At 41.6% G+C, this 576716-nt stretch overlaps 5 protein-coding genes and 1 long non-coding RNA gene across 14 annotated transcripts; 3 read left to right on the forward strand and 3 right to left on the reverse strand.

Annotated features, from left to right (window-relative positions):
* Positions 1–5118: 5118 nt before the first annotated feature.
* Positions 5119–152439, forward strand: ARID5B (AT-rich interaction domain 5B). Of its 2 annotated transcripts, XM_074958845.1 has the most exons (10): positions 5119–5159; positions 5532–5786; positions 24250–24475; positions 69089–69319; positions 107255–107367; positions 115073–115277; positions 117802–117854; positions 127808–127905; positions 141798–141996; positions 146496–152439. In XM_074958845.1, the coding sequence occupies exons 1-10, from the start codon at positions 5139–5141 to the stop codon at positions 148656–148658; spliced, it is 3564 nt and encodes a 1187-aa protein (XP_074814946.1). In that variant the 5' UTR covers positions 5119–5138; the 3' UTR covers positions 148659–152439. The 2 variants fall into 2 exon arrangements, with proteins under 2 accessions (XP_074814946.1, XP_074814947.1); XM_074958846.1 differs by lacking the exons at positions 5119–5159; positions 5532–5786; positions 24250–24475; positions 69089–69319 and adding an exon at positions 105749–105875.
* Positions 152440–194147: 41708 nt separating this feature from the next.
* On the reverse strand, positions 194148–460945 carry RTKN2 (rhotekin 2). 3 transcript variants are annotated; one of them, XM_074958848.1, is made up of 13 exons: positions 460870–460945; positions 279922–280026; positions 247091–247290; positions 242957–243015; positions 233897–233950; positions 232745–232862; positions 230500–230700; positions 219531–219625; positions 215345–215448; positions 213270–213401; positions 203196–203361; positions 200622–200729; positions 194148–197700 (listed from the first exon to the last, which is right to left on the reverse strand). In XM_074958848.1, exons 1-13 carry the CDS (start codon positions 460870–460872, stop codon positions 197135–197137), a joined length of 1911 nt encoding a protein of 636 aa, XP_074814949.1. In that variant the 5' UTR covers positions 460873–460945; the 3' UTR covers positions 194148–197134. The 3 variants fall into 3 exon arrangements, with proteins under 3 accessions (XP_074814949.1, XP_074814951.1, XP_074814950.1); XM_074958850.1 differs by lacking the exons at positions 279922–280026; positions 460870–460945 and adding an exon at positions 255618–255741; XM_074958849.1 differs by lacking the exons at positions 279922–280026; positions 460870–460945 and adding an exon at positions 255450–255572.
* On the forward strand, positions 281363–306387 carry ZNF365 (zinc finger protein 365). Of its 3 annotated transcripts, XM_074959956.1 has the most exons (5): positions 281363–281604; positions 282667–283410; positions 295343–295523; positions 299479–299516; positions 305078–306387. In XM_074959956.1, exons 2-5 carry the CDS (start codon positions 282680–282682, stop codon positions 305316–305318), a joined length of 1191 nt encoding a protein of 396 aa, XP_074816057.1. In that variant the 5' UTR covers positions 281363–281604; positions 282667–282679; the 3' UTR covers positions 305319–306387. The 3 variants fall into 3 exon arrangements, with proteins under 3 accessions (XP_074816057.1, XP_074816059.1, XP_074816058.1); XM_074959958.1 differs by lacking the exon at positions 299479–299516 and having other exon boundaries at positions 305078–305249; XM_074959957.1 differs by lacking the exons at positions 295343–295523; positions 299479–299516.
* Positions 460946–504263: 43318 nt separating the features above from the next.
* Positions 504264–528168, reverse strand: LOC141990939 (uncharacterized). 4 transcript variants are annotated; one of them, XR_012640298.1, is made up of 6 exons: positions 528049–528168; positions 526183–526327; positions 524942–525174; positions 524526–524657; positions 508395–508504; positions 504264–505382 (listed from the first exon to the last, which is right to left on the reverse strand). It is a non-coding gene; the product is annotated as an uncharacterized LOC141990939 (long non-coding RNA). The 4 variants fall into 4 exon arrangements; XR_012640297.1 differs by having other exon boundaries at positions 524526–525174; XR_012640299.1 differs by having other exon boundaries at positions 524526–525174; positions 527750–528162.
* A 136-nt stretch (positions 528169–528304) lies between these two features.
* On the forward strand, positions 528305–531299 carry ADO (2-aminoethanethiol dioxygenase). The gene has a single exon (XM_074958851.1). It carries the CDS (start codon positions 528305–528307, stop codon positions 529025–529027), a length of 723 nt encoding a protein of 240 aa, XP_074814952.1. The 3' UTR covers positions 529028–531299.
* Positions 531300–536600: 5301 nt separating this feature from the next.
* Positions 536601–538971, reverse strand: EGR2 (early growth response 2). Its single transcript, XM_074959959.1, has 2 exons — positions 538359–538971; positions 536601–537787 (listed from the first exon to the last, which is right to left on the reverse strand). Exons 1-2 carry the CDS (start codon positions 538534–538536, stop codon positions 536601–536603), a joined length of 1365 nt encoding a protein of 454 aa, XP_074816060.1. The 5' UTR covers positions 538537–538971.
* Between the last annotated feature and the right edge of the window lie 37745 nt (positions 538972–576716).

Below are 576716 nucleotides of genomic sequence, written 5' to 3' on the forward strand. Positions count from 1 at the left end.
AGGCATCCCTGGCCAGGAAACAAAAGCCACACACAGAGTATAAAGCAGAAAGACCTCTTCTCCATGCTGGTTAATTCAAAACCAGCCAACTGGAATTATAGAAAAGTTTATTATTAGTAAACATCAACAGTGAGCTTGGCTCCCCTACAAAACACAAAGATAAAGACATTCCTGCCCTCCAAAGCTTGCATCGGAGAAGTGTATTATTTTCTATTATTTGTATGGCAATGACACGCACAATCCTCAGTTCGGATCAGAGCCCCATTGTTCCAGGGGTTGTATGAAGACATAGTAAAAGATATCCTCTGCCCCCCTTAAAGCTTGCAGTGAAAGAGAGTTTTAAAAAAATCTTAAAGACTCCTTTTGGATCAATTAACAGCCACTAAAGGCTATGTTTCCATGAAGCTGTAAGTGTCTTAAAATAGCAGTTTACTGGAGAACTAGGCTGGCTACGACAAATAAACTCTATAATAAAACAAGATCAAAAACACAAAACACAGCCCCGCTGCTACCCAAACTCTGAGCGCTAGGAGTCGCAAGAAAAGCAATGACCAGAGTAACCTGTCTGATTTCTTCCCCTTAACCAATAGACTTGTTGCTGCCTCTCATTAGCATAACCCTGGGTTATGTTGGCTCATGATGTAAATACTCCTGCCGTAATAATAGTCATTAATAAGGACGGCGGTTTGAGTCTTTTTTTCCAGGGCTGGAATGTAACTGCTGCGGAGAGGGATTGGCTTGTAAAACACATCCTATTATCAGCTGTGATCAAGCTTACAAATTCCCCAGTCCGCGCATCTGCCCAGATGGTCTTTTGGTGGGGGGGGGGATAGGGAGGGAGAAGCGCTTCAGATCGAAGATCATTACAGAGAAGTATCGCTGCTGAGGAACAGATTCTCCGGGTCTGAACAATGGTTTAGCGCCTCCTTGTAAACACAGCCCCGCACACGCGAAAGGAGCCATGCCAGTAGGATTACAATCACTGCATTAAGTCTGCCAAAGGCCCTGGCTACCCCCAACATCTCTTCTTTTCTCTTTATACTCCCCCCGATCGGACCCGCTGACGTGGCTGACGTGTGGATGGAGATTACGGGACAATTTGCTTTCTTTCTGTTCTGGTCTCTTGAGTCGCTGGAAAAATAAGCAGCTCCTAGCAGCGAAAGAAAGGGGCGGGGGTGGGGGGGTGCACAGCCGGCTTGAGTCTCCAGGCTTTCTCAAGGCATTCGCTCACCAATAAAAGAAGGCTGCAATTGCAGATTCAAGCCACATGCGGTAGTGTGTAGCAATTAGTAGATAAACCGCTGACTAAAGTACTAAAACATGAAGTATTATTGAAGTCAAGGTCAAAAATGCTTCAGTTCTCTTGCAAAATAATAATAATAATAATAAAAAAGTGGGGAGAAAGAAAGGAGGGCGGGACACTTGCACTTTTCAAGGAAGGTCCAATTTCTGCACACTGTACTTTTTATGACAGTGTTGATTACAGATGAAGGTCCCCTAATTGTTTCACTGCTGCTTTTGCAACTAACTTAATCCGCCAGTGCCTTTATGAAACGGTTCACGGACACAGTGAATAACATCCCCCCCTTCCAACTATCGCCCCCCCTCGCCTCGCCTCGCCTCCAAGAAACCAGCTAAAAAGATGACACAGGACTTTTAAAAAAATGTATATCTGTGTGTGTTATATCTATACATATGGCAGGAAAAGCAGTACTAGAGGCGTGTGGCTGCAGGTGACTCAATCTCAGACCAGGAAACACACTAGAAATGGCTGGGAATATAGACACCCAAAACTGCTTATTTCACTCCTCTTTTATATTCAGAAAAGCCTGGCTACAGGCTTTGATAGATAAATAAAGCAATTGCTTTCATGATTATAACTGTCCTGAATGGATTGTCTTCCTACACCATTCAATCTGTTATGAGTATTTACTTTACATTAGTAGAGAGACCCTGCACTGCAGGAGTTTGCTGCTTTTCCCCTGGGTGTCAGTGTCTGAAGCCTTACATCTGCTCTGTGATTGATGGAGCCTTGAATACACGTTATTACTCTTTCACAAGCAGAAATCAAACAGGCTATTAACTACATTACTTCAAAGAACAGTTTCAATACAATCTACTTATCTTAATTGAAACTTTCTTTGTATGGATATTTGCAGAGGAGATAATTTACAGGTGTGTAGCAAGCATCACATTAAGGGAAGGTAAAGTAGAGGTGGATTTATACCATGATTTTTAAGATACACATTTAAAAGCCATTCACTGAACTGGACGCAAAATTTTATTTGAGGTAGTTTCTTGGGGGCGGGCTATCATTATGCCTTGGGTTGGGTCTCTGCAGCACGAATCTGGTTACAGGACTGCAGGTTTTCAGAACTATCCAAGGCATTGCACCGCAATTGTTAACATCAGAAAAACCTTATCACAGATTTTTTTTTTCTCCCTGCAAGGATTACGCAGCATGCAGTACTATGGAGCTCCTACCTTTAACAGACAGTGATACAGTGTTTCCAATTAGATAAAGTATCTTATAGACACTTGGAGACCACAGCTTCAAACAAAACAGAAGTTGCTCAGCTGTTGTAAAACGTTGTGCATTGGTGGGGGGGGGGGGGAGGTTAATATACAATAGAGGAATGCCCGGAGGCTTTCTATTGAGGTTTCCTGCATAAATGCTGCTGCATTGCTTATACAGGAAACTGACTCAGTCAATCTTAAATATGATCTTGTCAAAATACTGCAACCCAAGTTCTTTAAAACAAGCTTACTTCAACTACACTAGATGCTTACCAGAACAGTGCACTGCCTAATACACGTATCAGTCACCTCTAATGTTAAAGCAATCTTTAAATGCCCTCTGGCCACCAATAGGCATACTATTTAAAGATGGATAAAGTAGGTTAATTTAATTAAATGTATACTATACTTACTGCATGATAAAAGAAAGCAACACTGAAGTGTCATTTAATTCAGTAACCCCATATTCTAATTCAGTAACCCCATATTCTACACTACATACTATAATGATCAGATGAAATTTCCAGAAAACCTCATTAAAGAGTGATGCCCACAGATCACCTAACGTGGCTATGCTGAAGAATGGAAGAGAACAGTATAAATTGTTATATAGCCTCCTACATCTGGCAGAGTTGTAATATTACTTTAAATTATTAAAATAGTTTTCGACAGCTTTCAGTTCTTTGGCATGGGCTTTTATTTCTTATTGTAATTTGAGTATCTGCCATTTTCCTTCGTTTCTCGCTGTGTGTATAGAAACAAGCTAGATCTTGCTTTTATTACTTCACCATGTTTTTTTAAATGAGGTTTAGATAATGTTAAATACTCTAATCTTACCGAAATGAGCGCCTGCATTAAGAAAATGTAAAAAAAAAAATCTATGCTCTAAGCCTCAAGTCACTGAGAATCCACATTTATCACCCCTAGTTCCCCCCCCCAAACTATTAACTTCAACCATGTGAATATAATTTTCATTAGAGTAATCCTGTTTCAGCTAGACGCTGTGACTAGAGGTGAAATGTTGCGAAAGCGTTAAAAATAGCTTACTAGTAATTTCAACATCCTGTAATTTTATCACAGATCAGGTTTCAACTGTCATACTGTACAGACCTTATTTCCCATATATTACATGTTTACTTTTGAACATGCCAGACCTACTTTGGTAGGATCGGTGCCAATATAATAACATTAGAAGAGAGAAAGCGAGGGTGCACCATTTTACATCAACACTGCGAAAATGCATCTAAAGACTGCTGGTGAAAACATAGGGGCTGGATTGGTGCTGGGCTTTGCCATTTGATTTCATTGCTCACTGTGCCCTTTCCTTGTTCTGTCGCTCTTAAGTTTCTCAATGTTTGCATAATAACCCTGCATGCAAACCTCGTAATGCTTCAGGGCTCCAGGACAATAAATATACACATTTAAAGCCTTTATTGTCTCACGGTTCATGCCCCCGGTTTTAAACAGCTTAATTTCTAGTTGTATTTAACTAGTTTCCAAATGGATTTTTTTCCCTCTCCTCCCCCTCCTCCCGGTTCCAAACTATTACTGAGGTAGCGCTCTAGCTCTCTCCTGTGTGTGTGTTAAAGTCAGTATTTCTGCAGCACTTGGTTATATAAACACATTATGATTTGAGATCGCCCTTGGCAGAGATCAGCATTGTAAACACGTACTAATGTATATACATCAAAATTAAAGTATGCACACGCAGATCTGGGAGCAGCCTGAATTCATATTCCGAGAAGACCCACTGCTCCCATTTATTGATTTAGCATGCATCGTTTATTGTTCCATTCCCTATATGCAGTAGCTGTCCGTTCAATATTATTTGCAAAATCCAGTGATTGTGTGTGTGTGTGTGTGTGTGTGTGTTCATTAGTCTCGTCTTTTTTTCCAAAGCGAACAACTGCATTAATATTTATATGTTTATATAATCGATAACCCACTTTCTTCCTTTCCCACAGAAAACAGGCATCAAGCAGCTAATGTAACAGATTAAGTTCCTTGAAAATATGACAGTGAGGGAACGTCATTTAACTATCAAACAAATCTACATGTCTAATAAAGGCAAATCTGCTAAAGAGAATTAGAAAGACGAGCTGCGCCCCAGAATCTCTGCAGGAAATGTTCTTTATATTAGACATATACAAGCAGGTCCTGTCAGATCCGCAGCTGAACAGGGCAGCTTTTCTGCCTATCAAAAATGAAACGGTGATGCTATCCATCATCATTGGGACTTTGCAGGAATTAACTCATGTCCCCACACAGGCTCCAGCTTTGCAATATTTTTTTTAGGTTTTAGATCTCAATTTTGCCTTGATCCATCCGCCCTTGTCCTATGCTTTGACTCAGCCCCGTCCCATGTTGCCAATTTGATCAGGCAGCAGTTGGGGAAAAAAACTCGTCGTTTCCACACCTCTGGGAAATTGGGGGCCAGGAGAAATATTGGGCTGCTTTTCTGGTCATTTTGGGTGAGCTGGGAAGGCGAGGTTCAGGTTTTATATTGAGGGTTCGGGCTGGCTACTGGAGGAGAGAGCTTTACCCTGCCAGGACCTGATGCAATCCATTCAAGCCAACAAGTTTGGAGAGAATGTTGAGTTCAATCAATTCAGAACGTCGAGATGGAGCCCAACTCAGTCCAGGTATTCGTCTCTCCTCCGCTTCTCTGCTCCAACCCCCCCCCCCCAGCCCCAGCCCCCCACCCTTCGGCCCCCGCCCACAAACTTTCCACCAAACTTTCCCCCTCTGCACCCCCAAATGGCATTTCCCCCCTTTATAGATTCCTTCACTGATCATACATAGGCACAGATTATTATTATCACGGTGATGATTATTATTTTTCCCGGGGGGGGGGGGGGGGTTCTTTGCTGGGTACTGCCAGACTCCTTATTTTGGATGATGATATTCCCACCTTAAGCCTGTGTGTGTTTGTGATCTATATACGATTGCCTGTCTTATTTATTATGATGATTATATTTATTTTATTGACTTGATTTTTTTTTAATTCCCTGCAGTGGGTCGGCTCTCCGTGTGGTTTGCACGGTCCTTACATTTTCTACAAGGCTTTTCAGTTCCACCTTGAAGGCAAACCAAGAATTTTGTCCCTTGGCGACTTTTTCTTTGTAAGATGTAAGCCAGAGGATCCGATTTGCATAGCGGAGCTCCAGCTGTTGTGGGAAGAGAGGACTACCCGGCAACTTTTATCCAGCTCCAAACTTTATTTCCTCCCAGAAGATACTCCCCAGGGCAGAAATAGTGACCATGGCGAGGTGGTAAACATATCTCACTCTGTCTCTCTCTGTGTGTGCGTCTGTGTGTATCTGTGCGGATTTTTCCTCCCCCCGTAATGTTTATTAAAGGACAGGATTGAAATGTTCCCTTCTGCAGGCAACGTAAGACTCTTTTAAAGGGGTAGTGCCACAAACAGGGGCTTGAGCTGTTTGCCATTGTAAGAGTTTCGATGGCAGCTCTACCGGCGGGGAGGGGGGGGGGGGGATGCTCTTTAAAAAGCCACAATCAAATAACTTGGGGGGAGGGGGGATTTAAGGATTTTTTTAAATGATTTTTTCCACTTCTTGCTGCTGCTGTGTGAACGTCACATGCTTTGGTGTCCGTCCCCCCCCCCGTTTTCAGTGTCTGGTTGAGGAGTGGGGGATTTGGTGGATTTAGATATTGTTAACATTTTTTTAGTATTTGATATGTTTAAGAGGGCGGAAATTACGAAATGGAGGCTGAGTGAGATCAAAAGCTATTGAGCTGGCAAAGACGTGTTGAATAAAGTGATAAATGACAGGTACTGGAATAATACATTCAAATAACTTGCAGAGATGCCTGGGCGTATTTCAAAGCAGTCATGTAACCAGCACAAACACGTTAAGCATTAACAACGATCTTTCTTTTCTGGTGCATTTCACTAGATGTGTTAGTTTAAAATTACTATGAAAAAAAGTGGACGTTTTCCAGAAAGACCGGTGGGTGGGTGGAAGGGAATGAGTTAAAGGCTAATGCTGAAGTCAAGCTGTTTCGTTTTACAGTCCCCCTGAGTTACTTCTAATAGGGAGAACCCATTGTCAATTTCATCCTGGAAAGTTTGATTAGAAGTACCCCATAACTGCAAAGCTAAGGTCTGGAGCCCAGATTGCATTTACAGTGTATTCTTCTAGCTCTGTAATTTCATGTATGACCGCAATTTTGCTGGCTACTCTAGTCAGCTGACTGCACTGTTATTGAGGAACTATTTCAGTGTGGTGTACAAACGGCGCTATGTTTATGCGGAGAGATGGCCAGTTCAAAAGCGCTCAGAAATAGCCAGATGTGGCTGCAATAATATTTCAGCTGCCTAAAGTGCAAGCATGGGGGGAAATGACTGGAAGCCTTCCTTATCTCCGCAATAAGCCCCCATACAATCCGAGCTGCCAATTCCTTCAACAGTCCATAGGCTGATGGAGTTAATTGTAGTTTTTCTCAAGCTCCCCCCCGCCCCGAAGTATCGAGTTACCCATTCCTATTACATGCTACTTAATTACTGTAACCTTTCAAACATTCCCTTATAAATTGCTTCTTCTGAAATAAATATGTAGTTCTGCTGTCTTACTTTTTTTTTAAATTGCCCATCTTTTCTGATGTCAATAATTAAGACATTTTGGAGCATGGAGAGGGTATTGAAAAACATTAACAGGTTGACCTCTCTTCCACTGAAAGTGCCTCTGTCCCCTCCCCCTGTCCAACTTTCCTGTGCAGCTGTCTCTCTTCCCCTCCCCCTCACTACTACTTATTATTTGCTTTTCAAATTTATTACTTCAACATGGGCTGTGATCTGGAAAAGGGGAGGATTAAATATCCAGAAAAGACTACAAGTGTAATAGACATTCTGCTAAACCAGACAGGAAATCATTCTGAATTTTATTAGATATTTTGTGGTAACTTCTTTTGAAAATGTACTTGAAACATTTCTTTTAATCCTCATCTCAATTTACCACTTACCTATTTTAATTTCTATGTTCGCAATTTAAATTGAGGACTCTCTTCTTAAGGATAAAAAAAAGATGACAGTGAAGGATGGAGGTTCTAAAATTGCTGGTGGTGAATATTTAGAAGCCATACTCCTGTGTGTGTGTGAGTGTTTTAAATGAAAGAGTTTTGGATGAGAGGGGTGGGAAATGGGACACAAATCATTTTAATATGCTTTAATGATCAGCTCATGTTACTGTGGTATGAACATCAGAGAAAATTAATCCTACCATTACATGTAAGAATGTTCCTTCTATGCAGTAATTCTCAGCTGCATGTACATTCATAATATTATGCATGATTTGATTTTTTAAAAATGCAAACACTGATAGTAATTAGCTGTATGATTATACTTGTATATTTCATTAGGGCTTTAACTGATGTCATTCTGAATTATTCAACCATATGAAAACAATTTTCATTTGAGATAATGGCATGCCTTGGAATTATGCAAATGATTATTGAATTGTATAGAATAATTATGACAAATGTAAAGCAGGTAGAAAGTTTCCTAATGCAGGACTATTTTACACCCCAATGATGTCATTTCCCCTCTGGCCTAAGTTAGTCATTCATTAGCAGAGTAGCAGCCGCAGCAAGAAATAGCAACAGCTCACAGAGATACTTCTTTGGCAGAGAGCCTACAGAAACTAGCATTTAGAGCCAGGGCCTAGAGAGGGCAACATAACACTCCCATTAAGAAATGTACTTTGTTTTCACTTACTCCATTAACTTGTTTATATACATTGACATGATTTTTTATCATTGATTTTAAATAGTTTTGAATGATAAAACCTGTTCATAAATGTGCAGCTAAAAGACAAAAGGCTGCATACTGATTGGCAATGTGTTACTTAAGGAAACATTTTACATATTGTATTAGTATGTAGCACAGTTATTTTAAGTCACTAAACCAGAGTAATAATTCTTTTATGTAAATGACAGCCACATCTAGTCCTAAAGCACAGGCAGGGCTGTGTTTAGAATAGAGATGTTTTGTAACCCTTTGTATGTCTTCTGTGTATGGAAATGCTATTCTTGAAATACAGGTAATTTATAACAATAGAGAAGATATCCTTCTTGGTTTAAGAAAATATATGGATTTAAACTCCCTATCTTGCATTCAGAAAACTGGTATAAAGTGAGGTTGCACTTTTATGTGTATTGTAAATCTGCTGTATCAAAGGTTTTCTGTGATGTCAGAGGTCAAGAGAGGCACTTGCTGTGAGTAAAATTGTTGATTAGCAGAGCAACTGGTTTGATCGTAAACTGTTGATCAAGCCAGTCAGAGGTATAATTATTGTCAGGAGCAGACATCCTCACTAGTTTGAGGATTAGGAGTGCCAGCCTTTTCTAAATGTGGTGTCTGCAGTACTAATGAACATAGAATCATAGAAGGTTTGGGTTGGAAGGGACCTCAGGAGGTCATCTAGTCCAACCCCCTGCGTGAAGCAGGACCAATCCCCAATTTTTGCCCCAGATCCCTAAATGGCCCCCTCAAGGATTGAACTCACAACCCTGGGTTTAGCAGTCCAATGCTCAAACCACTGAGCTCTCCCTCCTCCCAACTGAGCTATCCCTCCCCCAATTTCTTACCGTTGTAATATTCAGTCAGTGGCTACTCATAGAGGAAATAGCGAAGTGTGTGTGTAATGGTTCTGTTACTCAGAAATTACTGATGGCATATTTTATCTGATTGCCAAATGTTTGAGCTAATCAGAGATGGGTGTATACAAAAGGCTTTTTACAAAAGGCCCGTTTATCCATCAGCCATATCTATATTTAACCATCTGTACTGGTAAAACTGGATTTTGCTAATACACAGGCTCTATTTTAAGCATGTTTGCAGTTCCCTTGATGCCAATAGAACTACTCATCTGCTTATAGTTAAGCATGCTGGATGAGGCAGTAGAGCTCCATCATACAATCAAGCAAACAAAATTTAGCTGACTTCAAATTGAATTTTGAATGTGTAACAAATGCAGGATCAGTCTCTTCCTTAGCTGAAAGTGTCGGTACTAATGTCACAGAATTGACCTCTCTGGCTACACCCATGAAACCCGAGTTAGAGGCATGGAAATGAGAGCAGAACAGAGCCCTGTATGTCAGGCTTATGCTGATGTTCTCTCAGTGCGCTCTTGGTGTATGTCAGTGAGAGCAGTGGGATGGCTGACATTGCGTGAAAGTACCACACTGCTATTTTCTCTCTAATCACCTGGGCAGGACGGGTGCGGTTTGCCTTCTGGCATAGTATAAAGTGGTGGTGTCCTCCAGCTCTGTAGGTGCCCCGAGATCCATGGGGAAAGCTTTCAGGTCCTGGGGCATTCACAACACTACTCTTTGAGACCCCATAGGGAATCAGGTTGCCAGGAGTTCCGGAAATGCCCCACAGCCAACTCCTCTAGGCCCCATCCCGCAAAGCACTTAAGCTCATACAGTACTTAACTGAGCACAGGACTACTCCTTTTGAAGTCAGTTGGACTAATCACGTGATGATAGTTCAGCATGTACTTAAGTGCTTTGCTGGATTGAGGCCTCAAGTACAGCTGAAAGTGTCAAGTGGGAGTTTGTATAAAACAGGGCAGACTGGATCAATATAATTTGATGTGGCATGGGGCAGGGGAGGGAAGGTTCCTAACGGATTTGCAGGGAACTGATGCCATGAAAGCATCCTTGACTCTGCCCCCTCCAAACCCTTCTCTGCCACCAAATCTACAGCCCTGGCTCAAGCTCTCCCAAGCTCAGTCTACACACACCCCAGCAGCATGTAGCTCCAAACGGGTGGCACTCACATGGGTCAGATGAAACTGGGGATGATGCCACATTGGCTTAACCACACCTCACAAACCCAAAAGAATTGTAGTTAAAGGTTTCTGCAGATTTTCTGCTCATTTAACCCTCTCCAACACAAGTCGCAGCAGGGATAATTTGGCCCTATAACACGATTGACCTTTTTTGAGAAGATATTCGAAAGAAGAATACTTGTTAACAACTTGCATTTTCATGTTTTTAAAGCTGTCAGCATAAATTAGCCTATTCTTTAAAAAATATGAAAAGCAGAGTTCATTAAAAGTAGGCATGGTATTTCATAGGAAGTGTACATGCTAAAAATATTAATTTTCTTAGTCTGAAATGTCACTCTTTTGAATACATTGTTGTTAATTTTACTTCTACTTTACTTTAAGTGACTTTATCTAAATCTAGTTTTAGTAGAGATCAAACATTGACTCAGTCTCTCTTACCAAATGATGATCTGATCTTCTACCTTTACTCATGCAAGTAACCCTTACTAACACAAGTAGTCTGCATGAGTAAGAGTTGCTCAGATGAGTAAAGGGAGCAAGGCCACCACCCCTGTTTTATTACACATCAGACAGTATTTTGTATTTTCAGACTATTTTTTTTAAATTTTACTCTGTTAAAAAAGGTGTAATTTATAATAACAAGACTGATTTTTTTCAGAAAGTTTTGGAAAGCAACAAGTTTCCAAATCTTAATGGGCGGCAGATTTAAAACAAACAAAGGAAGTATTTTTTCACATAATTTTTACAGTCAACCTGTGGAACTCCTTTCCAGAGGATGTTGTGGAGGCCAAGACTATTAGAGGGTTCAAAAAAGAACCAGATAAGTTCATGGAGGATAGGTCCATCAATGGCTATTAGCCAGGATGGGCAGAGATGGTGTCCCTAGCCTCTGTTTGCCAGAAGGTGGGAATGGGTGACAGGGGATGGCTCACTTGATGATTACCTGTTCTGTTCATTCCCTCTGGGGGACTTGGCATTGGCCACTGTTGGAAGACAGGATACTGGGCTAGATGGACCTTTGGTCTGACCCAGTATGGCCGTTCTTATGTTCTTACATTCTTAAATTTATCATTTTTTCATTGAGGGTCAGATTCTTTCACCTTTACAGATGCTGAGCAGTAACATGCTCCTCAAAGAGTCTCCCTGATTTCAATGGGATTACTTAGATGAGTAAGTGTGGCAGAATCTGGGCCTTAAGCAACTGATTGCAGTCTTATACGCATGGTCACGTATTGCCACCTTTCCTGGAAAACCTCCTATGTCGCTTGCATATGAATGGATTTTCTCAAGATCTGTAAGGATTGGTATTCTCTTAGTTGAAATTAGAACTGAGTCCTTCCTTAGACTTCAGAAGGGATATCTTGCACCAGGTCTATCCACACCAATAAAGTCAACAAATATGCAGAGTACAATTATTAAAGGGTGCTTTAAAAATCAAGCTCATAGCATCAATTGCCAATGTATTGTTGCTCAGATTAATGCAGCATTGGAAATCAGGTACACTGTAATAGCAATGTTAGAGATATGATATTCCTCATAAAAGATCATGGTTTTGGTAATTGCATATCCACTCTTTATATTTTTGTCTCTCTCACTACCAGTAACATACATTGGCAAAGGAAGAAGAGGGAAATGACATTACTCAGTGAAGCCACATGTTGCTAGCCATTAGCCAGCAATCTGGTGTCTATGGCCACTTAAGCAGATTTTTTTCCCCTTACCTTTCATTTCTCAGTGTATTCAGACTGTAAAATGCACCCACTGCGCTCCATAGTCGCTTTTCCCAGCCTGATCAGTGGCACTAAACATTAAACTCTTGTCTTTTGAGAATAATAGGCTTTACATGCTACACCCTCAAGCATGTTGAGATACTGTGCAGGCTGGAAAATAAAAATGTTCTAATTGTGTCTTTTAAATAAGCATAGGAGTGAATTAATTAGACTATATTTTGTCTTTAGTTGCTTAGTTACACAATAGTATTCCTAAGCACAAGTAAGATAAATTGGCTCTTTTTGTGCTGCTTGTCCCTTAATCATAATTACTGTATTGCTCAGGAGAGTAAAGCATACATAGGTTTTGCATTTTTAATAATATTCAAACAATATGCATATGATATAGAGAGTATGTTCTGGTTCAAGTTCTTATGTGCTTTTATTCATGAAGAAGTTCTACTATGATGGGAGCAGTATTTGCATTAGTTGCCCAGAGATATAGTTCTGGGAAATGCATAACTGAAATATTCTTGAAATGCCTATTCTGGCCCTTTCATTCATATTCAAAATAACAATGCCTCACATCTTAAAACAATCATACGTATTTGATTTAAGAGATTTTTCTTTGTGTTTATGTGTGTGGGTTCACACCCTGTTTTAACCCTGTAGAGACTAGACGAAGGTATGATTGATAGTGTCATATCAAGTTGAGCTTTTTATTTTGTAGCTAAAATGTAGTCAGAAGGACATTGGCATTTTATGGCATTTATCCAGTGACATTAATATTTGGCAGCCATCCATGTTTCTATGTGAAGGTGCCAGGGTTATACATAATAGAGTTTGCTTTCATTTTCAAGGTATTTTATCCTGTCTGAACAAACTAGCCTCTTTTAGGGCATATTGTGATGGAGCTGTCACTGGCGAGCTAAGAACTTTCGTTTCTTTCTGCACTGCACAGTGTTGGTTCTGAATGATGGGCAAATTGATACAGATATTGAACAATGGAAGATTCTGGCAAGAAACCCACTGTAAATGCTCAGTAGATGTATGTGAAAATTGGCTCCATTGTTCCGTTGTATGAAAAGCAAGTAAATTATTTACAGATATTTGCTAATTAAAGCATGTATTGTTTTACCAGCACAATAGAATACAATACAACAAAAGACAAAAGAATAGGCTTGCATAATTTAAATCTGCTAATGCAATGTACTCTTTGTTTAGAAAAATATAATTATGTAATCCACAAGGAAAGCTTTTCAAACTGTAACAGTACTAGGCAAAATTAGCAATGAAATGCTTGTCAACTTGCCTAAACCAAAACAACTACCTGAGATCTGTAGGCCATCTGATGAGAAAATATTTTGAGTGAAACCTATTTTCTCCTTGGTCATAACTTCTATCTGCACTGGCAGATATAAATTCAATTTGAACTTCTGTTCAGAAACCCCCCCCCAGGAGTTGCTATAGAAATCAGAAATCTAAGTGTTTGCACTCATCCCTCTAAAAGCCCCCCCTCCCTTCACAGACCAGCTTTACTCGTATCCCACAAAGAGCCGGTAACGCTCCATTCCTTATCATTTTATGTGATTCCTTTTGCAAATGCTGAATCATGAAGAGGAGTTTGCACAAAAGATGTATTAATGCCAAGGGAATAGAATCCCACATCGTTTTAATTATGTTACTCTACGCAGATCCCTCATGTTGTGTCTTTGCCTTGTTTATGGACCCCAGTAGGCTTAGAGCTATATTATAGGTCCTAATGCTCCCAGGTTTTGCATTTTTGAATATAATTAAGTTGCAAACAAATATGTAAACTAAACACATGCCAGTAGGCAGATCAGAGAAATGGGAGCAACACCAGTCACCTGTATTAAATAAGATCTTTGTTGCCCTTTAAAATTGGCTAAGGATTACAGATCAAAGGTTTTAGCCTAGCTTTTTAAAATTCTCCTGTGTCACTTAATTTTCTGTGCAATATGTATTTACAGTTAGACTTTATACAGTGCCCTCAAGTGCTTGAATGAAAAATGGTGGCCATATAAATGTAATTTTGAGGTGCATATGCTTCACTCCCAGCACACTTGCCTCTTCTGGGTGACTAACAAGTTAGTTGCTTAGTCAAGAAAGCAGTTTGCCCAGATGCCCTTCAAAATGCATGAGTATGTGCTGGAATCACTGTGTGCCAGAGGCAGTGGGAAGGTTGTTTGGGTATGATGTGCTGAATGAGGAATTTAAGTGGAAAGTGAAAGTGAAAGCATTATCTTCTTGTTAAAGCACACTACTGGTCAGTCAGTTCACCTCTGGCTCTGCCACTGACTTACCACGTGACCTTGGGCAAATCACATAACTTCTCTGTGCCTCACTAAACACATCTACAAAATGGGAGGAATGGTAACTACCTCATTTAGTTGCTGTCAGGCTTAATTTGTGGCTTGATGCTGTGGAAATGCAAAGTATTTTACTGATTAAATGACAGCCCAAGCCTTTATGTGCTCTAGAGATGTAATGTAGTATCTATTTTGCCACTGTAAGGCAGCTTTGCCCTGCTACATTAAAGTAAACTGTATGTTGCTACCTCTTCTGTGACCTTCCTAACGCCCAGTGCTCTCTGCTGCTGTTGACCCTGCACATTAATGGTAGATGGGATGAGGACACACTTTGGAGCTTCAGCTTCTGAGATGAGGATTGTTAATTTTGGTCCCTCCAAAAAGCAAAACCCTTCAGGAATAGAGCCATAAACTCCACTAGCTGATTTATCGCCTTATTGTCTTAAATAGTATTTGCCTACAATGGCCACAGTAAATAAGCTTGAAGGGGGAAAAAGATAGGTGCTTCCTACATTGGAGAGGTTGTTTAAGAATGATTTTCTCCTATAAAAATGTTCCTTGCCCCTTTAATACTCGTGAGGTCACTGGAGGAAGGATGGTTTTGTGGGTAAAGCTATTGGCTGGAAGTTAGAAGACCTGGGTTCAGCTCTGTCACAGACTTCAGGTGTGACCTTAGGTAAATCATTTAATTTCTCCGTGCCTCAGTTCCCTCTCTGTAAAATGGGGATGATACTTCCCTAGCTCACAGGGATGTTGCAAGGATAAGTTCATGATTAATATATGTGAGGTGCTCAGACACTATGGTTATTGGGCCCACGTAAGTAAGTGTGCAGGGATCTATAGTAATCTGCAGAGCATTGGTAGCTGACGTTAAAGCTGCATGCACGAATTTCTTCGAGATTTCCATTTGTTTATAAATTAACTCGATCATTTAAGATAATTTCTCCCCTTTCTTCCCCTCCCCCCCTTTGGACATGCACTGCGGTCCTAACATCTACCAAGCGATCTAAGATGTGCACCTAATTCCAGAGGCAAGAACAACAATTTTGTATAATTTACATGAGGGTCGTGCAGTATCAATTTCCATCTAAATTACAGAAAAATCAAAACTACATGAGGTGTAAATAAAGAGGATAATAGAGCCCTTTATATCAAAATGAAACATACAGTTCTATTATCCTTAGCGAATGTAGTCCATAATAGTCTAATTGTGTTTTGTGCTCCTGTGGGTGAATGTGTTTTCAGCAACAATGCACTGGGTTGTAAAATATGCATCCCCAGCTATCTACTGTGGTAAAGGTTTCAGTAAAAAGGCTGAAGATGTTTTTCTCATGCAAATTATACTGATCAGATAAATGGCACACAGTGTCTCCTATAATTATCAACAACAGTTTTTACAGTATGTCTCCTGTTTCCCTAGGCCATATATTTGATGTTACAAGATCAGTAATTCAGTAGACAGCCGAGCAGGTGTTCAAATCACTCCTGACCTCCAGAATTCTTTAAATGACCCCTGGAAGCACTGGAGTGAAAACATTCTCAGCGTGTCAAAGTTTTGAGATATCTTAGTTGCCATAATTATTTAAAAACTGCCTTCGTTTCTTTAAAAAAACCCAACTCCTACTTATGGGCAGCGAGTGAGAAGTTGTGATGCACTGTGTGCCCGCTTAGAATAAAGTTGTACAGTCACACCAAGCCTCCCTGTGGTGATCTGCCTTCCAAGAGTTAATTTTTCTTTAAAAAATAATAATAATAATCTGCTTTAAACTGTTCTAACTACCTGCTCTCTTTCCTTCGATGTAAGCATTCCAACCATCTGCTGAGTCGGGCAATATAGGGTTTTGTGCTTTCAGGAGGCTCTGACGGTTGCTTAGACAACAATGACATATTTTAGCATAATGGCTCTCAAAGAGGTACCATCCCTTTTTACTGAACTTCTCCTCTGAAAATAATAATCGGACACCTTCAGTTGGGTTAAAAAGAGAATGTAAGAAGGATAATTTGTAATAGTGTCTTTTCTAGCCCTCTCCCCACACCTCGGCTTGATAGTGGCAAATATTTTACTTCACTCTGGAGTCTTGTAAGATGTATTGCAATTATAAGCTGACTAGATGCCACGTTTTATTGGAATAGAAGAAAAAAGTGGCTCCTTTTATAGGCAGTTATTTCAAGATTTAGATAACTGCATGGACAGGGGAAACATTCCCATTGGCTGGTCAATATTCTTAAGGGGGCAGCAGAGATAAATCTAATTCCCAAGCAGAGTTGAAATTCACCTCTTTCTATCACAAACCTAATTTCATTGTTGCAGGAAAAATTTGTAAATGTTGCCTTCATTAAAGTCTTACCATGCAATGGGGATCTCATAAATATATCTCTTCAGAGCATAGTTAATCTCATATGAGTTGAATATTTTTATGCTGTAATCAACTTGGGTGGTTTTTCATGTTTCTATGGAGATATAATTATGGATGACATAAATGGTATACAGCAGATTTCTTTAATCTTCTAAAGGTTTGGTAGTCGTAAGTCACTGCATAGCTGGTTTTTATTTATTTAACATCTCTATTCATTTGTCATCTTGTTTCAAGGGTTTCTTCATAACCAGGGAGTCTAGAAAGAGATATACAACAATGTATGTCAAATACTTAAGAAGGCTTCGCTGTGTTAGTGATTCCAGGATTTGTTGGTTTTCTGAGGGAATCCATGCCCTCAGGAGATTAATAATTTGGTTGTGCCTGGTACCTTGAAAAGCCATGGAGGTGCTCGAGGGGCACTCTACTATCATTACTTGCATCATGGAGAAATCAACTCCTTTTGAAGAAATAGTCCTGTTTATTTTCATTTTCTTGCACAAAAGATGTTCCTTCTAGTTTGGATTTTAACGTAACACCAGAGAACAGAAATATGGGTAGTTGGTTTGGGTACTGAAATGTTGAAAGATGCCATGTAAAACCAAAGGCCAAGATTTTAAAAAGTGACTAGTGATTAGGGGAGCCTCCATTTTTAGATGCCCAATTTGGAAAACTTTAAAGCAGCCTGGTTTTTGTTTGGTTGGTTGGTTTGGTTTTCTTGTTTTAAGAAAGTAATGAGCACTTATCCTTTGAGAATCAGACCCCTTTAAGCTGTCTCACAGTGAGCACCGAACAGGTGAGGCTCCAAAATCACAAGTCAATTCTTGGAAATGTTAATCAAAATCTATTTTGTTTTTAAGGATAAATGTTGATTCTTTAGTATTTAGAACTTGTTACACTGATTATCTGTTTTTTGCAATTTGAAATCCCCCTAAAGAGTTTGGGTGTTAGATACAGTGAAGCTTTGGCCCACGCAGCACTGGGCACACCCAGGGCACAGCATAAGCACTGGCCCTTCTCACCAATATGGCTTTTCATTCATAAAACTCAAAGTGCTTTACAAAGATGGATAAGCATAATTAGTATCTCCATGTAATAGATGAAAGAGACTGAGATAGTGTGAACTTGGGCAATTGCACTGTCAAGGAGAGAGCTGGGACTAGAACCCATGTCTGCTACTCTAGTATCCTATCCAGTGGCCCAAACTGCCTTTTCGGGGAGAAATTCCGCATTGGTAATGGATACAAAACACAAGGTTTAGCTTTAAAAATGTTGACGGGACAAACACACAAGCTGACTTTTGAACCAAATGTGCTTTTTGGAAACTTTAAAACATATGCATACCCAAGTCATCAATCTGGGTTGTAAATTTGCTTTTCCCTTAATATTAGTTTAATCTGCCTGAGGGGAGAGAGAGACTGAATATTTTTCAAACTAATTGACTCTGTATGGTTGGTTCCCATTGAAGTCACTCCGCATGGGTAAAGGAATCTATCTATTCATGGAGTCAACTGCAGGAATCAGGACTTAAGTTTCTGCAGTTAGTTATATCAGACTGGTTTCAGAGTAGCAGCCGTGTTAGTCTGTATTCGCAAAAAGAACAGGAGTACTTGTGGCACCTTAGAGACTAACAAATTTATTTGAGCATAAGCTTTCGTGAGCTACTGCATGCATCCGATGAAGTGAGCTGTAGCTCACGAAAGCTTATGCTCAAATAAATTTGTTCGTCTCTAAGGTGCCACAAGTCCTCCTGTTCTTTTTATATCAGACTGTAACCTGAATTATTTACCACAGTGGAACATATTGATAACACCACTGTGGAGAAACTCAGACTTAAGCACTTTTTCAACCATCTCATCCAGGATAAATATTTCTAAGCACTCTAACTGAAGCTGTGGTTCCAATCATTCAATTGCGTAGCTCTTACTCACCCTGGTGTGCACTTATTCATTTGATTGAAGTCAGTGAGGCTACTTGTAGGAGTGAGTAAGTGCTCACCATCATGAGTAAGAGTTACAAAGTCTGGCCCGTAGCTGGCATTGCACATGTCAGGGCTAACCGCATGGGTCTGCAAAGGGACTAATCCAGAGCCTACTGAACTTGATGAAAAAGACTCCCGTGACTTTCAATGGCTTTGAATCACAGTGAACAGAATGGGGGGAAAAAAAAAAAAGTACAGCAAGAGGTAGCATGTTTAAATGATGTTTTTATTTAAGAGGAGGTTACACAAAACAGAAAGATGTACTTGGTTTGTGCTTTAAAGCATGAAATAGCCTGGTATCTTTTGCCATTAATTAGCTGTGCAAATATTACTGTGTTGCTCACTAAACACCCACTTTGTGGCTTGTCAGATTATCCCAAACTGGGAAGGAATCATTGATATATACAGACAGGGGGGGGTTGTATTTTTCAGTTTAAAATTAATTCAAATTTATTTGCGTCGTAGAATGTACTCATGACAAATGGTATGGGCTGGCTTTATGGGTGGGTGATGTGGGCAACTGCCCAAGACACTGTGGTTCAGAGGGCACCATGGTCAAGAGGCAAGGAGCAGGGTGGGCTTCAGGTGCAAGGCCGCAGAATGGAATTTGGAGCAATGAGGGTGCCCAGGGGTGATGGGGAGATGGCTGGGGAGGCAGCAGGGGCCAGGGGCACTGGGTGGAGTCGGGGGAGGCAGTGGGGCCTGGAGATGATGGGGGAGGGAGCCCAGGGAGGAAGCGGGGGCCAGGGGTGCTAAAATACAAGTTTGCCCAGGGCATCATTTGTCTAAGGTGGCCCGGCAAATGATACATCAAGAGAAGGCAAATTGTTGGTTAAATTCACAACAGAACCTTAGAAGCTATTTTAAATACTTAGAAAAAAAAATCCAGGAATCTTGTTTTTAACTTGCAAGAGTATTGGATTCAAAACCAAAGCTGGACCCAGCTGTCTCCTTATCCTTATATTTTAATGGTCAAGATGGGTGTTTGTGTTTTACTTAATGGCCACAAGTAGGCTTTGAAGTTAATACCCCCAGTAAGATAAATGTGGAAAGTTCACACCTCTGGTGGTGCTGTTGAGTCAACATTTTAGGGCCGCAGACTCGAAAACCCTGCAATGCTCATGAAGGACGCCATCACAAAACAGGATTTCTCTACAGTGGTAAAAGTCAGACCTGTAACTCACTGCCAGCACAGCTCTTCCAGTTGAATTGGGAATAGCTGTAGTGTAGACAAGGCTTAGCTGTTTTTAACCACCGTGCTTCGTAACCCCATTGCTGCCCCATTAGAGAATTACATATCTTCTTTGCTTGTTTGTTTCTTGACAAACAGAAAAGGGCTTAAAACACCGAGAGTATCAGAAGCCCAAATTTTCCATACACGGATCTGGATTTCCCCTGCTAAAAACTCGTCAGGATATCTTTATTCTAACAGGACATTGAACAAAATAATTATTGGTCCACAAACTGTCCTTTTCTATATAAAAATATTTGCAATAAAGTCAGTGAAATGCTGTAGGAACCAATATAAATATTGTTTCCCCTGGTTTACTTTAAGATTAACTGCCTGGCAAATAAGAATGCACTGAGACAGGGAGTGCCTGAACATAAATGGTTGGTTCATGAGCCCACTTGAAGGGTTGTGTTCCAGTTTAATGTGATGTTGGATAATGTAGCAACATGGAGATCTGCATTGGTTTGGATCAGTGCAGGGACAAATTCTGCCCCCGAGAATAGTTCAAAACTCCCAGATGAGTTCAGTGAGACTGTTGCATGAGTAAAGACTGCAGAATTTAGGTTATAGTGTTTATATATTAATAACACAACGGAACAGATTATAGCGGCTCCAGTGCCTAAGCACTGGGTAGCCCCTCCTTCACCAGAGGTACTCAGAATGCTATATCCATACGTCCCCAAGTGTAGTTGTGAGGTCATTAGCATTGTCAGAGGAGGTGTGTTTGGGCAGGCTGGGGTCATGGCAAGGCCAGCACCCTATGCACAATGGCAAGTGGCAGGAGACCTTTCCTGGAGTAATCACATCACATCTGTTAGACGGGGTTACCAATGGCTGCTAGTGTTCTGACTCCTCTGGGCACCAGAAACATTCTATCCATTCTGCCTACCTCTGCCATGCTTTCCTCTAGGCCCCCAGCAAATTCTGACTCCAGTATCCTTAACCTGAGACATAACTCCTATTGAAGTCAGAGGAGCTTTTGAAGGCAATGGGAGTTTCTGCTTCATAGAGACTGTAGAATCAGGGCCTTGAGATACAATTGGCTGCAATTCTGAATCATTTTCATCTTGTTCACAACAAACTCAGGAGCGTGATGCAATCCCTTTGATACGACTCCCCTAAGGAAGCATTAGGAGGAAACTCAGCAAGGTGAACCCGGAGGACTTTCCGAATCCCTTTGTCCCCTTTCTACTGATTCTACTGTGGGACGATATGGCCTTGGCTATTGGCCTATGACATTCACAGTGTAGGTCCTGATTCAAGAAGATACTTATGTACATGCTTAACTTTAAGTATGTGGGTAGTTTCATGGAGGTTAATGGGGTTGCTTATGGGTGAGATTCTCAAAAATCTAAGGGAGATTCCTGTCTTCACTTAGGCACTTCAGTGGGACTTTTGTGTCTTTCTCCCTTCGGTATTTTTGAAAATCCCATCCTAAGTGTTTAAAATTACATGTGCATATAGGTACTTTCCTGAATTCATGCCAAAAGCATTCATCATTGGCCTAAATCTGCTCCCACAATAATCAGTTTACTATTGACTTTGGTGGGAGCAGAGTTAGGCCAACATAGAACATTTTTGAAAATCTCACACTAAATAATTTCTTTATAGGTAATGATGCAAACAATTATTTTATAGGCAAAAGAAGCTAAATGATTTAGGAGCACAAGTCCCACTGATTTTCAAAGATATTTTTGTTCCTAAGTCACTTAGGTACTTTTGAAAATTCCACCCAGTGTACTTAGTTGCATTTTGATCTATTTCTCTTCCTCACCCATCTATAAAATGTTTAGAAAATGAGACATCCTTAACTGCATCCGTTACCACAGTAACCGGCTAAATTTTTGTTACGGTTTGTATTCATACTCTTGGTTTATGTGCTAATCCGATTCAAAATGCCTTTCTGTGCATACCTTTTGTATTACAGTAGCTGCCACAAAAGTATTTATGGTCACAATACTTATTTTGCAAATTGCTAACATGATCACATGACAATTTTTGCAAAGATTCTTTTTCTAGCCGTTCACACTGATGTAGGCAAAACTAAGTATAAAATACTTTGGTCATGGTTGCTGGTGTGTGGTCATTTTGCTGTCACACAAAACTTTAAGTGTAAACATGTGATTTATGCTCTTTAGTGTTTCCTGATACTTATATCTTCCATATTTTTCTGCTTCCTTATCAAATTTCCAACTAAATTCTGGCATATGACTGTATTGCAAAGTGGGTTTGCTGCTGAATTGTTAGTAAAACACACGGGTTGTTTATCAACCAATATTCTTGGATTTATGGTTTCTGTATGTACCGTGTCTGTGAAGGTTGTAGTCTGAAACTGGTTAATTCTTTGAAGATGTAACAGTGATTGTACTTTTCTTTTAGTTAATAGGTTGTTTGCTTGGCTAACTTTGTATGCCAGCCAAAGTTAGTCATACCAATTCTTGGAAAGGATATGAAGAAACTGGTAATTGAAATCATAATCATTTGGCCATAAAAGTTATTTTGAAAATAACACTTTAACCAAAAACATATCTAATCTGGAAGTCAGATTTCTATGAAAGATGCTGCTAAATAGAATGTTTCTAAGTACTCTATATTAGAAATTGTGATACTTAATGATTCCATTCAACATCCTATACAGCAGACCTCATCCAGAAGCTGTTAAGTCTGTCTTCATGCAGACTCAATTTTTTCACTCTGACATTTAATAATCACCATGTAATAGCTATAAAATGCATAGCAACTACAGATCTTTTATTTCAAGTGGATGGTGTAATGAAATTGGGTGAAACCATCCATTGAAAATGTACTGTGTAGTATGCAGCATTGTTTACAAAGTAATCACATTTGTCATAAGCAGAAAGTTAAAACATTGTCTTGATTGTTTGTTGTTCAGTGGAAGTTCATATTCAGCACAGTGATAAAGGAAAAGATTCCATTACTAAAATTTACTTAGCGTACAAGTATGAGGCTCATTTTTGAGTAAATATTTGCTATTGCACTAAAAGTAATAGAAGATGACTGCTTATAAAACAACTTTGTGTTATACAAGGAAGAGTGAAATATCAGATCTACGTTTTACTAAAGCTACTGTGTAGGTTTCATGTTGTGTGTAACTTATCACAAAACTTACCCACACTTCCCACCCCACCCCCCCCCCTTTTTTTTTTTTGGTGCTATTGAGCAGTATTTTATTTCCTGAGGAATGTGTTAAGCAAAAAATACAGAACCAGAATCAGAAAATGCAAGAATTTCTTTCTTTTTTCTTTTTTCCCCATTCCTAAATAGTTGTGTTTATTTTGGAGAAAGAAAGAATTATGGTTAATATTTTTAAAGTGACTATACCACCCATGTTTTACCTAGAAATGTGTGGTGTGAAAGGTGTGTTATAAGTCAGTTCAAGTTAAAACATCAACTGTTTCAAATATTTAACTTAAAGATCTCAAGTTTATCTTGGTGGGAGTTGGGGTTAGGGTTTTTCTTTTTCTGAAGCCTTCTTAAGTCCTGCCTACAGTAGGCAGCTATAAAACATTCTGCTTATTCATCATGACTGAGAAGAGTTGATTGTTTCCTGGAAGGATAAAAATGTAGCAATTAGAGATGTTTAATTCAAGTATATATTCAGCAGGCTAAACTGAAGTTAAATTGCTTTTTCATAGAATGTATGCTTAAGAAGAGGGAAAAATACAGTTCTGTTCTTGAAAAAGTTTTAAGAAACATGAGAATATGCAAGTTTCTTTTGGTGGGAAACGCATAACATTTATGCAGTATTTCTTTTGGGATTACATCACAGTTTTATTTAATTTTTAGGACAAAAGTTAAATTCAATATTTGTGTATAAGCCAAGGGAAAATGTACCATAAACACAGGAATTTTCTGGTGAGTCAGAGTTCCAAGAATCTAAGATTTACTTAGACCATTTATTTGAGGACTAGCTATAACCATTAGTCATCCAGCCATGAGTTTTTACATTTGCAGCTAATTGCACCTAAAAAGCAAGCTTTCATCCAAGCCTTTGGGATATACAAAATGCACTTTGGCAATCCACATTTAAAATACATTTTAGGACTGCTGCCCTGATGTTCTTGGACATTTTTTATCACATAAATATTTGCTTCAAATAAACAACCAACAGTGACACTAAAATGGCATGCAAATTGCATGAGTTATTGGATATTCTGTATCACAGAAAAAGTAATCTGCCAAGAGCAAGATAAACTTTTCCAATAACATGTCAAAGAGGCAGTGCTACAAACTTATCTTTCATCATAAGCCACACATGACATGCTCTGTTCTCGTTTGACTACATCTTGCAGGATGAAGTTATTGCCGTTTCAGAGAAGGTGACTGTGAAGCTCGAAGATTTGGCAAAATGGGCACATTCAGATTTCTCCAAGTGGAAGTGTGGTCTCCGGGCTGACCCAGTCATACCCATGGAACTGGGCAAGAATGGGCAGAAGGAAGCCTTGATGAGATACAGGCAGTCCACACTCAACAGTGGCCTGAACTTCAAAGACATTCTAAAGGAAAAGGCTGATCTTGGTAAATATAGTTTCCTTTTCTAAAATTGCTGTTTGCCTACCTGTGAATGTATTTCTAAGGGTAACAAGCCCAATCATGCAGTGGTTATTCAGACAAAACTGTCATTGACTCTAAGACTGTAAGCACTAAGGCTCAAATCCTGAAGTTGCAAGCAAAGGTAATTTACAAGGGCTTCCCACAGAAACTATGTAGGCATTGGGCTCAAGTATGTGCTATACATCATATGGGATTGAATCTGATGCCTTCTCTCTATGCAATTAGAATCACAGAAGAAAGACACAGGTCAAAGACCTATTAGATCATATTGCCTATATTCTTGCCAACGAAGGGTTGTTGCCTATCACTAGTGCTTCTCTAGTCTTTGTCCAATACAGTGTTAATTGTCTTAAGTAATGAGGTTTCCACAACTCCCTTTGGGACACTGTTCCACAGTCCAATGTGTTTTACTTTAAAGTTTCTTGTAACATTCAGCCTACGTTTTTTTTAAAAAATCCATTTAATTAATCATACTTACACCCATTTGTACCGTCACTTTGGTTTCATGATGAAGTGGATCTTTTCTTTCTCACTTTTCCCTCTCTGCAAAAATGGAGAGGCATGGGAACTCAGATGGACAGCTTTTCTGCTGCATGGGCTCTCTAATGCTTTGAATCTCTGCAAGCAGGCTTACAGTTTTTGGGATGCTTCTTGCTCCCCATATGCATGTAAGTCCTACAAGTTGCTTCACATGGACGGTCTCCTGCACTGCCTGGCTCTCCTTTGACTTCAGTATGTCAGTGGGATGTGGAGGCAGGATCTGCCCACATGTATCAGCTTGCAGAATTGGGGCCTAAGTGGCTACAGAATCTGGGTCTAAAAATGCCAACTTTGTAGAAGTTGTGCACACAACTCCCATTTCCTTTAATGGGACACATTCTTATGCAAGGGCCGTAGGATGACGTCTGAGGCAGCTGGTCTTCTGTTGGTAAATATGCCTAATTGCCATTAGCTTTATTGGGAGATTGACATGCACATTGGCTGACAGGTAAATATATTTCAACGTGTGTTTCAGTGAAATTTATTTCCTGTAGTACATTTTTTTTTTTTTTTTTTAGAAAGCTAAGCTTAGATAGCTTCAAGCTTAGCATATAAATGGATGAAAGGTAAGAAATCAAAAGTTAAGGCGGATACTCTGCCAACTCCATGTGCAGAATTTTTTTCTCATCTAAATGAATTGAAGATAGTGGGCCAAGTTCTCAGTTGTGTAAGCAGCATAACTCCATGGACTACAATGGAGCTATGTCTACCTACACTAGCTGAGGATTTGCCTTATAGAACTTACCTTACAACAGTGCTGAGTCTCTCGTTTCCCATCTAAGCAAATGGTGAGGTGAATTTGTCAGTCTTACTTTATAAACTTCACAGCTAGTCAGGATGATGTTTCATTATGGTTGAAAGTTGATATTTTAAATCAATATCTACAGTAAAACACTTGCAGAACTTTTGTTAGAGGTTTCTTCTTCTTTGTAACTAGATGTACATTCCTTGTACATTTCCTTGCATCTGTTTGGTGTATCAGAAGAATCTGAATGCTTCTCAGACAGAGCTTTTGAGTTTTAACATTCTCTTGTTTTGTTTTTGACAAACAAACAAACAAATCCTTTGTGGTAAGTTTATAAAACCAGTATTATTGACTCAAGAGCCAAAGAAAATTATCTTCAAACGTAGCACACACAGTTCATAGCTGCATGTTAAGCCTTTGAAAAGAGGGGTTACACTAAAAATGCATATGGTATCTGAACTATAACAACGTAATTGTGAAAACCCAACACTGAGAGCATTGTATGTGGCTTTCTTTTAGTTCATGAATCAGGCTGCTTTGTCAGTGCCTATACAGAAAAAAAGTTGACTCCATTTTTTTTTTTTAAAGTTTCTCTCTGTGACTGGTTATCATTGGTTTGAAACCCACAGGCACAAGAAGACATTTAGCCATTGGGCATGTTGCTTTTGAGAATGGGTGCAACTGCTGAAAGATAGACAAGAACTCTCTTGCTGCTTGGTTTATTTAAATGTAATATTAATATTAAGGGGATTAAACAAATGTACAGTAGAACCTCAGAGTTACGAACACCTCGGGAATGAAGGTTGTTTGTAACTCTGAACAAAACATCCTGGGTGTTCTTTCTAAAGTTTACAACTGAACATTGGCTTAATACAGCTTTGAAACTTTACTAGGCAAAAGAAAAATTCTGCTTTTAACCTCTTAATTTAAATGAAACAAGTACAGAAACAGTTTCCTTAGCTTGACCAAAAAAAAAAAGGTTTCCTTTATTTTTTAGTAGTTTGTTTAACACCGTACTGTACTGTATTTGCTTTTTTCTTTCTTTTTTTTTTTGGGAGGGGGGGTGGGGGGGGTGGAAGGGTCTCTGCTGCTGCCTGATTGCCTACTTCCAGTTCTAAATGAGGTGTGTGGTTGTCCAGTCAGTTCGTAACTCTAGTGTCATAACTCTGAGGTTCTACTGTAGTTTTCCTGTTCAGTAAATAATGGGGAGCAACTATAGTTTTCTTGGTCAACACAATAAAATTTGTAATGCGGATGAGTCCAGTTAGAGTAGGGAAGCTTGAGCGGTTGACCTGCCTGTGCTGAAACTTCTCTCTTGTCAAAATGGCACCTTTAGTGAGCGTAAAGTACGCACCCGGAGAACTCTTCCAACACTCCGCATCATGCCAACGAAACAGTGCACGCTGTGGTTAGAAATTTGCTAGCTGTAATCATGGCTAGTAGGGTTCCAAGCACGGTCTCTTGGGCAAGGTTTTTCTTCTCTGTTCTGTAGATGACATACAGCAAATTGATGGTCAGTTTTATAGTGTTAGACTGGCCTTTAGGGGAGGTAGTCTGTAGTCTAGTTCTTACAAACAAATCCCTGCCTGAAGTAGTCAGGAAAACGATTCGTGAACTCTGCTAGCAATACCGATGTTTAATGCTGGTTGTAGGCTAGTAAATTTCTGATTCTTTTGTTGACAAGACCTAGATAAACAATATGATTGCCTGAAAACATTTTCCTTGTGGAAATGCACATTTCCTTTATGAAAAAATCCTATGTAGTTGAATAAAAATGATTACTTTCCTATAGGATATATTTGACCTTCCTCTAAAATTTAACAGAAAATTATATCCCTGCTAAGGAATTCTAAAGGATGGCTCAAAAAACCCCTTATCATTTTCCATTAAATTCAATAGGTTTTAAAGGTAATTTCTGTAGAAATAGATTACATTTCTATAGAAACTTATTGTTTTCATCCCTATTAAATTATGTAGGTCTTTTCCTTAGGAAGTGCATTAAATATATAAAAATCTCATATTTCTGAGGTTAAGTTTTCAGCCTGAAACATGATTCCAAAAATTATATCCTTGCCTTTCAGGGTGTGTATTTTATACATTCTCTCTCTCTCTCTCTTTTTACAAACATGTCATGTGAGTAATTAATGTCTTAAGTCTATTTATATTTTTCTAACTATTTATTTCAAATGTTGGTACAAATAAGGAATAACAACAATGCAGTATATAAAAATAGAATAGTTGTGTAATATATTATTCATAATAAACATGAGAACCTATTTTTCCAGAAGAATTGGCCTGACAAAATCATTCACTACCAGGGCTTCTAGTTATTTATTTTTGTCTTTAGAATTATTTAGGAGCTTGGGGTTATTTGTAATAAATAGACTTCAATACCCATATTTGGTAAATCAAATGGAAATAGCCAGATGAGGAGTCATTTCATTTTAAATTTTTTTTTAGCAATTAAGCAGTGTAAACACTATCAGTTAAACATGGGTAAGTTACAAATTTGTATTCCTTGGGCTATAGTTAAAAAAAATTCAAATTATTTTATATAACACTGCTTCTTACAGAGTTCCTTTAAGTGAAGTATGAAAGCTGCAATGTAAGCTTTATTGGCCTATAAATATGTCATTATAGTTGGACTACATTTATATGCTTTGGATTGTTGTTTAAGCCAAGAAAATATGTCTCTACAGGTTGACTTTTTATTGAAACCCTTTGAGGCATACAACAGAACGTATTTTAGGCTCAGGTTATTAAAACAGCATTTTCATTTTTGCAGCAGACTCATTGTCAATTATGCTGCCACAAACTGTCTGTGGATAGGCAGTTATGAATGGGTTCATCTCTAAGTGTGTCTTTGGAAAAAGAAATAAAAGATAAAGGAGTCAGAGCTGAAATTGAGAAACGAGACTGACGGGGAAATGACTGAATTTAGTGCTTGGGGGCACCGTTGGTTGGGGTTCTGCTGTACTGTGGCACTGCCTGTGGTTAGTTGAGAAATGACCTGCTTTCCCACCTCGTCTGCTGTTGCTGATCGGAGCGTGCAGGGTTTTTAGATTTTTGGGGAGTGGGGGTGGGACGGTTTGACACCTGACTCAGGGATAGCTTTTTTTGACTCTTGTCCTTCTTGGGCTAATAGATCAGTTAGGACAGATAGATTGGTTCTCTTGAGCGTTTCAGGACAAAAGCTGTGGGATCTGTTATTAGGGTTGCATGCACGGTGTTTGGCCTTTTATCATGCCAAAAATTGCAGCTCAGGTTGTCGGACTGTGAGCTCCTTGAAGTCTGCATCCGGTGATGTCGTTTGGAGGAGTCATCAGGTTCTGTTTCTACTGCAACCAGTGCCCATTATTTTGGCTCTTTAGCTTTGAACTCCAAAATAGTGATGCGGAAACTGAATTGAGTTTAGATAATAAACCTTCACTGCCTGTAGATAATACATTCCTGAGGTTAATATATATTTATGTGGAAGATATTAATATCCTTACTGTTCCTTGAATAATCTAGGAGCATTGAGCGCTACTTTAAGTGAGGCTCAGCTTTCAGCAGCCCTTCCCTTTGTTGATGGAGGATATGGGGCAAGTCAGATTTTTCCCTTTTCCCCCGCTGTCTGCTTTTCTGTCAATTCTCTGAAAATCTTTTCTTGTGAACACTTTGGGTCTGATTACCATGGAGTTACACAGGCATAAAGCTGGAGTAGCATGGTGGCGAATCACTCGCCTTGCCTTTTCCTGTCCCATCTTTTAATTTGCATGGGCCAAAGAGTGGCCATGGTTCCATGTGAGCTCCCTTACTTACTGCCACTTGTGGTGGCTCTGCAATGTCCTTGCTGCTCCTCAGCACATCACAATGGGTTTGGAAGGAAGAATGGAGCAGCTACCCTGGTGAGGATGCAGACTTCTCAGAATCTGAGTAGTGCCAGGGCGGCATGGAGCACTGCTGTGGTGCCCAGCCCCACCTGGCCTCTGTGTCCTGGTGAGAGCAGGGCGATGGCCCGGTGTGTATGCTTGCACTTACCAATAACTGGAGAACAGCTATGATTTCTCTCAGCGAATATTATGATTTTGGTTATCGGGACATCTGGACTTTACAGTTCTTGATGATTTTAGAACTGACATCAGTTCTCTTGTTCGTCCTTTATCACATTCTTTTGACTTCTGACTCTTCTGGCTTAACTCAACGTGCTAATTTTCTGATCAGCTAAATGTCTCCCATTCAGTATAGTTATTTTTTTTTCTGTCTTTCCCATGGCTTCCTGTCTTTCTCGTTCTTATCAGTCACCATCTTGATCTTGGTTAACCTTGTGTGAGCATCCCATCCACATCACTTCATTTTCCCTTTGATACTCGCTGCCACCTCTGTCCCAGCACTCCTTATTTTGTCCTCTCTTGGGGATCAAGGTGCTCTCTTATTACACTGTTTTAGCCAGTCTTATCAATTCAACTACTCTTCAGTGGATAAGGGTGATCACCCTCGCTTGTCTGTGGTGCTCTGAGGAGTTTGAGAAAAGAAAGATGGCTCTTTGGGAAGAGGACTGTCTCCTGATATGCATTCATACAGCTTCTAGCACATTTTGAGCACCACTGCATTATAAATAACAATAGATGCAGGCTGGTGTACAGGACTCTAGTGATTGTTATATGGAGCTACTTTGAAGGTTAGGCCTTTTTTTGGTCATATCTAGGGTAGCTCAATTGACGTACAATTTCTAATGTTTAGTCATTTACTCCTTTTTAGAATTGGGATGCTAAAGGCACAAAATGGACCGTTAACTTGACCAAAGTCACACAGCAAGGGCCCAATCCTGCAAGATACTGAGGAAATTCCCACTGAAGCCAATGGCTGCTGAGTTCACACAGCATTTAAGACCTGTACATGGATTTGACCTTGCAACCTCCTGGGTTCTTATATCTTTTCTGTGTGCACTGGACCAATTTTTTAAATGCATTTTTGTACTCTTAAATTAAGATTAACCAGGATCTGTAGACTTGTTGATTTATTTAGAATCCCTGGTGCCCCTTAAATGCCGAGGGGCAGTGCTGTTCTTAGGATTGGCATATCTTCGTAGCTCTGTGACTATTGCCTTTCTCAGACATTAGTAGTGTCTGCACCTAGCTCTCCATTAGTGGTCCTTTTCTCCCCCTCATTTTCCCTTTCCCCAGTCTGCTCAGCCACTGGTTTTCCCCTCTGAACTTTCTTCAGCAACAGTCTGAGCACATGATGGGGTTTTCTGGAGGTTATGTTTGGCCACCTGATCTTTCAATTCCCTGGGTAACTTGGTTGCCCAAGGAGCGTTTGTGTGATTTAAGTGCTGTTAATTTCTTCTTTTCTTCTGGGATGACACATTTTGTTACATTTGAAGCTTATGGTGATGCCGTGGCCTGGCTGTGGAAGCCCTTCTGTTATCATTGTTTTGTCTGGAGCCTCTTTTCTATTTGTGGTCACAAGTTATTGAGAAGAGAGTTTTAACATGACACAACTTGTACCTTATTAAAGAGGCATTGACTGGATCTAATCTCACATTTTGACCTACTTTAACGTTGTTATAAACTGGGGAATAAAATCCTCTGGATACTAACTAGCTTGGTTTGTAATTTAATTGCCATTTCTTCACCAAGAAATTTAACCAAACCCCAAATAACTACTCTTTTTGTAGACCCTACAGGAATGATGTGTGTTTTTCCTGTGATGATTCCTACAGCAACAGTAAACTAACATTATTCTCAGAATGTACTGATATCAGTTACCATTGTGTCAGCATTTTCAGTTATATATCAGTATGACAGGGCACTTTGTTAGTGTAGAGTACAGCCATTTTCATTTCAGTTCCATTCCAAACATTAGGGAAAATCAATGTTGCTAAGTGGAAAAGGACAAAAAGACAAATTCCTGTCCCAGTGAAATCAGTGGGGCCAAGTTGTACTAGTGTAAACCTGAAACAATGTCAGTTTGCTCCAGTAATAGGAGTTTTCCCATTGACTTCAATAGGAGCAGGATTAGTCCCAAATCATTATAAGAATTCTCAAACTCTTAAGAAAGTACTACAATAAAACAGTAAAAAGGTGCCAGCAATTATGTGACCATGTCCCTTTAAAAGTGTTAGACAAGCTTAAAGTCTGGTTTTTGTTTATTTCTTAGCACCAAGATTGATCTTCCCTGGGCCTGAATATGTTTGCTATTCAGGATTTTTTTTCCCATATGGTCTTTGCTGAATCTTACGTTTAAATCTTACTAACCAGGAGATTTTGTTCCAGTAACTGAAAACTTGTGTTCTGCCTTCTGATGCAGCACTTGTATGGTTTGAATCTTACCTATTTTAATGCGTAAGTTTCTCTTGGGTTCTTAGGGTGCTTTCTTTCCAGCTAGCCAGTTTCTGATGTTCAGTGATCACGCTGTGCTTAAGGAGCTTGCAAGAGATTTGCTTCGCTCTGTGTCTGATGGGTCCAAATGGCTATGCATAACAACTAGAGCATCACAGTGCTTCACTCAGACTCTCTGTCTCAGGGCCCAGTACCACAGCTGTCACCACTGCCCATATTGTTTCTGGATCCCTCAAGGAAGAAACTGGGTCTTCTATTGTTTTGTGTCTCTTTCTTTCCTTTGCTTAGTACTATTCAGGGATGTGATCAGCATTCTCTCCTCTAATTCTGGAGTATTGTTTCCAGTTCTGGGCACCACATTTCAGGAAAGATGTGGACAAATTGGAGAAAGTCCAGAGAAGAGCAACAAAAATGATTAAAGGTCTAGAAAACATGACCTATGAGGGAAGATTGAAAAAACTGGGTTTGTTTAGTCTGGAGAAGAGAAGACTGAGAGGGTACATGATAACAGCTGTCAAGTACATAAAAGGTTGTTACAAGGAGGAGGGAGAAAAAATGTTCTTCTTAACCTCTGAGGATAGGACAAGAAGCAATGGGCTTAAATTGCAGCAAGGGAGGTTTAGGTTGGACATTAGGAAAAACTTCCTGTCAGGGTGGTTAAGCACTGGAATAAATTGCCTAGGGAGGTTGTGGAATCTCCATCATTGGAGATTTTAAAGAGCAGGTTAGACAAACACCTGTCAGGGATGGTCTAGATAATATTTAGTCCTGCCATGAGTGCAGGGGACTGGACTAGATGACCTCTCAAGGTCCCTTCCAGTCTTGTGGTTCTGTGATTCTCTAGTTGTCATTTAGAACTGCTGGCCCTTATGGATCCAGGGGACCTTTTCCTGCATTGTATCACTTCCAGTCACATAGACAAACATGGCTGACTGCTAATGTCCCTAAAATGAAGACCTATAAAAGTAGCATTGTTGTTGATTGGGCCCTGCTAACATCTTTTTCTTTCCGCCTGGCTGTTTTCCTCGGTAGTAATTCTGCTCTGCCAGAGTCCAGAACTTGGAGTCTTGCTGACATCTTTGACTCCAAACCTCTGTTAATCAAGTTATGAAACTGTCTCAGTGCAGCTCATGCATTGGTCCAGATTGTGACCTATGCTACCTTGTTAAGATGCTGAAGCTCTTATGTGCGCTATGATGACTTTGCGACCAGATCGTGTAATTCCTTTTGTGGGGGTAAGAAGTAGAGCAAGACACAACTTATTCAGAACCTCACCTCCATGTTGCACTTCAGAATCAAGAACTATAAGTGAATTACTCCTGTGCCCAGAGAACTTCACTGCCCTTTGGTGAGGAAAAGTAGATTGGTTTTAAATGTCTTTTGCTTACATATGTACAATTCTGCCAGGGTGGCCTATCATCTTCATTTCTCCCAAAACGTCCGTGTCTATCCTCTGTCTGCTCTGCTGCTGAAGGACTGTTAATTGTTTCCTAAAATACAGTTTGGATTGAAATCATTTCCTTGGTTTTCTTCTAACCTGTGGCTCATCACAGATTAAGTACTGAGGGGGTCTGTCACTGGTGCCTTGCCGCAGCGTGTGATCGAGACGCATTGAATGTGGAAAACATAAACAGTATCAGGTTGTTAGCCCTTGGCAAGGTGATCTAATTAGATCTTCAAAGTTAAACCCAACGTGCTCGCCATAGCCTCCACACAAGATACTATCACTCCTCCTGAAAAACTGGTGCGCCATATAGGAGCTTGAACAACCAGTCAAAAGACCCCTCTCTTCTCCTGCCTCCTCTGGGCACCACCATTTCCTATTTCAGGAAAGGATCAACCAAGCTCCTTGTGTAAAATGAGTTCAGTCTTCAATCTCTTGTAGAGGGTATAATCTTATTTCATGGATATTTGGCAACATAAACCTCCCTTGTTCATGTGACGCCTGAGGTGGTCACTTGCCAGTACTTGCTTTTTCTTTAGTTTCTCCTCCCTGCCTCCCCTTTATGGGCCAGTCTGCTCCTAGAGAGAGAAAGAGACAGGGACAAAAGTCTGAGGTACACAAGCCACTGATCGTGACACCCGTCATACACGTGCAAATGTCAGCAGCAAACGCCGGGACAGAGAGGTAGTAGTGCGTAAGGGCTCAGAATCATCTTTGCTAAGCACATCTTCACTTAGGCAGGGAGGAAAAGGTGAGTGACTGGCAGGTGAGAAAAGCAGAAAAAGAACTGAGAATCTTTCTGGGGTTGGATAAGCATGTGACAATTGAATCATTTCCCATGACCTCTGACTTGTCCAACTGGTGTAGGAACTAGCTAACTGGTGTTAGCCTTTGGGCAGAAATGCGTGGGGGACACCTCACTCTGCCGATAGCAACTCCTCAATGATAGATTATGTGGTAGCCAGCTGGCAAACCTGCTTCACCCTTGGATGTGAGGAGCAGAGATCTGCCTTAGTGTGTGCATAGCTCTTATTAATGTTAATGGGAATTATATACACACACCCCTCAAGAGCACAGTGGACTCTGAGCATTTAGCCCTGTTAAATGAAGTCTTAAGACTTCCTTTATTAGTATTGTGACTTCATAATCTCTTTAAATTAATTTGGATTATGTTTGTCATCACTTGCTTGATGATGTTTGCAGGAGGTGGAAGTAATTGATAGTTTTGTTTAACCTAGTAGATGGTAAATCTGAATTGTGTGTGTGTGTGTTTAAAAATATATAAAATGCCATGGATTCTAATTTACTGGCTGGGTTCATTGTTGCATAACCTTTATTTACTTCCTTTAATGAAAGCTGTACCATGTAAAATGAGTTCCTCCTTAATTTTATTGCTAATGATAATTTGCTAGTAAAAATAAATCCTCAATATTGTGAATGTTCAGCCTGTATCTCTGTCTAGCTGACTCTTATTTTGTGAGGGACAAATACTTAATACCATAAAAAAGCTTCTGTTAGTGATAGATAATATATATTATTTTAAAGGAGTGTATTTTAGTAGCTCATGAAAAATAAAGGTGAATTCTCACATCTGTGCAATGTTGCATAATTGATATAAGCTGAAGCTGAAATGGAATATGTTTTTATAAAAGCATACATTTGGCTTCCCTAAACATTTAAATATGTATATCACACCGTCATTTTAAGATGCTGGTTAATGACTTTATGATCACGTTTGTAGTCAGAGCATTGCATGTGGTTTGAGAAATGTGTTTGGATATGCTTGGTAAGCAGTATTATTCTGACAATGAACTAAAGGCCATCTTCAGTTTGACTGTGCTCTATTTTGTTATGCTGTGAAAGAAAAGGATAATTCAGCAGAGCATTGTGCTGTCAGCTAGAGACGCCACACTCCAGAATACAAATATTACTAAGGATAAATGAATCATTAAAAGAACAGTAGCATAAAATATTTGATGAATGAACTCCAGGAATCAGTGTTGGAATATGTTTAGGATTCATGGACAGTACCGTAATACATGAACTAATAACATCACTTCTATGCTCAGATGCCAGAAACACTGATGGGCCCAGAATAATTGTGAATTACAAGGCTACACATACAGAGAGGGGGATTTGCTGATGTCACAGTAAACCAAGAGAAAGTGGTTAGAGTGGTTTCTAAAAGTTACCAGAACCTTGGGATATACTTATAACCTTGTTCACAGTCCTACAGTTTTAGGGGAGCAGTTCTCTCAACACATGCTCATGAATTCCATTTGTGCCAAGGGACGTTATGCATGTGTGTCTAGAGTAGAATAGATCCATGTGTGTTTTATAACACAAGGATGTTATAACAAATCCAAAATATAATTAAAATAGAAAATGTGACCTCCAGTTCTCCTTTGAGCTCCCTCATGTCCTGTTCTTCTGGTAAAGGGAAATAGGTAGAATGTGAAAGTGTGGCTGCTGCTTTCCTTAGCACTCTACCCACTTTTTCACTGTTTGTTATTGCAAAACAAAACAATCAAAACCCAAATGTTCTGGTCCAAGTTTTATCTAAAGTAGAGAGTGATGCATTTTATACATGGGTTTTAAATACTAGGGAATGTAAGAATAGCCAGCAATTCTGGCAAAAGGGAGGCTTCACAGTTTAGGTGTCAGATTTGTACATGATAAAAACTAGTAATTGATAGATTGAAAATTAGAGATATTGGGGGCCCAAGTCAGCAAGATACTTAAGTGCATGCCTAGCTTTAAGCACGTGAGTAGGCTCAGTAAGGATTCACATATATATAGTTTGGGCACGTTCTGAAATACCTTGCTGAACTGGGGCTGAGCTAGGTATTTTTTGTACCGTTATGATAACAAGTAATCATGTGACTGTAGTATTTTTAATGCAATTGATTGCTCCTGATGTGCGGGTAAAAATCCATCCCAAATTATTTACAGCTGTATGACGTCCCTTCCAAAGTATGTACAATTTCCACCCCAAGCTGATTTGTAGGATTCTTGTCATCTTATATGTTTGTATAGCACCCACTAGGAGGCCCCAATCCTGATTGAAATAACAACAACAGTAGGTACAGTGAATCCTATACTGGTATCCTTAATATCTTTATTAAACAACATACTCTCTAAAGAAATCTCTACACCAAAATATCCCCAAATGTACTGAGTTCAATTTGTGCTCCACCTTCACTAGAAGGCCACCTTTGTTGAGCAACCAGTTTTTGCTGGTCCCTTGTGTGTGGGCTTAAGGCAGATTTCAGATTATATGCAAACCACTGACTGCAAAAGTTTTCACAATTCAGAAGTTATACGGCAGCACAAATCAGTGCCTGTACCAGATCCATTGGCACCGCAAGACCTCACTCTTCTCCACATTCTTTAGTGCCACCTGATGCTGTGAAGACACGCAGTCCCAGCTCCTTGCTCAAACAGGCATTCCTTCTGCTCACCCCTACTGGCATGTTGATTCATGGCATCTCTTTTGTTCCCTTGCATACCAGGTTGACCCCAAAGCTTGGCCAACGTGAACACTCAGGCTTTATCTCCATTCTGCCTTCAGTTGTGTGTGCAATAGTTACGATGGGAAGGGGGTTGTGCTTAGTCCTCCCACACACATGCACGCTCTTTCTTCATGTGTTTTCCTGTTGTACTCATTTAAGGCTTGATCCAGCTCCCACTGCCCTCAATGGGAGCTGGATCAGTCCCTTAATATGTGTGCTGGGCCTATTGTCTATAACAACTGCTTTAAACAGGGCAGAGGAAGGAAAATGTTACTGAATAGCCACCCATACATAAATAATGGAAGGAGGCCCATTGCCAGTGACCTCCAGAGAGGTCAGGATACTTAATGGAGATGGCTAGTTGTCTGATTTCATCAATTAAATAAAGCTCTATTTGGATGGCTCCAAATTAGGCATTATATGCTATGGTTTCCCTGTTTAACGGAGCAAACACAATGGAAAATGTTGGTGCTATTGCGAGGTCATGAGATCATTGGCTCTTTGTTTTTCATTGATTACTGATGACTGTAACTTGATACTTCAAACAAGCTGTAGGTGAGCTCCTGTTTGAAACCCATGTAAGCATGTGTGCGGAATTACAGTAGGTATTTTCCATGACATTATCTTATAACCATGGCCTCCTGTTTTCTTTCATATCCATTATTTTCTAGTAAAAGCTTTCCACAGTTAAATTCTTGTGTTCTATAAAGATCTGTTTAAACCCCAAAGAATCTAAAATGTTTTCCCACCACCCTGCTCTCCAAGCTTCTGCACATCAGCTTTATAAGCTCCTAGTTACGGATCTGGACATTCCACATAACAGATATCCAGAAGTGCATGTTGGGAGAAAAAATGCTACCAAAATGACCCCAGATAAGCCTTTTGGAAGTACCAAACAATTACCATTGCCATCCAATTTTTATGCAAATACAGGGGCTGATCCCGTAAAGTGCTAAATGCCTCTTTTGCGGTGGTGATTTCCCACAACTCTGGTCAATGCAGAATCAGGTCTGTATTTTGAATTTCCTTACTCCATTAGTGACACTTAACTTCCTGTACGCAGCAAGCTGCACTTTTCATAGAATTAAAAAAAGTGGTGCAAAAGTCCCATTGAACCTGTGTTCCTGTTCCATAACGATGTAGCTGGGATAGTATCAAGCATCAACCAAATAATTTGGGTAGTTCAGAGCAAAAACTAAAAATAATCTGCCAGTGTGAATGTAGTTTCATATTTATACTGGTATAAATATGAAAGGTATGAATACCTTTCATATTTATAAAGGTATCTGGCCTTTACTTGTGGAATAGCTATTCTTTAAATAGCTTCACTGTAGCTCTTGAATATTTTTTTACTAGAAAAATTACCAGACCGTCATACACCTTGTTTACGTATCCATGTTAAAAGGCAAAAGAATGTAGAGGATTTCAAAACACCAGTACACCTCCCCCCGAATTTTTTTTTTCCAAGCATACTATAATATAATGCAAATGATATTTTGGAAATTCTTTCTTTAATTTATTCCTCTTGTGTAGCTTTTGGGTACATATTTTACTGTCACATGTATCAAACTAGAAGGAAATTCTTTCAAAAAAATGTGTGCAATTCCAGATGCCCAACAATAATGGACTACAAGCTTTGGCTTTTTTCTACCAACAAATGTCTTTGGCTCTAAAATAATTTTGCCAGTGGGCAGAGGATATGTTTCATTATCCATATGGGAGAAATAATGGCTAGTGCATCTGAAGAAAAATGTTAAAATAATGTACTAAACAGGTAGACACTATAAACGGGTGGCTAATGATTAGCTGTTCTCAGTTCTAAGGGACAATGTATCTTTTTATAGTTTTATGAGCCTTGTCCCGCCTCTCTTGAGGGGGAGTTGTATGTTCAGAATTATATATTTTGAATGTCCAACTACTTAGAATTGCTAAGCTTTACAGATTTAGAATATCCCTATTTAAAGGCTGTTGGTGAATGTAAACCCAGACTCCTATTCTTATTGCTATATTTTTTTCATTAAAACGTTGTGAGGTGAACCTAAAGTAGAGGAGAAAATATCCAGTTTTAAAACTGTAATCCAGAATCCATTTGTGTGAGTCACTAAAGTAAAATCACTCAGTGGTTTGGCTAAGAAAAGGCTTCTCTTCCAAAGGGAATGTTCTATTAAAATTTTTAAGCACTTGTCATGTTTCTTCCTGATTTATGTGTATATTGTCCTTGTGCTATTGTAAAGCATCAGGGGTCAGATCCTATAGTTCTTATTCATGCATAAGTCCCATTATTTCAGTGGATTTGTTGACTTGAGTTGGGGCTTTAGGATTGGATGCTTAGAAATGTTCAGCCAATTGGGTCACACAGTTGGCTAAATACTCTGATCCTTGTAATTTTCTACCCATAGGAAATCTCTTGACTGTTTCCTGTGACAGAGGAAGGAGACATACCAACTTTCATTTCAATAAAACTTGGAGGTGCTTTTTTAAATAGTTATTCTTAATACGGTTATATGGAGCCGCCAAGCTATGTCCTTGGGCCTAGGTTTGCTCCCTTTGAATTCAATAGCAAAACTTCCAGTAACTTTATAATGGGAGCAGGATCAGATCCTGTATGTACTAAAGGATGAGTAATCCAAGAAACAAAGGAAAATTGGAGCAATTCTTTCTCCTGCCCTGCTACAACACACTTTAACACAAAAGGAAGCACAATTCTAATTTAATCGTATGAATCATCATTTAATTTCCAACCTATTCCGTCCTTCCATTTTTTCAAGAGGTTAGTGCCCTCTTCCCTATTGTTATTCTTTAACATTTAAAACTAGACTGGAGGAAGCACTTCAAGTGTATTGTAGGACACAATCCTGTGCACGTAGCAATGCGCTACATGGCCACTGTCTTTCCATAGCCATGTCAGGACCAAACACGGTGGAACAAATCTATTTTTGCTGTAACAGGGGCTCTTTGTTTTCCCCTCCGTGCTATAGAAGAAGCCTCTGTGATGGCTCCATGCACTGCAGCTCAGAGGCAGCAAAATGGTCATTCAAAGGGCATGGTTGTTGGGATTATGCCCAGTGCAAAACTTCCAAGGTCAAACCCTACATTGGACCATGTCTACCATCTCTGATCCTGCAGTAATTGGACCCAGCTACGTTGGTGAGAAGGCTCTGGGGCGTGTAATGGGGCTGAGGATTGCTTACTCCACAGTCTCTGCTTCACTGTATTTTTCTTGGAGTAAAGAAAAACTTCTGTTGCTCAGTTTTTACTCCATTTTTTTAGGATTTGGCTCTCTGACTCATGTAGAATGGATGTGAATGGTCCAGAATTTGGTTCTGTTTGAGATAACATGGAATTAATGTGTACTTGTTGTGACAGGCTGCCCCCCTTAGGATGCCACCTGATGTGCTGAGATACTACTGAGCCCACCTGTTATGCCAGCCTGGGCACCCTTTCTACCTGTGTTGCTGAGCCAGGCTATTAAGCCTCCTCCAGCACACACACAGGCAGGGCCACACCCAACTGGAGAACGACACAGACACTGAGATCAGCTCTGGGAAGACTCAGCTTAAGGGACTTGCCCCAGCACTCAGGTGTCCACCTCCCCTGGAGTGCAGACCCAAAAATATATTATGAAATCCGACGACTCCTCCTCTCCATAGCCTGTCTACCCAAGAAGAAAGACGGAAGGGAAGGGAAGTGGGGAGTCAGACTGAGCCGGGGTCCAGTGTGAAAAAAAATATAACTGGAACTCTAAACCACAGAGACCTTGCAACCTGCCTAAAATAACATTTAGGGTAAGAAAGTACATTTTGTAACCTGTTTCTTAAGTATATTGAGCTTAGCTTGCGTGTTTCATTTTATTTGCTTAGTAATCTGCTTTGTTCTGTCTATATCTTATATTCACTTAAAAGCCACCTTTTGTAGTTTATAAACTTATTTCTTGTTTATAATATAACCCAATTTGTGCAATTCATAATTGGGGGGGGGGGGCGCGCGGGCACGGCAGAGGGAAGAGGCTGTGCAAACCTCCCTCAACACTGAGGGAAGAGGCAGATTTCATAATATACCTTTGGGTCTGCACTCCAAGGGAGGTGGACACCTGAGTCCTGGGGCAAGTCCCTTAAGCTGAGTCTTCCCAGAGCTGATCTCAGTGACTGTGTTGTTCTCCAGTTGGGTGTGGCCCTGCCTGTGTGTGTGTGCTGGAGGAGGCTTCATAGCCTGGCTCAGCAAGACAGGTAAGAAGGGTGCCCAGGCTGGCAGAACAGGTGGGCTCAGTGGTATCTCAGCACATCAGGTGGCATCCCAAAGGGGGGCAACCCATCACACTTGTAACTTATTGGGTTAGGCTTATTTAATATCTCAGGAGTATATGATAGGAGAGCAGAGGTGAGCATGATAGCTTTCAAATATAGAGCATACTGTCAATGGCTATGTGTATTTAGATTTATATGAAATATGCAGGAAATGAAGCCAACTTTCTGTGTGTCACAGATATGTCAATAGAAGGGTGTGTGTGAGAGAGACAGAGAGAGATGGAGCATGTGTGGTCAGGAATACATATGTATGATACCAGGTGTCCAACATACTTGCACAAATGCAGTGGAGGTATTTTCTCCCGTACAGCAGGCGTTTCATTTGTAGCTCTTTTGCTTTCTTGGGAAATGACACTTATCTAATAAGTCATCCACAGATCTACATATAAATTAATATTATAAATCATTACCTCATTTCTAGCCAGTCATATCCTTCTTAAGTATCAAAATCAGGTGTGTATATGAACAGCACCATTCCTTTGCTTCCCCTTTCAGGATGCAAGAGGAGCTTCTCTTTAAAGAGCAGAGACAGATTACACTGCTGTTACATATTGCATGTTCTTCCCCCTTACATTTTATAACCACACTATGTGGATCAATAATAGATGGTTTTCATTTTTTTACCCATAGCACATTTGTTTAGCATTCTCTGTAAAACAAGACACATTTGCGTGCACAATGAAACTGTAGTCTGATTGCCTGAGAGGTCTGAAATGATTTCTAATCCTGCCATCACTGTCGTCTTCTGCTGTATAAATGAAATGTTCCATTCTCACCAAGACTGTCAGACTATTTGGTGTATGGTTGTTTTTCTTAAATAAGCACTTCACTTTCTATTTTCTAGGGAAAGAATACAATTAATTATCTTATTTGAAGAGAGATAAGTACTACAATAACAGTGCTTGGAAATTACATTGCCTGACATGGCCTGGCCATGTAAACATTTTGAGTGAGCATGTCAAAGGTGGTATCACATACCTGATCAGGCATGTAATAATTCTGAACATGTAGAGCATTGAAAAGTTCATGGGCAATAGTGATGTTTTGGTTTGGCACATACCAAGGTTTTGCAAAATGCATGACTAAGCAGGTTACATTTTGAGGAAATTTTTGATTCTGTGGTTCTGTTTTCTTCCTTTTCTGAGGTGGTTCTGTCACACAGATTGCTTATGAGATAACTTGCGTACAAACTATGCATGCACACTTATAAGCAATACTTACTCTTGGGTCCAATGCTGCAAGGTGCCGAATTCCTCACGTGAGGCGCAGGATGCTACGAAGTTAATGGGAATTGAGAGCACTTCACAGGAGGGGCTCAGCCTCATGTGGGATTGGGCCTTTTGTGATTATAAAAAAATTAGGCTGCAATCACAACATTTCTTTCTTTGTTGAGTATGTGTCAGCAGGGATCCCATTGTAGGTGTGCATGTGCCTTGTGCGTGGGAGGTGGAACTCTTTTGAATAGCAGTGTCTGTCAGGGCCATGCCTTCTGATCGCTCCTGCTCCCATGGGAGAGCATAAGGGGCAGGGCAGCCACGACCTTCCCTCAGTTTCCTCTTACTATATGGCAGTGAAATGGAACCCAGCAAGTGTCCAAACTGCTACTCTCTTACGAGATTCTAAAAACTGTTTTCTTCAACCAAATTTGTGAAGAAATCTTATCTTCACACTCCTAAAACATCGAAGGACATTCCAAAAAAAGAAAATAAAAGGAAACACTCACTGATCCTTTCCCTGTATAGAAAGGTTTGGCACTTTGCACCAACTTCGTGGTGAACTCCAAAACCTAAGTGGGTTCAAATCCTGTCCATCGTGCAATGGACTGATCCTCACCAAGGACAGACACAGCTGATGTCCCTTCTGCCCAGGGGAGAGCCACAAATGTTCTGTGTGTGAGTCCTTTTCCAACAGTCCCACAAATCCATGGAGACTCAGCTCACACTACATCTGCTACATCAGCCCATGTGGGTAACTTTGAACCCAAAAGTGACGGTCATTACCAGAGCAAAGCTAGAAAAATCAGTGTTGGCCAGCACTGCCTCAAACACATATCATACCTTGGGTTTGGGTAGTGGAAAGAAGACAACGAGGATGCTGGCAGAACTGACACTGATGACTTCAATGCTGACCAGATCAGTCTGTTCCCCCAACGAAACACTAAATGTGTCAGAAGGTCATAGTTCCACCTTACATCATTGCAGAACTGGGATGGTGAGAGGAGCCCACAAATGTGTGTGGAAGGGTACCATTTTGTGCCCTTCCAAGAGAAGGACTCTTAATCATGGATGTGCCAGGGAAAGATTGGGAAGCTCACCTGGACCACCTACACGTGCCAGGGATCTGGTCCCCAGAAGACCCAAAGCTCCACATCAACATCGCAGTGCTTAGAGCCACCAGCTAGCCTGCATGGGCTTCCTATCTGTTCTTCAGAACTCCACAGTGCAGAGCCTGATAGACAACACGGGTATGAGGCACAACTATATGAAAGAGCAAGAAGATGCATACTCATTTCCCATCTGTCTGGAAGCTAACCAGTTCTAGTATTGGTACCATTGACACAGGATAACCTCCTCGCCTCCCAGCGGTCACCAACAACTTGGCAGACTTCCTGAGCAGGCAGTCTGTGGCCCCCTCACAAGTGGTCACTGTGGATGTCCTTCATAGAGCCAATATTTCTGCATTGGGGGAGTTCTGGGATAGGTTTTTTTTGCCACAAGTGTCAACACCAGGGGACAGAACATCTGTTCTGGAGGGGGCATGAGCCCAGGCTCACTACCAGATATCTTCCTTCTGCAGTGGTCTCAAGGCCTCCGATGTACCTCTTTCCACTAATTCCCGTGATCCCAAGTGTGTTTTCCAAATCAGAAGAGACAAAGACACAGTCATTCTCATAGCTCCCTCCTGGCTGAGGTAGTTCTGCCTGACAGACCTGCTACAGAGGTCCATTCAGCCACCAATCCAGTTTCCAGACTTCCCAGACCTGTTCTCATAGCACCATGGTTGATACTCCATCCAGACCCAAAGTCACTGCCACTGATGTGTTGCTATTGCCTGGTTGAGTATCACAGACAAGAATTGCTTCCTGCAGATCCTGGAAATTCTGTTACAGAGCAGGAAAACCTCAACCAGATGTATTTATCTAAACTGAAGAGATTTTCAATATAGGCAGCCTAAGATGGTCTGGACCCAGTTCACGCCTCAGTACTGAAGATCCTCATCTCTCTGTTGCTCTCAAAGCAATCTAGGTTTTCATTCAGTTCTAGTAAGGTCCACCTTGCAGCAATCTCACTTTGCCATCCTCTGGTACAGTTGTGCTGAGTCTTTTTTCACTCGGCAGTATCTAAGTTCCTCAAAGGGCTATTACCTACTTTCCCAGAGGACCCTGAATCAGAAAACTTTCTCTTGTGTGGCACTTCAACCTACTCCTGCTAAGACTCATGGAGTCTCCCTTTGAACCTCTCACAGAACTCTCCTTACACCACCTCACTCTGAAAAAGGTCTTCCTCGCAGCTATCACTTCAACCAGAAGAGTGAGTGACCTTCAGACACTTATGTCTGAGCCCTGCTATTCAACATTACATAGAGACAAGGTGGTACAAGACCTCACCTGAAATTCATCCCCAAGGTGGTCTCAGAACTTCATTTAAAGCAGTCAACCTACCTACGTATCGTCTTCCCAAATCATGCAGCGTTAGGATAAAGGAAATTATGCACATTAGATATGTCCAGAACTTTGGCTTGACCTTGTCAATGTCAGTCAGACTGGCAGGGATGTGGAGTAACCCACTGACCTTTGTAAAACACTATGCCTTGGACTTAGTTTCTACGTCAGATGCCAAGTTCTGGAGAACAGTACTACAATCACTGTATGACTAGTGCAGCAGATACTCCTCATTCCCACCATTCTGAGGGGATGCTGCTTGCCAGTCACCTAGAGTGAGAGCCACACTGACCAATATTCAAAGACAGAATGGTTACTTACCCTACAGTAGCAGTGGTTATTCCATATGTTGCAGTCAAGTGTAGATCCCATGACCTGCCCCCCATCCTTGAAGTTCAGACTCCTGAGCTTCAAGTTGTAAGGGAGCTGGGGGAAAGCCTGAGGAGGCACAGGGGGCATGCACAGCTCCTTTGGACACTGCTGTCCAGAAGAATCTGGACTCGTATGCACAAAGTGCATGCTCACCTCCAGTGAGATCCATGCAGACATCATCTCGAAGAACCACCATTACTGTAGGGTAAGCAATCATTCCTTTGCCTGTGCTAGCCTTTCCGGAGACTGGGGGATTGCATATTGCATTACTAGTGACCAGAGTCACTGGACTGTCACAAAATGCTATTATTTCATAGGATCATTTAAAAACATTTTCTTGGAGAAGACAAGCAGAAATCTGATCCAAGGTCTTCCTTTAAAACTATATGAACTAAGGGTCTGTTCCAAAGGTGCTTTCGCTTCCTGAAAGCAGTGTCTTAGGAAGGATAGGTTACCCAAGCAACAGTCAGCTTTATCTATCAGCATATTCCATTTCTGGGCAATGAAAGTTTGAAGTAGGTCCTGAATCTGGATTCTGACATACTGGATCATTGTGCACTGCTACCCTGGTCCCACAAGCCAACAATGAATGAATAAATTATGGGCAAGAAGAAAAATCTAAATTGACTGTAAAGTGTATTCAGGTTGAATAATTCTCTGACCTTCAAGATCATTGAATTCTAAAACAGATTTCAATATAGACAAAGGAAATGTTACTTTAGTGTAGATTAAACTTGCGTCTAAGATATAGAAGGATTATTGTGTCTGTTTCAGATGTAATTTCATGCCTGAGAATTTACATTGAAGGAAAACTGGTCTGGATCACATTAGTGAGGGCCCTGTTTTGCTGTCAGTTTAATTAAATGGAAACTGCTGGCAAGGAGACCGGAGGAGGTTTATAGAAGCAATACTATTTTGATGTTGAAACAGGAAACTGTCTTCCAGTTTGAAAGGGACAAAAATGAAACCTGATATTCATTCTTGTTTACAAACTCCCAGCTAGTTTACAATGGCCTTTGGTGATAAATTAACTTCAATTACAAGTTATAGATAGAGAGCTTTACAATAGCTGAAGACTTCATAGTTATGAAAACTTTGACCTTTGACAGAGAGATTAGAACTTTAATGTTTTTTTTCCAGACAGTACATTGATCTTCAAAAGTAGGCACTTTCCCCTTTCTATTTTATGTGACTAGATTGACAAGATGTGTAGTGGGTGTTCTGTTTGCTTGTTGCAAGTTTGTTGTCAGGCAAAAAACAAAAAAACCTTCAAGAACAGTGATTTATCTGTTAACTGCGTTTGGCATGCTGCCTTTTGGCTTTGGTTTTTGAGAGAAGCATATTTGGTTACTTTAATAGGCAAAAGCACCAAACTTCACTCCTAGAAAAAATTGTTTTCTTTTCCCCTTTTCAGTTCTGTTTATTGTATTATGACATTCTGTGTCGTAATTGTACAGTAATTCTCAATTGGAGTGAAGAATAGTGGAGCAGGGCTTTGGACTCCTTCTTCCAGCTGAATTATCTGAGAGCTAGTTGTTCCATATGACTCAGAAAAGTGACTGAAAATGAATGTTTATGCCTTTTAATAGCTACACTTTGACATAGACTGAGATTACACCAAATGTTTTTTCCACCTCTAAAATTGTTTTATATAACTGCCTTGTAGCTACATATTTTGGAAATTGTAAGTAAAACTTGTGAACAGAAAAGGAGATCTGCAATGGGGGAAAATGGGCTGGTGCCCTTTATTTCTTCTTTAAGATGTATAAAAAAGGCCTATAAGGTTTTTTGACCCCCCCAAAAAGGTGTTTTTCATCCCTTCCACTTCTCCGCCCCTTTTTTTCTTTATTTTGGAAGTTATGGGCTTGTCTACCTTCTCTATGGCAACTGGAGAAATAATGACATTATAAGATAGTAAAAACTAAGCATTTGAGAAGGGGTTTTTAGTGAGATCATTAAAGATGTTTTTTGTTAATGCCTGTTGAATTCTGATGCCTAATGAGCACTCGGGCAAAAGAATGTACTTGTGAAAGATTCAATACCCTTCGGGTAAGGTGTCAAAACTACCAATATGCATTATTTGAGACCTGCAAGGGTGAAAAAAGCAAGTAGAAAAAGATTTTTTTTAAAAACACAGCAACAATAACAAACTTTCAGCCCTTCTTCATACAATACAGAGAAGCAAAATAAAAGGGGAGCAGACTTCAGCCAATGCAAAGTATTTTTGAAAATCCCACTCTGAAAAATCTCCTGGTTAAAGGGCTAGGCTTATTTTCTGTCCTTAACTCTTTAGAGACTATGAACATGTTTGTGCAGATATGTTTCAGTCATTTCATCAAATGAATTGTTGGATCAAATGACCCTTCTATTCTGGTATTTGACTAAATGACTAGACCCTGGTCAAATGACTTACAACAATCACCAGTCATTGAGCACAAAGTTGTTGAAGAATATAGAAAATTGCCACATACTGGGTCAGTGGTTCATCAAGTGCTATATCCTGTCTCTGACTGTGGTGCTGAACTAAATAACCCAAGGAACAAGAGTATTACATTTTATTGCATACTGCCTATTGCAAGATAACATCAATCATTCAGTAACTGTGAATGTTGTATAGTTTTGAATCACCATGTGCCAATTGTCTGTTCCAGCTTCTTCTGGAAGTAGTTATATCTATTGGTTTTACACTTCTAGCATCCTGAACAGTTCCATTTTAACAAATCCTGAGCCACCAAAGGAAGATTCTTCTTGAACAGCTTCTTCCACTTTCCTGGTACACAGATCTCAGTATCAAACTGGCTACAAAATATTTCCTTTTCCATATTCCTGATGTCATATTCATTTTTATTTATGTTCTTAAGAACCCCAGGAATGTTTCTTAGATTTCCCTTGTCTCTGCCCACTCGTGAAATGGGTTCACCTAAGTTGCCTCCCTCTTTACTGACAACCATTATAATTTGATTGATTTCACCATTTTGCTGCAAATCATGTTTTTGATATTGTCTTCCTTTTTTGAGGATAGTATCTCCCCAACTGCAACTTGAAGATCCCAATTATTTCATGTTAAACTGCTGCTGGAAACTAAGCCTAATATAAATGAATATTCTGTGGGAAAAAAAACTACTTGAACCCTTTAACCCAGACATGAAAAATTGGTAGCTATACAAAAAAAGGCTTTGTAGCAAACAGAGAGCCTGATTCTGTTCCCTTTGAAGTCAACTGCAAAACTTTCATTGGTTTCAAGATTGAGCGCAGCCAGTGAAAATAAGTGACTGTAAAATAAGTGTTTCAGAGATGAAGTGAGCTGTAGCTCACAAAAGCTTATGTTCAAATAAATTGGTTAGTCTCTAAGGTGCCACAAGTCCTCCTTTTCTTTTTGCGAATACAGACTAACACGGCTGTTACTCTTAAAAGAGATCCTATTGTTCCTTAGGCCTGGTCTACACTGTGCGGGGGGGAATATCGATCTAAATTACTCAACTTCAGCTACATGAATGACGTAGCTGAAGTCAACGTACTTAGATCTACTTACCGCAGTGTCTTCACTGTGGTAGGTCAACTGCTGACACTCCCCCGTCGACTCCGCCTGTGCTTCTCGCTCCAGTGGAGTACCGGAGTCGACGGGAGAGTGCTTGGCGCTCGATTTATCATGTCTTCACTAGACACGATAAATTGACCCCCGCTGGATCAATCGCTCTGGAGGTAAGTGTAGACATGCCCTTAGTTTCCTCACTTGGGTCATCGCCCCACCCTTTTCCATCACTCCAGTTTCACTTCATCTCCTCTTCTGCTCCTGGCACTCTACCTGTGTCCTTCTGTGCTGCTGCCACTGCTACGTTTCACCCTCCGTTGCCTTAGTTTTCCATGTTTGAATGTCTTCCTTAATGCCTCCCCTGCTAGTCTCCACCCAACATCTTTTATCCCTGTCCCAATTTTTTTTTTAAATCTCAGAGGTGAGGGGGTTTATGATGAAAAGTTAAAGTGATTTTGTCAACCTGAGAATCAATCACTTTTCTGTCTGAGCTGTATTTTACCCATTATTGGTACAAGTAACACCCAAGATCATTATAAATGACGGACGTCAGCAGAAGGGGAATCTTTTTCCAGTTAGTTTATATGGTGCATTTCATGTCCCTTTGTGTGTGGCAGTCTCACTGCTTCTGCGATGGTCTGTTCCATCACTTCCATGCTCTGCTGCTGTGGGGAGCTCACATATGTGCTCTTCCCTGGGCTCTGCAGGAAGGTGTTTTATGAGTACCGCAGCAGCAGAGCTGCTGCTGCTTCTGAGGTTAGGATAGTGATTGGTGCTGTCTTTACTCGGGGCCTCTGCAAGGAGCTATGGAAGAACAGGAGGCCGGAATTGGCTGAGGAAACCCCCTTCAGTTTGCAAGGACCAGGGAGCCCCCCTTCACTAACTGAACCCCTACAGAGAGCCATAGAATAACTGAAATCTGGGGTCAAGAAGGGCCTTGTTCTTCTCTTTCTCTGGACTAAGGAGCATTGGAGGCCTGGGAGGCAGTGGAGGCCAGGAGAGCCACCTTCATCCCTCCTTGGACCCCTGTATGGTGCTGGGGATCAGTGGGAGCAGGAGGAGGTTTTATATCACCTAACATCACCGTTTGAGATTGATACTGCACAGCATAAATAGTCTGTCTGTGATAAATTAGTAATGTTTTGTGACACCTTTTGAAAAAAAGGGGATTTTGTTCTTTAAAAAAGTCGGCGCATGCTGATTAAAGGGGCCTCTCCCAGAAACTTTTCAAATACTTTTAAAAATCATTAATGGCTTTCAAAAAACAATTTCAAGTTGACTCTGTCCCTTCACATTTGAGACATTAAACACACATGATTCAAGCAAGGCTGAGCTGCAGCTAATGGTCAGCATTCGAATGCTGGGTGTTACGTGTCTCACACTGAACTTCGCATTCATGTTGTTTCAAGTACTTTCCTACAAAGGATTTTTGGGGTTGCTTTTTTAGTTTTATTGAAGGGGAGTGGGGAGTTGGGGCAAAGAGAAGAGGAAACATAATGAACTGTTGCTCTTTTCCATCATAAGTGTAGTGTCTGATATCAGCGCTGGCCACAAATAAAAGAAACTTACCATGATGGTGGTAGCTGCTGCACATAAAGAGATTTAGTACTTGTCTACGCTGCGGCTGTGGGTGTGACTGCAGCTCATATAGACATACCTGAGCTATCTTTAACTAGTTTGGGGACCACCGAAGCCACAGGAGCATGGATTGCCGCATGAACTAGCTGCTTTCATGTGTTTGCCGGCAGGATTATACTCGAGTGGCTGGCCCATGGTGCAACCCATGCTGCTGTGGCTTTAGTACGGTTCGTACCTGAGCTAGCTGAGGTGCATATATGCTCAACCATGTCAGTTTCACCCAGCTCAGCTGGCCAGTGGCACACTGAGCTAGCCAATCCGCTGGAGTTGATAAAAATGAGGAGCCAGTAGAGTCTTCTGTAAAACCAGCGAGGACAGTCCATGAAAAGAGGGACATGCCCAATTCTCTTACCTCTTTGGTTATAAGACTGTGTTGCTCCTTCGCATTAATGCATTGTGGGGCATAAGTATAGTGGACAAGAGTCAGAGAGAGGTCGGCTAGGAGGTGCTATATTATTTTTTTTGTGGGGTAAGTGGCAGGTTGGTTGCAAAATATTTCACAAGCCTGGCAAAAATGCTCAGATTGCCCTACTTCTGAGGCAAGGAGGGGCTTGACACATCTCCCTCCAACACCACAAACATTACTTTGAATGTCACTAGTGGTGCTAGATATTCTGAGTCTGATCCAAAGACCACTGAAGGAGTCTTCCCGTTGACTTCAGTGGGCTTGGATCAGGCACTCTCTAATTCCAAGCCCACCTTCCAAAACTGAGTTATCCTAGTCATGTTGAAAATTCCTGAGCAATTGTAATGCAAACGTATTCATTATAATATAGAGTTGTATGATTCCTTTGTATAGCACAGACCATTGTATTGAAAGTCTACAAGTTTACTCTTAATGGAGAAATTGCCTTTTAATCTTTGGCACTGAAATAGTTTATATTTGTGCTTGATATTTTATCTAGATATTTTATATTTGTGCTTGATATTTTACCTAAGGAGAAAGGCTTTGCCAACCATAATGTTGCTGGGAATCAATGCCAGTAAAAAGCTTTAGTCCCCAGAAAGCAAAATGAGATTCTCATATAGCTAGTTTATTTTATTTTTTCTTGTCTTTTCTAGTTCATGACGGTATGTCAAATAAGTATGTTGATTTATGATTATAGGTATCTTAAATCTATTGGATGCTATAACAAAGCAATGCCAGCTTATTGTTTCTGGCCCCATACAATTATACAATTGAGGTTAGGCATGTAATAAAGCTCTAACAGAAATATCCATCGTAGTGGATTGAATTTCATGAAGTACGATGTCAGAATATTTCTAGCTTCACTCTTAAAGCCACTGTTTGGTTAGAATATGCCTGCTTGGTTTGGCTTTTGAAGAAAGGACCTTTGCTAAATCCAGCTCTAAGCCTAATATGGAGCCACAGCCCAGTGACAACAAAGGAGGACATTTTGACGGCAAGCAGAATATGATAGAATAGAGTAATTATTTCCACTAGAAAATGAGGATCCTGCATTATTTGTACAATAACACAAAGTCATTATTTGGCTACACCACTGTAATGAAACAATAAAGATCATATTTAATTTAGGTATCATTGCCTGAGGGACTTCTTGTTTTCTTTCAAGTGTTTTGGCTACTAAAACACATTTAAATTCCTAGTAGAGTTTCCCACTATTTTTAGAGAGAGGAATAAATGGATCCTTCCCTCCTCCCCTGCCCACTTACATGTAGACCTCTGGCATTCCAGAAATCTGACCTTGTTTGTAGGGAATGGTTCATTTTTGTAAAATGTAATACGAAGCACTCTTCTGTTTTGATTCCATGAACTAGAGAATTTAATGTTCCAGCTTGCCATGATAAGGATATGATCTGTTTAAGATAGACCCACAAAAGGAAATTAGCTATTGTACTATTCTTTAACATATTGTTTGTATAACAGTTTACTTAGAATTATTTTGAGTAATCCTGAAGTTCCTTGTAAAAGATTTTTTTTGGGGGGGGCAAGATAAAAAGTGAAGCTTTAAGATATTTCTCCTAAAATAAATTTCAGACTGCCTCATTTATAGTCAGCATGCCTTGATTACTTGCAGACATACTGGAAATTTACATGTGCTTTTCTCCATTATAAAACACTGATCTGTTCATATCATTAGTTCCCTCATGACTAGAGTTTGGCAGCAAGCCAAGGCAGTCTAAATCTGTAGCTGTAAATCGTGAGTTGAAATAGCAGAAAGTGGATTTGTAACTTTAAAAGTGTAAACAGTTTGGAAAATGAAGTAATTTTAGAGTATGATTGATTGCCTTGAAATTGTACTTTAAATTAGCCCAGGGTCTCCAACGCAAATATATGCACTAACTGCTTATTATACATTTTCACTATTCTGTGGAATAATAGCATTGTTGGTATGCTTCTAAACAATGTATGCTTCTCCTAGAGTGACCTTTTAGGAAATGAATAGTTTTATTGTATGTCCATTACTTTCCCTGAAACAACATTTCTGAGTTATTAATTTGACTTGTTCTATAAATAAAGGATTCAAAATGCAAAGCAGCTGCATTACACAGTGTACAGTTTATCAAACCTATACTTAAACATCACCATTTGAAATTGATAATGCACAGCATAAATAGTTTTTCTGTGATAAATTAGTAATGTTTTATGTAGGCTACAGTTACAGAAAATTAGTCCTTGAATATTATAGTAGCAAAAATTATGATTACTTTAGCACAAGTGATTAGTTAACATTATGGGGACTGGCACATCACACCCGCTTCTTTCAAGGGCCCTGGTTCACTTAACTGCATAGTAAGAGTCAGAAATACGCTGACTGGAGAGTTTCTGGATAAAGAAACACAGGACCATTGCTGTTACCGCTCTTGTATATACATCCTTTTTAGTTCTACAGGGATCTTTTGGGTGTCAATATTCATGTAGCTCCTTTCATAAGAAAAGGAACGTAACAGAGATTGTGTGTTTGTACAGCACCCAGCACAATGGGGTCCGAATCCTGATTTGTCACTATCATAAAATAAATATTTGCTACTACTACTTACAATAATAATAATGGACCCAGTTTTGCTGAAGCCAGATTGCCAGTTTTCCATGATGTAAATGAAAGTCACATAAATCAGCTCTCTTGTCTGAATTACATTAAAGCCTGAAATGTGTAGGATGTTTCAGAAAAATAGGGCTTCTAGGAGGCAAGCATTGTGGTAGGAGGTGGGGTGAGTATTGGAACCACCTTGCATTCATGATCTAGCCCAAGAGAAGAATTAGCATTGCAGCATTCTGAGGTGTTGTAACCTGTGGTAATGTTCATGAACAAATTGATGACTATAGGCTGAGCTGAACCTGCACCAGAGGGCAAACTGGAATGAATAGGAAAAGCATGATGTTAAAAAGGCATATTAAAAAAAAATTCAAAGAAAATGTTTAACTCAGGTTCCAAAGATTATTGGGAAAATTCTCTGTGCCCATGCATTGGTGCACTGAGTAGGAAGGGAAGAGGATGATGGAAGAGTCTCCTCATTTCCCTCACTGCTGAGCAGGAGCCAGACACCGTGTAGACTCACTGATGCCTTGTCCACTAAGCTAGGTAACCAGCTGGTGCATCTGCACTTCATGGTTTCAAAGACAAGTTCAGGGTGTAGTCAGGGCCCTGGCCCCCAAGTCAATCTGCTAATGTCTGTTAGATGCTAGCTGAAGCACTTGATATTGCTTTCCAAAGAGCATTGTACAGCATGCTTCCACCTACCTCTCAGGCCACCACCACTCACCTATCTCAGCTCAGCATCCTGCACCTCAAGATCTTCTGGAGTGGAGAAAGGCCTCCATTTAACCTTTAGAGAGAGTGTGTGTGTGTGTGTGTAATTTGAATGCACTTGCAATGTTTGGGCCTGATGGTGGAACCTTCATTCACAATGGTGAGGCAGTGTGTTTCCTATTCACACGAGCGCTCCCCAAAGCAGTAAACTAATATGGCAACATAGATGAGTCCCAGAATAGCAACAGTATCAGAAAGTTTGGAGGCAGTTCCCTGGAGCCTAGACTAAGAGGCATGAGGTCCTGCAGAGCTGAGGCTTTTTCAGGCTGGTCCTGGTTGTTCCCAGTAGGGTGGTGAGGTTCAGTGGACATTGGGAACCTGACTTCTGTGCAGCCCTCTGAGATCTCAGCTACAGTGCGCATCTCTAGTATGAGTTCTGTCCACACACACTGCATGTTTCTGGGTACATAGTTGTTCCAGGATTAAGTACCATTGTTTGCAGTTGTGGGACCCTTTGATAGCAATGTGTGCTGTAGTGCCTGAGGGACAGTGATGCAGTGTTGTCAGCCCCCACCATTCAAATACCATGAGTCAGGCCTCCCAAAATCATAAGAGTGGCTTAAAAACCAGGAGATTTAGAAATAGTAAGAAATGTTGGGGTGTTTTTGGGGGGGGGGGGCGGAGGAGGAGGTTCTTCAGGTGTCGGTGCCATGAGGTCACATTTTCAATCAGTTCTCCACAACCACCAGGGCTAGAAACTTACTTTAAAAAAAAGAAAAGTGTGAGAGAGGGAGTGGTGAGATTGTCATGTAATCACATGATGCCAGTAGGCTGGGGCTTTAAACCCCCTCCCACTGACTACCTAGAGACTCGCAGTAAAATCTCAAGAGCTGGCAACATTGAATGTTGAAATAAGGATAACAGGGCAGCTTTGTCTCAAAATTTCCTTGCTATTTGTCTTACCCGGAGTATAACTTTGGTGCAACATTTCTAATAGTCTATGTGGCAGCTGGGAAGCAGGCACAGTCAATGTGGATTATTGTCCATTTGTTTCTTCTGAAACAATGTTTCATGTTATATCTGCTGCAAATGAAATAGAATGCAGTAAAACTGTGGAAAATAGCTGCTTATCTTATAAATTCATAAACATTTATGGTTACATAAAAAAGACCAAGAATTCTATAAGGCCCCATTTAAAGCAATAACGAATACCTATCACAATAAATGCCTACCACTACTTAAAGCAAACATGTAAAGGAGAAGTTATAGTCGCAGAGTCTGAATATGCTTATCTTGTATCACTTTAGTTGTGCGAGGCTTGATTTTTGGGATCCAGTAGAGTGCAAGGTTCAGTTCTTCGGCTCTGTCACCCAAATGATAGCCAATCCCTTGAGAACTGCCTATTTGTTCTCCTCAGTTGTTTCCCAGCCTCTAATTGGTCCTAGCACATTAGTGGCAGCTTCCCTCACAAAAAGTATTTTTCCATGGGTTTTTTTCCCCCTTTTATCTCAAGAGTTTGCAGTTACATTTGTAAAAGAGCTATAGTTTAGAGGTCCGAGTCCAAGAGTGGGAGCCAGGAACTGTTGAGAGCTAATCACATCTCTGTCACTGACTCCTTTTGTGGCCTAGGACATATTACCCTGACTCAGTTATCTCGTGTAAAATTAAGAAAATATTTATCTTTGTACCTACTTCACAGAGATGCTTTGAGGATTAGTTAGTGTCCATTAAGTGGTTTGAAAACAGACAGCACTATGTATTAACACACTTCAGGTTAATAGATAGTATTTTGGAAGGATTGTCTATTCCTTGGCCTTCCTCTCTGCCAGAGACCAGACCGCACTGTTGCATGAGTTCAACATACATATGGTATGACTTCATGCTCACTTTACCAATAGACTTGCCCACCAGGCCCTCCTGGGCATATTTCACTAGAGGCTTCCTCCCTGGCGGAAGACTTGGAGGGACTATTTGCCTAGAGAAAGAAGTGGGAGGAACCTCACCCTAATGTGGGTTCTGACTAACAATTGCTGCCTTTATCCTCCAGGCATAACCAGTCCTAAAATCCTTTTCTCTCTGTGCCTGAGAATGTAAAATGCATGGAAACCTGTTTGTGGTGCCATTCCAGACTGTTTATACACCACAACCTCTCCTCCAGCCTGGGAAATTGTTTCCTGGCACTCTGCAGAGGAGCGGTAAAACCATAGGCGCAGGAAGTAGGGTGCAGGGGGGGTGCTGTAGCACCCCCAGGTTTTGCGCCTAGGCTGTGCCCCATGTGGGGTCCCAGCCGTCAGCTCTGCTACTGCCTAGGGGCTCCGCTGCTGGCCCTGGGTCCTGCTTGGCCGCCAGTCCCACTTGGCCACCAGCCCCATGCCAGTGGCTCGCTGCTGACCCAAGGTCCATGCTGAGCCGCGGCGTCCCGACCGCTGGCCCCGCATGTGGAATCCTGGCTGCCTGCTCCCAGCCCCAGCTCTAGGGGGCAGTGAGGGGCGTGGACAGGGGGGTACAGCTCAGCACCCCCACTCCAAAAAGTGTTCCAGCGCCACTGGGTAACACTGTAACAGTCCTCAGTCAGGCTATGAGGCCTGAAAGATCTCTGAAAGGCTTTCCATCTCTTCTGAAGTGAATGGCCAATACCTGTCATCTTGAATCCTTTCTCATTTGAAAGGGCACATCTCTCCTTTCTTAAAGAGCAGGGGAAGAAGTCTATCCCAGCTCTCCCTGTTCATCATCCAGTCTAGAAAAAGGACGCTTTCTGATAAGACCCCCACCCCAAAAAAACTGATTTTGTATAGAACAGCAAATTGTATAGTAATGTGCCTGATTCAGAGTCTACTGAAGTCAATGGGAGTCTTTGCATTGATTTCAATGGGCTTTCGATAAGGACATATATCCCTTAACCAGCAGACTTTACCTCTCAGGCTGACCTAACAATGTCTTTCTTCACTTGCACATCTTCTCTCACCATGAATTCTTGCATCTCTCTTAAAGATGCCATTAACAAACAAATCAGAAGGGGCCAAGTCCTGGTCTCATTGAAGTCTGATAGATAAGCTAGTTTTTCAGTGAGACCAGGATTTGATCCAAGAGGACTTGTCAGGTGCTTATTTCTCTCCTTTTGTGCATCACACTTCTCTCAGGGCATAACTAATGTTCAATAACATGGGGAAACCTGCACAAAATTTTCCAAGGGAATTTAGAAGGAAGCTTTCTGACTTTTAATAAAATTAATAAATTTTCTGAACACTTTATCAGATTTCCAGCCAAGTTGTTGGTATTTCATTGCCTGCTCATCAGACACTCTAGATGTGCTTATTCAGCAGAAACATTCCTTTAAAAATGAAGTTGAGGGCTCTTCTTTTACCAAAGATAAGCTTTAATAGTTAAGAATTGGCCAAATAGCACAAATCTGCTGTACCTCATACCCACCCACTCCCAGCACGCCCCCTGCTCCTCCCAATACACCCCCTTTCTTGGCAGAGGAAGGAATCCAAATGTAGGAGCTGCCCCTTTCTAACCCCATGGGTGGATGCCTGGAGAGTTCCTTTCCCCAAAGAAATGAGAATGTGTCCCAGAGTGACTTACCACAGATCACACAGGGCGTCTTCAGCCCGGCTGAGAATCAAACCCAGGTCTCCTGAATCCCAATCCAGTACCTTTTCCCCCTCCCTCATCTTTTTCCTGGATATCCCTTAGTTTCCTGTCAAAATGCTATTCAGTGTTATCTAAGAGAGGGCAAATGTTAGCTGTCTTTTTCCTCTGTTTCTCCTTTTTATTGTTTTCCTTCAAGATAAGGTATTCCTTGGGACATGAGGTCAGACTAGATGATCACAATGGTTCCTTCTGGCCCTATGATCTATGAATTTATGTTCCGCTTCCATCTCATCTTCATTTTCACTCAGTCATGGAGAAGGAGGAGAGACGCTCCCAGGTGGTAGTGGATAACAGACACTTGTTGCACAGAGATTGGCTGATGGACAGAAAAGACTAAAGAAAATAATTAACAAGTGGAAATGTGTGATTATTCTTATTTTAAAAACAATCACATTTTCCCAGCATTAAATGCATTTTTCACTATGGGCTCTAAGAGCAGAAATGTGTAATTACGCTGAAAAAGATACCATGAGTTTATCTGTAAAATATTTTTAACAGAGTTTTTGCTTCCTAGCTTGATTTTTTTTTTCTTTTCTTTGATTGGCTTCCACAAAAAGTTATTAAAATGTTGCAAAACAAATATAAAAGAATACTGGAGCTTCTTAAAATTGGTTCTTTTGTTCCTATCTGGCAGTTGACAAATTGTCTTGTGCTCTATCTTACCTGTTCTAGTGTGAAAGGTTAACAGAGAAAATGGCTGCAAATAAATTGCTACTGAATGTTGTTGAAGATTAAGCATACTGCGTCTCTAGTAAGAATCTCTTTTAAAGCTCTCTATTCCTCCTCCTCCCTGCATGTCTCTCTAACACTTGTCTGTTACATTATGTTTGGCACACACGGAAACATTAAATAGAAAAGAAACGCCTGACTGTGGTGTTACTAGACCCTATTATCCCTCTGTCACATGTCTACATGAGAAGGGTACAATATTGGTCCATATTGATGAAGATTGCTGAAGGTTTTACTAACCACCTTCACAGAGAATTGCTGGAAACAAATGAAATTGAAAATAATATTTTTGCAGCTTTGAAAATCTTACGTAAATCAATGTAATGAGACACACTCAGTAAAATGTAATTATTCTCACTTCTCCATGTGTCAGAGAAATCACTCTAGTGAGCTCGTTATTTTTATACAGAGCCAGATATTGCCTGTGTGTTGTAAACTGTAAATCGTGTAAAAGGCAGTTTTTATGTATACTAAATAAATTATACCCTGCAAGAATTAACAGGGTTGTAATTTCATTAAGGGTTTCAAAGAGGGCATAAATGTCAAGAGCAAAGCTTAACTGTTTAAATCACTGGACGGTTTCCACCCTCCACTCCTCATTACATGGCTTGTGAGAGTGGTGGCTACTGTACTTGCTATTTCAAGGGGGCCAAAGTTCCTCTGAATTTTCAGAATGATAGTGAAAGGGCTCTTGCATGAAAAACAAAGATAAGGCTTTTGACTCATACTTTTGGGGGTAGTGGAAAGTGAAGGCACTTCATTATGCCTTATAGGAAAAGGTCGTGATAACAGTCCCTTTTAACTAATGGTGCATAAATGTCTCTCTCTTTGTGTGTGGGAGACACAGACTGTTTCAAGCTGGCAGAATAAGGGCAACATAACCTATTTAATCAAGGGTTAGGACCTTTAAATGGAATTTGGTGAGACTGGTGGTGGGTCTTCATCTTCTCAGTTTCCTCAGGTCAGCCATCAAAGGCAGGGTATCTGGGGACACCCAGATGTGGCAGAAATTTGTTGTTACTGATCAAATAACTGGCTCTGGAGGTTCTGTAGAAACATTTTGATTTTGGCATCAGAGAAAGGTATACATGTGCTCTCTCCTCAGCTTGAGGTAGGTAGCTAAAAATGTAGCAACTAACGAAACAGTGTGAAGGGCATACCACAGCACTGGGCATGCTCAGAATGCCTAGACACTGAAAGACAAAAAGGTGGTTTGAAAACATTAGGTTTTCCATTTATCTCCCAAAGCCCTACTACTAAGCCACATGACACTGAGTTACAGCCTCAAAATTAAAGTTGCTTTATCAGGGCAGGGCAATGAAGATGCTATGTTGCATCCTGGATGGAAGGAGACCAAAACATAGATTTTTTCTTTTTTAAGTACAATGTATGGTCCAAGTCTTGAAAACACTTAAGCATAAGCACAACTTTAAGCACATGAGTAGTCCCATTGAAGTCCATGGAACTATTAACATGAGTAAAGTTACTCACCTGCTTAAGTGTTTGCAGAATCAGGGCCTGATTTAACTACGCTTCATTGGTGCTTTGGATGGTGTTCAGTGACTGTTGAAAATGGTGCAGTTAAATTGCACTTTGTGAATTGCATTTAACTACAAAGTGCTGGTTCAGTTATGTCTGTGTGAATGATAACACTTATTATCTGGCTGTTCACTGTGCCAATCCCACGGCAGAAAAAAAATGAAATGGTGTTTGAATTCAGTTAAAGCAAAATATATTATTTTTCCTTCATTATTAAAAGGGATTTTTACTGTTTGTTTGCTAAAACTGAAGCAGCTGCCATATTAGGGCATTAGATTGTTTAAAAGCAAATACAGAAAAATAAAGACATTTAAATTATAATCAGCTTGTTTGATGTCACTTGATTCCTCTTCTCGGCCTCGTCATATTCCCAAATTATATTTTATTCCTTTTTTATTCATTCTTTTCATTATCAGCGGAATTGAAGTGTCTTATCAGTAACCAAGACAACCAGGATAAACATTTCTTTCAAAGCTGATGTACATATAACTCGAATGTTCCATATTACACAGAACATTCAGTGTGCTAAAGAGAACAGCGAGCCTTTGCGTGGGTCTATTTTCATTCTCCCTTTCCCACATCTACATTCTCTTTAGAGGTCTAATAAGGCAGATGACAAAACCTTTTGTATCACCGTGTGTGATTTCCTGAAATGATCCATCACCTTGAGGATTTGGGTTGACTCATTCCCAAAACTAGTCCTATAGCTTTAAAAATAGAGAGAGAACAAATCTTTAGTTTCACTTTTGTTTGGGTTGGGTCATACAACTCCAGTCTCTTGGGGGGTGATAGGAGAGCACATCAGAGCCCATTTCTGAACTTGGCTGTACCCTTTGCAAGAGCTAAATTTTCTGCACCCTGGGCTTCTGCTGTGTGGCAATTACCAACCACTAACTGGGAGATGAAAACTAGGGTCTGAAAAATACCAGATGAGAGAAGGAAGATAGCGTCTCCCAGGCCAGAGAGGAGAACACCAAGAAGACACACAATGTAATCTGTAAAGTAAAGGTGAGATAGGACGCAGAAAATAATTTTCAAACAGACTTTTTTTCCCTTAAGAAAGAAAACTGTGGTCCTCAGTGTGTGATTTGTGAGCTTCGAGGGAGTTGCTGGCAATTGTCTAACATGGAAAGTGTGGAGCGTCTTGAGCCAGCTCTCATTTGCTCAGCCTAATTCACCTGTGGAATAGGCAAGAACAACCTCATAGAGTTGTTTGGTTATGTCCAATGTGAATTTTGCCAGTTTCTTTGGTCTTTCTTGGAAGCATGTTAGCTGAATGGTGGATAGTGCATTGGACTGGGAATTGGGAAAAACTGGGGTGAAAATCTTGGCTGCATTGAAGTCAATCGCAAAACGTCCATTGACTTGGTTTTCGTCCCTGAATTCTCTTACTAGCTCTGTCATTTACTAGAATTTGTGACCTTGGATAGGTTTTCTTTAAGCCCTCTCTCAGTTTCTCTATCTGTATAATGGGGATAATGATATTTACTCATCTTTGTAAAGCACTTTGAGGGCTATGAATGAAAAGTGTATATAAGAGCTGAATATTATTAGGCTTGTCAGCCAGTCCTCTTCAAATGCTAGAAGCACCTCAGAACCTGCTTCCCAAGATATACAAAAGATTCGGTGGGGGAGGGAGCTCAGGAGCTGCGGTTTTGATTAGCTTAATATTTGTTCATGGTATAAAAAAGGATGAGAATGTCTGGTTGGATACTTGTACACATAATTCTCTTTTTCAGTATTAAATCTCTTTCATCTTCCCCCAAAATTGAATTTATTATTTGAATTTAAAATGATTTAACAAGATAAATATTATGGAAGATTTGATTATGTGGATCCACTGCCAGTCATTGATCAACATACTCAATTTTGACTTTGTTAAGTAGGACTGGAACAGATCAGATCCAAATCACTAGCTGTAAAATAATGTTCTTCAGCCCCAGGCTTTAAGTACATATTAGATAGTTCTGGGGGTTTTATATGACTGCATTGCCGTGGGATTGAACAGTAGTTTCAGTCTCCAGTAGATTTGTAAGTGTTTTCTTTCTTTCAGATGTTAAACTAATTTTAGGAACTCTCTGAACTGGTGATGTTCTTACAGAAAACAGAGGGGTTGTGGAAATGACATAAGACTCTGTGAATTAGTCCCCTGTTCTCCTTATGGGGGGAAAAACATCTGACACATCCAGAAAGATTTTGTCTGCATTTCATTCTGTATATTGGCCATATATCTTTTCTATTTGAAGTTATCAATTTAAAAATAAAATAGGACAACTAAATATCCATGGAAAATGATTGTGATGGACAACTTGCTAATGTCGCCATTATCCAGTAAACACATTAAAAATCACGTTATTCCATTTACTATAATACATTGCCTTTGTTCTTGATTGCATTAGCATTCAAACAGAGGGGAGTTGCATAAAACAGGGACATGTAAACATGGATGGCTTTACTTCCTAAAAGTCCTGTCAACAAAGCAGTATCCCTGTTGTGTGGATAATTTACCCAAATTTATTTAATCCTGAAAACAAAGATTTGCAGGTTCATCTAGCAGGGTTAACTAATTATTTTATTTGCATTTCTTCATGAACTAAATGCAATAATTCAAACATTAATATTTTAAAAGTGTTGTAATTAATTACCTAGCCAAGGCATACTGCGTAGTTTTACAAGAACAAATGAAGACAGCAGAAATGAAATGTTAGGCTGGAAATTAAGAGTTCTCTTCAGTGTGCTCCCTCTTTTTGGGGGCTGGGGGGAGATCACCGGTATGCCGTAGAACGCAGAAGATGCTTTGCCCTTGTAGAATAGCTGATTGAAGCCCATGGTGTTGAAGTTGAAGTCACAGCTATTTCTTCGGACAAAGGGAAATGGTCCATATTGCATCCATTCACTTCATGACTACCAGAAAGGACAGCAGTGTATGCTGATTAATTCTCCCCACCCAGCCAACAATAACTTGCCTGCAAGGGCTCTTTGGCTAGGAGAAATGTCCCATGCCCCACAGGACTACTCAGAGATTTAGCATGTTATTGGCATTGAAACTGCATCAACTGCACACACCTGACAGTGGACAAGGCAGTTGTGACTGGGTGGTGGTAGAAGGAGCTGGTGAGGAATGGTGGTCCTTATTCACCTGGTGAGTCAATTTAAAACTTTGCACACCAGGTACCAGCTCTTTCTTCTCCCTCCCTTCTCATAGTTCTTCTGTTTTTCATAATTATGTTTGTTTATCCCAGTTGGACAGCTGTGTTACGGCTCTTGGACTTTATTGTAATGGACACGTTCACGGTGTAGATTTGTTTTTACTTCCTTTATGGTCCACAGTCATTGGTTTTTGTTGAAACAGCCACATGTGTCTCCATTTTTCATACACATGTATACTGATTTTACAGAGAGGTAAAGATAGGAGGATAGTGACCTTCTCTCAAGGGTGGCAGCTCTGTGGTTCATTAGCACTCATGGGGTAAAGCTTTATTATCTTCTCAGGTGGCAGGTGCAGGTAAGATAACCACTTCCTGCCCAAATATGGGCCTTTGCATAGGGGGCCAGGCTGGCTACTGTGTCACCTACTGACAGTGCCAGATGGATGCATCTGCTTTGCAGGTCCAGGTGCCGCAGGTGGAGACCTGTCATTTTAACCTGCCTTGGTGGTAGCTGGTGACTTTGAGCTAAGACTCCAGTCTTGCTGCAGGGCCGTGGATTGGGATTGGGATTTTGAAAGGCGCCTAAGGGAGTCAGGCACTCAACTCTCATTGAAAGCTCTAGTCCCAGTCAGTTGACGTGGCTAGCCCTTTCCATTCTTTATCATTAAAAGTCTCCCACTTTTTCATCCATTACTGATTCTCTGCTTCTTGTTGGCAATGTAGCCAAATAAACGTATGTAGAAAATGGTAAATAAATTAAGATAGGCATGTCATCCATGAGGCCTTCTTCGTAACAATCTGCAACGAAAGAAAGCAGCTGTGTTAATGCTCTTCATAGTTTCCTTTGCAGATTATTCAGGAAAAAAGTTTGATGGTCAAAGCCTTGCATCTTTCTTTATTTTCACCGTGCATTCAAAATAACTGCCTTGTTCAATTTGCAGCCCATACACCAATGCATCGTCCCACTTTATTTAGTTCCCCTAGTACTTTCATTGCTTATCTTATGAAGACCTGTGTTAACATTTATCAAAACAAATGGCAAGCCTGGGACCTTTTAGTAGTTTTTTAGTTAATAAAAACAATCTTCTAGTTCTGTTATGTTAAAAGTACATTATCTTTTTATTACATACTCTACAGCTCTGTCTGTTTTCCTTCTTGGCAATTTCATGACTGCTTCAGTTGATTGCTGTATAGAGAATTACAAAATCATTAAGGGTGGGGCTTTACCAGCTGACTTACAGTACAAACTATTTCTCAAAATAACCACAACAGTACAATACTGATGTGTAATTTACGTCACAGTATGTTTTTATGAAATACTTTGTGGCACATTCATTTAGATTTAGGACTGAATCTCTCTGTCTCTTTTTAATCAAGCTCTTTACTTTTTAATATTTTCCACTCCTTGCCTTGGCTTGCCTCCAATTTAACAGCTTCAGTGAGAAAAAAATAACTGATCTTTTTTTCAGCAGTTTAGCTGCGAGTGTATTTTCCTCTTTGATGTATACATTTGTGCTAACTTAACTGCCTTGGGGGAGATATTTAGATTTGTGGTAGGACACATTGCACAAAGCTGGAACAGAGAATTGATAAAGTTGATGCACAAGTTTGGAATTTTAAATACTACCAGCCAATTCAAGCTATTGAGTCTTATGCACCAGCACATTTCCTTTTTACAAACGCCTTTCTGTATAATGTCTTGTAATTAGAACAGGAAATCATTGAGCAACTGTAAGATGACTAAGAGCACTTAGACTGAAAGGAAAATTACCTTCCGAGAAATTATATTCACAATTTTTTTTTGCTTCACATTACAGTGTTGGTAATGGTAGTAACAGATGTATGTACTCTTATCTGTATCATTGTTCTACTTCTGTTTTCTGGAATAAAAATTCATTTTCAGTAATATCAGAAATGAATGGACAGCAAATGAGAAATGTCTTATTATGAAAAATATTCTGTGTCACAACAGAGTAGCAATTAAATTGAAACTTCAATATAATTATCAATAACAGTGAAATCTGGAGTTGTGCCACGTACATAAAGTTGGTGCTCAGCCTTTGCTTGGTTGCTAGGAGCACAGTGAAAGTATAAAGCTTAGAGAAAGGAATGTCTAATATAATAAAGTAACAGAAGGTAGCATAAATCATTGTGAGAGCAGTGAATATTGACATTATTTTGCTTAAATTGGGTTGAAACTAGACGTTTAGTCCTATGAGAAGAGCAAATTCATATTTCTTTTGAAAAATAACTACATCTACTCGGGGAGGAGGAGGAGAATTTGTGTTTCTAACATAGGCCTATTTGGACTCTTTTAAGCAAAAATCTTTAAATGTTTGTTTCTGTTGGCATCAAAATGCATTCACACTAATACGATTAAAAGAACTAAAGGGCAAAATACTTGGCAGATTTTGCAGTAGAGGCAATTAGGTGCAGGAAGGAACATGCATACTTTTTCCATCAAGCTCTATAAAATCCTGGTGTGAAGGTCTTTCTAAAGAAAGAAAAAAGCTTACTGATGTTAGAAGTAGATTATGGTGGTTAGCAATAACCATTATAGTCTGATGTTTCAGAAACAAGCAAACAAAAAGCAAGTTTCTGTATATCTCTGTTCTTTCTGTAAGTCATTTTTGATCTGAAAGATCAAAAATGGCTGTACTCATTTGGAAAGTCAATGCTGCATAGATTCATTGTGTTTGGTGTTCCCTGAAGCTCATACAAAGACAACTTGAACAACATGCAATTCAACATGAATGCCAGACCATGCCAAAGCTGCCCCACCGCTTCAAAGAAACTACATGGATTAAATCTATACATATATAGTTAGTATTAGTATTTGCAAAGCACGGGTGGAACCACACATTGTAATTACCATTTCTCTACAGAAATCTGTTTTGAACTTGAAATATATAAATAAATGAAAAATTGACATTGAGAGAGGTTATTAAATATGTAATTACAATATAAGTATAGGATTAGAGTAATTTCAGCTAAGCCTTACAAGCAATGTAGTGTAGGTATAATCTTTTACTATGTACAGTTCTCATTATTGAAACTAATATTAGCTTCAGTAATTTAACGTCTTCTGTTCAATAAGAGCTTAATGAAATATTTTTAAAATAAAATTATTTTTCCTTATTTTAAGGGTAAGTGATTATCACCGTTTAAATATCAGTTTATAGCGGCCGCAGACTCGTTCTGATTCTTTTATACAGACAAGTACAGCCCAATACACTAATGGAATCGGATGACATCTACACTAGATTCTGTTAGAAGAAAACTCCTTTTGGGGGGGGCGGGGTCTATTTTCTTGGGGTTAGATCTACTTTGATTTTCTTTGCTCCTGTGGGTGTGGGTGAAAGAAAATCTTTGTTCTAGGAACACTCTTTGTCTTTCGCTAAAAAAAAGTGCAGTTTATCCATTCTTAGATTTCTCTGTTGAACCTGTTGTGAATAGGGAAGGGGGAAATGCATTACAAAGCATGTATTGGCGACAGTTATTGCCTGCTTAGCTTTCCATCCAAGTTTGTTTATGCACTTACGAATTGCATAAGAAGCAAAAAAATAGCTAAAGCAACAAATATGTAGAATAACAGCTCTGTAAATGGTGATTTGGCTTTAACTGATGGAATCAGCTTGAGTTAAAATGTCATTCATCAAGCCCAGAACAGCGTACAGAATTCTGTGTAGTGACTTATTATACATTTTAGTGGAAACAAATGGTTTGCTACAAAGACTTATGGGAGGCATATTTATATACACCTTGTTACAAAGGCTGACCACATCCTGGCATAAGAAAAGTGCTGTCTGATCAACAGATTTAATTCACCAATACTTCTGTGAAGAGATAGAGCAGCAGTAGCAGGCCTACATTAAACTTTCATTGTACCTCAAGGATGGATCATGTGCTTGCTGCCTCTTGAAGACTCTGGCCCCTGATCCTGATTTAGGGGTTCTTATGAATGAGGAGAGACGACACATACAGCAAGGTGCTATTTTCACAATCATGTTGTTGCATTCGCTCATGGGATAAATAAAAAGATCATGCCACACCCTAACTGACCAAAAGGTATAAGTCTACCTTTCTTAGAACAGTCATTCAGATGGTGTGTGCCAAAGGTATTACCCATGCATGTAGACAAAAGGAATGGTTTTGGTTTCCTCTGTTGACGCCAGAGGAGGTGAAAAGGCTCAGTACTTAGGAAAGTGATTGTTTTCAAGAACTGTTGTAAAGCTAGTACTTTCAGCTTAACATTTAATGTTGATTTTTCAAATAATGCTTTCATCTATAACAGTAGAGTTTTGGAGAAAGTCTAAAGTACGTTAGTATTTATTTTTTCCACATTACCACTCAAAACACACATTTCATACTTTTAAAAAAGTTCTGTATTTCTGCTTTAGAATCTTAATCAAAACGAGCATTACCTGTAGACATGAAGAATAAAATCGTCTCAATGGGAGTTTTACCTTTGATTTCAGTGGGACCAGGATTTCTCCTACTGTTCTTTCCAACCTTTGAAGTATACTATTCACTTAAGAAGAAGAAAGGTTATGTGGGTATTGGTAGTGTGATTAAATATTTAATTATCTGGTTGGGTGACAGAAATAGTGGCTAGGTTACTCAGTAATGAAGCAGTAGACTAGAAAGTATAAACTACAGACTATAGCTCGTCTCAATAGATATGCATAGAAAGATAGATCCCGCTAATCAGTGTGAGGACTTAAGTGAACATGAATAGAAATACAGCAGGATAGTGGCCTGCAAAGGTCATACCAATGCCTTCTGTTGCTTCACGTTCTATCATTTGCTGTTACATTTCCCACTGGTTACCAGATCAGACGTTATTGTGATCTTTCTAAATCAGCTACCTTGATGCTTAATGTTGTTTAAAACATAACAGAATGGAAAACTCTCAATTTTGGATGTTTTCCATTTTGGATCTGCAATTAAGAAGCTATGGAGAAGTTCATTTGACTGCATTGTACTGTACATGTGTTTTGTTGAGGTACTACCTTTACAGTTCATGTGAGGAAAGTTATTTCCATCTGGTGGGATTGCTTAGGATAACAGGCATTGCCAGACTGGATCAGACCAATGGCCTGTCTAGTCCAGTATCTTGTCAATGACAGTGGCCAATACTAGATATTTCAAAGGAGGGTGCAAGAAGATCCATAGTGATCAATTAATTGTCTTTAAAAAGACTTTAAACGGTATAAAGACTAGTTTTATAAGACTATATTAGAAATTTAGTACAAATGGTCATGAAATATCTCTATTAAAGCATTTACAACAAACTTCATGAAGTGTGAGATCACTTTCAGAATAGCTAAGGGCAGATTTTGCCACCCTCACTTAAGTCAAGTAGTATCTTACTCCAGTGGTGTAAGGTCAGACTCATTGTGAGTAACAGTGTTAGAGTCTGGGCCTAAATCTGTAAGAAAAAAGGGTGTGAATGTATCATTGTCTGTATTATTGGTTGGCCCTCTCTGTGTTTGAAAAATACTTTCCTACAGAAGATAGAACTTTGAAGAGCAGAGGCCTAATCCTGCTCCCATTTAAATCAATGAGACTTTTTTGCAATTGACTTCAATGGGAGCTGGATTGTGCCCCAGAAGTGACGGATACATTCCCTTATTTGCTTTTTGGGGTTTTTTTTTGTTTGTTTTTTTGCATTACTCCTCGTGTAATATTAAATGTAATTTATATATTTTTCTTCCAGGTGAGGATGACGAAGATTCAAATTTGCTAATCCTCAGTTATCCACAGTACTGTCGATATCGTTCCATGCTAAAGCGTGTTCAAGACAAGCCATCTTCAATACTAACAGACCAGTTCGTTTTAGCCCTTGGTGGCATTGCAGTAATCAGCAAGAACCCCCAAATCCTTTACTGTCGGGATACGTTTGATCACCCAACTCTTATAGAAAATGAAAGTGTATGTGATGAGTTTGGTAAGTCATTTTGCAACTACCTTCTTTGTATGACAAGAAAAAGCATTTTTCCCCATTTAAGAGTTTACATGTTTCCAAGTGAAAAATGGTAATAGAGTGAATCCTTTAAAGAAGAGCAATGCTATTTACATTTGAAGTGCTAAGTACCAAATGTGCTGCCCCTTCACTATTTCTGAGCTGGAGGGCTATGGTAATGGGCTTTCCTCTACTTGCAGTCTCCATGTTACAACTTCTATTTATCACACCCAAGGTTGATGTTATTAGGGTGGAGTACGTAGCACAATTATTCAGTGCAAATTATAGGGACACTTTGTTAGGATTTGAAATGACCTACCTTGACAGTTAACCTATACTGTCGCTTTCCCTTCAGGACTCTAGTTTTATGAATTTTTTTTTTAAAGGAATCATTGCTGCAACATGCTAAGTAGTGCAAAATAGAGAAGACTCTCTGGGTGTCCCATTGTAAACAAGCTATCGAATATCTCTTATCACAGTGCTCATAATAATAATAATGCCTACCCATGCTACAGCTCTTTAAGTTTACAGAGTGCTTTATAGACATTAATTAATCCTCACACCAGCTCTGGAGGTAGTCAACTGTATTATCATCTCTGTTTTACAGGGGGAGACCAAGTAACTTGGCCAAGGTTTGTAGTCACACAGTTGCTTTCACTGTTCCACTATTGCCATATGAAAGAAACAGAGTTAGTATTAGAACTCAGGAGCACCTGGTTTCTAACTAGGTGCTCAAACCCCTGGCGCACACTGTTTGTTTCTAACAGGGCATAGAAGAAAGAGCAACCATACACTATGTGTTGGTGAAAACCTAAACTTCAATGGGAGTGTTGCCAAAGCGAAGAGTTTGAGTCTAAAAGTGCTAAATCCTTCCTGTGAGTTGTGCCCTTGATTCAGCAGGAGCAGAAGATGCTCAGCAGTTCCGAGGCAGCACTCAGAACTTTGCAAGTTCAAGCCATAAGGAAGGTCTGTAAGATCTGGCCCATTAAGACTGCCAGATGACTAACACTTTTGTCAGATTAACCAAAGTGCCAGAGGATACACAGCAGAATTTGTGGCAGAGTACATGCTCTGTGTACACACAAGGTAACTTCAGTAACTGGTCCAGGGTTATTTCCAAAACAGTTTACCTGTGATGTGAGAATCAAATTTTATTAGCCATATCACCAGATGGATGAATACTGCAGCTGAGGGCAAAAAGTATTGTTTATAGCATTAAGCATCTATACCTTTGACCACATGAAATTCATAAATCTCTGCAAGATAGCATCTGTTTCTTTTAGAAAGACAATTTATGTTTATCCATTTAGGTCATAATCATGTTTTTCAGGAAATCTCAGTAGGGAGAAAATTTCCCTCTGTTTTGTTTCCCAGCAACTACCTGCTAGCTGATACTGGTCAAGCCTTCTTCCTTGACTCTGAAGCTGCAAACCCACCTCTGTGACTGGAATTGGGTGTTTCATATATGCAGTGCAGACCTGCTTTATTATAAGACTAAGGATGCCCACTTGTAGGATCTGATCCTGCAGTCATTAACTCATGGGAGAAATTCTTTCTTCCATGAATGGCAGCACTGAAGTTCGTGATTACATGAGTAAGGGATTGGCCCCTACATGTCATTTACTTTCAGTAAAATGTCATAGAGTTTTATTAAACTATTGACCTCAGATATTAGTTGGTATTGGGGAAAAAATGAATTAAATATCTTGAAAATCTGGTCCAATGGCACGATAGTGTCATCTTCATTTTTATTTACATTGAGATATCCAGAATAGCATATAAAGTTTGGGTTTAACTGATGATCCTTCTTACATGAGGAAGGTTATTTTAGGAGTTTGATGAGCATGCCATCTTTTTTCTGTACTATATTTTATTCCGGGTCATTCCTTGATTGCAGCTTTGTTGAAATAGTTGGACCTATACTGTAAGTATAGCACGGGATATTAGTAATAGGTGAGTCAAAGGGAACTGGAGCAATACAGGAACCACATTTGGCAAACTACAGCTAGTGCCTTTGTTCAGGCTCTGAAAGCTATGCCATTCTCTTGACCTTTGCAAGACAATTATCTGATGATCAAACCAGAGCCAAAGAAATCTTTTCCCCCAAGTTAATTAGGTGTATTTGAAATTCAGTTTAATTTAACCAGCAGGTTTTTTTAAATAACTAAAAGAAAAACTGGCAGTCTTTGTAAATATATTTACAAAACTAATGATGTGGTAAAATTTGCAAGGCCTGCTGTGTTAGGATGTTGCAGACTGGGCTACATATAATTCTGTGGCTGTGTTGTAAAATGTATGGTGTCAGTTCGATTACCTTGGTTGCATGCAGTACACAAAGTGCCTTTTTTTTTTTGCAGGCAGGACAATAAAATGTGCAACACGTTGTTATACAAACTGTTTACACTGATAACATGTAGATTGATGTCACATGTGTAAAGTAATGACTGCTAAATCTAAACAGGCAGGGTGGTACTGTAGATAAATGGATTACTCTAAGGTAAGGCACTGGTATTTATCAGTCAAATCTGAGGAGGAGACTAGATTATATAAATGTGAATAACATTCTTAAAAGGTGTTTGTTAAAAAATCCAGACACATTTAATTTGATGGTCTTGGATGTTTCTTACACTGGGAAAGATAAGGTGAGGAAAAGGGTGCAGAAGGCCAAGGGAAAGGTACAGATGTATATTTCTCCCGTTCCTAAAATATCTACATTAATTACAAAGGAAGTGAAAATCTTTAAGAGGGTATCTTACACTCACAGCTCCTTTTGAGAACACTCTTACCCATTCTGATTTCTGATGTGGGTGCGAGATCTACTTTACTTATTGTGCTACTCAGTAAAATTTTACACTTATTCTGGGAACTGCAGCACCTTGTGATAAATACAGTGTGTAACAAATGAGATACCAAAAACACCTAGACAAAGAACTCCATTCACCATAGCATAGGAGCTGCTGTACATGTTAGACCATTTTAATAGAGAGAAATGTTCTTCCATCAAGCTTTCTCCCAGTTTTTATTATGCATTTTTAGCAAGAACATTTTGTTCTGCTAGGTATGACCTTTTTTCTGTTCAGTGAAGGGGGGAAAAAACAGCAACACAGGAGAAAAAAATCTTGCCTCAGTGTTCTTCATGAAAAAAAGAAAGGTGGGAAATTGTTCTGTAAGTGGCAAGGGCAGCTAGACTGTGTCTGTCAATCATCACAGACATGGGTGGAAGAAGATTACCTACACACCATTTTAGACCCGGATCCTGTGAGGAATTCCACATGGGTGGACCCCTACATTCACATAGAGCTTCCTGCAGGATTGCCACCAGGGTATGGCCTCAGGTTAATTTAGATAAATTACTGCAATGAATGCCCGCAGGCATTGCAAGCTGAATCTGGGCATAAGCACATCCCGTTCTTCTTCTCCATATCTTTTCCCAAAGACACTATGGGTAAATCTACACTGTTATTAAACACCTGTGGCTGGCAAACTGGGATCAGGCTGCGGGGCTGTAAAATTGTGGTGTAGATGTTAGGGTTGGGCTGGAACTTGGGCTATGGGACCTTTCCCCATTGCCAGGTCCCAAAGTCTGGTCTACAGCCTGAGCCCTGGGAGCCCTCTCTAGTCATGGGGTCCCAGAGCCAAAGCTCCAGCCTGAGCCCAAACATCTACATGGCAGCTTTGCAGCCTGAGCCCCATGAGCCTGGGTCAGCTGACTCTGGTGTTCAATTGCAATGTAGATATACCCTACCAAGGCCCTGCTTAGCAAACTGGCTTCACAGTCTGATTGCTGATGCAAGTATAAGGGGCGCAGCTCTGCAGTGGAGAGAATGGACCCACTCATATCTAGCCCTTAATTTCTCTTAAATTTACCAGGAAAAGATTGCTGTGATAAGGAAGCCTGGAAGTTTCACCCTTACTGGTGGTAAATACTTACTAACTTATCTAACTGGCTTGAAGGATCCCCCTCTCAAAGGCAAACATACTTAAAAATTGTGAGCTTGCATGTGCACAGGAAATAGGAGGTATCAAACTGAGTTCACATCTCTTGATACCCAAAGTGAATGGAAACAGCCATGGTTAAACAGCATGTCTCCTCCACCCCAAGGAAGATCAGTTAGATACCCTTGCAGACAAGCATCACCCATACAGAAAACGAGCTGCAATAGTGGTTACAAGCAAAAGAATTGAGAAAATTTGAACTTGGGCAAAAAGGCAGGAGCACCATTGTCCACTGTGGGGCAGAAACAAGGGGCATGATCCCTATCTGTGACTACTTTTAGGTCCACTAGGATTCTAGATGGCCAATAGAAAGGTTGTTCTGAAAACAGGCATTCACGCAGCCAATCAGAAGGCAGGCCAGTGTCAGAATCCCTGCTACATCCTCCCTCTTCCCCATCCTTCCATAAGGGGCAAATAGGCCAGAGAAAAAGGATCAAGGGGGGTTGGTTCTCCATATTGATCCCACTGTATTTTCATGTATGCATGATTAGATTCCATACACATATTCACTTCCCTCTAAATGCCCACATCAATTGGTATGTAAAAAAACTCCCTGAAAAGATTACTTATGGGCCATTGACTAATTTCTCTTAAACAGAAAACTATCAGTAAAGTACACACTGCATATGATTCATTTTTTTGGTTGCTATTATTGAGTAACTTTTGTAAAGGCCTGTCATTTACTTTTATTGCTAGGCAGACATATATGCTGCCAAAGAAGAGAAATGAACAAAAAAGTAAGGGCCCCTATTAATTTTCATTATAAATTCCAGTGGACTAGCCATAGGTAAAACTGTACAGACATCAACAGCCGCTTTTTTGAAAATGGGAGTTGCGGGTCAGTGTGCCGAAATGTGTGGTGCAAATGTGCACCTGGAGTTGCACATGCACTTATTACAATTGTCTGTGCACATTAGGTAAGGATAGGCTTCATTCTCCAAATATGCCAGGTTCACACCTGGAGCTACTGCCGATGCACAGTGATGACAGTGAGAGGAGGATCAGGCCTTGTCTGTGCAGATGGGTAGATGTCTAATTACCCATTTATGCGTGCTACTGTCATATTTGTATGGGTGGTTGCAGTAGATGTGCACACAATGTGCACATTTGCATGTAAAAGGAGGTCTCTAGCTTCTGGAAACTTTGTCTTCAAATGTCTCTTCTGTTGCTTGTAATGAACGAGATGTCAAGTTGGCTTCAGGAACAAGCAGCAAACAGCAAGCAAGAAAATAAGAATGTTTGGGCACAGGCCTTAAAAGTCAGAAGATCAGATGCTTAGATGATGTAGATCAGTACAGCTCCATGGACCTCACCAGCTGAGAAGCTGGTGCAGAATGTTTCATCACAACAGTATGGTGGATGATAACATATCATGGATATTAAATGTTAACAGGGAGACTTTTTTCTTGGTTTTGTGTGTGTGCTTGCTCTAAATATAAGCCGAGTGTGAGGGAAAGCTGGATAACATTTCTTCCTTATTTTTCAAATATGCTTGGTAAATTTTAAATCATTCTGGATTACTTTTATAGCGCGTTGGGCCCAATATACCATTAAAAAAACTGTTTCGTCCCTGGGTTACAATAAACACCTGTTCACCCCGCAAAGAAAGTTAAAAGTTTTATTAATGTCTGTAAAGGACATTCTTTTACTAAACAGTTCATACCAAAAAGTGAAAGAGCTGTATCTAGTTATACTATTAATATCAATTTTCCCCCTGAAAAATGAAACTGATTCCTTTTACATAAAAAGATCAATGCACAGAAAAAAACAGCTAATTGGAAAATGACGTGTAAAGTCATTACAGTACCCATTTCCCTCCCTCCTCCTTAAAAACCAACGGTATATCACTTACATTAGGAAAAATCATCTCCTTAAAAAAATCCCCATCTTTCCCTAAAACAATGTAGAAAGCGGAGTCTCTCACTTCCTAAAAGAAAAGGAGGACTTGTGGCACCTTAGAGACTAACCAATTTATTTGAGCATAAGCTTTCGTGAGCTACAGTGGAAAATTCCACTGAATGCATCCGATGAAGTGAGCTGTAGCTCACGAAAGCTTATGCTCAAATAAATTGCTTAGTCTCTAAGGTGCCACAAGTCCTCCTTTTCTTTTTGCGAATACAGACTAACATGGCTGCTACTCTGAAACCTCTCACTTCCTAGGTTAGCAAAGTTAGGATCACTATATAAGGCATTATGGTCACCCTCCTGGGCTTACGCGGTAATAAAAGGATGCCCTCTGGTCTAAAAAATAATGTTATCTAGCTGGTCTTCTTTGGCCAGGTAATTTGTGGCTGAGATGAGAGGGCTCCATGATTGGGCTGTAAAGCAGAGAGGACTGTGGGGGCTAGCTAATGCTCCATAAAGAATGAGCAGGATGAAAGCAGACTACTGTAGAAATTGCAGTGGTGCCATTAGTACTAGTATAACTGAAACTTTGTCATTGCTTTCTATATCTGTCTCCACGTCCAGAGCTTTGTGACTCATAGATAAAATCAACTGTTTAGAAAAAACTGGCATATAAAATTACTTTAAAAATATGCACAGTTCCAGTGCAATAAAATACAGAGAACTTTCCTGTTGGTGACACTTCTTTATTCCTGTAACTCAAAAGCAGCTTCCTTTTTAACCCAACCTTAGTATGTAGGTCTCAGTTTGGACTAAAACATTTTTTTATAAAGTAAAATACTGAAGTTATTGGCATTTGGCTACTTTACATGCACTGTAACTTATTTCAATGGAAGGACTAGAGCTAAGATCTCCTGATGCCCAGGACGGTATTTTAATCTCAGGACTATCCTTCCTCCGATCATAAAAAATGCTATTCCCTCCTCAGAAAAGGTATCTGGGGGTCTTCTCCCTTCTTTTAGTGGTCCCCATCACTCTGTATTTATCTCTTACATCTAAATTAATTTTGTTATTCTCAATATTAATCAGTCATTGCTTTCTATGGATCAAGAATAGATCTTGATGCATGTTATTCTTGGCTCAGTCTGATATAGTCTGTATCAGTGAGTAGCAGCTCTCCTGCATGGTCAGCATTCATTATCCAGAAGATTTGTCTAGGGAAGGATGTTTTACCACACCAACATTTGGACTCCATCAGAAGAGTTCTACGGAAGCTTAATTAGCTGGCATTAAATGTGATCGAAAGCAAGAGTTTTCTCAACATGCCCCAAATTCTGTGCCTTCTGGGGATTGTATCCAGCACCAGAATGTGTTGGTAGATTTGACAAGTTCAACAGATGGCATCTTCTTTCGTGCTTAAGTGCTCCCTGGACTCTTCTATGTTGCATTATTTTACTCTTTTAAAAAAAGCGTTTCAGTGTTCTGTTCCTCTCTTTTAAAAAATGTACTTGCCCACCCCCATGGATACCCCTCTGGTAACATAGCAGGGCGAGTGCCTGCTGTAGGAAGACAAGGTGGGTGAGGTAAAACCTTTCAGGTTTCTCCATGCATCCAGGGAAGGGGAAAATATAATGGTTTTGATTCTGATCTTACACTGGTTTTAGGCTAGTGTAACTTTTACTTACTTGAGTGGAGCTATTCCTGATTTACCACAGTGCCAAGGCTTGATATACACCCCCCTGAAGGTAGAAGTAGTCTTTCCATTGACTTTAGACATTCAGTGAGATCAGAATCAGGCCCAATATCTTTGCTGTGTAGTCACAGGGCTGTGTAGTCACAGGTGGAAAGCCCACACCCAGGAGTCTACCCATCCTATGCACCACACAGCTCCCTGTCAGAAAAGGGCAGCTGATTATATGGCTAGTGGGCTTGAACCCACTGGTCTAAAAAGTGTATATTGTGGGGAGCAGTAAGCCATTTCTGCCTGTCTCCTGCTCATGCCCTGTAATAGTGGGTGTAACCTGGCCTGCTGGGATTGAGGCTTCTGGTCTGTTCCTGTGACTTGTATAACAGGAATTAGGGTTCTAGTGTAAACCCAACAGCTCATGTGCTTAAAGATATGCATATGTGCAAATGCTTTGTTGGAGTAGGACCAGAGTGCTCAGCAACATGCCAGATTGAGGCTGCAACCCCCTAAGAACAAAATTCATTTTGTTTTCAAGGCATGTAGCGAGAAAAACTTACTCCATGGATTTTGAAAAATATATTCTTTAATGTTATTTAGAATCTATTTAGCTTTTTCCACCACCATTTTTAATGTGCCCAGGGCATGCTGTCCAGTACTGTATTTTAATACAAGTATGGTACTACGGCGGGAAAGTTGCTAGTATCCCAGTTGTAAGGCTAGAACATTTTAGCATTTATATGTGTTCTTAAAAATATTATACGAGTATATGAAAGCCTTTGTATTAGCATGGATGCTGGGACCTCCTCAGATGCAGCTTTACAGTGGCATCTTCAGCAGTCTGAAAAATATGCAAATATTTTCCATGGCTCTGGGTAGAGTGGTTTAGCTAAATATTATAATTTTTAACTTTCCCAAAACAAAAAGCAGGACGTAGCTAGAGGGGTAGTAATGATTAATGCATAACAGAGTTATATCTAATGTGTATGTGTATATATATATATTTTCCCCTCATCTCTACAAACATAAGCCTTTAGTTTTAAAGAGAAAATCTGGAAATGTTTTGAATTCTTGGTCAGATCTTTTTTTTTTTAATTTTGTTAATCCAACTGTAGAGTAAGTTATTAATGATCCCCAGACGTTGTTTATAATGATTGATTTTGCAGTTGTGAAATAATACGTCCAGTTTTTTTAAACAAGTGATATTTCCTAGTTTGCTCTGCAGCATTTGAATAAAATATCGGAAGGCAGAGCTGTTTATATGCCCAGCCTAATTGCGTCTGTTAAGTGATTTCTTCATTCTTAACAGTTTTAGCTCTAATTGCTTTTCCCCCCACATCTAAAAATAAATATTTGCAAGTTTTGCATCTTGTCACTCATTGTAAAGGATAAAATATCTGTATACTTGCAGCAATAAACACTGATAATGGGTCCTTTTCTGTTTCACAGTGGTGTAAATCTGGAATAACGCCATCCACTTCAGTGGATGTTACACAAGATTTACACCAGATTAACTGAAAGTAGAATCTAGCAGAATCGTTAGCAGTGAGTTGTTAAGTGAAAGAATTTAACATGTTGTAAAGTGAGATAAACTTGGACTAGATGACTTCTCAAGGTCCTTTCCAGCTCTACATTTCTATTATTTTGTGATCCATATAAACTCAAAAGAAGCAAAATATGTTTCTTTCTTTCCTTTTTTTGCTAAGTGCATTTTTCAATAGCAACCATATTTTTGAGCTCTACACATACTCCATAAATTCACTTTTACTAAACAAAACCAGAATCTAAAATTTCCTTGTTAGAGAATATCTACTGTAGTCACTTTTTACAGGAAAATTAATTTTTTTAGGTTTATATGCTCCCCCCCCCCAGTAAAGCCTATTGGAGGGGTGAATCCTATGTGAAATCTCATTGGCTTTTTTTTAAGATCTTCAACCAGGATTCAGAGTACAGCAGGCAGCACTATACATCCTCAACCTCTGCCTCATTCCCTGGGCATCCAGTATCTTGTAAATGTGCATTGAGGTATGCACACTTTATAATATGTGTGCATATATATTTCATACCTGGCATGAAAGCTAGCATAGTCCAGAGCACACTTGTAAACTGTACATTGAATGAGACAGCGCTCTGTAAGAGCCTTGGCCTGTTCAGCGCTCACCGGGCCTCACTGATAGCACACAGTGCGTTGTCAGGCAGGCAGGGCTCCTCATTCAGTGCTTTACAGGAACCATTCCCTCAATCTCTTGTCAGTTTGAAAGGTAAAACTGTGCGGCTTCTGAGATGTGGAGAAGAAGGGCTCCCTCCTATGGATCTTTTAAGGAGGTAGCATCTGAGCTTCCTCCTCCCACCCCCATCTTTCTTTCTTGTGAATAACAAAAAAACAAACAAAAAACCCATCCATGTACGCGCTTAGAAATTCCATTTAAAAATACTATAGTGAAGAAGCATTAAGGTTGCTGTGTTAAGCACTTAAAAATCAAGAAACTCCCAAGTTAAAGTTTCGCGTGCAACCTTAACTCTGCCCTCCCTGTGTGTGCATTACAATACAGACCGATAACACGGTCACGTGCTGTAACATAACATGATATGTTTTATTTTGCAAAGCTTTTACTGAGAGAGTCTGTGGCTCAGCAGCATAGAAATTTAGGTCTCTGGAGTTCCAGTCCAATGCCTCAACCAGAAAACCATCATTCTTCTCTCTTTTTTTAGGGAATACATGGTAGTGTGATATGGTTTAAAAGTGTTATCTGCTTAGGTTTAGGATAACGATGATGTCAGAAATAGTTCCAGCAAAAAAGATTAGTGGGCAGAGTACTGGTGAGGTGGACAAATGTGTGTGATATATGTAATTTATCACATAAGTATAATGTGTGTACCCATGTATTGATTTTTGTTAATTAAGTGGGTTTAGATACAATTTTTAAAATTACTGATTCCCATATTTGATTTTCAGTGTGTTGCTGCTTTTGTGATTCAGCTAACAAAACCATATTAAGAGCCACGTTTTCAGGGCAGTAAAACAGAGTCTGTGTAAGCTCACGGTGAATGTGAAAACAAAGTCATTTGGATATGTTGACAGTTTTGGAGTCATCTTTTTGATATGTATTCTTTAGAGCATCCTTGTTTAATGTTTCTCCAATTTCAGTCTCTCTCTTGGACCACCATGCATGCCAGAGCTCTTGAGCTTTGTCCTGGAAGAGTTTTCAATCAATCAGAATACCAAATGTACATTGTTACATTCCCTCAGGTGTTCAAGCCTTAGAATCAGTAATTATTGTGAATAGAAGAGAACTTTGCAGCCAGTCTCAGTGCCAACATTCCAAAAGCCAGTACAATGGAAACGAGAAATGGTTTATGTCAGAATATGGTCACATTCTTCTGATTAAACCCACTCAAAAAAAGACAACATTGTAATATTTTCCAATGACTGTTTATCATGAATTACGTCAGCCTTAGTTTAAATTGCTATTATTTCTTCTTAATGCTTCATGGTGCCTGAATAATTTACAGCATTGGCAGCTGTGGGGCTATGAAATAACCTTTCACAATCACCATACAATAGTAAAGAACATGAAGTTTTTGTTGTTAATTATTATGGGACTCCTTTAACTTTTTACAAAGTGACATAAAATATTGTTGAGGTACTTACGGTTAAAGCTACTTTTACATGGATCTATTTTGCTTCTGGCTAGTTTCTTAACTAAAGCAGTCATTTGTGGTTATTATGCCTTGGGAGATATTATGCCAGAACTGGTTTAAAAGAATTATTATGTATCACATGTCATACATTACATGTCAGCACTTGAGGCTCTTTTTCAATAAAAACAAATGTAATTTTAGTTAATGCTGTTTTACGTATAGGCCATTTGTAAACTTACCTAAGTTAATTTGAAGGTACTAAAAAAGCTTTGTTCCTTCTGGAGGGCACTTGAATAATTTTGTTTTGGCTTCAGATGGAAATTCCAAAATATTTGTCCTTATTTTAATCAGACTACAGTAATGCATCTAAGAGCAAATAGTTTCCCTAATACCCAGGTGAGTGTACACATTTCAAGGAGTTGGAATTGATACCCATTACCTTGTTTAAGTCTTTTTTAGCAGAGGGCTTTCTCGGCTCCCGAACGGTACTGCTAATAGGACCAGCCAAGGCTACTGAGTTGCTTAATGATGATACCTCCGTTTTTTAAGCCTTGTCATTGTATAACTTGGAAAAAGTAGTTTATACAGTCTAGCTAATCCTTGGGTGAAGGGTGGTATAAATTAAACGCTGTAGGCAGGTCCTGAGTTTCCTTAAAGCTACATTTCAAATATGGAAAATGCAAACTTATACAAAGCCACCTTTGAATTAATATGTCCTTCCCTGTAGTTCCAAATACTATACATATTTTCCAGGGCTTACTTATTTAAAGCAAGAAATGAAGCAGCGAGGGTGTGCCAGCCAGCTTACAAAGAATGAAAACACATGAATGACTCGTGAACATTTTCTGATTTTTCTTACCTGTAATTAGTTAGTTACTGTTAGCCAAAATAATTTGCATGATTTTCCCCACTATCTTTGTTTGAGAACCATAAAAATGATCAAAGCCTCTATTTGTCTCTCATGGGGTAACATTTAACTCCTTGGTGCTAGTGGTTTTAGTGACTCTATTGTTGGCAGTGGATGCCCTGCTGGGGAAAAGATCAGTCTCTGTCCCAACCCAAATGGTCAAGCTGAAGCCACGCGAGCATCATTTGAAAGAGAGAGAGAGAGAGAGAGAGAGAGGGAGCATTTCATGTATTGTTACTTAAAATTCAACTGGGAAAATTGACTCTTCTGAAACTTGGATAAATTTACATGTATCCTGATAGATTTTCAAAATTGGACAACATGCTTGAGTGCTCTGGAAATGAGCCTGCAAGGCAGATTTAAAATTCTTTAGTTTTTTAATCAAAGGCATTTCATAAGCCAGTTGTGAGTGGAAAGGGGAATCTAGCATTACATAAGAAAGTAGCAAATTGTTCTGTTTAATGAGTGAATATTTGGTATTTATAAAGCAGATAAAAGATGGTAAAGCAGGAGACAGACCTGAAGTTTCAGAGATTTTAATAAAGACTGAAGTTAGTAGTGAAAAGGTCAAAGTGCCATTTGCTGAGCCCCTCATTTTGGCATGGTATCAAAGCTTGTGGAACTGACTGTGTGACTGTGATGCGTGTTAATGAACAGTTGTGGCACTTAACTGAGATCATGGGTTTGTCACATGAATATATATAAAAAAGAGATGAGAAAATATTTTTTTTTCATTTTGCTGTATTGTGGCTGTTGGAAGGACGAAACAATTAAAAGAAACATTTGAATACCACATTGTTAAGTCACATAGCTGGACTGCAAAGAAAACTAGTTTTGAATAATTGAATACTGATGATAGTTAAATATAGTTATTCAAAATTGTTTTTAGCTACAGATGTTACGCCATTTTAGAAACTTAGACTAAATAATGTCAGATCTTGTTTGCTTTTTTAGTATGTTATTCATTTATTGGGAAATTCAAAATGTAAAACAGCTGGGAAAAGAGCTTGGTGTTCACAAAGTAATCTTTAAAATGTGTACATTTCAGACCCACTCTTATATAGCTGTTTAGAAATGCCTGAGTTGTATATTATAGTTCATAAAGTTCTGTAAACATAGTCCAACAAGTATATGACAGAGAAATATGAAATAGGAACATGGGGATAATTTTGAAATCAAAATCAATTTATTATAGTCTTTATAAAACAGCAAACTGCTCTCCATTCAAATAATATATAATCTTCAGTAACATGCATTTAAAATTATCTATACTACATATAAAATATCTGAAGAAAAATGTTCATTCATGTTTAATTCTCTCTGTGATGCTTATGTCAAAATGAAGGAGTTAATTTATCTAAGAGTTTCAATGCATGAGTTAGAGCTGTACAAAACCAATCATGTAGAAATAATAGACTACCACTGGAAGTGCTGTACTATTGCAGTTTTAATAGCTCTTCAGTTCTGCTCAACAATTAGTCCATACATTTTATAGCTGGGACTTTAAGAAACTGGCATACTCAGCAAAATCACAGTAATTGGGAGATGATGCAATGTAGAGACAACTCAAAGGAAAAAAATGAATAGCAAATGTCAGTAGTTTATATTTTAAATATGCCAGCAATATTAATAGAGGAAAAATTAATAGCAAATTTGAGTAGTTTTTATATTTTAAAATATCCTAGTAATATGATCTGGAGAGAGACTGTGATTCCTGCAGACTTTTAAATGTCATGTTGACATGATTGTAGTTTTTAAAGCATTAGCAAAATACCCATGTACCACTTGAAAAAACTGTGATATGATCTACTCCCTGATATTAGGCACTAGGATATAAGGACATGAGCCTTAGCCTACTGAGTTCAACGGGAGTCTTTACACTGTCATCAGTGGGCTTTGGATCAAGCCCTTAGTCTCCAAACTCACTCATCATAAACCTGATCAGAGAGGAGCATGGTGAATGTCAGCATTGTGACTGGTTCATAACTCAAGCTAAAAAGCAAAAGAACCCGTCAATAATCTATTTTTTTTATTCCCCTGCCATTACCTGAACTATACCTGAGCGTTTCTAAACACCACCTCTTCCCAGTAATAGTAAATGGATACACCGTGCCTTCCCATATTTTGATTCTATGGGTGAGTAGTGAATATATTTTCCTAACTAGACAAAAATAAAAAAGTAATTACCTTTGGCAGAAAAAATAAGAGGTTTGGCTTCTCTGAGCTTTATAATAGCCATTAGAACTTGTACAATGAAACTTTGACTGTCTGTACACTGAGGAGGACCAAATGCCAATGAAACCGTGGAAGTTTTGACATTGACTTCAATGGAAGTATGATTTTTTGGCCTTCAATAGGTGTAGCTTTACCTTAGTCCTTTACCTAATTCAAATCAGTCAAACATCCTCCATGTGAGTCAGGACAGCTATATTGGTCCTTATTACTGTGAATGGGACCTAGGGATAATGATGGCTAACCAATCGTGTGATGCAGTAGCTAAGACAGCAAACGTGATCCTTAGATGTATGAAGCAGAGCGGTGGTATTAGCACTGTATATAGTGTTAGAGAAATCACTACTGGAACACTGTGTGCAGTTCTGGTTCCACACTAAAACTGATGTCGAAAAATTTGAAAGGGTTAAGACAAGACCTACAAGAGTGATTTGAGGTCTGGAAAACTTGCCTTAAAGTGAGACACTAAAGAAGCTCAGTGTATTAGTTTATCCAAGAGAATGTTAAGAGATGACTTGCACTCACTGTCTATAAGTCACTCCGTAAGGAGAAGATGTCTGATAGCAGGAGGCTCTTTAGTTTACCAGGCAAAGGCATAACAAGATCTAGTGGCTGAAGCTAGACAAATTCAGCCGTGGTCCAATGTTTGGTGGAGTTTGGAGAACTTACTGAGCTCTGTCCTTCTTCAGACATATACGCATACCTTTCAGTTTGTACTAGCGAGCTGTACATTTGAAGCATAGTTGTTGGCTTTTAATTTCACAGATCATGCCTAATACATTAGCCCTACATAGGAAGTGTTGTAACTGCCCTATTGTGTTTTAGTTGTGGCAGGATTTGAAAATCTAACTTGATAGCATCTCATTAAATATGTTAACTAATAACATGCTCCAAAATCACATACAGACTTAATGTGACTCTTTATAGATTCTTCAGGAGTATCTCTAGTGACCTGAACTTTTTGCATAATAGTTTGAAAGACTGTGTTAATTGAAAAGTCTGTTAGCACCACCTGAGTACAAGAAGAGGAGGAATTTGATTTTAAACAGGTGGCTTCAACCCACAGAAAGGGTAAGAAGGAAACTGAAAGGGGCAATTGTAATAACCTTGTCAATGAGGACAACATACACAAACAACAGCTGGTGTCACAATGACAGGGGTGCTGCTATAAGGAAGCTTTCAGCATTGTTGGAGCCCAAAGTGGGTTTCATTTCAGACTTGCTATTACAATAGGCTACAGTGAAAGAAGCAGGGAAGGTGGGAATAAAATAAAAGTTCATATAACAGTGAAAACTGTTCCTTACAATAGTATGGAATGTGTACTTTAAATAGGCATTGATGGTTTTGCTTCTCATTTCAATGGTGAAATTAAGCACGACATGGAATGCACATCCTGATCTTGCAGCCCTAACTACTGGTTCTCTTGAAATGTACCAAGACAGTCCCATGGCCTATTCTATAATGGCTATGGGTGAAAAATCAATGTTTGAAAAGCAGGAAAAATATCTTTAATAAAATACTTAAGCTATTCCCTCAACCTTTTTTGTAGCAGAATAATACATTCAAGTATCAGCAATGTAGTTAACCTTATTAGATTGTATCAGAATGCACTACAATCATTTGACTGATTTACCAAAAATTATAGCTCTTTAAGGTTTTTTTGGTGGTGGTAATTATAAAACACTTTCTGTCATTATGTTGGATGTGTGTTGTATATGTTTAGTTATGACAGAGAGGGATTTGTTATTAAAAACACACACACACACACACACACACAAAAACCCCCCAACCCTACCTAGCTGTAAATCCTTTCAGCTGCTTAGTTTAGAAGTTAGAGTCAATTTATGGAAGTCTGTGTTTACTGTCTTTCGAGCTTGATCATGACATTGGAATGTTTTTTTTTAAGAAGAAAAAAAAAACCTCTATAAAATGAAATCTGCATTTACTGGTATGAAGCACAGAGCACTTGGCATCAGCAATGAGGCTACAGTATCTCTTTGAAGTGAAGCAAGTAAGAATAAACTTGCTGGTTCCATTTTGGGTTTAGAAGATAATTGGCTGATATGTTCAGCAAGTTCTAAAATTAACTGTAATAACAGAGGAGCCCAAAGTCATCAGTGGCTTAAAAAATGAAAATATGAAATGTACATGTCAGAGGAAAAGTATGGAAAATTGTAAACAAAGTAACAAGCAAAAAGATTAACAAGACATGAAGTAATTTATCTGTTGAATAAGGCTCTGTTATAGAATGAGGTTATTAATTTTTTTGGTTTGTTTGTGTCTGCGACGTGTACTGTGTGTGAATAATTCTCAAGACTCATCCAGCCCCTGACACACTGCAGCCATCAACATTCCCAAAATTGTATCTGGAGTTGCCTGATGTAAGGGAAACATCCTATTTTAGGTATGGTGATGTTCTCAATTTTAAAGAATTTTTAATTGCTCAGACAATTAATACCTCATGCATATTTTCAACAATAGCTGCCTAGCAACCAGCAAAAAATATTCTGGAGAGCAAGAGAGGCTGAGATGAATGAATAGAAATGTGAGCTCTCATTTCAGGTGAGTTAAGGAAAGGCATTAGGGCTGTGCTGCATATTTGGGTCCAAAAGTTAATATTCATGGAAATGGGGAGGTCTTGAGATAACAAATATCCAACTTGTCTTTACATCTAAATAAAAAGACAGTCTAAACGAGATGTAGGATTTCATCATCATCAGCATGGATTCACCAAGGGAAGGTCATGCCTGACTAATCTAATCGCCTTCTATGATGAGATTACTGATTCTGTGGATGAAGGGAAAGCAGTGGATGTATTGTTTCTTGACTTTAGCAAAGCTTTTGACACGGTCTCCCACAGTATTCTTGTCAGCAAGTTAAAGAAGTATGGGCTGGATGAATGTACTATAAAGTGGGTAGAAAGTTGGCTAGATTGTCGGGCTCAACGGGTAGTGATCAATGGCTCCATGTCTAGTTGGCAGCCGGTGTCAAGTGGAGTGCCCCAGGGGTCGGTCCTGGGGCCGGTTTTGTTCAATATCTTCATAAATGATCGGGAGGATGGTGTGGATTGCACTCTCTCAGCAAATTTGCGGATGATACTAAACTGGGAGGAGTGGTAGATACGCTGGAGGGCAGAGATAGGATACAGAGGGACCTAGACAAATTGGAGGATTGGGCCAAAAGAAATCTTATGAGGTTCAATAAGGATAAGTGCAGGGTCCTGCACTTAGGACGGAAGAACCCAATGCACAGCTACAGACTAGGGACCGAATGGCTAGGCAGCAGTTCTGCAGAAAAGGACCTAGGGGTTACAGTGGACGAGAAGCTGGATATGAGTCAGCAGTGTGCCCTTGTTGCCAAGAAGGCCAATGGCATTTTGGGATGTATAAGTAGGGGCATAGCGAGCAGATCGAGGGACGTGATCGTTCCCCTCTATTCGACATTGGTGAGGCCTCATCTGGAGTACTGTGTCCAGTTTTGGGCCCCACACTACAAGAAGGATGTGGATAAATTGGAGAGAGTCCCAGCGAAGGGCAACAAAAATGATTAGGGGTCTGGAACACATGACTTATGAGGAGAGGCTGAGGGAACTGGGATTGTTTAGTCTGCAGAAGAGAAGAATGAGGGGGGATTTGATAGCTGCTTTCAACTACCTGAGAGGTGGTTCCAGAGAGGATGGTTCTAGACTATTCTCAGTGGTAGAAGAGGACAGGACAAGGAGTAATGGTCTCAAGTTGCAGTGGGGGAGGTTTAGGTTGGATATTAGGAAAACCTTTTTCACTAGGAGGGTGGTGAAACACTGGAATGCGTTACCTAGGAAGGTGGTAGAATCTCCTTCCTTGGAAGTTTTTAAGGTCAGGCTTGACAAAGCCTTGGCTGGGATGATTTGATTGGGGATTGGTCCTGCTTTGAGCAGGGGGTTGGACTAGATGACCTCCTGAGGTCCCTTCCAACCCTGTTATTCTATGATTCTATGATCTACACCCCGTGAAATGAGGTCTGAGTCTGATAGGCTTTGTTAGTCTCACAGGCCAAAACCCAGACTAAACAAAACAAAAGACCTCATCAGTTGTCGGGGGGGAGGCTGTATAGCACCCCATGAGCCACATCCCACCTGCAGCTGGACAGCCTTCAACACTTCAAAATTCTGGTGGTTTCGGGAGGCTCTTTAGACCCAACTCTAAACACACAAATAAACCCACTCTGTGGGACTTTGACCTTCCCTACCGTTCTCCTTCCATTTTCTGATTCTCCACTTAGGTATTTTCCCCCCATTTTAATTCTGACATGATTTTAGCTACTCGTATTTCATGAGCCTTAAAAGCTGAGCTGCTTGGGAATTTCCCACCAAAATGCTTTTATGGAAAATGCTATTTCCCCAAAAACAAATTTTTCCACGGGGCTTTTCAGTTTTGCTGAAATGCTTCTATTTTCCATCAGTAAAACTGAAAAGAAACATTTCATTTGGGATTGGGTTGGCCCAAATAAAATATTTTAGTTTGTCCAACTGAATTAAAACTTTTCATGTTCAGTCATTTCAACAATAATCTGGCTGCTGTGGGGCATCATGGGAGCTGTAGTTCAGGTGGCCTCATGCCGCTGTGGGCTGGTTTGCCCGGCTAGACTACATCTTCCATGATATTCCACAGTCTCACGTCTCAGTGAACTGACATGGTACATCACGGGAGAGTTAATTTGGCAAAGGAGCCTCACCCATAGAGGAGAACTCAGAGAGGGCATGAGGCACTCAAATTACAACTCCCACAAGGCACAGTGGCAGCTCAGGGGAACACAGACTATGGCTGAATCAAATCGAAATGAATGAAACATTTTGATTTGGGAATGTGGAAACATTTCGTTTTGTTTGGAAATGTCAAAAGAAAACATTTTGAGTATTCCAAACCAACATTTATCGGAACTGTCTGTTCCATAAAAACAAATTGATATTTTGACTTTTTGTCCTGATGTGGGACGAAAACAAATTTCAAAATGCTGGAATTTTCTATTGGACAGAAATTCTGAGTTTTGACAAGCTCTTCTTCTTCAAAGGTGAAGGTTAATGATGAGATTCTGATATCAGATTCTCTCATGTAAATCAAAAGGAACTCCACAGGAATCTATGAAGTAATTCTGGATTTACACCAATGTAACTAAGATCAAAATGTGGCGTTAAAGCTACCTGGATCTGATCCTTCTCCCACTGATGTCAATGCAAAAGTGCCATTGATTTCAGTGGAGCAGAATCAGACCCTATGTCATCTGAGAGCTGAGTCTCAGCTTTTGGTAAGATTTGTTTGTATTGTGGTAGTGCCCCTGGGGCCCATATAAAACATTGGTTTACTGGATTTAGTGGTATGAGAGATTAGCTGCTAAAATGTTGTAATCGAAGTTTGTGGGAAAAGCAAGATGGTAATCAAAATACTATGATTTTTAAATTTTGGTGTTTTGTGACTTGGCAGGGCCAGAAATAAATCGTTTATATCTTGGAGATCTGAGAATCGCACACTTTCCAATGGTAAAAGACATTTATTTCTGCCCTTAATGGTTGATGAGAAATTAGATGTAAATATGTCAGTGATACTATAGACCAATAGTGTCTTTTGGCACTGCTCCATGACTAAATATAACCAATCCTGAACCAGTGTGATTAAAGTTCATTTCCAGGTTTAGTAGAAGATTCCAAGATAATTCCATAGGCAAATGCAGTACCTGAAGTCGCTGTTTTGGACCTTATCTTTGCATACGCTGTAACTTCCTTTGTTACATTTTTTCTATTTGCAGTAACCATCTAGCAACTGTCTAAAGTACAGACAACTGTTAACCTAGGCATCTCATCAATTCATGTTGAAGCATAAATAAATACATCATTTTTTTAAACCTAAACTATTTCACACATTCCTTTTGTCTTTGTAAAATGCCTTGCTTCATTTTTACCTAAAGGTGGTGTATAACAAATATTTGCATTTCCAACATCACTAATTGTCATCAACTCAATATGGTGTAGTACCATGCTGACCCTCATGTAATATTGTCAGTTTAGTGGTATTTATCTGTAGTATACTCATGGAGGGTTTGGAGTGTGAATTTTGGAGGGGGGAGATCTCTGTTTTTAAAGGCTGCACTTCTGAGATTGAACATTATTTCTATTTTTTAGTAAAGATCTATTTTTTCCCTCTTTTAACTCATATACATTTCTACCAGGCTATTGTTTAATTTCAAGATGGTGTCTTTGGTAGAAAGATAATCAAATGTAATGTCTTCCACAACCGTTTCATATGCATGACTGCATAAAGCTTGTGTAATAGTTTATTATTGTAAAATTAGTATACCATAGAATAGAACAAACCGGGACCATAGCCAGGTGAAATAGACAATGAATAGTTATAGAAGGTTTTGAAGCACACGTAGTAGAACACAAGCACACTGTGTTTTCTTCTCAATTGTCTGCTGTTTGTTAATGTTTCCCTTTCAACATGATTACATCTCAGTTTAATACCACTTGCCATTTCAGTGCCAGCATTGACATAGTTATATCCCCTCCGTGCTACAAGTACTGCATGTGTATATTTAAACTGAACTAGGCATGGTTAGCTAATGGGTTCTTCAAGAGATATGCACTTATAAAATTAAGTGATGTATATAATTGTTAATTTTGGGTTAACAAGTTTGAAAGGGGTATTTCACCAATAATTATAACACTTAGTTCTATGAAAAGTGTGACATTTTCATTTTTGTCAAACAATTTCCTACCTCTAATCTCTGGGTTTTCATGGCAGGTTATTATTTCGTAACCAAGGTAAAAGCATTATTTATTAAAGTTCTAAAATATTATATTACTTTAAGTTTTAAGTTGCAGATCTATCTCCTGGTTTAGAAAAGCATTTTATTGATTTTAAAAAAATGTATATTTGAACTTAAACTTCAGTTCCACATTATGGCTTCCATATTATTTCAGAAGCAGATACATTTTAGTTCTTTGCGAAGACTTAGTTGCTTTATAAGAAACAGTGAATCTTATACATCTGAGCTTACACCATCACCGAAGTTTAGAACTGTGCACATTTGGAGTTTCACCTTTCCTGAATTTTTTTTGTCTCACCAAGCCTGAAGGAGAAGTTTTAGAATGACAGAACACTGTTGTTACTCACTGTGGCTATGTCTACACTAGAAACACTGCAGCGGTGCAGCCTGTAACATTGTAGTGTAGACACTTACCACAGCGATGGAAGTGGTTCATCTGTCGCTGTAGTAAATCTACCTCTTCGAGAGGCAGTACCTAGGTCGATGGAAGAATTCTTCCATCGACCTAGCAGTGTCTTCACGGGGGCTTAGGCAGGCTTAACTACATCACACAGAGTTTGAAATTTTTCACAGCTCTGAGTGATCTAGTTAAGCCAACCTAACTTTGTAGTGTAGATCAGCCCTGAAGAAAGGTGTGGGGTATGGCTGATTTCATTTTGACTTCACAGCAAAGTAAAATCATCCCATTCACCAGTAGAGAGGGAAGGTACTAGAGAGAGAAGAGTGGGATGAATACAGAACAAAATAAGAATATGAATGGAATAAAACAATTAGTGTTTGATCCAAAGCGCATTGACACCAATGGTCTACCGTATGCTACATTTGAATAGGCACAGAGTTGAAAATGGGTGTTCATTACCATGTTTTGGTACTTGAATCTGGATGAATAAAAGAGAAGGAGGAACTACGCATTTATTGTTCACTTTGGCTGGCATTTTCAAAAGTGTCTAAGGGAGATAGGATCCCAAATCCGATTGAAATTCTGTGGGATTTCGGTGAAGAGTTTCCTCAAGTGCCTCTGAAAATCTAATCTAATCATTATAAATTATTTGGAATTTCTATTTTAAACATTCCTACTCTGTGGTAGGCTATTTGAGTACACTGTGGCCTCAAACAAAAATGCCCAGGTGGAAGACCTATTCAGAAATGAGAGAGTAAGTTTGGAACCTGAGATAAATATTAGGACTAATATACTTGCCACAGTAAATAATAAGGCTGTAACTAACTTCCCCCAAAGATTTGATTGACAGCATCCTCAAAGTAGTTTGCTCCTGGGAAGCAGAACCCTGAGATAAAGTTTCAGCCTGAATTTATGTATATTTGGGAGGGGAGCAGGGTACATTCCTACTCAAGAAGAAAATCCTGGTTGTCTGAAACAATGTTGTATGATGAATCAGTACATTTTTATTGTTCATATCCTCAGAGGTCAGAAATACTGACGTTTGGAATGCAAACCAGACAGATAGCATATGTAAATACTGTATGTGCCTCTGCTCTGGCTACAGCTGTGGTCAGTGAAAGCTATAATTCACTTTGCACTAGATGAATAATAGGTTCTCTCTAACTTCTTCTCCATTTAGAATGTTGATTTAAAAGGAAACAGGGTTACACTTTTGAAATCCTTAGCCATAATGAAGATTTCCAGAGATTTTTGATAGGCTTTCAGAATGTATGTAACATTATGTCTAGATTTAATGTGTCTTGAGTAAATATTGACCAGTATTGATTTTTGCTTTGCCTCAGTCAATATTTACCTCTTGAGTTGATGAATCTTGATATTCATCTCAGCAGAAGTCCGTATCTTCTTAATACGAAACATGGAAATCTGTTAGAGGTGCTCATTTCTTATGGATTGGCTCGAGGTGTTTGAAGTTAGTGAAAAGTAGCTATATAGACACTTCTGGTGTTTATTCTTTGTAAGCTGTGATTTTTGTCAGGTTTCCTAAGCTAAGCAGCATCAGGCTGTATAAGCACTTGGATGGGAGACTTTTTGGGAAAACCCAGATACAGTGTTGGTGAATCTGTGGCTTTATGGTGTTTCCTTCTGCCAGAACAGAATCATTGCCCCAGGGTGGTGTTAAAACACTGTGCTGAGGCCCTTCCAGATGATATGTAAACGTGAAGTCCTTACCCACTGTGGTCATTCAAAATCCCATAGCATCTTTCACAAGGCGTGGGGTATTAATCCTTGTATCTGGCCAAACTGCAATTTAGAATAAGGTAATTATATTCTACTTATTATTGCAGTAATACTTTGGGGCCTTGATGGAAATTGAGGCCCCTAGGAACTACCCACCATTGTGTAAATACATGGTAAGAAACAGGCTTTACCCTGAGGAGTCTGGATCCTTTACTGAACTCCACTGAGGCGCTGCAAAGTGTGCAGAGCTCCATCCACACAGAATTCATTATATGATCAGGGCCTGGATACATACCTGAATTCCCACTCTAGTTTCAGGCACGTAATTTTGCCTGTCCTAATGTGGTTGTGTAATGTTGCTGTGTGCTGTTAAAAAAATGCCCCAATTTACCCCAGAGGAGGCTGCACTTCGGTGATGGAAAAAGTGATTCTTATAGCTATAATCTGTATGCTGAGAGAGATTAAAAATTGAAAAACACTGTGATCCATTTGGAAAGAATGTGCTATATAAATATCAGATTATGCAAATCTAAACTATTCATCTTTTAAATGTTCATTTTGCCTTTTCCCTGATTATGTTTTTTGAATTGCCATATGTACTTCTTGTGGCATTTCTGTCTTGTCAAACTAAAAAGAGAAATCCTTATAATTAACTTTTTATGGATTTCCATTTCCAGATAGAGCTATATTTATCTTTTTTGAATGTGTAACCATTGAGTAATACTGTAGGTGGTTTTTAAGTCCTTTTTAAAAAAAATTCCTCAAACTTGTTTTTTATAAACATTATAAGTCACTATCAAGGGCATATGCTTGGGAGTAAGGAATTGGGAAAGAAGAGGATTTTAAAGTTGCACAATTGCATTGGAAAAAACCAGAACAAGCAAATCATGTATTTCTAAAGATCACACTGTTGTTTAATGTTATAGCAACATTCTTTCAGGAATGCTGATGATACACAGGAAATAAGTGAATAATTCTAATTGCAAAACTCTGTTGGTTTGTTATATTTCAAATGTTAAGATTTAATCTGCCCTGGAGTTGTGTTAAGAATAACAGAACATTTAAAAAAAAAACCCTGACTGAAGCAATAGTGATTTATCAAAGCAGCACTCAAATTAAATAAAGATTTGGCAGGATAGTCTGGAAAGTGCATTTATGTTTTCATGTACTCTTTTTTTCCTGATGTACCCTTATTGGCTTGTTTTAATACCGGTGTTATTTACATTTCAGGGATGGACCTATTATGCAGGAAATTGTCCAAACCCCTACAGCTGTATTTTACATTGAAATGTTTTTTTTAATGAAGTGATTGTGCAGACTTAATTTGGTAATCTATTATTAAATTTATAGTTTCAGGCTGTATTTGATAATTTTGCTTTGTATCGAATGAAAATGGGTATATATGAAGACATACAGTGTATATATATACCTGGTTTTGTATAGTAAATCTTTATATATGTTGTCCATTTTCAGAAACATACTGATCCTTTTGCAAACTCTCTTCTATGTTAGGGAATTCTACAGACCCTGTGTTCCCTAGCTGAACCAACTTATACACCAGTCTATTTTTAGTTATGAATGAACGATATAGAATGCAGTAGGTACTGTTATTTCTTTTCAGAGGTTCTAACTCATAAAATCATTGTGCCATACACTGCAATTATAGTGGTAAACATAATCCCAGCATCATGTTTCAAACCAAGAATTGTAATTCCACAAGGTTAGAACTTCCCCCTCATTGTTTATAAGAAATATTATCTGTACAGTAGATCACGTAATATTAAATTAGGATAAGTTCTGTGATCTTTATTCTCGAAAAAGTTCATCCCTGAATATTGTAAACATGATTGTACAATTTGTGTGTATTTCCCTCTCTCTCTTGCTGCTATTCTGCATGACATTCATGTAACACTAGAGGGCAACTGTGAGTTTCTTTAAACAAAGCTGGAGATGGTTTTAATATCAACTAAGTGTTTAAACTCATTGAGGATTTATTTCCCTGTCTGCAAATTTCTACATATGTAACCTCTGAGTTTCCATTGACAGCAAATAATAATCCAAATAAAGTTCTTCTGAGGGAAAATATAGACTGAGTGGTTGAGAAGGCTGCTTTTGCCCAAATAAGGATTTTTTGGAGACCCCATGTGTTAGATAATGATCAACTGACAGTTGGTCATGAGTTAATAATGCTGGATGCTGAAATATGCATACCATGTGGTATAAAACAGTTCTGTAGATGGGGACAAACACGGCTATAGTTAGACATCAGAAACACAAGGAAATGTGTAAACTCTTTAATTGTGTTTCTGTTTAATCCACCCAGATAATTTCCTAAGAACCAACACTGACTGCAAAAGAACATTACACAACCATCTTCACAGTTAATGTTAAACCTTGCTCTATGTTACTAAAATGTAAAGAATAATAATATACTTTCACTGTATATAGATTTTTGTTTAAGTGCTTACTAATCACACAAAGATGGGCCTGATTCTGATCTTATTTACACCTGTGTAAATTGGGAGTAATTAAACTGAACTCAGTGGGTTTACATCAGGGCTATTCTATTTAAAACCACAAACCTCTCAGGTGTTATGATGAGGACTATGGTTACTATTTCCATTCTTGCACTCCCTGAAAAAGCTCCAGCTGGTGAAAAATACAGTTTCCTATTTGCTGAGTAACTCAGGTCACTGTGGACACATCACCCCAGTGCTCTGCCCTGCTCCAAGTCTGAATCCCAAGGAATGCAGACCCAGTTCAAGGTCTCTGTGTTGCTATTCAAAGCTCTAGCTACCTGAAAGATAGTTTCTCATTCTGTGACCATCGCCTCTCATGACAGCTATGCTACAGGGGCTCGATGAAACTGCCAAGGGAGGCTTATAAGTGCGGGACACAAACTGTAACAGGAGCTGGACCTGGACTATTGAAATCATTCCTGCAAAAGATAAGAATGACTGTGGTCCTCTCCGCTTTCTGAACCAAAAATACAAAACTAATTTCTCTGATGTGGCTTTCCCTCAATAAATATATCATCTATGCACATACACAATGCGCAGACACATTCATTCACTTACCCACACACAGACAAACAAAACTCCTATAAACTAATTAAGATCCATCTCCTACTGGATGGGACAATACAAGAGAGGGTGAGGGACTGTTATTTCTAACTCAGAATGCTTGTTAGGTGTAGGGAGACTATAGGGCAGTGGTTCTCAACCTTTCCAGATATCTGTACCCCTTTCAGGAGTCTGATTTGTCTTGTATATGCCAAGTTTCACCTCCCTTAAAAACTACCTGTTTACAAAATCAGACATAAAAATACAAAAGGGTCACAGCACACTATTACTGAAAAATTGCTTACTTTCTCATTTGTACCATATAATTATAAAATAAATCAGTTGGAATATAAATATTGTACTTACATTTCAGTGTATAGTATCTAGAGCAGTATAAACAAGTCATTGTCTGTATGAAATTTTAGTTTGTACTAACTTAGCTAGTGCTTTTTATGCAGCCTGTTGTAAAACTAGGCAAATAGCTAGATGAGTTGATGTACCCCCAGGCTTACACATACCCGTGGTTGAGAACCACGGAAGAGGATCACATACATACCTAGATATAGAAAGATTACTGGAAAGAAATGTGGGTCTGGAAAATTGCTGGAGAGAAGGCAGAATGTTGGTACCACCAACATGTACTCATATAAATGGACACATTTTTTAGAACTTGGCTCATAAAGCAATTAGAGAAAAATTGTGATCATTGTGGCCCCAATAATAATTTTTCAGTTGATCACAATGCTGCACAGTGGAGATACTGTGCACCTAAAGTGGAATGTTCACCAGTAACCCAATAACTTCAATAGGGGCAGGGTTAGGCCAAGGCTGAGTGCTTTGGAAAATCCCACCCTTGCTGTCCGGGTGCATTTTCCACCTGATTCCCTTTCACGCTATTCATTCTAATGGAAGTTACAGGTAGATCTCAAGAACGGAGTACACGCCATAGTTCCTGCTAATCTCACTTCTTGCATCCTCATCCAGTGTGAGTGTCTCTAGCAAATTATAATGACATCCCAGTGCAGTGGTAGAGTTCTGAGAAAAGGAAAGGGAGAAAGTGAACCCATAGCATTCTTATGTTTAAAGCAAAGCAGTTTTACTTGCCACAATGATGTGATACAAATGAGTAATGCAATAAGGGGCTTAAATAACTTATTTGTCATTTCCACATGCGAGCAGTAAGGTGTTCATGGCTTCATAGCTCCCACTATCAATCTCAAAAGCAAGGTTGCTGGAAATATGCCTTTTTACTCCTCTTGGGTGAATCTCTATGTATCTATTTAGGTTCTTATTACAATGCCCATTTCTTACCTGTCTGTCAGCTCATCTGATCTGTCTAATCTTTCTATCTGTGTGGGAATGATTGGGTATGTAGCTATCTTATTATCAAGGTATGTAGGTCATGTCTTCATTGAGTAGTGCTGACTCTGCTAGAGAGCAGTTTAATGAACGCTAGTTTTTGTCAGAAATAGAAGGAAATGTTGCCAGAAAAACCTCCTTAACATGTGCTGTATGTTCTTGTTTGTCTTTTACTTTGTAAAGGTTCCTAATGAGAAGTTACTTGCTATTGGCGCATTGTGTGTTTTGCCCGGTTTGGATGCGATTACTTGATTTACATGGGTTAGCAGTGCACTGTCATTTGTCGCTGCTGTGTTTGCAGTCCTTTTGTCTTGGCTATTACATAATCAGTTGTTCCTGTTCACCCTTTTGCCCTGTTTAAAAAAAAACACAGAATAGTCTACAGAGTCAGATTTTCTTTTGCAAGTGCTGTGATCGGCATACAGTTTTGTCTGATACCAAGTTCAAAGTCCACTGTAATTGGAGGCAACATACACAAGTGTCCATTGAAGTTTGTGGGTGTGGAGGCTAAAAGTCAGTTTCACACTGGGGGAAAGAAAAACTTTAATGAACAAGGGTCAGATACTCTACCACAGTCCAGACATGTCCTACTTTATAATTAAGTCTGATAGCTTCTTCTTTGTGGGCTAAATCCTGCTCCCCTATTGGACTGGATGTAGGGTTAAATTTACCAAGGCTCTTAAACATGTGCTTAACTTTAATCATGGAGACTAGTTCCACTGAAGTCCAACAGAACTACCTACATGCTAGTTAGGTGCGTGCTTCAGTGCTTTGTTGAATCAGGGCCTTAACCTTTAATGTCCATCTTCCTGTTGTGAATATTCCAAAACTCACTCTTTTCATCAATGCTAACATAGCGAAAAGGAAGCAACAAGCCTTTATAGCAAAAGTTTTGAACTCTAGCCATTTAGCAGTGAAGAAAATTAGTCCAAGTGCCTGATCCTGCACGGTTTAGTGCCTTCAATTTGTATTGTGTTCAGTGGAATTTGAAAACATTCAGTCTTCTGCAAAATCAGGCCCTTAATTATCTAGTGTGATATGTGCAATACATCCAGTGTTTCTATTTTTAACAAAATAATTAAAATAGTCATCCCCACAGTGGTGGTCTTTGCTTTTTTTTTAAGCAGCCGTCTGGGGAGCGGGAAAGGCAAACCCAAAATCAATCTGCAACAAGTCAAATGTCTCCATATTAATCCCCACAAAAAAGTGTCTGTTCCACTTATTTCCAAATGAGGAATGTTTTCTTTAGAGAGGAAGCAAATTGATTTTCCCCACATTGAGAATAGAATATCTCATTTCCAAAACAAAACCTTTAGAAATGGTTACACAAGTACACTCTGTATACTTATGAGTTAGAAAATTGTTCAGATGTTTAGTGCCTCTCTCAAGGATATCGAGTCCACAATAGTTTTCAGATTTATTCTGACATGTTCCATTATAAGTCCACAGTGTATATAAATTACAGAAAAGAACGAGCAAGTCCTTGGATTAGAAAAACATGAAAAAAATACTTTAGTATTAAAACTTTTTGGACACTCAGAATATCTATCTATCTTGAGTCTGTGTGTGTGTGTGTGTGTGTGTACAGATACATACACAAATATTGATTAGTATTTATAGCAATAGCAGTAAAATCCTGCTATAAAGGGAAATATTGTTCTGAAGGTTGTGTTAGAAGGATTAATATTAATCTCTATATTGAAAAAGGTAGGAGCCTAGTCTGGCTGCCACTGAAATCAGTAGGAGTTTGCCACTGATTTCCACTGGGGGGTGGGGTGGGAAGGGTACGGCAGGATGGGGCCCTGTATCTTGGTTTATAGAAAAGTTTCCCCAAATTAAAATGACTGAGATTTTTCTAAACTAGGGTCTGACTTTCCACCCTTGCCTGACATTTGAGCTTTTGCCTTGCATTGTGGGCCACTTTCATTTCACCCCAATCTGCATAATCCCATGCTGTGTGCTGACTGCCCGCCCTCTCCTCATGGCATGAGCTCAGAAGCTGTGCTTCTCTTAGTCTGTGTGCAGTGGGTGCTGCTTCCAGGAGGCAGGAGCCAATACATGGACTTTTCAAAAATTAAATGCAAAACCTGTAACTTGGGATGTGGAACAGGGACTGGGGATGAGGTTAGAGATATTAAAAAAAGAAGGCCAAGAAGAGGAGGAAGTCAAGGTGGCAGCTATGAGTCCAAAACCACATTGGAGACAATCTAATCCTAGGCTATCTTTTGAGACTTCACCTAAATACAGTGATACATTCATTCTTATCTTCCAGATACTGTGGGATGCTAGAAGCTCCCTTGTATGGGGGGTGAATGGTAAGGGACCCTTCTTTAGTAAGGTGGTTGGCTTTCTAGTAATTATGTTTTAAAAGGTGCAACATGTAATAATAATCTTTGTGTGTGCCATTCTCTGTGAGTGACTGTCTGCCGCCTTCTGTCACACTTGATCAACTCTGGGGGTTTCTGGGATCCAGGGCGTGGCATCCATCTCTTTACCTTAATTCAAGGCCCAAGTGCATCTGCACCACCCTTCTCAAGGTTCAGTTTTAAATCATCCCTTCAGTCCCATGCCAGATGTCCAAATCTTCCTCCTCCTTATTTGACTGTGGCCCTCAATATTATTACAAAGTCACTTGGTTTCTGTATTGGTATGGCTAATCATCTTTGCTGTAGGCAAAAGTACCGTTGCTTCTCCTCCACCCCAATCCTTCCACAAAACAATAACAAAGAAATAAATTCTGCAAGCTGCAAGAAGCAGTATGGCACTACAAGTTAGAAGCAGAAATGCAGAACAGCTACCCCAGGACATTCCTCTTTTACGGAAGTGGTGATAGGCTTTTTTGTTCTTTTTAAGTGTTTTTGAGAAACGTTAAAACCTAGAGGCCAGGATGAGAAGTCATATCAGGAAATAGTTATGCAGTTCAGAGAGCCCTGAAAAAGTCTGGGACTTTGATCAGGGGCATTACAATTGCTTAGACATTCGCTAGAATAAGTAATGTAGAGTGATCAAGAAAGGGTACATGTTTTAGGCATTACTACAGGACTGTTTACTTACATGGTTTGTTGAGCAGCCAGCAAAGTCCAAGGTTATTTTGGACTTAGCATGCGTAAGTGATCCAGGTATGACAAATGAGGTAATACATTCCACTCTCATTAAAGACTCTTGGCTGCAGCACCAATTTTGACACAATGCCACTGTTGCTGGATCTCAACTGCGCAAAAGCCGCTTTTTCTCACCCTCCCTATAACAACATGTCTTTTATGTCAGTCAAAATACATGAATCCAGAGAACAGTATTATCATGAGGATTCAACTAGTTGGACTTGTGATTACAAGCAATGTCCAAAAATATTTTAAACTGTAACGCTATCCTACAAAACCCAGTCAGGCCAACACCAAGGCTGGCATGCTGCCATCCCTTTGTCTGTACCTACACTCCAGTGTGGCTTTACCCACATGGTGCTATGAGATCTCTCCAGTATCCTGGGGATGTGCTCTCAGGAAAGGAAAGATTGAGAGCTTAGGTGTGTACTAGTCTGGTTTGTGTACGGCTCAGAATTTTAACAATACATAAACGTACTACATAATTGTATCGTAGCTCTGTTGCCTCAATATATAGCGAGAAACAGTCCTTCAGTGCATAGAATTTTCTGAATACACTATAATAGTTCCAAAGTTCAAATACGCTATTTAATAATTCTTGAAATCCATGTTCGGTACTTTCCCTTATGTGCAAACATGCATGGGGAGGAACAAACTAAGACGGTGAAGCCCATGGCTCTGTGCGGTATGAACTCGATGCTTTTTTCCCTTGGTCTGATGAACTTGCAGTGTTACAGAGGGTTGGCCAATGGAGGCAGGGGATCTGTGGCTCCTCCTCTCCTCCTCTGACCCTGCAGATTACTGGTCAGACATGCAAAGGGACTTTCCCTCTGCAGTCCCCATCAGCTATTAAAGTACAGCAGAGCCAGCAAGTGTGTTGTCATCAGTCATCGGCCCACTCTGTGGCCTTCTGGGCAGGGGGAGTAAAGATCTCAGGGCACACAGGAATGATCATGCTGCTTTGATCAGCCTTAGCTTGATGCCCCCTTTTTCTATGGTTCTCCTGAGAACATGCTGCTAAATGTGGCTTCCCTTACACCCTTACCAGGTCTCCTTTTTCTGAATAGCGGGAGGGAGAGAGGTGACCATGTGAAGGGAGCAGCCTGTAGAACTGTCTTCCATTTTGCTCCCGTATGTGCTGCACCCTCATAAGGACGTGGAAGGAGGCAGAGCACAGGGCCACATATATTTCACTCATGGTAACAGGAACTTTGGAGCTTTGATGTTTATCTTTGATGTCTGTGGCAGCTCTATTAAAAGTCAGCTTTGGGCCTAACAGACCCTGGACCAAATTTTTACAGGGGTTCACGGAAGTCAATGAAGCTATACCAGTTTACACCTACAGATAATTTGGCCCTCTTTTGTTGTGCTACATATAATATGGGGCAATTGTAGTCGGTCTATGTAAAAAAAACTCTTGTAGCATTTGTTGTGATTTATTTTCTAAAGCTATATTATGTTCAGCCAAAGTCTGGAAGGAGGTGGGCTAGCTTGAAGCACAGAATGGTTAAATCTTATTTTCAAGATACCAAGAGCTACTTAGTCATGATAAGGACCAACTCCTAATTTTCTTTTTAAAATATGTTTTTGTGTGCATTTTGGACAGAGGAAAAAAGTGTCAGAAATTTATGAACATAATGTTTCCTTTCACACTCATAAACTTACCAAGAGCTGGATTGTGCAATGTTTCTTTTGTTTGATTGTCATTATGGAAGGAGCTTGTGGATAACCACAAAGGGAACATTCAGAAAAAGTTGAACACAGCTAATGATAGTTAAACTTGATTTCTTTCACCAATTGGCTAGAATATTCTAAGGACACACACACACACACACACACACACACACACGAACCAGCTAGTAGGGAAATAAATTACACCCTTTGCTTTGCTGTGTATCGCAGTGGCTACCACTGCCACCCTTGCATGTAGTGGGCCAGTGCAGCATAAAAAATGGATGGGTATGGCTCAGGAAGGTGGGGGATGTGACTATAGAGAGCTTCTCCTCAGGAGCCTCTGCTGGCAGGACCCCAGTAGAGACTTTGGTGGGAATGAAAGCCATCTCCCTTCCTAACATTAACTCCAAGGGAAGGAGACAGCGATAACTCCACCTAGCCTCCATGGAGGTGAATGTCCCTGGAGTGTATTCCCTCTCCCCTCAATGGCAAGGAGATAAGTAGTCTACATTTCTCTGCTCCCCCACCCCAGTGTCAGTGAATGACTTGCTGTCTTTTTGTTTTCTGCCGTGTGGCAAAATTTTTGATCACGCTGGTTAAGTGTCCATGATCTTCCCATAGACACTGACCTCTGATATCAAACTGTGTGAAATACCCTCTCACAGTCTGTGTGTATGATTTTTACTGGGCTGCCAAATCTCATCCCACCTCACACACAGGAAAAAAAGTGTTCCCATCTCTGAGCAGATCCTTATAAATAATTTCTCCTGAGAATTTACAGCTAAGGTGGCAATAAGCTGTTTTCCTGTATGGGAAGAGTTGTCAAGGGATGGTTGTCATCATGGCTTTTGTAACTGTTGACATTCATGCTATTTCCATTTCATGCTCTTTCATCTAATCAGGAATACAGGACTTTACTACCAGGAAGTAGTAAACTGAAAAACAAGATCATTCATACTATACATATATCATTTACTTTGTCAGTAATTTGTTATACTTCCCTTTTATTGTTTTACTATTACAAATGTTTGTACTTGAAATAAACCTTTCTTCATCTGCACCTTTTGCTTGATGCTGCAGTGTAGTCATAATCCTGTGTCCATGGCATCAAACTTCTGGCCAGTGTTATGACTTCATTGCATGACCAAGTAGGAAGAGCAGATGGGTTGTGAGGGAGAAAATCAGATTTTAAGAAACAAGGGTCTGATTCTCCACTCAATTAATGAAATCACATTGCTGCAAAATGGCAGAACAGAGAGATGAATTAGGCCCCCTTTCTGTCTGTTAATTTAGCAAAAGTGGCCAGCAAAATTATTAAATGCACGTGAAAGTAACAGACTAGCACACCAGAGAAATCTATGGAATGTTAGCTCATGCCTGCTACATTTTGCAGCACAGTTGGGTATGTTTTACCTGGACATACCTGAAATGTCTGGCAGACCTCAGCAGTTGAAGTAGCATTCTCCAGTGCAGTCTTTCCCTGCTCCGTTTTAGATTGCTGTCTTAGTCACAATTTTAACTGTGACGATAACTTCTTTTTATATGTACAGATTTTGTGAGTGAATTTAATCCTCTTGATGAACTACTAAACTTGAAATAAACTTTAATCTTGAAGACCAGGGTCCACTTTTAAGCACATGAGTAATTTCATTGATTTCAGTGGGGGTACTCACATGCATAAAAGAAAGGTATATGCTTAAGTACCTTGCTGAATCATGGCCTAGACAAGTAGGTTTGAACCTTTCATATTGTGAGCAGGTGCTATGCAAGTTTTACCACACAGCACTGTCAATGCACATGCATCTTGAACTTCAGCACATCTATTATCTGAATGCCTGACCCTCTGGAGCAGAGATCTCCAGTGCTATGGAATTGTTCCAGACTATGTGGTAACTTATTGATGGGGACGAGAATGACCTGACGGAATACATTTTATTTCTAACTGAAGATTGAATTGGATTCCAAGTGTGCAGAAGCTAAGGGCTTTAAGAAAGAATCTGCCTAGATCCCAATTTGAAAATCTCACAACTTAGCACAGTGACGTTCAGAGCTGAAACTGAAGCCCTTGGATTTGGGCTGTGTTTTCAGGATTCATTGTGGTGTGCACTTGCTGGAGAGGTTCCAAGCACCTTTCAGCCCTTAAGATATACTGCACCATGCTGATGAGTGTGTGCTGCACTCCGCCAAGGGTTCCAGTGGCATTTCAGTGGCTTGGTTTGCTCTCTTCCCTTAGCTATAGGAGGAGAAAATAACACACAGCCAGGTAGATAAAGAGGAATATGTTGTCAAGTTTACAGCAAAAATGGCTTTTATTTAAACTGATAGTATTTCAAACCTCCCAGGTTCATTTTTGGACATAGGGTAGGTCATATTGACTAGAATGGTGACAAATAAGTGACATCAGTTTTCTATAACTATTTTGTTCAAAGTTTCACTTTCATTTGTTTTGCTCGTGTTGACTTTCTGTGACCACTGTGAAGTTATCAGATCTTATTGGCATAAATGTTTGCAGAAAGTGAATTTCAAAACCATATGCGCAAGTATTCCCAGAAACCAAATTTTCCATTCACATATATACATGAGTATTCATGCCAAAATTTCTCATCCAGTCAGGGAACAGGAAAAAAAAATTGTGTGAATTATCTGATCAGTCACAACCAGCCAACACATCTTGAATATCCAGTTCTCTCAGAAAACTGTTCATAATCAAACTGCAGAGTATTTTTAAAAACTGCAGTAGGAATAACTATGAATAAACAAATTCAAGGAAATAGCAGTTTGGTCATGAACATGCCACAAGCTGAAAACGAGGCTAAATTAGTCAAATACATGATTTGTTTTGAATTATTCACTCAGCTTTAGTCAGTTATCACAGCTCAAGAGCACAAAATGGATATAGTTGAAATTTAAACAGTCTTAGAACAATATCTGTAATGGGTTTGGGAGCAAATGTTGATGTATATGTTTCAAGTGTGAACGGAAATATTTCAAATATTTTCTTTTATGGAGTGGATCTTAGAGGCAAATGCCTTCTCCTAAGCCATCAGAGTGAAAGGCTCTTGTCAGTATTAATTTATATTGATGCTTTTCCGTTACTTGTGTATATGATTTGAATTAGATTGTAAAATGCTAGTATGTCATATGTGAGGTAGTTCTATAGCATTCTAGAAAGAGCCATTTTTCTGCTGCAACTCCTTAACAACTGAAATGATGCAAAAAACCTGATTTTATAACAGTTTTGTTTCACTCCTGCCATGTAGTGTTCCAATTCAAACTGTATTTGTATGCAAGCTCAATATACCTGGAATTTTAGTAACAAATGCTTTTTTTTTTTTGCTTTTAAAGCTTTTAACAAAACATTAGGAGTGCTTTTAGTATGAAACAAAGTACAATGCCAAAACTCAGGATAAAAAATGTCTTTGAAAGACATCAAGCCTTGAACTAGTCCTGCTTGTTTCTTTCTAAAAAGACTAATAAATAAATAAATAAATAAAAATAAAGTAGTTCAAATAAAAGTATATTGGGCTAAAATTCATCTCTGTAATTCTAATTACTTTAGTTGAATTGTGCCAGGGATGAATTTGGTCCATTAATTCTATGGTGGTCATTAACATTTTAGTACTTGTGCCAAGTTGTTATAAATTGAGGAAACTTTTTTTTTTTAACACAGTGTTTTTTAAACAAGATATTAACACCTTGCCTCAAGGCTCCATGTGGCTTAGGATTTGTGGAACTCAAAATGACGTCCCAACAGTGTACAAGAAGTCAGGATCAGCAAAACGGTTAAGATGAAAACACAAACTACAGTTATAAATTAAGGTGGGATAGTAAAGCACTAGCTGGCAGCCTGGCAGCAAAAGCTGAAGTCCAGCGAGTTCATCCCACACTCTGTGCTAGTCACTCATCTATGTTTATATGAGTAATGGAGCAGCTGGGGGAGGGGATTTGTAAGCACAGAGCAAATACTCTTAGTGCTCATTTTGTGTAAGACTGACATCCACACCAAGTCGAGACTTCCAGGGATGTAGTGTGCAGTCACATGCTGTAGCATTCATGAGTACAGATATAAATCAGACAGATGTTTGTCGACTGGAATGGGTAATAATTTCTTTATCTTTTTGTTTGATTTTGCATGTTAGCCTCAGAGGACAATTTCAGCATTGCTTTCTCTGGTACTTTTCAATAAGCAGAATGTGCTTCAGAGGATGTTTTACAGTGAGTCAGTGCTGAAACAAAAACGGAATTTTTTTGGACTTTTTGTTTTAAACCTAGGACTGCTATCTTTTTTTTTCTTCTAAACAGACCAAAAATGACACTGTTGTTCAAAGTATAAAATCAAAGTAGCACCCTTTACTGTGTTTGCAAACTGATTAAAATGTAAAATGTCCTGAAATCACTGGCTTACTATGTAACAAAAGTAAGATTAGAAACAATTAGAAGACACTCAAGAGGTTTGTGGTGTTGAGATTTCTGACATTGTTATAATCATCCCTTGAAGTAATGAAAACAACGGTTATCTAGAAATTAAAGGTTTAAAGCAAATTATCTTCTCCAGTATAGACATTAGTTAATGATTGTTTATCATTTTTAATGTTGCTGGAGTAGTCTAGTGACTTGGGCTGATTTAAATTTGAAAGCATATGCAGGACATTTTTAATATTGAACAAAGCATCTGCTTTGTCTTTTATTTCTGTATGTGGGTTATAAGTTGTCTTGTGCTATAACAATTGAAAGAGAAGTCTGATATTTTTTTTCTCTTATATGACCTATATACTAGTTTTCTAAATATAGCTCAGAATGGCCAGGCTTTATTCAGTATGGTATTTCACAGCTATCTTACCAAAACATCTTAAGTATTGGATAAAACTGGAAGTCATTCATTTTAATTAAGATGTATCGTATCTAACTATTATGTTTTTATGAAACCATCAATCAATTATGTTAATACTTTTGTACTTCTAGAAATACTTTGAGTTTTTTCTTAATGAAAGAACTTTGATAGGAATAACATATTGTATTAAAACTCATTAGATTTGTTGGGAAGTTTAAGATTTCAAAACTCTTCTGAAGGACCAATATTTTCAAATATTTAAAACACCACTTGGTACTTACACTTTGGATAAAATAGATGCATTATGCTGATTAATGCAAAGGTCTGTATCAGTGTTCTATTTTGGTCTTTTGATACCATGCAGAAATACTTGACTTTCTGGAACTGTTCTTTGGAGCCAAATGCTTGACTTTATATTAATTAGATATGTTGAAATTTCATAGATACACCTTGAGAGATATGATGTAGAAATGTATAGTATATCAAGATGTAACCCACAGAGGATGAGAATGTCATAATGAGCCTTTCCTATAGATAGATGTGTACATATCTGTGACTGATTTCATTGGAATGATTTATTATGCTTTCAGCTGTTAAAAATCTTGTATAAGAGAATGTGCTCAAATTGTTCTCAATTAATTTTCAGCGCCAAATCTTAAAGGCAGACCACGCAAAAAGAAGCCATGCCCACAGAGAAGAGATTCATTCAATGGTGTTAAAGATTCCAACAATAATTCTGAAAGCAAAGCTGTTGCCAAGGTAAATCATTTAGCAGTATTCTCTTAACTACACTTTTTTTTTTAACAATGTAGTCCTCTTTGTTTCCCAATAGACCGTCTCAAATTTAGAGTATAATTTTTTCATGTAAGTAAGTGCAGATTCTTTTCAAGAAGTTGTATTTTTTACTTTAGACTGCCTCCACTTTAGAAGTTACTAACAGCAATAATCACCCAGAACCTAATCACTCAAAATCTAAGGCTATGGGCTTGCTGGGAAAAGGGCAGTGATTAAGCTTTTATGGCATCTAGTGCTAGTTTTCACATTCTGTGACACACAAAATAGTTTGTGACAGTATCTTCATATTAAAAATAAACCAGTAGAACTAGTCTCACCATTACAGTGTAATTCTAAATATACATTTGAAGATAAACAGAGTCTGAAATGAGAGCTGCCTCTAAATAATGATTTCCAAGAAGCAAAAAAAGTATGTTAGAGGAGGAATGTTAAGGTTCTGATTTAAAAGGAAGGCAAGGAAGGAAATTCAGAATGAAAGCTAAAAGTCTGGACTGGATCTTTAACACATGCTGTTGTGCCTAGACATTCCAGAGGTCTTGGGATAGTGTATGTTCTTATACAATGGGCTGGGGTACATAGCTACACATTGTTAGTGAAGGTTGCACTGTCAGTCTGTAATTTTACATTTAACTCTTAGGCTTTTGTGGGTTTCAGTCCATCTGCTAACATTATTTTAAAAGTAATTTTCTGTAGATTAATTTACTTTGTATTTTGTCTGTGTGTGTGTTAAATATGAGTTTGGTTTTCTCTTTTAAAAAAAAATTCCACTAAAGGCTCCTTCAAGACATTTATGGCAAGTTAAATTTGAGAGCAAATTGTCAGGGCCAAGCTGTAAGATGCAAAGACAGAAAGTTAGAGAGGGACATACCAATAGACTCCTAACTATTTCAGCACGAATTCTGTCACCATGATACTCTAAATATTGACCAAGTAGGTGTGCATAGATTTAATTCCCATGCCAACTCCTTGAGTTTTACATTTCAGCAAATTCTATGGATGTGCATCTGAAAGGAATTCCCATTGTTGTGAATATTTCTTTGGGAAATACAGTGAACCTCTACAGAGCCATCCAAGTTCTTTTTTGTTTTACATGCTTCATGTCCTGGGGCAATTATGGGGTTAAAGAGGTCAATTGAAAGTGTTATATTCTCTATTATCCATAGGAGGGTAAATTAAATACCATCTCCCACTCCCCAGCTTTCAGTGATGTTAAAATCATGGCATAAATTGAGGACAGCAAAGAAATCCAAAGTTAATGATGAAACTGTGTCCTTAAGTCAGCATTACCTTCCTTTGTGTGCCCTGTTATGCCCAGACATCAATTAAAAGGAACTGGATCCTGATGTTTTGACTTTCAGGAGCCTGAAAAATATGCTAGGACTGTGTCAGAACTTTATAGCTTTAGATATATACAAATTTGCAAAGCCTGCAATGAAAATTTTCCAATTTGGCTAAATTCCCCATGCTTTGTGGGTTACATCATTGTACTGCAAAGCACATGATGGACTGCATTTTCGAAGCACCATTCAAGTAATTATAGTCTATACTGTATACAATGTGTATGTAAGCAATTTTCTAAAACCCACCTTATCTGATTATCTCTATTCTATCCATGTGGACACTTTTACTCGTCAAACGTAAGAATATTTCATATAAGAAGAAATATCTACCTGTTTATCTAGCCATACTGTGCTCATTACTGTGCAGACATTAGTAACATTCATTATCCTGTCCAATTGTATTTCATTGTAAATAATAAAAGTGTTAATGATATAGCCCCGATGCTGAAAATCTTACATGTGCCTGTAGTCCCACTGACTTCACTGGGACTCGTCACATGAATATGTGTTGCAGGACTGAGTGTATATTTTACACTGGATGAGTTCCCAGCAAGTCAGAATGGCTCAAACACAGGCTTATTGAACTTCAAGCTGTTTGAGTCTTTATCTAGCACTTTGTGTGTTCTTTGTGGAGAGGGTTGAAACCAACCCAGTTTCTCACCCTTACTGCTGGATGCTTGGGTAACACAGATGTCATATTTGGATCCAAGTTGGGTTCCCCTGAAGATTTTCCCTTTTCTGTCCTAGGAAATTGGCCTATATCTAACAATAGCTGTCAATGGGTTCACCTAAATCAGTGTTGAAAATGGTTTAACTCCTAGTGTGGATGGGACAAAACCACTTTCAGTGTCAATCACAATATTGTTTTTGGTAATGGTGTTGGAAATGGTTTTGTCTCATCTACACTTACATGTAACTAGTAGTTACACTGATGCAGGGCATCCCATTGTTGACTGCTGTTATTAGCAAACAGTTTCCTAGGGAAGACGGCTTTTTCTGAGGGAAGCAGTGTGGCCTGTCAGTTCTCTCGTAGCTGGAGCCCCATAGGTGAGGTACATGGGAAAAGTGCTGGGATTTTGAACATTGAGGTTTTGGTCCTGTCAGGATTATGTACAAGACCAGCTCAGACCACATAGTAATAACCACTTGCTAAACTTCATGTTCTTAGCTGTCACTGAGTGATTAAAAAGCTTTTAAAACCATTACGGCTCTAGTTTTCATTAAGCTTGTTTATCTTAACTATGAGCAAACAAGAGTGTGGACTTTTTCTATTACTTGACACACAAAGGCATTTGATTTGGTTTCAGTTCTGAATAAATTCCAGTTCAGGCAGCCTTTTAAAAACTGAATTACAGCACTATATCAACAGTCCGGGGATTGAGAGTTCTGTACTGGGAAACCCATACCTCCACCAGGCAATGTGCTTGCTCTTGCATTTGATCTTTGTGCGGCCCTTTTTGTCCACCTTACACCAACTAGGAGTATCCTTGGATTGAAAGATACAAAGGGTAAAATCCTGGCCTCTCTGAAGTTTTCCAGTATAACTTCAGTGCAGCCAGGATTTCATCCCAGGTGGGAAGAAATATCTCAAACTCTCTCTTTTATGAACAGTGGCCTAAACTCTCCCAAGAATCCTGAGACTTTAATATTTCATATGTCATCCTTACTGGATAGACTTCCACAATTTTTAGTGGAACCTAACCACATCTGAAACTAAACCATCCTGTTTTCTTGGTGTTGTGCTGCCATAGAAGTTCCTATTCAACATCTGTAAAAATGGGTTATAAGATTTGTTAAAATGGTCTGATCTGCCAGTTCCAAGAGGTGGAAGGATTAATTTGTTAAACATGGAAATTGTTCCCTAAATTAATGTACTCATTACAACATCCCCTAGTGCAAATACTGAAATCAATTTCTCACTTCTTGTGGGTGGCAAGGGCTGAGAAATAAGTTTATGTTACCAGCATATGCTCTTCCAAAAGTCACAAGTGGTCTGGCACACTATCAGACCTGAAGAGTTATTCTTAGATCTCCAACATTATCTAATTAAAATAATTTAATCTGGTTCTTTAGGGAACTGTGAGGTGCGTATGTGGCCTCTGGCAGAACAAAATGAGTGTAAGGTTTTATCCATGAGTGTTGTCCCCATTGTCAGTAATTGGAAGATCTCCTGTCACTTGCCATGAGTGACACATCCAGTGCTAGAGCATATAATAAAGACATGGATAGACGTTTCCAGAGTCATCATAGAAAAACCTCCCCACTCCTTATACCCACTTCCTCTATCCTCAGCCTCGTCCTGTTGGCAGTGGACTGTCATTTTTGCCACAGGGGAATCAAGCTTTATTTTGGGTTGGGATTTTTCAAAGAGGCCTATGGGAATTAGGCACCCAATTCCAATTGAAAGTCTCTTTGAAAATCCCAGTCTTCACTATAAAATTGAATAAACAGGGAAGGAGTTTAGAGTTCTCTGAACACACTCAAAAACTAAATGATTTTCCCAGGGCCAACCATTATCAATCATGCAAATGAATTACTGTTAGCTGGTTCAACTGGGTTGGGATAACTTTCCCTGGGATCTGGAAAGTAACTGACAGTTTACTGGATCCAGATGGAGTCTGGTCTCAAATATAGTGAAGGGGATACATCAAAGTAAGTGTGGGGGGGATTGCACCTCAACTCACCTGGTATAAATGTGGTTTTGAGGAAATGTCTCAGATTTTTCAGAAAGAGATATGGGGCGACTATCCAGGGTGGCTATAATGAAAAGAAGTTAAATTCCTACAGAAGAAATTTAGAACTTTGGTTTTATAACAGAATCAGTAAGGCCCACTGAGCAGAATGCTGCAGAGAATGTGGCCAAGTAGGGCTCCCCCCCATTTGTTGTCTTTGTCCATCTCTTTATGCCTCTGGGAAGTTAAAATAAAAAAAAAAGTAGCCAACACTTTGCAAACTCCTATTAAACTGGACCCAAGATTGTGTTTAGAGCACTGGTTTTCAACCTTTTTTCATTTGCGGACCCCGAAAAATTTTGGATGGCGGTATACGGACCACTTTGGAAATCTTAGACATAGCCCCATGGGTCGGTGGGCCACAGGTTGAAAACCACTGGTTTAGAGGGATAAGAATTTTAGAACTTTAGAGGGATAAGAATTTTGGGTCAGTTTCTGATCTTGGTTATGACAGTGTAAACATGGAGTAACTCCACTGACGTTAGTGGAGTTATGCTGGATTTATACCAGTTTAATCAAGAACAGAATTTGGCTCTGTAGGTCCTAATTATTCAATGATCATTAATTCATATTGCCTGTCACATAGAGGTGACGTTCCAGAAACTAGGCTTATGCCTGGAACACTGAGAGTATGAAACACTGCAGCTTTTCTCAAGGGATCATCAAATCTGAGACTGCTTATGTGCCCTTCCTTGGCATTTTTGGCTCCTTTGAGTTCTGCAGACACTGACCTCCTGGCTCTGTGTAGTGAGGTGGAGGAAGCTGTGTATTACGTAAAGATTCCCCACTTCCAATTTCTTTTTTTCATCCTATTTTCTTTATTCCCTCATGTCTACTAGAGAATAACTTCCCTTACCATTAATTTGCTTTTGTGTGAATAAGTCTTCTTCTGACTTATAATTTATGTGTAAGCCATCATTGCTTGCTTGTATCACCCTATTTTAAAATAAAACATATTGAAAATGGGCCGATGGACTTTTTTCTAGCAAGCGTGTTTTGAAAATGAAAAATGCTCCCAGTCTGGGAATGTTTATTCCAAGTTTTATCCTGCAACAAATGTATGGCTCAATTTAAAAAACGTGGAAATTATTGAAATTATTATACTGGAAGGTCTAACTTAGCCCTCTGCATAGCACTGATAATGATAATATAATATAAAATTTGTATGGGGATGCCTTTAAATAATTTTCCAGGTAACCAGAGTAAAAAAGACCCAAGGGATTTGCGTTCCAAACAAAAAAAATAAGGGCATGATCTAAAGCCCATTGAAGTTATTGAAAAGACTTCCATTAGTTTCACTGTGCTCTCAATGGGGCTTTGATCTTTACAGAAGTCTCATCAAGTAAATATGACTAAAAGGCAAAACACAATATATTGCATCATAGGAAGAATATTTCTTCCTAACATCAGACCAGATAATATTGAGGAATACTGGGAAAGCACCTAGATGGATGGATGGATGGATAAAATAAATAAATAAATCTTCTAAGGGAAACCCCATTTTCTAATCCCAGTGATTCTTTGTTGTGGAGACGTACGGCTCCAAAAGGCTATTCCATTGAAAACATCCCACAGAGATGTTTCTTCAAGAAGACAGGGACCATGTAGGGAACCTGCCACCAATTCCTTCCTCAGCCCATATAAGAAGAAGGAAGCATCCTGACCTCAATCATTGTTTTAATGCTTTGGAAAAGAGACCTGCCTGTGCTTTTTAAAAAATGGTAGAAAAATGCAGAAGTGTTGGTAGGATAACTTCTTTTGACATAAGTAAAACATTTGATAATTTGACCCTTCTCTGGTTTATTTTCTATTTCTACATGGTACTTGCCTAATACTCTTCAGCTTCAAAGCACTTATTCCCAAAACACAGACATGTGTGTAAATTTCCCATTTTACAGGTGGGGAAACTGAGTCACAATAAGATTAAATAACCTAGCCCTGGCAACTCACAGCAACAGAGTGAATCAGTGCCAGTCGATCATTAAAATCCAAGGGTTCCTGACTCTCAGTCCAGTGTTTGTGCTACTAGTCCAGATATTGGCAACCTCTGGCCTGTGGCCCGCCAGGGAAAGCCGCTGGCGGGCCGGGCCAGTTTGTTTACCTGCAGCATCCGCTGGTTCAGCCAATCGCAGCTCCCACTGGCTGTGGTTTGCTGTCCCAGGCCAATGGGGGCTGTGGCAAGGGACGCGGGCCGAGGGATGTGCTGGCCGCCCTTCCCGCAGCCCCCATTCACCTGGGACGGTGAACCGCGGCAAGTGGGAGCTGCAATCGGCTGAACCTGCGGCTGCTGCAGGTAAACAAACCGGCCCAGCCCGCCAGCAGCTTTCCCTGGAGGGCTGAGTGCCAAAGGTTGCCGATCCCTGTACTAGTCCATGCTGTTCCCTCCAGGCACTGAAATGAAATAATTTGTTTACAGTATCCCTTTTCCCTTTCTGAAGACACAAGGAAGATTTCCACCCGGGTTATGGAAACATCGGAAAGTCTCTTGTAATGCGTACCTACGTAGAAGGAACAGTTTGTTTCCAAAATAAATCATGTAACCATCATCATCCCCTCTAGCAGACTATATTTTTATTACTAGTATTCACTGTAAAAGTATTGATCACACATTATAAAATAACCAGGTTGGCTAACTTCCAAAAATAGTTTTTAATGTTCCTTGTACTCTTCATTATCGAGATACATAAACTATTAGAGGATTGAAATTTAATTTATCGGCGGCAGTATTGTATCTGCATAAGGACTGCAGGATTAGTCTACTTCTTCCCTTGTTTTCCTTGTTTCCAATACTGGAGAATTAACATGGTTCCATATTGTTTACTCCCTTATTGGCACACTAATATCGTTGGCTGGGTCAGCAGGCAAATGAGCAGTTTGGGGAATTGTGTATCTGGAGGCTACTGATGGTATACATGGGAAAAGGGAGAAAATGGCTCACATTAAATGGTCCCCTGATTCAACAAAGTATTCAGTTCTGAGCACATGCTTAAGCCTTGTTGCCTTAGGTCCAAAATCATACAGAGCTGCCATTGCTGGGAATGGGACTTTTGACTGGATAAGGCCCGTCGGATTTGGCCTATATTTTGATGGGCCAGAAAAAAAGTTGTGGCCTTTATGAGCATGATGCTGTCAGGTGCTAAGCATGCCTGGGCAGTCCTGAGACCCGCACCTCCCATTGAAATCCGTAAGAGTTAAGGGTGCTCACTATCTCCCAGGAGCGCACAGCATCAAGCCCTAAAGGAGGGTGGTTATTCATCTTGCTGCTGTTTGAGTGTATGTGAGGGCTGGGAGCTCTCCGTGGAATAGTGATGGTGGGTAATAAAAATACAGATCTGGAGAGAACATTGCTGTTGGGTTACAACAGTTTTTTAAATGTGTGGCCATTTTAAAATGTTGTGAATAAGATTCAGAGCAAGGTAATAGCTCTATAAATAGCTTCCCCCTACCACCCTCAACTCAGTTGTGTGGTTTGGCCTTCATATTAAAAAACACACTTGTTAGGCGAGGGTGTGGGGGCAGTTTTTTGTTCATCTTTTAAATGCAAATTAAAGGTCAGCCAATTACCCAGATCTGATATGACATCTTTTTGTTTTCCAGGTAAAATGTGAGGCTAAGTCAGCTTTGCCCAAATCCAAAAGTAACAACAACAACTGTAAAAAAGGCTCAAGTGAAGATAAATCAAAGGTTGCTGTAGGTGAAGAGTGCAGAGCTGATGAGCAGGCTTTCCTTGTGGCACTTTATAAATACATGAAAGAAAGGAAAACACCCATTGAACGAATACCCTATTTAGGTTTTAAGCAGAGTAAGTATAATTTTTATCAAATTTTGTTGATGTTTTAGAACTGTTTGGCTTTTTTGTAGAAAACATGCAAACACTGAGACTATTTTAAAACCTTTTTGGTTTTGTGACTGTGTTTATATTTACACATTTTCCAGTCCAGACATTTTACTGTCTCTTACTTCTAGATTTGCATCTCTTCCTTCTGGGGCAGTTGCTGCAGGATATTTATAGGTTTAAATCCACCGATTATGACTAGAAATAGGCATGCTGAAAACGCTCTAGTTTTCTGTTTTGTAAATCTGCAGTGTCTGTAATGCCTTTCTTCTGAGTTAATAATGTGACGTACATTTATTGTGCCCAGATGTTCTTTATGAAAAGACAGATATTAAAGGGAGACATTTAAAGGAGGTCAAGAAAGGCAGAAAAAGGATCATATTTTTAAGCCTAAAAATTTGTTTATAGGCAATAAATTACTGACTTCAGAGACTATAAAAATAGACTGTATCTGTTTAACACAGAATACAATGTTTAGAATTGCTTTGGCATGTACAGTTTTTAGTGACACAATTTGTAAAGCAATTGTAGGTGGAGAAGATGCAGTTGTAACTAAATTCAGCATAAATATTGCATAGTAAGTAGGGCTGTTTCAGAGTTTACAACAAAGCTGTACCTGGGAGATATATATGTGTGTGTGTGTGTGTGTGTAAATATAAGTGTGTGTGTGTACACACACATTATATATACAGTATGTATGTATATATTGTCTATAGATTGAATGGTACTTAAATTACTTTAAAGGGAGAAATCCATGGTTTGAAATATTATTTACTCGAACTTATCTCCAAAGATTAAAACCATGTGTTATTTTGATGAAGAATGTCAAACCTGTATGTTTTACATAACAATTTACATACCTAATAGCAATTGGCACTGATTGCAACAGACCTCTAGCAGCCATTATAAACGTATATAACTCTGAGTGATTACAATGTTTTGGCTGCTTGAAATAGAAGTAAAATTAATGTACTATGAACAGCTTTGTTGCATTATGCATTGATTCAGATTAAATCAAGGCCTAAACTAAGCTCTTGTTAGCTTTGAAATTGCACAATGAGACTTTCTGAACGTTTTATGTGGAGGAGTGCTTTTTTATTTTCATTTTATCCCACACACCCCAAACCAGGAGATACTGTAGGTTCAAATGATAAGAAAGGCCATTATTTCCAAAATACCCAGGTCTGTGGTAGAATCATACAATAATATTTAGCTGAACTGTATAGGGTTGCTTGACATACGTTACAGTGGATGGGCCTAGTCCTGCAAGCACTTAAGCGAGTAAATGTACTCCTGTGAGAAAATTTACTCATGTGTGTAAGTGTTTGCAGGACTGGGGTCTATATTTGTCTGACATGATATGTGTAAATATTGCGAATATAAATAGGTTAGAGGGGAGAAACCAGTATGTACACTACAACAGAGAATTCCCCTGTGGGTGAACAAATTCTGTCCTCTTTGATCTTCTGCATTATTGCTGACTCTGGCTTGATATATTTGAATGAATGCCACTGGGAGTCACCATGTTTTGCTGAAATCCTGTATAGGTCTTTAATACAGGATGACCATCAGTTACCCTTCTATCAATTAAAAATCCATAAATAAATGAAAGAACTAGCACATCACATTATGGCCCTGTTCAGCTGTGGAGTATGGGACAGGTGGGAGGCAGTCATGTGGAAAGAGGCACTATGCAGGAGGGAGTGCAAAGAAGAGTGGCTCTTGCTAGGCCATATTGAAGGTGTTTCCTCTGTCCCCTCTCACCACTACCACCACCACCATGTAGCCCTGCCAAGGCTTGATAGTGCACAAAAGGCAAGGCAGGACCACCACAACTCTGAAGTAAGAAATATAGTGGTAATTCTATCTTGTCTCCACCTTTGAGCTTGCCAGCACTCGCAACCAAATTATGGCTGTCTATTGTACATGTGTGCTGATGTGCTAGGACAAATACCATGCCTGTGTATTCTCCCTCCATTAATGCATTCTCACATGGCCCTACAGTGTATTGATTATGGAGGTACTTATCTGAGCTGCAGTACATATAAGATACTGTTGTTTAGTGAATGGCTGCTCTATATCACGTGGGCTGAAGCTCTTGCTGATAACTAAAACTGTTTTTAAAAAATAATAGCCTTTGTGCTAGTTTTTACCGGCAGAGTTATGGGAACATGTAAAATGCAGCTATTATACTGTGTTTCTTATTAGAAAAGTAGAATAAACTCCGTAACTCTGTCTAAATGTAATTTTCACTCCTGTAGACATATCTAAATGTGTTCCTTCATATGTTATTTTTTAAAAGATATAATAAGGAGTAACCGTCACTCTTCAAATTATGTACATACCTTTTATAAATTGTTTCTCAAGAGCTTTTTCAGGGATTGTGAACATTTTTTTCTATTTTGCTTTAAAATAATTGTTTAATTTACATTTCTTTGAAACAAGTTGGTTAATGGAATGCTTATCTAAATACTTATTGTCCCTCTAACAGTTAACCTTTGGACTATGTTTCAAGCTGCTCAAAAACTGGGAGGATATGAAACAGTAAGTGTTTAAGTAACTTAAATGGAATAATTGTGCAATCTAACTTTCCCCTGTTAGAAAAAAATGTAAAAGCAAACAATCATTTACTGCATTTTAGAATAGCTGTACACATTGTGGGTTTATTGGGCCATTTTTGGAAATGGTCCCAATTAGTTCCAGGTTTGGCAAAATTGTAAACTTGTCGTAAAAACTACAAGTGGAAAACATATGTAACTCTTCCCTGTCAAGGAAATTAGTTGGGTCTGTAATTTTTTCCCATGTTGAGAAAGGGCTATTATTGTACAACAAGCCAAGATTGCATAAAAGAAATTTCGCTTGGCAACATCCCTGACATCTGTTCATGTCTAATATGGGAAATGTATTAAAGGCTTTCAAAAGTAATCAGTATTGCCATTAAGGGATAGTATGTTGCAGTATCTTCTCCTTTTTGCTAGTGTAAAAGGCCTTTATTAGACAAGGGTCAGTACCACATAAACAGGAAGTTATCAAAGTAATTCAGAAAAGTCTCTGACACTTTTTATCAACTAACCATATCTGACAAGAGCAGTTTATTTTTAGCTCACAGGAAAATTTGATGGCCATGGATTTTAGAGCATGTATTTTGAACTAATAAAATATTAGAGCAAAAAACTTAGATTAAAATCTTGAAATGAGAAGAAAGAGCTGCATTAATACGCATGTAGAGATGACATCTGTAATAAAAACCAATTGACATAGGAGGATGTCGTCATTGGAAATATTTTCTTTACACACAATGATCTGATTAAGTTGTGCAGTTCCTGCTGCAGTTGGTTGGGGGAAATTATTTTTGCTTTGTTTACGAAGTAATCTGGGATGTATCTATACTGTTGAGAAATGACACAAAATCAAGAAACTCAAACTGATTTGAGCCAAAATGTAATAAACACTGTTTCTTTCCACGCAATAAAGCATATTGTTCTATTAATTAATATCATCGCTATACTGGGGCGAGTGTGGTGGAGATTTTGTGAAACCAAGTATCTAGTGTTCATAATAGAGATATTTGATTTGGTTTTTACAATTTAGCTTCCTTTCATTAATCTACATGTAACATCTTTATTAAATGCACCCAGATGTATGTTCCTGTGTATATGTGTACAAATAGCTACCATAGATATACCTCTACAGTAATTATGAGCTATGAGTAATTGCACCAAGTTGTAAAATGTGCTGAAGGTAAGGACTGAAAACTTGAACCTGATCCAGAACTCAAGAGAAGGCAGTGAAGAGATTTGAATATGAGAGTGACATGTTCAGAATGCTCAGAGAGGCAGATAATTTTCACAGCAATGTTTTGGATATACTTTCAGGAAATGAGGATAGAAGCAGGGAAGGCCAGCGTGGAGGAGTTTGCAGTAGGATAAGCAAGACATAAATCTCGGTTTTAGTACCAGAATGAGAGAGGAAAGGATGGATTTAGGCATGTTTAACAAGGTGGACTGGCAGGATTTGGGGAAATTCTGAACGTGTGGAGCGGAGGGAAGGAGTTGACTAGGACCCCAAGAGTGTGAGCCTGGGTGACAGGTAAAATAGTGAGATTGTCATCAGTAATGGAAAGGTGCAAGGGGAATGAGGGTCTGAGGGGAAATATGAGGCGTATCACTGTTCAATAGAAATTAGTGGCAGTACGTCCCTCTCTCAAACCTCTTGTCCTTTTTCATTATTAGATGTCTTCAAATGATGAGGGCATTCCTCATTTCTAGGAGAACAGGCTCATTGGGATTATTCAACTGAAACATAAATGGTAGTATGTGCTGATCACAAAAGATGTGTAAGCACATAAGTAGGGTAGTTTGCAACTGGGTGTGCAAAATTAATATAATTTTTACACCAGTTTGATATTCTGATATTTGATTTAGCTCTGGCATAATCTAGAATAACTCCCATTGAAGCTAGTGGGCCTGATCCACTCTTTTTGAAATCATGAGACTTATACTTTCTTACAGCAGAACTGAAGAACTGTCTTACTCTGGGACAGATGAGGATGGTTTGGGCATAAATTAAATTTTGTATGTAGTGGGGGATACTGCTTTAGCTGCACCTCTTCCTCTTCCTCTTACTACACTTCTTCCTCTGTCCAAACCCTTAGCGACTACAGTACAGTCATAATCCTGAATACTAAATTGGAGACTGTTAGAGTGTTTTGTCCCTTTCACCCACTTTCACTCATTTTCTGACCCATTCACACCCTACTCACCACCATGGAATTTAACAAAGTGTAATTAATTGTTTGTGCTATTGTGTGCATTGATGAGAGATGAAAAAGGCCCCATGGGGCTAGAATGGGATGTTTGGCAATATTTATTCCAGAATCATGGATAGACCTATTCATTCCCAAGTGTACAATTTCAAGCAAATTAGTGATAGTGTAATCTATTAAGGACCAGATTCTGTCACCAATGTGCACACAGAGTATTCTAGTATGCAAATAACCCATGGGCACTGATAGGATTATCTGCATGGCAGGGACCTATTCAATTTAAAGAGTGGCAGAATTTGTCCTTAAATAAAGTATAAATAGATCTAAATTAAATCTATCCTATATTCTGATTATTATGTAGTCCACTTGAATTTATTTATTTTTGTTTGTCACCTTTAAATGTTCCCAAACTTCTGGTGTGAGTTTGAGATTGTGGCAAAACTGGAGATGTGAATGGCTAGCCTGAAATAATCCCACTATCACACACACAGGAAGAAATCTATGACCCAAATGGTGTTGAGCATGTGTCCCCTCCACTGTATCAATGGGAGCACTGAGTGTTCAAAAATCAAAAATTCTGAAAATCAGGCCAAATGGAGCCTTCAGAGTAAATGATAGTAGAGGTTGGATGAAATAATTATTCTCCATGGCTTTCTGTGCTGCGAGTAGCTTCTGTTCACCTTTTTCTTGGGGGGCAATAAGAGCTAGCTACATTCCTACTGGAAACTTTCTTTTGCCTGGAAATAGGGGTCTTCTTGTCATAAAGAAAAGAACACTTAGACATATATAGATATGGGCGTGGTTTAGGGTAGCATACATTTTGCAAACAGAAAGCAAATATAGGTGTGATTAAAATTACCCATTTGCACTTACAATGGCAAGTTGCCTGACTGCTATTGACTAGTATATGCAGATACTTTTTAATTGAAATAGCTGTAAAGTTTACATTCTCACATTCGGTGGAATAATTAAAGCTGACAGATTTTATGTTCCCCACCCCATCCTGCCTAACCCGGCATGCAAACTCTTTTAAAGAGTCCTAAAAGTGGTTACACACATTTATTGGTAAAGCAGAGATAGTACAGTTGGCTGGAGTTAACTGATGTGGTTCGGGTCTCACATTCACTTAACATCAGTGTAAGCCCATTGAGCCTGATTCTGATCTCGTGCTGGTGTAAAACCAGCATAATGCCATGTATTTTGCTAGTATCAGGTCATTATCAGTCCCAATGTGTCGTTTATGTTTGTGCTTCTGCTAAAGATTCTCAGTTTATTTGTAGTGAAGGGTCGGAACATTTCTGTAATATCAGTCACAGAATTACCAGTGCCATATAACTCTCACTGGCTCATAGTACAGGCTAAATAAAAAAACAAAGGCTCGGCTAGTTCCTCACAAAATGGAGCCATCTCTTTTGAAACCCATGGGGGATCCACTTCCCTTCAAGTAAGCATTTAGGTTAGCTGCTGAAATTGACATCTACCATAGTAATACAGTAAAAGCTGTTTTATCTGGCACTTTACCAAACAGAAAGCTCTAGAAACTGGCATTTCTGATATCTCATTAAAAGTCCGGTTGGAGCGGGGCCAGCAGAATTCCTACCTGGCTCCCCGGAAGTGGCGACATGTCCCTGCTGTTGCTAGGCGGGGGAATGGCCAAGGTGGTTCCATGCGCTGCCCCCGCCCCGAGCGCTGGCTCCGTCCAGCCAATGGGAGCTGTGGGGGTGGAGCCTGCGGGCAGAGGCAGTGCGCACAGCTGCCTAGCTGCGACTCCACCTAGGAGCTGAGGGACATGTCGCTGCTTGCGAGGAGCTGCCTGAGGTGAGTGCCACCTGGATCTAGCACCCCAAAACCCCTCCTGCACCCCAACCCCCTGCCCCAAGCCCCCTCCCCGACCCAAACTCCCTCCCAGAGCACGTGCCGCACACCCCCTCCTGCACCCCAGCCCTGAGCCCCTTCTCGCACCCAAACTCTCTCCCTTGATTGGTAAGTATAACTCTTAGTTAATCAGAATTTTTGACTAACTGGCACCCCCCATTCCCGCAACATGCCGAATAACAAAGCTTTTACTGTAACAAAGTACTTTGCATAGTGCTTCCCACCTTAGGACCTTAAAGCACTTTACAAGCATAAATGAACCAAAGCCTCACAGGTTTCAGAGTAACAGCCGTGTTAGTCTGTATTCGCAAAAAGAAAAGGAGTACTTGTGGCACCTTAGAGACTAACCAATTTATTTGAGCATGAGCTTTCGTGAGCTACAGTTCACTTCATCGGATGCATACTGTGGAAACTGCAGAAGACATTATATACACAGAGACCATGAAACAATACCTCCTCCCACCCCACTCTCCTGCTGGTAGTAGCTTATCTAAAGTGATCATCAAGTTGGGCCATTTCCAGCACAAATCCAGGTTTTCTCACCCTCTGCCCTCCCCCCCCACACACACAAGCTCACTCTCCTGCTGGTAATAGCCCATCCTGAGAGAAAGATAAAATGATTCAGTTTCTATTGAATTAAATGCCACTGTAGCTGTACTGCCTTGGACTGTGATCTTGTCACTCTTCCTAAGCTAATCAGGGTCAGGCTGGAGCAGTTCATAGATGGGAGACTTCCAGGGAAATTGAAGTGCTGAAGGAGCTATTTTTGGTGAATCAGGAAGTGACACCTTTCCCTCTGAGTCAGCATTAGAGCAATACATCAGCATATTTAAAGGAGACACCATGGGGCTGGATGTACTAACATACAGATGGGATGTGGGCACCTAAATTGCTTTTTCAAATGGGACTTAGTCTAAGTAGCCTCGGAGCTTCTGACAATGTTACCCAAGATCCTAAGGCATCAATCACCAGTATTCTGGCTAAAATCCAGTGTACATAATTTCACAGAATCATAGAAAATATCAGGGTTGGAAAGGACCTCAGGAGGTCATCTAGTCTAACCCCCTGCTCAAAGCAGGACCAATCCCCAATTTTTGCCCCAGATCCCTAAATGGCCCCCTCAAGGATTGAGCTCACAACCCTGGGTTTAGCAGGCCAATGCTCAAACAACTGAGCTATCCCTCCCATTAATTAATCTGTCCTGAATTAGTTGTGATACTCTTCTTTACTCTGTGCCCTAACTGTCGCGTAGTATTGCTACGTGCTATTAAACCATTGCCACCTTTCATCCCAAAGAGGCCTATACAGCAGTGGGATGCAAAGCCATACATATATGTACATGTTTTGTGCAAAATCAGTGTCTAAGGGGCTTTGAGATACTGCTTGGAGGAAAGGTGCCATACAAACATGGGGTCAGCATCATGGCCGTTAAATCATTGTTAGGTATGCAGCATGAAATAAACAAATGCTAAACTTTGTGAGAGAGCGAGAGCTGGTGATGGGGATTATTGTGCAAAAGACTTTTAAAATGTTTTAAAGCCAAAGCATCAGTTAAAAGCTTTTCTATAAGCAGTCCTCTCCTTTTATTTATAATGTTATTGCTTTTAATTTTGTCAGCCTATGGCTGACATAGTAATGTGTAACTGATCATTGCTTGCCTTTGTTTTTATGATATCTGAATCTGACTTCACGCATCTGCATAGACCCATCTCTTGTTTAATTTTAAATTCTGTTGGCCAAGAATTATGTCATGGAGTTTTGAAAAGCTAGAGGTCCTGGAATGGCGCACAGGAACTAACATTATTATTATTAGCCCATGAAAGCTTATGCTCAAATAAATTTGTTAGTCTCTAAGGTGCCACAAGTACTCCTATTATTTTAGTATGTTTCATAGTGAGTGTATGCCAAACGTACTGCCTTTGTGTTAGGTAGCTAACAGTAGGTATTGCAGGTAGGAAACTGCAGAGAGTTCATTTTCTTTACCGCCCTAGGATTTAAACCCTAAAATATTTTCTATGATTACCACAGAGATTAGGTCTGAAGTGCCTGAAAAGTAGCCCTCTATGTGTTCAGTCCTGTAAGGTGCTCAGCATGGAAGGTATACAGCCACACACAACAGTGCTCAGTACCTTTCAGGACACGCTTACATCTTTGCACATGCACAACCTTGCATGCATATATCAGGCCATTTATGTAAGAAACTCAAGCATCCAAAAAGAGGACACAGAATGTGTTTTGAAAATTAGTTTTTTAACTTAACTACGTAAAGGCACATTATAATGAATGGAGCCACATGGTTGTAAATGAGCTTGGAATGGTAGAATGGAGCAAATGTCTGGAGAGTTCTGAAAAGCACTTTGGAACTAAATACAGCACTGGTGAGAAAAGCCACTGCAGGTGAAGGTGAGGGTGACATGTGATGCAACTTCCTTGAAATGTAGTGGGGATTTGGGTATTCCAAGCATTCTGGCTTTAGGAGCAAAGTTTATCAAGAGCACTGACAGAAGCATAGACAATGGACAAACAAGAAATTTCACCCAGCAGGGTAGTTTCAGCCTTTGAAGCATTCAGTATTAAAGCAGGTCTGTACAAATGGCACTCAGGAAAGTTAAACCAAATTAATGAAAGGAGTGAATTTAATGCTCGAGTTAAAGCCCATCAAACCCCATGTGGACACTCTCATCTAGCAGCCTGAGTTAGCTTTAGAGAATCCCCTTCAAACACTGTTCCCACTTCCCTTCAGAATGAGAGCATCCACATGGGTTTAATATGCTTTAACTAATGCCCTAATGTAGATATGCCCTTCGTCAAGAATACATTTAACATTTTTTCCAAGTCAGGACACTATTTGTATTGACCTAGCTTGACTAATCATTGTGTAGTATATACTGCAGCTGGATAACGACAGTGGAAAAACCATTACCAAACAGCGCCTTTCCCATGTTACACTAGGATGTCCGTCACTGAAGGCAGATGCTAGTGACTTCAATTAAAGAAGGACCAAAGGAAGCTTTGATGTTGACCTGGACAATATTAATGTTAAATTTGAATGATCATACCCTGAATGACAGTAGCTATAGCTTCTGTTTGGTAAAGTTTTCACAATCTAGTATTTTGTTCAGGTTGGGTAAGGAAATTATAATCACATTTTTGGGCCTTTTTGAAATGTATTAATCATAACAACTGGACTTTTCAAGCACAAGAGGTACTCGGTGCCATGCTGTGTTCACTACATCAGCACGTTAAATTTAGCCCTGACATAAGAAGGCACAACCCCATTGATTTCAGTGGCGTACTGACCTTTACAGCAGGTTGAATTTGTAGTAGAAATAAATAATTTAATGACCACGTTTTGTAAATAATAATATTTGTATTAGTATAGATGAGACAGAAATCTATAAAGCATATTCTACTACTTTAAAGAAATTGTTACATTTCAGTTTTAGGGTTAAATTTTCAAAGGTGATAAAGTGATTTAGGGGCTTAATTACCATTGCCTTCAGATGAGACTTATGCTCCTAAGTGCTCAAATCACTTTTGAAAATGGAACTTAGGCTTCTAAGTCACTTAGGCACGTTTGAAAATGGAAGCTGTAATCTTTTTGTTGCTCACTCTTACCTTCTGCTTTAACTTATAACTTATAAATAGTATAAATATTCTCAGCCAAACAAGCATTGCCCCCCCCACAGACACACCCCAATCCTTTGATTCAGCTGAGCTGTGCTTGGCTCAGGACACAAGATGGGGTCAATGGTGGTTTTATACACCTTTGCATTCCACTAATCCCTGGGGCTGCTGGAGGCCTATGGGCTGCTCTAATTTACAGCCCCCTGCAACAACCCCCATCATGCCACTGTAGTACACAGGGATCACCTTCCTCCAACTTGTCCACAGCACACTCCTATGCTTCGGGAACTAGAAATGGCCAGCAACACTATCCAGAGATGCTTCTATAGCAGGAAAATCCAGAGCTAGCAGCTTGGCTGGGTTTAAGGTGGTTTTGTGCTCTTCAAGTGGTGCAAAACAGCTTTATCAGAGCCAAGCATTTGCCCCGTCGAGTCAGATCCTGCTCTTATTGAAGCCAGTGGCAAAACTCCTGTTGAGTTCACCAGAAGTAAGAGCAAGCCCTTAACAAACAGTTAATTGCGGAAGAAGAATCCATTCATGCTCACATGCTTGCATCACTACGGGGTTAAACTTGTGACTTCAGCTTTTTTGAGCTGTGAGTTTAGCCCCATGGTGATGATAGACAGTAGTGATAAATAGATACTACGGTGGTGAGGTGATGTAAGAAACTGAACGAAATACACTTGGGACCAAACTGTGACCTCAGTGGAGGGTTTGACTCCTATTTAAATCATCCATTTAACCAAAATTTGTCCCTTAATTGCGATATATCACATCTTATTCCCCTCTTGCTTGCAGGCTTTGTGGGGGTTAAGGAAGAAGGAAATGAAAAGAGTGAATGCAGTCATTTCTTTATGTAAAACAAAAAGGTTGGATGAAGATTGCAGCTAAATATTGAATTTTCCCCAATATATGCATTAAATACTTTCACAGAAGTTTCTGTGACAAGCTCAAGCTACTGATGAATAAAGTATCGTAGCATTTTAATTTTACCTGCAGCTAGAAGTAGGTGACGGTTATTTCTAATGAGAACGAGACAAATGATAAACGTCAGAAACCTTCACAGAAATTATTACATTACCAAATAACATATCTCCGGCTATCCTTTTGTTTTCAGAGCATATTTTCTGCAAAGGAAGGATCTCCTTTTATGCAAAGCAGAAGAAGGCACCATTTCGCCTGTAATATTTAACCACCATACTAATCTCTTCTTCTTTAGATTAAAATTATAGGCCCCAGATTGCAAGTTATGATATTTGTTTTCTTCTGATTGCCGTCTTTAGCTCCTAAGTGAACTCTATTGACAGCTCTGTGGGTAACTTTGAAGAAGCCTCTGGGTCTGAATATATTAAGCTCCACAGCATTCCAAAGCAAATGACAAAATTCCCCCACAATTGTCTCAATCTTTTCCCCACAATTTCCCACTGGCCCTCTTTATGAGCTGCATGGAGAAGAGAGTGATCTGTTATGTTTGTCCTATTCCTGTTTTTCTTCCTGGTTTAAATATAGCAGAATATATAAAATAACGAGGTGGTATTCAGAAACAATTCTTTTGCCAGGTCTTCCATCTGTTATTCTGCAGAATCCTAATTTTTGTAAAAAAAACAAAACCATGGAATGCAACTCAATATGTTACAAGATGTTTATTTTCTTCGACTTAGTCCAATAAAATACATAGCTCAAATATTAATACTGGAGTAAGTTAAGATTTCATTACCATTTGATCTATATATTTTACTGACATAAATGGATAAAAATAAACAGCTTGTAACGTATAGAGTTACAGCCTATGCTTTTGTGGATTTAGGGAGTCTGTGGTGGATTTGGATTTTGCAACAGATTTATTTTCTCTAATTCAGTTAAAATAACTACATAATCATTATTTGTGGTTAGTTCTAGGTTCATTTTCATAATGTACCACGGGATTTGTCTGCATAACTTCTGATGGTAATGACCCTATATTGATTGAGATTCTTTATTGCAAGACTGAATTGCTAGTGATTTGACAATGAACTAGTGGTAAAACTCCATTTTAGAAAAAAGAAAACAGATTAATATAATGTAATCTTACCAAAAAAGCATAGGAACACTATACATTCTGCAAGGGTTTTTATGGTATTTGTATTTCATGCTGTTCTGAAAGTACCATACATGCATTTGTTGCTGTGAACTCAAATGCTGTAGAATCTGTAAAGATGCAAGATTAAATTTTCCATTGCCATTTTTACAGATAACAGCCCGTCGACAATGGAAACATATTTATGATGAATTAGGTGGTAACCCTGGAAGCACAAGTGCTGCTACATGTACTCGCAGACATTATGAAAGGTAAGATAACTAATATGAAATGCTTGTTTAATAAAGAAAAAATTAATCTGGAGAGCCTTCAAAGCATTCTGTAAAGAATTAGAGAGAGAGAGAGAGAGAGAAAGAGAGCTCTCTTAAAGGCATAGTAAATATTCTTCCAACAATGTAGTCCTATAATCCACTGTAATTTAAACCAGAGTGTGTGTGTCTCCAATGGCAAAACAAACAACACACACATCTGATTGCTTTTTGCTTCATACCTACATTTTACCATAGCATTTCTAGTAGAGAAGCTGCAAAATTGAACAAAACACATTAGAGAGAAAATACTAAATGACAACTAATTGAGTCTACCATTTGTATTCAGAAATTTTCAGGAATACAAATTAGGCGAGTTGTCAAGATCCAAAATAATGGGGTGGCCCGCTGTTGGATGCTGTTAATATTGCAGGTCATGCAAAGCATTGCATTTCTATTCCTCGGTACTTTCTTCTCTCTTCCTTGCATAGAAGCTGCTGCCAACACTCTGTTTTTCTTTGCAGCCAGTGTTGCTGGTTAGAATTGCAGATTTCTTGTTCTTCCAATGTAGATGATAACTTCCAGGGCTTAGGAAGCCAACACACATTAAATAAAATACTGTTGGAATTTTTTGAAAGGCATTCTTTTTTATACAGTTACTATTAATCAAGTGTGTGTGTGTATTCAAGTTCAAATAAGGGAAATCTGACCTCATGTTCCAGGTTATGAAGTGGCTGCCTGTGGAGGTCAGGAGGAAAGCATTTGTTTTTGCCCATGCAGAGCATTGCACAATTAAGCTATATGCAGCATGAGTTCTGCACTTTACTGTAGAGCATTCGATATTGGACATATTGCTGGATACAATAACATAACTGATGTGGGGAATTGCTAATCTTAAATTCCAACATCAGTACCCTCAACATAAGGCCCTTTGGTCCATTATGAAGAAGCTACTTCACAGCCATCACAAAAGTTAGAAACTTTCTGGAGTCCAACCCAAACAGACAGGATCAACAGGGTAAGATGTTTTGCTTGGCTATCAGTGCACAGGGGCAAATTCCAGTTGACACACTTTGTAGTGTAACCTCATCTGAGTGCCCAAGAAGTCACATGAGTAAATCTCTATGCATCAAGAGAAGAATATACTCTGGGGTTGCATGTGTAAAATAATAAACCACTAACATGAAAGGGGAATGAACAAATGTTTTGTATGCATAGTTGACTGATCAGATTGTGTGCTAATCAGAACTGACATTAGACTCTGCCTCTCCATCACTGCACCCTCAACAGGCCCCTTGTCTTTCTGTTGTGCCTGGGCCAGCTGATCTGTTCAAATCCAGCAGGCCGGGACTCCCCTCACCAGATGTATTTTATAGCATATTGTTTATTTAACAGGGAATCCCGAGAAGCACATGAGATTTAAACATTACAGTTGGGCTGGGCCCAGAAGACATAGAGGCCTCTACTGGGCTTTAGAATGAAATTGTAAAAGTGGAAAGGAGAGGCTTGCTAAGAGAGACTTCATTGTCGTCGTGGAGAGATGAATGAGCCAGACACAAATGTGGGGCCAGGAATATCCCTTTCTTTCCTTCCCCTATCATGTTAGTGGTTTATTATTTTGCATATGAAACCATACATTCTGCTCTTGATATATAGAAATGCTTTTCATGTGCCATCTTGAGCACTTCAATGAGGCTATGCTGCAAAATATGTCAGTCTGAATCTGTCCTTATGTACCTCCAACCCAGCGCACTAATAGCAACGTGAACTAGATTCGTGACACTCCTTGGATTCGCAAGCATTCACTAGGCTACCAAAGGACAAATACACTTCCCCCGCAGACATCTCAATGAGTTATTTGAAGAAAAGACTTTTTTTTGGTTTATCATTGAGATAGGCCTTAGGTAGAACTCCTGCGGTCCAAACTCCTTCATATTTCAGGTGGCTTGGATTTGAATGCCCGAATTCAAATTCTTTCTTATAGTTGTGGTTCTGGGTTAGACCTGAAACCAGAAAAAGCCTATTTTCTAATTCATGTGCATGCCATCAAAAGATGGCATTTGGTGTTGAAATCTTGTCAGATTTGGCACCATTAAATCTGAAGCCTAATCTTCATTTAGCCTCAAGCATGAAACTCATATTCTATCCTTTACCAAATCTTGATCCGAAAAGAGAAGGCCCGGACTAATCTCTGGATTTAGAGTATTAGCTACTTTTTCCACCACAGGAAAAGAGTATTCATGCTGAAAAAGACAAATAAAGTTGCCTTGATTTGTTTCAATTGGTAATTCTGACTACAGCAGCTGAAAATGTAACGCTCATTTATAGCCAAAATGCTCTGATGACATTTAATCTAAAACTAGTGCTGCACTACAGAAATAGATCAGAATTTCTGATTCAGGACACATGTATGCTTTTTAAATTAAAGGTGAGCTGCAAAGATAAGTGGAAATTGAGTTAAGCCTGGAAGTAGGCACTGAATGACCCCACTATTCAGGCTGTGTGGGACATTCAGCAGAAAAATGAACTACTTTACAATTTACTTTTCCTTTCTGAAGTCTGCTGGCCTTTCCCTGTTTACTGGAGACAGACTGCATGATTCCCTGACTTCTCTGATACTACTGTTGTTTGGCTTAGCCTTGCAGTTCTTCTTTAAAACTGGAGATCACTGACAGTCATGTTGCCTTAGCTAGTTTTTCCTAAGATGAAAAAGTTAGTAGTAGTTTACACACTGGCTTTAAAATATTGAAAATGCTTGGGTTTGAATGACCTTTGAGTGACAGCATTAGTAAGCCTCAGAGTGAAATAGTACTTGCCCCCCATTGTTCTGGTATTACACTGCTTTCTTGATGCTGGGGAGGGTTATTTCTGCACTGCAGCTGGGAGCATGTCTCCCAGCCTGGGGGGACAGACTTGCCCTAGCTCTTGTCAAGCTATTGCACTAAATACAGCAGTGTGGATGCTGTTACTTGGGCGGCAGAGCTGGCTAACAACCTAAGCTTGGGAACGGGGTGGGATGGGCTTGGACTCAGGTGGCTAATCCAAGCTGTGTATGACATTACCCTGTTATTTTGAGCACTCTAGCAACAGCAGAGCTAACATGAGTTTGTCTATCCAGGCCGGAGGCCTGCTCCCAGGTGTTCTCAGGAAGTCTTCCCTCCTGCTGGGTGGAGTTTCAGAAAGTTCTGAACTGGTTCTAGAGCAGTGGTGAGCAACCAGCCTCCCGTGGGCTGCATGCAGCCCATCAGGGCAATCTGATTGCGGGCTGCGAGACATTTTGCTGACGTTGAGCGTCCGCAGGCACGGCCCCCCACAGCTCCCAGTGGCCGTGGTTCGCTGTTCCTGACCAATGGGAGCTGCGGGCTGCCGGAACATGCTGGGCGCCGCTTCCCACAGATCCCATTGGCCAGGAATGGTGAACCGCGGCCACTGGGCAGCGCGGGGGGCCGTGCCTGCGGACGCTCAATGTCAGCAAAATGTCTCACGGCCCGCAATCACATTACCCTGATGGGCCACATGCAGCCCGCGGGCCACAGGTTGCCCACCACTGTTCCAGAGAGATGAGCTGAATCTTCTGATCACTGTGACGAAGAGAGTTGTCTTTCAGTAGGTGCTTAAAACTAACAATGCATAGGCAGGGGGCCAAGACATCACCTGAAACCCAATGGCATTCGGGACGATATCACCTCATCTAAAGTCAGCATTATGAGGGGTGACAGCTGCAGAATTTAGTCTGGATTAGGGTGCCTGGGTGCCAGCTCACAGAACTTTGACAGTGTGTGTGTAGCCAACAGCTTGGAATGAACAGACCTCTAATGCTGTTACCTCAGCATTGCACATAGTAATCACTGTGACTAAGATAGCTTGCTTTTAACACTGAGTCTGTCTGCTTTGTTTTTCTGGAAGAGGAAGAACGATTTAGTATGCATTATCAAGTGATTCATTTTTCATGTAACATGCTTCATGTTTCCAGTAAATGTTTTCATTTTAAAACAAGGCAAGATTGCCAGTGTTTCCGTACGTGTTATTTGTGTATTAGTTAGGCTACTTTTGGTTTATTAATGAGTGTCAGAATGAAAGTGCAGGTTGCTGAATAGAATCAATGGATGTTTTTATTTAAAGCCTTGCAGGAATCATATAATGCCAATGAATGCATTATTGTCACTGTAGGCCTGACTGGTCTGAACCTGCCTCTGATTGGTTTAAATCAAATAGGCCCAAGCACTTCATAAAAATGCCTTTGTCAGCCTAGTTTTGCTTCCAAACCTATTCATCTCTGTCAGTTTTTAATATTAGTACCAGGCTCTTGGCCATAGTCCATTAGGACTGTTCTTAATTGCTCATGTTACAGATGATGATTACCAATATAAAAAGCATTAATGTTTTCCCATTGTGGGGCTGTTACTATGTAGATGACTCGAACTGTACAAAGCTTACGAATGGTTGTTATTTTGGTCATTACTTTTTTTCTTTAATGCAGTTACTTTGGGTGATAACAGAAAGAAGCTCAGTCTGAGTGTGTTATGAACAGTATCTGGTTCAGACTGAGCCTTTCCTCCCCAACCTACACAACTTGACACTTCTCACACCTCACTTCAGGATCTGGATCTTTTATCATTGGTACACGAAACAATCGGAAATGGCTACTTTTCTGCAAAGCAATATTCTTTTTCACAGTGTGTTCTAGGATATTAGTAATAACGCAGATGCGGTTTTCACACAAAGGGTTTGGGGTTTCTTTTGCTTTCGCACAAAATGCATGATTGACAGCGTCCATTGTCCTGGGTAAACAAGAGGCTCCGTTTCTGTAATGTTCATGACGTTGCATTAGGGATTTTTCATAAGGGTTACAAGAAAAACAATTTGTGACATATTTAAAAGCTCAAAACAAAAGGTAATAAAAAAGTAAAATATGAGCAATAAAATGTAAGGGCCTTGTTCTGACCGCCAGCCCTTACGTTTTCCCCATAGCAGTCTCTACACCAAAGGTGGGCAAACTACGGCCCACGGGACCCTCTTGCCCGGCCCCGGAGCTCCTGGCCCGGGAGGCTAGCCCTCAGCCCCTCCCCTGCTGTCCCCGCTCCCCCGCAGCCTCAGCTCACTGCACCACCGGCGCAATGCTTTGGGCGGTGGGGCGGCGAGCTCTTGCCGGGCAGCACAGCTGCAGAGCCCAGCCTGACCGGGTGCTCTGTGCTGCACGGTAGCGTGGCTGGCTCCAGCCGGCGGCACAGCTGCCTCTCCTGGTGCTCTGGGCGGCGTGGCTGTAGCGCTGCCAGCCACTGGTGCTCCAGGCAGCACAGTAAGGGGGCAGGGAGCAGCGGGGGTTGGATAGAGGGCAGGGGAGTTCGGGGTGGTGGTCAGGGGGTGGGGGTGTGAATAGGGGTCGGGGCGGTCAGGGGTCCTGGGGCGTTGCAGTCAGGAAGGAGGGGGGGGTTGGATGGGTCAGCGGAGAGCAGTCAGAGGCAGGAGTTCCGGGGGAGGTCAGGGAGAAGGGGTGGTTGGATGGGGCAGAGGTCGGAGGGCCATCAGGGGACAGGGGACGGCAGGGTTGGATGGGGCAGGAGTCCCGGGGGGGGCTGTCGGGGGCGAGATGCGGGGGGGTCGGATAGGGGGTGGGGGCTGGGCCATGCCTAGCTGTCTGGGGAGGCACAGCCTTTCCTAACCGGCCCTCCATATAATTTTGGAAACCTAGTGTGGCCCTCGGGCCAAAAAGTTTGCCTGCCCCTGCTCAACACAGAGAGTTCACACATACAACTTGGGAAATGCTGCAGTTGATATTTGTAATATGATACTTCTGTCTTACATGCTTTGATGAGCAGTGAAATAGTTAACAATGTTGACACTGCAAGTATTTCATTAGCATCTGAATTAGCACCCGTTGAAATGAATGGGGCAATTCATACCTCAGAGTCATTGTTTCAGACTTTCTGCAGACTCAGGTATCAGCTACAGTTGCTTCATATTTGGAAAGTTTTCTGCCCAACCATAACAGTTAGTAACTTAACTTTTTTGAAGAAATGAAAGCTGAAACACTGGAGGACAACTGAGAGGTCTGTTTGTACCCCTTTGGGTAGTTCTTCTTGACCCACCAGGGAAGGTGTGTCCCATACTTTGAGAAACAGTCTGTTAGTTTATCTGTTTTTTTAAACTGTACTTGCACTGTAATATCTGAGATCTGCAGCACATACTAAATATATATCCTTGCGCACAAGAAAAAATCTAGGTGACAACAGAAGATTGCAAAAGCTAAATAGGAGAGCTCCATTCTACTGATTGCTCTCCCACCACTGCCCCAGTATGCATATATAATGGTGGGTTCTAAATTAACTATTACCAACCGAAGAAAGAGCTCTTGGAGTCCCCATGGAAAGTTTTCCGAAAACTCCCTCTCAGTGTGCAACAGTGGTCAAAAAGTCTATGGGCCGCTGCCAGAGAGAGGATACTGGGCAAGATGGACTATGGTCTGACCCAGTATGGCAGCTCTTATGCAAAATAAAAATTAAAAAACAACAACTCATCATTGTGTTATGGAAACAAGCCAGGTCAAAATAAGGCCCTTAAAAGGTTTCTCTTTAACAGCTATAAAGACTTTCTACCCTAAGGATATGTAAAGTAATTCAATATGCAAGAGAGTCTAGCATTCCACACAAATACTGTTTGGTTTTCTTAAAGTATTTAGATAACTTCATAAAGTGTGGGCATTTCAACAGTGTTCTGTAAGAAACAGCCACCAGTCTCCTAGATAGAAAAATAGGAGCCTATTATAACATCTATATAAAAATGCTTATGGTTGTCTTTAATACAAGTTGTAATTAATAGAAGGTTTTGGTTTACACTGAGTGTGAAAACATCCTCAGGGAAAAATTAATTAAGTGTTATGTCATTCTGTAAACTACAGCTAGTTCTTTGTTTGACCCAAAAAACTTGCCAAACAGCAGTTTTTCTTTGTCATACTAGCTTTGTTGTTTTATTTTGCTTTTCACCCTGCTTTTTATCCCGAACTCTTCATAGCTTCTAAGAAAACTTTGGAAGTTGCGAATTGTATCAGTAGTTTTCTATCAAGCATGAATTTAAATTTGAGGATAGATTAGGTGTGTTAGCCCTTTTTCTTTTTTGATAAATAACAAGAAGTTTCTACTTATGATTTTCTGTCCTCGGGGCTTTATCATTAAGATTAAATAACTGTACTCTCAAGCATGCCACTGAACAAACATCTTTTCAATTATGTGAGTAACAGATGCTTTAACAAAGGAACTATTGAAAATTCAGAAAGCATGGTTCCCCTCCCTCACAAAATTTTTTAAAAAATAAAGTATCAGATGACAGAAGAATGGAATTGTTTACAATTAAAACAGATTCTTAGCTTCCCGTTCAAAATATCTCAGAACATTGTGTTTTTGCAGAACTTACTCAAGACTTGTTTTGCAGTTTTAGAGACTTACTGGCCAGCACTGAAGTCAATAGAAATAAGTTTACATGTAAGTGTATTTTGATAGTAGGACATTCTCTTCCAATGCTTAAGGACAGATTGTCTTTGTCACTTGCATGTGGAGGAGGGATCACAAGGAGCTGTGTTCCCAGTCCCTTGAGCACCCCAAACAAGGGTGAGGGCCAACTTCAGTCCCTATACAGAAACAACTCCCTCTGAGTGCCACCCCTCTTCTGCACCGAACTTTGCTGTGGACTGAGCACGTCACGGGGGAAAGGCTGAACGTTGCAAAGCTGTCCTCTGCAAAGCTCCCTGTACCTTAGTGGGTAGGCGTTGCTCGGGAAGGGCTGGTGGGTGAGCAATTGTGTGGATCCGCTACTACTACTACTGCATTGGGTGGAAAAGATGGTGTTTGCAACAGAGACATAGGCTAAAGACGCTTCTCTCCCCACAGCACCCCCGGCCCAGTGCCCATCCCCTGCATCCAGCCCATCTAGTTGGGCTGGTCACTGGGGATAAGATTTGGTCCTTTATCTTTTCCTATTGCTTTATAGGATGGACAGTTCCTAAGCTTTCACCCTCAGACTGCTCAGGTAAATCAACGGCGGTGTTTGTAACATCACTAATTTCCAGTTTATTTAAATCAAAGTGTGTTTGAACTCTCTTACACACAGGCAGTTCCCACCTCTCAATGGTGTGAGCGCTCTCCATACCCAGCAGCACTCCCAGTGTGCTGTAAGGCAAGTTGTTGATGAAAAGATGAAAGATCCATTTCTGTAAGGCAGGAAAGTTCTCTGGGAACAAAACTGAACTCAAACAAATTTTGTCTGTACTGATAAAATACATGCCCCTTTCGTACTTCAGACAAATGCAAATGATGCAATTGTTATTGTATTCTACACAAAAGAGTGCAACGCTTGCTTTCGGAACCCCTGCACAGTACAAATGAAATCAGCCTTTTGGAATACATTACTGGTTCCCCCAGCACACTTCATTTTCTTCTTCTGGATTCAGGGATCAGGCCTCTGGTTTTGAACTTCTCTTCTGCCCCTTCCTCTACTGCATATTTGCCTTGGTCATTAGGAGCTGTGTTCTTGGTCCAGTTTTCCTATGCTTTCAAACAGCTGAGCACTGTATCCCATGACAAAGCCTCTGGCTAAAGTGGTGGCATGATCTTATGCCTTTCGTGATAGTGCTGCTTCTAATATCAGGCCATATGGCTTTGAGAAATTATGGGTTTTCATTTCAACAGTAGCATGTTAAAAAAGCAAGAAACACGTCCCATTGAGATCACAGTGGCTCATTCCTGCTCCCCTTCAAGTAAATGGAAGTTTTGCCATGAACTTAGGAAACAAAATCAGGCCAGGGTGATTCAGAGGCTGTAATATGAATTTTGGCATTTCTATTATGCCTATCACCATAGCATAAATGTACTGAATTTATTGTAGAGAACCACGAGTGGGTAAGACTCACTCCTCCCATTTTTAATCTAACTTCTGAACTCCAATCTCAGGTTCTTGTCTGAGACGTGTCAGGCAGCCCTACCCAGCTGCTGTTGTTTATGTGATGGGGCTGTTATTTTAGGAGCATAGCAATTGCTACATTGAATCAGACAGGTGGTCCAGTTTATCTGGTCTCTAAGCATGGCTAGGATCAGGTGCTTCAGAAGGAGGTGCAAGAAACTGCATAGTGGACAATGATGGAAATAGAAGTTTCTTCCAAACCCCTGTCAGTGTGAGTTTTTTTTATTCCTTGAATGAAATACAAAGGTTTATATCCCTTCTCTGTATTTTTAAATCTTATCTGCTGTAACTGTGGACATTGCCACTATCCATATAAATGGCTAATCCTTTTTGAATCATACTAAGCTCTTGGCCTCAGTGATATCCAGCGGCAATGAGTTCCACAGATTAATTATGCATTGCGTAAAACAAACTTATTTCATTTATCAGATTGAAATATTCTGCCTTTCAATTTCAGTCAGGCTTCTGAACCCTTAGCTGAGAATGGAAAAAACCTGGTCACCAGACCTTTAAACCATCCCTAAAAAAATCCAAAGTTTCCATTTTGCATTGTGTTAAGTCTGGAGTACTAGAAAAGAGAATAGGATATGAAAGGGAGACACATTGGGGAATTTCTGTTCTGCCATTCAAAAGAAAGAAATGAAAGAATTAAACCCAGGCATGAGCTATGTTAAAGTAGTGAAAGGGTTTAGACTTCAGCATCCAAGCTGCCTTTGCGCCCATAACTCACCTTATGGAGCCTGTGGATAGAGCATCGTGTACTGTACATATGGTCACTTCCTGATCAGAGAGCCCTGTAGTACCCCAGCACAGTGGGGAGAGTTAAAGAAAGAATTGGCAGCCTTAACTTTTAATTTTCCTCCTCCTCCTGGGTTTGTCAGACCCTTTACATTATTCTAACCATTTTATTAATTATTATTACTATTCCTATAAATAGACACTCTCTCATGTCCTATGAAGCAGAGTTTAGCTAAAAAGCTCATTCATTCTGTGTGTGCATTAATCAATATATGAAACGTTAGTGGTTACTGATTCAGATTAAATTTTGCGTTGTTTTTTCCTGTAGCTGGAAAAAATGTTGATTTATAAAGATTAAGGGCTTTTTCTTTCTTTTTCTTTTTATGAAATGCCAGTGACGAAGATATGTTTGTTATACGGTGAAATACATTTCTCTGATGTGAATTCTGCTTTTTGTTGGGAAAAAGATGCAGTCCCTGGAGGATTTTAGAATTTATAAATATAAAATTATCTGCCTCTGTGTTTCTTTCTTTCTTTTTTTCTTTTTAAATTGGCAGAAAGCCAGATTACTTACATTACTGTAATAGATTTGCTGACCTCTGACATCTGCTGCAGAGCAGTACATTGAATTTTTCATAATATCAGATGATGCAGATCTAAAAACTTGGTACACTCTGCACCATTATTTAATTCAAGACTCAGTAAAGCAGAATATTTTTAGACTAGCCATTTATATGTGATTAAACTTAATATTGCTGATTGTAATAAATCAGGATTAGTATAACACTGATTTGTTAATCTAACTTGTATTGATTTTAAGTTGTCTTTATTTATTTATTTTTTAAAGTCTCAGTTTTCACAGTGACTGAATTTAATAAGAAGCTCTGTGATAGCAAAGACTCCCCTACTGTTTCTGCTCTTGGCTGGAAAATGTTATTCTTGTTTCATTCCAAGGGAAAAAAACCTCATGCTGCTAAAAATCTGCTGCCTTTGGAAAGATTTTTTTAATACACTACTGCTTACATATTCTATTTATGTTAATTGCCTTATAAATAATACATTTTGTTAATCTTAATATTGGAATCTTGATCATGATAAAGGCCCTTTTATTTGGGCTGCTTGCAGTCTTTAGGAGTAAATATTCTTTAGACCACAAAATATTCTTTTAATTTTTCTTATGAATACATTGGTACTTACCCCAGCCCTGCCATGAGAAACACAGCTACAGTTCAAACCAGCTGAAAATTTAGCTGTTATTTTAAAGTTTAATGTATTCCAGGTAGCCATATTTTTAATATGTCTTTACCTTTACATGCTTGAAGACTGATTAAATCTTAGTTGTGCTGCAAATATTTGACAAAAATCTTGAGCTAGTTCCAGGCATGTTGCATTCTGCTAACCTATTTGTATTATAGATAACCACATTTTTCCTGTGTTGGGCAACGTTGACCTTAAATTGGATAAGAACAGTGTGTTTTAATGGTGTATTAGCTGGTTGTTTAAATGTTCTGAAAGCTGTATTAGCTTTATTACTCTTGTACTATAAAAACTTCTAATAATCAAATGATAAGATCATATCCTGTGGGTAATCACGTTGTACCATGACAGGATAACTGAAAAAACATTCAGTGCAAATTGTAACAAACGGAAATCTCTATATGAAGCAGCAATTGTTCATGGTGTTCGGCTTCTCTAGAGCCTCACAGTGCATATTCATGTATGCTTCCTTTTTGCTTTGTGTCTGTGTATGTATGTATGCGCGTGCTTACAAATTATCTCTGTGCTGTAGAGAAACAGCAGCACATTGGGCCTTAGTTTAAAAAGGGGGGGAAACCTCTAGAACAAGCCATCCGTGTGTTTTGATTCAGTTTTACCTTAGTCATGCCTCTTTCCCGATACAAGAAACATTTAATTCCAGATTTCCTGCTGCTGGCTCTAGGCCTTTGACCAGCTATGTGAAATGTATTTTTTACTGCTGTCTTGGTGCCAACTGCTGAACTCAGTGAAAAAGAACTGAAATGAAAATGTTGTACTCCCACATGAACTCTTAGATTAGAAAAGGAAATTTAAGCTGTGGTTCCTCATTAGCACCAAACCTAAGGAGTCCTGGTGCTCGATATGGCAACAAAGAGGAGGAACCTTTTGTCAGAAAGTGCCATAAAAGAATCCATGGAAAGAATGCTAAAAGTGACTTATCTTGCCAGGCCCATCCTTATTCCGATTTCTGCCTTAACCAGAAGGTTAATCCCATAGTATCTTTTATTAAAAGGACCACTAGTGGTACAAAATCATCTTCATCTCATCCAGAGCTATGAACAGCTATTGAAACATTTACTGATGGTATATGTAGATTGCAAATGGAGGACATGTTCCCATGGAAACAAAACAAAGTCAAACAATCCTATCGCAGTGCGAACAATTATAGCAATAAAATGTGTTTTTATTAAAAGTGACTTTAAATATTTAACACATGGCAGTAAGATATAAATATTGCCCAGTATGAAACCAAAACTTGTCTCTCTAGTAAAGTCCCAAATGCTGCATGCAGCAGAGGGAGATATTAAGTGTTTCATGAATATTTGTGCTTTACAAATGAAATTTACCAGCCTCAAGTATGAACAAGATTATTTTTTCTTATTCTGCTTAGTTATGCTTTTTATTATATAAACATTAACTGTAATATTACAGTGGGAAGCAGGTATTTGGCAACTATATATTATTTTGCTAAGGCTGCATAGAGGGAGCAGTTTCCAGTTTTAGCAGCTGTAACATGTTTAAACTCAGTTTGTAATGGGATCTGAAGATGAATATTCCCTGTGGGCTCTGCTTAGCTTCATTACTGGAGCACTGCCAAATTCAGGGCTAGAAAATATTATTCACGCCTCTTTGCACATACCATGTCAGAGCATGCTCAGTTACTAAATTTTGTTTCTAATATGGCATAAATTAGGTTTATATTTTAACATAAATTATGTTGTATTTTATTAAAATGTGAAACATTAAGATCACAAACAATCTAATTTCTGCTCTCTTAAGCCCAAACTGTGTTTCAGCATCTAAGTATTTAAATCAAAATTGCATGGTTGGAAACTGATTGTAGGATAACAAACATATATCTGAACCAAAGAGTTTTCTGCCTTGGAGTCTTAGATTAAAGATAATTAAGGATTCCCAGCATTTGTACAGATTTATGTTGTTTATAAGCAAAGTACATTTTCTTCATTGAGTCAACTTGTCTTTTTTTTTTAAACAAATTATGTTTGTTGTATTAAAGTTCATATTTTTAAAGTCTGAGTCTTGTATTAATCCCACAGTGAGTCATTAATCATACCAAATGCATTATAAAAACTTTAATCACTGAAGTTGAAACTGAGATTGTAATGCAATCCATCCCTTTTAATTACATCAGTTATTTTTCCTTTTAGATCAAGAACTACATTGCAAAGGGAAAACAGATAGATTAAAACTCAAACTTTTTGAGGTTTTTCTTTTTTAAAAAGTGATTTCACACCCTTTGTTGAAGAAAGTTCTGCAATTAAAGTTCTTTATTTTTTAAATCCTTGTGATTTTCTTTGTCATGCTCCCCCTGCCACTGTCCTCCGAGCAGCAACCCCCACCCCTCATGCCCTTTGACAGAAGAGCAAAGGAACATCCTCCAGAATGGGGACCAACCTAGCTTTCACTTCATGGATTTGCCAGAAAAGGCAGCTCTGTGCTAGTCGAATTGTTCTACACCCTCCATTGGAGGTTGGGTGAAATAATCTCTCTCCCAAGTTTTCAGTCTACATGCAAATTTACAGCTTTTATGTTCACCGCCAGGCTGGAAATATATGGGTGTGCTATTAGGTTGCCTTAGCTTTGTACTATTTTACTGGCATTCACTCTACAGGTTTAGGAGTAGGCATCCAAAAGAAAGATATGATTGACTTTTAAATGAGTTGAAAACACTGTGGGACATATCCTTAGCTCCATAACCAACATGCTCTGTGGGCATCTGTGGAATGACACTGATTGGCACCAGCTGAGAATCTTGCCAAATACGTTGCTTTATCATATGTGGGATAAATATTAAGGTCAAGGTTACAGAATTGTGTTTATGCTGTAGAAAAATTAGGTTTATTAAATAAACTGCTCAGAGGTGCTACATTTTTTTTCTTTACGAGAACTGCAAAAACTGATCAATTATTTGTTCCTTAATCCTTTAGATTAATCCTGCCATATGAAAGATTTATTAAAGGAGAGGAAGATAAGCCATTGCCTCCAGTGAAACCTCGAAAACAGGATAACAGTTCCCAGGAGAGTGAAACTAAAACAAAAGTGTCTGGAACAAAACGCATCAAAAATGAAAACCAAAAGAGCAAGAAAGAAAAAGATAATGCACAGAAACCCCAAGATGCATCTGAGGTTAGTTAATTTCCTTCTTTTTAACTTTTCAATTAACAATGTACTGCTTTAATAACATAAAACCCAATGATAAAATAAATCATTTAAACGTGACAATTCCAAAATGAGTTGGCCTTCCTTTGCTCAGTAGCTGAAATCCAATTGTGTTGGCATTCTGAGTGTTATGATTGTGCTGGGCTATAAACAGCAACCAGCAAGTTCCATGTTGCATAGAAATGATGGCAAAATACCAAGACTGGATTTAGGAAATACAGTTTCTGCTCATTGTATTATCCAGTGGTCACCATTAAAAAGTCAACACTAGCCAACAGGAAACCACGCAGTTTCCACAGTGATTTCCTACTCTAAATATAGGGTAGGGGGAACTGAAATGCCTCTGATAACATTGTGGTAAATGTTGGCAAATGCAGACTTTTTAATGGCAATCTCTGTAATGGCACTTCCACACTTATGGATGTATTCACATTTCCACCAAAAACTCATTTTTCCTGGATTATTAACAAGACTAAATATCCCCTTTGGGTTGAAATCTAAAATTCAAGGGTCACAGCCTTGTAGTCCTTACTCTTGACAGATTTCCCAATTAAGTCAATGGGAGTTTTGCCATAGTCTCCTGTCCTTCAAGCTCTCTCAAATGGACTGACCCCTACACCTATGCAGAGCCCCATTCACTTAAGTGGGGCTCCATGCAGACCCAGAGATCAGACCTCATAGAGTAGCTTACAGGACCAGAGCCTGCAACAGGCTAACCCCCAGGAGTCAGCAGAACACACTTTTATCTGTTTTAAGTCATGTACATAAGAGTTTTTAGTATTGCACAAGGTGGGTGGGATTTTCAAAAGTATGCAAGTGACATAGGAGCACAAGTCCCATTGAGTGTCACTGGGACTTATGCTATGACATCATTGAGACACTTTTGAAAATCCTACTCCCTCTCTTATATACAGTATTGTACACCCTTTGCCATTGACCTAATCAAGCTGTTGTTGTCTATGGCATACAAAATATACTGTGTCCCCCTTGACTGGGAAATCACAATAGCCATTACAACCCTTCTTGGAAATAAGTATTTAAAGAATTTTTAAGACATGCTTTGTGTAGCCAACAGAGCTTAGCAGTCCCTTCGATGCAATTGCTGTCTGGCATGTACAGATGTACTGGATTTAGACCAGTCTGAAAATCTAGTTTGACATGACTACCAAAAATCCTTCTTTCTATGGCTTAAAAATAGCAAAGCAGCTAAATATGTACATGGCTGAGGCCTTGTCTGCTAAGTTTCAAGTATAGTGAATTTTTATAATCATGTCAAAAAACCCCAAAAGTCAGGTTTACAATGGACCCATAAGAGACTGCCTGATTCAGAATGTGTGTTTTATAGTGACGTAATCAACAGAGCCTTTAAAGTTGATACTTAACAGAGAGAGACTTTTCCTTGAATTTCAATTTTAAAGCAAGAAACACTGTAAAAATCTCCACTACTAATTACAAATATATAAAGAAAAGAGCACACAAAAAACATGCTTAAGTAACTGGAAGGTTGCAACACAAATTGCCAAAAGCAAGGAAATGCAAAGTTAAAGCTAGCATTCCTTTCCTCAGTCATCCCTTTGTGCCTGGTTATTTATTGCCGTGGTCTCAGATCAGTGAGTTATGTTACATACCATATGTACTGCAGCAGCTAAGCACAACATAACGAGCCAGGGATGGAGTGTCAGTCTTAACTTTGAATTTCCTTGCTTTTGTTGTTTTATATCTCAAACTTCCTGCTGCTTAAACTGCAGTTATTTTTGTATGCGAGTTTCAGGAAGAGTTCTTAGCAGTGTTTATCGGAAATGTGTAAGAAATAGAGCCATAGACACTGTAATGCACAATTATAGTGGTTTCCTACTGTAAAATTTTACCTCCTGTATCAGAATTATTCTTTGCTGTCTGATTGTAACTTAGATATTTTTAATACTAAGGGCCAAATGCTGTCCCTGTTTATGAGGCAATAAGGGGAATGGCTATGTTACTGGGCCAAGTTATCCACAGGATAGCTGGACTCAGTGTGTAACTTGGAGTGGAGGGAATATGCACCTGTTCTATGGGTGGGTGTTCAGTGACGGCAATAGCTCATGGAATTGAACTTCCCTAAAGAAGCTCTATTCATATCTGGAACGCCAAGCCTGTACAGCCCGCTTAGCCTCCCTAGTTGTCAATAAACCGTCCATCCATCTTGAGCGATGCAGGGGTAACTCTGCCTCCCCTGATATCACTACGCAGGGACCAGCCACTATAAATGGCCTTCTGGGTTGGTGACATAATGGACTGCATCCCAGGGGTTGGTGCAGGGTCAGGACAGCTGCACAAGCACTATGTAACCACCTAAATTGGGGGGCTTTCTAGCATAGAAATATCCACAGCTGCAGCACTCCTCTGTGCTTTGCCTCTAATGAGGGCCCCACGCCATGGGCTCCCAGATCATGCCCCTACAGTGTCCATGAGAAAGAGGGGCTCAGCTGTATGTTCAGCTCCTGAGGAGCTACATTTGAGTGCGGTGGGATTAGAGTCCAGGCTGGGATGGGAAGATTGGGCAAGAACTGGGGTGAGAATATCCACACCATCTCTCTCTCGGTCCCCAGGAAAATTAATCAGAAAATATAGTACAGCTGACGGCTATACTGGTTCCAGTGAACTCACCTGTGGGGGGCAGTCCCAGCCAGGAAAGGCCCTAGTAGCATGTCTGCAAAGGAGCCTCACTGCTAGGCAATCAGAGGTCATTGGGGATTGATCAGGTGCAGAAGCACATGGCCTCTGGCTAGATGGCTCTGGCCATCTGAAAATCCTCAAGGATCCACCACATCTAGGGTTGGGGTCAAACCTCACCACCAAGCAAGCTGGCTTTCCATGGAAGGGGATGATCTGTGCCAGGAGTAGTTATAAAAGTAAAAAAGAGATATAAGAGTACAGTCCTTCCTAATGCACTTTCACCACTTACCTGGATATAAACATGAACAGGGATGTCACTGGGAGACTAGAGGCTTTAGCTGATTACTCAGTTTTGTACCCCTTTATTCTATAGGAGTCATAATGACATTGCTCAATGTAACTAAATAGAAGAAAAAAATGTTATTAGCCTTACATTGTGCATGTCTTTAAAATAGCTAAAACTTCATTCAAACTGTTGCTTAACAAAAACAAAGAGCAAGAACGTACAATTATTACATTTCATTTGCCTTTCCTCCCTGCTTTGCTCATCTGTCTGGTATTTTTCTGTAATTGTATAATCTCAGGAGACCAGTGATAGTACTTTGTGAAGGACTAATGATGGTATTTGAACTGAAAAAGGCAGCTATTAGGTTTTTTTAAAAAAATAGTGCTTATGAAAACTAACAGACACTGTAACTAATAGGAAAACCCAACACAGAGGAATATTTAAAAGCAGCTGTGAAGAAATAAATCTTTAAGATGGTTGTGATTCATTACATACTTTTATATCCCTCCCTGACATGATAGACCATAATGCAGCATTTGGATAATAACTTTCTTGATGCCGCTTATCTTTACAACTAAGAAAGAAAGAAAAAAATAATAATAATAAAAGGCTCACACAATGCTGCTGTTTTCTGACTGTCTTCTACCAAGGCATGTCAGAGGAGAATGACAGCAATTTTGAAAAGGGTTGTCAGTCAGCTGTATCACAGATGGAACGTTTTAATGACCTCCAGGGTCACAGTTCATTCGTCTACATAATGGAATGAATAGTGTGAACTGTGCACACAAGCTTTATTAATGGAGAAGCATAAAGAGCTGCAGTCTCATTGACGATAACTTATAAAAGCTATATTTGTAATAGCGCGCACATACTCTCTGAATGTTGACAACTTCATTTTAATCCATTAATAAAAAAAGCATGCCCCAGTTAAGCTATACCAGTGATTTCTCAGTCTACAGCACTGACTTCTAGTATTCCATTTCTAGAATTTTTAACATTTTAAAGAAATGTGGCTCATCTGTTCTGCAGTCACTGAATTTCAAAATAGCCAAACTGAAGGGATTGTATCTACAATATAGACACGATAAGAAAAGCCAGCTTGGACTGGTCTATATTTTTCATAGGTGGGATTGAATACTGAGAATATTTTACATTCTTCTCAGTTGTGTTGTGAAAAGTGCAATTATTTATTTAGGAAATTGATTCAGAAAGAAGACAACCTTAGCATTAAACTATCTGGTCAAATCATCAGATGATCCAATTATTTATAGTCCGGTTACAAGCTTTGCTATTTTAATAGGTCTTATTGTGTCATTAATGTGGGTGTGGGTATATTTTCCAGTATTTTGGGGAGTTAGATTGCTTTGTTTAAAATCTGATACATGGTATTAAAGCTTTCAGATTTCAACAAGATGATTGACAAACATATTTCCAAAAGAAGCTTCTGTGTACTGTATTTGATTTTATAGGTAATCTGTCAACACACACTGCATTCTTATTACTGTCTATTGACACATTTTATTAGGTTTCGTCAGAACAAGAGAAGGATCAAGACTCTTCAGACCAGAAAAGTTTACCTGAGCATCCTGCAGTGGAGGAGACCAAGAAACCCATTGAAGGGCCCCAGCCTCTTCTGCCAGAGGCAACAGGGCCAGTATCTCTGGAAAAGACAGACTTGGTGGAAAGCAGCTCCAACAGTGAAAAGCCCAAGGAGGAAGTTCAGCACTCAGTCTCTTTTTCAAGTGCTTCAGTGCCTCCTGAAGAGGATACCATATTGGAGCCAACAGTCAACAAACACTTGCACACCCCAACAGATGCCCTTGATGACAGAAAGCAAGAACAAAGAGGACACAGTTTTACAGACAGTTTAGAAAGTGAACCCCAAGAACTTACTTTTAATAATTTCCCTGCAATCCAAGTACAGTTACCAGGTCAAAACGACATGGAAGACGATAAATTGCCAGAAATGGCTGATTATATTGCAAACTGCACAGTGAAACTGGATCAGTTAGGAAACGACGACATACACAATGCACTAAAGCAAACGCCCAAAGTTCTTGTGGTACAGAATTTTGACATGTTCAAAGAAAAGGAACTGCCGGGTTCCATTAACGATGATCCCAGTTTTAGTTACACACCACTAATCTATTCAAAGGGTAATCCAGGCATCATGTCACCACTGGCAAAGAAAAAACTTCTATCGCAGGTCAGTGGGGCAACCCTGTCATGTAGTTATCCTTATGGGTCACCTCCACCTTTGATTAGCAAAAAGAAATTAAACAGCAGAGATGAACTGTCTGCAAGCATATCTCAGGCTCCCCATGCCCCCAATTCTGATTCTGTGGCAGTTAATAGACCATCTGTAATACAACATGTGCAGAGTTTTAAAACCAAGAATTCAGAGGAAAGGAAATCTATTAATGAAGCTTTTAAGCCTGACATGTTAAGTAAACCAGATCCCAAGCGTTGTGATTTTTCAAAACATCACCTTAACTCTCTTGCTGAATCTTATGTACTGAAGCCAGATATCCAGGACTGCAAAGATAAAATGAATGAGAAAAGGGCACTGCAGCATTCCCATGTGCCCAGTTTCTTGGCAGACTTTTACTCATCTCCTCATCTGCACAGCCTTTATAGGCACACAGAACACCACCTTAATAATGAACAGACATCAAAGTACCTCCCTCGAGACATGTTCAGAGATTCAGAAAATATTTCTACTTTTGCTCAACACAAACACCAAGAAAAACTTAATTTAAATTATCACCCATCTTTGCATCAGCAAGAAAAAAAGACTGCAGTGGAAGCCTCTTCAGATGATCAGCCTACGGATTTGAGTCTTCCAAAGAGCATACACAAACAGACTGCAAAGACTCCAGGGTCCAGTCTCCCGCATTCATCAATGGTGCCGCAAGAAAGCAAAAGTATTTCCCAGTTCCACGCATCAGGCAGCCAGGGGGTGAGCATAGACTGTAATCCCAAAGCTTGCCGTGTTTCTCCGATGACCATGTCAGCACCTAAAAAACATGGTGAATCCCTTCACAGGTCCGGAAAACAGCAGAATCAGAGACTTGAGAATTTAAGAAAGATGGAAGGAATGGTCCATCCAATAATAAGCCGCAAAAGTAGCCCCCAAAACATTGGGGCAGCTCGGCCTTTAAAACGGAACCTAGAGGATTTGGACAAAGTCATTTCTGAAAAAAAAATCCGAGCTGTCTCCCCTCTGCACTTACCAAAGGAGGCACCTGCAAAGGAAAAGGTTCCCGACCGAGAGGGCGAAGGCAGCAAATCAGTTCATGGTCTACATTCTGGCAACATGTTGGAAAGCCACAAATTTCCCCTTTCAACCCCTATCTTCACAGGCTTGTACCCAGGAACTCTGTGTGCGGGGTTGAACAATCGCATCCCAGCTGGATATTCTCATCCTTTGCAGTACTTGAAAAATCAGACTGTGCTTTCTCCACTAATGCAGCCTTTGGCTCTTCATTCCTTCATGGTGCAAAGACAATTTCTTACATCCCCTGCAAATTCTCAGCAGCTCTATAGACACTTAGCTGCAGCAACACCTGTAGGAAGTTCATACGGTGACCTTTTGCACAACAGCATTTATCCTTTAGCTGCTATAAATCCTCAAGCTGCCTTTCCACCTTCCCAGCTGTCTTCTGTACATCCGAGCACAAAACTGTAAATCCCTTTTTCAAAAAAAAGTATCGGAGGAAAAAATGTTGTTAGCTACATTCCTTTCCCTGTGATAATGTCTTGCAGAATTAGAAATCAATATTTTTGTTAACCAGTAAGTCTCATCCCATGTAGCTGAATGCTTCAGATCTGATTGAGACAAAACGACTTTTCAGTTTGTAATTCCAGCTCCCACACCTACTCCCCAAATAATTTCATTTTGCATATTAGTTTTTTGAAAGGTCTTACGTACGTCGAGAGCAAAGATCGGAGCAAACCAATGGAAGTTTAGGGACAGATCGTGATCTCTTTGAAGACAGTGGAAAAACTTGTTTTTTTTCAGGGAGTGGAGGATGAGGGTCCTTAGATAGTTCCATTCAGTCAAGGACTCTAGATGAATCTGAAAAAGAGAAGGAGGCAGGGAATACACACAATCAATAGATATGCTTTTGGGGGGTAACTTTCCTGACTTTCAAAGGTTCAATCAATGCAATGTATAGTAAAACTGCAATAGATTCTTCATTTTAACACTATTAGAACAGAAAGGTAAACACTGTTTAATTTGACTGTATATATCCGCTTTGAAAACTATCAGTGTCACATTTGGTCACATAATTTATATAGTTTCATTTGTCCAGTATATCATGTGCTCTTTTTTTTTTTTAAATTAAACAGTATCATTTTATCTGCAACTTATTTTAAAGGCTGTGGCTGTCCTAATTTGTGTGTGTGTGTGTGTGTGTTTGTGTTTGTGTTTGTAGTTTTTCCAGTTCTTATACTTTTGAGCAGCTTTTTTGGTGGTGACATTATTGTTTACAAACCGAAGCAATTGGTTCAGGCTATAAACATACTGTAGATTATACAACAATGCAACTGATGCAAACAAAGTTCTTTTTGTTCTATGGTCTGTTCCTGATAGGTGCTGAGCACCTGTCGCTCCCACTGGTGTTGTCACAATGGCTCATACGCTGCTTTACTGGCCACAGAAGCTTTTGGTCTGTGAATTTGTTAACAACTGTATTTACCTTATCTAGGCTGTGAAACCCTCCTGCATACCAGAGAAATAAAGAACAAAATCTTACTGGCAACAAGCTGCTGAGTAACAATGGAGTCCAGAAGACAGATTTGTGGGTTGTAAGAATACGTTAAGAATGTCAAAAAATGGAACAGGAGCCAACCTTTATTTTTTAATCAAAAGGTTTTAAGAGTCCGGTGCCTCGAAACAGGGATGGGATGGGGGCAGGCGCCTCCCCCCACAAGGAAGAATACCACTAAATAGTCGCCCAAGGTTCAGTGATCTGAATAGTGGGTTAAGCAGTGATGCTCACTTACCCAGCCCCTTCTTCCTAGTTCAGATCAAGTGAAACTCACCCCAGCTAACACAAAGCCTAAGCATCAGGTAAACCCTATTCAGAGAGCTAGGTTCTGAGCTGGCAAAAATCCGCATGGCTCTGCTGAAGTCAAAGGAGCTGCGATGATTTGCATAGCTGGGACTTAAAGCCTGCGCACCTTTTGTGATAGCCCTCTGCACTCATGCTGAACAACTAACCCCAGTCATTGGGAATAATTTGTAAGTATAAAAAGCCCATGAGTGCAGGTTTTCAGTTTCCATAATGAAAGAACCTTCCTATGCATATGGTCACTTGAGAGCTAAATACAGAAATTGAGACAGAGGTTAAATTTGGAGGTATTTTACAATGTGAAAATGGGTTATGATTTAAACCATCTCAGTTATTATTCAAATGCTGCATGATCAAAACTGTTAAAAATAAAAATGGAAACACCTTGCATGCCACGCATCTTATTAGAACGTCCCAGGATATAATGCCAATTACAATATATGATGGAACATATTTAATATCCAAAGGTGGAAACCAGAATTATGAAGTCATCTACTGTTAAAGATCCACTTTCTTCAATTAAATACTTCATATTTCTGTGGAAAAACAAGATTTAATTGATCAGTAAACAGACTAGTAGAATCTAGAATATAAATGTGCCAATGCAAATTATTCTGCTATTCCACATACTGTACAGAAAACAAAATCACAAGCTCATTTGGTCACAGGCCATAGCATAGAAGGCATCTCTAGTGAAGTTGTATGAGACCTAAATCATGTAAAAATCGAGGGCTGGGGGGAAATGTATAAACCTACAGCAAACACAAATATGTATGTGCCTGCCATTTAATCAGAAAATGGAACATTTCTCTTATTTGTTTATAATATTCTGTACATCCTGGATTCATGCATTTGTTTACAACAAGTCTCTTATTTCACTTTTGATGACATGTTGGAATTTGATCACAGCATTTTAAAACAATGTTAACACAGTGCAGAGTTGGTGGGGGGGGGGGGCAGGATTTTTTCCTTCATTTATTCCATGAGGAGACTTGCTGTTTCAGTCTGAGGAAGCTCATAATATACTGGGCAAAACATCAGGACAAATAAAAAGAAATGGTGGCATAACTCCCCAGCAGAAGTAGTACATTATTTGGTTTAAAACTCTTACCAGAAATCTGGGAAATCTTTCAGAAAGACCATTGAATTGTCCATTGGCTGAGAACTACTTTTTTTTTTAAACTGTCTTAAATGGGGCTTTGTTTGCATTGTTTGAGTTCAAGGGGCCTTATTATTGAATGAAATTGCACAAGCCTTTCTTTGTGCAATCAAAACCATTGTTATTGGTAGGGTTGTAAAGGAAACTGTGGAATCTAATTGGCAATAGAGTCATAAATATATTTACCAAGAACCAGTGCCAAGAAATGTTGCAATTCAAATGCACTATGTTCAAGATTCATTACAGATTCTGAAGGTTGTGAGATTCAATTAAATATAAAAGCCCAGCAAAAACAATATTTGTGTAATCTGGTTACAGATTGAGTTTAACTTTAGAAAACAGAACGTAACTGACTTTCGCAACAAAATATATTTCTGGTAAGGGTCAAAATTTGTAATGATTGCATTTCGCAATAGATCTGTCATATTTATTTAGTTACTGGACAAGATAAGTTCCCATTTGTATCAGGGCATACAAAGTAGTTTGTTGCAACTAAGTATTTACTTTACAACTTATTGAATTGGTGCATGAGTCCTTAAGTACTGTATCTTACTATGTTGATGCGTCTATGAGGTCACTAAAACATTTTGTGTAGTGTGCCTTCAAAGAGAAGGGTTAATTTCTTTAGTTCATTGTTCAACATAGTCACTTTTTTGTGTGTGTGTGTGTGTGTGGTGGTGGTGGTCAGTCAGGTCACAGCTGGTCTTCTTTTACAGTTGTCATGATTTTAATGAGAAATGGGAATTATTTCACTTATGTGAGGCCGACAACATTGAAACTATTATCATAAGCACTTACTAGGTGTTTGCTGTAAATGTGTTTGATATTTCACTTGTTCCCCTCTCCCCCAGTTTCAAATATGTTCTAATAATGGCAGCATAATCTACTAGCTGTTTATACTTTTTTACCTTTCATTTGTTGTAAATATTGTACACTTTTTGTGATTCAAGTTATGTAGCCTATATGCTCTGTAAGGTGATTATCTGTATATAGCAAAACGGCCCAGTAATATGATATAGTATTCCATTTAAAAGGTTATTGAGTAACCTTTGCATTAGTTTAAACACTACCAGAAATAAAGCTGAGCCAACTATAAACACTCCATTTTTGTATGTTTTCCAAATTGTACTTATTAATGCTTTTGATACTGTATTATGTGCCAATAGTTTCCCAATCACATAGCAGGCAAAAGATATTTTGTACTTTTTGATCCACTGTAATATTTAATAAAAAAGGCTACTATCTGTTCCCGTTTGTGTTTGATTAATAATTCTGTAAATAGCTCTTATCACAAGGGATTACATATTATCCCGGACGACCTTTCAACCCTTTTATATTGGCTTCTCTTGAGAAAATATCCCCTCCCACTAATGATTAGATTAAAGAACTGGAAGTTCACAGTTTCTTAAGGAGGAAGAGACAGGCATCTTCAAGGTTCCTCCATGGCTGCACTTCTCTCTCGTTAAAGTGGGGCTATGGTCAGAAGGGACTGTAAAAATAGTCCTTCACTGGATAACATTCAGGCTCAGTCAATGACTTCCACAATACATTTATTCCATTTGCATTTCAGAATGGGATTTTTCTAACTGCTAGCACTGCAGATTCAGGGTGGGATCTGAAAATCAATCTCTCTTCTTTCTGGCTCAACCAACAATAAAGACTCTGGAGTCAGATGTTAGCTAGGAATTTAGTTGATGACAGTAAACAACCTCTAACTAAAACTCACATTAGTTATATTCCCAGCTGGTTCCAAAAATCATGGTGGCCCTTTAAAAAAACTGCCTTTCAATAAAATATGCCAGTACACTGTTACATTCCCAGCCTGTCTAGCTGGAAAACATCATTTACTTCTGTGTATTTTCAGCATGTATTTACATTGCAGCCATATACCAGACCTCCTCAGCTTTAAGGGCAAATTCACCACAATGCTTAGGGCCAGTGCATGGTCCCAATTAATGGCTTAAGTGATTCCATGGGCCCTCAGAACTAGAATGCATGTCATCCTATGCATAGACTACACTGAAACCTCCCCCACACCCATAAATTCCCAGCACCAAGCAAAAGTGAGCGTGACCTCATCAAAATTCCCAAGAGCTGACGCCACGTTATGTTAGGGCTTCCCTCTCATCGGCTGTACCCTACAGGACGATAGGGTAAAGCTACTGGCAATTATGATGATGACGCATTGCACTCACGTGCCATCTTCCAGCTGAGGAGCGCAAAGCACGCTGCAAACACCGAGTTAGTGTATTGACAGTCTGAACAAAATAAGCTCCCACCTAAAGGAACTAGTTCCGTGTACAGCACAGAGAGTGAGAGAATGGTATCTCATCAATCATCAGTACAACAGAACAAATACTGATTACGTTGATAGCACCAGATGAGGCTGCCAGACATAGCTCGTGGTTTAAGGAAAATAACCAAAAACATTAGGGAAATGAGAGACAATACCAGAAAGGCTGAGGGTCTAGATGATGGGTGGGTGTAAATCAGTGCAGTTGCACTGAACTCAAAGGAGCTATCCTGGTAGCTACTAAGTGGGGGACTGCGTTAACAGCTGACATCAATGCGGAGAAATGTCTTAGATAGGCAGCATTTGTATTTTACATATGGGGGGGAGCTGGACTGAGCTGCAAAGGCTTTGTCAAAGTGCTCCTCATGCCATAAGCCGCACAGGGGCACCTGCATTTCCTGGGCTCATGTAAATGCTGCAGTTCAGCCCTATGGCCTGCCTGCAGATTTAAGGCATTCCAGTCCTCCCCAACTCAGGCCTCCTGCACAGAAGGGGTGAATGTCACTATTCTACAGCACCTGCCAAAGTGCTTAAATATTAAGGAATGACACGCGCACGCGCACACACACACACACAGGATTAGCTATGTAGTTGGAGAAACTGAGGCACAGTGGGAATAATGCCTGGGATCGTCAAAGCCGCCTAAACACATTAGGCATCCAAATCCCATTAACTTCCTTAAGTGCCATTGAAAAATGTCAGTCTAGGTGATTGGCCCCACAGCATATCGTAAATCTGCTGTAGAGCTGGGACCACAATGCAGGCCTCCCCGTCATGTTGTAGGTCGATGCCCATCTACTTCTCTTGGGGTGGCGGAGCAGAATGAGAGCACGGGGTAATTTGACCAGCTACACGTCAAATGTTTAAATGGTATGTATATGGCTACTGGAGTGCAGTGCCCCTCCGCCCCAACTGTGGAGCACAGACGAATATTTGGGGGGGAGGTGGCGGGTGCAGCGGGGCCTGAGCTACCCACGCTCCCTCCCCCACCCCCGGATCAGCTCCACCCCAATCCCATTCAATGCCCCCCCCCCAGGCCATCCTTCTCTGGCCCTCCTCAGTCCAGCTCCACCTGTCTGTCACCCCACACACACACACACACTCTACACACATACCCAGCCCAACTCAGCCTCTAGCCCTCAGCAATTCCCCCAGCCCCAGTGCTTTGCCCCAGCTCCACCTTCAGCCCAGGCTCCGCTGCTGAGAAATCCTTGGCACTGGAGTAATGGGGCGGGGGTGGGGGAGGCGGGAAGAGAGTCTGTGGGTTTGGGAAGGGGACTGGAACAGTTTGCACACCACAGCTATAGTGTGGCAGGCTGCCCAATGGACCTTAGGTCCCTTTGTCATCTTTTTTAACCCTTTTTAGTCAGTTACATATGGTAAGTTATGCATCAGTGCAATTAATGCGGGGGGTCCTTCCACCCCCACCGCACCCCGGCCGCCCCAGTGAGTCTATGGACCCATTTTTGTGCAGTGCTGGGCCCTTATAGAAAGGGTTTCAAATGTACTGAAACTACATCACTGGGGTAGCCCATCTGGCCCAAAGTCAGAACGTGTCATGTACTCTATATGGCTGGGATACAAACACCTGCTATGGCAATATAGTATACTACGTTGTTGCTACCAGCCAGGACAGGCACACACCCTGTGCAGGTGTGTTTGGCACTGCTGTTGGTGGTACCTGCGGCATAATAGACTGCAGTTTGAATTTCTGCCACTATGGTGCCGCTGCAGTGCTGAGCCTATTACAATCCCTTTTTAATCAGTCAAATATGCAGGCTTGCTTCAGAAGGCTGAGGGAGCCAACGGGACCCAGGGGTTAGTATCTGCGCATTACTAAAGGCACGTCTACATACAGCGTTGCACTTTTATATCAATGTAGTTAAACCAGTGCAGAAGGCTGTGTGGTCAGTTTACGTAATTTAAGGAACAGGTCTAAGCTGAACATTAATAAACCACCCTTCAAATGCCATCAGAGCAGCCATGCAGGGATAGACGCTACTTAAAGTAACCGGGCACAAGCTTGTGTGCCGCCAAGGCATGCGTTTATACAGGGCTTACAAATTAAATGATGTCGTTTAGTTTGAAAAACAAAAATGTTTTCTTCGTAAATTACGCAAAACTTATTGGTATTTCTGTTCAGACTGAAGGCAGCATGTCTAGTCCTTTCAGCAGACTGGGTCACAGGAGCTTTCAGCACGAACCTGGACACCGCCACTCACTTGTTGCATTATCGCGGGCCAGCCCCTTCACCATGCTGTGGCTCAGTTTCCCCAGCTGTAACTAATGGGTAATTGCTTTGTGAATCTAAAAATGGAAGGTGCTATAGAACGCCAAAGGATTATTATTAGGGTGCTTTACTTCTTCTTTGCGGGGTCAGTACTTTTTGTAGAATGTGCTTAATGTTGATCTGGATTGCTGAACTGACAGGGTTAAAATTTAGTGGGAGAGTAGAAAAAAAAGAGCAAGAGGAACTATTCACGATTCCTGCACAATGTTTCAATACGGCCGTTACCAGTGAACGATGACAAAAGCAGGCACACATTCTGGTTTGCTCCCTTTTCCACTCGGATTAAGTTGCTGCATTCTGCTGACAGAATAACCCAACTCATCTGAAGTTAAAACTGAGCGTGTCTCCACTGTAACTGTCACTTTGGGACTGTTGGCAGCCTGAATGGGCCCTTGTGGTGCCACCCCTTCGCCTTCAGTGGCCGACAGGAGGCGCTACTGCTAAGGCTGGTTATTCAGCACGAAAAAGTTTTTAAAAGCTGTTTCAAACTGCAAGGGCACAGCACCTTTTTCGCACCTTTACTCAGAGCCAAGTTTTCAGGTGGTTGCTCAGCATTAGCTACCCCTGTGCCTACAGAGGATTGTCTAACTCAAGCACATTTCCCTCAGGACATATGGTCACGGGGTAGCATTTTCAAAAATATCTACATGATCTAGGCTCATAAGTCCCATTTTCAAATCTAAATGAGGCACTTAGGCCCAGCTCCTTAAAGGTACTGGGGCACGTACCTCTCAGTAAGCCTTACGCACATAAACCTTTGGGCATCTGAGCCACTGGAGCTCAAGTCCCATTGAATTTCAATGGCGTTAGTTACCTAGCTGCTTTTGAAAATGCCCTTACGCACCTATCTGCATCCTTAGGCACCTAAATGCCTTTAAAAACTAAGGGATTTTTCACACTGAAATCAATCGGACATAGGTTCTTAAGACCCATTTTCGAAAGCGACGTAGGCCCAAAGCCGCAAAGGTGTGTAGCACCTAAATTACTTTTAGGTGCTTTTGAAAATGTTACCACAGCTTTTCAAAAGTGTGGGCCCAAAGTCAGGCTCCTGAATACATCTTTAGACTGCTAAGTACGTTGGGTTGCTTTTCAAATGTGCTGCTTGCACAGCATTAGTGGGAGTTATGGGTACTCAGCACGTTAGCAAATGAGGTCGCCCATATTTAAAACTGGAGCTTACCGCTGGAGCTTGGAGCCTAAGGTTAGACTCTCATTTTTGAAAATTTTGGCCTACAAGTCTAACTGCCCTGGCCCGTGGTTGCCTGACCCAGTTAGGGACATCCATGTTGCAACAGGATTTTCCAGTTAATGCAGACATGACAGCATAGTGTGACTAGCTAGGGACTTTGTCTATGTACTCTAAATAATTCCATTTCATCTACTAAATGCTCTGTATGTGGCTTTATCAGACTGCAAACGCCATTATGAATGTGGGTTTGTTTTCCTTTTCTCTTGTACTTTTGCCTCCATAGATTGGCACAAGGCTAGCAAGTGTTGTTAAATATTGGTGGTGGGCATCTATTCAAACACAAACACCCAAGCCAGAAAGCAGGCACTGACTCTGAAGAACTGGTTTATCAGGGGAGAGGTCACCTGGCACTGAAGTCATCTGATCGGGATCTGTGCTCAGCTGTTGAGGCTGATCAGGAGGTCACATGGCAGAGGAGACTGGAAGGTTATAACAAAACTCTGCATGTTTAGCCATGTTCATCAGAGAGAAGCTGGGGGCGGGGGGCAGGGAAGGATGCTGTCTACCTAATCACAGATAACATACACAGAGAAGGGTTGAGCTAGAGTGAGGAGCATTTCATTCAGGGAGGTGATTGTTTTCTAAATGATCTGGGCTCTCTGCTTAATACCTTACATAAAGAATAATTGTGTTAGAAACCTTTATTATTGCCTATTCAGTGCATCAATGACCAGCACACACTGATATCCCCCACAGCCTGGCACTGGGGAAGTTTCCAGCGGCATGCATGCTCTGCCACGCATTGGTCCTGCAGCATTCTACCCCAGGAACGAGCACCACCCCCATGCCAGGTATGGGATGAGATCCTGGCACAGGAGGGTCTTATACCACTAGCTGCAGTTTCCAGCATAGGCCTAAGTACTGCCTGGAATAGCATCAGAGTCTGTTTCTGAGAGCTCTCAAAGCTTCCTTTTTAACACAGTATCTGGTAGTTTGTGCCTATCATCATTGCAATAGTATCCAAAAAATGTTTGAGAACGCTACTGGCAAGCGCATGCTATGCCCAATCATTTAATCACATGCAATCTTTGTTGTCCCTTTAGTTAGTTTAAGAAACTACTAGCTAATTCCCAGTGTTTCTTAGAGTGTGAGGAGCCACAAGTCTCTTTCAGGGAAGCCTCAAGCAAGCAAAATGCAAAGAAAGGAAAAGAGTAAATGAAAAGGTGAGTTCTTAAAAATTTCCTTTGTTGAAGGCAGGACTGGCAATTTCCCAGGAAAAACTAGTTTAGGACACAGGGCATTGGTAAATACCAGCTTAAACCTGGTTTAAACTGGGAAAAGTAATCATCAGTGTCCAGCAATTACAGCAAGCATAGAATAAATCTTTTCAAACTTTGGATATATCCATTCAAAACTGAGGAACAGCCTTGATCTATCCGCTACATCAGAGTTGGTCTTCTGCTACAGAATGCTGCATGGCCAGATGGACCTGGACTGGTCGTCCAATGCCGCATGCTTCTATTGCTTAATGCTTCAAGCCTACAGCTTTGCATTATTGTCATTTTCCTATAATCAAATGTTTTCAACTTTTGTTTATATAATATTGAACACTGAAATATGAGTCATGACTTGTATAACTTCCTTGAGAAAACAGTGCACCAAACTGTATGTAGACATTCTGATCTTCAGTATTATAACTACATATACCCATATTATGCCCACTGCAAATTCCAGGCCATCCCTGGCTGAAGGCCCTTTTCTGCCCCTTTCCATGCTCCACTTTTAACTTTGCATAGTGGGGAGGGACTGAGAACCTTTACAGTGTTGGGGGAGAGTTCTTAGACAGCTTTTGGGAAACTCAATCAGATGTGTCAAAGAAGGGGATGTTGGGGGGTAAGAGACACTAACAGCACTTGTAGTATGAGCCAGCCAGTGTCACTATGTGCAGCCTTGATATTGTCCCTCTGCTCTGAAGAGCACCTTAGGTGCTGAATTTTTAAGAATAATGAGGATGCTACCCAATAGATGAGAACAAACTCTCCCTACTATTTTCTAATATATTCTTGAGTCTGTGATTATGTAGATCCACTGATGCTGAAGAATCTGCTGCAGATAGGGTGACCAGACAGCAAGTGTGAAAAATCGGGACAGGGGGTGAGGGGTAATAGGAGTCTATATAAGAAAAAGGCCCCAAAATCGGGACTGTCCCTATAAAATCGGGACATCTGGTCACCCTAGCTGGAGAGTAGCTTTGCTCCCATTCTGTAGCTGAGAGGCAAAGATACCTTCCCACACACCTTAGAGCTGGCTCAAAATGAATCCCAGTGAAAATTAGGTTTCAGAGTAACAGCCGTGTTAGTCTGTATTCGTAAAAAGAAAAAAGAAAAGGAGTACTTGTGGCTATTATATCATAATACCTAACTTTCATATGCATCCCCTAGTGCTTGTTTTCTCCTAATTCTGTTTATCCTGCATTCATGGACGTGTTTTTCATTTAAAAAATGTTACATACTCCATCTAGTGTTTTACCTGCGGAATGAGACTTTGAAATGTGATGGGCAAGCCCCTGTATGGGGAGCTTAATGCCATTTTAAGCAGTGTCCCTTGGATATTTTTTTTTTTGGCTGAATAATTTGACCCTTCTTTCTTGCATATAAAAGTACAGGGCCTGTAACTGCTTTGGCTGATTATCTTTTTATAGACATCTTGGAAAAGAATTAGCCACTTCAGAAGTTAATTGGAAATTAACTAAAACACTCCTCCCTGCAGTAAAGTTTTTTAAACCTGGTTCAAAAGAACAAGAACAATCCCAGACTGCGCTCAGGATCAGGCCTATTGTGCTAAGTGCTGTACAGACACACCAAAAGATGGTCCCTGTCGCAAATAGCTTACAATCTAGTCAAACTACACTAAAACAGAGCTGCAGTAACAGGCTGTGCATTTGCCACTTAGCTATCAAAAGCATTTCATCCAGCTGAGCTGAAGTGCCTTTTAAACAAGCTGCCTAGCCACTGTGAAGGCTGAAGTCCTTTGTCTGCCATCTCCACCTGATGCATCTCCTGGAGATTATCAAAGGGGAGTCCCACTGTAGCAAACCATGGTCTGTTTGTTAGCTGCAGAAGCCAGAAAAGGGCTAGTACTCCAGCTCTGTGACACCTCAGCAGTAGTGCACTTCCCATCAGCTCTCCCAACTAGCCCATGCTGCAGGTTCTCTTCAGGCACTTGGCTGCAGCAACACCCATGAGATGTGTTCTTCCACATAATGCCCAATCTCCTATGGTCTCACAAACATAGGGCCTATGGGACGGATGCCCCTGACAAGCCTCATGAGACTCCTTGGTAGATAGATGCACCTTCCCTTACCTTGTGCACCTGGTGGTGATGGGATCCCCTCCAAAGGGTCTTGAGAAGCCCAGGAAGTTCAGCTTGAAGACTTCACATTGGGCTGGCAGTGTGGTCCAGATAATAAGGCACTAGACTGGGAGTCAAGAGACCTGTCTCTGCTGATGACGTTGCTATATGACTTTGGCCAAGTCACCTCACCTCTGTGCTTCCATTTCCCCATCTACGGAATGGTGATGATACTTAATCTCCAGTGTAGACTCTCAGATCTATGGGTGAAAAGTACATAAGAGGTAGGTGACGATACAACAAATAATAACAACTAAAGAGCTAAAAAATTAACTAAGCAACCGCCAAACCACCTTTGTTTTTCTCACACAGAGAAAATAAGAAAAATATAACATTTGTTATCCATCCATCACTGTTTCATTTTATCAATGACTGCAAAACTAGAATACCTTCCTCTTAATCACACAGCGGCTGGGCTGCTTTCCAGCTGCCTTTATGGCCATATACACAAGAATTTTACAAATCCTTGATTAGACAATTAGCAGACTCAAGGCAATCATTCCTCTGTCTTTACAAAGGGTCCCATCCTGCAAGGTACTGCCAGCTCTCCGATCCTTGCACCCGTGTGCAGTGCTCAGGGTCTGATTGCACATGCCAACCAGCTACCTGAGTGCCCTTAGATGCTGCCTTAGCATGGGTCCCCAGGCATATCTCATCCACCCACAGCCTGAAGTCTGAGCACTAGCTTGAAAAAAGCAAAAGTCCATGCGGTGACAAATCACATGTGGCATCAGAGACGTCGATGTATGAAACAAATGATGATATTCTGTGGTGCACATCTGAGAATGTGTGGAAAGGGAAGATGCTAGGCTCTCTGTGGGGCTCAGCTACTTGGGTGCCTTTTCGGAAAAGTGCAGCTGTTATTCTGCTTTTCTAAGGTTTACATAAAACTAATGTTCTTAAAGTAATATCCCCTCAGACCACTTATATGACCCTGCAAAATTAACAGCATTTTATGTTGGAATTTATATAGGGCCTTATAAATACTAATGAATTAATCCTCCCTATAAGGTAGAGGGAGATCACTATCTCTATTTACAGATTAGGAAACTGAGGCTAAGAGGTGCACTGACTGGCCCCCGTTCACCCAGCAAATCACTGGCAAACCTGGGATGAGAACTCAGGACCTTCTGACTTGTGAGCTGATGTTCATTTCTCCACTGCCTCCAGTCCTCTGACTCATGGAGCACCCCTCTGGGAGAATTTTTGGAAATTGTTCCCACTTTTCTTTGAAATTCCTCAAATACCACAGAAGGCAGCGAGGCTTCTGTGACTAAACTAAGTCACTTGGCAGTGATGGTCTGAAACTAATCCCACCCATCAAATGCTTTTTGTACTGATATTTATACAGTGAAACCTGATGTCTGGTATCAAGTCAATAAAAGGGATGATGTTCGGTAATTTCAGTGCCAAATTTACTCTGTCTTAAAATAGCGAGGTTGGGAATTCGAAATATTTTTTATTACTCTATCCCCGTGAGATGGAAAAGCAAACAATACCACCTATTTATTTAGGGCCTCCAGTGTTTAGTGCTCTGCTGCCACAGCAATAACGAAGAGCGATTAACAAACTATTCCCAGAGAAGCATGGACACTAATGTTGCTAGTGCATCAGTAAGAATGTAAATTGAACCGAGTGAGGATGAGTTGAGCTCCATAAATAACACAAGAAGGGAAACGATTAAAGTTTGCAACTGGGAGAAGAGGCCACAGGTGGAAGGAAGTGAAATCTTGTTTTTATTTTCCTACATGAATATGAAAAAAGGAGAATTAAACGAAATCAAAGTCAGCATAGCTCCAACAGAGCTGCATCGCCTTTACATCATCTGAGGATCTTGCCCTAAAACTATACCAAACCTTCTTGGCTGTGTAAGGAAAGTAAGCTGTGTTGAAGGAACAATTTAGCTTAAACATTTCTTTTGGCTGAGAACGCATATCAATTGTGTATTTCAGACTCTGACGCAAAGAGAGAAGGCCTGTTTGGAGCCCATACTGATACACCACTCAGAAAGAAAACCACAAAGCTACATTAACCCTTCACAGGACTGATATTAGGCCACCTACTTAATCAACTTTCTTCTTACTGGGCCTCTTTATATCTTCACTCTCCTTCTGTGGACAACAGACAGATTCTTCTCCTCTTTGAGTTCCTTGTGTCTCCTTCCAGCTCTCTCTACCATGAGCACTTTCCCTTCCCACTTCTCTGTGTAAGCCTCCCGAGTCCCACCAAGTCACGCCTTTCCAGTGCTGTCGCCTTCCCCATTCCTGTGCCTTTTCCTCACCTGGTCTCTCTTGCTGCTGCCTTTTACCATAGCATCTGAGCACCACTCAGTCTCGAATGTGGTCAGTCTCTCCACTCCATAAGTACCATTATCCCCATTTGGGAATGGAGAACGGAGGCACAAGGAGTAAGAATATCACAGGTATTCAGGCAGCTAACAACCAGATTGGAGGTACCCAAATACCTTTAAAAGTCTGGGATGAAGTAACTTGGAACTCCGTGGTGGAGTTTGGAATGGAACCTATTACTTCTGAGCCCCAGCCTCGTGCCCGGACCATCCTTCTGCTCTGCTTTGCATACCCAATACTTGGTGGAAAAACACTTACAAAGTTACCCATTCCTTTCTCCTCTTTGATCGTTCCTCATCGGGGTAAGAAAACTAGTCAACTTTGTTATGGTTAGTGCATGAAAGGGCCTGGCAGCTGAAATAACTTGGCAGCTAATTAGAACTCTTGTAAACACGCAAACACAATGAATTTCAGTGACGTTTAGCACTCTAGAAACATTAATGAGACACTGTGAGGCACAGCAGCCAGCATTACAGCAGTGTTCCTGTGCTGTAGATGGGGAAACTGAGGCACGGGTGCATAAGGTGACTTGCCTAAAGTCAAACAGCGTCTCGTACATGGAAATGAGATGAGAACAATGGAGTTCCAGTTTCTTGTCATAGATCTTTTATTCCACTGGACGATACCGCCTCAAGCATTCTTAGAAATACAAGCATGAGGAAGGGGGGAAATCAATGTGAGTAAATTGGGAATGGACATTGTTTGTAGAGTGAAGCATTATTTATTACAAACACAGTGGTGTAAGGAAAAACAATCAAGTACTTGACAGTGCCATTTTGGAGTACAACCCAACAATGACTGAGCAGTTCATTAAAGCAAGAGGCTTTGCACCATTAACAAGGATGCGCCAGAGTCGGTAACAGTGTGTTACATACCAGATTAGTGCTTAGATTGTTGTTCCTCCTAAAGGCAGGAAGGCTCTTACCACCTGCAGTAGCTGAATTGTGTGGGAAGATGTCTTTTGTCTGCAGCGCAGTGCTCCATCAGTTCAGACTTGCAGTTTTGTTACCTTGTGTTAACCCCCACCAAATCCCACTCCTTCCCGTCTGGCCAACTAGTTTGTCTCACCAGTTCTAAATGCTCCAGGGCAGGGACTTCCACTTGCTATTTATCTGTACAGAGCCTAGCAAAGTGGGGACCTGACCCGATTACAGCCTTTAGGTGCTCTTGCAATATTTAACTATAAGAAATTATCCCTGGGCATGGAGAATTTTGGCCATCATAAACCTCCCCAGCTGCTGCTCCCTGCACGTAGAGGAGAGCACAGTGTTCTTCACCTCTGTACACCAGCCCAACTGTGCTCTACACAGCCTTTCATGCCTGAACATGGATTCTTCCTCCTCCCCCTGTCCTAGAGCTGGAGCGAGCACCCTTCCACATCTATCTCTTCTCAGAGGGTAGGAGGGAACACCCTCCACCAGTAGAGATCTCTTGCAAGGGGTTAGAAGAACACTTTTTGCCCCCAGCTATTTCTGGTCACAGGGACAGAAAATAAATAAGTGAATTAATTTGTTGCTTGCAACTCTAATAGCAGGACTAGCGCAGCTCTGAGTGCTGATCCTACACCACTGGAGTAAGCAGGAGTCCTGCCGTTGACTTCGCTAGGGGCAAGATTCAGCTGCTCCTTGCTCTGTGCCTGCAGCAGCTCTAGCATGGGGAAGGGGGTGCTCAGCACTAGCGCCACTGTAATAACGTGAAATCAGCAGCCTGGCCCCTATAACCGTATGGGGTGACAGACAATACACACTGATTACAGTTTTGGGGGATTCTTTGGCTTGCAAAAAAGCTGCTTTTTCAAATGTCCACAGAGCGGTAAAATGAGAAATAAAGCCATTTGTTTCTAATTATAGTTGGCAGGCACTCACACGCACACAGCTGAGGACTACAGCAGGCAATATTTTGCTTGTGATAAAACACTTGACCTCGTAAGCAAGAGGCAAGGGTTTCAATACACCCCTTCCTCCCATTCCAAGTGGACAAGGAACAAACAGCACAAAAAGATTTTGTAAATCTTCTGCTTAGATTTACAAAATGGTTGGTTACAAAACAAGAGACAGAATATTTAGTGGATGACTTAGGCTTGCCTAGGGCTGGCCAAACAAGGCCAACGCCTTGTTTTAAAATGTATAGTACTGTATGTATTCCGGTCTAATACAAACAAAACAAAAGACCCATACGGTCTACTGAATTCACAATGGCACATGTGACTGAGACCCAGTCATTACCTAGAAAACCAAAGTACTTTCCAGTAGTGACTGGAAGTCCTTACCACCTCCTAGCCTATGTGAAATGAGTTGGATGTTCAATTCAGTTCACAGGGGACAGGTATCATCAAAATCAATACTTTTCTTGCTTAATGCAATTAACAAAAAATTCTACAAACACCAGGGCCCAGATACTCAGATGGTCTAAATTGGCATGGCCTCTTTGAGGTCAATGATACTGCATACACAGAGGTCTTTGTGATCAATGATCCTTTGTCAATTTGTACCTGCTGAGGGTCTGGTCCCAAATTAAAGCTAGGTTTCAGAGTAGCAGCCGTGTTAGTCTGTATTCGCAGAAAGAAAAGGAGTACTTGTGGCACCTTAGAGACTAACCAATTTATTTGAGCATAAGCTTTCGTGAGCTACAGCTCACTTCTCTAAGGTGCCACAAGTACTCCTTAAATTAAAGCTAGTTAAGCCAATTGACAATATGCCAAATTTCAGATCAGTTTTAAATTAAACAAATAAGCAAGTCTCCTACCACCAAAGAAAGTAGCCTAAAGAAACACTGTTGGTGCAAATCATCCGTTTCCACTGGTAGTTCTGAATTTAGAGGAAAATGTTTTTCATTATGAAGAACATTTTGTTCTAGTTAAATGTAGATAGATAGATAGATAGCAGGGCTGTCAAGCGATTAAAAAACTAAATCGTGATTAATCACAGAATTAAAAATATTAATCGTGATTAATCGCCCTGTTAGACAATAATAGAATACCATTTATTTAAATATTTTTGGATGTTTTCTACATTTTCAAATATATTATTTCAACTACAACACGGAATACAAAGTGTACAGCGCTCACTTTATGTTTATTTTTATTACAAATATTTGCACTGTAAAACACAAAAGAAATAGTATTTTTCAATTCACCTAATACAAGTATTATAGTGCAATCTCTTTATCATGAAAGTTGAACCTACAAATGTAGAATTATGTATAAAAAAAACGCATTCAAAAATAAAACAATAAAAAACTTTAGACACTACAAGTCCACTCAGTCCTATTTCTTGTTCAGCCAATCGCTCAGACAAACAAGGTTGTTTACATTTGCAGGAGATAATGCTGCCCGCTTCTTGTTCACAATGTCACCTGCAAGTGAGAACAGGTGTTCTCCTGGCACTGTTGTAGCTGGTGTCGCAAGATATTTACATGCCAGATGCGCTAAAGATTAATATGGCCATTCATGCTTCAACCACCATTCCAGAAAACATGCATCCATGCTGATGACCTGTTCTGCTCGATAACAGTCCAAAGCAGTGCAGACCGATGCATGTTCATTTTCATCATCTGAGTCAGATGCCATCAGCAGAAGGTTGATTTTCTTTTTTGGTGGTTTGGGTTCTGTAGTTTCCACATCAGAGGGTTGCTTCTTTTAAGACTTCTCCACACCTCATCCATCTCAGATTTTGGAAGGCACTTCAGATTCTTAAATCTTGGATTGAGTGCTGTAGCTATCTTTAGAAATTTTACATTGGTACCTTCTTTGTGTTTTGTCAAATCTGCAGCGAAAGTGTTCTTAAAATGAACAACATGTGCTGAGTCATCATCCGAGACTGCTACAACATGAAATATATGGCAGAATGCCGGTAAAATAGAGCCAGAGACATACAATTCTCCCCCAACGTGTTCAGTCAGAAATTTAATTAACGCATTCTTTTTTTAATGCGCATCATCAGCATGGAAGCATGTCCTCTGGAATGGTGGCCAAAGCATGAAGGGGCATATGAATGTTTAGCATATTTGGCATGTAAATACCTTGCAATGCCGGCTACAAAAGTCCCATGCGAACATCTGTTCTCACTTTCTGGTGGCAATGTAAATAAGAAGTGGGCAGCATTATCTCCCGTAAATGCAAACAAACTAGTTTGTCTGAGCGATTGTCTGAAAAAGAAGTAGGACTGAGTGGACTTACAGGCTCTAAAGTTTTACATTGTTTTGTTTTTGAGTGCAGTTATGTAACAAAAAAAATCTACATTTGCACTTTCACAATACAGAGATTGCACTACAGTACTTGTATGAGGTGAATTGAAAAATACTATTTCTTTTGTTTGTCATTTTTACAGTGCAAATATTTGTAATCAAAAATAATAATATAAAGTGGGCAGAGTAGACTTTGTATTCTGTGTTGTAATTGAAACCAATACATTTGAAAATGTAGAAAACATCCAAAAATATTTAATACATTTCAAATGGCATTGTATTGATTAACAGTGCGATTCATTTTTTTGAGTTAATCGCAAGTTAACTGTGATTAATCAACAGCCCTAACGGATAGATACTCCATCTGCGTTAGGCCTGAGTAATTGGACTATGTACAGCAGTAGAGGGAATACAGAGCTGTTGGACAAGTAAAATGCAGCTCCCCCAAATGAATGCCATTGAATGGGCTGGTGTGCAGCATGCCCTGCAGCTATGATGGAAGAACAGCCTCTGTTCTCTCCACCCTAGTGGCAGCATTGGAGCTGCTAGACCTTGTCTACCCTCATAATGGCCTTCTCAGCTGGCCTATCCGGGGCTTGTATTGGGGCCCTCCCCGCTGCACAGAATGAGTCCACAGACACCTCTTTTTGGCTGCTCTGCCTGCAGTCCCCTCAATGCAGCTTTTGGTCTTCAGCAGCACAGGGGATCTTGGCCTGCCCCCTGCACAGGTGAATGTGGCAAACTTGCTTTGGATCTTGTGACGGGTGGCTAAAGATATTTTCCTTTCACTCAGGCATATGGAAAATCAGGATTTCAGGTAGAGTCCGATCTTTAGTTGGCGTACACTGGGGTAGCTGCACTGCAGTCAATGCGGTTAGGCTGATATATACAGGATGTAGCTCAGGCCCTTAATTCAGTGGAATTGTGCAAGTCTAACACTGACTTTGCCCAGCCACAAGGTCAGCCCAAAGATGAGGCTAATCATATCAAAGCTATTTTTTGCAAAGTCAAGAGGTTAACCTGGCAGCCCCAACAGGGTTTGGCACCCATAAGCCCTTTTCCTCTACGAGCCTGTGACAGCAGCTGATTAGTGACCCAAAACCAGCTCCTTTAAAACAAAGTATTATTAATTTCCTCACCTGATGGCACATAGTACTCAGAACAAAACAACAGGCCGATATGCATATTTCCCCTGACCTAAATCTTAATCTTTCCTTGCAAGCTCTGGTGAGTTCTAGTCAGCCGAGTTACGTCCACCTCTGCATTGCGAGAGAGCACCTGCTTTGCTGCAGCGTGCTCTCTGGGTCTCCTTCCATCCCTGCCAGTGCACATTTACACTCCCTGGGTAGCCCCCAGCAACTCACTCAGCCATCACCCACTTCTTCCCGAGACCGACATCACTTTAGGTTTTAATATCTCCTTTGATCCTGGGCTCAGGGACAGGAAGAGTAAACCTTCCTCTACTAGTTGAAGCCAAGTAGGAATTATTCCCCAATCAATAGCTTCCCGGTTGTTTCTTCAAGGACCCCTATGGACTACACTTTATCCTTGCCAGTTTCACTTCCTGTTTGTCCCCCCTCCCCACAGGCTCCTTTTGATTTAATTCTATGCAGGCAGGCAGGATAATTTCACAGGTAAACTGAAGTGCATTGGGTATCAGTGTTCTGAAGCTTTCCCATGACAGTTCAGCTGCCCTTGCTATTTAGAGGCATTTCTCTCAGGCTAGACCTATTGCTCTTGATCTCGCCTGTAACCACATGTCCCACAAATTATACGGTCTCTAATTAGAAATCTTTGATGTCTCCAAAGTTACCAGAATTCTCAGCTCTAATTTATCTATTCCCTCTTCTTTTTCTTCATTTTGGGGAAAACTAACAGCAGCTCTCTGCAGTCTCTTTCTGTCTGGGGGTCACTATACTCCAACACCTTTGTCAGCTGTTCCAGTGCTTCAGGCATTATTCCTGACAACAGTGTCTCTCTCACTCATCCTTTTCCCCCAACGTGATAGTAAAAAAGCTTTACCTTCATTTTTTTCATCTTGATCCCCATGATCAGCTCTGGGTACAGAATCAATGCTTGCTTCCACCTCCTCCATGCTTGTGCAAGGTTTGTGTGTGTCTGGAAATCCACTATTGGCATTACTAGTGGTGTGATTCCTTCCATGCTGCCTGTTTGCTCTCTTTCTAGGTGATGCTTTGTTTTCCTGATGACCATCCTCTCCTTGCTGTGGCTTTCACTAGATTGACCAGTGCCACCATGTTTCTTGTACCACTTGCTGGGTAACACCATGAGGACACCATGTTTCTAAAACTAAACTGGTTCTTTAGTAAGAGACATATTTACAGAGGTGCTGGAACTGCAGCTAGCTTTCAAGCCACGTGCAAACAGACTTCCTCCTGGTGCCTGTGCCTCCTCCAAACTCTTCCCTCTTGCCACCTGTGTTCCTGCTTCCCAGTTCAATGCAGGTTGCTACAGAGCAGAAGTGAAAGAAATTTGTGCTGATTTGCACACTGCTTACTTTTCCTGAATGCAGGGAAATATTTTTCTGCACAGATCATTTAAAATAAACAGTGCCATGATAAAAAGATGACATTCAGAGCAGGAACAACTTGAGGCTGAGATTCACCCCTGTGCTGTGGACCAGCACAAGATCTATGTACCATTTGTGGCCCAGATATGCTTCATTTTGAGAATTTAAGTGACGCTTAGGCCTTCTGCCAGCTTTCTGCACTAGGTGGATTTCCCCAGGGCATCTCGCCAGCGAGTACTCTATTCACTTCTGTGCCACCCTTTGGGGCTGATATAAGTGCAGCAAGATTGGTTATTACAGTCACTGTATAAAGATTCCTTTTCTAGCAAGGAAGCCAGTCAGTGCTTTTCAAGGCATCAAGAGGCATTTATGAGCACTCACCTCGCCTGAACCATGCACTGTCTATGATGTAATACAGTGGTTCTCAGCCTTTTGCTTTCCAAGGCCCCACAACGTGCTATAAAAATTCCACGGCCCAGCTGGGCCAAAACTGTTTTTCTGCATATAAAAGCAAGGGCTGGCGTTAAGGGGTAGCAAGCAGGGCAATTGCCTGGGGCCCCACACCACAGGGGACCCTACAAAGCTAAGTTGCTCAGGCTTCAACTTCAGCCTTGGGTGGTAGGGTTCAGGGCCCCAGGCTGCAGTCCTGTATGTGGGCGCTTCGGCTTTCTTTCCTGGGCTGTAGCGAGTCTAACGCCAGCCATGCCTGGAGGATCACCTGAAACCTGCTTGCTGCCCCCCACCCCGGCCCCACTGGGTGCCTTGGACCTCTGGTTGAAAACCACTGATGTAATACATGTAATAGTAAGGTCCCTAGTGCTGAAGAAGTCACAATTTAATTGATAGAGATATTACAATGAATAAGGGCAATGTGTGTGTCTGGGGGAAGGGGGAATAATGAGGTGACAAAATAATGTGTGTAGGGAAGAATTATTGGAAAGCTGTTTGTGAGAGAGAGAGAGAGAGAGAGAAAGCGTATGCACGCACATGCTGATTTTAGGCTGCCATCACTTCACCGCAGCAAATACCAAGCCCAGCCCCCTCCAGGCCCTCTGCACTGCCTGCCTCCCCCAGATCACAGAGGAGAAGGCACCGCCAGGGCTAGGGGCTGCAGCCTTTCCCCCTCACTCACCATAGCTGTGCTTGGTTTCTACACCAAACCCAATCTGGATCTTTCCAAAATTATCCATGGCCATCACCACATGGGGCAGCCAGGGGTACGGGGCGAGGTTCTGCCAGCCAGACATGCAGTGGGGGTAGGGAGGGCACAGATTGGTGGCGGTGGCAGCAGTAGCTCCAGGGGGAGGGGAGAAAAGGTACAGGCGGGATACAGCAGGCACTGGGAGCTGCTGTTCCTGTGCACCCCAGGGAGGCATCATGGTGGCAGCAGCTGCTCACTCACATGTGGGTCACTTCTGGGTTTATATCCAACACCAAGATGTCCGCTGTCTTTCTCCCTGACCTACTGGATACGTATCATAGCCAAGGGAAGCCCCGCTTTGCCCTGGCCAGGGGGGCTCTGGTTCCAAGGGTGTGTATGCTGTGTGACTTCGACTGGCCAGCAAAGGAGGATTTGGTCCAGGTGGGCATGTGCCTGTGTCTGCTCATTTGAAAGGCCACCAGGTGGCAACAAAGGGACATGGATTGTCTGAATTGCCCAGATTTGGCCACAAGAAACAATTTGTAGCCCCAACAGTCGCCTGTCGCCAAGGGCCTTTCAAAAGTAGCCCAGTGAGGGGGAAATTGCCAAGGTTTTAATTTAATTCTTGGATCTTTGCTTGGTTTTGGTCAGCCACTGGGAGTGCCACAATGGAACTGAGTGGTGGAAAACTAAGCCAAATGCAGTGAATTTTCAGAGGGAACATGAAGGAGGTAAATGAGTGGCTAAGTGCCCTATGAGAGGTTGGGCTGTTCTAGGCCTCGGAGGCGGAGTGAAAAAGGGACAATCATGAATGGGAGGCAACAAAGGGAGAATGAAGGCCTGTGAAACTAGCAGAGCAAAGGAGGAACCTTAGGAGACAAAAGATGGGATATAGGCAGATGTATCAACAAGCTTGCCAAAGCTGGTTAATGTGATAGAATGTGTTCATGAGAGCTGTCGGTATTTCTTTTACCCTGCCGTGAGTTGCTCAGTGGTATAGGAATGTAAAATCAGCCCAATGCATTTTTTAAAATATAGATCAAATTTTCCTTACACTGATTGCTGAATCACTCATTCAAATCATTATACTAACTTAATGCATAAGAAGATAGGGTTATTACGTGACCTCATTTACATGTACCGTAGAGTTAGTTCAACTTTTAGCTCCAATGTTTGCTATTTTGGTTGCGTTAATGAAAGCACAAGAATGTGTTTCAATCACATACTATTCAGCTGGCAGCTAACCAAAGGAAATAGTAATGCTCTTGATGGCACTTTTTAAAATAGCAGAGAAACCATCTCAGACAGAAATTAACTACCCTGCAAGATTCTGTGGTCCATAACATTCTTCCCCAGGCTCCAAGACTTTAAAGTAAGATGAAAGTAATACTTTCCATAAAAAGTAGTTAAACTAGCATACAAATTTTTCTAGTTGTAATTTTGAGTGTTGTACCAAAACAGAATAGTTATATAAGCATTAAATTATACATTAAAGAAGGCTGATAGACACCAAATTATAGAGCTACAGTAGAAGAGTTCAGATACATAGATAAAAACAGCTATTAACATTTTTTGTTAAAGATTACCTGCAAAGTGGGAAAAATTCTGTGTGCCATTTTTTCATTCCATCTGATGTATATAGTTAAACCTTCTCTTCCTTTCATCCCTTCTCCCCACCCCCCAAAAAATATATATGGAGAACAACTGGAGATGCTGCTTGATTTTTACTTTAATTGCAAGTATCAAGTCTTGTCTTCTCTGTTTTTGCTGCAGACTTTAGAAGGTCTTTCCTTAGAAGAGCGGAGCGGAAGTTGTCAGTCCTCAGCTAAGAGGGTGGTGAGTTGAATCTTTCACTAGAAATGTTTTTCTCTCAACAGTTTGTTAGGTGTTTGAGGTAAACCAGTAAACAAAACCAAAACAAGATTTGCAATTATCCTGCATAAATATTGTTTTCTTCTCAATTGCTCAGGTTTTATTCCCTTGTTGATGTCATCATCTTACTTATTTTCCAGACATCTACAGTCTTGGAGGAAAAGCAGCCTAGACAAGATTTGAATTTCTAATATAAAAAACAATCACTACTGAGTGGCAAATGTTGATATTTTTAAATGGTGCCTATGGTACGTTTCCAAGACTATATATAGCCAGTAGTTGCACAACTACCTTTAGGGATACATTACAAGCAAGGAAGTGAGAACAATACTATACAACATGGCAGAATGTGAGTCATTTTAATCCTCAGAGCAGTGAGAACAACTATATATGTCCCCATGTTCTAGTCCTTCTGCTGCCCAGCAAGAGGGCGACCTCTATGCCCATTCCTGCTCCCTCCCTCAGATCAGTGGAGATCTCCATATAGAGAGCTTCAACCATTTCAGCTTCCAGCAGCAAATGCATTGGAAAAGCTTTGGCGAGTCAGCCATGAATCCTTAGCGGGCTGCACTCTACTATCTCCTGCTTAGTTTTCATCCCCAGCAATAGCCAGGAAGGTAACAGACTCCGATCCAGAGCCTATTGAAAACAATGGGAGTCTCTCCACTGACTGTGATAGACTTTGGATCAGGCCTGCGATGAGGTAGTTAGTGCTCTCCACCCATAGTTGCAGAGTAATTTGAAGACGACGACATAGCACACACGCATCTCAGCATGGGATGGAACAAGTGAAAGTAATCCAGAAAGATCTGCCAGAGTTGAAAGTTGAAGACTGGGGATCACACCTTTGACTGACAGTTGTCAGTCAGTGACACTCATGCTGTAGATCTGCAGCAGGCCTGTATGACTTAACACACACATTTAAAAAACACAACATTTTAAAAGCTGTACTGTAATATGTAAGAATCTCCTGTTCTTCTGTGAAGCTTCTGTGAATCCAATGCCACTGACGTCAATGGTTGCTACAGGAGGTCAGCACCTTGTGCTGGTGCTCATCACCCTGCACAGAAGGTCCTGAGTGTGAAAGACATCAACAGGTTTTTTAAATGTGCTGCACAGATTTCTTGGGAAGCAAAGTGTATTTTGGTTTTAAATGCAGAATAGTATTTCCCCAAGATTCCAGATCTAAAACTGTATTTTTTTTCTCTTCTATAAGCATCTGTTCCACAGCAGTGTTACTTTTCACAGACTGAGATGTCATTAGTGCATGTTCATCTGTACCGAAGTGTTTAGCCACTAGAGATGGAAGTAGAAATGGAGTGATGTGTTTTCTAACCCTTCTCAAATGTTTATATGACTTGCCAAGCATCTGGTTGTTCTCCAGTGTAAAGCATGTCACTCTTTCAGCAATTATTTTTTAAAAAAGGCATATTAACATCCCCAAAATTCAAGTGAAGAGCTATGACCATATGTCTCAGCTCAGCTGATGGTGGACACAAACAGTTCTGTTCATTATCTGCACAGTAAAATGAACATGGCCAAAAGTTTCAGGTGTGCATCTCAACTTCTCCAAAATCCAGGAATAGCCAGATGCAGGATTTTTGTTTAGAGCACTACAAAGATGATTGCTTAGAATTAAGTTGGTATCAAGACCTGAACTGGATTTAGGGGTTTTGTTCTAGCTGATCTCCATGGGCCTTTTGAGGTCTCATTTGTAGATTGGAGGTATACATTTTCAAAAGTGGTTCATGATTTTGGATGCCTCTGTTTTTGGGAGGCCAATCTCAGACAGCTGAGAGGGTTCTGTTTTTGCAAGGGTGGGTACTCAGCAACTTCTGAAAATCAGGCTGCTTTAAGATACCTTAACGTTGGACATCGCAAAAATGAGGCAAGTGATCATCGTTTGCTTTTGTATTTCCCCCTTAACCTAGCACTAAACTCACATGAGTTTAAACTCTGGGAAGTTAATCTGGAGGATAGATAAAGCTACAGAAATGGCAGGGCTTTTGATTTTCAGAGAGGGGGGAAGGACTCATTCTGGTTTTGGGTTTAAAGTCAATAGCTGGGGAGGTTTGTGCCTGGGATCTACAGTTCCAAATAGCCAAAGATGAGGCATACTGCTGGTGAGGCCTTTGATAAAAGGTTCTGGATAGGTCTAATTTTTGCATAATGATGAACATGAAATATGTCATCTCGTGTACAGCGCTTCAAATATAAGGACTATAAACATTTGTTTCTAATCTTATCTGGCATGCACTCACACTGTGCAGTGTTAAAGTATTTATACATAGTGCACTTCCATGGGAACAGCCTGAAATGTTTTTGTTCCCTTTCTGAACAGCAGACACATTGAACCATTTGACCACAAGATGGCATTGTGTACATCGTCCTTCCTTGAACAAACAAAAAGCCTTTGGAAAAATATTTCATGAAGTGCTTTCTAAAACACTTCATATTTTAATTCTTTCAAGAAAGCATCACACAATAGCCAAACTTAAAGAGCAGGCACTGTTGAGTTCTACTATAGCTAAGGGTCTGTCTGGTTTTCCATTATAAATCCTTCATTGAAGGATTTTATAACTTGACTACAAAAATACGCTCTCAGTTGAATAATAAGTGGGGAGGAAAGAATTAGTGAAAGCAGATCAGCCAATTTGCTTCAATTTACTTTTTATGAAAGCAAGAAATCAACAATATTAGATAGAGCAATGGATAGAAAGGATTAAGTTTTCCCGTACAGTCTGGCATAGCGATTCAGTCAAGTGCTATCTCACAGCTGGGTTTCCCCAAAATAAGTTTTACCAATTATAAATTGTGAGAAGTTTTTTCTTTAGCAAACACACTGAGATCAGCCAAATCCATTTAACTTGTGGACAAAATCAGATCAGATCTGATTTGCAAAGCTAGTCTAAAACTGCCACCACCACCCCCCCTCCACGTGTGGCTGTCTAAAAGTCCAAAGTCCCATCCATTTCAGTGGTAAAGGAATGGGCCTCTAAGGTAGGCATGTGGGATGAGGGTGCTGTACAGACCTACTCAGTAAAAGGACATTAAATGTTTCTCAGCAGTGGGCTTTGTTTTTGGAACTAAAAATGATGGAGTGAGATGGAGTGATGATCACTTTCATTTTACTGCACCCACACATGCAAAAGCAGTTCAAGTTCTATATAGCGTTCCTAGCATTTACCTGCACCCTATGGCCCCCATGTGCACCACCATAAAACGAGTCTTGAAGTCACTGGACTGGCAATTCTTGCATTTTCCTCTGAAATTTCAGCTTCTGTTCACTGTAGGAGACAGAAGTTATTCAGATAAAACTGAACTATTGGTCCTACTTTCTAGTGGCTTCAACTTGAGGTTTTGTTTTGTTTTCTATTTATTGACAGTTCTACTTCAAAACGGCATCTGTTTTTCGTTTAGAGCCGGCTTTTAGTTTCTTTTACAACTGGGTTAGTCAAGATGTAAGGAGGTCAAATAATTTTGAGTCCATATGTTGGTTCCCTAAGTAGCACTTACTGATTAAGACAGAGCTTACCCACAAATTCTATCACATGCTCTGAAGCACTGCATGCATGCACCTTGGGGAAAGTGAAGAGGACTCCTCCATAGGGTCTTGGGGAGATGATCTTCAAAGATATCTATAAGAGTTTTGCCTAGAGACTGCAAGGTTTGATTCTATAAGTGGAAGTGGCTGAATAGGTTCTGAACCTAACTCTCTATGCTTTATGTGCGTAAGGCGTTCCATGATGCCAGTCACCATAGTATCTTGGGCTGACATTTTTCAGGTATTTAGGTGTTGCTCTGCTCAGTGTTGCAAAGCCTAAGTTTTATTTTCAAAAGTGACTTAAGCGCCTGCATCACCTAGGCCTTGCAACACTCAGCAGAATGATACCTAAATATCTTTAAAAATTTAGGCTCTATTTCCTGTTAAACTTTACTTTTTAATCTCATCTTACTTTGGAGCCTAATGCTAACTAAACGAGGCTATGCAGAAAGAAGAATGAAGCAGCTTAGACTACTTCCAGATGCAGCACAGTAATGTCCTGGATTTACATAAACGAAAATGTGTTTAAGGCATGGTAATTCTTTATGACTGTGTAGCAGCCAATAACCCTTTTTAAAGTTTTTCTTCCCCTGTAACTCCCAATTGGAGAATTAAACTTCTATAGCTGGGGCAGCTAAAAAGTGTGGGATTTCTTGAGAAATTATTCCTTGCCAGAAACGATACATTCTGATGTAAGCTTCCCTGCAACATCTTATAAGACTTCTCTCTGCAGGGATTTCAACTTTCAGCAGATGCCACTGCAGGATTGCTTGAGGGTTCTCAGAAACCCCAAGGCCTGATTGTACTATGAGGAAGATGTGTTTATTATTTGATGAAAGAAACAAGCTAATTAACTCTTTGAACTACAATAAACATTCACACTAATTACATTTAAGCCTTGTTAGTATTTACTGGCCAAAAAAATTAGGCTTTTGGCAAATAAATATTTAACTGAAGAGCCCTATTTCTGTCTGTCAGCCCTGTCCTGTTTCTTAATATGAAATTGACTAAGAATGATACGGAGAATTACAAAGCTGATGGCTAGAAATATGGAGATAAAATTTCAGGCTTTTGGAGCTTAATACTTGCCAGTAAATCTTGACCTTAATTTTGACAGGCTTTTACCACTAAATATCAGTTTACATGGGAAGCCCTACTTATGGTTAAGGAACCGTGTGTTAACCTGATCCCTAGACGGATCTAAGTGTACCATATTAATAATCAATGCATCTTTAATTTAAAAAGCATGATTATTAATCTTGTTTTCTTTAAATTTATGATCTCCAGCTAATCATGTGAATTGTAAATAGCCCATTTCAGCATCAATAGTGAGCTCTCTCCTGCCATGGGAATTTTTAAAGTGACATTTCAATTCCTCCCTTCCCTATGGCCTTAATTTAAATATGTATTTTCACTTAGTATTTACCAATACCTTACCTTTATACTATTACATGATTACAGGTCCATTAACTAATCACATTTGACAACTTGTTTATTGAGTAGAACTACTATTTTACATCTCTTGCATGGACAAAAAATACTGTAACAAACTGATGACTTTCTAAGTTGATATTTCAGTTACTCCACTGCAGCAATCACGGAACATTGAATTAACTGCTTTGAAGATCTCAGTCAAGAAAGTCTTGATGAAATATAAAAAAAAATTGATTTGACAGAATGCATGAATGAAAATGCCAAAAGGGGAATCCAGTTCTGTAAGACAGCTTGTTCCAAAAAGACATAAATGAGTATCAGTAATTGGAGAGTACTATTGACCAAAATGGTGGATTGTCAGAAGTGTACAAGGGTTTTTGAAAGTTTTAATTTATTAAAACAGAAAACAATTTCATTATAGGACTATTCCATTGCTATGAAGACAAAAACTTTTATAACCACAAGGGGAGTGGCATACACCTATTAAAACCCTGCAAGGCTATGGGATGAAATAAGGAAGTTGCACCTGTATAACCTCTCTAACTTAGCCTTTCCATCTGTACTAATAATTAACCCACAAGAGTATTGTGGAGGCACTTTTAAGATCCTCTGTTGAAAGGAGCTACAGCAGTAATACTGTAATGTAGGCACTACGCTTGTGTTTGTGCAGGATAAACTTCAAGACAATTTATCTGCATCACCAAGAGGTGGTGCATCTCATGAACTGGAGAGCAACATGATTAATGAATTAATTCCATAATATATTTAAATCATGTGTTGGTCAAAAAGTCAAACTAAAGTAGAGAAAGTAGAACCATATCATATAAAGGCTACATCAGCAGACCAGCCATAGGCCCATAATTTCTTCACTCCCGGCCAGCTCCAATAATACAGTGAGTGTGCATGTGTGGCCGCATGCTTGTAATATGAGCCTTTGTGCTGTGGTCCAGTCTCATATCACAATCTCACCAGCACCTGCTCAAGCCACTATGTGGACCGGAGCCACACAAGAAAAACCTAGTTGCAAGGTTGGTGATTCAACAGGAATGCTGTCTTTGAAGTCAACATTGAGCCAGTAGTCTAGCATGGTGCCAGAAGCCACTGTCCTGATCAAGTTGTCAACATTGTGACGCATGTAAAATAGGGGGCCCTGACCACAAGTGGCAAAACCCCAAAGCTGTGGTCACTTTTCATAGGTATTTTGTATGGGTTGTTTTATCTCCTGGATCTGTCACATTCCTCTGTGGATGATTTTGCCTAATTAAATTCCACTTGCAGCTTTAACTGGATGATATTTGAACATTTTGTCCAGAATTTTTGGAGGAGTTTTGTGTCCTAGGTGGTGTGCTATGTTTCCCCTACAGAAGAGTACATTTTAGTGGTGGGTGAATGACCACATAGCACTTTGAATTTCTTCAGGATGAAAGGCTCTATCAAAATCTAACTTCATTCCTTTGTAAGAGGAACAAGCTACAACCAAAACATATTTTCACAACTGGATGCATCTTTTAAACATATTGACCTATTTAGAAAACCTTAAATGCAATACATTTGGGATACTTCAGCTGAAAATAAGTATTCAGATAGGTATCATTGTCTAATCACTCCCAGTTTGAGCAAACCCAAACAATAGGACTTAACTGGGCCCTGATTTTTAAAAGCAGTCTCTACTTCCAAAGATACAATTTTGCACCCACCGTTAATAGTACATGCAACTGCCAGTGCTTAAAAATCGAAATGCTAGAGGTCTGTGGTATCACTTGTGTCCACAATTAATTGTGAGAGCAAAATTAGACCTGTAAAAAGGGGACAATGAGGCCGTTTTGAGAATCAAGGTCCATACCACTATTATCCATTAGCCTCCAGCACAGGGGTGGGCAAACTTTTTTTGGCCGGAGGGCCACATCTGGGTATAGAAATTGTATGGCGGGCCATGAATGCTCACAAAATTGGGGTTGGGGTCTGGGAGAGGGTGAGAGCTCTGGTTGGGGTGCAGGCTCCAGGGCAGGGCCAGAACTGAGGAGTTCAGGGTGCAGGAGGGGGCGAGGGCTCCGGCTGGGGGTGCAGGCTCTGGCATGGGGCTGGAGATGAGGGGTTCGGAGGGCAGGAGGGGGATCAGGGCTGGGGCAGGGGCGCAGGGAGAGGCTCAGGGTTGCAGGCTCCAGGTGGCATTTAGCTCAAACGGCTCCTGGAAGCAGTGGCATGTGCCTGCTCCGGCTCCTACATGGAGGTGAGGCTAGGCGACTCTGCATGCTACCCTGTCCACAGGCACTGCCCCTGCAGCTCCCATTGGCTGCAGTTACCAGCCAATGGGAACTCCGGGGGCGGCACTTGGGGTGAGGGCAGCATGCAGAGTAGAGCCCCCTGGCTGCCCCTATGTGTAGGAGCTGGAGAGGGGCCATGCTGCTGCTTCTGGGAGCAGTGTGGAGCATCCCCTGACCCTGCTCCCTGGTTGGAGCACCGGAGTGGGGCAAGCCCCAGGCCCCGCTCCCCAGCGGGAGCTCGAGGGCTGGATTAAAACAGCTGGCGGGCCGGATGTGGCCCATGGGCCTTTGTTTGCCCACTTCTGCTCCAGCATGACGTGCACTTAGTCATGTTTCTCTTAAAGGTAAATGTTTGTGTCAGACAAATTGCATGGCCTTTCAGAGACAGATGACTAGCACTGTCCGCCACAGTGGGCCAAGTTAGACTTAATAATAATGGCCAAAGCGTAAAGGGAATGGATCAAGGATTGATGTGCTTATCACAGAAGAGGGTGGTGAGGTTGATTGACAGTTGTCTCCAGACTCTTACCTCCACTTACTGTGTCCTACAGGAAAAGCAGCTTGAAATAAGTTATTTCAAGTCCTCCCACCTACTAGAATGGAGTCTAGCAAAGAGGGATAATATAAAAAAGAAAATAGAACAATGACACCAGCTGCATTAAACTTTTCACATGATCTGTACAAAATGTACTTGATAATTTTCTAAATATCTGTCTACTTTAGACTACCACCTTAGAGTTAATTTGGCAACTTTTTCAGCTTTCCATAACCAGATCAGACATGCTGTCACTCAGTTCTTGGTGCTTAGATTTTGGAAGACCTTTATGCAAGGGTTCTCAGACTGGAAGTCGGGAGGTTATTACATGAGAGGTTGCGAACTGTCAGCCTCCACCCCAAACCCCGCTTTGCCTCCAGCATTTATAATGGTGTTAAATATATTAAAAAGTGTTTTTAATTTATGGGATGGGGGGGGTCGCACTCAGAGGCTTGCTATGTGAAAGTTTGAGAACCACTGACCTTATGTTTGTTAGGCGTTCTTTAATAATCATAATTTGCACCACTTTTACTGCAGGGCTTTTCTTAGGCTTCCTCCCCTCTGTGATTCTGTGGACCATCTTCTTTCCTGCTCACCATCACCTAACATCCCTGTGGCAACTAAACCAGTTAGCATGGAAAAGTAATACCAATATATTTACAGCATTTTTAGTTGTCTTTTAAAGCACTTTAGCAGCTGGAAGCAAGGAGCAAATACCCTATGACTAACTAGCTCTCTGCAGACCATCACACCACCAAGGATCAGAGTTTGGAAACCTCTTGTTATGGGACATTGATATTGCCTTCATTATGCTGATGAAGGAGCAATACCTGATCTAATGGCTAACCCACTTTACGTTTTATGAGAGGTAAGGGAATAGTGTGCATATACAGTAACTCCTCGCTTAACATTGTAGTTATGTTCCTGAAAAATGTGACTTTAAGTGAAACGATGTTAAGTGAATCCAATTTCCCCATAAGAATTATTTTAAAGGGGGGGATGGGGGGAGAGGGTTAGGTTCCAGGGAAATTTTCTTCACCAGGCAAAAAACTATATTATATACACACAGTATGAGTTTTAGACAAACAATTTAATACCGTACACAGCAGTGATGATTGTGAAGCTTGCTTGAGGAACTTAGGGGAGCGGGGAGCTGCTGGTCCACCCTGGTTCCAAGCCCCCACCAGCTCGCTGCAACGGGCTGCTCTTCCTGCAAGCAGTGGACAAAGCAGGTGGCTGCCAAACAACGTTATAAGGGAGCATCGCACAACTTTAAACTAGCATGTTCCCTAATTGATCAGCAACATAACAACGTTAACCGGGACAACTTTAAGTGAGGAGTTGCTGTATTTTAGATCCCTTCCTAATGTAGTTCATTATAGCAGATTGATCAAAGTACGCAGCTGCTACTATTTTCACACCTCTTTATTCCCATTCTAATTAATCCTTATGCCACAAACTAGATGTGAATAGTATTTAGGACCTACTTGTGGTGGCTGCACAGAACTGTTGTTACTGGTGCACAGGCAAATTTTGCAGCCAGCAGGAACTCCTGTTTTAAGCCTGTACTCCAAATCCTACCTTAAATTAATTTGAGGCCTGACTCCTGTTGTCAGGGTCCAGAACCGGGGGTCTTCAATTGCATGAAGCAATGCAAAGGTAAAGTGCCACAACAATGAGTCCAATATAGCAAGATGGGCAATGAGCTAGTTTCAAGACTGAAAGCAGATTCAATATGGTAAGTTCTTCAAGACAGGGACAGTCTTTTGCTATGCATTTGTACAGTATGTACCACAATGATGGTCCCCCTATAAAAATAATCCTCAATGAGCTACAGGTTAATACTTTATTTTTCCCCCTAAACAAAGAGTCTGGTCCTGTTACAAGAGTCCAGAAGTCCTTTATGAATATTGTGTACAGTAGAATCTCAGGAGTTACAAACACCTCGGGAATGGAGGTTATTCGGAACTCTGAACAAAAAGTTATGGGTGTTCTTTCAGAAGTTTACAACTGAACATTGACTTAATACAGCTTTGAAACTTTTATTATGCAGAAGAAAAATGCTGCTTTTAAACATCTTCATTTAAATAAAACAAGTACAGAAACAGTTTCCTTACCTTGTCAAATTTTTTTTTAAAAAACTTTCCCTGTATATTTTTTAGTAGTTTACATTTAACGCAGTACTGTACTGCATTTGTTTGTTTGTTTTTGGTCTCTGCTGCCAGATTGCGTACTTCCAGTTCCAAATCAGGTGTGTAGTTGACCGGTCAGTTCGTAACTCTGGTGTTTGTAACTCTGAGGTTCTACTGTATTGCTTTTGCTTGATCATGAGAAGCTGGCTCCTCACTCATGCCCCAGATGAACTGCACAGAGGAACAGATGACCTATAACTCCAGCTGGCTACTGTTGCTTTATGACTATCAAAACACCAGTTGTATACAGAGCCTACTAAGGCTAGTTCAAAGCTAAGAGTACCGATTTCCTCATCTTACTGGTTCTTCTCCACAGCTCCAAGACATTCCATGCCAATGAATCATACTTAATGGAAACCTCAAGTAAGGCCAGGAAAACAATTTCCCATGCTCACCAGGGACATAATTCCTTGTAGCAATATCTTCAAGCTAGCAGTCAGCAACAATTTAACCCTCTGAAGCAGCACACACACAAAAAAGTTTGCATAGAACCATTTCCTTTTTAAATTGCAAGGTAATTCCTACAAAGGCAGTGTTTAGCATCTTCAAATAAACAGAATGAACAAGCAAAGGAAAAGAAGATACCAGACCTCCACAAATAAGGGGAAAAAACAAATGGTTACTAATCTTTCCATAACTATTGTTTTTCAGGATGTATTGCTCATGTCCATTCTGCATTAGGTGTGCACGTGCTGCATGATCCATTGCCCAAGACTTTTCCCTCACTGGTATCTGTAGGGCTGCTCTAGCGCCCTCTGGTGCTGTGTGCTTATGTGCCAGTATAAGGGGCACTGCTAGCTCCACACCCTGTCCGTTCCTTCTTGCCAGCTAACTCTTACAGAGGGGAAGGAGGGTGAGTCGTGGAATGGATATGAGCAACGCATGTCAAAGAACAGGTTAGTAACTGTTTTTTCTTCTTCCAGCGCTTGCTCATGTCCATTCTTACAACTTATGATGTCATCTTCACTGTGCTGCGTCGACGGGAAGCTGGAGTACCGGAGTCAATCGGAGAGCGCTCTTCCATCGATTTAGCAGGTCTTCACTAGACCCGCTAAATCGGCACCTGCTGCATCAGTTGCAGCAGCGAACAGGAGAAGTGATCACTCAGAACACAGGAAGAGCAGCAACTACAAAAATTTGTTTTCCAAATGGTAATGTAGACACAAGTCTCTTACTTATGCTCAGCATACCTCAGCATGTTTGCCTCTGGTGGAATATTCATAAGTCAGATGTTGAACTATCCATAATTACACCCAGACTTTATTTTCTAAAGTGAGTTTATCTTGAGAGAGAGCACACCATCTTTACAAATAGCTCAATGAAGACCTCTCCTTTTTTGACTAAATTGCTCATTGAGCAAAGAAAATGTTATGCTACATAAGAAATGAGGGAGACGACTACTGAAAATATGTTCTTAATCAATAGCACCCTCCCAGCTGAAATTGCATGTTCAGTTCTGATCACCTCAACTCAAGAGAGAGATTTCAGAAATGGACAAAAAGTGATATGGCGGCAAGAATAAACATTTGAAGAGTGTGAAAAGATTGGGATTGTTTGTCTTTGAGGAGACAAGAGAGGACACAATAAAGAGGCACAAAATAATGAATGGTACACAAAAAAATGTAGACAGGGAAGTTATTCACCCCCTCAATCCAAAACCAAGAAAACATTCAATGAGATAGTGGCAAATTCAAAAATGATAAAGGAATTTAAAACTCAGTGCACACTAGATTGTGAAATCCATTGTCCCAAGATACCATTGCAGCCAAGAACTTGTTTCAGAGGACTGGAAACTTATACAAATATTTAAAGTTACAATAGTAAGAACTGAAAAATAACCAAGCATTTTGGAAGAATATTAAGACTCATGCTTTTGTGTATAAACCAACCTCTAACTAATGGGGATGAGGAATAAGCTATCTGTTGATAAAGGTATTCTATAACTTCCTTCTGCAGGAATTCTTTGCACTTTCCTCTAAGGCAGCTGGCACTGGCCACTGTCAGAAAGAGAATTCTATTCTGACGCATAATGGCAATTCTTGTGTTGATTTGTTACTTTGGAAGTTTATAGAGACCTGTAAGAAAACAGCCTTTACAGTATAAAAGAGAGACAAGGTGGGTGAGATAGTATATTTTATTGGACCAACTTCTGTTGGTGAGAGAAAGAAGCTTTTGAGTCGCACAGAGCTCTTCTTGGCTCGAAAGCGTCTCTCTCTCACCAACAGAAGTTGGTCCAATAAAAGATATTTTCTCACCCACCTGGTCTCTCTAATACCAACATAGCTACAACTACATTGCATTTACAGTATAAAAGACATTTCACAAGTCACTATGGTTTTGTCTTGGGGATGTACATAAAGAACATGTAGAAAACTATCTATATATAAAAATGTTGAAAGAGGTTTTCCCCTTGAGAAGCAATTTATTTTGATGTCTTGCAGACAGATTATGTGAATATATTATACACAGATGGGAAAACTCAATATAACCATTTTGGTAATGGTTATATTAAGAGATCATCTTATTTTGATATGTTCCCTTAAAGCAAACTGCAGCAACTTTAGTTACAACATGATTCATTAAATCACTCAACTGTATTGGCTTACTTTGCAATTATTAATGATATTCTAGAGCAGAAGTTTGCATATGTGGATGATTTGGCACTTGCAACTCAGGCCCATAGCTTTAAAGAACTTGAAGTGACCCTTGCATCTGATCTTAAGATCATGGAATACTTCCAAAAGTGGTAGCTGAGACCAAATCTGAGCAAATCGGTAGTCTTTACTTTCTGCCTGTGCATAATGACTCAAAGACAACATCTCTCGGTGTCATTCTTGAAGGCACAGTAATCTTTCATGACCACCTCTAAAGCAGTGGTGGGCAACCTGTGGCCCATGGGCAGCATGTGGCCCATCAGAGTCATCTGATTGCGGGCCGCAAGACATTTTGCTGACATTGACCATCCTCAGGCACACCCCTCCCCCCCCCCCCCCCGCAGCTCCCAGTGGCCGCGGTTCACTGTTCCCAGCCAATGGGAGCTGCAGGAAGCGATGGGCCGCAGGGATGTGCTGGCTGCTTCTTCCCGCATCTCCCATTGGCCTGGTACTGCAAACTGCAGCCACTGGGAGCTGTGGGGGGCAGTGCCTGTGGACAGTCAATGTCAGCAAAATGTCTCGTGGCCGCAATCAGATTACCCTGATAGGCCGCATGCAGCCCGCAAGTTGTCCAACACTGCTCTAAAGCGAAGACTCAAGTCAATATTACTCCTGGGGGAATTCTGGGCCACTGCGTGCACACATAATTAATGAACCATGCATATTTTAAATTTTTTGCACAGAAAAAGCTTCTGCCAGAAAAGTTGCTGCAGTTCCACCTTTTGCCCACCAGAAGGTGTTGTGGCAATAGAACAGAGCAGCAGCTCCTGGCCAGCTAGGGAAGAGAAAGAGCCTGCAGTGCCTTCTTCACACTACCTGTTGGGCCAGGTCAGGAGACAGGGGTTATGTGGAGACAGACAGCATGGGACTGCTGGGGGGGGTCACAGACAGGGGCTCATAAGGGCTAGTGGGGGAGGACAGACTGGACCATGGTCTGAATGGGAGTGGAAGCACAGGGTCACAGGGGGGAGGGAGGAGCAGGGCCACCTGGGGATGGGGTAGGGGGTGCAGGGCTACACAGGAACAGGATGGGCAAGAGTGGGGGCACAGAGACCCATGGGGACAGTGGGAGGGGATGCAGGGCCATATGGGGATGGGGGAGTGGTTATCTGAGTGGGGGTAGAGGGACACAGGTGGACAGGGGGTGCAAGGACACATGGTGTGGGGGCAGATGTGCCTGACTGAATGAGAGGCTAGGGGTCTGCATGGGGGAAGCTCCCTAACAATCCCTCCCTGCGCCCCCAAAAACATGTTCCATACTGTTCACACCCAGGCTTCTTCCCAGCAATTACTTCCCTCTCCCTCAGCTCCTGATTACCCCTGACTCTGCCAAGCCTTTGCACTACTTCTGAGGGGTGTGGGAAATACAGCTCTTTAGTGTAGTTTAAATGAATTATTACTCAGAGTTCTGTATTAATATGCCTAGTAAGGGATCTATTTGTCAAAAAAATTTCCTGAATCTTTTGTTGTCTGTATTGTTACAGACATATTTGCTGACAGGTATTGTGAAATAAATGACCAATAATAATTGAAACTGGTGTGATTATATTGTGTTATTTTGACAAATAAAATATGCAGAATTTTGCAGAATTTGAAAATATTGTATGCAGAATTTTTAATTTTTTGGTGCAGAATTCCCCAGGAGAACAACATTATTCAAAAGTGAGCAGGAACAAGCTAGGGATCAACTGCTTTAGTGCTATGAACATCAGCCTTGGCCCTGATGTATTCGGTATTGTGCACCAGTGTGGACAAGAAGCTGCCGTACCCAACTGTGGATAGGCAGCTGCATCAGACCATATAAAGCATCATGGGAACTTTAAAATCAATACCTTTGCCGTGGCTTTCTGGATTAGCAAACATCAAACCTCCAGCTACCCATCGAGATATAGCCACAGCATGAACTTAAACGTGCTGAAGACTACCCAGAGCTTCTCAGCAGGTTATGGATTACATACTCCAATATCATGTGAAATCACAAAAACCACTATGGACCATGTGTGACCTCGTCATGTGTCTAGATCAGGCCAGGGAACGGAAAAGTGCCTGGACCTCGTCTACCATTCCAAATAAGCACATTGTTACTGACCCAACAAGCCATTCATCCAGTTTTAACCTGCCACTCAGACCTTGGACCACATTGAACTAAATCTGAACAAGCCATGGAAGATGCGGCTACTTGCTGCATTAATGGAAAATCAAAGACTCCCCTTTGTGCAACTGTGATAAGAACATCCAAACCATCAAAACGCAGTGCCCCAACTGACCTGGATGATATCCACGTCACAGAGGAGGCCTTGAAATGGCTTATGGCCCTACAACCGCATCCATAGAATATTGCTCTGCAGATGCCATATGAATAGGGCCAGTATTTTCCAGCAACAGACAGAGTAATTCTGGATTTTCAAAGCTGTATATTTTCGAAATTTCAGATATATATTACATTAATACAAAAAATAATGTATTGACAAACATGAGCAATACGAATCCTTTACAGCACGAAAATGCAGTAGCCTACATTACAATGTTTACAGACACTTAAAATTTTCTTTTTACAATGGAATTGTCAGTTTTAGAGCCAGCTGTGTGCAGGGGATAGGAGACAGATGCTAGGTCCTGAGGGCTAGAGCTGGGACAGCTGTGTGCTGAGGGGAGCGGGAAGGAGCCAGCTGTGCAGGGGAGGTGGGGGACAGATGCTGGGCACTGAGAGCCTAGAGCCAGCTGTGTGCTGGAGGGAGGGGGCAGGAGGCAGCTGTGTGTAGGGGAGGTGAGCAGTGGAGAGGTGCTACGGATGCTGCCGAGAACAGGCGTGAGTGTTGTCTGCTCTGCAGCATGGCAAGGGAGCCTGGTGCCCCGCTGCCAAGTGCCCTATCTGCCCTCAGGAAGCTTGGTGGTGGTTTTTCTGAGCCAAGATCTGTGTGAGGAGGGGAGAATTTGGTGGCGAGTCTCAACAGCAGCCAGCCTGCAGCCTCTGCCCTGCACCCTAGGGAGGAGTCAGGTGTCTCCAGGCAGAAATCTGGGGGGGGGGGGTCCCACCCACGCACCACCTCTGCCCTTTGCCCTGGGGAGGAGTCAGGTGTCTCCAGGAGGAAATCTTGGGGGTGTGACCCTGTATGCCCCACCCACCCTCTGATCGGCGATTCTGGAAATGAAGTCATTTTGGAAAAAAATATGGCAATTTCTGGAACACACCGGTTCTTCATATATGAGAGAGAGAATGAGAATGATGGGCTTTTTTCTCCATTAATTCAAATCATTCAGACATTTTAATTTTAAAATATTTACACCTCCTTGTAACAGTTTTACATTTCTTTTATAATTGGACAAAAAGTACACCCTATTTGCATAGTGCCCTTTGCTTTAGATTAGCAGAGCTCCAAGCAGGGTTTCATTTAGTGAACAGAACTGTAATTTTTTACTTTCCATCCAAGAAAACAATTTAACAGTTTTAATAAAGACAGTGATTCACTAATAAAGCCACCAAACAAGTCTCGGAGGCCAGGTTCAGAAGCATACTTATTCTAAATCTTTGTTTGCTCAGTGTTTACAGGATACCCTCAGAATAAAGAAAGCAGTAGACATAATGGGAAATATAGCACTAGCACATGCCTGTACAAACAAGATGAACGTCAGGTTATAATGTCCAAATATAGTTTATAAATATCTACATAATGTATATACCAGGGTATTAGCAATTAATATTAGCTAGTCAAGTGGATATTTTTATCATCTCTTCTGATTACTAGATTGAGGTCAAGATGCTTACTATTGTTAGTGCTAGCCTAGACAGATGCACTCAGACTACATATTCTGTTCTGTCTGCTAAGAGGTAGTTAAACATAAGTTAGTTCTTCGATTTTACAAAAGCCATGAGCCACATTCTTTATAATCCTAAAACTAAATAATATAGTCCAGTTTAAATAAAATTAGAACACAGAATCCTTTTATTGCAGACATGTTTTTATCTTGGATGTACAGTTCCAGTTGCAAACAATCCACATTTTAGCAGCAAACAATTCAGATCCTTCTCCAACATTTCACAATACATTAATTTTCAAATCTGTATTTTTCTATAAAAGCATCTTACATTAGATTATAAATCAAATGAACACTAAAGCAGTAATTCCAAATATGTTCAGTTTAAATAAAATACCTATTCAGTATTAAAACAATTAGCATAGATGAAATTAAATCACAATACAAGTAAACATGTTAAGCTAACATCTAAGATACAATTGCAAAAATTAGCTCCACCTACATACAAAAACCACATAGAATAGTTAGGACATTCTGTACAGTATAAGAGATTACTACCATATTAATCTTCTCATAGCCAGTGGTTCAAGCATCACAGTAAAGAAACACTTTTACTAAATTTCTACAAAATGAAAGGTTGTGCCATCATTGACATCTAAATTGTAGTTCACAGTATATAGGACTTGTGTACTAATTCCAGCACCTGTGTCCTCAAGGTCTCAATCACACAATTTTTAAAAATTGCATTAACATAAAATTGTATCAGGTTGTTCTTTAACCCTAGATTGGGATGAACTGATTAATTTTTAAGGCCTGGTCTACACCTTGCTATGTCACTCAGGGCTATGAAAAATCTCAAGTCCTGAGCACCATAATTAGGTTGACCTAACCCCCTGGTGTAGACATGGCTAGATGGATGGATGAATTCTTCTGTTGACCTCGGGTACTGCCTCCCGGAGAAGTGGATTACCTACAATGATGGAAAAACCCCTTCCGTTGATATAGGAAGTGTCTGTGCTATCGTGCTGTAGCTGTGCCACTGTAGCACTCATCACGTAGACATAGCCTAAGCATGAAGTTAAAGTTCCTGAAAAAAAAATATACTTAGAGCTTTGACAATACAAATATGATTAAGTGACAAATGAGATGCATAAAACTCACCCATTGCTCTTTTCATTGTGCTACATTCAAAATGTTTTAGCAATATATTAAAACACAAAGGTTCAAGTATTTTCAAATGAGTTGTATTGTTTTCTAGGTAGTAGAATCCACTTAATAGGTACCCTGATAGATGGCACCCCGCTCAACAGCCCCAAAATAAATAAAGGTAATGAATTTCAACGACTGTGGATAAGCTGCATGCCTGGTGCTGTCTAGTAAACCTAGTCACCCCTTTTGTTGACCTTTATTTATTTCATGTTACTTTACTGTTCAGTTATGGATGCTAATCAAATAAGACTTGGATTTTTTTAATGCTTCCTACACTGCTTACCTTTAGTTCAAGGAATGAAATAAAAGCAAATATCAGGAGTCTCATAACTGACAAGATAAATTAACTGGCATAGTCCTCAGAGTACCAGGAAATGCCAATTAAGAGAATTCCACTATATTCATTCAGATATCAGACAACTTAAGTAACACTATCCCTCTGCTACATGCTTTACTCCTCAACAAACAACTTGGAAGATAGAGGTAATCAAGAAAGCAGATTACAATTGTTCCAGCCCAGAATACTACTGTTATAAAAGCTTCAGCATGTATTTTGTATCATATATTCACAGCTTGGCAAATAAACTGATGAGAAATCTGAAACAGTACCTTACCAAACTTCAGTAAAATGCTGAAATTAAACATACAATATAATTGCATTTTTAAAGGATCATTGGAGCATTTGAGGTGGACAACATATTAAAAACAAAAAGCAATAAAAGTAAACAAACATTCATGTTACAATTCTAACCAATCAAGACATTTAAAGTGAAACTCAGAAAAAGCAAGGGGGAAGAAAGAGGAAGTTCAGATTTCTAGCAAGTGTATGATAAAGAGAAATTTGCAGCTTTTTCGGTATTGGTAACCAAGTATGTAACCATCCATAATGTAGAAGAACAAACAAACATTTCCTCTACATATCTAGATTTTTAACTATAGGAAAGTTGCAAAAACTTTGTTTCAGGTGTATTACTGAAATGTTTGTTCTCTTTTATGGACAAAACTTAATAACTAAGCTCCCCAAAACATTGTTTAAAGTTATTTTCCCTCCCCTCATCGCTGTTCTCTGCACCAAAAGTTTTGTTTACACTTTATTCCCTAGCAATGGCTTTATTTCTAAGGTCAAAGTGTGCCATCAAAATGAAGGAAAAAGCACCTGCAAAGAAGAGACTGGATTTGGGACATTGGGCACACATGGCAGGACTTGACTCCTTAAAGAGACTATGGATTCCTCATATGGGGGAGAGGGAGAAACAACTTTGGGCATGCGTGGTGTACAGTCAGAGCACTGAAAACTTATGAGGAAAATGTGACTAAAGTTAGCTGCTGGTGAAATAAATACCTATGCATTTTTTAAAGAACTTCTCCATCTTTCTTCCTTTTTCCACACCACTTTTGTGATAAGCAGGTCATTCTGACCCACCAGTGAGTCCTTGATAACAAGAAGAGTCTGCCTCCGTAAGAATGAAGAAAAATCGGTTTGGTAAAAATAGTCTGAATAGGAGTAATGAGATTGCATAGTTGTTATTACTGCAACCTGATGGGAGGATTCACAGATTGGAATGCTAGCTCAACTTAACCCTGTAATGTCGACCTGCCCTAAGTTTCACGACTCCAGCTACGTGAATAATGTAGCTGCAGTCAATGTAGCTTAGGTCGACTTATTGCACTGTCTACACTAGACCCGCTAAAATCGACCCCCTGGCGGATCGATCACTGCAGCGTCGATCCACTGTAAGTGTAGACATACCCTTAGTTATTGGCTAAATCTATATTGGAAAGATGGTGAGGGTTGGTGCTCTACACCAAAGATAACATTTCCTGTTTTGGAATTGCCAACATGGAAGCAAAGGCTCTTGAATGCTTATACATCAATGTTTTCATTCATAAAGCACAAAATTACTCATGAGGGAAGCTATAGGCCATCAAATCAGACTAGAAAACAGGATGTAAGCATTTACAACCTGAAGAAAAAAAAATGACCTTACTATGGGGGATTACAACCTGGGGGAATAAATGCTGGAGGACTCATGCTGCCAGTACTAAAGTGACCTTGGAGTTTACCAATTATATGCTAATTTCTTTAAAAAATATTGGACCTTATTCTGACAGATAAAGATGAATTGATCACTGAAATAAAAAGCAGTGTTTGCCTAAGTGCAAGTGAACAAAATTGATTGAGAAGAAGGTCAAAAGTAGTCTGAAAAAATACTGAACACTTTACTACAGTGGTTTCCAAACTTGTTCAGCCGCTTGTGCAGGGAAAGCCCCTGGAGGGCCATGCCGGTTTGTTTACCTGCCGCGTCCGCAGGTTCGGCCGATCACGGCTCCCAGTGGCCGCGGTTCGCTGCTCCAGGCCAATAGGGGGTGCTGGAAGCAGCGCGGGCCAAGGGACGTACTGGTCACCGCTTCCATTGGCCTGGAGCATCAAACTGCAGCCACTGAGAACCGTGATTGGCTGAACCTGCTGATGCAGCAGGTAAACAAACCAGTGCGGCCCACCAGGGGCTTTCCCTGCACAAGTGGCGGAACAAGTTTGGGAACCACTGCTTTATTAGATGCCCAAATTGCTACAATTCCTGTCTGTCTGTCTCTCACACATACACAGTTTACTTAATTAAAAAACCATGATTTAAAGGGGATGTGAAAGCAGCAATAAAAAAGTCAATATATAATAGGAAGGAAATAGAAGTTGATGGCTATAAATACAAGTTAAATTGTAGGCAATTGACAAGACAAGCTAAAAGTATGAATAAAAAAAATCTATGGCAACAGACTTAAGGGCAATGAAAATAATTTTTTTAAAAGAAATCAGAAAAAGATTCTAACAATGACAAAAATCCATTAATAGAGATGATAAAATTACCAATGATGCAAAAACATTATTTTTGTACTGTGTTTGGAAAGGATATTATGTGATATCAATTCATAATCAATGTTGAAACCCTTTCTATTCCAACAGTAGCTAAAGACGACGTTAATCATCTGCAAAAGTTGAATACTTTTGAAACAGGTAATCCAGATAACTTGTACCCATGAATTTTACAAGAAGTGTCTGAGGAGCTCTCTGGACCAATTAAGTTAATGTTTAATACATCTTGGAACAGTAGGGAAGTTCCAGAGGTCTGGAAAAAAAACAATGCTGTACCAATCCCAGGCAAAATAAAGGAACAGCTGATACGAGATTCATTTAAAGATGGAAATGTAATTAATGCCAGTCAACATGGTTACATGGAAAACAGGTATTGTCAAATGAGCTTTATACCTACTCTGATATGTAAAGTTTAGCTGATAAAGATTAATGCACTGATATAACACACTTAAGAATTTTGTAAGGTAGGTGAATTAGTTGCGCACAATTCTGATTAAAATACTAGTGCTATATAAAATCAATATGGCCTCTAAAATAGATTAAAAACAAGAGGAAAGATCTCAAAATGTAATACTAATAGGGAATCAATGCGAGTGGATGTTTTTAGTAAGATCTCAAGAGGATCAGTTCTTGGCACAACACTATTCAATATTTTTAATTTCTGATGTGGCAGAAAATGTAAAATCACTAATGATAAAGTTTGCAGAGGACACAAAGATTGATGAAGTAGTAAAGAATGAGGCCAGATCACTTTTACAGAGTAAACTAGACTTTTTTCAATTGGACTTAAGAGTGTTTTGGTATAGCCAAATGCAAGGTCTACGAACAAATAATGTAGGTCATATTTGGAGGATGATGGATTGTATTCTTGAAAGAGTGACTCTGAAGACAACTTTGGTCATCGTCAGCTCTCAGTGAAATGCTGTGGCAAAAAGATAACGTGATCCTTTGGGAATATCAAGTAGAAGTAGGGAGGTAATATTACTCTGCGTAAAGGTTCAGACTCACCCCTGTGGCGCCTCCTGCCGGTAATCATCAGGAATTAGCTTGTCCGGCCCCCAGAGCGCCCTCTGCAGGCCGGTGATCTGCCTTACCGCCAGCTCCCATGTCCCCCCCAGGAGCCAGTGCCCCTTTCTCTGGGGGTGCTGCCCCCCTGGTGGTACCCCCACACACTCAGGTTCTGGGTCTCCCCACCCAGGGGAGGCCCCACCTTCTAACCCCACCTCTCCTCAGTCTGGGCTACTGACAGTCCCCACTTAGCCCCTTGTATTGGGGGCAGACTGCAGTGTACGCCACTCATCACAGGCAAGAGGGTTTTGGACCTGCTGCCTCCACCTACCCATGGGCTGTCCCTCTGCAACCCTGCACCTATTTGGCCTGTAGTCAGGCCTGCAGACTGAGGCTTTCCAGGCCGGAGCTCCCAGCTCCTCTGGCCCTTCCCCAGCCCTGCTCCAATCTAGGTGTCCTGCTCAGCACCTTGAAGCCAGGCTCTTCTCCCTCTACAGGCAGAGGGAGACTGACAGGGCTCCTGGCTCACCGCCTCTTATAGATAGAGCTGGCCACAACTGCAGCTGCTCCCTTAATCAGCCTGGGCTTTTCCCCACAGTCGCAGCCCTCTCCCAGGGCTGGAGCGGGTAACCACCCTGCTTCATTCTGTACATAGTATTTGTAGAATCGCTACCGAAATATTGAGTCCACACTTCAAAAGGAATGTTGAAATATTTGAGAAGCTCAGAGAAGAATGATCAGAAAATCAGGAAACATTCCTTGAAATAAGATTAAGGTATTCACTTATAGTGGTCTATAACTAGCTACACAGAAGGAGAAGATTTGATAGTAGAGGGCTCTAAACTAGTAGACTAAAGCACAATAAGATCCAATGGCTGAAAGTTGAAACTAGAAAAATTCAAACAGGAAATAAAGCGCACATTTTAACAGTAATAATTAACCACTGGAATACTTGCCAATTGGTGAATTATCCATCACTTGAAGTCTTTAAATAAACACTAGATGTTTTCCTAAAAGATATGCTGTAGTTCAAAATACAGGTACTGAACTCAATGGAAGAACTTCTGGATGAAATTCAATGGCTTGTTATGCAGGAGATCAGAACAAATCATTATGGCCCTTCTGGCCTTAAAAATCTCTGAACTATAACTATTTATTTAGTTTTGGTAGTTTGGTCAAAAAAGGGAAAAACAACATATCCTTCCTTCCAACAGCATTGTTAGATTGAAGCTGAAAGAGCAGCATATACATCACGGAAAACATTCCATTTAAAAATAGTTCTGTTTGTTTTATTCTCTGTATTTCTGTTCTGCAGTCCAATTAGTTGAGGGTGTCCAATTTCACATAATTGTGTATTTTTTCTTTAGTTTGTCTGCTTCTGCTACTTATTTTCCCACCTTTGTAACAGGATGATTTGTTGCTGCAAGAATGATTACAGATGTCAATGTCAGAAAAGAGGATCATGATGAAATGAAGACTGAGCAGGGGCACTCTTAAAAACTTAACGCCCCAATCCTGCAAAAGGATTTGCAAGTGGGAACCTTACTCTCATGCAGAATACATGGACTCTCACAAACTAATAGGTTAGTAAGAATTCCATTTGTAAATCCTTTTACAAGATTACAACCAGAGAGCTTCCACTTCATGCACAAGGACAAAAACAGAACTCATGCCTGAGAAATTTAAAAACTTCTGATCCACAAACTACCCTTTAGAACTAAACCAAGATTTTAAAAAACCTGATTAAAAAAAACCTGACTAAGGCATCCAACATAGAGATTTAGCAACTGTTATAAACCAGGCTAATTTATAACTCCATGAGGCATCTAGCACTAAACATTTGTTAGTTAAAAATACCTTCATCTTTGTATGAACTAAGAAGGCAACATCTGAAACAGTAAAGAACGTGTCTGGAAATTAAAAAATCTCTAAATAATTGAGTTTAATATTATTCCAAAATTCTTCCTAGGATTAAAACTATTTCTTTTTAAACACACACTAGCAATTCAGAATGCGTCAGGCTCAGTGGAATATTAGATTTGTGTTACTATAATAATACTATCCCTTGCCTTTGAGCTTCAAAGCCAATGGTTTATTTTGAAGGCTTTGCTGCTATACAAATAATTGTATGTAAAATTACTGATAAGATTTTTCAGAACACAGATCTGAATTCCAGTGTTTTTGATGGCTGACGAGCAAGCAGTCCTTTGCTTGTGGATAAGGCTCTAGTGTAAAGGAGTCTGCATCTTGTGTGATGCAGTTGTTTCCATGGAGGAAATGTAGTGGCCTGTACTCTGACACCCAGAAAGATGGTAACACGAGGCCTCTCCATACATTGAGGATCACGTGTAGTAGCCCAAGCAAGTCTCCTGCTCACTGTAGTCTCCCATGAAAGTGGTGAACAAACCCAACGGAGTTGTTTGACCTAAAATGATTTCACCAACACGTGAGGTCTCAAAGTCAAAGAAAAAAGTGAGGGGGAAAAGAAAAACAAATTATACTAGTAATAAGACTCTGCATTTAAGTTTGTCTACCACCAACTGGCGGAATGGCAGTATTACAGTCTTCTGATATGGAGTGCCTTGTTCCTTATAATGGTCAGAAAAGTAACTGTAAAAATGACATCTTGTGTGCTTTCTGTGTGTAATCAGTCATATATATCAATTTTTAGGTAATAAGATTTACAAAAAAGTTCCATTAGCCTTTCAAAACCAACAGTTAGAAGGAGATGATTCTATTCTGTCTTGAGTGCTATCAGAATTAATGGATAACCTGCATTGGTCAATTCTGACAGTACATGAGCCAGAAAAAAATCTCGTAGATCTCAGACTGAGCTGGCAGAGTTGTTCAAAAACCTCTTAATTAATAAATTGAGCACATCTGATATGGAGTCACTGAAACAAACCTTGGAATTACTTTTTAGAGCATGACCGTGCTTTAAGGGTAGCGCAGAAATTTCAAGGTTTAAATATCTTGGAGATGTTCCCTTCTACAAAACACACACACACAGTACCCTTTATACTTTGCTAGAGAAATTCTTTAGATCTTGACAGTGACAAGCAGGGCTGAGATTGCAATACGAAGTATGGGCTTAGATTAAAAATATTTCTAATGGCCAAGTTCTTGTCAAAGACTCAGGTCACTGATAAATGTCAAATGCTGGTAAACTTTATATGTTGGTCACTTTTATAAACTTAATGTTACACCTGTGACTGCAACCATGATCTAGGGTCTAGTATTTCTTTGATGGATTTCTGTCTAGGAGCTGGCAGTGGTTTGGTTTCAGACTCTGTCTCAGTAACTGAAGTGAGAGGATTTTCACTGTCAATTGAGCTGCTTTTCCTGCAAGGAACCAGTTTGCGAGGAGTAGCAATGGGCCTCTGCAACTGATGCATCATGGAAGATAACTTGGCATCAAAAGAAGAAGAGGTCCTACGTGCAATGGCAGGCTTCTTCCACAAGTTTTCCTTGTCCAGCTGATCTGTGCTCATCTGTGTTTTTGAGCTGTTTGGTAGCTTATCAGATGGTGGAAGTGGAGCTCTTCTTTTCTTTCCTTTGCCATCATTAGGACTTACTATCTCACTATTTGCATCTGGAAACACAATATTTTTCTGGACAAGCATCTGGTGAGAACCATCAAATAATGGGGCCCATACAGAAGGTGCAGACTCCTTCTGCTGGCCAATCAGGAACTCTCCATCAGTCTCCTCAATTTTCCTTTGTATGATATCTATTAAGCCTTCATGTTTCACTGGAGAATCAATACCTATAATTTTAGAAGAAATTAGATGAACTGTGATTAAAATGGTTCCTAAATATTTTACTCACCCTGAGTGTGGTTATTAATTGTCTGAATACAAAACTGTGCAAAGTATGTCCCCCAATTCTTAGACTAGCATTAAGACCTACAACAGTCTAGAAATGGAAAAGATTATCATGATTACAGACAGAGGTCTAGAAGCTTTCCACAGTTTCTAGGCCTCATGCACTTAATAGGCTGTGGTCATGGTTTAATTTTTATTTATTTTTGTGAAAAAATAAAAAATGCAATGCACTACTAGAAACAGACCTAGCTATAATAATGTTCTTGTACACTACTTGAAACATTTCGTTTCAGCAAAGGTGTACAGAATCTATGCCCAAAGATCAATGCGAAAATCCTAAATCTCACATAGTTAAGTGTGAAAAAGTCAAAACTATTAAACATTCTTGTGCTACCCCCCCACTCGCCCCCAAAGTACACTTTTACACTCAAGGTTTTTTCTTCAGTAAGTTCTTGAAGATAGCCCGGTCCAATTCCTCTTCCCCCCCATAACATAATTTACGGTGCATCAGCCAGAATATATGCATAGTTTGTTGATTTCCCTGTTTGTATGTCAGCATCCCTTGTGCTACCTCTGTCTCTAAAACATCAATAAGAGCATAAAGATATCACAGTGTGACACTGCACCCCATATTCTTCATAGTGATATTATTATAACATGATTATGGCATAATTATGATGCATTTTGTACAAGATGGGGCATGTAAGGCATCATTGGAAAAGTTATGATTTGCTGAATATGATTATCCTATTTGTATACATGTATCATTTTTGTATCTGAAATAATGAATATTGATTATGTATCTGTATTTTCACATGTAGTCACGCCTGGGTGACATTCACTAGGCAAGATGTTTCCAGTCTAAATAGCTGGTTGTGAAGAGCCTATTGAGGGTGATGGGCCATTAGGAAGAACAATAGGCCTTAGGAGAAGCTTATCCCTCTCCCGGTGAGCCTTCCTGTGAACGTTTCGGCCAATATGAAAGTAATGGCTGCTATGACTCTGCAAGGGCATGTGACCAGCTCACATGACTCTGGACTCCATTTTGGGGGCCTGTATTTTTCCCACAAACTGGGCTAGGAACTGTTTTTGAACCAAAGGGTTCCAGCCATAGCTAAAGCTATATAAGTCAGGGAGCAACATCATCTGTTGTTCTTCACTCCCACACAACTCAACATCTGAGAGAAGCCCAGAAAGAAAAGGACTTGGAATGGGGTCAGGGATCCCAAGCTGCAAAGCAAATGCAGCTTGTTCCTTAAGAATCTGCAAGCCTGCTTGTATCATCAGCCAGGGTGAGAAGTTGCTAATTCATATCCTTTCTTTCTAGTATCTTAGGCTTAGTTTGCAGTTTTGTTTATTTACTAGGTAATCTTCTTTGATCTGTTTGCTATTACTTATAATCACATAAAATCTTTTTGAAGTTAATAAACTCGTTTCTATTTTAATCTAAACTAGTGTGCCTTTAAGTGAAGTGTCTGGGGAAAAATCTCAGCTTGGTTAACACAAGTGTGCATATTCCTCTCCACATTGAGGTAGGGGCAGACATATTAATGAGTTTACACTGTACAGATCCCTGTGCAGTGCAAGACTATATAATTTTGGGTTTATACTCCCGGGGTGGGGGGAGGCGCGCTGGCTGGGGTCTGGCTGTTTGTAGTTGGGTGGCTTAAGTAAAGCACTCTCAGGTAGCTCAGTTTGGGAGTGTAGCACCACCTGCTGTTGTGTTGGGTGATAACAGGGCCTGGGTGAGGTGGGCTGTGTCCCCAACCCAGGAAGCAGTGTGGGCAGGGCCAGTACAACTGAGTGGTCAGAGGGGCGCAACAGTTTTTCACGGCTCCCAGACTGCACTCCAGGGTGACAACCCGTCACACACAGATCCTACATAAACAACTTTAATAAATTCTTAAAATTTAGATTGTGGATTTGTATTTATTTATGAATGTCATAATTGGTCAGGAAACACTTAAAATTCCTCAGTGATATCTCTAAATATCTGCAGCAACATGCTACAAAACTTAATGTATACCTTCATGTCTTATGTGATTTAGTGTTTTTCTGCTTTGTATTCATAGCTCAAATACAACTTTTTAGACTGTTAAATTAATGCACTGATGCATTATAACTCAATGACCCACATGTCAATTTGAGCATTTTTGCAATTCAGACAGGAGATCAAGCACCAGGCAGGCAGACATTTAAACTTATCCGTATAAAATGTTTTTCAGCCAATACCACATCAGATCCATTAAAATAGAATGACCTACTTCTAGTCTATAAAAACTATTTCTGTAACATATTTTATTAAAATAATCCCCCTGCATTGTATTTCGCTATGCAAAAATTGATGTCTGAACATTGGTACAGCTCAAATCCATTTTAGAGAGATTTTTTACAAGTCTATTTTTGAAGCTTGTTGCCAGCAACCAAACAACTTCTAAGTAGATCTTATATAGCTTGGAAAAAACAGGTAATTGAATGCAACTAGTTAAAGGCATTATTGGTCTGTAGTCTGGACTATTTAAAACCATTACATTTCAATCCTCTGGATTTTGAACTATTTCTATGGTGAACGTTTATTTCTAGCAACAGCTTTTTTGTCTAAATGTTTTTAGGGCTCCTTAATTACAGCTCATATTGAATTTTTTTTTTGTTCAAGGTATGAAAATGTGTTCATTATTTTTGTCCTATTATTAAGAAAAATATTTAATATGAACTCCTTGGTGTGTTTATTATGGTGCTCCATTATATTATCTGACCTTGCCTTTGAAAAATTCAGCATTTTAACACCAAGAGCAGAAGCTATTTGAACAGAGACAACATTGTTTCTGTTACCCTGCAGCTTGAAAAGACAAATCCCACTTACTCATATCATGGTAGACTGAGGTTGCCTCTTTTGTCAAGAACAAAGGTGGTTTCCGTGGTGACATAATCTCAATTTTCATAAATTTTTCACAACAATGTTTCCACTGGCCTGAGAGGGAATAGAGAACAATGATTAGAATGTAAACACTCCACCTTTTAAAGAGTTTTAAGTCATTAAGTTGCATTTGTGAACTACCTATAACAAGCAAATCTGGATAGTATCTATAATGTTGCAACAGTCCTCACTAGATACTGTATGTTCAACTGAAATTTCATCCTAACCCTTAACACAAAGATTATAAGCAGATATTAAACTAAGAGCTCCAATTTAATCAACCCAGCAGTACTATCAGACAGCAAGGCTAAAACCCCATAATTCACACAAAAATCCTCAAATACTAGCCTGTAAGTGTTTACGTCTTCAAATATCAGATAAAACATAACAGTTTAAAGCAAGGAAGCTTCATGCAAGTTATTCATCTGGAAGTATAAGAATCCAGTATACAGCAAACCTAATATTATACCATAGTTATACTTGGAAGTTTTGACTTTAATAATTTTCTTGGCTATCAGAGCACGAAAAGCCTCTTAGCAGTTAACCAAAGCCAAGGAAACCTGTTTCTATTAATAGATTTTGACTTTAAGGAAAATAGGCCCTGCCAGTAAAATTGCTTTTTACAAACTAATCTCTCACTCCCATTTCTTTTCTGACCACATTAGTTTTAAGAGAATTTTAGAACCACCAAGGAACAACAGGCATTTGAATGCCAAGTGACCTAGTTTTTCCCATACCACAAGAAACGGTCTCAGAAAATCCGCTGGTATTCTAATGTTATCTATAATGGGGGGGAAAAAGTAGTCCATTCACCTTTCCCCATTTAATAGAAGGAGGATATACTAGTTTTTACATTGTGGTTTTTCTAATTAATTGTAATAAAGACAGAGCTATAAAAGAAGAAATACAAAACTACAGAATACCCAATTTCCAAAACCCCAGTTTTTCGATTTTATTGGTGTGGTTCCCAATTCAATACTGATACTCTCTATTTACCTGGCTCTGTTTCCCCATGATCTGATGAAGAATATGATTTTTCAGACTCCAGCTAATTTTTATTTTAAACTTAGTCCATCAAATGGTATCTCTATTCTTTATCTACTTATGCATTTAATATACTACATTTAAAGGTGCAGTAGTGGGACGACTATGGGCAGTTCTACACTAGAAGCACTACAGCACTGGTGCAGCTGCGCCACTGTAGCACATCTGGTGAAGATGCTCAATGCTGATGGGCGAATGCTCTCCCATCAGCATAAGGTACTCCACCTCCACGAGAGGTGGAAGCTATGTCGGCAGGAGATCATCTCCCACCGACACAGCACCTGTGCGAAGCGCTTAGGTTGCTGTAACTTGCATCACTCGGGGAGGAGCAAGTTAAGCGCAGATCTGCCCTAAGACTAACCAATCCCTCTGCACACTTCATCCTGTAATATTTGGAGTTAAGTTTAAACAAGCAACACAATATACTACTTAAAGAGACTAAAAAGGCAAGTGAGATTTAACTGTCCTACACCTAGAGAGCATATCTTTTATCTAGAGTAAGAGCAGTGAAGTCACACAGTTTAGCCAATGTCAGTAAGTGAGCTTCCTCTAGAAATCTAAAAGTGAACACACTGAAACATTTCACCACTGGAAAAACAAGACTAGGGAATAAGGCACCAATTATCTCCTGTATCTCTTGAGCAGTAAATCCCCACCTACTATTTTTATTAGCCCTAACCAACAGTCATGTGCGAGATGGGGGGCGGGAAATGCCAGGTATAAAACCTTATGGTCAGAAGGGGTACCAAAACAGAGGAGGTACCACTGGAGTCAAATCATCCCTGACTGCTTAGTTCTATAAAACTGACAACTCATTCACCCAGAGTGCTATCTAAGCAAAAACTGAATCATGGGTGCCATAATCCTACATAGTTGGGCCTCAGTCATTGTGACCTTTTCTATCTGCAATAGTTAATCCAATTTTGATCCAAACCAAATTTTCAATAAACTTCAAAGGCCAACCATCAGCTCAGCATCCTCAGGTTCCTTCTAATGCTTCATACCCAAAGGTTTCCATTTTTCTCAAATGATATCAGGATTCTACAAAATAAGTAACTATATTTTACTACTACAGATGAGGGAAGAATGGTGAGACTCCAGCAGGCCTTTGAAAGATAACCTCATTAAACTGCTTAACAGACCAATCTCTTCTGAAACCATACACAAAGAAAACACAAGAAGTCTATGTCTATTTTGATTTCCTGAGAAAATTCAGACTGGATGTTTCTGGACTTATTGGAATTTATAGGATGCGTTAAAAATCAGAGCCCTGAGGAGGTGACTATGGTTCAGTAAAATACCTCTATTTTTCAGTGGCAGAGAACACACTACCTACTGTGTACATGGAGAACATTTTTGTTCTCTTCATTACAGGTGACAGATTATATATAATTTCAGTTCAGATTGTTCAACATTTCTTTTGATGTTACATAGCTACGTCACTAAAAGGACATGCTGCCAAAACTGCATACTTACTAAGATCATAGAAATGCTGCCAGAAAGCTTCCATCCACCTATGAAGTTCTTCCCTGCTGTCAGCTGCAAAAAGTTGGGTGACAGCCTCTCCATCCACAGGGTTGATAACAGAAAAATTATTAATTCTTTTCTTGGTGCCCTTATCCACAGCACGGATTCTGGTTTCCTACGAATGACAATAAAATAGATTGAGACTCTGGTAATCAGTTATTGCTCCACCCAATCATAAATCTTCATTTCAACATTAATATCACAGGCAGATACAAATTAGGGTATTTATCCCGTGTAGGTTTAGGGGGGTTTTTTTGGGGGGGGGGGCGGGGGAGAGGGGAGGGACAGGACTTATGAAAAGGTAAACAGAATAACTGACAATACAAATTAATTTATTACATAATTATTAAAAGAAAAGGTAACAGATATAAAAGATAAGACAATAAAGCTGAGTTGATGCAGTGTATGTTAAGAGATACACCAAGGATACATATTATAAGTTATTTTTTCCTTAAACAGTTCATCCTGCTGCGGTTCACCTTTCCTCAGTACAGATTAGGGACAGTAAGTTATTCTGTTTCTCAATTCTTATTCTGGTCAACCATATTTCTATAGATGGTATTTAGTTTTCGTAGGATAACAATGGAAGATGTTTCTTTTGGCTGCAGTTGTGCATTCTCAACTGGAACTATTTTAGTTTAGTTTCAGCAAATCAAGGCATTGTCAAATACTATAGTAACAGGAATTTGGAAAAGGAAATGATCCAGTCCAAGCTGAAAGGGATATTTATAGAAAGCTACCCACACAGATCTAATGGAACAAATTTCCAATATTCCAAAATTCAAACTTCAGAGTATTATAAGTCTTACACTTTGCCCTCATGCCAAAAATCCATTTGTTCCTTCAAAAGAAATATTTGGGTATGTAACAGCTTTATTTGGTTAGTTCTGGCTAGGTCCAATTAAAATACTATTGTCCCATAGCATCAACTAAAACAAAGTTCTAACCAACACCATGGAAAGGACTTTGCTGTTTTAATAGTGTTCTTGAACTATGCTGCAGCACTACTCAGCCCAAGGTTTTGCACTGTTCAGGGACATGGTTAAAACAGTTTCAAAATCTAGACTGGACCTAATGGTATTTTAATCATATGTGGGTTCCCTGATATAATGTTACTACAGTGCAAAATAGCACTTGTTGCAATCCAATTAAAAATAGAGGTTGGTCATCATAAGTATTTTTTCTAATGTCAGATACCAAAGTATTTTAAGAGACTAAAAATCTTGTAAGGTGCAGAGTAAAATATTCTAACACACACTTTGACAATAATGCTGCTTTCCATGAAATAAAATATAGCCATTAACCATACTTCATTTACAAGCAAAAAATCTAGATTACACTAAAATGAGACATTGCTTTATCCTTAAAACTTCTTTCACTTCAAACTGATTGAACTCCCCTCCCTGCAACCCATTTCAAATGAATGTTAAACACCCGTTACAGATTTCAAATGTAGAACTATAGAAATTAAGTTATATATTTTGTCCTATGGGAATAATCCCAGTACTGATAGTCTGAAAAACAAAGATTGTTCTGTAGAACATTCTCCAGATTTTTAAATGCATTACTGAGGTAACCATTTGAAATACTAACACAGCTGTTTGTAGCATATCTGATGGATTTGCTCATTTAAATTCTTCTGTCTAAAAATAGGAGGTGAAGTAATTCATCCATAAGTGCTGAACATCCCATTAACTCAGGTAACCATAGATACTGGCAAAAAATTAAACAAAACAAATTAACATTTGACAGGTAAGAACTTCAAGCATACCATATACAAGTTTATTTAATGATGTTTGCTGCAAGGTTTATTCCACAAATATGTTGTTATTTTAAGGAGATAAATTCTCAGGCAACAATCCGTACCTCCCACTTGAGCATTTAAGTAGTGATACAAGATGCCATTAGAGTAATGAGCTGATCAGTTTACCTACCAGTGATGCATTACACTACATGCACATTGTCACCAAAAACAAATACAAAAATGTACCATAAGGCACCATGTTATAATACAATAGTGTTCCTACCTTTCATAGTGTTAAAATTATTGAACAAAATTATGCTACACCCTTGTAAAGGCCAGGACCATCATACTGGTTGAGTTCAGTGTTTCTAGTGTAGGCAATCCTGAGGAGTTGGTATTGCTCCTGTTGGGGACAGTGTTGTGCTCTAAGTATACAGGATACATTTCTCCACCCCTTCAAGAATGTAAGGAAGAGAAATTGAAATTCCATGGCATTGTATGATAAAGCTTAGAACTTCCCTTTCTCACTTCCTCAAAACCAACGTTCCTTCGCCCAGCAGCACCCCTCTCCCAGGAAACTTCTATATGTGAAGGGTTGTTATAAAAGGGAGGACCTTCCATTAAAGGAGCAGTGCCACTCCTCTCCAAAGTCAATCATGAAAAAACTGAAGGACAATGAAGGTTAGCTAAAAAGGTTCATTTCAAAACCCAGAAACTAATTAACTTTCTGAAGTCAAGACAAATGTTAAATAGTCTAGAAACTTTGTATACTCTAAGATTAAACACAATTTATCATTTATGACACACAGTTCATTTTTATTCAAGTTTTAATCCAGAAACAGATAAAGATAGCTTTAAAATCAAAAGAGTGTTTGTGCGCTGTTTTTGTCTGTCATGTCAAAAATAATCTACAATTTCCCCTAGTTTTGTTTCAGGTTGGCAGATAATTATGATTAGACTTAGAACAATGCTCTCAAACTTGTTAATAGTGAAGATCACATTTTACAAACTAGCTCATGGATATCTCCCCTCCCTTTCATCATCCTGAACCACCTCCCTCCCATTTGTAATTACATAATATCCATGTGACAACTACAGTAAATGCCTATGCAGAATAGGAACTTTAGGAAGCACATGATGTATTTCCCCCTCTTGCTTTCTCTGTGAGGACTAGTTCAGAGTAAATGAAGGGGAAACAGACAGGAGGAATAAAAGGTAGACAAAAAAGAAGGGTCCCCACCAGGACTAGCCATGACGCAGGAGACAGACTTAGGTGGTACAAAGCAATGGCCTTGGCCTAAAAGCATCACTGAGATACATGACAACCCCAGGTCATAGGAAATACCCTTAGATAAGAGAAGAATAGGAATGTGTTCAAGGCTGTGCTGATAGGCTGGAGGCATGTCACTAAAAATGTGAAGACAGGTAGGGGGAACCAGCAGGAGAGCAGTCATAGGATGCACTGGGGAACAGGGTCCAGCAGAAGGAACAGGGTTAGTTGATGCCATCGGTCCAGCTTTTACATTTTAGAAGTCTTGGTTGAGCTGGGCCTGCCTGGCCATCCAGCAGGCAGAGCCTGAACCATCATTAGTGCGAAAGGAAGGAGCAGAGCTGGTGAGGGAGTGAACTGGGCAAATCTGCTTTCACCAGGCCAGTGGTAGGGTCCCCTCATGTGCATGTTGAATTGAAAGTGGGGGGAAAGCCACAGAGAAGAGAATGGATCAGATTACTAGTAAGACCTAGTCGAGAAAAGGCCTGCCAACTGGCTGGAGGGACAGAGATGCTCCTGTGAAGCTGCAGAGCTATTTTACTGGAAGGTGCTCCTATGCCTATAGTTCCTGGGAATTAGGCTCCAACAAAATTAATTTTCCAGAGATTTTCCTTTGTGACTACAGTCCTGGGTAGAACTCCCCAGCAGACCTGGTACCGGACACAGTATGCAAATGTGGGCACCTCTGAGCATGAGCAACTCATGACGAGTTTTTCAAATTAGCACAATTGAAAAGCCAGGCCCCAAGGATATGTTAATTATCATGTCAAGTCAAAAGGGGACACTATCATATTTTCAAGTAATATTTTTAAAGGGTAAATGCAAAAGTCCTGCTCAGATTTGACTAAGGCAAATTTCCTTGGTTACAAGGAAAGATTGCTTCTCACTCTAGTTGCTTATGCAACATAAAGTGCTTCAGTGGCATTTATTTGGCAACATAATAGGTTCTATGACGCCTGTTTTGAAAGTGTTGAGACATTCCTGCTCAACAATGTTTGCACTGAAGTCATTTGAAGTTGATGTGATGACTTTCAAGTTAAGGGCTACTTCAAGTTTGGATTCAGAGGGGGAAGGGAATAGTTCTGTTGATGTGAATATTTCTATGGCTAGTTTCTTGTAAGGCTATGTCAAGTTCATTCATTTTAAAGATAAACCATCTTTGAAAGGATAAGGGTAAGAGATCACATCCAGCACTAAGAATAAAAAATGCTATGTATCTTAGCAACTAGAGGAGATTTTAGCTTGAATGTCAACTTCAGAAGTTTTCTCTAAATCTTATTTTTTAAATTGCTATTTCCATACAACAGGGAGAGGAGGTAAAAATGAGTATTGTTAGCTTGATTTTTGCGCATTTAAGAATCTGATATCCAAGACATTTCTAGACAAAACTCAGGAAACATCTATCGGCATTAAAAGAATATTTTCAGTAGACAGTTTAAGTAGAAAGACACTCATATGTGTTTTGAACTGTGAATTTATTTGGTTTTATTTTAACTGAAGATAGAATGAAGAAAAGGAATCTCTCTAGCAGCTTATATACAGCAACCATAAGTGTCTGACATTTTCATAAAAAAGGCCATGGATTTATGTATCGCATACATATTATCTTTGAAGAGAATCTGCATCAAACATGTGGACCAATTCCTGGCAAAACTTCATGAAAATGGATTTTAGGTTGTAAAATGCATTTATAACTTCATGAAGAACAATCACTTTATTAGAATGCTGTAGTTTTAGAAGACAAAAAAATCTCTGACTTCCAAGAAATACAAAACTAGGCTATAGACTAAAATGGTGATCTATAAAGAAAAGCTATAAGGGTGGCCTGAAAGATTCTAAAATATTTTTGCTGCTTTTTTAATGTTAGAAATTCTATTAGTATAATTTTCCCCTGAATGGCACTATGAACAACTAGAGGATGGTAGAACTATGACATTAGAGAAGCCATGCAATTATACCTGATTGAAAGAATAAGTGACTTTTAGTCAGATTGTTTAAATCTGTACGATATTTGGTTTTTTTAAAACACCTATTTAACTCAAATGCTTGAAACAGCTTTGTTAAAGATTCAACACTATTAGAAAGGGTGCCCTTTCTGTTAAGGCTTCACCTCAACAAGTTAAAAGAAAACCTTACTGTAGCCAGGACAAGTTGTAATGTGTTGCTGCTGGTTAAAGTTAACATTTTTAAAACATGTTTTAAGCTAGACTGGACAAGGCTTCAGAGTCAAGACCAAATTGCGTTGTAACACTATCTCCCAACACATTCAATTTGCTTATTTTAGACATGCTCAGAATCTGCAACCGGGTCAACAGCAAAAAATGTTAACTCGCTCTATCCATCTCTATGAGGTGTTAACTACAGTCTTTCAACACTTAGTATTCATTGGAAAGGCCTTCTGTGGAAATAACACTACAAACATACTATGTCTTTGATTATTCGGATAGAGATACTTATTAATTTTAAATATGATATCTTTAAATGATGGTAGAAATGGTATTTAGTGGTAGAAATGGTAGTGCCATCTTTAAAGTACTGAAGTCCTTTTGTATAGTTTGTAAGTTAAGATAGGTTTTATATAAAATTTTGGATTATTAGCAAAAGGAGTTTATTTTAAAAAGCTAAAATATTTCTGAATAACCCTCATTATGATTAAGAGTAAGGCCAAATAACAATGAACAATTAAAATAAAATTGCAGAAATTCCACAGATTTGGGGACAAAGTCTAAGAGAACATTGCCTACATACCCTGCAGATTTGCATGGCACCTCATGTGTAACTTAAAAACTGTGTCATAAAGTATCAGTTTTTCTAAAGGAAAACAGTTTCCATAACTTGCTTTTTTTTTTTCTCCTTGAGGATTTGCGTTGGTTTGACCCGTCTCAAACCAGCAGAAGGAGCCTATGTCCATTGCTAAGAACTTACATGCCACTCCTGGATCAGATACAAGGGGTTGTTTAGACCTGGACTACACTACTGAGCTAGGTTGATGCAAGGCAGGGTACATCAACTTAACTCTAAGTGTCTACACTAAAATTTTGCTCCCATCAATGTAACTCGACCACTACGCTGACTTATGTCCACCTCCGCAAGAGGCATAGCACTTAGGTCAATGGAGTGTCAGTGTAGACACTGAGTTAACAACATCTTTAGTGGCATCCAGGAGCTATCCCACAATGCCCCACCGTGATCACTCTGGTCACGATGTTGAATTCCACTGCCCAGTGGCCAGGTACATGCCCTTCCCCTTTTAAAGCCCCACAAATTTTTGAAATTCCGTTTTCTGTTTGCTCGGGATGGAAAGCTCACCTAGCAACTGCCCAGCTGATCATGCCAGCTCCACGCTAGAGGCGCTTCTGCATGGAGTACACAGGAGATGTTGGATCTCCTGGGTCTGTGTGGAGAAGAGGCTGCGCAGGCACAGCTCTGATCCAGCAGGAGAAACGTCAATATGTACGAGCAGATCGCTCAAGGCGTGAGGGAGAAGGGCTATAAGAGGGACCCACAACTCTGCCACATGAAAGCCAAGGAGCTGCAGCAGCTGTACCAGAAGGCAAGGGAAGCTAACAGTTGCTCTGGTGTAGAGTTGAACACATGCTACTTTTACAAAGAGCTGAATGCCAACCTCGGTGGAAACCCTACCACCGCGATACTTCAGGGAGCTGGAGTCACAGGCCCCAGCCTGAACAGTGGGGAGGTGGTGTTGCATGAGGAAGAAAGAGGGGGAGGCAGAGTATGGGGGACAGGCAATCGGGGGATCTAGTGGTGCAAGGCAGGATGTGTTTTTGACTCCAGAGCAGTCCAGCCAGTCCCTACAGTCCAGCATAGGTGAGCCTGATGGAGGGGAAGTATGCAGTTTGCTTTGATATTTCAGGGACACATCTGTTCATTTACTCTTTTTTAATCAAGCTAGAAGAAATAACCAATAGACGTAGAGTCACTATCTGCTTCTCATTCCCCTGTGAAGTTAGGCAGAAGGGGCCCTGAAGAATAGTTTATGTGCACTGGGATGTTCCATGAATCCTTCATAGAGATCTCGAGGAAACTTTCCTGGGGATGGTTTGCAATCCTCTTCTGAAGGTTTCTGGGGAGGGCTGCCTTATTTCTTCCGCCACAGTAAGACACTTTCCCACACCACTCAGTAATTACTTCAGCAGGTACCATTGCAGCACACAGACTAGCAGCATACAAACCTGGTCTGCAGGAGCTATTCTCTTTCAGTTTCTGTTACTTTCAGGAGAGAGATATTAGCTAAAATCACTTCCACCTGTGGAAAACTGTGCCAATATTCAGTTCAATTGCCCTATCTGCGTATATTCATGCCCGTGAGCCACCCGCCCCCCACCTTATTGTCCCAACTCACCCCCTTCCTCTCAGGCCATACTCAACATGGCTGAGACTACTGCTGTGCTCGATGAATCCCAAGGAAAAATGGGAATGTAGTGCTTGTAACTTGCATGGATCAAGGGGAGTGAGTTCAGTATACCAAGTTTCCATTTATCTTGTGAATACACTCACAATAGTACTTCTGTGCATTGTGTCTTTTGCAGCTAGAAATGTGGCCTTGAGGGTCTCTCCATTCACACTAGTGGAGCAGCTCAGCCAGATAAGGCTAAGGAAGAACATGCATGATGACACGTTCCAAGAGATCCTCCAGACCCAGTGCTCGTGGACAGAATGGACAGGGATAGTGCAGAGAGGAGAAAACGCACAGAAAAAGGGAGAGAAGTGCAGCAGATGACGCTAGCGCTTCTTAAGTGGCAGACAGATATGCTGGAGACTCTTGTTAACCTTCAGGTTCAACAGAACCAAGCTCGCCTCCCTTTGCAGCCTATAGAGAACTGCATTCTGGGACCTACCTACACCCCCTACCCCCACATTCCACATGGCATCCGGGGCTGTTGCACTACCCCTCCCACTCCACCCTGGGGGAGAGTACAGACAATAGCAGCTGCACATGCACTGACCTGTGAGAGACACGGTTGGTGTATTTGTTTGTGAAATGAAAATGACTGTTTTCCCCCCTTCAAAAGTTCTCTTCCCTGTATTTATAAAATTTCATTCAGTTATAAATATGTCCATGAGTTTAGAATAAAAAAAAGTATTTATAGAAACTGACTTCCTCTTTATTAGTTCACAACATATGCTGGGTGGGGCTGACATTCAGATAATAGCAATAGGTGCATTTGCAATGTTCTAATACTACACACACAGCACTCATCACAAGGTTCATATTAGGGTGCAAAAAACCAATGCCAGGCAGAGCACACTACAGCAAGACACATTACTGTGGCTCACTATTAAAAATGTCTTTCAAAGCCTCCCTAAGTCGTATGGCTCCCCGTTGAGCTCTTCTTATAGCCCTGGGATCTGGCTGCTCAAAATCAACAGACAGCCATTTCACCTCCATCCTAGCAGAAACTTTTCCCCCTTTGCTTCACAGATATTGTGAAGCACACAGCAGGCAGCTATAACCATTAGGACGTCTTGTTCCACTGAGGTCTAATCCGGTGAGTAGACAGCGCCAGTGGCCTTTCAAATTGCCAAAGACATATTCAACTGTCATTCTGCATCTGCTGAACCTGTAGTTGAAGCGCTGCTTGCTGCTGTCGAGGTGACCGGTGTACAGCTTCATAAGCCACGGGAGTAAGGGGTAGGTTGGGTCTCCCAATATCACTATTGGCATTTCAACATCCCCAGGGGTAAACCTCTGGTCTGGAAAGAAAGTCCCTGCTTGCAGCATTCTGAACAGGCTTGTGTTCTTAAAGACGTGCACGTCATGCACCTTCCCTGATCATCCGGTGTTGATGTTGGTAAAAAGTCCCTGGTCATCCACCAGTGATTGCAATACTATAGAAAAGTAGCCCTTTTTGTTGATGTACTCTGTGGCAAAATAGGGATATGCATGCCATCTATCCTACCCCACCGCAGTATGGACACCCCATTGCTGCAAAACCATCCACTGTGTCCTGCACATTGCCCAGAGTCACAGTACTTTGTAACAAGATGCGATTAACGGCCCTGCACACTTGCTTCACAGCAACCAGTACAGTGGATTTCCCAACTCCAAACTGATTCCCAGCTGATCAGTAGCAATCTGGCATTGCAAACTTCCACACAGCAATTGTCATTCACTTCTCCACTATCAGTGCAGCTCTCATTTTGGTGTTGCTGGGCCGGAGAGCCAGGATGAGCTCTGCACACAATTCCAAGAATGTTGCCTTGCGTATCTGAAAGTTCTGCAGCCACTGCTCATCATCCCATACCTGCATAACGATGCAATCCCACCAGTCAGTGCTTGTTTCTCGGGCCCAGAACCAGTTCTCCATGGTCTGCAGCTACTCTGTGAATGCCAACAATAACCTTGAATTGTTTCTATGTCCCACAGCAAGCTAGCCTCTAAGGAATTCTCATGTTCCCCGCGGCCCCTCTGGAGGCTCTGCAAATACTGCAGGATCAGGCGAGTTGTGCTCGTTAACATTCGTCACAACAGTGCAGAGCTGTGCAGGATCCATGCTTCTCACATAGATGTCGGACACACAGGTTTGAGGGGCTTTTGAAAAGAGGTGTGAAACATTATGGGATGCAGATAGAATTATGGAATGGAGAAAACTCCATCACAGGACATTGAAACCATGTTCCCAGTCACCCCTGCACAACTCATTTGGTCCCATAAGGCATTGAAACTCTGCCCAAAACACCCTGCGCTATATGGTGGCAAGTTGCACAGTGGGATAGCTACCCACAGTGCACTGTTCTCTGTACCGATGCAAACACTGTTAGTGAGGATGCACACTGCCAACACAAGGAGCGTAGTGTGGACGTGCAAAAATGATTTAATTACTGCGATGCTGTACATTGACATAACTTAGGTTGACTTAATTTTGTAGTGCCCTTAATAGTGAAACAAGGCATATCCCTCACACATGGTTCGTGCAGAGTACTTTACAGCTTGTCAGTTTGGAGCTTGGGACCCAAATTAGACTATGTGAAAAACTGTTAAATTTACCTTGTTGATGGTAACTGTCAAAGCTGGCTCCACTTTAGCTTCAATTTCTTCGGATGTATAATAACAAAAGAGTTTACCACCTCTAAGTACACAGTACAGCCTCCTCCAGTTAGTCAGGCTTCTTACCATTTGCTAAAAGGGAGAAATATTCAATAAGTTACTAGTCATACATTACCTTAACCACCTAATTTATGGATTACTCAACGTTCTATTGAATTTCCATGTGTTACATCTAATTGAGTCCATCTTGTGAACTATTCAGACATCAGACTGTAAGATCAGAGCTGTGCACAACACATTGTCATAAAGGAATGGTTCCTGCAGAATATTTTACTATTTGACTCAAGGACTTAATTATTAGTAACATTCAGCCAAGCCAGAAGTTTGTTTAGCTGAACATCCTTCAGTGTTTTACAGTTTTTGCCACTAATAGTGTCTCATGGTGCTCTTGGAACATGGAATGTGTTGGCTGGCCGATAAGGAAAAAAGAGTAATTTTATTTCTAATGGAATCTACTTTAATGGCTACACTAACTTAGCTGGTTACAGGAAGAGAGCAAGGTAACGTTCTCTCATTTAAAAAATTCTGACTTTAAAAATTAGACATGCAGCTATACATTCCAATTTTCATACCAGCTAGACACTTACAATTAATTGGTCTTTATGCAGCAATCTAGGCTGTTTTACTGATAATCCCACTGAGGAAACATTTGATTATCTTACTCTTAGCCACACAGTGGTTGCCATTAAAAGGTCAGTGTTTATCAGCAGCCACCACAAGATAACAGCTTCCCACATATTTAGAGTAAAAGATACTAGTCCTCAAGATACTACCAGAGGAAACTGCTCACTTTTTAATACCACTGAAAGTCAATTGTTAATATGAGCAACATTCCCTGTAAATTGCACGCAGGCATGGCAGCACAACTATCTTGAATATGCAATACATGTATACAAACTGAGCCACTCAGCTTCAGGTCAGGTGATAGGCACCTGGCCATGCTGCCCACTGCAAATGTGATGGCAGATGGACCAGCTACAGACCAGGTGACTGCTGGGCTGTGGGTAAGAGGCTTATGTAAGATTTTGCTCACGCTTGCAGTGGCTGCAGTTTTGGAGGATGCACCCGTGAGAGGCAGCATGTCACTAGCTCCTTCCTCCTCCCTGCAGGTGGGTGATGAGTTCCTCCTACCTCCCCTCCCCACAAACCCCTAGAATTGGTCACCTCCCTCCAGGCCCCAGAGCCCCCCACTCCTCTGGGAGCATGGGAGGGTGTATCCCGTTATTCTCCCTCGGAACCCTGCCTCCTGTAACCTACTCCCATCATACTACTCCAGGAAGGACGAGGGCCCCAGGAATTTTACCTCTGACCCCTCCGGTCACATCTCCTCTGGGTATCCCCTCACCTTCCCCAACCCCAAGGAACACCCTCCCCGCCGACTTACCAAATTGACTCTCCCCTGATCTCCCCTTACAAATATCCCGAGGCGTTCCACTCCCTCCTTCCCCCACCAAGAAACTCCTGGAAATAAGGGAGTTATTCCAGCTCTGGTGGTGGAATTGATGCTGCCTCCAGGAGCCCTCTCACTCCATGGGGCTGAACAGGAAGGACTCGCCATTTCCACCTGTGAGCTCACCCTTCCCACCCCTGCCCCAGCGGGTTTTGCATCCCTTGGTGTCCCCCACAGGCACTTAGGCCTCTCCCTGTAGTCAGCCTCATGAGATGCCAAAAATTCCTGATTTCCAAGAGGGGTGATCCTGATCCTGTTGGAGCTACTAATAGCACCAGTGAGTTGGGCCAGTGTCAGCCAAATAAACAGGCTGGGTATGCTGTCAGTCAGGGGAGCAGGACCCAGGGGGGTGGAGGGAGGTAGCTGCATTCGGAATCAGCCAAAAGAAAGGGCAACTGAAAACATGGCACATATATAGCTGTAGCAACACAGTGATTCATTAGTTCACTGTAAGCAAAAGTGTAAACTTGTCCAACGACAAATATGTACTGCTCAGTGGAGTTTGCAGAAAATTTAGAGGGAACTTTGGATATTAGAGGATATAAATCAAGTAAGCTCTTTTTACCTGCTGATTAAGAAATCCTGACATCACATCCTTGGCCATGCAGAATGGCTGAGCAACTAAACGACAACACATGTTTCCATATAAGGGAAGCCAGAATGATTCCTCTAAAAGAAAAGTTATAAAGTTATGACTATTGCCCATAAACTCACAGATTAGGGATCTGCATACATTTTAACTTAAGAACATATTAAAGAAGTAAATCTTTTCATATAAGCAAAGATTGAAAATAGGAGTTTGTCCTATTTCTTAACTTTTCATCTCTCTTTGCTATGACTGACAGTTCTACAAACAGCAGTAGATTGGAGAGGCACCATTCTTGACAGTAGTCATGCTGGTTTGTTCTTATGTTCGTAAGTACTTTATAGGTATCTTTAATTATCCTTTCAAACAATTTAGCCAATATTTAAGTTAGGCTCACTGCTCTAATTTTCAGAATCACCACTAGCACCTTCCTTGAAGATAAATACGTTTGCTAGCCTCCACTCATTCAACATAGCAGCTGATTTTAACAAGAGATCGCATATTTTTTCTAGCAATTTAGCCACTTTGTTCTTAATTACTATCAGAACTCTTGGATGAATGCTGTCTGGTCCTGGTGACTTGTTGCTGTTTAATGATTTGTTCCAGCACCTCTTCTTAACACCTTAATGGCTGACCTGTACTATTCAAGAGAAGTATCTCCCCAATAGCCTCTGGGATGAAGCGTGATATAAAAATCATCTCCCTGTTCTCACTCCTTGGTAGCCACATGCAGCCAGACACAGACTCCCTCCTTCTGATATACTGAAAATTTCTTCAGGGTGTATCTTTTGGCTATTTCATCTTTAAATTCTCTTAATCTTTTTAATATTCACCTCACCTTTTATCTGACATGTGCAAGCTCCTTTCTATAGGCTTCACTTGGGTTGGATTTCCATTTTTTGAAGAAGATGCATATGACTTTATTAATCTTTTGAACATTACAATTTAATTATAATAAAAAATGAATCAGAAAGGTAAGAAAAACTAAGTAATACACATGCCATCTATGACTATTATAGTATGTTTAAAACTCTTAGATTCATCATGTAGACTACTTCATTTCCTCACATTTAACTAACCTTTTTTAAAAATGCAAATTCCTAAAATATAGTATAATAGGGCTAGCTATTGGTACAGCCCCTCTTAGAAGAATGTTGAGCTTCATTAAATTGTGGTCATTATTCTTTAGGGGCTGTCATAAATATAAAGGGAAGGGTAACAACCTTCCCGTATACAGTACTATAAAATCCCTCCTGGCCAGAGGCACAAAATCCTTTTACCTTTAAAGGGTTAAGAAGCTCAGGTAATCTGGCTGGCACCTGACGAAAAGGACCAATAAGGGGACAAGATACTTTCAAATCTGGGCGGGCGGGCAAGGTGGGGGGAAGGTTTTGGTCTGTCTATTCTGTGTGCTTGCCGGACACAGACCAAGGAAGCAAGCAATCCAACTCCATTAGAATTAGTAAGTACACCTCTACCCCGATATAACGCGGTCCTCAGGAGACAAAAAATCTCACCATGTTATACGTGAGACCACGTTATATCGAACTTGCTTTGGCCCCCCCCAGTTCCTTGTTCCCTGAACACCCCCTCCAAAGACCCCCCTGTCCCTAATCACCCCCAGGACCCCACCCCCTACCCAACCCCCCTGCTCCCTGTCCCCTGACTGCCCCGCCCCCTATCAGGCACTGACTGGCAGCGGCGGGAAGTGGAGCAACGCGGCCCCAGCCCGCTCCACTCTGCCACCTCCCAGCAGCGGCGCTCCGCTTCCTGCTACCAGTGAGTGCGGGGAGGTTGGGGAAAGGACGCCCCCCGTACTCACCTGTGGCAGGAAATGGAGCACCGTGGCTGAGAGCTGGCGGAGTGGAGCGGGCTGGGGCCGGGCTGCTCTGCTTCCCACCGCCGGTGAATGCAGGGAGGTTGGGGAAAGGACACTCCCCACACTCACCAGCGGCGGGAAGCGGAGCGACGCGGCCCCAGCCTGCTCCGCTTTCCTTGTCCCAGCCCCAGCCATGTCACTGTATAATCTTCTATAATCAGAAATTTCATCTGATATTCTAAGGAATTTTTTCAGGTATAGTAGTATTCCCCTCATCTCTGCAACATAATCTCTATATAGAGGTCCTTTCTGATTTAGTTTAGACCCAGGTATTCTAGTGTTCCATTGACTAACCATTCAGCAACATTTCAGAAATGCTTATTATAAATCAAAGAAATCCCTATTATGTCAAGCTAGGACCAAGCTAGGTTGTGATACTAAGTTATGGCCAACATAAAATGGAATCTAAGGAAAAAAGAGTCAAAAATATTGATCTTTGCTGGGATGCAACAGTAGGGTGCAAGTGTGGAAAGACTCTCAGAGGATATGATATATATCTAGAGAAAATTATGAATTATTAAATATAATAAGCCTGGAAATACAAGATATCATCTTACCTCTTTTCAATAAAAAAAGCTAAAAGAATGAAGTTTTCTTTGAGGGAAAACTGTAAACTTGTATCAGATAAAGATACTATGAGCTAAAACAAAATAATGTCTAGGGTTTGATGCACTTTGAGTAGATGATAGAATGGAACTATTTTCTTTCTGCTTATTATATTACCTGCTGCCATGTTTTCAGCAGCCCCAGGTTAGCACTCTAGATCTGAGGCTGCTGGTAGTTACTTGTGCTGTCTCAATGCTGGGATCTACCTAGGGGCAAGAACTCCTGCTGAAAAGAACTTTTAGTTAGGACCACCAATACAATAAAGCACTTACGCATGTGCTTAAATGCTGTGTTGAATTAGGGCCTAAAAGACCTAATAGAGTTTGAGCCTCTGCTGTTTACTTCCTCTCCTTCTGCCAACACAGGAGGAAGAAACAGCTCTCTTTCCTATGACACCGTTCCTTTCTTGTGAGGAAAGGAAAGAATTTCTATACAGCTATTCCCCTCAAGATTGGAATGAGAATGGCAGCGAAAACTCTCAGGGGCTCTGGGAGACCTTTGTGAGGAGAGAGGGAGATATAATACCTTCACAGCTCCTGGATACTCTATTCCCAGACACTGCAAGACTGCATACTGGGGGAGATGATGCAGGAGTCATTGCAGTGAGGTAGTATTGTGGATGGAACAAATGAACTTGGGGCCGAGTGACTGGACAGTCAGTTAAGTGGATTTTGGGGTGGAGAGATATAGAGATATTGACAAGGCTCTGGAGACCTGGGACGACAAGGGAAATCAAACTAAAGCTAGTGAGATTGAAGGGAAAAAGAACGAAGAAAACAAAGCATAGAGTGGGTTTAAAAAGAAAGGAATAATCAGGTTTAGAAGAGCTCAAAACAACACATGAAAATAGGCAAAAAGAAAATATAACAAGATAAAAAGTGAAATGAAGGATAGGAAATAGGAACCAGAATTATAACAAGTTAATTTTTTAAAAAGAATTGAATGTTAAAATATTGGAATGAAGTAGACATGAGTAGCATGTATGTATACACACTGAAGGCCAAGGTGGAGAAGTAGGGGATGCCCATCTCTAGTGTAGTTCATCTCCCTTCTCTGGATACTGTTTAACCATCCCCAATTACTTCTCTTTTGAGTTTGAATATACTTCTGAAGCACATCACTGGTTTTGCAATAAGCATTTCATCCAATAGCCAGACATTTTCCCATATACCCAGGCTTCCTCATACCCCTAACATGGGAATTACTTATATTTATTTAGGGGAAACACTCTTGCAACAGTCTGCCTGTATATACAGACCATTTCTCTCTTGCAGCCTTTCCACAACTGCTTTATTCACAGCAATACATGTTCCTACCTACCATTTATGACACTAAAAGCATTTCCACAGCTACAGAATAAAGAGTATAGTATTCAGACCACAAAATCCCGACAAGTATTATAAGTATCCCTTATAAGTGATCAGAAGATATTAATGTGGGTAAAAACATTACCCATACATGTGATTAAATTTGGATCTGAACTTTAAGAGAGAAGTTTTACAAGTCTTTTTTCAATTTAATCAGTTATACATAGATGTTTAAATAAAATGTTTTCAACTGTTTAAAAATAAAGTCTTATAAGCCTTTTAGTTTACTAAAAACGGAGATACATGATTTTACTAGCTTTTTTTAAATTTTTTTTTTTTTTTACTTCCTTAAATCAGGACCCTATGTACTTACCATTTCCTGTAACGGTAAGGTTGTGGGTCCTGAAATTGTCCTCAGCACTCTCCAACCCCAAAGTAGTATGTGCCAGCAAACTGTATTTTGCACCACTGATTGTGAAAAACAAGGCAAGGTTTCAATATTTCTACATGACTTTTCTCAGGCAGTTATTAAAAGGAGTCTAGACAGTCCTAGAGATAACATATTTAGATACTGTGGAATGGTTAACTGCCAGGCAGCACCTGTTAATGACCACAAAGTTCAGCTAATCACCAAGAGTCTGCATATGCCTGTTTTAACTCTTTGTGGTATTGTCCCCACAAAATAGTTTGTGTACCTTTTTGAAAATATTCCAGTTTATCATGTATTCACATTGCTTGGGAATAGCCACTCTGAATCACTGATTGAAGGATTTTAATTGTAGCACCAGTTGCCATTAAAGGATTATTTTGTGGGAGAGGCAGGGGTTTTGTGACTGCCATGTTCTGATCTCCATTTACACTACATGCACTAAAAGCAACCCCCATCCTTTCATGTATTTATACCTGCTCCTGTATTTTCACTCCATGTATCTGATGAAGTGAGTACTAACCCATTAAAGCTTATGCCCAAATAAATTTGTTAGTCTCTAAGGTGCGACAAGGACTCCTCATTATATTTACACTAAAACTAACTTGGGTATTCTCTTTTATTTTTATTTCGCATTTATTCCTTGGAACAAACATCTTGTTTGAAAAACTATTTTGTTCACTTCTGTGACCCTTATGCCATTATGTTTCATAACATATTTAGTGCTTAGCCTGCTCAGTTTTCTTATGTTATTCTAAAGGCATCTCTCTTTTTTAAAAAAAGCTGTATAGAGCTCTGCGTTCTACGCTTCGGTTTGCCTTTATAGTGGGGACCAAACCACACGTTCTAGCAGGGCTGTAATATGGTTTTGTAATATTGGTATAACAGTTTGATTCTTTCTATATAGAAAGACCAGGCTATGTGGTAACGCAGAACATTGACAGTAAGTTTTATAGCGTAGATGGATCATTTGACAAATTGCGCTTACAAATCTCAGAACATTTGAGTTTTTGTTCTGGCTTTTATCTAGTGTGGAAAAAAATCATAATTAGAATTCAGCATAGTGCATGTGGAATGCTGCTCTTGAAATGACCTAGTACAAACTTTGTTCATGTTTAATCTTTTTTCAAATACACTTCAGACAGATTAACAGATTTATAGCCCGGCAATGTAATACTTATTCCCCTTGGCTAATGAGTTTAAACTAAGTGAAGTTCACAAGAAAACTGCTCAATACCACTCACTATTCACACTAATAGCTTTAGCATAATACCCTTAAAATATCTTCAGTATAAAGAAAGACTATTGGGTAATAGGGGAAAAGGACAAAAAGCAAAATTAGATTAAGAGATACTTAAAGTTTTGCTCTCCTATCACCTTCTACTCTTACTGAAGTATATGAATATGCTTTTAATAATGTTTTTCTTAATGGCATTGTGGAAACAGGCTCCAAAGAGGAAGCATGAGCTGCCCTGCCCTATCCCTATCTGTAGGAGAGGAAGCCAAAAAATGAAACATAGGTGGCAAGGAGGTAGTGCCTCCATCTGAATACTCAACTACTCATGGCAGTGTTGAGAGAATTAAATGTGATACTGGCATTGTGTGTGTCAAGTATTATTGTTGTATAATCTATTAAGGGGTGGGGGATGGGGGAAATCCTTACATGCCTTAACACAAAAGTGTCAGCATTTGTGTATGCACCGTGATAAACTGTCTCCAAGCAAAAGATTCTCCATAACTAGGTACCAAATATAATGTATAAATCAATCATCTGTGACTATGCTATTTAAACTGTACACAGTTTAGTTTCATCTCATAAAAATTTTTGTACTGATTTTCAAGTTACTTCAAGCATGACTAATTATAGCAGCAACTTTGCCAAAGAAAACAACTACTTCATTTTCAAAATATGTTTTACAGTAATTTTCTAAAATGTAACAGGCATTCCTTTCAGCCAACTTCAATATCATTTCCAAAGTTTTAATTTCAAAAATAAGTACTGATAATGGGCTAATTAGCATTGCTGACAGTGTTTTGTCTACACATTTGAGAGAATTAGCTGACTGTCTTATACTGCAGTTTCTTTGTGGTCACATCTAACCATTCTTGGTCAAATGTCACTTATGGAATAGTATTTTGCAGTTCTATAGCAACCTTCCATCTAACAACCTCAAAGTGCTTTATCAAGCATTATTCACAACATTTGTGAGGTAGAGGAACATACCTATACACTGATAAGGGAATAGAGGCACAGAGGTTAGTGCCCAGATGCTCTGACTGTTCCTTAACCACATGACCACCTTTCCTATCCATGAACATTTGTTCATTTCAGATGCCACCCACCTGTTTCTGAAGATTAAAACCTATATTAGAAACTCACATATTAGTACGCTGATCTGAGTCTGGGTAAAGTATTAGGAAGTCAAAACTAATTCAAGGAAGTCTAACATGCCAGATGTTTATCCTGAAGATGAACCCATAGGGGGATTCTTTCAATCCAACCCAAAATGAGAGAAGATGAAGACATACCAGACTTAAAAAACAAAACAAAACAAAAAACAGTTAATGCAAAAATTCCACAAGCAAGTAAGATTATCCTTTCAGGAGCAGAATGACAGGATTAAAAAACGAGAGGATCCTCCAAATCAAAAATAGAACACTGTAGCTATGCCTCCTCCCAAGCACAGGAAGACAAGTGGAAGCTGATACCAAGTGGGCAGGAACTGTATGTTAGTCCATATATAAGAACAAGAAATATGTCCACAAAGCCCTTGGTGAACATGGAACCTGAATGACTTCTCCAAAGAGAGGCCTTATTTGCTCTTGAATTCAGTAGAGGCCACACTGAGGAGAAAATTGATTTCCAATCACAGCAGGGTAAAAACCCCAAAATGGCTAGAATGAAAGAGATACTGAAGCAGCCAAAATTGAAATTAACAAATCCAAGCTTGCTATTAAAACATTTAGTCATTAGGCATCTTAAAGGAGTTACAAGTCTGAGAACATACTGACTAAATATAGAAATTAGAAGTCTATAATAAATATGCCTTGCATCCAGAAACCACCTTATGTAGGCTTTTGAGGAGGTTCAGGTGTACAGGAGTTTCTGATGAGGAAAGTTTTCCCTTTTGGGTAGGAGAGGGTTGTGGTTTAATTTTGAGTTAGCTACTGGATTTCATCTGGATTATTTTAAAATCCTTTCAAACCACCTAAACAGAAACAAACAAGCACAAAATGCTAAAATATCAAACTCTAAATAAATAAATATCAAGCAAAGATTCTCTAAAAGTTATCCACAACCAGCTGCTACAACACAGTTGTTCCCCAGAATGTCACAGGTAATCACCTAGAAAAGCCGTCAATAGGTATTTTTAATCAACCCTGTTAAAGATGCAAGAGTCACTACTAGATGATATAGGTTGGAAGTGGCATCTCTCAAGGAAAGATAGGAAGCAAAATTTGATAAATTACCATTATGTAAAGAAGCTTTTTACTAAGAATATTTGAGAGATAGTGTGCGCAACTGAAATTAAAACTGTTTTTTTGGGATGAGTGGCTGTGATTTGTCAGTCCCCAAATGTTACTGTTAATAGCATGCAACACTTAAAATTCAGTTTTGCTAGTACTGACTGAGCTATACTAACACTTATTTGGTCACATCTCATTTATAGCATAAGAAAAAAGTTAATAGTGGAAACAGTAATCAATAGTATATATGTATGATGTCAGTGTTTCTTATTAAGTAACTTTCTCATTTCATTATTTGAATATTTACATTTTTAACATTAATGTTCCATTTACTCCTCTCCTGCCCCCTCCCCCTTCCATTAACACATTGAAGGGCATCTCTCCTCTCAAAAGAAAGATAGGAGAATCTATCTCAGGAGGCTCTTAGTCACCAGGAGTCAAGACAGAGAGCTCAGGAGAGAAGAGGGCTATTTTTAGATGGTTTGCTGTTGCTTCTCTCTTTGAAAGCTGTAAACCATATGCAGGTAAATATGGCTAGCAACTAATTTATTTGCTACACCTAAAAACAAAACAAAGCCAGTGAAGGGATGTCTCTGCTTAACTTGGATACATGGCAAATGCATCTAGTTGAGCTAATCACCAGACCTTCTGCAACATACTTCTTTCTAAATTAACCTATTACTCCAAACCAGGCCTACTCAAAACCACTGACGACAATAAAGTTGAAGCAGCTAAATGAACATGCCTAAATCCGCTCACTGTCTTAGCCACTAATGTTCTTTTTAAAACAAGTGTTGGTGTTTAAAACAAATGGTTAGTGTTAGGGGTTTCAGATACTCAAGTAATAATTTAAATAAACTTGTGTCTCATTTCTGAGAACAAAAGTTCAGGACCTGGAACAGAAGAAAGGCTGGAACTAATGTTATTAAAATGGTTACCAACCAGATTTTTGTATTTGCGATCGATGATGCCTCTTCAGACTTCTAAGAACACTTTAAGAGGCTAGCCAATTCATATGAAAAATGTGGGAGACTAGAGACTAGGTAAGGCCTCACTGGTGCCCAGTACCACTCTTTAAAATTCAGATACTTTTAAGACTATTGCTTATTGATACATGGACCAAATCGTATACATTGTACTGAGTTGGAGCATGCTGGAATGAGCTTTCCAAGATTTTGTTTTGTTCTACTGGGTAAGATTTCTTGGAACAGGCCTGTTTTTAAACTAAAGCCAATAAACAGTCTTGCTAGTTTGAAACAAAGAAAACTGGAGGTTTTTTTAACGTTTCCCTTTAATGTTTAAAGAACAGTAGAACAGATTTATGAACCATGACTCTGGCTTCACTCTGACCTAGAATATGACACTAAAGAGTACCACTATTCTGTCTTACCTTTTCATCCACAGAAACAACAGCCATTGAATAGTTTTTTAAAATTTACTAATTACCACCATTGAGGTACTTTGTTTAAATCACAAGCAAACTAAAAGTGTTGGGAAATGTTACTGGGCAAACTACAAAAATTTAAAGATTATTTTTAAAATGACTATTTATTATGGGAACAGCACTTACAGATTATGTGAATGTGGAAAAACATGGAATCAAAAAGGGGAGGTTACTTACCTGTAACTGGAGGTTCTTGAGATGTGTGGTCCCTATCTGTATTCCACTGAGGGTTACGTGCAAGTGCCATGCACCCAGAGCTTTTAAAGTAGTATTGTTCAGCGGTCCGCATATGTGCCCCTGTATTGCCTTGTGGTTTCACCCAAGGCAATAAAGGTTGGGACAGACTGCCAGCATCTCCAGTTCCTTCTCCACTGCAGATTTATTAGATTTGCAGCAGAGGGGAAGGAGGGTGGGATTGGAATACAGACAAGGACCACACACCTCAAATAACCTCCACATACAGGCAAGTAACCTCTCCTCGTTCTTCGCATGATGGTCTCTATGGTATTCCACTGAGGGTGATTGACAAGCAGTGTCTAGATAGGAGAAGGATGCGAGGAAGATGATGGAACTGTAAAATGGAGGCTCACTGTGCCGAATGAGGCGACTGTCGTGGAATCACGTACTAGAGCGTAGTGGAAGGAAAAGATGTGTACCAAACTCCACGTGGCTACCTTACATATATCTGCAAGGGGCATGTCACGGAGGTTGATATTTGTGCTCTCGTTGAATGGGCCTGTATCCCACCTGGTGGGGAGCATCCCAACAATTGATAGCAGCGCGTAATACACCCGGAGACCAATTTAGAGATTCTCTGAGTGGAAATGACCTGCCCTTTAATTCTCTCTGCTATGGTGACAAATAGCCTTGGAGACTTCTGGAATGGCTTTGTCCTTTGGATGCAAAAGGCCAGGGCTCTACACACATCAAGAGAATGAAGTCATCATTCCTCATTAGAGGCCAGTGGTAAGGAGATGACTTCCAGTGGGATGGTGAGTATAGTGTCCATGGATTGGTGTATAGGAGAGTAGACCCTTTGCAGCCATAGCTGTAGTCCATCTGAGGAGAAGACCTTCCCACCCATAAGGTCTTACCTTCCCTGTCTGCCGGGATGGAGCGTGGGTGTTATTGTTTGGTCTGCTCCCACACAGCTTGTATCACCAAGGAGTTTGGAGGCGGATGTGAAAAATAGAAATTCTGACACATTAGTGGGGATGTAGTATCTTTTCTCAGCTGCCTTGGTGGTGTGCACGGGACCAGAATATGCCACACGGTTCGCGCCGGTTGAAGAATGGCCTCATTGATTGGTACCAGCAAGGGTGGCTCAACCAATGCATGCAGAATGTCTAGTAACTGATGCTGACTGTTCTACAGCTCTCCTCGTGGGATCTCAAGAGCACTGGCTATCCTCTGTACCAGCTCTTGAAACTGTCAGCAGTCGTCTGGTGGGGAGGAAGTTGTCGATGACACGGCAGCATCTGGAGACAACAAACGTAGTCTCTCCATATCCACCGGTATTGTCAGAACCAGGCAAATCAGTGAGTCATCTAACCCCATTTCTGAATCTCTGCTGGACAAAGTTTGTGGGGACGAGATGGGGGAGTCCTCGAAGGCAAACAGGACAGCTCTGAAGGCGAATACTGAGGCCATGAACTCCAATATAGCCAACCTGGTTGAGCTTGCTGCTGTTGAGCCTGTGCCCATGGAGCAGAGTACCAGCGCCAGGGATAAGGCAAAGTGGTGAACTGCCACAGTGCCGTCGGAACCCTTTGGTAGTCGTGCTTCGAGAATGGGAGCGGCGGGCTGTGTCTAATGTTCACATCCTCAGAATTGGAGACCTCCACAAATGGCAATGCCAACAGAGCCATTAGAACGAGGTGTGTCAGAGTAGCATGGGTAGCATGTGGCAGAAGTAGTGGGGGATGATGGGGACCTCTGAGCAAGTAAGCGCATCAGAGCACAGGGAGACCTCAGTCCCTGCAAGGCGAATAGCTCATGGGGGCCAGGAACACTTCCGAGTCTACCAGGCATCAGTGGTATCCGGACTATTGATGGGACCAGAACTGGTAAGGGCATCTGTCTCAGAACCGACGGTTCAAGGGAAACTGGCGGAGCTGAAGTAGACAGAGTAAAAGAGTCTGGAATCAGTACAAATGGATTCAGTGACTGGTGCAGCCTTTAGTTACTCTTGTGAACCTTGAAATGCATCATTCTTCTGTGGCTGGAAGTCATGGACGGTGCAATGTCCTTCTTGGACTTGGAGGAAGACTTACTGCTATGCTTATGCATGTGCTTCTGGGACTCATGACTAGACCTTAGCACGGGGTCTGTAGCACTGATACCAGCAGAGCTGAACGGAGGTTCTGCGGTACAGGGAGGGTTTTTAGGGTGCTCAGGCCGATATACAGGGGGGTTCCCCGGCTAGGATCCAATTTTGGCCCCATGGCAGCCTCCATGAGGTTAGTTGAAGAACTTGGCTTTCCCACATATGGGCAAGGAAGGAGAGGCAGATACTACATATGGATACGATGTGGGATTCCCCCAAACAGCACTGGTGCACATCACTGATGGAAAATGAGCGAGGGCACAAACCATGTTTTGAATCCTGGCATATTTGGCATAATCCAGTATCCAGGCACGGATGGGTGGGGAGGAGGGATTGTTTGGCAGGAAAACCGCTGAAGCAGCATTCCAAGTCCTTAATCTTATCAGCTACTATGAAACTAGAAATTATTTAAAAAAAAACAAAAAACCATAAAACAGTAACTATGAATGAGGATAAAATCAATTTTTCTAAAATTTGTTGAAAATGCCTCACTAAGGACAAGAAAGCAACAAAAGCTCCGACTTGGACCATGCAGCAGTGAGGAGGAACCGGAGACTCTGGCGGTCCGCCCCGCCCTTTATCGCCTCGGGTGAAACCACGAGGCAATAGAAGGGCACATGCCAAACGACACTACTTTCAAAAGTTCTGGCTCCAGGCACATGCGCATAACCCTCAGTGGAATGTAATAGGGACCATCGCTCGAAGAAAACACTGTTCTGTGCCAAATTCAATTAGGTAAGCTCCTGCCAAGTGGCTAGTAAGCATTTAATGCCTTAGATATTGCACACACCTGTGCTTTACAGCAAGTGGGCAGAAAAGCTACTATAAGCATATACTATGGAAACAACAATAAATGAAAGACTCTGGACACTGGTTCATGAATGCAGAGTGGAGGGAAATCACTGTGCTAGATTTAACAGCAAAACAACTGTTTAACAGGATAAAACAGCAATCTTTTAAATGGAAAAATCTAGTACATTTTACTTTGTTTCTTCCAACATACAACAGAGTAGAACAGAATGTTGGGAGAACAGAGAGGTAATATACCCCTTTTCTAAGTCACTGTAGCATGAACATATATGATAGTAAGCTATGTACAGTGCTGGCTGCCTCAGTATAAAATATTGAAGACATGAAATGTTCAGAATACAGCTATCAAGATGATAGAAAGCTTGAGGAGTTGTGTATAAGCAAAAAACAGAGCGGCAAGTGTATGGCTTGAGGGAAAAGGAGCTTAGGTAATTAGAGTTTACACATCTGAAAGAACAAGAACTGTGATACAGAGAAGGATAATTAGGAGTACCAGAAAAAAAGGTGTTTTAAGAAGTATAAAGGTATTTCTATTGGTAACAATGGTTCAAATATGGAACAGGAACAAAGGTAAGATGCAGAAGCTCCATCACTAAACACACTATTCACAATTAGGGCTGTCAAGTGATTTAAAAAATTGCAATTAATCGTGCTGTTAATAATAGAAAACTATTTTCAAATATTTTGATTCAATTACACCACAGAATATGAAGTGCAGAGTGCTCACTTTATTTTTATTACAAATATTTGCATGGTAAAAAACAAAAGAAATAGTATTTTTCAATTCACCTAATACAACTGTAATGCAATCTCTATCATGAAAGTTGAACTTGCAAATGTAGAATTATGTACAAAAAATAACTGCATTCAAAAATAAAACCAAACAATGTAAAACTTTAGAGCCTAGAAAGTCCACTTAGTCCTACTTCTTGTACAGCCAATTGCTCAGACAAACACATTTGTTTACATTAGCAGGAGATAATGCTGCCCACTTCTTGTTTACAGTGTCATCTGAAAGTGAGAATGGGTGTTCATCTGGCACTGTTACAGCTGCTGTCGCAAGACATTTACATTCCAGATATGCTAAAGATTCACATGTCCCTTCATGCTTCAATCACCATTCCAGAAGACATGTGTCCATGCTGATGGTGGGTTCTGCTCGATAACAATCCAAGGCAGTGCGGACCAATGCATGTTCATTTTCATCATCTGAGTCAGATGCCACCAGCAGAAGGTTGATTTTCCTTTTTGGTGGTTCGGGTTCTGTAGTTTCCACATCAGAGTGTTGCTCTTTTAAGACTTCTGAAAGCATGTTTCACACCTCATCCTTCTCAGATTTTGGAAGGCACTTCAGATTCTTAAACCTTGGGTCAAGTGCTGTAGCTATCTTTAGAAATCTCACATTGGTACCTTTTTGCATTTTGTCAAATCTGCAGTGAAAGTGTTCTGAAAATGAACATGTGCTAGGTCATCATCTGAGACAGCTAGAGCATGAAATATATGGCAGAATGCGGGTAAAACAGAGCCGGAGACATACAATTCTCCCCCAAGGAGTTCAGTCATAAATTTAATTAATGCATTATTTTTTTTTTAACAAGCATCGTCAGCATGTCCTTTGGAACGGTGGCCAAAGCATGAAGAGGCATACAAATGTTTAGCATATCTGGCACATAAATACCTTGCAACGCCAGCTACAAAAGTGCCATGCGAATGCCTGTTCTCACTTTCACATGACATTGTAAAAACAATCTCTCGTAAATGTAAACAAACTTATTTGTCTTGGCGATTGGCTGAACAAGAAGTAGGACTGAGTGGACTCGTAGGCTCTAAAGTTTTACATTGTTTTGTTTTTTAATACAGTTATGTAACAAAAAGAACTACATTTGTAAGTTGCATTTCACAATAAAGAGATTGCACTACAGTACTTGTATGAGGTGAATTGAAAAATATTATTTCTTCTGTTTATGATTTTTACAGTGCAAATATAGGTAATCAAAAATAATATAAAGTGAGCACTGTACTCTTTGTATTCTGTGTTGAAATCAAAATAAATACATTTGAAAATGTAGAAAAACATCCAAAAATATTTAATACATTTCAATTGGTATTCTATTGTTTAACAGTATGATTAAAATTGCAATTAATCTCAATTTTTTTTTAGTTAATTGCACAAGTTATTCAAAATAACTATTCACAATATGTTAGGTAAGGCACTCGGATATTCAGTAGGGACAGTACTGAGTACTGCACAAAAGGTGGACTAGAGGTCTACTAGATTTTTCCCACCTTAAAACCTCTAATCATTACATTAATAGTTTTTTTCATTTAATATTAAAGAATTAAGATTTCCAACAGCAGTATTAAAATATATCAAGTGTGCTTGGCACCCACAAATCCCACTAAAGTCAAAGAGAACAGAAGGTACTGTGTACCTTTGAAAGTTAGGCCACTTCTATTTATATAAATTATGGGGCCTAACTTTAAGCATTTGAAAACCTCAGTCAAAATATTTTTCAACTATTCCACACTACACGGTGTACAGTTGTGGTGTTCCACCTGCTGATTACCACCATGTACGTTTTCTCATGTCTGTTTAAAAAAGAAATCGATTATGTAGCTTGTAAACAATAGTTGATTTTTGCAGCAGTGTGGTGATGAAGTAATACCTGTTCATGTAGTTAAGTTCAGAATCAGGACCCAAGGCTGATGTACATGATGTGAATTCACTCCTGCATTCTGATTTTCACTTGAAATGAAAGTTGTGTTCCACATGGACATATATTGAACTACTCATATCTTAGCAATTTTCTAAAGTTCTACAAGATTTTTTAGCCTACAAGAAACACAATTAAGAAAAAATAGCTTACAGTATGATTGGGTCAGTGAATGAAAGGGATTCAGGGTTGTCTTCTTCTTGCAAAGAGTTGATTTTCTTTCCAGTAGCTTTACCAATGGATGTCTTAAATTTCTTGGCTAGCTTCTTAGGAGTGTTTGTTATAGTTGAAGATTGGTCTGTACAGCAACTATACACTTCAAACTTTACTTGGAAGTCTGGCCCCGCTTCATCACTGAAAACAATTTTTTTGGATAATTTGTGAATTAACTGAGTACAGAATGAAAGTACAATAATGTATACGGTTCATCAAGGCAAAGAATTCCATTAGATTGCCAGAACAAATTGTGTGTTAAAATGGAATTAAGGACAAGAGTATGTATCAGCAATTTAAGAATAGAAATTATAGTGATGTTATAATTATCCCATAAACAAACATTATAAAAACACAGGAAATTCAAAGTTTAGACTAAAACGTGAGAAAGCCAAATGTATTATGGAAATGCAGATAAGGCATCCAAACGAACAAGCAACATGATACGCTGTACCAGTACATACACCTCGGTAACAAATATATCTCAATCTACTTGAAGCTGAAGTTCAAGTTTGTTTGAGAATATGACTGTAAGGAATTAAATATGTGCATCACAGAAAGTTGTGTGTGAAATTAATAAAGATTTTGTTGCAGTGCATAAATGAATTTGGATATTACCATGTTTGGCTGCAAAGGCATGTAAGTTGCTGTGAATATTAATACTGGCCTACCTGATTTTTAGTCATTGCATTAATAGCAAGAACACTTGGGCAATCTAAAACGGTTAAGTTTTTTGTGAAGGATTACAAAATGCTTGGGCTTTTCATACAATTTAATTTTAAACTCCCAATGCTGAAGCTTTAGATTAGCTTCACAAGGCAAAAAAATGGATAAATATTCTGAATGCTAAAAAGTGACATTTCTATTCATTATCAAATTTCATTTTTTTAAAAATACAGCATTTCTAAGTGATGGTTACCAAAGTCTAGATTTGTAAATGAAACTACATGAATAGTAAAAAAGTGTATAAGAATAATTAATTTTATTTTATTAACACACAGATTGTTTGGTTTAAACTATGCCTTTGGATTAGTTTCTCCAAAGGCCCTGCATTCTCTAATGTGGCTTTGCTATATGTATCAACAACAGCTGAATGAATTGAAATGTTCTCTCGAGTTGTTAGACAGAAACCTGGGCAATTAAGGAGTTGACTTATGATGATCTACAAATATTTAAGTAGTTTTTTGCCCTACTTTTTTATGCTTCATAAAGATAAAGATTTTATAAAAATTCTTTAACCTTTGAAACATCTGGAATATCAAAACAGTCTTCTGTGGTTTGCTGCAAGACTTACTACAGGTCTGTTGTTAGCTCTCCTACCCTTTAATGGGTGGAGTTAAATCTTTGCCTTACATATTCATTTGAACAGGTGTTAACAAAAAACATTCTTAAAGTCTGTTTAGAAATCCCTTTCCTTCTCAACTTCTCAGTTTTCAGTCTATCAGCTTTTGTTTTAACTTGTTCTTGAGTTACCAGAGAGCTTCCAGGGTAGATATGACTCAAATTTTTAATTAAAAACGAGGGAAAAAAACCCTAAGTGCCTCACAACCTTTCTTTATAAGTTAAAAACACACAAAGGAATACAAGCCCAATTCCTCTTCCACCTTTAATGGGCGGTGAATAACTTCCTGTCCAGTTTTCACAACGAGAAGGATGGTGGCTGTGGCACAGGCTCATGAAGGTGCAGTGGAAGATCAAGCAGAGAGTTTGTTTGTTTTTCAATACCTAGTGGCAATAAGGAGGTGAACTATGGGATCCCTAAAAAAAAATATGATAGCAGCCTTATGTGGTGATTGCATCCAACATTTTAAGTATTAATGTTTCTCGTTTACATGAAGTTCTGTAAAATACTTTCAGTTTTAATGCATTAATTTAATTACACACACACACACACACACACAGAGCAGCCCCACTCATTTAAATCACAGTAAAACATTTCTGAATATGACACAATGGAAAAGGCATATAGTTCAAGTGATCTAGCTAAATATAGCATCACTATAGGAGCCCAAATTCCTTGGGTAAAGAGAAGGATTCACCACCCATCCAAGTCATCAGAAGAACTTCCATTTATTTCAGTAGCTATTGGATCAAGACGTATGTACATATCACATCATGTCTTGTTTCATAAGAAAAAGACAAAAAGTTAGCATGTTTACTTTGTTCAACAAAACTTGATACTCACAATATGGTTACATTTTCAAAACAGATATCAGTTATTGCCTTATCCACAATAACCATGTCTGTATCAAAAACCTCAGCTCCCATTTTGAATAAGCAAAAAATTGCATAGCGCTGTGATCCTGGGGAAGAACCAAAGAAATGTTTTAGCAGAGACGTTATGTAACACAACGTTAAAGTTTTCCTGTAAATGAAGACATTGAAATGAGTTTCAAATGAAATTTAACTTGAATCTATGATGCGTTATCAAAGAATTCTTGTAATCATAAATTATACATCCTAGAGTGTTATGCATTTTGTAGTTGAACCATCAAAGCTGCTGCATCTGCTGAGCAACATTTCTAGAAAGAAAAGTTAATTTCAACCTCTACTCAAGCATTCCTTTCTACAGGTATCTATAATATTTGCTAATAATTTCAAATACTTCAGTAAAAAGTATTTGTGCTCAATAGGATCGATTAAAACCAAACCAAAACAGCTGAACACCAGAGTGTATACCATATTATGAATGCACTAATGAATTAGAGTATTTTGCCATACTAAGCCCCTCTGACCCTATTGAAAACAAAGTGAAATCAATGCCAGGTGACAGCTGGAACAGATTTAGGGTTAATCTCCATTACATAGCAAAGTGCATGCATTTGTGAAGACTACCAAATAATCCACTCAATGCCAACAGAGAGAACTTTCATTTAAATCCTTCTCTGGTAAAGGCATCTCCCACCACATACACTTTCAAATTCAGGAAAAAAGATACAAGTTTATTCAGAATTTTTTCAGCTATTAGTCAACTTAGTGGTGCCACTTTTCTACTTCTTCTTCTGAAGTTTCAATCTTCCTCTCTCGAAAGCATCTCCAACATCCACCTAAACTACAGTATTAGAATTTCATTCAGCTCAGATACGCCCAGGCTTCTCCACAGCACCACTTTCTCAGTAGTAGCAATTTAAATGAATAGAAACTGCATAATTCTAACGTATTTTAAATGGCTACCACCACTGCCTTCAGGGTAAGTCTGTGCAGTAGTGCAGATAGTACATAGTTCTGCAAAATTCTCTCAAAAAGATAGTGAAAAGGAGGGTCTCCACTCCATGTGGAATTTAAACTTTGATAAACATTACCTGTTTATATAACAGTTCAATAAAATCTAACATACTTTCTTTATTGTTGAAGTGATCAGAGCCTTTCCACATTAATGGTATGCGAATATCTAAAGAAGAAAAGGAAAAATTAAGTTATAAGCAACAGTGTAGACCTGTGGTCCAAATAAAACACAGAATATTTCTGGTCTGTTTTTCTACCGTTCTATTTCTGGCCATAGTATGGCCTACTCTTTCGATCCAACAAATAGCATAACTAATTCAATCACTACCACTAATGCCAAAAGAAACTTCATAACTTAACTAGCTCAATATGAAGTGTCATTCTCCTTTAGAAATGGTCTTTATCCCAGCATAGTTCATAATCTTATTTAAGAATATCTGAAATAACATCTCCGGGTGGCTGCTGGAATGTGGCTCTGCGTGATATTTAAGTCCATTTTACAGCGAAGACATGTTACGTGAAATACTCTTGCTATGTTTTTGCTGGTAACCACTCATTTTGCTACAAGAAAGACAACCCCTCTATATTTAAAGCTAACTGGGAGAAGTTTGTGTGGCAAGTGCTTATTCTTGCCTTGCCAGTCATTGAGCAAATACCACTTGCAATTACATACCAAGTTTGGATCACCTTAGCTGACACAAAAATTAAAAAAAGCTTTTTAGTAGGACTGTTGATTAATCGCAGTTAACTGATTCGATAACTCAAAAAAATTAATCGCAATTTAAAACATTGATTGCAGTTTTAATTGTGCTGTTAAATAATGGAATACCAATTGAAATTTATTAAATATTTTGGATGTTTTTCTACATTTTCATATATATTGTATTCTGTGTTGTAACTGAAATCAAAGTGTATATTATTTTTGTTTACAAATATTTGCACTGTAAAACTGATACAATAGTATTTTTCAGTTCACCTCATACAAGTACTGTAGTGCAATCTCTTTGTCGTGAAAGTGCAACTTACAAATGTAGATTTTTTTTGTTTGTTACATGACTGCACTCAAAAACCAAAACAATGTAAAACTTCAGAGCCTACGAGTCCACTCAGTCCTACTTCTTGTTCAGCCAATCGCTAAGACAAATAAGTTTGTTTACATTTAAGGGAGATATTGCTGCCCTCTTCTTATTTACAGTGTCACCAGAAAGTGAGAACAGGCATTTGCATGGCACTTTTGTAGCTGGCATTGCAAGGTAATTATGTGCCAGATATGCTAAACATTCATATGCCCCTTCATGCTTCGGCCACCATTCTAGGGGACATGCTTCCATGCTAATGACGCTCATTAAAAAATAATAATGTATTAAATTTCTGACTGAACGCCTTGGGGAGAATTGCAGGTCCCCTGCTCCGTTTTACCCGCATTCTGCCATATATTTCCTGTTATAGCAGTCTTGGATGATGACTCAGCACATGTTGTTCATTTTAAGAACACTTCACTGCAGATTACACAAAACACAAAGAAGGTACCAATGTGAGATTTCTAAAGATAGCTACAGCACTTGACCCAAGGTTTAAGAATCTGAAGTGCCTTCCAAAATCTGAGAAGGATGAGGTGTGAAACATGCTTTCAGAAGTCTTAAAAGAGCAACACTCTGATGTGGAAACTACAGAACCCGAACCACCAAAAAGGAAAATCAACCTTCTGCTGGTGGCATCTGACTCAGATAATGAAAAAGAACATGCATTGGTCCGCACTGCCTTGGATTGTTATCGAGCAGAACCCACCATCAGCATGGACACATGTCTTCTGGAGTGGTGATTGAAGCATGAAGGGACATGTGAATCTTTAGCGCATCTGACACAAATATCTTGCGACGCAGTTTACAATAGTACCATGAGAACACCTGTTCTCACTTGCAGGTAACATTGTAAACAGGAAGCGGGTAGCATTATCTCCTTGTTTGTCTGAGCAATTGGCTGTACAAGAAGTGGGACTGAGTGGACTTGCAGGCTCTAAAATTTTACATTGTTTTATTTTTGAATGCAGGGGTTTTTGTACATAATTCTACATTTGTAAGTTCAACTTTCATGATAAAGAGATTGCACTACAGTACTTGTATTAGGTGAATTGAAAAATACTGTCTCTTTTTTTACAGTACAAATATTTGTAATGAAAAATAAATATTAAGTGAGCACTACACACTTTGTATTCTGTGTTGTAATTGAAATCAGTATATTTGAAAATGTAGAAAACATCCAAAAATAATAAATGGTGTTCTATTATTGGTTAACAGTGTGATTAATCGTGATTACTTTTTTTAAATCACTTGACAGCCCTTTTTAGTTAAAAGAAAAGGTTACCTTTTACTTTATAACCATATTAAAGGGCTAAAGGCAGAGCAGCTTAATTCTTCTAAGTCACTTGCTTTTGGTAATTAACAATGGAGCTGGTATTTCTTTAAAACAAACTTCTTAGTTCATCTGCCCCGATAAGTTCAATTTTATCTGACACTGGCAGACAGCAGTGCCTATTGTTATTTATAGATTTATTCCTCAAATACATGTCACGTGAAGTGAACTCTATAAAACAAAGTTGGCTCCAGAAGTACAATACAGCAACTTTATAAAGAGCATGCAATATTTAGGTGACTTGGGATGGCATCAGTGAACGGCATTAGTGCAAATATGCTGGCTTTCATTAAAAATCTTTAACATCTTCTTTTTATATAGGAACTTTACTAGCTGTGGAATTGGTCTGTACAGAAAGTACACAGAAAAAATACAGATACTTCTGCAGCAAGTCCCATTAGTCAGTTATTCCCAGAGGACTTTTCATCCAAGGTTTCTTGTTGTTTTAATTGGACCAGCAGTAAGGTTGTTATAAAAAGTGTTTGATTTGTTCAGTACGAATGTTATCTAGACCAGCAGCTTTGCCATTCTTCAGGGTGTTATTCTGGAGGTTAATTTGGTCATTTTACATTGTGCCTCAAAATTGTAAGTTTCCTGCTCTTCTTGCTACTCAAGCCGGATCTTGGGTTGTCTGTTTGGTGCCCTGTTATTTTCTAGGAGTTGGTGTACAACCTGGTCTGCAAGAACATTGTAGTGTTGCTCTGCCTTTCTTGGGTCATTGTTAAGCTTCCAGATGGTAATCCATGCTTTCTTGCTGCTATGGGTCGTATCCGTACTCTCAATAAGATTCTGCCATGACTTCCGGTTTTCCTCCATTAGTGCAGAGACCAGTTCTTCACAATTGTCGTCCGTGCACATTTTGGCTACCAGGTTGTGTTTTGCACACCAGAGCCCTTTGACATTTGCTGATATTATTGTCAGTGCTGGCCTTGATGAGGACCATTTTGAATGACATTGACAACTGGTTTGATGTTCTGGTACAGTCAGTCGGTTATGTCGATGACTGAGTTGGTCTGCACGCATAGAAATACTTTGGTTAGATTGTAGTCATAGGTGTTCAGCATGATTTACAGATTTAGAGAATCTAGCCACCAGACTAGCTGACATTTGGACTGACCAAATCAAACACTTCGGACCAGCAACAAAGACCTGGTTGCTTAAGTTGTTTAACATGTGCTCAGTCACACACAAAGCAATGAGCATGTGTTGTGACACTCCTGAAGCTACAGAAGGATGCAATGGAGCTGGTATTTCTGAAGAAATTCAGGCCTATATCACTATTATCACCTCTGCAAACTGTACAAGCATCACATCTTAAATCGTCTACCACCAGTTGCTGAAAAGCACCTAATCCCAGAGTAAGGTGGAGTCTACCCAGGAAAATCATGCACGGGAAAAGTGCTAAACATCAGCCAATACATCAAAGATGGCCTTGAAAAGGATATGGTAACAGGCACTGTTTGTTGTCCTATCAGCAGGATATGACATAATGAATTACTGAAGGCTCCTCTCTAAAAAATACAACATGCTGAAAGATCACCACTTTGTATAACTGATTCAATCTCTATTAGAGCACTGATGTTCCTACATTGAACTACGCAGGAAGCAGAGTTTATGGCAGCAAAAGAAAATGGCCTACCACAAGCAAGCATACTCTTGCCAGTACTCTTCAACATCTACACAAATGATCAACTGTTCCAGCTCAACACAAGAAGTTTTATCTATGCTGATGATCTATATGTTGTTGCCCCAGCCAAGGATCTCACCCTGATGTAAGCTACATTAATATCGGCACCATCTGGGCGCTCAGTCTATTACACTAGGAACTAGTTGCATGCCAACACAGCCAAAACACAAGTGAGTCTCTTCCATCCTCAGCATCTGAGGCCAATATACAGCTCAACATCATCTGGAATGGGGTATCGCTTGCTCAACACTGAAATCCTGTCTACCTTGGAATGACGCTATACGGCACTCTCTCCTTCAAGGCACACATGAAGAAGACAAAGGGCAAAGTTAGTGCCCGGAACAACATACTCAGGAAGCTTGCAAATTCAAAATGGGGAACCAACCCAGCAACACTAACAGCCAGTACACTTGCACTTTGCGATTTAACAGCTGAATACGCAGGTCCAATGTGAGAGAGGTCAGCTCACACAAAGAACCTGGACCATGTGCTGAATTAACAGCTACAGCTACATCATATGATGCCTAAAACAGTGAGCTGTCTTTTTGTGCTTGCTGGAACTGCTTCTGTGGCTATTAGGAGAGCAGACATCTGCTTCATGGTCACAGCAGTTAGTTGCCTGAAATCTCAGAAAAGCTTCCTAACTGCAACAGAATCACTTAAAAAAATCGCTGACAGCTAAACAAGTGGAAATGTGGCTCAAATGGCTCAACATACTCAATGAAGATGCCAAATGCCCATCTACATTGCCAAACACCTTCCCGCAGGTGCGGAAAAAGATTGGTTAACCTGGAGATGTTTAAAATGACTCCGATCAAGAGCTGACAGGTCAAAAGTCAATATGCAGAAGGGGAGCTATTCCAACTACCTAGACACACACGACTGAGGTGAACTGCAAACCACAGAACATCTGTGGGTCTTCTGGCTCCTGGAGGAACTGTGCACCAGAAAGATCTCACCAGGACTACGGATCAGGCCATATCATGTGCCCAACACTGGAAAAAATCTATGGTTGTGGTAAAGGGACACAAGATGAATCAGAATAACTGTAGAAAGAGTTTCAGGAGTTACATTAAATACAAATGTTTACATTTAGGCAAGATTAAGGTGTGATTCACAATATTAAGTGTCACAATGGCGGAGCTTTACAGGCTCATCTATTTTTAAGTGTGTACAGGAGACCTGATGAATTTTCTTTCAGTCTTTAAGGTGCCACCGGAATCCCCACGGTTTTTGTGGATACAGATTAACACGGCTACCCCTCTGATACAGTGGATGGTGAGTATACAATTTTAGATGATCCTAACTTTTAAAAATCAATGTCAAATAAATTGCCTTTCAGTTTCAAAATTTCAGTCATTCTAGCTGTCTAAAAGTAAAGGTTTTTAAAATAAGAAAAAAGTGTTTTTGTCCATTTTCCTTTTATTAATTCAAAAAGCTACAGGAATCTCTCAAATTTAAAAAAAAAACCTGAGCATGGAAAATTTCAGCCTTAAAAGACAAAAGGTCTAAAAGTTATAAAATATATGGAAATGGAGTTCAGTAGAAAAGTTTTTGAAACTTTAACATAGAAAGTCATGAATGACTGCTACGTTGGCTAACAATTAAGAGTACTTTTGTATGCCTCCTTCGACATCATGAAAGATGAAAAATTTACGCCTTAATCAGAAAAAGTCATCAGGATATAGACACTCAATTACTTGAACAAGTTTAAAATGATACTTGTAAACCATTTATCAAAAATTCAGATCAATTTTCACACATTTTAATTTCAGTTACAATTAGCTGTAAATCCATATGGATTTAAATTAGATACATTCATGTAGTACAATTAATCAGTTTTAAATCCAAGGATTCCTTTTGACATTTTATTTATAGATCATTATAAAAACAGACCTTTAAATTACAGTTATGCTTTTTGATCAACATTTAATTTATTGTCTGCTGACAAAGTAATTGGTAAAACAGATAAATTATATAGTTTATTCATGCAAGGGGGATTTAAATGCATGAAAACAATATAAGAGCAAGAAAAATTATGGATAACGAATGTATTCCCCACTCCATGCTGAGATAAAGCTGCTACCCTTCTGAGTCTATTCTATGTGCCCTAGCATCCAACAAAATGATTAGAAGATTCCATTAAGCCTTGGTGACAGAACAGCATATTTCACACACCCCAAAAAAGAAAAGACAAATTTAACTTACTTTTAAACTGTCTGTACTGTAATAAAAAATAGAGTCATTTTAACTTGTGTTTTTTTGGTGTTTATTGCTCATTTAAACAGTGATTTAGAAAAAGCATTGTCAATGTCTACCAGATTTTCGCGGGCATCAGCAGCAACCGCACTATGAACCAACCTCAGTCATGGTTAAGGATACAAGTCAGTCACGGATTCCGTGATTTTATGAGATCTCTGTACTTCCTGAAAATTTCAATAATTCAGCCCTGCGACACTGGGGCTCCAGCTTCAGGGCTCCTGTTTCAGCCCCGTGGCGCTGGCTTCAATAAATCCATGATTTATTGTTCATTGCCCATGTCCTGTCCATGACTTAATAACAATACCCATGCCAAAATCATAGCCTTAGTCATGGCATAAGGTCAACAGACTAGCACATGTTTACACTAAGGCTAAAGCTGGCCCAACATGTACACGTGCTTGTTTAGGTACAGAACCTACAGTATAACCTTTTTAAAAATGCGTTCAGTAACTGAACACTTGATTCATCAAGTCGGAAGAACCTCAATTCCTATCATAAAATTTTGAAAGATACATTTGGAATCTAACATTTCAGTTTCCCTGTACTTATCTTGTGTCAAATCATGTCAAAAATCAGTGGTGCATCCGAAAATTGAGGATAATACTACCTCACTACTCCGCAGGAGTGTTTTGAGAATAAATAAAGGATTGTGAAGCACTTTGACATGTACTGATGAAGTGTTAAATAAAAGTTAAGTATTATTACAGTAGATGCTCATCAGTAGCAACATATTGGTGCCCTTTTGTTATGTTGCTCCTAAGTGGCTGTTGCTGTTATGGGGATTGTTGACAATTCACAGTAGGGAAAGTGTTCCCAGGGGAATTGTTGCTCCTAAGCAGTGGTTGCTCTTACAAGATGTTGCTGCAAACAAGTGTCTACTGTATTGTATTATAAGATCCTACAGATTTCATGATAGGATCGTGTAGAAGTTGGGCTATGAGGGATCACGCAAAACATTTTTAAAAGCTCCTAACAAATCCTATTCACTTTCAAAGGGATTCGGGCACTTTTGAAATTTTTATCCCCAGACTTGAACACATGTATTTTTAAGTAAATGAATATATTTACCTTTCAAATGTGTTTAAGCGTTTAGGCAGATACAAAAGCATTCCATAATATGAAAGTCCTTCAAAGTAGCAGGAAGATCTTGGGTGGGGTTTTCAAACGCTCTCCAAATTACTAAAGAGCACGGGTTCCACTGAAAGGCAACGGCTTATGCTCCTAAATCAGGGGTCGGCAACCTTTCAGAATTGGTGTGCCGAGTCTTCATTTATTCACTTTAATTTAAGGTTTCGCGTGCCAGTAATACATTTTAATGTTTTTTAGAAGGTCTCTCGCTATAAGTCTCTATATTATATAACTAAACTATTGTTGTATGTAAAGTAAACAAGATTTTCAAAATGTTTAAGAAGCTTCATTTAAAATTAAATTAAAATGCTGATCTTATGCTGCTGGCCCACTCAGCCCGCTACCAGCCTGGGGCTCCGTTCACCTAGGCCAGCAGCAGGCTGAGCGGGGCCTGTGGCCGGGACCCCGGCTGGCAAGGGGCCGACAGCCAGAACCCCAGACCAGTAGCGGGCTAAGCAGGGCCAGCGGCTGGGACCCCAGACCAGCAGTGGGCTGAGCGGCTCAGCCAGCTGCCACTCAGCCCGCTGCCGGTCTGGGATCCTGGCCCTGCCCACATAGAGCAGGTACCTACCTTCTCCCTGGTTCGAGCCCATTCTCTTCCTCTCTCTCTCTGCACTGAGCTGAGGGTGGCAGTGCACTGAGCACAGGGCTGGGGGTGAAGGAGGAGGCTGGGGGTTGGAGTGTAGGGCCTGGCCAAGAGCTAGAATGAGGGAGGGGGCTCAGGGTTGGGGCAGGAGGTTTGGGTGTGGAGTGCTTACCTGGGCAGCTCCCATTTGGTGCAAGGGGTGCAAGTGGGAATGAGGGGGTGTGTGTCCAGGAGCTCCCGTTTAGTGGTCAGGGTGGGGGTGGGAATGTGGGGCATGAGGTGTGGGGGGCGGGAGGGGGCTGGGTATGTGTGGGGGGTGCAGGAGTCAGGAATGGGGTCGTGGGGGGGTGCAGGGGGCTGGGAGTGTGTCTGGGGGTGTAGGAGTCAGGGAAGAGGGCTGGGGGTGTGGGCTAGGGTCATGGAGATGCTCCCAGCCCCCTGCCCAGAGCGGCTCATGGCAGGGGGCTGGAGGGGATATGCACCCCTTCCCCAAGGCCCAGTCCCCACCTCTTCTCCACCTCCTTCCCGGAGCAGCGAGTGCGCTGCGGCTCCGCTTCTCCCTCTCCCTCGCAAGGGCCATCAGCTCATCGGCAGCAGGGAGGGAGAGGAGGAGGGACAGGAACCCAGCATGCTGGGGGAAGAGGCGGAGGAGGGAGGAGCTTGCCTGCCCTGCAGCCGCGGACCAAGCTTCTTCACCCTGCCCCCGCAGGGGGGCGGAGATGAGCGGGCTGGGGTGGGCAGGATTTTTAACAGCACGCTCCTGCCTGCCGGGGTCCTGGCCCCGGCCCCACTCAGCCCGCTGCCAGCCTGAGTTCAGCAGCAGGCTGAGTGGGGCCAGCGGCTGGGACCTGGCAGGCAGCAGCGTGCCATTAAAAATCAGCTCGCATGCCATCTTTGGCACGCGTGCCATAGGTTGTCAACACCTGTCCTAAACCATCTAGGCATTTTTTAAAATCCCACCTTGTTTGTATATTTGGCCAAATGAAAAACACTGTCCAATCATATATACTGTGTAATGATTGAGAACTGCTAATATATATACTTTATTCGATTTTTCTAGATTTACAACAAAATGCAACGATCATCCAGTTGCGTACCTGAAATGGCAACCTTTCCTCTACATGCTGCACGCTCTTTAGTCCGAACATCTGAACACCTGCCAAAAGAAACAGAAGACTTGGAATAATGTACTTTTACCTCTAAAAGCAAGCTTTTGAACAACATTAGCAGTTTTTAAAACTTCCACAATTGGTTTAAGATGAAAGTTTCACACGTGTTCAGTCCAGATGCTTTTCTTTAAAGAATTTGGCTACCTTTGGATGTAGAGGCGCCCATGCTTAAGTTGTTCAGTTTGGTGTATTCTTGAAGGAAGATATTGTAAACTTCCCTAATTTCACAGAGGATTGGATCCTTAAACCATGTAAACTGGACATTAAAGGGTAAGTGAGCAGATCTGTCTTCCCTGCATTTTCCAACTCCAAGAGAATCTAGTTATGTCTATTGCTTCTCCCTTTCCTTCACACACACACACACACACACACACACACACACACACACACGTGAAGAGACTATAATTTACTTTCTCCATTTGAGCATATTAAAAGTTGCAGAGATAAACATTTCCTCCTCAACTAACAGACGTTCTTATTTCCAAGTGCTGTGTTTTCTGGGTGATAATTAATATGCAGATTACCTGAGGTTTTGATAAGGGAAAAACTAATTAATACACCTTGAAATGAACCTAGAAACAAATCAGGAGCCAATACAATCTCTGAAGCATGTGAAGTGTTCCCTGAGAGAACCACCACTAAGTATGGGGCCAGCCATATTCTGTACTAACTAAAGTTTCCAAGGTGTCTTCAAAGGTAGTCCCATGTAAATCATAATGGAATGGACCAATTTGGAGGTAACAAAGGAATGAACAGTAGTGAGCGCCACATCCATTTGCAACCTTTCTTATCTCCTGGCCAACTTAAGTTAACAGTTCCTAGTCACTACTGATATCTGGGCATCCAGAAGTAGCTAGGACACCTAGACTGTAAATCTAAGTAAGAAGAGGTCAGCACATCACTCATTTGAGAGGGCGGAAGTCACTTCCACAATTACAACCAATTGCCTCCCATAGCCCTCAGGCACCACCAGTCTTACCTGGATTGAATCTCAACCAAATGCCAGACACTGGTACAGATGATCGACTGCATTATGACCATTCAACAAAGCAGAGACAAAATCCAAGGCCTGGTCTATACTACATTGGTATACTTATATCACTCGGGTGTGAAAAATCCACTCCCCTGAGTGATGTAGTTATGCCAACCTAACCCCCTGTATCGACAGCATTATGTCGATGGGAGAGCTTCTACCGACTCTTGTGAAGGTGGATTAATTACACTGTTGGCAGATGCTCTCCTGTTGGCGCAGTAGCGTCTTCACTAAAGCACGAGAGCTGCATCGGTTTAGCTGCGCTATTGCAGCTTGTAAGCGTAGACCTGCCCCAAATGTTGTCAGAATGCTGATGGCACTGTAACACAAAGCTAATGGTTTCAGGTGCCCTCTGAAAGGGGATGAGACAGAACTCTGTAAAGTCCCTGTCAAAGAGAGCTTTTTGGGTGGACAAGCAGCCATCCAGTGCTGTTCTCTAAATCGCTGAGAAAAAAAACCAAAAAAACCAGCAGACACACAAATGTATCTCCAAGAATCTATGCTTTGATCTGCAACTGTATCACCGCTACCAAAGTGGATTGGTTTAAATCACCTAATGGAAAGTATCAAGTTAAATAATGGATTTTAATCAACTTTGGCATTTGTACGTCAGTTATTTTCTAAAGAATGGTGCATTCTCATTGGTTGATATAGCCATTATGACATGTTGATTTACAAGTACATAGAGCCTTTACACTAGATTTGGTAAATCTTTTTGTTACCTAGGAGGATATACTATAGCTATATACATTTATTTAAGCAATTATATAGTTTAATGTTTTCAGATTCTCATTACTTGTACATTTCAGTATGTCAGAAAATAGTGAATGATATATTGCTTATTTACTAAATAATTAATGTTTTGCTCAAGATTTGTGTCAAGCTGCGTTAGGATAGTAACTTGAATTTAATTAAACATACAAAACAGCATATAAAATGTATTTTTATTAAACAACACAATCTTAAATGTTTTGGATACATAAACTTCTCTTATCAAACCAGGTTTCACATTTACAACTAAATGATTTATTAAACAGTAGGATTAACTGTAGTCAGCGAATTTAACTGATTATTTCAGGTCAGTTGGGGAACATTTTTAAATATTCCTAAATGAAAGTGATCGAAGCTTAAGTTCCTACTAGCCTAAGTCTCTTGACAATAAGAATCTCTTAAGTTAGTTAGACTGACCTACTGGGCCATATTTATAAAGCTTGACCTCAAAATCTAGAATTAGGAGGGGAAATATCTTTCTTTATATAGAAAAGCAGCCTTTAACTCAAAGCTTTTGATAGAGGCTCATGGAGTCAGCATATTTTAAGAAACTGTAATAAGTTTAGACCTTACGATATTTTGTATTAAATTCAAATTTCATTTTAAACAGGTTTCTTAAAAAAAAAATTTAAATATCAAACATCTGATTTAAATTAAAAAACTGGATTTTTTTATTTAATTTTTTTAAATCATAGGTATTTATCCACCCTAACCACTACTTTGTGGTCAATGGTATCAAAAGCCTACAGATCTAAGAATCAGCATAAATATTTGGTCTTTCTCCTTTTGGTGATGGAGAAAGAAAAGATAATGCCATATAAGTCTTTAACTTATTGTGAAAAAGCAATATAACTGGTAAAAGTTTGATGAGTCCATAAAATGTACTATGGTTTTGTGCATACGCAATAATTAAAAAAATTAGCTTTAATCATCAGGGTTAATCTGGCCACAAAATAAAATTCGCTAGATTTACCCCCAAAAGGCAACATTTCTAGATGCAAAATGTTAGAAGTTTGTTGCTATGGATACAGTTCATTGGGACTAAGCACATAGTTGCTTGAAGAGTTTCTGCACTGAATTGCTACATAATACTTCATTAAAATGATAATCTGAAAGAAATGGTAGCTCTATATCACTCTTCAATATTGCATACAAGTTCTAGTCCCTTCTGCAGAGCAACATTATACAAGTAAACTGGTCATACTTTAACTCACTCAGGAGTTATAATTAGGGCATATTATCAACAAAGCATTTGTCTTCATGTTTGTGAAGAACTGTGTATTTTGATTACTATGATGTAGTTAACTAAAATGGCCAGCAGAGGGTACCAATTAACCACTGTGCACAGTCGATCATTAAAGTACATTTAGAAAGAGTAAAAGATTGAAAACTAGAAATAAAGGTATGCTAGTTTGGAGATATTCCCATAAATAAGGCCCTACTTAGCTTGCAATATTGAGGATTCCACAATATTAGTCTTCCACTGCAATTTTTACAGGAGGAGCCCTTCTCTGTGTGGAGCTGACAGTGGGAGCCTCAGCCACCCCGGGGACAGAGAGCGGAAGCGCCTGTCTTTAGCCCCGTATTCCCGCTGTCAGCCCCGGGCCCCCACTCTGAGCCCCAGGTGGCCGACAGCAGGAGCCGCCGCTCTTATCCCCAGGTGGTCAACAGCGGAAAATAGCGAAAAAGTAATAATGGACTTTATTACTTTTCTGCAATTTTCCATGGCTTGTCTGCAACTCAGCTGCAATTTTTTGACAATCATCCTGCAATTCAAGTACAGCCTTACCCATAAGGTTTTCCATGCTCTGTTCCTTCACACACATAACCTGATATCTCTGCACATGTTCAATGTAAACTTTTATTGTACAAAACATGCTCATCAGGGTATCCCACACTTACGTCTTGAACTAATGGATAATGCCCATAATATGTTTCAGTAGAGAACAAATTACCTCAATTTACATTTTCTGAAATACCAAACCCAGTAGCTTGAAAGGAGGTTATGAAATGCAGATTTAATGCTCCAGTACAATGAAAAGATCAAGTCTCTATAGGTTTTTGTTTTGGGGGGGAGGCAGGGGAGTTCGATGGGGTGGGGCGCGGCAAGCCATTACTAGATCCAATTTTCTGGGTAAGCCTCCTGATACAACACTAACGATTACCTAAACAGTTTTTATTTTATTTTTTTAAATCACAACCTAGAGCTTGCCATTGAATTCTCAATTTGTAACAAAACACTCGAGATTATTACTGACCATCCTCCTGTTCTGTACGAGACTGGCTCCTCTTTTTGTTTCTGTAGTTCTGTCTTGTAGGCAAGTATGCGAGCATTGCAAACCATCAGGTTTTTAACTGCATGCAGCACTTGGTCTTTTTGGGTGCTCACTGCAAGCAGTTTACAGATTCCCTCTCGCATGCGGATTTCAAAGTCAATCTTTTCTTGAATGCTGCATTCCTAGATATCAAGATACATACAAGATTGTCAAGAGAGCAAACGTTGTAGAAATATAATAAAATCCAAATTAATAACAGTACAGAAATCGTATTAAGTTTTTTTTTTAGAAGAACTAAGTATTTACCTATCATTGAAAGCATGTGGTACCCTAGGTCTTTAATCACTACACAGTCAGTAAGACTACTATTTGAAATGAGTATCCTTTTTTCCTACATAAAAGAGAATACTGGAATGAACTGGTGCATACTGGATTGTGCATTCAACAAGAAGATTAGGGTGAGCTCTAATTCAGATACTGACATTGACTCACTGTATGACCTGAAAGTCACTTAACATACATGCTTCAGTCATCCCGTTTGTAAAATAATGATTTTTCTCTACATCATATAGATGTTGTGAGGCCTAATTAAACAATGCTTACAGAGTATAAAGCTTTTCAACATTCCACTGAAAAACATTTATTTAAGTGGAGCATCTGTGTATTAAGGGGAACAGAGTACAACTAAAAGAGAGGGAAAGATTTCAAATAAATTATATATATATATATATTTTAGATATCCTTCTTTGCTCATCTTGAAGGGGATATAATCAATAGCGATGTGCACTTTTTGGTAAATGTAGTTAAAGAATTCAGATACACCTGAATATGTAAAAAGGTAGACTGCAGGATGCTACTGTCCTTTGTTCAAATAGGATATAAATTTAATGCTTATTAAAGTGAACTAAAAATCAGACTTCAACGACCTTGTAATAGTTTAAAGATTAACCTACAAAGAGTGCATTCTCTCTGACAGAGGAATTAATATTTATAAAGCACTTTTCTTCCAGAAGGAAGCTACATATATATTATAAAATATTATCTCACCACTGAAATACAGCATGAAATATATTACCTTGCTACTTGGGGAGGTGGGGAAATATTATCTGTGCATTATACTTAAGATCTTGTGGGAAATATGAATTTTAGTTAACTTTCCATATTACCTTCCAAAAAATTGAAAATCTGCAAAGGTTACTTGCACTATATCATCATCTTGGTTTGCAAATTAAAATCTGTCAACAATTCATATTAATACAGACGAGAAGTTATTTTAAAGGAAGCCAGGTCTCGCAGCTAGCACCATGTTGGGGAGCAAGGAAATAGGATGGTGTGTAACACACAGCAGATTGCCATTTGCAGTTCGCCCCCCATCAGCCTGTCCTCTCATTAAATGGGCTACCACTAGATAATGCCAAAGCGGCAAAGAGTCCTGTGGCACCTTATAGACTAACAGATGTACTGGAGCATAAGCTTTCGTGGGTGAATACCCACTTTGTCGGATACATGTAGTGGAAATTTCCAGAGGCAGGTATAATGCCAGTGCTCCTAAGCATTAGCACTGGTCAGAAGATGGCTGTTTGTAAAAGGCAGCACTGATCAGAATCGGGTCTCTTTCTTCCCTCCAACTGCTACAGACCATCACAGTTCCTTTTTCTTTCGGTTACTGGTTGTTTTGGCTATCAATTTGCTATCGCAGTGAAGGAGGTTGTATCATGCTTCAGGTTAGAGCAGTGATACTCAGATTGAGGCTAGCAAGCTGTAAGCAGCTCTTTAATGTGTCTCCTGCAGCTATTTGTAGCACATGACATTGAAACTCTGATTTAATTATTATCCAATCAGGATGTTTTTACTATGTTATTAACCAATTGTCTTTGATAAAATAATAATACTTGGTCAGCCATTTTGCTGTGAGGAAAATAAATAAAATAAATAAATATATAATAGTAAATAAAACAATCAATTGAACATTACTGTGGCTCTTTTGGGTAATGTTGATTGCTAATTTGGCTCCTGAACCACTGAGGTCAGAGTATCACTGGATTAGAGCAGTGTGTCTTGATCTCAATCAATGGTGGGGGCATAATTACTTCTAGACTATGAAGCAATGGGGCAGGTTTGTATTGAATGGGTGTGTTTGTACTAGAAGCAACTGCCTGGTGCCCTGTGGAATAAACAAACTATGTTAGCAAATAATTGAGGTTTTGAGGTACAATTAACTTGTCTTGTTTAAAAGACTGAAAACCTTAAGATGCCTGCTCCTGGCAGCAAGCAATGGATTCCCCTCAAAAAGGGTAGAATTAAAGGGTGCACCAGCTGCTTCTCGCAACCCTGCAGAGATTGGGAGTTTGGAGAAATTTCCTTTTTCAGTAAGTTAGACAACAGCCCACCTTTGATGCAGAAAAAAAAAAAGCAGGTTTCTCCCATTCCCTTCTCCTTACTCTATCCCCTCCATCACTCACTATCCTCCCTCCCCGATTCATTCCATATCCCACATTCATCATCATCTCCTCCTCCCACTCATGATCTCCCTGTTCTGCTCTCTCTCACACATGGGAGAGAAAGAGAAGTAGGGAGCCCCAGAGCCTACTGCCCTCCAGCTAGGCGGAGTAAAAATGGCAAGGAGAGAGGAGGGTGAGCCCCAGAACCCTTACTTCTAGCCAAGAACATCAGCTGAAATGGGGAAGAAGGGCCTCCTCCCAGATATCTCCTAATTCAGGAAGCAAACATGCAGTTTAGGGTAAACTTGCTTGGCAACCACTACCATGCCCCACCTTTTTTTGCAGAGCTCTTTTGTTGCTTCTGGCCCAGCTTTTCTTCTGCTGTACAGAAGGCTCTCAATCTTCCAGCTGGCCTCCTCTCACACCTCTACACTCCAGAAGACCCACTTTCCCTATTTTTAAAGGGATCAGCAGCTCAGAGTCTCTATCTCCAACCTCCCAGCTTTAAAAAAGGGAGCAGCTCTCATTACTCTTTTCCTCTGTCTCCAGTCCTGATAACAGAGCAGTGGTGCACAGACCACTATACTCCTTTCCCATCCCATTCTAAAGAGTCAGTAGCTTCCTAACCAGTCAGTCCACTTGCTCAGGCAAAATTTCTCCTTCTCTCAGAGCGTGGGTTTTCCAAGCCCTGTTGTAGAATGCCCTGAACTTGTGTCTGCTTGGGCAAGTCAGTGAAGAGGGGCAGAAGGAAAGACAGAAATTGATAAGATATTTTGAGGCAAATTCTGTTGAAAAAAATCTTTGTGATAGGGTACTAAGGACTCAGAACAGTTGTGGTAATTGCTTATGCTATGCAGTTCTTCAGCTTCATTCTAATGTTCACAAAAGACTCTTGGCCTCTCTCACAATATCTAGTTTTGAAAGCAAGTGTGCTGGTTGGAAGTGCTCCTCATGTTCAGTTGAGCTTGGGATCTTCCCCATGAGTGGAATAGCCATACATTACTTACATCTATCCCCATGCTACTGTGTAAAAATTTTGCCCAAGAACTTCCTATCATTGCCAGCTTCAGTGTAACTGTGGAACAGGCAAAGTGCAAGCACCTACCGTGCTTTCAGAGTAGCCCTAGATGACAGGATGACTAAAGAGAGGCAACTAATTGATTAGAGGAGTGATTTAGTGGCTTAATTTGGGAATCACTTGGGTTCCTCGTATCAGCAAAGGATTACTTGATTTTTTCTAAACCTTACAGAGCTTCCCTCTGAAAGTGATAGCATGCCATTGAGAGGACCGGCAGACCATCATTTTATCAAAGGCTGAGTTTACCAGTACATTAGTCTTTTTATACCAACAGGTTTCCCCAATTGTTAATTTCACCAATTCAGTTATACCACTGGTAGCAATAGCATGGACAGGGCTCCAGACAGTCACTGCCATTTTAAGCATGGTTTCAGAGTAACAGCCGTGTTAGTCTGTATTCGTAAAAAGAAAAAAGAAAAGGAGTACTTGTGGCACCTTAGAGACTAACCAGTTTATTTGAGCATGAGCTTTCGTGAGCTACAGCTCACTTCATCGGATTCATAGCATATCGTGGAAACTGCAGAAGACATTCTATACACACAGAGACCATGAAACAAAACTTCCTCCCACCCCACTCTCCTGCTGGTAACAGCTTATCTAAAGTGACCATCAAGTAGGGCCATTTCCAGCACAAATCCAGGTTTTCTCACCCTTCCCCCCCCCCCCCCCCACATACAAACTCACTCTATTACCAGCAGGAGAGTGAGTTTGTATGTGGGGGGGGGGGGGGGGGAAGGGTGAGAAAACCTGGATTTGTGCTGGAAATGGCCCTACTTGATGGTCACTTTAGATAAGCTGTTACCAGCAGGAGAGTGGGGTGGGAGGAAGTTTTGTTTCATGGTCTCTGTGTGTATAGAATGTCTTCTGCAGTTTCCACGATATGCTATGAATCCGATGAAGTGAGCTGTAGCTCACAAAAGCTCATGCTCAAATAAACTGGTTAGTCTCTAAGGTGCCACAAGTACTCCTTTTCTTTTTTCTTTTTTCATTTTAAGCATGCTATTCTAAAGGATTGTCTATAGGTGGAATAGCCCACAATGGGTGGTCTGCAATAGCTTCCCTGTGGACACTTATTTCACACTAAGAGTGCTTGTGTGAGGTTTAGCTTAATCCACTTTACAAGTGAATTAAACTAAACTGTACACATGCATTTAATGCAGAAATATCCATGTGGGAAGCTATTATAGCATAACTACTGCACTTTAAATTCACACCCTTGCTTATTTCACCATAGCTTCTCCCTGTAGACAAGATCTAACTCGTCTCAAAGCAGGTTTTCCTTTGCAGGTTACACTTAAGATGCCACAAGTTCCCAGAGTCTTATCCCCATTAGTGGTTTCTTAGCATTCCTACTTTTGGTGCAAAATTCTAGAAAGTTTCCCGGTGTTGATGGGGCCAGGGAGTCTCACCAAAGCAAAAGCAGCTATGGAGTATAAAATATAAATTGACTATATTTATAAAGAATGTCCAAGTCACTCTGAGCTACAGAACTGCTATCACAATGTTCTTGGAGCATTTCAGGGCTAAAGCGTTGGGCTTTTTTTCCTTCATTGTGAGAAAGACTTTTAAACGTTACATTTATAATCATTCCTGGAAAAAAAGCCATAGAAATCAGTTAAGATGGAGAAATTAATTTAGTAAGCTTTTAGTGGACAAAAAAAGCATCTATTCCACAATAGCTATTATATATCCTATACTGTAAATAAATGGGTTCTCGGTATTTCAACTTTTGGTCTAAGCCAGAGTACAAGTGCTGTTTACATCAGCAAATCATTTATTAAAAATTCATATGTTCCACAATTTAGAAGCAAATAATTTTCAAAAATGTATGCAGTTCATTGCAATGGCTTTTCATGCACTTCAGCATATCTCTTCTACAGAATTTTGCAATAAAATAATAAAACATGTTTACTCTAGATGATAGCACTATAATAATTTCTTACGGACAAGTAGTTTCTTGCTGTGACGCTTTTGTACTGATGTGCTAAATGTTTCTATCATGACAAAATGCAACATCATGGCTCTTAAAAGAGACATGATTACCATGTTCTGATTACCCTTTTGCTTCCTCCATGCACAGAATCTTAGTGGTCCAATAATCGTACCTTGCACCTACATAGTGTTTTTCATCTGTATCTCACAAAGCACTTTAGAAGTGAGTAAAAGTATGGGCCCCATTTTACAGATAGGGAAAATGAGAGAAAGTGCAAATCAAATCAAGGGCACAACTGACAACAAAACCCAAGCCTCTTGATGTCAACTCCTGTAATCTAACCATTAGATCAGACTGCCACCCCATCTGAGAGAATTCTTGAAGTACATAGTATTAGAAAAATGGGATTCCTGCCAGTCTGCAACTCATAAAAGTACTCGTGTTTAGCTCCAACAGCAAATTGATCTTTACTATATTTAGATTTATGTTCAAAAATAAGGGACACTTATCCAACACTCTGTACACACACCCTGCCATAATTTACAAAAATAAAATTAAAACTCCTCTCCATCTCCACATTCTCAACCCTTATCAAAACCCACCCGCAGTGGCAACCCACACTGAATGTTTAGGGCACATAGCTTTTCTTTCAGCATTTCTAAGCAGACGTCTCTCTTCACGTTCACTTTTCTATCATCAGTCTCTCCCAGGACCTCCAATTAATCTCAAATAAACACCTCGGACACACAGGTAACAACAAGCTATATGCGCGAAAGAGAAAAAGAATTCATCAGAAAAAAGACTGGTAATCTCTAGAAATGGCATTGAGAAAGTGAGAAAAACTGACCTATATTCAAGCAAATATAATGAATATTATAGGTTTTAATAGCCTACAAATCATATATGCACATAGTTTGAAATACCTTGCTCACCAAGTACTCAAAATATTTTGATATATATATGCATATCCTCCTTCATTTCTCTCAAAACCCTCCATGTATCCTTTCGTCAGCACTCTCTGATATTTACTGTGGAGCTTCCCGAAACTGATGGAGGGAAGCCAACACAAATTTATCCTCCCCAAGAGCCACTCGACCCAAGTCCATAAGACGATCACCTGCAAACTCAATCATGTGAAGTATGGATAGAGCATGAAGCAGAAAGCGGTGTGCGCACTAAAATTCACAATAGTATGTATGTACAGATCAAAAGAAGAAAGAACACACTAACACTTAAGAAAACGAAGAAAAACCAGGCACAAAGGTCCTATACAACTGAGCGTGCTGGATCGTAAACAAAAGATGGCGGCCTTCCGGCTATTACCAGCCAAGGGAGACGCTATACATAATGACAGGTTTCAGAGTAATAGCCGTGTTAGTCTATATTCACAAAAAGAAAAGGAGTACCTGTGGCACCTTAGAGACTAACCAATTTATTTGAGCATAAGCTTTCGTGAGCTACAGCTCACTTCATCGGATGTCACTCCTAGGATGAGTCCCATACAAGTATGAGCTTGGCAGGATTGCTTCACGACACTGCCGTCTCCAACCTCACATTCTTCCCAGATTCTATCGGCAGTGAGATTATTTATTTAAATAAGTTATGAAGGCATGGTCAGAATTTTACCAGTAGCAGCTGTCCAAAAAAATGCTGCCTTAGGAGATTGAAGCAGACGTACTCAAAGAAATACTAATATTACAAGCGCAATTATCGTTTTTTTCTCAGCTCTGGCCTCCCGCCTGTCAATAATGAACAATTAAGGGCAGGGTAAGAGTATTTCTGTAGCCAGATGTGTATATTTTTGTCATATTTTAATGAAAATGTCTATATTTAGAGAGAATCTTCTTTTTCCTCCCCATCTCCTTTATTTATCAACCGATTTTGATAACATTTGAAATGAAGTCAGTTTTTCCTTTTTTAGAGGCCACTCATAGTGCGAGGGCCTAAACTGTAGCTTAGTTGGTTTATGCCTTGATCCGGCCCGGGGTTATAATTTGTGATGGATGGGGGTCTATCATTCTAAGTGCTAAGAGTACGTAAAATAGCATTTTTAAAAGTAAATAATTTAAAGGAGCAAAACTACATTTACAGTGGATTACAAGAAAAAGGCAGTCCAATTCTGGCAGTGAAAAGAGCAGCTGAGACAAATTTGTAAAAGGCTATGAGGCTTTATGCAGACATATAAATGAATAAGGAATTATTTTAAAACTTTAAAATAAGTAAAACAATTATAATTTTGGAAGGCGGTGGGGGAGGGTGCATGTGAAATATTTCACTGGATCAGATCTGCTTTAGCAGCTCAATGCATTATACCAGATGGGGAAGCGCTGCTGGGTCGAGGCACTGGGAGGCACCACGCCTCTAAGAACACAGCCCTGGGAAGCGGGAGCTGAGCGGCACCGTCCTGAGGGGGGGCGAAGCCCCGCTGCCCCCACCCCTTATTTTTTGTAGCCCCTACAGAAGGCTCACCCCGGCTGGATAACTCCCCCTGGGACCCTCCCTAGCTCGGCGGGAGCTCCCCTCGGACTGTATCTGGCAGCGCCCCTACCCCCGGCCCTGACTGAGCCCCTCACGCCCCCTCCCTCGCAGCCAGTCAGCCCCCGCACAGGCTGTACCGCTGTAAACAGCAGGGAGCAGCCTGCAATCCCCAGGGAGGGCAGCTTCAGGGCGGCGGCTTCAGCGGACGTTACTGAGCATGCTCCGTTCGTAAGCGCACGGTCAATTACAGCTCCGGCCCTGCCTCACTCCCACGCCGGGTGCTGGCCCGTGGGTGCCGGCCTGCTCCTCACACACTTGCCGGAGGGAAGCGGGCCGGGGCCCGGCTCGACAGGCTCCAAGCACCGGGCAGCCTCGCGGAACAACGCGCGGGGGTGGCGGGGAGCTGCTCACCGGCTCCTCCTGCTCCGGGCGGGTGGCCCAGGGTCCCCGGCAGCGCTGCATCTCTAGCCGCCCGCACCAGTGTTCAAAACTCCCGCTCCCAGCCTCCCGTCCGGCCCAACGGCAGCCGCGGCCCCGCCCCCAAAGGGAGAGCTCGGCCCCAGCCCCGCCCCCACGCACAGCGTTCAGCGGGCCCCTCCCCCACGGCGACTTCCCGTCTTAGCCAGTCCAGCGAGCCGTGTTCGGTGGTACCCGCCGCAGGCCCGAGTCCGTTGCCGTCACACCCGTCAGAACGTGCGGCATGGCTGGAACTGAGCATGCGCAGTGATATCCAGAGACGCCGCTGCCCTGGCGAGGGCTAGGGACTCGGGTGACAGTTACCCGGCCAGGGCAGGGTGAGCTGTCTCCAGAGGCTGCAAAAATAGGGGATGGGGGCAACGGGGCTTTCCCCACCCTCCCGGCAGACCGGTGCCGCTCAGCTCCCGCTTCCCAGGGCTGTGTTCTTAGAGGCGTGGTGCCTCCCAGTGCCTCGACCCAGCAGCGCTTCCCCATCTGGGCTGAGGTATGGCGCTGCTAAAGGAAACTTGGAAGTTTCCCCCCACTCATCTGTCACAATTTGCTCCCCCTGCTGGACGGGAGCCTGGTGAACGGCAGAGGCAGCACAGCAGCACACCCACCGATGTCCGTAACTGCAATCTGTGACGGTGGCAGTTTGCAAAATTACACTGGCTCTTGCTCCCACTGAAGTTAATAAAATCTCCCCCCTGTGTTTTCCGCTGCATGCATCCGATGAAGTGAGCTGTAGCTCACGAAAGCTTATGCTCAAATAAATTAGTTAGTCTCTAAGGTGCCACAAGTCCTCCTTTTCTTTTTACTGAAGTTAATGGGAGTTTTAACAGTGACTGCAGTGCGAGCAGGATTGGGTCCGTGGTGCATAAACTCATCAAAGTAAGGACTTTGGCTTTTATTCCTTTGGAGGAGCTACATGCATAGTTATGGCTCATAAATAACAAGGTTTTATAAAAAGCTGTGATGGAACAGTGTGAACATGATTTGGGGCTACAAGAAAAAGTTAAAGATCTTTTTGTTTCTCAATGTTGGTCTACATGTCCTAAGGTCCTTTCTGAATGTGTGCCTGGATTCTGCTACAAGAGTGTCAGAAAAATTAAAATAATACAAATTCTTCTTGTTTTTTTGTGTTTTAAGTTATCTGTTCTAGGCATCTCTTGAAAAATGGTGAGTGCGGAATCCAGTGGTTGTTAAGGGGTCAGTCTCTTCTGAACAACAGTGAATCTGAAGCTTCACTTCAGAATGAATTTTTGTAGGTGAATTACAAATCCTTGGACACCTAGTCTTAGAATGAAATGCTAATAAAGTTATGTGAAGGGGTGGAGGTAATAGAAATTGAAAGGATGCCAATATTTTGCATCATTTATCAATTACAACAATTTATAAATGACAACAAAATTTATACCTTACTACAGTTAATATTTGTGGTGTTTGCAATAAAGTTCTGCATTTTCAGATTTTTAGCGAGTATATTCATCAAGAATATAATCATGCATCATTAAAATGCATTATTTTGAATACTTGGATAATATTATTGAAACATTTATTATTTTCATAATGTCTAACGAGGAAAATCAATCAAAGTTGAATAATGACCTGTTTCAAGAGATTAATTTTCTTGACACTTATTTTCTTTACGATTCATTATCTTATTTTTTTCTAAAATAGGTCAATACCAGTTCTTTCAGATTAATATTCTTTAAACAGACTGAAACAGACAACTGTTCCTGAGCTTTTAACTATAGGAGGGCCATATGTAGTCAGAGTTCAAATTGAAGTAATACGTCAATTTTTAACTGTATTTTTGGGGTGTCAATTTTCTTTTTAATTATGCAATATTAATGTGATGATACTTCAGTAATTGTGTTAGTTCTGCTAGTTATATGTATTGTGAAAAATTATACATGTAATTATTCATCACATTTAACATAATAAGAATGGAAGCCATCTCTGTCTTCTGTGGTTTTGCAGAGGCGGGTTTCCTTTACCAACTCTAATCTTGCTCAAAAGCTTGTTTAGTTGGACTTCTAAGTACTACCTCTTTCTCTCATTTGTTAGACCTTGGTTTTTCCCTTTAAGCCTTTCCTTAGATAATAATTCCCATTTACTCTCATGAAACCACATTTCTTCAGAAAATATAAGTTAGCATTTGTGACACAACTGAATGCTGTTGGCTGGAGTGGGATAAATCCAGAACTCTAATGGATGGAACAATATGTTAATATAAAGTATTATGAGATTTAGAGAATCTAAAACTCCATTGCTTCATCAGGGTTACACATGCGTTTGAGAGTAAAAATTGTCCCATGGCATTTACAGTCTAAGCAGAAAGGTACAGTGCTTGCTTTCTGCACAGCAGGTAACACAACCCTGAATCAACTGGCATGAAGAGCCCATATGGGATGGAATTCACACCTCCCCACAAGAAGTCTGTGTAACTGTTTGGGGAACTAAGTGGGAGCAGATAGTATGGTATTCAGTCCCAACATGCAATGGGCTCCAGGCTACAACATAGCTCCTCCATTGCTGATATCCCAGTGTCCCAGTGTATGGACTAGAATAGTGACTGCACATTCTGCGGGTGGGGAGTTGACACCCTAGATTATATAGCCATAGGTGGCATGGCTCAAGCCCCCAAAATCCCATTTGTGCTGAACCATTTGTAACTAGCCTCAGTGCTGGAATATTTGAATTCATTGGAGAAACCCACTCAGGATGCAGAAGGCCGTATGTTAGGCCACAGCACAGCCCATTTATACAGCCCAACTGCGGAGTTTATGTAGTGCAGAGGGCCTTATGCTGGACTGAATTTCATCCAATGTGAGAGGCCACCTCTTCCCAAAATTTAAAATCATCTTTACTGTAATGTGTCAGGGCTCTACTGGCCTGGCAAAAAAGATCCATTTACTAAACTTGCATCCCCTACATATTTTAATACTAACCCACAGACTTGGCAGAATATTTTGGGGGACATTTCCATAAGTATGAATGACTTCTAAGAATTGCTTTGAAAATTGATGCACAAGGCTAGCAGTTCTTAGTCCCGATCCAAACATAAACAGACAGAGTATGTTATGATACTGCATAACCCGTAACATGATTCCAATGAATAGAACATGCTAATTATTACTTATTTGTCTTTTGGTAGCACCTAGAGGCCATGACCCCATTGTGCCAGTGTAACCCACACACCTCCTGGGTGTGGTGTTCTGTCCCATCTAGTGGCACCGAGACCAATTAGATTGTATCTGCTCTACAGCTGTAGCTAATAGCCAGTAGAGGCTCATGCTTTAAGCCACAGAGGCCCCAGCTTTGATCCTGCCTGCCGACGACCAGGGTCTCTTGGCATTACAAGTGGGGGCTCGTCTGGGATTTCAACTGGGAAGTCTCTGAAGCTCAGGACGCGCTTCCTTAGCTAGGGGACGTATGTAACCCACACACCTCCTCCTGAGTGTGGTGTTCTGTCCCATCTGGTGGCACCAAGACCAGTTAGAGCAGAGGTGGGCAAACTACGGCCTGCGGGCCACATCCGGCCCGCAGGACCGTCGTGCCTGACCTCTGAGCTCCCAGCCGGGGAGGCTAGCCCCCGGCCCCTCCCCCGCAGTGACGATGACGCGCTGCTAGCGCTCTGGCCTGCTGGGCAGCACGGGCGGCATGGCTGGCTCCAGCAGGGCTGTGAGCTCCTGCCACTCTGAGCAGCTTGGTAAGGGGATGGGGAGGGGGGGTTGGGTAAGGGGCAAGGGATCCTGAGGGGCAGTCAGGGGACAGGGAGCAGGGGGCGGTTGGATGGGGCGGAGGTTCTGGGGGGGAATGGTCAGGGGATGGGAAACGGGGAGGGATTGGATAGGCGTGGGAGTACTGGGGGGGTGGTTAGGGGGTGGGGGTATGGATAGAATCATAGAATATCAGGGTTGGAAGGGACCTCAGGAGGTCATCTAGTCCAACCCCCTGCTCAAAGCAGGACCGATCCCCAATTAAATCATCCCAGCCAGGGCTTTGTCAAGCCTGACCTTAAAAACTTCTAAGGAAGGAGATTCCACCACCTCCTTAGGTAACGCATTCCAGTGTTTCACCACCCTCCTCGTGAAAAAGTTTCCTAATATCCAACCTAAACCTCCCCCACTGCAACTTGAGACCATTACTCCTTGTTCTGTCATCTGCTACCACTGAGAACAGTCTAGAGCCATCCTCTTTGGAACCCCCTTTCAGGTAGTTGAAAGCAGCTATCAAATCCCCCCTCATTCTTCTCTTCTGCAGACTAAACAATCCCAGTTCCCTCAGCCTCTCCTCATAAGTCATGTGTTCCAGACCCCTAACCATTTTTGTTGCCCTTCGCTGGACTCTCTCCAATTTATCCACATCCTTCTTGTAGTGTGGGGCCCAAAACTGGACACAGTACTCCAGATGAGGCCTCACCAATGTCAAATAGAGGGGAATGATCACGTCCCTCGATCTGCTGGCTATGCCCCTACTTATACATCCCAAAATGCCATTGGCCTTCTTGACAACAAGGGCACACTGCTGACTCATGTCCAGCTTCTCATCCACTGTAACCCCTAGGTCCTTTTCCGCAGAACTGCTGCCTAGCCATTCGGTCCCTAGTCTGTAGCTGTGCATTGGGTTCTTCCGTCCTAAGTGCAGGACCCTGCACTTATCCTTATTGAACCTCATAAGATTTCTTTTGGCCCAATCCTCCAATTTGTCTAGGTCCCTCTGTATCCTATCCCTGCCCTCCAGCGTATCTACCACTCCTCCTAGTTCCAATAGGGGGCGGGGCAGTCAGGGGATGGGGAGTAGGAGAGGGTTGGATAGGCGTGGGAGTCCCAGGGGGGCTGTCAGGGGACGGGGGTGTGGACAGGGGGCGGGGCAGTCAAGGACAGGGAGCAGGGGGATTTGGATAGGGGGTGGAGTCCCGGGGGGCAGTTAGGGGCAGGGGTCCCGGGAGCCAAGGGGGTGGTCAGGGGACAAGGAGCAGGGAAGGTTGGATGGGTCGGAGGTTCTGAGGGGGGGCAGCCAGGGGGCAGGAAGTGGGAGGGGGCGGATGAGGGCGGGGGCCAAGCTGTTTGGGGAGGCACAGCCTTCCCTACCCGGCCCTCCATACAGTTTCACAACCCCGATGTGGCTCTCGGGCCAAAAAGTTTACCCACCCCTGAATTAGAGAAAGAGATTGAGTCAGCGCTACAGCCTTAGCTAACAACCAGTTGGCTCATGCTTTAAGCTTCAGAGGCCCCAGGTTCGATCCTGTCTGTTGGCATCACACTAGGTACTTGCAATGCAGATACAACACCATGCATCTGCAACCCAATAGTTGCTCCAGGTATTTCACAACTTAGCTAATTCTTCCAATCAACCATTATTCAAGTTTCCTATGAGCACTCGCTTCCAGAAATACTACGGAGTTTAACAGGATGGAAGTCTCAAGAGTGCACCAAAATGGTTCTGCCAAAAACAGTGTGGGTGTGTGGCTGTGATCAATCGTTGCAAGGACAAGTGAGGCCAGTCACCATTAACTACTCTTTTAACATCTCTGAAAGAGGTTTTTTTTCCCCCTTGTAGTAAAGACAACCAATGGGATTCTGTGGGAGCCTTTCTAGAATTTTACATTGCTAATTAGAATGCTTGTGAAGCACACTTTGTCAAATCCATCTTAATGGGCCTCACAATGTCATTCTATTAATAGCATAAAGGGGGTCATGCCTGCAGCCCTTACACATTTAACAGACATTGACTTGAATTGGAACCAAGAAGAAATCAATGAAAGTTGTGTGTGTATAATCACAGTGTGATTGGGTCCAAATGAATGTGAGTATTTATTACTCTCCTTGAGTCCATTTTTTCCCCAGCTGGTTCAAACATCATTTTATTTTATACTAGAAACATTTTAATTCAAAATTTAGTCTTTCATTCAGTTTCATCTCCATTTGCTTTGGTTGTAATTTGTGTTTATTTACAACGGCCCTAGTTTTGCTATAAAATCAGGGTTTATATTCATTTGAGCTGAAAGATGTTTAAGTTTAAAAATAAAACATGTCAAAAGAGGGTTTCCAACAAAAGTGTTATTCCTTTTCTCTTAAATAAATGTGGGATTGATGTTTTTACATTGCATTTTTAGAAGGAGTGAGTTGTTTCTGTTTTTGCAGGCCAGACTTGATTAACTCTGACTAGGTTGACCTGCTATGGAGATACAGGCAGATATTCTGAACTGGGGATGAGGTGGGCTTTATGCCACCTTTGCAGTCAAGTGTCATAAAGCTACTATGCTGGCCCTATGCCACAAGTGGAGTACCTAGATAGTCGGTAAAACCAGCCTCTGACTCCTTTATTCTGCTGAAGATGGAGCAGCACAAAACAGCAGAAGGAGGCTGGAATTAGGCCCAGGATCCATATCCTGGCTTTGGTGATCTACAGACAGAAGATTTTTTCAGAAGAATCAGCCCCTCAAGCCATCCTTTTATTCACCACCTGTTGTACATCACAGCAGTTAAATAATTAAAAGATTTAGCTTTCTTTTAGCAGAAGAGAAGTTGGGTAGTAGAAGAAACATCACTATCTATCTAAATTACTGCTTTGCTTGAGTGTTGCGTCAGCAAATTATTCTAAATGTAAGGCTTTTCTTTTTAGTTTAGTGGGAATAAAATGTCTACACTTACTCTTGACAGCATTGCAATATTTTTCTTAATTTCTTGGTTCCCACAGCTTGTTACACCTACTCTTTGAATATCAAACATTTCTGGCAGAAATGTGTTCAACACATACTGTACTCTATTTAGATATTCTCCTGAGTGGAAATATGTCACATATAAATCTTGTATAGGCAAGTATTTGCAAGGCTTTATAGCATTTGATTTCTCAGAGTTTAATTTTAAATTGAAAAAGGAAGCATTACTAAGGATTACCATCACATACCACCATTTTAGATGCAGCTAATGGCACAGATTTGTCACCAAAGGAATTTAGTTCAACTTTGATCTTCTTCTGCTTCTTATTAAAGTAAAGTTAGTGCTAATTTAAAGAGACAGGTGTTAGCCCTAGCAACAAACATCTTTTATTTGAGCCTGATCCAACAACAGTTGAAGTCAACGAGAGTCCTTCCGTAGACCTAAATGGTCAGTAGATCAAGCTTTTTGTCCATAAAACAGACTGAACAGAGAAAGCTTCCTTCCATGTGTGTGCCTCAGTCTTGACCTGGATGGATATCCTTTATGAGGGTGAATCCTTTGGATGAGAGACAGCTGGCTAAAACCTAATTCAAACAAGATGGAAATGATGGATGAAGAAAGGACGTTGAGGGTTTGATGAGTAATAGTTTGCCCACCTTTTGTTTGAGAGTTTTACAATTTTGGAGTGCTCTGCTAGTTGCTTCTGGAATTCCAGATGGCAATGGAAATTAAATTAATTCTTTAAATTAAGAAAGTGCTTTTCTACAGTATTTATGGAAATATCAGAGATTTACCAGATCAATAAAATATGTCAGTAATATCTGTAGTTTGTAATATTTCTAGCAGAAATATTAAAAGACCAAAACAGTATAAGGCTAATAATTATTAGCATGTGCTTTTCTCCTATCATATAGAATCCAGAAATTGGGACTACTCAGCATGCTTAATGTTAAGAATAATGCTTACATGCTTTGCAGGACTAGGACTAGATAGCTCAGCCTCTTGCAAATGTCTTTATTTTGGATAACTGCAGTCAGAATATATTTTGTAATAGAAATATACAGTTACAAAAAATCTTCCCATGTAAATTTGGAAAGCAGTTTTGAGTTGGTCAAACAATTACATTAATAATCAAGGCAACTACATCTCTAGTCCTGAACTTCAATTTGACATCGCTTTAGATACTAAAATTGCTCATACAAAGTTTCTAACCCCATTGTCACTGTGGGTTTTTGTTTTTGAGAAGTGTTGTGCACACAGATTCCACTTCTGTTGCACATGCGCCCCATGCACGAGATCAAATTCTTTTGGCCAGCAGTGTCTACTGGGGCAGCACTCTGCAGCACCCTAGATGCTCTCATGCCTTACCTCCCCAGATTTTTTTCTGCACTACCTTTACAGGGATTTCAATAGTAACTGTCATTCAGAGCTGAAGTTCTTGAAATGTCTCATAATCACCTGGCTGATTAGAAGTAGTGGGCACAACTGCATCACCTGGGGAGGATGAGGAGATAGCTGCTGGAATTAGTTGTTCCTTAGTTTGCAGGTGTTCATCTTCACTTCCCTGTTCTTCTTGCTGAAGAGTGTGAGGAGTGAGCGCCACCTATGCCTCTTGAATAACCCTGTGGGACTTTCCAGGGGATGGAGATCTAGCTTTAGAGGAGGAAGTAGAGCTCGGTTTCCTTGCTGGCTGCATGTCACAGGCCCTCAGTAGGGCCAGGATCTAACATTATCTAACAGGGGTCAGGGTCTAGTTGCAATGCAGATGGATACCATGGTGAGTGCGCTTTCCTAGATCCCTTATGGTTATAGTAATGGTCCTAGACTTGCTGTCTGACCAATAAGGGTCAAGTGAATGGGGCTGAGGTGAGTGGGTAGTGGATGCTCTAAAGTGGAGGAAGAACAGGTGTACTCCTCCTCTAGCAGCAGGGCTACCCTCACAGGGGTTCCAGGGTGAGCTAAGTCTACCTTTTGTTGGCACTGAAGAAGTGTTTAGCACCATCATGGTGTCATTAGTCAGTACTGTACAAGGCACTCTCACAGACACAGACAATAATGGTGACAGGCTGTGCAGTCCTTTTGGTACAGAGTGATCTGAGAAATAGTTTGGTACTCTCAGTGGTGAGAGCAACTGTTTTGTGATGGCTAGCACCTTGGTTGCAGGTGCCAGGGCTGTCAGCATTAGGTGTGCTGATGTAGGTTCCAAGCAATTGGTACCAGGTGAAGTACTGAGGTTCACTCAAAACGGTAGTGTTGTTTGGAGACTGGGCTCTGTCAGGGTGTCAGAGGAACCCAATTTTGGCAGTGAACCCTTTGAGCAGCCTGAAGTGATGTATGCCTTTTATTTTTACTTGGTCCTGGAGAGGGTGAAGAATCAGTTTTCCTTTCTACCCCCTTTCATATGACAGCTGGAGGAGGACTTAGCTGCTATACCAGTCTCAATAGATGATGCCTTCTCTGGTGAATGAGCCCAGGAGCTCGGGGTTAAACCACAACTCACAGGAGCGCTCAGGGATGAAGCCTGTTCAGGTCTGTTAGAGTTGTGATTGCCAAACCTTTCACTAAAGTGACCCACCAACTTCATTTTCTCTTTTTTTTTCTACCCACAATTAAATATCTACCCCGGCACCGCAACCCTAATCACAGCCCAGTGTGGAAGGAAGCCCTGGGAAGGGGATTGGAGACAGAGACAGACCCACACTCATGACTCCCCCACAGCAGCAGCTCCTGTCCCACAGGGCTGTGCCCGGCTTCCTGCTCTTAAGTGTTGCAAGCCTAGTCTCACATGAAAGGAGCTGCCAGTCCAGGGTGAGTGCAGGGCAGGCTTACTCTCCATACCCAGCCTCCTCTTTCTGGGCCTCCTCTCCTCACAATGCTAAGAGAAACATACGTTTGCTTTGGGTGCCACAACCCATCTAGAACTTTCCCGCAACCCACTAGTGGGTCAGGACATAAGAACGGCCATACTGAGTCAGACCAAAGGTCCATCTAGTCCAGTATCCTGTCTTCCAACAGTAGCCAATGCCAGGTGCCTGAGAGGGAATGAACAGACCAGGTAATCATCAAGTGATCCATCCCTTGTTGTCCATTCCCAGCTTCTGGCAAACAGAGGCTAGGGACACCACCACTGTCCATCCTTGTTAATAGCCATTGATGGACCTATCCTCCATGGACTTACCTAGTTCTTTTTGGAAGGACCCACCACTTAGGAAACATTGTGTTACAGCCTTTTTCCTCTAGATCTGAGAAGGCTCTCATCGAACACTCCAGGAGAAATAATTTAAGGTGGGACTCTCTCACTGTTTGAGTCCTCTTTGAAAATGAAAGACAAACTGAATACATATTGAGCATATGCCTGTCCCCAAGGCAAAAGTCATTTTGAGTGCCCATTTTTCAGTGGAATAGTCGCATTCACAAGAGGGAAATGTTTTGAAGCATGAGGACTTTGCTTCAGTCATGGAGGCTAAATCCCAGTGTTTGAGTAGTTCCTAACACTAACAAAGTTGTTCTGTTTTTTTACAGCCAACAGAGAGAAAAAATATAATCAGAACAAACTAACTATATTATCTATGCTAATATACTAATTAACTATATATACAAAAAGGATTTGAGTTGCACAATCTGCACGAGAAGCGGACATGGATTCTCTCTTACGAACACGTCAGTAAGAAGGAACCGAGGGATGGTTGGGCCTGCTCCACCCTTTGTGCCCTTGGATAGAGGTGTGTGTGTGAGAGAGCATCCAGGGTGCAGACACGGTTCCAAGAAACATTGCTGGTCAAAAGAACCAATGTCATGTGCATGGGGCAAATGCACACCAGAAGTGGAATCCATGTGGGCAATCACTTGAAGAAGAATATATATGGTAATAGCTCTATTGATTGAAAAAAAAAAAAGTGCCCCTGAGAAAGCACTTTCTGAGTTGACAGTTCAATTATTAACACAGATAACAGATGGAAGAAACAGCACCTGTTTGGTATGTGTAGTGAAAAAATGAACAGGAGCAAATACTATTTGTTCACCTCATCATTTAGAGTCTTCTACATCGTTGTCATACAGTTTGTGAATTAGAGGGGCACTGGCGTAGGATTATTTAATCATGTGCAAAAGCATCACTCTGACTGCAGAAATGTTTCTACTCTGTAAGCAATTAATTTGCCTCATTAGCTATCTTAGTTATACTTAGGGGTCTAAGATATCTATATTTCTAGTGAATTTGTTTGATCTGCATATACAAATTTTATAAATATGCTGTCTAGTCACAAGGCTATAATTTTTGTTAGCTTCTTCTAAGTTACAAATTGGCTGTGAACTGCATAGATGAGCTTCTGTCATTTTGGTGTAGGGTGACCAGATGTCCCAATTTTATAGGGACAGTCCTGATATTTGGGTTTTTTGTTTGTTTTTTTTAATATGAGCTTCTATTACCCCACCACCCCATCCCGATTTTTCACACTTGCTATCTGGGTCACCCTATTTTGGTGGGATGAAAGGAAAGAGAGGAGATATAGAAAGGATTAAGGTAAAATGTTACATTGGAGTATGAAAGTAAATTCCCAATGAGAAGTAATAAATCATTACTAAATAATGTGGTTTTTTTTTTTTAAATCAGCACGGTAACCATTTGTGGTTGGAGATTTATTTATGGTCTTACTCTTGCAGGCCTTACTCAGGTAAAACTTCCAAAGCTATCAGTTCTGTGCTTTCCCAAGGGTGTATATATCAAGAAATTACAGAGTAGTTCAATCAGGGTTTTTATTTCTAAAGACATAACACCAGTCAGCAAAAATAGTTTTTAAAATTTGGGGCTGACTGTTAGTTTTCCATTTGGAAGGTTTCCAGCTTCTACTTTTCTACCATTTGTTCCTGCTAAGTTAGAACTCGACTGTCCTTCTCTCTATCCTACATTATTAGAGGTAAAGCTGTACTCTTTGAACAGTAGTGTTCATTGCAGTGTTATGAAGCCATATGAAATGTGAGGATGGAATGTGGGTTGTTTGAGGTTTTTGCTTTGTCTTCTGTATGAGAGTTTAGAGAGATTTACTTATTTATTTAGAGTGAAAGATACACGTGAAGATTTTGCCCCTATGAAATATTCCCACGAGGAATCCACACTGAAATAAGAACAATCTGGTGAGTCATCCTTAGGCTTGGAAGGATTAGATTTTTATGGGCAAATGTCAGTAACTGTTGATTTTACTGCACGCACACTAACACAAAAAAAATATTTTCTTTTGATAATAATCAAAATTTGCAGATATGCGAAGTCAGACAAGCAATGCTTGAGAACTTAGAGTTTGATTTAAGGATATTGACTTGGTATATTTTGACATATGATGTTGTTAACTTGTGGCTAACGGCAACAAACTTAATTTTTTTAATCTCAACATCTACTGTCATTAAATAATTGTCTGCCCCATCCCCCATTTCTCCCAACTTCGAAAATTTAAATAGATAAAAATAAATGCTTAAAAATAAACAGGTATTATCTGTTGAATATATTAAAAAAAACCAAAAATTGCATTCTGCCAAATCTAGTCATATTGATATCAAATGCTTGCACGTGCTATAGAGCTGAAGTAGTATTTTTGCTGAGTCACTCTGAGGTTAGATCGATTTTTGTCTGCTCCGATAGAAGAGGGGTTAGAATGTGTGTCTCTCCGGCAGATGGATCTAGGGGCAGAGAGATCCAGACAAGAAAATTCTATGATGAAATCCTGACTCTACAACAGTTAGACTGCTGCTGTGCTGAGACCTCTGCCTATCCTGCTGACCAATATTGTTTCATTGTTTCCTTGTACTCCCCCGTATGTCTGTATCCACCTTGTTTTCCACAGAGATTGTAAGCTCCTTGGGGCAGGACCCATCTTTTTTTATTCTATGTTTGTGCAGCACCTAGCACAGTGGGGTCCTGATCCATGACCAGGGCTCCTAAGTACTACTGTAATACAAATAATAAAATAATAATCAGAATAATAAGTCAATAGAGCCAGGATTTCATGCTAGGCACAACCAAGCTATCTTTTGCTGTTGTTTAATTTAACATTAAGGTCAAACCCCAGGAAGAGGATAAGTTTCCACTCTAGCCAAGATGTGTATATGCTCTGCTTAGTGCAAGGTGCTAATTATACTATTTTTGCCTCTGAGGAAGAACTATTTTATTCACAGTTATTATAAAGCTGAGGTTTAATAGTGAGCACATTTTACCTGTGGTTGGGTTGTCAGCTATTTCTATAGTCCTTCTAACTGTTTCATGATCTGCTATATGAGCAGAGACAACATCCTATTTCATTTTTATTGTTTTCGGTTATAAATAATAGCAATAATAAATAGTATCTTACATTTTTATAGCCCATTTCATCCTGAAGAATAAAAAAGAACCAGTGTCGCACGCGTGTGTGTGAGTAGAGAGAGAGAGAGAGAGAGACACACACACACAAGTCTATCCATATTTGGTTGCATAGATTTTCTAGACTTTGAATATAGTCATCATAATTATGTAAATAAAGTTATTTTAAAAACAAACTAGAATGCTAGAGCACTGTCTCTACTCTTCCCAGCCACTATTTCAACCTGGGGTAAAAAAAGCCATTTAACAAATTAAGAAATGTTTTAGGTTCTCCCCCCCACCCCGCCACCCTTGAATAACTATATAATATTTTTTAACTTTAAAAAATGGGGGAATATTTCACACTCCTAAATATTTTTCCAAAACAGGTAATGTGTGTTCAACAAAACAATTAGTCACTTAATTTGGGGATGGATATGGGAGCAAAGCATATTTTGATGTGGGCAATTTGTTCTTGTTCTGTAGGTCCAAATTATATTGAGCTATCAGGCATCTGCCTGCAACAAAATATGAAAGAAAGACATCAGCGTTTTCCTTTGGGTAAGCCACATTCTTTCAATTTTCAGTCTCAAATTTAGCCAGATGTGGCTAATCATACATGCCTTCAAGACTGTATCCAGCATATTGCATGGAAGAAGGAACCTGAGACTGTTTATTTTGCATGTGAAGAATCTTGCTGCACATGGGCTTGATTCTTCAAGATGATGAACACCCTTGGCTTTCGTTGCACCATCAGACCACATGTTTGTTTAGTAATGTCCGGTGATTGATGTTTTTTGTAACTGTCTGCAATAGTGCTTAGCACAGAGTTTTTTGAAAAGGTCTTGGATGTTATTTGAAGTCTTCAGTATTTCATTTTAGTCCACCTAAATGAGAACATCTCCAATTCCTGAAACTTCTTTGTGCACAAAATCACTTGCCCATGCCAGTGACTTAAATTGCTGACATTTTTTTGGTACGAGTCTTATAAATAGTAAGTATGTGTCAAGGTTCCTTCCCCACTCTGAACTCTAGGGTACAGATGTGGGGACCTGCATGAAAACCTCCTAAGCTTACTTTTACCAGCTTAGGTTAAAACTTCCCCAAGGTACAAACTATTTTACCCTTTGCCCTTGGACTTCCACTGCCACCATCAAACGTTTATCTGGGTTTATTTTTATTAGGAAAGCGTCGTTTGGAAACGTCTTTCCCCCCCAAAATCCTCCCAACCCTTGCACCCCACTTCCTGGGGAAGGTTTGGTAAAAATCCTCACCAATTTGCATAGGTGACCACAGACCCAAACGCTTGGATCTTAAGAACAATGAAAAAGCATTCAGTTTTCTTACAAGAAAACTTTTAATAGAAGTAAAAAAGAATCACCTCTATAAAATCGGGATGGTAAATACCTTACAGGGTAATTAGATTCAAAACATAAAGAATCCCTCTAGGCAAAACCTTAAGTTACAAAAAAGACACACAGACAGGAATATTCATTCTATTCAGCACAGCTATTTTCTCAGCCATTTAAAGAAATCATAATCTAACACATACCTAGCTAGATTACTTACTAAGTTCTAAGACTCCATTCCTGTTCTGTCCCCGACAAAAGCATCACACAGACAGACACAGACCCTTTGTTTTTCTCCCTCCTCCCAGCTTTTGAAAGTATCTTGTCTTCTCATTGGTCATTTTGGTCAGGTGCCAGCGAGGTTACCTTTAGCTTCTTAACCCTTTACAGGTGAAAGGATTTTTCCTCTGGCCAGGAGGGATTTTAAAGGTGATTACCCTTCCCTTTATATTTATGACAGTATGAAATAAGATAATACCACCAGCTTGTTTTTACCAAAACATATCTAAGAATTCTAATGGGTAAAATTAATCAAAACCAATACATTAAAATGCATTTAAATTGCAGTGTTAACTTCATCACCCTTGTGTGTAATGTTGTACTATTTGGGCATTATTTTGAGGCAAAAGGCAAAGGTAACTAAAAGGCGCAGTCCTGCAATAAGTTCTGTGCGGGCATACCCTGTCACTCAGATAGATCTCACTGCAGGATTGGGGCCAATCCAGCAGACCTTACTCATGCAAGAAGTTCCACTGAATTTAGTGGGACTGTTTCCCTAAGGATTGCTCACACGGGAAAAGGTTACAGGGACAAGTCCTAGAAACAGCAATGTTTTAAATAGATAACTGGCTGAAATTTACTCCAGTACAGAAGGTCAACGCAAGCTCTATGCAGCACTAAGATCAAAATAGGGCCTGCCTTAAATGATGTATAGTCCTCATGCTGTCCCTCTGCACTAAGGTGAATTTCACCCTAAGTGCCTATCAGATTGTTCTTATTCTTCACATCATTATGTCTCCATCATTAATATAAGCAATCTTTTATGGAAGAGGAAAAGAACTTCTAATTGGCTGTACTGCTGTGCTTTATTCTGTCTTGGCTTGACTTGTCACTTGGTTACAGCATGAATATTGAACACTAATGTCAATCCACGCTCTAATACCTGAGAGCACCAAGCACTTTCATCTCATGGATGTTTAGGAGCTAATAAGCACTCTATACTTTCCTTTTAAATCCACCCTTTTATTGCCTTCCTTTTCTTCATCCTATAGGAAGCCCATTGGTTTGACTGAGCCTTTTTGAAGATGTTATTGTAAAGAAATGGCCTTTCTCTAGTTAACTTGTAGTTTAAAAGGTTCATTAACGCCATTCATTTAGTGCACGTTTCAGGTGCAGCAACTTTGATCTGCAAGCCTTTCTTCTGGTGGAGCAATGTCCTTCACACCAGTCCTTCACACCAAATGCAAAATAGAAACTACAAATACCAACAACACAGAAGAGACGGAAACAAGGAAGGAAAGGTGGGGTGAGAGGGTCTGAAGGAGGGGAGGTTTGGAAACATCTTACTCCTTATTTCCCCCAGGCAGCCAGTAAAACCACTATTATTTTAGATGGGTTTGAAGACACAGGGCTTGATTGTCTCCAGTGCCAGATCGCTGGTTGGCAAAGGTAGTGGGCAGGGGGAAGTGCCTTATAGCTCCCTGAGTCCAAGGGCCATTCCTACTCAGAGCTATTTCCAGGCAGAGATGTACCTCACTCGTACAGGGTCCTTAATGGACCTTATGTCAGTACAGCAGTGCTCTCTTATACTCTATCCCTGACATGCCCTCTCTCTTCCTCAACATGCCCTGAAACCCTGAAGATAAGGAAGAGAAACAGGGACTTGCTTTGGTGCAGATGTGCCAGTAGGGAATTCCCTTCCAACAGTGGCTGCTGAGTGCCATATAAACCTGGTTGAGACTCTGGCCCTTTATGTTGTCAAGAAGAGGCCTTCCCATGTTCCCTTATAGCCTGTCAAATACTCCCATCTTCTGCAATGACTTCTTCAAGAGCCACAAATTTCTGTGGGGTTGGTGCGGGGCACAAAGTGTGTTCACCACAGATCCTACCCTTGCTTACCCCCTCTTCCTTCCTGTCTGGACCTACAGACAGCCATGTACAGCATCCACAGAAGAGAGCAATGATGCTGTGGAGACATCTGGTTCCCACTTCCCTCTAAGAAGAGATTAACACAAAGATGAGGGTCTCCTCTGCATACAAATCAGATCTCAGGGAGGTGGGATTGGGGGGAACAGGGGAAACAGACTCAGACGGTTTACATCATGCTTAGTGGAGGCTGCGCACCACATTCCCTGATATGGAGGTGGACAGTCACCACAGGTTTGGGGTTTTTTTTGAGCTGGGGGGGACGGCAGACTTGCTCTTTTTACATTATTCTATTGCATTTCTAATTTTAGAAACTTAGCTTCTGTGATTTAGATACAAACACAAACTAATTAGTTGCAGATGCTAACTCTCAGTTCCTTTTTACACAGCCTTCTTCAAAATAAGAAAGCCAGATTTCTTTCACTAGGGAAATCAGTGTGATTTATTTAACATTTAGTTCCTGCATATGCAGAAGACATTTGGTATGAAACCTTTAAAGGGATGTGTTCCTCACCCTCCAATCTCAATTAGAGAGGCACACTATCAGAATGAAACTGCTCAAGATTCTGCTTTGATGGTGTGCTTTGTTCATTTCTTTCTCTTTTGCAGAAAATGTCTATATTTTAATAAGTCCCAATGAGAAAAATGCTTTGCTGTAGGGAGAAATCTTTCTTTAAGATATTGTGATATGCCTTATTGCTTTCTTTCATTCTCTTTTTTCCTTTTCTGTGTGGGGCAGCTTTTTTTTTTTCAAAAACAAGATCCTATTCTGTTAAGCAGATCTCCATCTCATTTTGAAAGAACTCTGGCAGCAATGGCCATTCTTTATGTGAATTATACTCCTCTGCTTTGCTCTTTCATCTTTTGGGGCACGTACTTTTAGCTAGTTGTACAATAGGTAACTGAACTGTTTGTAATTCAACTTGCTGGACTGATTTAAGCAAAAACTGTTCATTGCATACACTCTAGCCATACTGTTTTAGTTTAAGAACAGTTACAGGTTTGTCCTGCATCCATACTACAGCTATTCTAAACCTTTTCAAGTTACAATGCCCTCTAGGTATGTGTCTGTTACATACCAGGGCACAATTCAGACCAGTGGGGGGCTGCGTCACCTCTGCCCTGCAACCTTGGGTGCCTTACAATGCCTGGCTGAAGTAGCTCCCACCTGGGCCACTCACTGCCTTCCAGCATGCAGTGAGTGTTTGTGTGTAACTTCAGCCTGCCAGTTACACCCTGGCCCTCACCAGCCTTAGTTATACTTAAGGGTGACCCCCAACACGCCTCCACTCCCGGATTTAACCCCAGAAATGTATGTCCTGTACTGCCCTCTCCTGGACAGTAGATATATTTTAAATCCATTACTCGTTTAAGGGAATAATATACCATTTTATTATCTTAAATAGAGTTATCCAGACACTTCAACTTGAACACATTGGATTAGATAAAACAGTGAAACAAGCTTATTAACTATAAAGAGAAATTTTAAGTGAGTACAAGTAATGAGGCATAAAAGTCAGAAATGGTTACAAGAAAAATAAAGACACAATGCTTACTAGTGCCTAACTTAACAAACTATATTAGATTCAAGTAAAATTCCTCACCATATGCTTCCAGCACGGTTACTGACCTAACTCTTCAGGGCCAAATTCCAATGGCTGTTTCCTTTTGTTTTCTCAGGTGCAGAGAATGCAATGGGCAGGGAGAGAGGGGGGGTGTCTTGGGGTGTTTGCTCCTTTTTATAGTCTCCTCTTCCTCTTTGAAAAGGATTTCCAGCTGGGAACTAGCAGATGAAGAGTCTATGTGGAAGGAAGTTCCCTGCTGACTTTTTTCACCTGTTTTGAGCATCCTTTGTTTTCCCTTCCTGCTTGATAACTCTGTTTACTGCTTAAATGCAAATTAAGGCAAGCACACATATCTTCCTTTATTTAGGACAGACCTGACTTCTGCCTGGGCAGGGCTTTGGGGTTTCAAATGTGTTAATATCATACAGGAAAATCATATAACTCACAAGCAATGTTGCCACATATATTTTATCAGGACAATACTGACCAGCAAATTATGCATTTTAAAATGATACCTTACAAGGCATTCCTTGTGCAAAGTTTATTAAAATAGTGTGTAGGGTGTGAATACAGGAGTGCATTCTGTCACAATGTCCTACAGTTTCCAAAAGCAGTGTGTTCTGGGAGATTTCAATAGGCCATCAGTGCACTGGAAGACAGCAGTGGGAGGACAAGGTGAACTGTTTTGGCTTTTTCATGTCCACACTGGCACTGAAATGGTTTAGATTGAACCAGTCCCAGGCCTGTTAAATGCACTGTCTATTCTAAACAGTTCTCTAACTGGTTTAGTTCTACACACTTTTGTATGTGGATGAGAAGCACTTCAGAGAGTACCCTAAAGCAGTGGTTCTCAACCAGGGGTCTGGGGCCATCTTGGGGGCCACGAGCAGGTTTCAGGGGGTCCTCCTAGCAGGGCTAGTGTTAGACTCACTGGGACCCAGGGCAGAAAGCTAAAGCCCCACCGCATGGGGCTGAAGCCTGGAGCCCTGAGCCCCACCACCCAGGGCTGAAGCCAAAGCCTGAGCAACTTAGCTTCACAGTTCCCCTTGTGGCACAGGGCCCTGCGCAATTGCCCTGCTTATATCCCTGAATGCTGGCCCTGGCTTTTATATGCAGAAAATCAATTGTTGTGGCACAGCTGGGCCGTGGAGTTTTTATAGCATGGGGGGCGGGGCGCACGGCTCAGTGAGAAAAAAGTTGAGAACCTCTGCCCTAAAGCACTTCATAAAGTAGTTTATGTAAAGCTAATATAGCTTAGTAGATAAGTCACTAGACAAGCTGTTAGACAACCTGGGTTCAAGCCCTGGTTCTTCCTCCTAAGTGAGCTTGGGCAAGTCATTTTCTTCCCCGTGCCTCAGTTTCCCATCTGTAAAATGGGAAGAATGCTACTAATCACCTTTGTAAAGCACTTTAAGCTCTAATTATGAAAAGAGCTAGGTATTATCATCTCCATTTTACAGGGGAAACCGAGGCACAAATAATTTAAGTAACTTGCTCGAGGTCAGGCAGAGAGTCAGTCACACAGTCTGGAATGGAATCCTGCTCTCCTAATACTGTACTCGGTCCACTAGGCTACAGGTGTTTGCACCATGCTTGCATGCTTAAGGTACTTGCACCCACTTTTTCCCTTAGATTGAGCACAGCGTAAAACAACAAAATTGCACCCTCCCTACTTTTACTTTTAATTCCTGAGCAAGATAGGGGGAAGTATCTCTTCGGCTTTTCTTGAGAAAGTTCTCTCCCAGGGATTTTCTGTGTCCTGGATGAAAGGTGTTCAGTGGGAGGGATTTTTTCCTCTTGACATATTTGACTATTTTGCCTCAGCACTAGTTCATTTGAGAAAAATCAAGAACCTCAAAATGCAAAGCCCAGTCATTATTGACACCTCTTTTCTCCTTTTTGTCCCTATTTTATCTCTTGTTAGTAATTCTACAGCCTTCTTTCAACATTTGAGCCATTAACATTGTGGCTTCTTGAAAATCATCCACTATGGGACACACTGCTCATAACATCTAGTAAGAAAATGGCTCATTCCTTTTCTTATTCAGAAAAGCATGAAACAGTAATTGCTCGGAGGAGGAAAACTAGTCCCAGTCAGCTCCATAAAGGGACTACCTATGAGAGTAGTAATCACTTCTCAGAATCCACAGATGGGCTGGACACTGCTGATGTACTTGACCTGACAAAATGCTACAGCAGGGGTAGGCAACCTCTGGCACGCATGCCAAAGACGGCACACGAGCTGATTTTCAGTGGCACTCACACTGCCCAGGTCCTGGCCACCGGTCCGAGGGGGCTCTGCATTTTAATTTAATTTTAAATGAAGCTTCTTAAACATTTTAAAAACCTTATTTACTTTACATACAACAATAGTTTAGTTATATATTATAGACTTATAGAAAGAGACCTTCTAAAAAACGTTAAAATGTATTACTGGCAAGCGAAACCTTAAATTAGAGTGAATAAAGGAAGACTCGGCACACCACTTCTGAAAGGTTGCCGACCCCTGTGCTACAGGATTCGTCGTATTCTTGCTATCTGCAGCCCCTTTGTTGCCTTGACAACAAAACTCATTTGAAATAGAAAGAGATTTCTTTTATTTTTAGTAAATTGGCTTTAAATGACCAAAACTCAGGTTTTTAATAATTAACTTAAATGCACAACCTATACCTCCCCTAAAAACAGCCTGCACTTGGCTAAACAGCAACATGGAGCCAGTACGTACAATAATATTGTCTCATCTTCAGTTCTTCAGATACAAGGCAACCTTTTCTTCAACTATTGTGGCAGAAAGATACTGGGAAAATTATTTATCCTTTCAAGTCGGTATATTTCATGTAACAAAATGCACAACAGTTCATTTTATTTATCTATAATACAGTGTCTATGCACACAAAGCTAGCATGGGGAACTGATGCTAGGTATTACTGTAATACAAGTAATTAATAATTGCTAAAAATTCCATGGGTAAAACCCTTAAGTCTTCACTGGGATTTTAATTCATCAGTACTCAGGCAAATGCCCATTCCACACACTAAGGATGGACTCAGTAATGAACTCAGGATTTGGCCCAGTATCAGTAACAGATAGGGATCAGTACTACAAATTAGCATGTGTATTTGTGACAGTGATTACTTCTCATTAACACTAAAAAGAAAAATACTGCACTTTCCTGTTCATAGTACAGGTGAAAAAAATACACCATTGCTGACAGATACAAGCATACACCTATATGTAAATGATATGCAGTAAGTACTTGGCCAGATTCTTAGTTCACTTACCCTGGTATTAATCAGGAATAGCTACTGAATTCAGTGTAGTTACACTAATATAAAACTGATGTGAGATCAATGCTGGGTCCCTTGACCAGGATTTGAGCGTACAGTGAAAATCTATTGCTCAGTTTAAAAAAAAAATCAATACTGTAGCATAATATTTTAAAAATCACAGCAAACTCAAGTCTACCTGACTGTACCTAGAAAATAACTGGGGCCCTGAGTAGCACAGCGAAGGCCTTGGTAAAAATCTGAAAATTCTGTCATTCAGCCCCATCTTCTGGCCCCTTTAAAAAAAAAAAAAAAAAAAACAGGAAGGGCAATGTCCGTGAATGCAAGCTAAAGAGATCATAATGAATCTGAATCTACCACTAGGAAAATAAAATAAAAGCAGCAACATCAACAACATTTCACTTTGCAGCTCAAAGACTGTGGCACTGTGAACCTGACAGCTGAAGTGACTATAAACAAAAGTGAAACTGACATGTCCAGACTGAAATAAATTTAAAAAGGAAACAAAAAACATAAACAGAGATAGGTACATTATATTTGTAAAATTATTTGTTTCAGTAATCTGCAGTAAATGCTGAGCACCCTTAACTTCTAGTTCTCCCCCTCACATACATCTCCCTATGTGTTGGCACTCTAAACCATTGTGTGACTTTCACCTTTTTGGAAATCTTAAAGTGCTTGGAAAGATCCTGACTAAAACCTGTGCATACAAATAACCTGAAAAATACCCTCCCATCTCTTGGCAAGATTTCAAACATGACTCATATACTGTAGCTGTGTGAATTTGGGCTTTGCGTAATTTAGGTGTTAGTGCTAAATTCTGCCAATTTCTGATTTAAATTACAGTAGATTAAACTCAGATGAAGAGAATGAAGTATATTCTCTCTGCAAAAATGCACACAACTCCTACTTGCATATGAAGGGGAGGCTACTCGCCAATACTGTTAACTTTAGGAATAGAAAACTAAACAGATGCATACTAAGGACATGATCCATCAAAACACTTTTGCATATACTTCACTCTAAGCATGTCAGTAGCCCCTGTGAAGTCAGGGAAGAGGAAAGGAGTAGGAGGAGTTGGAGAGCTACAGGACCCTAGATCCAACCTTGCTGTTGCAGGTAAACTGACAAGTGGCTCCTTGTAAGCCACTCATTTTCCCTTCCTAATTCCATGGTGGTCCCTGTTGTAGCCAACTTTAAGAGCAGCTCCCGTGTACACAGATGGAGGCTCGTGTAGCACCCTGACAGCCCAAGTTAAAGCCTGGTACACCTGTGACACTCAGTCCAGCCTCTGAGTGGCATAATTGAATGCTCCTGCCTCCCATTGTGGAGCAGCATGTGGGGGGGGGAGGGAGGGAGGACAAATAACAGAGCAGTAAAGGGGAACACAAGAGAGAGTAGGGACAGTATCAGGTCACTAATACTTCCAAAGTTAACCTCCCACAAAAAAACAAAAAGATTACGGTTGTAATTCATGGCTTTGGAGCTTTTCCTGGTTCAACATTCTCTTGGCGCCTTCCTTTTGTCGGTAACACTTGGTCAGAGCAGAAGGTCAGACTGCCACTTTTTTGACAACATAATGGAGGACAAATAACTCCTACAAAAAGTTTCAGTCTGGCTAGTACACACACTTTAGGGATTAGAAGATGATGCTCTGAGTTTCAACAGGAATAACTTCCTCTGCGGTACTGTTCTGGTGAATCATTTAGCCTTAATCACCTCAAAGGCATTTGTCAGTGTACCCCTATTTTCCAATGTCTAGAGCTCTGTCAATATACTTCACTTATTAAAGAAATGTACTATATCAATGCTAAACATTTCTCTCTCCCACATTAAAAAACAACCCATAAACACGTGACATGGGGTATCATTAAACTATTAAAAGCCATACTCATCCTGAAAGAAACCTTTCCCGAATCCCCTCTTCTGGCCTTCAAACAACCCCCCAGTCTCACCAAGCTCATCATCAGAAGCAAGCTCCCCACAGACCAGGACCAACCAACTCAAAGCAGCACCAGACCCTGCAACAACAACAGATGTAAAACCAGTGGACATAGCTCCACTACTACCAGGATCAGTACCCCCACCACACACCTTTCAAGATCCATGGATCCTACACATGCCTATCACAACATGTAGATTTATGATTTACTACAACAATCTGTAATCCACTAACCTCCATTTTGTGTCCTCTGACTGCAGAGCTGCTAACGGGCCACTTCACCTTGACCAGTCTCTTAGACTATGTGTTAACTTCTTATGCTAAACAATCTGTTCCATCTTGTATTTAGCTGTGACAACGAGCTCTGTGTAAGCTCAAAATCTTGTCTCTTTCACCAACAGAATTTGGTCCAATAAAAGACATTATCTCACCAACCCATAACATTTGACAATAATGGTCTCAAACACTACATTTTAGAACAGTGATTCTTCACTATAATTCCAAGAGACTTATACTTCCTAGCCAGCCTTAATATAGTCTCCCAAAATTTGCAAAAGTATGTTCAATGGTCAAGATTATAAATGATTAAAAATCTCATTTTCTAGTCAAGGGATCAATGTCTAATCTATTATTGTAGCTGAGGCCTGGCCCGACATGAGTAATTAATACATGGAGGGATGGCTCATTTTTTGGAAAATAGAATTAGGGATATAAATGAATCATCAGGTTGAAAACAGAATGTTTGTGCTAAATAAGATAAGTAAATACATCAGTAGGCTAAAAAGACAGAATGTCTGAGCCAACTAAGAGAAGAGGGAGAACACCCAGAGAACTATTTATTATGAGCTAGATAACAAGGGACATAATAAGTTAGGAATATAGAGATCAGGTAAAGAGGAAGTCGAAGTATGGGCAGTGCACGGACAGCACATGCTGCACAGGGATTGGTTCCTGTGAAGTAGCCAATCCAATCAATAAATTATACAACGTATAGTGAATGCAATGAGATATGTAATGTATATAAAGGGAGAGGGTTTCTGTGTAACTTTGGAGATGTGATGTATCCTGCATTCATCTCCCCCATCTCCCCCGTGTTTGAATCTAATCAGCAGAGCACTGCTGTGTGCCGAATAAGGATACCTGAGTGACGAAAGCTGGAACTGAGTTCTTGGGAAGCCGAGTGGAAGAGGTCTCAGAAGTCATCCCGCCATTAGTGGTGCTGTGACTCAACCAGGATCCATGCATCTGGAACAGGTAATGTGTAATTTATTATACGTGTAGCTTTTCGGTCAAGGTTCACAACCCAGAAGCTTAGCAATGTCATTAGAAGTGTTCAAATTTGAAGACGTTTACAGGGCACCGGAGGGGTGAATTGAATCCAAAGGAGGCCCCTGTGGACTCCCCACAGATGTATTTGGGGGATACTAGGACAGACTGGAAAATGAACTCCAACAGATAATGCTGGGTAAGAAATGCAAAAAGGACAAGCAAAAGGCAATGTTGTTACAAGGCTTAATATTGGGAATATGAGTTTGACTCAGCAAATAAAGGACTTAAAGATCATGGTCCACAAATCAGAAAAAGAAAAGAAAGAAAAGGGTGGAGGAGCTAAAGGAGATCTATAAAGGTACAAACAATACAATCCCGTCCTTCGGTGGAATCTGTTAGGCTATGTCTGCACTACATCTTATGTCGGCATAAATTATGTTGCTCGGGAGTGAAGTAGTTACTGCCACTCACGGGGGCTGGAATAAAGCTGATGGGAGAGCTTTCTCCCTTCAGCTTAGAGCAGCTACATTACAGAGCTTACAGTGGCACACTAAACTCTCTAGTGTAGCCAGGCCCCATGCCTGCAAATGGCAGCCAAACAAACAGGTGTCTACCTGCATGGATTGGGGCCTTAGTTACCTCTGTTACTTGCAACTTAGCCCTGGTCTACAGCTAAAAGTTAGACCGACCTAGCTACATTGCTCAGGACTGTGAAAACTGTCACGTCCTGTGCAATATAGTGAGGTGAGCCTACCCATTCTCCCACTGTAGACGTAGCTAGGCCAATGGAAGAATTCTTCCCTCAAGCTAGCTACCACTTCTCGAGAAGATGGATTTACTGTAGCAGTAGAAAAACCCCTTCTGTAGCAAGTGGCTACATTACACTTACTGCAGCGCTGCAGCTGTGCTGCTGGAGCGCTTGCAGCACAGACATACCCTTACTATAATTCAAAATACAAACTTGCAAACCCTACTACACTTACATCAGCCTACGCTGCCATATAATCAACACGTCAGTGACAGTAAGATGTGTCTACAATGGCAAAAGTCCCGTCAACCGCAGCAGAACCAGGATTTTACCCAATATGTCCTACTGGCTCAGTATTGCTCTTGCCTTGCAAAATGCTTAGTTCCCTCCTCCGTATCATTACTTGTCATTAAATTGTTTGTGTCTGGTTTGCACTTGTTTGCTCCTATATTAAATGATCAGATGACGTGTTGAGACTTAGACGCTGATTTCTCTTGCTCTCTCTCCTTTCCCTCTCTCATCGTCTCTGTTTCCAGTTGCTTTATGCAGGCTGTTTTCTGCTCCTTCTATGCTGGCCTGAAGTGGATTTTGCTTTGTGCTCTGCCTGAGCTCTCCGCTTTAGCCCAGCCCCCTCCTTTATCCAGATGCTCCTCCCCGCTCACTGCTCAGCTCTATGGGTTGGTGTGAATGAATGAGAGAGGGGGGTGTGAATAAGTGTGACTGTGCTGGGCTCAGCGTGATTTACGGCTCTGCTGAAAACTGCTTTCCCTGCAGCTTCAGCACCACCAGCAGCAGCAACAAGTCAGGTAAGTGCCTGCTCTCTGCACCACAGAGCCTGGAGGCGGGGGGAGAAAGAGAAAAGATGTGCTTGCTGCAATCAGTGCATGTGTTTGTCAGTGCAGGGAGGAATGGGGTTTAGGGGTGTGCCTGAGGGAACTGGACTGAGCTCAGAGCCCTCGGAGAACTGGGTCTAGGGAATCCAGGGAGGCAGCATCAGGCACCGTACACACTGGAGGAGATGGGTCGCCTAACAAACACACACAGGCAGTAGAGAGAGGTTGGAGCTCTGCCTAATCTTCCCCAGCCCATGCAGAAATAGTGACCTTGTCTTATTTAATCCACTGTACCTTAAACATCTTTGTGCCCTCCACATGCACACTGCACAGCCCCCCTCTTTTGCACTCCTCTGCATGTAAGTAGCCTCTCTTTGCCCCCTTCTGCTTGAAGTCCTCTTCTTGCATCCCTCTGCCACCCCCCTTCAGCTTTTCTGTGTGTAAGCTACCCAGCCCCCATTTGTCCCCATTTGCTGAGTTCATGTCACCACCAGTACTTTCACCTATCTGCATGTATATATATGCACAGGTACAATTTTAGATTTGTCATATTAACGGAAACAGTTATCAGGTCTTATTGCTTACTAGTCAACATAATGAATATAAAAATCCTTGTTATTGGCCTTTATCTGTGAGTAAGGAATAATAATGAATGTATGAAAAAGCATAGTAAGCTATTTAGTTTCTGAGCATGCTACGCTACAGACTAACGTACAACAGGCTAGCTTTTCATATATATGTAGTCTGACTGTTAAATGCTACAGAGTCAGTTGCTCTCACTATCATGATGTTTCCGTTTAAATGAGAGCCTAATGAGGCCTTTGAGGCCGCTAAAAATGTTACAAATTAATTTGTTGACTTTATTCTGCTGTGTGATGTGCTGCCATTCGAATGAGATGGTTGAATTTGCTTTCCCAGGAACCAGTTTGAAAAATCAGTCTGAAAGTTTGTTCTTACTTCTTGGTTTGTATTAGCAAAATATGAGCGTCTTTTTGAACAAACCTGAAAATTAGTTGGTCATTTCTTTCCTTCCAGGATTGAGAGAGTAATGCAACAGCACACTTTTGAAGAAAGCAGACACCCCTGGCAGGAGTCATTTGAAAATGTCAGCATCTGCATGCCATTTCGTTGCCCACGATGTGGTGACCACACTAGATTCAGAAGCCTTTCTTCTCTGAGGGCACATCTGGAGTATAATCATAGGTATGAAGAAAGAAGCCTTCTGACAAAATGCAACCTCTTTTCTTCCCTCAAAGATACAGACGTGCTCTCTTCCTCAGAGACCATGACTCAAGGAAAACTGGGGAACACCAGCAATGCAATAAAACAAAAACCATCCTACATAAATTTTTGTGACACCTCACATGAGAACCCAAAGAACAGAAAATCACTGGAGATGGAAGCTGAAAGGCCTGTCTCTTTTGTGGCAAATTACGGGTCAGCAGACTTCACAGATGAGCAGATTTCTAAACCGCGGGTTCCAATAACAGACTCCAAAGCCTCTTTTGAGGCACATGTACGAGAAAAGTTTAATAGGATGGTAGACGCTGTAGATAAAACAATAGAGAAGAGAATTGACAAGCTTACCAAAGAGCTGGCCCAAAAAACGGCTGAGCTGTTGGAAGTTCGGGCCGCTTTTGCGCAGCTGTCTCAGAAGAAACAGGAAGTTCAGAGGCGAGAGAGGGACCTGAACAGACAGGTGGACGTTGCAGTTGAGATGATTGCTCTACTGAAGCAACGTCTTACAGAGTCTGAGGAAGAACTTCACAGGAAAGAAGAGTAAGTGGAAGGGCAATAGAAGCACAGTGTTGATGGCTTTGTATGTGCTTGGAGAACATGTGCAGTATTAAAGTAGATTTACACACACACACACACACACACACACACGTACGTTCTCGTAACATGAAACCCACGGTAAGATATTGGTGGTAACTGCAATACAATAGATAATGCCAGTGTGGTGGAGGTTACTACTCTGGAAACAAACTGTAGAAGCAAAAGAATACCAGATACACCGCCTTTATGCCCTCATGTTCAGTTAACAGTAGTGCCCAAAATACCTTGGTCACCACTAAACAGTGAAATTGCAGCTTAGGCAGCACTACACCAAATGTTACCCTCTGTTATGCAAGTGTAATTCCTTTGACTTCAGTGGAGTGGCACAGATGTCACTGAGACTAAACTTTGACTTAATAAACAAATTGACATGCATGCTGCATACCATTTTTTAAAAGTGAGGTTTAATAAGGGCCAGACTGTGGTGCCCTTATCACTCTGACTAGTAGCTTACTCTGAGCAGTCCTATCCTAGAGGAAGTTATTCTCAGCGTGAGTAAGGGTATCACGATCTGGCTCTAGCAGAGGGCCAATGCCTGCCCTGTGTTGTATGGGTGCAGCATGAGGTAGCGGTAAAAGGAATTTCTTCTCCCCTATGGAGCAGCAAGGCATGGCTGCAAGCAAGTGCTCAAGAGAGCATTTCTAGAAAAACCTGGGATGGGGTTTGGGGGATGGGAAGTAGATCTATAAAAACAGAATTTTGTGTATCACTGGAATCACAAGCAGATTCCAGACTCATTTTGGCAAGCCATCCATCTAAAAATATGTTCATGATGCACCCATTAAAAATGTACCAATGTTTGTAACATTATTTATGGATGAACTACTTACAGTATTTAGCATTCTCAGAAACCCTTTCAGACAGTTTGCAACAACAACTTACTTTAGTTAAATGCATGTTCTTTAAAATGTGATGCTCCTAAACTGGTTCATTAGTTACCAAAAAGAACTATGAGGAACACTAGTAGATATGACAGTGATTTAAAACAGATCTAAGTTTCCAAAATAATAGATCTTCTACTGCAGCGTTTTTTCATGCGGGCCGGATCCAGCTCCCACTGAAGTCAAAGGGGGTATTGCCAGGGACTTCAGTGGGGCCAACATTTTGCATTCTTTCAATTACATGAGAAGTCTTATTAATGCCAGTCAGAGCAGTGGTCAGACAGGGAAAAAAAAAAAGTGCTGGTACTCTCCAAAGCTGTGCCCAGATGTGAGGTCAAAGTGAGATGCATTAAATAGATTGTGCAAATCTTTGTAATAAGATCACACTTCCCCCTTTTGTGTGAGTGCTTCGATCAACAGACACACTTTAAATGACGACATAGTTAGGCCTCGGAGTTATCATCCCACTGTGCTCCATGGCAGCAGTTTACATCTCTTAGAAATAGTCTAAGAGATGTAAACTCTTACAGACTAACACGGATACAGACTAACACGGCTGCTACTCTGAAACCCACCAAGAATTTGACTCCTGAAAGCACCTGCTCATGCATTGTGTGAGTAAGAGTGAGGGGAGGCTCCTCACCCTAGGAAACCTAGGGGCCCTGCAGCAGGTGAGGGGAAAGCAGGAACCAGAATATGGTCCTTGTGGGAAGAGGCAGTAGGGTTGCCAATTTTGGTTGGATGTATTCCTGGAGGTTTCATCACATGACAGTCTTTAATTAAAGATTAATCTTTAATTCCTGGAGACTCCAGGAGAATCCAAATGTTACCCTCCGTTATGCAAGTGTAATTCCTTTGACTTCAATGGAGTGGCACAGATGTCACTGAGACTAAACTTTGACTTAATAAACAAATTGACATGCATGCTGCATATCATTTTTAAAAAGTGAGGTTTAATAAGGGTTAGCAAACCTAAGGGGCAGGGACTGGAATTTACTCTTCCCCACCCCACCCCACCCCCAGAAATATTTAAATTGGTGCCACTACCTTACTGGAATAACCATACCAGTATAAAGTATCCTTGTACTGCTATAACTGTGTCTAGACTAGGAGGGCTGGACTGCTTTAACTATACTGATATAGTTAAAGTGGCACAACTGGTGTGTGTATATGAGCCCTCAGGCAGACACATGAAGTGGAGCACCCACTGGGACATCACACAAAGAAGAAGGGCCAGAGATTTCTGTTTCTATTTTGTAAAAGAGTGTTTAATATTCTAGAACACTAGATACAGTCACCAAAGATAACTCAGGTCACTGAGCCACCTCAATCTGACCCATGACTAAGACCACACAGATGAGTAAAGGTTGTGGATTGAGTGGAGCCCTTGAGCAAATTTCAGAGTTAATTGGAAAATGTGGACAGAAAGGAAATACTCAATGTTTGATGAAGGAGAGCAAGAGTCAGCGTGAATACCGTGAGCTTCAGAATACCACGGAAACCTGCACAAAGGGAATACATTTTAAGCTTCCAATTAGATCACTGAAGCTAAGAGCAATTATGAGTTCAAGAGGGCCTCTAGAGGCTTGTTTCTGGAAAATAAGGGGATTTATTGGTATGGTGGGGAAAACAAACAAGCAAAAGGGGTTTGATTTTAATAAACCTAAACAGAGTAAGCATGCAAGGCAAGGGGACATTTGTGCATCCCTAAATTTTAGTATGTGAGAAACATTTAAAAGATTAGAGACCTGGGCCTAAGTAGTTCTCTCTGCCTTGATCATTGTTATGACTAAGGACAATAAGTAGACAGCAGGAACTCTCCCTTTACAGAAAAACACAGTGCTGATTTTAATCCAAAATCCAGAATTTCTACTGGCATTTTCTTTTTGTTTTGTCTATTTGGTCTTTCTATGTTCTCTGGCTTTAATATAAGAACAAGACATAAGGGCACTTATTAAGGACCAAACTTTCAGTACTTAGACAAAACTTCCATTGGTTTCCCTCTGTCACCCACCTTCCATATTGTTAGTTTCTTACTCTCAAAGTGGAGTCATTATGCTGGAATAAAAGTCACCTTAATTCTAGAAGACTGTGTCCACATAGGGAGCTGTTGTGGAACAGTTTATTCCACAATAGCTATGCTAATCAACTTCCACATGAAGAGTAGGCCTTGGAGCCAAATTGTGACTTGTTTTTCCATGGCAGTTCACAGAGCTGTTCCCTTATGCCCCTAAGTAGCAAACTGACACAGCTGTGGTCAGTGGCTCTCTGGAGCACATATCCTATTCCTTCTGTGCATCTCTTGGGATGCCCGTAGGGGAAAGGGAAGGAGCAGAGCCATGGCTACATCCACTTGCACAGAGAACAGAAAGGGGATTCAGAATACTGGAGGTCATCAACTCAAGCCATTTGTGTCAAATTTCACAGAAACTTGAAAGAGGAGTTGGGCTCCCCTTTGAAAGTCAGTGGGAATTGGGTGCCTACCTTTCCTTGGAACCTTTGAAAAATCTCCTTCAGTTAGTTAATGCTTATCACTGGTGTACATTTAGGGTCACTTAGGATGTGGAAACTATTGAGGCATTGCCTTGCTATCTACAGCAAAGAAAATTTTTGCCCATATCCTCTTAAACCGATTACTTCCCCTTGTTGAGGAAATATTGGCCGAATCTCAGTGCAGTTTTAGACCATCCCACGGGACAGCTGACATGATTTTTGTTGCATGCAAAATCCAGGAAAAATTTTGGGAGCAAAATCAGGACCTGTACATGGCTTTCCTTGATTTGACAAAGGCCTTTGACTCTGTCAATCACAAAGCCCTGTGGAAGGTGCTGGCCAGATCTGTCTTCCCTCCAAAATTTATTAAGGTCCTAAGGCTTCTCCATGATCAGATGACTGCCACAGTTTTCTGCAATGGCCTTGAGATGGAACCTTTCGTCAGAAAAATGGGGTTAAGCAAGGATGCGTTGTGGCCCCAACCCTGTTTTCCCTCTACTTAACAGTCATTTTGGTCCTTGTTAAAGTTCATCACCTCCCCAATGGAGTTGACATTCAATATAGAATGGATGGGCGGCTCTTTAATCTTTGACGTCTCTTCTCAAGGTCTAAAGTCTTCAGGGTGTCCATTACTGATATTTAGTATGCTGATGATTCTGTCATCCTCGGGCACACTGAGAATGACCATACTGGATTTTCTTGCACAAGCTTACCAAAGCCTAGTACTCTCACTCAATATTGAGAAGACTAAAGTGCTCTATCAACCTGCTTCAAGATTAAACTCAATAAGTTTATGGAGGAGATGATATGATGGGATAACATGATTTTGGTAATTAATTGATCTTTAAATATTCATGGTAAATAGGCGTAATGGTCTGTGATGGGAAGTTAGATGGGGTGGAATCTGAGTTACTACAGAAAATTATTTCCTGGGTATCTGGCTGGTGAATATTGCCATATGCTCAGGGTTTAGCTGATCACCATATTTGGGGTCGGGAAGGAATTTTCTTCCAAGGCAGATTGGAAGAGGCCCTGGAGGTTTTTCGCCTTCCCCTGTAGCATGGGGCACGGGTCACTTGCTGGAGGATTCTCTGCTCCTTGAAGTCTTTAAACCACGATTTGAGGACTTCAATAGCTCAGACATAGGTGAGAGGTTTTTTGCAGGAGTGGGTGGTTGAGATTCTGTGGCCTGCGTTGTGCAGGAAGTTGGACTAGATGATCATAATGGTCCCTTCTGACCTTAGTATCTATGAATCTATGAATCTATGCTTCAGGCCTTGCACATGACCCACCACAAATCACCATCGACAGTCAGACTTTGGAGACAGTTGAGCACTTTTGCTACCTCGGTAGCAAACTTTCTCAAAATGTAAAACTCGACAGTGAGATCCAACACAGGATCCAGTGCACAAGCGTTTCCTTTGAGAAATTGTTCTGACACGTTTTCATGGACCATGACCTATGGCAGGATACCAAGATCCAGGTCTATAAGACAATCGTTGTTCCTACACTCCTCTATGGATGTGAAACCTGGGTGACCTATCAACAGCACCTCAAGAGTCTGGAGAGGTACCACAAACGATGCCTCTGGAAGATCCTTTGCGTCAAGTGGCAAGATCCCTGCACTAACGCCAGCATCCTTGCTGAAGCCAATGTCACCAGCATTGAAGCAATGATCCTCGTGCACCAGCTACGTTGGACTGGACATTATGTGCAGATGCCAGATTTTTAGCTCCCTCTACTCTCAGCTCACCCATTGTCAGAGATCCTGTGGTGGTCAGAGGAAATGCTACAAAAACACACTGAAAATGTATCTTAAGAAAACTGACGTGGACATCACAAGCTGGGAAGAGCAAGCTACCAACCAACCCCAATGGTGCCATATCCTCCACCAGGCAGTGGCCCACTTCCAGGAGAAGTGCCTTGCCCTTGAAGCTGAAAAGAGAGAAAGGAGGAAAGCAAAAGAAATAACTTTCTCCCAGCAGGCTGCTGGCCTGCCACAAAATGTCTGTATCTCCGCAGGCAGATTTGCAGTTCCAGGGTCGGACTCCTGAGTCATCTCAGGACCCATATGGAAATCCGTGGTAGAAATCATCCTCGAATCAAGGGATCACCAATCGATCATTTAGGGTCACAGAAGAGGTTTTTTTGTGAATGGGTGACACACCTTAGGGCCAAATTGAGAACGATCTGACTCATCCTAGTGAGTCAATGGAACTACTCATGGAAATAACTACTCATCAATGGGAATATGAGGTTCACAATCGGACAGAGACCAGCGCAACTCATGCTTTTTTTTAAAGTACACAGTGGAATGTGCTTCTGATTATTTTCAGCAAAGGCAAAGACAAAGACAGTCTTTGCATTGCCTGTAAGTACAGTAATTGGTAGAGCCAACCAGCCTTAAGGTGATAATACTTACTGGGCTGATTAAATTCTATCAAGACAGCAACCTTAATTTCTAACCAGACCTCAATATTTATGTGGTACATTACCAACCAAAGAACTAAAAAATAAAGCTTGCTGTATGATAAATTAGCAACATTCCATGTCTTAAAGCAACTTTAAGGGGGGGAGGTTTGGACAAAGTTGTTCAAAACTGTAATTATTTTAAGGGTTATTATTTAGGGATTTGACCCCAAATCTTAGTAACTATCTTAGTATTTTTGTCCATTGAAAAAGTTTGCTGGAGGAGAGGATACTGTTGCAATTGACTGTAATCTCAGAATTCTCAGAATCTGTTCATATAATCATATTCTCAGAATCTGTTCAATCCAGATGGCTGACAGAATCTATTATCCCTTCCTGTGCATAGTTTTTAAGTAATGAGAAATATCTTCACCCTTAGAGTTACACCCAAACCCCACCTCTGTGTCTACAAAAGTATATAATTACTTACAAATTGAAAATATTTTAGACACTCAAGGTATCTACAAATGTCCATAATCTTAACACCAAGAAGGCTCAAGGAAACAAGAAACCAAAGTGTTGGTTCAAATGATCTTGCAGGACCAGTGTGAAATCCAGAGGCTAAATAAAGTCAGAAGAGTGAATCTCACCTATTCCCGTCTATGTTTTGTGATTCCTTGCTTATCAGGCCTTATGGGGGTTTGGAGGGACCAGCCTCTGTGAATAAATCCACAGAGATTCTGAGCTCCACCGAATAAAGCCATCACTGCTTAGAAAGTGTCCAAGCAGGGCTCAGGATTTTATGGCCTACATATTTTAAGGCATTATTTTAAGTGATAGCAGATAAATGAGGTATTTTTGAAGAAACAAAGGGTAGGAATCTTCAGGCTAAATGACTATGGAAAGGAGAGCCAACAGATTACATTTGGGGAAGGTGAGGAAGAAGATAATGTTGAAAATGGAGGGGTTCAGGCGGGTTTAATAACCATAGAGAGCCTGTTTAGAAATATTAGAGGAGTACACAGGGTGCAGCATAGCTAGCATGACCTAAAGTAGTTCTTTTGAAGGTACAGTGCCCCAGCTTTGAAGCAGCCCTTATCAAATGTTTTCCACTTAGCCTCTTCAGCAGACTAAGGGTGATTTTGTGATAACACTGGTCCCAACTGTCTTGCCTTGGTATATTGTGTGTATTCTCCATTCCGTCCCTCTAAACAGAGGGCCCCAAAATGGGGAGGATGACACTGACTTCATTAGGAGCAGCATCTGACCATACCATAGTGAGTGTCAGTTTTTCTGTGAAGCAAAGGAGTGAAAAATAGCAAAATGGGGAAATTCAGCATAGGTAATATTAACAAAATCCAAATTAGCTAGCATAGGCAAGGTGTGAAAGGGAAATAAAGAGAAAAAATAAAGAGCACATAGCTATTAGTAATATATATATTAAAAATAGATCTGAAGCAAGAAAGTCATATATAAGCCTGTGAGTAAGACCATGCAAACTGCCTGGAGCGAAGGAGGCAATTAAAAAGACAATGTAGCTGTGGTGAAGTTAAATGAGTTTGTTGAATTAGTCTTCTCTAGTATGGATGATGAGGGAAAAAATTCCCCAGTGAACAACTTCTAGGTAATCAAGGCATAGCAATGGCAGAGAGAAAGATGTCTCCAAGGAAGAGGGTTGGAACAACTGAAGAAACTTAATAGCAGTAAATCCTCAGGGCTTGATGTTGTTCTTAAAGGAAGTAAAAAATATAATAATTATAAGATAGGAGAGCTACTAACAAGTATGTCATGCACCTTAACAGAACAGGAGCTGTGCCTGAGGATCAGAGGGTTGCTACTGTGGTGCCTATCTTTAAAAAGAGAGTAAAACTCACCCTGGGAGTTATAGAGTGGGGAGGCTCACTTCTGTAGGGAGAAAATTAGTTGATAGTAAAATCATTAAAGGCACATTAATAAACTGCATGGATGAATCTACACTAAAAAGCACAGGATTTACCATCCTCAATCAGACCATTTGCCCATCTAGCTTGGTGTCCTGCCTTTGACAGTGATCTCAATCTTCCAAAGAAAATCAATCCCTTACATAATATATCTGGCCAACTATGGATGTGGAGGAAGGGGAAATTACTTCCTGCCCTCTGCAGGCGATCCAGTCACACCCTAGAAAAGGAGATTAGGTCTCCTTTTAATGATCTTTCCTGATATCATTAGTATTCATGAAATTATCCAGCCCATTTTACAGCAACTGCCAATTATTCAACACTTGATGAGCTGTCACAGTGAATCTCATCAGGATGACTATGTACTTCAGCAAGTAGTAGCTTCTCATTGCTCTACATTGGCTGGTTCAGTAGCTGATCCTCCTGCTGCTTCTGGGGGGAAGGGAAACCAACTATCTGCCCCTCTCCCCTGCCAAGAGTAATGGATTGTTACCCACAAAAAAATCCAGGGCAGTCCACCTATACCCTACTGAGGGCTCAAGGCATGACCCAATCAATTTAGGCCCCCTCAGCCTTTCCCTTCTGAGGACTCAGGGCGTAAGGCACCTATCCTTACTTATGGGGCTCTGGAAGAAACTGGGTCAGTTTAAGTACCTGCCCTTTCCCTCGGGGCTCAGGGCTTTACGGGTCTGCGGGGACCTTTTCCTAGTGAGAGAGCCTTACACAGCTGTGCTCTAAACATCTGTTTATTAGCAACACGCAGAATACATATACCAACCAAATCTCTTATGCTCACCACTCCCAATATACAGACAAAATTCACCTGATGGCCAGTCAGGATCCTCTCCTCTGGGGTTCCGGCTATGCCTCTGCACATTACAGTTGTGCAGAGGGGTCAGAGTTCTAGCAGCTTGATGTTAAATTCCAATCCGGAGATGGTTCCCAAAGAGCATTTTTTTTATTACATCATACAGGTAAAACTAGCTACCTTCTTTAACTTTACTAAACCTATCACATTATTCAGTACCCCTAGGTAACAAAATTTAACCAATCACACACTGGCACCTACATTTTCTCCTCCCTCCTCAACTCTTTTTATATTTTATCTCTCATGCCCAAATTGTAACTTATGACCTTCTTTGTTTGTGCAGATGGGCAGCATAAATTCACTGGTCAGAGCTTACCTTATCTATTTTACCAACTCTTGGGGTCTTTCTGTTTCCTCCCTAAACTTCCCAGCACCTGGGTGTCTCTACTTTACAACCGTTGGTGTTATAACTCTTGTTAGGGGCATGCCTGAGTTGGGGGCACCTTAGCAGCAGTGGAGCATTTTCCCCCCTTACTTTTAGTGGTGAAATCCCAGAGTTTCACCCAAGGCTGGTTTAGTATGGGGTGAGTTAAGTCGCAGGCCTACGGTATAACAAACTGCATCTTTCCATGTCTTTGAGTTTCCTGTCTCCTACTAAACAGTAGGGCATGTAGGAAATGAAACGGCAATTTGTTTGTTAATGCAAATTCATTATTATTTTCTGTAAAGTTTGTTGCAAAACCTTGTGTTGTGTAATCTATGCAATAACGTGGGCAGACATATTCATCTGATCATTTCTGGAGGAGTAACACTAAGACAGATTTTTTTTTGTAAATAAAGTAAAAAATTTCCTCAGTCTGACACATACAGGGCCTTTTGATTTGCTGTCCAGGTAAGTGTAAGATTCCAAAGGCCTCTATTTGCTCTCGCACCAGTATAAATCCAGAATAACTTCATGGAAGTCAAAGGAGTTACAATGATGTAAGTGAGTTAGTGAGAGGAGAGTCAAGTGCTAAAATTCATCTTGGTTTTAGTGTTAGCATTATCCTAAACTCTGCTCTGTGCCTTTTACCTGATTATAGAAAACCTCATTTTATTCTGGAGCAAGCTGTAGTGACAGAAACCATACATAGCCATAAAGCAGGCATTACCCAGTAGACAGTTTGAAAAATAAGTTCCCATTATCTCATTCTTGCTTGTCACTAGCAAAATCTGGAGTATGTGTAAGTAAATATCCTAAAAGGAGCTGGGATGAAAGACAAAGCCTTTGTGTATGCCTTGAAACAACCATTCCTGGAGAACCTTCCACTTCCACTCCTGCTAGTTCAGAGAGCATTTTAGTGCATTCTGGCATAGGCACCGACTTCCCCTCTGTCCGGTGGATGCTCGACCCAGGCCTCCCAGTCCCACCTCACCCCACCCCTGCACCGCCCTCACCCCACCCCTAAAGACCCCGCCCCTTTTCCGCCTCCTCCTCTGAGCACGCCCTGTCCCTGCTCCTCCCCCTCCTTCCGGGAAAGTCCTAAGTGCAGCCAAATAGCTGTTAGGCGGCGGGGGATGGGGGGAGGAAGCGCTGGGAGGAGCGGGAACTCAGCATGCTTGGGAGCGGGGGAGGAGGCAGCGAGGCGGGGGCAGGGGGAGTTTGGCTGCCTGTGGGTGCAGAGCACCTCTAATTTTTCCCCATGGGAGCTCCAGCCCTGGAGCACCCACGGAGTCGGGGCCTATGCATTCTGGTATTGTTTACAGCAAAATCCAGAGGTAAATCAAATTCTGCATGTAAAGATTCCATAGTCATTTGCTTGTGCCTGACACTGCTCATGAGACAGATTCAGTTCATGGTTTGCTGGGCAGAAAAACTGTAAGGAAGCTATTATCTACAACTATGTGGAATTAAAACAGTTTTTTAGATAAACTTAAATACGAAGAGAAACTTCTGCGTACTGATGAAGAAACAGGACTTTAGAAAGTCATTACCAGTATAATGTTTTTCTTTTTAGCCACTGTTTATAGTGTTCTCATCTCAGACTACATTTTTCTCTGGCCAGTTTTGCCCTTTTTTATTTACCAAATACTGATTTCCCCCCTCCCATATTCTGTGTTTTGAAGTAAGCTAAAACATTTGCATATCAGTAACCTCAGTTTATCTAGCACTTTGTGATTAGGGGCAAATCTGACATGCTCAGAATTGCACTTAACCAGCTCACTCTTCACCCTGCCCCTTTCCTTACCATGGCAGTGTAGAGGGATTATGCCTCAGGCTATCTTACTTAGCCTTGCTCACACTTTGTCTGGAGCACAACGGTCTTTTTCTGCCCTAATGTGCCCTTTGTAAGGATCAAGGCCAAAATGCAATTTAATGGGCATGCCAACAGTGGCTCTGTTGAATAATGAAGGGCTGATGTTTTAAAATAAAGCTATTTGGGAATCATAAAATTGTTTTATTTCATTTAATTAACAGGATAGGTGAGAAGTTTTAGGTTTCTTTTAATTTCATGTCATATTTCAGGGTTAAGTGTCGAACTGGTGTATATGTAAACAGGGAAAAGGGCACCACATTTGCAATTGAACATTAAGGAAGTGTCAATCTTGGAAGGTACTAAATGTTGCTTTTACAAAATATCTCCAGCCACCACAGTTGGTGATGAAGGTTATTTCTGAGATTATATGGGAGATCCTCATCTACCATTTGTTGGCCCTTCATATTGCTCATTATGAGTGCAAGTCTCTTCCCTGGATGTAATAAACACAGGAGTGTTTTTAGTGCTGTTGGCAAGGAGTTTACGAGATGAACTTGTCAAGAGCTTCTGAGGTGGAATTTCCATTTAAGGAAGGAAATTGCCTGAATTACATTTTGCTAAATCTATCCCATATTTGCATGTTTTTATTTTAAGACACAGCTCTGAGCAGGGGACATTCTGTGCGCCATCCTGGCCCAGAAGGAGCTCCAGGAGGCCACTGTGCTTTAGTAAGTTCCTGGGAAGCACAGCAGCTGTGCCACCCCTTAAGGAGTGCACGGGGGTATGTGGCATAGCAGGGCAGCCTTCCTACCCATTGTGGGGTGGCCTGCACCTTCAGGACTGCTAGCAGGAAAACAAGGAATTTCTTGGAGAGTCTTTCCTAATCGTATAGATATTCCAAGTCTGTCTATTTTCCTTATTTCCAATCACAACCAGAAAAAAGATAAATATGGCAGTAAACACAAAGGCATTGGTAGGAGATTTCTACAATACAGGTGAGAATCCCCTTTCCACTGCTGTTTCTTAGCAACAATTACAACAACAAAAAAGCCAGGACTCTTTCCAGTACTTCGATGTTGCTGTATTTCAAACACTTTTGTCTTACAGAGAGGTTGTTACTTTTAACCACTTCCTGGAAGAGGCAGCTGAGAAAGAGGTCCGTGGGAAAGCCAGGCTCCAACACTTCATTGAGAATCTATTGCAGCGGGTTGATCTGGCAGAAAGACAACTAGAATATTATCAAAATCAACAGATAATGTGCAATTACAATGATGTCAATGAACATATGGTAAGCACACAAGACTGTCATCTAATGCAGATGTTCTCAAACTGTGGGTCAGGACCCCAAAGTAGGTCATAACCCTGTTTTAATGGGGTCACCAGGGCTGGTGTTAGACTTGTGGGACCTGGAGCCAAAGCTCAAACGTCACCGCTTGGGGCTGAAGCCAAACCAAAGGCTTCACCCCTGGGCAGCGGTGGGGCTCAGGTTACAGCATAACCTCCTCCCCACCCTCCACCGCCGCCGCCCAAAAATGTATTTTTGGGCAAATTTACTATTTGCGGAAAAAAGTCACTTATCTCTACCTAGCAGTGAAAAACTCACCTATGACTTGGGCTGATGTATCCATAAATGTAGCTGTACTGTACATATATTTATGGAGAGAATTAAGAATTTCACTTTTTTTTTTTTAAAGATTTCAATGCCATGCAGTGGTGTGGCTGGGGGAGCAACACATACAGAAGCTCAGTTGATCCGAACCCCATTCCTTCCCTACCACTCAGCCAGACTGCATTTTCTTTTCAGTAAATGATGGCAATCTTAGAGAAGAGTGGAAAAGGACTGCAGTAGCCAAAGGTGGGAAGGAGAAAGTGAGGAATAATGAAGTGTCCATCTGCCCTTTTGCTAAAAGGTCTTGCCTTTGGGACAAATAGCCGATATAATTTTTTCCATTAATAACCACTACTATCACTTTGAGTCAGTAATTTCCCTCTAATATATTACATTTGTGTGGCAAACTTCATCCACAAGAATTCCAAAGGCCTTTTGACACTTAAATGGATACAGAGTACAAGCTGTACCTAGAATAGACTTCATCCATCGTGGAAATGCAGCCACGTTAGGTGAAAAAAGCAACTACTGGTTGACTGCACACAGTGCTTAACAGCAGTTTAAGGGTAGAAAGCAAAGGTCACCTTAACTTGACATAGTAAGTACTGAAAGAGTAGAAATTTGGTATGGAAATCAAGGCTGATATCTCAGAAAGTGCTGTGAGATCTTTAAAGAGGACTATGGGTAAGAACCTTTGTTTTAAATTGCATCTGAAAGAGTACTCCCAATAGCAGAGTTGCCTTTTAACAGCATACTGAGCCATTGTCTCATGGGGGGAGCACTGCCTTCTGAATCAGCTGCACTACCAAACGCTGACCATCCTGACCTTCCTGAGCTCACAAAGTTACCACAGAAACCAACATGGTGTGACTACAGGCATGCTCAGCCTAATAGGCTGAAAAGACAATGGAAATCAGATCAGAACTCCAACAGAAAAATTTACAAAAAATACAGGGGTAGGGGAAGGATTTACTGGACCAATAATTATTTTTAAATGCTGAATTTGGGAGACAAATTTATTTCAGGATCAAACTTTCAGCTGTGGGCACTAGGTTTTTTGTGTCTATATTAGACAATTAGAAATCTAAACACCCACTACAAATGTGCTAATAGTTGTGCAGGAGACACAAAATTTATTGTGTAAGTTTACAAGTTGTGTCAACAGTAAATGCCTTCAAAGTCACTTGTCCTCTTGATTCTAAGAGCATTATTTTCTTTTTGAAACCTGTGTTGTCCAAAAGTTGTTACTATCTGATGGCTTTTGGCCATAGCTGGTGTCCTATGTGAAATGATTATTTGGTGTGTTAGTCCACTTCTCAGTGAAGAACAGTGATTAGTGACAGGTTTCAGAGGGGTAGCCGTGTTAGTCTGTATCAGTAAAAACAACGAGGAGTCCTTGTGACAACTTAGAGGCTAACAATTTTATTTGGGCATAAGCTTTTGTGGGATGTAACCCACTGCATCAGATGCATGGAGTGAAAAATACAGTAAGCAGGTATAAATATAGAGCACATGAAAAGATGGGAGTTGTCTTACCAAGTTGGGGGTCAGTGCTAATGAGGCCAATTCAGTTAGGATGGATGTGGCCCATTCTCAACAGTTGACAAGAAGGGGTGAATATCAACAGAGGGAAAATTAGACCCTACTACAGAATAGACTCCTTGGGGAGTTCCAGCCCGGCTGTTTGGAGCACACCTGAGGCGGCTCTTACTGTGCCAGAGGTTGACAGGCCTCAGTTGGTCCTGGGATTGGGGGTGGGGAGAGAAAAAGGGGTATAAAGCTACCATTATGCCCCTGCCCCCTCAAGTGAATGCTAGCTGAGAATCAAGCTTAGAGATTTTTAGTTGTTTTTGTAGAATAAATATGATTTGGCAAAATTAAAGTTTGCGAGGGAAAATGTATTTAATCCAGTTTAATGGGGAACAATGTCTTATTAATTATCTTCAACACAATAATTACTTCTCATTGTATCTACACTGTATAATCAAATGTGAAGTACCTACAGTCAGCCCTTGCTATTCTTCTTTAGCAATTTACTTTGATTATAGTTACAAAAAAAAAATTGTAAATACCTGCTGGTAAATGAACTAACAATGCATACATAATTACAAGATTTAAGATTATTTATTAAGTTGGAAGAGTTGTTAGTAGGAAAAGAAACTTAAAGAAAAAATTCTTTGTTTAAAATGTTCCTAGTAGTGAAAGAAGGGAAAGATGGAAATATGATTCTGCATACTGAATATACAGAATTGTTTTTGTAACTAGAATAGTTTAAAAATATTCCATTATTGCACTTCAATCATTTAAAATTTGGCTTTAAATTTTAAATGAGTTAAAAATATGAGCAACTGGACTAAAAATATACAGCTGGAAGATAATTTCATAGCCTTTGATTGCATGGCCTCAAAATGAGAAAACAACAGTGGCTTAACTGGAGAGATAAGATGGGTGAGGTAATATCTTTTATTGAACCAACTTCTGTTGGTGAGAGAGAAGCTTTCAAGCCACACGGAGCTCTGCTTCAGGTTTGCAAATTACACCTATAGTTGCAGTGTACACATAACTAAAGTGACCAGATGACCCAAAATACGGGCTTTGCATTTAAAAAGAAATCCCTTTATCTGTTTCCAAACAAACTGTTGCTAAGCTATGACAAACCTCTTCAAAGTCTCTGGGATCTGAATTACTACTTATTTTCTTCCACTACAAATACTGGGCTACGTGCTAACAATATTTAGAATTTAGTGCATGGGGGTTAGGAAGCACTGCAAGTTTGCATCTGTTGAATTTCATAACTTTGCGGAAGACAGAACGAAGCTTTCTTCTATCCCCTCAACCTCTAGAACAGGCAGTGAGTTCTACCTCTTAAACATACTGATGTCCTGAAATCTGTGTAGATCTCGGGGTGCCCCTAACTGAGATTAAAGTTAAAACACATGTGTAGATCTTTGCAGGATCAGGGCCTTAGATACACATTGGTTTTTGTAGATATAAAATGATTTAAATGACAGAAGACCACTGTGCATAGGCGGCATATGAGTTTTTCGTTTGGGGAGGCTACACCCAGGAGCGCCAGAAGCTCCCTAGAAGTGTGGGGGGGGGCCCACGGGTGCCCAGACAGTGTCCCCTGCTTCCCCGCTCTGCCCCTCTCCCTGAGGCCCCACCCCTGCTGCTCACTCCTCCTCCCCCCCACCACCTGTCAATCGCCCTTAAGGCAGGAAAAAAGTGGGAAGGCTTTTGTATGTCATTTCATTTTGCTATTATCTTCATTTATCTATATGACCTCCCATTTTTTTCCTGCCTTCCGGCCGAGTGACAGACTGGAGGGGGAAGAAAGGAGCTAGCAGCAGGCAGGGCCTCAGGAGAAGAGGAGGAGCCGGGGAGGGAAGGGGTGGAGCAGCACGGAGCAGCGCCCCTCGACACACTGCTGCCACTACTAGTGAGCTCCCAGGGCAAAAAGGTGGCGGGCAGGCATGCCTCCAAAGGGAGGTGATCCACCTCCATCATTTGCCCCCTACATGGCCAGTCTTTTTTATTTTAGGGAGACTTAGCCTCCCCAAGCCTCTTATATGTGCCACTCATGCCACTGTGATATTTGCTCATAATATGAACATTTTTCTGTTTTTTTTTCCAGTTTACAGACCTCTCATCAAATAAGAAACCCAGATGCCTGTATGTATGTCATTTCATTTTTCTATCATTTAAACATGCTTACATTTTTGCATATTCTGTATAACCCTGATCCTAAGTCCATTACATTGGACTTCCATGGGCTTTGGAGCAGGTCCTATATTTGATGATATATATGCATTTTGCATAATAAAGGAAAAACAGGTGTTTTGCTAAATTAAAAATAAAATATAATTTTATTCAAGAAAAAATAGAATCCTTTTGTGCCAATACATTACTGCTTCCTGTTTGACCATATGAGGTTTTTGCAAAGTTTGAATCTATTAAATGAATACATACTAAGTTTCAGATGAAAATGTCTTTAACATTCTGTCATGGCCATTCTTGAATACCATATGTAGGAGATTTATACTTGCCACTGTCAGATTTTTTAAAGGGGACACAACTTAAAAATACCATATTATAAACAAACAAATGTCCTGACCTACAGTATGACTAAAACAGTTTCAATTTTTAAAATCAAATTTAAAAATGCAACTTTTCACTTTGTTAATTTTTTAATTTCTTAGCTTGGACAATGGAAATTATTGGAATCAGTTTCACTTTTGCTGATAGGGTAGGAATTATTAATTAACAGTGCAGGAGTTGGTGATTTTTGTGTTTGTTTTTTTCACAATTTATTCCATTAGAAATTTTTTTTAAAAATCATGAAACATTTCTTTACTAACCTAAAACCAGTAGAAACAAGCTTTTTTCCAAAAACCTAAACTTTGGCCTATACTTGAGCTGACAGTGTCTCTAAATTTCAGACCCCTATCACTGTTTATATGATTGGAAGGAGTGGGAGAGTGTGTGAAATGAAACATGACGTGACAAATTCACCTAAGTGGGTATAACTCCGCTAGAGACCATGGAGTTGCACCCACTTATGTCAACATTGTAGAAATAAGACATATCAGGCCAAGTTCAATCAAACTTATGTATTGAAATCAGATGTGGGTAAGTGACATGGACATGGATAATTGAGGGGGTTGGTAACAGCATATACAAGTTTATATGGTTTAAAGCAGCACAGTTTAGTAGAATCCAGTAGTTGACACCATCTGCTGGGATTTCAGTGGCCTATATGAAATAACTTGCAGGTCTCCATCCAGCCACTGATAAACAGTTGTCCTTATGAAAAACACCAATAGAACGGGCACTAATTAGCAACCCAGCAATCTCAGCAGATACACCAAGGACTGAATCAGCAGATGGACTGAAATTACCTGCTGCTTTATAGAGATGGTTACCACAAACAGAGCTGAGGCAGTATGGGGAAGCTTCTGTTGCTGCTATGCCTGTTCTGTGGATGAAGAGATAACGTCAGTTTCCATAACTGTCAAGCCAGCTGGTTTTGAGATCACATTACAAATTAAATTAAAGGTTAAAGAGTTAAGCAAGCATTATATGCATCAGTTGATTTCACATATTGTACCTCTATAGTTTACTTTCCGTAACACAAATATATTGGCAATTTGATGAAGCTTCAACTAAAAGAGAATTTTCCTACAATATTTTTATTTTAAAAAAGTAGCATTGTGGGTCACTGGTTGTTCAAGCAAGAGAACCAGGTTTGAGTCCCACCAACACTCTGGGAGGAGAATCCTCAGTTGGTATAAGCAGTTATAGACCCACTGGGCCTATAACACTTCACATCAGTGTCCTACCGCCTTATGTCAGAATGTACTAATAATCAGAGGTGAAACAGAGGATAGGACAATTGTCAGAGCCAACTGTCAAAAGGTGTCAAATCCATCTATTCTGTAATAACTCAGTAACTCTCACTGTACACTATCTCATCATCTAGCAACATAGACTAGTTCATAACTGGTTGGTGTGATCTTTTACCATTATGATCTGTTTTAATGATATAATAAGTATTTTTAAATACATTGAGGTTTTTTAAAGTTAATTTGCCTTCCACATGCACTGATGTTTATAACTATGAGGACTGTAAATCATTTGTGTCTGTAACGGTGTAGCACCCACCTCTCACGAGACTCCCTTCTGGTCCAATGTGTCTGCAGTCATTAGCCAGTCCTGGCCCTGGTTTTGAGGCGTGCCCCCAAGACTTCCTCGCTGGAGGCACTGGTTTTACCTTCTCTGGTCTCTTCTGTCCCCAGCTTTCCAGATGGGACTCTTAACAGTTCAGATACCCTTCTGGGGATTTATCACTGTCCAATTATAGGCCACTGCCCCAGTCGTCTGGGGCAGGGGGACCCAGGCCCACCCACTATATCTGATCCCAGCCACATGTCCTTTTAATGAAACTGCCTTCAGTTCCCTAGGCCACTTCCCCATGGTCTCAGCTTTCCCCAGTGTTCCACCCTTAGCTCAGGATTTTTCTGCATTGAGGCCCAGCAGTCAGCCAAGTGTGCTTTCTCACTCCCTCCCCCAATCCCTGCCCACACTGAGCTGTCCATGGTACTACAGTTTCTTTTGGACAGCCAGCAGCACCATGTACACTCCTCTGGTTCCTGCAAGGAACTGACTGTGGTGTGCACTGCAGCTCCTTTTCATATGGCCCCCCTGGGCCCTGATAGGCTGCTCTCTACAGCCTCCCCCCTGATTGGCTGCTTTCTGTGCAGTCTCTCCAGGCAGTTTGGAGGACTTCGTTCAACTGCTCCTTTCCTGGGAGGAGTGTGGTAGGACCCTGAGACCTCCAGCAGGGGGCCTCTGGGCCTAATCCACCCCATCACAGTGTCATATTAATTTTGGTTGCAATTTTCAAAGTAGCCTAAGAGAATTAAGCACCCAAATGCCCTGTGACCAGCACCACCACTAACTCCAGCAGCAAAGCCCAAGCTGGTGTCGGTTGACATTAAGGGAACTATGCTAATTTACACCAGCTGAGGATCTGTCCCTGCTCTCCTCATTGGTTCTTCAGCTTCTCCTCAATGTCTCCCGTTTGCCTGCCAAAATCTGATAGCAACTTAACTTGCTGGTGGCAGCCACCTCTCATGTCCGTGCTGCTTGAGATTAGGGTTGGGGGGGGATCAACATTCCAAAAACTCTTTATCTTTCAGCACCTCTCCTTTGAGGTTATGGGGTTCTTTTCTCTGTGTGGTTATGTTCATGAAATTACCTCTACAGTAGTAATCTTAACAAAAACAAGAGTTAAGTTAAAGGAGAGAAAATGGAATTAAATTAGCAAACAGTTTTTCTTTTATCTAAATTTGCACTTCTTATAACTTAAACTAGCTAATGCAGTGTTGTTGTAGCCATGTCAGTCCCAGAATATTAGAGAGACAAGGTGAATGAAGTAATATATTTTATTGAACCAACTTCTGCTGGTGAAAGAGTCAAGCTTTTGAGCCATACAGAGCTCTTCTTCAGGACTGGAAAAATGTATTCCTAGTGTCACAGCAAAATGCAAGGTGGAACAGATTGTTTAGCATAAGTAGTTAGCACATACTGTGGTCCTCCATGATCCTTTACGATATGTACTAACTACTAATGCCCTCTTCCACCTTGTATTTTGCTGTGAAGCTGGGAGTACCTTTCCCAGACCTGAAGCAGAGCTCCGTGTGGCTCAAAATCTTGCCTCTCTCACCAACAGAAGTTGGTCCAATAAAAGACATTACCTTACCCACCTGGTCTCTTTAAACTAGCTAAGGCATTTTCAGTATAGTTACAGAGGAAGCAGAAAAATAAATTGTTTTCAAGATGTAAACTATCTCCTCCCTTTGACTATTTTTGTCATCTTTCCTTGCTGATTAGATACTCTCCACTGTGAACAGAAATTTCTCTCTTATCAAGCCCTCCATCTGGATCTGTTTGTATCCCAGACATATCACCTTAGATCCAAGCCTAGTTCCCTGCTTTCTAAACCAGGTTTCTTCAGCTACCTACACTCACAGTGGGGATTGGGTCACTGCTTTCTCCAGTAAATGGTCTATTAAAGGTACAAAGGCATTTGCTGATGCTTAATAGCAACCCAGAATAGCTTTCTAACAGGCAGATTGGCATTTTCCTCAATTCCAAGCCCCTCTTTTCTGTTGTTATAAACTGTGAATTAGAGACATAGGTCCGGTCTGTGTCACATTGCTATTTAATTTCTATGACGTTTGGACACCTAACTCCCTTTAAAAATATCACCCTTGATATATTTTATTTTGAAGAACATTACTGAGTACAGTAATAATGTGACTGAAATTATACATTGGGATAGGTCTATAATCTGCCTCCTCCTTGAGAACAAATGAATCAGCTTCACGATGTTATATTTGACAAATACAAACCGCCGTGTCTTTCAACATCAGCCAATTAATTGGTCCAACATACAGTTCCACGAATGCAATGTCTTAAAGCAAAAGCCACAGTGACATCTGTAACAATTTTCTGTTCCTATGGACAAGATTTCACACTGGGCTACATTTGAAGGAAAAGATTATTTATAGAAAATTTATTTTGCCAGTAGTTTTCTGTACTCTTCCTGCTATTACTGAATCGTTTAAGTTGGACCCAATCCTCCAGTCATTCGCTGAGCAGAACTCTCACATTGAACAAAGTATTAGGCCATGCTACAGTGTCAAAATGTTTATGACTAGAGTTCTAAAATTGAAGTTCAAAAATAAAGAATATAGCCTGCAACATGGAACTCTGATTAAGTTGGCAGTGCAGCTTGGAATTCTATGAATATGGGGTTTGAATTGCATGCATTTGACCAATTGCACCTTTTTCTAGAAAGGTCTATCAAATGTGCAGTACAGTTTAACATTCTGAAGTAGCTCTGGTCAAGTCAATTTACTTCAATAAAGTCACATTAGGCATGAACTAGGACAAACAAAAGAAGGGGAGGTTGGCTTGTTTTTAGGCTTAAATTCTTATTCTCTTCCCCACACCAATTACTTATTATTACTATTGATCCACACACCCCAAAAATTCAGAATTAAGGTTAACTCAACAAGCATGATTTAAAAACTAAAACTTCCTCAACTGGTCAGCCAACCAGAGGCTTCAGACTTGAATTTGCAATACTGACTCTCAGCTTGTTTACAAATAAAAGGCAGATATCTGCCCACGGGGATTTGCCAGCACCACAGCAACCAAAGATCCAGCTGAGTTCCCACCACTGAGAAGTCACAAGAGTCCCACTCCCCTCTCTCCACTGCCACTATGGTATATGTCAATATTATTATTTAAAAATCAGGGTGAAATTCATCCACTGCAGAGGGCTAGCATGAGTCCTGTGCACCACTTAAGTCCCTTAAATCCCTTTAAGATGTCAAAGTAGGGCATGTATGCCTTGTGCTAGCCAGCAGCACATGGACAAATTTCACTCTAAATGAACATGTACTAAAAGTGCATCCCATGATACACATAGAGTGTTCCAGTAAGAAATAAATGCGCATGTCTATATTTCCTTGGAGTAAAGGGAAACTACTACATGCTCGTCTCAACTCTTACATAACGCTCTCCAAAGCAAAAGAACAATTTACAGTTATTCTAAAAATGCTATTTTTACCATGCAATACCCCCGGTAGCCGCAAGTGCCCAGCACCTTTAAAAATCAGACCATTTGCCACCTTTGCAAAATCTGACTTTTTTTTAAATTTCAGAAGCCGAGGAAATCAGCATGGTTCATATAATATACCTGATGCAAAACCTCATTCCCTTCAAAAAGATAGAATGTTCCTAAAGAAAAACAAGGATGACAAGAACAGCATCCAGCCAGTTACATTCTTCTATGAGCCTGTCGACTGCTCAAGAGAGCTATGGAGGCCACAGAAAAGAGGTGAACCAGTGAGTGCTGCCCGAAAGGTGAATTCAAAATCCAAGCAGGGTAAAAAAGGCAAATAGCTACAGTAACAGATTATATCATATAACAACACACAGGAGCTACTGGCACAAGGCTTCAACAAAACAGATATTGAATCATGTCTATTAGCTAAGCATTGTACATTTCCTATTCATTTGTTACGCCATAAAATATTAAATATAAATATATAATATATACAGTATGAAAGAATATTTTTATTATTTAGGAATTTTGTTTCTCTTTTGGGGTCTATAAGCGAAGTAACATTTATTTATGTCAGTTTACATTTGATTTTTCTATTTATTTAATGCTAGAGCCTATTGAAAATGATCCCAGTATCTTGCTGTATACTATTGTGGCCATATGTTTTATAACCAGAGATTTTAGTGACACCATGTGGTTTACTAATCTAATTTCCATCTATGTCGTTGCGTCAGTTCAGAAGAATCCATTTAATTGGCATCCTGATACTCAGTCTTTGCGCTTAATTGGTGTGATTGCCAGGAAACATGTTCAATGACTAAACACTACATACACCAGGTTTCAGAGTAGCAGCCGTGTTAGTCTGTATTCGCAAAAAGAAAAGGAGTACTTGCAGCACCTTAGAGACTAACAAATTTATTTGAGCATAAGCTTTCGTGAGCTACAGTTACTGTACTCCTTTTCTTTTTACATATACCAGCACACTTAGTTGTGAGAAGTGCATTTTAGTGTAATCCTACAGTGCTGTCTTCAAAGCTGTTCATAGCAGCAGATTGGTATTTGCAATCCTGAATTTTCTCTGTGCAGCCTTGCATGTTCATTTCATGCTCCTTCCCTGCTTTACTATAGCTGCTAAACAAATTGATTTTACCTAGGGCCAAATTCCAAGCTGGTGTAAATTGACACAGCTCAATTAACTTCAGTGTTTGCTTTGAAAATGCTATATGCTTTGTATTTTCAGTACTGTTATAACTCCTGCCATTGTTGATCAGCAGGAATTGAACTGGGGAGCTCAGGCCTACAATCAGAAGCTACTTTGTCCATGTCTACACTGCAGTTAGACACCTGCAGCTGGTCCATGGCAGCTGACTCGGGCTCACGCCAGGGCTCAGGCTGAGGGGCTGTTTAACTGCAATGTAAATGTTTGGACTCAGGCTACAGCCCGAGCTCTGGGACTCTCCCACTTCATAGGGTCTTAGAGCTCAGACTTCAGCCCAAGCCTAAACGTCTACACCTCAATTAAACAGCTCCTTAGCCCAACTCCTTAGGGTCAGCTGGCACAGACCAGCCTCGGGTGTCTAACTGCAGAGTAGACATACCCTTTGATTAACTCCATTACCAACTAGCAGTCGTTTCTTTCCCTCCATAGATCAGCAGCTAGAGGGAAAGATAAGGTACACTATGTGCCAGCGTGTTCCACTGTATTATGTGTTTTTAGGCAATTAATGAATATTTACCAGCACAGTGTGTTACATGATCCTCTCTTAATTGGGATGATAATTTAGGTCCCAATCCTGCAAATTTTCATCTGTATGAATACTCCTTTCACACACTAATACTTCCATTGATTTCAAATAAACACATATGAGTAAGGATGTTAGAAAGGATTGGAACCTTAACTGGAATGTCTCTACTTCCACTGGTTTGTGCCAATTAAAAGGATTCTACTTGATCATCGTGTTCTTCAGAATTAATTGTGTGTTTATATTTTTGGTAGCATTAATCCTTATGACAAGTTTATAAATATTAGCATCCTGTTGAGATTACTGGCAAGAATTGTTTTCTCGAGAAGAAAATGAATAGCTGAGTCAAGTCTCTGTTTAATTTATTTTTTAAACACTCTTAACAGATGCAAATTGTCTTTGTGGAAGCTGTTTTTTAAAGTACATATATAAAGATGTGCAGAAAATGTTACTTGTTTTTTATAATTACGACTGTAAGCCTAACAGTGAGAAGAAGCAGAAGAAAACATATCACCATGACTATTGCTGCAATAAACTCTAGATTTGCAATATATTTGATATAGAAGATAACTAATATGCTAAAATGCAGGAAACAACAAATGTCACACATTTTTCATTGTATATAATTCCCAGAATGTACCATAGTGAAGAATGAAACGATTGAGTTCTCACTTTTATTTAAGATAATGTAAATGGAACTATCATGCGCGTGTTTAAACTTTCACAACACTGTTTCAACTGAAAGTCACAGTGTAAAAAATTCAGGTATTTAAATTGTTGACATTTTAATATTTGTTTAGATATCTCATTGTCAAATTTATCATTATGTCATGTTATATGTCATGTGCTGGTAAAAAAAAATTTGTTAATTGTATTGCATGCTGTTTTTTGTCCGGTAGTATCTGATGAGAACCATCTTGTGCAATCCATGCAGCCAAAAATTCTTTTAAACTTTTCTACTGCTTCCCACGTTATCAGCTTTCTTTGAAAAAAATTGCAGATCTCTTTATGAAGCTAATAAAGGGGGATGTTTAGAAAGGACTTAAGTAAAACCCATTAGCCTGTTTCTTTATTTAGTCAAGAGTAAAAGCCATTTTTTTTATTTTTCAATACCTTGTTTACTTTTTTTGGATGATAAGTCACCAAAGTTAAGCACAACTATTCGTATGTCATGCATGAGATGCTTATTTTATTATTTGTCGTCAGTTGAAATCTTTACTATAAGTTGCCCTTTTAAAAAAAGAAAGTTGCATGTTCTTTAACTTTCTAAATCCTAAACTGGTAAAGACACCATTTGCTGACTCAATGCCAAACCAGTCAGTTGCAAAGAAATTGAAATATTCTGTAACCCCCAGAAAAAATTTTTAGAATATAAAAATTCTAATAACAAAGATGTATTTCTCAGTTATTGTGTTTATGAACTATGTAATAGTACAGTGCATGTTTGTGCAATGATGGCAGATAGGGGCACGAATACAAAAGAAAAACCTCCCCCCCCCCCCATGGCACTCTTCATTAGTTAGTTGCTTGTTACATAACGTGAGACAAGGTGGATAAGGTAGTATCTTTTATTGGACCAGCTCTGTGGGTGAGAGAGAGAAGCTTTTGAGAACAACTCTGAAGAAGAGCTCTGTGGAGCTCAAAAGCTTGTCTCTTTCACCAACAGAATTTGGTCCAATAAAAGCTATTCCCTCATTTGCCTTGTCTCCCTCATATCCTGGGACCAGCACAGGTACACCATCACATTATATTAAGTGGCAGTTTACATAACTGTAAGTTTATTGGGCCCCAATCCTGCAAAGATGTACAAATGAATTTGAAACAAACGTCATGAAAATAAAATGCCTTTTTCTGAAAAGATTTAATTGCTTTTTGAGGAAGAAAACTTCTGTAGAAACAAAAGCTGTGGGAAGAAGTGGTATTAAGACATTGTAAAAGAAGATGAAAAACCTTGAAAGGATATCTTTGAGTCTGAATATTATTAATTAGTTACTCCGTAGGCCAAAATGGCTCCTGCATGGAAATATCTTGCAATTCTGTAGACATGTTTTTAAGTGAATATCTGATCTTCAGCTGAACATAATTGCTCCACCAACACTACAAAGTATCAATCATGTCCATTATTTTATGGCACAGATAATATTAATATTTAAAATAGCGGGAAAAAATCTATATATGTGTTAGGGGGCTTATTCCTTCACCCACTTACTTCCCTGGTCCTTCTCGCATGAACAGAGAACAACAATACCCGAAGTCCAAAGGTACAAACAATTCGATGTTTATTGAGGTGAACTTCCAGCAAGCATGATTCCAGTTTCCTTCCTTAGTGTCCCCCTTCCCAGCTCTGACACCACAGAGCCTTACACCTGTGTCCCTGTTCCCATTTCCCCCTTTAGCAAAACATGATTCCAATTTCCCCACCCCATTCCCTGTTCCCATTTCCCTCCCACACATCCACCCCTCCACTTCCTGATTGACTGCAGACTATATAGTAAAACTTGAGTTCCGCTTAGCTATATCTTAACCAATCATTTTACTGAAATTTAACTAACCAATCCTAACATACTGTAACATGATTATGTAATCAATTATATCCCACCACCTTAATTAGTTTACACCCAGCAAAAATTAATTATACAGCAGACAGAAACAATCACAGAACCAGACAAAGATTATACAGACAAACAATAGCAAAGTGGGAACTATAATGACAAAACAATACAGAAGTGAGGATTTCACATCCCAGCTATTGATAAGTGAGTTCTTGCCAGACAGGATGCTATCAAACTAAGTTTCCTTTTACATTTTCTAGGCACTTTCCTTTCTCTGGAGGAGACAGGCATTATCAGGACAGGACCGTACTCCTAACAGCCCAAAAGCACCTTATTTCAATGTGACTAGGTTGGAATGTGAGGATGTGACCGGTCGCTTCCCAGCTTATGGCTGCCTCTGTTGCTTAGGCAAAGGCCTTAGCCTAAGCACAGGGCCTCAGACTGTCACAATAAGAGAAGGACCTTACACTGGCAGACAGTGATTTTGATTCTTTCTTTTATACCTCTATAACTAGCCAAGTGATAAGAATACACCTAAATTCTTAGAGTATAGGCCTTTACAGACAGGCCTGAATATCTATATGCTAACACTATGCAGTACATTTAATGTAACATTTTTTGTTTAGGTGCGGGTTTTTGCCTATTCTACATTTTGGAATATAAAAATGTTCATTTAAAATTACAAAGCTTTTTCTTTTTAAAATTAAAATAGAAATACAAATATCTGAAGCCAAGAACTATTAGGCTGGTATCTTCAAAGGGGCCTAAGCAAGTTAGGAAGCTGAATCCAATGGAAAGTGAATAAGAGTTGGGTGCCTAGTTCCTTTTCGATTGCTTTGAAAATTGCAGCTTCAAGTCCTACATCTTCTATCCCTTTACAATGATTCAATGGATGTTGAAATCTCAAAACAGCGTCCACTCATTTAGCCCTTATGAGTCAGCTTTTATCTTAAAACAAAATGTTCTAACAGCCTTGTAACATTTCAGTGCTGGAAAATAGGAGACTCTAATGGAAATCCTGACAGACCCTTAATTACAGTAGTGCAGAGAAGTACCACTGCCATTCTGATGTGCTCCTGCCAGTTGAAGAAATAGCCTGTTTTTAAAGCACTTGAAGGCATTTGATCCCTCATTATCTTAACAATACAGGGAATTTCAGGCTATTTGAGGCACTCTAAATAAGGTCTTTTGTTTCCAGAAGAGTTACTGGAAATATTCAAATATTCATATTCAAGGGAATGGGCACCAATAACAACATCACCTATGTCTACCAAATTACCACTTCTGCTGTTCCTAATAATGCACTACAATGGCAGTCAACTCCTTGAGCGAAATCCTGTCCCTTTATTCTGCATCACCAAATGGTTACTGCGGTTTCTTCTTGCATCATCCTACTGTTGATTATTTCCAGAGATCCTGTCTGAAGTGTTTGGAGTAGACTATTTTAGTGTTTTGTGTACAAGCAGTAGTTCTCTTTATTCCAGAAGTGATTTTACTGGATAAAACATTCAATAGACTCTTATAAATAGAACCTGGTGTTGTGAACAAAATGTCCATTCTCATTTCATTGCTAATGCCACATTCTATTTAGCTTCAATGTTTTGCAGTTTGGTTCTTCCCTCTGGGATGTGAGATATAAACAAACAATGACCTTGAAATTCATTTGGTGGTTTGGCAAACTCATTTTATCTTTCTTAAAGCAGGCATAGTTTCAACATTGGCTTAAATGCTGTATAAAATAATTAGTAAAAACACATACTTTATATTGTTTCAATGAAACTAGAATGTAAAGGTAGAAAGGCCTGTATAGAATTGACAAATGGAAATCAATACTCAACTTGTGTGAGGAGTAACTTTCAAAAAAGCAAAAATAACAGGCCCACAAACAAATTCCAGACTATTCTGGCACTTTTGTTGATGAATTAAGTTCTCATTTTAAGCAGCAATGGCAGCAGAAACTTCAGGTGTTTATTTATGATGCATATTCCCAAAAGCAATGCATTACAATTTCACTGCATGCTAGGTGTTTTTAGCCCTCTCTGATGCTACATGTTGCCTAGTTCCCAAAATGTAACTCTAAGTGGTAGCCAACCTGTCATGCTAATACCCTAAATCACTGTTTGAAAAGACAGCAGGGAGGCTAAGAATTAATTTCACAAAAGTAGATTTTAGGTCCAAGTTTTTAAGGAAGTCCTCTGAGTTCCACACAACCATTTACAGGAGTCAAATGGGCAATTTTGTTTTTAGAATGTTGCCATAGTCTTCAATGGGCTTTGGCTCAGGCCAATAAATAGCTTTTAAAATCATATGTTCTGGATTTGCTCTGTTATAGCTTCTCACACATAGCAGAACTGTTCTGAGTGGCATGTAGCCTGGCTAATCTGTGGTACCTCCACTCATTTATGGTCAAGTTTTTCCTCACTGTGAGGACTTTTCATGTTGCTTTGCAGACAGTACTTTGTGCTTCATAGTTTCAGAGCAAGATCCTGAAGGAATAAATGCAAGGTCTTCTCTGCTTCAGGCTACAAGCTGTAAACTGGAGCTATGTCCATCCTGGCTAGTCAAGGCAAAGAGAGAGACGTGATGTCTGTTTTGGAGGAGACTGTCAATGCTTCCAGTGTTGTATGCAGTCTTATTGGAGCCATCTTGGTCCCAGGATATTAGAGAGACATGGTGGGGGAGGTAATAGCTTTTATTAGTCCAACTTCCGTTGGTGAGAGAGACAAGCTTTCAAGCTAGACTGAGCTCTTCTTCAGATCTGTGAAAGGTATTCAGAGTGTCACAGTTACATACAAGATGGAACAGATTGTTTTGAATAGATACCACATATTCTAAGGGGCCATTCAAGGTGGATTGGCCTGTTAACACCTCTGCAGACATAGGAAAAAAAGGGGGGAGAGAAGGAGCAATGTGATGCTCAGAGTACCTTTCCCAGACCTGATAAAGAGCTCCGTATAGCTTGAAAGCTTGTCTCTCATCAACAGAAATTGGTCCAATAAAAGATGTTACCTCACGCACCTTGCCTCTCTAATGCTTCCAACAACAGCTAAATAAATAAATGTCTACATACTGTTTTAGGGCCAAATCCTTCCCTCAGATATACAAGTGCAATTCATATTGACTTCAGTGGGCACTGCACATGGGTCAGGGCTGGCTCTAGGATTTTTGCTGCCCCAAGCAAAAAAATTTTGGGCCGCCCCCGCTTTTTTTTCATGCCACCCCGCCCCAACTCCGCCCCTTCCCAACCCCTTCCCCAAATCCCCGGCTCCTCCTCCTCCCCCGGGCGTGCCGCATTTCCCCTCCCCCCCATTGCTTCCTGCGGCTCCCCCCAGCAACCCTCCGCCTTAACTCACCTCCGCTCCACCTGCTCCCCTGAACACACCACCACTCCACTTCTCCCCCCTCCCTCTCAGGCGAGGGAGAGGCAGCGCGTTCAGGCAGAGCAGGCGGAGCAGAGGTGAGCGAGGGGGGGAGTGCAGGAAGTAACGGGGGGGGGCATAGAGGAACCACTCCCCGCCCCAGCTCACCTCTGCTCCACCACCGCCGCCTCCCCCGATTGCGCCACCGCTCGGCTTTTCCTCCCTCCCTCCCCGGCTTGCCGCGCCAAACAGCTGTTTCGAGCGCGGCAAGCCTGGGAGGGAGCGGGGAGAAGCGGCGCAGTGGCAGCGCGCTCAGGGGTGCAGGTGGAGGCGGAGCGGAGGAGAGCTGGGGCGGCGGGGGCCCATTTCTAGGGGCACCATGGCCGGCGCCGGAATGTCGCCCCTAGAAGTGTGCCACCCCAAGCACCTGCTTGTTTTGCTGGGGCCTAGAGCCGGCCCTGACATGGGTACATGAAACCAGAATTTAGCCCTTTGGGTCTGCACTTTCAGGAGAGAGATCTCCCAGATGACACCAATTTATTTATGTAAATTTATCAAGAATTTATGCAAACCTGCAGGCAATGCTACATATTTAATAAAACATATACAGATAAACCAATGGATTCATTTCCTTAAAATGCCCCAACCCCCAAAAGTTCTCCTCCTCTCAATACGTACAAAACCTTTCCCTCTTACTGCAAACAAATTTCTTCTTCCTCAGCCTGCTAATGCCATATACTACATTATTCAGATAAAGTTACAAATAGTCTTCCTTAACTGACCTCCAACAATTTTAGAGACTTTTGCCTAAACACAGCTACTCTGAAAACTTCCCCATCACCTTCTGATTTAAGATACACAAAGTAAATAGAATTCTACATATTACATTGGAAATATAAAATATTGGCATTTCACTATCTTTTACGGGCTTCTAACAATCGTAACATACAGCTTATCAAAATAAGAGCCTTGACAGTATTTAAAGAGGAGAAATACAATCAGATTGAACTCATCTGAAATGCTTTCTCTGAGAAGTTACCATTAGTAAATAACTTGGAAATTCTGAAAATTAAAAAAAGCAAGTCTGAGGTACAACAGTATATTATATAACATTACAGGTGAGTGCAGTAATTTAAAAAAGAAAAGTGAAGACAAACTGTTCAAAATCATGGTAAACACTTTGTAGACTAGGTCCAAAACCCAGTGAAGCTTTTGAGAGGCTTGCCTTTGACTTCAATGAGCCTTGGATCAGGCCAGGAATGAATGAATACATGTCTAGTCAGTAGGGACTGTGAATAACCCACAAGTGTAACTTATCCAACTAAGCAGCTAAAAAGCTTCTTTAGCAGTCAAAAAGATTGATTTTTCCCTCTTCTATACATATAGTTATTATGTGTGGGTCCTTAAGACAGTCTCTAGAGTTTCATGTCAAGAAGATATGTGAGGCTATTTCAATTCAGATTTAGTTTGTCCATGATCCACATATACTAGTGGATTCATATTCTTAGAAATCAGATTACAACATTAAGGCCATGATTCTACAGACATGAGCTCCCATGAGACTGCTCACATGATTAAAGCTAAGTGTATGTATAAGTGAAGGTACAGAATCGGGGCCTTACTGTAAGAAATAAATTGCTACCTCATTATTTTATATCATTAGGAGAAAAAGAAATGGTCACTCTTGCCACTGTTGTCCTTCAAGATATATTGTATATGTTCATTACACTAGGTGTGCGTGTGCCTCATCCACCAGTGATGGAGAGTTTTCCCTAGTGGTACCTATAGGGCAGCATTACCCCGAGGGATTAGGGAAGGAGTGTGGGTCACATACTGGATATATGCAACATATCTTGAAGTACAACAGTTACAAGAGGTAAGTGTTTCTTCTTCAAGTGCTTGCATATGTCCATTACACTCGGTGATTCCCAAGCAGTTTCCAATGGAGGTGGGGAGTGTCATTGGAAAAGGGGCTCCAGGACTGCCTTCCCCATACTCATATCATTCCCTTGCTGCAGTAGAAATTTCATAATGAAGACCATGTTGCTGCTCTGCAGATGTGCACAATAGGGACATTTTCCATAAATGCCCTAGAGGCTGAGCGTCCTCTGACTGAATGCGCAGACAGTTCTTCAGGAGGCATGATGCCTTTGATCTTGTAGCATGTGATAATACAGCTGGTGATTCACTTGGACAGTTTGTTGCCCTGTTACAGGATGCCCTCTCATTCATTCTGTGCAGATGAATAGCTGTGAAGAGACCTGAAAGGTCTCTGTTTTATCCAGATAAAAGGCCAGTTCTTGGTGAATATCCAAAATGTGGAGCTTTTGTTCATCTTCAGGAGCATGTGGCTTTGGACAAAATGCTGATAAATATATTGATTTCTTGAGGTGAAAAATCAGACACTACTTTGGAGAGAAACTTGGGTGTGGGCTTTCCTGTACCTTGCCTTGTAAAAAACACAATGTATGGAGGATCTGTTTATAGGGCACATAACTCTCCTACTTTCCTCACTGAGGTGATGGCTGTTAGAAAGGGTACCTTTGCTGAGAGGTGTAATAATGAACAGGTGGCTTTCATTTTGAAAGGGGGACACATAAGGACTGATAACACTGAGGCTTGTTCTACACTAACAACTTATGTCGGTATAACTATGTTATTGAAGGATATAGAAAATCCACACTCCTGAGCAACACAGTTATGCATGCCTGACTCCTAGTGTAGACAGACCCATAGTCAATGGCAGGGCTTCTCCCATTGACATAGCATCTCTTCTGAGGGAGGTAGAGTCCCTATACTGATGGGAGAAGCCCTCCCATTGTCATAGGTAGCATCTACACTGAATCACTTCAGTGGCACCGCTGCAGCATTTTAAGTGTAGACAAGCCCTAAATTTAAATCCTTCTGTGGAGTAGAGGATCTGATAGAAAGATTGTTCCCACCTAAGCCTTTTAGGAACCTAGTAGTCACAGGATTAGAGAATACAGCCCCACCTGTAATATGGGGATAAAATGCTCAGATTGCAGCCAGGTGCATTTTAATGGAGCTGACTGCCAAAAAACCTGACTCAGTAGTCCAAAATCTTTTGAATTATGGATTGTGTAGGAGACACATTGTGGCTAGCCATCCAGACAGAGAAACACTTCCACTTACAAAGGAAAACAGCAATGGGTGGCCTGCATGAAGATGTACCTAAAATGCTCCTCAGTTTGCATCTTAGTTCTCATCTTGAAGCCCCAGAAAATCGGACTGCCTGTCCCTGATGTGACCCTCACCCAAGCCCTTGAGACAGTGAGATTGAGGGCTGCTCTCGGGCAACAGCTTGTGATACTGGAGCAGGGTTTGAACCCGGGTGACCTTGGCATAAACTCCTCTGGTACAAGGCAGAGCCCACTGACTACTAACCAGACATGCCAAACCCGTGAAAAAAAGGCAGAAATTGGCCTTGGTTTTGGCTTAATTGGCTTGTGAGTTGCTTGTTGGCTAGTTTTTGGTTTGTTGCTTGTTGTAGCTTGTTTTTCTTTTCCTTTAAAAAAATCGGCTCCTGGCAAGGGCAGGGGGCAAAGGGGGGGGAAGAGAGTTGGGGGTGCACAGTGGGCCCACCGCAGTCCCAGACTGCATGCCGGAGGGATCTAGTCACATAGAGTGTTAGGGTACTTAGGGATTGGCTTGTTTTGAAATGGGATTAGCTTGATTTTTGGCTTATTGGAAAAGTTGCCAAAATTTACCATGTGAAAGTTGGCAACTGTGTTATTAACAGCAGAACAAATAGTAGAAGCAAGACAGAAAAGAAAGAAGAGAGGGGTCCAAGGGACCCCAAAACAATAGTACCATTAACTACTAACTATAGTGGCCTGTTCACAGAAGGAACATGCTGACAGCACACTATGACCACCTTCATAAGAAGGAACTGAAAGATGGACAGGGAGACTTTGCCCATTTGTATTCTCAGCTCTGAGCACCAGGCATGTCAGAGCACAGCTGTGGCCACCTCTACGAGAACCGCAACTCTCCGGCACCAGTGCACGAGACGCACACACGACCAGTGTAACAACCATATGCACCCATTCAAAGAACTACTGTCATTCCCTTTTTTCAGACTTTACAGGTTATAACACAGACATTATGCTTTTAACACCAGATGTCTATTTCATATCTAAAAAGGAATTAAGAGCTAATAGTCTTTTCAACAAATTATCAGTTCACATTCTGCTAGCCCAAAGCCTGGGAAATGAATTCCTTATCTGAATTTGCAAAAAGAAAAGGAGTACTTGTGGCACCTTAGAGATTAACAAATTTATTTGAGCATAAGCTTTCGTGAGCTACAGCTTGATTCTCTCCAGCTGCAGTGCATCTCACTGAGAGAGACAGCTATTTATGTGTGTGTGTGGGGGGGGTGGGGGGTTAAGTTGTAGTGCCTCTAATGTATTGACTTTATATCATCTGCACAGTGTGTCAAGTCCATCTTCTGTAATTAATTTTGCTCATGTCTATTTGTAAATAGAATAATACTCTACCTAAAAGGTAGATGATGTGCATTTGTTTGATGGCATTGACACATCTTCAATGCATCAGTTAGGTGCTAGAAAATGAAAGTAATCTTGACTGAACTTTTACTCTCTGGAATTATTTTCACAGGAATAATATAAATGTGGTTATTTCTCTTCTTTTAAGTTATGTCAGGAGTTATGGCCCTTCACTTCTTAAGGTACATGCAAAAATCCTGGACTGCATCAGTGTTGTGATTATTTTGGGGGAGGAAAGGATGAAGTTAAGGTAATTCAAACATTAAATATGTATATTCACCTGGGGAGATATCCCAGGGAAGTTAGAGAGAGGAGTATTCAGTTTTTCATCACACTCCACATTTCAGGATTAAGATTTGATAACTACTTGATCCCAGAATACTGCATACAAATGGAAAAATGGATTTTAAAAATAAAGTTAAATAAGCTAGTCATTGTAATGTGTACAAAATATACATTTCCATCCAAAATCAATTAAAACTGCAGAATATACATCTGAAATCATCTTTAAAGACTTTTCCAAACTGCACAAAAACAAATAGGAAAAATTGGCATGTTGTATCATAGACCAGCATTGCCCAAAGTCTGTAGTTCATATGCTGAAACCCTATCAGAACAGTAAAATATTCTGCATGTGTATTGCAATTCACAAAATTCCAGATTTAGGATTTTAGGGTGGAACCAATCAATCAATTTCACATCTCAGATTCCTCTCCCCATCAAGCATCCTTGAGCATATAATTGAATGTGGTACAAATCATGTGGTTTTACCATGTTACTCAATGTCATTTTAGCGGAATTATTTGCTTAAAAGGAACATGAATCAGTTACTGGCTTTGCTTGCACTCTGTACACCCTAGAATGTTTACGCTACATTGTCAGGTGTCCACTTACTTGCAAAATGCACCCACAGGAAAGTGGGAACAGAGATCTGTGTGAAGTGCAGGAGAATGTACTGAGTGCAAACTAAAGCCTCCATATTGTGACAAGTACAGTTTATACTTTAAAGGAATCAAATTCATTTCCATAAACACAACTCTTGTACAACTGCTCCTGCTGCAATCTAAGTAATTTAGGCACATATTTTTAAAGGTATTTAGGCATCTAAAGATGCAGATAAGCACCTACTGTGGTCTTTCAAAAGTGCCTGTGCATCTCACTAGGTGCCTATCTTTAGATGCCTAAATACCTTTAAAAATCTGGATCTGAGAAGTCTAAATCACATTGACTAAGACACTTTTGAAAATGGGACTCCTAAATCACTTAGGTGCTTTTAAAAATTGTATCCGCTAACAAGTAATGAAATTACAATCAGAGGGGAAAATAAAGAGCTATAAGTATTTATGACATGGAGACCACACTGAGAGCTAAACAAAGTTTTGTTGTAGATTTTTTTAAGAGGGCACCCAGAAACTACCAAATGGTTTCACTCAAGTAAGGGCAACATGAAGAAATGGTCACACTGAAAAAAAATAAATCTAGATCCAAACATCACCAGACTTTCATGAGTTTTGGATATGGATCTCAACTCAATGGCCAGCATTTATTCCTATGATAGTTCAGACCAAAACCTCAGTGCCACACTATCCTGAATTTGGATCCAACCTCATTTTCACAGTCAGTTCCTATAATGAACATCATTAACATCTGGATGTTTATAAAATTGTGGTGTTCATCTTTATCAGGTGTCACCAGCTCCTGGTGTGGTCTTTCGAGGGGGTCTCTGCTGCTCCTGACTGGCCCTCTTTAGTTTGCCCTCCATTGAGGCAGTTCTTGCACTCTCACCTCTAATTAAGTCTAGCAGTCTGCTTCAGTCTCTTTGACTGTGTTCATGGAGACAGCCTGGCTTTGGGGATGTCACCCCTTTGCTGCCCCAGGCCTTTTTGTCCCCATTTCCCTTTCTGTTCTCTCCCTGTTATAGCAGACTTTGTTTCCTCTGCTGACTAAAGCTGTAGATTCCTGCCTCCATGATTGGCAGCTCTGGCAGCTGCATGGGGGTGTGGTCAAGACACTTGCCTGTAAACAGGAGAAGCACTCCTCCCGTTCTGTCTATGCTCAGTTTGGGATTTGTCGACCCCATTATACCAGGGTATTTACAGTACTTCTTGTACATACCTACCATGAGTACAATGCTTATTGGTGGTTGCTTGGGACTCTGTTTGTGCTAGTGCTCTCACAGTTGAAAATTTTAAGAGGGGGAAAAAACCTAATGTAGGACACACAACCAAACAGTCTCTCTCCTCATGTTTTCTGGTGTATTTTCTAGCAATTAAATGCTCTAGATTCTTCAGGTATTTTCAAAACATCCCTGTTGCTATCACATGACAAGTACAAATGCCCTAGTTTATAATCCTTGAGTCCATAAGATCATCTTGTTTTGAAAAGTGAACTAATCATTGTAAGTCTTCCCAAACTGAGGTTATGTTAACCTAGTTCTGGGCACTTTATCTCTAATTGAAGCATGAACATGGATAATAAATATGCGCCTCTTTTGATCTCCATATGTTGTAGATATACACAAATGACCTCAAAACATTTGAAATTGACAATGTTGATGTGGGTGAAGATGGCAACATAGCAGAATCCATATATTAACATTCTCCATGCTTATAGCCATACAAATTATGTCCAAATTAATCTCATTTTTAGGCTCCAGGGGGGTCTGTTCTAAAAGAAACCAACTGGCATTTTTAGTCCGTTCCATGCATGTTAACAAGAGGAAGAGAATATAACATCTATATTGTTATTGATACAGTTCTGAAGCTTTCTCTTTTTTCATCTGTCCTGCAGGAATGGAGTTAGTTGTTTTTAGGTTTATATTTTAAAAATTACAGGAACTCAATGAAATTCAGTGGAATGCACAATGTTTAGCAGGGAATCTGCCAAAAGACAGGTGGAACTTTCAGCTTCCAGGACTGTATCTCATGGAAATACAATGAAAAGGCAAAAACAGCAAATACCAGATTAGCATAGTATATATTCATATAGAAGGGAATAACACAGCATCCCGTATATTGTAGTCTATGAACATAATGATGTGTCAATTTTATTAAAGATCCCAGTGACCATTCAGGGGCAAAGACAAGAATTGTACAGAAAGGAAGAGAATAGAAATCCACTCCCAAAATACCATATTTCTGTGTATGGACCCTATGCCTTTCTGATTCAGGATTGGTCCTTAAAAGAAAAAAAAAATCCAAAGGTTTCTATACATGTGTGTATATTATCCAACTATTTACTTTCCTAGGAGTTAAGTAAGAGTTACCGCTCAGCCTGACTAAAATGAGATGTATATATGGAAATTAATTTGTCACATGCTTTGCTGACGAGGGAGAGAGGGGAGTTATTCCTCAAAGTGTGTTTGAGCTATAGCCCATAAAAGCCATATAAAAAAATGGTTTACTAGATCCCCACTTGTTTTAGGATCAGGCTTGTGACCTTTTTATATAAGCAGAGAAAAGCCCAAGCCATAACATTTAAATTTTTGTTAGAAATTTCTATGTGTTTCTGTAATGGGCTAGAGGAGTGGATTACATCTGAAGTTGGGTTTTGGTTCAAGACCATCTTTCTCTCAATCTGTTTATCACATGCAGCATATGCACAAGAATAAAACCAGCCCTGGTAAACTTAAGTTTAATCAATGCATATGCTTCATATCTAATAGATAACAGGCCTGATTCTGATCTCATTTAAACTAGTGTAAAATAGAAGTTGCTCCACTGAAACAAACAAATAAAGCTACATTATTGTAAAAGCCAGTGTGAGTTCAGAATCAGGCCTGAGAAATGGTAACCAAATGTAAAGATTTTATCTACTATTGACCTGATCTGAACATTTGTGTTATTAAAAATCTCTATATAAAAATAGAGGTTGGCAAATTTATGTAGCTTGACTCCTTTTGCCACTAGGTGGTGATAGCTGATAATGAACTGATACAGAATTTAGACAATCATTCTATCAATCTTCATTTAAGAGTACTTTTGAATTTTTGCTCTACTCTGGTATTTTTTATGCCTTTTATTTTATTTTGTTTAAAAGGGAGTAAAAAATATGTTCCATTGTCGTCAGCTGCCCTACATAACATCTAACTTCTGTTTCAGCTGAAAAACATTTGAAGTTATCAAAATTAATTCCAGGATTTCTCTGATTACTTGAATAACTAGAAATGGCATTCAACCAGAAGGAGAATTAGAAGCTAAATAGAGGAGAGAGAGTAATAATGGCAGTATTACTGTTGATCATTCATGGCAGCAGGATGTTAGTAATAAAATCCAATAGCAGTAGTTTAGTCAACCTCAGACTCACAAATGGAATGGAAATGTTCAATATTTCTTTTCTTGATATAGTGCCGGATCTTGCAAACACTAATGGGCATAGTCTATAAGTAACAAAGAGATGTTGCAAGATGAGGCCTATACATCATTAGTAACTTGTTGTTATCACCATAACACCCCATGGTAAAAGCACTGCAGATGGAATGGGCCAGATCCTCCTTCCCTCCACTCAGACAATTTCCTTTGTGCTTTCTCAACTGGTGCACAATCCCCATACTCAGCTGGCATAAATGAGAACAGCACCTAGGCTGCTCTAACTCATGCCAGTGCCAGGAAGAGCACAGATCAGCCCAACCAGTCCCCGGAAAGCTCTACCCTCCACTCACTCTCCTGGGGGCCCAACAGCTACTGCTCTTCTGATTAAATAAATTGATGGGGATTTGGGTCCGCCCTAATCCTAATAAAAGGCTGTTGTTAACATTATAGCAATTATATCTACCTGGAAAAGAATGGCAATTTTCTCTTACAAAATTATTCATTTTTTAAAAAAATGAAAAAGGTCTAATTCCCTGTGGAAGGCTTAAAGACCTAACTGCAAATGGCATTTTGCTTTTCCTGTTTACCTAGCGACATCTTAACTCTCCATCATGATAGTCACATCTGCCTCTTTTAAAGAATGATTGTGGATGGTTTGTAAAGATAATTTTAAAATACAGATTGCAAAAGAGAAGTGCCTTCCCTACAGGGACTCCTTAAGCCTGCAGTCCTGCAAGGGTTCCCCATAAGTGGGAGGGGGCTGATACCAGAGAGAGATTGGAATGACAGCGAGAGGTGGTGGGAGGAGGCTGGGATATATGGAGGAGGGGGATGGAAGAGAAACAGCAGTAGTAGGCTCTGATTTGCACCAGCAATTATGAGAAAGGGAGAAGCACCACTCAGTGCCCTGAAGCAGGGTCAGAAGGCAGTGGGGGTACAATGTCCCCTCCCTTCTCTCCACCGTCTATGCTGAGTCATCATCAGAGATGGCTCTGCACGGTGTGTGGGAAGGGAGCAGTACCTCATAACTCTTCAATTTCACCTAGTTATTTGGCAGCTATGGAATATCAAAATTTTGACCACAATTTGACTGAATACCCGTATTAGAAGCCAAATATCCATCCAGCCCTAATCATCGCTGTCAAATTTGGGCAAGCGCTTCTGGAGACACTTCTCGCAAATATGAGTGAAGTAAATGAGCTTTGCTGAGAGCCCAGGGACTTGTCCCTCTGGGGAAATGTTGTTGGTTTGCTCCCCTCATACTACTGTGTTCTCTTTGATTATGCTACTCCCAACTCCCCTCACCCTAACCGTGTTCCTCCAGCTGTAATCCCCCATTCCCCAGTTTGCATCTCTCCAATTCCCTTTGTAGAAAATGCAGAACGGCTACTGTTATGACTACGCCCATCTGGGTAAGTTATAAATATTAGAGATTGGAGGAAGAACCATGTGCGTATTAGTTACAAGACTGCTTGTGACTGATGTCTATGTACTGTATCCATTTAATACCGACCAAGCCTGAAAAAGAGCTGCTTACCCCCAGGTAAAACACGTTGCTAAGATATAAGGTTGCAAATATATATCAGTTGCTGCCCTTATTAGAATGTTGCAGTTTTCAGGGAAGGGGGGAGATAAAAAGAAAGCATGGAATGGCCTAGAAAACAAAATGTTTAAAATGTCCTAAAAATTCCTGTTGGCCTAGGTTTGAGTTGCTTCTGCTCTTTCCCACAGGAAACCAAAACCCATGCTTGTTCTCATTTTTAAGGGTACATTCATCTAGTCTGGGAGCAGCACTGTCTGACTAAGATGACCAATCACTTAGGGTAATAAATAATAATGAACAGCAAATACATCTACAGTGTTTGATGCACTGAGTGCAATCCATAGGTTGACTTTTTTTGCATGAAACATTAGTTAACTAACGAAGTAAAGAGCAAATTAGTATAAATCAAAGTAATCAAATAAATTTCTTGCTGTGAATTGCTGGTTCAGTTATAAACCTGGCACAAAATCTCACCTATAAAATCTCAGGCAGATTGGTCAAGCTTGGGCGAAAAGAAGAGAAAGTCATGTCAAAATGGGCCTTATATTTAAGGCTTCTGTCATAAATATAAAGGGAAGGGTAAATCCCTTTAAAATCCCTCCTGGCCAGAGGAAAACTCCTCTCACCTGTAAAGGGTTAAGAAGCTAAAGGTAACCTCGCTGGCACCTGACCAAAATGACCAATGAGGAGACAAGATACTTTCAAAAGCTGGGAGGCGGGAGAGAAACAAAGGGTCTCTGTCTGTCTATATGCTGCTTTTGTCGGGGATAGAACAGGAATGGAGTCTTAGAACTTTTAGTAAGTAATCTAGCTAGGTATGCGTTAGATTATGATTTCTTTAAATGGCTGAGAAAAGAATTGTGCTGAATAGAATAACTATTTCTGTCTGTGTATCTTTTTTGTAACTTAAGGTTTTGCCTAGAGGGATTCTCTATGTTTTGAATCTAATTACCCTGTAAGGTATCTATCATCCTGATTTTACAGAGGGGATTTCTTTACTTCTATTTACTCCTATTTCTATTAAAAGTCTTTTTGTAAGAAAACTGAATGCTTTTTCATTGTTCTCAGATCCAAGGGTTTGGGTCTGTGGTCACCTATGCAAATTGGTGAGGCTTTTTACCAAACCTTGTCCAGGAAGTGGGGTGCAAAGTTTTGGGAAGTATTTGGGGGGAAAGACGTTTCCAAACAGCTCTTCCCCAGTAACCAGTATTTGTTTGGTGGTGGTAGCGGCCAATCCAAGGACAAAGGGTGGAATATTTTGTACCTTGGGGAAGTTTTGACCTAAGCTGGTAAAGATAAGCTTAGGAGGTTTTCATGCAGGTCCCCACATCTGTACCCTAGCGTTCAGAGTGGGGAAGGAACCTTGACAGCTTCTTTCAAACTTAACTAAAAAAAATTTTAAAAAATTAGTTTTTTATTCTTAAACTGGTAGAATAAAAATTACTAAAATCTTTCTTAGACACCCTGTGTAGATTGTTTGTACTTTGGTTTCCCATTGAAGTAAGGTATGTTGACATTCACAACTTGAGCCTGTCCTTTGAGCACTGCACTATGAGTGTGGAGAGTACTTCTCACTTTGCTGGGAAACCTTTAAATAGCAAAGAGTAGCAACTCAGTGCTTCACAAAGAGCTACTTGAAGGCCTTGTTCCCCATGACAACAGCACTGCTTACGTATGGACAGCATGGTGCAGAATTAAACAGAAAAACAAACAGTTTATGCTAGAAAGGTGAGCATTTCAAAGACTAAAAAACAAAGAATCCCACATATGAATTACATCTTGATTAGCCCGGACATCTACTAAATCACTGAAACTAGGGGCCAAATTCTATTTTGAGAACTGACTCACATAACTATGCCATGTTGTGAATGTCTGTTAAGCACAGGTAGGTTGTCCCAGTGTTTCAGAAGATGTGATTGTTCATGGAAAAATTACACATTATATTCTTGGGACCTTGCAAATCCAATGGAAGAAGAATCCAGATGCACATCACAAGATGGCCACAACTCAAACAAGCATGTGAACTAGTCCCAAGCCAACTCTAACCCAAGTCAGCAAAGAAGACCCAACCCCAAACCTCACCCTTGCCCAGAATCCAAACTCTGCCACCCTTCAACTACAGCCAGACAAAGACTTTGACTTGGTCCAAACCCTAACCCTATCCTGTGAATTGGCACTGACTCTAACCTAAGCATGAAAGCATGAGTCAGTCCCAGCATTAAGCCTAGTCTGGGCCTACAAACAGATGCCAACCCAAACACTAGCCAAGCCTACAAATTGATACTGATACCAAACCTAGCCCAGGTTCACAAGCCTAGGGTGTAACTGCAACCAACTCTTACCAGAGCCTATAAATTGGTGCCAACCCTAATTCTAGCTTGGTTCTATGAACTGGACCCAACAAAACCTTTGCACTTTCAAATCATCCCTAACACTAACTCTATCTATGAATTTACTCCAACCTCAACCTTAGCTAGGGCCCATTCCACAAACCTGTCCCAGACCTATACCAAGGCCAAGCCCTCAAACTTGCCCTAAACTTCTCCTACCACAATCCATGAAATGACACCAAATCTGCTCCTACCCTGAAATCACAAGCCAGCTGCAAAACTAACCACATTTAAACCAGGTTTAAACAAAAGGAAGTATTTCTTCACACAAAGCACAGTCAACCTATGGAATTCTTTGGCAGAGGATGTTGTAAAGGCCAAGATTGTAACAGGTTTCAAAAAGAACTAGATAAATTCATAGCTATTAAATTCAATGGCTATTAGCCAGGATGGGCAGGTATGGTGTCCCTAGCCTCTGTTTGCTAGAAGCTGGGAATGGGCAACAGGGAATGGATCACTTGATGATTACCTGTTCTGTTCATTCCCTTTGAAGCACCTGGCATTGGCCACTGTTGGAAGACAGCATACCGGGCTAGATGGACCTTTGATATGACCCAGTATGGTCGTTCTAACGTTCACAGTTTGGGCCCACAAACTGGTCCCAACCCTACGTTGAGCTACACTTACTCCTACACTGAACCAATTAACTGGTCCCAAACTCAACTCCAATCTCAACTCTAAATTGGGCCTGCAAACTTGCGTTGCACCAACAAGCAATTGTCTGAGTGGACAAGCCAGCACCCACCCTAACTCCATGCCTTGCAAAAAATCCAGCTTCAGCCATATGTCTGGGGTGGGGATTACAAACTGGCATAAAATGTTCTTTTAGCCCACTCACAATGAAGAATTAATCCAAACGCTAATATGAGGCTTTGATCATCTGTAAAATATATACTGTAGGTAGAAGAATTTGTAATGATATACAAAAGGAGGACCAAGAGCTAAAATCGTCTTTTGTGCTAGCAAAATGGTATGTCTGTGTTTGTGAGTGTATAATCTCTAGTTTGTAATGATTTTAAGGGAAGGAATCTAAGTGGACAGTTCCAAGGTAACAACAAAAGAAGAACTATAGTGTAAGATAGAGTTATAATATTCAGTATTACTGTGAGTATTAACATCATAATTCTGGTGTTAATTGTTTCTCAGGATGAACAATGGCTATGGGGTGCTTGCCCAGCTACGTATTTTTAAATAAATGCCATTATTAGTAGGAGTCTCAGCAGCTGAAATATGAAAAACAGCGTGAGCTACCACAGCTTTATGGCAAAGAAAGAATTATCTATAGTTTTCCAAAGATTAGGTTGGCTTCCAAATTTTTGTATAGGTGTTCACGCAAAGCATTAATCATTTTACATCCCCTTGTATCCAGCTTCAGAAAAAAACACAGATGTTTTGTTAGAGGTGCTTAAGCTAACCTGCATGTGTACTAGGTTTTAATTGTGTGGAAGAGAAAGATGTTCGCATTTTGCTTAAAAGGAGAGAAAATTTAGATTTATAAGGAGAGAGAGAGAGAGAGAGAGAGGATGGCATTTGAGCAACTGTGTTATGCAGAAGCATAACCTTTTGCCAGATTGTAGCCTTATACTGTATGAAAGTTATTCTATAATAATTGCCAAAGATTCATTCATATGTAATACTTATCAGTTAAAGATGTTAAAGCACTTTACAAACATTAATTAGTTAAGCCTCACTCCACTTCTGCAAAGTACTGTAGATAAGTATTATGTCCAACTTACAGATGGATACATTGATCCACAGAAGAGTTCATTCAAAATTACATAATGAGTCAGTGGCAGAAGGGGAAAGAGAATATAGCACTCATTCTTAACTGCCTACTCCAACCATTATAAACCACCCTGGGTGTGTGGGGGACCATCTTTACAACTGCCTTCTGTTTTAAATGCAAGCCACTCACTAACTCTATAGACATCTATGAGATTCATTTACTGACCTTTGTGAATATTTGCAACTTTAAAAACATATTAATTCCAGTAATTCACCACTGAAGTAGATTGTTGCTTTTGCTAAAGAGGCTAAAACATGGAGATATGGTGCCTGATTCTCTTCTCAATGACACTGGTATAAATCAGAAGTAATGCCACTGAGGTCATTAAAGTTACAACGGTGTAAAGGAAGGAATGTTGAAGGAGAATTGGGCCCCTATAGTTTAACTTGCACATCTTTACAGGGATGTGTGTATTCCGGAACTAGTGAAAACTTTTAAATGACAGTAAAGATTTTCGCTAGAAATGTCACATTACATTTCTGCGATCTTAGCTGCTGTGCATAATTGTAATTAAGACACATTCAGATTTCTTTAATAGTTATCCAAAGGGTGGTTTGCAATCTGTAAAATAATATGCCCTAACAAGAGATCCTCTAAAACCTCTTATGCTGAAATAGGAAAAAATGGCTTTTAGGTTTTGCTGGTTTTTAAAGGACAGAAGTCTATGGTATATAATTTCTGATGATTGATGGTTCAACCATTATCCAGCCAGTGCACTGAGGCAATAGAGTTTATACACACACACACACACACACACAGAGTATATATGCTGTTACAGACCCAGACCAGTGGGGTGCAGGAGTCTGGTCCTGTTGGGATCCAGGAAGTGGGCAGGCGGGCTTTGCCTAAGAGGGGAATCCACAGGACCTGGAAACCAAATGATTACGGGGGACAACTAATGAAATAACAGGGACAGGAGTGCAGTCAAAGGGTCAGACGAAGGGAACCAGACGAGGACACCAAGCAGAGAACCTCAGACAGTACCCACTGCTCCTCAAAGGCGTCAAGGAAGTCAGTGGACGCGGCTCAGAGGAACTCTGCCCAGATACGTGAATGGACGGAGGATCGGAAATAGGCCCCACAAGTCACAGAAGACTCCATCGGCCAACCTCCTCACGCTGGTTTTATAGATGGCCATTTTAGCCAGGACAGGAAGAGGTTGACCAGGAGGTCCCGTGACTTTGTGGGGCCACGGATAGGGAGTACATAAATAAAAAGGTGAGGGGAAAAATGCAACCAAAATCTTAACAAAATGTCTAATAGGAGCCAGAATAGGGGCTGCAGCCTGGCACGCTCTAAGTAAATGTGCGCCAGGGTTTCCCTCATGCCGCAAAAGGGGCAGGTGTCCGGGATAGGGGTAAACCGTGCCAAGTACACACCTGTGCTCACAGCCCCGTGAAGGAGCCACCAACTTATATCCCCAGTGGGCCTCGGGACCAGGGTGGAGTATAGGCTGGCCCAGCGGGGTTCTAACCCTCTAGAGGTGGCAGGAGGTCCCGCCACTTTGTGTCAGGGTGGGACGCGAGGGTGAGGACGTGAAGGGTGTAGAGCATGAGCGTGTATAAATGTTTCCTTGGCACGGTGTGGAAGCGGACCAGCTGCAGATTGTGCAGCCAGCTCATGGTGAAGGGGCGGGGGCGGAGAAGTGTCAGTCGGGTCCATGGGGCAGGGGCCTTGTCATAAAAATAAAGGGAAGGGTAACCACCTTTCTGTATACAGTGCTATAAAATCCCTCCTGACCAGAGGCAAAACCCTTTCACCTGTAAAGGGTTAAGAAGCTAAGATAACCTCACTGGCGCCTGGCCAAAATGACCAATGAGGAGACAAGATATTTTCAAAGCTGGAGGGGGGGAAAACAAAGGGTACGTCTGTCTGTGTGATGCTTTTGCTGGGAACAGATCAGTAATGCAGTCTCAGAACTTCTGTTAGTAAGTAATCTAGCTAGAAATGCGTTAGATTTCCTTTTGTTTAATGGCTGGTAAAATAAGCTGTGCTGGATGCAATGTATATTCCTGGTTTTGTGTCTTTTTGTAACTTAAGGTTTGCCTAGAGGGATTCTCTATGTTTTGAATCTGATTATCCTGTAAGGTATTTACCATCCTGATTTTACAGAAGTGATTCTTTTACCTTTTCTTTAATGAAAATTCTTCTTTAAGAACCGGATTGATTTTTCATTGTTCTTAAGTTCCAAGGGTTTGGGTCTGTGTTCACCTGTACAAATTGGTGAGGAATTTTATCAAGCCTTCCCAGGAAAGGGGGTGTAGGGCTTCGGGGGATATTTTGGGGGAAGACGTCTCCAAGTGGGCTCTTTCCCTGTTCCTTGTTTAACACGCTTGGTGGTGGCAGCATAGGGTTCAAGGACAAGGCAAAGTTTGTACCTTGGGGAAGTTTATAACCTAAGCTGGTAAGAATAAGCTTAGGGGGTCTTTCATGCAGGTATCCACATCTGTACCCTAGAGTTCAGAGTGGGGAAGGAACTTTGACAGGCCCAATGAAAAGGTCCTGAGGGTCTGGGGTGGAGGGTGGGCGGGGTGTGCCCTCTCACAGGATCCGGTCGAGGTAAACCCGAGCAGCGGGCGGCAAAGCGGCCCTCACCTCCTGAAGTATGCGCTAGGGAGTATGAGACCTGGAGAGCCACATGCGCTGAGCAAGTGTCAGGGGATCCAGCCAGTCTCCCAGGTTGTAGTTCAGGAGGTCTCCGACTCTTGTGACTTCTGCCAGGACCAACCTCTGGCACACCGAGTGGGACTCTGCCACCTGCACACGGAGCTGGGCGTTGTGTAGCAGGGGTTCCGCGAGGAGATCTGCCCCCACGGTTGCTGTGACAGACCTGGTCGCTGAGAACAGTTTCCAGGTCCGGAGGAGGTCCTGGGAGAAGACCGGCAGCCTGGAGAGGTCTCATGGAAGACCTCTTGGATGGAGATAAAGGAGCTGCCAGTCATATTGGAGCCCTTGGAAGCGGCGCAGGAAGGCGTGTGCCAGTATGCTCCATGCCGGACTACCTGCACCATAAAGGAGCCTCTGCAAGGCTTGGAGGTGGAAGATGTGGACCTGAGTGTGTAGACACTTCAGGCCCTGCCCTCCCTCCTCCAGGGGTAGATGGAGAACTCCTACAGAGACCCAGTGCAGTCCTGACCAGAAGAACTCCAGAATCGATGTCTGGAGGTGGGCCAGGAAACCCGGGGCCAGGACCAAGGTGTTGAGCCAGTACCAGAGCATGGACAGGACTAGTTGATTAAGCACCAGTGCTCTCCCTCGAAGGGAGAGGCACCGGAGTAATCCTGTCCATTTCCGGAGCTGCTCTGTCACCCTGCCCTCTAAACCATGCCAGTTCTCTGGCAGAGACGGATGCGTGGCAGAAAGGTAAACGCTGAGATAGAGCAGCGGACCCGTGCTCCACCGGATGGCCTGAAGCTCACCTGCCACCCATCCCCGACCACCAGGCCAGAGCTCTTGACCCAGTTGACCCGGGCGGAGGAGGCTGCTGAAAAGATGGCCTGGCAAGCCTCCACCTGCACCAAGTCACCCGGGTCCTGGACCACGAGGAGCACATTGTCGGCGTACGCTGACAGGACCAGCTGCAGCTCCGGCAGCACCAACCCCATCAACTTCCTACAGAGGAGACAGAGGAAGGGCTTGATTGCCAGAGCATACAGCTGGCCCGAGAGGGGGCACCCCTGCCATACTCCTTGCCCGAAGCTGACTGGCTCGGTCAGGGTCCTGTTGAGCTTGACCAGACACTCTGCGGAGGCTTACAGCTCCTGGAGAAAACCCACAAACTGGGGTCCGAAGCCAAACGCTCGCAGAGTGCTCAGGAGATACTCGTGGTCCACCCTGTCAAAGCCTTCTCCTGGTCCAGGGACAGGAGGTGAACGACAGACCATCCCTACACCCAAGCTCCAAGAGGTCCCAGACCAGATACAGGTTGTCAAAGATGGTGTGGCCCGGGATGATGGAGGTCTGGTCTAGGGGGACCAGTCCGCCAACATGGACTCTAGCCGTAGCGAGATGGCTTTCACTACGACTTTGTAGTCCGTGCTGAGGAGCGACATGGGACGCCAATTTTGTAAATCGTGGAGGTCCCCCTTCTTCGGCAATAAGGTGAGAACGGCTCACCTGCATGAAAGAGGGAGGACCCCGCTTTGCAAGGACTTGGCCCAGACGGTGACTAGGTCTGGGACGAGGACGTCCCAGAACACGCGGTAGAACTCCATGGTCAGCCTGTCCATGCCCGGAGATTTATTGGTGGGCATGCGGCGAAGGGCTTCCAAGAACTTGGCCAGAGTGAGAGGCAGCTCAAGCCGGTCTCGGTCACCTGTGCTGACCAGAGAGAGTTCGTCCCAGAGCACTCTGCAAGCATTAGGATTGGTCGGATCCGGGGAGAAAAGGCCTGCGTAGAAGGCCCTGGCCCTCCCGCACATCTCCGCCGGATCCGTGAGGGGGGTGCTGTCCTCTGCCAGAAGGCAGGTGATGTGTTTCTTAGCCTCGCTCCTTTTCTCCAGGGTGTAGAAGAAGCGGGAGCCGCAATCCATCTCCCGAAGGAGATGGATGTGGGATCGAACAAAGGCGCCCCGGACCTGATGGTCTTCGAGTGTCCAGAGCTACTCCTGCTTCTCCCGGCATGCTCCGCAGAGGGATGGATCCTCGGGGCTGATGGCCAGACGCCTCTCCAGCTCTAAGACCTCCCGTTCCAACTGCTCTATCGCTGCATTCCTCCGTCGGCTGGTGCCCCGGGTGTAGTCACTGCAGAAGAGCCAGGCACGCACCCTCCCCAGGTCCCACCACCGCCGCGCCGAGGGAAAGGCACGCCACTGCCCTTGTCAGGCCAGCCAGAACTCCCAGAAGGACACCACGAAGCCCACATCCTCCAACAAGCTGTTGTTGAAATGCCAATAGGCCGGCCCCGGCCTCTCCACCCAGACAGAGGCTGTCACGGTGGCTAAATGATGATCAGAGAACGGGGCCAGCCAGATGCTGGAGGAGTGGGCGTGTGAAAGGTGGAAATGTGATAAATAGATGCAGTCCAACTGGGAGTGGCGCAACCGATGGGCCTCCACCCAGACAAAGGTGAACGTTGAGATGTCATCCAGGTGGTGGTCGCGCCAGACGTCCACCAGGGAGTGATGTTTGACTTTCTGCCGGAGGATGTCCGTGGCAGCTCGGTCCCCAAGCAGTCCTGCTTCTCAAGGGTGTTGTTAAAGTCCCCGCCCAGGACCAGGCACTCGCAAGGATCCAAGGTGCCGAGGAAGGCTGATAGAAACGCAGCTGCTCCAGGCCTGATATCGGGGCATAGACGTTGAAGAGATTGACCATGAGCCCCTCCATGCAGACCCGGAGGTGCAGCAGGCGACCCGGCACAGCCTCGGCAACCCCCAGCACCTCAGGCCATAGGTCAGGGGAGAACAGGGTTGTCACTCCAGCCGTACGAACTGTGAGATGGCTAAAGTAGACCCTGTCCCCCCATTCCAGCCGCCAGCTGTCTTTGGCAGCCAGATCAGTATGGGTCTCCTGCAGGAAAACCACAGAGTACCCCCCCTCCCAGAGGAAGGAGAGCACCTGGCTCCTGTGGAGACCCATTCTACAGCTCCGGGTGTTCAACGTTGTGAAGATGATAGGTGCCATGAGGAGGGCTGGGGGGGATCCTCGCCGGCAGGGTCGCTCATGGCCCCCGTCGGGCCGCGCAACAAACCGTGACCTACTCTGTAGGTGAGTAAGGAGTCACGGAAGAGGCGGACCCACTGGTAGGCCACGGCGGCCTGCTTCCCAGTCCTTTTACCCTCCCCCATGAGGGTCCTCGTGGCCTGGAGGATTTGATGAAAATCTCCTCCCCCCCCCATCACTGGAGAGCGAGCTGCATCTTATTACGGGAGCAGCGGACATCTTCAGGGAACTCCCACAGCTCTTCTCATAGTGTATGGGGGGGCCGGGGTCACATGGCTATCCTCCAGAGGGGCCTCTGACACAGCCCCATGGCCCACCAAGACAGGCAGACAAGGGGCAGATCCCCGGCATGGCACCTGATGGGCCGACACCACGCAGCCCGCCACAAACCCCAGCTCAGTAGGGGGCGGTGGAGGGAAGATAGCAGCTCCTAGTGGGTCGGGACAGGGAAATATGAAGGCCGCTCCTTGGGGGCTATCCTCTGGGAAAGAGGAGGTGATGGCCCCAGGGGCGGCAATGGCATCATGGGAGGTGGAGGGGATAAGGACAGGGTTGGCATCAGGGGCAGGGCAGGGGTCAAGAACAGGGTCGGTGAGAGGCAGGATCCTGGGCCCCAGTAGCTGGGCCACTGAAAGGTGGCCCCTCTCGGTTGGGCTCAGGGGTCTGGGGGGTGAGAAGGGGGCCCTTTGTGATGCCGAGCTCAGGCTCTATGGTGGGTGTGATAGCCACGGCATCAGGAGGTGTACGATCTTCGGTGGGATCCCCACCTGGGAAGGAGGCCGGTTGCACTGCACCAACGAGGGATACCCCTAGTGACCCGGGTCCCGGCCGCAAGGCACTGGCCATCGCCTCAGTAGGCTCGGCGGCTGTCAGCGGGGTGCCATCTGTGGCCGGGCAGATGGAAGAATCCAGGGGACCCTCAGAGGTGGGAGCAGAAGCAGCGGTTAGGGGGAGGGAGCATGGGGAAAAGGGGGTCAGGGTGAGGTCGCCCAGATTGAGGCCCACTGGTCGTCCTCCCCCTGTGTGACCGGGTTCAGATCCAGGGCCTCGATATCCTCATAAATGGAGGGGAGATCACCTTCCACCACCCCTGGGTTCTCCCTGCCAGCGCCCGAAGCAACGCTCGCCTCGGGGCTCACAGGAGCTTCAGCTGTTAACGGGGTGGGAGGGGCTCCATCGGTGCCCTCCATGGGAAGGGACTCCAGTGGAGGGGGGGTGCTTCTCTACGGTGCTGCCACGTCTTCCCCAGCCGGCACCGGTGGATGGAATACACCCGTGGGCAAAGCAGAAGGCTCGGCATCAGTGCCCCCCTTCCTGGTCTTCCAGGGGGGCCTCTGCATCGGTGGGAAGGAGCAGAGCTCGAGCCTTCCACTTGCCCCACTTCCCCTGTACTAGGGCCCAACCCTCCATGGCATCATCTGGGGGCTGGCTAGCAGGAGTTGGGTCAGGGGGGCAGGGGCGATGGCTCAGGGAGGTAACGGTGGGGCAGCAAGAGGGAGGGAAGATTCCCCCGGGGCAGGCCCTCTCCCATGCCTGGCAGTATCCCTGCCGCACCCTCCTCCACAGGCCCTGCCAGATTGCAGGCAGCAGAAGTGGGGCTCTCCCGCTCGTCTGGGCGTACTGGGGGAGGTGTCCCTCGGGCCCAAGCGGGAGCAGTGGTGGGCTGGGAAGGCGGAGGGGTGGCTGTGGGTGCCAGGCAGCCAGGGGAACCAGCGATGATGGGGCCGGAGCCCTGCCAGGGCTTCGGGGTCCCAGACGCTCCTCCTTGCCGGGCCAAAGGGCAGTCCCTCTGGACGTGCCCCATTGCCCGGTAGAGGTAGCACCGGGCCTCCCCTGTGGAATAATGCACCCGGTAGTGGGCCCCCGGTAAGGGACCAGGAAGGACCCCTTGAGCGCCTCTCAGTCATGTGCTGCCGGCGGCAGTTGAAGCTGCACCTGCCGGCGGAACGAGAGGACGTGACAGAGGGCGGGGTCTTTGCAGCCCAATTGAAGAGGGCTGACAACGGAAATGGGTTTCCCCAGGGTAGAGAGGGTGGGTAACAGGGCAGCATTGGAAAGGAAGGGAGGAACAGAGGTCAGAACCACGTGGACGCCCAGGTCCTCTAGTGGCTCCAGGGGGATGAACACGCCCTCCCCCCCCACTACCAGGCCCTTCTCCACCGTCTCCTGGGCGGTGGCCTCCAATGCTAGGAAGAACACGACCTTTCCGTACATTTTGGGGGCCACCACGATGGCCGTGGGCCCCACCACCCTCACCAATGCCCGCACATAGGTCTCCACGTGGGGCAAGGTGGGCACCAGGAGGCAACAGATGCCTTGCTTCCTGGTCAAGGTGGGGAAGGGGCCCCGGCCACTATAGATGGTAGCAGAGGCGGTAGTCAGAGGAGGTGATGGAGGGAGCAGCGGGGAGGGACGCCGTGGCCGGTGGTGGGGCCGCGGCAGTGGGGGCAGCCTCTACCATGGAGGGCCTGGTCTTTTTTGGTGGGGCCCTTTCCCTTCTTCTTGCCCTGGCCCTTCCCGCTGGTTGGGGGGGCTCCCCCAGAATCAGAGGGGGTGAGGGACGTGGCAGAAGTGGAGGTCACCCCGTTGCCAGTGCCCCAGCGGGGGTGGTAGCAGGTGGCTCAGCAGCAGCGGTTGAGGTAGAGGCTAGGGGGAGTGACAGGGGGGCAGGTGGAGGAGGGGTGGTGGGGGCTGCCCGAGGAGTCCTACCCACCTCCTCCCCTGCCATAATAAGGGTGGGGGGGGATAAACACCAGAGGAAGGGGAGAGAAGGGGAACAGGTGGACCATTCCTCCCCGCTAGGCTGCAGGCAGGGGAGGAGGGTACCAGAAGGGGTTGGATAGGGAGGAGGGGGGCGGGTCTGTCACCAACTCAGGATAGGATTCCAGCTCCTCTAGCTTCACTAGGGGAGTGGGGGATATAACAGCATGGGGGGGAGGGGTGCGGTGAACAGGGGCAAACTCAAACAGGGGAGGGGCACAAGCGCAAGGGAGGGGGTATGAGCACACAGAGTGAGGGGCTTATCAGGGCAGGGGGGACCACAGAGGGAGGGGAACAACCAGGTTGGAAGTAGTACAAGGAGACTCAGGGGCTAGCTTCAGAGGCTGGGGTGCGGAAAACAGAGCAGCAGAGGGAAACGGGCGGGGCAGACAAACAAACTGAAGCTAGTGAGGGGGGATGGGGCAAAGGGAAGGGCAAAAGGCTGTGAGGGGCAAATGGGGCAGGTAGCAAGGAGCAAAGCTGGGGGGAGTTAGTCCAAAGGAGGGGCAGGGGAGAAATGTGCGCTTGCAAAAGTCAGTTTGGGCTGGCTGCTGCTTCAGGCCCAAAAGGTGGTGAAAGGGCGTGGCAAGCCAGGTGAGCAGCTCAGTCCCAGAGGCAGGTGGTAAGTGTCCACTGGGGGTGGTGGCGGGGGCAGCGATGGTGGCAGTGGGGGGGGCATACAGATGGACCGGGGGGCAGGCTCCACACCACACCCAGTGTCCCCACAAACACAGTCAAAACCCCCACTACAAGAGCACAGTTCAAAAGTTACTCAGTCTTTGAGGGCCCCACTCCACAGTGACCTATAGAGTCTTTGTGCGCTCCCACAGCAGCAGATGGTCCTCTTTTTCTCCTTCTTGGGGTTCCAGCAGCTCCTCAGCAGCTCCAGCAGGCAGTCTGGTGGTCCAGGCAGGCAGAAAGGACCCCTCTCAGGTGATGGTGGTGTCCACAGCAGCAACGGCCAGGGCCCCTCACTCCCCTCCTCTGGGGAGTGGGCCAGCAGGCCCCCCCCAGGGGGTTGTAGCTGGAGCAGCAGCAACCAAGGGGGCGGGGGTGGTCCAGCAGCTAGCCAGCAACCAGGTAGCAGAGAAGGAGGGGGTGGTGTCTGGCCTAGCCAGGGGAGAAGCTGAAGTAGCAGCAGTGAGAGCCCAGGGCCCAACAGCAGCAGTCTCCCACCTCCCTCCAGACTAGTGGGGTACAGGAGTCTGGTCCTATTGGGATCCAGGAAGTGGGCGAGCAAGCCCACCCACTGCTAAAGGATCCCCCCCCAGCCTAAGGGGGAGATCCACAGGACCTGGAAGCCAAGTAATTACGGGGGACAACTAATGAAGAACAGGGACGGGAGTGTGGTCAAAGGGTCAAAAGAAGGGAACCGGACGGGGACACCGAGCAGAGGACCCCGGACAGCGCCCACCGCTCCTCAAAGGCGTCAAGGGAGTCGGTGGACGCCGCCCAGAGGAACTCCGCCCGGAGGCGTGAATGGATGGAGGATCGGAAATAGGCCCCGCAGTCGCAGGAGACTCCATCGGCCAACCTCCTCACCTTGGTTTTATAGATGGCCACTTTAGCCAGGGCCAAGAGGAGGTTGACCAGGAGGTCCCGCGACTTAGTGGGGCCACGGACAGGGAGTGCGTAAATAAGAAGGTGAGGAGAAAAGTGCAGCCAAAACCTTAACAAAATATTGGTGAGGAGCCGGAATAGGGGCTGCAACCTGGCGCACTCCAGGTAGACGTGCGCCAGGGTTTCCCTCACGCCGCAAAAGGGGCAGGTGTCCGGGATTGGGGTGAACCGCGCCAAGTACACGCCCGTGCTCATGGCCCCGTGTAGGAGCCGCCAACTGATATCCCCGGCGGGCCTCAGGACTAAGGTGGAATAGAGGCTGGCCAACCGGGGCTCCTCACCCTCTAGAGGTGGCAGGAGATCCCGCCACTTTGTGTCAGGGCGGGACGCGAGGGTGAGGACATGAAGGGTGTGGAGCACGAGCGTGTAGAGATGTTGTTTTGGCGCGGTCTGGAACCGGATCGGCTGCAGCTTGTGCTGGGGCGGGGGGGGTCGGTCAGGTCCACGGGGCAGGGGCCCGATGAAAAGGTCCGGAGGGCCTGGGGTGGAGGGTGGGCGGGGCGCGCCCTCTCGCAGGACCCAGTTGAGGTAAACCCGAGCAGCGGGCGGCAAAGCGGCCCTCACCTCCTGAAGTACGCGCAGGGCGGTACGAGGTCTGGAGAGCCCCATGCGCTGAGCGAGCGTCAGGGGATCCAGCCAGTCTCCCCGGTCGTAGTCCAGGAGGTCTCCGACTTTGGCGACTTCTGCCAGGACCAACCTCTGGCGCACTGAGGGGGACTCCGCCGCCTGCACACGGAGGTAGGGGTTGTGTAGCAGGGGCTCCGCGAGGAGATCTTCCCCCACGGAGGCCGCCACGGACCTAGTCGCTGCAAACAGTTTCCAGGTCCGGAGGAGGTCCTGGTAGAAGACCGGCAGCCCGGAGAGGTCTCGCGGAAGACCCCTCGGATGGAGATAAAGGAGCTGCCGGTCATATCGGAGCCCTCGGAGGCGGCGCAGGAAGGCGTGCGCCAATATGCTCCACGCCGGACTACCTGCACCATACAGGAGCCTCTGCAGGGCCTGGAGGCGGAAGACATGGACCTGAGTGCAGAGACACTTCAGGCCCTGCCCTCCCTCCTCCAGGGGCAGATGGAGAACCCCTGCAGAGACCCAGTGCAGTCCTGACCAGAAGAACTCCAGAATCAATTTCCGGAGGTTGGCCAGGAAATCCGGGGCCGGAACCAGGGTGTTGAGCCGGTACCAGAGCATGGACAGGACCAGTTGATTGAGCACCAGTGCCTGCCCTCGAAAGGACAGACACCGGAGCAGTCCTGTCCATCTCCGGAGCCGCTCTACCACCCTGCCCTCTAAACCTTGCTAGTTCTCCGGCGGAGACGGATGCGTGGCAGAAAGGTAAACGCCGAGATAGAGCAGCGGACCTGCGCTCCACCGGATGGCTTGAAGCGCGGGTGGGAGGGAGCTCGCCTGCCGCCAGTCCCCTACCACCAAGCCAGAGCTCTTGACCCAGTTGACCCGGGCGGAGGAGGCTGCCGAGTACACAGCCTGGCAAGCCTCCATCCGCGCCAAGTCGCCCGGGTCCTGGACCACGAGGAGTACATCGTGGCGTATGCTGACAGGACCAGCCGCAGCCCCGGCTCCCGTAGCGCCAACCCCGTCAACCTCCTGCGGAGGAGACAGAGGAAGGGCTCGATCGCCAGAGCGTACAGCTGGCCCGAGAGGGGGCACCCCTGCCGTACTCCTCGCCCGAATCTGACCGGTTCGGTCAGGGTCCAGTTGAGCCTGACCAGACACTCTGCGGAGGCGTACAGCACCCGGAGAAAACCCACAAACTGGGGACCCAAGCCAAACGCTCGCAGAGTGCCCAGGAGATACCCGTGATCCACCCTGTCGAACGCCTTCTCCTGATCCAGGGACAGGAGGGCGAACGACAGACTGTCCCTACACCCGAGTTCCAATAGGTCCCGGACCAGATATAGGTTGTCGAAGATGGTGCGGCCCGGGACAGTGTAGGTCTGGTCTGGGTGGATCACATCCGCCAGCACGGACCCTAGCCGCAGCGAGATGGCTTTCGCCATCTCACCTTGTAGTCCGTGCTGAGGAGCGAGACAGGACGCCAATTTCGTAAATCGCGGAGGTCCCCCTTCTTTGGCAATAAGGCGAGCACGGCTCGCCTGCACGAAAGAGGGAGGACCCCGCTCTGCAAAGACTCGGTCCAGACGGTAACTAAGTCTGGGCCGAGGATGTCCCAGAACGCGCGGTAGAACTCCACGGTCAGCCCGTCCATGCCCGGAGATTTATTGGTGGGCATGTGGCGGAGGGCTTCCGAGAACTCGGCCAGAGTGAGAGGCAGCTCTAGCTGGTCTCGGTCGCCCGCGCTGACCGTCGGGAGTTCGTCCCAGAGCACTCTGCAAGCGTTAGGATCGGTCGGATCCGGGGAGAAAAGGCCTGCATAGAAGGCCCTGGCCCTCCCGCACATCTCCACCGGATCCGTGAGGGGGGTGCCATCCTCTGCGAGGAGGCAGGTGACGTGCTTCTTGGCCCCCCTCTTTTTCTCCAGGGCGTAGAAGAAGCGGGAGCCGCGATCCATCTCCCGAAGGAGGCGGATTAGGGATCGAACAAAAGCACCCCGGGCCCGATGGTCCTCGAGGGCCCGGAGCTCCTCCCGCTTCTCCCGGCACGCTCCGCAGAGGGATGGATCCTCGGGGCTGGCGGCCAGACGCTTCTCCAGCTCTAAGACCTCCCGTTCCAACTGCCCTATCGCCACATCCCTCCGTCTGCTGGCGCCCCAGGTGTAGTCACGGCAGAAGAGCCGGGCGCGCACCTTCCCTAGATCCCACCACCGCCGCGCCGAGGGAAAGGCACGCTGCTGCCCTTGCCAGGCCAACCAGAACTCCCGGAAGGACGCCACGAAGCCCACGTCCTCCAACAAGCTGTTATTAAAGTGCCAATAGGCCGGCCCCGGCCTCTCTGCACAGAGAGAGACCGTCACGGTGGCCAGGTGATGATCGGAGAATGGGGCCGGCCGGATGCTGGAGGAGTGGGCCTGTGAAAGATGGAAACGTGATAAATAGATGCGGTCCAACTGGGAGTAGCGCGACCGACGGGCCTCCACCCGGACAAAGGTGAACGTCGAGGCGTCGTCCGGGTGGTGGTCGCGCCAGACGTCCACCAGGGAGTGATGGTCCACTATCTCCCGGAGGACGTCCGCGGCGGCCGGGCACTGCTCGGTCCCCGAGCGGTCCCGCTCCTCGAGGGTTGTATTGAAGTCCCCGCCCAGGACCAGGCACTCTTGAGGATCCAAAGTGCCGAGGAAGGCGGACGCCTGCTGAAAGAAACGGAGCCGCTCCGGGCCCGATGTCGGGGCATAGATGTTGACAAGATTGACCACGAGCCCCTCCAAATGGACCCGGAGGTGCAGCAGGCGGCCCGGCACAGCCTCGGCGACCCCCAGCACCTCGGACTGTAGGTCGGGGGAGAACAGGGTCGCCACTCCAGCCGTACGAACTGTGAGATGGCTAAAGTAGACCCTGTCCCCCCATTCCAGCCGCCAGCTAGCTTCGGCGGCCGGATCCGTATGGGTCTCCTGCAGGAAAATCACAGAGTACCCCCCTCCCAAAGGAAGGGGAGCACCTGGCACCTGCGGAGACCCATCCTACAGCCCCAGGTGTTTAACGTGACGATGGTAAGAGGTTCCATGAGGAGGGCTGGGGGGGATCCTCACCGGCAGGGACGCTCGCGGTTCTGAACGGGCCGCGCAACAATCCGTGACCTACCCCGTAGGTAATTAGGGAGTCACGGAAGAGGCGGCCCCGCTGGTAAGTTGTGGCAGCCTGCTTCCTGGTCCTTTTACCCTCCCCCATGAGGGCCCTTGCAGCCCGGAGGATGAGATGGAAATCCCCCCATTGCTGCAGGGCGAGCTGCACCTTATTACGGGAGCCCCGGACATCCTCGAGGAACTCCCGCAGCTCCTCCCGCAGCGTATGGGGGGCCGGGGCCACTAGTCCCCGGCTGTCCTCCGGAGGGATTGCCGACACAGCCCCATGGCCCACCGAAACGGGCAGACAAGGGGCAGACCCCCGACGTGGCACCTGATGGGCTGGCGCCATGCAGCCCCCCGCAAACCCTGGCTCGAGTGGGGGCGGCGGGGGGAAGGTAGCAGCCCCTAGTGAGTCGGGACTGGGGAATACAGAAGCCGCTCCCTGGGGGCTATCCTCTAGGAGCGAGGAGATGATGGCCCCAGGGGCAGCAGTAACAGCACGGGAGGTGGGGGGATCAGGAGTGGGGTTGACATCAGGGGCAGGGCAAGGATTCAGAGTAAGGGCAAGGCAGGGGTTGGGTGCAGAGCCAGGAAGAGGGGCAAAGGTAGGATCCTGGCCCCCAGGAGCCAAGCCGGTGGAAAATGGCCCCTCTCGATCAGGCTCTGGGTGGGGGGGGCAGGGGACCCTCTATGATGCTGGGCTCTGGCGCCACGGCCGGCATAATAGTCCCAGCACCGTCAGTGGGGTCCCCGCCCGGGGAGGGGATCGGTCGCCCCACGCCCTCGAGGGGCAACCCGTGGGGCTCGGGTCCCAGCCGCAGTGCACCAGCGGTCGCCTCGGTGGGCTTGGCGGCTAACAGCATGGTGCCACCCACGGCCAGGCAGATGGAGGAGCCCTGGGAACCCTCGGAGGCGGGAGCAAAGGTAGCAGTTAGGGGAAGGGGACATGGGGAAGGCGGGGCTGGGGTGAGGTCGCTCAGATCGAGGCCTGCTAGCAGAGGGTCGTCCTCCCCCTGGGTGACTGGGGTCAGACCCAGGGCCTCGATCTCCTCATATATGGAGGGGAGCTCTCCTTCCGCCACCCCGGAGGTCTCCCCGCTAATGCCCGGAGCGACACTCGCCCCGAGGCTCACAGGGGTTGTGGATGGTAACGGGGCAGGTGGGGCTCCATCAGGGTCCTCGGAGGGAAGGGACTCTAAGGGAGGGACGGTACTGCCCTCCCGTGCTGCCACGTCTTCCCCAGCCGGTACCAGGGGATGGTATATGCCCGCAGGCAAGGCAGAAGGCTCGGTATCGGCGCCCCCCCGTCTGGTCTTCTGTGGGGCTTCCGCATCGGTGGAAAGGAGCTGAGCTCGAGCCTTCCGTTTGCCCCGCTTCCCCTGGACTAGGGCCCAGCCCTCCATGGCATCATCGGGGTCGGGTCAGGGGTCGGGTCAGGGGGCAAGGATGATGGCTCAGGGACCGTGGGAGGCAGCGGTGGGGCAGAATGAGGGAGGGAAGAGTCCCCCTGGGGCAGGCCCTCTCCCACGCTTGGCGGCTTCCCTGCCACACCCTCCTCTGGGGGCCCCGCCAAGTTGCAGGCAGCAGAGGCGGGGCTCTCCCGCTCGTCTGGGCGTGCTGGGGGGAGCGCCCCTTAGGCCCGAGCGGGAGCAGTGATGGACTGGGTGGGAGGAGGGGCGGCTTCGGGCTCCGGGCAGCCGGGGCGCTGGCGATGACGGGGCCAGCGCCTTGCCGGGGCTCGGGGGTCCCGGATGCCTCTCCTTGCCGGGCCAAGGGGCAGTCCCTCCGGATGTGCCCCATCGCCCGGCAGAGGTAGCACCGGGCCTCCCCCGTGGAATAATGCACCCGGTAGTGGGCCCCCTGGTAGGGGATCAAAAAGGACCCCTCAAGTGTCTCTCCGTCACGCGCCGCCGGCTGCAGTTGCAGCTGCACTTGCTGGCGGAACGAGAGGACGTGACAGAGGGCGGGGTCCTTGCAGCCCAAGGGGAGAGGGCTTAGAACCGAGATGGGCTTCCCCAGGGTAGAGAGGGCAGGTAACAGGGCAGCATTAGGAAGGAAGGGAGGGACGGAAGTCAGGACCAGGCGGACGCCCAGGTCATCCAGCGGCTCGAGGGGGACGAACACGCCCCCCACCGCCAGGCCCTTCTCCACCGCCTTCTGGGTGGCGGCCTCCGATGCCAGGAAGAAGACCACCTTCCCATACATTTTGGAGGCTGCCACAATGGCCGTGGGCCCCACCACCCTTGCCAACGCCCGCACGTACGTCTCCACGTGGGGCGAGGCGGGCACCAGGAGGCAACGGACGCCGTGCTTCCTGGTCATGGTGGTAAAGGGGCCCCGGCCGCTATAGCTGGTAGCAGAGGTGGTGGGCGGGAGAGATGATGTAACGGTGGGCGGGGGGGCTGCCGCCACCTGGGCGTACGCCCTGGGGGCCGGGGGAGGGACACCCACAGAGCTGGTGGAAGGAGCAGCGGGGTGGGAGGCCGCGGCCGGTGGCGGGGCCGCGGCAGTGAGGGCAGTCCCTGCCATGGAGGGCCTGGACTTTTTGGCAGGGCCCTTCCCCTTCTTCCTACCCTGGCCCTTCCCGCCGGCTGCGGGGCTCCCCCAGAATCTAAGGGGGGGAGGACGTGGCAGCAACGGAGGTCACCCCGGTGCCCGCCGCTGCCGGCGCCCCGGCGGGGGTGGTGACAGATGGTTTGGCAGCGGCGGCTGAGGTAGAGGCTCGGGGGGGTGATGGAGGGGCAGGTGGGGGAGGGGTATCTGGGGCTGCTGGAGGGGCCCCACCTGACATATCCCCCACCATAATGAGTAGGGAGGGAGGGAAGGACACCGGGAAGAGGAGGGGAAAGGGGAGGCAGGTCAACCACTCCTCCCCGCTAGGCTGTAGGCAGGGGAGGAGGGCGCCAAAGGGGATGGGCTGGATGGGGGGCTTTCAAGGGCTTGTGGGGGACAGTCACCGACTCGGAGTAGAAAACCGGCTCCTCTAGCTGCACTAGGGGAGGGGGGTCATAACAGCATTCGGGGAGTGCAGTGAGATCGGGGCAAACTCAAATGGGGGAAGGGCACAAGCGTATGGAAGGGGACATGGGCGCACTGAATAAGGGGCCAATCGGGGCAGGGCTATCACATGGGGAGGGGGGAGAACCAGGCTGGAGGCAGAACAGGGAACCTAGGGGCTGACTGCAGAGGCAAGGGCGGGGCAGGCAAACAAACTGAGGTCAGTGAGGTGCTGGGGTAAAGGAGAGGGCAGAAAGGCTGCTAGGGGAAAATGGGGCAGGGAGCCAGGGACAAAGCTGGGGGGTGTTGAAGGGGGTCAGTCCAGGATGGGGCGGGGGGCACGTGCACCCACGTGCGCTTGCAAGAAAGAAAAAAAAAGTCAGTGCGGGCTGGCCGCTGCTGCAGGCCCCAAAGGTGGTGAAAGGGGGCAGCAGGCCGAGCAAGCAGCGGAGTCCCAGAAACAGGAGCTTGAGGCAGACGGTGAGTGTCCACTGGGGGTGGTGGAGGGGGCAGTGCCGACGGCGGTGGTGGGGGTTGGTGGGGGGGGACACACTGATGGACTAGGGGGCAGGCTCCACGCCACACCCCCTGTGTCCCCGCAAACACAGTCAGCACCCCCACCACAAGAGCACAGTCCAAAAGTTACTCAGCTTTCTGGCCCCCTCCACAGTGGTCTACAGAGTCCTTGTGCCCTCCCCCAGCAGGGGATGGCCTCGTCTCCTCCTCCTTCAGGGTCCAGCAGCTCTCAGGCAGCAGCAGCTCCAGGCAGCAGCCCGGTGGCCAGGCAGGCAGAAGGGACCCCTCACAGGTGGTGTTGATGGTGGTATTCACAGCAGCGGTAGCGGCAATGGCTGGGGTAGGGATCCCTCACTCCCCCCCCTCTGAGGAGCAGGCCAGCAGCCCCCCCCCAAGGGGCTGTAGTTGGAACAGAAGCAACAGCACCCAAGGGTGGGTGGGTGGGTGGGGGGGGAGGTCCAGCAGCTGGCCAGCAACCAGGTAGGAGAGATGGCGTCCGGCCCAGCCAGGGGAGCAGCTGGAGCAGGGGCAGTGGCGGCAGCAGCAAGGGCCCATGGCCCCGCAGCAGTAGGAGCAGCAGTCTCCCTCCTCCCTCCAGACTAATGTGGTACAGGAGTCTGGTAGATGCAAATATACTGGCCACTGGATGAAGAGTTTTCTGTTCCCTGACTGATCAGAGCAGGGGCTGCACTAGAGCAATCAGGAACCCGCTAGAACCAATTAAGACACCTGAAGCCAATTAAGAACTTACTAGAATCTATTATGGCAGGCAGGCTAATCAGGACACCTGGTTTAAAAAGGACCTCCCATCAGTTAGTGGGGAGTGCACAAGGAGTGAGAAGGTGTGCTTCTGGAGGACTGAAGAGTACAAATGTGATCAGGAGGAAGGTCCTGTGGTGAGGATAAGGAAGGTGCTAGAGGGAGGCCATGGGGAAGTAGCTGTCATGCAGCTGATACAGGAGATGTTGTAGACAGCTGCTATCCATAGGGCCCTGGGCTGGAACCTAGTGTAGAGGGTGGGCCTGGGTTCCCCCCTCCACCCAACTTCCTGTCTGATGCAAGAGGAGTTGACCTGGTTTGTGAGACACACTGGAGGGGAAGGTCTAATTTGGTAAGGATATGGCCTGTCCCTGACCCACTAGGTGGGACAACAGAGACTGTGGAGATTGTTCTCTGTTCCCCCCATGCTGGCCAGTGATGAGGTTTGCTGAGTGAACGGCAGGTTTGAGCCTCTAGCAAAGGCAGCCAAACTGAAGGCTGCCGTGAATCTCTGAGGTGAGCAACTCTGCCAGAAAGCACAGGACCCACCAAGGCAGAGGAGGAACTTTGTCTCAGTGCTCACATACAAACACACAAAAGAAGATTAAACATTTTAATAAGACCATGAATTATTAACAGTGATTGCCAAACGAAAAACAAAACTGGGCTTTTTTGCTTCTTGATAAGGCATAAAGGAGGACTGAACGCTATTTTAAGGATTAATTTATGTGATTTTTTTTTATGTTAGAAATTCAGATCCTGACTAGCTTAGAAGATTCAATGATGACTGGAGAACTAGAGAAATGACATCACAAGATCTGAGAAAAATGAAAGCTGAGCAAGTAAGAGGGAGATGGGAAATGAGAAGGCAAAAACTAAGAGCAACATTTAAGATCAGTCCCAGGGGCCTCTTCTCATCGTAGGGTCTCTCAGCAGATTGTATCCCTGATCTTTGTTCATGATGATTCATGTAACGTCAGTGTCATTAAAATTACTATCTGGTCATCCATGGCCTGAGAAAGGTTAAGGCCTAAGTACAACAAATAGCTGGTTGCATGACACTGCAAGTCAACTGTTAGCCCAGTTGTCTCCAACCAGGTGTTTGAGTCAGCATGAATCAGGAGAGGATTGGGAAGTGGTGAGGGCATGTTTACTTTTGACTTCAAATGTGAGAGGTCTCCCTTGGTAAAGCATGTCTATCCTATGTATGAGTCCTGGGATGGGGTTAAAATGAAAATACTGTTGATGGTGACACTGCCCATACACATCTCAGAACCCTTGCTTGAGTTGATTGATTTCCTGCCCAGGGCAGTATTGGAGTCTCCAAGACTGTTTCAGATGACTTCAGCGTGCACGCAGGTGACTTTTGTAGGTCAGGTCAAGATTTCATGGCCATCACATCACTGTGATGTGTTTACAGGCTGTTTATGGCTCAGCACATACTGCAGGCCACTCTAGATCTGGTTTATGTGCTGTAGCAGAAGGCAAAGGGATGAATATTGTATTCTATATTCCTTTGTTCTGAGGCCAGAGTACATCTTTCCTGTCAGGATGGAGGACTTCATTTGATGATCTACCCCTGGAGGCAGATGGAGTCAGCTGGGTGTCTGAGGGATCTGAAGAAGCATATTGTCTCACTGGCTGACCAGTCGATGCCCTGGTGGGACGCTGTAATGATCTCTTGCCCTTCCCTATCAGTACACTGGCTCTTAAATACCTTCTTTCCTGGCTTTGTCTGCATGGATCCCCAGAGTATTCCTTTAGATGATGTGGGAGGGAAGCCTGCTAACGCACCAGTGGCAGAAATCCCATTCTGAGTCTCACAGATTGCAACATAAGTCTTCTGTAGGTGTGCCAGGGAATCCAGAAACCACTGAGTCATCTAATACAAGTCTACTAAGTAGTATATGAAATCTTATCTTCCCACTACAAGTCTTTCTTGCATGGGGAAAATTAATAGCAATGAATAAAATAAAGGAATACACAAAGGAATTTAAAAATCCCATTTATTGTGTTTGATTTGAACCTGGAGTGTTTCCCAGCTTCAGTCTAGCCACTTGATAATCTCAAGTGGGTAACTCTACATGAATTATTCATTGTTCCCACAAGGGGAGCTGTCAAAGGCTGCTCAAGCCAGTTAATGTTCATTTCCTGTCTTTGTTTTCTCTTTACTGTTAGTTACTATTCATGCTAATAAAATACTACTCAGGATAGTGAAATCAAACAATTTCCCCCCCCACCCCCACATCTGGCATATTATTTTTGATATTAAAATCCTGCACAACACAGTAAAAGCAAGAAGGTGGATTGTGTTTCAGTGACCTGACCATATGACCCTTCCCCCATTGTGAAATGGTCCTATAGCTATAAAATGGGTATCCGTAGTTGCCACTTTTGTTGGCAGTACTGACAAAGTCCCAGGATGGCATGGGCAGGTAGACTGAACTATCTTCTCACCACCCTTAGAGGTGGTTCCAGAAAGGAAAAAAGGTTAGCTAGAATGGAGTTTTGGAAACTTGTACTTACATTAAAATTAGTTAGTTACATGATCATCACAGAGCACTTTAAAACTTGTAGACTGCTATATAAGTGCTAAGTTTTTTTTATACTGCAGCTGTTGTATTTATTCAAAATAGCTTGATAACTTCAGTCTTCAGGTCAGCCAATTTAGTACTTTTCATCACAACGAAATTAACTTTTTAAAAAATCCCTGAGGTTTTCATTGAACAGCATGCTTTTCCCCACCTCTTATCCATTCCTAATGCTGCTTGTATGCTATAGGCCCTCAGATCCAAGTGACCGAGAGCTCTCAGTCTTTTTAAAAGGTATTTTATAGACATGACTCTGGATCAAACACCTGCATTTCAAAGCCATACCCCAGTCTGCATATAGCAAATGATTCCTACCTTTGTAGTTAGACCATAGTAAAATTCTGTCAAGAACCACCCCCAAACGTTGAAATGTACAAGATCTTAACCATAGGGGAATTTTGGCAAGCAGAATATCATTACACAAAAGGCAGTTTGACCAGGAAAACAAGTTAATACACTTACTCAGGCAAAAAGTGCCACAAGAAACAGTGTCAAGATCTCAGTTTGCCCTCTCAATAAAAATAAATAAAAAATTGGCTAGCTCCAAAATCTGGTGCATTGATTCAGTAAGAGTCCTGAATTAGTCATCTATGTAACAACTAACCAATGCATAAATACATCATGCCACATTTTAATAAGGTATATATATTTGTGGTTGAATGCTAATTACAGCAGTACCATTAATACATCATTTGACAATGTTGTAAAAGTAATATTTAACAGTATTAGCTGTAGTTATTGCAAATGATTTATTTATCTAATACTATGTAATCATGCAATTAAGATAGAATTTTTTAAAAGAGGATGTTTCTTAATTTTCCTTGTTTTTCACTAGAAAACAAACCAGGAAATTCAGTAAATGAAACCTGCATGAAAATAATGCGAAATGTAAAGCATCAGAAGATTAATACAGTACTAGGTATTATATGTTGCTCCACCTAATTTTACTTTACTATAAATCTCGTTAAGTTTAACTATTTGGATATTAACATTAAACTGAATTTCCTTTCTTTTCTATCCATATATTTGTATTGCCCCAGTCACCTTCTTACAGTAAATGTGCAAATATCACACTTCCATGATGAAAGAAGTATGTATGAAATTACTGGGCATGATCTTTACTTTAAACCTTGACTAACTGATCCATGTGTGTTCCTTGCATGTTAAGCCTAAATTGATAATATGTATGGGACCAAATACAGAAGTTTTAAACTTCAGCATAGTCACTGTTAAGAGTATGTTCCGTGCTTCACCCTTAATGATTAATTATTTGGGTTTATGGTGTGTATTAAATATACACCTCCCAATTTTTTGCTTGCAGTTGCGATATTAGCACACAGAGATTGGAATCTGTGTGTGTGTGCGCAAACTGGGAAATGCACACTTTACATGCATACCATTTACATATGGAAAAATTAAGAAACTTTTAAAAAGTTTTTATTTGCACATATTGTAGGATGCATTGATTTTCTTATTCCTGTTGTAAAATGTATGTGTTCCCTTTGAATGTGCAAAGGGATACACGACTCACTTTGATCTTAAAAGTCAGTCTGTTTAATTATCTTTATTAGGGATAGGCCTGCTCCACATCCCATTGAAGTCACTGGAAATATTACTATTGGCTTTTTAGTGAGAGTTGGATCAAGTCCTATATTTGCTGCGTATTTCATACTGCTCGGTTTCATCATAAAGTCTTGGCAATACAAGACTCTTTTTCAAATTCCAGCTTTTGTTTCTATTATCTGGAAGTATATAGAAATTAAGTGTTTGAGTAATACTTTTTGAATCTAGTCCTGCTCTGTGTATCAAAGGTTTTTAAAGACTTTTAAAGTGATTTGCCACAGCACATTGAGACATTGCCTGGGTCTTTGAATAAGCTTGATTTGCTAATTTTCAGTAAATCATTTATCTAACACAGAGTATTGTGGTCCCTAATCATTAGTGGTCTGCAGAGAGTTAGGTGGTCATGCGCTGGTAATTCTTTCTCACTTCCAGTTGCTAAATCACATTACAAGACAACTGAAAATATACTAAATATGTCTTTCCTGTAATCTGCACGGGACTGCTAAGGGTGTGTCTACACAGGGTGATTTAGTTTAATCCAAATCTTTTTGATGTGCATCATATAACACAGTACATAAGTCACATAATAGCGTGCAGACAGAATGCCTGTTCCATTTTCAATTCTCATTGTATGAAAATATGGTGGCAGCTTGCTGTGAATAGCAGGCATAACCCATGTTCTTTTGCTTTACTGATGAGTAGCATGAATCCTGGGATGTTTTTGCTGTGACCTGTAGCAAGCTAGGTGGGGTCAATTTTTTTTTTTTTTTTAAATTCCATGTTTCCACTGTGTCTGCCCCATACTTACTTTCTGGGTTGGCTCATTTCATTTTTGAATTTCTGTCAGTCTGCCCCGCACCACGATGATAAGCAAATACACAGAGGCTGCTTAGGCTGTATTACAGCACTCAAAGCCAGATGAATTCGGCTTTGGACTTCATCCGTCGCACCACCAAGCAGATTATGTGGGAGCAGGAGAATATTCTACAGCAGCAGCTCCTCTGGCAGGGGTACAGAAAGGAGTACTATTCCATGACGCTCCATGGACTGGTTGATCACTGTGGCAGGTTTACAGACATAAAGGCAGGGTGCTCTGCCAGGGACCCCAAGGCTAGGATCTTCTGGAACTCAGTTCTATTTAGATTAAAGCACTGTTTTACCCCAGGACCACTGTGGAGATTAATGGTGTGCAGGTTGGTATGGTTATTCTGGGAGACCCGGTTTATTCTCTGATGCCCTGATTAAAGAAGTCATTCAGAGGCAGCTTGGAGAGAAGGAAGGAACATTTTAACTATTACCTGACTAGGTGCAGAATGGTGGTAGAGTAGGTATTTAGCCATTTGAAAGGCAGATGCTGCTGCTTATAGAATAGGGTGGAAGCAGCAGAAAAAAAACAGGCCGACCATTATAACTGCACGTTGTGTCCTGCACAATATTTGTGAGAGCAAGGGGGAGAAAGCCTTAACGATGTGTGGGAGGCTGAGGTGCAGACAGCTGCTTGGTGATTTAAGTAATGGGCAAGACGTCCCACAGAAAATGCTAACACCCAAGGGAATATTGTCAGAGGTGTCTATTGTTTGTATTTTGAGTCTCATGCCTCAACAAGTATGGCTGTTAGCCCATGGATGGGGGTATTGGGATAGATATATTGTGAGCAGTGGGGCATTGCGTATGCGTGATAGATAGAAGTGTAACATTCTATATGTACTTTTGTAAAATCCTATGAATTATTTCATTTTTATTTAAAGGATTTTTAGGAGTTAAATGTAATGATGACTCAATGGATGGACTGTACACAGTTTGTTATGAAAGAACAACAACAAAACCAAAAAGTCTGAATTGAACCAATGGAAAAATATTTTTGTATTTGAAAATACAATTAAAGCAACAGTACCAACAAAACTGAAAGTGAAACAGTACCAACCTTGCAACCCGAAGAAGGAGGATGGATGGGGGGAGGGGAGGGTGCATAAAGTCACAGGTGAATCGATGCCTTCCCTCTGCCTCTTCTTAATCCCAGAGCCCATGTGGACAAGTGCCATGGCTCAAAATTATCAGGGACACAGATGGGCTCCCAGGAGCCAGCGTTCTTGGTGCCCAGAGGTTTGTTCTACGTCTCTTTTAGGCTGCCGTGACTCTCAATGATATGTTGAGGCAGGTGACTAGGAGCAGAGAATTCATAAAGACAAAGGACAGACCAGTGAGTTGCACCAGAATGGTCTCCTAGAAGTGCTGCAGGAGTGCAAGGGGATTTGCAAGCTATACTGGGGGGCATGGGTGTGCAGCTACTCCCTATGATGCGTGAAATGAAATAAAGCTGAGAAATTGCTGTAAATGCTGCTATATCTCCCCTGCAGACGTGGAGAAAGTGCAGAGAAAAACAGACCAGGTCCTGCAGTGATTGTCCGCTACAATACGTGATTCAGGGCATTTGTATCAAGCCTGGGTTGTGGGAAGCCAGACCTAGTGGTCAGAACCAGAATCCAGCATCAGCTGGGTCAGGATACCGGGCAATCAGAAGCAGGAGGCAAACTGGAGATCAGAGCCGCAAGTCAGGAACCAGAAGTCAGGCCAGGTCAGGATACCAGGGGGTCAGAGGCAGGAGACAAACCAGAGATCAGAACAACAGGTCAGGAAGTCATGCTGGAGGAGCAGGAGGCACAAGGTTCACAATAAAGAGCAGGGTGGATCCCAGTTCAGAGAGCTTCCTGTTCCTGTTGCTGACTTAAGTAGGGCCAGAAGGCCAATCAGGTCAGACTCTGTCAATGTGATGTCGGGGCAGAACATCAAACTAGAGCTGGGTTTCATGGGTCCTGTGTTAGAGGCTGCCAAATGGAGGATTGAAGTGTGGCTGCTCCTGTGGACCTGGGTTCGAGGCCCTGTCAGTCGTGACAACTTGTACCTCAAGGGGGAGCAGTACTGTGTGTACCTTTCACCAGCCATGCAGTGTTCATTTCTATCTCATCCAAACTATGAACACTAACCAAACTTCTTGTTTTGTAACCACTGTCTCAAAATGTTGAATTTTGCACAAATGAATGCTTTTGTTATTTGAATCTTCTGTGTGTGGGAGAGAAGGGTGGGTAGAGACTGTGCATGCTGGTGGCTGCATAGAAAGTGGGGTGGGGAGGGGGGCTGTCTACAATGGCTGTGGCCAAGGGGCATCCAGAACTGAAACCAGGATGGCAGTATAGCATAATAATTAATACATTGTAAACATAGATACTTATGTGCTGAAGTTCTCCAGGGAACTGCCTTTTTGGGCCCAGTCTGTATTTCTGGCTGGGACTCACGCTCAGCTGATGCAGAAGTCTGTGGACAGTAGGTGTCTAACAGTGTCTGGGATAGGTTGTAAGATAGATATGTAGAATCCTGTCCAGTTCATCATAAAACAGACAGTGCACATGTCACCTGCTGGATTGCCTCCTTTTGTCCCTCATTTCAAGGTACTTTCTCCTGAGCTGCTTGCTCTTTATCCAGCACTGCTCGGTCTCCTGGTCATGACCCTTTGAGGACATCTACTTTGCAATTTCCACAAAAAGGTCTTTATTCCAGTGGCTGGCCACAATAGCTTCTTGAACTGTCACTTCTCCACAGCTAGCAATGAGATCCAGGGTCTCAGCATGGCTCCAGGTAGTTTTGTGAGGCATATTGTAGGACTTCTGGAGTGCTATCATGGTTGTATCACAAGAATCATAAACTGGGATCCAGGAGCAAATGGGTAAAATCTGGCTCAGCACCAGCATTTATAGGAGGCAGGTATTGTCCTGGGAACTTGACACCAGCGCCAGGGAGGGCACAGAGGTAAATTAATAGGTCAGGAACAATCAACCCGTAAAGCACTGTGGGATAGCTGCAAAAAGTGGTGTGGAGCCACTGCATCCTCATGAACAATAAACCGAATTAATTCAATCTGAGGCAGACTAGTCCACTTTGCAAGAGGACTCTAGAGTTTGTGATAAATATGGCGTTAATGCACAGTGATGGATTGCGTTATGTCCATTTAAAAACTGGATTAACTCAATTCCATCTTTTTAAAAAAAAAAAAAAAAAAAAACCCTGTAGATAAGCCCTAAATGATTACAAATGGGAAGGGAGGTGGTTTGTGCAATAGGCAACTGAAGGGAAGGAGGCTCATTATTATTATTATAATCTTTTTTGCTGTAGCTCCTAGAGGCCTCAACATAGCAAATGACAATGTAAAGTTCTTCAGGTTATGTCTGTCCTGGGAACTAAAGAGTTAAGTTGTAGTACATGTAAAAATGCAGCTCTTGGCTTCCCTTAAGTGCATATGTTAAGTGAATCAGACCCAAGGTGTTTGGTTCAGGCCTATCTCAATGTAATTTCTAACATAAGTAGGCAACAGCCATCCAGATGAATATCAATAAATACACAGAGCTCTTTGTTATACAGGATCTAATTAGACATCTCTTATTTATGTAATTTACATTAATTGCATGGCAACAAGATTTATTTCTTACATATTTGTTTCACAGTGTAGTTTTCTTTATCAATCAATTGATATTTAGTTAAGATAATAACTCTTATTAAAATTAAATTAAATGCTACCCTGATTTAACTTAAAATAAATGCTGGCAATATTAATGAAATGCAAAAACACTTTAGATGATTGTAGTGCTTCATTAAATTCTCCATTGTTGAATGAATGGGTGTGAAGCACAACTGTATTGTCTAGTCAACACAGGACTGGGAGCCAGGTGCTCTTGAGATCTAATCCTGGCTCTGGGAATTAGACTAATTGCTTAACCTCTCTGTACAGAATGGGGATAATTCCTTCCCACCTCACAGAGCTAGCCTGAGGTACAGATTTAGAAACAGAGCCAAAGCCCAATGGGAGTCTCTTCCTTGCCTTCATTGAACTTTGGATCAGGCACTTAAATGAAATTGTTACTACTGTTTTAAACGGAAAATGGTTTTAAATTTTCACTCATTATAAAGTAGGATAAAATAGGGGTAAATGGGAGATGTAATTTTTTGGTTTTTGAATAAAAGTCCCAAAGAAATGAGTGAGATCAGGGGTTCACAAACTTTTTCCATAGTGTGAACTAAAGTTTAATAGAGAGATTACCTCATACCCATTCGGAGCAGGGACTATATGGTTTGTTCATTTCCTAGCATTTCAGGAGTACAAAAACAGTTACTGAGACAATTTCCTTTACTAAGGTTACTGAAGATGTATTTTAGAATAATAGTGTTCACCCATTTATATCCAGCAATGTGTTAATTATAAAATTTTGAACTAGAGTCTCACATTAAATTATTTTCATAGATTTTTAACCTGAGAAGGTACCATTTATGACCATCTAGTCTGATCTCCTGCATAACATAGGTCAAAGAATGTCACTCAGTAATTTCTGCCTCAAGCTCATTACTTCTGTTTAAGCTATAGTATGTCTTTTAAAAAGATATCCAAGGTTGATTTAAAAATTTCAAGTAAGCGAGAATCCAGCACATTCCTAGATAAATTATTCCAATGGCAAATTGTTAAAAATTTGCTCTTTATTTCTAGCGTGAATTTGTCTAGCTTCAACTTCCAACCACTGGATCTGGTTGTCTTTTTCTGTTTGATTAAAGAGCTGACTTCTATAATAAAAAGACAGCTTCAGGATCAATTTCTTAGTTTCTTAAAGTAAAAAACAAATGGAGGGTAAAGTAACCACATTTGACTATGCAGGGGGAAAAACCCCACACTTCATTTCTTTTCAGGTCGTTGTCCTATCTCAGTTCCTAGGGGTTACCACTGCTCAGAACAGTCCATCAGCTTCTGCGTCACTTCATCTGATGCAATGAATACTCTTAGATGAAATATAGGAGCTCTTCCTCTCTCCCTTAGAATGATTTTCTATGGGATGCAACATTAAATCCAGGAAAATAGTAGCCACAGAAAGCCATTTTATTCAAATAAAAACTCACCCCAATGAATTTTTTTCCCTTAAAATTCATTCTAAAACTGACCTCTGCCAGAAATCCCTCCTCTCCTTATCACTAGCAACTGCCAGACTCTGTCTCATGAACAATTGTCCTGTCTTGTCTTAGACCATAGGGCCTCAGGAATAAGCAATGTGTCCCATCTGTGTGTGTTATGCAAATGGTAAGGGTGTATATAAGAAGGTCTAGATCCTGGCTCCCCCTTTAGTGAGCTCTGGCAGCGCAAAGCAGACTTAAAGATGGCCTAAGTGGCCAGATGAGGATTCAGCTAGTAAGCTGAATTCAGTGCAAGGGAAACGCTTGGGTGGTGCAGAACTAGCGTAGCTGGGCCTGCACCACCAACCCTGCAGAGTCCAGTGCACAGGACGTGTTAGGGAGAAGTGTGTGCGCCCAGAGTGAGTCTGTGTTCCAGCAATCCCCATTTGCCACATTAGCCTGGTGGGGACTGCTGCAGCTGGGGTTAAATTACAGCAGAACAGGATCCATGGAAGGCTAAAGGTGGCATACAGCTAGACCCAAGGACTGGGTCCTTAATGTACAGCACAGGTTAATGTGGCTTTTTTTTTTTTTTTTTTTTTAAGAACTGAGCATATCTGGCCATATTGTTAGCTGCTCAGACCAAATGCTTGATGTTTATTTTTGTATACTGTTCTGAGAGCCCTCCCACCTCACTTTTATTACCAATGTGTTTTATTTTTACTCAGACATGCTACAGAATTAATGTTTGATTCTTATCATGAAAGACAAAATTTCTTTTCATAGTGGGTAATACTTGAACTGTACACAATATGGTGACTCAGTAAGATAAATAAATACTATTGGCTGCATTTTCTCACTTCAAAGAAAAACATCTCCTTTGTCACATCAATTAAACATTTGATCAGTAACAGAACTCATGCTACAGAGGATGTTTGAAAGAGTCTAAACAAAACTATAGTAAATGAGAAGTCTGTGATGCAAGTGAAAGCTCTAGGCCAAGATTTTCAATTTTTAGATGCCCAATTAAGAGCACTTTGTGCTAAGTACCAACAAGCTGAAAATCAGGCCCCTTCAAGGTGTCTTAGTGTGGGAACCCAAAAATTTAGACCTCCCAGAATCGCTAGTCACTTTTGGAATCTTGGCTTGAATCTTTAACTTGCACCTGGTTTCAGAGGTACAGTAATCGTAGTACATTGTAAATGAAAATTATTTGGCAAATTCAAGCCACCATTTGGCAAATTTTGGCAAATTTGGCCACCATTTGGTTTAGAGCAAATAAGTAGGGAGCCATGTCAATTTAGCATTATTGGGGCTACTTTCTTACTGTATATCCTTCTCTGTAAGTAAAAGGACATTTAATGCTTTCTCTGGCGATTTCATGGTAGTTATATATCACTATGATTCTCTCACTTCTCCTGTGAAATCTAATACATACATACATACTGCCCTCAGATACACAGTTCCTTTTGCTTTTAGTGAGAGCAGTGCATGCTGTTCTGAAAGCAGGTTGTAATCCATAACAAACAGTGGTGCCATAAATTAACTAAATCCATTAGATAATCTCACTCTTCATAGATATACAACTTAAAAAAAAAACAATCTAAACCAAAATGAAAATCTCTTCCTACGTGGAAATGTTTGTTTTTACTTAGCTACATTTACATGCCTATCCTGAACGGAGCTGCTTATAAATTTGGCATTGAGGCACTACAAGGCACACCACTAAAGTTGAGCTCAGTGTACTTTTCTGCTAATGAGAGGCAGCCTTCTGAAAGGGTCAGCTAATTATCCAAAAGTTACTGGGCAGATTCCCAGCTGGTGCAAATTCACAAAATTCTACTGCAGTCAATGGCACTATGTCAATTTACATCAGCTGGCTTTTAACATCCAACAGTACTTTTTGAGGTTCCCTCCTCTGACCCTGCAGTTCTGTCCCCATTAATCACTCCCACCCTTCTCCGTGACCCTTTTGCATCCTGCTTGCTCACTAATACGGAGCAGTCAGCAAGAGCAAGCAATGATGAAATCAGTGATCATATGCATCCTTAATTACAACAAAACCAGCAAGCTGGATTTGTTGATGTTAGGTTACACAGATTAGGAGCTGCGATTTTAAAGCTTGTGGCACTTGTTTTGGAAGATGATCTATTTGTCATTGTCTAGGGGACATGTAAATTACACTTTTAAGATAGGTTATTTCAGGTCATGTGAACCATGACACATTTTGGAAGTTGCTAACAAAATCTAGAGTCCATACAAGTCAAACCGCATGCTGTTCTTTAAGCCAGTAACCTCATAACCATGATTTTTCAGCTCAGTGAACGCATCAGTAAACCTAATATGCCAAATCAAGAAACAAAAGTATTTTATTTATTCATGGAACTTTCACACGGCAGGATGGGTGTTGGCAGCATGGTATTCATCAAACCTGAAAAACACATGGCTACACCCTGACAGACAGCTGGAGTATGGTAAACCACATAATGAAAAGATATGAAAATATCATTTTCCATACAAAACTAAAACATGACTAGGAAGCAAATTAAGTAAATAAATAGAATATACAACTGACATACTGCAATATAGTCATTGCTGTTTAATACTAATTTCAGTGTAGGGTACCCAGGATATGCAAAAGGCCATACAAAATATTTCAGAACCAGGAAGAGGTTAACAGCCTGGAAATGTTCCAAGTTAATCTCTTGCAGCTGGTGGATGCTTGTATATTTACCCTATGGTAGATCTCAAATGCTTCTCACTTTAGGGCTGTTTTTATATTCGTCAATTCAAAATGCATGTCACCAATGAAATAACCTGTTGCTTTCTGGTATTGGCTAACATCCCAAGCAAAAAGAGGAATGGTATCAAGTGCTGTGAGTTAAAGTGTTATAGTCTGCATTCAGTCAGGAAAAAAAGGAATAAATTGTTAATCTTTCCTAATTAGGCACCACTCACATTTCATTTTTTTTGTCCATTATTTTTAAGACCATCATATCCAAATATTCAGTGATTTAAATACAATATCCATCCAACAATTAGGCTGTGTTGTACCAGCACCATCCATTTAAGGACTCATTTGTCATTTAAGTCCAACTCCCTTTTGATTTACCATTCTTTTAAAAACTTCTAATTAGAAATATTAAAAATAAAGAGAAATATGTCATTTCCACAAAAGAGCCCCTCCAGACTCTGGCCAGCCCTTTAGAGCAACCTAAAAACAGACCACATCTGTAACAGGAGTTCTCAAACTACATTGTGTCTGAGGGTCTCATGAATATCAGCCACTCACTCCCTCATATTTACTATTATGCTACATCTCTTTAGTAACCACAGCAAAAGAAAAAAATCAGTTACTAGCAAATAGAAACTGTTTTGTCCTTTGCAAAGAAAGTTAGCCTGACTAATGTTACTCTTCATTTAAATGCCTCCTGTGTGTTCTGTATCTCCCCCTGCACGTGCTTCTCTGCCATGTGATCAGCATTATTAGTGTTTATGACAGAATAGCACCACACGTGTACTACTGTGCCTGCTTCACAGAAACACAGACAAGACAAACCTCTGCCTCAGCTGGCATAAGCCAGTGTATCTCCTGACTTAGCCCTGACAACCGCTGTGACGGACTGACAGACTAGTGTGGATACAGCACACACACCTGGATTACAGTGAGATAGCATGTTTTTTTCTATTTAGGCAGACCTACATCTTGGTTGTTGAGATGTTGTGATTTATTTACATTTAAACATACACTTTTTGTCAGTGGCACTGTGGATGGCCTTCCTCTTCCACTGCATGTATTGACACTGGTTCCCCCTCCTAGAGAACTGTAGCAGATCGATGACTCAACGGTGTGGCACCTCCTGCTGCTCGTCTTGGGAATTAGCTCAACTCCAGCTCCAGAGCACCCTCTGCTGGCTGGTGTCTTGCCTGTCTCAGGCTCTGTGTCCCTCCTGGACCCTGGTGCCGCTTTACCCCAGGGTTCTGCCCCAGCAGTACCCCCGCTCTCTGGGTCTCCCCTCCCAGGGGAACTCCCAACCCTCTATCCCCACCTTGCCTCAGTGGCTACTGCCAGTCGTCATCTAGCTCCCTTTCACTGGGGCAAACTGCAGTTTGTAAAGGCCACTCATCACTGGCAAGGGGGTCAGACCAGCTGCGTCTGCCTAACCCCGGGCTGCACTTCTGCAACCCCAGTACCTGCTTTGGTCTTTAGCAAGGCCCGCAGCCTGGGAATTTGCCAGGCTGGAGCTCCCCAGCTCCTCTTGCCTTTCCCCAGCCCTGCTCTACTCCCAGCACCCTGAGCTCCTAGGTCCTTTCTCAGTCCAGGACTGGAGTGAGTCTCCTTCTGTCTCCTGGACCCACAGCCCTTTTATCCAGGCCAGCTGTGGCCTGATTAAGCCAGCCACACCTGGGGCCAACTACCTCGCCAGCCTCCCTCAGCTGCTCTTAATCCCTTTTACCTTGGAGTGGGGCAGCGTATACAGGAACATATACCCATCTGAGTGGCTTCCTTCTCCTAGGATTCCCCAGTTATGCTATCCACCCACCTAAGCCCTCTGCTCCTCCTCTTACTTGAATAGGCTGCCTGGTTCACTTCTCCCCTGGATAGTCCTCAGTACTGGAGAGCTCCTGGCTTCTCCCTCAGCAGTGCCTAACAGCTATAGACCATGAGCACAGCTGCTGCTTCCTGTCTTTCTCCTGTGTAGCTGTAACACCTAACAGAAGCACCTAGGTTGGTTCCACCTCCCTATTTCTAGTTGTTTTAACAGATGTCCAAGTTCTTCTTCGTACTGGTGAACCTGGAAGGTTGTAGAATTAACTTGAAGAGGAGAGCCAGCTCCATGGACCACCAACAAGTGCTCTTTGGACCTCAGTTTGAGAATCACTGATCCACAGGTTATTAACTGGGCTCAATGCATGGTGGGACAGAGTGTTGGGAGTGCTGATGCCCTCCCAGCTGTGTTGAATTGTGACAATAGTTACTTTAACATTTACTGTTAACAGGTGATTATACTTAATTTAAAAAGCTCTCAGTAACTTGAAACATTATATTATGACTTAAGAATTATCTTCTGTGTTGAGATTTTCCCATTATGAACAGATTAAAACCCACTTTGTACATCATTTCAGTTTTCAGGTACAGACAGTTTGAAAACTGAGTGTGCAACAATGTTATTGTGAGCTTAGATGTCAAATGAATTAAGTTGATTCATTCTTAAATTTAACTGGCAAGATTTAATGGTTCACATTAGAGCATCAATAGCTATTTTGTTCAATGAATGACTACAGTTTAATGACTCTTGATGTCAGTGTATTTTGCCCAGGGTAAAACTCGATATATGAATTATTCACTGCTGGATGAAATGAATGGAGCCATGTTCATACACTGAATGCTAACTGTGGTTATTTGACACGATGGGGCACAGTTGATGCTGACAAAGGACAATGGTTAATTTACAGCGTGGTACTGGGGCTCAGTCATTCTAGTTAAGATCTTTATAGAAGGCATGGCACTTTTTGTCATGTACTTCACATTAAGATGGATTCTGTGTGCCAAAAAACATTGAAGCATAGCGTCACCTTTAAAAATGTTCACTTTTTTAAAGAAAAAAAACCCACTTTCCTGTCTTTTTGGTTGAAGCATTGCTCCAAAGAAAATGTGTTTAAGGGCAACTTAAAAATAAATAGAGGAATAAGTCTATATATCACTTGAGAGCCTTGTCATAGATGTGATAGCTACTCGGACTTCCTTGATAGGAAAAGATTTGGCAGCCTCTCACACAACAGAATCTTGGACTGGAAATAATGGTGCTTTTACCTAAGCTTCTATTTACAAAGCTCAGAATTAAGGAGACTGGGCAAAGGTTCTGCACTAGAGCATTTACAAGCCGCTAAGATATTTTCCCAGCCTTCTTGAAATGCTGTTGCTTTAATGCGAACCATTTGTAAGCCGAAAAGACACAATGCAATTCAGCTTGATCTGACAAATGAGCCACAACGTTTACTTACACATAATAATGATCCATTCATCTTTACTGTATGTTCTGAACTGCATACTTATTGCAAACATCTGTGATGCAAAAAAGACTGACATCACAACTCATTTTTATGGTTTAAACATAGTGATGGATGAAAACAGTTATTTTCCTTTTTTTTCTTCTAAGTTCATAAGACAATATCCAGAGATTCATTCTCGGTCATTTTGTAGCCCAGTTTCACTTTTCGTGTGTGATTGAATCACTACCCTGGGAACACACAGTCCCTGAATTAGTGTCCAAACTCACCCCACTTCCTGAGGTAAAGCTTTATTGGTGGCTCAGAAAACATCCCCACAAGACAAACCATGCAGGCTTTGGTATTCTGGCAATAATGCATTCATACCACTTACTCAGAAAAAAGCAGCTAAAGAAATTATCCGTAAAGGTGGCTTTCATTTAGAGACTGCTGTTCACTTCTGTGTTGGGTGTCTCAAGTGAAGAGAAAGAGGACTACTGGGCATCACCAGGAGAAGGAAGAAGAGTGTCTGGCAAGAAACAGGACTCCTTCATTGACTATGGAGCATGCCCTTTAATACAGGGATTAAGGAAACAAACTATTATCTGAAGTCACCCAAAGGCAGCATGGAGGCTCAAGCTCTTCCCTAGGAGTCTACCATTACATCATCATCCCCAAATTTCAGCAGCATCATGTCCTGATATCAGTCCCTCCCTGGCCACAAACAGTTATATATTTGAGAAAGCCCAGCAAGAGATGGTCTTTTTATTGCTGAAGTGCAAACTTCTGACCTGACGCAAATCAACAGGTTGATTAAATTCAGGTTGAATCAAGCACCAAGCAGCTTTAAATTGGGTGGGGGTCCTTGCTGGGCTGACTGGAGAAACACTTCTGCAAAGAGTGGCTGTGCCCAGCCCAACCCCTCTCAGGCTACAGAAGACTGGGGACAATGCCATTGAGATGGTACCTGTAGCCCATAGGATTACTTGGCTAGCTATTATATCCTACTAATCCAGCTAGCTGTATCAAATAATATGTTTCTTTTTCTGAATTAATCCATTTCATATATGATTCTTATATTTTATCAGTATTAATTCCTATGCAATTAGGATGTGTTGAGGCATATGATATGTTTCCTAATAATTATACATAGAATAAGTTTTGCTGAAATGCAAGAAGCCTACCTGTATCTGGTAAGATTAGCTAAATAGCTAAAAGTATGATCAGTTAAGAGTAAGTCAGCATAAAGGCTGGCAACCTTGGCACAGATAGAAATGGTCCTTGAACTTTGGGGAACCGAAGAGAGGAACTACACACAACACTGAATAGGTTTATCTGGTGTCTGCAACCAGTTGGTAACCGCAGGGTACACCACAAACCTGGAAGTCGCCAAGAAAGCCTAGGTTTTCAGTTTTTGGAGTGAGACAATCCTTATTAATATGTAGAGAGTAAGTGTCATAATCCACTAACCTATAGGATAACGGTACCCATAAATTTCTTAGGGTACAGAAATAAGATTTAGGTACAGTAGGTTGGGCCTGAATTACATAGCATCAGAATCCTATATACCATGTAAGGATATCTTAGGGAGTTTTTTTCTTTTCTTTGTTTTCTTATAGTCTATAGATTATCTTTTTATCTACCTATCATTCTATCTTCCATTACCCTATCAGCTCAGCTTGTGTAGTATAGTATAACTACTCAGCATTCCTAACTATTGGGGAAGCCAGAATCATCATGTTATCAGGCATGCCAGGAGTAAGGCTGGTCCTTCACCTCCGATTACCGGGTCCTCAAGGAAGGGTGTGAATATGTTAGGTTAAGGTACTTATAATAGGAATGTTACCACCAGGAGTTTTGGAATTCTTTTACTGTTTTGCAGTCATAAATTTCATAGCATTTATTATTCTTTTGTTAATCTCAATAAAGTTTTTATCAATTTGGTATTGTCCTCAGTGTAAGTGTTTTTGCTAAGCACCCCAAGAGTCCTCTACCGATACAGAACTCTGAGTTCTCGGACCCAGTAGTCTGAATTGGACAAGACCCTATAAATCTTCTGGTCGGATGCGATCAGTGGCGAGCCATAACAACTAACACATACAATTCAGGTCAACATACCGCCCCCACCACCAACAACAACCCTTCAGTGGTGCCTCCTGCTTGGATTGGCCAGACTTTCAGCTCCTCTGCCTACGGACAATTTGGCAGAGAGCATGCTGTTCAAATCACCATTAGTGTTCTGTGTGCAAGCGTAAACAGAGACCCAAGAGAGTGCAATATTCAGGCTTTATTCTTTCCTGCACGTACAGTCCATTTTCATCAAGCACTTCCAGAAAGTAAAGTTCTCTAAGTTCCTAGACATGATGCCTATGCATAATCAGGCCATAACACCCCCTATTGGGAAGCTATTGATCATAACATCTCTTTTGTCACATCGATTTGAAATAGCAAAATTAAACATGAATATCATAACTTGCTTATTATTCTATTATATCCCCTGTAAAATCTGTATCATTATACATATGACTTTAAAAAAAAGTTGGTGTTAACTGTTTGTCAATTAAGATATTTTCTGGATTTGGGAGGTTTGTTCTTTCATGCCTTAGTGCTGTACAAAGTATTGTGGTCCTAGTAGGTGTATGTGTCTGGGGGCTTGGTGAAATATATGCCCAGCCACTGTTTATGTTATAAGAATGAGGATTTATCTGGTCAACACATGTAGCTTGCTTCCAAGTGCTTGATTTATCATTAGGAAATAATTTGACCCTGATAGGGTCTCCCAAGTGAAGATGTGGGAGGTCTCACCTTGTTGGTCACAACAGGCTTTGGCCTTTGCATTTCATAGACTCATAGATATTAAGGTCAGAAGGGACTGTTATGATCATCTAGTCTGACCTCCTGCACAATGCAGGCCACAGAGTCTAGCCCACCCACTCCTGCAATAAACCTCTCACCTATGTCTGAGCTATTGAAGTTCTCAAATCATAGTTTAAAGACTTCAAGGTGCAGAGAATCCTCCAGCAAGTGACCCGTGCCCCATGCTGCTGAGGAAGGCGAAAAACCCCCAGGGCCTCTTCCAATCTGCCCTGGAGGAAAATTCCTTCCCGACCCCATATATGGTGATCAGCTGAACCCTGAGCATGTGGGCAAGATTCACCAGCCAGATACCCAGGAAAGAATTCTCTGTAGTAACTCAGATCCTACCCCATCTAACATCCCATCACAGGCCATTGGGCCTATTTACCAGGAATAGTTACAGATCAATTAATTGCCAAAATCATGTTATCCCATCATACCATCTCCTCCTTTATCTTATCAAGTTTAATCTTGAAGCCAGATAGGTATTTTGCTCCCACTGCTTCCCTTGGAAGGCTGTTCCAGAACTTCACTCCTCTGATGGTTAGAAACCTTTGTCTAATTTCAAGTCTAAACTTCCTGATGGCCAGTTTATATCCATTTGTTCTTGTGTCCACATTGGTACTGAGCGTAAATAATTCCTCTCCCTCTCTGGTATTTATCCCTCTGATATATTTATACAGAGCAGTCATATCTCCCCTCTGCCTTCTTTTGGTTAGGCTAAACAAGCCAAGCTCCTTGAGTCTCCTTTCATAAGACAGGTTTTCCATTCCTCGGATCATCCTAGTAGCCCTTCTCTGTACCTGTTCCAGTTTGAATTCATCCTTCTTGAACACGGGAGACCAGAACTGCACACAGCATTCCAGGTGAGGTCTCACCAGTGCCTTGTATAACGGTACTAACACCTCCTTATCTCTACTGGAAATACCTCGCCTGATGCATCCCAAGTCCACATTAGCTTTTTTCACGGCCATATCACGTTGGCGGCTCATAGTCATCCTGTGATCAACCAATACTCCAAGGTCCTTCTCCTCCTCCATTACTTCTAATTGATGCATCCCCAGATTATAACTAAAATTCTTTTACTATCTCTTTCTTCCTTTCTGCCTGTTACTCAAGTGGTAATAATGCTGGGCTACTAGCAGCAAGGTACACAAGTGTCTTGACAAACTGTTGTAACTGGACTGCTCTTAATGCCTTTTATGGGTGTGCTTCTCCATTCAAAAATGGTTTCCCATATATTTTCTTTGCTCTTTGCAGCTTTAATAGTCTTACCAATTTTAACCACCGATTCAGTTTTGCCATTTCACTGGCTGTGGTACAGTAATTATATGATGTGACTGAATTCCCTTTGCCAAGTAAGTTGCACAAACTCACTGAATGTGGGGTCCATGATCTGAAACTGCACAATTTGAGATACCATGCCTGCTGAAGTACTTCATTGAGTGGTCTGTGATGGTCACTGCAGTAGTATCTGACAGTTCATCTAGTTCCCAGAAGTCTCAATAGTAGTCCACAATAATAAGGTCATTTTTGTGGTTTGCAATGAAAAGATCCATACTCTCTTTTCTCCAAGGTCTGTTAGGGATGCTGTGTATTTTCATGATCTCTTTTGGTTGGTTAGTCTGCATTTCCCCACATGTATCACATCTTCTCACTGATAACTTTGATCATGTCTGGCCACTATACAGAGTCTCTGGCTTTCTGGATACAAACTTCTATTCCAGAATGGCTCCGATATATTATTGAGAATTTCTGTTGTGAATGCTCTGGCAATGATGATTCCCCCACCTTATCTAGGATACTATCTTGTATGCTCAACTCATCTTGATAGTTGCAGTATTCTTGAGAGGCAAATGGGACTTCTCCCCTGGTGTCTGGTCATCCTGACAGAATGATGGATGTGAGCACGTCTTAATCTTGGTCTTGTCTAGTTTATTCTCAGGTTCTCTCTGGTCCCTGCCTTGAAAAGTGGCATATAACTGGTTTGGTTGATGCTTTCTATCAGGTTGAGGACCTCTTATTCTTACCATATTTTCATGCTGCAAGGCTGTTCTGGATAGTTAGCTGTGTACATATCAGTCCCTTTCTTGTAATGTACATCTTAGTTGTAGCATTGCAGTTTCACCAGAAAGCTCAGAAAGCATTTGGGGGTCACCAGTAGTGACTTTTTTTAAATGCTTTTGAGTGGTTTATGTTCCCTTTCTACTTGAATGGTTTTCTTCTCCTTGCACATACTGGTTGAACTTTTCACACAGGAATATTATTTCAAGACATTCCTTTTTATTTGGATGTACCTTCATACTGTTAGAGGGGAAGCCGTGTTATTCTGTATCCACAAAAACAACGAGGTGTCCAGTGGCACCTTAAAGACTAACAGATTTAATCGGGCATAAGCTTTCATAGGTAAAAAACCCACTTTTTCAGATGTATGGAGTGAATTTTCACTCCAGGCATCTGAAGAAGTGGGTCTTTTACCCACGAAAGTTTATGCCCAATTAAATCTGTTAGTCTTTAAGGTGCCACCGGACTCCTCATTGTCTTTATACTGTTGGCTATAGTGACCTTGACATGAAAGTTACTGGCTTTCACTTGCCCCATGCCGAGTCTCACTGGTGTCACATTACTTTGTTCAGATCACATTACATCAGGATGAGATAGTTGATTACCAACTCCTTGAGATGTATGATGGCTGGGTCTGGTACTATTCAATATTTCATTTAGGGTGACCAGATGTCCCGATTTTATAGGGACAGTCCCGATTTTTGGGTCTTTTTCTTATATAGTCTCCTATTACTCCCCACCCCGTCCCGATTTTTCACATTTGCTGTCTGGTCACCCTAATCTCATTGGATAATTTTCACTTGGATAATGGAATCGAGGGTATGGTTATAAAATCTGTGGATGACACCAAGCTGAGAGGGGTTGCTAACACTTTGGAGGACAGAATTAGAATTCAAAATGCCCTTGAAAAATTAGAACTTTGGTCTGAAATCAACAAGATGAAATCCATTGAAGACAAGTGCAAAATATGACACCTAGGAAGAAAAAAAATCAAATGCAAGAATAACTGGCTAGGCAGTAGTATTGACGAAAAGGATCTGGGGGTTATAATGGATCACAAATTGAATATGAGTCAACAATGTGATGCAATTGCAAAAAAAGGCTAATATAATTCTGGGGTATATTAACAGGAGTGTTGTAAGTAAGACATGGGAGGTAATTGTCCCACTATACTTGGCACTGAGGAGGCCTCAGCTGGAGTACTGTGTCAGTTCTGGGCACAACTCTTTAAGAAAGAAATGGACAAATTGGAGAGAGTCCACAGGTGAGCAAAAAAAAAATAAAAGATTTAGAAAATCTGACCTATGAGTAGAGTTTTAAAAAAATGGGCATATTTACTCAAGAGAAGAAAACTGAGGGGGGGGACGTGATTACAGCCTTCAAATATGTTAAGGGCTGTTATAAAGAAGACAGTGATCAGTTGTTCTCCATGTGAAGGCAGGACAAAAAGTAAACAGCTTAATCTGCAGCAAGGGAGATTCAGGTTAGATGGTAGGAAAACCTTTCTAACTATAAAGGATTGTCAAGCATGGACTAGGTTTCCAAGGGAGGTTGTGGAATCCCCATTATTGGAGGTTTTTAAGAACAGGTTAGACAAACTCCTATCAGGGATGGTCTTGGTCCTGCCTCAGCAGAGGGCGCTGTCCATGCTGTATCTTTACCAGTAGTTGCTTCTAAGATGTGCACGTCATCTTGTTTTTGCTCCATTTTAGATTTACTTTCCTGGGTCTTTCTAGCAGACAGATGAAATTATGGGCATGATCTGCTGATCCTTTAAGTCTTGTTAGTATATTTTACTGTGGCATAAATATTTTTCCGCTGCAGGTTTGAACCCAAATGGCCTTCTCAATCATCTGTTCCTACCAATTGATGTCCAAAATGTGGAGAGGTTGCTGCTTTCTTTATCCAGTAGTATTCAGCAATATGTGTCTTTGGTATCAAGTGCTGAAGATATTTTTTGCTTTTTCAAGTCAGGTACCATTTCTTCAATTGTAGGTATTTGGTAGTGAGCTCTTTTTAGTGCTTTGCTTACATTGCTTGGGTCTGTGTCACTGTATAATTGTAATTTAGCCTTTGCTTGATTACAACTTCACTTTCTTCTCTTGCATAATGTTGAGGAACTCTTTAGCCTAGCACATTCACCAATCCACGATTGTCTATTTGGTATTCAATTTCCTGTTTGTTTGTCTGCTGCTGCCTTATTTTTGCATCTGGTGCTACTCTGAGCTTTGCAAACTGTTCTTTTTTTTTGCTGGTTTGCACTACATTAATATCATTTACGTGCAAATTTTCATCCTCTGAATCATTGCATGCTTCCTCAATGTGGTGCATTTTTTTCTTTGTTTTTCTTATTTGCAAGCTTTGGAATAATGATTTCTCTAGCCACAGTTATTACAGATGACCCCATAGGAAAATTCTCTATGCCTTTGGATGGGAGCTTGCTCACATGTCCGTAGTTCTGGGTAGAGTTAGCTTGGGTTCTCTGAATATTCTCCTTCAAGCTTCTGCATCTTTCATTCCTAGTACTAATCTTTCACAAATTAATTACTATCTTTTAATATTTGTAATGGCATGAGTCAGTCATTTTGTACAGTTTGGCATTATACTGATCATTGCATCTCCAGATTCTTGATTACACTTGTTGAAACAATAGCTTTGTATATGACAATTTTATCAGGGTTGCAAATGCTTTTGGAGAACTTCTAGGATTTTATGTGGGTCTATCTGGTCTGCTGCTTGCATATCCAGATGCTGCTGGAGTATATGGCACCCTTTGCCCATTACAGCAAATAGTGTGGCTGCTCTTATTTTGTTTTGTTTTTTATCTAACCTTGTTGCAACATCGTTTTCCTATTGTGACCAAAAGAATGTCCAATTGCTAAACACATCCCCTTTCATGTTCATCTGTTTGGGGACAGATACACCCAGCTGCTGAGGTGAGCATTGGGGATGGGGAAAAGGTGGACGGGGAAGGTATCCTGCTGCCAACCCCTGCCTCTTTGAGAGGGAACAGGGACCCTTGTTGTAGACCTGCTGCTGCCAAGGGAAGGGGGGGCCCTGCTTCTCTGGAAGCGGTGGTGGCCTAATTCCACCCTCACTCCTAAACAGAGTGGGCCTACGGTGGAGGGGCAGGGTCATGTGGGTGGTGCCACAGTGGGCCTTGTGTCATGCTGTATTAAGGCCCCCAGATTGTTTTAATCCTGGCCTGTATATGTCATAGTCCAGTGGGGACAGAACTCTGCCCAGAAGTTGTGGCTCATCAGCACAGCCCCTGGCTGCCACATTCCCTTCCACCCTCACACAGGGCAGATGCCTTCAACGATAGGTAAGGGTGACCATAATGACTCTGGAGAGTCATTGTCCCATTTTCTGGCTCCCTCTTGTCTAAGCAACAGGGCAGGATAATGTGCTGCTTATGGAATGCACACTCCCTTCGTGATGAAAGTTGCAGAGAGAGGAAATTGCAGTCAGGTCACGGCATGACAGAGAGATTAAAATGCTGGGTGCTTGAATGTAGCAAAATGGCAGATTTTTGTGGCCAAAACATGTAATTCTCCAGCTATCTGGCAGAATTCCAGATTCTGCTAATATTCATGGAAGGCAGAATCAGAGTACAGGGTTCTGGCTATTACCATTGTATTGCAGTACAACTGTGGGAGGAAAAAGAAGCGGGGGGGAACAAATTATGAATGAAGAATGAATAAGTGGAAATTAAGGTAAAAGTAGAAACACAACCCACTACCATCCCTTGACGTTGATTGGACCTTGTGCTCATCAAAATAAGTCATTGGAGTGGCAAAAGGGGGATGACTGAGTATATTGGAAGACAACTGAATACAATTCAAGAGAAAAAACCCTGCCAAATATAAGCAAATAGCTCCTAGCTGTGTTTCATGAAAGTTCTGTACCTTCTAATGATGAGGAATATGGATGGCATGTGCTCTGCAACCCTGTGCTGTGGCCCACTCTCCTAAAATGTTTGAATTAGGGCAGTTTACTTATCTCGGTTCTTGTATACGTAATGGTGTGATTGTAGGGTGCACAATGAGAACCCAGTCTGCCTTGGCCCTTTAGAAAAAGGTAGTTTGTGACCATATGAAACCTACAGTTGAGATGCTGTCAAGCTTAGGTATGCTGGTGGTCTGTCCCTTGCTCTTTTTCTTTTCACTGCTGAACTTCAGACTGAATAATAGTATGTGAATTTTCTCTGTGACCTGTGCCAGTGAGTTTTGCTTAGCAGACAGTGGTCCAATTTCAAATAATTTCATGTCTGGAATGTTTATAGAATTCAGCATTTGGCAGGGATTACAAGACAAAACTAAGCATTTTCACAAATTGCTTCTTCCTCAATGGTGAGAACATGTTAGGGTTTCATCATTTGAAGGACTTTAAGGTTTAATGCATTTCTAACAAACCTGGGTTTGTGTGTGTTACTGTATCTCTCTCTCTCTCTCTCTCTCATGTAGTTTGTCATAAACACAGAATCTTTTTAGCTGTTAGTCTCACTTCCAGTGGGAGAAAAAAGAGCTACAGAAGTCTCCATGGCTTTCTTTCTAATCCACTTGATTTCAGGTACACAACTCCTGAGTAATAATCTGTCCCAAAATGTCAAAGATTACAATAATTAGGCATATTAAAGATCAGTGATACTGTAGGCTGTTGGATTACTAAGCAGCAATTCAAAGCACCCTCTTGAAGTAGAAGCATGATGATGAACTATGCCATTCCCTGCTGCTTCTGACTCCTACTGATGGTGATAATCATCCTCCTACAAGATGCACTGTTAGATGAAAGGTTGAAAGAATGTAAAACCATGCACTTCACCATGCACATTACTCAAGCACATTACTCTATCTGCTAATAACTCAACAAATAGACCATCTGAGAATGGAAGGGCATGACTATTGTCTTATTTCAAACATGCCAGTCTCCAATAATACAATAGTTATCTAGCCTGGATTGGATTTTTCAATATATACTTTAAAATTGCCTCCATTTTCTTTACTTTTTTTAATTGCACAGGATCAACATCCTCTTAGTTCAAAACTCTTAGTAGAGAGTTCACTTGGATTTAAAGTCAAATTAGATTTCACCCTTTAGAGGTGGGTTGAACAGAATGACTTTGTAGTATCAGTCTCCACCAAAAGAAGCGTGCAGTTTAGACGCACTCAGAGATGTTTACTGGCTGCCTCCCACTAGAGGGTGGCACATATATAAATGATGTCACTAACAGCATGACTGGAGTCTCCCTAATATACTGGTGTATTTTAGTCAAGGCAGGTACTGTTACTGGGCAGTCAGCTCATCTCTAATCATTCTACTGTAAATCTAAGATCAACTATAATCCGTCTGAAACAGTGCAAGCATCCAAACCTTGTGCCAAAATAAGATCTTTTGAGCTTCCTACTTGATGGAAATGTCTGTGAGTAATACAAAGCAATTACACTAATAATCAAGTGCCACTTACTCGCCTCAATGGGTGGAAAAACCTGATGGGACCAGCGATGATTTGGACAGTGGCATTGGCAACATTGGAGGGTTTGGACTCCTGGAAGGTCCAGGGAATTCAGTTGCTATAGGACTTAGGTCTGCTCCAGTGGAAAGTTTACTGGGGTAGATGACAAGTGTAACTAACCCTGTAATCAGACTGAGTTTTTCAGAGATGAAGGAGTAGATTTGTTGGATGCAGGGGCCAACATCTGGCTCTGGAAGGTGAGGGAATGGATCAGGCAAGAGTTATCACACCAGTGGCCAGTTTCCAGTGAAGTTAAAAGGCTAAAAGGACACAAGAGTCCAGGGATTTTGCTGATAGGCTTTGTGTCCACAAGACTGACGAGACATTGTACCCTTCATGGTTTGAGTTCCCCCCTCCCTTTTATATCCTCTGTCCCCCTCATGGGGAATTAGGGGTTGATAGGGCTCAGAAGAGCCCTAGGGGTAGGCTGAGGAGAGTCAACCCTGAGTTACAGGTTGAATGGTAGGACCCCTATAGCCCCCACACTGGAACCACTTAAAATGCCTGATATGTGAGTCTGGGTGGCAGGGCAGGTAGCACCCCTCCCCTGTGTTAAGTTTAACAACATTGCAGCCTAATGCTTAAAATCCATCCCCCGCCCTCTCTCTCTCCTCATTCATCACCATGCCCAGATCAATACTTTTAAATTCCAGTGTCAATGCTCAGCCCTATTCTCCCACAACCTAGCACTGTGCATTTCACCCTCTCTTCACTGAAGTGCCCAAAAAAAGTAAAATAATTATTATTTTAAAAATACATGTGAGTAGCAGTGAGTGAGCAGTAGCCCCTGCCCATCCTCACCCATCCTCTCACGATTGTTTGTTTATCCCCACTCCTTACTTCTTAGTAAAAATTAGGTTGTTAACACCCATGCCTGCCCCCTGTGGGAGGCAGAGACCTTCTTTCTCTTTGTCCTATAAACTCCAAGGCACACTTTGGGGCACACTGAAAATAATCACTTGCTTTGTCTAAGAACAATGCAGAAAAAAATTCCAGAAGTATTTTTTGAAATTTAAAAGCAAGTTTTGAGTTGACAGTGTCTGAAACACTTCAGGCCTTCTTTAGTTGAAAAGGACATGGCCACATTCTTCATTTGCAGGTCACCTTCAACATATGCCATTGTTGTGTAGATTAATAGAGCATTGCAGTTCCCAAGATTAACTCCAATTACTTCACATATGTCTCTATGCACTTTTGTTAACTAGGGGCTTATTTAAAGGTAATGGAAGTCCAGTGACTTCAGTTGGCTTCTAGATATCCAGTATGCATCTTTCATATCCAATATTTAGCTTATGTTTAAAGTACATCTAAAAATACCTTTTTTATTCTTCACACACTTCAGTCCATTTGCAGGCAGTGAATCAAATATGCACCTTCTTGCTTCTTCAGTGGAGCACTGTAGGTTTTGGGGGGAGTTCCCTGTTTCCAGTTCAGTTATGGTATTTTAATTGCAATCATGACTCTTCAAATCTATCCATCCATTTTCACCATTTATAAAAGATTGTTTAAGTGTCAGCCTTGGAAAAACATGTAGCAAGTCAGCCAACTTGTGCTCAAGTTGTTCATTCTCAAGGATAACAATTAAATGTATTTTTCTGCAATGATTTTGTATCACGTAGTCGTGCATATTTTTCTAGCTTATACAGACTCTTGACTGAATATATTTCCTTTTCTCTTAACAAGAAAATCAAACTATATTTTCTTTTACTTGAAATCTATTGTGTAGTGCAATAAGTTGTTTTAAAACGGTCTTTTTGTTTGTTAATGTAGGGGAAAGAATAATTATAGGTAAGCCACCATCTAGAGGAACATAGATGATTTATACAGAACATCATAAAAATAGAACATACAATGCACAGATGAAATATTGGAGACAGGTTTGCAAAGGGAGGCACAATATGTGCACCTTCAAATAAATGTGTGTGCAGTCACTGCACCAGCGCATCTTGTCATTTGCATGCACAGCTAGTATAGTTGTGAGCCCAACTGTCCATTTGTAGAAACACTTACCTGGTATGCTGGCCTGTGACAGTGTTGAGAGCCAGTAGCTGATCCAGCACTCTGATCACTCCCCTGGCTGTGGAGGCTACTTAAAAGCACAGGAAAGATGTGCAAAGGGAGGAGGGACTAGCAGAGCTCAGGCACAGGTAGGTCTCCGGGTGGTAAGATACTTCCTCTTCTACTTGGAGAAAAGGCTGAGGGTTGAAAGACGCTGCCATTGGAAGTGCTGCATAGGGATTGTAACAGGGACTTCTTGGTGGTAACATTTATAAAACTCGGAGGTGTTGACAAGCAAGAGATGTCCAAGATTATTTGTGAGGAACCTCGGGGTGGGAGAGGAGCCTGCCCGCTCAAGCTGCCTACTTGCTTATTTGAGTACACAAGTAAGCTTACATGCATAGCAGGTGTGTGCATATTTTTATGGAAACATCCATTGTGACTTTCTTTGAAAATTTAGTTCTGTTCATTACATTGGAAGCATCATGAAATATAGAAGGTTACCAGATTCCAAGTCATAAAGGACCAACTCCTGCAATTCTTACTCAAGCAAACCTCCCATTTTAGACAACGGAGTTTTGTTTGAGTAAGGTCACAAGATCAGGCCTGAAATGTGGAAAGTAAGAGAGTGAGTAGCATGTGGTTTTGGCTTTTTTTCATACTGTAAGAGAGAATAGGTTAGCTCTTTTCTTGTTTATAAGTAACTTTCTCCTTCTGTGGAATTCTGACAATTTGAAGTTGCTGACTGAATAGTACCTTTTCATTTACTGTGTTTCTGTTTAGGCAAATTTATTAAGGCGACATCTGTTTAGAAGCACTATAGACTTTTAAACATTCGTAAGTTTACTTGTTTTCTCCTGATCACCAGACACGTTGACCCATTTTTCTTTCTAATAAAAGAATATTGGAAAACCTCGGTTTCTTCTTTCAGACATATTTATTTTCCTTATTTGTCCCTGATACTATCACAGCCCTTTGTCTGTCAGTTACCACCCCGATATGTCTCTGTCCCATCTCAGAGCATCTGACTGGAATATAAATGCCAAAACAAAACAAATATTTCTCAGAACATTACAGTACCTATTTTAATGGATGAGTTTTGTCTGGGGGTGAAGCTGCTTGTGGGAAATACAGACAATTTGCACACTTGCAGGAAGCTTATCAAGTGTTGGTATTTTTAGGAATTCAGATTATACATGTTTAAATACATTGAAGAGCCTCTGCTACTGCATAATACAAAACCTGCATTTGTTTAACTTTCACTTTTATATAACACTATAAGAGCAATTTATGTGGCAAAATGAGAAAAAAAAATTCATCTATGCATTATTGTGTTCATGAATACGGATGGCCCTTTTCTTTTGTGGAGCACTTCTGTTCATGTACACAAGGAAAGGTTTTTTTGCTGTTGACATATGAAAAAGCTGTCATTTGTAAACTGAAGCAGATGTATGTGTAACTTTCATACAATACACTCTATGGATACAGTGGTTTAATTAAAAAGCCAATGCCATCTGATTATGATCAAATTCCAGAGTGCTTTACTGTATTTCTTATTTAACAGGACTCATATACAATAATAAGCAATCAATTATAGGAGGTAAGTTTGTGAGTGATGGCAAATGAAACAATGGCGGGAAAGGAAAAAATAGCATTTTGCTTAAAGCATTTGCAAAGTAATTCAATTAAAGAGGATTTCCTCCAGTTTACTGAACACTATGATAGGAGTAGAAGAGATATAGCAGGGAAGATATAGACTGAACTGTGAACCTCAATGGACTTGTGGATTTTGGCTTCTATGGATATAATGTAATGAGTAAATGATTTTCCGACACTCAGGCATTCATTCACAGTAAATACCCACTCATCAAATCACTGTCTAAATGTGGTGATCAGTAAATCTAGTGAGGTTCTTGCAATTCATAATGGTTGGAGTTCACTGCCAAAACAGCATTTGCGTAATGTTATTTATTTCCATACTGCCCCTTCCCAATTTCTGCCAACCCCATTGCAAAATTCTAGATCTGCAATTCTTCTGTATCTTATGCCATATGAAATCCACAGATGGAGATCAACTATCCCCAAAAGCAAAAAAGAAAAGAAAGGCCAAGTCTCCAGAAAATCCAAAAAGAGAGAGAAACAGACAATACTGTTGCCCCCTGGAAAATGGCAAACCTAATATCTATCTTTAAAAAGGGGGAACAAAGAGGACCCAGGGAATTATAGACAGTCAGCCTAATTTCAATAGGTGGAAAGTTACTGGAACAAATTATTAAACAGTCAATTTATAAGCATCTAGTGAATACTAGGGTTACGAGGAAAAGTCATGATGGATTTGTCAAGAACAAATCATGCCAAACCAACCTCATTCCTTCTTTGACAGAGTTACTGACAACAGGATAGAGCAGGGGTCGGCGACCTTTTAGAAGTGGTGTGCCGAGTCTTCATTTATTCACTTTAATTTAAGGTTTCGCGTGCCAGTAATACATTTTAACGTTTTTTAGAAGGTCTCTCTCTATAAGTGTATATATTATATAACTAAACTATTGTCGTACGTAAACAAGGTTTTCAAAATGTTTAAAATTAAATTAAAATGCTGATCTTACACGGCTGGTCCGCTCAGCCCCCTGCCAGCCTGGGGTTCCGTTCACCTAGGCCAGCAGCAGGCTGAGTGGGGCAAGAGGCCGGCAGCCAGAACCCCAGACCGGCAGTGGGCTGAGTGGCTCAGCCCGCTGCTGGTCTGGGGTTCCATCTGCTGGCTCCTGCCAGCCAGGGTCCCGGCTGCCGGCCCCGCTCAGCCTGCTGCCGGTCTGGGGTCCCGGCCCTATCCACACAGAGTAGGTACCTACCTTCTCCCTGGTTCTAGCCATTCTCTTCCTCTCTCTGCACTGAGCACAGGGCTGGGGGTGAAGGAGCAGGCTGGGGGTTGGGGTGCAGGGTCTGGCCAGGAGCTAGAATGAAGGAGGGGGCTCAGGGTTGGGGCAGGAGGTTTGGGTGTGGAGCGCTTACCTGGGCAGCTCCCATTTGGTGTGAGGGGTGCAGGTGGGAATGTGGGTGTGTGTGTGTGCAGGAGCTCCTGTTTGGTGCTCAGGGTGGGGGTGGGGATGTGGGGGGTGCAAGAGTCATGGCATGGGGTGTAGGGGGGCTGGGTATGTGGGGGGGGTGCTGGAGTCAGGGCTGGGGTTGTGGGGGGGGTCAGAGCATGGGGCTGGGGTGTGGGGGGGTGCAGAGGTGAGGGCAGAGTGCTGGGTGTGTGTGTGGGGGCGTGCAGGGGTGAGGGCAGAGGGCTGGGTGTGGGGGGGGGCGTGCAGGGGTGAGGGCAGAGGGCTGGGTGTGCGAGAAGGGTTCAGGGGTCAGGGCACGGGGCTGGGGTGTGGGGGGGGGTGCAGGGGTCAGGGCACGGGGCTGGGGTTGTGGGAGTGCTCCCAGCCCCCTGCCCTGAGTGGCTCACAACAGGGGGCTGGAGGGGATATGCTGATTCCACCCCTTTCCCCAAGGTCCCCAGAGCAGAGAGCATGCTGCGGCTCCACTTTTCCCTCTCCCGCTCCGTAGCAAGGGCCCTCAGCTGATCAGTGGCAGGGAGGGAGAGGAGGAGGGGCAGGAACCCAGCACACTGGGGGAAGAGGCTGGGGGAGGGGGGAGCTTGCCTGCCCTGCAAGAAGAAAGCGGTGGGCAGAGAAGAGCGGGCCGGGCCGGGCCGGATTTTTAATAGCACGCTGCTGTCTGCCGTCCCCGGCAGACAGCAGCGTGCCATTAAAAATTGGCTCGCCTGCCATCTTTGGCACGCGTGCCATAGGTTGCCGACCCCTGGGATAGAGGGAAGACATAAAATATTTTGATTTTAGTAAGGCTTTTGACACAGTCCCATATGACATTCTAATAAAAAAACTAGGGAAATGTGGTCTAGATGAATTTACTATAATGTGGGTATTAGAGAGACAAGGTGGGTAAGGTAATATCTTTTATCAGACCAACTTCTGTTGGTTAAAGAGACAAGCTCTCTAGTAACCTGGCTACAACACTGCAAACTATAAGGTGGTTGCACAACTGGCTGAAAGTCCATATTTTAAGAGAAGTTATGAATGGTTCACTGTCAAACTGGGAGGACGTATCTAGCAGGGTCCCACAGGGGTCAGTCCTGGCTTCAATATTATTCAATAATTTCATTAATGACTTGGAAAGTATGCTTATAAAATTTGCAGATGAAACCAAGATGGGAGGGGTTTCCAGTATTTTTGGAGGACAGGATTATAATTCAAAATGACCTTGACAAATTGAAGAATTGTCCTGAAACCAGTAAGATGAAATTCAATAATGACAAGTGCATAGTACTTCACTTGGGAAAGAAAAATCAAAATCACAACAAGGTGGAAAATAACTGGCTGGTAGTACTGCTGAAATGGATCTGGGGATTACAGCGCATCACAAACTGAATGAGTCAACAATATGATGCAGCTGTGAAAAAAAGACTAATACACTTCTGGGATGTACTAACTGGAGCGCCATATCATGCTGGAAGACATTGGAGGTAATTGTCCCACTCTGCTTGGGTCTGGCAGTGCCTCAGCTGGATTACTGTGTCCATTTTGTGGTGCCACGCTTTCAGAAGAGCTGTGGACAAATTGGAGAGGGTCCAGAGGAGAACAGCAAAAATAATAAAAGGTTTAAAAAAAAACCTGGACATGTTTATTCTTGAGAAAAGAAGGGGAGGGGCAGGCACCTGATAACAGTCTTCAAATATGTTAAGGGTTGTTGTTGTTGTCTATGTCCACTGAAGGTAGGGCAAAAAACTGGCTTAAACTGAAGAAGGGAGATTTAGGACATTAGGAAATCCTTTCGAAGGCTGTGGCTACACTATGAGGCTTTTAGCGACCCGGCTGTGCCGCTACAGCTGTGCTGCTAAAAGGCGCGCAGTGTCGCTGCTATTTGTCAGCAGGAGAGCTCTTTCCTGCCGCCAGAAAACTTCCACCCCCCATGAGCGGCAGCAGCTTTGTCAGCAGAAGAGCACTCCTGCTAACAAAGCGCTGTCCACATCGGTGCTTTTCATTGCTCAAACTTTTGTCATTGCGGGGGGGTCTTTTTAACACCCCTGAACGACAAAAGTTTTGCCAACAAAGTGCCAGTGTAGACAAACCCTAACTATAAAGGATAGTTAACACTGGAATAGGCTTCCAAGGGAGGTTATAGAATCCTCGTCCCTGCAAGTTTTTAAGAACTGGTTGGACAAACATCTGTCAGGGAGGATATATTTGGTCCTGCCTCAGTACTGGGGGACTGGATTAGATGTCCTCTCAAGGTTCCTTCCAGCCCTATGATCCTATGAATATCTGTGGTACAAACAAAAAGATTTAATGTCACAGAGGTAGGATATTTGAGGATGGGTGGGAAAAATATTTCTAAAGGGGGAATTGTTTCAAGGTGGTGTGGGAAATATTTCTATAGGGCGATACAGTCATGGGAAAGGCTAATGTTTTATACGTTTACATGAAGAAAAGTGGCGCAATCCCCCATTTTCATCAGTTTGGAACACATGATGAAGCTTTGGCAGGAAAAGAAGATACACAGCAATATCTATTTGCTATATCAGTTTGGGCATCTAGGCTCAGATCCTACAAACATTTCCACAAATGCTTAATTTTATTCACATGAGTAGTCCCATTGAATTCACATGTGTCAAGCTAAACACATGCATAAGTGTTTGCAGAGACAGGACCCTCGTTATTTGAAAACCACATCAAATTTTGTGCCTGCGTATATGCACATATGAATAAAAAAATTGTATGGGCAGCCTTTATTCTACAACCAGGCCTCAGTCTTATGAAGGCAGCATGTTATTTGAAGCCTGGCTGGCCCAGATTCATGAGGTTTGTTGCCAGGAGATCTATTTGAACAAAAGTGCTTTTAGTAATCTTATTTCTTAAAATTGCAGAACTGATTTACTGCTAAATCTATTTCTCAGATGCTTAAATTTGTCTCTTTATAATGGTGAATTATTATTCATCCGGATACAAATTTGAGTTAGCCCACTGCATACAAAAGGATGAAAGACTAATTTTAATAATTAACTTTTCTGTTATTACAGTTTTGTTCAAATTACTTGAAAAATGTTCCTCTCTACTGCTGAGCTTTTACAACTTATTAACCCCATTCAGTCAAATTTTGGTCTGTTCATTTCATTATCAATGTTCTTGTCAAGGCAATTTATAATAATTTTAGATCTGTGGATTGTTACAAGTATAATGGATTCATTATTATTATTATTTATCATCATTATTATGGCCAGATCCTTGATTTCGTTAATCACAAATGTTTGCTACATTGTGTATGTTCCGCCACTGTGTGTTCTGGACCCCTAATTCTGAAGAAAAGTAAACTTAATCAGGGGTATTCAGATCCCCGTACTGGTCCATTTTTCAGCTACACATTTTTTGGCATTTGTTGCCATTACATTAGTGGTTTAAAGAGTTATTGAATTTGGCAGTTTTACAAACATAGTTTATCAAATAGGGAAGTTAGTGTTAATATGCTAAAATGTCTCAGCTGTAATCCTAAATACATAAAAAAGAGTCAAGTCTATGGCAGGACCCAGATCTTGTTAGCCTCAGACGACTGCCTTACACACAAGAGAAACCCTGCCTAACTTTGGATGCTGGGGTCTACTCATCAGTTACTTTTTCCTCTTTTTAATAAAAAGGAGAAAGATAAAGTTTAGGACTTAAATGCTATTGATGATTTTATTGAACCACAACTAAACAAAAGAGGAAGATTAAAAGAATTCCTGTAAAAGTAAGTGTTTATTAGCCCACAAGACTATTATGAAAAGCATCTGAGGGTTCTAAAGAAACTAATGGAAGAAAATGTAAAGGTTTTACCAGTTAGTTTTGAAAGTTCATGGAGAACGGGTGAGGTTTCAAAGGCTTTGAGAATTACATATAAAGCACTCAATCATGTTTTAAAAAGGGCACCCAAGCATTCACTCAGCTGTTCATTTATCTTCAATAGCAAGCAAAATGTATAAGAAATAATAAGAGTTACTTTAAGAATTTAGAACATGTTAAACATGATCAGGAAATCTCAAAGTTTAAAAACTTGGTTCTGTTCAAAACTAACCATTCATTGAGAAAGTGGTCTGGAAGTCTCATAAGAGGAAACATTGAGTAAAATATTGCACTCAGACACACACACTTCTATGGGATTCCCTATACATTTCTAAGAAAAGAACTTGGCTCTTATTAAGAGATTTTGGGGAATCTTCCTTAATCATAGAATCATAGAATATCAGAGTTGGAAGGGACCTCAGGAGGTCATCTAGTCCAACCCCCTACTCAAAGCAGGACCAATCCCCAACTAAATCATGCTGGCCAGGGCTTTGTCAAGCCTGACCTCAGAAATATCTAAGGTAGGAGATTCTACCACCTCCCTAGGTAACGCATTCCAGTGTTTCACCACCCTCCTAGTGAAAAAGGTTTTCCTAATATCCAACCTAAACCTCCCCCACTGCAACTTGAGACCATTACTCCTTGTTCTGTCATCAGCTACTACTGAGAACAGTCTAGATCCATCCTCTTTGGAACCCCCTTTCGGGTAGTTGAACGCAGCTATCAAATCCCCCCTCATTCTTCTCTTTCGCAGACTAAACAATCCCAGTTCCCTCAGCCTTTCCTCATAAGTCATGTGTTCCAGTCCCCTAATCATTTTTGTTGCCCTCCGCTGGATGTTTTCCAATTTTTCCACATCCTTCTTGTAGTGTGGGGCCCAAAACTGGACACACTACTCCAGATGAGGCCTCACCAATGTTGAATAGAGGGGAACAATCACGTCCCTCGATCTGCTGGCAATGCCCCTATGTATACATCCCAAAATGCCATTGGCCTTCTTGGCAACAATGGCACATTGTTGACTCATATCCAGCTTCTCGTCCACTGTAACCCCTAGGTCCTTTTCTGCAGAACTGCTGCCTAACCATTCGGTCCCTAGTCTATAGCGGTGCATGGGGTTCTTCCATCCTAAGTGCAGGACTCTGCACTTGTCCTTGTTGAACCTCATCTGATTTCTTTTGGCCCAATCCTCTAATTTGTCTAGGGCCCTCTGTATCCTATCTACCTCTCCTCCCAGTTTAGTGTCATCTGCAAACTTGCTGAGGGTGCAATCCGCACCATCCTCCAGATCATTTATGAAGATATTGAACAAAACCGGCCCCAGGACCAACCCTTGGGGCACTCCACTTGATACCAGCTGCCAACTAGACATGGAGCCATTGATCACTACCCGTTGAGCCCGACAATATAGCCAGCTTTCTATCCACCTTATGGTCCATTCATCCAGCCCATACTTCTTTAACTTCCTGGCAAGAATACTGTGGGAGACCGTGCCAAAAGCTTTGCTAAAGTCAAGGAACAACATGTCCACCGCTTTCCCCTCATCCACAGAGCCAGTTATCTCGTCATAGAAGGTAATTAGATTAGTCAGGCATGACTTGCCCTTGGTGAACCCATGCTGACTGTTCCTGATCACTTTCCTCTCCTCTAAGTGCTTCAGAATTGATTCCTTGGGGACCTGCTCATGATTTTTCCAGGGACTGAGGTGAGGCTGACTGGCCTGTAGTTCCCTGGATCCTCCTTCTTCCCTTTTTTGAAGATGGGCTACATTAGCCTTTTTCCAGTCGTCCGGGACTTCCCCAGATCGCCATGAGTTTTCAAAGATAATGGCCAATGGCTCTGCAATCACATCCGCCAACTCCTTTAGCACTCTCGGATGCAGCGCATCCGGCCCCATGGACTTGTGCTTGTCCAGTTTTTCTAAATAGTCCCAAACCACTTCTTTCTCCACAGAGGGCTGGTCACCTCCTCCCCATGCTGTGCTGCCCACTGCAGTAGTCTGGGAGTTGACCTTGTTCATGAAGACAGAGGCAAAAAAAGCATTGAGTACATTAGCTTTTTCCACATCCTCTGTCACTAGGTTGCCTCCCTCATTCAGTAAGGGGCCCACACTTTCCTTGACTTTCTTCTTGGTTGCTAACTTACCTGCAGAAACCCTTCTTGTTACTCTTAACATCTCTTGGTAGCTGCAACTCCAGGTATGATTTGGCCTTCCTGATTTCACTCCTGCATGCCCGAGCAATATTTTTATACTCTTCCCTGGTCATTTGTCCAATCTTCCACTTCTTATAAGCTTCTTTTTTGTGTTCAAGATCAGCAAGGATTTCACTGTTAAGCCAAGCTGGTCGCCTGCCATATTTACTATTCTTTCTACACATCGGGATGGTTTGTCCCTGTAACCTCAATAAAGATTCTTTAAAATACAACCAGCTCTCCTGGACTCCTTTCCCTCTCATGTTATTCTCCCAAGGGATCCTGCCCATCAGTTCCCTGAGGGAGTCAAAGTCTGCTTTTCTGAAGTCCAGGGTCCGTATTCTGCTGCTCTCCTTTCTTCCCTGTGTCAGGATCCTGAACTCAACCATCTCATGGTCACTGCCTCCCAGGTTCCCATCCACTTTAGCTTCCCCTACTAATTCTTCCCGGTTTGTGAGCAGCAGGTCAAGAAGAGCTCTGCCCCTAGTTGGTTCCCCCAGCATTTGCACTAGGAAATTGTCCCCTACTCTTTCCAAAAACTTCTTGGATTGTCTGTGCACTGCTGTATTGCTCTCCCAGCAGATATCAGGGTGATTGAAGTCTCCCATGAGAACCAGGGCCTGCGATCTAGTAACTTCCGTGAGTTGCCAGAAGAAAGTCTTGTCCACTTCATCCCTCTGGTCCGGTGGTCTATAGCAGACTCCCACCACAACATCACCCTTGTTGCTCATACTTCTAAACTTAATCCAGAGACGGATTAATCGGGATGGCAGATAGTTGACTCAGTCCCCCTGAGGAGAGAGTCCCCGACCACCACCACACACCTCCTTCTCTTGGGAGCGGTGGTCGTGGAACCCCCAACCCTAGGACAGTGCATCTCATGCCTTCCAATCGGCGGAGTCTCCTTCTGTTCTCTTCCCTCAGATGTATCATCTAGTCCACTCTCCGCATTAGTACCTGTGGAGAGAACATGAAAACGGTTACTTACCTGTATCTGCGTTGCTGGTACATGGACGCTCCCCTTTCTTCTTCTGGAAGTCACATGCTGCCAAATTTCTTCACTGTCCTCCTGTCCCCGCAGCGCAGCCTGCTCTGAATCTTCAGAACATTGTGCCCGTAGAAGCACAAAACATCTACCCCCATATTAACAATTTCCAGTTACCATCATCAATTATGTAAGTCCTGATGTAAGCAAACACTAGAACTACTCTAGAGGTGATTCAAGAAGCTTCCTTACTATATATTCAGACCCTTTAGAACCTTGTATTTCATGTCACGTCTCGATTTGTTTTGGTTTAATTTGTATTTGCTTTAGGTCCCGTATTGCAACATTAACTCATGACGTTGGAACTTGAGTAATTTGTTGGGCTGTATCCAGCAACACAAGATGAAATTCTGTGTTATGCAGGAAATCAGACCAGATCATCATAATGTTCCTTCTGGCCTTAAAAAAAATCTATTAATTTCCACCACAAATGTATACAAAGAACTGTATACACTAACCATTTTATTTAAGATCTAATGGAAAATCATTAACCCTGATGTGCTGAAAGATGGCATAGGCAGTGGTGAGCTGGAGCCGGTTTGCACTGGTTTGATAGAACCGGTTGTTAAATTTAGAAGCCCTTTTAGAACCGGTTGTCTAAAAGGGCTTCTAAATTTAACAACCAGCCAAAAGTGGCGCCAAAGGCGCCAACTCCGTGGGTGCTCCGGGGCTGGAGTACCAACCCCGGAGCACCCACAGAGTCAGCGCCTAAGGCGCCACTTTTGATGTGATCAGTGTGGGGAGCAGGTGCTCCCCCTGCTCCCCTCCTAGCTACGCTCCCCCACCCCTAGGAGCCAGAGGGACCTGCCGGATTCTTCCTGGGAGCTGCCCCAGGTAAGCACTGCCAGACTCCCCACCTGGCAGGTCCCTCTGGCTCTTAGGGGCAGAGTGGGCACCCACTATGGTGGCCCACGAGCCCCTTCTGCCCAGTTCTGGAGGCAGTCAGGAGACAGGGGAGGAGGGTGGATGGGGCAGGGGTTGGGGGGGGCCATCAGGGAACGCGGGGGGGTTGGATGGGGGAGGAGATCTCGGGGGGTGGGGGCGGGCCACGACTCCCTCGTGGGGTGAGGAGGGAACTGGTTGTTAAGATTTTGGCAGCTCATCACTGGGCATAGGTAATAACTTTTTAAATCTAAAGTTAAATCCTGTTTTATTTTTCTGTTAGTGTACATTCTACAAACTAAGACAAGCCAGAATACCAACAAGAAAATTTTACTTAGTAGTAAATACTTACTGTATTATCTATCCAATACTTTTGTCCATCCAGATACATGGATATCTTCAATTTAAAATGCAAGAGACATGGCATAAGGTAGTCTTAAAAAAAAATAGAAAATGGAAAAGCAGCTTGCTTATCTTTGGACATAGATAGTAACAGCAATAGCCTTACCATGTGAGGAAATTAAGTACAGGCAAGAGCACCAATTACGTGCAACAGCGCTCTTGTTATATGGCATTCTGATTACCTTAAATTATATTTTTAACAGACATCCGTATTTATTTTTGCTTCTAAAATAGGAGAAGTGCCTTTCAAGTATTGACGTCAGCTAGCCTCATCAATTGTTCCTCTTAATGGCTCAACTGCCACTACAGCCCCAAATGCCATAAAAGAGCAAAGTACTCAATACACTATGGGGACTCAGTTTTTGTCATTGCTGAAACATATATGCATGGAGTAGGTCTTGTACAGCAGAGTAATTGATATGGATTTTGTGCAGGAGTGGTCCCCTGCCTCGTTTGCTGGGATTTATGTTTAAAAAGAAAGATAAAGACATCATGATCCACCTGGGAAATGAAATCTATTTCATCATCTTTTTTTTTTTTTTTTTTTTTAAAGTGTAGTGAATTTCAGTGCTCATGAAATGGACTGGATAGGCCTGGAGAATGAAAGTTCGCTCTTCAAAAGATCTGCAGCGTAGGCAGCAGGAGAGCAAGCTTCTCCATTCTGTCCTGCCCTTGCATCTTAACCTTAACCAAACAAGGCCACCTGTAGGGATGACAAAGTCGTTCCGTTGCCACTTCCATTCGGTCCTTTTTCTCCCTGCTGGGACATCATGGTGCCAAGCAGTGCCAGTTGTGTTAGTGGTTCCGTGATGGATGCTGGTCCACTAGAAACCGGATTGAGCACCAGCTCATTTAACAAGCCATCTAATAGCCATCAGTGGTAACAATGTTGCCTGTTGGATGTCTTGGGCCACATCAAATTGGCAGCTTAGGAAGACTCTATATTGTCTGTTTTATCTTGTATAGCTAGTTAATCCTTGTTCTACATTTTTGGTCCGTTCATTATTATTATTAAGGCTACACCTTTGTAATAGCTCTCACAGAAGTCATGGATGCCATTATTTTTCTGGTTTCAAAAATGCCATAACCTGTGATTTTGCCGAGTGGGCGGGAGGATCTGATGGTGAATAGCTGATCATTTCAGCTGAGTGCAGCCAAGTTAAAAACTGGGCACTAAGAGAGACTAATATAAAGGATTACGCCAGTCAACTCTTATGGGTACTTTAATTCCCCTGGGAGTAATGGGGTTATGTCCCTCCCCACAAAGGCAGGGAAAATCTATCAAAAATGTTAAAATGACACAGCAGGCTATTTTGCTGTTTGTGAAACAAGCAAAGAGCTAAGAAGGTTTCCTCGAAGTGCAATTTCATCCTCTAACATTGTGAAAATACTAGAAGCTAGGAATAAACTGGCAACAACTAGCAAAGATTCCGCTAGGAGAAAGTCAATGCGTCATAAATCTCATTGTCGTGTGCTGGCCAGCACACATGCTCCTCACTCTGCTTTGCCATTAGTTTCTGAAAACTTTGCAAAATATTTCTGATAAATTGGACACTGATTCAGGCTGGTTTTTAATCAGATTTCTTGACCTACTGCTTTAGAGGCACTTCAGGATTTTTTTAATCTAACAAAACTTCTTAAGTGGCCACAGATTTTGTTATCACTGACACGTTTTCAAAGTTCTGTTTATTTTACTCATTCATGATGAGTAAGTGTCATATGCAACTACACAGGGATGGACAAATCCAGAGTTCAGGTGAACACTCAAACCCTGTCTGGACTGTCCTTTTTTAAATGTCAAAAAATGAACACAAACCAAAAAACCACGTTCACTTCAAGTTTGATTCCATTTTGCCCTAAGGTTCGGCATTTTTATTTTTAATATAGATCAATTTGCATATCCTTAGACAGAGTACGTGTTCACTTTAATATTGTTTTTTTCTGATTCTAATGCAGACTTGGTAGTGTATGTGCCTCTGAAATTCTAATGCCTTTTGATTCCTATGCAATGCACCTTTACATTTCTAAAACCTGTGCAGAGTTCCGTACAGTTGCTGCAGTGTGCTACACACATTGGACCTGATTCACCCTTGCCTTGCACCTTGTGTAGTCACATACATCAGAGTAAAGTCAGCACAAAGTAAGTATAAGGTGGTGCCAGTCTGATCTGGGAATGTTTTTCTGATCTGGGAGTGTTCCCTTTGTACTGAAATAAATTATAACAGGAAGTGCAGGACTATGGTGAATCAGGCCCACTGGTTTCTCTTAGGATCTGTCTAATTTAAATCAGGATGTTAGCTAAGCTTGACCTAACCTCAACCGTAGCTCCTTGCTAGAGTCTAGACAAAACAGAAGAGACTTTACTTTTGTTCTTTCTTGTTGCTGTTTTCCTTAATTTAAAATAAAAGTAATTTTAGATTAAGAGTGTCTGATTGTTCTTTGTGTATGAAAACATTACAGAGCTTCTGGTAATACTGATGACATAGAGGGTGGTCTTTTGGGGTGAGATGATGTGTGTGCATATAAGATGGTGGAGATACAGAGATTTAATTTCCTACAAACTAATTCTCTACAAGCTGCATAAACTTTCTTTTCTATAAACAAACTCTTTAAAGATAATGTTAGTCGGGTGGGTTTGGGGTTTTTTTTGGGGGGGGGGGGGAAATATGAGATTTTTCTGTCTAGGAGCTTCAGCCAATATTCAAAGGACTGAGATTTTCCTTTTTACCTTTAGCAGTATATTTCCCTCATGTACCCAAGTGTAGAATCAATGTAAATAAACTTGCAAAGAAACAGACTTGCAAGGCCGGATATTACTAAGGATTCTAGGTTTTTAAAAATAGATTGTCCCTGACTTCAAATCATCCCCCACACAAACATAGCAACCTCCTGTCAAAAGTAGGCCACCCCTATGAATCTAATGTGTGTGCCCATTACAGTACTGCGATGTCCGACCGACTAGCATCTCCATTATAAACCCCTCATTTTGGAAGTTTAGAATTCAGATGTAAAAATGTGTTGCGCTAAAATTTTGCAAATGAGAGAAACTCAGCATCACTAATTTGGTGGATTTAATTACTTTGGCAAATTTCAGAACAAGGCATTATAAACAAATAATGTTACAAGGCAGCATTATTGCCCTATTTAAAAGTTTGATAATGCTACTTAAAATTTTCAAAAGTGAATTGTCCCATTATAAAAAAAAATCAATGGGACTCAGGTGTCTGTCACTTGACACTTCTGAAAAGTTTGCCTGAAGTCTTTTAGCAATGATTCTTCGTTATTTGTTTTCCTTCATTGCACTATTTGATGTCATTGCACAGTATGTGTATGTGGACTGTGGGTTGGTTTTTTTTAAAGTTAGAATGACCCTTTTCTAATATTCTAATGCCATATGTCTAAGTATAAAACCATACGATGTCAAAAGAATGGCTTTGTTTATAGCTACGTATATTTCAAAAAATGATCTCCACCAGTAATGACACAAGGAATAGCCACATACTCTCAGTGACTTGTGATGGGGTGTACAAACCCCACACTGGGCAACAAAGGGTTAAGGGATTTTTTGAGCTCAGCCAGCCCCGTCCCACCACACCTGCAGCAAATGATCCATCTTCTGGAGGAATTAAAAGACAGGGAATTAGCTCATTTGGGTGGCAGAGCTGAAGGTGAGCAGACCTGCAGCCCACAGCTCCAGCAGTGCAGAGCAGAGGGAAGCCTAAAGGCTCTGATACAGCTGCCCAAAGGGGCCCGCACTAAGGGAAGGGAGGAACCACCCCAGAGACAACCAGAGAGGGAAGTATCCTTTGGACACTGGTAACCCACTCTTACTTATTTTGGGGTTTGGATTTCCCTACCAGGGGAAAGCCTCAGACTAAGCTGACCTGGGGGGGGGGGGGTCGCAGATGACAAGAAGAGGCCCAGGAAGGACAGCCTTAGGCAGCTTTGATTGCCAGACTACTGGTAGCCCAGAGGACCCTGGGTTGGAGCCTGGTGGAGTGGGCGGGCCTTGGCTCCCTTCTCCTCTCCACAACTCACTTGGCAGTCAGGGGTTGTGGCTGTGATCACTATGCTACGGTCCCCAACCAGACCCCAAGTGAGGATGGTTACAGACTTATTTTAGATTAGAGAAAACAAATAACAAAAGTAATGTCTCCATAAAGGCACAGTGTGTGTGTGTGTGTGTGTGTGTATACCCTCAGAACCTATGCATATCAACCTGGCTGCCAGTCTGCAGTGACTGGAGATCTTACAGATTTAAAGATGCAGTACAAAGAAAACAAAGGCATGAAAGTTACATAGCAAAATACACAACAACTAACCCCATCATGTCTTCTATAAATCATTTTCATTTCTGCTCTCAAAAATTAACTTTGGATTAAATCTCACATTACAAAATCATAGCTCAGGAATTAAATTATTCTATCTTTTTTAAAATTTAAAATATATATATATATATATATATATATATATATATATATATATATATATATATATATATATATATATAGTGTGTATGCCTAAACTTTTTTTGTATTTATATGAGCATTTGTTTTGGAAAAACACATTTGATAAGCAATTAATTATTTGCATGAACTACCTTTCCAAATTTAAATAAAACAAAAGCATTTTAAAGAGCCAAGATTGTGAACTTGGAAATGTTATACTATGTATACTTAATATAAAAGATCAAATCAAATATCACCATTAATGCATTTATTTCTCTCATTAGTGTATCTAACATAATTATACAGGGGATTGTCTCTAATCTATGGCAAATGTTACAACTGGAGCTGTGAGAAATCTGGTAGTTTCAGATCAAAGAAGGTTCATATGAATTTTTTGCTTTGAGTAATTTGGGTTCCCAACTACCCAGATTTTACTTTGAGTTTCAGATTTAAAGTAACCACAAACCTCAAAGCAAATTCTACCTGAAACCACAGAATTTTGCACAGTTTCCACCTGAAACCATAAATGTGTCCGGTTCCCTTAAAACTTGGTCCAGCTCCCTAAAAAGTTTGAGCCTCCGTGAACGTGGAGTTATGCCTGGTTTGGGGGTCTTGCTGGAAAAAAGTTATACTTCGCTCTAATTATAATACAATAATTGCTAAACCAACAGCATTTGCCTGGAACTGAGTTTCTGCTATACGATTCTCATGCTGCAATGTCAAAGCTTGCCTCACCATCAGTTTTTCAACAACACTCCAGGTGTACCAGCAGAATTATGCCATATTGTAAAGCAAACATCATCAGTGAATCTGACAACAAAAAAGCCAGAACTACAAATACCAATAACAGCAGTGTTACAGAGCTATCCATCAAAAATGCAAAAGTGGAGAAAAAGCCAACTTTATAAGGCCAAATGCATGGTATAGAAATCTATATAAAATGTAGATCACAGGCAAGAATCACGGCATGTTTGGTGGGAAAATAAGGTGAACCAGAGGAAGAGATTCTCTTCACAAGCTTACATATTTTATGGCCAAACAGAAGGGGCAGCCAGACAGTTATGTTGGCAGATCATTGGCTGATGCCTGTCAGACCTAACCGGGGACCCGCACACCAACAACCAAGCCTCATTTATGGACCTATTCAAGAGTGATGAGACTGGATGGCTGTCCAGACTTACATGGGCAACCAAATCTGCAGTGGGTTGACTTGAGTGGCCTCAATGAGACGCAACTACCCTTAAGACAGACATCCTTGGTTATATGGGAAGGTCACCCTGCTGATTGATGCAGGTGGGCTCTAAGTCAAACTCACCACCTCCAAGTGAATGCCCAAGCCAGGGCCAGTAGATGGATTTGGGAGAGAAAGAATTGCTATTGCCCAGTTGACAGCATGCATCAAATCGCCTAAAATATCATAGTACAAATATATGAACTACGTGGTATGAAACAAACAAACAAGGAAATTAATGAAGAAATTTTCTTTTTAAAGATATTGTTTCAGGTACATTAACAATTCTAACATGTTATTCATCTTCAGAGAGTGTTTCTCTTCTAGTATAATTGTATCAGTCTCTTGCTTCAAGCTTCTCTCTGGCATTCCTGCTACTTAATTTGTTTTCCTTTGCAGTCATCTATTTAGCCAACTACTGCGCTTTTGCGAGTTGTTGAAATACTGGCAACAAACACATCATACCAAAGTATTTTAGTGAGTCACCTAGGGCTCCCTTTGCAGTTTTTTACTTGCATGGCAAATGCCAAATCTATGTTTAGTTCCCATTTGCTTTAATGATTTCATATTTTTATACTATAAATTGCTGACTACTGAGATAGTAAAGCTGAGGACTTCTATGGTTAAAAGCAGTCATTTGATATTTTTTAGCAAAACCTCTGACACAGACCACTGATATTGCTACTTTGGTATAGGAAGCTCATGCAGAAGGCAGAGGAGTGTTGTCTGGATAATAATACAACAAGGTGGATATAAAACTAGCTGACAGATAGATAGGAAACAATGAGTCATTATCAAGGGTGTTGCAACAAAATGGGGAGAGATCCCAATGGGATCTGCACTGGGATAAATGTTGTTCAGCCTATTTATTTAGTGACACTATTTATTCTACAGGTTTCAGAGTAGCAGCCGCGTTAGTCTGTATTCGCAGAAAGAAAAGGAGTATTTGTGGCACCTTAGAGACTAACAAATGTATTTGAGCATAAGCCTTCGTGAGCTACAAAGTGAGCTGTAGCTCACAAAAGCTTATGCTCAAATAAATTTGTTAGTCTCTAAGGTGCCACAAGTACTCCTTTTTATTTATTCTACATTACTTATTGGGGAATATGTGAATTTGACAGTGATTTGTGAATGACGTGGTGCTCAGAGGTATATCAAACACAGAAGCCATAAATGATAAATACAGATGGTTTAGACAATGTGGAGATTTATCAGAACAAGGCAAGCTGAGATTTAATAAAAAGAAGTGTCAGATACTACGCTTAGGAAAGACTAATACACAGAACATATATAAGCAAGGCTGACTTGTCTGGAACATAAGCAGGAAGAAAGACTAGTAGTCTGATTTTACTGTCACTTACCCAGTTCTGCTCCAGCGTAACTACACCCATATCAGCAGAACAGAATCAGGCTCTTAGGGATAATTATTGATGATAAAGATTCACTCGTGCAGTCTTCTGTCCTTACTCAAGCAAATCTCCCACTATAGTTGACCATGACCAGCTTGCATGTTGTAAAATATAACTATCTTTGTCTACATTGGTACTAAGTGGTGTTTAAAAATGTTTTACCTAATATCCATTAACATATTTTAAACACCTCTCATTCTTCCAGTCTAGACAAGCCCTCTATGCCACGGAGAATGCCTACTTACATTTAATTCTGTTTTAGATCAGAATTGCTAACCTACCTTACCTAGAGCTGATTCCTAAGACAAATAGATGGACTACATTTTCAAAAGTTACTAGTGATTTTGGGGCGCCTCAATATTTCCATGCCCAATTTAAGAAGCCTTAGAAAGGCCTGATTTTCAGAGGGCAAATGCTCACCACATTCTGAAAATCAGGCCCCTTTAAGGTGTCTCAAGTTAAAAACTCAAAGTCACTGGTCACTTTTGAGAATTTAGACCCCTTGGTTCCTCGCTGAAACTGAAGAACTATTATAAACATGTAAGAGACATCATAGAATATAAGGGTTGGAAGGGACCTCAGGAGGTCATCTACTCCAACCCCCTGCTCAAAGAAGGGCCAATCCCCAACTAAATCATTCCAGCCAGGGCTTAGTCAAGCCTGACTTCAAAAACTTCTAAGGAAGAGATTCCACCACCTCCCTAGGTAACGCATACCAGTGTTTCACCACCCTCCTAGTGAAAAAGGTTTTCCTAATATCCAACCTAAACCTCCCCCACTGCAACTTGAGACCATTACTCCTTGTTCTGTCATCTGCTACCACTGAGAACAGTCTAGATCCATCCTCTTTGGAACCCCCTTTCAGGTAGTTGAAAGCACCTATCAAATTCCCCCCCCCCCCGCTCATTCTTCTCTTCTGCAGACTAAACAGTCCCAGTTCCCTCAGCCTCTCCTCATAAGTCATGTGTTCCAGTCCCCTAATCATTTTTGTTGCCCTCCGCTGGACGTTTTCCAATTTTTCCACATCCTTCTTGTAGTGTGGGGCCCAAAACTGGACACACTATTCCAGATGAGGCCTCACCAATGTTGAATAGAGGGGAACAATCACATCCCTCGATCTGCTGGCAATGTCCCTATGTATACATCCCAAAATGCCATTGGCCTTCTTGGCAACAATGGCACACTGTTGACTCATATCCAGCTTCTCGTCCACTGTAACCCCTAGGTCCTTTTCTGCAGAACTGCTGCCTAACTATTCGGTCCCTAGTCTGTAGTGGTGCATGGGATTCTTCCATCCTAAGTGCAGGACTCTGCACTTGTCCTTGTTGAATCTCATCAGATTTCTTTTGGCCCAATCCTCTAATTTGTCTAGGGCCCTCTGTATCCTATCCCTACCCTCCAGCGTATCTACCTTTCCTCCCAGTTTAGTGTCATCTGCAAACTTGCTGAGGGTGCAATCCACGCCATCCTCCAGATCATTAATGAAGATATTGAACAAAACCGGCCCCAGGACCGACCCTTGGGGCACTCCACTTGATACCAGCTGCCAACTAGACATGGAGCCGTTGATCACTACCCGTTGAGCCCGACAATCTAGCCAGCTTTCTATCCACCTTATGGTCCATTCATCCAGCCAATACTTCTTTAACTTGCTGGCAAGAATACTGTGGGAGACCATATCAAAAGCTTTGCTAAAGTCAAGGAATAACACATCCACTGCTTTCCCCTCATCCACAGAGCCAGTTATCTCGTCATAGAAGGCAATTAGATTAGTCAGGCATGACTTGCCCTTGGTGAATCCATGCTGACTGTTCCTGAACACTTTCCTCTGCTCTAAGTGCTTCAGAATTGATTCCTTGAGGACCTGCTCCATTTCCAGGGACTGAGGTGAGGCTGACTGGCCTGTAGTTCCCTGGATCCTCCTTCTTCCCTTTTTTAAAGATGGGCACAACATTAGCCTTTTTCCAGTCATCTGGGACCTCATCTACTTAAGTGCTCTCGGAGTCCTGGGTATCACCAGTGAAGGACAATAGACTTCCTGAAGACCAAGACTATGGTATGTACAAAGCCATCTAAAAGACCGTGCAAGAGTTATTCAAAAGTTAACTGTTCTGGGAAACTAGCAGATGTTGGAGAGAAAAAAATTAAAAATCAAATGTCTAGAAAACATAACCTACGAGAAGATTAGGAAAAAAACCCGCTAGGTTTGTTTAGTCTGGGGAAGAGAAGATTGAGGGGAGAACATAACAGTTTTCATGTACATTAAAGGTTATTATAAGAAGAGGGTGACAAATTGTTCTTACCCACCGAGGACTGGACAAGAAGTGATGGGCGGCTTAAATTGCAGCAAGGGAGATTTAGGTTAGAAATAAGGGAAAATGTCCTACCTGTAAAGGTAGTTAACCACTGGAAAAAATTACGTAGGACGTTGTGGAATACCCACCATTGGAGGTTTTTAATAACAGGTTAGACAAACCCCTGTCAGGGATGGTTTAGGTAATACATAGACCTGCCTCAATGCAGAGGATTGGACTAGATGATCTATCAAGGTCCCTTACAGTCTTACATTTCTATAAAGAAAAAAGAAAAGGAGTACTTGTGGCACCTTAGAGACTAACCAGTTTATTTGAGCATGAGCTTTCGTGAGCTACAGCTCACTTCATCGGATGCATAGCATATTGTGGAAACTGCAGAAGACATTATATACACACAGAGACCATGAAACAAAACTTCCTCCCACCCCACTGTCCTGCTCGTAACAGCTTATCTAAAGTGATCATCAAGGAGGGCCATTTCCAGCACAAATCCAGGTTTTCTCACCCCCCCCCCAGACACACATACAAACTCACTCTCCTGCTGGTAATAGCTCATGCTCAAATAAACTGGTTAGTCTCTAAGGTGCCACAAGTACTCCTTTTCTTTTTTCTTTTTACGAATACAGACTAACACGGCTGTTACTCTGAAACCTTACATTTCTATGCGTCTATGTTAAAGAGAGACCTGGTCACTTGGTCTGAAATGGGAGAACTGTCGTCTGATCGCTCCAATCCACAAGGAGGGGATAGACAAAGGCATCATGAGGAAATGAATTCATCAAAAAAGTACATATAATAATTGAAACAATCCATGGTATTATATAGAGAAAAGAAGGTGGCTGTTTGTTTATTCACAAATGTTATCAAAAGGAGTAGTTGTATTGCACAGTCTGAGATACCAAAATACTTAACCTTGAGGAAAGAATGTCTACAAACAATTAAGCCTTTAATATTTCACATGTGAGTAGTCCCCTGAGTTCATGGAGACTACTCACATTCATTAAGTTACACATGTGAGTTTTTGTGGAATTGGGGCCTTAATCATATTATTACTGAAGCATTGTTCTTTTTTTCCCTAATACCAGCAAGCATAATACAACTGTAAACACTGTAGCTACTTTGAAAATCATAAAATCATTTACAGACTTCAAGGAAATTAAAGGGAAACATAATAAACTTGAACTGTTCCCATTAGTCAGCAATTTTTATTTCACTTCCAGTAACAAACAATATTTAACAAGAAGCTCAAATACATTCAGTAAAATGGTAGTATACGATTTTAAAAATCTCTTAAAATAACATAATTTACTGTAAAATCTTTACCATTCTGCTCACTTATGTCTGGACTCTTTACTTCAAGTCTGTTTTCTCAGCTTACAATACCAAGTCAACAGACTTTAACATCAGTGATTATTATGTCTGGAATTTTTCCGTACCACACTAAACCTCGGGATGGGAACAGTTAGAAGAGCATGCTAAGCCTAGACCGGGATGCAACTTTAGCTGTACTTCCTTCCACCCGGTCCATTGTGAAATTCATGCTTCCCACTGTAACAGGACCAGTCCAGCATTTCACTCTGCCACTGCCTTGGTTTTCCCCTTCTTGGAGTTCTCACACTGCACCCAGACGTTAAAGTCAAATAATATTCTTCCTCAGGGACTGGTTAATTAAAAGCTAATCACAGTTCAAATGTCCTCTTTAAGAATCATCAACAGTCTGCAAAATAACTGCCCAAATGCCTGGAATATGTGACAGTCGGATATGCCAATCCGTTGATATAAAGACATATGACACCTTAATTTTTAAGGTTAAGCATAATGAAGTTGGGATGAATGAGAGTAAGTATGATGAAGCCAGATTGCTTTCAGATTATCTGCTGGAGAAGAAAGTGAAAACCTTATGGAACACTGAAGTGTGTTATCAACAATTCTGTAGGCAACATGAAGGTGGAAAAGAATGCACAAGTCATTCCCCTTAATATCTTATTTCCATTCTTTTCAGTTTTGGGGTGAATGGGTGATGTCCTGTCAGAACCTTATCTGCCATTAAGCATAGCACTTTACATTTATATTAGCAAACAAAAACTAAGCATCATAAAGTAAGAAGTATGAAATGAGTTTAGTTCTAAATATTTTCCATTACTTTGTTGAACAAAAATATGAGTGGATTGTATGTTTAAGAACCTATTTGGAGAACTCAAAAATGGAACAAAAAAAGCTTAACTATTACTCCTAGGATCTGTTAACACACACACACTGTGTGTGTGTGTGAGATATAAAAGTAAAACTGATATAGTTTTGTTTGACTCTTAATAGTAATTCCAGAATTGAATTAACTATACATGTATTAGGTGGATGTGGGAAGGTAAATGGTGTATTGTTACAATTACTTCAAGAAACAGAATTACCTTCTTATAAATTATAAATAATTTACTTTTCTCTAGTCTCTTTGAAATGAACCCCTGTTTATACATTTTACTCTGATGGGACAATGAACACCCCATAATGTCTAGACAAAGCAAACAGCTTTGTCTCTGAATGTATCTTCCTCAGAGATGCACCAATAATTTTGTATGTGAAAGTAAGATTAACTGAAGCCTTCAGGCCTCAAGACTGAATCACTGCAATATGCCCTATTTGGGATATCCTGGAAAACCACCTGGCAATTTCAGCTAGTGTAGAACGCAGCAGGCCTGCATGATTAGTAGACTGAGTCAGCCAAACCACTTTACAAATGTGTACCGCACTAGCTTCCTGTCTGCTTCCAGCTGCAGTTCACTGTGTTGACTTGAATCTATGAAGCCCTGTACGTGTAAGGAACTGGGTCTCTAAGATCGCACCTCCCTCCAGCGATTTCCCTAGACCCACCCTGGGGGGGGTGTACTCCCCCACTGAATTTCCCCTGTGCTTAGCCTGGCTGAATGAGGGGGTCTCCCTCAGAGCTTAATTTGTGCTACTTGCCAGGGCTGAGCCCCAGCACCTCTAGGCTCAGCAGTTAGCAGCCCTGGGACCTCTGGGCTTTTCACGTCAGTTATGAAAGTAACAAACTTGCTTGAGCCCCGGCACCTCTTTCGTTACAAATTAAGCCCTGGTCATCCTCAGCTGAACGGTACTCCCCAAGCAGGAGGTTTGGATGCCATATCCTAGTGAAGAGAGCGAGGGTGGGGCACAGGTGTTTTGCTTGGTGGTGTGGGCTCTGCCTAAGAGTCACAGGCACTATTTGACCTGCCCTGCTCTCCTGTTTAGAGAGAGAGCTGATTAGGCTTCATAAGTGACCGCTAGAGCTGAAATCAGTGATAATAATCAGGTCTAAGTGCTCAGACCTGCTGTGGGACAGTGTTTCTGTGGAAGAGTCAGCCCAGCCTGCACTAGCAGCGCGGTTCCCCCACTGAGAGCTGAAATTACTGAGAGCTGGGTGGAACTGCGAGAGACTGACTTGCAGAGGTCACAGTGGTAGGTGGCCGCAGAGGGTGACAGTGCAGGGCCATTGGGGATGGAGTGGTAGCATGACAAACAACAGCGGCCAGAGCATTGGACTATGTTTTCGTGACTTCATATAGAATGTTAGATTTGTGACTGGAAAACATATATAAATACGTTTCCTAGTAGGCCAAGATTTTAAAAATGCATTATTTGCGAAAGGTCATTATCTCACATCATCGCTATCTCAAGAGGTCATTATCTTGGGAGTTTCTGTACTAAACTTTTTTATTATAATTATTTTTATGTAAGAATGGCTATATTGGGTCAGACTAATGGTCCATCTATCCCAGTATCCTGTCTTTCTACAGTGACTATTCCAGGTGCTTCAGAGGGAATGAACAGAACAGGGAATCATCGAATGATCCATCCCCTGTCGTCCACTCCCAGCTTCTGGCAAACAGAAACTAGGGACACTCAGAGCATGGTGTTGCATCCCTGCCCATCCTGGTGAATAGCCATTGATGGACCTAACCTCCATGAACTTATCAAGTTCTTTTTTGAACCCTGTTATAATTTTGGCCTTCACAACATCCCTGGCAAAAAGTTCCACCGGTGACTGTGCATTGTGCGAAGAAATACTTCCTTTTGTTTGTTTTAAACTTGCTGCCTATTAATTTCATTGGGTGACCCCTGGTTCTTGTGTTAAGTAAATGACACTTCCTTATTCCTTTTCTCCACCCCAGTCAAGATTTTATAAGCCTTTATCATATCCCCTCTGAGTCATCTCTTTTCCAAGCTGAAAAGTCCCAGTCTTTTTAATCTCCCCTCATATGGAATCTGTTCCCCTAATCGTTTTTGTTGCCCTTCTCTGTACCTTTTCGAATTCCAATATATCTTTTTTGAGAAGGGGGGGACCAGAAATGCATGCAGTATTCAAGATGTGGGCATATCATGGATTTATATAGTAAACGTGGAGGAGCTTGGTTTGCCAGACTGATCAGCTAAGCCAATACTGACAACCTATATGAAAAGGCTGCAAAACACCATGCCTCTGGACTGCATCAACATGCAGAAAACCTTATGAGCCAGTCACTGTCAAAGCCAATTTTAGAATAACTTAATGAGGCTGTTAAGAATGCTGGAGACATAACTCAGTTTATGTGAACCAACATGGCTGTTGTACCGTACTTTCTATTTAAGTAAGAGATGCCACACACTACAAACTAGAGGCCAACATTAAGTGCATTGATACTTGTTAATCCTGAAGTTGGACACTGGTTTCAAACAAGACTGGCAAATGCTCACTTTCTTCCTGAAAAAACTCAGCTGACTCTCTAGAAGCATGCGGTGCAACAGTGAAAGACTCAGCAGCTGAAAAAGTGAAGAACTCTCTCACCATATTCAAAAAATGTGCATACATGGCTGATGAAGCACCAACGCAAATAGGGTTCAAGTATTAAGTCATTGCGTATGGTATCTTAATGTCCATGGTTGGCCAGTAGATGCATTCTAGATGTTCAGGTTATAGAAGACACATCAGCTGTATCTGTGACATCTTAGAAGAGTTAAATGCTTGTAAATTGAACCCCAAACAGATGGCTGCTTGTGCATTTGATGAAGCTGCAAACTTCTCTGGAGTACAAGCTTTGCTCAGAAAAAAGTGTAACCCTAATCTCTCCTATACACACTGCAGAGGCCATCTACTCCAGCTGGCATTAGTACAAGCTGCAGAATCTTAAAAAGACATTAAAAAGCCACAACTTTAATGGCTTTTTTAAACTCTTTTTTTCAGTAAGAGTCCAAAAGGACTGAACATCTTGGAAACAAATAGAAGATACACTGGGATTGAAGTTCAAATTAGTCCAACCTGGGAAAACCTGCTGGCTTTCTTATGAGCGATTCTTGGCTGTTGTCTTAAAATTACTGCAACCGTTATTACTGGCTTTGGAAAGTATCCACCAAGATAGGACAAATCTAAGTAGTGAGGCTGGTGGACTACTTTTGTTACTAAGTTCAGAGAAGACTATCGCCATTCTCTCTCTCTCTCTTGTAAGTCTACTGTTGAAACCGCTTGGGTCATTAAACAATGGCATTCAGGCATCTGCTACAACAGTAGTAGATCTTTGTCCAGCAATAGAAGCTACCCTTGGATCAATCAGAGAGATCCTTTGAAAATGTACTGGAAGAAGCAAAGACTTCAGTCCAGAAGTTGACTAATGAAGGTACTTCTATTGACTCCTTAGGTGAACAGGACAAGAAGTGTTTGTTAAGACAACTGAAAAAATACACAGACTTGATTCTTACAAATCTACAATAGCGATTTCTGGATTCTACTCAACCTCCACATAGCTTTTACAGATGCCTGTCTTATAAAACATCAACAGTTGAGTGGAGTGAGGCACTATCAGCAGTAGGGCTGCTATGTGATCAGGACAGAATAGAGAATTTTGAACACAGAGTGGAATATCATATGACAAACAAAGATTTAGACTTCATCTTCTTTCTCATCACTAGTGGTTCAACCCAATCTTTGTGCTGTTTTCTGGGATGAAAGAAGTAGGAATTCATCTCTTGCTACTCCCAGTCACAACAGCTACAGTTGAGCATAACCTTTTTCCTCATTGAATAGAATTTTGTGTTCTGAAAGAAGTTGCCTTCTGCCTGATCATGAGCATATCTTTAAGGACTGGAAGTAATGAACACACAAGAAGACACCAAAGAGTGCAAAATTACAACAAGAAACCAAGACAGATGTAGATGTAGTGCTTCATAGTAGGCTTTAGTGGCCAACTTTAATTTTTGTTATGATTTTAAAACATGAGTTAAATCTAATAAAATGGTCACGAAACATTTTTCAGTTTTTACTATGGTGCCATACAGCCCATATAGTCTCAACCTTGTCCTCATGGTCTCAACCCTCATCGGCTCTCACCCCACCCCCCGCTCTGAATATTCCAACACCCCACCCTAATTTCAATTCCTGGGGAAAATACTGTCTCTCTCCGTATGTACCATATGACTGTTGAGTAGGGCAGGCTGAAAATTTTCTGTCACAACAGAATCAAATGTTCAACTAAACAAAAATTAGACAGAAAGTGCCTGCTTCCTTTAAAAATTGTCAAGATTTCCTCAGAAAGCTGAAACTGTGAAGCTGAAAAATTTTACCCCAAACCAACAAAAGTCAAAAATTTCAGTGGAATAAAACTCCAATTTCCGGTCAACTGCACGGTTGAGATCAGTTAAGGTGCTGTGTTTCAAACTGAGGCTGTTCTTTTAAAGGGTCCCTAGCTATTGAACACCTCCAGCTTTTTTGTTTGTTGTTTTGTTTTTGTGCTTTAAAAAGGGTGCACTAAATTATTTCTAACTAATATTATTTGTAACTAATACTTCAACCAATTCAATATACAAAATGAAGGAAGAGTATCTGGAGCCTACCTGCTTGGGAATGTTGGTCAAAAGGACATGGAATAAGGAGAACTCTACCATGTGGTGAGTTTTTTGAAGGGTTTACAATCTACAAGCAAACATGAAACCCCTAAGGACTATGGACAAAAACAGAGATTAAAATGGTTGTGGAAGCTCTTTCACTGGAGGTTTTCAAAAGGAGGCTGGATAGCCATCTGTCTTGGATGGCTTAGACACAACAAATCTTGTACCATAGCAGGTTAGACTAGATGACCCTTGCAGTCCCTTCTACCCTAAGTTTCTATAACTGTGGTAAGAAAAGCATTCCCCTTCCCAAGAACAGAAGACTGTAAGAGTCAACAATTGTTGCAAAGGCTTTCCCCTGTATCTCTAGTGCTACATTTGTTATTTTTAGATGGAAAAAGAACAAGTGACAATGGCAAGCAGATGACTTCCACTACCAGCAATCCTCAGCAAGCAGAATGGTTAATTTCAAAATCAACCTCTAATAATTGTGACAGGGTCGGGCCAGATGGCTATAGGAGAGTAATAGAAGACAGATATATTAGCCCCAGGCTAAGTAGGTCCCTTTTCCCTGGGTAAGGTAACAGAGAAGGTTCCAGAACAATCAGGAACCTTCTGGAGACAATTAAGACAGGCTGATTAGAACACCTGCAGCCAATCAAGAAGCTGCTAGAATCAATTAAGGAAGGCTAATCAGGGCACCTGGGTTTTAAAAAGGAGCTCACTTCAGTTTGTGGTGTGCGTGTGAGGAGCTGGGAGCAAGAGGCACTAGGAGCTGAGAGTGAGAACGTGGACTGTTGGAGGACTGAGGTGTACAAGCATCATCAGACACCAGGAGGAAGGTCCTGCGGTGAGGATAGAAGGTGATAGAAGGTGTTGGGAGGAGGTCATGGGGAAGTAGCCCAGGGAGTTGTAGCTGTCACACAGCTGTTCCAGAAGGCACTCTAGACAGCTGCATTCCACAGGGCCCTGGGCTGGAACCCAGAGTAGAGGGTGGGCCTGGGTTCCCCCCAAATCCTCCCAACTCCTGGTCAGACACAGGAGGAGTCGACCTGGACTGTGGATTCAGAAAAACGGCCAAGCTGAGGGCTGCCGTGAAGCTCCAAGGAGAGCAAATCCGCCAATAAGCGCAAGACCCACCAACGTAGAGCAGGAACTTTGTCACATAATCTACAAAGTTACATTAACTTCATAGAATCATAAAATATCAGGGTTGGAAGGGACCTCAGGAGGTCATCTAGTCCAACCCCCTGCTCAAAGAAGGGCCAATCCCCAACTAAATCATCCCAGCCAGGGCTTTGTCAAGCCTGACTTTAAAAACTTCTAAGGAAGAGATTCCACCACCTCCCTAGGTAACACATTCCAGTGTTTCACCACCCTCCTAGTAAAAAAGTTGTTCCTAATATCCAACCTAAACCTCCCCCACTGCAACTCCTCGTTCTGTCATTACTCCTCGTTCTGTCATCTGCTACCACTGAGAACAGTCTAGATCCATCCTCTTTGGAACGCCCTTTCAGGTAGTTGAAAGCACCTATCAAATTCCCCCTCATTCTTCTCTTCCACAGACTAAATAATCCCAGGTCGCTCAGCCTCTTCTCATAAGTCATGTGTTCCAGGCCCCTAATCATTTGTGTTGCCCTCCGCTGGACATTTTCCAATTTTTCCACATCCTTCTTGTAGTGTGGGGCCCAAAACTGGATACACTACTCCAGATGAGGCCTCACCAATGTCGAATAGAGGGGAATGATCACGTCCCTCGATCTGCTGGCAATGCCCCTACTTATACAGTCCAAAATGCCATTGGCCTTTTTGGCAACAACGGCACACTGACTCATATCCAGCTTCTTGTCCACTGTAACCCCTAGGTCCTTTTCTGTAGAACTGCTGCCTAGCCATTCGGCCCCTAGTCTGTATCGGTGCATGGGATTCTTCCGTCCTAAGTGCAGGACTCTGCACTTGTCCTTGTTGAATCTCATCAGATTTCTTTTGGCCCAATCCTCTAATTTGTCTAGGGCCCTCTGTATCCTATCCCTACCCTCCAGCGTATCTACCTCTCCTACCAGTTTGGATTGCACCCTCAGCAAGTTTGCAGATGACACTACACCATCCACCAGATCATTAATGAAGATATTGAAAAAACCGGCCCCAGGACCGACCCTTGAGGCACTCCACTTGATACCAGCTGCCAACTAGACATGAAGCCATTGATCACTACCCATTAAGCCCAACGATCTAGCCAACTTTCTATCCACCTTATGGTCCATTCATCCAGCCCATACTTCTTTAACTTCCTGGCAAGAATACTGTGGGAGACCGTGCCAAAAGCTTTGCTAAAGTCAAGGAACAACATGTCCACCGCTTTCCCCTCATCCACAGAGCCAGTTATCTCGTCATAGAAGGTAATTAGATTAGTCAGGCATGACTTGCCCTTGGTGAACCCATGCTGACTGTTCCTGATCACTTTCCTCTCCTCTAAGTGCTTCAGAATTGATTCCTTGGGGACCTGCTCATGATTTTTCCAGGGACTGAGGTGAGGCTGACTGGCCTGTAGTTCCCTGGATCCTCCTTCTTCCCTTTTTTGAAGATGGGCTACATTAGCCTTTTTCCAGTCGTCCGGGACTTCCCCAGATCGCCATGAGTTTTCAAAGATAATGGCCAATGGCTCTGCAATCACATCCGCCAACTCCTTTAGCACTCTCGGATGCAGCGCATCCGGCCCCATGGACTTGTGCTTGTCCAGTTTTTCTAAATAGTCCCAAACCACTTCTTTCTCCACAGAGGGCTGGTCACCTCCTCCCCATGCTGTGCTGCCCACTGCAGTAGTCTGGGAGTTGACCTTGTTCATGAAGACAGAGGCAAAAAAAGCATTGAGTACATTAGCTTTTTCCACATCCTCTGTCACTAGGTTGCCTCCGTCATTCAGTAAGGGGCCCACACTTTCCTTGACTTTCTTCTTGTTGCTAACATACCTGAAGAAACCCTTCTTGTTACTCTTAAAATCTCTTGGTAGCTTCAACTCTAGGTGTTATTTGGCCTTCCTGATTTCACTCCTGCATGCCCGAGCAATATTTTTATACTCTTCCCTGGTCATTTGTCCAGTCTTCCACTTCTTGTAAGCTTCTTTTTTGTGTTTAAGATCAGCAAGGATTTCACTGTCAAGCCAAGCTGGTAGCCTGCCATATTTACTATTCCTTCTACACATTGGGATGGTTTGTCCCTGTAACCTCAATAAGGATTCTTTAAAATACAGCCAGCTCTCCTGGATTCCTTTCCCCCTCATGTTGTTCTCCCAGGGGATCCTGCCCATCAGTTCCCTGAGGGAGTCAAAGTCTGCTTTTCTGAAGTCCAGGGTCCATATTCTGCTGCTCTCTTTTCTTCCTTGTGTCAGGATCTTGAACTCGACCATCTCATGGTCACTGCCTTCCAGGTTCCCATCCACTTTTGCTTCCCCTACTAATTCTTCCCGGTTTATGAGCAGCAGGTCAAGAAGAGTTCTGCCCCTAGTTGGTTCCTCCAGCACTTGCACCAGGAAATTGTCCCCTACACTTTCCAAAAACTTAAGTACTCAGTAATTAATGTCCCCCAAAGGAACTTGCACATGAGGAAAACATGGTCCTAAAGCCACTAGAAATCCTAATTATTTAGCTGCTGTAATTATTGAAGAGGAAACTGAGTTGTTGTTTTTTTTCAACATTTATCAGTTGAAATAATTGATAATGGACATTAATTGTCATAGCTTAGAGTTTTCCACCTCAAATCCAAAACCATGTAAGTAGCTATTCTCCCTGCCCCCAAACCCTTACCATAAATTCTAATATTGGTAGAACCCAGTGCATTTCATTTTGTACAAGATCTACCCAATGGCATTAAACTAAACCATGGAATAACTTTCTTCTACTGATTAGAGGGAGTTGACTAATCCATGAGCTCTCAACTGTGGGTCACTGACAGGTATCAGAAGGTTGTAACTACTTTGCCCTTCCCATACTGTAAAGGGGGAATGGTTAGCTGGGAGAAGACTCCAAATATGGAAAATATAATGAGAGGGTGTGCTAGTATGCAAAAGAGTGAGAGCCTCTAATCTAACTAATTTCTTGCAGACTAGTCATTTGTGACTCAGTGGCAGCCTTTTATACTTAGCTTCAGTCTCTTCCAGTTAGAAGTGCAACTGACTGTAGCTTCCAGTAATTATAGTGATCTTTATAGAATAGGTTCTCTCAAAGAAATTCTTGGCTGAAATTATTTAGGAACAGACTATTGCTCAACATTCTTCTTTCCTATTTCAACAACTATGTCCTGTAATCTAACAAATGTTATTTTGAACTCCTATCTATATTTTAGCAGTGTCTTCACATAGATTTTCACTGTTGTTTTTCCTCTGAAAAAAAATCCACAGCTTTTTCCAAACCACTATGTCACCATGTGCTGGGTTCCTTCCAGTATGAACTGTCTGATAGCCTCTGAGTCAGCTTCGACCAGTGAGCCACAGCTGTCTTGGCACCAACACAGAAACGTCTCCCCTACATTTACTTGAACAATATGATTTAAAGAACCAGCCCAATCTGATTTGTTTCTTGCATCAGCTTAAGGAAACTATACTTCACTCATGAAGTCTTGAGTTAGGGAAACATTGTAAGGTCAGCCTCCAAAACCAATTCAGACAGCAATCCAAATAAACACCAATTAGAAAAACAGACATGTAGTCAGGAAAACCCCTTCTGTGACTAGACGTTCACTTTCAGTAGCATCAGTCTCAGGAATTTAAGGCTCCTTTATTGCTATGAAAAAATATAAAAGCCAACATCTCATCAAGGCATGAATTCTTATTCTATTGTATAAAATTTTCCTTCATGTAAATTTATTAACTCACTGGTTAAAAACTGATTAAAAAAAGATTCAAGATGAACTTGAGTTAATAAATTCATTTCCTAAGATTAACAGTTCTAGAGTACTTGGAAGTCAGTTGTGGTAGTGATAGTATAAAAAAGAAACCCACTAAACTATTTGATTTATTTCCATTTCATCCTAACAAATATCGGATGCATACGATAATTGTTGTGCAATAACTTTTGCTCTTTATGCAACAACAAGAATGAAAATGCCACACAGGCAAGTTGGGTCCCAAATAACTGCATTTATTAACTGTGCACAAACTTGCAAAGATATACTGCACACATATTGCTTCTTCAGAGAAGCAAGCAAAATCTTGTCTACTCTTCAGTTTTGTGACTTTCAAAAGGAAAACATACATTTCAACCACTGGACTTGCAAGATTTTTATCCATCGCCAAAAGATGCAGCATTTTGTAACACCCGTCGCATTTTGAAAAATACTAATTATCACATCATCATCAAAAATGGCCACAAACTGTAAAATACTAAGCGTGATGCACATTTACAAAATTTGATGATACTTGGTGTGATGGGTTGCTGCTACTTCCCTTGCCTGAAAGAAGCAAACAGAAAATAACGATCTGGTAACCACTTTGTCTGTTCTCCAGCCAACTCACTTAAAATCACCACCAGTGTCTCAGAGCAATAAGCTGTGCAGATTACTCTGCTCGCTGCGCTACTGTGATGTTTGCCCCTCATCCCGGGGTGCTAGCTGATGTACTGGGGTACCACTGAGCTCGCCTGTTCCACCTGCCTGGTCTCCCTAATTTGTGCTGTTAAGCCAGGCCCTCAAGCCTCCTCTAGCACACACACAGGTAGAGACTTACCCAGCTGCAGAAAGACAGACACTGAAATCAGTACTGCATGGGAAAGCTTTCAGCTAAGGAATTGCCCAGCACTCAAGTGCATTCCCACTCTGGAGAGTAAACCCAAAATTATATTGTCTTGCGCTGCACTGAGAATTGTACAGCGTAAGCTAATTGAAATTTGCCCTCTCCCTCAGTGTGGAAAGAGATATGCACCGCTTTTTGCACCCCCTCCCCCAGTTATGAATTGCACAAACTGTGTTTAAAACAAAACCAAGTCTATTAAACTACAAAAGATAGATTTTAAGTGATAAGGGATAGCCAACCGATCAAAGCAGATTACCTTAGTAAATAAACAAAAATGGCAAACTGAGTTTAACACACTAGATAGGTAGGATATAAATTAGCAAATTCTCACCCTGGGTGATAAACAGGCTGGCAGACTCTTAAAGCACAATTTTGCCATGGCTTTCCCAGATTTTCATACACAGGCTGAAAATCCCTGTAGCCCGGGACCAACACTTCCCACAGTTCAATCCTTGCCCCTCAGGTGTTTCCAGGTGTGTTGTTTCAGGGAGAGTGAGGTCCCCTCATGATGTCATTGTCCCCCTTTTATGCCTTCTTCCCACTTGCTGGAAAGCTCTTTTGATGTGACTTGGGTCAAACAGTTCCCAATGTGTAGTGCTGTCTCTGAGAGGTTTCTATTGTACATAGTTCCTAGGGCAATCCTTGTGCTTGTGCGCATTTCCTCAATAAGCCATTAACTTTGTTTGGCCTATTTACTGTTGTGCCTGAAAGGCTGCTTGTGGGTGTTTTCAACCTCACAACATGTTTCAGTAACACATACATAGCCAAATTTCATAATTTCACATATGATAACACATACAATCCAATGAGATATTAATGTCTAGCAGATCAAGACTTTTAGAATGATACCTCACAACACATATTTTACACAAAACATCCTAATTACATGACAGCAGTGAATATTGGGGTGTCAGCGTCTCACAAGTGGCTCAAAGCTCTTTGGGACACAGGCTGACTCTTCCTATATTTCTCCACAGTCCCTGGCCTTTTTGGAGCCCTACTATACTATTTATGCTACAGGGATACCCTTTAAGATACATTCATATGTAAAGTGTGCATAAAAAATGCACCCTGCACTAAATCCTTTTTATCTGTTTACAATATATACATATATAGCAAACAAAACAAAAACAGAATAAGGGGCAGGGCATGCATCCCATCAGCTCTGTAACATTTGCACAGTCATGTTGTAGATACATATGTATGTCCTAAAAAGCAGAGTGCAGCATTTAGTTAATAAAAAAGACACAGTAATATTAGCCTCATATTATCGGTCTTGAAAACCCAGACATGATGATGTTTGTGCCAGAATGCTGAGGGCCCATCTTTGCACCAAGAGATATGGGGCCATACCATTTATTGCTGTGTGACTGCATTGCACCAAACCATTGGCAGATGTTGTCCCTAAAGCTTTTGCAAGTGGCTATGGGAGGATCTCTCCAGTGTAAGGGGACACACCCCCTCCCTTGCCATGGTACAAAGTTGAAATAACATCCCCTATGTAACCTCTCCCCTAAGGATCATGGCCCAGGTGTCTATTTTTTTCCTGACCTCTAGCTTTCCATGTTGGCCCCATTAGCTATTGACAGCCACCATAATTTAGATAGAGAAGCCGTCAGACTGCTCAAGTTACATCGGGGAATCAGCCTAGAACACAGACAGCCCAGAATTGGAGAGATGCAAGGGTCAACTTGCACCACCTTTTTGTGAGCAGTGCTGTGCACCCTTCTGCCATTAACTTGCTTGTAAGATCTCTTTACAGCACCCGAAAGAGTGGAAAAACCTAAGGTAATGAGGTAAGGCTACCAACAGTCGGCTTACGCAGGAGCTAAGAATTAAACTGGACTTTGATGGGATGACATCAGAGATGAAAGAGTTTGGCCCTAAGGATTTAAATCTGGGAACTCCACAAAGACAACTTTGCTGGTAACAAGAGAAAGTGAATGAAAGGTAGCAGCAAATCAACTTATCTGGCAGCCTCAAAAAAAAGGCAGATTTCATACCTGGGTGGAGAGCACTTTTTTGAGTCTGACTGGGCCTCTTATTTGCTTCAAGATTGTCCTAACAGTCAACGGTGTGAGAAACCTTTACCTGTGCATGAGTCTGCTATTGGGTGACTTTGCCAGATCACACAGGCTTCTAACGCAGTAACAAACACTTCATTTCCTACTCAGTCTATCCAAAAATAGTTACAGTAAATATATTCCCTTAGCCATGAATGGAAAGTGCTCTCATTTTTGAAATCCATAATTTAAGGGAGGTAGCCAAATCTACCTTTCACTGAAAATTGTTCTGTGAGCATAGCCAACTTGATAAAATTTCCACACAGGTTGACAGTAAATGGAGAGAAGGCACTTGAAAAGAAAGAAGTGCTAATTAGCCTTCCAATGAATCAAAGCAGTTGCTAGCTGCAACCATCCAGGCAGCAGCATGCATGAAAGTACCTTGTTCACATAGAGAGCATATTGTAAAAAATCAAAGCTCTCACATGATGTAAATGAAATACAAAATCTTACATTCTCTTCCTCATTAGCACAGCAGGAAGATAATATCAGAGGTGTTAACTGGTAGGTGTAGCCTTAGATAATCACTGTTGCCTGCTGTACAGTACAGCAAAGAACAAAATATTTCCAGGTTCAAAGCCGTCATGCTTAAGGTCTCCTTTCATTCACATTGTGTTCTCTGCACTTAATGTTTAACATGGATAATAGGTTACAGTTCTCTAATGCTGAAAAGGTTTTTTTCATTGATTTTTAACCCTCTCAGGTGCAAGGTGATTTTTATTGCTTGGGTTTAGTCAAACTAAGGGACAGAACTTGCAAGATGGCAAGCACCTCCTTCAAAGTGTTCTCTCTCAATGGCCGCTGAGAGTTTGGCCCACCTTGCTGCTCTGCCCCTTGAAGGATCAGGCCCTAACTATGCCACAGCAATCTGTCACAGTGGTAGAAAGGCCTGACTTTCAAACTCATGTTCTTTCTATGGTGTGAGACCAGCTAGTATCTCTGGACTGGATTGAAAAATCTACCAGATCAGGCATATGCTGGAGATGTCATGTCCCAAAGTCCAAGGGGCAGATGTGGTGTGGGGAATAGGGTCCCCAAAGAGTTGTTGTAACTTTATGCTCTTTCAACCTAACTCTCCAAGGGCTCCAACAGAACTCGGGGGAGCCACACAGCCCTCATTAGACAGTAGTTGCAATGCTGCTCTAAATGCACTCAAGTAATCTACCTCAAGAACTGACCTGTTTGTTTAGCTCAAGGATGAATCTCCTCCTCAGACAGAAAATCAGGTGGGAATCTATTGTGTTTACCCGTGCAACAAAACTAGAGCTTGGCAATTTAATTGAGTAACTAGATGGTAACAAGTTCAGCTGATCATCCGTGATAGTAACCAGTTCAGTTGGTTGAGGCTTTTTTATATATGGATTTAAACAAAACAACTCCTTGTAATAAACAATAACCTGGTAGTTAAGTGTTTCCCGGATCAGGGTCTTTATTTTTAATTATTTTCTGTAGGTCTAAGTTGGTGTTTTGGTTTGGTTTGGTATGGTATGGGTGGGGACAGGGATTGGTTGGCTGTTTTTTCTTTAAAGGAGCGGGGTCCACATAATCCAATACACTCTTTGGGTGAATCAATCTATTCCAATGGAGTCAAACGATGTGCTTTCTCACTAAAATGGGTAGAAAGAACATAACCTAAATACCTGTTTAAGTAGTAGTCTATGTTATAGGACATGCTTAAGAACATGACATAAAAAATAGTCATTGTTGATTACAATGAACCAGACCCTTAGCTGGTATAAATCTGAGTACATGCATCTGGTCCAAGATCTTTATAAAACAAAGAACAAAACAAAAAAGGAAAAGGTAAGTTATGTATTGATTTGATCTGATCTGCTGCTGCTCACTTTGAGCCTGATCTTAGTCTAACTGAAGTCACTGAGATTTTGATCAGTGACCTCAGTAAAGCAGAATTGGGCCCTTTGCTCTCTGCATCCCATTCTAACTGAGCAAAGGATGTTTTCAATCAGGGCAGGATGGGAAAAATTAAGAACCTTTTAGGAAAGGCGTATCCTGAGTTTCCAAAAGCTGTCTAGGTCAGCCCAAAGTCTAGCCGGATTGTGCACTCATCTCTAGTATTTACTTTGACAGTGGAAACAAGTCTGAAACAGCTGCAAATGATTACACTTATGACCCTTTCATAGTGAAGTACTATAATGAAGCACATTGCAACAGCTAATGCTCACTTCCATATGAAAACATACATACTAAATTTATTTCATTGTGACTAATTTATATTAATTAAATTGAACTATTTTAAAAGATGTCCCTTCCAGTATCTGTCATCTGGATTGGTTTTTCCACCTCTGACAGTTTCCTTCACCAGGTGGAAATATCTCTTTTGTATGCAATAGTATGCATACTGATTTTTGCTTTTTCTACACTGCATACATATTGGAAAGTGTTAGAATAGCACAGAACCCATATGAACACAATGGGCCAGATCCTGGCCCCTGTACACTGGCTCTCTGGCTGTGCAAAGGCTCTAGAAAGCTGCTCTAATCACTCCATCAGCTTGGATGAATGCTGTAGAATTGGGGCGATGCCAACATATCCCAGCAATCCTGGAGCAAGGGCATATTAGGGGTGTTTCAGGAACAGAAATGGGTTAGTCCAGTGCACAGTATAGTCCAGAAGTCACCGGCTAGCGTAACTAAGATTCAGACCACAAGTCCTTTCATAGTTACACGAGGAGAGGTTCAGCACCGGACATGGTGAGTGAGTTCTTTGAGATAGTGTGCCTGTGGGTGCTCCACTTTAGATGCCCCTGCACCTTTAATCAGAGATTTATGGCAGTGGTTCCAGTTCAGCCTGCGCACATGCACCATGCATCTTCATGGCCCATGCAGAGGCTATTTGGGGCTGTGCAGGCAAACCAGCCTCAGTTCCCTTTCCACCACAAAGTCTCCCAAGGGAGACTCTGGAGCAGAAGGGAAGGAAGATGGGTAGTGGAGCACCCACAAGGACACACATCTAGAAGAACTCCAGTTACTGCACAAGGTGAGTAACCTCTCCTCCTTTTTCAAATAGTATCCCTGTGGGTGAGCCAAAAGGCAGCTGTAAAACCTTGTCAATTTGGTTGAGACTCTCAACCAATCCATCAAAACTGTCACTTGGGGGATGCAGATGACTGAGAAGATGTAGCTGAAGGAGGTTTCTTTTTAGAGTATCTTAGCCTCTTGGACATGGGCTCAGATAGTCTACGATAAGTAGAATATAGGCTGAGCGTGCTTTCTGAGACCTGCTAAATCTCCTCATATTTACAGGAGTATAAATCCCTAGGGATCACAGTGTGGTTTTCAAATCCTCTAAAGTGTGGAGAAATGTATTGTCAAGTCAGTGAAGAGCTAGCGACTAGTAAAAGGGAGGTCTTTAATGGTGCTCCAAACATCTCTTAGAAAGCCCAAGAGCTGCAACCAAGACACTCTTCTCATGACCACTACCATAAATATAGATTGTGCTGCAGTAACGGAAACATCCAAGGAGCCCTGGAGCGAAGTCTTTGCTAGGAGCTTAATCATCTCTTGCTTAATCATCTTCAGTTGGTCACAGTGTTCCTGTGGCAGGTGCTCAATAAAAAGGAATTAAATTAGTTGTTATTCAAATATTCATATTTGGCCGTGAGTGCCTGATGGTTTGCCATTCTGAACTGAATTGTAGCTGAAGCATAGGATTTGTGACCAAAAAGAACAAACCTCCTGTGGCCCTTACTGTATGGGGTGGACTTTGAGCTATGATGTCTGCCTCATTCATTAACGGCCTCCACTACTAGGGAATTAGAGATTGGTGAGAAAATAGAAACTCTGATCCTCTGATCTATCTGCTCTTTGCAGGTAAGCAGTGTGGTAGATGGGGTTACCAAACAGTCTTGGCATGCTCCATAAGAGCTTCATTGACCAGAATGGCAATCTTCATAGATGTGGAGGTGTGTAAAATATCTAGAAGATTATGGTGGGACTCCTGAACCTTCTCTATGAGAATCTGTAGCATGTCAGCAATCCACTTCATTTCCTGAAACTGCCTCAAGTCATCCACCATAGAAGGTGGTGGAGACATCACTGCTTCATCAGATGATGAGGAAATAGTAGTAAGAGGTGCCATTTCTTTATCTTGCCTTGCTTCTTGCTCCTCAAAGGACTCCTCCTCTGGCATAGGTGGTGGTAGAAGAGGTTGAGGAGTGTCAGCCCTTCTCTGAAGGGACCCAAATGGCATAGGTGGAGACATCCATCTGTGTTCCTGCCATGTGGGTGTAATTTGAGGTCTATCCTCCTGTAATACATCAGTGTAGGAGGGACAGCGATGTAGAATAGACAGGGGAACCCTTGCCTGATATTTGAGAATCTGTGGAGTCTTCTTCCACATACTCCAAGGGCGGAGGATAGCTGTTCTGGTTATAAAGTAGATGAGGGTGAGAATTTCTCAGCTGTGTCTCTGCCACTTTAGGTATAGGCACCCAACGTCAGTACTGAGTCTGTCATAGACATCTGACTCCTTTTCACCATTGCGGTACCGGCATCCCTCAGGGCCTGCATGGAACTCCCTTTGGAACTGGAGATGTCCATAGTCTTCTTGTGAATTGGTGACCAAGATAGTCTTAGAGATTTACTCCTTACTCCTTCTGCTTAGAGGCAGATATCGAGGCTGCAGTCTTCAGAACCATAGACGTACTCAGTGCTGTGGTACTGCCTACCTATCTAGTAGTCTCTGGTGACCAACATCTTGATGTGGACAAGACACTACTGGTACTCTGAGGTCTATGTACAGTGAGTCCTCTGCCCCCTCAGATCCAAAGCTAATCATAAAGCTTGCTCCATCAGGAATTTAAACTTGATCTCCCTATTTTTTCAGGATCTACCCTTGAAGGAAGTTTCACTTACTTTTATCCCCAGTAAGTGAAAGATCAGTATCGTCCAAACAGCAGGGGCACTGAGAATGCCTGTCAGTGACTGGAATAGCCTCATGGGCCAGAGACGCATCTTTCGAATCCCAGGGAGCCAAACATTTCCATTATTCCTTGGGTATAATGGAAAGACTCAATGTCTCAGAACATTGCAGCAGCATAAACTGTCTCCTGTTTTGTTTTGTTTGGGGTGTTGTTTTTTTTTTGTGGATGGGGTTCTTTGTATGGACTCAAACAACATAGGGCTAAATTCTGCTGCACAGAGCAAAGCCTAAAACATACAAGATTTGCTTTGCATACAAAAAAAATGGAGCTAAACAGGACTATCATTGGATTCTGACAGAGAGATTGGACAATTTAAAACTTGTTGTGTTCTTTCATGTGCTGAGTATAAGGAATATACATTTACACAACATCCTTTAATTATTACAATGCTTGGGATGGAGACTTTAATAAAGAAAATGGAAATAACACAAGCTAACTCCAGTTACTCTGACTACTGAATAAGTTTTGCTCCAGGGGAGTTAATAATTGAGAAAGCAGATTAGTAGAAAGTGGCATAAAATATTAAAGTAAGCACTTTGAGAACAGAGAATGTATTATATCGAATAATATAAGAAACAGGAAAAGACTTTTTAAATTTCCCTTTGTACTTATATTTCCAGTTATGTAGTTTTGCCACAGAAAAAAAATGAAAGCGAAATAACTCATAGAATAAGTGATAGAGACAGACAATTTTATCTAAGTGGAAAAGATGGAATATATAAAAAGTTTTAAAACTTAGAATTTTAATAAATTCACAGAATAAACTATAAAGACAGGTTCAGAAAAGGAAGAATGAAATGCGATAATAATGTACCTTGACAAGAGTCACTGCCTGCAACTTGATGGATAAGTATAGAGCATAAATTGTTACTCTCCTACAAGACTGTGGTCCATTAAATTACAGGCACATGAGGCATGAATGTAAAATTACAATGGGCAAGGGATCTTAGATCATTTGGCCTCCAATCTTGCAAAGATATACACATATGCTTATCTTTAAACACTGAGTACTCATGTGCATAAAGTTAAGCACACATGATCTTCTGTGGGATCGGGGCCACACTTTGGTATTGCCTAAATATATGGAATTATTGTCAACATTTATAAATGCTATCAAATATATAACTGGAAATACAAAATATTAAAGTCTCCAACAAAACAGTTTATTTTACCAAAAAAGTTTACAAAAATGCTGATCTAGCAGGGAAACATACTATCATCAGAGCTTGGAAATCTGAGTCTCCCCATCTTATAAGGCCCAATGGTGTGCCCAACAAGTTAATCACAAAACTCCAATGGGAACAGCATCAAGACATAATGACTGGTTATGCAGTACATGGCATATGGCAGAAATGGAATGTTGGACTTTTTTATTCCAGTACAAATGGAAGAATTTTAAAGCTGTACAAATTCCTTTCATAAATTACTGGGCAGACATTCCTCAAGCCCTGAAGGTGAACAGAAGAGTGATAAATGGAGTAGTGGACAATTTAAAATAAAATTGGACAAATTTAATTCAACTTGTTGAAAAGAGTAAAGGACTTGAGAGTGTCACATGTCTTGTTCAGTGAATGATTCTTCTTTAACTGTATGTTTGATTCCTAATGTGCATGTCCAGTCTGGGTATTGGTGATACAGATTATGATTTGTTATTTAATTTTCTAGTGTCTTCTTTATTTGGCATTCTGGTTACCAATTTCAGCTCCATCTGACAAATACAGATACAGGTGTTATGACAAAAGAAAAATTAGAGGTCCCAGAGTAATGCACAAGCTGGATGTAACCTGGAAATGTTAGTTTGATTTGTGTAAGATTTATGGAAATGACTAATTATAAGCCGCACACATGTGTATGCACACAAAGTTGTTGAGCTATAGAATGGAACTGTCAGGCCCAACCAGCCAGACTACCTATGCATCTACCTATGCACACCCACTATAGGACATGGAAACACGTCACCCTGTGGGACCTATAAGACATGGAAACAAATAGCAAGCAGTAGTCCATCCTACCCGTTCCACAGGACTTCAGGCCAGTAAGTCTGCATAATGCACAGACACACAACTAGTCACACCTTCCACCCACCCACCCACCCACCCACCATCCTTCACCTCTTCACACTCCAACATAGAGAATCTCTGAATATTAGGAAATCCCTTGACACAGGCTATCTGCAGCCTGCTCCCTACACAGCAGACACACATTTCTATGCAGTTAACTCTCCTGAAGACAGGTAGGCTGGCCAGTGCTGGCTTCTTTGCTTTTAGACAGCAAACACAGTTTTAACTCAAAGAGCAGCATTGTTCCTGTTTAGTTGCCTCCCCAGTTCTCCATTTCCAGAACAGGGTTTTTAGCCACAGATCTCTGAGCATTCTTTTCATCACTCAGAATTTGGACATGATCCAGCACTGCTTACACATACAAATCAGACTCTCAGAAATCTCCCAACTAAAATGCAATGGGAATTTTGGTTGTGCTAGGAATGCAGGTTCAGACCCATAGCTGCTTCTGGTTCCTTGTATACTTCTTCCAGCGGAATTGTCATCTGGCCCACCTTAATTATGGAGTATTTTATTATATTCCAGCCTCCTTCCACACTCCTGGATGTTAATATTTCCTCCCATTATACCATGTTCACTAGAATGTCTTAATTCTTTCTAGTGCAGAAAAGTGGGGTTACCTACCTTTTTCACATAGCTTTCACATGCCTTTTTCACAATGTGCATCACATTTAAACATAGCAACTTTCTCACAGACCTCCCATTCACAAACAGACTCAACACACCTCTTTTCTATTCACAAACGTAGAACTTCTCCATGGCAAACAGCAATTGGAGAAGTAACATTAGGATAGTATTTAATACATTTCAATGGTCTTTAAAAGTCTTCAGCAGTTGGAAAAGAAGAGGAGCCAGCATTAGATGACCAGCAAACTCCATGGGCCAGAGTTTGGGAACCTCTGAATTAGAGTATATTTCAAATATCATGAAAATTAACCCATTTGGTTTTTATTTTAAATATTGCTAAAAAGATGAGCACTACATTTAAAGAAAGCATCACTTGCCTAAATAGGACTCAGCATTTATCATATCCTTAACACAAGACATTGGGAAATATCCCCAAAAGTAGGCAAAAATATTTATTTACTAATGGAAGATCATTAAACTGAGGTCTAGCATTTCTTTTTGAAGGAGCAGCAGATTACTCCTTCATTGTTTGTGGTGTGCTGGTGTCACGTGCAAGAACCACTGTGACATAAAATATTAACGCAGTATGGAAGAGATATTATTTAGCTTTCGGAATTGCTTTTTCTATACAAGTTTGCACAGAATATCCCCAAACATGAATTAACCACAGATGTTCTGCAACTGCAGTTTGTTTGTTTGTTTTTTCATATATTATATAAAGATTGAACATTTTCCAAAGCGGTCTACTTTTTAAAAGTGCAGTTACAGCTTTGTATTTGCCAGCAGCATAAATTCACTCTAGTTTCATTCATATTTAGTTCCGTAGCACTTGTAGCATGAATCATCTACATAATTCCTTTAACAGAGAGTAAAATTAAGTAACAATGAAAACAATGATTGTGCTAAATTCATTATCTTGCATAACTCCCTTTATTGCAGTATATCTTCATGTTATGCTGGAAACAGGTGGGAGCTGAATCACAACTTCTCATGTTATTATGCTTTCCACACTAGAATTTTTTGTTCATAAGCACTTCATTTTTCTATAGATTGAACTCAGGAAATTAATAACTATTGAATTCCCGCCCTGCTCCAGCCTGGGCTGGCGGTGGGAGTGAGGACAAGGACAATGGAACACTTCTGGGCCCTTCTCCCATGAATGATCTTCTAGACATATGGTACACAAACACAGCCATCACAGTGGCAACCTTTAAAGTGCTCTATGGATTCTAGAATGTTAAGTATATGGGGAAAGGCCATTTGAACAGCTGTGTAGGCAAATCACTAGTTTCATTTTAAATTCATCAAGCCAGACTCACCAGTATGTGCTGTTTGTGACATAAATGAGCTTTCAACCCAGCCTAGTTATTTTAGGGGTACAGCTACTTTGCATTACCAAATCCATGCAAAGCAGCCAGAGCATAAGGGCAAATCTGGTCCACCAGGTTTGTTAATCTGGCTTGTCTTTATTAATAGTTCAATCTATAATAGCACTTCATTCAAACCACTTCTTACAGAAGAATGTCCATAACAATACAATTCATTTATAAAAATGCATATCTACAAAGGGCCATTTTGTAACTGCAATAAAATACTTCAGCATGTGTGGTATTTGGCATGTTAACATCACGTTCCAGGTATGCATTCTACTAGATTATCCTATTGCTTCATCTTTATGCACCTTCCCAGTTAATAACAATCTTCTTTAGTATGCTGCTGACATATTGTCTCTTCTGTCCCCTGTGGCTTTTTAAACTCATCTGATCTGGAGCTCATTTGAGCAATATATCTATATCTATCTTTCACAGAAAAAAAATAAGATATGGAAAGCTTCTCTCTGGAACTCAGAGAATTAATTGGGTTCAGATATGGATTAGAATGAGAAGAATTTCAAGAGCACAGTTACTCAAGTCAGAGGTGTTAGGGTCACGGGCTACTCTTTGAGACCCCACCAGTGGCTCTTTTGGATTCCACAAGGCTAATAAGAACTCCTCACACTCTGCCTGACCTCAGGAAAGAAAATGAAGCAGGCAGGTGTTCTTCTGATATTTCCTGAGCCACACAAGGCAATGGGGGCAGCACTGAACAACTGGATTGGAGCAGCCGGTATCCTTCTTGTTTCTTCAAGCATCTAGAAATGGGCTAGGGATAAAAGAGGTTTTGCATGACATGGAGTTAGAAGGCCACTATACAGTCATGATGGATGGCCCTGAAGTTGCATGGCAATATTTTACTGCAGATGAGATGAACCATAAAAAATGAGCTGGGAGCTGGATCCTGAACAATCCAAAGCTTAGGGGTGTCAGAGTTCCTAGGTTTTGGTTTGACTGGTTATAGATATATTAGCTACTTGCTAAGTTTCAACTGAGATCCAACCAAAAATGTTGGACCTGTTCAAATTCAGTGCTATGCTTCAGACCAGGGCTATCTGGAGAAGGAAGAGATGGTGGGGAGGGGCAGTTTGCCCCAGGGCCCCCCATTTGATAGGGCTCCCAAACCCATGGACTTGGAACAAGTAGCATTGCAGCATCACTCATTCAAATTTGGTCTGGACACCGCTCTGACACTACAGAAGGGTGCTGGGCCAAATTTCAGTGAGTGGTACTGTGACCCTGTGTGCCAAGTCACAAGGTCTGGAGCAGGGAGCCAGGCCCAGTCCTGCCAGACAAGAGCAACTGCTGCAGGGAGAGTGCAGGGCCGGCTCACTCTCCAGCCCCCTCTTTCATCTCCATGGTAATTTTTGGAGGGGGGGGGGGCTCAGTTTCCAATTTTACCCCACGCCCCCAAAAAACGTGTTTGGCCCTGCTTCAGACCTGTCTCATTTGTGTTGAGGCACCTCACAGCTCTTTTTGGAAAGTGGATCTCCGGCTCTTCAAGGCTAGGTATCACAGCCCTCACAGTAAATCATCTGGAGATCATACCAAATGTGATATAAAGCTGCCTAACACATTCAGCAGAACCCATCCTGAGCTTTCTAACGAATACTGGAGCAAATGACGACACTGAGTTTTAGGCATATTTGGTGGAGGTAGACCCAAAGGTCCAACAATTTTGGCATTCAGTATGTGATGTGGACATATGCATTTTACTGAAATTAATAAAAATGTGCAAAGCCTATTAACCTCTGGGGACTCGATTCAGAAATTGAGAAAAGTAGTAGAGTCTTCACAAAGCTGTTAAGATTTTTGCTTGTAGCAACCCGTCTTATAATATCAACAGAGTGATCTAGTTGTAAAGTCTGTCACTAGGTTACATACCGTATGTGCCAGACCAGTCCTACCAATCAGTACTGGACTGATATTTTGATATATTTACAACAACCTTCCTTCCCTCGTCATTAGAAATTCAACTGGAAATTGCAAGGCGCATTTCTTGGACCTTGCCTTTTATAACAAATCCACTGCAAGATATATATTTAAAAAAAAAAACAAAACACCACACCTTAGAAGACTACCCAAACAGGATACCCCACAGCACACACTTATCCCCCCGAGAAGAGGATACAAGAACATGACAGATGTGTAGTCACATTGCTCAATGCGCTACTGGAAGGCGCTCAGACAATACAGTAATGAGTGGGTATAAGAAACTGAACAGAATAGAATAAAAAAATTCAACATCTCTCATCTCCAGACTTCTGCATCCTTGTTATGTTCCAACTTCACTGACAGGCAATCACATCCTTAGAACAGACCAAAGGGTGGGTCATCCCTCATTCAGTAGACAAAGAAGCAGAGAAAAACCTGGTGAAGATCAGTTGGTGTAAGGCTCAGCAACTCCCAACCCTGTCTATCTACTCTGTGGGAAAGGGGGAGAAAAGAGAACTTCAGGTCTCCTGAGTTGTTTTCTTCCAGAACTAATTTCCATTTCCTGCCAGTCTCAGGACAGCATTGATATACTCAACTGAAAATGCCCCTGTTTGCCAAAAGATAGTAGGTAATTTGGGAAACTGATTTGCCCCAGGACAGAAGTAGTGCACAAGTAGCTTAAATCCCTATCTGGAGAATGAAAGCATCCAGAGAATCAGCACTGCCACACTGAAGCACTTATTGGATATTTGCCAGGAGAAGCTGATGGAAAAATGTAGTCCTTGTTATTTGTTTTCTACCCGGTTTAAAACCAAAACACCCCATACTCATTAGATTATTCCAAATTCTGCTCTCCAGTTAAACTGTGAAATAACATTTACTAGTAGATTTCTCATTTACCTGCATGGAAACCAGCGACTGAATGTGGACTCAGTTACACATGATGAAAAGCCTGAATACCAAAACAAATATGTTACCCTCCCTCCAGCACCATCACCAAGTACCAAAGAGCTCTTGTTCTGTTCTCAGGCCATTACAAAAAGAAACTACACGACAGAATTTTGAACTTAATCCTCTGCTGCAGTTGAGCTCTGCTCAGCTGTGGGGAGTTGGCTCGAAGCCACTTCTGTGGGTCACAGATTTTGGGGCCATCTGAGGAATGGTTTAATGCCCAACCTCAGGGCTTCTATAGTCCTCAAAGAGCCATTATGACAGCAAAAGATAATTGAAACTCAAGGTACTCCATCATCACCCCTATATTGGGGTCTGGTCATGTGTGGGGGTGATGTAGAACCACATACACTGGGGATTCCTCAGTGATAGAGGAATCCTTAGCTGTCTTATCAAATCAGCTTTATGCCCCCTCTATGCAATTGGAGTGGTAGAGAGGGCCTGTAATTATAGGCAGGTTCTGGCTCTATGCGAACAATAAAAGCTACTAAGGAAATATTTTATACCATAATAAATATAGTTTAAAAAAAACAGTGAAACGGTAGAATTTCAGTTTAACGTTCATCTGTGAATCTGCTATAATGATAAGGCACTATATAAAATGCAAAATATCATCAATCCTTACTGATGTTCTAACATTCTTACCCTACAGTCTTCCTCTGCCCACTAATAAATTACAGCGTTTAAAAAGACACTCTTAAGAGTATCTTTTTAAAGAATAAGCCTAGAATCTGCCATACTGGATCAGACAGTGGTCTGCCAAGTCCAGAATTCCACCTCTGGCACAGGCAGCATGTGACTACTATAAGTAAAGCTGGACAGGAACTTTTTAGTTTTAGACTCCCACCTCCCCCTCCCCCAAAAAAAAGACCTTCAGAACTTTTGTTTTCACAAGCTACATATTGACTGGAAGCTTCTGTTATTACCTACATAAAATGCAATACAAAAGAAGAAGCTAGGAGTCTGTGAAAGGCTGGTGTTCACGTTTTTCCTCTCTTCACTTTCAATGCTTTTTCTTCCTATAATACAGAAAACTTTAGCCTTAGGATTTTTTCCCCCATCCTCCAAATGATCAAACAGCGTATAGTGTGTTAACAATAGGGTGCAGAAATTTTTTTTTCAGATCAGGACATCAGATAGAGCCATCAAGGTCTGAACTACACAAGAAAATTAAGTCATTTAATTACATCGGTCAGGCATGTGAAAAACCCACATCCCTGAGCAGCATCATTAAGCAACCTAAGTCCCTGTGTAGACAGCACTAGATCCACGGAGGAATTTTTCTGTCAACCTAGCTACCACCCCTTCGGGAGGTGGATTACCTATGCTGCTGGGAGAACCCCTCTCATCAGCTAGGTAGTGTCGACACCAAAGCGGTACAGCAGTGCAGCTGTGCCATTGTAGCATTTTAAGTGTAGACAAGCCCTTAGGCTGGAAACATTGCTGCAGTACTTCTGTGAATAAACAAAGGATTTTATAACATTAGTAGCATCTCTCCTCCTCCTGGCACTCCTTTGTGATCTGAGGTGGCTTTAGTACTGTAATATACTACTGATCTGGACAACGGACAGTTTATTTCTGAGTACAAAGTGTTCAATTTCAGGTGTATGCATCTTGTAAATAATAGGAGCACCCCTCTGAGCACTGGGATTGTTTATGGGCTAGCCAGTGTCTAGGGAAGTATAATAGTATATATAATTAGAATCAGATTCTTTCCCCCCTTTTACATGTTTCAAGAGAGCTATGAAAATCAAGATGTTGACGAGGGCCAGGGGACATAGCCCATTTAGACTAAAAGCAACCAGACAGAGCAGGGAGGAGCTGACTGATTTCCATTTCCTTGAAATTCCCTAGCTATCAGCACTGGGATTTATTGTATTCAAAAAGCCTGCAACAAATACAAACTCATACAGTCTCAGTTACCCTTCATTGTCATACTGAAAATAAAATATCATCAGGAAAAAATAGGAAATAGAAAGTGAAACCTAATTCTAATCAGAAACATTAAAGATTTCTCATTCAAATTCCATAAGTCATTACAATTAAGAACATGAAGACGGTAGCTTATCTCTGTAACGCCTTGAGATCAGATAATTCTGAAAATACGACAAACACACAATCCCAGCTATACTATCAAGTGTTAGCTAGTATTCAGGGACGTAGGCAACACACACACACACACACAAAACCCCCCCACACCACAAGGCCATAAAAGAGGTAGCTTGCAGAGGAGAATTCAGGTCCAATTTAACACAATCTTTGTTCACTTTCAAAATTTGACATTTTTTCCAACAATTGTGTTGGATTCCCCATCAAGTCATCTAGTTTTAAATTAATTTTGGAGGCCATGGATTTTCAGCAGAACACTAATGATGCTTATAATAAAAATTATGACCCATAGTGAGAGACAGACAGACATGAGCACAGAAGGAACAAGGCTAGGGTTCTCAAAGGAAAACTCCACATCTACAGATTGTGGGGTTCTTACACATTCCTCTGAAGGATTTGGTATTGTCCCCTCAGAGACAGGACGCTGGACTAGATGGGCTTTGGGTCTGATCCAGCATGGCAGCACCTATGTTCCTAACTGAATTAGGTGCCCATCTCCCTCTGAAATCCAATTGGAGCTAGACACCTAATTCCCCTGATGCGCCTTTGAAAATCCCAGGTAAATGCCCATGCTACCTCCACAATTGGGCTCCCTTTGTAGTCCTAGGCAAGTTACTTAGGCCTACTAATTTTGGGTTGGATACCCAAAAACTGAAGGATCCAAAATGAGTGGCCCATTTAGGGCTCTTTTTTTTCCTCCACAAAATGAAGATAAAACTTACTTTTCCCATTGGGCTGTTGTGAAACTTAGGACCAGATTCTGCTCCAGCTGAAATTCACAGGAGTTTTGCCACAGATTTAAATGAGAACAGGCTCAGCCCCTAATATTTGTAAAGTACTTTGAAGCTAAAAGCGATACGTATTATAATAGTCCTATAATGCAGGGGTTCTCAAATGTAATTGCACCGCATCCCCCTTCTGACAACAAAGTTAGTACATGGTCCGGGGCGGGGCAGAGCCCGAGACCTGTTGCCCCAGGTGGGGGGAGAAGGGGCCGCAGCCCGAGCCCCATCACCCTGGGTGGGGGTGCAGCTTGGGCTTCAGTTTCAGCCCTGGTTCCCAGCAAGTCTAAGGCTGGCCCTGGTGACCCCATTAAAATGGAGTTGGGAACCCACCCGACCCACAGTTTGAGCCCCACTGCTAATGTAGTGTAATGCTGAGCTAGTGAGACATAGAGATAGTCAAAATAAGCAAGATAGCTAATGCTAATGACTAGTTTCAGAGTAGCAGCCGTGTTAGTCTGTATTCGCAAAAAGAAAAGGGGTACTAGTGGCACCTTAGAGACTAACCAATTTATTTGAGCATAAGCTTTCGTGAGCTACAGCTCACTTCATCGGATACATGTAGTGGACTGTATTTTCCACTGCATGCATCCGATGAAGTGAGCTGTAGCTGATGAAAGCTTATGCTCAAATAAATTGGTTAGTCTCTAAGGTGCCACTAGTACCCCTTTTCTTTTTACTAATGACTAGGAAGCCTGTTCTGTATTTGTAAGACTGAACAAGACACATTGGTAGGTAGAAATTCACATACAAAAAAATCCTCAAACTGTGTGTCATATCTATTTGATCTTGGTAACAAAATATCAGTGCGGATATTCTAAAAAATCTCTAGGGTTGCCATCCTTTTACTTTTCTGAGTTGGGGAGACAGTGCATAAACAAGCTTCCTAAGAAGAGCAGATCAGAAAGAGGAAGGAACAGTCTAATCACTTTTATCTCTTCTTTTTAGTGCAGTCATTTTTGGGTTAGACTATATTAAAAAAAAAAAAGAAAAAAAAACCTTCTTGGTTCAGTACAGGTTCTACCTGAATTGTAGTTGTTTGCAGCCAAATAGAGGTTAGTCTTTCAATTTACCAAAAGAGGGTGCTGTTCCCTTAAAATGTTGGTATAGTACAATGCATAGCATACATTAGAGCCTGGGGGTTTGCAGCACAGAGCTTTCTTAAGGGCTGAAGTTCAAATTGTAGGTGCAGGAGCAGCAGGAAGTCTTGTTGAACGAATTGCTAAACCATATTTGTCATAAAATTAACCCACTTGTTTGGTTAACCATTTGTGGAGACACTAGCAATAGGAACAGAAGAAATTACTTCTGTCCTCTTGCATAGTTAAAAATATCCTCAGAAGCCTACATTTCTCATAGTTTTCATGCCATATGCTTACAATATAAGTAGGCAGGGCCGTCCCGTCCATAGGACGGACTGGGGCAACCACCCCTGACCACGTGTTTTTGGGGGGGCCCATGGGGGGGATGCGGGGTCCAGGGCAGCCTGGGGACTTAATGGGAGGCCTGGTACTGGCAGCAGCGAGCAACCCAGCCCCAGCCTGCCTCGCTGGCTCTCGGCGTCACTCGGGGGAGGGGAAGGAAGCTAGAAAGAGGCAGGGCAGGGGCGGGGACTTGGGGGAAGGGGTGGAATGGGGGCAGGACCTAGGGCGGAGTGGGGGGTTGTCCCGGGCCCCATACCCTCCTAGGGACGGCCCTGTAAGCAGGTTTGGAAAGATTAACTTGTTATTGGTAAATGCAGATAAACATCGATTTCACCACACACACACACACACACACACACACACACACACACACACACACTATTTCCATCGATAATAGTAGAAATTTTCAGACAGGCAAATTTTCAGACAAAGAAAGAAAAATGCTGCTTGAGAACTCAGTGTTTGAGTGAAGGATATTAATTTTGTATATTTTGACCTGTGATGGTGACCGTTCATGTTTTAACAGTTATGAAGCTTTATCTTTTTGAACCTCATTATCTACTGTCATTAAATAATTATCTGGCCTCTCCATATTTTCTCACAATTGTGAAAATTGAAATAGATAAAAATAAAAAATGCTTAAATATAGACATTAATAGAATTTGTCAAAGTCATTAAAAAAAATTAAATCAAGAACCAAAGAGATGGATACCTCACAAGCCGTTGCTGTTTAATCTTGAATCAGTGACTTGGTATGCTTCCCTCTCAAATCACATGTGCCAACTGGATGCAACAATGAAGAGAGATCAGTCAAAGCAAACCACAAGAGGAAAAACAAGTCACATATTTGAATTCAACATGTGTTCTCTCAGCGCACAAGATGTCTGAGGTCAGGCGTGTTTACATTTCATATTTTTAATGTGGAAAAAGTGATTTATGTGGAAAGAGGATGGGAAAGTGGATGTTTGAGGGTTTAATTGGTTTATTTATTAATTATATGTATACACAAGCATTTCAAAGCTTTAAAGCACCACGTTCTCACAGGAAACTGCAAGAATTGTAATTTAAAACCTCAGTAAACATACAGGATGAATAGAAAAATGGAGTTTTCATAGCTAAGTAGATTGCAATTTCTTTACACCTAGTATGGAGATACTGGAAACAATTTTGAGACTCTTCTTTCTCTTTTGCCTAGTCTGGTCTCCTGGAACTGGAGACCACTTGGTCCACTTTTGTTTTCTCCTGTTAGCTCTAGGCTTCCCCTTCTCGCTAAGGGCCTGATTCAGAGAATGCTTACATAAGTAGTCCCATTGACACTGGATAAAGCAGGCATCTATTGTTAGGCAATACATGGAAACTAGTACATGGAATCAAAGTGGCTCTATTCATATTTATTAAGGAAATTCTCTAAACTGAAGAAGAGAGGGAGGTCTCAAGCAGTTATTTACCAGGTATCATATTTGGCATCTTCATTGTTGCCTCTTTTTAGAAACCATCTCAACAGAAATTACAGGTCTTAGCTGTTTGTTCACCATCATCAAAACAATAGATACCCATCTCCAACAGCCATATGATCAGGTGGGAATCTGTAGGGAATGTGTCCAGAAGGGGTGTAGGCAATTTTATTTTAGGAAGGCTCAAGTTATCTCCATAGAGCTCTGAGTCAGCACAAAGCAACTTGTACTCCCAATGAGGGGAAAGGGCGAGAAGCACTGTATTGGAGCCTAAGCAGTAAACATCTCCCTAACATTTCAACTTGTACCTGGTTCAGGGGAGCTCCAGTGACCAAACCCAGGTTTGGGCAGCAAAGTGTGAACCAAACAAGCAAAGACGGAGAGACAAACTCAGAAACTGAAAATAACATTAATTGAGACGAAAGCAGGAAGACCAAGGGAAGGGAACAGAGAGAGTGAGAAGATGGACTTAAGACACCTACGTAAAAGCTACAGAGAGGTTAAAGGGAAAAAAATTGGGTGAAATCCTGGCCTCATTGAAGTAATTGGCAAAAGTCTCGCTGACTTCAGTGGGGCCAGGATTTCATTCCATTGTATGCAAAGAAAAACCCAGATTTCCTAAATTTCATGATGCTTCACTCCCTCCCCTAAGCAGGCAGCAGCCCAGCCCAGGGACATCCTTTTTTCTCCTGTTTGCTTGGTTGAGAAGTGTTTCTGATGATTTCATTACTATTCTGGACATATGCCCTGCGTTCCTGAAGGGAGCACTTCAAATACACCTCAATACACAAAGAAATAAATCATCATGTGAGACTGACCATACGCAGTACTTTCTATTCTATTCTGTAGGGTCTGTGGATGGTTCTACTTCTGATGCAACTCAAGCTGAAAATGACCAAGTTAGTAAGGAAAAGAAAACAGGCTGATTAGAGGTTTAAAATATAATGTTCTGTGGGAAACATATTTCAAAGGAATTGTGCGGGGAAGAACCATGACAATATTTAAACCAGGTCCGGTCATTTCCAAGCACTCCAGGGGACAACTGATCAACCTTGAGACCCTGTTTTAAATGAAAATGAATACATGAAAAGGGATCTTAAATTTCAAAGATGCTTTCAATGCTTCATTTTACATGTCTTGGCATTTCTTCTAGGGGATTGGAAGGTAAGACATCAGCAGAAGGAGGAGCTACGGAAACAGGTCTGATCTGGAGAGCAGAAGGGAAAACACTAAAGAGGTGGGAGGACACTGTTGGGAACAGTAGAGGTTAGTGATTGATTTCACATATTTCTAAACCTGTCCCCACATTATCTGTAGAGCTGGCACTACCTGGAGGAGCAGGAGGGGAAGTAACTGCAACAGTAGAGGGTCAAGGACAGAACCGATTGCAAAAGAACATTTGGGAAAAGGGAGCTGGTGGACAAGGCGATTGGTGGGACAAGGACAGGAAAGATAAGAACATAAGAATGGCCATACATCTAGCCCAGTATCCTGTCTTCTGACAGAGGCCAATGCCAGGTGCCTCAGAGGGAATGAACAAGAACAGGTAATCATCAAGTGATCCATCCCCCATTCCCAGCTTCTGGCAAACAGAGGCTAGGGACAGCATCCCTGCCCATTCTGGCTAATAGCTATTGATGGACCTATCCTCCGTGAATGTATCTAGGTTTTTTTTTTTAACCTGGTTGTAGTCTTGGCCTTCACAACATCCTCTGGCAAGGAGTTCCACAGGTTGACTGTGCGTTGTGTGAACAAAATACTTCCTTTTGTTTTAAACCTGCTGCCTATTAATTTCATTTGGCAGCCCCTAGTTCTTGTGTTATGAGAAGGAGTAAATAATACTTCCTTATGTACTTTCTCCACACCAGTCATGATTTTATAGACATCTATTATATCCCCCCATAGTCATCTCTTTTCCAGGTTGAAAAGTCCCAGTCTTCTTAATCTCTCCTCATACGGCAGCCATTCCATACCCCTAATCATTTTTGTTGCCCTTTTCTGAACCTTTTCCAATTCCAATATAACAGCAGGGGAGGGACGATTAGCAAAACGTAAGGGGAGCAGGGGGAAAGTCAGTAGCAGGGATTGTGTCTGGCCCTTAACTCTCACCCACCCACCTTAAAAGCTTCAAAAGAGGCTCAGAGCAAGAGCCTTACTGGTATTAGTAGTGTTCCAATCCCTGAGTCACTCAGAAAACTACTGATATTAATAAACGGGTATAATGAGGTCAGAAACTTTTTGGGTTCTGACATCCATAGTTGGCAGAGGAGCAAACAGTCACTGGTGAGGATATTTCAGGGTTTCTGCTGTTACCATCAAATTGTTACATTTAAACTGGGTCTCTGGCCACCTCACCACAGATGACCTGGCTTTATGTATATTGTTGCTGAATATTAAAGACTTTCCCCCCTACATCTTTCTTTGTTTTCATTGCCTCTTGCTACTGCAGTAGAGTCTTGTCCTGGTTTTTAAAAAGAGTTGCAGCCTGTTGTTCGGGGTATATAATTAAGAGAAAAGAGAAGGCTAAATTTCTCCGTGCTCTTGATGGGTGTTGGGATTTGGTAGCTGCCCAGCAATTATAAGTAAGGATATGATTTGGTCACGGATTCTGTGACTTTAATGGACCTCAGTGACTTCCACCCCTGCCACAGTGGTGGGGCTGGAGGGGGGTGAGCAGTCAGCCCCCATGGCAGGAGCAGTGGTGGGGCTGGAGATCGGCCGGCAGTCAGCCGCCGGGAGTGGTGCTCTAAGTGTTAGTCTTCCCTCTCCCTGGTATTTTTAGTAAACTTCAGGGACAGGTCACAGGCTTCCATTAATTTTTGCTTATTGCCCACGACCTGTCCCTGACATTTACAAAAAAATACCCATGATAAAATCTTAAGGTTAATTATAAGAGATACAGAGGCCAAAGAAATACTTAAAAATAAATAATTAGTATTATCATCATCATAATAGCCTTCTTGATTCCAACTAGTCTGTCATTTTCAATGGTCACACCTGTGTGCCCTGTTCAGAATTAGTCAAAGTTAGATTCTTCAGTGTAGCATACAGTTGATGGATGGAATTATTTGGTACAGCACTTCCAGCTCCACCTTGTACATCATCACAACAAAGAAAAGACTGAGGAGGAGAGGGAGGCAGATTTGTCATCTTCACTGTAGAGAGTTAAGATTGGCTGAGCCTTGCTGCCTGTGGGCTTCCCAAGAGTGCTAGCACAGCATCCTAACACTGCCTGCACTCTGTAAACGCATCTACCACAGCACTGCAACAAGCTATCACAAATAAATGCTGCAATAGACCAGGAAGGCAAAGAGAATCTCACCCAACCTTTTCATTTCAGTTTAATGGAACCTTTTGCATGTGCTGTGTATCTCGGTGAACGCTCATCGTCACACCTACAATACTCTACTAGTCAAACAACTTTCCACCTCAGTCATGTTAAATAGAGGTGCGGGTTACCTCCTACATTCTCTGGAAGTGTATCTGGCTCATCTGAGTCACAGAAGTATGCTCCCCCTTTTGCTGCTGCTCAGACCAGTTCATCAGAAAGACACTCTCAATATCAGTAATGTCTGCCAAATCAAGAAAGCCAGTCATGCTAATGAAGGACACTAATGGTGACTCTTGCAGCCTCTCACCTCTTCCTCCACTGACATGTCAAAGAGCCAAGGAAACTGCCAGGCATGTTGCACATAGCAGCGTCCTAGTCATAAACCAGTGATGCATGGAATCCTGTGCACTCTTATCCCTAGAAATTGAATATTCTGCGAAATTCTCTAAACTGGAAGTTTAAAGACTGAAAGGGACACAAAAGAAAGATTGTGCCAAGCCAGGGGAAAGAACAAACATTTGCACTTGATGTTGACAAAACAACTGAATAATCGTCATTATAACTGATGTGCTGAACTCCTCTAGATTTCCCTGACAGAAGTTCAAGGCTACTTAATAGAGTTGCAATAAAAGAAATAAGTTGCGACACCCCTGCAACGTATTACAAACATTGCTGTCACTTTAATATGCTTTTGGCTGACTCCTGGTGAAAACCAATCCTAGAAGAGATCATCATCAAGCAAGAACCTTTTCCTTCCTGTCCACTGAAAGCTATGATAATAATGATTTCCAGCAGGGGCTGATGGACGGTGTTGAAGAAGATGATAATTTCCAGTGGGGGTGCAATCTGTGACTTCCTGTTCCCAGACCAAAACCAGCTATGAGAAAGGGTGAAGCATACCGTGAGTCAGTGTCACAGGGAGGAGAGTAATTAGCAGCAGCTCAGCCTCATGCAATGGGTCTTTGTCAGAAAGAGGATTTTATAAAGAAATAGGTCTTGATCAATTGCAGTGGTTTCCAAAACAAACATTAACGCACAAACCAAAAAACCTGCACTTCAAATGGGTGCCACTGCTGAATGATCTGGAATACCGTCAGTGTTCCATTAGTCAGATAGGCTAGAAGAAAGATCCTGTAGAAATCAAGAATCCAGTGCACCGCTAGGAAACATTTGTATCACACAGTGGCTTGATGAGTTATTTCAACTCAATGATAAACGGTAAGTAAAATACTGAAAACAGAATACCTGTGGGGACACCATCCCTTCACTCAATGCAAAAATAAACTAGAAGACGTTTTCAGCAACTGCTTCTTCTGGACATAAGGAGACTATGCTCATGAGGTACTAAGCAATCAAATACTTGGTCTTTTACATGTGTAAAGCACTATATCTACTTTATCTAATTAATCTTCACAATGCCTCTGTGAGATGAGTGCATAAAATTCACCTTGTCATAAAACCCAAGTATGCAGCTTCCAGTGATGTGGGAAGTGCCTAGACAGTCTGCCCCATTTTACAGCTGATCTAGGTGATCTTCCCAAGGTGATTCATGCATCAGCAGTAGAACTGGGACTAGAACTCAAGCCTCTCAGTTCTCCTCTCTGTTCTTAACCCGCTTCATCACATTGCCTCTCAAGAAGACAAAGCCATTGCTTAGCGGAGGTAGTTTAAACATGATCCACAAAAACCCATGGATTTTTTTAAAAACCTAAAACAGTGAATAAATTATTGAATTGCTCATTTAGACCAATCTACAGTAAGAGAGTTTAAACAGCTATAAGTTATTAGTTATGCAGGGTTGACAAAAGACTCTGGGTGTGTGAATTTCAAACATTTTCTATTGCAGAGGATGATATTCAGTTTTCTCTCCTTTCATATTTTTGCTCTTAATCCACTTTGAAATTGCCACTCTAGGTCTGCATCTTATTCTCGACTCCAACAGCCCACTGAAGTTAAGTAAAGCACTTGGGGTGGGATTGCTACTTGTATGGAATAGGGGAGGATCCACACAGGACTGCTCAACAGGTATATGCATCAGCATCCTGCCCCCTTGGTACCTCTACAGGCTCCCCCATGATGCTCATACCATGCCAGACAGAGCCTCAGGATCTGTCAGACCATGGCAAGATCCCTGTGCAGCAGTAAGGATCTAATGCAATTCCCATGATTTGGGACTTTATTCAATAACAGCAGCAAACTAAGATCTATACAGATCCAAGAAGCTTAGAATCTAAACTGATGAATCACAATTCAGAAACTATTAAAGATGTTGCTGAGCACCCTCAAATTACATGGATGTGAGCTGAAAGGCTGGGCCCCATGTCATTTTTATTGAGTTTTTGGGGAGATTTTGTGTCTGAATGGAACTTATGGTTTCAAAACTTTTTCTTCCAGTTAGGAGTGCATCAGAGGCAGGAAGAAGAAATAGTTGGGTGGGAGGTGGGTTTTGTTTAGTTATATAGAGCAGATTTTTTATTATTATGTCTAGAGAAGAAGGATGGGCCTGTGGTTAGGGTGCTAACTTGGGAGGCCAGAGTTCAGTTCCCTCACTCTGTCACAGACTTCCTGTGTGACAATAGGCAATCCACTTAGAGTCTCTCTCTGTCTGAGTTCCCATTTGAAAATCGGGGCTAATGGGTCTTCCCTAACTCACCGGTATGTTGATAGGGTTTATTCATTAAAGGTGTTCAGATACCACAGCAACGGGAGCCATATAAAAGACTATAGACAGCTTTTTATTTTTTTATGAAGATGAGTAGGCATCTGCCCTTTAAAATATTTTTGAAAGATTACAACAACTCTCTCATTATTTTGTGTCCAGAACTTTGACAACTAAATCTGATTTAGGCCACCCACTCAACCCATGCTTAGTTTTAAACTATATAATGAATTTACCACAATTATGAGGCGCTGTAGCTCTTTCTCATCTATCTAAATAGTCATTACAGCATTTCCGTTAGCCACCAAATCTTTCAGAATTTTTGCATCCTATGTATCATTCTCTTAGACAACAGACTGATTGATTTTCTGTTTCTTTTGCTTCTTTGCTTTTGGGGTTCTTTCTTAACCGTACATGTCTGTAGCTTCATCCAATGGATACAAATATTTCACTAATATAGTCTGTAATTTTCAAAACCACTGAAGTGATTTAGGAGCATAAGGCTAATTGAAAATCAGTGGGACTTGTGATCCTAAGTCACTTGTGCTCTTTTGAAAATCCAATCCATAAAGGTCATTTCTTGAACAATTATCCATCCCCTTATAGTTATGAAGTCCTTCTGTTTAATTCAAGACTGCCAAAATTTCACAGTATACATTATGATAAAGATCATTGTGCAAAATTACCATACGAGTATTTACCTCCATGTCTTCAACATTTGTCTTAGCCTGTTCCCTGAAGGCTCAACCCTGTTAGCTAGTTTTCCAACCTTCTCACCCTTTGGACTACATCTCAATAGAGAGATTTGCTTTGTGGACACTTTCCCTCATTCTCAAATTGCTCCGCATTCTTGTGACAGCTATAGACCTTGCTTATGTGGAAAAGCAGTACTAGAAAAGTATCATAATACTTTTAGCTCTCTTTTAATATCATTTATCAGCAGAAAACAAAAAGAAGACCTGGTGTCATGTGACCTCACAGCTCTCTCTGGACCACCAGCAAGTGTCCCACAAACCACTACTGGGATACAAACTTCAGTCTGGAAACCTCGGAGCTAGTCTGCCTTATTTGCACGAGTGCTACATGAGCAGGTATAAATTGAAATCAATAGACATGATGAGCCTGCAAATACAAACTGCACCTATTTCTATAAGACAAATTCACCAAAGTTTAAAGTACTGCAATGTTAACCCAAAGCTTTCAGATTTTTCACTTCCTTCAGCCAATGAAGCCCAATAATTTTCTTGTATGTGCTGGCGTATCCAAAAAAATCTACCAAAAGAGTGCTAAAGAAAAATCAGCACATAAAGGTTGGCACAGCTATTGCTCAGAACTGTCTGGTTCTGACTGAGGACCCACCAGGTGATAGTCAGACACTCTCTATTTCTCAGCCTCTCCTGTTAGAGCTGTTCCACTTTGTATAAATAATGAAATATTCATTGGGCCAGAGAGAGAGACACATACACAGACTGACTCTATAGCCTAGTAGTTAAGGCACTCATCTGGGATGTGGGAGACCCAGATCCCTAGTCCTAAGAAATGTTCCTGATGAAAGTTTTGTTGAAACAGATACATTTCAATCAATCATCTTCATTTCCCAACAAAAATATGTCAAAAAATCCCCATCACTTCTTCTTTGCAGCATCTTTATGCCAGCGTGAAGTAGCTGCCAGGCACTGATTTGGGCCCTAGTTGATCAAGGAAATTAGTAACTGTGAGCTCTATTATTACAGCCATATTAGTAGATTTAGTGTCACAATAGGAGTTTTTGTTCTGGCATTTGAATCTTATGGTTTGACAATGACCATAAGAAAATACCAACATAGAGGCCAACTGGATATTTTTTGCCTAAACCACACCCTTCCAATTACATTTCTAAAGGTCACAGTCATATGAGATACTAGTCAATCACGCCAACAGATAAAAAAAACCCACAGTGGGATATGGTGATAGACACTTGTTTCAAAACATGACGGTTTGTTAAATGACTAATGTTAATGTGATCTCAAAACAAGTTTAAAAAAATTGATCATGATATTTATTGTGAGCAGGAAGTTGTATACAAAAACTTTTAACCAATTCATTGGTCCTTTTCCTGTTCTCTCATTAGAAATTTGTATTAGGCTTATAAAATGGTCAGTTTTTTTTTATATTTTAGGCAAACTGATAATGCTCGACATTTTTATAAATTACATGTTTATTGTTTAAAGTTTAAAGAGCTCTCTTCAAACAGCGTGGGTCACATTTTCAGAAGGATATATGCTAAATTCAGACACAAACAAGCTGGGAGCATACAAGTCACCTGAGATATATTTTTGAAAATATGTCCCTCCACCTTAAAAGAAAGAAGTTTTTATTCTAAGTTAGCCAACATTTCAAACTATTTTCACAATGGTATCCGCAGCTGAACTGTTGTAATGTCAGTCCCCTCCCTACACAGAAGGAGAGAGAAGTGACAGCAAAGACTGCGGTCTAAGAACAAACAAAAAGCCCCAGTGAGGATTGCAGCATTTTGTGGCATACTTGTCACAGGGCAGGGAAATTTATTCTATGTATCAGAAAATGCTACACCCTCCATAGAAGTGTTTCCTATTCTGTTGTCTTTTCATCACTGTTTGGAGTAATTTAAAACTAGACAGGACATGAGAAGAAGGATGGTTCAGTGCTTAAGGCACTATCCCAGGACTTGGGAGACCTTCTGGGTGACCACAGCCACAGACTTTCTGGGGGACCTTGGGGAAAAAATCACAGTCTTTTTGGGCCTCAAGGCCTCATCTGTAGAATAATCGCAGTTCCCTACCACACAGGGATGTTGTGAGAATAAATATTTTTAAAAGTTGTGAGGTGCTCAGATACTACTGTAATGGAGCCCAGGTAAGCAGCCAAGATAAATGGACAAAGCACTTGAGAATATACTTTAGAAACTGATCCTGGTAGGGAGACAGATTGAAGAGATGACTTGACTTAGGTCTTTTTATCTCCAATTTCTATCATTGCATTGCAAGTCTATGACTTGGTTTTCTGACACAATTAAATGAAATAAAGAACTATTACACGTTTATATTCTCTCCATGATCATAAGCACAAATGAAAAAGCAAGATATCTGGATGCGTGTAATAGACTGAAAGGTCCCTGAGTGTAAAACAGAGCCATACCAGGTACCTGGAGTGCTGGACTTTGTATTTGGATCTTTACTTTAGTTCAATTGTGTGTAAAATTATATGTAGCCAGACAGCGCCCAATTAAATAAACATCTGAGAAGGTTTATTTTAATTGCTTATTCCATCAGGCTCACAAAGACAAGGGGAGAGCACATGACTGGGGATTTTTCCATTCCCATGGTGCTCTAAGGCATATATTGCAGGCTACTTTTTTAAACTTTAAAGGGGAAGAGCAGTGTGATCCAGTGGAGGAGTTGGGCAGGAAGGTATCCTGCTTTTCAAGAATGAACGAGAGGCATAACTGGTCACTCCCAGTAGTTGGTACTTAAGTAGAATGGCTCCCTACAAAGGCCAGATCAGGAACATCAATTCACTCCCTGAAGAGCAAGCTGCAAAGCTAGAAGAGACTACTGTTTGGAATAGTAACCTAGGGGCAGTGGCAGACTTCTCTGGCCAAAGCCCTGTGTACTTTTATTTAGGCTGCCTGCCTAGTGTAGTGCCCTACCACTACCTGCATGGTTAGTGTCTTTAGATGGAATGAAATAAAATTTTAGCTGAATATGTTCACGGTATCACAAATTGCAGTTAATCATTGAAATCATTGCAATTTATCCCTTGCACTCCCATAAAGGCAAGCAACTTGTCTCAGATGTTTTCTGAGATGCATTACGTGCAAAGACATTGGTATGTGGGGATGCTAAGGTTCAGTAGGAGAACAAGGTATCAGAGCCAACGGGCTGAACTCTATCTAACAGCCCACTATCATCCAAGAGGTGAGGTCTGAGAAGGAAAGCAATGTGTTTCTATCCATTTATGTTGTATACCATTTGTTGTGACTCTGTTTCACTTGCGGGAGCTACAAGGTTTCTTTACTATTGGCTGCTTTCATGAAACAAAATGCGCTTCTGATGACAAATAAAATATACAACCCAGCACCATGTATGTCATTCATCCACTACAGAAAAGCTTTCAGTGCAGGAGGAAAGGGTCATTTTATGAATGTTACAGAGTCCATGAACAGATAAAGGTTACATTCAGCTCCTAAGTGCTAAGAAACACACCTGAAACTGAGACCTCCCACAAGGATAGCAGAAAGGTGAAAATAGAACAAGTGAAAGCAGACAGACATGGAGACACAGGCAAACGTTTCTTCAAATCTCCTCAGAGTAGGGCTGTTTTCCAGCACACCCTCCATACTGTACATTTACCAGCAGTCTATTTTGGCAAGCATTTGTCTAACGCCCTTCTGCTCTGTTTTAGAGAGTCTCTTGGTCTGGTGGACAATTGGCAACAGGAGCATAAGTGAAGCCTGATGTTGGAAGGGATTCTGCCTGAAACACGTGGTAGACTCTTCCCTTCACCAGATTAATGTACAAGGGAGCTAGCCTCCTTTCACACATCAAGTTACAGAAGCACTCATTTAGCTTGCAGGGAGATTTGTTCAGTGAGCCTGTTAAAAATAGTAACATATGTCATGGCTAAATACTTATGTATTAAAATGTTGGCCACTTCAGCGCATACATAACACTAACATGAATTCAGAAACTAACATCGCACAAAATGTTACTCCAATACACACACTTCTGTGTGAACACATAGATCACTGGTGACGCTTATGATTTTGTTGAAATGTGTGTGCAGTCTTTAAGCTCTAAACCCCCAATTTCAGTCTTACTTTATTGCTCTGCATTAGACCTAGGACTTTCTAGGCCTTATGTGCCTGAGTGGGAAGTAATAATTATTCACTGGGAACTCACACCCTTTGGGATGCCCATATATCTTCTCTCACTCCTTTCCTGAAGACTATTTGCTTGGCCTTCCCTGGTAGACTAGTGGGTCATGGTTTGACATATTAACGAGTTAATGAACACACACAAAGACTCATCATCCCATATCCACTTCCCACACCCACTCTGAGCTCCTCCAGAAACTTCAAAAAAGTCACAGGTTTCCAATTCTGCAGGACTACTTTACCAATTGGTTTGGAATTTTTTCATAATAGTTTTGGCCAGCCTCAAACCATTTGTTTGATTCATGCAGTCACAACATGCATTTATAACAGAAAACGCTATTACCTGTACTAGATGATACGAATTGCCTATAAAGTTATTTTAAAATAACTTTATAGGCAATTCGTATCATGCCTATAAAATGCCTATAAAAATTATTTTATAGAAGATCTAAAATAAATGCATCTAAAAAAAATAATCTAAAAATGCATCTAAAAAATACCTGCCTCTGGGACTTTCCACTACATGCATCTGACGAAGTGGGTATTCACCCACGAAAGCTTTTGCTCCAATACGTCTGTTAGTCTATAAGATGCCACAGGACTCTTTGCCGCTTTTAAAATACATGCAGTTATATCTATTATTAATTTTGTAAAATTCTTTTGTATTCCCATTACAGTACAAGTTCTGTTAGTACTAAGTATGGACCTGCTAGAAGGAAAGGGAAAATTACTTGATGTATGAATCTGGATATTTGCCATGATTTCACAGCCATGGGAGCTGCCACAAAATTGTGCTCCAGAATCTAAGCTATCATTAAAACAGAGGAAAAAGTGTGGGGGGGGGGAGGGGTTGTAACCCTTACGGCAGGAAATAACCTTCAAAATGTGGACTGAGTATAAATCAATGGACTGTCTTCGTGGGGCAGCAGCCAGTAATAATAGCTTTTAGAGGTGTAAACTACATTCTTCATCTCAAAGGGGGTGTTCACTCTGAAAACTAATGATAATTTAAATGTCAGTTCTGATAAATATTTCATTATTGATCATTTTAGCAGACACATCCATCTTATGTGCTTATTCAAAGTTATTGGATTCATTGCAAATATTGGAAGTGGGCAGCCAACTGCTGTCAGGAATTGTGGAGCTGAGAAATTAGTAGTTGAAGCCCCGCAAAATATTCCAAGTCCCACATGTTCCAGACAACAAAAGGGAAGGAAAATGAGGAGATACCAAAAGTCTCCATTGCCACTCAGGTTCCAGAATCTTAAACCATATCCAGTACCTTCCCAGATGTCCCAGATTCCCTTTACCCGGCTCTCTCTCCAAAATTCCAGCAATTATGCAGAGTCAATTCACAACTCTCTGAAGCACAGTGAAAACACTAGATTTGGAGGCAGCATAAAACTGAATTTATTATCAAATAAATAACACAAGGAGCAACAAACTGGATGCATTATCATTACCAGCTTTCATTCGATAAAAGCCTTAATTTCTGAGATTACCTGAAGCAGCCATAGAATTTCCAGGTTGCTACAGAATTCACAGCTGGACAGCTGCAGAAGCCAGCAGGCTTGGCCACAGAATTTAGGTTCGATTTACCACAGATTACTCAGAGCTTTGCAAATACCCACAGTGGTTTTTCGGCTCATAACTATTTCTTTGCAGTGAGGCTCTCTTCGTGTTGGAACCAAGCCAAAAATGAAGAAGGTGGTTTGTGGGAGTTTGTTGCACACACACTTCCCCATAATTTGGTTAAGGAGCCATTAAGACCAGAGTGATGGGGAAGAGGGGCACTAAAGAAACTTTAAAACATCTATATGATGCCATGATCCCATTTGTCCACTCCTCTGCTTAAGTCAGAGCAGCCTGAAGGGGCCATTCTGGCAACTCGAGATCACAAGAATATAGGGCTTATTGGCCAGGCCTCATTACTCTGGGGGCAAGGAGGGAGCAAGGAATAGGAGTTACTGCAGAAGCTATAGGCCACCAGAAGATTTCCCTAAGCAGGGGGAATCCTCAAGAGCTGGGGTGACTGGCCCACTGCTGGAGTGGATATATTTGTAATGATATCAGTGTAGAGAATACCTGATCTACCATGACTTACAGTCAATGCACAAGACATAGAAAGAACATTTTAAGGCTATCTGTAAAAGAAAAGCCATTACTTATGCTTTTCTTTTGGCGGTAACTTCTTTATGATGTCAAATACAGTCCCAAAATGTATGGTTCTTGGTTACTTTTTGTTTTGTTTTATTTTTACATTAGAAATAACACTTGTTTTTTGCTGACAGACTGTATGGAAAACCAATGAACTAATGCTATTATGGCATCACATGGATTAGACTGCTGCTCCCACATGATTCACAATGCAGGATCAGGGCCTAAAATCTGAGCAACTGAGAGGGGAGAGTATTTTAACCATACTATTGAAATTTATTTTGCTATCCCATGTTTAACTCAAGTGCCCAACACACACTTGGGGAAAAGCTCTTTTTATTCATGATTCACACACCTCTACCCTATTAACTGAGAGCTGAAAAAGCTTCCACACAAATCCTCTACAGTCTAGCCCACCAGTGACTCTCACAAATATTTTGAAGGTAAAGAAACGAAGCAGAACTATCCCCCCCAAACCTTTTTTCATGTATCACGCACACATAAAAAATCCCTCTGAAGGTGACCTTTAATAAACAGCATGCAAGCATACTTTTTTTGTGGGGCCAATATTAGATCTGCTCAGCTCAGCAACTTTTTCCAATAACAGCTTTAAAAAAGAGTGTATTAAGGAAAGTTGGGATTAAAGAAAACTAGATACTCCATCCCAGAGAACTCCAAGTAACATTTTGGGGTTTTTTCCTTTCCCTTTCTATTTTGAGGGATGATTAAAGCTGGACAAAGGACATACATTGCTCCAGTGTTTGCTCTTGCATCCCATTTTGTCTCTTCATTTCTTTCCATCCTTTTTTTAGATGAAAATATTCAAGAGTCTGGCTGTTCTGCTGCACTACAAGCTGCATTATGTCTCAAAGATGAATTCAAAATGGAGCATTGGCTATTTATACAAATCAGTTCCTTCCACAGGTGGGGTTAGGCCAATAGTGTTGTAGGGGTGGAGCTAGGCTATACTTTGTAAATGTAGGTGGGGTTTTATTACCTTTCATCTTTTGCACTCTGTGTGATCTAGTAATACGCACAATGAGTGAGGCAAGGCTCAAGAGAAGTCATGACTCATTCAATGATCAAATTTGCCCAATTAGGCAAAGGATCCTTAGGATATTATTGAACATCATGCTCATTCCCTGCACACTGGACAGTCTGCAGTGTTCAATGAGGCAAAGATCCAGCAAAAGGGTATGTGATCAAAAGGAGACAGGGTTAAGGATGCATAGGAAACTTTAACTTTGGCACATCCTGACTTCCAAGTGCTTCACTTTGCAATCTTATCATTTTTTTAACAGTGCTATTTTAATTGAATAGTACAGTAACAGACGTTCTTGTCAACTGCTGGAAATGGCCCACTTGATTATCACTACAAAAGGTCCCCCCGCCCCCTGCTCTCCTGCTGGTAATAGCTCACCTTAAGTGATCACTCTCATTACAGTGTGTATAGTAACACCCATTGTTTCATGTTCTCTGTGTATATAAATCTCCCCACTGTATTTTCCACTGAATGCATCCGATGAAGTCAGCTGCAACTGACGAAAGCTTATGCTCAAATAAATTTGTTAGTCTAAGGTGCCACTAGTCCTCCTTTTCTTTTTGCAAATACAGACTAACACGGCTGCTCCTCTGAAACCAGACAGACGTAGTTCCATATACTGATGGATGAACCACAAAAGGTTGGTTTGAGCTAGTTTCACATGCAGAAATTGGGATGTTTATCTGGACCTCTTTGGTCTGGAAGAAGAGCTGGTTAAAAAATGAAAAACTAGTTTTCAAAGGGTTTGAAGAGGCCCTGTTTGTTTGTTTTTTTAATATTTTCAAAAAAAATCTCAAAATGATTGCTTACAAAAAAATTAATTAACCAAAAACCAGGTTTTTGCTACATGAAAAGTTCCAATATTATTTTGATGTTTTCTGTACACTGTTTGAAAAACAATCAATTAAGAAAAGTAATGAAATTTTTCATTAAAAAAACTTCGGAAAATTTTTTTTTTTGTTTAAAAAAATCCAACCAGCTCTAGATGAAAGTCTCTGAAGAATGGAGAAAATTACAAAGACCAAAATAAAAATTAACAAAATCACACAGGCTTAAGTGTCTGATCCAAAACCCATTGACTTCAATGGCCATTATGTGTAGATTTTTTAAAAATTGAGTTGCGTATAAACTCAAAGAGATTCCTCATAGGCTCTGTTTTCTATTACTGTCTGCTAAGAAGCCAATGTTTCTTGAATGGAGTGAGAAGTTAAATCAGGTCACAGCATAGTTCTCGTGTCTGAGAGACCATGTGGAGAAATAGTAGCAGGCAAGATAAACTGTCAATAAGGATATATTTGGCTATTACTGGTAAAGCCACTGTGAAGTTGCAGAAAATATTGATGAGAAAGGGGAACTGAAAATCTTGAAAGAGGTTTGGAAAGTTTCTCTAAAACTGACATCCAACCAGTAGTGACAGACAAAGAGCTCAAACATGCCTCTCCAAGTAGCTCCCCAATTGTTTGTCATGATTAAAAATATAAAGAAATGCCTAAGCCCAACGTGGTCATAATGGATATTAATTAAGATTAGACATTGGACCCAATATAGAACCTTGGATCAACCTCCTCTTTCTGTCATATTCAGGTGAAAGTCCAAAGTTTTTGCCTAAGTCCAGATCCAAATTTCACAGCTCAGGCCCACCTCTTAACGGGGCTGAACTAGAACCCCAGCTGAACATCAATATGAAACTCAGATAGCTTTATGACTTTGACAGGAGAGAGAATAACAGCCAAGATACAAATATCAAATGTATCTTATCTCTATGGATACAACAAGAATGCTAGACATTCTGTGTAGGCAGAGCAGGAGTCTGTGAGCAGGAAAAGAGAAAAGAACAGAGTAGTGAAGGGTCTTAAGGGAAAGTACAAGGCTCTTTTTAACTCTGTGCAGAAAGGGGGAGCCAGGAAGTACATGGAGAGATAGGCTACCTAGTGCAAATGTCTGCCAAATTTCAGCCCAGAAAGAGAATTTTACCATAAAGCTATAAATATACATGCATACATTGAGAATATGTTAATTAGCCAGAACCTTTGTTCATATCTCAAACTGAACTAGATGCTGCTAAACCTATCTTAAATTTCATAATATCTGTTCAGAAAAGTGTGCCCTCTTTCCTCAGACCCAGACATGCCTCTCACCTTCACTTAAATTCATCTTGGGGTCTCAACAGGTCTGGAAATCTCTGCTGTATTGGTTGCTATCTTTAAATATGTAATCCCAGGGCTTTCCTGGAGGCCATGTATCCTGGGGCACCCCCAACACAGATAGGTCTCAGTCTGTGAGGTTTTAATTCAGGAGCTTTCTTGAGCCTAGCAAAAAAGAGCACTAGTGTAAACTGAGACCCTTTCTCTAGCACTGACTGAACAACATCAAATGCAGGGCCTACTGAGAATCACTGATTGGGGATATTTTCCTTTCAGAATGGGAACTAGGAGGCCATCTTAAAATGAGAGAAGATTAGCTAAGTAGTTAGGGGAATGAAAGGATGGGATTAGATTACCTAGGGATACCAGGTTACCTATGGTCCAGGTTGTGGAATCCCTGTCATTGGAGGTTTTTAAAAACAGATTAGACAAATACATGTAAGGGATGGTCTAGGTGTACTTAACCCTGCCTTAGCATGGAGGGATGGACTAGATGACCCCTCAAGGTCCCTTCCAGCACAATATTTCTATGATTAGGAGGAACATGGAGAAGGGGACAGAAGCAATGAAGACCTCAAAAGATTCATCCTAATCAATTGGAGTTAGGTGCCGATGTGCTTCTGAAAAATCCCACTATCACCTATCTGCATCTTTGGGCACATAAATACCTTTGAAAACCTGGCCCTTGGTCCTATAGCTCAAGCTGTAGAGACTCATGCTCTTAGTGCTGGTGGCCCTCATTGCAGCCCCCAATCATGACCAAGACGGCAATCACCACACATTACTTCTGGAGGAATTCTGTGTCAAAAATTAAAAATTCTGCACACAATAATATTTTAAAACTCTGCAAAATTCTTCAGATTTTATTTGTCAAAATAACACTACATAATCACATCCGTTTCAATTTTGGTAATTTATTTCAACTACCTGTCAGCAAGTACGTCTGTAACAATACAGACACACACAAAAATTCCCCCAGGAGCAGAGTTAAAGAAACACCTATGATAACCCAGTTCCTGTTTCTCTGCCCTCTTCCCCCCCATAACCCAGCTGGGGGACCAGACAGTCACACACACACACACACAGCGCCCAGGTATCCAGAGGGAGAAACAGCCTGATGCTGGGCCCAGGCTTGCATGGAGTTTCCTGCACATGGTCTTCTTCTGTTAGGGCATGCTGGGAACTGCAACTGCGGGATTCCTCCAGCTCCTCCTCCCACTCCAGCAGTGTCTTCTACTGGTGAGCTGGGCTCTGCTGGGTCCAGCAGCCCCTAGTGGCGGCCAGCAGCACTGCAGCCCATTTCTGTGGCGGAGATAGGAAATTCTGCATGCACAACATTAATTTCGGCAAAATTCTGCATTTGCAGTGGTGCAGAATTCCCCCAGGAGTAACTCATGCTGTTAGTTATTATTCAGATTATTGTAGTGCCCAAAGGTTCTGTTCAGGATCAGAGACCTGTTATATGAGGAGATGTTCAAACACAAGCAGGCCGGCTCAGTGCCCTAAAGAACTTATAGTCGGGAAAGACGAGCAATCTAAAAGTGTGGCGGTTGACAAAGAATCAAATATATTTGGTCTTTGTTTTATAATTCCATAAATAAATATCAATTTTGCCCAAATGCCCCTCAGCTTAGCAATTAAATATTGGCTGTTTTTTGTTAATGCTGTTCTTTTATAATAACAAACTGTTCCCAAAGCCTCATATATACAGAGGAAGACAATCCAAGTACTGTGTGAGATTTTCCATGACATTCATTCATTTAGTTGCAATTAAAATAATACAATTCAAAGCCTTGTGCATTTCCCCACAAAAAACAAAACTTCAGTTGTTACTATTAATATATACAATCTACTGGAAAGAGTTAACATAGCTGCTTTGTTCTCCTCATTGTGGTAGAGTAGTTTGCTTATCCCTTTCTGTAGATGTCCTGGCAGTCATCAATATTTCTTTTGATAATGTTCCTCAAAAACACTCACACTCTTTATTCATCTGTGCAATAAAGCAAGGAATTCGGTGGGTCAGATTCATTCACTGGAGTTACACCCTGGATAAATGTATGTGGCGATTCTTGACTGCTGATTTTAACAAGAGGAAAATTAAACATATTCGTAAGAGAGGGAGTCCCCATTTTAACAAGTGGCATTCAGAGTTCTGTTTGGATTTTAAATGAATACTGTATTTGGGATATTTACTGAAAACCAGCACCTTAAATACTGAATCATGTTAACATCTATATGTCCAGTTCTGCATAAACAATAAAAAAAAAATTATACTTAGCGAAGTTATAGCCCCTTCTTGTCCACTAAATCAGAATGTTTTACAGACATCCATTAATGAAGTATGGCATTGTCCCCATTTCACAGAAGAGGAAACTGTGGCATAAAGAGAATAGACACTAGATCCTGTCCCATATTATTAAGCCATTTCAACAAAGCTTCTTGCAATTCCTCCCCTTTTGGGGATTCCCCAGATGGTGGAAAGCTGGTGTAACTAGCTTACACCATCCCTTCCTGGGCTCCCAACTGCCATAGGGAGAATGCTGGAGTTGGACCAGGGATGGGAGCTTGACCAAAGTGCATTACACTGCCACAATTCTTTCTAACATTAAAGCACCTTGGAAGACATTACAAGTTGGCACAAATTAGAGCAGTCTCAAAGCTGCTCAAGCTTGCATCAGGCCCCCCAGGAGCCTCAGCAGTCAGATGGGAGGTTGAGATAAAGTGGTTTTCAGCCAGCTTTCCCTGTCCCAACCCTCCAGGCTCCTACACTGCTCAGAGCTTGGGCAGATCCATGGAACTTGGCCCTCATGACATGCTCATTGTGATGCAGTGCGCCAGTTGCAGGGTTGGGACTAGGACTCAGAAGTTCTGACTTTTAGTCCTTTGTCTGGACCACTACACAACAGTTCCTACCATACTCAAATACAGACATACAATAATGGTCTGCTTTTCAAATAAAAATGAACAGATGGCTTCCCATTTAAATGGCTTTCCAGTCCATAATAGAGGTCCATTTGCTGAGTAGGCCTCTATTGCAACAGCTCTTTTGCTGTTGATCCTCCACTCTAGTGTGTGCTGCTCCTGAACACATGGGCATATCTACACAAATCAAGATTCTGCTACGAGTTCACACTTGGAACAGCTAGCCCACGCTACTGCTGGCCACTGCCCATGCTACACTACAATTTTTAGGGTGCTAACTCGATGAGAACTAGCGCAAGCAACTTGGGAATCAAACCCCTAGCTCCAAGAGTTGACAGCCAAAGCAGCACTGGTGTGACCTATACTTAAGAAACCATCACTTGCTGTCAGTGATCTGGCCGCCTATTGTCCTGTGTGTCTATTCTGTGTGGAGCATGTGGGGGCGGAGGGGGGGAGGGAAGTAATTTGTAGCCATCTACTCCCCACACCGGGGAAGTAAGTCTGCCCCAGGGGTAGGAAAGTGAGATGTTCTTTATAAGGGGAGAAAAAGATATCCTGTAGCTTTTGTATAACTATTTTCACATTCATCATGTAATTCCAGCTAAGAAAATTAAAGAACTCTGGGCCTTGCTCCTGCTCCTACTGAAATCGACAGGAACAGTGGGTGCTCAGCACCTCTGAGAATCAGGCCATATATTTAGGAGACTATATATGGGTGCAGATGGAATTTTAAGCATCCAGGCTGGAAAAAGTTGGCCTGAGTCTCCAAAGAAAAGGGTTTCAGAATATGATACACTTCCAAATACAAATTAAACTAGAGCCTTTAATATCATCTCTAATAACCAATGCTTTTTTCTCTGAAAGATTTCCAAAAGACCCAAACTATACAAGCAATGAAGAACACTCTAGGAAGTTGACACTGTTTGTCTTGAACAGCTTTTGGTAAGAATGGCAAAGTGTTTGAATCAAGCTACCTATAACAAGAGAAGGAAAAAGAGTGGAAGAGTCCATGAAATCCATTAGGAACCTCACCAGTCAGGTCTAACTTACCTGGGACGTTTTCGCGTACTATGGTTATTGGTTCTATTTAACCCCTAAAATAAATGAAATAATAACAAAACATCAGCAGCTAAGAAAATGTAACTGACTGAACCAGCTGATTGTATTCATAGTGAATAGTATAAAGTTCTCCCTTGTGAGCCCAGGGGAGAAGCGGAGGGGGAGAGGAAAGGGGGGCAATATGGACCTAAAGCTGGGAAAGCAATGAGGGCAGGGCCTGGAGTGAGCTGTGCAAGTTTTGTGGTTTGGTTCTGGAGGCTGCGGCCAGGCCCCAGTCCCCTACCACAAACCACCAGAGACTCCTCTGCCTTAAACAAAAGGAAAGCTCTTTCTCAGAAAGGTTTCATTAGGTTTAAATAACAGCCAGTAAAGGGCCGTTAGACACATACGCCCTGACACATGCCTATGGCCTGGCTATTCAAACCAAACAATATATACAGCAAATAAAAAGAATCTACAGTGTGAGGCTAAAGATACAGCTTAGCCCAAGAACAAATGGAGAATCCCTCTGGCAGCCTCGTTTCCCCACAGGCTGCACTGTCTCGCTGGCCTCCACTGTTAGGAATTAGGAACTGTTAGGAATGCAGCTCAACAGCCCTCACTGAATCGGGCTCCAAAGATTTAGTTTATTTACTATTATTTGTATTACCTTAACATCTAAGAGCCCTATTCACAGATCAGAACCCCACTGTGTTAGGCAATGTACAAACACGGAACAAAAAGATGCTCTTTGCCCAAAAAAGCTTACAAGACAAGAGACAACAGATGGCTACAGACAGATGGCTGGGGGAGCATGATAGGCAGTGGTATCTTGGTGATGTCTTTCAACCAAGCTACATGAGGATGCACCTGGGTCCTAGATTGATTCCCCTGGAGCCTCCTATCCCACTGTCTAAACAAATGTCACCCCCCTATGAAAGGGAAACTTGAAACGTGCATCAAAACCCCAGAGATTCCCTTTGGGGCTCCTGTGGATCTTCCCCACCCTTCACAGATGCATTATCATGCTCAGTATCTGCATGCAGAGGAGAATACACAGCTAAGCAATCCATGTATTTTGTGTTTCTATGCATAGGAAACTCTGCCAAGGTCATAATGGGCCCAGTCTTGCAGCCTTTACTCATATGAGAAGTCCCACTGTCATCAGTGGCTACCCACATGAGTAAGGACTGACAGATTTGGTTCAATGTTCCATACATTCTGGACTACAAAGAGATCAATAGGGAACTTCCACTTCTCTCTCTCTACCTCTTGGACTTCTACTGCCATCATCAACATAATATCTGGACTCCAGTGGCCAAAAACATTTTGGGCCACTTGAATCAGGTCGTCACACCGTTCTGAATAACATTCATCAATGGAACAGGTGAAAATATTCAAAAAAGAAGAACTTTTGGGCAAAAGGAGATGAGGAATCCCCTATGATTTCTGTTATCACTTATCATACTTGTCCCCTGTAAACCTGTTATTTGGGGCATAGACGACACATAAGCACCAGGAGAACCACAGAAACTGCAGCCATTCCGAGGGGAGGAAGGGCAGAGCTGAGACAGCATGATGTCTAAAGAGAAGGAGTATTAGACATACTTGAAATCACTTTGATTTAACGGATTTGTAAAGCACTTCACTGTGGGTACCCTATAGTTGAGTAAATTATTAAGTTTTCAGAAGGAGTGAAGAAACTACCACTCCACTTTTCAATAATGAAAATGCTAAAAAAAACATACATTTAACAGCTCTAAAACTGCAGCAACTCACCCACCAACACCCACTCCTCTTGTCAGCGAGCTTTTTTCAGCTTTGCCCATTTTATTTGTATAACACCAGAGCTATTTAATGTTAGCTGGGTTTATCCATTCAACTGACTCTCTTTAAAGAGCACCCAGGGTTACAATATATACATGTGCCACTGACCTCTTTATCAGCAGCATTTTCATCTAAAAAACAAAAAAAAACAATCCCAAAATACTCCGGAGATTTCAAACTGATCTGAATTCTGATTGCATAGCTGTAATAGTCTACTTTATGATTAATCTCAAATTTATTCATGCCTAAGGCTTTACCATGGCATATTATATATGCCATTTTATATTTAAATTAACAGTGAGATCCCAGTTCTCCAGAAAATTAAGGCGCAAGAGGCCAGTGTAAATGAAATGTTGTGTTTTCCAACCTGTTCTGCTCATATGTTGGGGAGACCTTTTCAAAAGGATTGAGGCTCAACTCATTTATTTGTGGTCCACTTGTGCATGAATTTTTGCCCCCACAAAATGAATTGTGGATGCAAATCTGAGTATTTCCAGTTCTGTCTGATCTGTTGCCACAATTAACTGGAGGGTGCAAAAAAATGTGAACTCCAAATTTTGTGGTGCAAATTACACTCCCGGAAAGGGAGCTTGTCCTCTGTGTGATTCCATTTGCCACCAGTTTTGAAGCAGCAGCCTTCCCATTACTCACACAGTAGTTTGTATTTTGAATCACACATCTAACTTTAAAATATGCTCATTTAAAATGAGTTTTTGATATTTCACTTAATCCATTGGAAAAGAATATAGACGTAAACACTTCTTTTTGAATTTGGTAATATGAGGACAAATTTAAGGCCATTCTCTTTAACTTTAACAAAGAATAAGAAAAGTCGCTTTAAATAGTGCCTTTGCTCTTTGTCAATTAGGGATATTGCACCGCTGTCAACTCACACTCCTCCTTTAGCTCCAGCTCTTCACCATCCCACGCAGATCCATACAAATCAACGGCCTTTTCCAAACATGCAGTAACCACCGGAAAGTAAAATTAATAAAGTGATAGAAAAGCTGCTTATAAGGCTGAGACTCCTATGCCACTCCAGGTATTCTCCCCTCCAGCAAGTCATTTGAGGTTGGAAAGCAAATTGGTATAAGATTATCAAGTTGCAAACTGTCATTCCTGACAAACATGCATCTCAATGTTAGAAGGAATTTTAGGTTTAAACTAAAACGCCACCACAAAGGGTTCCTTGGCACCTGTCAGTATCTGCACCTTGGATGGAAAGCTACCACTGAGGGTAGTGTGTCCAACATACAGAACCTGCCACAAAATGAAGTTCTTCATAAGAAAGCTTATCTCAGTCTTGGTCACTAACAATAACAAGGAGACAAGATGAGACCATCAGTCTCAATTGTTAAGACAAAGTTTTCCTCCCATATTATTCTGTCTGTCATGTACCCTTCAGGTTCCAAAGGAATCCCTGTCTCATACATCATTATTTTCCACAAAGGTTGAAAGCTCCCAGAGGGGTTCCTTCCTGCCCACTGTGCCACCCTTGATGTGTGAGTACCTTCAGACACAGTGACAGAAGCAACTCCCGGCTACAAGGGGGATATCTGCATACCAATTCAACCTCCAAGCACTGAAGAGTTGAAAGGAAAAAAAAAAACAACCCACCCCCCCCCAAAAAAGGCAAGTCAATCTGAGCCAAGCTCTAATTAATGCCTTAGGCTCTGATTCACCAAAGCATTTAAGAATGCAGTTAACTTTAAGCACATGGGTCACTCATCTCACAAGGTAGGGTCTACGGGGCAAACTGTATTAGCACGATTTAATACCCTGTGGAGTAGTTAATCAGCCACAAAAACAACAACGAGTTTGAATGGTCACCTTTAGTTTTGTTAATGCAGTATTTCCAGATTACAATATCTCAGTACTACTTTAATAAATTTAATAAAATGTTTAGTTGTTATGGGCTTAATTCTGCAAGGTGCTAGGTACTCGGCCTCAGTCCAGCATGTTTAACTTTAAACAGACAAGGAATGCCATTGAACATGACATGCTATCTCAGCAGTTGCAGGCTCAAGCCCTCTATGCATCACAAGCTAATGGTTCTTTATAATCTATAGTATGGTAGTAATCTCTGCCCAATCAGGAATAGGGGCCCATTGTGCTAGATACTGTACACACACAAAATCCAGTCCTTGTCCTGAGGATTTTATAACATGAAAAACCAAAAACCAGAGTAGGCCAGGCAGCTACCCGCCAGCAAAGCCACCAGGCTGATGAAGGGCACACAACGTGTTAGAGACACATTTCTTTTCCTTTAATATATTCCTTTATTTCTATTTATTATTTTATTTTCATTACGGGGCAGAGTTTGCAGCGAAGGACAGGAGGAGGGAAGGAAACAGAAGCAAGTGTGGGAAAGAAAGGAAGTGGAAGAGGGTCACTAAAGAAATTGGGATATGAAAGAAGGGGTGAGGCCAGCAGCAGAGAAGCTCTCAGTCAAGATATGGGAGGGGTTTCAGGGCAAACTAGCAGCAAACAGATAAGAGTCTGCCCTAGCTCCCATTGACATCAATGACAAAACTCTCCTTGACTTCACTAAGGCCAGACTGAGCCCACAGAAAAGAACTAGAGTTCACCTTCTTAAAAGCATGTTCTTGACATTCCTGACAACCAGGGACTGGGAAAATCGGGAGGGCCCCAACTGAGCCTCACCCTGCCCATTGCTGCAGGGGAAGTCTCCGATGCCTCCGGGGTCTGGCGCCGCATGTTAAGGACAATACTGGGAATGTACAATGAAGAAATAAACAGCAGCACAGTGCTGTGCCAATGTTTCCTGACTGAGGTTTGGTCTCTGTGGACCCAATATCACCACGTGCTGAGCATTCTCAACGCCCATTGACTTCATAAAGAGTTAGGCATGCTTAGCACCTACCAGGATCAGGCTGTAAGGAAAGAAGCTGGCATTTGTCAGCAATTGTGAATCTTCTTGTTAGCCTTTGCAGAACAGTTAAACCACACACAGTTATCTGAAGTATCATTAAGGCTGTACATGAACCCATAAAAGCAAGTAAATTTAGAGCAGCAACATAAAGTCCTGGCTGACAGTACATCTTTATCTCATCCAAAGTTATAAAAAAACAAGTGACAATGCAATGAGTGTAAGACTCAGTATCAGCACGGATTTTTAGATTAACTCTGAATTTCCTTGCTTTCATTGGTTTAAGAGCCTTATTGTTACTTTGTTGTTTTTTTAATTGTAGATATTAAAAAATCTTTTATCTTTCAAAGTCCTAAAGTCTGTTATATAAATACGTAATTATGGCCTCTTTCAACTGGGTATAATTTACTTGATAGTTTATAACAGCTGCACTGGAGCTATTACAGTTTATCATTTAAAAGCCTAATTAGGGGCTTTTTAATTAGTGGATCCTTCAGTCACTAGATTATAAAAGATCCTTGGCAGCCATTGCATGCACAAATTTGCATGAAATGTTTGCCTGAAAACAGGATATGCCCAAATCAACTGTCATTTAGGGCCTCCAAAAACACATCCATTCTCTCTGTGGCTGAACCCATCTGTACATGCAAATGCCAGCATTCAAGTCTATAGGATGATAATTCTCCCATGCATGCCTACAGTTTGCCTACTCAAGTTCTACATGTTCTTTTCATGAATGTTGCAAAAAATTACATGCACATTTTTGGAGATCATTTGAAAATTTAGACTTTTAGCCAAACTGAGAGGTGACCTACACAGCAGGGTAAGTTATATGTTGGGGAACTGGCATGAGGGCATATAGGCTGCAGTTGCCGGGAGCCCCAAATAGGGTGGGGCTCCTACAGTAGGAAAGGGGAGAGAGAAAGAGACTCTTCCGCACAGGATCAGCTCAGCCCTTCACTCTTCCTCCCGATACTTTATTAAGAGTGATCTGCTGAGGACTGTGCAGCTAAAATCTGCTAGGCCTGGTCAAGAAGGTGTGCCCCCACCTCCCCTCCCCCCACCCCCACATTATCTCCTAGTGAGACGGGAAAGGAACGGGCTGTTGGGAAGTAGGTGGGTGCGGGGCAATGTCCTCCTTTGCTCCCTTTAGGTCTCCCTCTGCCGCTGCCCCTAGTGGGGCTTCTTCAGTGGTTCCCTCCTCCACTGCTGTTGCCCACTATTAGTGCTGTCTCCACCACTCAGATAGTAAATGCTACTTCCAAGTGAGGCTTGTTCCTTCCTCTCAGCAGCAAATACAAGCCCCGCCTGCCTGCCTCGATAGTTTTAATAATAAGTGGGGATGTCAAGAGAATGAATTATTACAGGGGTGGCCAACCTGAGCATGAGAAGGAGCCAGAATTTACCAATGTACATTGCCAAAGAGCCACAGTAATATATCAGCGGCCCCCCCCAGGAGCGCCACACTCAGCTCCCAGCGCCTTCTGCTCACCGGCAGGTCTGCCGATCAGTGCCTCCCCATGCCTCCTGATCAGCTGTTTCGTGGTGTGCAGGAGGCTCTGGAGGGAGAGCGGGGAGGAGCAAGGGCACAGCAGGCTCAGGTGAGGTGGTGGGAATGGGAGAAGTGGGGTCAGAGCTAGGGGTTGAGCAGTGAGCACCCCCTGGCACATTGGAGAGTTGGTGCTTGTAGCTCCAGCCCCGGAGCCGGTGCCTATACAAGGAGCTGCAAATTAACTTCTGAAGAGCCGCATGTGGCTCCAGAGCCACAGGTTGGCCACCCCTGAAATTACATGGGGGTTCGGTGTGAGCACGTCTGTCAAGCAGGCCTTCCGGGGGGTCTTGAAATGTCAGAACCAGCCTCGAGTGGTAGATTGTATGAGTCCTAAACTCATTTCTAACTGAGGGTGCTTCCATGGTGACAGGCCCAAATTTTCTCTACAACTAAAACTTTTTCTTCCTTCATATCCCCCTCAATTTCTTCTATATCAGTCTCCAACACAAGAGCATCAGTCTTAACATGAGGTGATAACATTCGCAAACCTACGGCGCAGGGTTTTGGGATCACAGATACGGGCGTGTGACATAGCAGAGCTCATGAAGTACATACACATTTGCCCCACTTCCATGCCAGGTCCCAAAAAGGATGGCAGCAGGCCAGCAGAGAAGCAGTGGAACCTAGACATGTGTTCTTGCATCATGGCACGTGCAGAGCCACAAACCCACATCTGCTGGGAGGTTTGCATTCATCAGCTGAGATGTTAAAGGCAGCTGCTGTCTAGGGCAATGGACTCTTAACTTCTTTATCCCTCACTCCTAAACCAGATGGGGCACAGAACACCAGGCTTATCACCTTGCATTACTGCCTAGCAACCTTTCTAACCAACTCAGGGCTTGGAAGAGCCCTAAGGGCAGTAAGAAAGGAGAGGAGGGAAGGACTTCAAGCCCTCCCATTGGTCTGATACTTTGTTAGATGTTCATCTGATAGCAACTACATTACCGGGATTAAAATTTGGGGCCTGTCAGCCTCAATGGCATTGTTTTAAATGATAGTGTGACACAGTAGTGAGTTTCTATTTACTTCAGAATAATATAGTTACTGAAAATCTGTATCATTAATGCTGTTGCCTTCCACTGGTAGACAGCTGCGATAATGGATTGGCCTCTCCATCTCATCTTTCCACTGGACACAACCTATACAGTGCTGATCAATAATCTTATCCGGGTTACTTATAAGGGTGTCAGATGTAAGTATCTCCCTCTCACAGAGGTGTAGGGACCAGATATTTTTGCAAAATTTAGGTCAGGCATTAAATGGTCTTGGATGAATTATTATTGTAGCCCAAGGCAGTATAACTAGATCTATCCACAGAGTTACAAGAATGATTTAAATCGAGAGTTATTATACACACACATTTTTCTGGGTCATTTGTTTAAAATAGTTAATTCCTCAAATACAATTTTCTTAGCAAATGGAGAAAAAATGAATTGAAAGGTTTTTCTTGCAATATCCAGTGTTGTGAGGAACATTTCTGCATTTGGCAGGGAATGGACTATATCACCTAACAATTTTCCAACTCTAATCTCTGCTGCTGAAATTCTGGCCCCACTGAAGTCAACGGCAAAACTCCCATTTACTTCAATGGGGCCAAGATTTCACCTTGTGATTTTACAACATATTAGGCTCTGTTTAATTAGTGCTGCCAAACCTTAAGCCACCAGCAGACCACAGATCACTGGTTGCACTATGTCAGGGCCCTCTTGAGATGTTCAAGGACTTGTCTACACATAAAAATTGTATCACTCTAGCTATACTGGTATAGCTGAAGCAGTACAACCCCCATAGTGTGGATGCAGTTATATCAGTACAAAGGTGCTTATAGGGAAACCTTATAAGGTGGTTAAAGGGGAACTGAGGCACAGAGAGGTTATATCACTACCCAAGGAAATCCATGGCAAAACCTGGAATTGAATCCAATTCTGAGCCCTAGTCCAGTGCCTTAACCCCAAGATCATCCTCTATAGGAGAACACATAAAATACAGGTCAAAAGGTAAGGTGTCAAACATTAAATCTTAGGGCCCGTGGACTTGGGTTCAGTTAGCCCAGGAGACCTCACTTCTGTTTGAGCTAGCCCTGATATCAACTATTCATATAAACTCCATACAGTCTTAGCAGAATAGTTCCTTTTACAAACTTAAGTCCTTATCCTGCAACATGTAGCACACAGATGGACTGCTACTGAAGTTAAGGAAGCTGGTGGAAGCAGTAGTTTGCCCATATGCTATACCTTGAAGAATCAGGGCCTGAGTAATAGGTTTGTTTGGCGGCATCTAAGTAATTTTACAGATTCCCATCTTATCTCACATTGGCTTTTGCGAAACAAACAGGAGTAACTTCTCCTAATATCACTTATAAAATGAGAACGTTCCCTCATACAGCATACTCATCCCTTGGGAGAGGAAGGACTTCACCAATCATTCTACATTGACTGGATCAGCTATGAAACAAGTTCCATCTAGTCCTCTTTTAGAAGGCTGTGGTGACCACGTTGACCAAACTGAACCAGAGTCCCATAATGCTTTACAGCTAGGCCGAAGGTGAAGTAGAAAAGTACTGCTTGTGAAGCTACAGTTATACGTTGTGCCGATGTGACAGTGGTAGTTTTCCCATACAAGGAATGACATTGTACTAAAGACTGAGAAACCCGCTCTCCCAAACTGATGTCATCACCAAAAATAGGTAAATTGCTTTATTGTTGTAATGACGAGTTTATCCAGTCAAAGTGTGTAGTGCAATTCAGATAAAGTAGCTGGTAGTGAACAAGCAGGTTGTACCATGTATTTTCAGAGTGGTTTGTATTCATGCTAAGTTGTATAATTATGAATTGTATTCATGGTAAGGTTTCCCCAGAATGCTTTTATTTATGCAAAGTTGTTTAACTGAGGGGAAATGTGAAGTGTTGTAACTTCAGTGTTAGGTGCAGAAATTACCAGAAAGACAGGATAAGATAGATGATCTTAATGATTTATAAACATGCATTCTGTACCAAGGTACAGCTCTTGCAAGTGTATCAAAGCTTTGCTTGCTTCTGGTATGCGATGCTCAAGACAAGACAAGAAACCCTTGTGGCAGTGGAGAATAGTGCTTCAGAATCCCTGGCCTTCTTAGTATGGCAATTTGAGCTTATGCAAGCTTAAGTACGGGCTGCACTGCCACTCCTGAAGGTGCTCAGGAGAAGAGTTCATTTACAATATCTCTTCAGCTCCCTACCAGCTCTGCAAAGTGTGAACATGTTGTATAATAAGGTTGGTTGTGGAGAGGAGTTTTGTTTAATTATTTGTCCCTCTACCTTTCTCCTGAAAAGCTTTGCTGCCCACAGACCCCTTCATCCTTAGGAGCTTGAATGATCCAGTGGGCTGCGGGTGTATTTAGCTGGAAAGGCCCCAAAAAGAAACAAGCAAGAGACTGATCGTTCTCACAAACAAGAGATCCTTTTTCTTTTGTTCTTCAACATGGTATCATGGTTCTGAAATACATTTTTGTATATTCCACTTCTGTTCTGCTCCCATTTTCTTTTTTGATAAATGAGAAAACACCAGACCAACGTAGTGGTTTTTTAACAAAACTTATTTATTTCACTAACTTATTCCTACTTCCATTACAACTCTTTCCCTGTCAGCTACTCTACCTTCTGCCTGTGTTCATGTTCAAATTCATTGGCTGAAGGTATGAACACTGAACCTCTCTTAAAGAAATAGGCAAACGTTTCACAGAATATGACACAACTTCCACTTGCATGCAAAAGAAAAAAAATGCATGAGTGCGTTCAAATTGACATGAGCAAAACTTGCTACTGTATGTACAAATTGTATTTTGCAGAGGTGTGGGAACAGAGGCGTGCATGTTCTTTCGAATGAGGACTTCTGCCTTAATTTAAAAGTAATTTGGTGATTTACGTTTGATGAAGATCATCACTACATAAGCTTTTTGTTTGCTTTTTTAAAATGCCTATAGCATATTAGAGAAAGAGATGCATGGGATAAACACAGGACCAAGAGCTAGGAACTCATGGGTTTTACTTCTATCTCTGACACTGACCCCTCTTTGGCCTTGGGAAGCCAGTTAGGACTAAATTTTCAAAAGCCAATTTTGATTGTCTCAATTTTTGGGTGCCCAACTTGAGTCAATAGAATTTACAGGTGCTCAAGCTGGTACACAAAATCAGTGGTCGCTTTTGAAAATGTAGGCCCTCCCCCTCTCATTTTCATCTGTAAAATGAGAACTGTAGCACTTATTGCTAACTATCTCACAGGGATGTGGTGGGCAGTAAATAATTTTCATATAGCATTTTAAAGATGCAAAGTGCTACATAAGTGCTAGATTATAACCACCTCAGGTCAGGGCCTTTGTCTCCCTATTTGGCTCTAAAGCATCACACCCCTATTGTGCAATGTAAATAATAATTGTTAAATGTAGGAAAGGAATATTTAACCATCGTTATCAGAAAGTGCCCACTAAACAGCACTGCATTTTGAGATCTATCTGCTGAGATGACACATGATTTGAGGACTTCAATAGCTCAGACATAGGTGAGAGGTTTTTCACAGGAGTGGGTAGGTGAGATTCTGTGGCCTGCGTGGTGCAGGAGGTCAGACTAGATGATCATAATGGTCCCTTCTGACCTTAATATCTATGAGTCTCTGAGATGCTATAGTCTCATTTTACTTTATTATCATAATTTTACGAGACCATTTGGACAATTCAGTTCCTCTGCTGTTTACCCAGCATTTTAGCTCAATTTGAGATGCTAGAAAGAACAGTAAATGCAGAAGTTAATGGTAACAAAAAATCAAAGCTAAATCCTAGACAAGGAGAAGCAAATTCATAAATGAAAAACTTATTATTTTGTACACACCTACTGTCTTGATTTCTTCATTGTAAGTGAAAATTAACCCTGTCTTTAAGCACTTTGATCAGCTACTACATGAATATCTCATAATGGCATGAAATCTAATGCAGCAGCAATGGAAATGAACAAGTAGAGAAATAATGAAACTCTGGTGCTGCTTCAGAGCTATAGTATGTCAAGTCTCCCAGGGCCAAATTGATCTTTGGAGTAAGACCACATGTGCCAATGCAGTTAAACCAGGGATTATTTGGGCCCTCAGTCCGTAGCGGTTCTAGAAAGTATAATAGCACACTGACATCATTTGATGAACAGTAACATTTGTATACAGATATTTGACAGCTTTATAACTTGGCTATTATAATCTGCTTCAGGCTAAAACTGGACATTACACATTCCCAACCCCTGAAAAAAAAAACTGTTACAAACTGATCACAATTGGTTTGGGTTTGAATTGTTCAGATAAGGAAGAACAGAGGATGTTTGGTGCCGCTGCAAATGCTTGACTGCTTTGCCTTTAAACATTAAAGATTTAAATCTGAGCTATTGTATTGTATTAAACACATAACAGAGATTAGAGTTGGGGTTTTTGGGTTGGTTTGCTTTCTTCATCTACCGCATCTAAAAATGGGGAAATAGTTACTGTGTAAGTGCACTAACGACTTTTCTGCATATAAGGAGACTGAGAGGCCTAGGGAGGTCTGTTCCCACCTCTGCTTCTTACTAACAGCTTCTTCTTGGGTACATCCCTCAACCTTTCTGTGCCTCATTTTCATCTATTTGTATACTGGAGATATCACTGATGGCCATTAGCACCACCTAGTCAGACGACGAGTTCCAGAGAATCAGTGTCAGAACAGATTGATGGTATTCAGCTATTACACATAAATCTGAGTATCAAATAAAGACCCTATAATTTTTTTTGGAAAGTATTCAATTAACTCCATCACTTGTCAGTATTCTCCTGAACTCATCTGGTTAATAGGATTTTTGGTTGTGTATCAAATACAACAGACAGATCATTCCTGGTTATTCACAGAAAAAAGTTTCCAGAACACTCTGGGGACACGCACTGACGTCACTGGCAAAATTCTCATGGACTTCAGTGCAATTTTACCCTTAACAATCCTAAGGAAAGCATTTTGCCTGGAGGAACACTAATGCCAAAACCAGGGACTACTTGTTGCTCCGTGGCTCACAAAATATACTCTAGACTAGAACAGACATTTTTATTGACCCTAAAGCACTGAAATCCAACATCCTTCTGTATTTCTCACAAACCATTCTCCTGTCCTGTCTCTACAATCAACTCCTAGACCTTATACCAAGACATGGCAGAAAACCCCCACCACCACAACTGGAGACAACACAGACAATCTTGGCCCTGGACAGAAACAGCCATACAAAATATTGCAGCCACCCAGAAACTTCCTAGTTTATTTTAGTATCTCATTCTATAAAGCTGCGCATCTACCTGTTACTTATACACACACAACAGCAGCTGTTTACATACACCTCAGTATAACAATGCTCCTCCACAGATCCACAACTCTAAAGCCACCCATTTACATACTTATCATTGTTTGATGTAATAGCACCAGGCCCGCCAACAGGGGGCGGGGGCAAAGGGGGCAATTGCCCACGGGCCCAAGTGATTTAAAAGGGCCCAGGAGCCCTGAGCTCTTTTAAATTTCCCAGGTTGGCCTCAGGGCTCCTAGGTGTGTGCAGCATGGTAGGGGCGGCAGCAAAGGCAGCTGGGAGGGCATGTGGAAGCCCTGGAAGAGCCAGCAGCGGCTGGCTGGTGCCCAGCGAGAGCAGGCGCAGCACCGCACAAATGTGAGCGCCAATGGAAATGGACAAGTAGAGAAACCACATGTGGTCCAGCTCCGCGCCCATGTGGCGATGCCATGCCAGGCAAGCAGCAGCAGTGTTGGGCTCAGCTCCAGCCCACCCTCCACAATGCGCAGCGGCAGTGGCTCCCCGCCCCAGCAACCTGCCCACTGACTGTTCTGCCCTGGGGCCCGGAATTGCTGTCAGTGGGCCTGAATACTAAACCAATATCTGTGTATACACAGACAAATAATGTCACTGTATTAAATATATACTGTACTACCTATTATTTTTGAGACAAGTGATATTTAACAACTCCATACCTGTTATTATTTATTTGCTTAGCAGTCACACTTAGGAGTCCCAGTCATGGATCAGAGCCTCACTCTGCTAGGCACTATATAGACACATAGCAAACATACCTACAACCTGTTTATCATATTTACTTGTGTAGTTTCGTGTATACTTCTTTATATATGCACCAAAATTCCATGATGCACATTTAACTGCACATCTGCCTGAAAACACACATTTAGAATACAAACAAATGGTTAAATATTTATCACATATTTACAAGAACAACCAATCACTAGTTCACAAACTGTTAAAATAAGTTATTGGTTTACAGAACTGTAGTACAAATTTTCAACACAAATACACACCAGCTATAATACCAAGATCAGCAGAGGGAGAGAGCTCCTTGGTGACTGGTTCCTCGCCATTTCAGACAATGGCGCAGTTACTAACAGTGTGTTACTCTAAGGCATCAAAACCTGGAAGTACATTCAGCCCCATATTGAGGCATCTGTTCCCAGACAAGAGATATTGGCCCTATTCAGAAAAATGGTGTGTGACAGGGTGAGACTCACCATGCTAGAGCCTTCTGCTGGTCATCTTACTGATCAGCTCCACAGGTTGGTACACCGACTCTTGGTGGTGTCTCTCCCACTGTCACTTCTGTTCCTGAAAGCATGTCGCTACAAGGACCACGGTGTCCTCTTCAGGACACAGCTCGCTGGCTGTGCCACACTCTGTGCTCCCCCCTTCCCGGGGGACAGTACCACAGTCCAATGGTCCAGCCACTTCCTCAGTGGCAAGTGGGGGTGGAGGTGACCCAGGCCCACCCACTACTCCGGATCCGGCCCAAGGAACCTGCAATTGTAGCTACATGCTGCAGTCCTTCAACCTCTCAGTCTATTTCTCTGGGCCACTTCCCTGTAGCCCCAGTATCTTCTTCTCCCTTATCTCCAGGCCTCAGCCTGGAGCTCCCAGCCACCAACCAGGAGCTCTTCCCTAGCTCCCCTGGTCCATGCTAGCAGCACAGCTCTGTCCATGCTACTGGGTTTCTTCCACCTGCAAGGCAGCCAGTTCTCTCTCCTTGAACTTGAGGGAGCAACTGAATCTGCTCTGCCCTTCAGCTCTTCTTATATGGGCCTGCCAGGCCCTGACTGGCTGCTCCTCACAGTCCCTTTCCTATTGGCTGCTTTCTGCACAGCCTCCCTAGGGCTCCATTAACCCCTTACAAGCCAGTGTAGGGCAGATGCCTCATCACATGGAGTTAACAGCAACTTGTTTGCCTTAGCTGAACTTGGTGTATGACATTAAGCCAAGAGCAATTGAATATCCTCTGACAAGACCTCCTATGTTGCAGCTGTTATGCTTATGTTTTTTACTATACTGCGGAGATTCATGGTAATAAAGCTAATTCAGTATTTCTCTTGACTTTTACTATTTCTGTTTAAATCCAGTTGTTTTAGTACATGAATATATATTTACCTACCCTAAAAACTGCTGTAAATGTACACCTGATATTTCTAGCATAACCAGAATGCCTAATAATTCAGGCTGCAAATGTACATTATACAAATTAACTACCATATCATTACCATTTGACACATTTACAGTATGTCAGCTTCCCTTCTAAAGATAATACACTATTAATAGCAATTTTAGATAACAAGCAGCATAGCAGGAATCGCTCACAGATCCCTTCCCTGAACAATGTGTTAACACATCCACAGATTCACCAAGACAACAGAATCTAATTTGCAAAGTTTTTTCAGTGACTCCCCTCCTCCATGTACCTCTTTGATGATTTAAGGCTTGGTCATGCTCCCATTTAAATCATTGCAAAATTCTGATTTAGCTTATGTCCTACATATAATGCAGAGTACATTAAAGACTAAGACCTTAGGGTACATCTACACAGGGATAAAAGACCAAGGCACAGCCGCAGCTGGCCCTTGTCAACTGACATGAGCTCGCTGGGCTTGGGCTGTGGAGCTAAAAATTGCCGTGTAGACATTTGCGCTCAGGCTCCAGACCCGAGCCCAACAGCTACACACCAATTTTTCAGCACTTGAGCCCAAGCCCAAGCCAGCTGATCTAGGCCACCCAAGGATTTTCTGTAGACATACCCTTATTCAGCAAGGTACTTAAGCATCTGCCTAACTTTAAACAGATGGACAGTCTCATTGAAGTCAATGGCATTGCTCACTTTACAGTTAGGCATATTCCTAAGTACCTTACTGATGACTTGGGGCTGAAATCCTAAGAAATGCTGAGCGTGATGGATTTGGAGCTGCTCTGGAATTTATGAGTACTATATGTTGAGCTAGTTGTTGGGATGTTTACTGTATCAATAAATTGGTTTAGTTAAATAGAGGGCTGTTAGGGAAAAACAAGCAGGAAGGAAAAAGAATGGCTGAAGATAAACCATATCTTGGCAAACTCTTGTGGGTTGTTAAAAGACAGTGCAAGGACCAGAAAAGGCCCTCACACAAAGGATATCAAAAGAACTTTGGAGGGTTTAAAAAGGCCCCCCATGCTGTGGAAATGGGAGTTGTTCAGAGGAACCAGGCTGAGACACAGACACCCACTGGGGTGTCTCAAGAACGTAGGCATGCGCAAGTACCATCCGGGGATGTTAAGCCTGTAGATAAGATACACATTTGTGTAGGCTGTTTGTTGTTTTACAATCATTTTCTTTCTACATGCTTTGTTCCTACTGATAAAATGAGTAACACTTTGTTTGAAGAAGCTGGTCTGATTACTACAAACACCACTGGTCACAGACTTCTGCTGGGAAGAAGAGCTCAGTCGGACCTGGTGGGTAAGAACAATTAATATGTAGGGCACTGCAGACTAGGGCAGGGTCTGGTCTAAGCGTGTGAAAGCTGTGGAATTCCACTCTGGGATGGGTAAAGGTACAAGGCCTGTCATAGAGACCATAGAGGGGACATAGGTGCATTAGCTCTGTAACCGTGACACTCAGCACCTGCGACTTCCATTGACATGAACAGGAGTTGCAGGAGCCCCACACCACTGAGGATTCACCTCCAAGTGAGAAGTTTGTTTGGCTTTATCATTTCTGTGAGTTTGTTGGGGACATGATAAAGAGCATGAGGTGGGCATAGATCCTGAAGGGAGCCTGCATATAGCACTCCTCAGGAGTGTGTGCCACTTGTATGTGCTCCTGTATGAAAGTACATGTATTGTTATGTTTGAGCAACTGAAAACCCGCAGTCTGACAAACAAGATTGATTGTCAGTACATTTCCAATGTTCTGCTCAGTGGACTTGGACTGGCACCCAGGGCTACAGGGAAATTTCCTGTGCAGACCCCCCAAAGAGCCCTTCAAAGCAGTGTAGATGAAGCACAAATCCCATTGATCTATGGACCTAATCCCTGGCTGGAAGGGGCCCTGGGTCAAAGAGAACTTAGATCTGTCCAGAGGAGGGGGAAGGCTCCTTGCTGGAAGAATGGACATCCCACAATGCAAACCAGAAGAGCACTCCAAATTAAAATACCTGACAGACGTGACAAATGGCAAGAGGGCAGGCCAAGCCCTGAGATAGCTGGGCGCTTCAGAGAATCAGAGCATGAAGCTGTACCAGCAGCACTTCTTAATCCCATATTTGAAGGAACAAAAGTCTACTCTGTCTTCCTGGGTGCTAAAAGTACTGGTGGTGCCCAGACCACACTCAGTGGCCCTAGTGTCCCCAATCTGACACTGCTCCTCAGCTCCAAAGATCCAGTAGGTTTGCAGAACTCAAATGCCAGAAACAGTGACAAGAGAAACTTCTCTTCCCCGTTTTTCTTGCATGTGCATTTTGGGGGCTGAGTAGCAAAGAATTCAGGAGGCAGGATATTAACACTTCAGAGGCCTGACTTCCTGCATTACACACGCTGTCCTTATTTCTTCCTGTGACAAGTGCAGTATGCTATACTTGACTGCTCCAGCTCAAATCCATATCTGCAGAGGTGCCTCCTTGATTTTGTGCTTTGTGCATGAAGGTGCATAGTTTGCTCCTCTAAAAAGGTTTACAGACTCAGGGGCCTGATTATCCCCTTACTGCTGAGTTACACCAGGGACTCTCAACTGAAGTCTGTGGAGTTACACTGCTGTGAAACCGGGAGGAGATTCAGATGGAGGGACTGCTGATTGTTGACTAAAAGGAGTACTTAATGACACATTGGAGGTAGCTTATCAAAGGAAAGACAAGAGGAAGAGGCTAACATTTCTGACTGCTACTGCTTCTCTCCACTTTCTTTTGCTGCATAGAAACCTCCTCCATCCAGGACATCAGCCTCAAGCTGAGCTATGCAAACAATGACTGGTTGATGCAAAATTACTTCCTCTGTTTGCTAGCAATATAGGGTGAAATCTTGGTGTAAATTGGCATAGTTCCCTTGAATTCAATGATGTGACACTAATTTACACCAGCTGAGAATTTGGCCCATTTTGTTTATTGTCCTGGAATGGCCCCAAGCCACTATCTCACATATGTGGCATTACCTGTTCTGATTAGCACAAGTACCTCTGCTTGGAGAAAAGAGCCAATAAAAAGTGAGCTGTCATTAAACTGTTTGTTCCCCGGGGTGTAAAAATGGTTTGTACTTTGTCTATTTCATTCTTAATTTTGGAGCCTGCAGAGGCTGATGCTGGTGCGGAGTAGGAATTTGTAATCCTGACTGACACAGAGGATATAAAAGGGGAAGCATCTCTGAAAAAGAAGTGAATACCGACAAAATCCATCCATTATACCTGTTGGATCATATTAAAGAAGTTCTGTATTAAAATCACAAAGGAGCTTGATTCCCCATAGTTTAAATTCCAAGGTATTACTAATTAAGAGGTCTCTTGGTTTTTGGTCTCTTGTTTTTACTGTTTCTCTCCCTCTCTGTGTGAAACTTGCAAGCTGCTAATTGTGTTAGTACATCCTAAGATAGAGTCTGTTCTCAAAGAAATACTTTGTAACAACAGAAACAGCACACAGAGACTCCCCACCCTTTTGTTGTATTTATCTCGTTTTGTTAACAATTGTGATTAAAATAGAGATAAAGGATGTATGTGGATGGATGCTTGGTGTGGATAATAAATGAATGATCAGGGAGGTGCGAGCCTAAGAATCCAGTGTCCATCGGCTGAAGAAGGTGTCAAGTGGAAACAACCAGAGGACCCTCTGAGGGCAGACTGAAATCCACCCAACAGCCTCAAGGAAGGGAGAACTGAAGAACAAGATAACATCTGGCAGCATGGAGCCGTCAGGAATGTGCCATCTGCTGATTGATTCAGCAACAGCATGATGAAGCAATTCCCATAGACTGGCACAGGAAGAAATTCCTATAAAAATGGACTCTAGAAACTGAGAACTTTGGGGTCTGATTCTGCAAACCAACTTCCAGGAGCATCAGATGAGCATCTGACAAGGCCCTGCTCCCTCCTCGTGTCCAGGCCACATGGCCAGTGGCTTGGCACGATCAACTCTAAGGCTGGTAACTATGATAACAACCTTGCAGAACCAGTGTGTGTGTGTGTATGAATGAATGTGTGAATAAATATGAAATTGAATGGAATGTTATAGCTATAACTAACTGCTTACTATGATTCTTTCTGTATTCACAATAAATGTGGCATTTTGCCTTATTCCCTTTAATAAGATCCTACTGGTTTTTATTTTATTGGTATAACATACACAGATTCATAGATACTAAGGTCAGAAGGGACCATTATGATCATCTAGTCTGATCTCCTGCACAACGCAGGCCACAGAATCTCACCCACCCACTCCTGCGAAAAACCTCTCACCTATGTCTGAGCCATTGAAGTCCTCAAATCGTGGTTTAAAGACTTCAAGGAGCAGAGAATCATCCAGCAAGTGACCCGTGCCCCATGCTACAGAGGAAGGCGAAAAACCTCCAGGGCCTCTTCCAATCTGCTCTGGAGGAAAATTCCTTCCCGACCCCAAATATGGCGATCAGCTAAACTCTGAGCACATGGGCAAGATTCACCAGCCAGATACTACAGAAAATTCTTTCCTGGGTAACTCAGATCCCACCCCTTTATTCGCAGTTGTCTTTTTGAACAGAATCCTCAGAGATCAGACTCTTGAAATCATATTAGATTAATGTTGAAGTTTTAATTATATATGTCTGTTAGGGTGTGATCTTTCCTCATAATCAATTTATATATTTTTGAGACTCAAATACAAATCAAATGATATAACTATACTAATGCAGTCATGGAGAACAGACAAAGTGTTAGAGATAACACTTGAACAATTACTAAAGGCTGACAACAATCAAGATACAAATGAGTGTAGAACAGATCAGTGTGGTGTACAATACAATAAAATAGGTGAATAACCTGCTTCTGACTCAGATTTGCCATGATTAGGAAAGGGTAGCTGCATATCCAGAGATTGATATTGGTCACTTTGAAGATGTTTCATGATAGTAAGTTTTTCCCTGACCAGAATGTCCCATAATTTAAAGCACCAGTTTCCCAAATTGAAATGAAGTGGCTATGCCATTGGACTGCAATAAGAAGTCTGGTGGTATAGACATAATGATTATCCAGATATAATTCTAGCAATCTAACTGCCTAATTAATGCATAGCACATTAGTTGTCTAAAAATACTCTGTTCTTTGCAATGTTGTAGCTGTGTTGGTCCCAGGCTATGAAAGATGGGTGAGGTAACATCTTTTACTGGACCACCTTCTGTTGGTCAGTGAGACAAGCTTTCGAGGTGACCTGAAGAAGAGCTCTGTGTAAGCTCGAAAGCTTTTCTCTCTTAACACCAGAAGTTGGTCCAATAAAAGATATTACCTCACCCAGCTTGTCTCTCTAAAAATACCCTGTCCTTGCCAGCTATAACATCATAATTTTTTTTTAAATCATTACAACTTGTTGCTTTTATTTTATAATAGTAATAACAGCCTGCATGGGGAGTATTTAGTGGGGATTAGTGACTGACTGGGTTTAAAGGCCCTCAGCTGCACCGCTATGAACCCCTCACAACTTGTTATTCAGTAATTTCTGCACTTCAACAGTTACTATATAAGGGTCCAATCCTGCAAAGTGCTGAGTGGCTCTTTTGAGGTTTGGAGCACTCTTAATTCCTATTATGGTCCAGGAACATTATGGGTGCTTTACATCTCACAAGAGGCACTTTGCATCTCGGAGGATCAAGCTATATATGAATTACACAACAAAGTCAATTTACAACTGCTTCCAGTTGTGCATCCCTTGTGATTGGCTTTGCATTACTTAAAAATAAACCTTTGGCTTGTAAACCTGGAGTTCAAAAGTTTCAGAAGGTGGTAAATTCTGTCTATAGTCACTGCTTTTCATAATGATCTTTCAGGACTCCCAGGCTTGGTCTCTGTCCACATTCTCTCAGAGTGGGAACTATGCTCCAGTTGCTTGCACAATACATCTTCCCTTGTAGCCATTACTGAAGAAGCTCCTTAACCTTCTGTCTCCTTCACAGTACTAGTGCAGGGGGCATGTATGCCAGGTCATCTTGTATGATATTTTCTCATTTGCTAAATAGTTTAATGCTCTGGAAGTTCATAAAAGTTGGTGCAAGTTCTCTGAAAAGCAAATTAAGAGAAAAGCAACGGGGGGGCTGGGGGGGAATAGCAATAACCAAAACCAGAACAGCAACAATTTGTGTAGATAAAGCATAACCTAGGTCCCAAGTACTCTGGGGCAAGTTGAGCCTGAGGTCTGTGGCAAGACTCCCTGAGTTTTGTGGCATTCTAGTGCTGCAGATTGACCATTCTGCAGCAGTTTCATTGATGTTCAAATTTGATTGATGTTCAGATTTGGATTGCATAAAATATGACAATGAAAAACACAATCCGTACAGCAGCAGCTGTGTTATCTGTTTTATATCCAAATCGACAGAATTTACACTGTCCCTGCCTTTTGAGTTTTCATTGTGTTGCAAGTTTATGTATGGAGAACGTTTAACTGTACTGAGGATGACGGGAGAAACTTGAGGTTTTGGCATTGGGTAGGGGGCATTTGGGGCTTTTGCTATTTGAGAAGTTGAAAAGGGCAGGTTAGAATAATGGTATAAGTGCAGTATCTGGATGTTCTAAAATGATCAATGGTAATACAATTGATAATGTTGATATTTTTGTTTCAGAGAGTCAACACCCAATTGAAATGAATGAGGCAGCTCACATGCCTCACGGCTAATTTTTTTTCAGGCTGCCTGCAGACTCAGGCTTGATCTACACTTGGAAGTTATATTGGCCTAGTTACACCCATGACAAATGTAGTTATGCAGACATAGCCCCCCAGTGCAAATGCAGCTAAATCGATGGAAGAGCACTTCTGTCAATGCAGCTAACATCAGTCAGAAAAACTCCTTCTGTCAGTATAGGCTACATCTATATCACACATAGCTATGCCAACATAGCTATGCTGGTACAGTCTTCATAGTGTAAACATACCCTCAGACAAACATCTCTGCATTGGCTTATACTTGATGTTTTTAAGGTTTTCTTTGTAACCATTATGGCTAGAAAAATATTTTTTAATGAAAGCATAGGCTATACCTACACTCTGGACTCTGTGCTAGCATAGCCTGTAGTGTAGCTGCAGCCTAAACTGACATAAGTTTTTCCATCATTGTAGGAAAACCTCCTTCCCAAAGGACATTAGTTACATTGACAGAAGCACTCTTCCATCAGCATAGCTGTCTGCACTGGAGGGGCAGGTTTCAGTATAAATATGTGGGTGTATTGTTTCACACCCCTGACTGACATAACTATGCCAATATAACATTTAAATGTAGACCAAGCCTCAAACTCTGGAGCACAACTCTGCAGCAAGGGGAGAATTCTTAGTAAATTCTGTGACTGCGGAATACAGGAGCACTGGCCCATATCTCTGTCCATCTGGGTACTCAATGGCCCCCATCACCAGGGTCTCTGAACATGCATCCCCAATGTTTATAAATGCCTTTCTCTCTGTATGAGTAATGGAAGGAGGAGGAATGTTTATAAATGCTTCCCCCTGTCAATGATCATCATCAAAAACAAATTTAATAGCATTTTTGTAAGGATGATGGAATTACTAGAAGTCTCTCTGCATTACATCACAATAAAACAATAGGGAATCACCTAGGGGAAGAAGATTATAAATTTTACCCAAAGCTCAAGAGATTTCCCCTGCCAACTGATCCTATATTGTATGGATAGTGGATTAACTAATATTTCAATTTAGGTGATCTGAGAACCACAGGCAAGTTCTAGAACTGAAGTGACTCATTTCTGAGTGACCAAGTCTGATAGCGTAGCCAGTGCCAAGGCCATCCTTTCTAATTTCATGGACCTCTTAAATAAAGTTCCACTCCAGAAGCCAAGCATGAAAGGATAGGAATGAAAACTCTTTGACGGATAAGATAGTGCAAGAGACTGTCAGAATCTCAGTAGGAGAATGAAATAACACCCGATACTGTCATGGAAAACAATCATGAAAGAGTACACCATTTTCTTAACTGAAGTACCATCAAATCTACGGTTCTGACACACAACATATTTTTCCTCCAAAGATGCCAATTTCAAGCTGTGACTATTGATCTCTATCTAACCCTCAAAATGAAGTGCCCCACCGAGGAAAAGTGGCACCAAATCTTTTGAGAACATCAAACAGTAAAAAGCCAGTGGGGTCAAATCAAGGTCAGAATTTGATGAGTAGGGTGTCATAAATTTCATCCATTTTGTCTAACATAACATATAGAGTCAGGGTTGGTTTTTTCTTCTGCAATTTTTTTTATAAAACTAGCTTCTCTCAGAAGCATCACAGAGCCAGACGTCAACTTTTTCATGAACATTTTCCCATGACTGGAGAATAGATTGAATGGACTGAAATGCAGATGGTAATTATGCCTGTGTTTATTTCCTAATGAGTCAGAGGATTCTTTTTTGCTTTCTGCCACATCATTTCAGAATACAGAAAACGTATCTTTAGGGCAGCCTGAGGAACAAAATGAGTGCTGTTAAAAGCCCCACTCCAGCAATACACTGCAGCACACATGTAACCAATGTTCCCTCTAATTTTTGACAGGCCGTGTGCACAAAAAATTTCTTCTGTGCAAATTTTTGACAGGCCGTGTGCGCAAAAAATGTCTTCTGTGCAAATTTTTGTGCTTCTGTGCAAATTCTTGTGTGCGTGGCTTTTCACCGTGCGCGTGGGGTTTAGGATCTGTGTGCACGCGCACATGTGCACAGCTTAGAGGGAACAGTGCATGTAACCATAACCATGTCAGAAATCCCATTGAATTCCACTGAAATCCAATCATGACTGATCAAGGATTACCACCAGTTGGCAAATGTTTGGTCTCAGGGTAAAATTTTCAGAAGTGCTTAAGTGACTTAGGAGTCTAAGTCTCATTGAAAGTTAATGGGAAATAGGCTCTAGACTCACTTCTGAAATGGGATTTAGGCTTGCTTTTGAAAATTTTACCCTTAGTCTAGTTCCAACGGATAATGAGCCACATAAAAAATTGATTTATATTGCGCTACAGCGGTGCATGGCCTTTCCAGACAAAACCGACAGCTCCCAAGGAGCAGGCCCAGATTAACCAAGGTACACTTGGTGCACTTGCACAGGGCCTTCATCTCAGGGTGGTGGCTTTGCAACAATCCAAACTTGAGTGGCATTGTGACCCCCGTGCACCAGTCGCAACTCCACTCACTCAATTTTGGTACACTCCTCCCCTCTTCATGAGTAGGGAGGGTTGTGTGTGTGAGGTGTGTGTGTGTGAGAGAGAGAGTGACTGATGTTGCACTTCGGTGATTGGCCCTATAGAGAGGACAAGGCCCTGCTACTGCAGTCAGCTCAAGTAGTTCTCCTTTTGCTCAATAGTTAGAGACCCGGGTTTTTGGAGCTGAAGAATCATGGTTTCATAACAAGTGGCTTCTCAGGACTGTGCCATTTATGTAGTAATTGTGCCTACATAGGACACGGTTCACATCAGTAATTTGTCAACTAAAAAAATGCATATCGAAAACTGTAAAGCCTGTTCTGGAATTACTAAAATGCAATGGATTACAAATCAGTCTGGCTGAAATTTGTTGAACTGTTTTTCTATGAAAAATTGGGCTTTCAATAAAAATGTTTTGTTTTGTTTTTTACACACCCCTTCCCCGTGTCTGCTTTCTGTGGAAAATATTGACTTTGCTTTTTGAAAAACCAAACACCCTGAAAACCGAAATGTTTTTAGCCAAAAAAACTAAAAATTGTATGTGAAAAATGCTGCTGTGATACCCCACAAGAGCTGTAATTCAGGTGTCTCCGACCCCCCTTTTCCTCTCTGAGCTATGCTCCGCCGCTGGGTTTCATTTTCTGTAATGCACTACAGCCAGGGCTTCCCCTGATGAATGACAGGGGAGACCATGGTGCACCCTAGAAGGTGTCCAACCACGGAACACAGCCCATAAAGAGGACTAGGCGCACGAAGTACTCCATTGACATCTCTCATAGGGCATGGCCATGACCTTTCTGATGAGAAGGGGTTTCCGTTCATATCTGTTCATGAACATTTTAAATTTTCCACATGGAAGGGGAAATAATTTCCAACCAGCTCTAATTACAAATGTAATTTCCCCCCCCCCGTTTTTTTTAAAGGTGTCACAATACACATGTACATGACAGATCAAAATGACTCCAAAGTTACAGAAGAAACACTTTCAAAAGTCAACAAGCATTTTTTTTTTCAATGAACCTGCACCAGTCTATTAGGTAGAGCACACAAAATCTGTCTATCTTGCAGGGAATAACACTACATTTTAAACTTTTTCCTTTGCTTGTGACATACATATCAGGTGAGGTATTTTATTAAACCCTTCCAGGAATGAAGCCTTGTGCCAGCAAATTAAAGAATTCTCCAGTAAGTACATAAAATGGACTGGTCTCTGCTGCTATTTTGAACTTCATGTACAGACAGGTAAATAAAGCAAGGGAAACTTCTTAACTAGAAAGGAGGTAAATACAAGTAAATACATGTTAGATTTTAGAAATTAAAGATTTGGTTTATTGTTTATTTGGTTTATTCTTGTACATTTACAAAATTCCAACAAATCTACAACTAAACCATGAATTAGTCTGCCTTCAATTATGAATATAGTGATCACTTAGGGACAAGATTTTTTTTTTAAATAAGAGCTTAACATAATGCTCCTAAATTAGTGTCCTGGTCTTCAGAAGTGCTGGGCATCGAGCAGCTCCCATTGACTTCAATGGGAAATGTTTTTGGAAATCTAGACAGCAATTTAGAAGTCTAACCTCTTTTTAAAAATCTTGACCTAAGTATCTAGTGAGGTAGAGGGTCATAGATTAAATCTAAAACCTCACTACAAAGCTTAGAAAAATTATCTTTGGAGTGACATGCAGCACAAATTTTCAGAGCCTAACAGTTCAGGAAGAGTTTTACTCCAATCAAATACATCAGGGTTGCCCAAAAGGGTTCTCTGTTGTTTGTCTGTTTTTGTTTTTTTAGATAAAACAAAACACTTCCTCCCCACCCCCACCTCACTGAATTCTCAAATTTTGTACAAATATGCAGATTGATATTGCTTCCATATATGTAGTATAAAGGTTAGAGATATATTAATATTACCTTCTACACAATGCTATGTGTTTTCAATCATGTTCACGCCCACATTAATTTCCATATCAAGATACTTGCTCTTCTTAGTCCTTGCCAAATGATGGCCCCTCTCAGGAAGCTGAAGGCTGACATGTTACTGTTTTGAGTAAACAGCCTAAAGGTTATTCTAGCTGTTACCTCTGACACTCACAGTTAAATATTGATAGTCATCACCAATAAATTCAAGATAATATATTGTAGGTTCTCTACTGTATAAACAGCTTCTCAATGGGGCCAGCCACCACAGAGCAAACTACCAGAGGGCACTTGGAGTGTGGGGAGGAAAACCCCATGAGATTCCCTCAGAGTTTCTTCCACCAGAACAAACAGAGGGCCCCCCAAATACTGCTGGTCTGGGCCTGAGGTCTTTTCAGATCATGGGAGATCCATCAGACATCAAGGTCATCCACTTTGAGTTCCTGTCCCTCCACACAAGCACCAAGACCCTTTCTGGTAGCACGCCTCAGCAGACCCACAACGGAGTGTTTCACAATCAGAGGAAGACTGTAGAAGAGACCCGGTGTGGGCAATACTGTTTAACAGAAATTGTGTTCATCAGTCTGTGAGCTAGAGAGCCAGGAAGATGCTGGATCAGTGTGTGCCCAGCAGCCTCAGCAAAGAATCCCTTTTGTATTTACTGCTACTACTGCTCTCTATAGTGAAGGTCGTTACACCATTTCGACACCAGCCACCTCCCCACTCCCTTCCACCTTTCACCATCAAAGTGGGAAGATCCGTGCAATCAGGCCTAATGAGACGATCAAACTGTCACAAGAAGAAATTTTGCATTCCTGAGCACTAAGGGTGAAATTCACTGCTTTGCAAAGGGCTAGCACAAAATCAATACATTCTCAGAGCTTAAATATTAAACAAGCTTGAGCAGGAGTGAATGTCCCCATAACATACCAAAGCTCCACCTATTGGGGCATCATAACACAACAGGGAAGTTTACCCAACGGAGTTTCACAAGAAGATATCTGGCACAGATCTTTCGAGTCACTTCTCATAAATAAAGGTCTTTTCCCCCACCCCCACCCTCCCAAAAAAATAGGTGCCTAACTTTAAGCTATTAAGCTTAAAGGGTGGAAAGTTCAAAAGCACCCGAGTTTCTTAGGAGCACAAGTTCCACCAAAGTCAATGGAAGCTGTGTGTGCATAATGACTACAGCATCAGGCTCCAAGGGATCTCTTCTGATCTGGCCCTGTTACATACTCTCTAGACCCTCACCAGCAAGGGAACAGTCTAGAAGCAGAGCAGCTGGAGATACTGAACCCATCCTTCAGTAAATAAAAGAGGCCAGGCCCCTTCTAGATCTCACCCTGTCTATTCCTCATCAGGTAAAGGAGCACAGCACTGCCAAGAAAGAGTGACATCATAGTAGCTGAATTTCCACGTTTTCACACAGGGAAAATGATATTATACAACTTCTGCGTTAGTCCCTCTGCTTCACATTAGACTCTCCCCTCCAGGTCACTATGTCCACTGCTGGTATCAGAGGGAACTAGTCAAGTCAGGTTTCAGGTTATGCTGATAAGTGACCTCCACTTGTCCTTGGAAAAGGGGTATGGATCCACATTCATACTGCTGGATATCTCCACAACTTTTGATACCATTCATATTGAAAAGCTACTATCCCACATTAGGGATGTAGCAGGAATTAAAGGGATAGACTAAGATAGCTCCAGTCCTTTTCCTTAGGCCAAATCCAGAATGCTATCATGAGCAACTACTTCTTAGAGCTGTCTCCTATGGGACCCTGTAGGGATCCATCCTTTCTTCTACCTTGGTTAACATCCACATGAAGCTGCTAGGGGAGAGTGTCAGATGAAATGGCCTCAAATGTCAGCTATACATGGGTGACAAAACCCTTTACATCAAGCATGTCTTGTATCATTTCCCAGCTCTCCAAATGACTCAAATAGCAGCACCTTGAGGAAGAGTAACTGGGACAGGCTGAAAGGAATAGGTATACACTTCAAAGGGCTTGTCTCCATCACAACAGTGCCCTCTATCATGACCATCTGTCCTCAGATCGTCCAGCCAGTCCACTGTCTCCACATTGCTTCAGGATATAGATAGCTGTGGCTACAAAAAAAATACTCTTCCATCATCACTCACCCTGTTGGATTCACAGGTAGTCATAGTGATCCACTATCCACTCATAATCTCCAGGCTGAATCATTGCTCTGTACCTAGAAATGAAAAAACTGACATTCAGAGAGCTCTAATTGGTTCAGAATGCAGCTACTTGTTTAGGCAGTGAAACAGAGCACTGAGAGTACATCACAGCAGTGCACTTCTTCCTTCACTCCACCACTCCATTAAAGAGGGGCAACTTTGAGGCTTCATTCCTGATCTTCAAAGACCTCTACAGGAGCAGCCAAACCTAGCTGAAGAACAGCCTCATTTCCATGCTTATGACTGACTACGCCACCGAATTTAGAACAGCATTCATAAACAACAGTGATGAGCACAATATACACCCCTAAACAGACAAATCTTTCAATTTTGAACCACGTAAGCAAATGTAATGCCCACATGACTCTAGACAGAATACAGTGAATATAATTGAGAATCATCATTTTCTGGAGTTGGCTTTATTGGTAACTCAGAAAACAAACAACTCTAAGCTTTCTCCCCAAGTTTGGCTGTTCCTAGGATTTTCCCTGGTAAACTTGTGTCCCAGACCCTAGTTCAACCCACCCAGAGCTAGACACTCCAACTGCTGCCCTTTACATCCTGGTGGTAGCTAACAAGAGCCATCTGTTAGTATGACTCAACAGTTATTAAATTGGACCTTCCTGTAGGGTTCAAGAACCTCACATCAGGATGACTTAGCAGAAGAACACTGCATCCTGTGCAGGACCCTAGAGCCCACATGGGTCATGGATACTGCTATAATCTGATATGTGCGTATTGCCCAGGCTATGCCTCTAGGTTGGATTTAGATCCCGCCATATTTTTCTAGTCAGATCATTATTGCTATGGGAAACACTGGCTATATTTAAGAAATAATACATATGAGAATTTCCTAGCAATGACAAGGTGTTGAAAGAATGAGTTTTGCGTCAAGCCCTTACCCCAGCCAGTCAATAACTGCCTGGAAATACCTGACTTAGAAATCATAATTGCTATTCTAAGCTGTAAAATGTAAAAGTGTTTTTTAAAATATACCTTTTAATGTGCTTCAAAGTTAAACACTGACTTGCAAGTTGCCATGGATATAATGTTGTGTTTACAGGGCTAATCTTTCCTGGCAATTAAAGGCCAGAATGGGAACCAAGAGGAGAGCTGGGTTACATCTGGCATTCCATTACATTTAGCAAGCTTTTGATTTCACTAGATTATCTCTGGTAGCAAAGTTCATCTCTCATTTGCACTAAACACAAAATGCCTGATCCTGCAGCTCTTACTTATGTGAGTAGCCTACTGAGACAAATGACTGATGATTCATGTGCTTAAGGGCTGTAGTATCAGTCCCTGACTTTTCTACACATTTTGCCGTGGCTAACATGAAAAGCATATTTTACAAGAAAGACATGTTTTAGCTCTAGCTGATGTGGAATATGCCCACTCCGCTTAAGATACTGAGGTGGAGGTAGGCCTCATTTTTATTGACAGCAAGTTAAATTCTCCTTAGACAAAGCAAAGTGATCTTAGATCTCAGAGAGTGTTTTAAAAAAGAGGAAATTTTGTTTGTTGGGAGCCCATTTCTCAAATCCTTATCTCAAATCTCCCATTGTAGTTGCCAAGGTTCATTCATGTCAAAATAATGTGAACTAGCTTTGAAACTGATTGCATTCAAAGAGTAAGGCTAAAAACAAAATCCAGTTGTTAGAAAGACAGATGTTACTTTTTAGAACACCAGATATCTCCTTCAAACTCTAGAGAAGGTCAAATCCAAACCCAAACTTTGTCAGTTGGGCCCATCTCTAATTATTTAAAAACTTAGATGAAATCCTGGCCCCACTGAAGACAATGGCAAAACTTCCATTGTCTCCAATGGGACCGAGATTTCAGCCATGCAATATTATGGAAACATGCCCAAAGAAATAGCTTCTGACCACCAATTCCAAACATGTAGCGTTAGCAGAACTATATTACAATAAAATAGATAAACTGAACACAAGAGTAGCTGTTAATGAAAGACATTTTTGTACTCTCAAAATGAGTTTCAGTTACATTGATAAACCTGGGGAAAACTTTGCAATAAAGTGTTCTTTCAAATTCACATTGGATGTTTAGCTATGTCCATATTGCCTCCTGTATAAAGAGTTCAGTATTTGGCCAAGCATCATATACATTTCAGACCGGCTTGACTTCAGCTTTTGAAGTGGATGGTGAACACTACGCCTAGTTCCTGCACTGAAAGCTGCAACAGAATTAGAGTCTACTTACAATTAACATACCTTTACTACTTCTGCTGTATTCTGACTTTAGAAAAAAATTCATCTCACTGGGCAAAGGAACCACAGACATTAAGACGGTGTTTCTCCATTCTGTGGGATGTCTTCACACCCCTCCCACACAGTGAAAATGATATGACTCAGACAAAACTGCACTATATTTAGGGGACTGGTATTCTGTGTCTTACGCTGATGTTCACACAAGTACCTCTTACAAAACAGTAAATTTCTAAATAAAGCACTCAGTCAGCCCCTCTGTGCTGGATCTGCCATCAGTACATAGTTATACTAAAGAGGGGCTGAGGAAGTGGTGTTTGGATCATGATTCTGATTAGGTTTGGGCTAGGGCTGAGTTAAAGACTGAATCAGGTCTAAGTTTAAGTTCACCTTCAGACATACCTAGTGAGCTGGTATTGTGATATTTCAGCCCCAAGTGGTAGAAATCTTGCAAGATGAACTGTCCTTGTGAAACTCCCCTCATCTCAGGCCTCTGTCTTCAGTAGGATTGGTCAGGTGAGTAAATGCTGAGCAATGAGAGTAAGGGTAACACTGTCAGGTCCCTACTGTGTCTCTCCAAAGGCAAGAAAAGTAGTCAGATCCTCAATAGGTGCATAGGTGCTGAAACTAGGGGTGCTACCGCACCCCATCTTGAAGTGGTTCCCATTATATACAGGGTTTACAGTTTGGTTCAATGGCTCTCAGCACCCCAGAGCAGGTATAAATCAGTGCAACTCCATAGACTTTTATGACAATTTACACCAGCCGAGTATCAGACCCATTGTATCCAGAGAATTTAACAGTTTTAATAAAGGTTCATACACTTAAGGTGGGGTTTTCAAATGCACTTAGCATTGGCCTAAGTCTGCTCTCACTGAAGTCAATACAGTTAGGTAACGTAGAGTGCTTTTGAAAATCCCTCCCTATCAGAGCTCAGTCCTGAATTTTTTGTGCATTGAAAATTTCGATTGACCTAGTGGGAGTTTGGGGTATGGCAGTCTATGCAGGATCAAGCCGATGAGGCCAAACTCTTTCCTCATGTAAGCACACAGTGAAATTCCCACTGAAATGTGCAGCAGTTGCATATGTGTATCTGAGGGCTAGAGACGGGCAAAGAAGTAATTAACTACTTATTAGAGTAACCTCTTTTTCCGTTCACCAATTGCCTATGAACAGAGCATGATTTTCTTGAATACATTTGTTATTTATAATTGTTTGCTGAATAATCTCCACAAATATAATTAACGACCTGTTTACAAACAGTTCATTGATAACAGAAATTTCAGCTGATTTCAGTAAAAACATGTAGATCACATGGCCTGTTTCTGATTCCCCAGTTGCATGAGCATAACTCTTAGAATCAGGTTTCTGCAAATAATTTTCACAAATATTCTGCCATATTCACTTAAAATGAGTATATCTGTCTGATGTGTAACATTTTAGCCTTCCAAGGTGTGTCTCTCTGGAAATTATTAGAATAAAGTTCTATGTAGCTAAATGAAAAGTTCCCCAAAATTTTGTTTCACATGTGTTGCATGTTTTGTTTCAACAGTTTCTGTCAAAATAAAATGTTTCAACATACCTAAATCCATATGTTTCATTCCAGGGTATTGAGCCAAATCAGTATGTTCTATTTGGAGTCAGTCCCACATTCTACCTATGGTGCCATCATGCCTCATGAGAATTGTAGTTCAGGTATCACATGCCTTTATTTCTTCCTAAGGGTTGGGCTCCCTGGCCAGACTTCATCTCCCATGATGCACTGTAGCCACGTGACTCCCATAATGCATCACATCGGTTGTTCAGAGGGGAAGCCGCACTGTATCATGGGAAATGGAGCCCAGCCAAGGAGCCTGGCTCGTAGGAGAGAACAAAGGCATGAAGTACCCACACAGCAACTACCATGAAGCACTGTGGTAGCTCAGGCAGATGCAGTTTAATATCCAGCTAACTCAAAACAAAATATTTCAGTTCAGTTCAACAAACCAAAATGTTTCAATTTGGGTCAAACTAACCTGAAACTAAATATTTTAGATTTTTCTGACGAATAATAATAATAAAAATATTCAGAAGATTGAAACTTTCCTTTGGAAAATTTTGATTTTGTGGAAACTTACTTACTTACTTTTTTGTAGGAACAGAAAATCCCCAAACAATTCTGGTACATACGACCATTATGACAGAATAATTCAGTGTTCTACCTTTTTGCTGTGAATGCAAAAACATGGGTGCAGAAGAAACAGAAAATATATCTTAGTATTACAATGAGTTCTAGAAAGAATGGATGTCACAAAACTTGATAGTTTTCAGTAAACCATCTGCTACAAGCATCTTACTTTTTTAAAAAAGCCTATTTAATATAGTTAATTTAACAAAATAAATCTGTTGTCCTAACATATTGCAGAGAGAGATCAAAATACTGATATGAACTTCTACTGGATCGCTTAAGCAATATGTGTGCTTTATGCCTACTTCATAGAACATAACGGAAGGAAACCTAATGTAAAATCATTATATGCAAGCAAATACTTTGCTGATAATTTCATGGTTTGCACATGATGGGAAGTGAGAACTAATCATGAGAACTAGCAGAACGCTCTGCTGAGCCAATTGGATGGCACCAAGTCACACTGACATTAGTCAACTGCTACAGCATTTGAGGAGAAGGAACCAAGACTACTGGGCATCCATTCGTGAGGCTGTAACAGGAATGAGTGGTGTGTACCATTTCCCACTTCTCACTAAAATCATCATCCCACGAAGTAACTCAAGCTCCTATTTTTTGCTCTGGTTACAAGAGAAGGGTGGTTAATATTCTTGTGCATTCTGTGAAAGACATAATGTTCTATAGTTTGATTGTTTGATCCTCCCTCTTCACAGGGTCAATTAAGAGGAAGAAAAGGCATGACCAGGAAATGATATTCAGAGAGCTAAAAAGTTTAATAATATAGCATGATCTCACTATCCACCACAGTTTACAGTGGGCAGAGTAACTATGATATTTCTTTCAAGTGAGAAAGATTGCAACAAGAAAACGATCATAAAATATGACCCATATTCATGACAGTGATAGTGAGAAGGGTGGGAAACATCTGAAATGCCATCTATTTAGAGCTGTCTCCTTGTACGTCTCCCTAAGTGCCATAAACTACCTTTTTTAACTTGACATAACCATGCAAACCTTTCAAATCTGGATCTCTAGCTGCCTATTTAGACACCTAATTAGAAACCATCTGATTTTCTAATTGCTGAGCATCCATAGCTCCCACTGAATTCATTAGCGGGGAGATTTCCAGACCTAACTGTAAGTTAAGTGCTTAGTTCCCATTAAGAGCCTGTTATCCCTACCCACATAGCAGGATAATAAAGTGGAGGGGAGAATGCTAATGGAGGGCCACTACTTTTTCCATGAACAGAGGATATCCTCCATAGTTTGAGCCTCTGAGGCCACCTTCTCCATGAAGGACTCCTCCCCCAATTTTCATACAAATAGCAGCACCCCAAAATTTGAAACAGAGACATTCTTGCAAAAAATAATTCTCTATACTATTGCCACCCTTTCACCCACCTGCACATATGCTTGGCCAGATTCATTGAAGCTGGTGAGGTAAAGTGAGAATTCAGCTCAAAGAGCGGATCCCTTCAACCCAAAATACCGCTTCCATGAAGAACAGTTCCCTGCCAATTCTGAGACCCTAAATGAAATCAATGGAGTTATGACACACCTTATACCAACCAAGGATCTACACCTCTGAGTTCTCCCAGAAAGAGAAGTTCCATTTGTTTAAAGAACCAAATTTTACACACCCCCAAAAATAGTTTCCCTATATCTGACAGAAAAGTATCTCCCTTTTGAGACACCCAGCCTCCCATTTCCTCTACTAATCAGCCTCCTGCTGCAGTCTTTGGGTACAGAACAAGTTAGCACTCCTTAGTTCACTGTGCTGATGGAGTCTCCCTCTCCTGCATTAAGAGTCTCATCCTCCTCTTCAAAGGAAAGAATTTAGATTTAACAAAAAATTTATTTTGAATGAATAAGAAAACAATTTGGATTCCATTTCCCAACTACAGCATTAAGACTGTAAGAAAGAAAATATCCTGTGACCAAATTGTTGCCTTCTGTGGAAAATCCCACAGAACCAGAAGGAGTTAATCAAAAGGTGTGTGTTCAACCACTGATAGATTTTACATGGTTAGGAGCCCCAAATGTGGGCTCTGTATGGTCACTCCCCTCCCTTTCTTCCACAAATTTGGTATCATTTCTATGTCACTACTGCACCCTTTCTCTCCTCCACACCATGGAGAAAGCATAGCGCTCATGGTTTTTATTTTTTAAAAGGATTTTCTTGAGTCTCAGTAGAAGAACACAAAGAAAGGAATGTTGAAGATCAAATAAATGTACCAAGAGCATAATGATCACTCGATCTGACTTATCGCACAGCAGAGCTAACATGTTCTGTGGGCAGGGTTTATTCATAGCAAGAAAATCAGAAATAGCAAAGAAGTTTGAAACAAATTTTATCACTATTCAGATGAACGGTAGGGTACAAAATCCATTTGTCACAAAGATTAATGTTGTTTCTTTACATTTGCCATCTTGCCTCTGGTTGTGCTTGTGCCCCGCAGAAACAGCTTTGACCAAAGTTCCGAATACATGGAGCTAATTAAATTATAATGAAATATATAAAGTGAGCAGAGTGGATGTTAACTTTTTGTACCTGAAAATGAGCTTCAGATGCATTCATATATCTGGAAGGATTATAATGTAAAACAGGCCCCTTTAAAAACTGAGAGGTCTCCTGAGCATTTTGTGTAATTATACAGCATTGCAGTTAGCCTTAGATCATCCGTAGAGCAGGAATCAGCTTATTAATTTGAAGGACAGCTATATAAACTAGTTAAAGTGTGCTTGAATTTTGATAAATCAGATAATTTAAAGACGATAACATTTTGATAGAAGTACAAGGAGCAGACCCACATAGAATAATAATTAGGTAATAATAATAATTGCAGCCAACGGGGAGTTGATAAACCCTACCCTTCAGTCTACAGCTGAGTCGAAGATCCTTTCATTCTTTTCAAAAGATGTCACCTTTAACTTCCTGAGGCTGCTTTCAAATCTCTGACTAGAAACAACTTGGCCTGGACAGGACATGACACAGATCTTGAGAAAAAGCATCCCACACATGCTCAAAGGGCAATGTTTACACTCTGCTACCGATGCTCATCTACACTAAGGCCACTTTACACCATTCTGGCTGTGTAAAAGGGTATAAAAGTGAGGGCTGGTCTACACACAAATGTTGTATTATGTTAAAATTACTAGTATAGTTTAAGTGGCACAATCTACCTATTGTGGATGCATTATATTGGTATAAAGGCGCTTTATACAGGCAGAGCTATTCCTGTGTGAGGCAGGGTTGTAAGCTATGCCAGCACAAGCCACCTTTATTCGGATATAACCGTATCCATGCTCAGAATGGTGCCTGTATAACTATTTCATTAAAAAAGTCAGGCCACTAACCAAAGCAGTTATAGTGCTACAAAAACAGCATGTAGACTAGGCATGAGTGCCCATTACACTTAACCCCTTTTAAGGCCGGAGTGATGTGAAGGGGCCCGTGAGGCCTGTCCACATCAAGAAAAAAGGTGTTTTATTACAAACATGATAACTAACCTGTTTTAAAATCCTAACATCGATATGGCAAGCTGCAGTTTTAACCTGTTAGTTGGTCGAGATTAACCTCAGTCTCCCTTTAAAACATTAGTTATCACACACTAGCTACCATGTTTTGAAGTGTGGACAAGCTCTTCATGTAAATGAGAATTAGGCATGTCAATACAGTAAGGGACACCACTGCAATGCAAATAGTAAATAATAATAACTTGGACTAGAAATATCATGTGCCATACCTTTGATCCATTAAGACCAACTCTCACTGATGTCAGTAAAAGTTCTACATATAAAATAAGTGTAGACCATGCCCCCCTGAACAGGGGGCCAATAATTTTTTATACACACACACCTGGGGGCGGGTGGGGAGAAGAGTGCCCAAAATGTGCTAAGCACTTTTCAAACAGAACAAGACATAGTCTGGGGCCAAAGGCAGTTGAACAAAAAACGTATGATTTGTACTGAGTATGATTTTGTATCCTGAATAAAACTTTATATAGTGCTGCCACTGAAAGTTAAAATGAGCCCTGTCTTTTTCATACAGTTATCATTTATTTCCTTGAATCTTAGGAAGTCACCCTACCTTCATGGCATTTTCCCCCTCTGCAGGAATTCTGCTAGGATTTGGGCTGCATAAGTGGGGAAGCAGCAGGTGGAACCAAGTCCCTATTACCATTAATGTACCTGGACTCCCCCTCTGCAGGTTAAAAACATCTCCTGGAGGTATTTTCCAGGGGTAGCAAGTAGAATGGGGGTCCTTGGCAGAAGCAGTATTGTCCGGAAGCAGAAGCAAATGGGGGAAGCCAAAGCCCAGTGCAGAGGCACAGGACTTCCAAGCAGATGACCTGTGCCTCTAACAATCTCAGGGGAGCTGCTGGTTTCAGAGGTGGAACCTTCCGCAATTCCCTTTAGGGACACAAAGAGTCCCCAGTGAAAGAATTCCAAGAAACTGTGCAAATCCAAATATCCCTGCCACTCTACAGAAGTAGCCCACTGAGGGGCATGAAAGGGCCTTTTATGTCCTTTATGGGATAAGTGGTTTACTTCATTGTTAGCCTTAACTACTAAAGCAGGTAACCACTAATGATGAGAGACAGAATAAACCTCAGCCAGCTACTGAAACTGTCCACTACTGCTGGCTCTGTGTGAGGTATGAAAGACATATTGTCCTTAATTTATGGCCACATGCTTGACTCATCAATTATTCTCCTTCAGAAAGAATTCTAACTATTCTCTTTAAAATATGCTTTGACCAGATTAAACACAAACCTTTTAAATATTGATTCCTCTTAGTAAAGTGAAATAAAGATCTGATTAGGCTTGTAACTGTACTGTGGCTTGTGCCAAAATAGGCCATGAGTGAAGGTTTTTAGTTCCAGTCACAGTTGAGTGCATCAGACAGTTAGGGTTTGGAATTTACCCTTCAACTTCACTCCAGCAATCTAAGTTCAGGAAAATATCACTATCTGTACAGAGTTAAAAAGGGAATCAATTACTTTTAAAATTGTGTCGTGAGATATGCTGATCGTTTATTACTAGTATAGGTGGAGCTGGTTAGAGGCACCTATAGTTAAGGCTGCCTGACACTTCCCATTATATGATCCTGTTTTCAGTTGCTTACAGATTTGCTAAACTTTAACTGCTTGGCCTGAATTTTGTGTGTGTAGTGCACTAGCATGCACAGGCTTCAGCCAGGAGAAGGACCCCATCATGCCAGTCGCTGCACAATCTCACACCAGTGGGAGGACACAGTTTCTACCCTAAAAATATTACAATCAAAGACAAAAAGTACCATAGGAGAAGTGAATAAAATAAAATGTTTATTACAATTCTATTACCAACTTATTTTTTAACATGGCCCAAATTTTACCTGACACCCTTTAAGTAGCAGGAAATGTAACAAAGAAGTAAGGCTTTGAATCTGATGTCATCTTTCCAGTGGAACATTTCTTTTGAAAATATACCCCCATAATTTAAAGTGAACCAAACCATAATACTGAACCCCAGCTATTTCATATCCTGTACATGTAATATTAGGAGGGCAGGGAAGCAAAAACATTAGTATATTTGATGCCTATATATATATGGTTATGGATAGAATAAGTCAAAGTTTAACCACACAGCCTGGACAGTGAAACTAGCTAAGTGGATGTTGATTCCTTTTTGTATTTTATTTGTTTCTAAACTTAGTAAACAGGGGATTTTTTGATTGCATTAAAAAGGAAATCAAGCAAATACAATACTACATTTTCTGTAGAACAGGGAAGCATAAGAATTGCTCAAGATACCACAGAACAGTGTTTTTCAAAGATCGGGTCATGAGCCAGTACTGGGTTGTGGCATGTAAGGCACTGGGTCGCCTTGCTCAGCACCCAGAGACCCTCGCGGCTCTGGTCAGCACCGCCGACTGGGACATTAAAAGTCCCGTCGGCGGTGCTGCCCAGCTAAGGCAGGCTAGAGCCTACCTGTTCCAACAAAGCGCTGTGCCCTGGAAGTGGCCAGCAAGGGGCCTGGCTTCTAGGCAGGGGGGCCTAGGGTCTCCGTGCGCTGCCCCCACCCTGAGCCCTGACCCCCTCCCATACCCTAACTCCCTGCCCCAGCCCTGAGCTCTCCAAACCCAGAGCCCCTCCTGCACCCCAATTCCTCATCCCAGGCCCCACCCCAGAGCCTGCACCCCCAACCCAGAGCCCTGACCCCGTCCCGCACCCCAACCTCCTGCCCCAGCCCAGAGCCCCCTTCCACACCCTGAACCCTCATTCCCAGCCCCACCCCACAGCCCTCACCCCCCGCACCCCAACCCTCTGCCCCAGCCCTGAGCCCCTCCCACACCCGAAACCCCTCATCCCCGGCTCCATTGGGTCGCGGACATCAACAATTTTCTTCAACTGGGTCCCCAGAAAAAAAGTTTGAAAGCCACTGCCATAGAACATGCTAAAGCAACCTTGTGCCCACAAATCAGGTAACTAGGGTTTCAGCCTCTTTAAAAATCAGGATCTACATTATTGTATTCAAGATAATAACTTTACAGTAAGAGAATAGAAATGAGTTTGTCATTTATAACATAACTTTATAATTTTACAACTCCTTCTCTTTCAGCAACTTAAATCTGCATTTTACTAATGCCCTGCTAATAAAGAATAGCCCAACTAAACAAAAGCAATGTACAGTAGCAATAGTGTATTCCATTTGTCCTTCTCCTCAGAAATATATGTGGACATTTTATATACCAAGTTCTAAATACATGAGGAATCTTGCTATATCAAAGTACACAGTGTCTCAGCATAGTTTGTACATTTAGTAATTATGTCTGTCTGGTTGGCCTGCACTAATCTAATAAAAGAGAATCAAACTGCAAATTGATGGGCACGGACCGTGGTTTTTACACTTAAGCCACAGTTCATGAAAGGAGATTTCCTTATCACTGAAATGCAGGGATGGCTGGTTACAATTTTGGTGCTTCCAGTCAGATAGTAAATAAAATATTATTTAAATGGCACAATCCAGACAATTCTCACTGTACAACTCTCTAAAAACTGTATCACTGCCACAAAGTTTCCATGTTTGCTATTTAGACTGAACTTCAATATTAATGCTGTGTATAGAATTCTATGGTTACTTAATAGAACCGTTAAACACAGCCACAGACTAAATAACATTCCTCATCTTACAACAAGTTCATTAAACATGTAACAAGTATTAGCACTATCTTGGTACATTCAGATGAGAATACAATCCTTCATATGCTTCTTAGTCATATAAAGTATTGTCATTTCTGTATACAACATTACTCTAATGAACAGAAAGAGATACTAATAGGACCTCTATTATGTCATTCATAACAACTTCAGTAAATAATAAAAGATGAACACATGCAAGTCAGCAGGGCTCATATGGGATATTTTAGATATTAGATCTGTGTACCGGTCAAGACTCTGGTCTCAGAAACACATGCATTTCTCACCAAGTTCTAAGAAAGGGGAAGAAGTTTTATAAATACAAGCATAGATACACTAGTTTACTGTTAAGAGCCAGGGGACTAGGCAGTGCACTACATTAACACAGTACTTACCGAAGAATAATTAAGTGCAATAGAACCTGCCTTAGGTCACAGGTGACATGAGTTTTGTGATCTCACTGTAAACCTTCCTGGACATTTACCCAAATTAAAAAAAAAAAAAAAACTCATGTTCCTGAAGTAAAGCCCTTTGGGCTGAATTCCCTCAATTAAAGCAAAAGGCCAAATTCAAACCTGGTACAAGTGGGCGCATCTCCATTTCAGTCAAGATGAATTGACCAACAACAGAACTGAATTTCCCAGTGAGAAGTGTATGTGTGTAGTATTTGAATTCAGACTGACTACACTAAAGGAACATACTTGCTTAATACACAATCCTACTTAGTTGCCTTATTTAGGATTTGAGGGGTGGGGGGTTGTTCAGTTTTTTTGTAATCTTTAATGTAGAGATTCTGGTGACTCTTGTCAGTTTCCATTGATTAATTACATGATTGTAACTTTGTTAAAAGATGAATACATATTAATCACACACACTAAATTAAGAAATAATTTCTTCCTCTTTTTTTCTGCAAAGAATATTACAAAACCTTTTATATTTTTAGAATGAGACTGGTCCAGAACATAATTACTGAAACCTCAGGCGAAGAGTTCATTTCCTTCTCCTTCTCATGCTGGAGAGGAAACTTTCTATGAGTTTACTGTAATGGTGCATGTTTGTCTGTATTAGAAGCAGATTGACCTTCTGCAGCCACAAGATGAAATACAAGCAGCCCACTCAGTCACTAGTTCACTATTAGGAAATTACATGGGAGGAAAGACACAACAAAAAATTCACAGGGGAAAAAAAAACATCAGAAGTGGTGGGAGTGAGTGTGCATGCTTTATTGTGAAGTTAGAAAGGAAGGAAATGCACCCATACCAATAGATTAAACCAAATTTATTTTCAGACTATGTGCCAGAACCTCAGCTAGTGTAAATCAGAATAGTTCTTCTGACTTCTCTCTATATATGCATATATACAAACAGAAGTTAAGACACATTTTCAGAAGCAACTGCTCATTTTGAGTGCCCAGTCTGAGATACAGACTGAATCTGGCATCAGACCATGGAGGCACCCAAAATGAGTGGATGCTTTCAAAAAGGTAGAGCCAAAGGTTATTTTAACACGGTCTCTTAAGGAAAAAACCTTGCATGTATGTGTGGGAGGAACAGATACCTGGGAAGGAGTGGTAGAGGGCGGTTACACACGTCATAGCTTCTATAAGCAGAGTTCATTGCACACACCAGGAGCTCCTTGAATTCCTTGAAGCTCCCTGTGTATCAGCTTCCTCTATTTCAGGAACTCCCCGCAACTCCCCAACCACCTCTCCCACACATGCCAGGGTCTCTGTGTCCCCCATGTCCTCCTCCCCCATACCAATATTCTCCATTCTCCCCCTTTCAGGGCCGGGACTCTGTGTTTCCCTCCATTCCTCTTATAGTCACCCCATGCCAGGGGCTCTGTGTGTTCCCCCATTTCCTCCTCTGTCACATGCTGGGGGTCTCTGTGTCCTCCATGTCTACCTTCCCCACACCATTCCTCTCCAATCTCCTCCCCCAAGCCAGGGGCTCTCTATGCCTCCGCATTTTCCCCTTACCTGGTTCCCCCATTCTCCCCCAATACCAGGGCCTCTGTGTGCCGCCCTCCCGCCACCATTCCTCTATGCTTCTCTCACAGTTATTATTTCTTTTCTTTCTGCCTGGAAGATAAGTCATTCAGTGTGTCCATATGTTAAACTCGACTAGGAAGATGGGCAAGCTCAGATGGGGGATATTGTTGTGCTGGAAGGTGTTAATGGCTGCCATCAACTGGTGCTTTGATCTATGGACAATTCCATACCTGACTGAAGTTGCTGGATCTGCTAACCAGTTACCATGATCTCCGTGTGTTCTAACTTCCTGCTGGCTCTTGGCTTTCCAATTTTCACCAACATTAGGAGGGGCCTGGCCATTGATGCCTAGAACATTCCTGGAAATTTTGGAATTGGTTGGATGAAGTGTTCAAAAGTTACCGCGTGACATCCAAACAGAGAAATGCCACCAAGCTGAGGGTGGCTCCTCAGTACATGTGGGTGGGATACCAGCCTATCATGCCCTTTGGTAGGAGGCTGAGGAAGCAGCTACAGTGAATAGATGCCTCCATGGCCCCCAAGTGTGCATAGCCTCCAGCATGTATGCTGCAAGTATGCTGCAATCGTCAGCTTGCACTGTGGAAGGGGCATGCTATTCCTATTTGCAGCAGCACCAAGGAGGATTCAATTCAGCAAAGCACTTCTGCACATTCCTAACTTTGATGAGAACTCCCATTTACTTCAGTGGAACTTATGTGCCTAAAGTTAAGGACATGCTTACGTGCTTTGCTAAATTGGGCCTTAACTCCTATAGAGGAAGTTCCCTCAGCCACCTGAGCCATCCTGCTGTGTAAAGCAGGCTGCCTCTGAGGCTCACTGTACTATCCTCAGCACCACCACCTGCTTCCCCTACATTTGTGCCCCTCCAACTCATAAGGACCAGTATTTTACCATTAATATTTTGATTACAGGTAGTATTCTTTTCAGGCAGTCAGTACAATAATATCTCATGTGTAACTGATTTGGGCTCACCTCAACAATCATGAACTAAAGCAGCCTGGAGTGGCTCTTTAAAGAAATCCTTGACTTTGCAAGATGGGAAGAGAAACACAGTTAGTCTTAGAAATTTAAACCTGGCTCAGTGAGGGAAGTAGAGAAGTGTGAAAACGTTTATCCTAGGGTACAAACAGGTGGGGACCAGCCACAATGAATAATTATCAAATACAAACAGTATTCTACTCTCTCCTTATCTGCTCCAGCAGGTAAAAGAACTGTAAATGGCAGGAAACAGTTTGCTAGCAATACAGGGTGGAAGAAATTATTCAAAATTTCAGACCAGAGATCCTGGCATCAACCATATAAGGCTATTTTATCCTCTATCTTTCTGTACTATTCTTATTGACATCAATGAGCATTCTGATCACAGAATGAAGATAGAGCATGGCCGAGTATTTAAGAACATAAGAATGGCCATACTAGGTCAGACCAATGGTCCATCTAGGCCAGTATCCTGTCTGCCGACAGTGGCCAGTGCCAGATGCTTCCAAAGGAATGAACAGAATAGAGCAACTGATCCATCCCCAGCCGTCCAGTCCCAGCATCTGGCAGTCGGAGACTTCGGAACACCCAAAACATGGGGTTGGCATCCCTGATCATCCTAGCTAAGAGCCATTGATGGACCTATCCTCCATGAACTTATCCAATTCTTTTTTTAACCCAGTTATACTTTTGGCCTTCACAACATCCTCTGGCAAGAAGTTCCACAGGTTGGTTGTGCATTGTGTGAAGGACTTTCTTTTGTTTTAAATCTGCTGCCTATTAATTTCAGTGACCCCTGATTCTTGTGTTATGTGATGAGGTAAATAACACTTCCTTATTCACTTTCTCCATGCCAACCATGATTTTATAGACCTCTAAAATGTCCCCCTTTCGTTTTCTCTTTTCCAAGCTGAACAGTCCCAATCTTTTTAATTGCTCCTTATATGGAAGCTGTTCCTTAATTATTTTTGTTGCCTTTCTCTGTACCTTTTCCATTTCTAATATATCTTTTTGGAGATGGGATGACCAGAACTGCATGCAGTATTCAAGGTGTGGGCGTACCAGGGATTTATATAGTGGTATTATGATATTTACTGTCTTATTATGTATCCTTTTCCTAACGGGTCTTAAAGTTCTGTTAGCTTATTTGACTGCTGTTGCACATTGAGTGGATATTTTCAGAGAACCATCCATGATGACCCCCAGTAACTTTAAAAGCTAAGCAAAAAAACTATAAACAATTTTCTACATTCCATTTTTAATGAATTAGCTTACCCCATCTTTTTTCCCTTTTCATTTACACTATCTATAAACATTTGTGCAATTTAGATGAAGCAGCATGAATGTTTGCAGAAAGCAAATTTCAAAGTTACACACTTGAGTTTTCAGGAACTGTAGATTTGCTCATGAGTATTTGTTCTGGAAGTGACTGCGCTTTCATACAATCAGGAAACAGAGACAATACCATATTACTTATATGACCATTCAAAACTAACCAAACACAGTGCGAGTACTGATTGCTTGCAGCAAATAGTTCACAATCAATCCAAAGAATTTAAAAAAAATAGTTGATTACTTTTGAGTAAGTAAATGTTGGGAAATTGTGATCTGTTCACAGATATTCTACAAGCAGAAAGAGAGGCTAGATTCAATGGATAAATTATTCATGTAATGTGAATTATTCACTCAGCTCAAATAATTACTCTTTTCTTTTCATCTCACCCTATCAGCAAGGACAGAGAGGCTATATATGAAGGAATAAATCTTGTAGAATTCTGAGGAAGCAGTTTGCTAAGGGTGTAGGTTTTGGAGAAAATAAACAATTGATTATTGTTTGTTTAGTCTGAGATAACTGAAAAGTCCCTTAGAAGCTGCTTGTAAAAAGTAAGCTGATCCCATGTAATCTGGCACAGTAGTGAGAATCATATGCTACTATTAAGTGAATTTTTCAGAGAAACTAAATAGATACCAGTGTTTTATAACTAGTCAAGTTGGGACAAGAGAATGAGAGTGAAGTGTGTACATTTTACAGGGATCTGGATTAAGCTGAACAACTAGGGCCTGATTCTCATGTATAGCAAAACACCTTTACACCACTCAGACAGTGCAAATGGAAACTTAAAGTGGGTGTAAATGTAATTTCTCCTGCTATGTAAACTCTCAAATCCAATATAATGCACAGTATTTAGTTTACTGAGATGTTGTGACAGTTTGGGGAATATGTCTATGTAAATTGACCATTTCTTTTTTGCTTTATGAATAGCATTTATGTTTGCAGCTTTCAGTGTGGATTAGAAGTTCCATATTATGGCAGGAACAGACCATGTCTGTGAATCTGAAACAGCTCCATCATCTTTCAGTGAATCCCCTATGAGAACAATGGGTTTGCTAAAAAGAAGGATCAGGCTAAAGGAGCTGGTTCTACCAGTTTGCTTCCAGGGGACTGGGACTTTAGCCATTTGACAAGAGCTTTGAAGCCAGTTAGCAAGTCACCTGACAGAGGGGTCTGAAACCAGGGTCTGCTCCAGTCTTGCTTTCTCACTGGCTGAACATTGCCAGGAAGCAGAAGAGCTGCAGGAAGAAGAGGGATGGAAGGCCTACCCACTTCACACACAAATTGGGCCTAAGGACTCAGAGAAGAGGTAAGCATAGGCTCAAGAGGAGACCAAATAGGTGTTTGTTGGTTTTATATAGATCTGCATATCTCTACTGTCTAAGAATAACATGTGTGTGAGTGAGAGAGAGAGAGAGTGTGTGTTCCTTACTTTATCTGCTACATGTCTCTGAAGAGTTACGCTACACACAGGGGTGCGCATGAGAATAGCTCTTGAGTAGTGTGCATAAGCTATAGGGGGAGACTTGGGAGATCAGCACTGATCTTGGGGCCTAGGCAGCTAGAGCCTGGGATACTCCATTGAAAGAAGGGGTTGCCGGACAAGGAGAGTGCACCCCAGGAGTGTACCTAATAGGCCAGACTCAGAGACAGTGTCTGGAAGCTGCTCAGACCCAGTGGGCTTGCACTTGTATGTGGGATCCAAAGGTTGGGTCCAATACAGCAGGCTGGCGACCATCCACAAGGGGGACTTAGCCAAGGCTGGAACAGACGTAATTTGAACTCTTCTTGTCTTCAGTGCTGTAGTTCTTGTGTGGGTTTCTGGACTTTTTGATTTCTTATCAAGACTTATTCAGATTCTTATTTCATTTTTGTAACAAAGAAACAACAAATCCCACCAAACAGTGGGGCATTACAAATTGTTAAGCCAACTACAGTGCCCCAATCTACCAAAAGAACATCCAGTCCTGGGTAACCAAGGGATACACAGAATTACTTTTTGATGACCAGCAAGCCAGGAATAAACAAAAAGTTGACTCTCTAATGACTAAAAAGTCAATATCATTATAACCATTTTCACAAAAGGACTGAATCTCCAATAGATATGATTCAACACTCAGCTATGAAAGGAATAATTGTCAGCATGGAGAGAGCCCATCTTGAAGAATTCAAGTGCCAAATAAAAAGCGCAGCAAGGCAAATGACAAAAGACAAAAAATATCTTCCTCTGAAATCATACCCTATCTATTATCTATAGTCAAGTAACTTGAAAGAAATCTAAACAAGCTACTTATGCAGTCACAGGTATGTTGTCCCACAGAACGTTTCAGACAGGGCATATTTCTCAAACAGAAATCAGACTACTCATTAAACCTCAAAGGAAATTCCACATAAATATACAACTACAGTCTGAAAGCATGCAAACATTCTTTCTTAGCTTCAGTCAAAAATCTGTAATTTGTCCAGCAAGATTCCTCTAACAGCTCTATTTCAGTTTTTAAGAATGTAAGAATGGCCATACTGGGTCAGACCAATGGTCCATGTAGCCCAGTATCCTGTCTTCCAATAGTGACTGCTGCCAGATGCTTCAGAGGGAATGAACAGAACAGGGAAATTTAATGAGTGATCCACCTCCTGTCTTCCAGCCCCAGCTTCTAGCAACCAGAAGTTTAGGGACATCCGGAGCATGGGGTTGCATCCCTGACCATTGATGGACCTATCGTCCATGAATTATCAAATTCTTTTTTAACCCAGTTATACTTTTGGCTTTCACATCCCCTGTCAATGAGTTAACAGGTTGACCATGCATTGTGTGAACAAGTACTTTCTTATGTTTGTTTAAAACATGATGCCTATTAATATCATTGGTTGACCCCTGGTTCTTGTGCTCTGTGAAGGGGCAAATAACACTTCCTTATTCATTTTCTCCACACCATTCATAAATTTATAGACTTCCGTCATATCTCTCCTCAGTCACCTCTTTTCCAAGCTGAACAGTCCCAATCTTTTTAATCTCTTCTCATCTGGATGCCCTTCCATACACCTAATCATTTTTGTTGCCCTACTCTGTACTTTTTCCTATTCTAATTTTTTTTTTTAGATGAGATGACCAGAACTGCACCCAGCATTCAAGTTGGTAGGCGTACTGTAGATTTATGTAATGGCATTATGATATTTTCTGTCTTATTATCTATCCCTTTCCTAATGGTTCCTAATAGCTTTTTTCGACTGCTGCTGCACACTGAGTGGAAGTTTTCAGAGAACTGTCGCTTTGTTGAGTGGTAACAGCTAATTTAGACCCCCATCATTTTGTATGTATAGTTGGGATTATGTTTTTCAATGTGCATTACTTTGCATTTATCAATACTGAATTTAATTTTGTTGCCCAGTCACCTAGTTTTGTAAGAACCCTTTGTAGCTCTTTGCAGTCTACTTTGGACTTACCTATCTTGAGTAATTTTGTATCATCTGCAGACTTTGCCACCTTACTGTTTACCCTGTTTTCCAGATCATGTATGAATATGTTCAACAGCACCAGGCCCTTTACTGAGCCTTGGGGGAACCTACTTTTTGCCTCTGTCTACTGTGAAAACTGACCATTTATTCCCACCCTTTGTTTTCTGTCTTTTAACCAGTCACTGATCCATGAAAGGACCTTCCCTCTTATCCCATGACTCCTTACTTTGCTTAAGAGCTTTTGGTGCGGGACCCTGTCAAAGGCTTTCTGAAAGTCCAAATACACTATACCCATTGGATCACCCTTCTCCACGTTTGTTGATCCCCCTCAAAGAATTCTAATAGATTGGTGAGGCATGATTTCCCTTTACAAAAGCCATGTTGATTCTTCCCCAACATCTCATGTTCACCTACGTGTCTGGTCATTTTTTTCTTTACTATAGTTTCAACCAATTTGCCTACATACTGGAATTAGGCTTCCAGGTTTGTAATTGCCAGGATCACCTCTGGAGCTTTTTTTAAAAATCAGCATCACAATAACTATTCACCAGTCATCTGATACAGAGGCTGATTTAAACAATAGGTTACATACCACAGTAGTAGTTCTGCAATTTCATATTTGAGTTCCTTCAGAACTCTTGGGTGAATATCATTGGGTCCTGGTGACTTGCTACTGTTTAATCTATCAGTTTGTTCCAAAACCTCCTCTATTGACACCTCAATCAGAAAGTTCCTTAGATTTGTCACCTAAAAAGAATGGCTCAGGTGTGGGAATCTGTGATATTCCCAGAAATGAGAATATGAGGGAATTTAAGAAACAAGGAATATTGTTCTTTGAGACAACTAACCAGTAAAAACGGCATAATTATATTCCTTAAGCTTCTACACATCAAGAAGGCCTATAAACATTTTTTTAAAATAATTAAAAAACAAAACCAGAAAACAAGCTTGGATATGATCCACACAGTCCACGTTGGCTGAATCATCATGAGGTAAAACCATCAGGTCTACAGATGAAGAGCCCAGAACTATCTGGTGTCTAAAAGAAAAAGCATATACCACTAATTTGGTTTTGACTTTTGCTGGTAAATTCCCCAACACATGAAACATGGGCAATATCTACGTATTAATTTTGTGCATCAACTTTTTTCTCCTGATCTATCTCGAAGCACATCTAGTCTATTTCACTTTCATCATGGCATTTTCCTTCTGGAGGGTGTAATAAGAGATCTTTTGACGTTCTAGTCAAAAACCAATGTGTTGAGAAAGTTGAGGAGCAGCGATGCTGGCACCTCCCTTCACAAACCTGCACCTTCTCTTACCCCCTCCAGACCATGTACATTAGTTATTCAACATGCCCAGTTTCCATCAAGAGCTTCCTTCAGTAGTCTCTGAGTTGCTTTTTGCTGTGTGATTACTTCAGAGGAGTTATACCAGCTGAGAATATAGCCCACTGTTCTTGTATAAACAAGTACAACAAGCAGATCATCCAGCAGTGGCACACAATCATTTCAAAAGAGGCTGGGAATTTCTTTGATATGATTGTTAAGATTTATCTGAACAAATGGTAATGAAATTTAGTAAAATACATTTGTATTCTGCTTATGAACTGTAGCAAGCTTCAGAAGCCAAACTCTTTTGTATGCTCGTGGCTTGTAGGAAAGGTAATAACTGCTATTGACAAGATCTGGTTTTGCATAATTTTTTGCCATGATAATTTTCAAACTACAGTACACTCACCCAAGCAAACAATATTCTAGGAATGTAATCCTTTCTTTTACTAAATTAATCATTATATATACACCAATTATTTGATATATTACTGTCAACTATCATAGGAAGATTTTCTGCTGACCCTTGCACTCAGCTGATCTCTATGTCTGCTACGGTTCATACTAATGCTTGACGATACACTCCACTTATTAAGGCTCTCAGTTGTAACTCTTTTGCAGATACACTGTAAAGTAAACTACCAGAGGAAAGGCCGGATAGTCCCATGATTAGAGTGCTAGGATGGGACTCAGGACACCCAGGTTCAGTTCCCTGCTCTGCCACAGATTTCCTGTGTGACCCTAGGCAAGTCATTTAGTCTCTCTATGCCTCAGTTTCCTATCTCTAAAATGAAACTTCCCTACCTCACAGGGGCATTCTGAGATTAAAGAATAAGTTAGCCAGACACTATGGTGATAGGGGTCATATAAGGACTGTAGATTCTCCCAGCTCCATTGTAATTACCTATTACAGACAACAAATTGCTAGTGTTCAATAAATATTTCTATTCCGTATGGGGTGGGGGGAGAACGGATGATGCAGATCATAGGACAACACTCTTTCCATTCCACTAGTAGCTCAGGAGAATGTTAAACAGCAGCTTCTAAAGTTTGACATTTTAAAATCAGGAAGTCCGGATAACTTGCATCCAAGAATTTTAGAATAGCTGGCTGAGAAGCTCACTGGACTGTTAATGTTGATTTTCAATAAGCCTTGGAACACAAGGGAAGTTCCAGAAGACTGGAAGAAAGCTAATGTTGTGCCAATATTTTAAAAGAGTAAACAAAATAACCCAGGTAATTACAGGCCTCCCAGTCTGACATCAATACTCAGCAAGATAATGGAGCAGCTGATAAGGGTTTCGATTAATAAAGAATTAAAGAAGGGTAATATAATTAATGCCAATCAACATGGGTTAGTGGAAAATAGATCCTGTCATACTAACTTTTTTCCCATGAGATTATAAGTTTGGTTGATAAAGGTAAAAGTGTTTCTGCAGTATACTTAGATTTCTGACAGGCATTTGACTTGGCAGCCGCATGACATTTTGATTTAAAGAATTTGCAAGATATAAAATTAACAAAGCAAATATTAAATGGATTAAAAGACAGCTAACTAATAGGTCTCAAAATGTAACTGTAAACAGGGATTCACTGTTGAATGAGTGTGCTTCTAATGGGATCCCACAGGGACCAGTTCTTGGCCCTACATCATTTGACATTTTTATCAATGTCCTGGAAATCATCACTGATAAAGTTTGCAGATGACACAAAGATCAGGAGAGTGATACATAAAAAAGAGGACAGAGTGACCTGGTACAGCGCAACCTGGATCGCCTGGTAAGCTGGTGCAAGCGAACAATATGCATTTTAATACATCAATGTAAATGTGTACATATAGGAACACAGAATACAGGTCATACTTACACAGTGGGGACGCTGTCCTGGGAAGCAGTGACTCTGAAAAGGATCTGGGGGTCGTGGTGGATAATCAGCCGAGCATGAGCTCCCAGTCCGACACTGTGACCAAAAGGTCTAATGTCATCCTTGAATGCGTAAACAGAGGAATCTCAAGTAGGAGTAGAGGGGTTATTTTATCTCTGTATTTGGCACCGGTGCAACTGCTGCTGAAATACTGTGTCCAGTTCTGGTGCCCACTATTCAAGAAGGATATTGATAAATTGGAGAGAGTTCAGAGAAGAGCATGAGAATGATTAAAGGATCAGAAAACGTGATTTACAGATATAAACTCTAGAAGTTAATCTATTTATCTTAACAAAGAGAAGATTAAGAGTCTATAAATCACAGTCTGTACGTACCTACATGGAGAACAAATACTTAATAATGAGCTCTTCAATCTAGCAGAGAAAGATATAACGTGCTCCAACGGCTGGAAGATGAATCTAGACAAATTCAGGCTGGAAATAAGACATAGACTTTTAACAGTGAAAGTAATTAACCATTGGAACAACTTACCAAGCGTGGTGGTGGATTCTTCATCCCTGACAAATTTTTAAATCACAATTGGCTGTTTTTTCTAAAAAATAAGGTCTAAGAATTATTTTGGGGAAATTTTTTGGCATGTGCTATGCAGAAGGTCAGACTAGATGACCACAATGGTTCTTTCTGGCCTTGGACTCCATAAAACTCAACATGTTTGACTCCTAAGGTGGATGTCACAGTGAAGACTACTCACAAAGCTCGGAATGAGCAATACAATTTCTTCATAAATCATCTATCTGAATTAAGTTCAGCTTTATAAACACGAACTTTAAAGGCCTCATTTATTACGGAAACCTAATTTTCAGGATATTCTTTCAAAACCATAATCAGTTATCTATTGCATTAGCTGACAACAGGGCGGTAGTGTTTTATCTTAACACTGAGCAGTACGAACTGAGCAGGCCTTTTAAAGCACTGTAACATGTGCCAGTATTGCCTGGTCCAAGAAAAGGCTAGGAAATCACACAGGTTTGTCTTGTGTGCTTCTCAAGAACTCGGAGCCTTTGGGCTGTCAGCTTCAATGGGATTGCCTGGACTGCATATCAGGACAGAATCTGGCCTTAAATGTTTAGTTACATTTATCTTTAGCCAGGTACCAACTTTTCGTAGGGGTTTTAATCCTTAGCAGGATGCAGACACTGCATGTCTCTAACTAGCTGAACTGTCATTGTCTCCTTCGTTTAAAAAAGTATAAAAATCACATCCCCTTTATGTTCCCTGTTAAGCTCACCTATGTCAACTATTCTGTAAGACAGAGGTGGGCAAACAACGACCCGTGGGCCACATCCGGCCCGCGGGACCGTCCTGCCCGGCCCCTGAGGCAGGGGAGGCTGTCCCCTGGGAGACCCTCCCCACTCCCCCGCAGCCACGCCGCTGCACAGCACAATGCTCTGGGTGGCGGGGCTGCAGAGCCTGGCCTGACCCGGTGCTCTGTGCTGCACGGCGCGGCTGCCTGTCCTGGTGCAGCCGCGCTGCCAGCCACCGGCGCTCCAGGCAGCGCAATAAGGGGGCAGGGAGCAGTGGGGGGTTGGATAGAGGGCAGGGGAGTTTGGGGGATGGTCAGTGGCGTGTATAGGGGTTGGGGCAGTCAGAGGGCAGGGAACGGGGGTTGAATGGTGGCCTGGGGGGGGCGGGGGCAGTCAGGAAGGAAAGGAAAGGTTGGATGGGATGGCGGGGGGTGGTCAGGGGACAGGGAGCGGGGGGAGTGGATGGGGCAGGGAGTTCCAGGGGGCGCAGTCAGGAAGGAGAGGGGGGGCTGAATGGATTGGTGGGGGGCAGTTAGGGGCGGGGGCAGTTAGGGGCTAGGGGGCAGTCAGGGAGAATCATAGAATATCAGGGTTGGAAGGAACCTGAGGAGGTCATCTAGTCCAACTCCCTGCTCAAAGCAGGACCAATCCCCAATTAAATCATCCCAGCCAGGGCTTTGTCAAGCCTGACCTTAAAAACTTCTAAGGAAGGAGATTCCACCACCTCCCCAGGTAACGCATTCCAGTGTTTCACCACCCTCCTAGTGAAAAAGGTTTTCCTAATATCCAACCAAAACCTCCCCCACTGCAACTTGAGACCATTACTCCTCGTTCTGTCGTCTGCTACCACCGAGAACAGTCTAGAGCCATCCTCTTTGGAACCCCCTTTCAGGTAGTTGAAAGCACCTATCAAATCCCCCCTCCGTCTTCTCTTCCGTAGACTAAATATCCCCACTTCCCTCAGCCTCTCCTCATAAGTCATGTGTTCCAGTCCCCTAATCATTTTTGTTGCCCTCCACTGGACATTTTCCAATTTTTCCACATCCTTCTTGTAGTGTGGGGCCCAAAACTGGACACACTACTCCAGATGAGGCCTCACCAGTGTCAAATAGAGGGGAACGATCACGTCCCTCGATCTGCTGGCAATGCCCATACTTATACATCCCAAAATGCCATTGGCCTTCTTGGCAACAAGGGCACACTGTTGACTCATACCCAGCTTCTCGTCCACTGTAACCCCTAGGTCCTTTTCTGCAGAACTGCTGCCTAGCCATTCGGCCCCTAGTCTGTAGCAGTGCATGGGATTCTTCTGTCCTAAGTGCAGGACTCTGCACTTGTCCTTGTTGAACCTCATCAGATTTCTTTTGGCCCAATCCTCCAAATTGTCTAGGTCCTTCTGTATCCTATTCCTACCCTCCAGTGTATCTATCTCTCCTCCCAGTTTAGTGTCATCTGCAAACTTGCTGAGGGTGCAATCCACACCATCCTCCAGATCATTTATGAAGATATTGAACAAAACCGACCCTTGGGGCACTCCACTTGATACTGGCTGCCAACTAGACATGGAGCCATTGATCACTACCCGTTGAGCCCGACAATCTAGCCAGCTTTCTATCCACCTTATAGTCCATTCATCCAGCCCATACTTCTTTAACTTGATGGCAAGAATACTGTGGGAGACTGTGTCAAAAGCTTTGCTAAAGTCAAGGAACAACAAGTCCACTGCTTTCCCTTCATCCACAGAGCCAGTTATCTCGTCATAGAAGGCAATTAGAAGGGGTGGTTGGATGGGGCAGGAGTACTGGGGGGGCAGTCAGGAAGGAGGGGGGAGTTAGATGGGGCGGTGGGGGACAGTTAGGGGCGAGGGCTCCGGGGGTGGTCAGAGGACCGAGAGCGGGGGGGGGGGGGGGGGATGGGGCAGTGGTCCCCGGGGGGCTTTCAGGGAACAGGGGGGGTTGAATGGGGCAGGAGTCCTGGGGGGGGCCATCAGAGGGCAAGAAGTGGGGGGGTCAGATAGGGGGCAGGGGCCGCGTCATACCTGGCTGTTTGCCACAGCCAGCAAGTTAAAGAAGTATGGGCTCGATGAATGGACTATAAGGTGGATAGAAAGTTGGCTAGATTGTCGGGCTCAACGGGGTAGTGATCAATGGCTCCATGTCCAGTTGGCAGCCGGTATCAAGTGGAGTGCCCCAAGGGTCGGTTTTGTTCAATATCTTCATAAATGATCTGGAGGATGGTGTAGATTGCACCCTCAGCAAGTTTGCAGATGACACTAAACTGGGAGGAGAGGTAGATACGCTGGAGGGTAGGGATAGGATACAGAGGGACCTAGACAAATTAGAGGATTGGGCCAAAAGAAATCTGATGAGGTTCAACAAGGACAAGTGCAGAGTCCTGCACTTAGGACAGAAGAATCCCATGCACCGCTACAGACTAGGGGCCAAAGGGCTAGGCAGCAGTTCTGCAGAAAAGGGGTTACAGTGGACAAGAAGCTGGATATGAGTCAACAGTGTGCCCTTGTTGCCAAGAAGGCCAATGGCATTTTGGGATGTATAAGTAGGGGCATTGCCAGCAGATCGAGGGATGTGATCGTTCCCCTCTATTCGACACTGGTGAGGCCTCATCTGGAGTAGTGTGTCCAGTTTTGGGCCCCACACTACAAGAAGGATGTGGAAAAATTGGAAAGAGTCCAGTGGAGGGCAACAAAAATGATTAGGGGACTGGAACACATGACTTATGAGGAGAGGCTGAGGGAACTGGGATTGTTTAGTCTGCGGAGGAGAAGAATGAGGGGGGATTTGATAGGTGCTTTCAACTACCTGAAAGGGGGTTCCAAAGAGGATGGCTCTAGACTGTTCTCGGTGGTAGCAGATGACAGAACGAGGAGGAATGGTCTCAAGTTGCAGTGGGGGAGGTTTAGGTTGGATGTTAGGAAAAACTTTTTCACTAGGAGGGTGGTGAAACACTGGAATGCGTTACCTAGGGAGGTGGTGGAATCTCCTTCCTTAGAAGTTTTAGTTGGGAATTGGTCCTGCTTTGAGCAGGGGGTTGGACTAGATGACCTCCTGAGGTCCCTTCCAACCCTGATATTCTATGATTCTAACCGGCCCTCCATACAATTTCAGAAACCCGATGTGACCCTCAGGCCAAAACGTTTGCCCGCCCCTGCTGTAAGACAAAATCATCCCTTAATTGTCCCTATGAAGCTTCCTCCACCCAATGTTCTAAATCAGTCCTTGCTACCTCCCCCTCTTTTGTACTCCGTCTAGGCAAGGTGGCCCTGACAAAACCTCCTAAAAAATCCCTGACCAACCATGTTGATTTCTCTCCTTCTACATATGAGAAAAACAAAGTTACTATATTGTCAGCTCTGCATGACCTAACTTCACTTCTTGTAAGTCTTACTTCAACTATTTGCAGACCAGTTAGCTCCCAACAGCTGTTTGTTCTGCTGCCACTTCTCAAAACCTCACCCTAAACCTGCCTTTGCTGCTAGATAGGAGGCAGCCAATATGCCAAAGCTATCATCAGCTCAGTATTAGCATTCACTGCTGCTTTATCTGATTTGTAAAGTATAGGGACAGCGTCTGGTTACAAATCAGAAATTCTTCTTTTAAAAAATAATTCCCTTACACGGCCTTGCAGCAACAACATTCGTTATTCTCCTTCAGCCACAGACTATGTGATGCTTTCTCTGCACCACTTCTCCTTATGACCTCTTTGCCCATCGTATTCCTTTTGGTTTCCACTTCTCTCAATTCTAAGGCCTGCTCTACGCTAGAAAATTAAGTCAGTTTGACTACGTTGCTCCGGGAGTGAAAAATCCACACCCAGGAGCAGTGTAGTTAACCCAACCTAACCCCAGTGCAGACAGCAGTAGGTCAAGACTCAAGGGCTACAATAGGGCAGCTGCGATGCTGTAGCAGTGTAAGTGTAGACATACCCTATGTGCTGCTTGCATCTTTAGTAGGACTGAGTAAGACAATCTAGGTGAACTCCTGCATTCTAACCACTTCCCACCCAGGCTTCTTAGAGTCCCAGATGTTTGCTCTTTAAAAGAAAGTTTACTGAACCCATCTTACTCAGCACTAGAGATTGAAACCCTGTCTAGGGAGAAGCATTTTACAGGCTGTAAATTGTATATCTGAGATGAAAAAGTCTGTTCTGAGCCTCCTGCTGTCAGTTACCAATCCTGCCAAAGAGACATTTATGATGTGAGCAGTATGGGACCCCAGCAAACTTATCATCACCTTCTTTAGGTTTAACAGACATACAAAGAACTTTCACAAAGTTAAACCTTTCCTTCTAAAGCAGCTTGAGAACTGATTTTAAGACTTATTTGGGCACTCATACTGCCAGTGTCACAAACATAACTTTCCAGTCCAAGTTCCAGATGCACGCTTGTAATTAAACTTTTGTTTCAAACACAACATAGTATGTTCATGATAAGAAACACATTTTAAAATGTCAGACAATTATTTATTGAGCCTGTCAATAATCATTTAGATCCCTGCCTGCATTCTCACATTCAATTTACTTAAACACTTCTTCCCTTTATTACTGCCTTTCTCCCCTCTCAATTCTCTTCCTTCTGTTCTTTTAAAGATTTTTGCTTTTGTTTTATTTTGTGATTTAAATTACTACTAAACTTTGGGGACACAGTTATACCAAAATAAAACTGGAGTAACTCCACTGACTTCAGTGTATCTGACAACAGACTTTGGCATTTAACATTGAAATAAAAGAGAAAATTTTATAATAAGCGTCCAGTTGCAATACAGCTTGCCTTATTCTCTGTGAGCCCAATCCAATATCCAGTGAAGTCAATGGAAAGACTCCCATTGACTTCAATGGATATTGATTTTGGTGCTAAATTTGTTAATGAAATTGTTCGAACACTGATACTATTCACAGGCTACATTTTAATGTTAAACTTTGTGACTGTATTGCATTCACTATTAACTATGTAAGCACTGTATCTTTTGTGATTACATGTTTTTCAGTTATGCAACATGGAAAAATACTGGTTTTGGTTTCATGTAATCCAAAGAATCAAATTTAAATATGAAACCTTTTAGAAAACCGAGACCCACCTCTAAATGCAAAGAACAAACATTTGCATTACCTATTTGTATTAAAATATGCAGAAATTTCCATAGTACTCAGCCAACTTATAAATTTTTATAACTTCTTAAAATTGTTAACATTTTTTAACACACAGCATTATTTCAGCTCTGTGAAGAGCTCAATAACAATCTTTCTGGTCTGGAAAAAAGGAAAGAACATTAAAATAAAGAATGCAGAATAAATAAAAACAAAACAGTACTAGCCGTACATCCACACATACAAAGACAACTTTCATGGTGAGCTCTAAACAATTATAACAACACAATGTGCTGCATGTTGATTTCACCAGTGAAAAGAATTTCTCTAGTTATTGAAGACTTTCCTGGCAGAGTTTCAGAAAAAAATTCTGACATTCTCCAAATCTGACTTCTGTGCAATGCAAGTCATGCACATTTTAAACACTGATGAATAATGCTGCCATTCTTCTATGAACTGTTAACAGCTGTAGAAACTATTATAGCCTGCTTAAAAACATGTCTCTGTAGTCAATAGTCTCCAGACACTTAGCAATACTAAAGCTATTCCTGGGGCTAAAAACTAGATTTGAAATGTGAATACAAAGTTTGATTTATGTTGGAAATGAAACAACAAACATCTGATCTTTCCCTTTTTTAATAGCTATTCATACAAACATGAGCATCAGCTGCATAACTAGAAAGTGATGTACCAAATTTACTGAAATTAGAAAAAAGGGAGACCACCCACAGGTTCTTTCAAGAAGAAAAGATTTGTCAGGGATTAAAGGTCTCTGGAGACGATGGCTGGTACTGTCATGACTGCCTAGTATTCCACGCCGCCCCATGGAGAGCATGCGTCTCTGTAATGCAAGGTTGCCCAAATCAAATTTTCCAGTAGTGTGAAGAATAGAAAAGTGATCATCAGTTCCACACCATATCAGGAGCTGTGGATTTCTGACTGATCACAGATTCAATGGATAAATCAGACTCATCCAAGGGGAATGCATGAATCTTGTGCAGTGGTGCTGTTCCCCCACACACTGAAGCAAAAGTGGGAGCAAAAGGGATGCTTGGGCTTTCTCTGATGATTCTTGGATAATGACTTGGAAAAGCTGGGAAGAGACCTGGATGGGGCGGCAGGAAGAAGTAAGACGTCTGAAGTTTCTAATACGTTCTATCAATTCCCATACTTCATTAAACTAGTACAGAAACAGCATGCAGAGAGTCCAGGCTTGACTCTTCACTCAGGTAAACTCCCGCTGAAGTTCTTTCCTTTCTTCCTGTGTCCATGGCTGACTTCTGAAACTCAAGAAATTAAAATAAAATAATAATAATAATAATCTTGAATTTCTGAAAGATCTGGGGAAAAAATAATTAGATCTTTACAACAGTAGTGACATAGCTAACAAATCACAGCTACCATGCTTCCTAAAGCAAAAATGCACACAACCCAAAAACCAGTTGGGGCTACAAGTAAAATGAGCACCTGAAGCTCATGGTGACTTTATTATGGGTGCTTAGTAGTTCTGAGTGAACAGGAAGGATGGTCTCATTGATGAGTCACTGAACTGGGCTTCTAAGATCTGGGTTAAATTCCCAGCACTGCTTCAGATTCCCTTCTCAGCCTCTCTATGCCTCATCTCTAAACTGTGGATGATAGTTCCTTTCTTCCACCTATTGTCCCTCTATCTTTTCTGTTTAAATTGGAAGCTCTTCGGAGAAAGAACTCTTACTCTGTGTTTGTGCAGTGCCTACACAATGGGGTCCTAATCTCAGCTGGGGCCTCCAGGTGCTACTATATTGTAAACAAACATTAAGAATGATGAGGTAAATCAGTCCCTTAGAACTGGTGAGCCAAACATAGAGCCCATTCCTGAAGTTGTGCTCACTCAGACAAAACACCTAGCACATTATAAGACTAGTAACTGTTAAGTCCAAATCCCTCTGAGGAGGTGGACCAGCCTAGCCATCCTCCTGTCACATATGAGGTAGCTGTATTTAGCAGAGAGATCTGTCTTAGGCCCTACTTCAGGAAAGTAGTTAATCACGTGCTTAAATCTAACACTAATCAGGAATCTCTTACGTACATGCTCAGCTGTTTTCCAGACTAGCAATGCTTTCCTGAATCCAGGACATAGTGAGTCCCTATTTTGGAACATCACTTGAGTATTTTAGTTTTAATGTTTTTATCAGCTAATGAACTATGTGTTTTTTAATCTTTCAGGGCTGAAAGACTGATCCTCAAAATGCTCCCAAACAATTATATTGGAAAGTGGCTTCTTCCTACACACTTTTTATTCCTCAGCAGCTAATTCTAATTAATTTCTGGAGCTGTGAATCTCTTTTTAACCAGTAGCTGTTAGAGTGATTGTAAGGTCATGTCTAATTTCTGTGTGATTTTGGGAGGCCGCCATGGCTAGGAGAAGTGAGCTGTAGCTCACGAAAGCCTATGCTCAAATAAATTGGTTAGTCTCTAAGGTGCCACAAGTACTCCTTTTCTTTTTGCGAATACAGACTAATACGGCTGTTACTCTGAAAGAAGTTATTGTTACTGCTGCTGCCAGTCCTAGGTTTTGTTTTGTAAATTAATTTTTTTTAAAGCATCACGCTGGAGTTTTCTTAGCAGGTGCAATTTGATTAGTGAATTTCCAATGTGTCTCTTTTTCCCCATTATGTGCAAGACACTCCTCAAATTTATCCGGCAGAGCTGCAAGCAGCTGAGTAATCGGTTTGTCTGCCTTCAGGACTGCTTAAATGTTGTCAAGCAGAGCTCTCGATACACATTCCGAGTGCTTGGCTGGGGAAAAAGCTGTGACCTCGTCCCACCCATAGCAAAGTCTGGGCAGGCCCGCTGGGAGCCATCAAAATTAACCTTATGCTGCCCCCAGTGAAAGGTTAGGACGGGGATAAACTCTAGCAGAAGGACTGAATATTTATTGAGTGCACCAGCTGACCTCAGGGAAAATCTTGCTCCCTTGATTGCCCCCCATTAAAACTGTGCAGGACCTGCAGTTGTCCAGTGTCGGGAGCTCTGGCTAACACTAACATTGCCGACAGCTGCTCTCATGTGATCAGTAGCTCCCTCAGAACACTGATGACCCATGGATTTGGTGGAACCTCAGGACCCTGAGACAAAAGAAGGCAACTATTTCATATATGGTCCCAATTGTAGCACAGACATATTGTAGCTCCTACTCTTTATAGCAGGGGTGGCCAACCTGTGGCTCCGGAGCCACATGCGGCTCTTCAGAAGTTAATATGCGGCTCCTTGTATAGGCACCGACTCCGGGGCTGGAGCTACAGGCGCCAACTTTCCAATGTACCGGGGGGTGCTCATTGCTCAACCTCTGGCTCTGCCACAGGCCCTACCCCCACTCCACCCCTTCCTGCCCCCTCCTCTGAGCCTGCCGTGCCCTCGCTCCTCCCACTTCCCTCCCTCAGAGAGCCTCCTGCACACCACAAAACAGCTGATTGGGAGGTGTGGGGAGGGAGGGGGAGACACTGATCGGCAGGGCTGCCAGTGGGCGGGAGGCGCTGGGAGCGGTGTGGGAGAGCTGATGGGGGGCTGCTGACATATTACTGTGGCTCTTTGGTAATGTACATTGCTAAATTCTGGCTCCTTCTCAGGCTCAGGTTAGCCACCCCTGCTTTATAGCATCAAATTCAAGCTCTTACAGCCTGATACAGAGCCCACTGTGTCAGTGGGAAAAGTTCCATTGACTTCAATAGGCTTTGGATCAGTCATCTACAAGACCATACATAATCCTGCTCTTACCTACATCTTTGCTTTCATTTCCCCCTACTCACACTCCAGCTCCCTCTGCTCTTCCTTTTTACCAGCTGCTCCTTTTGTCTCTGTTTCCCATCCTCAGCTATGTGCCATATATATGACGCTGCCCTCTATGCCCAGAACACTATTCCTGGACCTTATTCAGATCTCACATCACTGAAAATCTGGAATAACATCTCTGTCAATGAAGCTATTTGGATGTAAAATTGAATCAGGTCCTGGTCTTATTTGCCAAGCATCCTCTCTCTCCTCCTATCTCTTCAGGCAACCTCTCCCTGCCTTTTGCTCATAATTAGTAACTACCAGACCCCCAACTCCTTAGCCATTACTGGTTATTTTGTCTTGTGTTTGTTATTCTTGCCTTATCTAGACTGTACATTTTTCAGAGTATGGGGCTTTTTTGTGTTTGTAAATGCTGTGATAAACTACTGTGCTATATAAACTATTGTTGGTAATAACAGAAAGAGATGATTAGATGGAGATTAAAGCACTGACAGCAGAAAAAAAAGAACAATATTAACCTGCAGGTTTCTCCCCCAGGATGGTAGGAGTTGTGGCAGACAGAGAGCGAGAGTGAGTGTTTTTTGGGGCGTGGGGGTCACACACTGGTTCTTGCAGCTTTAATGGACACCTGAAAAATAGTGTAGATATTCAGAAACCATAACTACCTTCACATTAGAGATAGATTAAATTATAGAAAAGGCAAGGGGAAAAAAACACAGCAAGCTTAATAGAAGCCTGTTCTGGGGGTTATTTAGTCAATTTCAGTTATGCTTTTGAGTACAACACAAACATAATGCAACATTGCTATTAAAATTCTCAGAGTGTTTGCAAGTGAAAAAGAAACAATCAACTCAACACATTTCCACAGTCATTCATTTGCAATTGGGATGTGGGGTACCAAATAGTCCCAGAGTAATTACAAAATAAAGGCCAACAGTTCCAAACAGTAAACTCTCACAGGCGTTTGTTCCCTTAACAGCAACCTGATTTGAAGCTTGAGTACATGTACAGAATCTGAGCTGTAGTGTGTCAGGTTAAACTAAGTGAGAAAAAAGATCAGTTTGGAGACTTGCAGAGTTTATACCAGGAGGCTGACCCTGGACCAAGTGAATTATTAGCAGTTAAGCACTGAATGTAATACTTATGATTTAAAAGGGAATATCAGGAAGAGCAAGAGGGGTCCTATGTAAAATAAATAATATGGGATCATATAATTAACGCTGTTATCATAATGCATACGCACCAGGGGCACTGGCATGGGCAATATTCATTCAGTCATTTCCTAATTTGAGAGTGTTTGACTATGCAACCTTTTAATCCTTTTAAATCCTTAACTTTGTATTTCCTAATTTTTCATTGTTTAATTTATAGATCAGAGAAACCTTAACTAGTGTTAAATGTAGCTTTTTGTTTGTGGATTTCCTTAGTTTTTAAAAGAAAGAAAATCTTTTTATATAATAAAGCACTTATACATTTGTTGTCTTCAGTGTGTAATTTGTTGCCATTGTTATCTTTGTGAAGTTTCATATTTCACCACTGAGTACCATTTTGACTAATCTATTGAAAGCAATGAAACTATATTCAAACAAAACGTTGTTTAAAAATGTAATGTCAGTTTTACTGCAACTTCTAAATGACATTTTGTTTTAACTGTGTAAGAGAAAGTGGAGTAGGGACTCACAACTAGGATACCTACCTTTAAAAAAGTGGGTATTTAGAAAGCTGGAGCCCCCAATTTGTAAGAAGCAGATAAGCTATATCCATGAAAAGGAGCTGGAATTTTGTATCTTATTTTTCATATAATCCTTTTGAGGAAAGTAACACACAATGACCCTTTGTACGGTGTTACTTACCCAGTACAAACCCAGAGGAGCACAGCAGGCGCTTAGCCAAACTCAGCCTGCTTTCCTTATAGTCCCTCCTGTAATCATGTTCTGGGAAGTCAGAGGTAAATCAATTATCAAAGGCAGCCATTGCCAAGGCAACCAGGCCAATAGTGACTCTCCCCAGGTGGGCAAATGAAGTGATGGGAGTGAGTGCGGAGTGGCTGATTATCTCTGATGTCACAATAATACTGCTCAGACAACAGCAGGGTCAGCAAATGTGCACTGTGTAGAAAAATCAGGCTTTTTCAGTGTTCCAGTTTTCCCAAATGTCCTAAAAAACCAACACCACAAAATACACAGTGGAGATCATTCCATACACGTATTAATTAGTGACTGAAATTTGGTTCAAATTCCCCATGGCGTGTGTACAAAAATGCGTTCTAAAATAAAGGTGCAACACTGAGTTACAGACCTAGTTAAAAAAAATTGGATGCAATCTGAACTATGGTCTCGCTATACGAGACCATAATGTATCTGTGTAGGTATTCCTACTGCATTCATCACTGTATTAAAGAGTTATGCATATGCACATAAGGTTCATAACACGACCAACACTTCCCAGTCTGACTAGCAATATCATATTATTACAGCCCTCTGTCTTCCATGAGTAGACACTGCTATTTGTGACAAACTGTCCAATAATTCTGGGAGCAATAATCTCTGAAATCTTATATTGACAATGTTACACATGGTACATCACTCTCAGGAAACAGTCATTATAAGAAACTTAATTCTAAAATATCTACTTTCCAATGATAAATCTATTAACTAATAATATTTCACATTTTACTGTAAGCCTTAAAAAGAAAATATTAGTTACTAAAATCAAGATACACAAATTATAGCTTGAAACACACTCCACATATCAGAATTAAGGGCTGTTGTGTTTGATGAAATATGTGTTTCTTTATGGTTGATAACAGTAGTGGCCTGGATCCACAGCTGAGGAAGCAGATGGGCAAAGGCCATTCTAAGCCTCCTTTGTATCTCCTTGACCCTGAGACTGGCTAAAGGCTGGTGATGGTGGAAAGCAACCCTGGGTTTTCTCTAAGTTACACCCTGCTGCCCACAAGAGGTCAGTCCAGCTCTGGTCATCATCAGGGCATAAAGGTGCGCTGGCCACACAATACCCTCTTACCCCAAAAATGCCCCTTGTACTGGATTTCAACGAGTCATTACACCGGCTCCACGGCACCTGAAGACTTCCCTTTACACCATGGAAATCCTCCGGGAGCCAGTTAATCCAACTTTCTGGCTGCTGCGCACTATTGGAATGCACAAGGCAGCTGGAGGAGAATTGAGCTCTGAGTATTTATGTTCATGTTTATTATGTGGATAGTGTAAGATGTCCTTAACTATTCACTTGCCTGCTTACTCGGTGCTTGGATTTAGTAAATTGTATGACAGATGATCGCATCGTTGTCTCTTAGCAACATTAACAAGTTTCTGAAATTATGATTTTGGGTTTTAGAATTTGTACTAAGACCTCTACAGTAGTTAGTACCAAAGAGGTGATTCATCCCCCTCTTTCTCCCTCCACCCCAGTTATGAAGTGATATCATCAGTTTGCATTTCCATAAAAACAGCAGAGGAAAACCACTGTTTCACTGAACAGTATAATTTTGTATGCCACTTCCATGTCCAAATGAAAGTATTAGATCTACAGGGGGTCATTACAAGCTAAAGGGGCAAATTTCCAGTGCTATGGGTAGTACATTGGATCTGCAGCATTCACGGACACTCCAGCTCGGAGAGTATAAAGATATTCTCAAGTATTAATAAGCAGTGGTGGAGAAATCTCAAACATTTCAGCTCTGATTTAGGGGTAAACCCCAAAGTCTGGATACTTACTACAACTGTCTCCACTCAATCAGATTCTCCCTCCCTCACCCCCATCTGTCTAGCCCAATATGATCCACAATCGCTTTTCTCTTTCCCTCCAACTCAGGGGCTGTGGGACACAATTTAAAGTGGGTGGACTGTGGGGTGACTCACCAGAGGCCAGGTCCTGCCCAGATGGGAGACCCTGGAGGAGGAGGGGTTGGAGAGTGAGCCCGCACTGCACTTATCCCACAGCAGTTCCTGTCCCTTAGGGCTGGCCTGCTCCAGCCCATTCGCTCTCACCACCGCATGCAGACAGGGCCCTTCCCACATAACATCCTGCTCCTTTTCTGGCCCTGGTGCCACTGGATTGCTTGCCCTGACTGGGCTGTGGCAGGTCAAAAAGTAGTTGGGCCATGCCCTGGGTGACCCCTTCTCGCCCTGGCTCTGCAGCCTACTCTCCCAACTACAATCAGTAGATTATCCCACCATCCTAAGATCAGCTGGACCCATTGCTCAGCGACATCCATTGCTCAGTGTTGCCCCACTAACACACACCATTTTCCTAGGTCAGCCCTCTCATCTCCCGGATCCACAATAGTGTCCCCTCAGCCCAAAACAGGCCCCCAATCTTCCCAGAAATTGTTGATCACCAGGTTCTCTGGCAGTCTCAACTAGACTCACAGCTGTTACTGTATTCACACTATGCGCGCTCAAGGGCTTCCCCACGGCAGAAGTGCACAGGATTGTTTTGCATCCCGCTGACATGGGAAATCCCCACAGCACTTGAGATTTGAAAACGGCATTTAATTTAATACCGGAAATTAAATTACCCAAAAGCTAAATAAGTATGAGAGACAGACAAAGAGAGAGAAAATTATTAGGTTTCCATGTACACATCAACTGCTCTCTTTGAGGCTGACATTTTGGGTAACAGTTCTTATTAGTTTTTAAAGCCGTATGTAGGGCTGGGTACCACACTGCTTTTGCAGTCATTCTGGGTGATGTCAGCCTGTCATCACCCGTGATCCCTAAGTATACTGCAGTTTGCCATGCCTTGTAATTAATGATCTTCCCTCTGCAAAGCAGACAGCAATATATGTACTGCTGAATAGCTACTGTATCAATGATGACAGGCAGACATTGCCCAGAGTGACTGCGATTTTCTTTCAGTAAAACTTCTTATTCCTTCTTTGTAGCTTTTCCTTGGGTGCCTATTTATCTCTCTGATCCCATGTGCAGAGATGCTAAGGTAATGACATATAATCCTATAGGTTCATCTATTTGCACAACTCATGCCTAGTTCACACACTTTCCCTACCAGCTCTCATGCCGACACAATATCTTATGTCAGCATTGTTAGTGTTAAAACACACAAGGGAAAATAACCCTGCCCTCCCCCATGGCTGCCAGTGCCTGGTCTGTCACCAGAGGTGAGCGAGGGGCAGGATTTGGGGAAACCTCACAAGAACGTCTGCTCCGCCCATGCTCCACCAACTTCTGCAAGGACACCCTTGCATAACTCTGAGCACCAGGGCCTGGGGGATAGACCGAGCCAAGGCAGGGGTGGGCCAGGAGAGGAATGGAAGCAGGGGCTGATGGATCTGCTGCTACACAAATCCAGTGGCCACTATCCCAAAACTCATGAAGCACAAGAGCAGGTGGTGTAAAAGTAGGTTTAATCTACCTCTTCACCCATTACTCCTGAGCTGAGCTAAGATCTGGCCCATTTAGTGAAACTATTAATTTTATATTTGGCATCTAGATTTCCTGATGATCGATGCTTTAGAAATACACAGATCAGATTGACGAACAATGGATCTAGAATTGGTGTTTTAGATGTTTCTGATATCTCAGTGTGTGTCATCTGGTGCCAGACACAGGGAATTAGAACTTCTCATGAGAACTGTCCATGTTATCAATTTCACCTACTGAAGCAAGTTTAGCCACTAAGCTATCCTTTCAGTTCAATACCTGACTACAGATCCAAAGAAAAGTCAGTAATTATTATTTGTATTACAGTAGCACCCAGTGACCTGGTTGTGCTAGGTGCTGTACAAACACATGGTAAGAGACAGAGCCCGTGACCCAAAAAGCTTATAATCTAAAAAGACAAGACCACCAAAGGGTAGGAAACTGTGCTCCTCAAACACTCATTTGGGGAACTGAGACACAGGCTAATTAAGTGACTTGCAAAAGTCACACAGGAAGTCTCTGTAGCAGAACCAGGAACTGAAGCCAGATCTCCTGAATTCCAGTGCAGTATCTTAACCACAAGATCATCCTTCCCCCTCATCCTGGTCATCACTACCTCTATATATTGTATGTGATCAAAAAGGAACTCAGTCACAAGTGTAAAGTGAAACTGAACCTTACTCTGGCTACAATATATATGTTCTCTCAATAAAAAGCTAAGAGCCTGAATTGTCACAAAAAGAAAAGGAGGACTTGTGGCACCTTAGAGACTAACAAATTTATTTGAGCATAAGCTTTCACGGCTGCTACTATGAAACCTGAATTGTTACACACTCACATCCATTTAATACCAATGTAACTCGGTTCACTTCAACAGAGTTATTCCTGATGTACACTTTGAGAGGGTGCTGTGAGTATCTATAAATTGAGCCCTTTGGAAGCCAGCAGCCTGGTCACTTAGAACACTCAGGGCACTGGGTGTTGTTAGAGTAGGAGGGACTCAGGTAGTTTGGGTTTGGAAGAGGTGAAGGGATGACTTGTACCTCCAGGGAGCCTGATGAGCTAATGGAGGTAATTAGCTCACCAGCTGGATAGCCCTGAGAAGACAGCAAGCAGTATAAAAGGCCACATAACTGCTCCTATGTGGTGACATACCTAGAGCATAAACCACAATGACACTTGATGAAGGTTCTACAGTGGACTGTGTATACTGGTTAACTCACTCAGACGGCTTATCCGGGTTTCCAGAAGCTGAAGGGGGAACCCGTTCACATACATAAATATACATGAGAGGAAAATCAGATCCATATCTTGGTTTAGAAAAAAGATAGTTATGTCTCAAGTTGATAAACATAGGTCTTGCAAGTAGGCAAAATTCACAGAGAATATTTCATCCTGATGAAACAACTGTCCAGTACTTTTGCTCAAGTTATTTCTATTATCTAATGCTGATAATGCTAGTTAGGCCTGGGTAGTAGCAAGCATAACACCTGTTTTTAAAAGAAAATTGTACAAGTTTTTGTTCAGATATTATTGCCCTATATTTTCTTCCCAAATCCTTCCCTCTTGTTGAACACCTGATGCTTTCCTGTTACATACAGTAATAGATGACTGTTCCAGTTTGTACAAATTATATTCTATGGGAGGATACTATAATGTCAATTACACAGAAAAGTGCATTGTTCAGTTATTCCACATAACCTGAAACCTCAGCTCACACAGAAGCAGAACCCTAAAAGCCACAGACTACTGTTTTATATGTGCACTTTCCAATGGGGCCACTAGGATTGGTGCTTCTGGCTCAAGGACAGAACACGCTCTGCACATTTTCAAACATACCCTGTCAGTTTGGACTTGCATATCTGTGGAGGCAAAAATCTGGATCTGTCTGCACTAACATTATTTTGTCTAACTACTAGTTTTGCATGTAAAAATTCTGTTTGCAAAAGTAGAAAATATCCTTGTCAAACTCTGGAAAGAAGTTTTAGAGGTTGAAAGCATTTTGAAAATTTGACCTTAAGTGCCAAATTCACTCTTGTGTAACTTCCCTGTCCCCAAATTATTTAAGCCAGGGATGAATAAATTTCTAATGTCCTCCAAACGGATCATCCATTTTTCTTCTGCGGTGATGGTCAAAATATGTTATGGGAAAAGATGGTCATAAAGGAATAGAGTTATGAAGGAATTATGGAATAGAAACTCTATTATGAAGGAATAGAGTTTAATATAGCTAGGCTTCTAATAAAATTTTCAGCTTCTGCCCATAAATACTAAAGAATTCTATAATTTTAGTTACATTAAGATATGTTTGTGACATAAATGAGCAATTTTTTCTTTTAGTCAACTCCCTTTTCCCTTTGTGGTTACAACTCATCACCGTTGCAGTTTTATATGAAAAAATAAAAAATCCACATTACAAAGTAGGTAACTATCTGAGGCTGCTCTAACTCACAACTGGACCCTGGCCAGACTAGAGAATATGTACCAAACGACCTGTATTAACACCAATCAAACATTAAATTCACCTTTTATAAATCATACATATATATAAAAGCTGATTTCAGTCCCAATACACGCAGGCCAAGAAGGAACTATTGTCAATGGATTGGATTCTGATCTCATTTGCTCTGGTTTAAATATAAAGCAATCCCACTGAAGTCAACAAAGATACTTTGGATCTACACCAGAGCAATGAGAGCATAATCTGGTCCAGTAATTTTTTCACCAAAATAAATAGTGTTGGCAGTTACTGGTTCTGTGAGTAACAAGTGTGGATTGAAGGGTTTGCTTGCTGATTTATATGCTGCCAGCTCCACTCACTTTTGTTATAACTCTTGCAAACAGAGTTCCACGGTATCCCTCCAAGGCCTTAATTTAAAATGGATCCTGTTTCAGCGGCAGACCAAAACAGGTTACTTATCCCCATTAGTTCATTTTTCTAACAAGCAGCACTCCGACTAGGGAAGACAGAACAAAAGAGAAATGTGTTCAAACCAGTATTTACACACAACAAAATGAAAAGAATCCAATAGCAGACAAACAAAATGTACTAAATATGTCCTAGTATTAAAAACAAAGAATAGAATCCCTTTCTTCAGTCCTCCCAATGCCAATAGATAGAGGCTTGTGTAATAAATAACCTGGTCTCTCCAGCAATTACTCTGTCCTCAAAACTTCAAGCCACGTTTTCTCCAAGATATTTACCTCAGTGGCGCTCATAGGATCTGGGGGATTCACAGATCTCTAATACTCTTTCTTCAGAGCTCACTCTCTGAGCTAAAAGCAAAATCCACCTTTAGCTCTAGCACCTGGCCAATTTAACCTGCCACCAACCAGCTCCCAATTCTAGAACTCAAAGGCATATATGAATGCAAGCCAAGAGTTTCCATGGCAACTCCCAATGTCACCTCTGTATATATTACTTCAGTGGACACAGACTCCAGTCATATGACAGGAATATTAACCTCTGTGATATTGGCCCAAGTCAAGTGATTGATGACAGAAAATAAAGATGAGTCTCTAACCAGCACTCCTGTGTGTCACTCATTTATTACAAAAGTAATGACCTTGTGAGTGTAGCATTCATTACTGGGCACTGTGTTACCCTCCATATCAACATCCAGCCAGTAGAGGGTTCCTCTAATCCTCAGTGTCCAGGAAAAGAAAAGGTGTCCCGAGAGAGCTGACAGCTAGGTGAGAGCAAGAACAGCAGACTGCAGGTTGCCGCAGCAGCATGAGAGCTAAAGGGCTAAGAAAGCACAACAGGAGAATCCAGGGCAGTGGCCTGCAGGCAGGACGCCAGCATGAGACAGGTTCCAAGAGACAAAACTCTTGCCTTGAGACCCCAGGATTGAGCTGCCCACAGGGGCTGGGTTAGGAACGATTGTTTTGGTCATTGATTGTAACTGCGCATAGGGTATGTGCGCCTTTTATTTCTGGCAGCCCTAAGAGAGCAACCCCCTTACAGAAAAAAAAATGGTGCAACTGTTTAAGGGAACCCAGCGAGAGCTACGGCAGGTAGAGCTGAGTACTTGAAGTACCTACAGTGCTGGCCTCCAAACTCATGATGCACCCAGTGTGCTGGCAGACTAACGGCCCACAACGCTCACAGCAATCCCCTGCAGTGGGATCAGTTGCAGAACTTCCAGTGTCACATTCTGTATTGCCTTGCACCTTATGTAGTTGTATTTACACCTGCACAAAAGGAGGGTAACATTTGACCGTTCTGATTTAGCAGCATTTTACACTGTATAACGTAAACTAGGCAAATGACTCTACACAGCGCAAGGCAGTAGAGAATCCAGACCCTTGAATGCTGTAGAGTACCAGCTCTCCTACAAAGGGCCCAATTGTACCATTCTTACACCAAATAATAACTGATTTTCAGAGAAAAACTTGCCACCTTGCAATGCAGTGCTTCCTGAAGAGAATTCATACATCTTTCTACTAGAATTTGTGCCGTTATTTTCCCTAAACAGGAGATTCTGGTTCCTAAGAGGCATATTTTCAAAGCTTTAAGTGAAAGATGTATGTACCAACTACAGTACAAATGCGGTCATGATACTCTGGGACATGGGATAAATGAGGCCCAGGGCCTGATTCGCTTCTAGTGTCAATCTCAAGTACCTCAAATGAAGTCCGTGGAGTTTCACCAGTGTGACTCTGGTGTGAGTAAGGAGAATCTGATCACTATTTTTAAAGCAGGGAATTCTCACTTGAATAAAGGAATAGGATAATACCTTTATTTAAATCCTACAACTACTAGGTGACACAGCAGAAGCAATGGGAGCCCTGCACTTAAACTTTTCATGAACCAAGAATAAATGTAAAAACCTACAGGCCTGATCCTATGCCACTGAAATCCATTGCAAAACTCCCGTTGACGTCAACGGGAGTAGAATCATGACCTACAGTAACACAAATGTATTTCTATATTGCAGGTCTCTGAAAGCAAGCAAAGTACTGTATACGCTCTCTTCCTGACATGAGTGTTAATGGGAGTAACATACATGGACTGTGAGACAAATATAAAAGTCAGACTGTAAATGTTGGCAGTTGATGACAATTATGAAGCAAATCCTAGTGAGTGTACAATGGCTCCTTTCCTTGGACACTGAGAGCAAAATCTTGTCCAGTCATTTGAAGGTGAGATGTGGGGGAGAGGGCAGAGAGCTGCTTTTCCCCCAGCTCACTCACGGGGCAATGCTTTCTTATTAGCATCTGATTCTGCACCATCAAAGCCAACTGGAGTTTGCCCATTGATTTTAATGGGTGCAAGATTGGGAAGTACGTGAGGGACCCACAAAATAAAGCTGCTGAATGAAATTGTCAGCTCTAAGGAGGCCTGGCTTAGAAACCTGCAGATGTGGCCAGCCTCTCAGCCCATTTGTAGGGCTGCTGTTCACAGATCTCATGCTGCTTCTTCCTTTTTGAAGCAGCGGTTAGCACCACTGCGGAACACATTGTACTCAGTCAGCCTCACTGACCCATCCTACCTCCACAGCCTGGATAAACCCCGATGCTAAAAAGGTGTCATTACTGTATATATATCACCAGGATTTGCGTTAAGAGCTTTTGTACATAAAATCTATTTATGTAAATGACTCCTCTACATTACATTACTTTTGAATGCATCTATGTAAACTCAATATCATCTGGTTTAAACGCAGCCAGCGATAAAGAGACACAAGGGAAAAATCAAAAGCCGACATAGTACTTTTTTTTTTTATTATTAATTGTGTCTTTACTACTGGCAATTAAAAGACTAAAAAAGTGTCTCTCATTATTATGGTGTGCAGTACATTGCAAGACGATCCAACTTAATTAGATGAATTCCCATTTGTTTCTGATTACATTCTTCAAAAACCAGTATCTGGACACATTCCTGTTGATATTTTTTTATTTAGATGATTATGCGGTAGTAAGGAAAGAGGAGAATATAGCTTTTTATGGCCTCAAAGATTCATGCAAATTTCTCTAATTTTGATAGTTTCCGAACTCCTTGACTGTATCTGAACACCCAGTAAAATGAATGTCAACTAAAGGAACACTTTATTAACTCCATGGATGCATGCCACAGGCTTAGGCTGCAAGATTCAAAATGAAACTTACTCAATGTTCACAGATCTTGGAAGAACTAATAAATCCTTAACTAAGCATCCAAACCTCTGACTAGATACATATCTGCTCCCGGCTGTATCTTCGGGGCTGTGTACGTTTCATAGCAAATTTCTTTCCATATTTTCCTAGCATTGTTATTATGGCTTTCCCAGGTCACAGGACTTTTAATGTGTGCCAGAGAAAACCTCTGCATTAGTTCTGTTCTGCTCTGATTTCAACAGAACATTGATTCCTCATCAGGGTGATATATTGATATTAACTGTGTGAGATTAAAATCCACTAAATATCGAGTTTCTGGATGTGCAGACATCCATTTCACACAAAATAGAAGCATTTCTTTAACTTCATTTTAGATTTTTACTGTGCTGTAACAAGCTAACCATGTTGGGCCTGATTTTCAAAAGAAATCAGCTCCCATACAGGCACCGAAGTAAGGGCCAGATTTTCAAGGATGGTCAGCTCTCAGCAGCTCCCACTGTGACACTTGCAGACAGATTTTCAAAAGAAATAAGGACCCAATGCGCTGAGCACTCTTGAAAACATGGTTTATTTTGGTGCCTAAATGCGATCTGAGCTCTTTTGAAAATATAGCCCACGGGGACTGACCCTGCAACCTTTACTCATGAAAGCAGTCCTTACTCATGTGAGAAGTCCTGTTGAAATAAAGGTCCACTAAGTTACAGGGATACTCACGTGAGTAAAGATTAGACAGTCTTTTCCCAGGAAGTAGTTCTTGGGCATATAATGGTAGTGCTGTGAAAGATTGTTGAACTACAGAGTTGAGTTCATCTTTACAGCAGTGATGGGGGCAAAGTGACTCCTATTTCTAGAAGTCCTCTGAAATATCTTGTTGAACAATGCAACAATATTCTCCAGGCCCCAAGTTTTATATCTAAACACCTCATATTTATGATCACCTATGTAATCTGCCCATCTTTAAATAAAAAAGGACACTGCGCAACCCTTTGAAAGTGACAGCACTTCACCTAAAAGTTCTTTCCCTAAAGAAAGAGGGGTATTTCCCCCCCTTTCTCTCATATGTTTTCTCTTTTCATTGTCTCATTCAGATAAGGCATTACCTCGTAAAGCTTAAGCATCAAATTGTGTCAGCACCGCTGCAGCACTTGTGGACAGACACCACACCCGCTGTTATGGCTGGAGACCTTCTTCCTGCAAGCAGAACACCTGCAGGATCTATGAGGCAGGTGCAGCAATGGCTAAATACTTTCAAAGGAGCATGCACTTCCCTGGACAGTCACAGTGCAGAAGGTGGGGCAGGACCTCAATTGCCTTATTGTATATCACAGGAGTCGAACACTGTTCTCTGATGTAATCAGAGATACTACGCCTGATTCTGATCTGACTTTCTCCAGTGAAATCAATGGATCCAAGCTTATCTGAGATCACAATGGGACCCATTCTCTCTCTTAACTCATGCACTAAGGACCATCCAGCTGCACTCACCTTCCTCCTCTAAATCACAACTCCTGCTGTAGGCTGTTCAGTAACAAGCTGTCAACATAGCTCTCACTACTGATGTGTTTTATATAGAAGTTAGTTGTGCCTTTGATAATTCAGAGGTCACAACAAATGATGAGCATAACAAAGTGTGAATGATGTGGCTAATGATATGCAGGATGTATATCAGTGAGGCAGTGGAAGAGGCGTGTGGGAATCTTGATATTTATGTAAAATCTGTCTGAAGTCTGATTTATGAACCAAATTCATGGCTTTTGATTTCAGTGCAGTTAGATCAGGGATAAATATGTCCCCTGGTTAATTTTCTCTGTGTTTCCAGTGCAATGTACATTTTCCTAAAAATAACTGATTCATAGATACTAAGGTCAGAAGGACCATTATGATCATCTAGTCTGACCTCCTGCACAACGCAGGCCACAGAATCTCACCCACCCACTCCTGCGAAAAACCTCTCACCTATGTCTGAGCTACTGAAGTCCTCAAATCATGATTTAAAGACTTCAAGGAGCAGAGAATCCTCCAGCAAGTGACCTGGGCCCCATGCTACAGAGGAAGGCGAAAAACCTCCAGGGCCTCTGCCAATCTGCTCTGGAGGAAAACTCCTTCCCAACCCCAAATATGGCGATCAGCTAAACCCTGAGCATATGAGCAAGATTCAGCAGCCAGATAACTGACTTTCTTTTATTCTGATATACAGATTGGGTGAGGTAATATCTTTTATTGGACCAACTTCTGTTGGTGAGCGAGACAAGCTTTCCAGCTACAAAGCTACAAGCTTCTCTGTAAGCTGCTACTGGAGAGACAGCAAATATTATGGAAATGTTGTTGGCTCTCTCTCTTTTTAGTCTTGATCTCCTAATCTGAAGCATAGTTGGCTAGTGTTCATAGTAATCCATTCGACTGGTGGTTGCTATTTTTAAAAACTTGTGTTTCCTTACAAATTCATTGACAGTAATATTGCTAAAAAAGCTCAGCTTTCTAAACAGATATCACTTTGCTGTGTATAAATCTGCAATCCTCAACAATGTGAAAAATTGTCTAATTTAAATTATTTATCCAGTGATTTAATGTCTTGTGAGATGGTCCAACGTTGTTGACATTTCATTAACCATAGCTAACAACTGATATTATTCATGGTCGTTAATCTACCTGACCATTACCCATATCTATAACTTCTATGAGCTGATTACACCCTTAGCAGTTAATCAGTGTCAGAACAAGTTAACAGGAACTGGGAAGGTGGTCCTAGAAAACAGTAGCAGTCGGTGAGTGATGCTTTAGGAACACAGGGGAAGTTCTAGAAGAAGGTGGCAGTTTGGAAAAGAGAATTTGAGAGAGAAAAACTGGCAGTCTTTGGGACGGGCTTTGAAGAAATAGAGGAAGAATGGCAGAAAGAGGATGGGAAAATGCAGAAAAAGGACGATGACAGCCATAAAAGCATGCAATGCACGTCTAAGCATGATCTATGTCTCATGGAGGAAGAACAGAGCAGGAAACCAAGACTGGTGCCTGAGTCTGACGTGACCCACACTGGTTTTACAGATCCTGGCCATCACATTGACAATGCAAAGCAGCCTTAAGTGCCCTGGGCATTCCATAAAAGTAGGCTTCAAAGTCTCTCTTTTCCCCCCACATTCAAGGTGGGTGAGGACAGGTGAAGAAATCAGCTTTGAAGCAGAAAGTGGGATTTGTTTATTCCATTGGTTTAGCTGAATGGCTTGATTTTGTTATGGGTTGGACTTTTATATTAATGTTCTGAAAATGTGTATGTGATATATTTTATTTGATGTACATGCACATTCCAATAAACTATTGGAAAGGCACTGCATGGCTTTGTTAGAAACTGAAATAAATATATAAATAAAAATATTAAGCATCAAGATGTGGTCAATTGTAGAAAGTAAAATTTATCATCAATATGGCCTGGGAATCCAATACAACTGCTGCTGCAAAGATGAGGCATTATAAAATGGTAACAATAATAAACTAATATTAAATAATAATAATAATATACACTTCTGTAGTGTCTTTCATCCAAAGAGCTCAGAGAAATTTACAAACATCACTTAAGGTTCACAACCTCTCTGTAAAGTAGGTGTGACCCATTGACCACTTGATGCCAAATTAATTTGGCAGAGGACACAGAAGGTGCATAGGGTTTTACAAGGATTCCATGGGTTGGATATTTGCACAATAGTTCACCAAAAGGGGGCATGCCACGTCTCTACCAAGAGCCAAGATCCCGCTGGTCATCATAATCATTATGAAATGTATGCATAGATAATATTTAAGAAGTAATGTATCTATATTGAAAATTATGGTCTTACGGTCTTGGAGTTAAGGCAGGTCACCAGGAGGTGACATACCTCTGAAATGTTCCTTTCAGGCAGAAGGTAACTGACACCCATCTCCCTGTCTGGCCATTTGTGTACTGTGTGCCTCACACTACATGCCTATTCGTATACGCAGCCAGGTGTGGACTGAGTGAATGTGAAATCTACACGAAGAAATCTACAGGAACAAACAAACAACAAGGGGCTGTCCTGTATATTAATAAAGACAAAGGACATGTCTGCTGTTTCTTGGAGTGCAGTAAGACACAATGAATTCTTCACTTAGAAGGCAAACCAACAGCAAGTTTGTCTCAGGAAAGGAGAATCACAGCCAGCCTAACTGAAAAGCGCTCCAAGAATTTTGGGTGAGCAACATTCTACAAGCCATGAGAGTATCTGGTTAATTAAGTGTAGGCTCCAGAATGCATACTTCTACTTGCTACACTTGATTCTCTATGCTCTGTTAAATAAACTGAGGCTTGATTTCACTATAAATAGATCTAAGTGCTGTGTGTAAAGCAGAGCAGTGATCTGAGGTGCAAGTGGTAAGCTGAGGTGTATTGTTTCATTGGAAGAAGTGAATCTGTGAATACTGTGAGCATCCAGTGGACCAGGGGCTGGACACTCCAGAGGTTCAGAGGGCTTGAGGGTTGGAATGTGCCCATCACTAACCTGTGGAGTGATAGTAGGGCCTGTGAGACCTAGAGGGAAGTGCTTGTGTTGCCTGTGGACAGTGGAGTTGTGGAGCTGACCCATGGCAGACACAGGACAAGGCTTCCTTGCGCTAAGGGCAGGGGTAGCAAGGTGCCTCACAGCCTTAGGTACCCCTGGGAAGCATCACAGTAGGCAAGTATTATACACAGGTTTACAGACTGATAAAGTGAGGTACAGAAAAGTTAAATCAGTAGCAGAGCTGAGATTAGAACCCAGGGGTCCTGGATCCTGGTCGTCTGTGCTAACCAATTCCTTCCTTATACCAGACACATTACACAGACTTCTAAAATGACCCTACGAACTTGGCATCTCTACTCCAGTGAAACTGTTTCACCTGGCCACACACAATAGGAACTAGCGGGTAGAAGAGTAAGCATTCAAGCAATTATCTGTGAGCATAAAATGTGATCGCTGAGAGCGTAAATGTCCAAACAAATGTTTGTCCTGAGTTAGCATGTCTATGACTGAAAGGATCTGTCATTAATACTGTGCTCTTGGTTGGAGTAACTGCTAATAGTAATTGCTTTTACACCTCCATAATTGTTTGGTCCTGCAGAATAGAGCTGAGTAGGAGGGGGGCTTCAGTATGGCACGCACTGACCCTTTTGGCTTCTAGCAGAGTTCCATATGCCAACCAACTTTCTGATGAATGGATTGTCTGCTTGCTAAACCACATACTAGGAATACAGACAGAAAGGATCCAGCGCCTCTAATGCCTGCCATCACGCATCTCCTAAACACAAAGAAAGAAAGATGACTGTTCATGGGCTGTAGGCACTCTGGCGGATATTTAAACTCACAATCCATAACAGCAATTCAAGCACCAACAAACAAACTAGTGACCACTTTTCCCCCTCCCCAACAACAAAACAACCTATCAGTAAATTCATAAGTAAAACATCCCATCTCGATTCCCACAAAGCACTCAACTTCAGTTGAAATCCCAAAGCCCACCAAACTCAGATTCCTCAGCCCGCCCCAGAGCCTAATTCAGAAAAAAGGGCTTTGCAACATGACCTGTAAGACATGAGCAAACTCCAAAGTCGAGCAGCTTTCTGCAGAATATCCTGTCAGCAGCTCCTTCTCTTCTAAATGGAAAGATGTGGAATATGCCCACCTGATCTCCATCCAGTGCCTCAAACAGCACTTACTTGACATTGGTGAGAAGAGTAGTATGTTCAAAACTCACTCACATTATCTGGTTAAGAAACACCTTGGAATCAGAGTATTTCTAAACTTTAGGTGAGTTGCTGTGAATAAAAAAATACACTTTAAAATCTCTCACACCCTAGACGTGAAGGACAGACGAGAAAGGAGAGGGGAGGGCAAACACTGCTAGTTACGAAAAATGAAGCTGTCAGAACATTAACTAAGAAAGTAAAGGATTTAATATCTCATTAACTTTGGGCAAGTATTTTTAGCTGTATAATAAACTGAATTACTTAAGGAAAAATAAAATTGTGGTTTTGATGGAATTTTTTAACACAATGATTTGTGTGCACACAACAGTATCTTACCTTTCTTTGGGTCATTGCAAGCCTGCAATATTTGGCCTTCAGACTTGTACCTAACATTACACCATACACAATGCAATACCCCAGGCAGGACAGATATCATATAACTTATTGCTAAAATCATATCTCATTGTGTAAGTGTATCATTCCCCCACAAAACATGTTGTTCATTTTTAAATTAAATAGTTGAATTTGACAAGCTGTATCCACTGGGTTCTTATTCAATGTAATAATGACTCTTAAAAACAAACTTTGTATTTGTGGATAATCTAAGCACCATACCCAGATGTACAGACACTCTTTCCCCAACCTATGTATTATATAATTTTTTTAACATTAACTTTCATAAAATTTTTACCATTCAGCCAATCTTTGCAGCAAATCAAAATCAGCTTGTCTTCTTTATTATATTCTAAACATAAAAATAATCTTTTTTTAAAGTTCAAAAGCATTCAAAGAACTTTACAATATTCTCTAGGCAGAAGATATATTCTCCTGTGCACGTGTAATGCTAAGAAGGTAATAAAACAAATATTAGTGTAAATGCGTTCACTGAAAACACATATACTTTATGCCTGTTACCAAGTTGTGCAATACAATTACAACAACTTTGTCAGGGGCTGAGCAAGAAAAGCACTGTCAACACAGGAGTTGTCTCTTATCCTATATGAGAATATACAGGCTGTAATTAATATTTCATAGAAAATAATTATATGTCATGTGCCAGCAAGGTGGATGCAGTACCTGTTTTACAACAGTTTGTGAGACAGTCCCACTTCTGTACCACCATGCCATGACTGGGTAAAAGGATTGCCACTCATCCCCATTCGACAATATTCAGAATCTTCAAAGGTCATCATTTGGAACCGATGCTCTTGATGATTAGCTTCTGTTAATGACAGGCAAACAATTTAACCAATCAGACATAAAAAAGAGGGTAGCGACACCCATGAAGAGAAAAGAAAGAAAAAATGCTTGCAGTTGCCAGCTAGCTGTACTAAGCAGACAATCAGATTCTCTAAAAGAAGACAAACTGTGTTAGATTTTTTAAAAAGCAACAAACCTGAAGTTCTTAGCAATAAAGCTCATAGAATAAAATAGTTTAGTTATAACAAAGGAATAGGGACTAATAATAATATCTACTTAGTGGTTTGCAGAATCACAGCAATTTGCAAACATTAAATGACATATAACTTTAAGTCATTAAATTTCAAAAATGAATTAAAAAGTAGTTTCAGGGACTGCGTCTTCTCCTAAGCCCTTTGCCAATTTTTTCTAGATTTACAATTACATTTTCTTATGTTTAAAAAGAATACTCTCCCCCATTGTTTTGAGAAAGAACGACATAAACAAAAGGGGGAAGTAACTAAGGGACCAGTCCTGCAAAAACTTATTCACCTGAATAAATTGTTTTAAAATTTATCAAGTTTTCATCTGCATATTTGTTTGGACTCTTGATCCTACATTGTGATCAACAAAGGGAGTCTGCTATTAGAAAAACTGATCACAATGCAGGACTGGTGACAGACTATGCAGAGGAAACAGTGCAAGTGACTGTACATAAAGTGTTGTGCATTGCACAGAGTACATAAACTGAAAAGACAGAATATTTGTTCTGTTGTATCTTTCATTTGTAGTCAATTTAGGTGTTACCTATAACAACATCAGGTAAAAAAAGTTCAGACATATGTGATTTTTAAGTTGTTGTTGTCTCTTTAATGAAGTAGGCCCTGATCTTATAAGTAACTGCACAAGAAGATCTCTGACTTGAAGTCAATAGGACTCTGCACAGGTACAGTTGCACACAAGAACTTGCAAGACTGAGAATTTAAGCCTCATAACACCACTGTGAAATAGATAAATACTGTTTCCCCATTTTATATTTCGGAAAAATGAGAAAAACAGTTTACTGCCAAAAATTTTAAATAAAGATCACTAATTTTGGGTGCTTATCTCGAGATATTTAGGGCCTGAACAATAAAAATCAGGCCTTTGGGTGTCTCAAATATTAAGCATTTGAAAAAAATGCAGAATTCCTAACTGGGAGAACAGAGAGCTGCTCACAGAAAAACACAGCTTTAGTAAGAGCATGTATATGTATATACAGTATTGTAAGTATTTATGCATGTCCAATAATCCCTGACTTTGCCATCACCTGACTGACAGAACAGGTCCAGGCATTGCAACTTTAGGATTGTAGAGCTCCCGGGGCTATTGAAAAAAACTGAACCACGTCTCTCCTCCTGAGCTTTTGAAGTTATTTATGTCTGCATATGTTTCAGGCTGCAACACATCAAGAGAAAGGGCGTACCGCGCACTCGGCCAGCTTTAGAGCTTTTCTTTACGGTGGAACCTTTGCTGTGCTGTGCAGCACGTGTCCTGCTCTGCACCCCCAGCTCTGCCGTGTCCCGATTGCAACAGCTGGGAACACAGGCGGCCGCACTCCTGGCTAAGCGCTCGCATTGCTAGTTCTTTCAGCGCTTCAATGCCTGGTGCCTTTTAGGCCCCTGAGGACCATGAGCTCCATAGCCCTCTTTCTGCAGCAGGAAACGCACCGGCCCAGTCCCCTGGGAGATGTAGTTTTCTCTTCCACCCTGAAAGCCTCCATACCTGGCAGTGCCTACGTCTGCGAACGCGGGCAGCTCAGCAGGGCCAGGCAGTTCCCGGCCTACAGCCCCCAGCCCTAGCCACGCGTTGCCCCTCCTGCAGGGACAGGATTGGGTACTGGGCAGAGCCTACTGGGCGGGGGAAGACTACAAGCCCCAGGATGCAAGGGGCCGTGCGCGCCGGCGCAGCCCTGCCCTGGAGCGCGGCGGAGAGCAGTGGCCAGGCGGGCAGTGCCGAGCGTGATTACCTAGGCGGGACCATGCCTCGGGACAACATGGCCTCCCTGATCCAGCGGGTAGCCAAACAGGCCCGCATCACCTTCCGGGGCCCGGCGCCGGGCCCCGGCTTCGGCGAGAACCTGCACCGGCTGCAGCAGCTGCTGAATGAGGTGCAGGCCGAGGACCTGCACCTCGCCCCGCGGGGCCCGGCGGCCGTGCCGGGGGCGGGCTGCTCGCGGGCCGGGGCCGGAGCCGGGGCGGTGCCGCCGGTGAGCTACATGCACATCTGCGAGACGGAGAGCTTCAGCATGGGCGTGTTCCTGCTGCGGAGCGGGGCCTGCATCCCGCTGCACGACCACCCGGGCATGAACGGCATGCTCAAGGTGCTCTACGGCAGCCTGCGCATCGCCTGCCTGGACCAGCTGCCCCCCGCCGCGCCGCCCGGCGCCCGCCGCCGCGCCCTGCTCCGCTCGCGCCAGCTCTACACGCCCGCCTCGCCGCCCTGCCTGCTCTCGCCGCACACCGACAACCTGCACCAGATCGACGCCGTGGAGGGGCCCGCCGCCTTCCTCGACATCCTGGCGCCCCCCTACGACCCCGAGAACGGCCGGGACTGCCACTACTACCGCCTGCTGGAGGCGCCCGCCGGCCCCGCCGCCGATCCCCACGCCCTGCCCCGGGAGGTGTGGCTGCTGGAGACCCCGCAGGCGGCGGATTTCTGGTGCGGCGGAGAGCCCTACCCCGGGCCCAAGGTCTCCCCTTGAAGCCGGCGCGGCCCCCCCTCGGGGCGAGGCTGCGCCAGAGCCCTCTGAGGGCGGACCGTCCCCCCTCCCCCTTCTTCCCCTGCAGGGATCGTGTGGGGCCCGCTGGAGTAGGGTCCCCACCCCCACCCCCCCAGCGGAAGGTCAAAGAGCCGCCAGCAGCGGGACTGGAGGATCTGGCTTGTGCCGTGGCTCACTCGAGATGTCGCAGCGGCTACATTCGCTGTACAAAAGCCATAGCTACGATTCCCTTCCCAGCCGTCTTTGAAGTAATGCTAGTCACTACAGCAGGCCCAGCTCCTAGTCTCGGGGTGCGGAAAGCCACTCCCCAGCCTCCCCCGGATGCTTTGGGAGAGTATTTGTTTGCATGTCTTGGGCTGTCGTTTTCTTGGTTCAGAGCATCAGTTCTGACAAAGAAGCATCTATCTGCTGGGGCCATGGGCTGCACTCTTTTAGGGTACTGCTTCTCTACCAATGGATAATTGCAGTAGAAACAACTTTTTATACACAGACTCTGCCCCAGAGGAGCTGATTGTCGCTAAACTAAGGGTGGAAAAATCTTTTGTGTGTTTCTGCCAATGATGCACACAGGAGAGCAATTTCTGGGGCAGATTAGGTACCACTTCCCTGTCCAAATCATCAGAAAGACAGCAGCCAATTAACTCTCACACAAGGAACCCAAATCATAACCCTGAGTGATTTGGTGTGCTTGATCAGGGCAGTTATACAGACTTTATGGTGGCTGAGCATCTACTTCTCCTGGCTAACAAGAATAGCAATATCCAGCCAGAACTACTGCTGTTAATGACATAGACTGTATTTGCAGGAAAGCTACAAAACTAAGACCTCTCTGTGCTTACTGCCAAGCTTTTTGAGTTGAGGGCACTAAACAATCAAGTGGTTTTTTTTTTTTCTCCTTTTGACTGATGTGAAGACATGGAAGAGTAGTGCTGTTTAAACTTCCACACAACTGAATGTTAAAGTAAATACCAGTATTCTGTCTAACCACTTAGGACCACTGTTCAGTTTTTGACTCCCCTCTTTTATCCCCCCTCCTTCCTAAAGTTAAGAGAATAAATGTAATAAACACTTCACTCTTCTATAAGGCACGTTTGTAAGTGCTCTGAAAACTCATGAGGTGGTATTTCCAGCCTGTCTAGTCCCACTGACAGTGTCTCCTCAAATGCAGCTTGTGGGTAGGAATGGGGAGTCTATCCCCACAACCCAAGGTAATAAACAAATGGGGAATCTTCCATGTCTGTTGGGGATTGTCCCTGAAATGAGCGTCAAGAAGATCTATATGGAACTAGCAAGACACGGAACATTGGGCCAGGAAATGCTCCTAGAGTTAACACTAGCCATTTCTAGGCTTACAGTTAATTATAAATTAAGGTTTGTCACATTATAAAGGGACACTGTCAGATAAACTACTTTAAACTTTTCTTAAGTTACATAAAACATAAAACTAAAACTGAAAACTTGGAAAATTCTTTATGTTTATACATTTCTTTGATTAATGAAAATAGAATAGTCAACTTCTAATCAATTTCACTTTAAAACGCACAGCCATGTGTTAGGTGGAAACACTGCACAGAATTTGTTGTTGTTTTAAAACTTCATTGCTATTTAAATGTTTTGTGGGAATTACTCTAGTGGTCTTAGAGCTGTATATAAATAAACACAATCCTTTAAATTTGGGGCTAGATTTGACCTGAGGCCATCCCTTGAAAGTGAGGCCTACATTTTGATACATAACAGAACATTACAGGCTTTATAAGCCTTGTTTTCCCTCTTTATACTATTTATAAAAATTGCTTTTTCTTAAGGTTTTCATAAACATAGTGTAAAGAAAACAGTGAATTTTACTTTGCTTTGGTGTAAGCAATCTTGAGGTTTAATTTGCCTATGGTAGAGGGTATGACCCTTCTAACAATGGAGATACTTTTTCTATTAGTGAAATATTCTGTTTATATGACAGGGAAAGATTTTATGTGCCTGCATATCTTAATACACACTTTATACCAGAGACCCAAACTTGGGTAGCCTTGACTCTCCTCGTCTTGTAGTAGTGACTTGAACAGAAAAAATATTGACTTAACCACTTCATAATTGATATACCAACCTGTTCTGGAAGTTTTCCCTTGACTCTTTCTTCTTTGCTTTGTGCATTTTAAAAGCAGATTTGTTTTTCCTGTATAGTTGCTTGTGTGTGAGTTTTAAAATAATCCTTTTGTGGCTCTGTGTTTAACAATACTTCAAGGAGCTTGTTCTTGCCTGCAGAAGATTGGATATGAAGTACACACACTACATTTTCAAATCTCAGTTTTCTGAAAAATGGAAGAAGTTATTTCATGCAGTTTACATTTATTTTTTGGCACTTCAAAGTGCCTGATTTCTACAGCTGCCATACCTGCTTCTCCTGGAATTCCACTACAGCTCAGCTTTAAATAAATAATTATGCAGTGAGATCACATGTTCTCTATTATATTTAGTTGTAATGCAGTTCTTTAATATCTGAGTCTAATTCTGTCTGTAACACTAATGAAGACCTTTTTTTTTCAGAATTCCTTATGGAAAACAGCGTGTAGGATGCAAGCAGCTCTACTGGAAATACAAACTGCTTCAAAGAGAATTTTTATTTAACCTGTTTTAGTCTTTCTGCTCTCTCTTTTTGCTGTCAGTTTTACACCATATGTAAAAACTAGTCAAGATGTTTAATGGGATGTGACTTTAATGCATCTTTAATGGTAGTGGTCCCTTACATTGTAGGATGTTCTGGCAACAATTACAGAAAAATCTTTAATAAAGTGGAGCTAAAAGGACCAGTATTAAAACAAGTCCTACTACAAGGAGAAAACAAACTAAGATGCATTAAAGAAAAGCCTTTTTGTTTAACAGTTTTTGCTTGAACTTTCATATACTTAGTCATTAGAATTTACTATCTTTAAACAAAAGGCTCAAGTCTGTATTGCTGTTCTTTCTCACTGCAGCCTGGGTATTGTGTTTTCATAACAGGAAAATTACTGCTGTTGATGAACTATAGAATAAATACAGGATATTTCACAGTTGGCCTCTGATTATTTTCCCTTGTAAGTGTAAAAGTCTTATGAACCCAGTTGGGTGAAAACAAATTTTTTTTTCTTTTGTAGTCACACAAAGGCCTGTTATGAATTATTTTTAAATTAATTCCTGTATAGTTTATATATAAACAGGAAAGACTCCTCCTTATGTCAGTGAAAATGCCAGGGCACTGTGACATTAATCTAGCTGTATCTGTGGCTTCCTTTCATAAACCTTCTACACTCCCCACATAGTCAAAGTGCTGTCCAGTCTCAGTATTTTGACATTTGAAGACAGATGTAAATCTAAGTCAAAGACATGGACTTAAGAATGTAGTGTCAGCTGTCTTAAAGTTTCTATTGTAGCCACATTGATTCATCTGTAGTTTTCTTAAATCAACCTATTTAATTATGCATCCTTTTTCTGTCAGGTTTATGCCTCTCTTCTTTTAACTAGGAATGTAATTTTTTAACATGTTAAATTGTTCTGACTCAGAGTTTATAATTTTACACTAATACATCTGCAGTTAGATCTGTGGTACATTTTGGACAAACTAGCCATTGCTGAGCTGCAGTCATAGTAGGAGAGCTGCCCTGCCATGACCATGAATCAATGGGACTTTGGAACTTTAGCACATTGAAAGAACCAGATAACTGACCATTTCTAATACAGTGAGCTACTGATGCTAAACAAGAAAGCTTCGTTTCCCATACGGCGCCATTCAACATCCATACAGATCTTGGAGCTCCTATGTTAAATCAGTCACTAAACAGTCTTTTGGAAACCACCTGGATATGGTAAAAGATAGCAATGCTGAAGTATACTGAGAGCCATGGAGCAATGAAAAATGAATTCCCTCTTGTGTACCTATGATCTGGTACCTAATTAATGGTGGCAGCTATGTTTTCTTACAGCTGTGTAGTTGTTCTCAGTTATTAGCAAATAGAGAACTGATTGTAAGTAGTCAAAGCTGAAAACTGAACATGAAATAAGTTTGATTTTGTTAATTCACACACAAAGAGGTCCTGGTCTTTCAGGTGCATGGTGTGAGCTGCTAAGGAAAAGACCAGTCTCAGGAGAAAAGGAAACATCTTTCAATGTTCAGCTCTGTTCTAGTGGAGATCGGCAGCCTTTTTATTCTGGGATATGTTGAGCAGTTTACAGTGTCAAAAAGCTGCATTGAGCTGAAAGTTGCATACATCTGTCTTGTGGTAGAGCCTTTTAAGCAAGGTTTTTTTAAAAAAACCAATTATACAGTTATCTATTCTGTTACCCACCTCCTGAAGTATTGGAGTGTAAAACAATTAGTGGTCCTGTTTCTTCCCACCCGCGCTTTAAACTCTTAATATACTTCAAGCAAATAAGTGAAGTTGGTAGGCCTGGCTATAATGTGTTCTGTTAACTTTTGTAGAATTACTGCATCTTTGGCAGCTTTTACAAATCTATATCTCACTGAATCAGAGAAAATACATAGCAGCAACACATTTCATAAAAAGATATGTTTTGTGTATTATGCATGTTACTTGATCACCTGAACCCAGTGCACCCAGTTCAGCACTTCCCACTGTGGCTAACTCCCATATAAAATTAATGAGGGGTTTGCCAGCATAAAGAGCTGAATTAGGACCTCATAGTATATGCCAAAGGAACTCAGTTCCACCTAAGTATGCATCCAACATATGGAGGCAGTCACACAGAACCTTGGGTTAGGGAAATTAAAGATGGCTAAAGTAAATGGGAGATGTGGGTAGTCAGCATCTCTTAAGATCAGCCTCAACAAGCATATAGTATAACCTAACATATCTGTACAACAGAAGAAAAACTACATAGTAGCCTTAAATGTTATGTGATTTTCCTTCTGCAAAGATCTACATCTAGATTTTCACTATCATACACATGAATACACATACAGCTAAGAGTTACTTTCAGGAGCAGTTTGCTGCCTCTGACAGCAAAAGGCTCAATTCTGATTGAACAATATCAGCTTGGTTTTGAAATTTGAGTCACCTGAATTAATTCAAATAAGTACTAGACATGTTTTCAGGTAATCTAAAGAAAGCACATACACACTTGTCATATTATTTGCTATTTCACAAGAAGGGTTTCTGCATACATTTCCCATGTGATACATGTATTTCATGTAAGTGGGTGTACACAGTGAATGTGCAAACAATCTGTACAGCATGAAAGAGTGCCAGATTTTCTGTACAACTGACAAAGTAATTCCTGAACCCAGGAAGAAACTCCCAGTAATGTGTGAGATATATTCACAGACTGAAATACAGTATAATGCAGGTCAGGTGAGCAGTGTTGTTGCTACAGCTAGTAAAGTTTTTACCTTCAATTTTTGTTTTTAGGCTTGCCTGGTGTATGAAGTTGTGTGAGTCTTTGGCAATTATTTGAGTAAATACTGGGGAGAACCATCACACGTCTTTGATTCTGTAGCCACACTCTACCCAGCAGTATGGCAAGAGAATTTAAGAAACACTTATGTGACCATTGGATAGGGGACTTGCAGGTTGGCTGTGTTTGGTGAACGTAGCCCACAGATGGACTGTACCAGTGATGGGTGCCACAAATCCACCGAAATAGGTGATCTCTAAGCCGTCAGTATCTATAAGCTCTGCCCTGGTGCAATTTCACTTTCAATGACTTTACACCCAGGGTGAACTTGGCAAGTGTTTAACAGTGGTACTTACAACTAATCTTTGCAGGTTTGTTATTATTCAGGCCTGTCGTAGCTGATATCAGCGCACTTTGTTCTAAACAAATGCTACTCGGTTGCCGCACTTGTTTGTGGAAACTGAAAGCTCTTTACACCGTGACCGCTCTTCAGCACTTTCCACAAAGCCGCACACATCTTGACTCCGATCTCAGCTCTGAGAGTAGCTTTCTCCGAGTGGGCACTGAGATGATGGTATTTATTTTCCAGAGCCCACTTTGGGAGTTTTAATTAGCCTGCTTTAAATCACGGAACAATAATGAGTCAAAATACAGCTCACCGGTTTAGATTAGCATTTCTATTTATTCCTAGGGGAAGTCCCCACCGCTCTACCAGTTGCTTGTTTGTACACTGGGGACGGGGGAGTGTTTGCATTTCCGTAGGGGATAGTCTGCACAGTGCAAAAAAAGTGGGGGGGGGGGGGCGGCGGTTTGTACTGGCGAGTCTCCCTAATCGGAAATAGCGTCTATTATTTGAGCCGACTCCAGGAAACTCACAATCAGTACAAAGTGTACGTACCCAAACCACTCGTCCCGTGCTCTTTTGAAGAAGGAGAGCTACAGACATACAGGGTGAAATCCTGGCTTCACTGGAATCACGGGGGGGAGCTGTCATTGGCTTCAATTGGGCCAGTATTTCACCCAAAATCTAAAATACAGATGAGTGGTTGATGTATTTTACAATAGGACTGTACTGTGGGTCACCTAAAATAAATGTTATATACCTATTGGAGGTGACTAACCAGTGCTTTGGTCTAAAGAAACAGTTTTCAACTTAGCATAATTAAGATATTTCTCTTCTTTTATAAACGATTTAAGCACCGAACCTATTGTTGGAAAAGTATTTATTTACAGAATACTCATAAAGAAACCATCTCTCCTTTGAGCTCTGGTTAGTGGTTGTGCATTATTAGACTATACCATTTCTATTTCAGCTATTGTTCCGAACGGACAATTGATGTGCCAGCTCTAGCAAGACTATTTACATCCTCATCTGAAATCTGACTACAAATGTAACACTTTTAAGTCACAAAAAACAGTGCGTACAAAAATATAGTTTCTAAAAAATCCAAATATTAATGGGCAGAAATGTACAGCCATACTAAGATCAGGGACTGAACACGTTTCTGTCGTAATTAATAAGGCAACCCATTTACATGCAGACACTGAAACATTGTCTACATCACACAAGGCACCAAGGACACTTCAACACGTTTGCATGCATCCTAACAGCAGAGAATATACGTACATCCCACCTTCAATAAATTAACTTCTCTGACGCTCGTTTTGATGGATCACATAAATGCTTTGCCTCCCCCTTCCCCAAAGGCTGAGAACTCAACAGTGCACATCAAAAAATACACAAAATCGGAGTGAATATACGCTGAAAAATAGCCATTTAAAACTCTGGAAACCACCTGTCCATTGGCCCGTCCCATCAGATTGCACTTCTGTGCTCCACGTTAGTTGCACTGATATTGCTGAAAGGATTTAGGCTGACACACGACCGCTTGGACTACTAGTCAAGGGCCCCAGAGCGTGTGCCCGTCCCCGCTTCCTCCTCACGGCCCCAGAGCAGCCAACGAAGCTATAAAGTGCACAGCGGCTCAGCCAGCCGAGCACACACGGTACTCGCCGCGCTGGCCAGGCCGCGCTCTGCAGAGCCAGTCCCCAGCCCCTCTTTGCCCCGCTCCGGCGGCAGGGTCCGGAGGTGTGAGGGCCGGGCCGGGCCGCGCTCGGCGCTAGTCCGTGGCGCCAGGGGAGCAGGCGGCAGTGCGCGCGCAGGGGGGCTGCCTCAGGGCGTCCTGGTCCTGGAGGCGCAGGCAGCCAGGCTCCCGGCGCCGGCGGCGCTGCTGCCGCCGCACGCGGCGCCCGGCGGGGGCGCGGCCGGGGCGCTGGCCCCGCTGGAGGAGGAGGGGGTGGCCGCGCCCTTCCTCTCCTTCTGGCGCAGGTGGATCTTGGTGTGGCGCTTCCTCTCGTCGCTGCGGGCGAACTTCCGGCCGCAGAAGTCGCAGGCGAAGGGCTTCTCGCCGGTGTGCGTGCGGATGTGGGTGGTGAGGTGGTCGCTGCGGCTGAAGTTGCGCATGCAGATGCGGCACTGGAAGGGCTTGTGGCCGGTGTGGATGCGGATGTGCCGCGTCAGCTCGTCCGAGCGGGAGAAGCGGCGGTCGCAGCCCTCGGCCGGGCACGGGTAGGGCCGCTCGTGCACCGGCGTCTTGCTGGGCCGGTTCGGGTACTTGCGGGGCCGCAGGATGGGCCGCAGGGGCAGGTTGTGCGGGCTGTAGGCGCTGGCGGGCAGCCGGCCGCCTTCCCCGCCTCCGCCCGCCGGCCCGGCCCCCGGCCCGCCCAGGGTGAAGTTGCGGATGGTGGAGAGCGGCGTGAGCGGCGGCGGGACCCTGAGGGAGTCCAGGGGGCACGGGAAGGGCTTGCGCTCGGGCGCGGCGTGCAGCTCCCGCTGGCACTGGGCGGGCGGGAAGAAGCCCGGGTAATCCGGGATCATGGAGAAGATCCCGCCGTCCGCGGCCGCTTTGGGGGAAGGGTAGGACGGGGGCGGGTGGTAGGGCAGAGAGCCCCCGGCCGAGGCGGGCAGGAAAGCAGAGGCGGGGTCCTGCTGGTAGAGCTCCCCGCAGCCCGAGTAGGGAGGCGGAGGTGAGTACAGGTGCTCCAGGTCCCCGGGCTGGTTCTGAGCCATGCTGCAGCTCAGGGCGCTGCTGGCCAGCGGGTTGGGGGAGGCACAAGATGCCGTGGAGGAAGAAGTGGCCGATGAAGAGGGGGTGCTGACCCCCTGCAAGATCCCAGCGCTCACGATGTTAATGATCCCTTCCGGATAGCAGCCGGCTCCTGGGTACTGAGGGTCGATGGAAAATTTGCCCATGTAGGTAAAAGTCTGATTGCGGGAAGCAGAAACTGCTGGGGCAAAACTGCTGGCATAAGGCAGATCCAGGGACCTCTTGTCACTCATGTCAACATTGATCATTCCATCTGGGAATTAAAGAAAGGCGATCGGTCAGTGCACGGCCACCCTCTACTCCCAAGGACACCTGGCTGCTTTCAGGACTAGGCTTCACCAAGTTCTTCGCCCTACTAAGAAGCATGTTATCAACATGGCCAAATACTGTCATGTAGTTCACTTCCCAGTGTCCACCTGCCTATATGGGGCAGGGGTTCTCTCTCTCTCTGGACGCTTTAATTTACAAATATTGCACTAATTTCAAGGCTCGCCAGTCTCAACTTTATCTTCGTTTAGTGCACACACAAAATGAATACAGGATGCTTTAGAGTGGCGTGCCCCTAACTAGCCTAACCACATTGCAGCGGACAACTTGCTGTAGTCCCTTTACACTGTTATCTCTCAGCATTCAGACATTAATCAAATTAGAAACAAGCACTCAGATTTATGTATACATTAACACATGTTACCATTGTCCAAATCAGAAAATTCCTTTCTAGTTTTCTTTCTGTTTCGCTGAAATGTGATCAGCAATGTGCAATCGGACCGCAAGTCAGACAAGTAAACACCCTGCACATGCACAGGTTAAAAAGTGATGCTTACCTCCTGTCACACTGCTCATCTGGTCATACGGTCCTCCTAAGTCAGCATTGGGGAAAATTGTGACCGAAGTTGGCAATGTGGTAGCGATGTCATCCACAGGATAAATGTTTTCAGATAGCTGATGCACAAAACCACTGAGAGTTACTGGAATTTTGTCTACGGTCTTGGCAGTCATCATTTGGTCAACAAACAACCTTGAAAACAACTTTCACTGCTTGTAGTGTTAATACTGTATAGGGTGAGGGTTATTTGTTTCTTCCACTCTAAAAAAAAAATCAAGTAAGTTTATACTTAAACTCTGTCACTGCCTCTGTGTTGCTCTGTAAAAGCCCAGTAGTTGCTGTAGTGTTATTGTAACAGTCAGTGTCCCTTGCAGAGCTGTTAATCACTTGCAGCTCTCAGTAGATGGAAAGTGTTGCAGTAAGTATTTATGGGGAGGCCCTGAATGCCCAGGACGTCACTGCCCATATAAGGACTGAGGAACAGGGACGGGCGAGCCGGGCGGAATCATCACATGGAAGATTAGCATGCGGTCCCTCTGTAGTCGCATCCGCGCCCGCTGCAGCTGCTCCTCTCACAGGCAGGCTGGTGCTTGGCCGCGGATTTTCGGCAACGGACCGTAACTTTTTATAAAGATAGTAATAGATCCAGTGCACGCAAAGTGGGAAAGCCTGTGGGAGGTGCTTGTCTCGCTTGCAGAGCACGAAGCACCGAACGAGGGATATTCCGGTTTCTCAGGCTCTTGCCTAAAAAGGCGAGGATCCGGTCCCTGAGGGTTCCGCCTCTCCATGCCTTTTTAGGAGTCGTTCCGGAAAATTAAACTTCGGAAAGAAAACGAGCGGAGCCGAGACAGTACAGTCAAACCCCTACTCACTTTCTTAGCAGCTTTTAACCGCAAGCGACGAATCAGAAAATAGCTACATTCACGGAATCTGACTTCTTTTTTCTGAATTGCTGGTGGAAAGAGACACTGATAAGAGTGAATGTGGTATTGCTTTTTTGGAAAGTGTGTGATCTATTTATACTGTAGCGAAAACGGAACTTTTTCTTGTTGTTGTTGTGGCTGCCACTGAAGGAGAGTAACAGAATAACAACAAGGCTGAGCTTAATGTAGTTTTGTCCCAGCAGAAAGAGCGGAGGCCTCTTAACCAAACCGTGCAATTCTAGGATCCCTGTATTTCCAATGAATCTGGCTCCTGTCCTAGATAGGGGTGTTCAGTTTCTTTAGGAGATGGACCATAACCACTCCAACTCTGGGTCATTCTCCGGAATGATCTCCTCCAAACGTCCTCTGAAGTCATAGATTTCTCTTAGATGTAACTAGTTGAGAAGCCTTCGCACTGTTATAAATCTGTATACTTCTCTGGTAACTGCAGTTGCGAAACACATGCTACATAAAACACTTTTCGTGCACCTCTTGATGGAAAACCTAGTTTCTATCGTATTTTTAGAAATTAGTTATTGTATTGAATTATTTTTTAAATAAAACTGCCGATGGGGATAACTTTTTCCTTAATGATGCATAATCAGTGATCATTTTACAGGGTTACTTCGACCAATGCAGTTTATTTTCATTAGATATAGATGATCAAGTTCTGCACTGCCTTACACAGCCCATTAATACCCCATACAGGATGCAAAGTATCACAGATTTGGGCCTACGATTTGGATAGGGACCTGATAATGGCTGCTTCCTTAATCTAAACATAACTTGATACCGGCAAATCTGAAAGTAGAACATTCATCTGCAGAGGATTATTGTAGCACTCTTACTCCTAGAGAGAAATATAGCTAGTAGGGACAAAACAAAGGGACTTTTATGGTCCTGAAATCTATGTTTCCAATTATTTTATTTTGCCAAATAGTTTAGTACCTTCTATCTCTCCAACTTATTCTGAAGAGAAAACGTTTCTTTCCAATAACGGCATCTCAGAACACAGTTTAAAAGGACGAGCTGGGTTTTTATTGAAGAAGAAGAAGAAGAAAAACAGAAGAGAACAAGTTAGATATTTCAATTTTCAGCGTGTGGTAACTAGCGTGTAAAACTTGCAACCGCACCGCTGACATTCTCCACTGGAAAGATCTCCTATCCGTAAAACTTCCTGCTCAAGCGCCACGCTGTGGAAAAGGTGTCAACTGCAGGTTAAAGGCACTATCACCCGCCTTGATTGCACTACGGAAAGCTAAGCACACCACAAAACCACTTTCTGATAACGTGCATGCACATAGGGCTCCCCAGTTTTCCGGAGAGATTTCGTATCAGTTCTTTGCTTAGCTCGATGACTCCTTCTCAGATATTAAATAATTATCCACACAGTAGGGCTTTATTTGGTCCCTAGGTAAACGTTTATATAAAGAGTTATTGAATTGTGCAGTTAATTTTCAAAGGCACAGTGGGAATTTAGGCAGCCAACTCCCATTGACTTTCAGTCAGAGTTGAGCATCTGAAAATGTCCCCTTTTGGGTCTTGTAATCCCCTTAACATTTTGAATAGTATTTGTTAAACGTCTATACCTCTGTAAACGGGGAGACATCTTACCAAGCACGATCAGCTTCAGGTGATAAGGCATCGTGTCAAGAAAGCATAGCCATCCTGTGCCGGCAGTTGAGGGAGACCACACGCCCAGTAGACACCAAAGGCAAGAGTGAGAATGGAAGCAGATTCCTATTTCCCTCCTTGATGAACATTTAAAATTATGCAAACACCCCCTAACAATGCTGGGCTGGCATTACTGCAGGGATATGGTGCAAACCCGGACTGGTTGGCTTCCACAGAACCATATTCACATGGTTCCCCGCCCCCTCCCACAGACTATTTAGACGGGTTTTAGACTACTGCAGCATCTGTTGTGGCTTTTCCTCAACGCAGATCTCTTCGGGATTGTTTATAAAGTCAAGAATCGTAGTAAGGGACTAACTTGCAAGATCTTCACTAACCGTTTCAGGGTTACATTTAGCGAGGACGTGACTATACAATAAAATGAAATCTGATCTTTTACCTTTCTTTCATCTCTGGGTAGTTCAAAGACACTATATTTCAGCTAACTAGAATGGCAAGCAAGCTGAGACTGAGGCAAGTCTATAAAGAGTAGGGCGTGCCACGGCTAGCTGTGTGTTCTAAGAGCCACGAGATTACCATTGGCACTCCCCTTCCCAGTAAATTAAACAATTCCTAAATGTGCCTCTTTGAACAAACACTGAGTGACCATGTAAATCCGGCTACACAAGAGCAGTTGCTTCATGATGTTTAATACATTAAAATAACATTGGGAACACGTGTTGCTCATTTCCACTCGAATTGGAGGGCTTTCTGCGGCAGCCAGTGTTCACACACGTGGGCGGGCAGGTAGGTGCTTTGATTTTTGTTCTTTTAGTTGTACCTGCATCGTTCTTTCCACAGCCTGAGGGCAGGAGGGGAGATTAGGATTGGAAGAACTAGGCTGTAAAGCAAGCAGGAGCTTTCGGCTTGCTGATGAACTCCCAGCTCCCCCTACTTCAGTTACAGGCACTGGGAGGTGCCCCCTACGGCCGGGGGGACTCTGCGGATGAAATTCTGGCCCCAGCAAAGTCCGTGGCAAAATCCCCAGTGACTTCAGTGCGGCCAGGATGTCACCCTGCCTCGTGTAAAGATGCCCCGAGCCTGGGGCAGGGAGCTCAGCCTGCGCAGTGCCCCTCGGACTGGCACTCTCCAGCCAGCGGATGCTGCAGCAAGGCTAGTCCCCTCCAGGCTTTAGGGGAGGGATGGGGACGCAGCTCTCCATAATCCCCCCGCCCCCACGGGCTACTCGGAAAGCTCCCGTAAAAACATGGCTCCTTCAATCCCGCATCTCACCCAAGAGCGGGGGAAGCTAGTGCAGCTGCTGCCCGAGCTCACCGCTCCAGAGAGCGGCTGTGCCCCTCAGAGCTCGAGTTCCCTTCGCCAGGTGACCCGAACTCGTGCCCGCCGCTGTGAACGCTAGCGGGGTTAGCGCCTGAAGCATGCGGCTGCAGCTGCACGCACACCCCCCAGAGCCCAGGGTGGGGGAGAGGAGGAGGAGCCGCCCCACAGACCTTACGAAAGTGACGCTTTAAGCACTGACTTGCTCTTTCACCATTAGCGTAGAAGTTTGCAGAGCTGGATATGTGGGGAGGAAAAAGAAGGCGGAGGCCGGTGTCAAGATACTCAAGACCATCATCTAAACCTTTTAACCTATGCGTCCAGTCCCAGGCCTGTCCTCTGTAGGATACTCAGATCAGGCGTTGTGGGAGCTGAGCAGAAATGGGGGTGGGAGTCCTTTGCATAATGTACAAAAGAGTGACCCATAGCTTTTGGCTAGAAATTCTCTCACTTTTGAAAACAGAGAAATCCATAGTGCAGAAGAGTATGGGTGATAGAATCACAGACATATAGGCCTGGAATGAACCTTGAGAAATCATCCCATCAAGCCCCCTACTCTGAGGCAGGAACAAGTAAACCTAGATCATCCCTGACAGGGATTTAGCCAACCTGCTCTTTAAAACCTCCAATGATAGGGATTCCACAACCTCTCTTGGTATCCTATTCCAGTGCTTAACCACCCTTAATAGTTGGAAAGTTTTTCCTAATATCTAACCTAAATAACCCTTGCTACAGATAAAGCCAATTATTTTTTATCTTACCATCAGTGAGCATAGAGAACAATTGGTCACTGTCCTCTCTGTAACCACCCTTAACATAGTTGAAGACTATCAGATCTGACCTCAGTCGTCTTTTCTCAAGACTTGAACGTGCCTAGGTTTTTTTTGTTTTTTGTTTTTTTTAAGGCCTCTAAACCGTGTATTATTTTTGTTGCTCTCTTTGGGGCTCTCTCCAATTCGCCCACATCTTTCTTAAAGTGTGGCACCCAGAACTGGACACAGTACTCCAGCTGAGGCCTCACCTGTGTGAGTAGAGCAAGACAATTACCTTTTACAGATGACACTCCTGTTAATAGACCAGAGAATGACATTAGCCTTTTTTGTATCTGCATTACTTTGTTGACTTATATTCAACTTGTGATCCGCTATAACCCTCAACAGTACTGCCACCTCGCCAGTTATCCCCCAATGTGTGATTGTACATTTGATTTTTTTCTTCCTCAATGTAGTACTTTGCACTTGTCTTTACTGAATTTCATCTTGTTAATTTCAAACCAATTTGCCAAGGTCATTTTGAATTCTAATCCTGCCCTCCAAAGTACTAGTAAGATCTCGCATCTTGGTATCATCCACAAATTTTATAAGCATACGCTGCACTCCGTTATTAAAATCCTTAATGAAAATATTCCATAGTAGTGGGCCCAGGACAGGCCCCACTACAAACAGCCTTCCAGTTTGACAGAAAACCATTGACATCTACTCTTTCAGTATGTGCAAAACTGGTTGAAAGACCACACACCCCCATAATAATTTAATCTAGACCAAATTTCCCTAGTTTGCTTATGAGGAGGTCATGTGGGACTATGCCAAAAGCCTTACCAAAAATTAAGATATATCATATCTACCCCCTCCCCCCATCAACTAAGCCATGAATTCTGTCAAAGAAGGAAATTAGGTTGGTTTGGCATGATTGGTTCTTGACAAATCCATACTGGCTACTTCTAGGTGCTTACAATTGACTAAGTAATCATTTGTTCCAGTATCTTTCCCAGTATCTACATTGGGCTGACTGGTCTATAATTTCCTAGATCATCTTTGTTCCCCTTTCTAAAGATAGGTACTGTGTTTGCCCTTCTCAGTCCTCTAGGACCTCACCCATCTTTCAGGAGTTCAGAGATCATTACTAACTGTTCATAGAATCATAGAATAGAATCATAGAATATCAGGGTTGGAAGGGACCTCAGGAGGTCATCTAGTCCAACCCCCTGCTCAAAGCAGGACCAATCCCCAATTAAATCATCCCAGCCAGGGCTTTGTCAAGCCTGACCTTAAAAACTTCTAAGCAAGGAGATTCCACCACCTCCCCAGGTAACGCATTCCAGTGTTTCACCACCCTCCTAGTGAAAAAGGTTTTCCTAATATCCAACCTAAATCTCCCCCACTGCAACTTGAGACCATTACTCCTTGTTCTGTCATCTGCTACCACTGAGAACAGTCTAGAGCCATCCTCTTTGGAACCCACTTTCAGGAAGTTGAAAGCAGCTATCAAATCCCCCCTCATTCTTCTCTTCCGTAGACTAAACATCCCCAGTTCCCCTCAGCCTCTCCTCATAACTCATGTGTTCCAGTCCCCTAATCATTTTTATCGCCCTCCACTGGACTCTTTCCAATTTTTCCACATCCTTCTTGTAGTGTGGGGCCCAAAACTGGACACACTACTCCAGATGAGGCCTCACCAGTGTCGAATAGAGGGGAACAATCACGTCCCTCGATCTGCTGGCAATGCCCCTATGTATACATCCCAAAATCCCATTGGCCTTCTTGGCAAAAAGGGCACACTGTTGACTCATATCCAGCTTCTCGTCCACTGTAACCCCTAGGTCCTTTTCTGCAGAACTGCTGCCGAGCCATTCGGTCCCTAGTCAGTAGCGGTGCATTGGATTCTTCCGTCCTAAGTGCAGGACTCTGCACTTGTCCTTGTTGAGCCTCATCAGATTTCTTTTGGCCCAATCCTCCAATTTGTCTAGGTCCCTCTGTATCCTATCCCTACCCTCCAGCATATTTACCTCTCCTCCCAGTTTAGTGTCATCTGCAAACTTGTTGAGGGTGCAATCCACACCATCCTCCAGATCATTTATGAAGATATTGAACAAAACCGGCCCCAGGACCGACCCTTGGGGCACTCCACTTGATACCCGCTGCCAACTAGACATGGAGCCATTGATCACTACCCATTGAGCCCGACAATCTAGCCAGGTTTCTATCCACCTTATAGTCCATTCATCCAGCCCATACTTCTTTAACTTGCTGGCAAGAATACTGTGGGAGACCGTGTCAAAAGCTTTGCTAAAGTCAAGGAACAACATGTCCACCGCTTTCACCTCATCCACAGAGCCAGTTACCTCATCATAGAAGGCAATTAGATTAGTCAGGCATCACTTGCCCTTGGTGAATCCATGCTGACTGTTCCTGATCACTTTCCTCTCCTCTAAGTGCTTCAGAATTGATTCCTTGAGGACCTGCTCCATGATTTTTCCAGGGACTGAGGTGAGGCTGACTGGCCTGTAGTTCCCAGGATCCTCCTTCTTCCCTTTTTAAAAGATGGGCACTACATTAGCCTTTTTCCAGTCGTCCGGGACCTCCCCCGATCGCCATGAGTTTTCAAAGATAATGGCCAATGGCTCTGCAATCACATCCGCCAACTCCTTTAGCACTCTCGGATGCAACGCATCCGGCCCCATGGACTTGTGCCACAATTGTTCCACAATTCCTTCATGGAATTCCTTAAGTATTTTAGGATGATTTCATCAGGCCTTGAAGCATTGAATACATCTAATTTATCTAAATATTCTTTAACCTATTCTTTCCTAGTTTGCCTTGCATTTCTTCCCTCTTGTTTAATATTAATGTGATGTGTCTATTAAGGACAATATGGCAATCCAAGTTTTATGAAGATACCCCCTTATTATTTATTTGGGAATTTCTGTGGATAATTATAGGTCTCTTATTATGGTATCCATATATTTGTTCTCGAGAATTATTTGTTTGCCCAGAATAAGAAACTAATAACAGTTAACTCCAGGTTTCTGTATAGCAGATTAAATCTATTGTACTGTTAAAGCCCAGCTGTTACCTCTTCGATTCAGCAGAGAAGTCACCTCGCTTTTCCACAAACTAGAGCCGCTATCCAGCAGAAAGGAGGGTAATCAGAGGGACTGGAGAAGAGTCAGGCAACAGCAGTTTGACCACACATGTTGTCTTCTGAAAGGGCCCAATGAAGTAAAGGAAGCCACTGTGCAGCCAGTGCCAGGTGAGGCTCCTACAGACACAGCTCTGTCTAAGGGTATGTCTACACTGCAATTTGACATCTGCAGCTGCCCTGTGCCAGCTGACTCGGCCTTGTGGGACTTGGCCTGTGGGGCTGTTGAATTGCAGTGTAGACCTTCAGGTTCGGCTGGATCCTGGGCTCAGAGATCCTATGAGATGGGAGGGTCTCAGAGCTTGGGCTGCAGCCTGAGCCCAAATGCCACCACCAGAATTAAACAATAGCCTCACGATCTTGAGTCAGCTGACACAGGCCAGCTAACAGTTTTTCATGGCAATTTAGACATACCCTCAGAGCCCTGATCTGTGGAGTTGAGCTCCTGGCTGTAACCCCTTGCCCTTTGGCATTAGAAATAGTCCTATTCTGAGTAGGTGTGGATATAATGCTGCAGGGGCTTCTCCAGTTACACAACAATATAGACTGATATTCCAAGTTCCATGGATTTTTACACTTAAAGGAGAAGAGGTAACAATTGGGTATAAAAAATAACATTCCTAGGTGACTGCTCCCTGTGGGGTGGAGCATCTAGTTCACTGTCCCATACATGTGAATTTGATAACCACTCTTAAGAAACCATGGACTGGCCTTCTGTTTACAAAGAAGGATACATTGACATGTAAAGAGTCTTTCCAGCCCCTTCACCTCATCTCTCCATGGCTGAGACACTGTTTTCTCTTGCTTTCTAGCTGTAATCCCTAAACACCTTCTCCTCTTGGCTACTCACCTCACTGGCCCCTATTAAATAACTCCTCAGTCTTTCATTCCCCTTTGGCCTGTTCCCCTCAAAATACAGCCATGCCCTGACCTCCTCCATCCTCTGAAAACTCTTGAGCCCCCCTGCCTCCTTTCCATTCTTCCCTTCACCTCTAACAGGAACAGGCCCTGGACAGCCATTGCCTCCAATTGTATCTTTCCAACTCAACCCTGGATCCCTTCCAGTGCAGCTTTCACATAGCCCTACTGGACTGAATGCAATCAATCTCATCTGATCTCAGAAGCTAAACTATCCTGGGCTGGACTAGTACTTGGAGGCCACCTGGGAATCCCAGCTGCTGTAGACAACTTTCACACTCACTACTCCCAGAAATTGCTCTCACTACAATATATATCAACCTTTTCCTGCCCAAATCTCAGAGCCCATATTCCATCCTCATCCTCTCTGCTGCTTTTCATTGTCCATTATACACTCCTTGCAACTGTGTTCTTGGTTTTCACAACTTTGTTCTGTCCTGGTTCTTACCCTGCCTCATGGATCTTTCAATGTCTATTTTAGTAGGTCCTTCTTCTCTCCCTCCATCAAGCTTGGAGAGAGCTATTGGACTCCTTCCTTGGCCTTTCCCTTTATACCCAGTTTTTGGTGATCTCAGCTCCATGAACCTCTCCATTTGCCTTTCATTGTACATTCTCTTTCTCATCATAAGGTAATCAAAAGTGAGCTCATTATTCAAGTTCCAGTCCTTTTTATAGTACTAAAAGTAACTTCACTTTACACTATAAATTGATCATTCATAAACTGCTCCTGCACACTGTGCCAAAGTTTACAGCTTCTGTATCTTTCCATTGATGGAAATGTATTATTTCTGAGAGCATGTTTTCCCTTACTATGTTTTTGGTACTAATCTTACTGCTTTATAATTTTTTGCCCCATGAACTGTTTAGCCAGGTTCTTAAAAAGCAACTCTCAAACCATGATTTGTAGTCCATGCAGCCTGCTCTAGTGGTCTTCAGAATGAAATGCTGAAAACCAAGCAGCAGATGATTCATCTATGAGGCAGGGAAATGCTTCATAAGAGTATATTCCTCTCCCAAAGTAGTCCTAGAAGTAAAATTGACAAATCACTGTCCTCCATCTAATTTCTCTTCCTGCCCATTTGACTGCAATCCAGTTTTTAACATACAAATTTTATTGCTTTACAATGTATCTTGTCTCAGGTCACTGATTTTAAGAAGTAAACAAAAGTGAAACCACCAGCAATCCCTGTGGTACTCCTTGTTAGCTCTAGCCATCCAGAAATAATTGTCGTCACTAGCATTATCCAGATTGTCTCCAAGCCAGTTCTTTATCCACATAGAACTTTAAACAGTCTGACTTAAAAAAAAACTCTCTCTCAATTGCTCAGCTTTCACTGTTCTTAGTTTTTGTGATGTCATAATTTCAATAGTTCTCCGGTCATCACAGAATCTTCCAGACTAAATGGATTTTAATAATGGATGATTAAAAGACCCTCCCAAAAATTCCAGGCATTCTTTATACCTCATAAGGAAGCATAGCAAGACACAAGCCTAAGTTTTTTTCTTTACTGACTGGTAGAATTACTATACAATAATTACATTTCCTGTAAAGATGTAATTCTTTGAAGTATGCTATGATATTATCAGTTTTGTAGAGTACATAATATATAGTCAATATTGCTTTACATAAGAGACTTAGTTAAGAAAATATAACATGTACAATTTTTAGTAGCGGTCTAGTTCTTTAGATTTTAAAAATTCAGTTTGGTTTAAAAGTTAGTAAGTTGTAACACTTGTAACGCTACAGAGAAAACATTGAGAAATTTGAATGAGAAGCAGCATTTTCAATTATATAAAAAGTATAACAAGATAAAGATAAAAGGAATGCTAATACTAATTATCACTTAAAGAAAAAAAATGACAATGAGTTGTATGTTTTTAAAGTTGTTGGGAAAAAATCATGTTATGGAAATTTGAGAAATCGCATGCGACTTTTTCTCTCTCATGCGTGGTATCACCCGTACGACAAGATGCCACTACTGTGTACCTTAGATTTTAGAGAAATACTGTACAAAATTGTGTTGTACTAGAGAAATAGTATGTGACCAGTAATAAAACACTGAGTAATAATGCATACACAAGAGGGTAAAATTAAAGGTTCACAATCAGTAGTAACGTCACTATTTCCTGCTTTGAGTGTTTCAATGACCTTTAATGTTCTTTTAATATAGTTTCTTGTAGGAAATATTAACAATACCAAATTAAACCTCTCTAGGTGGCTAATATAACTTACAAAAATAGATGAAATCAGCTGAGTCCATAAGTTAATCTAAAGACTCTTCTTAAAGATGGGGTAAATTCTATCTACTGACATAGCTGGTAGACAGCAATCAAGTCACTCTTCTTTTCTCTGAGGGAGTTTGGCCTAAATAAGGGATGCAGGATCTAGCCCAGGGAAAGTTGTGGATAATTTACATTAGTCTTCAGGAAGATTTTGATAGATGCAACACAAAAAGCATTTAGTGTCATTATGGTTATTGCTGCTTCAGTGTTATGTTTGTGTTTCATGCCGTTAATTCCTCTTTTATTATATTAATTTGCAAGGGCTAGATTACACCTTTACTCACACGGATGAACCTTATACACTAATAGCTGCCTCCACTGACAAGAGCCACCTCTGGCACCATGCACACCGGCCCCACATCTCCAGAGGCCAGAGGCGCTGCCCAGACACCCCAGGGAGGCTGCATGGTGCAGGGTACCGATCCCTGCTGGCAGCACCACCACAAACAAACACCAAGGCAGAGCATCCTGCTGCTCTTGGTAACAGCTATTCAGGAGCAACTGCTGGGTGCTGCAGGGAGAGGTTGCTGCTTTGTCCCCCCCAAAACTCTGTTATACCAAAAAAATAAAAACCAGCAGGATCTTATTAAAGGGGATAAGACAAAATGTCACATTTATTATGAATACAAAAAGAATCATAGTAGGCAGTCAGTTATAGCTATAACATTTCATTCAGTTTCACATTCATTCACACGTTCATTCACACACACACACATACACACACACATACACAGGTTCTGCAGCTGCTGTATAGTTACCAGTCCTGAATGTAGCTTGAGTTCGTGGCTTGGGTTCGTAGCTTGTGACGGCTAGCCAGCCAGGAAAGCCAGGCACAAGGAAGAGCTGGGTCTCTGTTGGGCATGCACCAATGCTGTTCCGTGTTGGCAGCAGAATGTTACCCTTCAAAGTCTTCCATCTCACCCGTCCTTTTTGTAGACTTTAGTTTGAATCCAGAGTCTATAGGTCTTGCTGTGTCACGCTGCCTCTGGGTTCAATGTGACTGATCACCCTTCAATTGCAGACATGACATTCAGCCTAGGACCTGGCTTTGATGTTTCTTCAATTGTACTTTTGTTCTTTTCTTTTGAGGGCTGGATCTTCAGCCCTTGGGTGTTTACACTTTATTTCATCAGGACAGGCTGGGGCTGGAGGTTGATTCCGTCATCCATACATACCTCATTCACACATCTAAACTAATAAGATTACAGCAGGGTTTTGCAAAAATGAAGGTTGCAGCAAGCTTTTACAAAACGGAGTGAGCATTTTAAAATGGAGTTTGGGACAAGTTAAAATGGAGTTTGAGTTACAATATGGATAAGTATAACGCATGCCAAACAGTGAACAGAAGTCACAATGTTGAAACAGTGTAAGTTTCAGTGATTTAAGCAGCAATTGGATTGAAAGTGAAACTCAATTAGCCAGTTATTGGGGTAACCGGCTTTATGAATGAATGTTGTTTCATTCATAAAACTTTGCTTATGAAGTTATATTAATAAAGTGAACAGTTAAAAACAATTTCATTGATCAGTTCTACAACTCCACCCATACTTTGGAGTCTGTCAGGGCCACACACAAAAATCCACTGATGGCCATGGTGGCCATATTTGAGAAACACAGCCCTAGAACATAGCAAATATTCCTTACTCCATGTATATTGGGTAATTTAACATTATCAGCTTCTCACAGTTATAAAGAGGTTTTTACCTTTTATTAAAAAGGTTTTACATGCTAACCGTATGCTATCAAGTCTGAAAGGAATGCACCACGAGCTGAACAAGAACAAAGACAATCACAAGAATCAATTCCTTTCCCCCCTCTTTTAAAATGGGCCCTTTCATTTCTTGTTTTATATTCTAAGAGGTGATATCTAATGTTTAGATATCTAATTGGGTTTGTTTTTATGCATCTGTACAACACCACAGCACTTTAGCCAAAAGCTATGAAAATAAGATTATTCTCATCTCCATAACTCCATGCATAAGAGCAATTGAAGAAGAAAAGGTTGTCCAGGAGTTGGTAACCCTAAGCCAGTTTAGTGTCTCAGAAAGCAGCAGAATACTAAGTAGTCTTAGGTGGCAGGATTTTGTTTCACACTTTGATCCTCTGGAAAGGGTTGAAACAAAAGCCTCCTCTGTTATCATGGCATTATACAGACCAGTCTGTCTATGCTGTTTCAGCACAACAGGCCCCCTAAAGTGTTACCCAAACAGGGGGATCTACCTGAAACATTCCCATTCCCTCCTGGTATTAAGTAAGCTAGTTCCTGTCCTCAAGGAAGAGCAAATAAAGTCAGTCACCAGGCGGGTTTGTTTAAAACATACCCTCACACCCACCCACTCCCTCCCTTTCTGGTTGACTGCAGGTTTTGGCCCTTTCCCAGCCAGGGTAGAGGGAGGTTCTGTATCTCCTCACTGGAAGCAAAAACAAAACCCAACGACCCAACCCCTTTTCTTTTATCCCTGCTCCGTCAGGACCACTGGCTATATAGCCCTGTCTACATAACTGGCAGCTGAGCTAAGCAGCTTCTCAGGGGAGGATAACCTGTCTTTCCCTCATGTTCCTCACCAGGATTTTAACCCTTTACTTGCCTACCTGTGTACACATTACTTATACCCTAATACACATCTAAGTAGATCTAAAATATACTCATTCCTAAAACAGAGTTGGTCAAATCTGGTCACATTCTAAAGGAAATGACATAGTTAAATAATGGGGGAAGGAGAGGAAGGGGGAAAAAATCACATTCTGCCATTAATTATAGAACCTTAAAACCGCACACAGTTTTTCATCTAAGGCTGCATGTTGTTTTAGGATGAATGCCTTTAAATTTGAAATAAGTAAGACTTATTGCAAGGATTTGGCTCAGAAGAGCCATAATGGTATCCTGTGGGGTTATTTAAATGTCAATAACCTTTTCTAATTCAGGCTATAGAAATTAAACAGCCCCTTGTGCAATCAAGAAGCTACTAATTTAAATTTGTATGACTGTAGACAAAAGTATAATGAAGAAAACTTTCAGTAAAATTAATGCAATCAGAAAATTATAACTCTTTGCATTAAACCGAATTTTTAATAAAAACACGTAATAGGTGATTATTAAATGCATATAGCATACTTTCTTGATATTTTAGTACATTATTTCTACCATAAATATTTAAGTTGAAATCATGACACTTTTGCTTAGTTTCTGAAAAATAATTATCCCATGGAACACATGTACAAATATTTTCAGTAAGTCACCAGTGCTGTAATGAACTGGCTAGTCTGTATGTGTACTATTGCCCTCTACTGGATGAAATCAGAACTGTGCCATACAGTGGCATAGGACATATACTGTTATTCATTACAGTGGAATCTTTTGTAGCTCAAATGGGAGGGGCATATAGAACACAAAGGAAGGGTGGTTATGATTTACTGCAAAATGGCAACCATAAAGCTGTTGGTGGTGACAAATTCATTACAATATTTGGAAAGCAGTAGTCTTTCCATACAAATAGCCTTAATGGACAGCAGAATCCATCCAATAGAGCAGGGGTGGCCAAACTGTGGCTCGCAAGCCACATGTGGCTCTTTTACCATTAAAGTGCGGCTCGCAGAGCTCCCCATGCTTCCCCATTCTTCATCTACTAGACTGGGAGCGGGGGGAAGAGCTCAGGACCTCTGCCTTGCAGCATGGTGGTAGGGTAGGGGCTTCTGACCAGCATGGAAGGGGTCTCAGGGTTTCTGCCCAGCGGGGTGGGGGTCCTGGGGCTTCAGCCCTGCGGGGTGCATCTGCCAGGGATCAGAGCTTCAGCAGGAGCGAGGCTGAAGCCCCAACCTCCAGCTCCCAGCAGGTGTGCCCCTGCTCTCAAACTTCTCAAGATTGTTGGATGTGGCAGATAGCCAGTAAGTTTGGCCACCCCTGCAATAGAGTCTGAATTGGCTGAAAAACATATGGGCTCTGCATAAGTCAGAGTAAGAAAATACAGACACATTTTTACCCCTCCTACAATGGGGGGAAATATAGAATAAAAAAACCTCACCAAAACTGCAACAATAATTCCAACATAAAGCAATAAAGGACCTTATCTCCAAACAGTGATACATTCAGTATCCACATCTGGCTTGCAGTCCCTTCCCCCGCTGCCGGTTCCCACTCCTCTCCCACAAGGTTCCTGTTTTAATTAGCTTCTTGTGTCTCAAGTGAGTACCTGTTTGTCAGGTTGCTACACCCATGCCTGAAGCAGAGCTTTATTACTTTTTCCCCCCTTAAGATATAGACACTCCTGGCATCTCTTCTAGTAATGCAAGTGGGCATCTCCCTTGGTGGCCTGAAGTTGTTTTAAAAATTAGTGACTATTTTCCAACAGGTGCTCCTCTCAGTCTCATTACTTAGTATTTGAATACATAAGACGGAAACACCTCCAACGAGGGCTTCCTTGGAGGCCATCTGGAATGTCCATCCAGTGGGTTGCCAGGTGTCCTGTTTTCAACCAGAATACCTGGTCAAAAAGGGACCCGGCCCAGCGCAGTGAAAATGAGCAAGTGAATGAGGGTGGGGGAGAGCGAGCAATGGGGGGGGGAGATGGAGTGAGTGGGGTGGGACCTTGGAGAAGGGTGTTGAGTTTTGTGTGACTAGAAAGTTGGCAATAACATAATGTTATTCAGTTTATAGGAAATAAGCAAAGGTTTAGGGGTCCAGATAAGCCTTTTTGTCTGGAATTGAGGGGGTGAGATACACATATAACATCTCTTCCCCTAAAAGATCCTTGATAAATCAGCATAGAAAGCACATTGTTTTTCAAGAGTGTAAAGGAAAACAGGACACCTTCCTTTGGTGTTTCCCAGAAATTCCCATACCTTCAGGTGCACAGAAGTTCACCAGTGGACTCTCTGAATTGCCAAGAACTCATTGTACTTGCTCTGGCCATCAGGTTTTACTCAGAATTTATTTCTCTTTATCACTTCCTCCCCATTGGGCTTAACCAGTTTGTCCTAGACTTTGAAAGCTATAATCAAAGTGATCCTCTCTGATTTGCAGGCTGTGGTCAGTTCTGACCTTTCCACAGTTCTCATAAGAATCTGTTTTTCTGCTCTCTGTGGTATATGTGGAGATCCACATCTTAGCAAAAGTCTATTCTGCTTCTGGAGAGCAGAGGCAGGGGGTGCTCAGTTTCTTTGCCAGAAGATTTATTCTATGAACTGGCATTTTTAGTTCAACATACAGCTATCTGACACTAGCAAACATTTCTTTGATACTGATAAAACAACTACTAAATTGAAAGAGATAAAACACACCCTATTACTAGTTTTAAAACTTCTGACGCTAGATCCTCAGCTGGTATAAATTGGTGTAGTTCCACTGAAGTCAATGGAGCTATGCTGATTCACAGCAGCTGAGGTTCTAGCTCCTCCTTTCATTCAATGTAAGCTGAATTTAGATATGGTCAGGTGGGTTTAATTTTACAAGGAAAAAACTTAAACCACTCCTGTGTTTTGTTTAAGAATCCTGCTCTCCAAGAACATGGGACCATTTTACATGTTTCAGATTTCTTCTGCTCTACAACTATCCTCTCCTTTTCCTCCTTTAAGTAATAGTCTTTGTCCTTTAAGGACTACAAAGGAAATAAAATAAGAGCATGCATAGAACCATACATTAAACCAATCCCCAATATTGCAAACATTTAAATAGAGTACTCAGGAAAAACTGCCAAAATTCGTATGATAGCATGGTACAAGATGGATTTAATGTGCATTCTTGCTGTGATGGGGCCAATTGCATGCCTTTATGGCAAAAACACATACTAAACCAGATGTAATGTAGCAAAAATACACACAAGAGAACACCAGCTTCCCCAGGTTCTGCCTTTTGTAAACAAGAAGGGAGCAATGGGGGTGGAGGCCCCCTCCCATTGGGCAGGGTATACCTGGGCACAGGATTTTCCCTACCTGTATTTGGTAGGACTTTCCCTAATCCCTGAAAAATCCTGCTCATTGAATTCAGCCATATCCTCTCTCTGTAAACATGTTCCTTTTTTATTTTGCATTTAAGTTGTTTTCATGCCTTCATTCTCTGTCAATTTAGCCTGTTTCCTTTATTTCTATTTTTGCTTTGTTTTTTCTGTGTCTATTGAATGTCTCTTTCCCTTCCCATCCATCTCCCTATCTTCTCTCTCTCTTCTCTTCCATGGTAATTTCCTTCCCTTTCCCCCTTATATTTGCTCCTCCTGCCAGCTGGCTGCATTTGAAATAATGTGGGAACAAGCTGTCCCTGTGATTTTTCTTTGAAAAAACTAGAGCAGAATCTCTCAGACTGTTTTCCACTAGTAAGTACAAATCAAGGAGAAGGTAGGCTTGTAACACCAAATGGCAGTATTTACGGAATAGCCTATTTAACAAACATCATCTCTGTTCCAAGAATGAGTAAATTCTCAGGATGGCTTAATTAACTATTAGTTTTGTTTGTTTTTTTAATTCTCCTTGTTTGTGGACATTCTGGTCGACAACTTGGCCGCCTATCTTTCTGGGGTTCCAATTTGGCAGACTAGACCATCGCTGCAATGTGGGTTTGGTGCTCACATGCCATGGGGATGAGTGCAATAGGAAAACTAAGACGATAGAATCATCCAAGACAGATGTATATTTGTTCAGCACCATAAACTAAATGAGGTTGCATCTTCTGGCTCAGTCGTAGGCTGCTGCAGGCACACATCTGTTGTTGTTTGATATGGCTGTAAAGTTCACTCGTCTGGGCAAGTATAGAAAAAGGTTGGGAAGAATAATTTCACCGAATAACTTGATTTTTCCAAGTCTTCTGATACCAACCCGGACATGCCACCACATGTTGCTGTGCTGTGGAGTTTCTGTAGTGGGTTTTTAGTTAGCTATACTGGATAGAGTTATAACTTCCTGACTAAAAAAGTTCTCTGACAATGACGTATTAGGCTGGGGCATTTAAAACGAGAGGACAAAATTCTAGTAAATGTACAGTAGAGACCAATGCTACATGGCAGGGAGATGGAGTGTAAATAGCCTCAGAAGGTCTTTTCCATCTCTTATTTCTAGGATCATGTGATTAATTTCCAGCTTGGTAAACCAAGCAAGGAATGAGATCAAAGGGGAAAGACATAACGGCTTTGAATTTTTACCGTGTGCTGCTAGAAGAAACAAACCTACTTGGCTGGTCTTATATGAGAAGGTTCTGTTGAAATCCTATCTTTGATGCGTGATCAAATATTAAATTGCATTTTATAAGAAATTATGCTTGGAAGGATCTATGCCAAAGACAACAAAAAGTGAGATTGTTACAGAAAAACTGTACTGCTAACTGCCAAACAGGCTATAAAGAATAGTAACAATGCTGGGCCATCGTTACTGGATTGGTTACATACACTAATGACTACATTCAGTTTTATAAAGTAGCCCACACAAAAGGTCACTTTTTTATAGGGTTTCCTTTGTTGTGTCCACATTAGTTTGCAAAAGCAAAATTTCACATTTATGTACAAATATCAGACACTTGTATGGCTGCCGATCTACAGGTATGCACAAATACGAGGCTAATCCGAAAATAAATAGTACAGAAGCAAATAAGTCAAAACCAGAAATTTGCCAAAACCTTACAGAGACTGCCAAATGTTTGTCTGGACAGCTTCCAGTCTGAGCGCATGTCTGCTGGGGGCAACTTTGTGTGTTCTGTAAATACAAAATATAGTGTATTAAATACACTATGAAATATTATAAAGAATGAGCATATTTCATCATTAAAAGATTAGTTGTTGCTATTTATTACCACCACAGAAACAGCTATTGCTTGGCTATGATAAGGGCCCATGTTTTGAAGACTGCTTGCAGCACTTGATAGCCATGTGTAAATCAAGGATTTTCACATGCACCTACTGTACCCATGTATATGCAGAACCCATTACTTGTGAATGTATATCAGAGAAGTAAGTAAACAGAGTGCAAAGACATGCAAATTTGAGCTTGAGTGTCAAAGATTCTTGCATGCTTGAACAAATTTTTTAAAAATATTAAAAAAGTTTACATGACTGTTGCGCTCTCTGCTCCTTATATACTCCAAACATCTCCCTCTTGCTATTAATGATTGTTTTCACTTAGAGTCTGTCTTCTAATTTTGCTTAACCATATAGTGAAGTCATAATCCTGTACTTGCAACATCAGTGTGTTGTCATAGAAATTATTGTGATGTCACAAATTCAGCATTATAATTGCAAGTGCAGGATCAAACAGCAGGTGGGCTGTGCATTTAAACAAGGGTTGCATCAGCTTTGTTACTATTAATAGTAATTAATGTTTTCTATGTATTAGTTTAGGGTAGAATCCACGATGTGCTGGGAATTTTACAGACATTCAAAAAGAGATTAAACCTTGCACTGAAACTTCACAATTGAAGGAAAGAGACAGAAGTAAGGCAGAAGAATAGCAAATCAGAATGTTTATACAAATCTATTAGAAACATGGTAAGAATAATTATTGAACATTTTTATCTCCTGCTATTTGAAGGCCTCTCTTTAAAAGTAACCTTTATGTCATAAAATCTGTCAGAAAATACAGGTTAATCAAAATACTAAAGCTTATACTCTTGACACTGTTTGTTATAGAATATCAGTAATATAAGCAGAGTGGCAGAATGCGCAGTGAAGTTGACCAGTGTTTAGAAGTGCAGATAATGTGTTTTTGATCAGCACTGTCTTTATAATGCAATTTAAAGTTGACAACTTATTCTAAAATAAACTTAATGTTGCAGAAGGATTAAAATGCTGCTTTCTTCCTCACTCCCCCATCCTTATTACAGAGTGGGGGCGAAATAATGCACGGAGAATAATACTGTAGCATCTAAAGAGTTTTTTCTGGTTTCTAAATCTAGTAAGGAGTCATTGTGTGTTTTGACAGAAGAATGAATCAAAATAATAAAGTGAATACAAAATTATATTGCTGTCAATTTAATTTACACAAAATAGCATTGTGACAAGGTAATTGTTATATATGATGCATCAGTCAATATAATATTTGGAGAACGCATTATGGAAAGTCAACATTTAACTACTAAAATCAACGTACATAATCAAAACTGTCAAAGAATCTTTATAGTTTTATATTAATTTGAATTTAATTTACTATCAAGGTGTCATTCATAGAGCTACTTACAATAGTTAATGATCTCTGCATTTCCATTATAAAATTCTGTTTTCAGAGGTTTATAACTTGGCCTTAAGAACTCTCAGCTCTGAAGCATATTTTGTTTTTCTTTAAAAACCTACTTTAGACATCTCTTAAACTTTTAAACTCTGCATGGAAAGTGTAGTTTCTCTTCCATGCTGATTCTGTGGATTTGCATTAGTTGCTTGGAACAGTGGGACTTCAGTAAAAGAATGGGATTTTTTCAGTAAGTTTACCATGCCAACATGAAGCCTCATTCTAGTAAAGCAGCCAATTTTGAAGCTGACTTTTGTCTTCTCTTCTCCTCTCCTCTCCAGGGTGTTATACTGACCTCATCACTGTTGTATCAATGGAAGGTGCTCAGATATAACTATCAACTGTCATATGTTGTATTTGTTACTCTCTCTCAACCTCCTCCCCCGCCCCCATGAGAAGATTGTGTGGAAAGCATAGCATTGTGCCTTGATAGGGTTTTTGGTGTTTGTTTTTTAAATGTACATGCTTCTCTGTGTTTATGTTAGAGAAAAAAGGGTCAAAGAAGTGCATCTTGTACATGGAGAGTAAGGTGGTGAGGTTTTGTGTTGGGCCTTAGTTCCTGAGAGTTTGTACTACTAGTTGTAGCTGGCCCCTCAGAAAGCTCTGTCTCCTGCACAGATGAGCTGTACTCTTATGGCAGAAAATTCCCTGGTGCCTGAGCAGCAGAATTGTCAGTCACAGTCCTCATACTGGAGCTTTAGGTGATCTTTTAGATATGCTTGGGCCAGGCCATTGAGTGCTTTGAAGATAAGGACCAAGCCCTTGAACTTGATTTGATATTCTATGCAAAGGCAGCGTGTAGAATGAAGAATGGGAGCACATACAGTAGCCTGTATTGCTAAGGAGACATGCTGAAGCATTCTTTACTAGTTCAAAGGGCTGATAGCTTCATGTCCAGGTATTTCCCATGAATGTAGCCCAGATGAATGGGAAATATATATATATCACTGAGGTCAGGTCATCCTCCATCAGGATGGGATGGAGCCTCCTAGCCAACTGAAGATGGTAGAAATTGATACTTGCAGATGCTGCTACGTTAATGTCAGCAAGAAATCCAGAAGCATTCCCTAAATCTTTTTTTAGTTAGTAGTCTACAGGATGACAAGAAGATGGGCAGTTTTGTCTAATGAAAACATTTACTGTAAGGCTGAAATCCTTTTAACAGACAACTTTTTTTGGACGAGAAGTTTGCCATCTAAGATACCAGACTTTTGGAAGTGGAAGAGAAAACAATTATTTTGGAAGCATCTGCAAGGAGGCATGCTGTTCTGAGGATCATTTATATACAAAAAGGTAATTAGATTTATAACGGATAAACTGTTGACAGACTTATTCAACAATATCAGATTTGTGGCGCGGCTAAACTATGTGGCCAAGACTGATAATACTGAGATGGCTGATTCAGTCTCTATAGGAGAACGTCGGAACCCCATTTTTTCCCCCTGAGGATATTCCGTTGGAGTCAAGCAAGACTGATGTCTGAATAAATTATATTCTCAAACAACATTCAGCATACCTCTGAACACCCGCACCAGAACAGCTGTTTTGTTGTTTTTTGTAAAACAAGACTGTGGCTGCAAAGACGACTAAGTTCAAACTTTCAAAACATTTACATTTGTTTCACGACTGTACTATGTATAAAGGGGAGAGAGCAGAAGATGAAGATGTAAAGACATTTAAAACTAATCTAAGCGTAGGCACATCTTTTCCCCACTAGAATGAAAATGGTGTGGCTTTTGAAATGTTCTTTTGTACTGGGAGTGAGTTCTTGTACTTTACATTGTTCTCTCATGGAAAAATCAGTTAGACCAACTTATCTCTATTCAATATTTTCCTGCTTCTGTCTGACCTGATCAGTTTTGCCTCTCATACAGGTAACTCTATTACACGATCTCCAAGGTTCACGCCCACTTCATTCAACAGCATTCCAAGCGCTGCAGTGATGTCAGTATCTATTGGCTCACAGCCAGCATCCCACACATTTCCTCTGCACCAAAAAATGCCTTAATTCTTACCCATTGCCTTTCAAGTAGATAGTGAATAAATCAGTCACAGAGAGCTTAGTTTTTAACTTTATTTTGCCTTCATAAAGATTTGAAACAAATGGGAACTCATTCCGACACTTTTTTTTGAAGGTCCACTACTAGCAATGAACAAGAATAAGGTCTTGTACTGCTGTAGGGGCGTGTAACACAAAGGGAAAATGCTGACTTTCAGATACCTGTTACATATTCACGTAAAGAAAGTTTGTGTGCATTCTAACTACAGAATGGGTGTGCCTCCTTTTTCTTTACTCATGCAGGCAATTTTGTCAAACACTTCTCCTCTCTGTACTTAATTTGCTTTGAATTATTTCATTTGTCACACATTTTTAAAACACTGCATTTTTCAGCATGTACACTGAAGTACAATCTGGAAGGCAAGAAATAACTCTGCTTCTGATGGAAGTTTTCCATCTGAAAAATTAACAATTGAACAGAACATTTAGTGGAATGTTGATGTAACCCGATAAGCAGGTCAGTGTGTTCCACTCCTAATGTGGCGTGAACAAGAAGTAAGAGTTCCATTTTGGAAACCTGATAGTGGAATAGGGCCTGATTCGGCCACCCCTACTAAGCCTGAGTAGTACATTACTATGCAATACACATACCTATTCATCCTTACAAAACCCAAATACAGGTAAAGGACACAAGGACCAACATATATTGAAGACAGTATGGACCAAATCTATCCCTTGCGTAACTGCATTAGAAAACATTGGAGTTACACCAGGGATGAATTTGACCCTATATCTGTTAATGTAGCAAAGCAGGAGTGAAAAGAAGTACAATGATCATGCATGAGCAAACTGGGGGGTCTCAAAATTAGGACTTGATGCAGCAAAGAGCCAATTATGTGTCATAGGCCAGGGAGAAAAAAATGGGTCTTAATACAGGATATGAAAAGGATCAATAAGCCATTTAGATAAAGACTTTTTCCCCCCTAGATGGTGAAGTCAGTATGGAAGGAGGATAAACCATCCTCTGAAATATCAAATTAATGCAGAAAAGAGTGCAATATTTGAGGAGAATAGGGAACAGAACTAAGTGAAAGATACACAGGAAGCAAGAGCCCAAAAGATACTAAAGACTTGGAGAGCAGTTCTGTGAGGTATTCGAGAATAAATGACAAGCTACTAAACAATGCTGTGGAGGGAGCATAATCCTGTTTCCTGGTACAGGTGGAAAGATAAGCTACTTTATCCTGAATAGAAGAGACATTTAAAAGGACTTGAAAGTCTGGAGGACTATAAAACTATAAATGATGATGACAGTAAAATGAGAAGAGATGCCATCTTGAATCAGAAATTCAGCAAAGAAGCAGTCAATAGCAACCTTGTACAGGTAGTGTTTCAGAAAAGACAGTGCATTTGCAAGTCTAGGAAATGTACCAGACAGGCGTTCAGGGACCAGTACAAAACTGGGGCTCCCGACAGCAAGGATAAATGTGAGATAAATGTGTGGAGAATAGACGGAGTTGGTAGAGTTTGGTCTAACTGTGATCTTGTTAAAATTACATGGAAATCATTTTTAGATACACTGAGTTAAAGAGAACTATGACAGAGTTGATAGGTGATGAGGTTGAGGAAGACAGAAAATGAGGAAAAGGCCAAAACAGTGAAGAGGCTATAGATTTAGGTCTCCGATGTATACTAGCAAAACAGAATGATTTCAGAAAGAAAGAAGGGGTAAGGTGGATAAGACAGAGTACAGGTTGGGGCCCATCAATGTCACTAGTATCTGTATAAAATCACTGTTCCAAATGCAGAACCCAATTTGGGAAAAGGTAAGGAGCAGCATATTCTTTTCATGGAAAAAGAAAAGGCTTCTTTCTTTTGCTAGTTCCTTGAGCCAATAGCAGTTTATGGGGCTGCCAATTACGGCACATAAATTGAAAAGCCCAATAGTTTTCTAAAGCATCTACCTTCCTTAGGGAAAGATTTTTAAGTTGACTGTGTACAATCCAGCTGCTACTTTTAATCTTTCAGTGACAACAAGTGGTGTTCTATTACTTTGACAGTCGTTTTTAGTCCATGAATAGTACCATAGTCTTTGTAAAATAGGAAATTTCTTTTGATCTACAATTTCATAAGGTTTAGCAATGGACAAAAGAGTTTTATGGTATATTTGATCATACACTTGCTGGTCCTTAGGTTTAGAGCCAATATGAAAGCAGTGAGCTACCCATTCACAGAAATGCACAAAAATTCCTTTTTGATGGTCAGTGGCTGCTGGAAAAAATAATGAATCCATTTATTAGACAAATACCATCTTTAAATAGAAAATGTATTGTAACAATAAAGTTATTTTTAAAATAACTTTAATGATGATACATTACCAATATCACTTTCCTACGAGAACACTCTCTTGTAACATAGTATATGAACTAAGAAGTAGAAAATATGAACCGAGATACACATTTGCATTGGTGTTTGAAATTAAGGGCTAAAAACAAACATACTTCAGAGACACAGCTCCTTCAAAAGTAATTACAAGAAATAGAAAAAAGGCGCTTCAATAGGCATGAAACAACATTTTCAAATATAATGGGCTATTTTATTTCATTCGCAGATATGGAGTTGCATGTTGTGTTTTGTCTTCAATACTGTCCATGCTATACAATAAAACATACTTAAAGGAAGATATGGAGTTACTCTTCAAACCACACAGTGATAACTGTAGTGACATTAGAATTAAAAGGACACATTTTCAAAGAGTGGCCATCAATTTTGCACACTTAGGCCCTGATTTCAGCAAAGCACATACCTAACTTTAAATATGTAAGTTGTATGTAAGTACTTTGCTGAATCAGGGCCTTATTTTTCAAGCACTAACTTCTAAAAGCAGGTGCAGATGGTAGAATTTACATGTGTAAAACCCATCAACTATATACACAACTATATATGGCAGTGTTTGAACTGATGAAGTCTGTTTGAGTCTTCTTTGAAAGCTTGGCCTTAGGTCTTCTATTGCTAATCCTTCAGGATTTTCATTTGTAAAAATTCACAATAGACTTACATTTAGAATAGATAGTAAAGGAGCACTTCTGTATTTAGAGCTGAACATACTAAGAAATCCCTTCTCATGCAATAATCGTACTTAAAAATAGTTTTCAAGTTCCTCTAGAATGAGATTAAAGGGTCACCTGTCAAGAAGATGAGTAGAACACAAACTCTAACGCCTGTTGTATTTGCATGATTAGTCACAAATCTGAAGTATTTCTTTAAACATTTGAATAGTCTACTTCAGAACATAAAAACTTAGGTTTAGCTTCTACCATTGCCATCCAATCTCCTGAAAATGTCACTGAACACATTCTAGGTCATACTTTATGCCAAACACATCAGTCTTGCCCCCTGCAAGTTCTCACATGCACAGCATAGATTTTTGCCGTTGTACTTTAAGAGAAAACAAAAGCTGGCAGTTTAACAGATTATTTCCTGAAAAATACAGAAATAGTGTTGCACAATTGTTAAAAAAGAAATCCCTGTAACCAAACAGTTAAAACTGAACTCAGTATCATCAAATGAGGTAGCTTCTTTTAACAGACGTCCCCATTTCTTCTTCCTCCAGTCCCCAAAAGAGGAGCAGTCTGTTTTTCCAGAGAATGACCACACTTCTCTTGGATGTTACACTGGAATCTGCGATACCTGATACATTACAAGGGTACCATGGAGGACAGTCATATTATCCAAACTCATGCAGCTACCGTCTAATCTGAAAATCCCAGAAACCACCAGTTTTAGCAGCTGAAACACTAGGTTTTTTACTTCACTTACTGCTTTTCTGTTATTCAATGATTCAAGAACAATTAAAATTGTTCTCGGTAGGGCAGACCCAACAGATATTCCACCATGTACACACCATATGCGTGTGAGTGGTTTTAGCAGTGGGAATAGGCATGACAGGATCCCAGTCTCTCCACTTTACTAAATTCTTTTAATCACCATCCAAAATTATCTTTCCAGGTCCACTATTGTGTGGTAATCCACACATGCAGTCTCTCTACAAGTAAGATTTCTAGGCAGATATTCATTCTCCAGATTCTGAATCCCTAAGGAAAAGGCTTCCAATTTGTTGTTATAGTTTGCTCAGAGATTCCTTCAGGGAGTCAAGTCTTGTGGATCAAATTCACGCTTTGGAACATGGCCAGCTGAAGATCCAGGAACCTGAGGTGTTTACTGTGCCAACATTAGCTCCAAGAGATTTTTCCACTGTAGGCTTCAGTACTATGGGGGAGAGACAAGTGCCCTGCGCAGGAAAAAGAACTTTGCTTTTCTGCGTTCTCACTGCCAATTGCTTGCAGAGTCTCTAAGACAAATTGCATAATAAGCACAAATGAGAGCTTAAAAACATAAGAAGAGTTGAGCTCTGAAACAGCATCTGACCTGCAGTTTACACATGTGCCCCCTTCTTCAGTCTTTTATATAAGAACCAGATGTACTCTGTTTCTTCTGTAATTCAGCCTAGGCTTCGGAGTGTTTAAAATACCCCCACAACAGCAGCATCCTATTATCTCAAATAGTATTTATTAAACTGATAATTTGTGTGCGCAAAAGCATCAGCTTCTCAGCAAATTATTAATCAGATGACTAGCTCCATGTTACCATCTGCTCACTCACAATGTTGGCTTTCATAATATTTCACCTAATAAGTCTGAAGTAGTTATGAATAAACAAATACAGTGCTAAACTAGGCTGTATTAAGTTACAGCATGTTAAAAGTCCATGCAACATAACTAAGCTACTAAGAGATGAGTTTGCAGAGGCAAAAGGACACCGTTTGCATTATGAGCAACCTCACCTTACTTTGTGTTACTAGTATTATTTTCTGTTTGGGGTTTTAATTTTTTTATTATTGATCAATCATATCCTGTGAATTAATCATATGACATTTGCAGTTCCAGAAACGGATAAAACTGCAGTATGTTTTTGCTGGGAGCAGCACAGTGACACTACTTTGGCTGACAATTAACTGAATCCTCTCTCATGATATTTTCTGATGTCATATGATAGCTCTCCCAGCTCAACATGCTTTAAGCATACATGAATGCAATTAGAGGCATCATCTGATATGCGGCAAGAAGCGACAGCTCCCCCCCAGACCTTGGTTAGCCTCCCCAGATTGTTCATAGGTCTGTGTGTTCCATTATGTCTTCCACTTTTTACAGCACTCAGACTTTGCAGGGTATAATATAACCACATACAATGTTCTAGGTGCTCACACAACTTTACCCGCGCTTTGTGACTGCCATAATATTTATAACTGCAAAGATTCAGCACGCCTGGAAAATGTGTGTATAGGAAGAACCCCTTAGCTAGCACCCTGTCATCTAACTTCCATATCCAGAAGTATTATAACCGAGAGAACCCTAGCCTTGTAGGGTCCGAGTAGGCTTCTGTTAAGACCAGACACTGCCTACGACACTGTACTAGAACTATGAACATTCCCTTGCAAAAGTAAAACTACCATAACATTATAACATCTATACATATATTTTATAGTATTAAATATTTCTGAGCCTCACATTCACAAAATGGAAATGCTGTAACCAATTTATAAATGTAGCAAAGGGTCAATGTTTTAAGTAATTTTCAATCAATAATTTTAATAAGCAGCTTTATGTATCCCTGATAAATTTAGTAGTAGTATGAACTATAAAAAATACAACTGTTATTACTTTCAATACATGATGTAGTATTGTAATAAATATTAGGACCTTTTAGAAAGGGAGACAGTGTGTGTTAACTGAATTTTACATTTCTAAATTAGTTTTTGAGGGGCTTTATTATATTATTATTATTATTTTATTAACCTATGAAGCTTTGCCCCTGAAATTGTTAACCAGTGAGATTTCTTCATAGCTCATTTAAGTTTCATTTCACAGTTCTCTCCTGGAAATAAGGTTTTTAAAAGCAATGAAATAGCCTGCATTCCAAGTACGGATTGCAAATGTAGCCTGTATTTAATATTGCTTTTGTAAAGGGTAGGGGGAGGGAACACCTCAATAAATAGACCCCATGGCCATTTGTGACAGAAGCTTGTGTCTGGAGCACAAGCTATATTTTTTACACTAACAGTACAAATCTGAATAAATATTCTCGCCATTTGTGTGACAGTCCTTTGACAAAGCAGAATTGGCCTGGTTGATTAGGAATGTGTGTCAGCCAAAGATAATGGGGGAATCCCTTTTAACAGTGTCATACAAGCTGAACAGCCATTATGAGACAAATGGAAAGAGCCTTCTGTTTTACAAGCAATATTAATTGCAGTCCTGTCACAGAAGGCACAATTCAAGATAAAAATAGGTAAAATGTAGGGGAATTGGATTTCATTCCATTTTATTACCCACCCTTCCCCAACCCGCTCCAATTACAAATTTGCTTGCAGGATCCTGGCTCTGCCCACTGCAGATCTACGTACTCCAGGTGGGTAACACAGTAGATTTGAAGAACAATATGTAGTGTTATATAAGCAGCTGAACACCAGAAGAATTTCAGGATTTTTGCTATGGCTCTCACCAATTCTGGTTTTCATTTTAAATTCTACATCACCTAGCAAATATTTTATTTGTAAAATGCAAAGGGAACCTGCCTGAAAAAGGAGTTAGCATTCTTATGCATCTACACATAGTTTTGTAAAATGTACTGTTTCATGATCTCCTTACCAATGATCCTATAAACACACTTATGCATTTGCTAACTTTACATATTACTTCAGTCAGACTATTCACATGCGTAAGAACATGCTTAGCTGTACGTAAGTGTTTTGATGGGTTGGAACTGGGAGTTGGGCAGCTCAGGGAGCCACCTAGCCCAGGAGTCTGGAAATCCTAAGGCATATGGTAAGGCTGCCCCCAGCTGCAGACCATGGAAACCCATCCCAGGACCTCAGCTCCTCACCAGTAAGCCTGGAAGTCTTGGGAGACCTGGCTGCAGAACTCAGAGCCCTGCTGTAAGAGCCAGGGCTCCTGGCTCCATGGCACAGAGCCTAGAAACCCTACATAGCAGGGCTGGAGCCATGGATCCTAAAAGCCCTTTCCAGGACCCAACTCTGCGGAAGGGAGTCTGGAAACGTTGACAGCCCCCAGACAGTTTCCAGGCTCCCAATTCCCTGTTGATGAGTCAGGAGCCAAGCCCCAGTTAGAGCTGGGGCCCCCAGGTCTTTCAGGTGCCTCGGTTTACAGCAGGGAAAGTGGAAACCTGGAAGTCATGATATGGTGGGGTTGCCCTGGAGCTGTGGACCTTGAAAGCTGTGGGGTTCCTGGCCCCGGCCCCAGCACAGTCCACATGGCAAGTCTTCCCCCAGAGCCACAGACCCTGAAAGCCTGGGCCTGATAGGTAAGCTGGCAAGGAACTGGGCAGGGTTCTGTTGAATCCTGCCTGTGATTAGACAAAAGTTTATCAAAGCTGACTGACATTTTGGGTTCAATTAACTGGTATTTTTCATCAGAAAGCTTCTGACTAGCTCTATTTGGGAGCTTGTCTCCATTATGCTTTGCAACATCAGTGTGCACTGTCTCAGAAGCTGCATAATAGGGACTTGCCTATGTACTTCCTAGTCCTTCTGCCTCTCCTTCAGCATGCACTCTTTCTGCTCCCTTGTTTCATGGACCCCAGATTCTAAGCTCCCAAAGCTGTGTTCTTCCTTGACCATTTCTTCTTCCTTCTGATTAAGGTCAGTTTTTTTAAGCAGGCATGGAATGGGGCATCTCTCAAAGGATACCCCAGCTAATGTCACTGATTTTGTTAGATTTATAAGCTTAGTGGACAGGAAAAGGTGCCAGAAAACTCCGTACAAAGTTCCCATATTAATAAAAGTATGAAATGGGTCAGACTTTCTTCGTGGCCATGCTTTAGGATAGGTTTCAGAGTAACAGCCGTGTTAGTCTGTATTCGCAAAAAGAAAAGGAGTACTTGTGGCACCTTAGAGACTAACCAATTTATTTGAGCATCAGCTTTCGTGAGCTACAGCTCACTTGATCGGATGCATACTGTGGAAACTGCAGAAGACATTATATACACAGAGACCATGAAACAATACCTCCTCCCACCCCACTCTCCTGCTGGTAATAGCTTATCTAAAGTGATCACTCTCCTTACAATGTGTATGATAATCAAGTTGGGCCATTTCCAGCACAAATCCAGGTTTTCTCACCCTCCGCCCCCCCACACACAAACTCACTCTCCTTCTGGTAATAGCCCATCCAAAGTGACCACTCTCTTTACAATGTGTATGATAATCAAGTTGGGCCATTTCCAGCACAAATCCAGGTTTTCTCACCCCCCTCCCCCTTTTTTTTTTTTTTTTTTTTCAAATAAATTGGTTAGTCTCTAAGGTGCCACAAGTACTCATATGCTTTAGGATAGTTCAGCAGCTCCCAGCATGGTGAGTATATGGGCACTTTTCAAAACCTCTAGCTGTGAAAATTGGGGGAGGAGTAAGGGGACTGATGACAGGCTGGTCTGAATATATTCTTTCATTCTGAGACTGTGACAATAAGCTTTTCAAGAGTATCATATTGTCTTAATTTGTCCATAAAGCACCACATATATTTGGGGTACTCTTGAAATTAAGTAAATAAATATAGTTCTCTAACAGGTCTCTTCATACCTTGACCTTGAAAGGTTCCTATAAAATATTCTTAGTCCAGTGAAATATTTTTTAATTTCTGAAGTACATTCATTCCCATTAACTACAAGGGTTTACAAATAAAGTGCAAATATATTCACCACATTTTGATCTCCTCATAAGCCGAAGAAGTTCTGACAGTGAACAGAAGTAGCATCTCTTCACTTCTGTCACACCAATCACTTACCAACCCTGCCAGGAAGCACAGTTTCCCCCCAGCTTTGTGAATTCTGCATGCTGCACCCACACTTACGAACACATACTGAAGAGCATCCTTTTATCTTGTTGACTCTGATCACATACTAGCAAAGAATTCTGCTACATTACAATTAATCAAGTAACCTGCTTCTAGCTTTGATGTGCAGTTCAGTGGACAGGATAAACAGAAGACGTGCTGGCACACTACTTATTCCCTGTCTGTAGTGTTCAGTGGGAGAAATATCCGCATATGCTTTGGAATTTTTACACCCTATGTTCCAGTCAATACTCACAACTAGTCAAATTTAGGCAAACTCCCAGGAGAAACTGCCAATCAGAGAAGAATGGTGCCTTTAGACTAAAACTCAACCCTAACAAAATAAATAAAAAAACAAAGGTAATATGCCTTTTAGTTTACTGTCAAACTAAGGGTCCGATCCTGCACACAAATCTATGTGGCAGATGCTGTAAACCCATTTCATATTTTGGCTAAGAAATGTGGTCTAATGCATTGTGTTGTGGATTATGGTATTTTTAAATATATTCACTATTTTGTTTTTCCAGGAAGTATAAAATGCCTTGACATTTGACAATCCTATGGACATCTGATACAGAAATATCTCTTACTTTAACATTTCAAAATTCCAAAGCATCCCAGGACCTTGGAACTGCAAGAAGCACGATTCTGTCTGTCACAAATGACTAAATCTATTCCCCTGTTATGAACCTCAAGTCTTCTATGCAATGTCCCAGAGCCACATGTTAGGCCCAATCCTCCATTCCTTAATTAAGTTAATGGTAGATTTGCCTACATAAGCACGGCAAGATTGGGTCTATTCTCCTTGAATTCTAGATTTTACTTTGAATTTTAAATCAGCCTGAAAGTGTGTGTGAAACATGTCATCTAGCCCCTTCTAAGCTAACTGAGGAAGCTGTGTGTCATTCCAGCTAAAGACAGAATAATTTATGCTCATGAAATTATCTAAAGGTAAGACTACTCCAACAGAAAGACAGGAATAAGGTACAGTATCTCCTAACTTAACGACGTCTCGGTTAACGTTGTTTCGTTGTTACGTTGCTGATCAATTAGGGAACATGCTCGTTTAAAGTTGTGCGATGCTCCCTTATAATGTCGTTTGGCAGCCGCATGCTTTGTCCACTGCTTGCAGGAAGAGCAGCCCATTGCAGCTAGCTGGTGGGGGCTCTGAACCAGGGTGGACCGGCAGCTCCCCTATCAGCTCCCCTAAGTTCCCTGTGTGGCAGCCACCCAGCAGGCTATCAATTGCCGGCAGTTCAGCTGTCCTTCCCCCCACTGCCATGTGCCGCTCCTGCCCTCTGCCTTGGAGCTGCTCCCGGGAGCCTCCTGCTTGCTGTTCAGGGGGTAGGGAGAAGAGGGGGGCTAATGTCAGGGTGTCCCCCTCTCCACACTCCTGCTTCTGTACCACATCTCCACAGAGCAGGGGGGGACACGACAGGGCTCAGGACAGAGGGAGCTTGCTGGCAGCAGTTGCTGTCTCAACTTGCTGATCTACTTAAAAAGGCAATGTAGTTAGAGTGGGGTCAGAGTACTTAAAGGGGCAATGTGCTTCTCTCTCTCACGCATGGTGTGTGTGTGTCTTTCTCTCTCACACACACACACATGCACGGTATGTGTCTCTGTCTCTCTCTGCCACGCTGTGTTTCCTCCCTCCATTTGTGCTGAATTATAGAGTGTGAGGCTACATTAACAATGTGTTAACCCTTGAGGGCTCAGCTGAGTGCTAGTTCATCATTTATCAATAAGGCATTCCCTGGGAAATATCCCACCCTCTTCCACCCTCTGACTCCACCAACTCAACAAAGCTTCACAATCATCATTGCTGTGTACAGTATTAAATTGTTGTGTACATATAAAATATAGTATTTTGTCTGGTGAAAAAAATTTCTCTGGAACCTAACCCCCCCCCATCCCAAGTACATTAATTCTTATGGGGAAATTGGATTCACTTAATGTGGTTTCAGTTAAAGTAACATTTTTCAGGAACATAACTGCAACGTTAAGCGAGGAGTTACTGTAGTAGCTTTCCAGACCCCAGCCTCAAAAAGACAGACAAAAGAAAGAAAAGAAAAAGAGAAAGAAAGACCGACCGACCATCTGGAGCCCAGCATTTCTTACTAGATGGCAAAAGAGCCCGATATTATGTAAAGAACTTACACAAAACTACTCTTCAGAGATCCCTAGAGTGTATCCACAAGCAAAATTTTAGTCCTAATCCTGTGTATTTGAATTGTAATAGATGTTCAGTGCAGTCTCCATTTGCAGTGTCACAGAATGAGGATATAGGTGACTGTATTTTTAAGAAATGGGAGTATTTTACATTGATATACGCACCATCTTTAAGACCCATGCCCCAATATTATGATTCAGTATTTTGTTTGTTGTCCTATATTAGGCTATCAGATCATCAGTTTATGAACAGCTGCACCAATTCCACACAGATCTTATGTGCTAACTAACAATGGAACATTACAAAACTACAAAGACTTGTCCTGTCCATTTAACCAGCATGTCACATATGGTAACAAAACATAATGCAGCCCTGTCAAAGGTCCACCCACAACCTTCACTGCATACTATAGAAATAAGCATTTGAGTTGTGTCTTCCTGCTTCCAAGCTCGTTCACACGAAAGCAACTTAAACATTTTAGAGATTATTGGATCAAAAAAAAAAAAAGTTTGACTCTTAAAAAAAAAATCAGATACTGTTAAAAAAAATTAATGATACCCTTCACAGTATCTAGATTTTTCTCTTAGAAATCAGTGTAGTAAAAAAAGAGTATTCAATCTGGTTTAAAATATAGCTTGATACTAAACTATAAAGCAGTGCAGCCTCCTTTCATAAGCAAAGATAAGTTATTCAGATAAAAGATCTAACCAGCACAGATTAAATGAGAGACCTGAATCCTCAGAATATTAAAGCAAGTGTAAAACCCAGCCACTAGGAAAATGTAACTTGCTGAACACTTTAACAAACACTTTTCTGTTTGGAAAAAAGCCCTTCAAAGTTTATGAAACCTTATTTTGAAAGTTTAGTTACATCTATTCTGTCAGCTTTCCCTCATCAAGCATGAAAATATTCACTACACTGGCAATGTATTGTTAACTGGAAAACACATCCCCACACACACCTCTCATCTTGCCACAAGTTGGTAGGACATTCATATACTAGTAACTCCAACAGCTGGAGGATAAAGGAACAACTAAAATTAAAGGTAATTTTCAGAACAAGATCTCTTCAGCTCTGTCTTATTTGGAAAAAGATGTCATTATATAGTTACTGGGGTGTGTGACATGACCCCAAGGCCAGAGTGGTGCCCAAGCAGAAATGCGGGAATGTTGAATAAGCCTTAAAACCACTCTTTGAAGAGGCTGAATTTCCCTTCCCACACTCCCAAAGTGAGTAAGTAGAAATGACAGTGGCAAATAGAGGAGTGTGGCTTGAGCAAGAAATGTTCCTGAAACAAGTCCCGTACCATAAATAACGGTGAGCAAAACTAAATAGGAAGCATTCATTCTACAACTCCCAAATAGCTATTTTAAGTACTTAATTAAACTCACTTCACACTGGGGAACATTACAAATTTGGAACAAGTTTTCTTAAAGGAAAACAATGGAGCCAGCAGCTGAGTTTTCCCAACCCTGTTCACCTTCTTACCTTTGCGAATTCATAGGCAAACTATTACACAAATAACTCTGTTCTATAGTTTCTTGGAATTAGGAATCCACAAGCATTTATATTAGTTTTTACAATCTCTTTTAAATGGACACTTTTCCTCCTGCAGAGTAAGGGCGGGTAAATTGTTTTACCACTAAATCATGTACAAAGAGCAACCTAAAAATGAAGGGCCTGATCCTGTGAATCACCTAGTTACTTCACCTCCCAATTAAGTTAATAGCAGTTGTGAGCACACAGGAAACACTCAGCACCCTGGAGGATCAGGCCTTCAAAACAAAATCAAAGGACCCAACCCTGAAGTCTTTGGGAGTTTTGCCGGAGTAGAAAATTTCCTGATTGTTAGTCTAAGAATGATTATTTAAGAGAAGCATGTTAACAAAAACACCAAGTAAAAACAAACAATAAATCAAACATTTGATCATTTTCATCAACAATCTAGACAAAGTTGACTTGAGCCTGATCCCACTGTCCTTACTCTGGGCTGGATTCTGCCACCCATACTTATGCTGGGATGTCTTTTGGAGTAAGGGCCCTGTTCCTTTGACTTCAAAAGTGATTTTTGCGTGACTAAAGACTGCAGGATTTGGCCCCATGTGTCACTCCAAGCTACAAATGAACTGAAGTCACTTTAACTATTTTATAATTAAACTAAAGTATTAAGGACCAACTCACATCCATATGAGCACAATGAAGCCTATGGAGACAAATCCTAAACAGATGTAAGTAAAGACAGGATTTGGCACTCAGTAAAGGAGGCAAGAGATCCTCCAGTCAGCATAGTCAAAACCTTCCTGCCAATAAAACAGTAAAGAGATCCTATAAAATTTCAGTTGCATGGCCTTTAAAGTTAGTGAGTAGTATTGAAGCAAGAAGCTTACCAAGACACTGTTGAAAAATTAAGGCAAAAGATTTTGATGTTAGCTGGATAAGTAAAATTGTTGTTGCAGTTTTAGAAACTTTTTCATTAAAAAAAAAAAAATCCCATGGCAGTCAGCACAGAGAAATAGTTTCTTCAAGACTGGATGATCCACACAGTTCCAGAGGAGATGACATTTCTCTTCATCCATGATGTTACGAAACTACCTTGCAAATAAGAACTCTCCCCTTTTATTACAATGGGTCTTGACATTGACATTGTCATGTTAATTGGCTGAATTCAACCAACTGTTTGAATTGAGGCTGTGAAGAGGTGTCAATGTTGACCACAGCTAACTCTACTAAATTCAAAAACCAACTCTAAAAACAATTAACCATACCAAGCCCCTAAGAATTTATGTACTATCATCAAAACTAATCTGACTCAGTGTTCCCCAAAAATGTGCTATTTTTTTCTCTTCAGCAAAGCTAAAGATTGGATCTGTTAAAAAAAAATGTAAATAATGACAGTCAACTTTTTGTTCAGAAGAAAGCTTACAAAGTAGAATTTGAAAAAATCACAGTATAATTTGAAAGATCAAGACCCTCAAAGTAGTAAAGAAAAAAGAATGCAGTTATACTTTTGTTACAGCTGCAATAAGCTGGCAGAGTTTTTCAACAATAACAGGTTTCAGAATGCATCTGATGAAGTGAGCTGTAGCTCATGAAAGCTTATGCTCAAATAAATTTGTTAGTCTCTAAGGTGCCACAAGTCCTCCTTTTCTTCTTTCAACAATAACAGAAGTTTATGAGCTTTAGTTTGTAAGTTTACTGCTATATCCTGTATGGTCCAAATAATTACAGTCCCAAGATAGCAAAGTGCTTCAGATCATGCTTAACTTTAAGTGCATTAATAGTTTCACTGAAGTTCTCAACCAGGGCTCCAGGGCCCCCTGAGGGGGGGCTGCGAGTAGGTTTCAGGAAGTCCACAAAGCATGACTGGTGTTAGACTCACTAGGGCCCAGGGCAGAAAACCTAAGCCCCATCACCCAGGACTGTGTGGGTTCCTGAGCATTAGCCCTGCTTGCTACCCCCTAATACTGGCCCTGGCTTTTATATGCAGAAAAAATGTCATTGTGGCTCAGCTGGGTGAGTTTTTAATAACATGGGGAAGGTTGGGGAACCTCAGAAAGAAAAGGGGTTGATAGCCCCTGGTCTAGGACTCTTCATGGTGCTTAAAGTTATGCCTGGGTTTAGGTGCTGGACTGGGAACTATAGGTATTTGGAAACATCATTATGGTCATTTGGCGTTTTTTTTACCTATAGCCTTTATACAGAAACCAGACTCTGTAGATGCACCTGATGCTGCGCAGTTCTTATGTGCACAGAGCTGCTTCACCAACTCAGTCTTCCTTCATGCAAGAAAGTGTTTGCCAGATCAGTGACAAATTCATGAAGCATTTTATTTCCTCTAAAGATACAATGTGCATGTATTTATTCATATGATTCTTATTAATATAAATCCCTGCCCATTCCCAGGACTGGAGACAACAAGGCCATGAAGTCCATGGTGATGCAGCGCACATACACACTCTCATATTATATTCATACTTCAGTCTATGACCCCAGCAAACAGCATCCTGGCTTGATTTGTTGCTTTAAGAACATAAAAACATAACGACCATACTGGGTCATAACAAGGGTCCATCTAACCCCATATCCTGTCTCCTGACCGTGGCCAATGCCAGGTGCTTCAGAGGGAATGAACAGAACAGGTAAACATCACGTGATCCGTCCCGTCCCCATTCCCAGCTTCTGGAAAACAGTTAGAGACACATCAGAGCGTGGTTTTGTACCCCTGCCCAACCTGGCTAATAGCAATTGATGGACCTATCCTCCATGAACTTATCTAGTTCTTTTTTGAATCCTGTTATAGTCTTGGCCTTCACAACATCCTCTGGCAAAGAGTTCCACAGGTTGACTGTGCAACGTGTGAAGAAATACTTCCTTTTGTTTGTTTTAAACCTGCTGCCTATTAATCTGGTGACCCCCTAGTTCATGTTTTATGAGGAGTAAATAATACTTCGGTATTTACTGTCTCCAAACCAGTCAGGATTTTATAGACGTCTATCATATTCCCCCCCCCCTTAGTTGCCTCTTTTCCAAGTTGAAAATTAATCTTATTAATCTCTCTTCATAGTGAAGCTGTTCCACATCCCTAATCTTTTTTCTTGCCCTTTTCTGTACCCTTTCCAATATATCTTTTTTGAGAAGGGGTGACCAGATCTTCATGCAGCATTCAAGTTGCAGGCATATCATGGATTTATATATAGGCAATGTGATATTTTCTGTTTTATTATCTATCCCTTTCCTAATGATTCCCAATATTCTGTTAGCTTTTTTGACTGCCACTGCATAGTGAGTGGATGTTTCCAGATAACTATCTACAATGACACCAAGATCTCTTTCTTGAGTGGTAACAGCAAATTTAGACCCCGTCATTTTATATGCATAGTTGGGATTATGTTTTCCAATGTGCATTACTGTGCGTTTATCAACATTGAATTTCATCTACCATTTTGTTGCCCAGTCACCCAGTTTTGAGAGATCCCTTTGTAACTCTTGGCAATCTGCTTTGGACTTAATTATCTTGAATAGTTTTGTATCATCTGCAAATATTGCCACCTCACTGTTTAGTTCTTTTTCCAGATCATTTATGAATATG

This window comes from Natator depressus, chromosome 7 (assembly GCF_965152275.1).
Source record: "Natator depressus isolate rNatDep1 chromosome 7, rNatDep2.hap1, whole genome shotgun sequence".
In the NCBI taxonomy this organism is placed as follows: domain Eukaryota; kingdom Metazoa; phylum Chordata; order Testudines; family Cheloniidae; genus Natator; species Natator depressus.

What these genes read in the sequence shown, in the direction of transcription:
- ARID5B (XM_074958845.1), top strand. Translation starts at nt 5,139, where the DNA reads ATGGAGCCCAACTCAGTCCAG. An exon ending in TGGAGCCCAACTCAGTCCAG is followed by an intron (nt 5,160 to 5,531) that starts GTATTCGTCTCT and finishes AATTCCCTGCAG; the next exon opens with TGGGTCGGCTCTCCGTGTGG. An exon ending in AAAGCAAAGCTGTTGCCAAG is followed by an intron (nt 107,368 to 115,072) that starts GTAAATCATTTA and finishes TTTGTTTTCCAG; the next exon opens with GTAAAATGTGAGGCTAAGTC.
- ZNF365 (XM_074959956.1), top strand. Translation starts at nt 282,680, where the DNA reads ATGCAACAGCACACTTTTGAAGAAAGCAGACACCCCTGGCAGGAGTCA. An exon ending in ATGATGTCAATGAACATATG is followed by an intron (nt 295,524 to 299,478) that starts GTAAGCACACAA and finishes TTTTTTTTCCAG; the next exon opens with TTTACAGACCTCTCATCAAA. An exon ending in AATAAGAAACCCAGATGCCT is followed by an intron (nt 299,517 to 305,077) that starts GTATGTATGTCA and finishes TTTAAATTTCAG; the next exon opens with AAGCCGAGGAAATCAGCATG.
- RTKN2 (XM_074958848.1), bottom strand. An exon ending in AGGAAAGGTTGCCATTTCAG is followed by an intron (nt 233,951 to 242,956) that starts GTACGCAACTGG and finishes TTTCTTCTTTAG; the next exon opens with ATATTCGCATACCATTAATG. An exon ending in CCTTACCGTTACAGGAAATG is followed by an intron (nt 215,449 to 219,530) that starts GTAAGTACATAG and finishes CTTTTCTTTTAG; the next exon opens with AGGAATCATTCTGGCTTCCC.
- ADO (XM_074958851.1), top strand. Translation starts at nt 528,305, where the DNA reads ATGCCTCGGGACAACATGGCCTCCCTGATCCAGCGGGTAGCCAAACAG.
- EGR2 (XM_074959959.1), bottom strand. Translation starts at nt 538,536, where the DNA reads ATGATGACTGCCAAGACCGTAGACAAAATTCCAGTAACTCTCAGTGGT. An exon ending in GATGAGCAGTGTGACAGGAG is followed by an intron (nt 537,788 to 538,358) that starts GTAAGCATCACT and finishes TTTAATTCCCAG; the next exon opens with ATGGAATGATCAATGTTGAC.